This window comes from Manacus candei, unplaced genomic scaffold (genome assembly GCF_025592945.1).
Source record: "Manacus candei isolate 608988 ecotype Guabito, Panama unplaced genomic scaffold, ASM2559294v1 h1tg000162l, whole genome shotgun sequence".
In the NCBI taxonomy this organism is placed as follows: domain Eukaryota; kingdom Metazoa; phylum Chordata; class Aves; order Passeriformes; family Pipridae; genus Manacus; species Manacus candei.
In genome coordinates, this window is record NW_026138210.1 from 177,803 (window position 1) to 702,374 (window position 524,572).

The 524,572-nt window shown below is 55.2% G+C and overlaps 11 protein-coding genes, 6 long non-coding RNA genes and 1 pseudogene across 68 annotated transcripts; 6 read left to right on the plus strand and 12 right to left on the minus strand.

Moving 5' to 3' along the window:
- Positions 1-19,018: 19,018 nt before the first annotated feature.
- Positions 19,019-21,448, minus strand: LOC127463466 (class II histocompatibility antigen, B-L beta chain-like). The gene is made up of 5 exons (XM_051772939.1): positions 21,273-21,448; positions 20,487-20,756; positions 19,521-19,802; positions 19,146-19,252; positions 19,019-19,040 (listed from the first exon to the last, which is right to left on the minus strand). The coding sequence occupies exons 1-5, from the start codon at positions 21,355-21,357 to the stop codon at positions 19,032-19,034; spliced, it is 753 nt and encodes a 250-aa protein (XP_051628899.1). The 5' UTR covers positions 21,358-21,448; the 3' UTR covers positions 19,019-19,031.
- A 17,172-nt stretch (positions 21,449-38,620) lies between these two features.
- LOC127463478 (uncharacterized) lies at positions 38,621-102,100 on the plus strand. The gene is made up of 3 exons (XR_007900858.1): positions 38,621-38,854; positions 62,236-63,385; positions 99,865-102,100. It is a non-coding gene; the product is annotated as an uncharacterized LOC127463478 (long non-coding RNA).
- On the plus strand, positions 71,602-85,366 carry LOC127463473 (uncharacterized). Of its 3 annotated transcripts, none has more exons than XR_007900852.1 (3): positions 71,602-71,711; positions 71,810-71,848; positions 85,088-85,366. It is a non-coding gene; the product is annotated as an uncharacterized LOC127463473 (long non-coding RNA). The 3 variants fall into 3 exon arrangements; XR_007900853.1 differs by lacking the exon at positions 71,810-71,848 and adding an exon at positions 84,695-84,733; XR_007900851.1 differs by lacking the exons at positions 71,602-71,711; positions 71,810-71,848 and adding exons at positions 84,488-84,596; positions 84,695-84,733.
- On the minus strand, positions 91,686-92,365 carry LOC127463477 (uncharacterized). The gene is made up of 3 exons (XR_007900857.1): positions 92,298-92,365; positions 92,161-92,199; positions 91,686-91,803 (listed from the first exon to the last, which is right to left on the minus strand). It is a non-coding gene; the product is annotated as an uncharacterized LOC127463477 (long non-coding RNA).
- A 30,654-nt stretch (positions 102,101-132,754) lies between the features above and the next one.
- Positions 132,755-133,494, minus strand: LOC127463475 (uncharacterized). The gene is made up of 3 exons (XR_007900855.1): positions 133,423-133,494; positions 133,286-133,324; positions 132,755-132,884 (listed from the first exon to the last, which is right to left on the minus strand). It is a non-coding gene; the product is annotated as an uncharacterized LOC127463475 (long non-coding RNA).
- An 11,607-nt stretch (positions 133,495-145,101) lies between these two features.
- LOC127463484 (endothelial zinc finger protein induced by tumor necrosis factor alpha-like) lies at positions 145,102-153,082 on the minus strand. The gene is made up of 3 exons (XM_051772952.1): positions 153,013-153,082; positions 152,404-152,868; positions 145,102-145,124 (listed from the first exon to the last, which is right to left on the minus strand). Exons 1-3 carry the CDS (start codon positions 153,062-153,064, stop codon positions 145,102-145,104), a joined length of 540 nt encoding a protein of 179 aa, XP_051628912.1. The 5' UTR covers positions 153,065-153,082.
- An 8,737-nt stretch (positions 153,083-161,819) lies between these two features.
- Positions 161,820-162,666, minus strand: LOC127463474 (uncharacterized). The gene is made up of 3 exons (XR_007900854.1): positions 162,601-162,666; positions 162,464-162,502; positions 161,820-162,062 (listed from the first exon to the last, which is right to left on the minus strand). It is a non-coding gene; the product is annotated as an uncharacterized LOC127463474 (long non-coding RNA).
- Positions 162,667-164,067: 1,401 nt separating this feature from the next.
- LOC127463485 (endothelial zinc finger protein induced by tumor necrosis factor alpha-like) lies at positions 164,068-170,466 on the plus strand. Its single transcript, XM_051772953.1, has 3 exons — positions 164,068-164,126; positions 164,271-164,583; positions 170,463-170,466. The coding sequence occupies exons 1-3, from the start codon at positions 164,075-164,077 to the stop codon at positions 170,464-170,466; spliced, it is 369 nt and encodes a 122-aa protein (XP_051628913.1). The 5' UTR covers positions 164,068-164,074.
- Positions 170,467-170,724: 258 nt separating this feature from the next.
- Positions 170,725-181,557, minus strand: LOC127463462 (class II histocompatibility antigen, B-L beta chain-like). 4 transcript variants are annotated; one of them, XM_051772879.1, is made up of 5 exons: positions 180,981-181,557; positions 180,216-180,485; positions 179,329-179,567; positions 178,912-179,018; positions 170,725-171,329 (listed from the first exon to the last, which is right to left on the minus strand). In XM_051772879.1, exons 1-5 carry the CDS (start codon positions 181,063-181,065, stop codon positions 170,804-170,806), a joined length of 1,227 nt encoding a protein of 408 aa, XP_051628839.1. In that variant the 5' UTR covers positions 181,066-181,557; the 3' UTR covers positions 170,725-170,803. The 4 variants fall into 4 exon arrangements, with proteins under 4 accessions (XP_051628839.1, XP_051628842.1, XP_051628840.1 ...); XM_051772882.1 differs by having other exon boundaries at positions 171,269-171,329; positions 179,286-179,567; XM_051772880.1 differs by lacking the exon at positions 170,725-171,329 and adding an exon at positions 178,643-178,797.
- LOC127463469 (class II histocompatibility antigen, B-L beta chain-like) lies at positions 171,818-174,364 on the minus strand. Its single transcript, XM_051772943.1, has 3 exons — positions 173,813-174,364; positions 173,031-173,300; positions 171,818-172,332 (listed from the first exon to the last, which is right to left on the minus strand). The coding sequence occupies exons 1-3, from the start codon at positions 173,895-173,897 to the stop codon at positions 172,013-172,015; spliced, it is 675 nt and encodes a 224-aa protein (XP_051628903.1). The 5' UTR covers positions 173,898-174,364; the 3' UTR covers positions 171,818-172,012.
- On the minus strand, positions 175,144-177,764 carry LOC127463467 (class II histocompatibility antigen, B-L beta chain-like; annotated as a pseudogene). Its single transcript, XR_007900849.1, has 5 exons — positions 177,386-177,764; positions 176,619-176,888; positions 175,751-176,033; positions 175,376-175,482; positions 175,144-175,272 (listed from the first exon to the last, which is right to left on the minus strand). The product of XR_007900849.1 is annotated as a class II histocompatibility antigen, B-L beta chain-like (transcript).
- Positions 181,558-188,470: 6,913 nt separating the features above from the next.
- LOC127463463 (class I histocompatibility antigen, F10 alpha chain-like) lies at positions 188,471-347,254 on the plus strand. 33 transcript variants are annotated; one of them, XM_051772911.1, is made up of 8 exons: positions 188,471-188,839; positions 190,721-190,984; positions 191,144-191,413; positions 191,662-191,934; positions 192,050-192,107; positions 239,232-239,281; positions 239,380-239,418; positions 291,745-291,869. In XM_051772911.1, exons 1-8 carry the CDS (start codon positions 188,764-188,766, stop codon positions 291,759-291,761), a joined length of 1,047 nt encoding a protein of 348 aa, XP_051628871.1. In that variant the 5' UTR covers positions 188,471-188,763; the 3' UTR covers positions 291,762-291,869. The 33 variants fall into 33 exon arrangements, 32 of the variants coding, with proteins under 32 accessions (XP_051628871.1, XP_051628873.1, XP_051628868.1 ...); XM_051772913.1 differs by lacking the exon at positions 239,380-239,418 and adding an exon at positions 277,144-277,182; XM_051772908.1 differs by lacking the exon at positions 291,745-291,869 and adding an exon at positions 277,534-277,818.
- LOC127463464 (class I histocompatibility antigen, F10 alpha chain-like) lies at positions 200,313-437,323 on the minus strand. 14 transcript variants are annotated; one of them, XM_051772924.1, is made up of 8 exons: positions 437,023-437,322; positions 434,925-435,188; positions 434,496-434,765; positions 433,975-434,247; positions 433,786-433,859; positions 359,644-359,683; positions 247,762-247,800; positions 200,313-200,338 (listed from the first exon to the last, which is right to left on the minus strand). In XM_051772924.1, exons 1-8 carry the CDS (start codon positions 437,087-437,089, stop codon positions 200,325-200,327), a joined length of 1,041 nt encoding a protein of 346 aa, XP_051628884.1. In that variant the 5' UTR covers positions 437,090-437,322; the 3' UTR covers positions 200,313-200,324. The 14 variants fall into 14 exon arrangements, with proteins under 14 accessions (XP_051628884.1, XP_051628879.1, XP_051628889.1 ...); XM_051772919.1 differs by having other exon boundaries at positions 200,313-200,341; XM_051772929.1 differs by lacking the exon at positions 200,313-200,338 and adding an exon at positions 218,206-218,319 and having other exon boundaries at positions 359,644-359,680; positions 433,789-433,859.
- LOC127463470 (C-type lectin domain family 2 member D-like) lies at positions 296,666-298,001 on the minus strand. The gene is made up of 3 exons (XM_051772944.1): positions 297,737-298,001; positions 297,365-297,465; positions 296,666-297,064 (listed from the first exon to the last, which is right to left on the minus strand). The coding sequence occupies exons 1-3, from the start codon at positions 297,872-297,874 to the stop codon at positions 296,908-296,910; spliced, it is 396 nt and encodes a 131-aa protein (XP_051628904.1). The 5' UTR covers positions 297,875-298,001; the 3' UTR covers positions 296,666-296,907.
- On the plus strand, positions 314,421-318,857 carry LOC127463479 (class II histocompatibility antigen, B-L beta chain-like). Its single transcript, XM_051772947.1, has 5 exons — positions 314,421-314,439; positions 317,106-317,375; positions 318,002-318,283; positions 318,553-318,659; positions 318,770-318,857. The coding sequence occupies exons 1-5, from the start codon at positions 314,421-314,423 to the stop codon at positions 318,776-318,778; spliced, it is 687 nt and encodes a 228-aa protein (XP_051628907.1). The 3' UTR covers positions 318,779-318,857.
- On the plus strand, positions 385,007-392,543 carry LOC127463480 (uncharacterized). The gene is made up of 9 exons (XM_051772948.1): positions 385,007-385,322; positions 386,077-386,358; positions 386,628-386,815; positions 388,181-388,346; positions 388,858-389,127; positions 389,752-390,033; positions 390,548-390,654; positions 390,760-390,872; positions 392,528-392,543. Exons 1-9 carry the CDS (start codon positions 385,007-385,009, stop codon positions 392,541-392,543), a joined length of 1,740 nt encoding a protein of 579 aa, XP_051628908.1.
- Positions 437,324-477,454: 40,131 nt separating the features above from the next.
- LOC127463471 (class II histocompatibility antigen, B-L beta chain-like) lies at positions 477,455-479,987 on the minus strand. The gene is made up of 5 exons (XM_051772945.1): positions 479,775-479,987; positions 478,992-479,261; positions 478,015-478,296; positions 477,640-477,746; positions 477,455-477,530 (listed from the first exon to the last, which is right to left on the minus strand). Exons 1-5 carry the CDS (start codon positions 479,857-479,859, stop codon positions 477,522-477,524), a joined length of 753 nt encoding a protein of 250 aa, XP_051628905.1. The 5' UTR covers positions 479,860-479,987; the 3' UTR covers positions 477,455-477,521.
- Positions 479,988-508,688: 28,701 nt separating this feature from the next.
- LOC127463476 (uncharacterized) lies at positions 508,689-509,480 on the minus strand. The gene is made up of 3 exons (XR_007900856.1): positions 509,409-509,480; positions 509,272-509,310; positions 508,689-508,920 (listed from the first exon to the last, which is right to left on the minus strand). It is a non-coding gene; the product is annotated as an uncharacterized LOC127463476 (long non-coding RNA).
- Positions 509,481-524,572: the final 15,092 nt, after the last annotated feature.

The window sequence follows — 524,572 nt, forward strand, 5'->3', positions numbered from 1 at the left end:
GGCTCTGTTGCCACCCTGTCAGGCAGCGTGAGCTGTAGAACAGCTCCAGTGGCCAAGTGCAGGGCTGAGCTCTCCATGGGACTGTGTCTGGCTTCAGGCAGTTTTCTGACAGGGAATGGGACTATTCTAGCCCAAAGGGAGCAATCAGGATCCAACATCTGCTTTGTTTAAGGCTATCAGGAGCCTTCTTGGTCGCTTATCCTTTGATTTTTGTCCAAATCTTGAAGTGGTTTTGATGAGGTACAAAAAGGAGGTGCAGAAAGCATGCCTTCCTCCTCCATAGACACGGTTTCCCCTCAGATCAGGGGGATCAGACCAAACCTCTGGTGGGAGCTGTTTGATTAAGCTTGTCAGACCTTGAACATCAGGGGAGCTGTGTACAGCTCGTGGCAGCAGGTGCTGGGGCCTTGGTCAGTGTCACCTGGAAGGGGAAAGGAGGAAAGGGGACCAGCACGGATCCCTGCTGCCCTGCATATCCCCTGAGCCAAGGGACACTTATGGACAGTTGTTCTGCACCTCCCCCTGTCCCCTTTTGGTCAGGGCTATCACCTGACACTGCGGTGACAGACGGGTTCATCAGGATATCCTTGGCAGAATGATGACGGCACTGAGTCATAGTGTAGTGGTTTGGACTTTGTTTTCCCCCAGAGGCTAAAGAAAAGTGGTAGACCCCAAGGGGTGGAAACCCTTGGAAATTTTGAAGTTCTGCCCAATGGGCGCTCCTGCAAAAATGTAAACATATCACAACCAGACCGGAAGAGATGAGTTGTAGTTTTGGTTGTTGTAGGAGAGGTGGCCATGTTGTAGAGCCACGAGGAAGGGGCTCTAAGCCCCTTGGGGCCTCTGGGGCCTCCCAGCCCTTGGCTGGGGGGCTGCAGGGACCTGGAACAGCATAAAGCTGGGCTAGGTACCTGTAGTTATGCCGGGAGATGTTTTCTCCATGGACGCAGAGCAGCAGCCGATGCTGACCAGAGAAACGGTGGCAGAGAGCCAGAGATAAGGACCTGAACCAGAGGAGCAGCAGAAACAACATGCAGCACCGCAGAGAAGACTCCTGGAAAGGGAGGAGAAAGAGAGCCAGCAGCTGAGACACAGAGTTTGGGGTAAGACTGTACCAGATTCCCCAAAACTCCCTTGGAGACCCTCTTGGAGAAGAGGGACATGGACTCCTATTAAGGAGAAAAGTTTTAGACATGCAGCACCGGAGAGAGAGGAGCTAAGAAGCTCAAAAGAGCGTCCTGGACCTGGACTGGGACGGCCAGATGGAATGCAGGGGGAGTTGACCTTGGCTCCCCCTTGCACTGCTGCCACGGTGGCAGCCTGAGAGACAGGGCACAGAGGCCCTGCAAGAGATACCAGACCGTCACAAACACCCCCCTGTGTCTCGTGATATGACGTGGTGAAACGACCTTGTCTGGGGTTACGAAGCCCACGGAAGACCCCTTTGCCTGCGTCAAGGGGGCCAAGGGAGAGTTTGGATATCTCCCATGTGAGTGCTGGCAGAAAGCCAGCTATCAGCTGCTGCATGTGGAGAAGACAGACAGACTGCTGCCTCAGAAGGTGCTGCTGCTTAAGGACTGGAAGGGATCTGTCCTTCTTTCCCTCCTGGACTTTTATTTGGAGGGGAGAAGAGATCTGATCATTGTAAATACTATATGTCATGGTAGAGATAGTTGTGATTGTGTGTATAATGTGATGTTATATTTATTCGTACAGTCATTGTAATATATTCCCTTTCCCCCACTTTGAGTCTGGTGTGTTTTGTCTGGAAAAAAAACCATCTCACATTAAGTTGAGATGTGGAAGGGGGGATTGGAGCTAGGGAATTGGATTATGGGACTATCTCAAACCATGACAACACGTCCAGTTGCAAAAGGCAGAGCAGAAAGACTCCTTGGATGGGATGGACAGGACACGGTTCTTTCTGCGTTGTCTTTTCTCCTCGATGCTGATCCTGCTGCGTTCTCAAAGGAAGCAGCAGCGTTAGAGATGGGGTGTCTCCAGACCTCCTGACTGGAGGCCAGAGTAGACCAGTGATGAAGATCAATGTGGCCAAGGCTGAGATGTTGTTCCAGGCAGTCCTTGTATCTCCTCTTCGGGGCTCCTCTCTTGCGGCAGCCGGTGGCAAGTTCACCACAGAGCACGATCTTAGGGAGGGGGTAGTTGGTCCTTCATCCTGGAGACGTGCCCTGCCCAGCACAGCTGTGTTCTCAGCAACATGGCCTCAATACTTGTGACTGCTGCCTGTTCTAGAACAGATGGATTGGTCCCATCATCTGACCAGTGGATGTTTAGGATTGTACGGAGGCAGCATTGATGGAAGCGTTCCAGGAGTCGCAGGTGGTCGCTGTAGATGACCCATGATTCGGACCCATATGAGAGAGTAGACAGCACAATGGCTCTGTAAACAGTGATCTTTGTGCTTTCCTTCAAGTGTTTATTATGCCAAACTCTTTTATGGAGTTTTCCAAAAGCTCTCTATGCCTTTGCTAACCTGTTGTCCATCTCTCCGTCAATCTCACCATCCGAGGAGATGAGGCTCCCTAGGTAATTAGATTGCTGGACTGATTTGAGCTCTGATTGGCCAATGGTGATGTGGGGATGATGGAAGACTTCCTGAGGTGCAGGTTGATAGAGAACTTCTGTTTTCTTTAAGCTGACTTCCAGCCCAAAGAGCTCAGCAGCCTCAGCAAAGCAGGATGTTAAACGCTGCAGAGCTGCTTCTGTGTGGGCGACAAGGGCGGCGTCATCAGCATAAAGCAGCTCCTGGACAAGATGGTTTAAGGTCTTGGTGTGGGCCTTCAGTCGCCTTAGGTTGAAAGGGCTTCCATCAGTACGGTATCGGATGTAGATCCCCTCCTGATCATCGAGGTCTGCCGTGGCCCTTTGGAGCATCCTGCTGAAAAAGATTGTGAATAGGGTTGGTGCGAGAACGCAGCCTTGTTTCACACCACTGGTTATTAGAAAGGGTTCAGAAAGTGCATTGCCATATCTGACTTGGCTGTGCTGATCCTCATGGAGTGAGATGATCATTTTAAGGAACCTGGGGGGACAACCTAAACGTTCCAAAATCTGCCACAGACCTTTCCTGCTCACAGTGTCAAAAGCCTTGGTGAGGTCAACAAAGGTTCCATAGAGACCTTTGTTCTGTTCCCTACACTTCTCTTGCAGTTGTCTGAGAACAAATCCCATGTCTGTGGGGCTCCTGTTGGCTCTGAAACCACATTGGTTTTCAGGGAGAATTCTACTAAAGCAGGTGTTAGTCTGTTCAAGAGTATTCTTGCCAGGATTTTGCCACCAATGGGGAGCAGAGTAATACCCCGGTAATTTCAGCAGTCTGATTGTGCTGGTTTAAAGGTAAACCAGGAGGGGAAATGAACTCAACCCAAAAGAGAGATTATAAATCAGAATAACAATTTAATAAAATAACACAATAACTACGGTTATACAGACAAACAGTTGGTTTTAACCCACCAAACCCAAATGTATAACCCAGCACCCTGGGGCATGAACAGAGTGGTGTTTGTTGGGCCCCCTGGGCCCAAAGGAAAGGGAGAGGGGAAAAAAACCCTGTTGGTGAGAGTGGTGGTGCAGTCTGGCCAAGAGTGGTGGTTGCAGTTGGGTCGAGAGTGGTGATCTGCAGTCTGGTTGAGAGTGGTGGTCACAGTCTGACTGAAAAGTGGTGGGTGCAGTCTGGTTGAAGAGACATCGCTGACATCACAGGCAGAGCAGTGACATCACAGGGACAGCAGTGACATCACAGAGATATCGGTGACATCACAGAGACACCGGTGACATCACAGGGACAGCAGTGACATCACAGAGACATTGGTGACATCACAGAGACACCGGTGACATCACAGGGACAGCAGTGACATCACAGAGACAGCGGTGATATCACAGGGAGAGCGGTGACATCACAATATTAGCAGTGACATCACAGGGACAGTGGTGACATCACAGGGACAGCAGTGACATCACAGGGACATCGGTGACATCAAAGGGACAGCAGTGAAATCACAGAGGCAGTGGTGACATCACAGGGACATCGGTGACATCACAGAAACAGCAGTGACATCACAGAGACAGTGGTGACATCACAGGGACATCGGTGACATCACAGAGACATTGGTGACATCACAGGGACAGCAGTGACATCACAAAGACATCCATGACATCACAGAGACATCAGCGACATCACAAAGACAACGGTGATGTCACAGGGACAGCAGTGACATCACAGGGTCAGTAGTGACATCACAGCTACAGCGGTGACATCACAGAGATAGTAATGACATCACAGAGACAGCAGTGACATCACAGGGAAATTGGTGACATCACAGAGAAAGCGGTGAAATCACAAAGAGAGCAGTGACATCACAGGGACATCAATGACATCACAGAGACATCGGTGACATCACAGGGACAGCAGTGACATCACAATAAAAGCAGTGACATCACAGAGACAGCGGTGACATCACAATGACAGAGGTGATATCACAGGGAAATCAGTGACATCACAGAGACAACAGTGACGTCACAGGGACAGCGGTGACATCACAAAGTCAATGGTGACATCACAGAGACATTGGTGACATCACAGAGACTTTGGTGACATCACAGGGACATCGGTGACATCACAGCGACAGCAGTGACATCACAGAGACACTGGTGACATCACAAAGACAACAGTGACATCACAGGGACAGCAGTGATGTCACAGGGACAACAGTGACATCACAGAGACATCAATGACATCACAGAGACAGAGGTGACATCACAAAGACAGCAGTGACATCACAAAAGACAACAGTGATGTCACAGGGACAGCAGTGACATCACAGAGACAGTGGTGACATCACAGAGACAGCAATTACATCAAAGGGACATCCGTGACATCAACGGTACAGCAGTTACATCACAGGCACAGCAGTGACATCACAGGGACAGCAGTGACATCAAAGGGACAGTGGTGACGTCACAGGGACAGCAATGAAATCACAGGGACATCAGTGACATCACAGTCACAGCAGTGACATCACAGTCACAGCAGTGACATCACAGGGACAGCAGTGACCAGGAAAAAGGCAGGGGGGATAGCTCAGGTTTTATCAATAATTCCCTTGGGGTGGATTAAAGTGAAATGACACTAAATAATTGGTGTCTGAAAACATATTGACAAGGTTTATTTTAACAATTCTGTATCAACAGGTATGCCAGCATTTTGGGGGCTGTCATATAACAAGGAGAACATTTTGGGGGAGGAGAAAAATGCATAGGGGAGAGAATGACAGGGTAAGAGTAAGGGAGAGCAAGAAAAAAGAAAAGATGAGAGTGGTAAAAACGTATATAGTCACCACCCACTGGATCCAGCCATGTAAAAGGAATGGTCTGGATCCGCAGGCGGTGGGGGGAGAAGAAGGAAAAATCCCCCCCAAACCCCCAAAGTCACCAGTCAATATCCATATCCTTTGCACCTCCCCCAAGGCGGGGAGTGGTTTTCATAGGGTGGTGTCCCCGTTTTTAGTGCGGAGTTCATGTGGAGGGCGTGGTAAACTCGGCTCTTCCTGCCTTCTCGGGGCTTGACATCTTCTGCACTGGAGGAGGGGGATGGGCCCAGTTGCCCATCAGAAAGTTAAAAGCCTGCAGAAGTCTCTTAGAATGCAGAAATCATTACCTGTTCCAGTCTCTGACACCACCCCGTGATTTATGCAGTCAATGATTTTTGTTCTCTGTGAATCTTCTTTGTGGGTGGTGCTTCTCGAACAGTGGACAGGAAGACAGAAGAGTAAAGGAAAGGAAGAGGCAGCCCCAATGCACCACAATCCTCCTCTCTCAAAAACACCCAACTTTATAATAAAATAGTAAGCTAATTTGTATTAGCTACTCTCTCCACCCCTTGAGTAGTCATAGGGGACATAATAGGATTTCAATAGCTACAATCCAATTTTTTAACATTAATAACGTTACAAACATACACAAGTACTTGAAATTATATATCAAAAAACATTGAGTTACTTGGGAGCTGGTAAAAGGTTTTCTTAAATTTAGTTCTATTTGTTAAATTTAACCAAATATGAAATTCAATGCCTCTCAAGGCAGAAGGCTAATGTATATAATACATATTTGTATGATTTCAAATATGCATGAATACTTGTACTAACTCCCAGGTTATATTTGGTTGAGTTTAGATATTTAAAAAGACAAAATAAACTTGGCAATAATTAAACTAACAATACATCTCAGGAAAACTACACAAACAAGTTAACAATCCTTAATACAAGTAATTTTGGGAGTAGGGGAACACAAACACAATGTTTGTGGTAGGTTTTTACAAAATTATTAGGATCATGACATTTTTAAGATAAAACACATGCAAACAACCAATGTGGAAAAAAAAAAACAAACCAGTATAACTCTTCAGTTCTGTTGTCACTTCATGTTCTCATAGGATGGTGAGAACTAATGATAGCAGCGGTAGAAGGCTTTATCGGTCTCATGTGGTGTGATCTCTCCTGCTGGTAGGTTTCTGCAAAAGGAACAAATCTGGTCCATTGTGGACCGACTGTTAAAAGAAGGAAGAATCCATCGAGTGTTTATTCGATGGTCCTTCCCATGAGTGTCTGTGGCTCCCCATGTGTGAGGGTTAACGGGGGTTTTTAGAGTGAGTGGCACCTGTCCCACAGAGGGTAGATTTACTAATACAGGCTGGCCTGGATAATGGAGTGGTTTTACAGGATCTTTACTTTTGTTTTCCCTCAGTAGAATGGTGGGAGGTTCGGGGCAGAATGCTGTAATTCGAGGGCAACCATTTATTCCCCATCGGCTCTTGATTTTGGTTACTGCATCAGAAACTCTGGAGGCCCATTCAGGGTTATGAGGTTTCATGGCTCGCTTTAGGAGCCCATTGGTACCTTCCACAATACCATTTGATTGTGGGTAATATGGAGTGTGGAAGGTCCATTGAATTCCCTCTTCTCGGGCCCATTCTTGTACCACCCCGGCAGTGAAATGGCTCCCATTGTCTGATTGGATAGACTTTGGTTTGGGTAGATAACTGAACCACAGTTTTAGAGTTTTCACAGTATTCTCTCCCTGGCTCGTCGCACAGCTTCAGCCAGGGTTAGTCCTGATATTATCTCTACCCCAACCAGGATGTATTGCTTTCCATAAGAAATTCGGAAAGGACCGATGTAGTCTACCTGCCAGGTATCCCACAGTCCCTTGTTATCCCTCAGGTGCTGTCGCGACGGAAAGCTCTAGACACCTCAATGTGAGAATCCAGGAACTTCGTTTATTGTAGATTGACAACAGCTTAATATACACTCTATAATAGGTTCATGAATATTACAGAAATTAGGCTCATTATCGGTGCTCAGTTAGGTGGTGATATCATCTTAACTGTCTTTCATTGTTTACACAGGTGGCTCGTTAAGTGTCTCTGTTTTGGTAATGCCCAGCTCCTGTTTTTCAGCCCAATTTAGAATACCCAAGGACGTTGCTGCTTTCTCACGGCCCTGCTATCTCAGACTTTCTCATGGGCCTAGTCAGACTGCGTCTTATACTTTAGCAGCTCATCCATAGCCTTAGCCATGTTCATATGTCCTCGCATTTCCAACCAATCCTCTACAATTCCCCCGTTTTTATTATGGGCCAATAATGCTTTCGTTGTCGTAGTATTTATACGTCTAGTAATACAAGAAAAGGCAACACGAGCTACTACTAAGATTACAATAACTGTCAATATCCATCGTAGGCCTTCCTTAATATACCTTAGAGCCCATTCAGAATAAGGAATCACTGTGGTTCAACAGAATCACGTTACACATCTCTAAAATCTTGACACCGGCAGAAAGTATTTTTAAGTTTACACAGTCACACATTCATGTAGCTTTTTTCTTTCACACAACATTCAGGTGGCCACCTCAGACACGCTCCTCAATCGCACACACATTTTCAAGTGGTCATTGGCTGTGCACTTCTTGTCAGTTTCATAATTCAAAGGAAATTTATGGCATAGCCGCCATCAGCAATCTGCAAATCCTGCATAACTCTCCATGTAAAAGACAAATACAGCAAGAAAGAACAGAATATTATCTTGGAAATCTTCAACCCTTCTTATAGAGCAATGCTATTTTATCATAAAGGCAATAAAGCTACTTTTGCAGGGGGCAAGACTATATCCCCTTCTGTCTCATCGTTCCGTCTCCAAATCTTCTACCTGCACCCTGCCCCTGGGGGAAACAGCCAAATTTCATGTAAGAGAAGCAAAATGGCAAACTATAGGAAATTCTTAACAACCTTCTGCAATATGCAAAAGCTAAGCACGGATGTCGCGTTATTTCTAATCTTACTTAAAAGGATTTTTCGTCAGTCTCCCTTTCTGTTTTTGAAGAAAACGTTTGAGAATGCCATGAGCACACTGCATGCTTAACACCTATTGCTGTAAAAACAATGCGATCTTCTTTGATTCATAAGTTGGGATATTGTTAATTTTAAGTTGTTTTTTCTCTTTTCCCTTTTTTCCGTGTTTTACCGTCTTTGCCTCCCCCACGCTCCTCATTGCCGAAGGACGAAGGAGGGGAAGGAGGGGCTGGGCTCACCCATAGAGATCAGCAGAAGGAACTTAATCACAGGGTCTGCTTAAGAAAAGACAAAAACATAGGAGAGGGAGAGAAACAGCTGCAAACAGACACGTTTCTGAGAGGGGGTGATTGGTGTAACGGGGAAAAAAGACAAACAGCTTTCTTCCTCCCCCGACTGCAACCCCCAAAGCTTTTGCTACCGTCATTAACTCGCCACTCTAGGAAGAGGAGTGGCACCAGGGAAAAAACACTCGCTGCAAAGAAGGGAAGGGGAACGCACACCCCCGGGACCATGGCTGTCAGCAGTGCGGGGGACACAGAGCCCCCCCGCCGCCCGCCGCGCCCGGGGCCGCCGGCGTGCACGCACTCGGGCGCACCGCTCCGAGCCGGGGCCGCGCACCGCTCCGAGCGATTTCACCGGCCCCCGGCTCTGTGTCACCCGGGAGCTCCCCGAGCCGGGGCCACGCAGGAGCCGCGACCACCGCCACTGCCCCGCTGCCCGGCGCCGCCCCGTATTCACTCAGCACGGCGGTGCAAGCACCCAGCGCCGTGAACACAGCCACAAATGCGCAGCGCAGTCCCGCAGCACAGTTCAGATGAAAAGCTGGAAATGTCTTAAGGTGGAACTCCGTCACAGTGTTCATAAAGTTCATCCCTGGTCCATCAGCAGTACTTTCTCGCCGCAGCTGTCGTCTCCGATCGTCCTGGATATGCACTGCCGAGATGCTGGCACCGCGTTCATATTGGCGGGGCTGCTCGGTTGTCCCCGGCCCTGCTCCGTCTCCCTTCAACTCCGCTCGACTCCCTTTGCACGATTTCTCCCTACGATGGTATCTAGTAGCATCCTAATGTCCTCAGACTGTGCGTTAATGCCTTTTACTGTTCCAGATAACAATCACCAAGTTGTAAGGAGGGAAGCAGCAACTTTTTCTCCCTTAGAGGCAGCAGTAAAGAGCTTATCACTAAGTTCTTTCCAAGTAGAGATAGTAAAGGCAGTTACAGTGTTCACTTCATATCCCTGGCTCTTACATGAAAGCAGCACTTGCTGCAAAGCCAGTTCGTCTAATTTCTCTCTCTTTTTTAAGCAGGATAGACTTCCATACAGATGCAACATTAGATCCCTCTTGTTCTCGGTGGCTCACCTGTCCAGGCCTCTTGTCTGGCTGGCCTGGCAGCTTCTCCACTTCTCTCATGTTACACTGAGCTCCGCCTCCGCGGCAACCTCCCATAACTTAACCCCGTAACGTCTCCATTCTCCTTCATCAAAAACTGTATTAGGGTCCACAAAACAACTTTTAGCAACCCTTGTCGTAAGTAATCTTGGTAATTCTTTTTTCAAATCTATACCCTTAAGTCCCCGCTTTTCTAAAAAGCACTGGAGTAATAAAAGCACTGCTTGTCTTTCCATACCTATAAATCTTCAGCGCACTGTTGCAGCCTTTTACAAGACATCGGCGGTGTCCTTGGCCGGGCCCTCCTGTAAGGTCACCCAGGGCGCAGAGTCCAGCTCTTTCACATCTTGTGCTGTTGCAAGACCGACCAACTACTACGTCAGACCGTGGCTTCGGGGAGTGCAGATTTAACTTAGCTCCTGTTCAGGTTTCGGGGACCGCAGATTCAACTTAGTCCCTGGGACTGCAGATTTAACTTAGCCCCTATGGAAGTTTCGGGGACCGCAGGAACCGTGCAAAATTCAGCAGGATCCTTGTTTATCGTCCCTTGCTTCGGGCACCATAATGTCATGACGAGGGAAGAAAGAGACCCTCAATATGAGAATCAACAAGTTTCGTTTATTGATCACTGCTAACAGCTTAATATATGCTTTATAATTAGCTCATACATGTTGCAAAAGCTAAGCTCATTATTGGCTCTGGTTTAAATGTTGATTCTGCCTTTTACTCCCTCCTTTTGTTGACACAGGTGGCTCTCAGTTGCTTTTGTTTTGCTAATCACAATGTCCTGTTTACCAGCCAACTAGCAGGTACAAAGACACTGTAGCCTTGCTATCTCAGATTTTCCCACTGGCCCAGGCAAACCCTATTTCTATATTCTAACAGCTTGTCCATAGCTTTAGCTATGTCCATATGTCCTTGCCCTGCTAGCTAATTCTCCACAGGGCTGCACTGTGGGGGTGTGAGGTGTTGGTTCTTTGGTTTCCAGGGGCTATTCCAGAATGGAGAGGACAGGCCATGACATCACAAAGGGGCCCATGGCACACGGGTGGGGCTGCACTAGGGGCTGTGAGACATTGGTGTTTTGGTTTCCAGCAGCCATTCTGGAATGGAGGGGATAGGTCATGACATCACCAGAGGGCCCATGGCACAGAGGTGGGGCTTCACTTTGGGGTTGTAGGGCATTGGTTCTTTGGTTGCCAGGGCCCATTCCAGAATGGAGAGGACAGGCTGTGACACCACAAAGGAGCCCTTGGCACACGGATGGGGTTGAACTGTCACATGGTGGGGGCTTGGTTCTTTGGTTTCCAGAGGCTATTCCAGAATGGAAAGGATAGGCCAGAATGGATAGGACAACAAAAGGGCCCAAAGCACATGGGTTGGTCTGCACTATGGTGTGGGGTGTTGGTTCTTTGGTTGCCAGGGCCTATTCTGGAATGGAGAGGACAGGCTGGGACAAGAAGTGCCTGTCAGAACTGCAAAGACGGACGCACAAGAATCTTATGTGGGCATATTCTCTGCTCTACCCTGCACACCTTTGTGCTGGGGTCAAAACTCAGCCTCTCTACTTCCCTCTCCTAAGGGACTTGTTCTTAGACATCCCTTTCCCCTGCGCTCCTTTCAAAAGCCCTCCTGGCAATTCCCAAACCTATACCTGGCTCTCATCCCCTCTCTGGCTCAGAGCCCTCGACTTATCTTTCAGAGAGCTGGGCCTCTCAATCCACCGTCCCTTTGGTTGGCTCAGAGGTTCCTGCAGTCGCTGGGTTATTCTCTTTGTCAGCTGCAAGAAAGGAAACCAAAATCAATGCAGGACTTTAGCAGTACATCGGCCAAACCCCAACCATTCCACCACTCACCTTCTCTATGTGCTCTGGGGTCCTCCAGTCCCTGGCTCTGGCCAGAGTCTCAGCCTGCGGCTCTCACTGCATGGCACACCTGAAAGAGGGAAAGAAAACCTTCTGTGGCATTTCTGAATATTCCCTGGGCCCCTGCTCCTCCTCACTACCTCCCCGACTCACCTGCAATGATCATCTTTTTCCAAAGGCTACTGGGACAGCACCTCCAAAGAGAAGAGGGAAATACTCCATTGCTGAGCCCTGCAATACCCTGCCCTTGCCCACCAGGCCAGCACAAGAGCACCTGACCTTGTCGCTCGGCTCCTGGGCCTGTGGCTCTGCTCCCCTGGCAATACGCACGGCCACTGCAAAGAAATCCCTCAGGGAAGGCACACACTGACAGATCCCCTCAGAGGGCAACATTCTCACCAAAGCTCCCCTCTCAGCTTCCTTTACACTGACCTCTTACTGCAGGGACCTCCTTCGCACTCCGCTGATGCTTCTCAGGTTGTGAACCACCCGGAAAAAACCCCAAATGCCAAGGGATGTGCTTAGATTCACCAAGGATACAGCCCACCAGAATTAACATCTGATTCAGACTGGCAGGAAAATGCCCACCTGGCTCCTCTGCCCCCCAGTGCCCAAGGTCCCCCCACCGCTTGCATCCCACCTGGAAAGAACAAGAAGACGCTCACAGAACGACCTTTGAAGAGAAGTGCCTGTCAGAACTGCAAGGAGGGATGCACAACAATCTCACGTGGGGGATATTCTCTGCTCTGCCCTGCAGACCCTTGTGCTGGGGTCAAAACACAGCCTCTCTGCTTCCCTCTCCGGAGGGACTTGTTCTTAGACATCCCTTTCCCCTCCCGGCAATTCCCAAGCCTGGACCCGGCTCTCATCCCCTCTCTGCCTCAGAGCCCTCAACTTCTCTTGCAGAGAGCTGGGCCTGTCAACCCAGCTGCCAAAAGCACGGCCCTTGGGCTGCCTCGGAGGTTCCTGCAGTCGCCCCAGGCCCTGCCCAAGGCCCTCCCATCAGGGGCTGGGCCCTGGGGCCGGGGTAGAACCCACCCGCGGCTTGGCCCTTCTTGCCCAGCCCTGCTCTGGCCCAGCCTCCTCCCCCTGCACACTCCCCACTGCCACAGCCTGCGCTGGGGCAGCATTTCCTTCCTGGGCCCTTTCCAGCTGCCCCCATGGGGACACTTCCATTTTCTGGGCCAGGTCCCAGAGGCAATCCCAGCCAGTCCTGCCCCTCATCCCCAGCCCGGCTCACTGACTCCTGGGGGCCCCTGGAAGCCAAGAGCCAAAGGCCGACCCCCCCAGAGTGCAGCCCCACCCATCTGCACTGGGGCCCCAGGGCTTCCCTTTCCCAAGCAGCCCCTGCAAAGCCTTGTCAGAGAGAAAACTGGGTGACCCGAGTCCTGGATGCTTTTAGGAAAGAGGTCTGAACATTTCTTGACTAATGGAGGGGGGTGACTTTTTTATTCTTGACCTTTCCAGTTCTCCATTTGGGGGCAGGATGTCCTCTGGGCCAAGGTTTTGTTCCCTTTGCAGTGAGTGCAGCCTCAGAGGGCTGAGCCCTCTCTGGCTGGGCTTGGCCTCTCCTGCAGAGACTCAGGCCTGGCTGGGCTGCCCCAGGCAGACGCTGCAGGAAGAAGAGCTCAGGCCGCCTGGGTCTGGTGTCCCTGGGGCTCAGCCTGTGCCCCATTGCTGGGCAGGGGCTGAGCCCCACCTCTGCCTCGGGGCCTTGGCCAAAGGGCTGGCAAGGAAGAGGCCCAGCAGCCTTGGGGCCTGCCCAGCTTTCCTCCTCCCTGGGGGCTCTCAGTCCTCCCCTGACACCGTGTGGGCCCAAGGCCTTGCTGGCTTCGGGCTCACGGCCCGCCGGCACCATCCCAGCGGCCTGACCCCCCTCCTTCCCCTCTCTCCAACCTCTCCTGCCTTTTCTGGCAAGGGGCCATCCAAGGAGAACCCTGGTTCTCAGCAATGGCACCTGTGGCACGGCTGCAAGGCTCGAGTGGGCCAGGCAAGAGCAGGAGCACCGAGAGCCTGAGGAGCCAGGAGATGCCCTGGCTGGGCATGGTGCTGCTGCGGGACGAGCTGACACCTCTGCACAGTCTCTGCCCGTCCCTGCCAGCCGACTTCTGCCCAGGCTCTGGGCACGGGGACGCAGCACTGACAGTTTTCAGTCACCGCGCTGTTCCACAGAGGCTGTGATGTCACAAGGCCCTTGCCTGGCAGCCAGGAGATGGGCAAGGCAAGGCAAGGACGGAGCCTCTGAGCCACCAGCACGCTGTCCCCAAAGGCTGGGGTGGCACAGAAGCCCAGAGTCCGTGAGCTTGGCAGAGACTTGTGAGATCAACCGGCGTCCAGCCTACGCCCCATCCCCAGCACGTCAAGCAGATCACGGCACTCAGTGCCATGGCCAGTCTTTGCTTAAACACCTCCAGGGACAGTGACTCCACCACCTCCCTGGGCAGCCCAAAAAGCTCTGAGGCATCACACCTCTTCTTTTACAGTTCTATCACAGCTTTTTATAAGTCAATCATATTATATTATGGAACTCCACTTCTATGTTGGTTACGTACACCTTTTATGTACCTTTATGTACTTTTTATAAACCTTTTAATGCCTTAATAAAATCCCAGGGATCTTGCTTGGAACTCCCCGCATCCAGGGACTGAGAGGATCTCCCTGAATAACACTTTCAGTGGGCACTGGAATCCTCAGGGTCCTGGAACCCCTGGAGCATCAACAGCTTTGTTCCTCCAAGGGGGTCCCAATTTGTTTCCAGTGGTTCAAGGATACAAAATAAACCAAATACCAGTTTCCAAACCAAATCAACTTATAAGTCCAGAAATCACAAGTTAATATCCAAAATACCAGAAAGGATTTCTTCAAGATTCTTTCTTTGCAACCTGAAGTACCCATAATACAAAATTAACCAAATACCTGCTTCCAACACCAAATAAACCAAATACCAGTTCCAGAACCAAATAAACCAATGATTCCAGACTCCCAAATTAATATCCAAAATCATGGTTGGGCTTCGCGAATGAAGATTTGGGAAGGGCTCTGCTCACATTTGCTACAAGCACACTGGTGGGTAAGGAGGCCAATGTGAGATAGACACGTCCGACTGCAAAAGGCAGAGCAGAAAGACTCCTTGGATGGGATCGACAGGACACGGTTCTTTCTGCGTTGTCTTTTCTCCTCGATGGTGATCCTGCTGCGTTCTCAAAGGAAGCAGCAGCATTAGAGATGGGGTGTCTCCAGACCTCCTGATTGGAGGCCAGAGTAGACCAGTGATGAAGATCAATGTGGCCAAGGCTGAGATGTTGTTCCAGGCAGTCCTTGTATCTCCTCTTCGGGGCTCCTCTCTTGCAGCAGCCGGTGGCAAGTTCACCCCAGAGCACGATCTTAGGGAGGGGGTGGTTGGTCCTTCATCCTGGAGACGTGCCCTGCCCAGCACAGCTGTGTTCTCAGCAACATGGCCTCAATCCTTGTGACTGCTGCCTGTTCTAGAACAGATGGATTGGTCACATCATCTGACCAGTGGATGTTTAGGATTGTACGGAGGCAGCGTTGATGGAAGCGTTCCAGGAGTCGCAGGTGGTGGCTGTAGATGACCCAGGATTCAGACCCATATAAGAGAGTAGACAGCACAATGGCTCTGTAAACACTGATCTTGGTGCTTTTCTTCAGGTGTTTATTGTGCCAAACTCTTTTATGGAGTTTCCCAAAAGCTCTCTATACCTCTGCTAATCTATTGTCCTTCTCTCCGTCAATCTCACCATCCGAGGAGATGAGGTTCCCTAGGTATTTAAACTGCTGGACTGATTTGAGCTCTGATTGGCCAATGGTGATGTGGGGATGATGGGGGACTTCCTGAGGTGCAGGTTGATGGAGAACTTCTGTCTTCTTTAAGCTGACTTCCAGCCCAAAGAGTTCAGCAGCCTCAGCAAAGCAGGATGTTAAACGCTGCAGAGCTGCTTCTGTGTGAGCGACGAGGGCGGCGTCATCAGCATAAAGCAGCTCCTGGACAAGATGGTTTAAGGTCTTGGTGTGGGCCTTCAGTCGCCTTAGGTTGAAAGGGCTTCCATCAGTACAGTATCGGATGTAGATCCCATCTTCTTCATCGAGATCTGCCGTGGCCCTTTGGAGCATCCTGCTGAAAAAGATTGTGAATAGGGTTGGTGCAAGAACGCAGCCTTGTTTCACACCATTGGATATTAGAAAGGGCTCAGAAAGGGCATTGCCATATCTGACTTGGCCATGTTGATCCTCATGGAGTGAGATGATCGTTTTAAGGAACTTGGGGGGACAACCTAAACGTTCCAAAATCTGCCACAGACCTTTCCTGCTCACAGTATCAAAAGCCTTGGTGAGGTCAACAAAGGTTCCATAGAGACCTTTGTTCTGTTCCCTGCACTTCTCTTGCAGTTGTCTGAGAACAAATCCCATGTCCGTGGGGCTCCTGTTGGCTCTTAAACCACTCTGGCTTTCAGGGAGAATTCCTTCTGCTATAGTGGGTATTAGTCTGTTCAAGAGTATTCTTGCCAGGATTTTGCCACCAATGGGGAGCAGAGTAATACCCCGGTAATTTCAGCAGTCTGATTGTGTTGGTTTAAAGGTAAACCAGCAGGGGAAATGAACTCAACCCAAAAGAGAGATTATAAGTCAGAATAACAATTTAATAAAATAACACAATAAGTACAATTATACAGACAAACAGTTGGTTTTAACCCACAAAACCCAAATGTATAACCCAGCACCCTGGGGCATGAACAGAGTGGTGTTTGTTGGGTCCCCTGGGCCCAAAGTAAAGGGAGAGGGGAAAAAAACCCTGTTGGTGAGAGTGGTGGTGCAGTCTGGTCAAGAGTGGTGGTTGCAGTTCGGTCGAGAGTGGTGATCTGCAGTCTGGTTGACAGTGGTGGTCACAGTCTGATTGAAAAGTGGTGGTTGCAGTCTGGTTGAAGAGACATCGCTGACATCACAGGCAGAGCAGTGACATCACAGGGACAGCAGTGACATCAGAGAGACAGCGGTGACATCACAGGGACAGCAGTGACATCAAAAAGAAAGTGGTGACATCACAGGCAGAGCAGTGACATCCCCGGGGCAGCAGTGACATCACAGGGACAGCGGTGACATCACAGAGACAGCAGTGACATCACAGGAACAGAAGTGACATCAAAGGGACAACAGTGACATCACAGAGCAAGCGGTGACATCACAGAGAAATCGGTGACATCACAGAGACATCGGTGACATCACAGGGACATCAGTGACATCACAATGACAGCAGTGACATCACAGGGACATTGATGACATCACAGGGACAGGAATGACATCACAGAGACATCGGTGACATCACAAGGACATCAGTGACATCACAAAGACAGCAGTGACATCACAGGAACAGCAGTGACATCACAGGAACAGCAGTGACATCACAGGTACATCGGTGACATCACAGAGAAATCGGTGACATCACAGAGAGAGCAGTGATATCACAGCGACAGTGGTGACATCATAGAGACAGCAGTGACATCAAAGGGACAGCAGTGACATCACAGGGACACTGGTGACATCACAGGGATATTGGTGATGTCACAGGGAAACCGTGACATCACAATGACAGCGGTGACATCACAGGGACATTGATGACATCACAGGGACAGGAATGACATCACAGAGACATCGGTGACATCACAAGGACATCAGTGACATCACAAAGACATCGGTGACATCACAGAGACAGTGGTGACATCACAGACACATTGGTGACATCATAGTCACAGCAGTTACATCACAGGGACATTGGTGACATCACAGATACAGCAGTGACATCACAGGGACATCAATGACATCACAGAGAAAGCGGTGAAATCACAGGGACAGCGATGACATCAGAGGGACAGCACTGACATCACAGAGACATCGGTGACATCACAAAGACAGCGGTGACATCACAGAGAAAGCGGTGACATCACAGGGACCGCAGTGACATCACAGAGACAGCGGTGACATCACAGAGACATCAGTGATGTCACAAAAACAGCGGTGACATCACAGAGACAACAGTGACATCACAGGGTCAGCAGTGACATCACAATGACAGCAGTGACATCAGAGAGACAGAGGTGACATCACAGGGACATCGATGATGTCACAGAGACACCGGCAACATCACAATAACAGCAGTGACGTCACAGGGACAGCAGTGACATCCCAGGGACAAGAGTGACATCACAGAGACAGCGATGACATCACAGAGACATCGATGACATCACAGGAACATCAGTGACATCACGAGGACAGCAGTGACATCACAGGGACATTGGTGACATCACAGGGACAGGAATGACATCACAGAGACAGTGATGACATCAAAGGGAAAGCAGTGACATCACAGAGACATTGGAGACATCACAGAGACAGTGGTGACATCACAGAGACATCGATGACATCACATATACATCGGTGACATCACAGAGACAGCAGTGACATCACAGGGATATCGGTGAAATCAAAGGGACATCCGTGACTTCAAAGGTACAGCGGTGACATGACAGGCACAGTAGTGACATCACAAAGACATCCGTGACATCACAGAGACAGCAGTGACTTCACAGGCACAGCGGTGACATCACAGGGACATTGGTGACATCACAAAGACTGCAGTGACATCACAGTCACAGTAGTGACATCACAGGGACAGCAGTGAATGTTACGACCCGCCCCAGGAAAAAGGCGGGGGGGTAACTCAGGTTTTATCAATAATTCCCTTGGGGTGGATTAAAGTGAAACGACACTAAATAATCGGTGTCTGAAAACATATTGACAAGGTTTATTTTAACAATTCTGTATCAACAACTATGCCAGCATTTTGGGGGCTGTCATATAACAAGACCAACCTTTTGGGGGAGGAGAAAAATGCATAGGGGAGAGAAATATAGGGTAAGATTAAGGGAGAGCAAGAAAAAAGAAAAGATAAGAGTGGTAAAAATGTAAATAGTCACCGCCCACTGGATCCAGCCATGTAAAAGGAATGGTCTTGATCCGCAGGTGGGGAGGGGAAAAGAAGGAAAAATCCCCCCCAAACCCCCAAAGTCACCAGTCAATATCCATATCCTTTGCACCTCCCCCAAGGTGGGAGTTGTTTTCATAGGGTGGTGTCCCCCTTTCTGCCACGGAGTTCATGTGGAGGGCGTGGTAAACTCGGCTCTTCCCGCCTTTTCGGGGCTTGACATCTTCTGCACTGGAGGAGGGGGATGGGCCCAGTTGCCCACCAGAAAGTCAAAAGCCTGCAGAAGTCTCTTAGAATGCATAAATCATTAACTGTTCCAGTCTCTGACACTCCCCCAAAGTGCGGGCGGGGCTGGATTGGGGGGTCCCGGCTGGGCCCGAGGTCACAGGGAGGGGCTGCGGCCGCTGGCGGCTCAGGAGCTCTGTGGGGAGAGAAAAGGGGGTGAGAGCAAAGGGGCTGAGGGGCAGGGGGGCCCAGAGGCTGTGGGCAAGGGGGGGAAAAAAACCCCCGGGGACTCCCCCTTTACCTTCTCCCGCAGGTAGAAGCCGAGCCCCAGCGCCAGGAAGACCAAGCCCAAGACGAAGCCCCCGACCCCCACCAGGATCTTGCTGCGGACGGTGTCCGGTGGCATCTCTGGGGGGAGCCGGGGGGGTCAGCACCCCCAAAACCTCCTCCCACGCACCCGCCGGCACCCCACAGAGCCCGGCCCGCTCTCCCCCAGCCCACCCGGGGGTCCCTCCAACCTCCTGCCAGTCCCTTCCCAGCCCCGCCAGGGATCCCACCAAGCCCCTCCCAGCCCCTTTAGGACCCTCCAACCCCCTCCCAGCACCCCCAGCACCCACCAAACTCCCTCCCAGTCGCCCCCAGTTGTCCCCCCGGTGCTGGGGGGGCCGGGTCGTACCCCAGTGCCGGCTGAGGGGGTGCTCCAGGCTGACGTGCTCCACCTGGCAGCTGTAGGTGACCCCGCGCCGGGGGGGGATTTCCAGCAGCACCAACACCTGGTAGGTCCAGTCTCCGTTGGGGACCACGTCGGTGGCCACCACGTGCTCCGGCAGCTCCTGCCCATCCTGGAACCACCTCACCTGCACCGGCGCAGGGTAGAAATCCATCCCGGAGCAGAGCAGGCGGCCGGGGCCGGGCTGGGAGCTCGACGGCACCAGCGAGATGGACACGCTGGGGGGCACTGGGAGGGACGGGGGAGACACTGGGCTCAGCTGGGGGGCACTGGGAGGGAGGGCAGTGGGCTTGGAGGGCATTGGTAGGGATTGGGATGGCACTGGGAGGGACTGGGATGGCACTGGGAGGGACTGGGAATAGACTGGGGTAGAAGGGGATGGGCTGGGGGGGCACTGGGGAGAGAGTTGGGAGATGTGGAAGTGAAGTGGGAACGACTGGGAATGGAGTGAGAGGGACTGGGAGTGGAGTGAGAGGGTCTGGGAAGGACTGGGAGTGGACTGATCTGGACTGGGAAGGAAGCGCTCGGGACTGGGAGGCTGAGTGGTGGTGAGGGAACTCTTTGATTTGGGTCTGCCTGGCAACTGGAGCGTCATCAGAGAGACGCGCTGGGATTGGCTGAGGGGCGTGAGCTCGGTGGCCCCAGCGGGGTGGAGACGCGGGGGGGCACTGGGAGAGACTGGGATGGACTGGGATGGACTCTGAAAAACTGGAATGGACTAGGAGAGGCTAGGGGGCACTGGAAGACTGGGAGAGACTGGACAGAACTGGGAAGAACTGGGAGAGGCCAAAGGCCACGGGATGGAAATAGGGAGGACTGAGGGGTCTGGGGTGATTCCCAGGGAGGGTTTGAGAGGCTCCAGGGTCATGCCCAGGGCAGGGCCCGAGGGGACCCACTGTGACCCACGCTCACCTCTCCTCTCCACGGTGAACGGAGCATCAGCCTTGTAGTTGTACCGGCAGTATCTGTCCACCGCAGAGCGTTTGTACTCCAGCCATTCCCGTTTACTGTTGAAGTGCCTGGCCTGGATCTCCCCACGTGGGGTGTCCCCCACATAGACCCCCACATCGCTGTCGAAGTGCAGGAACTGTTCCCGGTTGTAGATGTGCCTCTCGACGAACCTCACCCGCTCGGTGCCGTTGATGAAGTGACACTCGTGGTTTGTCATCAGCTGGAACACCCCTGTGTGTGCAGGACACGGGGCAGGGGGTGCCCCGTACCCCTCCTGCCCCTCAGACCCTATTCCACTCCAGCAGGGTGGGAGCTCAGGGGGCCACCCCAGAACCCCCTTTCCCACCCCCCTCTGCCCCACGGACGCCCCAGCACCGGCTCTTGGGTGAGGGGGAACCCCCCCATCGGTCCCCCAGGATGGACAAGGCGGTTGGGGACCCCCTCAATGCGGATCCGACCCCCCCAGAGTCCCAGGGAACCGCTCCAGGGCTCAAGGGACCCCCAGGGATCTCCAGGGCACCCCTCTGCCTGCTCTCCCACACCCCCTTGACCCCCTCTCCAACCCCTTTCCCACCGGTCCCACAATCCCCAGACCCCCCGCACTCACTTTAGGGCTCCCACCCCCCTCCCACTCAGTCCGGGACTTCCAACCCCCCTCCCACTCACTTTTGGGGCTCCCCCCCCTCTTTTCTCCCCTTTTTTACCCACCTTTCCAACCCCACCCCCCTGCCCGCCCCCCCCGCTCACCCGACAGCTCCTCGCCCGCAGCCGGGGGGGCTCCCAGCACCACCAGCACCGCCAGCACGGCCCCAGCTCCCCGCACACGCTCCATGCCCAGCGCCGGACAGCTGCTGACAGCCCAAAACCAGCCGGGCGGCGCCGTTTTGGGACTTTTTGGGCGCGCTCGGATTGGCTGAGGGCAAAGCCCGGCGCCGGTTTGGGGCCGTGTTGGAGCCTGGTCTTCCCAGCGACTGATGAGTCATCAGCGCGGCGCGCTGGGATTGGGCGCGGGCGGCGTGGGCGCTTTGGGATTGGCTGAGGGCCGTTGGGGGCCCCCGCGGCAGCCCCGGGGCTGGGGGGTTCGGGGGGTCCGTGGGCTGCGGGGGAGGGGGGAGCTCAGGGTCCACCAAAAATGGGCATCCAGGGAGTGCAGAGAATTGGGAAGCTTTACTGGGAACACCGGGAGCAGTCAACTGGTGTCAGAACAAAAGCAGGTACAGGGGGGGACACGACCTTCAAAAAATTAGCACGGGGATTGATTTGGGGGTCCAGGTTGGGACCCTCAGCCCTCCAGTGACCCTCCTATTCCCTTCTCAGCCTTTCCATTTCCCCACAAAGCCACTCCCATCCCCAAAAGCTCCCCCAAACTCCCTCCCAGTTGCCCCCAGGACTCACCAAAGCCCCTCTCAGCCCTCCCAGCACACACCAACCTCCTTCTCAGCCTCTCCATTCCCCCCCAGACCTTTTCCCTTAACCCCCAAACTCCCTCCCAGTTCCCCCCAAGGCCCCCAGAGCCACTCGCCCCCCTCCCAGTGTGCCCCTGGTGCTGGGGGGGCCGGGCCGTACCCCAGTCCCGGCTGAGGGGGTGCTCCAGGCTGACGTGCTCCACCCGGCACCGGGGGGGATTTCCAGCATCCCCAGCACCTGGGAGGTCCAGTCCCCGTTGCCTCAAGAGAGCACAGAGGAAAAGACTCCAGGCCAGGGGAGTGGATGAGATGAGATAAAGAGAGCAGGTCCTTTAGTGGAGCCTCAGGCCAGGGGAACACACACGACGGGCACCCCCCAGGCAGCGGCTCTGGGATTTTAGAACAAGGTCCATCCAACCCCAGATCTCTCCACCCCCCACTTCTGCCCCGTTCTGCCCCCAACACATCCCTTTGGGAATTGGCTTTGGGGTCTTTGGGACCCCTTCTTCCTCAGCTTCATCTTCTTTGCAGCACCCACAGTCCTTGGAGCTCCTCCAGAGTTCTGGGCTTGAAGGTGGCTGTGTCTGTGGGATGTCTTCAGCTCCAGGCTTTTCTACAATTCTGCCTTGAAAAGAAGACTAAACACGCTAACGGGATTTAGAAGGATTGATATGGGATGGGGTAACAGGGTTGGGGATGTGCACACATTATGCTACAGGGTAAGGGATAGAATGCAGCTCCATTAAAATCTACAATCACTACACCACTACTTCTAAAATCTACAAAAGATAAAAAAACAAAAAGCTCTGAGGCATCACACCTCTTCTTTTACAGTTCTATCACAACTTTTTATAAGTCAATCATATTATATTATAGAGCTCCATTTCTATGTTAGTTAGGTACACCTTTTATATACCTTTATATACCTTTTATATACCTTTATATATCTTTTATAAACCTTTTAATGCCTTAATAAAATCCCAGGGATCTTGCTTGGAACTCCCCACATCCAGGGACCGAGAGGATCTCCCTGAATAACACTTTCAGTGGGCACTGGAATCCTCAGGGTCCTGGAACCCCTGGAGCATCAACAACTTTGTCCCTCCAAAGGGGGCCCAATTTGTTTCCAATGATTCAAGGATACAAAATAAACCAAATACCAGTTTCCAAAACCAAATCAACTTTTAAGTCCAGAAATCACAAGTTAATATCCAAAATATCAGAAAGGATTTCTTCAAGATTCTTTCTTTGCAACCTGAAGTACCCATAATACAAAAGAAACCAAATACCTGTTTCCAAAACCAAAGAAACCAAATACCAGTTCCAGAACCAAATAAACCAATGAGTCCAGACTCCCAAATTAATATCCAAAATCATGGCTGGGCTTTGTGAATGAAGATTTGGGAAGGGCTCTGCCCACATTTGCTACAAGCACACTGGTGGCTAAAGAGGCCAATACGAGATAGACACGTCCAGTTGCAAAAGGCAGAGCAGAAAGACTCCTTGGATGGGATCGACAGGACACGGTTCTTTCTGCGTTGTCTTTTCTCCTCGATGCTGATCCTGCTGCGTTCTCAAAGGAAGCAGCAGCGTTAGAGATTGGGTGTCTCCAGACCTCCCGACTGGAGGCCAGAGTAGACCAGGGATGAAGATCAATGTGGCCAAGGCTGAGATGTTGTTTCAGGCAGTCCTTGTATCTCCTCTTTGGGGCTCCTCTCTTACGGCAGCCGGTGGCAAGTTCACCACAGAGCACGATCTTAGGGAGGGGGTGGTTGATCCTTCATCCTGGAGACGTGCCCTGCCCAGCACAGCTGTGTTCTCAGCAACATGGCCTCAATACTTGTGACTGCTGCCTGTTCTAGAACAGATGGATTGGTCACATCATCTGACCAGTGGATGTTTAGGATTGTACGGAGGCAGCGTTGATGGAAGCGTTCCAGGAGTCGCAGGTGGTGGCTGTAGATGACCCATGATTGGATCCATATAACAGAGTAGACAGCACAATGGCTCTGTAAACACTGATCTTGGTACTTTTCTTCAAGTGTTTATTTCGCCAAACTCTTTTATGGAGTTTTCCAAAAGCTCTCTATGCCTTTGCTAACCTGTTGTCCATCTCTCCGTCAGTCTCACCATCCGAGGAGATGAGGCTGCCAAGGTAATTAAACTGCTGGACTGATTTGAGCTCTGATTGGCCAATGGTGATATGGGGATGATGGAAGACTTCCTGAGGTGCAGGTTGATGGAGAACTTCTGTTTTCTTTAAGCTGACTTCCAGCCCAAAGAGCTCAGCAGCCTCAGCAAAGCAGGATGTTAAACGCTGCAGAGCTGCTTCTGTGTGAGCGACGAGGGCGGCGTCATCAGCATAAAGCAGCTCCTGGACAAGATGGTTTAAGGTCTTGGTGTGGGCCTTCAGTCGCCTTAGGTTGAAAGGGCTTCCATCAGTGCGGTATCGGATGTAGATCCCGTCCTGATCATCGAGATCTGCCGTGGCCCTTTGGGGCATCCTGCTAAAAAAGACTGTGAATAGGGTTGGTGCAAGAACGCAGCCTTGTTTCACACCACTGGTTATTAGAAAGGGTTCAGAAAGTGCATTGCCATATCTGACTTGGCCGTGCTGATCCTCATGGAGTGAGATGATCATTTTAAGGAACTTGGGGGGACAACCTAAACGTTCCAAAATCTGCCACAGACCTTTTCTGCTCACAGTATCGAAAGCCTTGGTGAGGTCAACAAAGGTTCTATAGAGACCTTTGTTCTGTTCCCTGCACTTCTCTTGCAGTTGTCTGAGAACAAATCTCTGTGTTACTCCTGTTGGCTCTGAAACCGCACTGGCTTTCAGGAAGAAGTTCTTCTGCTATAGCGGGTATTAGTCTGTTCAAGAGTATTCTTGCCAGGATTTTGCCAGCAATGGAGAGCAGAGTAATACCCCGGTAGTTTGAGCAGTCTGATTTATCTCCCTTCTTCTCATACAAGGTGATGATGACTGCATCACCAAGGTCTGATGGTATAACCCCCACCTAACTCACCCTGGGGTGTCATTCCTTTTAACTCAGTCATTAACCCAGCTCAGGTTAATGTCTTTCTCCCCCTTAACCCTCTGAGTGTTGGCTTGACTCTCTCCTGGAAAACCTTTCAACAGGTCCAGGTACCAGAGAACCTTTCAACAGGTCCAGGCAACAGAGAACCTTTCAACAGGTCCAGGCTACACCAGAAAGCCTTTCAACAGGTCTGATGTGCCCAGGTCACACCGAGAGGAGAAAAATTATCACTATAATTTTACAGCGAGGGGATGGTCACCATTTGACTCACTCTTGGTATCAGTTTTGGACTACACCGATTACTCCACCACATCCAAAGGGTCCTTGTCCCTGACACCAAAAATGTTACGACCCACCCCAGAAAGGGGGGGATAACCCAGGTTCTTATTAATAAATCCCTTGGGGTGGATTAGAGTGAGACAACACTGAATAACTGGTGTTTGAAAACTTACATATGTAGGGTTTATTTTAGAACAGTTTTGTTTCAAAGGTAAACAGGTACGTTGCCATTTTGGGTGTTATCATCTGTATCTCTCATCTACAGCAATATGGCATAAAGAGAACCTTTGGGGAAAATGCATAAGGGAGAGAAAGGAAAGACAGGAGAAGGGTAAGGGAGAGGAAGGGAAAGAAAAGCTGAGAGTGGAAAGATGTCTATAGTCACCGCCCACGGGGTCCAGCGATGGAAGTTGGTAGTTGCAGCTCCTGTGTCTGTCAGTTGAAGGGGTGGCCTTGATCCGTTGGAGGTGAGGGAGGGAAGCCCCCACACTCAGGGAAGTTATGAGTTATTATATCCATGGACAGTGTCCTGGGCCATGCCACGAACCCCCAATGTCTCCCAGGCCTGCCCAGAGTGAGGGGCAGGGAAAAGGTTTTTATCCACCTTCCAAGATTGGCAGAGGGGGGGATGGGCTTTGATGGGCCATGCCATGAACCCCCAACACCTCGGACAGCCCAGAGCAGAGTTCCCATGAGGGGCCTGGTAAACTCGGCTCTTCTCTCCTTTCCAGGGCTTGACACCTTCAGCAGCACTGGAGGGGGAGATGGGCCCAGCTGCCCATCAGAGGGATAATGGCAAAGTCCTGCAAAAGCCACCAAAAGCCTCCTGGCAATCCCAGAATGCAGAAATCATTGACTGTTTCAGTCTCTGACAGTTTCACACGGGAAAAAGCAGGAAGTTGATCCATTGGGAAGAGCCATAGGGGGCCAGGGTGGGTGGGAGCAGCGGGATGAGCTCTGCCAGCAGCTCCTGCCTTTCCGTAGGAAGAGGGAAGGGGCGGATTCAGCTCCAGGATCATTCAGGCTGTGATTCCTGCTGGGATGAGAGCAGGGAAAGGAGTCACCATGTCCCTGTTCCCATCCCAGGGGATGGAGCCGGCTGAGGAGCCCAGGGAGAGCAGGAACTGCTCTGGATTCCCTCCTGATCCTGCTCCGTCCATCCCACCCCAATCCCACTCCATCCATCCCACCCCAATCCCACTCCAGAATCCAGCCCTGATCCCAGTCCACAATTCCACCTGATCCCACCCTGGAATCCTGCCCTGAGCTGGAATCCCCTTCCAATCCCGCTCCGGCCATAAGGCCCCCATTCCCCTCTGGAATCCCGGCATCCATCCTGGGATCCCTGCCCAGAGGATCTGGATCCACACACGCTGCTGGGACTCACTGGTGGGCGCGGGGTCGTATCCATTCCCCTCCCTCTTTCCTATGGAAAGAAAGCGGGATCAGCACCCGTGGCACAGGATCCCCGGAATGCTGCCGGGCGGATCCGTGCCCCTTCCCGACCCCCATCCCGGGAGTTATCGGATCGGAGCTTCCAGACACCGACTCCCACGAGGCCGATGATGATGATGATGGCAGCGATGACGGACACAGTGTCCTAGTTAGAACAGCTGGGACCGATTCCTCACTGGATGGGTGTAGCCCAAAACTGTGGATTCTATGGTCTTCCATACCATTTTCCCAGGAACTGTTGTCAGTCGAGGCCTACCAGGTGGGGGGGATGTCCTGAGCACCCGCATAGCCTTTTATGGACTGAGCATCCTCATATCCTTTTACGGAATTGCCCGCTCTGAGGGAAGAACTAAGCATCCTTTTATGGAATTGCCCGCTCTGAGGGGAGGACTGGGCATTCCTGCCTGAACTGGAGAATATATAAACCTGGAGTTTCAGAACCTTTCTACCACTCGTGTGATCCAGAGGAGGACTGCAGCTCACCGCTCTCAACCAGCCTGAGACCATCATCCTCAACTGGACTGCAATCCCCACTTTTGACCAGACTGCAACAGCTCTCCCACCAGCAGGTTTTTTTCCCCTCTCTCTTTACTTTGGACTCGGGGGGGGGGCAAGGAACAGCACTTTGTTCATGGCCCAGGGTGCTGGGTTCTACATTTGGGTTTTGTGGATTAAAACCAATTGCTTGTCTGTATAATCAGACTTATTGGGCAAGAGGGGTCCAAGGGGGGCCCAAGGGGGGCCCGAGGGTGCTGGTCCAGGGGGGGAAGGGCTGCAGGGGGCGGATCCCGGAGGAGGAAACCCGCCAAAAGCGGCGGCCCAGCCGAGGGAGGAGCCGAGCGGGAGCACAAAGAAGAGCAGCCAAAAGGTCCTGGCGGTCGCTCGGCAATGGCGGGGGGGGGGCGAGAGCGGTTTGGGGGCCCCCGTGAGAGCCGGGGGGGAACCCCGGTAGCCGCGGAGTGGGGAGAGCGGAGAGGGGCGATCTCGGAGCTGGGGGACCCCCGGAATGCTGGAGGGGGGGGGGGAGCAGAAAGGGAGTACCGTGCCACTTATCCGGGGGTCCGGAAGAGGGGGAAGGCCTTGGAGTGTGGAGAGGAGGGGGGGCCTTGAGGCGGGGTGGGAACTGAGAGCACCAAGAGGTTTGCGAGGGTGGGAGGCAATAGAGGAGGGCCGGCCGGCCCCGGGCGACAGAGTGGGGAGAAGTGAGCCCTGGGACCCCCCTGGCAACACTCAAGGGGACCCCGGAGAGTGGGAACCCCCCAGAGCCGCAGGACCCCTGGCAGCCCTGAGAAGGGGGACCCCCAATGCAGGCAGAAGTGCCATCAGGCCAGACAGGGGGGACCCTGCTAACCCCAGAGAGGAGAGATGGGGAATTCTGGGAGGGGGTTTTTGGTTGAATCTTTGTGTTCTTGGAGTTTTCATGAGCACAAGATGCCCTGTGCGTTCTAGGGATGGACTTGGGCAGGAGAAACTCCCAAGGCAATGCGCTCACCCCTTGTTTTTCTCCCCCTCCCCAGCGGTCGGGGCCGTGCTGTTGTTCCCGATCCCGGCCGGCTGACCCAAGAGCCCGGCCACGTGTGTGGGGCCCGATCCGCTCCCTGCTCTCGTTGCCCTGGGGCAGCCTCTGGTGTCCCCCCGGCTGTGGGGGTGTTTTTTTGGCTCGGGCACAGGTGACCCTTGTGTGGGGCTGTGTGCCGGGGGGCTGTTGGGGGTCCCCGGGGGGTGTTTTGGGGCGGTGTCGGGGTGGGTTGTGGGCAGAGCCCCGTGGGTGGTCGGGGGGCTGTGGGTCCCCCCCTTGTTGGGGGTTGGTGTTGGTGGGTCAGGCCCCGGCGGCTCCATTGTGAGGCCGGTGTGGGCGGGGGGGGCTGGTCCGGGGGAGCCGGAGGGAGCCGAGGCAGCGGGTTTGGGGAGCCCTCGGGAGAGCCGGGGGTGGGGGGAGGAAGGGCGGGAGCCCCGGAGTGTGGAGAGCGGAGCGGGGCGATGGCGGAGCTGGGGGACCCCCGTCAGGCTGGAGGGGGGAGCAGGGAGAGGGAGGAGCCCCGGGAGCCCCGGGAGGCTGCAAGGGGGGTCCCGGAGAAGGGGGAGCCTGGGCAGTGGGGACCCCTGGGATCCCCGGGCCAAGAAAGCAGAGAGTGAGGGGTTCCCCGGGCCCACTGAAGCAGAGAGTGAGGGGAGAAGGGACCCCTGGGACACCCAAGAGCCCCAGCAACCCTAAGGGGGACCCCCAGCAGCCCAGAGAGGGGAGAGCCCAGAAGGTAAAGGTGCAGAGAGCAGAGAGGGGAAACGTCTGGGAGGGTTTTTTTGAGCTGAATCTTCATGTTTTGGCGTATTTTTTTTCTGAATCTTGATCTTTTTCAAATTTGCGGGGAGTTTGTGCGGGTTTTTTTTCCCAAATCTTGTTGTTTTCTTTTTTTCTGGGCTGAATGTTGGTGTTTTGGAGGTTTTCAGGGGCACAGGATGCCCGGTGAGTTCCAGAGCTGGACTTGGGCAACACACTCACCCACTTTTTCCCCCCCCCCATCAGGATTTGTGCTTCCCAAAGCTTGGACAGATGGAGGAAAAGGCTGCAAGGAAGAGGAAGATGCCGCGGGCCCCCCAGGCAGGTGAGGAGGAAGTCAGCGCCCCTTTGGGTCGGTCTTTTGTGGCCGTCCTGCCGGGGCCGGAGTTGGGGGGATGTCCTTGGGCTTCCCTGTGGGCTGGAGGCAAATCCCCTGCGTGTCCTTGTTGCTTCCTGCCCCAGGCCCCGAGGTGAGGCCGGAGAGCGCGGAGGACAAATCCCGGCGGCAGAGCCTGGTGGGAGAGGCCGTTTTGAAGGGCTCCCCGGCGCAGGAAGGCAGCGGGGAGGAAAAGGGCCTGAGATGCCCCCGCAGGAGGGGCTCCAAAGCCATCCCAGGGGGCTGTGAGGAGGAAAGAGCCAGCGTGTGCCGGGAAGGCGGCCGGAGCTTGAGGCGGAGCTGCGAGCTGGTGGTCCCTGAGCAGCCTCCCAGCAGGGAAAAGCCCTTCAGGTGTTTGGATTGTGGGAAAAGCTTCAGGCACAGCTCCACCCTCCGCAACCACCATCGCATCCACGGTGGGGAACGACCCTACACATGTGGGGAATGTGGGAAAAGCTTCAGGCACAGCTCCACCCTCAGCAACCACCAGATGATCCACAGTGGGGAACGGCCCTACACATGTGGGGAGTGTGGGAAGAGCTTCAGGCAGAGCTCCACCCTCCGCACCCACCGTCGCATCCACAGTGGGGAACAGCCCTACACGTGTAGGGAGTGTGGGAAGAGCTTCACTCAGAGCTCCCACCTGCTCCGACACCAGATGATCCATAGTGGGGAAAGGCCCTACATGTGTGAGGAATGTGGGAAGAGCTTCACTCAGAGCTCCAACCTACTCCGACACCAGATGATCCACAGTGGGGAAGGCCCTACACGTGCTTGGAATGTGGGAAGAGCTTCAGGGACAGCTCCAGCCTTTGCAAACACCGTTGCATCTACTCCAGGGAATGGCCCTACAAGTGCTTGGAATGTGGGAAGAGCTTCAGCACAAGCACCAAGCTGCTCAGCCACCAGCACATCCACACTGGGGAACAGCCCTACACGTGTAGGGAATGTGGGACAGCTCCACCCTCTACACCCACCGTCACCTCCACATCAGGGAGAGGCCCTTCCACTGTGGGGAGTGTGGGAAGAGCTTCACGCAGAGCTCTTCTTTGACCTCCCACCAACGGACCCACCGGTAAGAGAAGCCCCGAGTGCCCCGACTGCGGGAAGAGCTTCGGCCGCTGCTCCAACTCCATCAGCCATGGGAGGATCCGCGTTGGATGATCCACAGGGACCCCCGTTGGGCACAGCCCTGGTGTGCTGGTTTAAAGGTAAACCAGCAGGGGAAATGACAGCGGTGACAGCACAGGGACAGTGGTGACATCAGAGGGACAGCGGTGACATCACAGGGACATCAATGACATCACAGGGACATCAATGACATCACAGGGACATTGGTGACATCACAGGGACATTGGTGACATCACAGGGACACTGGTGACATCAGAGGGATAGCGGTGACATCACAGGGACATCAATGACATCACAGGGACATTGGTGACATCACAGGGACAGCGGTGACATCACCGGGGGTTCATTTTGGTGTGAAAATCTCCTGCTTTGGGCAATAAATTCTGACTCCTCCTCCGGCATCCGTCAGTTCCTCCCTGGGAACCAGGAATGGGAATGCAGACAGGGGGAATGGGAATGGGGACCCCTGGAATGGGAATAGGAACACCTGGAATGGGAATGGGAACATTAGGAGCAGACTGGGAAGAATAGGAATGGGAATGGAGACATCAGGACCTGGGAATGGGGGCACCTGGATTGGGAATGGGGACACCGGGGAGAGGGATGGAGACACTGGGAGCAGGTTAGGGACGCAGGAATGGGAATGGGGACCCCAGGAATTGGAATGGAGACACCAGGAACTGGGATGGGAACACCTGGAATGGGAATGGGAATTTGTGGATTGGGAACGGGAACACGTGGAATGGGAATGGGAATTCATGGAATGGGAATGGGAGCACTGGGAGCAGATTGAGGACACCAGGAATTGGAATGGGGACACCAGGAATGGGAATGGGAACACCTGGAATGGGAATAGGGAAAACAGAGGTGGGATGGGAACACCTGAAATGGGAATGGGGACAATAGGAATGGGAATGGAGACACCTGGAATGGGAATGGGAACACCAAGAACTGGGAAGGGGGAAAACAGAAGTGGGATGGGAACACCAGGAATGGGAGGAGGGACAATAGGAATGGGAATGGGGACACCTAGAATGGGATGGAACACCTGGAAAGGGAATTGGAACACCTGGAATGGGAATGGGAACACCTGGAATGGGAATGGGAACTCCTGGAATGGGAATGGGGACACCTGGAATGGGATGGGAACAACTAGAATGGGATGGGAACACCTGGAACAGGAATGCAAACCCGTGGAATGGGAATGGGAACACCCGGGCCCGGGCTGTGTCCCTGGTGAAACAGGAGGCCAGGCCCAAAAGAGTTCACTAAGAAATTTGGGCCTGCTAACAAGCTCCCAACAGCCAAGACCATCTGTGCTCGTTCTGTTCTACTGACTGGAGAAAAGCTTCAGAAAATATCCCAGTCGAGCCCTCAGCATGCTCATAGTCCTTCCCAGTCACTCCCAGATGTCCCAGTAACATTCCAATTTCCACCAGTATGATCCCAGTGACTCCAAGGCATTCCCACTATATCCTATGTGGCCTCCAGTTTCTTTCAGTAGCCCTCAGTGTAGTCCCAGTTGCTCCTAGTATGATCCCTGTTGCCCCAGTTCTGGTCCTGGAGGGTCCCAGTGTGCTCAGATCCTGCTCCCGCGGGGTCCTGCTGGGTCCCAGTCCTTGTCCCAGTGTATCCTGGTGGCCCAGTCCATCCCAGTCCATTCTAGTCCACTCCAGTCCATCCCAGTCCATCCCAGTCCATCCCAGTCCATCCCAGTCTATCCCAGTCCATCCCAGTCCATCCCAGTCCATCCCAGTCCCTTCCCAGCAGCCGCCGCCGTTTCCCGGGTCCTGCCCCCCCGCCCCCCCAAGATGCTGACGGGGGTCGGGGCTCCGTCTTTGCCTTCGTCTCCCTGGGCCTGCCTGGAATGAAGGGGCCGCTGGGACACTGCAGGACCTCCTGAAACCAAAGGAACCCGGGGAGAATTTGGATACTCCTGGAATCAAGGCACAATTGGGACACTGCAGGGCCCTGTGGAAAAAAAGGAACCTTGTGACACTGCAGAATTCATGGAATCCAGGGGCCTTTGTGACAGGGGGGCCTCATGGAACCAAAGGAACCCTGAGGTGTTTCCGAAGGTCATGGAATCAAGGGGCCACTGGGACACTGCAGGGCCTCTGGGAATTAAAGGAACACTGGGACACTGGGGCAGGACATCCCCCCTGTAGTGCCCTGTCCTATCTTATCTTGTACTACTGGTAGTTTTAGTGTTTGTATTGTTCATTAAATAATTCTGTTCTGTGTCATCATTTGCAAAAATAAATAATTCATTTTCTATCAATAGATCTGATTTGCCATCATTAAAGCCTGGGGGACAAATGTGGTTCAGTCACCTCTCTAGAATTGCTCTAAATTTCAACTGTTGGCACAATGCAAGGTTGAGATTGGATCCAGCAGCACCCAGAGGAACTTGGGAGCTCAGGGGGACCATCCCCCTTTCCCAACCCCCAGTGCCCAAAGACCCCTATGGGACCATCCATCCCTTAAGACCACCCCCCCTTTTCTACCCCCTCCCTGTTCTTCCCACTTTTCCACGGTCCCCTCAATCCCCAGCCACCCCAAGATCAGTTTTGGGGTCTGAACCCCCACTTTTTCCCCCTCTCCCACCCCTTACACATCATTCCCCCAATCTTCAGCCCCCTCATGCTCAGTTTGGGGGTCCCACCCTCCCCTTTTCCCCACTCTTCTGACCTCTCCCACCCCTTTCCCATCATCCCCCAATTCTCAGCCTCCCTCCCCCTCCACTTTTGGGGGGTCCCACTCCCCTCCCACTCAGTTTGGGGTCCCACCACCCCTTTTATCCCCTCTGATTCACCGCCCCCCCCCCTTACCAACACCCCTCTCACCCAAGAGCTCCTCGCCTGCAGCCAGGGGAGGCTCCCAGTAACACCAGAGCCCATGAAATTCCCCCCAAAAAAGGGTTAGGTGGAGTCCTAGATGGACTCTGAGTGGGTTTGGAGGTTCCTTGGGGGCTGTGGGGTGGTTTAAGGGGGTCCCAGCACACTTTGGGATGCGCTGGATGCCGTGTGGGGGTGCAGATGTCACCCCAAAGCTCTCCCAGAACAGGGTGACACAAGGGGGGGCACAGAGGGGTCCCCATTCCTGATCCATCCTGGAGCAACCACACTGGGGGCAACTGGGATCAGAGTGGGAGCAGCTGGGCCCCTGCTGGGCTCATACTGGGACCATACTGGGAATGACTGAAAGAATACTGGGAGTATGGGAGAGGGACTGCAACCATACTGGGGATGACTGGGATCAAAGTGGATCCATTGAATCCACTGGAAGTGTCTGGAATTTACCGGGATCATTGAGGGTGACTGGACTCATAGTGGGATCATACTGGGAGCAACTGGGACCATGCAGGGGCAAGTGGCATCCTCCAGGCAGTGCCTCCCCTTTCTGAGAAGAGAGTTAAAAAAACCCCACACCCCCCCACAGCCTTTGGAGGCCCTTCAGCCTGGAATGTGGATCTGCTGGTTGGTTCTTTTGTGTGGGTCAATCACCCAAGGCAAAAACTCCCCTCCCCCGTTCAACATCCCCCCCTTACAGCAATGCAGGGCAAAGAAACATTCCCTGCCTGGGTTTTTTTGAACAAGTAAACCTGTGACAACCTCCCAGGCTGCTGAGCAGGGACAAGGAGGCAGTGAGGGCCCAGGGCTGCAAGGGTCACTTGTCTCCTCATGGTGGGACAGTAAATGGGCAGAAAAGAAACCCCCAAGGCTCAATTTGGGAGCAATAGTGGGCAGCCATTCTTTGTTATCAGCCCCTCACCCATGGGAGGATCTTCCCCCCAACCAGGAGTGTGCCCCGTTCTCCCCCAGGGCAGCTGAGATTTACTCACAATTTTACACATCCAGCAAATGTCTTACATATTCACTCCTTCCCTCAGAAAGATCACACCCATGGGAATTAGCTCAGAGAGGTCCTTCTGAACTCCTTCCAAAGTCCTCATTTGGTCACTGGGGCCTTTTGGTGGCCTCTTGGTGGTCTCTGGTGCTTGTTTGGAGCTTGAACTTTGCTTGACCTTGTCTGTTGAGCAGAGTATTTACAGCTGGATACAGAGGGCCCTTGTTCAGCATCTCTTCTCCAAAACCTGGACACTCATGTGACAACTACCCCAACTGAAAAGCATTCAGAAACTTCCTGATTTTGTAACTCCCCTGCCAGAAACTTCCACTGCAAAGGCCCCTGGAAAATTGCCGAGCAAGGGAGAATTCCTGCTCCCAGGAGAGACCCCGCCTGGTTTGACGGGAGGCCTGGGAAGGACCCCCCTGGCAGAAGCTTTCCCCCCAGGCTCTCCAAGCTCCCGGCTGTGGGCAAAGCCAGCCCATGGCCCAGCGGGCTGGGCTGGGGCTGCCCAGGGGCAGGAGACACGGGCCCCACGGAGCGAGGCCAGCGGAGCCCCAGTGGGCCGGGGCTGGAGCGCCCGAGGCCCGGGAGAGGCTGGAGAGCAGGCAGGGAGCCCGCAGGCCTGCCCGCTCCCAGCTGGCAAGGGCTGCAGGCAGAGAGGCAGCTCTGCAGGCCTGGAGCAGCACAGGGGCTCTCCAGCTCTGCCCTCGGCACAGGCCTCTCCCAATGCACCAGGCACAGACGGGCACCACTGCAAAGGGGAACCTTTTAGCCCCAGTTTCGGGGGGAATCACAGACTCGCCCCGAGGAGCCACAGCCAAGAGTCTGGTGGCAGCACGGGGCCCTTCCTGGACATTAGAGACCTTTCCTAATCTTTCAGTGGGCCCACTTTGCCTTTGGATTCGTTGTTTCTATTAATCACAGAGGGGGTGTTAGGCCATAAATCACCTTTAGCCAGCACACAGCAAAAATTCCTCACAAGCTACTTTGGAGAGAACACAGCTTGGGAAAAGCACTAGAACTGTCAGTTTTGTGAGAGTTACCCTTGATAAGCTTCAGTGAACAAAGCCTGGGAGAGAAAGATGTGTTCTTGAACCTGCATATCTGGAAACAAGGGCCTTCTGCAGAAAGCAGCAGGTAAGGAGGAAAATGAGCAAAGGCTCAGCATTTGTGGGGGAAAATGTCCACTGGAGGAAAAAGATGCTAAAAAGACTGAAAGTGTGAACTAATTAGCATAAGCAACAAGAGAGTACTGAGCAACAGTGGCTAAAATACTGATTAATGAAATGGAACAATGAAATGATGGCATTTGGAACCGATGAACATTATTTCTTTGTCATAAATGTGTAAATGGGTGCAAAAGTGATGTACTGCTGTCTGTGTGAAGGCAGCATTGTTGTTGGCCACATACACAGCCAGCAAAGAAAGTAATGCCTTGCTTTGTCACACTAAACCCACGGTGTTAGAGGGTTTGATTGATCCCAACAATGTCAGAGCATTTGGCAACACCCTCAGCACTCAGTCACTTGCACTGCCAGCATGGGGGCCAAATGCTGTCCTTGGAAAAAACATGGACTGCCATCATTTCCAGGAGCCCAGCTCCAAAATTTGGATAGCACTTCCCGAATTGGATATGTCTGGGGATTGCTGCCATGCCAAAAGGGCCAGGACAGAAAGCTACTGCTGGCCTTTGCCTGCCCTGGGAAACCTTTCCTCTGCCCCCCAGCACTGGGGCTGGGTGCTGTCCTTCCCAAGGGAAGGGACTGTCATCCCCCCCGGGAGCCACCTCCAAACCTTGGATGCCACCTGCCAGCCTGACTCTGTCAGGGATTGCTCCCACCCAAAAGGGGCCAGCACAGGAACCTGTTGCTGGCCTTTGCCTGCCCTGGGCACCCTGTCACCTGCCCCTGAAACACTGGGACTGGGGGCTTTCCTTCCCAAGGGCAGTTAATGGCACCAACTTTCAGGAGCCCACCTCTGAGCTTTGGGCATCATCTCTGTCCTGCAAAAGGGGCATTTCCTCAACCCTTTGTGTTCCCTTGGTCTGTCACAGTCCCAAAAAGGCTGAGACCCTTGTTCCTGACCACTTTTAAAGAGGATTTGAAGCTTAAAGTCTTTTAGGAAACTAATCCAAAAGAGCCCCCCATTTCCAACAATGGCTTTCCTGCATTACTGGAGGGAGCAGTGAGAATTTTGGGATGAAGTCTTTACTCTGCTGCTGATGAGCTCAGAGTCGGTGTCTCCTGTGCTCTGGCCACGGGGCAGGGCCTCCCTGCCCTTTGGTCCCTGCCTCGTGGCCACCCCTGTGCCAGGGGATACTGTGCAGGCCACCTGGAAACAAACCCATTCCAGCCCAGCATTCCCCTGTGTGCCCACTGGAATGTGCACCAGACACCCTGAGGGAAGAAACATTTCCAGAGGAGAAGACTTTGCTCTTCCTGCTGCAGCCACAAATGGGACAAATGAAACCCTCCAACTCTGTCCTTTTGTATTAGTGAGTCAGGCACCACTTTCTTCTGGCCAGGGGGTGTGTGGGGGATAACTCCAGACCTCCCTGCCCCCCCAGCCTTTTCACTTATTTGTATGTGTTTAGCAAAGAAAGAATTTAAAGGGCATCAGTTCTAACTTACATCATCCTCTTCAGTATTTAGTATTCTGTCCTCTATTGGTTATTGACTCTCACTTCTCACCCTAATTAGTCCCCATCTTTCAGGCTTTTTATTATCCTTTTCCCAGGCAGGGAGTTTCCAACACCTATTGTATGGCCTTTGTTAACCTCTTCTTTATCTTCTAGTTCCTGCACAATGTCCTTGTGGTCTGTAAATTCTGCATTCCTTGTGTCCAGTTTCAGCAATCCATCTCTCTCCCCAGGCTTTGTTCACTGAAGCAGATCAGGGCTAGTTTAGCAAAACTCAGAGTTGCAATAATTTTCCCAAGCCTGTTCCCACAAGAGCAGGTGATGACAAACTTTGCTAAGTGCTGGCCAATAGTGACTTAAGACTAACCCACTGTTTAGGATGAATATTCTGGTTATGATTCACTAAAGCAATTAACTAACAAGTTAATGAACACCATTCATTTAAACGAATCAGAAAATGATCTCGTTCCCAGCAGCAGCACCGAGTGCCCGGAGCCGATGTGTGCAAGTGCTGGGCTGGAGCAGAGACGTGCTGGAGGGGCAGATGGCAATGGGACAGCACAGAAAGGGGAAACGCTTCCCCCCAGGCCAGGGAAAGGCTGGGTTGGTCTCTGCAGCCCTGGCAGGAGAGGCCTTTGCTGTCGGGGGGGTCTCTGCAGCCCCTGAGGGGCTGTGCTGGAGGAGAAGCTGATCTCAAGGCAGGACAGAGATGCTGAAAATGTCTTTGGGTGGGCACATCCCGTGATTCAGGAACACTGACAGTCATCCCACAGAGCCTTGGTTGAATCATCAGGTGGGTGATGAAGGGACAGAAGGGCCTGCAAAGCCTGGGAGCAGGTCCCCCATTCCATTGCAAGTGGGAACACTGTGGGATCTTCTGGCAGGGCAGCAGGGCTGGGCACAGGCAAGCCAGGAGATGCTGGAGGCTGTGGCAGACAGCTCTGGGCCCCAGACAATCCCTGGGCTGCCCAGGGCTGCTCTCTTGCTGCCAGACAAGGGGGTCTGGCTGGGCAGGGGAAGGCTGAGGGAGCCAGGGCTGCAGGGAGCAGGGAATGGTGGAGCTGCAGGACAAGGAGCAGAAGGGCCCTGCAGGGCTGCAGCAGAGCTGATTGCAGGGAGCTGCCTTCAGGGCAGGGATTCTGCCCCTGGGCTCTCCCTGCTGATGCCACACCTCGAGTGCTGTGCCCAGTTCTGGGCCCCTCACTTTGGGGAAGGTGTTGAGGTGCTGGAGCGTGTCTGGAGAAGGGCACTGGGGCTGCTGAAGGCTCTGGAGCACAAGTGCTGTGAGGAGCAGCTGAGGGAGCTGGGCTTGCTGAGCCTGGACAGAAGGAGGCTCAGGGGGGACCTTCTCACTCTCTACAACTCCCTGACAGGAGGGGGGACCCGGGGGGGTCCGTCTCTTCTCCCAGGCAACCAGCAGTGGGACAAGAGGGCACAGCCTAAAGCTGCACCAGGGGAGGTTTAGGTCAGACAGGAGGCTCAAGTTCTTCCCAGAAGGGGTGACTGGGTGCCCAGGGAGGGGGTGGAGTCACCGTCCCTGGAGGTGTTTCAGAAAAGACTGGATGTGGCTCTCAGGGCCATGGTCTAGTTGACAGGGTGGGGTTGGGTCATGGCTTGGACTCCATGATCTCAGAGGTCTTTTCCCACCTTGTTGACTCTGTGATTCTGGAATGGCCCCTTGGTTCCATGAGGTTTTGCAGTGTCACAGTGGCCCTTTGATTCCATGAGGTTCCGCAGGGTCACAAAGGCCACTGGATTCCATGAGGGTACCAAAGGTCTCGGGGCTCCTTTGATTCCATGAGGCCCCACATGTCACACTGGCAACTTTGTTCCATGAGGCACCACAGTGGTCTCTGGGTTCCTTTAATTCCATGAGGTCCCGCAGTGTCACGATGGTCCCTTGATCCCATGGGGTCCCGCAGTGTCCCAGGGTTCCTTTGGCTCCATAAGGCTGATCTCGGGCTCTGAGACAGAACTGAACCAGCAGTGGTTGTCCAGAATGTGCCCTAGAAAATATCTGTGTAACCAACTGCAATGGAGAGAAACCAGCCAAGGAAAGGAAAGAAACAATGAAGGGAGGAACTCGTGGTTCACAGAAGCAGCAAAGCAGGCAAAGGTGGGGTGTTACAGAATCCCAGAATGAAAGAATGTGCGGGTTGGAAGGGACCCCAGAGGGATCATCAAGTCCAACCCTCAGCCCTGCCCAGGCCCATCCCCAAGAGTCACAGCCTGTGCCCCAGAGGATCATCCAAACTGTCCTGGAGCTCTGTCAGCCTTGGTGCTGTGCCCACTGCCCTGGGGAGCCTGTTCAGTGCCAACCAGCCTGGGGGGGAAGAACCTCTTTCTAACATCCAACCTGAGCCTGCCCTGACACAACTCCAGGCCATTCCCTGGGGGCTGTCCCTGGTCCCCCCAGAGCAGAGCTCAGGGCCTGCCCCTCCTCTGCCCCTCCTGAGGAAGTTGGAACTGCCATGAGGTCTCCCCTCAGTCTCCTCTTGTGCAGCTGAACACCCCAAGTGCCCTGAGCTGCTCCTCCTAAGGCTTCCCCTGCAGAGCCTTCCCCATCCTGGTGGCCTCCTTTGGACACTCTCGACTGGCTCAATCTCTTCCTTCCATTGTGTCCCCCCAGAGTGCCCCACTATTGAGGTGAGGCTGCCCCAGGGCAGAGCAGAGCGGGACAATCCCCTCCCTGGCCCGGCCATGCTGGGCCTGATGCCCCCAGGACAGGGTTGTCCCTCCTGGCTGCCAGGGCACTGCTGACTCCTGGCCAAGTGGGCACCCCCAGGACCCCCAGGCCCTTTCCCAGCACTGCTCTCCAGCCTCTCATTCCCGCTCTGTCCCCACATCTGGGGTTGCCCCATCCCAGGGGCAGAATCCAGCACTGCCTCTTCTTGAACTTCCGTGGCTCTGCCGCCAACCCATCCCTCCACCACTGCAAAACACCCACCGGGGACCCCCAAAATCCCCCTAAGGGGCATTTGCGGCTCAGCTTTGGAGTCCTGTAAGATCCAAACATTCTCCCCCTACAGCCCCCCCTTCCAAAAAAGAAACAAACACCAAAACCCCCATCAAGATATTTGGGACAAGCTCCCCCTTCCCGACCCCCCGCGAGATGGGGCGGGGGGGACGATCCTGTTCCCGTTCCCGCTCCGCCTTTCTCCCTGCCCTTCCTGCCGCCCCTCCTTCTCCTGCTGCATCGCTGCGGCCGCGGGCGGAGCTCTGGGGTGAGCGGGGGAGGGGGACGAGCCGGTGGGAAAGGGGGGAAAGGAGGGAAACGGGGGGTAGGACCCCCAAAGGGAGCGCGGGGGGCGGTGGGTGAGCCCCAAAGGGAGCTGGGGGGAGCCGGGGTTTGGGGGGCCGGTGGGCAAGGGGTGGGCGAGGGGGGCTAAGGGGAGGTGAGAGAGCGGGCAAGGGGTTCCCTTGGGGGTCCCTTGGTGTCCCCATGCGTTGATCTGTGGAGAGGGGGGCCCTGGAGAGGGGACACCCCCGGGCTCGCTGTGCCGAGCCGGCGGTCGGGGCCGTGCTGTTGGTTGCCGATCCCGGCCGGCTGAGCCAAGAGCCCGGCCACGTGTGCGGGGCCCGATCCGCTCCCTGCTCTCGTTGCCCCGGGGCAGCCTCTGGTGTCCCCCCGGCTGTGGGGGCGTTTTGTTGGCTCGGGCACAGGCGGCCCTTGTGCGGGGCTGTGTGCCGGGGGGCTGCTGGGGGTCCCCGGGGGGTGTTTTGGGGCGGTGTCGGGGTGGGTTGTGGGCAGAGCCCCGTGGGTGGTCGGGGGGCTGCGGGTCCCCCCCTTGTTGGGGGTTGGTGTTGGTGGGTGAGGCCCCGGCGGCTCCATTGTGAGGCCGGTGTGGGCGGGGGGGGCTGGTCCGGGGGAGCCGGAGGGAGCCGAGGCAGCGGGTTTGGGGAGCCCTCGGGAGAGCCGGGGGTGGGGGCAGGAAGGGCGGGAGCCCCGGAGTGTGGAGAGCGGAGCGGGGCGATGGCGGAGCTGGGGGACCCCCGGCAGGCTGGAGGGGGGAGCAGGGAGAGGGAGGAGCCCCGGGAGGCTGCAAGGGGGGTCCCGGAGAAGGGGGAGCCTGGGCAGTGGGGACCCCTGGGATCCCCGGGCCAAGAAAGTGGAGAAGGCGGAGAGGGGGAATGTCTGGGAACCCGACCCCCTGAAGCAGAGAGTGAGGGGAGAAGGGACCCCTGGGACCCCCAAAAGCCCCGGCACCCCTAAGCGGGACCCTCAGCAGCCCAGAGAGGGGAGAGCCCAGAAGGTAAAGGTGCAGAGACCAGAGAGGGGGAACTTCTGGGAGGGGTTTATTGGCCTGAATGTTCATATTTTGGAGTATTTTTTTGCTGTCCCTTGATCTTTTGCAAATTTGGGGGGACTTTGTTGTTTGTTTTTTTTTTTCCCAAATCTCCGTGTTTACTGTTTTTCTGGTCTAAATTTTGTTGTTTTGGAGATTTCTATGGGCACAAGATGCCCGGTGAGTCCTAGAGCTGGACTTGGGCAGGAGGAACCTCCAAGACAACGCGCTCACACCTTGTTTTTTCCCCCCCCATCAGGATTTCTGCTTCCCAAAGCTTGGGCGGATGGAGGAGGAGGCTGCGAGGAAGAGGAAGATGCCTTGGGCCCCCCAGGCAGGTGAGGAGGAAGTCAGTGCCCCTTTGGGTGGGTCTTTTGTCTTTTGTGGCCGTCCTGCCGGGGCCGGAGTTGGGGGGATGTCCTTGGGCTTCCCTGTGGGCCGGAGGCAAATCCCCTGCGTGTCCTTGTTGGTTCCTGCCCCAGGCCCCGAGGTGAGGCCGGAGAGCACGGAGGACAAATCCCGGCGGCAGAGCCTGGTGGGAGAGGCCGTTTTGAAGGGCTCCCCGGCACAGGAAGGCAGCGGGGAGGAAAAGGGCCGGAGATGCCCCCGCAGGAGGGACTCCAAAGCCAGCCCAGGGGGCTGTGAGGAGGAAAGAGCCAGCATGTGCCAGGAAGGCGGCCGGAGCTTGAGGCGGAGCTGCGAGCTGGTGGTCCCTGAGCAGCCTCCCAGCAGGGAGAAACCCTTCATGTGCTTGGAATGTGGGAAGAGCTTTAGGAGGAGAACCCACCTCCTGAGGCACCAGCACGTTCACACCGGGGAACGGCCATACACGTGTGGGGAATGTGGGAAAAGCTTCAGACAGAGCTCCACCCTCCGCAACCACCGTCGCATCCACACTGGGGAACGGCCCTACACGTGTGGGAAGTGTGGGAAGAGCTTCAATCAGAGCTCCGCCCTGCTCCAACACCAGAGGATCCAGAGTGGGGAAAGGCCCTACATGTGTGAGGAATGTGGGATGAACTTCACCCAGATCTCCACCCTGCTCCGACACCAGATGATCCACAGTGGGGAACGGCCCTACATGTGTGAGGAATGTGGGAAAAGCTTCAGGCAGAGCTCCACCCTCCGCACCCACCGTCGCATCCACAGTGGGGAACGGCCCTACATGTGTGAGGAGTGTGGGAAGAGCTTCAAACTGAGCTCCCACCTCCTCAGCCACCAGATTACCCACAGTGGGGAAAGGCCCTACACATGTGGGGAGTGCGGGAAGAGCTTCAGTGACCGCTCCACCCTCCGCAACCACCATCGCCTCCACACCGGGGAACGGCCCTACAAGTGTGGGGAATGTGGGAAGAGCTTCAGGGACAGCTCCAGCCTTTGCAAACACCGTTGCATCCACACCAGGGAATGGCCCTACAAGTGCTTGGAATGTGGGAAGAGCTTCTGCACAAGCACCAAGCTGCTCAGCCACCAGCACATCCACACTGGGGAACAGCCCTACACGTGTAGGGAATGTGGGACAGCTCCACCCTCTACACCCACCATCACATCCACATCAGGGAGAGGCCTCACAAGTGTGGGGAGTGTGGGAAGAGCTTCAGGGACAGCTCTGCCTTGACCTCCCACCAACGGACCCACCGGTAAGAGAAGCCCCGAGTGCCCCGACTGCGGGAAGAGCTTCGGCCGCTGCTCCAACTCCATCAGCCATGGGAGGACCCGCGTTGGATGATCCACAGGGACCCCCGTTGGGCACAGGCCTGGTGTGCTGGTTTAAAGGTAAACCAGCAGGGGAAATGACAGTGGTGACCCCTAGAATGGGATGGAACACCTGGAATGGGAATGAGAATGCCTGGAATGGGAATGGGAACACCTGGAATGGGAATGGGAACATTGGGAGCAGACTGGGAACAACAGGAACGGTTATGGATACATCAGGAACTGGGAATGGGGGCACCTGGATTGGGAATGGGGACACCGGGGAGAGGGATGGAGACACTGGGAGCAGGTTAGGGACACCAGGAACGGTAATGGGGACAGCAGGAATTGGAATGGAGACACCAGGAACTGGGATGGGAACACCTGGAATGGGAATGGGAATTCGTGGAATGGGAATTGGAACACCTGGAATGGGAAGGGGAACATAGGGAGCAGATTGAGGACACCAGGAATTGGCATGGGAACACCAGGAATGGGAATTGGGACAATAGGAAAGGGAATGGAGACACCTGGGAATGGGAATGGGAACACCAAGATCTGAGAATGGGGAAAACAGATGTGGGATGGGAACATCAGGAATGGGAGGGGGGACAATAGGAATGGGAATGGGAACACCTAGAATGGGATGGAACACCTGGAAAGGGAATTGGAACACATGTAATGGGAATGGGAACACCTGGAATGGGAATGAGAATGCCTGGACTGGGAATGGGAACTCCTGGAATGGGAATGGGGACACCTAGAATGGGATGGAACACCTGGAAAGGGAATTGGAACACCTGGAAAGGGAATGGGATCACATGGAATGGGAATGGGAACACCTGGAATGGGAATGGGGACACCTGGAATGGGAATGGGGACACCTGGAATGGGATGGGAACAACTAGAATGGGATGGGAACACCTGGAACAGGAATGCAAACCCGTGGAATGGGAATGGGAACAGCCGGGCCAGGGCTGTGTCCCTGGGGAAACAGGAGGCCAGGCCCTAAAGAGTTAACTAAGAAATTGGGGCCTGCTAACAAGCTACCAACATCCAAGACCATCTGTGCTCGTTCTGTTCTACTGACTGGAGCAAAGCTTCAGAGAATAGTACAGGAACATGTCCTAGGCCTCGAGGGGATAAATTAGAGAGACAGCAGGATCAGGGAGACATTGGAATAGGAGGAATAGGCCGGGAGCCAGGGCTTTTTCCAAGCTTCAGTGAGCGGGTCAAGAAGAATGGAAGAGAAGGAAGGTCAAGCTGAGGAAGATGAGTTGAAGCCCCCAGAGCCATGGAGGAAGAGTGGAAGTACCCTCAGGATTGAGGGCCAAGAGAAACACCGCCCCAAGCCCCGCCTGAGCTCCACCTCTACTCCGCCTGTTATTAATATGCTTCGATAGATGTTGTAATCACTTGAATATGCATTTAATCCCAGCTGAAGATTGGATAAAAATGCTGATTTTGTGTGAAGCCTTCGAGCAAGTTTGTCCAGCGCCAGCTGGCTTGCTCCCAACGTTGAATAAACAAATACCTGGCTGCTTAAAGATAAAAAAGTCTCTGAGCAGTTTCTCGGACCGATTTTTCGCATTCAGCGCCGAGTCAGTCCCAGGATGATCCCAGTCACTCCTGGTCTCTCCCAGTTGCTCCCAGTTTCCCCCATGTGGTCCCACTCATTCCCAGTTGCCCCCAGAAGCTTCCAGCATGATCCCAGTTGCTCACAGCCACTTCCAGTCATCCCCAGTGCACTCCCAGTTGCTCCCAGTATGATCCCAATCACCTCCTGCATGATCCCACTCACTCCTGCTATGATCCCAGGATGACCCCAGTCACCCTCAGTGTGGTCTCAGTTGCTCCCAGCATGGGCCAAGCTTCTCCCACCGTGATCCCAGGATGATCCCAGTTGTCCCTATCATGGTCCCACTTGCTCCCAGTTGCCCCTAGCACAGATCCAGTCACTCCAAGTACTATCCCGGTCCTCCCTCCTGACAGTCCCAGTCAATGCCAGTTGCTTCTCTTGTAGATCCAGTCACTCACAGTTCCTTCCAGTTGCCCCCAGCCTGGTCCTAATTCCCCTTCACGTAGTCCCAGTCACTCTCAGTATGGTCCCAGTCACCCCCCCATGGTTGCAGACACTCCCAGTATATCCCAGTAGAGCCCTAAGCATGCTCATAGTCCTTCCCAGTCACTCTCAGATGCCCCAGTAACATTCCAGTTTCCACCAGTATGATCCCAGTGACTCCAAGGCACTCCCACTATATCCTATGTGGCCTCCAGTTGCTCCCAGTAGCCCTCAGTGTGGTCCCAGTTGCTCCCAGTCTGATCCCTGTTGCCCCAGTTCTGGTCCTGGAGGGTCCCAGTGTTCTCAGATCCTGCTCCCAGGGGGTCCTGCTGGGTCCCAGTCCTGGTCCCAGTGTATCCTGGTGTCCCAGTCCATCCCAGTCCATTCCAATCCATCCCAGTCCATCCCAGTCCATCCCAGTCCATTCCAATCCATCCCAGTCAGTCCCAGTCCATCCCAGTCTGTCCCACTCCATCCCACTCCCTCCCAGTCAGTCCCAATCCATCCCAATCCATCCCAGTCCATCCCAGTCCATCCCAGTCCCTTCCCAGCCGTTTCCCAGGTCCTGCCCCCCCGCCCCCAAGATGCTGACGGGGTCGGGGCTCCGTCTTTGGCTTCGTCTCCCTGGGCCTGCCTGGAATGAAGGGGCCGCTGGGACACTGCGGGACCTCCTGAGACCAAAGGAACCCCGGGAGAATTTGGATACTCCTGGAATCAAGGCACAATTGGGACACTGCAGGGCCCTATGGAAAAAAAGGAACCTTGTGACACTGCGGAATTCCTGGAATCCAGGGGCCTTTGGGACATGGGGGCCTCATGGAACCAAAGGAACCCTGAGGTGTTTCCGAAGGTCATGGAATCAAGGGGCCACTGGGACACTGCAGGGCCTCTGGGAATTAAAGGAACACTGGGACACTGGGGCAGGACATCCCCCTGCAATGGCACCAAGACAATGCCCCATTTGCAAAGGGGTCAGTGCTGAGCTGAGAGGGGGCCAAGCCAAGGCAGGAGATGTTGGATCCTGTGGGACGAGGGAAGAATGAGATGCTCAATATGAGAATCAGCAAGCTTGGTTTATTGATCATTGCTAACAGCTTAATATATGCTTTATAATTAGTTCATACATATTGCAAAAGCTAAGCTCATTATTGGTTCTGCTTAAATGTTGATCTCACCTCTTACTCATTTCTTTGTTGACACAGGTGGTACTCAGTTGCTTTTTGTTTTGCTAATCACAATGTCCTGTTTGCCAGCCAGCTAACAGGGTACAAGGGCACTGTAACCTTGCTATCTAAGATGTTCCCATGGCCTAGGCAAGCCGTGTTCTATAGCCAATTCCCTACAAATTCCCCCGTTTTTTTATTCTGGGCCAACAATGTTTTCTCTGTTATAGCACTTACACATTTAACAATACAAGAAAAAGCAATATGAACTATTACTAAAATTACAACAATTGTCAACAACCATCATAGGCTTTTCTTTAACAAAACTTAAAACTTATTCAGACATAGAACCAAAAATAGATTGAAGCTACAAGTCTGTAGGACTAGTTGTTACTGTTCCTTTCTTTGTGTGTTCTACTGTTTCACTCAGGCTCTACAGTTCTTTTGTGTACAGGCTAGGCAGTTTGTGCCAGCTGGACAAGTCGTGGCTTTGATAAACACTTAATCTAGATTGAAATAATCCCAACATAAAGCAGGTTTGAGTCCCATTACCACTTGTGTTACGTACAGACAGTGATCCCATTAAATCTAACTCTTGGGGATCTTTTGCCAGAGTAAGACCTCGAGGGTTAGTACTAAAATAGACACCACAAGCACGACGACAATCTGGACAAGAGACAACAACTGAGCGAGCAATAGAATGAATTAAGCTAAATCAACATCTGAAGGCTTCTGTATGCTGTGCTCTCAGTTTCTCACCAGTGCCCTCCTCCTTGCTCTCAGCCCTGTCACGAGGCTCAGGCAACATGGCCAAGGTGGGTGCTGAGGCCAGGCTGGAGGATGAACTGACATGCCCCATCTGCCTGGACATTTACAGGAACCCCATGTCCCTGGGGTGCGGTCACAGCTTCTGCAAGGAGTGCATACAGAAGGAACAGAAATATGCCAGCAGGGCCCTTCCCAGTGCCCACTCTGCCTTTACCCCACAGGCCCCCGTCCAGCCATGAAGACTTGCCTGACCTGCAAGGTCTCCCTGTGCCTGAGTAAGCACAGCACAAAGAACACTCAGAAAAAACTACGTCCTGATGGGGCTCTGTGGTGCCCAGGTTTTGGCTGAGAGGAAATCCCCCAGCACGGTAACTGCTGGAATGCTACTGTGAGAAGGACAAGGTCCACACCTGCACGCTGCGCTCCGCCCCCAGCTCCCACAGGGACCACAAGACCATCAGCTTAAAGGAGGCTTTTGGCCAAGCACAGCGTGTTTTTCCCAAAACTGTAAAAGAGGTGAAAAACTATGAAACTGCACTGGATCGAAGCATAGGAAACTTGCTGGAACAATCCTCTGCAAAGGAATTCTTTAGAGTACAAACAACGCTTGAAAATTAAGACTTGGCATAACTGGTTGAGAAATGACTGCTTTTTGTGTACATGAACCCTAAATATTTCCAGGGTACTTTTCACTGCACCGTGTCAGGAGCAACTACTAGGCCAAAGAATTGTAGACTCTTTCTGGTTTCAGCGTCCAACACACCCAGCTAATCCTCAGTGGTTACAGCTAGCAGAAATATCATCTATATAATGACAACAAAGACAGTCAGAAAATTGCATTGGAAACATAAACCACTGACAAATTATAGAAAAGCCTTTCATTCCATGGGAGAGGGTTTTCTATGGATAACACTCATAAGGTTCTGCACGAATAATAGATGGAACTAAAAATGCACATCTTTTCTCTATCACTGGGATCTAACTGGATTGTGAGAAGATAACCTGTCAAATCAATAATAACAATGGGTTATTCAGCAGAAAGCACAGAAGGGGTCAGTAAGCCAATGCTTACTAACCATGACTGCACCAACCTGTCTGAGATCATGCAAAGGTTTTCATTTCACAGATTTTTTTTTTCCTTTATCACAAACACAGGGGTAATTAAAGGATTCTGAGATGGTTCAATGTAATCAGCATCAAGCTGCCTTTTGACAAGCTGTTGCAGGGCCAACAGCTGTTCTGTAGGTAGGAGCCATTGTTTAAGTCACACAGGATCTGTATGTTCTAAAAGAAAACTCCGAGCAGTACCTCCTAGTATCACAACCCTAACTCTTGGAATGACTACAGAAGTCCGTTTGTTTGTTTGGACAATTAACAGCAAGCTTTGAGCATCATGAAGAGTACAGGTTGCCTTCGTACAACCCTAAACATTCACTAGTCAAATTATGCAAGCAATACATCTGGTATGAAACAAGGAGTAATCCCAATTAGTGAGGCTATTTTGCTGAGAACACAGCTGCAATGGGTAGGGCATGTTTTAAGGAGGAGAGACTAGCCGTTTTACAATGAATATTGCTACCAGCTGGTGCATGGGAGGGGTTTTGAAGACAATATATAAGGACTCTTTAAAACAACACTTCAGCTCTGGTCACACTGATCAACATAACTGGTCTGCTCTGGCCTCCAGCCAGGAGGCCTGAAGACACACTATCCACAACGCTGCAGATGTCTCTGAGAAGGCACGCAGGATGGCCTTGACAGCCTAAAGGCCCCCCTGCAATGAGCTGAGCAAACAAGGCAGCAACATCGACAACTCCTGATTTAAATCCTGGAAAACACAGAAAAGCTCAAAACGACCCTCACTACTGCCATAGCAGATGCAAATGCAATTATTTGATGGTCTAAGGACCTCACCCCGGCACAAGCCTGCATTATCTCTAGCTAGTTATGTAACTAGCAACTTCTGTATCTGTCACAAAACTTGTTTCTCTACAGCGTCTTGCAGCTTTTCCACGAATTGTAAGAATGGTTCCCGGGCACCTGGATGCACAGTGGTGTACCTTGCTTCGGGCTCTGCCAACCTTGCAGTCTGCACCAATGTTTGCTGGCTTATGGTTTCTACTCGCTTTAAAACTGGTGATCTCCTGTGCAGCTTACACAGCTAAGGAACAACAGCAGTGGAAAAACTCCACCTGAGACTTAACCTTCACAAATTTCTGAAACAAGGCAGAAATAGAACACCAAACCTACGCAAGAACCCCTTATTCAACCTCAGTTCAGATCAAACAGCTAGCCGGACAGGGCTAGTCCAGAAATAACCAAAGCCTCATCACTCATGGTGGGAATTTGAAGAATTCATTTACCATTCAGAACAAGGATTCACTATGGTTCAACAGAATCATGTTACACATCTCTAAAATCTTGACACCGGCAGAAGGTATTTTTAAGTTTACACAGTCACACATTCATGTAGCTTTTCTCTTTCACACAGTCTTTTTTCACACACTCTTAGGGGGCCACCTCAGACATCCATCATTCACACACATTTTCAAGTAGTCATTGGTTGTGCACTTCTTATCAGTTTCATAATTCAAAGGAAATTTATGGCATAGCTGCCATCAGCAATCTGCAAATCCTGCATAACTCTCCATGTAAAAGACAGATACAGCAGGAAAGAACAGAATATTATCTTGGAAATCTTCAACTCTTCTCATAGAGCAATGATATTCTATCATAAAGGCAATAAAACTACTTTTGCAGGGGGCAAGACTATATCCCCTTCTGTCTCATCATTCCGTCTCCAAATCTTCTACCTGCACCCTGCCCCTGGGGGAAACAGCCAAATTTCATGTAAGAGAAGCAAAATAGCAAATTATAGGAAATTCTTAATAACCTTCTGTAATATGCAAAAAACTAAGCACGGATGTTCCGTTATTTCTAATCTTGCTTCAAGGGATTTTTCGTCAGTCTCCCTGTTTTGAAGAAAACGTTTGAGAATGCCATGAGCACGCTGCATGCGTGACACCTATTGCTGTAAAAACAATGCAATCTTATTTGATTTATAAGTTGGGATATTGTTAATTTTAAGTTGTTTTTCTCTATTCCCTTTTTTCTGTGTTTTACCGTCTTTACCTCCCCCACGCTCCTTGGTGCCGAAGGACGAAGGAGGGGAAGGAGGCGCTGGGCTCACCCAGAGAGATCAGTAGAAGGAACTTAATCACAGGGTCAGCTTAAGAAAAGACAAAAACATAGGAGAGGGAGAGAACAGCTGCAGACAGTTTCAGAGAGGGGATGATTGGTGTAACGGGGAAAAAGACAAACAGCTTTCCCCCTCCCCCAGCTGCACCCCCCAAGGCTTTTGCTACCGTCATTAACTCGCCGCTCTAGGAAGAGGAGCGGCACCAGGGAAAAAACACTCGCTGCAAAGAAGGGAAGGGGAACGCACACCCCCCGGGACCATGGCTGTCAGCAGTGCGGGGGACACAGAGCCCCCCCCGCCGCCCGCCGCGCCCGGGGCCGCCGGCGTCGAACCGGGGCCGCGCACCGCTCCGAGCGATATCACCGGCCCCGGCTCTGCGGCATCCGGGAGCGCTCCGAGCGATATCACCGGCCCCGGCTCTGCGGCATCCGGGAGCGCTCCGAGCGATATCACCGGCCCCGGCTCTGCGGCATCCGGGAGCGCTCCGAGCGATATCACCGGCCCCGGCTCTGCGGCATCCGGGAGCGCTCCGAGCCGGGGCCGCGCAGGAGCCGCGACCACCGCCACTGCCCCGCTGCCCGGCGCCGCCCCGCAGGCACCCGCCACAGGCGGACAGACCCGGCACCGGCACGGGTTCACTCAGCACGGCGGTGTAAGCACCCAGCGCCGTGAACACAGCCACAAATGCGCAGTGCAGTCCCGCAGCACAGTTCAGATGAAAAGCTGGAAATGTCTTCAGGTGGAACTCAGTCATAGTGTTCGTAAAGTTCATCTCTGGTCCATCAGCAGTACTTTCACACTGCAACCGTCGTCTCCGATCCTCCTGGATATGCACTGCCGAGATGTTGCACCGCGTTCATGTTGGCGGGGCCGCTCGGTTGTCCCCGGCCCCGATCCGTGATTTCCTGTCCCGCTCTGACTCCCTTCAACTCCGCTCGACTCCCTTTTTACACGATTTCTCCGTATGATGGTATCCAGTAGCATTCTAATGCCCTCAGACTGTGCTTTAATGTCTTTTACTGTTCCAGATAACAATCGCCAAGTTGTAAGGAGGGAAGCAGCAACTTTTTCTCCCTTAGAGGCAGCAGTAAAGAGCTTATCACTAAGTTCTTTCCAAGTAGAGATAGTAAAGGCAGTTACAGTGTTCGCTTCATATCCCTGGCCCTTACATGAAAGCAGCATCTGCCGCAAAGCCAGTTCGTCTAATTTTTCTTCTTTTTTAAGCAGGATAGACTTCCATATAAATGCAACATTAGATCCCTTTTGTTCTCGGTGGCTCACCTGTCCAGGCGTCTTGTCTGGCTGGCCTGGCAGTTTCTCCACTTCTGTCATGTTACACTGAGCTCCGTCTCCGTGGCAACCTCCCACAACTTAACCTCATAACATCTCCATTCTCTTTCATCAAAAACTGTATTAGGGTCCACAAAACAACTTTTAGCAACCCCCGTCGTAAGCAATCTTGGTAATTCTTTTTTCAAAGCTATACCCTTAAGTCCCCGCTTTTCTAAAAAGCACTGGAGTAATGAAAGCACCGCTTGTCTTTCCATACCCATAAATCTTCAGCACACTTTGCAGCCCGTTACAAGACATCGGCGGTGTTGTCGGCCAGGACCCTTCTGTGAGGTCGCCTGGGGCACAGAGTCCAGCTCTTTTACCTCTTGTGCTGCTGCAAGACCGACCGGCTACTGCGTCAGACCGTGGCTTCGGGGAGCGCAGATTTAACTTACCCCCTGTTCAGGTTTCGGGGACCGCAGATTCAACTTAGTCCCTTGGGCCGCAGATTCAACTTAGCCCTTGGGGCTTACACATTCAACTTAGCCCCTGGGGCTTGCAGATTTAACTTAGCCCCTCTTCGGGTGCCATTTGTCGGACAAGGAAGAAAGAGACCCTCAATATGAGAATCAGCAAGCTTCGTTTATTGATCATTGCAAACAGCTTAATATATGCTTTATAATTAGTTCATACATATTGCAAAGGTTAAGCTCATTATTGACTCTGGCTTAAATGTTGATCTCACCTCTTACTCATTTCTTTTGTTCACACAGGTGGCACTCAGTTACTTTTGTTTTGCTAATCACAATGTCCTGTTTACCAGCCAGCTAACAGGGTACAAGGGCACTGTAACCTCGCTATCTAAGATGTTCCCACGGCCTAGGCAAGCCGTGTTCTATAGCCAATTCCCGACAAAGACCCACCTTTGTGCCATGGGCCCTCTTGTGATGTCACAGCCTATCCCCTCCATTCCAGAAAGGCTGCTGGAAACCAAAAAACCAATGTCTCACAACCCCTAGTGCAGCCCAAACCCTGTGCCATGGGCCCCTTTGTGATGTCACAGCCTGTCCTCTCCATTCTGGAATAGCCCCTGGAAACCAAAGAACCAACACCTCACACCCCCACAGTGCAGCCCCACCTGTCTGCCACGGGACTCTTTGGGATGTCACGGCCTTTCCCCCAGGAAAGAAAACCTGGAACCTTCGGGTTTCAGATGCAGTTGGGGGGCCACCCTGGGCACTCCATGGGCAGCAAGAGCTTTCTGTCCTGGCCCTTTTTGTCTGGCAGGAATCTTCAGCTGTGTTCAGTTTGGGCAGTCAGACTGGCAATTTCAGCGCAGGGCTCCTGCAAGTGAACGACAGCCCTTCCCTCCAGGAAAGAAACCCCTTACCCTCGGTCTCTTCTCCTGTTCCTTAAAACACAACCTGCAGGGGAGCTTTCTGGGATCTCTTCTCTTCAGAACTGGGAAGACAGACCCACTCCCATGTTTAACACCTCAGGCAAAACCACCCTTTGAACACCTTTCCCAACCCTCCCCAACCTTTCCCAAAGCCCAGATTTTACAGGTGTCCTGTAATTATGGCCCAATCTCACCCAAGCCCACAAACCATGACAGAAACCTCTCAGCCTCACGCTGCGTCCTTCCCATTGCTGTGCCTTATGTGCAGGCAAAAGGCCTTAAAATCAAGTACCCAAAATTCATGGTCTGTTCTTTTTCCCACAAAAGAAGGCGTGGTGAACTCCGCAGACCAGGGAATTGGAAGATCTCCCCAAAACTCCTTTGGTACACGCTGCAGGGCCAACGATTCCTCTGCTCTGCCCTGTCGGCGCTGCTTTGTCTCATCTGGGTCCCCAGAAACCGTCAGCGAAAGCTGGGGAATAAAATCTCTGAGCAGTTGGTTGGGTTCCAGAGGTGACCCTACTTCATTCAGCGCTGAAGGGACACAGGAATTGCTCTCTAACACATGTACATCAGTTCTCAAAACTTTTAACTCTTTTTACATTTTAGCAGACAAAGGAATTCCTGTCCATTGGTTTACCAGTTCTCTGCAGGAATTCTTATTCTCTCTTTTATTGGCTCTTGATTTCTCACTTTGCATGATGCTTAGTCCACAGTTTTTGTCCTTTTCTTGTCTTTTCCCTGGACAGGGAGAGCCTCAGTAACTGTCTGTGTTAGTTTTGCCTTCATTTCTGGTTTCTCTAAGGGTCTTTTTGGTTTAGAAATTGTGCCTTCTTGGTGTCCAGGTCTCAAAAATAGATTTCTCTGCCAGGTCTCTGACCACTGAAATATGGCAGGCCTTAAACTTTTGCTTTGTTTTTCTAACAAATGGCTATGGCCCAGACCTTGTCCATCATCCATTGTCTCTTGCCCCCATTCAATCTCCTGCCAGCAGTTTCTCCCCACTGCTGGGTGGGCTCCTTTGTCAAGCACTAGAACTTGTTGGGTAACAGGCCCAGTCCTGTTGCACATTTTTCGTGGGGATCTGCAGGAGGACATTGAGTCTTCCATGAGCAAATTGGCAGAGGACCCCAAGCTGGCTTGCAGTGTGGATGTGCTGGAGGGTAGGAAGGCTGTGCAGAGGGACCTGGACAGGCTGGACCTCTGGGCCGAGCCCATGGGCATGAGGTTCAAGAGTGCCTTTGGTGCCTTTGGGGCCTGTGGCCACAAGAACCCCCTGCAACTCCAGGCCGGGGGCAGAGGAGCTGCAAAGGGTCCCCGTGGGAGAGGCCCTGGGGGTGCTGGTGGACAGAGGCTGAACCTGAGCCAGCGGGTGCCCGGGTGGGCAAGAAGGCCAAGGGCAGGCTGGCCTGGATCAGAAAGAGTGTGGCAGCAGGAGCAGGGCAGGGATTCTTCTGCTGGACTGGGCACTGGTGAGGCCACCCCTGGAGTGCTGTGTCCAGCTCTGGGCCCCTCAATTCAGGGAGAACCTTGAGGGGCTGCAGTGGGTGGAGAGCAGGGCAATGGAGCTGGGCAAGGGTCTGCAGTGCCTGGCCTGTGAGGAGCAGCTGAGGGAGCTGGGCTTCTCCAACCTGGAGAAGAGGAGGCTCGGGGCTGACCTTCTCCCTTTCCACAACTTCCTGACAGGAGGCTGGAGCCAGGTGGGGGTCAGCCCCTTCTCCGTGGCAACAGGCGACAGGACAAGAGGACACGAGGACCTGCCTGTCAGGGGCTGTTTGTCAGGGACAGGAGCAGGACTTTTTGGAGAGAAACAGGGATTAGGTATTGAAATGGGCTGCCCAGGGAGGTGGTGGAGACAGCGTCCCTGGAGGTGTTTAAGCAAAGACTGGCCATGGCACTGAGTGCCGTGCTCTGCTTGACGTGCTGGGGATGGGGCGTAGGCTGGACGCCGGTTGATCTCACAAGTCTCTGCCAAGCTCAGGGACTCTGGGCTTCTGTGCCACCCCAGCCTTTGGGGACAGCGTGCTGGTGGCTCAGAGGCTCCGTCCTTGCCTTGCCTTGCCCATCTCCTGGCTGCCAGGCAAGGGCCTTGTGACATCAGAGCCTCTGTGGAACAGCGCGGGGGCTGAAAAGTGTCAGTGCTGCGTCCCCGTGCCCAGAGCCTGGGCAGAAGTCGGCTGGCAGGGACAGGCAGAGACTGTGCAGAGGTGTCAGCTCGTCCCGCAGCAGCACCATGCCCAGCCAGGGCATCTCCTGGCTCCTCAGGCTCTCGGTGCTCCTGCTCTTGCCTGGCCCACTGGAGCCTTGCAGCCGTGCCACAGGTGCCATTGCTGAGAACCGGGGTTTGCCTTGGCTGGCCCCTTGCCAGAAAAGGCAGGAGAGGCTGGAGAGAGGGGAAGGAGGGGGGTCAGGCCGCTGGGATGGTGCCGGCGGGCCGTGAGCCCGAAGCCAGCAAGGCCTTGGGCCCACACGGTGTCAGGGGAGGACTGAGAGCCCCCAGGGAGGAGGAAAGCTGGGCAGGCCCCAAGGCTCCTGGGCCTCTTCCTTGGCAGCCCTTTGGCCAAGGCCCCGAGGCAGAGGTGGGGCTCAGCCCCTGCCCAGCAGTGGGGCACAGGCTGAGCCCCAGGGACACCAGACCCAGGCGGCCTGAGCTCTTCTTCCTGCAGCGTCTGCCTGGGGCAGCCCAGCCAGGCCTGAGTCTCTGCAGGAGAGGCCAAGCCCAGCCAGAGAGGGCTCAGCCCTCTGAGGCTGCACTCACTGCAAAGGGAGCAAAACATTGGCCCAGAGGACATCCTGCCCCCAAATGGAGAACTGGAAAGGTCAAGAATAAAAAAGTCACCCCCCTCTCTAATCTTCAAGAAATGTTCAGAGCTCTTTCCTAAAAGCATCCAGCACTCAGGTCACCCAATTTTCTCTCTGACAAGGGGTTTTCCATCGTTCCACTCAATTCCCAGCCTGCCCAGTGTTGGAGAACATAAAGCTGAGTGGGAACAATTTCAAGCATGGTGCAGAATTTACAACTCAGAATGAGACATTCTACACCTGAATGGACATTACTCCACTGGACTTTACCTTATTATACTGGATATGACATCACCCTGGATTGGACAGTTCATCCCCAGTTATCCCCAGTTGTCCCCGGTTTATTATTGTACTGTTATACTGTTGTCTGTACCCCAGTTGTTGTTTTTAAATTATCCACCCTATTGTCTCCCTCATCCCCTCACAGTTTTCTCCTGTTTTCCCGCTCCCCTGCGCCTGATTGGCCACTAAGTGCTGAGTGCAGGGAGAGCTGCCATTGGCCCGTTTCCCCGGTTACATCAAAACTCCTCCCCCCTTGCCCGGTTACCCAATCACGTTTATCCCTGAGCTGTCAGTCTTATGCTCCTCCCTAGTCCAAACTCCACCCTTGAACCTGCCCTATATAAGTTACTGTTACCCCCCAATAAAATCGGCATTGCTTCACGGGACCTCTGCTGTGTCCTGAACCCTTTTGGCAGTGCCGCGTCCCCATTCCTTTGCCCCGCGGGTCGTGGCAGCCCAGGATCACTTTTGGGGTCCCAACCCCCACTTTTTCCCCCCTCTCCCACCCCTTACACATCATTCCCCCAATCCCCAGCCCCCTCATGCTCAGTTTGGGGGTCCCACCCTCCCCTTTTCCCCACTCTTCTGACCTCTCCCTCCCCTTTCCCATCAGCCCCCAATCCTCATTCCCCCTCCCCCTCCACTTTTGGGGGGTCCCACTCCCCTCCCACTCAGTTTGGGGTCCCACCACCCCTTTTATCCCCTCTGACTCACCGACCCCCCCTTCCCAACACCCCCTCTCACCCGAGACCTCCTCACCTTCAGCGGGGGTGGCTCCCAGTAACACCAGAGCACATAAATGTCCCCTCCAAAGGGGGTTAGGTGGGGTCCTGGGTGGACTCTGAGTGGGTTTGGGGGTTCCTTGGGGGGCTGTGGGGTGGTTTAAGGGGGTCCCAGCACACTTTGGGATGCGTTGGATGCCGTGTTGGGGTGCAGATGTCCCCCCAAAGCTCCCCCAGAACAGGGTGACACAAGGGGGGGAGGGGGCACAGAGGTGCCCCTATTCCTGTTCCATCCCGGAGCAACCACACTGGGGGCAACTGGGATCGTACTGGGAGCAGCCGGGCCTCTGCTGGGTTTATACTGGGATTGTACTGTGAGTGACTGCAATAATACTGGGAGTATGTGAGAGGGACTGCAGCCATTCTGGGGAGGATTGGGATCAAAGTGGATTCACTGAATCCCCTGGAAGTGTCTGGAAGTTACTGGGATTATTGGGGGTGACTGGACTCATAGTGGGATCATATTGGGAGCAACTGGGGCCATGCAGGGGCAAGTGGCATCCTCCAGGCAGTGCCTCCCATTTCTTAGGAGAGAGTTAAGAAAACCTCACACCCCCCCACAGCCTTTGGAGGGTCTTCAGCCTGGAATGTGGATGTGCTGGTTAGTTCTTTTGTGTGGGTCAATCACCCAAGGCAAAAGCTCCCCTCCCCTGTTCAACATCCCCCCTTACAGCAATGCAGGGCAAAGAAAGATTCCCTGCCTGGGTTTTTTTGAACAAGTAAACCTGTGACAACCTCCCAGGCTGCTGAGCAGGGACAAGGAGGCAATGAGGGCCCAGGGCTGCAAGGGGCACTTGTCTCCTCATGGTGGGACCCTAAATGGGCAGAAAAGAAACCCCCAATTTTTCTAACCACATTGTTAAGAGTCATGAGTTGACTGATTATGAAGTATTTAACCACAAGTTTGTATGCTGTAAAACACAACGCAGAGTGACTCAGTGTTTTTGGAGCTGTTTGATTACAGGCATATTGATATGGACTAATATGGAGGGGCAAGCCACGAGGAGTCCTATGATTAGATGACATCTCCCGATGGAAAATTCCAGGACCACGGCCTCATAGGGACTAATGACTTTAAAATCATTGGAGGAAGCCCCTCAGCAACGGCAGATGCCCGCGAGTGGAGGAGCCAACCACAGATCTGCCCGCGAAAGAGGAACCAAGCAGGGAGCAGCCCGCGAACCTCCCACCAATGGACTATGAACATGACTTGGGGGGGTGGTGTCAACAAAGGGTATAATTGTTGCTGTTTGGGTTCCCCATTTTGCGGACTGTGGTGGAGCAAGGGTCTCCCCGGTCGCCCGGCTGGCCGCTTTTGCTTGTTGGCATTAATAAACCTTTGTTTTATCTTGCAACCGAAATTATAACCTCATTCTATCGATTACAAGGGAGAATTCCTGCTCTCAGGAGAGACCCCCCCTGGTTTGACGGGAGGCCTGGGAAGGACCCCCCTGGCAGAAGCTTTCCCCCCAGGCTCTCCAAGCTCCCGGCTGTGGGCAAAGCCAGCCCATGGCCCAGCGGGGTGGGCTGGGGCTGCCCAGGGGCAGGAGACACGGGCCCCACGGAGCGAGGCCAGCGGAGCCCCAGTGGGCCGGGGCTGGAGCGCCCGAGGCCCGGGAGAGGCTGGAGAGCAGGCAGGGAGCCCGCAGGCCTGCCCGCTCCCAGCTGGCAAGGGCTGCAGGCAGAGAGGCAGCTCTGCAGGCCTGGAGCAGCACAGGGGCTCTCCAGCTCTGCCCTCGGCACAGGCCTCTCCCAATGCACCAGGCACAGACGGGCACCATTGCAAAGGGGAACCTTTTAGCCCCAGTTTCGGGGGGAATCACAGACTCGCCCCAAGGAGCCACAGCCAAGAGTCTGGGGGCAGCACGGGGCCCTTCCTGGACATTAGAGACCTTTCCTAATCTTTCAGTGGGCCCACTTTGCCTTTGGATTCGTTGTTTCCATTAATCACAGAGGGGGTGTTAGGCCATAAATCACCTTTAGCCAGCACACAGCAAAAATTCCTCACAAGCTGCTTTGGAGAGAACACAGCTTGGGAAAAGCACTAAAACTGTCAGTTTTGTGAGAGTTACCCTTGATAAGCTTCAGTGAACAAAGCCTGGGAGAGAAAGATGTGTTCTTGAACCTGATATCTGGAAACAAGGGCCTTCTGCAGAAAGCAACAGGTAAGGAGGAAGATGAGCAAAGGCTCAGCATTTGTGGGGGAAAATGCCCACTGGAGGAAAAAGATGCTAAAAAGAGTAAAAGTGTGAACTAATTAGCATAAGCAACAAGAGAGTAAGAGTGGCTAAAATACTAATGAATGAAATGGAACAATGAAATGATACCATTTGGCACCAATGAACATTAATTTCTTTGTCATAAATGTGTAAATGGGTGCAAAAGCGATGTACTGCTGTCTGTGTGAAGGCAGCATTGTTGTTGGCCACATGCAAAGCCAGCAAAGAAAGTAATGCCTTGCTTTGTCACACTAAACCCACAGTGTTTGAGGGTTTGATTGATCCCAACAATGTCAGAGCATTTGGCAACACCCTCAGCACTCAGTCACTTGCACTGCCAGCATGGGGGCCAAATGCTGTCCTTGGAAAAAACATGGACTGCCATCATTTCCAGGAGCCCAGCTCCAAAATTTGGATAGCACTTCCCAAATTGGATATGTCTGGGGATTGCTGCCATGCCAAAAGGGCCAGGACAGAAAGCTGCTGCTGGCCTTTGCCTGCCCTGGGAAACCTTTCCTCTGCCCCCCAGCACTGGGGCTGGGTGCTGTCCTTCCCAAGGGAAGGGACTGTCACCCCCCCGGGAGCCACCTCCAAACCTTGGATGCCACCTGCCAGCCTGACTCTGTCAGGGATTGCTCCCACCCAAAAGGGGCCAGCACAGGAACCTGTTGCTGGCCTTTGCCTGCCCTGGGCACCCTGTCACCTGCCCCTGAAACACTGGGACTGGGGGCTTTCCTTCCCAAGGGCAGTTAATGGCACCAACTTTCAGGAGCCCACCTCTGAGCTTTGGGCATCATCTCTGTCCTGCAAAATGGGTGTTTCCTCAACCCTTTGTGTTCCCTTGGTCTGTCACAGCCCCAAAAAGGCTGAGACCCTTGTTCCTGACCACTTTTAAAGAGGATTTGAAGCTTAAAGTCTTTTAGGAAACTAATCCAAAAGAGCCCCCCATTTCCAGCAATGGCTTTCCTACCTTACTGGAGGGAGCAGTGAGAATTTTGGGATGAAGTCTTTACTCTGCTGCTGATGAGCTCAGAGTCGGTGTCTCCTGTGCTCTGGCCACGGGGCAGGGCCTCCCTGCCCTTTGGTCCCTGCCTCGTGGCCACCCCTGTGCCAGGGGATACTGTGCAGGCCACCTGGAAACAAACCCATTCCAGCCCAGCATTCCCCTGTGTGCCCACTGGAATGTGCACCAGACACCCTGAGGGAAGAAACATTTCCAGAGGAGAAGACTTTGCTCTTCCTGCTGCAGCCACAAATGGGACAAATGAAACCCTCCAACTCTGTCCTTTTGTATCAGTGAGTCAGACACCACTTTCTTCTGGTCAGGGGGTGTGTTGGGGATAACTCCAACCCTCCCTGCCCCCCAGCCTTTTCACTTATTTATATGTGTTTAACAAAGAAAGAATTTAAAGGGCATCAGTTCTAACTTACATCATCCTCTTCAGTATTTAGCATTCTGTCCTCTATTGGTTATTGACTTCTCACTTCTCACCCTAATTAGTCCCCATTTTTCAGGCTTTTTATTATCCTTTTCCCAGGCAGGGAGTTTCCAACACCTATTGTATGGTCTTTGTTAACCTCTTCTTTATCTTCTAGTTCCTGCACAATGTCCTTGTGGTCTGTAAATTCTGCATTCCTTGTGTCCAGTTTCAGCAATCCACCTCTCTCCCCAGGCTTTGTTCACTGAAGCAGATCAGGGCTAGTTTAGCAAAACTCAGAGTTGCAATAATTTTCCCAAGCCTGTTCCCACAAGAGCAGGTGATGACAAACTTTGCTAAGTGCTGGCCAATAGTGACTTAAGACTAACCCACTGTTTAGGATGAATATTCTGGTTATGATTCACTAAAGCAATTAACTAACAAGTTAATGAACATCATTCATTGAAACAAATCAGGAAATGATCTCGTTCCCAGCAGCAGCACCGAGTGCCCGGAGCCGATGTGTGCAAGTGCTGGGCTGGAGCAGAGACGTGCTGGAGGGGCAGATGGCAATGGGACAGCACAGAAAGGGGAAATGCTTCCCCCCAGGCCAGGGAAAAGCTGGGTTGGTCTCTGCAGCCCTGGCAGGAGAGGCCTTTGCTGTCGGGGGGTCTCTGCAGCCCCTGAGGGGCTGTGCTGGAGGAGAAGCTGATCTCAAGGCAGGACAGAGACGCTGAAAATGTCTTTGGGTGGGCACATCCCGTGATTCAGGAACACTGACAATCATCCCACAGAGCCTTGGTTGAATCATCAGGTGGGTGATGAAGGGACAGAAGGGCCTGCAAAGCCTGGGAGCAGGTCCCCCATTCCATTGCAAGTGGGAACACTGTGGGATCTTCTGGCAGGGCAGCAGGGCTGGGCACAGGCAAGCCAGGAGATGCTGGAGGCTGTGGCAGACAGCTCTGGGCCCCAGACAATCCCTGGGCTGCCCAGGGCTGCTCTCTTGCTGCCAGACAAGGGGGTCTGGCTGGGCAGGGGAAGGCTGAGGGAGCCAGGGCTGCAGGGAGCAGGGAATGGTGGAGCTGCAGGACAAGGAGCAGAAGGGCCCTGCAGGGCTGCAGCAGAGCTGATTGCAGGGAGCTGCCTTCAGGGCAGGGATTCTGCCCCTGGGCTCTCCCTGCTGAGGCCACACCTCGAGTGCTGTGCCCAGTTCTGGGCCCCTCACTTTGGGGAAGATGTTGAGGTGCTGGAGCGTGTCTGGAGAAGGGCACTGGGGCTGCTGAAGGCTCTGGAGCACAAGTGCTGTGAGGAGCAGCTGAGGGAGCTGGGCTTGCTGAGCCTGGGCAGAAGGAGGCTCAGGGGGGACCTTCTCACTCTCTACAACTCCCTGACAGGAGGGGGGACCCGGGGGGGTCGGTCTCTTCTCCCAGGCAACCAGCAGTGGGACAAGAGGGCACAGCCTAAAGCTGCACCAGGGGAGGTTTAGGTCAGACAGGAGGCTCAAGTTCTTCCCAGAAGGGGTGACTGGGTGTTGGAATGGGCTGCCCAGGGAGGGGGTGGAGTCACCATCCCTGGAGGTGTTTCAGAAAAGACTGGACGTGGCTCTCAGGGCCATGGTCTAGTTGACAGGGTGGGGTTGGGTCATGGCTTGGACTCCATGATCTCAGAGGTCTTTTCCCACCTCGTTGATTCTGTGATTCTGGAATGGCCCCTTGGTTCCATGAGGTTTTGCAGTGTCACAGTGGCCCTTTGATTCCATGAGGTTCACCAGGGTCACAAAGGCCACTGGATTCCATGAGAGTACCAAAGGTCTCGGGGCTCCTTTGATTCCATGAGGCCCCACATGTCACACTGGCAACTTTGTTCCATGAGGCACCACAGTGGCCCCTGGGTTCCTTTAATCCCATGAGGTCCCGCAGTGTCACGATGGTCCCTTGATCCCATGAGGTCCCGCAGTGTCCCAGGGTTCCTTTGGCTCCATAAGGCTGATCTCAGGCTCTGAGACAGAACTGAACCAGCAGTGGTTGTCCAGAATGTGCCCTAGAAAATATCTGTGTAACCAACTGCAATGGAGAGAAACCAGCCAAGGAAAGGAAAGAAACAATGAAGGGAGGAACTCGTGGTTCACAGAAGCAGCAAAGCAGGCAAAGGTGGGGTGTTACAGAATCCCAGAATGAAAGAATGTGCGAGTTGGAAGGGACCCCAGAGGGATCATCAAGTCCAACCCTGAGCCCTGCCCAGGCCCATCCCCAAGAGTCACAGCCTGTGCCCCAGAGGATCATCCAAACTGTCCTGGAGCTCTGTCAGCCTTGGTGCTGTGCCCACTGCCCTGGGGAGCCTGTTCAGTGCCAACCAGCCTGGGGGGGAAGAACCTCTTTCTAACATCCAACCTGAGCCTGCCCTGACACAACTCCAGGCCATTCCCTGGGGGCTGTCCCTGGTCCCCCCAGAGCAGAGCTCAGGGCCTGCCCCTCCTCTGCCCCTCCTGAGGAAGTTGGAACTGCCATGAGGTCTCCCCTCAGTCTCCTCTTGTGCAGCTGAACACCCCAAGTGCCCTGAGCTGCTCCTCCTAAGGCTTCCCCTGCAGAGCCTTCCCCATCCTGGTGGCCTCCTTTGGACACTCTCGACTGGCTCAATCTCTTCCTTCCATTGTGTCCCCCCAGAGTGCCCCACTATTGAGGTGAGGCCGCCCCAGGGCAGAGCAGAGCGGGACAATCCCCTCCCTGGCCCGGCCATGCTGGGCCTGATGCCCCCAGGACAGGGTTGTCCCTCCTGGCTGCCAGGGCACTGCTGACTCCTGGCCAAGTGGGCACCCCCAGGACCCCCAGGGCCCTTTCCCAGCACTGCTCTCCAGCCTCTCATTCCCACTCTGTCCCCACATCTGGGGTTGCCCCATCCCGGGGGCAGAATCCGGCACTGCCCCTTGTTGAACTTCCATGGGTGGTGATTCCCAGCCCTGGGATCTGTCCAGGTCTCTCTGCAGGGCCTCCCTGCCCTCCAGGGACTCAGCAGCTCCTCCCAGGTTGGGCTCATCTGCAAACTTGCTCCGTGTCCCTTCCAGTGCTGCGTCCAAGTCACGGATGGAGATGTTGGAGAGCACAGGGCCCAGGTGGAGCCCTGGGGAACCCCCTAGTGACCCCCATCTGATGTCCCCCAGTCACTGCCACCCTCTGTGCCCGACCCGGGAGCCCATTGCTCGCCCAGCACAGGGTGTGTTTATCCAACTCTGGGCTGGCCACTTTGTCCAGAGGGATCTGGGCACAGACACTATGGGAAGCTTCACTGAAACCCAAAAAGGTCCCATCAAGTGCCTTCCCTTGATCAGCCAGGGGGTGATGTTGTCATAAAGTAACTCAGGTTTGATCAGCAGGCCTTTCCTCTGGGGAAGCCGTGCTGGCTGTGATACCCCACAGCAGGGTGGGAGCTCAGGGGCCACCCCAGACCCCCCTTTTCCCACCTTTTCCCCTGTGGCCACTGCAGCACTGGCTGTTGGGTGGAGGGGAACCCCCCATCAGCCCCCCAGGGATGGACAGGGGGTTTGGGGACCCCCCAGTGCAGATCCAACCCCCCCAGAGCCCCAGGGAACTGCTCCAGGGCTCAAGTGATGGGGACACCAAGGGACCCCCATGGGACTCCTCTTCCTGCTGTCCCACCCCCGTTTTCTGCCCCTCTCCCACCCCTTTCCTATGGTCTCCCCAGCCCCCAGACCCCCTCTGCACTCAGTTGGGGTCTCCTGTCCCTCTCCCAATAACTTTGGGGTCCCAGCACTCTTCACACTCAGTTTTGGGGCTCTCAGCCCACCACTTTTCCCTTCTCTCCCACCCCTTTCCTATTGTCCCACTAAACCACAGCTTCCCTGTGCTCCCTTTGGGGGTCCCACCCCTTTGGCCCCTCAGCTGAAGGGGTCCCACGCCCCCTTTTTCCCACCTTTTCTCCCCTTTCCTGCTCCCTTTTCCCCATCCCCCTGTGGCAGGGGGAGTTCAAGGCTCAGACAAAGTTGATGGGAGAAGTCCTGCCCTGGAGTCCCAAGGTGCAGAACGGACTCCCTGGCTTTCTAAACTCCTGCTCCCAGAGGAGTCTGGGGGCAGCTGGATCCAATCTCAGCCTTGGGTTATGCCAATGCTTTGAATTTAAGGAATTATAGAGATGGGATTGAACCAGTTTTGTCCCACAGGTTTTAATGATGGAAAAGCAGTTACATTTATATCAATGAACTACTTATTACTAATAATGATCAGACAAAAGGACTAAACCAGAATTATTTATTACACAACATACACACTAAAACTACCAGTAGTACAGGATAAGATAGGACAGGGCACTACACTAAAGCAATTGTTGAAGCAATTCTACTAAAGGTGGCAAACAAGCAAGAATTCTTAATTAGAGATGGATGGAACTGCCCCAGACCAGCGCTCGTGGGGAGATCTCTGCTCTCAACCTCCAGCAGTGACCTTGGGGGGTCCCCAGCCAAGGCAGGAATCTCCACACCCCCCACAAGAAGGGTTCTGTTGGAAGAACCTGCCCCTGGGAAAGGGGACTGGCCCTTTCTGGTAGAAACCCATGGACTGACAGTCCTTGGACTCCAGGGGTTCCCTCACCATCAGGGGCTTCATTTGGGGTGAAACCAGTCTGGGGTCCAACATCTCCTGCCTTGTCCCGGCCCCCTCTCAGCTCAGCACTGACCCCTTTGCAAATGGGGCATTGTCTTGGTGCCATTGCAGGGGGATGTCCTGCCCCAGTGTTCCTTTAATTCCCAGAGGCCCTGCAGTGTCCCAGTGGCCCCTTGATTCCATGACCTTCGGAAACACCTCAGGGTTCCTTTGGTTCCATGAGGCCCCCATGTCCCAAAGGCCCCTGGATTCCAGGAATTCCGCAGTGTCACAAGGTTCCTTTTTTTCCATAGGGCCCTGCAGTGTCCCAGTTGTGCCTTGATTCCAGGAGTATCCAAATTCTCCCGGGGTTCCTTTGGTCTCAGGAGGTCCCGCAGTGTCCCAGCGGCCCCTTCATTCCAGGCAGGCCCAGGGAGACGAAGCCAAAGACGGAGCCCCGACCCCGTCAGCATCTTGGGGGGCGGGGGGGCAGGACCTGGGAAATGGTTGGGATGGACTGGGATGGACTGGGATGGACTGGGACACCAGGATACACCGGGACCAGGACTGGGACCCAGCAGGACCCCCCGGGAGCAGGATCTGAGCACACTGGGACCCTCCAGGACCAGAACTGGGGCAACAGGGATCATACTGGGAGCAACTGGGACCACACTGAGGGCTACTGGGAGCAACTGGAGGCCACATAGGATATAGTGGGAGTGCCTTGGAGTCACTGGGATCATACTGGTGGAAACTGAAATGTTACTGGGGCATCTGGGAGTGACTGGGAAGGACTATGAGCATGCTGAGGGCTCTACTGGGATATACTGGGAGTGTCTGCAACCATGGTGGGGGTGAATGGGACTGTACTGGGAGTGACTGGGACTACATGAAGGGGAATTAGGACCAGGCTGGGGGCAACTGGAAGGAATTCAGTGACTGGATCTACAATAGAAGCAACTGGCATTGACTGGGACTGTCAGGAGGGAGGACTGGGATCATACTTGGAGTGACTGGATCTGTGCTAGGGGCAACTGGGAGCAACTGGGACCATGATGGGGACAACTGGGATCATCCTGGGATCACGGGGGGAGAAGCTTGGCCCATGCTGGGAGCAACTGAGACCACACTGAGGGTGACTGGGGTCATCCTGGGATCATACCAGGAGTGAGTGGGATCATGCAGGAGGTGATTGGGATCATACTGGGAGCAACTGGGAGTGCACTGGGGATGACTGGAAGTGGCTGTGAGCAACTGGGATCATGCTGGAAGCTTCTGGGGGCAACAGGGAATGAGTGGGACCACATGGAGGAAACTGGGAGCAACTGGGAGAGACCAGGAGTGACTGGGATCATCCTGGGACTGACTGGGCGCTGAATGCGAAAAATCGGTCCGAGAAACTGCTCAGAGACTTTTTTATCTTTAAGCAGCAAGGTATTTGTTTATTCAACGTTGGGAGCAAGCCAGCTGGCGCTGGACAAACTTGCTCGAAGGCTTCACACAAAATCAGCATTTTTATCCAATCTTCAGCTGGGATTAAATGCATATTCAAGTGATTACAACATCTCTCGATGCATATTAATAACAGGCGGAGTAGAGGTGGAGCTCAGGCGGGGCTTGGGGCGGTGTTTCTCTTGGCCCTCAATCCTGAGGGTACTTCCACTCTTCCTCCATGGCTCTGGGGGCTTCAACTCATCTTCCTCAGCTTGACCTTCCTTCTCTTCCATTCTTCTTGACCCGCTCACTGAAGCTTGGAAAAAGCCCTGGCTCCTGGCCTATTCCTCCTATTCCAATGTCTCCCTGATCCTGCTGTCTCTCTAATTTATCCCCTCGAGGCCTAGGACATGTTCCTGTACTATTCTCTGAAGCTTTGCTCCAGTCAGTAGAACAGAACGAGCACAGATGGTCTTGGATGTTGGTAGCTTGTTAGCAGGCCCCAATTTCTTAGTTAACTCTTTTGGGCCTGGTCTCCTGTTTCCCCAGGGACACAGCCCGGGCCCGGCTGTTCCCATTCCCATTCCACGGGTTTGCATTCCTGTTCCAGGTGTTCCCATCCCGTTCTAGTTGTTCCCATCCCATTCCAGGTGTTCCCATTCCCATTCCATGTGTTCCAATTCCCATTCCAGGTGTTCCATCCCATTCTAGGTGTCTCCATTCCCATTCCTATTGTCCCTCCTCCCGTTCCTGGTGTTCCCATCCCACTTCTGTTTTCCCCATTCCCAGTTCTTTGTGTTCCCATTCATATTCCAGGTGTCTCCATTCCCATTCCTATTGTCCCCATTCCCATTCCAGGTGTTCCCATCCCACCTCTGTTTTCCCTATTCCCATTCCTGTTGTCTCCATTCCCTTCCAGAAGTCCCCATGCCAATTCCTGGTGTGCTCAGTCTGCTCCCAATGTTCCCATTCCCATTCCAGGTGTCCCCATTCCAATCCCAGGTGTTTCCATTCCCATTCCTGGTGTCCCCAAACTGCTCCCAATGTTCCCATTCCCATTCCAGGTGTCCCCATTCCAATTCCTGGTGTCCCCAGTCTACTCCCAATGTTCCCATTCCCATTCCAGGTGTTCCCATTCCAATTCCAGGTGTTCCCATTCCCATTCCTGGTGTCCCCAACCTGCTCCCAATGTTCCCATTCCCAATTTTCCGATTCCCAGTCCAGGTGTCCCCATTCCCATTCCTGATGTCCCCATTCCCATTCCGGGTGTCCCCATTTCCATTCCAGGTGTCTCCACTCCCATTCCAGGTGTTCCCATTCCCATTCCAGGTGTTCCCACTCCAGGTGTCTCCATTCCAATTCCAGGTGTTCCCATTCCCATTGCAGGTGTTCCCATTCCAGGTGTCCCCATTTCCATTCCAGGTGTTCCCATTCCAGGTGTCCCCATTTCCATTCCAGGTGTTCCCATTCCAGGTGTTCCCATTCCCATTCCTGGTGTTCCCATTCCATGTGTCTCCATTCCAATTCCAGGTGTTCCCATTTCCATTCCAGGTGTTTCCATTCCCATTCCTGGTGTCCCCATTTCCATTCCAGGTGTTCCCATTCCCATTCCTGGTGTTCCCATTCCAGGTGTTTCCATTTCCATTCCAGGTGTTCCCATTCCAGGTGTCTCCATTCCAATTCCAGGTGTTCCCATTCCCATTCCTGGTGTTCCCATTTCCATTCCAGGTGTTCCCATTCCTTTTGTCCCCATTCCCATTCCTGGTGGCCCCATTCCCATTCCAGGTGTTCCCATTCCCATTCCAGGTGTTCCCATTCCAGGTGTCTCCATTCCAATTCCAGTTGTCCCCATTTCCATTCCAGGTGTTCCCATTCCCATTCCTGGTGTTCCCACTCCAGGTGTCTCCATTTCCATTCCAGGTGTTCCCATTCCCATTCCTGGTGTTCCCATTCCAGGTGTCTCCATTCCAATTCCAGTTGTTCCCATCCCCATTCCAGGTGTTCCCATTTCCATTCCAGGTGTCCCCATTTCCATTCCATGTGTTCCCATTCCCATTCCAGGTGTTCCCATTCCCGTTCCAGGTGTCTCCATTCCCATTCCAGGTGTTCCCATTCCCATTCCAGGTGTTCCCATTCCCATTCCAGGTGTTCCCTCCCCATTCCACATGTCCCCATTCCCATTCCTGCTGCCCGCATTCCCATTCCTAGTGTCCCCAGTCTGCTCCCAATGTCCCCATTCCCATTCCAGGTGTTCCCATTTCCATTCCTGTTGTTCCCATCCCATTACTATTGTCCCCATCCCATTCCAGGCATTCTCATTCCCTTTCCAGGTGTTCCATCCCATTCTAGGTGTCACCGCTGTCATTTCCCCTGCTGGTTTACCTTTAAACCAGCACACCAGGTCTGTGCCCAACGGGGGTCCCTGTGGATCATCCAACGCGGGTCCTCCCATGGCTGATGGAGTTGGAGCAGCGGCCGAAGCTCTTCCCGCAGTCGGGGCACTCGGGGCTTCTCTTACCGGTGGGTCCGTTGGTGGGAGGTCAAGGCAGAGCTGTCCCTGAAGCTCTTCCCACACTCCCCACACTTGTGAGGCCTCTCCCTGATGTGGATGCGAAGGTGGGTGTAGAGGGTGGAGCTGTCCCACATTCCCTACACGTGTAGGGCCGTTCCCCAGTGTGGATGTGCTGGTGGCTGAGCAGCTTGGTGCTTGTGCTGAAGCTCTTCCCACATTCCAAGCACTTGTAGGACCATTCCCTGGTGTGGATGCAACGGTGTTTGCAAAGGCTGGAGCTGTCCCTGAAGCTCTTCCCACACTCTGCACACGTGTAGGGCCATTCCCACTGTGGATCATCTGGTGTCGGAGCAGGTGGGAGCTCCGTTTGAAGCTCTTCCCACACTCCCCACACGTGTAGCGATGTTCCCCAGTGTGGATGCGACGGTGGATGCGAAGGGTGGAGCGGACATTGAAGCTCTTCCCACATTCCCCACACGTGTAGGGCCGTTCCCCACTGTGGATCATCTGGTGTCGGCGCAGGGCGGAGATCTGATTGAAGCTCTTCCCACATTCCTCACACATGTAGGGCCTTTCCCCACTGTGGATCATCTGGTGTCTGAGGAGGTGGGAGCTCCGCTTGAAGCTCTTCCCACACTCCTCACACATGTAGGGCCGTTCCCCACTGTGGATCGTCTGGTGTCGGAGCAGGTGGGAGCTCCGTTTGAAGCTCTTCCCACACTCCCCACACGTGTAGGGCCTTTCCCCACTGTGGATCATCTGGTGTTGGAGCAGGTGGGAGCTCAGTTTGAAGCTCTTCCCACACTCCCCACACTTGTAGGGCCGTTCCCCAGTGTGGATGTGCTGGTGCCTCAGGAGGTCGGTTCTGTTCCTGAAGCTCTTCCCACATTCCAAGCAGCTGAAGGGTTTCTCCCTGCTGGGAGGCTGCTCAGGGACCACCAGCTCGCAGCTCCGCCTCAAGCTCCGGCCGCCTTCCCGGCACACGCTGGCTCTTTCCTCCTCACAGCCCCCTGGGCTGGCTTTGGAGCCCCTCCTGCGGGGGCATCTCCGGCCCTTTTCCTCCCCGCTGCCTTCCTGCGCCGGGGAGCCCTTCAAAACGGCCTCTCCCACCAGGCTCTGCCGGGGGGATTTGTCCTCCGCGCTCTCCGGCCTCACCTCGGGGCCTGGGGCAGGAACCAACAAGGACACGCAGGGGATTTGCCTCCGGCCCACAGGGAAGCCCAAGGACATCCCCCCAACTCCGGCCCCGGCAGGACGGCCACAAAAGACAAAAGACCCACCCAAAGGGGCACTGACTTCCTCCTCACCTGCCTGGGGGGCCCAAGGCATCTTCCTCTTCCTCGCAGCCTCCTCCTCCATCCGCCCAAGCTTTGGGAAGCAGAAATCCTGCTTTGAGGGGAAAAACAAGGGGTGAGTGCGTTGCCTTGGGAGTTCCTCCTGCCCAAGTCCAGCTCTAGGACTCACCGGGCATCTTGTGTCCATAAAAACCCCCAAAACAACAACATTCAGCCCAAAATCCCCTCCCAGGAGTTCCCCCTCTCTGCTCTCTGGGGTTAGGGGCGTCCCCCCTGTCTGACCTGATGGCACTTCTGCCTGCATTGGGGGTCCCCCTTCTCCAGGCTGCCGGGGGTCCTGCGGTTCTGGGGGGTTCCCACTCTCCGGGGTCCCCATTAATGTTTCCAGGGGGGTCCCAGGGCTCACTTCTCCCCACTCTGCCTCCCGGGGCCGGCCGGCCCTCCTCTCTCGGCTCCCACCCTCGCAAACCTCTTGGCGCTCTCGGCTCCCACCCCGCCTCAAGGCCCCCCCTCCTCTCCACACTCCAAGGCCTTCCCCCTCTCCGGGACCCCCGCTTAAGGGGCCCGGCGCTCCCTCTCTGCTCCCCCCCTCCAGCATTCCGGGGGTCCCCCAGCTCCGGGATCGCCCCTCTCCGCTCTCCCCTCTCCGCGGCTACCGGGGTTCCCCCCCGGCTCTCACGGGGGCCCCCAAACCGCTCTCACCCCCCCCGCCATTGCCCAGTCACCGCCAGGACCTTTTGGCTGCTCTTCTTTGTGCTCCCGCTCGGCTCCTCCCTCGGCTGGGCCGCCGCTTTTGGCGGGTTTCCTCCTCCGGGATCCGCCCCCTGCAGCCCTTCCCCCCCTGGACCAGCCCCCTTGGGCCCCCCTTGGGCCCCCTTTGGGCCCCACTTTCCCAGTAAGTCTGATTATACAGACAAGCAATTGCTTTTAACCCACAAAACCCAAAAGTTATAACCCAGCACCCTGGGGCATGAACAAAGTGGTTTTCCTTGGGCCCCCCCCTGAGTCCAAAGTAAAGGGAGAGGGAAAAAAAACCTGCTGGTGGGAGAGCTGTTGCAGTCTGGTCAAAAGTGGTGATTGCAGTCCAGTTGAGGGTGGTGGTCTCAGTCTGGTAGAGAGTGGTGAGCTGCAGCCTTCCTCTGGATCCCACGAGTGGTGGAAAGGTTCTGAAACTCCAGGTTTATATATTCTCCAGTTCAGGCAGGAATGGTCAGTCGTTCCCTCTGAGCGGGGAATTCCATAAAAGGATGCTCAGTTCGTTCCCTCAGAGCGGGGAATTCCATAAAAGGATATGAGGATTCTCAGAGCAGGGAATTCCATAAAAGGGTATGAGGACAGGGACACCCCCCCCACCTCGCAACCCCCCACCCCCACCCCCCGACAACAGTTCCTGGGAAAATGGCATGGAAGGCCATAGAATACACACTTTTGGGCTACACCCATCCAGTGAGGAATCGGTCCCAGCTGTTCTAACTAGGACACTGTGTCCGTCATCGCTGCCATCATCATCATCATCGGCCTCGTGGCAGTCGGTGTCTGGAAGCTCCGATCCGGTAACTCCCGGGATGGGGGTCGGCAAGGGGCACGGATCCGCCCGGCAGCATTCCGGGGATCCTGTGCCACGGCTGCTGATCCCACTTTCTTTCCATAGGGAGCAGGGAGGGGAATGGATACGACCCCGCGCCCACCAGTGAGTCCCAGTAGCGTGTGTGGATCCAGATCCTCTGTGCAGGGATCCCAGGATGGATGCCAGGATTCCAGAGGGGAATGGGGGCCTAATGGCTGGAGCGGGATTGGAAGGGGTTTGCAGCTCAGGGCAGGATTCCAGAGTGGGATCAGGTGGAATTGTGGACTGGGATCAGGGCTGGATTCTGGAGTGGGATTGGTGTGGGATGGATGGAGTGGGATTGGGGTGGGATGGACAGAGCAGGATCAGGTGGGATTCCGCAGCAGTTCCTACTCTCCCTGGGCTCCACAGCCAGATCCATCCCCTGGGATGGGAACAGGGACATGGTGACTCCTTTCCCCGCTCTCATTCCAGCAGGAATCACGACCTGAGCGATCCTGGAGCTGGATCCGCCCCTTCCCTCTCCCTGTGGAAAGGCAGGAGCTGCTGGCAGAGCTCATCACGCTGCTCCCACCCACCCCGGCCCCCCTGCGGCTCTTCCCGATGGATCAACTTCCTGCTTTTTCCCGTGTGAAACCCAGGACCACAATTATTCCTGAGGCTTTAATTTGGGTGTGAAAATCTCCTGCTTTGGGCAATAAATCCTGGCTCCTCCTCCGGCATCCGGCAGTTCCTCTGTGGGAACCAGGAATGGGAATGGGGACAGGGGGGCTGGGATGGGGACATTGGGGACAGGGATGGGGACACTGGGAATAGGTTGCAGACATCAGGAATGGAAATGGGAACACCAGGAGACAATGGGGAATGGGGACACCAGGAGCACGATGGGATGACGAGGAGAAGGTTGGGGACACTGGAACAGGCTGGGGTCATCAGGAATGGGATGGAGACACCAGGAATAGCAATGGAGACATGGGGAGCAGGTTGGGGACAGCAGCAACTGGGAATGGGAACACACAGAAATGGGAATGCGGAAAACAGAGCTGGGATGGGAACATCAGGAATGGGAATGGGGACACCAGGAATGGGAATGGGGAAAACAGAACTGGGTTGGGAACTCTAGGAATGGGAATGGGGACACCAGGAATGGGAATGGGGACCTGGAGGACCACGCTGGGGACACTGGGAGCAGCCTGGGGAGAGCAGGAACTGGGATGGCAACACCAGGAAAGGGAACGGGGACATCAGCAGCAGGTTGGAGACACCAGGGACTGGGAATGGGGACATCAGGAATGGGATGGGAACACTGGGAATAGGAACACCGGGAATGGGAACACCAGGAATGGAGTGGGAACATGAGGGACCAGGATGGGGACACTGGGGACTGATGGAGAGGAGCAGAGACCCCAGACTCACCTAAACCCCTCCCAGAACTGAGGGCCAAGAGAAGCTCCCCTGAGCTCCGCCCGAGCTTTGCCCATTATTAATATGTATAGAGAGATGTTGTGATCAGATGAATATGATTTATCATATTTAATCATATATGAAAATTGTATACAACCCCGATATTGTGTGAAACTCTCGACCAAGTTCTCTGTGGTGCGAACCACGCTCGCTGCCGACGTTGGCAATAAATCCCTTTGCTGCTCAAAGATCCAAAGTCTCTGAGCAGTTCTTCGGACTGGGTTTTTCAGCATCACAGAGGCAAAGGCACAAACTGCTGGATGCCCTCAGAGTGCAACATTCCCTCCAAAGAGAAGAGGGAAATGCTTCATTGCTGAGCCCTGCAATCCCCTGCCCTTGCCCACCAGGCCAGCACAAGAGCACCTGACCTTGTCGCTCGGCTCCTGGGCCTGTGGCTCTGCTCCCCTGGCAACAGGCACGGCCACTGCAAAGAAATCCCCCAGGGAAGGCACACACTGACGGATCCCCTCAGAGGGCAACATTCTCACCAAAGCTCCCCTCTCAGCTTCCTTTACACTGACCTCTGACTGCAGGGACCTCCTTCCCACTCTGCTGATGCTTCTCAGGTTGCGAACCACCCGGAAAAAAACCCAAATGCCAAGGGATGTGCTTAGATTCACCAAAGATACAGCCCACCAGAATTAACATCTGATTCAGACTGACAGGAAAATGCTCAACTTAATCGTTGTCCCTCCGGTGCCAAAGGCCCCCCCACCGCTTGCATCCCACCTGGAAAGAACAAGAAGACGCTCCCAGAACGACCTTTGAAGAGAAGTGCCTGTCAGAACTGCAAGGAGGGATGCACAACAACCTCACGTGGGGGATATTCTCCGCTCTGCCCTGCAGACCCTTGTGCTGGGGTCAAAACACAGCCTCTCTGCTTCCCTCTCCTGAGGGACTTGTTCTTAGACATCCCTTTCCCCTCCCGGCCATTCCCAAGCCTGGACCCGGCTCTCAGCCCCTCTCTGGCTCAGAGCCCTCAACTTCTCTTGCAGAGAGCTGGGCCTGTCAACCCAGCTGCCAAAAGCACGGCCCTTGGGCTGCCTCGGAGGTTCCTGCAGTCGCCCCAGGCCCTGCCCAAGGCCCTCCCATCAGGGGCTGGGCCCTGGGGGCCGGGGGAGAACCCACCCGCCGCTTGGCCCTTCTTGCCCAGCCCTACTCTGGCCCAGCCTCCTCCCCCTGCACACTCCCCACTGCCACAGCCTGCGCTGGGGCAGCATTTCCTTCCTGGGCCCTTTCCAGCTACCCCCATGGGGACACTTCCATTTTCTGGGCCAGGCCCCAGAGGCAATCCCAGCCAGTCCTGCCCCTCGTCCCCAGCCCGGCTCACTGACTCCTGGGGGCCCCTGGAAGCCAAGAGCCAAAGGCCGACCCCCCCAGAGTGCAGCCCCACCATCTGCACTGGGGCCCCAGGGCTTCCCTTTCCCAAGCAGCCCCTGCAAAGCCTTGTCAGAGACAAAACTTGGTGACCCGAGTGCTGGATGCTTTTAGGAAAGAGGTCTGAACATTTCTTGACTAATGGAGGAGGATGACTTTTTTATTCTTGACCTTTGCAGTTCTCCATTTGGGGGCAGGATGTCCTCTGGGCCAATGTTTTGTTCCCTTTGCAGTGAGTGCAGCCTCAGAGGGCTGAGCCCTCTCTGGCTGGGCTTGGCCTCTCCTGCAGAGACTCAGGCCTGGCTGGGCTGCCCCAGGCAGACGCTGCAGGAAGAAGAGCTCAGGCCGCCTGGGTCTGGTGTCCCTGGGGCTCAGCCTGTGCCCCATTGCTGGGCAGGGGCTGAGCCCCACCTCTGCCTGGGGGCCTTGGCCAAAGGGCTGCCAAGGAAGAGGCCCAGGAGCCTTGGGGCCTGCCCAGCTTTCCTCCTCCCTGGGGGCTCTCAGTCCTCCCCTGACACCGTGTGGACCCAAGGCCTTGCTGGCTTCGGGCTCACGGCCCGCCGGCACCATCCCAGCGGCCTGAGCCCCCTCCTTCCCCTCTCTCCAGCCTCTCCTGCCTTTTCTGGCAAGGGGCCATCCAAGGCAAACCCCGGTTCTCAGCAATGGCACCTGTGGCACGGCTGCAAGGCTCGAGTGGGCCAGGCAAGAGCAGGAGCACCGAGAGCCTGAGGAGCCAGGAGATGCCCTGGCTGGGCATGGTGCTGCTGCGGGACGAGCTGACACCTCTGCACAGTCTCTGCCTGTCCCTGCCAGCCGACTTCTGCCCAGGCTCTGGGCACGGGGACGCAGCACTGACACTTTTCAGCCCCCGCGCTGTTCCACAGAGGCTGTGATGTCACAAGGCCCTTGCCTGGCAGCCAGGAGATGGGCAAGGCAAGGCAAGGACGGAGCCTCTGAGCCACCAGCACGCTGTCCCCAAAGGCTGGGGTGGCACAGAAGCCCAGAGTCCCTGAGCTTGGCAGAGACTTGTGAGATCAACCGGCGTCCAGCCTACGCCCCATCCCCAGCACATCAAGCAGAGCACGGCACTCAGTGCCATGGCCAGTCTTTGCTTAAACACCTCCAGGGACGGTGACTCCACCACCTCCCTGGGCAGCCCAAAAAGCTCTGAGGCATCACACCTCTTCTTTTACAGTTCTATCACAACTTTTTATAAGTCAATCATATTATATTATAGAGCTCCATTTCTATGTTGGTTACGTACACCTTTTATGTACGTTTTTATACCTTTTATGTACCTTTATATACCTTTTATAAATCTTTTAACGCCTTAATAAAATCCCAGGGATCTTGTTTGGAACTCCCTGGATCCAGGGACTGAGAGGATCTCCCTGAATAACACTTTCAGTGGGCACTGGAATCCTCAGGGTTCTGGAACCCCTGGAGCATCAACAGCTTTGTCCCTCCAAAGGCATCCCAATCTGTTTCCAATGGTTCAAGGATACAAAATAAACCAAATACCAGTTTCCAAACCAAATCAACTTCTAAGTCCAGAAATCACAAGTTAATATCTAAAATACCAGAAAGGATTTCTTAAGATTCTTTCTTTGCAACCTGAAGTACCCATAATACAAAAGAAACCAAATACCTGTTTCCAAAACCAAAAAAACCAAATACCAGTTCCAGAACCAAATAAACCAATGAGTCCAGACTCTTAAATTAATATCCAAAATCATGGCTGGGCTTTGTGAACGAAGATGTGGGAAGGGCTCTGCCCACATTTGCTACAAGCACATTGGTGGCTAAAGAGGCCAATACGAGACAGACACGTCCAGTTGCAAAAGGCAGAGCAGAAAGACTCCTTGGATGGGATGGACAGGACACGGTTCTTTCTGCGTTGTCTTTTCTCCTCGATGCTGATCCTGCTGCGTTCTCAAAGGAAGCAGCAGCGTTAGAGATGGGGTGTCTCCAGACCTCCCGACTGGAGGCCAGAGTAGACCAGTGATGGAGATCAATATGGCCAAGGCTGAGATGTTGTTTCAGGCAGTCCTTGTATCTCCTCTTCGGGGCTCCTCTCTTGCGGCAGCCGGTGGCAAGTTCACCACAGAGCACGATCTTAGGGAGGTGGTGGTGTGTCCTTCATCCTGGAGACGTGCCCTGCCCAGCACAGCTGTGTTCTCAGCAACATGGCCTCAATCCTTGTGACTGCTGCCTGTTCTAGAACAGATGGATTGGTCACATCATCTGACCAGTGGATGTTTAGGATTGTGCGGAGGCAGCGTTGATGGAAGCGTTCCAGGAGTCGCAGGTGGTGGCTGTAGATGACCCAGGATTCGGACCCATATAAGAGAGTAGACAGCACAATGGCTCTGTAAACACTGATCTTGGTGTTTTTCTTCAAGTGTTTATTTCCCCAAACTCTTTTATGGAGTTTTCCAAAAGCTCTCTATGCCTTTGCTAACCTGTTGTCCATCTCTCTGTCAATCTCACCATCCGAGGAGATGAGGCTGCCAAGGTAATTAAACTGCTGGACTGATTTGAGCTCTGATTGGCCAATGGTGATGTGGGGATGATGGGGGACTTCCTCAGGTGGAGGTTGATGGAGAACTTCTGTTTTCTTTAAGCTGACTTCCAGCCCAAAGAGCTCAGCAGCCTCAGCAAAGCAGGATGTTAAACGCTGCAGAGCTGCTTCTGTGGGAGCGACCAGGGCGGCGTCATCAGCATAAAGCAGCTCCTGGACAAGATGGTTTAAGGTCTTGGTGTGGGCCTTCAGTCGCCTTAGGTTGAAAGGGCTTCCATCAGTACGGTATCGGATGTAGATCCCATCCTGATCATCGAGGTCTGCCGTGGCCCTTTGGAGCATCCTGCTGGAAAAGATTGTGAATAGGGTTGGTGCGAGAACGCAGCCTTGTTTCACACCATTGGTTATTAGAAAGGGCTCAGAAAGTGCATTGCCATATCTGACTTGGCCGTGCTGATCCTCATGGAGTGAGATGATCATTTTAAGGAACTTGGGGGGACAACCTAAACGTTCCAAAGTCTGCCACAGACCTTTTCTGCTCACAGTATTGAAAGCCTTGGTGAGGTCAACAAAGGTTCCATAGAGACCTTTGTTCTGTTCCCTGCACTTCTCTTGCAGTTGTCTGAGAACAAATCCCATGTCTGTGGGGCTCCTGTTGGCTCTGAAACCACATTGGCTTTCAGGGAGAATTCCTTCTGCTATAGTGGGTTTTAGTCTGTTCAAGAGTATTCTTGCCAGGATTTTGCCAGCAATGGAGAGCAGAGTAATACCCCGGTAATTTCAGCAGTCTGATTGTGCTGGTTTAAAGGTGAACCAGTAGGGGAAATGAACTCAACCCAAAAGAGAGATTATAAGTCAGAATAACAATTTAATGAAATAACACAATAAGTACGATTATACAGACAAACAGTTGGTTTTAACCCACAAAACCCAAATGTATAACCCAGCACCCTGGGGCATGAACAGAGTGGTGTTTGTTGGGCCCCCTGAGCCCAAAGTAAAGGGAGAGGGGGAAAAAACCCTGTTGGTGAGTGGTGGTGCAGTCTGGTCAAGAGTGGTGGTTGCAGTTTGGTCGAGAGTGGTGATCTGCAGTCTGGTTGACAGTGGTGGTCACAGTCTGATTGAAAAGTGGTGGTTGCAGTCTGGTTGAAGAGACATCGGTGACATCACAGGCAGAGCAGTGACATCACAGGGACAGCGGTGACATCATAGAGACATTGGTGACATCACAGAGACAACGGTGACATCACAATCACAAGGACAGCAGTGACATCACAGAGACATCGGTGACATCACAGAGACATCAGGGACATCACAGTAACAGCAGTGGAATCACAGGGACATTGGTGACATCACAGTCACAGCAGTGACATCACAGGCACAGCAGTGACTGTTACGACCCCCCCCAGGAAAAAGGCAGGGGGGTAACTCAGGTTTTATCAATAATTCCCTTGGGCTGGATTAAAGTGAAACGACACTGAATAATCGGTGTCTGAAAACAGATTGACAAGGTTTATTTGAACAATTTTGTATCAACAGGTATGCCAGCATTTTGGGGGCTGTCATATAACAAGGCCAACCTTTCGGGGGAGGAGCAAAATGCATAGGGGAGAGAAAGACAGGGTAAGAGTAAGGGAGAGCAAGAAAGAAGAAAAGATGAGAGTGGTAAAAACGTAAATAGTCACCGCCCACTGGATCCAGTCATGTAAAAAGCAATGGTCTGGATCCACAGGCGGTGGGGGGAGAAGAAGGAAAAATCCCCCCCAAACCCCCAAAGTCACCAGTCAATATCCATATCCTTTGCACCTCCCCAAGGCGGGGAGTTGTTTGCATAGGGGGGTGTCCCCCTTTTTGGCGTGGAGTTCATGTGGAGGGCGTGGTAAACTCGGCTCTTCCCGCCTTTGGGGGCTTGACATCTTCTGCACTGGAGGAGGGGGGATGGGCCCAGCTGCCCATCAGAAAGTCAAAAGCCTGCAGAAGTCTCTAAAAATGCATAAATCATTAACTGTTCCAGTCTCTGACACTCCCCCAGACCAGCGCTCGTGGGGAGATCTCTGCTCTCAACCTCCAGCAGTGACCTTGGGGGGTCCCCAGCCAAGGCAGGAATCTCCACACACCCCCAAGAAGGGTTCTGTTGGAAGAACCTGCCCCTGGGAAAGGGGACTGGCCCTTTCTGGTAGAAACCCATGGACTGACAGGCCTTGGACTCCAGGGGTTCCCTCACCATCAGGGGCTTCATTTGGGGTGAAACCAGTCTGGGGTCCAACATCTCCTGCCTTGGCCTGGCCCCCTCTCAGCTCAGCACTGACCCCTTTGCAAATGGGGCATTGTCTTGGTGCCATTGCAGGGGGATGTCCTGCCCCAGTGTCCCAGTGTTCCTTTAATTCCCAGAGGCCCTGCAGTGTCCCAGTGGCCCCTTGATTCCATGACCTTCGGAAACACCTCAGGGTTCCTTTGGTTCCATGAGGCCCCCATGTCCCAAAGGCCCCTGGATTCCAGGAATTCCGCAGTGTCACAAGGTTCCTTTTCTCCATAGGGCCCTGCAGTGTCCCAGTTGTGCCTTGATTCCAGGAGTATCCAAATTCTCCCGGGGTTCCTTTGGTCTCAGGAGGTCCCGCAGTGTCCCAGCGGCCCCTTCATTCCAGGCAGGCCCAGGGAGACGAAGCCAAAGACGGAGCCCCGACCCCGTCAGCATCTTGGGGGGCGGGGGGGCAGGACCTGGGAAACGGCTGGGAAGGGACTGGGATGGACTGGGATGGTTTGGGAGGGACTGGGATGGACTGGGACAAACTGGGAGGGACTGGGATGAATTGGGACACCAGGATACACCGGGACCAGGACTGGGACCCAGCTGGACTCCCCGGGAGCAGGATCTGAGCACACTTGGACCCTCCAGGACCAGAACTGGGGCAACAGGGATCAGACTGGGAGCAACTGGGACCACACTGAGGGCTACTGGGAGCAACTGGAGGCCACATAGGATATAGTGGGAGTGCCTTGGAGTCACTGGGATCATACTGGTGGAAACTGGAATGTTACTGGGGCATCTGGGAGTGACTGGGAAGGACTAGGAGTATGCTGAGGGCTCTACTGGGATATACTGGGAGTGTCTGCAACCATGGTGGGGGTGACTGGGACTGTACTGGGAGTGACTGGGACTACGTGAAGGGGAATTAGGACCAGGCTGGGGGTAACTGGAAGGAATTCAGTGACTGGATTTACAATAAAAGCAACTGGGATTGACTGGGACTGTCAGGAGGGAGGACTGGGATCATACTTGGAGTGACTGGATCTGTGCTAGGGGCAACTGGGAGCAACAGGGACCATGATGGGGACAACTGGGATCATCCTGGGATCACGGTGGGAGAAGCTTGGTCCATGCTGGGAGCAACTGAGACCACACTGAGGGTGACTGGGGTCATCCTGGGATCAAACCAGGAGTGAGTGGGATCATGCAGGAGGTGATTGGGATCATACTGGGAGCAACTGGGAGTGCACTGGGGATGATTGGAAGTAGCTGTGAGGAACTGGGATCATGCTGGAAGCTTCTGGGGGCAACTGGGAATGAGTGGGACCACATGGAGGAAACTGGGAGCAACTGGGAGAGACCAGGAGTGACTGGGATCATCCTGGGACTGACTGGGCGCTGAATGCGAAAAATCGGTCCGAGAAACTGCTCAGAGACTTTTTTATCTTTAAGCAGCAAGGGATTTGTTTATTCAACGTTGGGAGCAAGCCAGCTGGCGCTGGACAAACTTGCTGGAAGGCTTCACACAAAATCAGCATTTTTATCCAATCTTCAGCTGGGATTAAATGCATATTCAAGTGATTACAACATCTCTCGATGCATATTAATAACAGGCGGAGTAGAGGTGGAGCTCAGGCGGGGCTTGGGGCGGTGTTTCTCTTGGCCCTCAATCCTGAGGGTACTTCCACTCTTCCTCCATGGCTCTGGGGGCTTCAACTCATCTTCCTCAGCTTGACCTTCCTTCTCTTCCATTCTTCTTGACCCACTCACTGAAGCTTGGAAAAAGCCCTGGCTCCCGGCCTATTCCTCCTATTCCAATGTCTCCCTGATCCTGCTGTCTCTCTAATTTATCCCCTCGAGGCCTAGGACATGTTCCTGTACTATTCTCTGAAGCTTTGCTCCAGTCAGTAGAACAGAACGAGCACAGATGCTCTTGGCTGTTGGTAGCTTGTTAGCAGGCCCCAATTTCTTAGTTAACTCTTTTGGGCCTGGCCTCCTGTTTCCCCAGGGACACAGCCCGGGCCCGGCTGTTCCCATTCCCATTCCACGGGTTTGCATTCCTGTTCCAGGTGTTCCCATCCCGTTCTAGTTGTTCCCATCCCATTCCAGGTGTCCCCATTCCCATTCCAGGAGTTCCCATTCCCATTCCAGGTGTTCCCATTCCAATTCCAGGTGTCCCCATTCCAATTCCTGGTGTCCCCAGTCTGCTCCCAATGTTCCCGTTCCCATTCCAGGTGTTCCCATTCGCATTCCAGGTGTCCCCATCCCATTCCTTATGTCCCCATTCCCATTCCTGGTTCCCAGGGAGGAATTGCCGGATGCCGGAGGAGGAGTCAGAATTTATTGCCCAAAGCAGGAGATTTTCACACCAAAATTAATTCCGTTTTTGTCACCACTGTCCCTGTGATGTCACCAATAGCTCAGTGATGTTACCGCTGCCCCAGTGATGTCACCAATGTCCCTGTGATGTCACCAATGTCCCTGTGATGTCACCGCTGTCCCCGTGATGTCACCGATGTCTCAGTGATGTCATCGATGTCCCCATGGTGTCACCGCTGTCATTTCCCCTGCTGGTTTACCTTAAAACCAGTACATCAGGGTTGTGACCAATGGGGGTCCCTGTGGATCATCCAACGCGGGTCCTCCCATGGCTGATGGAGTTGGAGCAGCGGCCGAAGCTCTTCCCACAGTCGGGGCACTCGGGGCTTCTCTTACCGGTGGGTCCGTTGGTGGGAGGAAAAGGCAGAGCTGTCCCTGAAGCTCTTCCCACACTCCCCACACTTGTGAGGCCTCTCCCTGATGTGGATGCGAAGGTGGGTGTAGAGGGTGGAGCTGTCCCACATTCCCTACACATGTAGGGCCGTTCCCCAGTGGGGATGTGCTGGTGGCTGAGCAGCTTGGTGCTTGTGCTGAAGCTCTTCCCACATTCCAAGCACTTGTAGGGCCATTCCCTGGTGTGAATGCAACGGTGTTTGCAAAGGCTGGAGCTGTCCCTGAAGCTCTTCCCACACTCCGCACACGTGTAGGGCCATTCCCACTGTGGATCATCTGGTGTCGGAGCAGGTTGGAGCTCTGATTGAAGCTCTTCCCACACTCCCCACACGTGTAGGGCCTTTCCCCACTGTGGATGCGACGGTGCGTGCGGAGGGTGGAGCTCTGCCTAAAGCTTTTCCCACACTCCTCACACATGTAGGGCCTTTCCCCCGTGTGGATCATGTGGTGGCTGAGGAGGTTGGAGCTCCGTTTGAAGCTCTTCCCACACTCCCCACACGTGTAGGGCCGTTCCCTAGTGTGGAAGCGACGGTGGGTGCGGAGGGTGGAGCGGTCACTGAAGCTCTTCCCACATTCCAAGCACCTGAAGGGTTTCTCCCTGCTGGGAGGCTGCTCAGGGACCACCAGCTCGCAGCTCCGCCTCAAGCTCCGGCCGCCTTCCCGGCACACGCTGGCTCTTTCCTCCTCACAGCCCCCTGGGCTGGCTTTGGAGCCCCTCCTGCAGGGGCATCTCCGGCCCTTTTCCTCCCCGCTGCCTTCCTGCGCCGGGGAGCCCTTCAAAACGGCCTCTCCCACCAGGCTCTGCCGGGGGGATTTGTCCTCCGCGCTCTCCGGCCTCACCTCGGGGCCTGGGACAGGAACCAACAAGGACACGCAGGGGATTTGCCTCCGGCCCACAGGGAAGCCCAAGGACATCCCCCCAACTCCGGCCCCAGCAGGACGGCCACAAAAGACAAAAGACCCACCCAAAGGGGCACTGACTTCCTCCTCACCTGCCTGGGGGGCCCAAGGCATCTTCCTCTTCCTCGCAGCCTCCTCCTCCATCCGCCCAAGCTTTGGGAAGCAGAAATCCTGATGGGGGGGAAAACAAGGGGTGAGCGCGTTGCCTTGGGGGTTCCTCCTGCCCAAGTCCAGCTCTAGGACTCACCAGGCATCTTGTGTCCATAAAAACTCCCAAAACACCAACATTCAGCACAAAAATCCCTTCCAGGAGTTCCCCCTCTCTGCTCTCTGGGGTTAGGGGGGTCCCCCCTGTCTGGCCTGATGGCACTTCTGCCTGCATTGGGGGTCCCCCTTCTCCGGGCTGCCGGGGGTCCCGCGGCTCCGGGGGGTTCCCACTCTCCGGGGTCCCCTTGAGTGTTGCCAGGGGGGTCCCAGGGCTCACTTCTCCCCACTCTGCCTCCCGGGGCCGGCCGGCCCTCCTCTCTCGGCTCCCACCCTCGCAAACCTCTTGGCGCTCTCGGCTCCCACCCCGCCTCAAGGCCCCCCCTCCTCTCCACACTCCAAGGCCTTCCCCCTCTCCGGGACCCCCGCTTAAGGGGCCCGGCGCTCCCTCTCTGCTCCCCCCCTCCAGCATTCCGGGGGTCCCCCAGCTCCGGGATCGCCCCTCTCCGCTCTCCCCACTCCGCGGCTACCGGGGTTCCCCCCCGGCTCTCACGGGGGCCCCCAAACCGCTCTCACCCCCCCCCGCCATTGCCCAGCCACCGCCAGGACCTTTTGGCTGCTCTTCTTTGTGCTCCCGCTCGGCTCCTCCCTCGGCTGGGCCGCCGCTTTTGGCGGGTTTCCTCCTCCGGGATCCGCCCCCTGCAGCCCTTCCCCCCTGGACCAGCCCCCTTGGGCCCCCCTTGGGCCCCCTTTGGGCCCCACTTTCCCAGTAAGTCTGATTATACAGACAAGCAATTGCTTTTAACCCACAAAACCCAAAAGTTATAACCCAGCACCCTGGGGCATGAACAAAGTGGTTTTCCTTGGGCCCCCCCCTGAGTCCAAAGTAAAGGGAGAGGGAAAAAAAACCTGCTGGTGGGAGAGCTGTTGCAGTCTGGTCAAAAGTGGTGATTGCAGTCCAGTTGAGGGTGGTGGTCTCAGTCTGGTAGAGAGTGGTGAGCTGCAGCCTTCCTCTGGATCCCACGAGTGGTGGAAAGGTTCTGAAACTCCAGGTTTATATATTCTCCAGTTCAGGCAGGAATGGTCAGTCGTTCCCTCAGAGCGGGGAATTCCATAAAAGGATATGAGGATTCTCAGAGCAGGGAATTCCATAAAAGGGTATGAGGACAGGGACACCCCCCCCACCTCGCAACCCCCCACCCCCACCCCCCGACAACAGTTCCTGGGAAAATGGCATGGAAGGCCATAGAATACACACTTTTGGGCTACACCCATCCAGTGAGGAATCGGTCCCAGCTGTTCTAACTAGGACACTGTGTCCGTCATCGCTGCCATCATCATCATCATCGGCCTCGTGGCAGTCGGTGTCTGGAAGCTCCGATCCGGTAACTCCCGGGATGGGGGTCGGCAAGGGGCACGGATCCGCCCGGCAGCATTCCGGGGATCCTGTGCCACGGCTGCTGATCCCACTTTCTTTCCATAGGGAGCAGGGAGGGGAATGGATACGACCCCGCGCCCACCAGTGAGTCCCAGCAGCGTGTGTGGATCCAGATCCTCTGTGCAGGGATCCCAGGATGGATGCCGGGATTCCAGAGGGGAATGGGGGCCTAATGGCTGGAGCGGGATTGGAAGGGGTTTGCAGCTCAGGGCAGGATTCCAGAGTGGGATCAGGTGGAATTGTGGACTGGGATCAGGGCTGGATTCTGGAGTGGGATTGGTGTGGGATGGATGGAGTGGGATTGGGGTGGGATGGACAGAGCAGGATCAGGTGGGATTCCGCAGCAGTTCCTACTCTCCCTGGGCTCCACAGCTGGCTTCATCCCCTGGGATGGGAACAGGGACATGGTGACTCCTTTCCCCGCTCTCATCCCAGCAGGAATCACAGCCTGAGCGATCCTGGAGCTGGATCCGCCCCTTCCCTCTCCCTGTGGAAAGGCAGGAGCTGCTGGCAGAGCTCATCCCGCTGCTCCCACCCACCCCGGCCCCCCTGCGGCTCTTCCCGATGGATCAACTTCCTGCTTTTTCCCGTGTGAAACCCAGGACCGCAATTATTCCTGAGGCTTTAATTTGGGTGTGAAAATCTCCTGCTTTGGGCAATAAATCCTGGCTCCTCCTCCGGCATCCGGCAGTTCCTCTGTGGGAACCAGGAATGGGAATGGGGACAGGGGGGCTGGGATGGGGACATTGGGGACAGGGATGGGGACACTGGGAATAGGTTGCAGACATCAGGAATGGAAATGGGAACACCAGGAGACAATGGGGAATGGGGACACCAGGAGCACGATGGGATGACGAGGAGAAGGTTGGGGACACTGGAACAGGCTGGGGTCATCAGGAATGGGATGGAGACACCAGGAATAGCAATGGAGACATGGGGAGCAGGTTGGGGACAGCAGCAACTGGGAATGGGAACACACAGAAATGGGAATGCGGAAAACAGAGCTGGGATGGGAACATCAGGAATGGGAATGGGGACACCAGGAATGGGAATGGGGAAAACAGAACTGGGTTGGGAACTCTAGGAATGGGAATGGGGACACCAGGAATGGGAATGGGGACCTGGAGGACCACGCTGGGGACACTGGGAGCAGCCTGGGGAGAGCAGGAACTGGGATGGCAACACCAGGAAAGGGAACGGGGACATCAGCAGCAGGTTGGAGACACCAGGGACTGGGAATGGGGACATCAGGAATGGGATGGGAACACTGGGAATAGGAACACCGGGAATGGGAACACCAGGAATGGAGTGGGAACATGAGGGACCAGGATGGGGACACTGGGGACTGATGGAGAGGAGCAGAGACCCCAGACTCACCTAAACCCCTCCCAGAACTGAGGGCCAAGAGAAGCTCCGCCTGAGCTCCACCCGAGCTTTGCCCATTATTAATATGTATAGAGAGATGTTGTGATCAGATGAATATGATTTATCATATTTAATCATATATGAAAATTGTATACAACCCCGATATTGTGTGAAACTCTCGACCAAGTTCTCTGTGGTGCGAACCACGCTCGCTGCCGACGTTGGCAATAAATCCCTTTGCTGCTCAAAGATCCAAAGTCTCTGAGCAGTTCTTCGGACTGGGTTTTTCAGCATCACAGAGGCAAAGGCACAAACTGCTGGATGCCCTCAGAGTGCAACATTCCCTCCAAAGAGAAGAGGGAAATGCTTCATTGCTGAGCCCTGCAATCCCCTGCCCTTGCCCACCAGGCCAGCACAAGAGCACCTGACCTTGTCACTCGGCTCCTGGGCCTGTGGCTCTGCTCCCCTGGCAACAGGCACGGCCACTGCAAAGAAATCCCCCAGGGAAGGCACACACTGACGGATCCCCTCAGAGGGCAACATTCTCACCAAAGCTCCCCTCTCAGCTTCCTTTACACTGACCTCTGACTGCAGGGACCTCCTTCCCACTCTGCTGATGCTTCTCAGGTTGCGAACCACCCGGAAAAAAACCCAAATGCCAAGGGATGTGCTTAGATTCACCAAAGATACAGCCCACCAGAATTAACATCTGATTCAGACTGACAGGAAAATGCTCAACTTAATCGTTGTCCCTCCGGTGCCAAAGGCCCCCCCACCGCTTGCATCCCACCTGGAAAGAACAAGAAGACGCTCCCAGAACGACCTTTGAAGAGAAGTGCCTGTCAGAACTGCAAGGAGGAATGCACAACAACCTCACGTGGGGGATATTCTCCGCTCTGCCCTGCAGACCCTTGTGCTGGGGTCAAAACACAGCCTCTCTGCTTCCCTCTCCTGAGGGACTTGTTCTTAGACATCCCTTTCCCCTCCCGGCCATTCCCAAGCCTGGACCCGGCTCTCAGCCCCTCTCTGGCTCAGAGCCCTCAACTTCTCTTGCAGAGAGCTGGGCCTGTCAACCCAGCTGCCAAAAGCACGGCCCTTGGGCTGCCTCGGAGGTTCCTGCAGTCGCCCCAGGCCCTGCCCAAGGCCCTCCCATCAGGGGCTGGGCCCTGGGGGCCGGGGGAGAACCCACCCGCCGCTTGGCCCTTCTTGCCCAGCCCTACTCTGGCCCAGCCTCCTCCCCCTGCACACTCCCCACTGCCACAGCCTGCGCTGGGGCAGCATTTCCTTCCTGGGCCCTTTCCAGCTACCCCCATGGGGACACTTCCATTTTCTGGGCCAGGCCCCAGAGGCAATCCCAGCCAGTCCTGCCCCTCGTCCCCAGCCCGGCTCACTGACTCCTGGGGGCCCCTGGAAGCCAAGAGCCAAAGGCCGACCCCCCCAGAGTGCAGCCCCACCATCTGCACTGGGGCCCCAGGGCTTCCCTTTCCCAAGCAGCCCCTGCAAAGCCTTGTCAGAGACAAAACTTGGTGACCCGAGTGCTGGATGCTTTTAGGAAAGAGGTCTGAACATTTCTTGACTAATGGAGGAGGATGACTTTTTTATTCTTGACCTTTGCAGTTCTCCATTTGGGGGCAGGATGTCCTCTGGGCCAATGTTTTGTTCCCTTTGCAGTGAGTGCAGCCTCAGAGGGCTGAGCCCTCTCTGGCTGGGCTTGGCCTCTCCTGCAGAGACTCAGGCCTGGCTGGGCTGCCCCAGGCAGACGCTGCAGGAAGAAGAGCTCAGGCCGCCTGGGTCTGGTGTCCCTGGGGCTCAGCCTGTGCCCCATTGCTGGGCAGGGGCTGAGCCCCACCTCTGCCTGGGGGCCTTGGCCAAAGGGCTGCCAAGGAAGAGGCCCAGGAGCCTTGGGGCCTGCCCAGCTTTCCTCCTCCCTGGGGGCTCTCAGTCCTCCCCTGACACCGTGTGGACCCAAGGCCTTGCTGGCTTCGGGCTCACGGCCCGCCGGCACCATCCCAGCGGCCTGACCCCCCTCCTTCCCCTCTCTCCAGCCTCTCCTGCCTTTTCTGGCAAGGGGCCATCCAAGGCAAACCCCGGTTCTCAGCCATGGCACCTGTGGCACGGCTGCAAGGCTCCAGTGGGCCAGGCAAGAGCAGGAGCACCGAGAGCCTGAGGAGCCAGGAGATGCCCTGGCTGGGCATGGTGCTGCTGCGGGACGAGCTGACACCTCTGCACAGTCTCTGCCCGTCCCTGCCAGCCGACTTCTGCCCAGGCTCTGGGCACGGGGACGCAGCACTGACACTTTTCAGCCCCCGCGCTGTTCCACAGAGGCTGTGATGTCACAAGGCCCTTGCCTGGCAGCCAGGAGATGGGCAAGGCAAGGCAAGGACAGAGCCTTGGGCAATAGACAATGGATGATGGACAAGTTCTTGGTCATGGCCATTTGTTAGAAAAACAAAGTAAAAGTTTAAGGCCTGCCATATTTCAGGGGTCAGAGACCTGGCAGAGAAATCTTTTTTTGAGACCTGGACACCAAGAAGGCAGAATTTCTAAACCACAAAGACCCTTAGAGAAACCAGAGATGAAGGCAAAACTAACACAGACAGTTACTGAGGCTCTCTCTATCCAGGGAAAAGACAAGAAAAGGACAAAAACTGTGGGCTAAGCATCATGCAAAGTGAGAAATCAAGAGCCAATAGAAGAGAGAATAAGAATTCCTGCAGAGAACTGGTAAGCCAATGGACAGGAATTCCTTTGTCTGCTAAAATGTAAAAAGAGTTAAAAGTTTTAAGAACTGATGTACAGATGTTAGAGAGCAATTCCTGTGTCCCTTGAGTGCTGAATGAAGTAGGGTCACCTCTGGAACCCAACCAACTGCTCAGAGATTTTATTCCCTGGTTTTCGCTGACGGTTTCTGGGGACCCAGATGAGACAAAGCAGCGCCGACAGGGCAGAGCAGAGGAATCGTTGGCCCTGCAGTGTGTACCAAAGGAGTTTTGGGGAGATCTTCCAATTCCCTGGTCTGGAGAGTTCACCACGCCTTCTTTTCTGGTAAAAAGAGCAGACCATGAATTTTGGGTACTTGATTTTAAGGCCTTTTGCCTGCACATAAGGCACAGCAATGGGAAGGACGCAGCGTGAGGCTGAGAGGTTTCTGTCATGGTTTGTGGGCTTGGGTGAGATTGGGCCAGAATTACAGGACACCTGTAAAATCTGGGCTTTGGGAAAGGTTGGGGAGGGTTGGGAAAGGTGTTCAAAGGGTGGTTTTGCCTGAGGTGTTAAACATGAGAGCGGGTCTATCTTCCCAATTCCCAAGAGAAGAGATCCCAGAAAGCTCCCCTGCAGGTTGTGTTTTAAGGAACAGGAGAAGAGACCGAGGGTAAGGGGTTTCTTTCCTGGAGGGAAGGGCTGTCGTTCACTTGCAGGAGCCCTGCGCTGAAATTGCCAGTCTGACTGCCCAAACTGAACACAGCTGAAGATTCCTGCCAGACAAAAAGAGCCAGGACAGAAAGCTCTTGCTGCCCATGGAGTGCCCAGGGTGGCCCCCCAACTGCATGTGAAACCTGAAGGTTCCAGGCTTTCTTTCCTGGGGGAAAGGCCGTGACATCCCAAAGAGTCCCGTGGCAGACAGGTGGGGCTGCACTGTGGGGGTGTGAGGTGTTGGTTCTTTGGTTTCCAGGGGCTATTCCAGAATGGAGAGGACAGGCTGTGACATCACAAAGGGGCCCATGGCACAGGGGTTGGGCTGCACTAGGGGCTGTGAGACATTGGTTTTTTGGTTTCCAGCAGCCATTCTGGAATGGAGGGGATAGGCCAGAATGGATAGGACAACAAAAGGACCCAAAGCACATGGGTTGGTCTGCACTATGGTGTGGGGTGTTGGTTCTTTGGTTGCCAGGGCCTATTCTGGAATGGAGAGGACAGGCTGTGACAAGAAGTGCCTGTCAGAACTGCAAAGACGGACGCACAAGAATCTTCTGTGGGCATATTCTCTGCTCTGCCCTGCAGACCTTTGTGTTGGGGTGAAAACACAGCCTCTCTGCTTCCCTCTCCTAAGGGACTTGTTCTTAGACATCCCTTTCCCCTATGCTCCTTTCAAAAGCCCTCCTGGCAATTCCCAAGCCTGTACCCGGCTCTCATCCCCTCTCTCTTGTCTTCCCAATCCCCTGGTCAATCCCAACATCCCAGGACAGGGATCCCAGTTGCTTGGCTGCACTCCCACCTAGTTCCATATGCTGGGCCATGATATCCCAGCACTGGAGCAGCCAGGTCAGCAGGGGCTCTCCCAACTGGAGGTTGAAATCTTTTCACATCTCTCACAGCTCAGCCGGGGATGGGGATCTGGTGATTATCTCTGGTCCTGCCTCTTGCTCCTGTTCTGAGGGCTCTGCTTCCCCTTCATCCCTCACTAACTGAGCTGATTTGGTCTTGGATTTCTTCTGTAGAGGGGCAGCTGCTACTGGCACAGGTTGTTCCTCTGCAGTTTGAGTGGCCACAGCACCTCTTGGTCTCCTTTCCTCCTCCTCCCCCTGGGGGCACTGGGTCTTAGTTAAACAAGACAAAACGAAGTCCCAAATCCCCAGGTTGGGGGGAGAAACTGTCCCGGCAGTTCAAAGCTCTCTCAGCCCCGTGTGCTCGCAGCCAGCAGTGAAGGAGTCCCTTTTCCCAGGGCAGTCCCCAAAGCAGAACACCTCGCTCCCAGATGGGTCGGGCTCTCTCTCTCTCTCTCGGTCGCTCTCCACGAGGTGTCCCGTGGGGAAAAAACTTCCTCTCAGGAAAAGAGAACAAGGTGGCCAAAATCAGCTCCCGCTCTGTCCGGTCCCGGACAAACCCCAAAAGCCCCCGAACAAAGGACCCCCCGCCCTCCCCGCGGCCACCGCGGTGTCCCCGAGAGCCGCCCTCCCCCCACTGCCCCTGCCCAGCGCCTGCGGCTCCGCTCCAACCCACCCCATCCCGGGAGACACAGATGGGAATGGGGGGACACTGGGAAACAATTCCAACACCTCTTTTCAAACCTCTGACACCTGGTTCCCAGACATTCCCAAAGAAGGGGCTTCCCGTGGCCTCGAGCCAGGGACCGACCTTTGGATTGAACCAACTCCTGGAGAGACACGTTCCCATCCCTGTCCCCATTCCCATTCCTGGGGTTCCCATCCCTGTCCCCATTCCCATTCCTGGGGTTCCCATCCCTGTCCCCATTCCCATTCCTGGGGTTCCCATCCCTGTCCCCATTCCCATTCCTGGGGTTCCCATCCCTGTCCCCATTCCCACTTCCTGCTGTGCCAACCTGCTCCCAGTGTCCCCGTTCCTGTCCCCACTATCCCTATCCTGGTCTCCCATGTCCCCATTCCCATTCCCGGTGTCTCAAATCCCAATCCTGGTGACTCCAACCTGCTCCCAATGTCCCCATTCCCATTCCTGGAGTTCCCATTTCCATTCCTGATGTCTGTAACCTACTCCCAGTGTCCCCATCCCTGTCCCCAATGTCCCCATCCCAGTCCCCCTCTGTCTCCATTCCTATTCCTGGTTCACATAGAGGAACTGCCGGATGCCGGAGGAGGGAGCCAGGATTTATTGCCCAAAGCAGGAGATTTTCACACCCAAATTAAAGCCTCAGGAATAATTGTGGTCCTGGGTTTCACACGGGAAAAAGCAGGAAGTTGATCCATTGGGAAGAGCCGCAGAGGGGCCGGGGTGGGTGGGTGCAGCGGGATGAGCTCTGCCAGCAGCTCCTGCCTTTCCACAGGGAGAGGGAAGGGGTGGATCCAGCTCCGGGATCGCTCAGGTTGTGATTCCTGCTGGGATGAGAGCGGGGAAAGGAGTCACCATGTCCCTGTTCCCATCCCAAGGGATGGAGCCGGCTGTGGAGCCCAGGGAGAGTAGGAACTGCTCCGGAATCCCACCTGATCCTGCTCTGTCCATCCCACCCCAATCCCACACCAGAATCCATCCCACCCCAATCCCACTCCAGAATCCAGCCCTGATCCCAGTCCACAATTCCACCTGATCCCACTCTGGAATCCTGCCCTGAGCTGCAATCCCCTTCCAATCCCACTCCAGCCATTAGGCCCCCATTCCCCTCTGGAATCCCGGCATCCATCCTGGGATCCCTGCACAGAGGATCTGGATCCACACACGCTGCTGGGACTCACTGGTGGGCGCGGGGTCGTATCCATTCCCCTCCCTCTTCCCTCTGGAAAGAAAGTGGGATCAGCACCCGTGGCACAGGATCCCCGGAATGCTGCCGGGCGGATCCGTGCCCCTTGCCGACCCCCATCCCGGGAGTTACCGGATCGGAGCTTCCAGACACCGACTGCCACGAGGCCGATGATGATGATGATGGCAGCGATGACGGACACAGTGTCCTAGTTAGAACAGCTGGGACCGATTCCTCACTGGATGGGTGTAGCCCAAAAGTGTGTATTCTATGGCCTTCCATGCCATTTTCCCAGGAACTGTTGTCGGGGGGGGGGCTGCGAGGTGGGGGGGGTGCTCCTGTCCTCATACCCTTTTATGGAATTCCCCGTTCTGACAATCCTCATATCCTTTTATGGAATTGCCCACTCTGAGCATCCTCATATCCTTTTATGGAATTCCCCGCTCTGAGGGAACGAACTGAGCATCCTTTTATGGAATTCCCTGCTCTGAGGGAACGACTGACCATTCCTGCCTGAACTGGAGAATATATAAACCTGGAGTTTCAGAACCTTTCCACCACTCGTGGGATCCACAGGAAGGCTGCAGCTCACCACTCTCAACCAGACTGAGACCACCACCCTCAACTGGACTGCAATCACCACTTCTGACCAGACTGCAACAGTTCTCCCACCAGCAGGTTTTTTCCCCTCTCCCTTTACTCTGGACTCGGGGGGGGGCAAGGAAAACCACTTTGTTCATGCCCCAGGGTGCTGGGTTATACATTTGGGTTTTGTGGGTTAAAAGCAATTGCTTGTCTGTATAATCAGACTTATTGGGCAAGGGGGGCCCAAGGGGGGCCCAAGGGGGCTGGTCCAGGGGGGGAAGGGCTGCAGGGGGCGGATCCCGGAGGAGGAAACCCGCCAAAAGCGGCGACCCAGCCGAGGGAGGAGCCGAGCGGGAGCACAAAGAAGAGCAGCCAAAAGGTCCTGGCGGTGGCTGGGCAATGGCGGGGGGGGCGAGAGCGGTTTGGGGGCCCCCGTGAGAGCCGGGGGGGAACCCCGGTCGCCGCGGAGTGGGGAGAGCGGAGAGGGGCGATCCCGGAGCTGGGGGACCCCCGGAATGCTGGAGGGGGGGGAGCAGAGAGGGAGCACCGGGCCCCTTAAGCGGGGGTCCCGGAGAGGAGGAAGGCCTTGGAGTGTGGAGAGGAAGGGGGGCCTTGAGGCGGGGTGGGAGCCGAGAGCGCCAAGAGGTTTGCGAGGGTGGGAGCCGAGAGAGGAGGGCCGGCTGGCCCCGGGAGGCAGAGTGGGGAGAAGTGAGCCCTGGGACCCCCCTGGCAACACTCAAGGGGACCCCGGAGAGTGGGAACCCCCTGGAGCCGCGGGACCCCCGGCAGCCCGGAGAAGGGGGACCCCCAATGCAGGCAGAAGTGCCATCAGGCCAGACAGGGGGGACCCCCCTAACCCCAGAGAGCAGAGAGGGGGAACTCCTGGGAGGGGATTTTGGGCTGAATGTTGGTGTTTTGGGGGTTTTTATGGACACAAGTTTCCCAGTGAGTCCTAGAGCTGGACTTGGGCAGGAGGAACCCCCAAGGCAACGCGCTCATCCCTTGTTTTCCCCCCCCAGCAGGATTTCTGCTTTCCAAAGCTTGGGCGGATGGAGGAGGAGGCTGCGAGGAAGAGGAAGATGCCTTGGGCCCCCCAGGCAGGTGAGGAGGAAGTCAGTGCCCCTTTGGGTGGGTCTTTTGTCTTTTGTGGCCGTCCTGCTGGGGCCGGAGTTGGGGGGATGTCCTTGGGCTTCCCTGTGGGCCGGAGGCAAATCCCCTGCATGTCCTTGTTGGTTCCTGCCCCAGGCCCCGAGGTGAGGCCGGAGAGCGCGGAGGACAAATCCCCCCGGCAGAGCCTGGTGGGAGAGGCCGTTTTGAAGGGCTCCCCGGCGCAGGAAGGCAGCGGGGAGGAAAAGGGCCGGAGATGCCCCCGCAGGAGGGGCTCCAAAGCCAGCCCAGGGGGCTGTGAGGAGGAAAGAGCCAGCGTGTGCCGGGAAGGTGGCCGGAGCTGCAAGCTGGTGGTCCCTGAGCAGCCTCCCAGCAGGGAAAAGCACTTTAGGTGCTTGGAATGTGGGAAGAGCTTCAGCAGGATCACCAACCTCCTGGGGCACCAGCACATCCACACTGGGGAACGGCCCTACACATGTGGGAAATGTGGGAAGAGCTTCAGGCAGAGCTCCACCCTCCGCACCCACCGTCGCATCCACAGTGGGGAACGGCCCTACACGTGTGGGGAGTGTGGGAAGAGCTTCAAACAGAGCTCCCACCTGCTCCGACACCAGATGATCCACAGTGGGGAACAGCCCTACACGTGTGGGGAATGTGGGAAGAGCTTCAAACGGAACTCCCACCTCCTCAGCCACCAGATGATCCACAGTGGGGAAAGGCCCTACATGTGTCAGGAATGTGGGAAGAGCTACACACAGAGCTCCCACCTGCTCCAACACCAGATGATCCACAGTGGGAACGGCCCTACACGTGTGCGGAGTGTGGGAAGGGCTTCAGGGACAGCTCCAGCCTTTGCAAACACCGTTGCATCCACACCAGGGAATGGCCCTACAAGTGCTTGGAATGTGGAAAGATCTTCAGCACAAGCACCAAGCTGCTCAGCCACCAGCACATCCCCACTGGGGAACAGCCCTACACGTGTAGGGAATGTGGGACAGCTCCACCCTCTACACCCACCTTCGCATCCACATCAGGGAGAGGCCTCACAAGTGTGGGGAGTGTGGGAAGAGCTTCAGGCAGAGCTCTTCCTTGACCTCCCACCAACGGACCCACCGGTAAGAGAAGTCCCGAGTGCCCCGACTGCGGGAAGAGCTTCGGCCGCTGCTCCAACTCCATCAGCCATGGGAGGACCCGCGTTGGATGATCCAGAGGGACCCCCGTTGGGCACAGCCCTGGTGTGTTGGTTTAAAGGTAAACCAGCTGGGGAAATGAAAGCGGTAACACCACGGGAACATCGATGACATCACAGGGACGTTGGTGACATCACATGGACAGCGGTGACATCACGGGGACATCGGTGACATCACTGAGACATTGTTGACATCACAGTGACGTTGGTGACATCACAGGGACGTTGGTGACATCACCGGGGGTTAATTTTGGTGTGAAAATCTCCTGCTTTGGGTAATAAATTCTGGCTCCTTATCCGGCATCCGGCAGTTCCTCTCTGGGAACCAGGAATGGGAGTGGGTACAGGGGGAATGGGAACACCTGGAATGGGAATGGGAACACCTGGAATGGGAATGGGAACATTGGGAGCAGACTGGGAACAACAGGAATGGGAATGGAGACATCAGGAACTGGGAATGGGGGCGCTTGGATTGGGAATAGGGACACCGGGGAGAGGGATGGAGACACTGGGAGCAGGTTAGGGACACCAGGAATGGGAATGGGGACACCAGGAATTGGAATGGAGACACCAGGAACTGGGATGGCAACACCTGGAATGGGAATGGGAATTCGTGGAATGGGAATTGGAACACCTGGAATGGGAAGGGGAACATAGGGAGCAGGTTGGGGACACCAGGAATTGGAATGGGGACACCAGGAATGGGAATGGGGACACCAGGAATGGGAATGGGAGCACCTGGAATGGGAATAGGGAAAACAGAGGTGGGATGGGAACACCTGGAATGGGAATTGAAACAATAGGAATGGGAATGGAGATACCTGGGAATGGGAATGGGAACACCAAGATCTGGGAATGGGGAAAACAGAAGTGGGATGGGAACATCAGGAATGGGAGGAGGGACAATAGGAATGGGAATGGGAACACCTAGAATGGGATGGAACACCTGGAAAGGGAATTGGAACACATGGAATGGGAATGGGAACACCTGGAATGGGAATGAGAATGCCTGGAATGGGAATGGGAATTCCTGGAATGGGAATGGGACACCTAGAATGGGATGGAACACCTGGAAAGGGAATTGGAACACATGGAATGGGAATGGGAACTCCTGGAATGGGAATGGGGACACCTGGATTGGGGTGGGAACAACTAGAATGGGATGGGAACACCTGGAACAGGAATGCAAACCCGTGGAATGGGAATGGGAACAGCCGGGCCCGGGCTGTGTCCCTGGGGAAACAGGAGGCCAGGCCCAAAAGAGTTAACTAAGAAATTGGGGCCTGCTAACAAGCTACCAACATCCAAGAGCATCTGTGCTCGTTCTGTTCTACTGACTGGAGCAAAGCTTCAGAGAATAGTACAGGAACATGTCCTAGGCCTCGAGGGGATAAATTAGAGAGACAGCAGGATCAGGGAGACATTGGAATAGGAGGAATAGGCCGGGAGCCAGGGCTTTTTCCAAGCTTCAGTGAGCGGGTCAAGAAGAATGGAAGAGAAGGAAGGTCAAGCTGAGGAAGATGAGTTGAAGCCCCCAGAGCCATGGAGGAAGAGTGGAAGTACCCTCAGGACTGAGGGCCAAGAGAAACACCGCCCCAAGCCCCGCCTGAGCTCCACCTCTACTCCGCCTGTTATTAATATGCATCGATAGATGTTGTAATCACTTGAATATGCATTTAATCCCAGCTGAAGATTGGATAAAAATGCTGATTTTGTGTGAAACCTTGGAGCAAGTTTGTCCAGCGCCAGCTGGCTTGCTCCCAACGTTGAATAAACAAATCCCTTGCTGCTTAAAGATAAAAAAGTCTCTGAGCAGTTTCTCGGACCGATTTTTCGCATTCAGCGCCCAGTCAGTCCCAGGATGATCCCAGTCACTCCTGGTCTTTCCCAGTCGCTCCCAGTTTCCTCCATGTGGTCCCACTCATTCCCAGTTGCCCCCAGAAGCTTCCAGCATGATCCCAGTTGCTCACAGCCGCTTCCAGTCATCCCCAGTGCACTCCCAGTTGCTCCCAGTATGATCCCAATCACCTCCTGCATGATCCCACTCACTCCTGCTATGATCCCAGGATGACCCCAGTCACCCTCAGTGTGGTCTCAGTTGCTCCCAGCATGGGCCAAGCTTCTCCCACCGTGATCCCAGGATGATCCCAGTTGTCCCCATCATGGTCCCAGTTGCTCCCAGTTGCCCCTAGCACAGATCCAGTCACTCCAAGTATGATCCCAGTCTTCCCGCATGACAGTCCCAGTCAATCCCAGTTGCTTCTACTGTAGATCCAGTCACTCACAGTTCCTTCCAGTTGCCCCCAGCCTGGCCCTAATTCCCCTTCCCGTAGTCCCAGTCACTCCCAGTATGGTCCCAGTCACCCCCACCATGGTTGCAGACACTCCCAGTATATCCCAGTAGAGCCCTCAGCATGCTCCTAGTCCTTCCCAGTCACTCCCAGTGTGGTCCCAGTAACATTCCAGTTTCCACCAGTACGATCCCAGTGACTCCAAGGCACTCCCACTATATCCTATGTGGCCTCCAGTTGCTCCCAGTAGCTCTCAGTGTGGTCCCAGTTGCTCCCAGTATGATCCCTGTTGCCCCAATTCTGGTCCTGGAGGGTCCCAGTGTGCTCAGATCCTGCTCCCGGGGGGTCCTGCTGGGTCCCCGTCCTGGTCCCGCTGTATCCTGGTGTCCCAGTCCATCCCAGTCCCTTCCCAGCCGTTTCCCAGGTCCTGCCCCCCCGCCCCCCAAGATGCTGACGGGGTCGGGGCTCCGTCTTTGGCTTCGTCTCCCTGGGCCTGCCTGGAATGAAGGGGTCGCTGGGACACTGCGGGACCTCCTGAGACCAAAGGAACCCCGGGAGAATTTGGATACTCCTGGAATCAAGGCACAACTGGGACACTGCAGGGCCCTATGGAAAAAAAGGAACCTTGTGACACTGCGGAATTCCTGGAATCCAGGGGCCTTTGGGACATGGGGGCCTCATGGAACCAAAGGAACCCTGAGGTGTTTCCGAAGGTCATGGAATCAAGGGGCCACTGGGACACTGCAGGGCCTCTGGCAATTAAAGGAACACTGGGACACTGGGGCAGGACATCCCCCTGCAATGGCACCAAGACAATGCCCCATTTGCAAAGGGGTCAGTGCTGAGCTGAGAGGGGGCCAGGACAAGGCAGGAGATGTTGGACCCCAGACTGGTTTCACCCCAAATGAAGCCCCTGATGGTGAGGGAACCCCTGGAGTCCAAGGCCTGTCAGTCCATGGGTTTCTACCAGAAAGGGCCAGTCCCCTGTCCCAGGGGCAGGTTCTTCCAACAGAACTCTTCTTGGGGGGTGTGTGGAGATTCCTGCCTTGGCTGGGGACCCCCCAAGGTCACTGCTGGAGGTTGAGAGCAGAGATCTCCCCACGAGCGCTGCTCTGGGGGAGTTCCATCCATCTCTAATTAAAAATTATTGCTTGTTTGCCACCTTTAGTATAATTGCTTCAACAATTGCTTTAGTGTATTGCCCTGTCCTATCTTATCCTGTACTACTGGTAGTTTTAGTGTGTATGTTGTGTAGTAAATAATTCTGGTTTAGTCCTTTTGTCTGATCATTATTAGTAATAAGTAGTTCATTGATATAAATATATCTGCTTTTCCATCATTAAAACCTGTGGGACAAAACTGGTTCAATCCCATCTCTATAATTCCTTAAATTCAAAACATTGGCATAACCCAAGGCTGAGATTGGATCCAGCTGCCCTCAGGCTCCTCTGGGAGCAGAGTTTAGAAAGCCAGGGAGTCCGTTCTGCACCTCGGGACTCCAGGGCAGGACTTCTCCCATCAACTTTGTCTGAGCCTTGAACTCCCCCTGCCACAGGGGGGATGGGGAAAAGGGAGCAGGAAATGGGAGAAAAGGTGGGAAAAAGGGGGGGTGGGACCCCTTCAGCTGAGGGGCCAAAGGGGTGGGACCCCCAAAGGGAGCACAGGGAAGCTGTGGTTTAGTGGGACAATAGGAAAGGGGTGGGAGAGAAGGGAAAAGTGGTGGGCTGAGAGCCCCAAAACTGAGTGTGAGGAGTGCTGGGACCCCAAAGTTATTGGGAGAGGGACGGGAGACCCCAACTGAGTGCAGAGGGGGTCTGGGGGCTGGGGAGACCATAGGAAAGGGGTGGGAGAGGGGCAGAACAGGGGTGTGGGAGAGCAGGAAGAGGAGTCCCATGGGGGTCCCTTGGTGTCCCCATCACTTGAGCCCTGGAGCAGTTCCCTGGGGCTCTGGGGGGGTTGGATCTGCACTGGGGGGTCCCCAAACCCCCTGTCCATCCCTGGGGGGCTGATGGGGGGTTCCCCTCCACCCAACAGTCAGTGCTGCAGTGGCCACGGGGGAAAAGGTGGGAAAAGGGGGGTCTGGGGTGGCCCCTGAGCTCCCACCCTGCTGTGGGGTATCACAGCCAGCACGGCTTCCCCAGAGGAAAGGCCTGCTGATCAAACCTGAGTTACTTTATGACAACATCACCCCCTGGCTGATCAAGGGAAGGCAGTTGATGGGACCTTCTTGGGTTTCAGTGAAGCTTCCCATAGTGTCTGTGCCCAGATCCCTCTGGACAAAGTGTCCAGCCCAGAGCTGGACAAACACACCCTGTGCTGGGCGAGCAATGGGCTCCCGGGTCGGGCACAGAGGGTGGCAGTGCCTGGGGGGACATCAGATGGGGGCCACTAGGGGGGTTCCCCAGGGCTCCATCTGGGCCCTGTGCTCTCCAACATCTCCATCCGTGACTTGGACGCAGCACTGGAAGGGACACGGAGCAAGTTTGCAGATGACCCCAACCTGGGAGGAGCTGCTGAGTCCCTGGAGGGCAGGGAGGCCCTGCAGAGAGACCTGGACAGATCCCAGGGCTGGGAATCACCACCCATGGAAGTTCAACAAGGGGCAGTGCCGGATTCTGCCCCTGGGATGGGCAACCCCTGATGTGGGGACAGAGTGGGAATGAGAGGCTGGAGAGCAGGCTGGGAAAGGGCCCTGGGGGTCCTGGGGGTGCCCACTTGGCCAGGAGTCAGCAGTGCCCTGGCAGCCAGGAGGGACAACCCTGTCCTGGGGGCATCAGGCCCAGCATGGCCGGGCCAGGGAGGGGATTGTCCCGCTCTGCTCTGCCCTGGGGCGGCCTCACCTCAATAGTGGGGCACTCGGGGGGGACACAATGGAAGGAAGAGATTGAGCCAGTCGAGAGTGTCCAAAGGAGGCCACCAGGATGGGGAAGGCTCTGCAGGGGAAGCCTTAGGAGGAGCAGCTCAGGGCACTTGGGGTGTTCAGCTGCACAAGAGGAGACTGAGGGGAGACCTCATGGCAGTTCCAACTTCCTCAGGAGGGGCAGAGGAGGGGCAGGCCCTGAGCTCTGCTCTGGGGGGACCAGGGACAGCCCCCAGGGAATGGCCTGGAGTTGTGTCAGGGCAGGCTCAGGTTGGATGTTAGAAAGAGGTTCTTCCCCCCCAGGCTGGTTGGCACTGAACAGGCTCCCCAGGGCAGTGGGCACAGCACCAAGGCTGACAGAGCTCCAGGACAGTTTGGATGATCCTCTGGGGCACAGGCTGTGACTCTTGGGGATGGGCCTGGGCAGGGCTGAGGGTTGGACTTGATGATCCCTCTGGGGTCCCTTCCAACTCACACATTCTTTCATTCTGGGATTCTGTAACACCCCACCTTTGCCTGCTTTGCTGCTTCTGTGAACCACGAGTTCCTCCCTTCATTGTTTCTTTCCTTTCCTTGGCTGGTTTCTCTCCATTGCAGTTGGTTACACAGATATTTTCTAGGGCACATTCTGGACAACCACTGCTGGTTCAGTTCTGTCTCAGAGCCCGAGATCAGCCTTATGGAGCCAAAGGAACCCTGGGACACTGCGGGACCCCATGGGATCAAGGGACCATCGTGACACTGCGGGACCTCATGGAATTAAAGGAACCCAGAGGCCACTGTGGAGCCTCATGGATCAAAGTTGCCAGTGTGACATGTGGGGCCTCATGGAATCAAAGGAGCCCTGAGACCTTTGGTACCCTCATGGAATCCAGTGGCCTTTGTGACCCTGCAGAACCTCATGGAATCAAAGGGCCACTGTGACACTGCAAAACCTCATGGAACCAAGGGGCCATTCCAGAATCACAGAATCAACGAGGTGGGAAAAGACCTCTGAGATCATGGAGTCCAAGCCATGACCCAACCCCACCCTGTCAACTAGACCATGGCCCTGAGAGCCACGTCCAGTCTTTTCTGAAACACCTCCAGGGACGGTGACTCCACCCCCTCCCTGGGCAGCCCATTCCAACACCCAGTCACCCCTTCTGGGAAGAACTTGAGCCTCCTGTCTGACCTAAACCTCCCCTGGTGCAGCTTTAGGCTGTGCCCTCTTGTCCCACTGCTGGTTGCCTGGGAGAAGAGACCGACCCCCCCGGGTCCCCCCTCCTGTCAGGGAGTTGTAGAGAGTGAGAAGGTCCCCCCTGAGCCTCCTTCTGCCCAGGCTCAGCAAGCCCAGCTCCCTCAGCTGCTCCTCACAGCACTTGTGCTCCAGAGCCTTCAGCAGCCCCAGTGCCCTTCTCCAGACATGCTCCAGCACCTCAACACCTTCCCCAAAGTGAGGGGCCCAGAACTGGGCACAGCACTCGAGGTGTGGCCTCAGCAGGGAGAGCCCAGGGGCAGAATCCCTGCCCTGAAGGCAGCTCCCTGCAATCAGCTCTGCTGCAGCCCTGCAGGGCCCTTCTGCTCCTTGTCCTGCAGCTCCACCATTCCCTGCTCCCTGCAGCCCTGGCTCCCTCAGCCTTCCCCTGCCCAGCCAGACCCCCTTGTCTGGCAGCAAGAGAGCAGCCCTGGGCAGCCCAGGGATTGTCTGGGGCCCAGAGCTGTCTGCCACAGCCTCCAGCATCTCCTGGCTTGCCTGTGCCCAGCCCTGCTGCCCTGCCAGAAGATCCCACGGTGTTCCCACTTGCAATGGAATGGGGGACCTGCTCCCAGGCTTTGCAGGCCCTTCTGTCCCTTCATCACCCACCTGATGATTCAACCAAGGCTCTGTGGGATGACTGTCAGTGTTCCTGAATCACGGGATGTGCCCACCCAAAGACATTTTCAGCGTCTCTGTCCTGCCTTGAGATCAACTTCTCCTCCAGCACAGCCCCTCAGGGGCTGCAGAGACCCCCCCGACAGCAAAGGCCTCTCCTGCCAGGGCTGCAGAGACCAACCCAGCCTTTCCCTGGCCTGGGGGGAAGCGTTTCCCCTTTCTGTGCTGTCCCATTGCCATCTGCCCCTCCAGCACGTCTCTGCTCCAGCCCAGCACTTGCACACATCGGCTCCGGGCACTCGGTGCTGCTGCTGGGAACGAGATCATTTCCTGATTTGTTTAAATGAATGATGTTCATTAACTTGTTAGTTAATTGCTTTAGTGAATCATAACCAGAATATTCATCCTAAACAGTGGGTTAGTCTTAAGTCACTATTGGCCAGCACTTAGCAAAGTTTGTCATCACCTGCTCTTGTGGGAACAGGCTTGGGAAAATTATTGCAACTCTGAGTTTTGCTAAACTAGCCCTGATCTGCTTCAGTGAACAAAGCCTGGGGAGAGAGGTGGATTGCTGAAACTGGACACAGGGAATGCAGAATTTACAGACCACAAGGACATTGTGCAGGAACTAGAAGATAAAGAAGAGGTTAACAAAGGCCATACAATAGGTGTTGGAAACTCCCTGCCTGGGAAAAGGATAATAAAAAGCCTGAAAAATGGGGACTAATTAGGGTGAGAAGTGAGAAGTCAATAACCAATAGAGGACAGAATACTAAATACTGAAGAGGATGATGTAAGTTAGAACTGATGCCCTTTAAATTCTTTCTTTGTTAAACACATATAAATAAGTGAAAAGGCTGGGGGGGCAGGGAGGGCTGGAGTTATCCCCCACACACCCCCTGGCCAGAAGAAAGTGGTGTCTGACTGGCTGATACAAAAAGACAGAGTTGGAGGGTTTCATTTGTCCCATTTGTGGCTGCAGCAGGAAGAGCAAAGTCTTCTCCTCTGGAAATGTTTCTTCCCTCAGGGTGTCTGGTGCACATTCCAGTGGGCACACAGGGGAATGCTGGGCTGGAATGGGTTTGTTTCCAGGTGACCTGCACAGTATCCCCTGGCACAGGGGTGGCCACGAGGCAGGGACCAAAGGGCAGGGAGGCCCTGCCCCGTGGCCAGAGCACAGGAGACACCGACTCTGAGCTCATCAGCAGCAGAGTAAAGACTTCATCCCAAAATTCTCACTGCTCCCTCCAGTAATGCAGGAAAGCCACTGCTGGAAACGGGGGACTCTTTTGGATTAGTTTCCTAAAAGACTTTAAGCTTCAAATCCTCTTTAAAAGTGGTCAGGAACAAGGGTCTCAGCCTTTTTGGGGCTGTGACAGACCAAGGGAACACAAAGGGTTGAGGAAACGCCCCTTTTGCAGGACAGAGATGATGCCCAAAGCTCAGAGGTGGGCTCCTGAAAGTTGGTGCCATTAACTGTCCTTGGGAAGGAAAGCCCCCAGCCCCAGTGTTTCAGGGGCAGGTGACAGGGTGCCCAGGGCAGGCAAAGGCCAGCAACAGGTTCCTGTGCTGGCCCCTTTTGGGTGGGAGCAATCCCTGACAGAGTCAGGTTGGCAGGTGGCATCCAAGGTTTGGAGGTGGCTCCCTGGGGGGATGACAGTCCCTTCCCTTGGGAAGGACAGCACCCAGCCCCAGTGCTGGGGGGCAGAGGAAAGGTTTCCCAGGGCAGGCAAAGGCCAGCAGCAGCTTTCTGTCCTGGCCCTTTTGGCATGGCAGCAATCCCCAGACATATCCAATTCAGGAAGTGCTATCCAAATTTTGGAGCTGGGCTCCTGGAAATGATGGCAGTCCATGTTTTTTCCAAGGACAGTATTTGGCCCCCATGCTGGCAGTGCAAGTGACTAAGTGCTGAGGGTGTTGCCAAATGCTCTGACATTGTTGGGATCAATCAAACCCTCTAACACCGTGGGTTTAGTGTGACAAAGCAAGGCATTACTTTCTTTGCTGGCTGTGTATGTGGCCAACAACAATGCTGCCTTCATACAGACAGCAGTACATCACTTTTGCACCCATTTACACATTTATGACAAAGAAATTAATGTTCATTGGTGCCAAATGGCATCATTTCATTGTTCCATTTCAGTAATTAGCATTCTAGCCACTCTTACTCTCTTGTTGCTTATGCTAATTAGTTCACACTTTTACTCTTTTTAGCATCTTTTTCCTCCAGTGGACATTTTCCCCCACAAATGCTGAGCCTTTGTTCATCTTCCTCCTTACCTGCTGCTTTCTGCAGAAGGCCCTTGTTTCCAGATATCAGGTTCAAGAACACATCTTTCTCTCCCAGGCTTTGTTCACTGAAGCTTATCAAGGGTAACTCTCACAAAACTGACAGTTCTAGTGCTTTTCCCAAGCTGTGTTCTCTCCAAAGCAGCTTGTGAGGAATTTTTGCTGTGTGCTGGCTAAAGGTGATTTATGGCCTAACACGCCCTCTGTGATTAATGGAAACAACGAATCCAAAGGCAAAGTGGGCCCACTGAAAGATTAGGAAAGTTCTTTAATTTCCAGGAAGGGCCCCGTGCTGCCACCAGACCCTTGGCTGTGGCTCCTTGGGGCGAGTCTGTGATTCCCCCCGAAACTGGGGCTAAAAGGTTCCCCTTTGCAGTGGTGCCCGTCTGTGCCTGGTGCATTGGGAGAGGCCTGTGCCGAGGGCAGAGCTGGAGAGCCCCTGTGCTGCTCCAGGCCTGCAGAGCTGCCTCTCTGCCTGCAGCCCTTGCCAGCTGGGAGCGGGCAGGCCTGCGGGCTCCCTGCCTGCTCTCCAGCCTCTCCCGGGCCTCGGGCGCTCCAGCCCCGGCCCACTGGGGCTCCGCTGGCCTCGCTCCGTGGGGCCCGTGTCTCCTGCCCCTGGGCAGCCCCAGCCCACCCCGCTGGGCCATGGGCTGGCTTTGCCCACAGCCGGGAGCTTGGAGAGCCTGGGGGGAAAGCTTCTGCCAGGGGGGTCCTTCCCAGGCCTCCCGTCAAACCAGGCGGGGTCTCTCCTGAGAGCAGGAATTCTCCCTTGCTCGGCAATTTTCCAGGGGCCTTTGCAGTGGAAGTTTCTGGCAGGGGAGTTACAAAATCGGGAAGTTTCTGAATGCTTTTCAGTTGGGGTAGTTGTCACATAAGTGTCCAGGTTTTGGAGAAGAGAAGCTGAACAAGGGTCCTCTGTATCCAGCTGTAAATACTCTGCTCAACAGACAAGGTCAGTACAGTTCAAGCTCCAAACAAGCACCAGAGACCACCAAGAGGCCAGCAGAAGGCCCCCAGTGACCAAATAAGGACTTTGGAAGGACTTCAGAAGGACCTCTCTGAGCTAATTCCCATGGGTGTGATCTTTCTGAGGGAAGGAGTGAATATGTAAGACATTTGCTGGATGTGTAAAATTGTGAGTAAATCTCAGCTGCCCTGGGGGAGAACGGGGCACACTCCTGGTTGGGGGGAAGATCCTCCCATGGGTGAGGGGCTGATAACAAAGAATGGCTGCCCGCTATTGCTCCCAAATTGAGCCTTGGGGGTTTCTTTTCTGCCCATTTAGGGTCCCACCATGAGGAGACAAGTGACCCTTGCAGCCCTGGGGCCTCACTGCCTCCTTGTCCCTGCTCAGCAGCCTGGGAGGTTGTCACAGGTTTACTTGTTCAAAAAAACCCAGGCAGGGAATCTTTCTTTACCCTGCATTGCTGTAAGGGGTGATGTTGAACGGGGGAGGGGAGTTTTTGCCTTGGGTGATTGACCCATACAAAAGAACCAACCAGCACATCCACATTCCAGGCTGAAGGGCCTCCAAAGGCTGGGGGGGGGTGTGGGATTTTTTTAACTCTCTCCTCAGAAAGGGGAGGCACTGCCTGGAGGATGCCACTTGCCCCTGCATGGTCCCAGTTGCTCCCAGTATGATCCCACTAGGAGTCCAGTCACCCCCAATGATCCCAGTAAATTCCAGACACTTCCAGTGGATTCAGTGAATCCACTTTGATCCCAATCATCTCCAGAATGGCTGCAGTCCCTCTCCCATACTCCCAGTATTATTGCAGTCACTCCCAGGATGATCCCAGTATGAGCCCAGCTGGGGCCCAGCTGCTCCCCCTCTGATCCCAGTTGCCCCCAGTGTGGTTGCTCCAGGATGGATCAGGAATGGGGACCCCTCTGTGCCTCCCCCTTGTGTCACCCTGTTCTGGGGGAGCTTTGGGGGGATATCTGCACCCCAACACAACATCCAACGCATCCCAAAGTATGCTGGGACCCCCTTAAACCACCCCACAGCCCCCAAGGAACTCCCAAACCCACTCAGAGCCCACCCAGGACGCCACCTAACCCCTTTTTGGGGGTGACATTTATGGGCTCTGGTGTTACTGGGAGCCCCCCCTGCTGAAGGTGAGAAGCTCTTGGGTGAGAGGGGGTGTTGGGAAGAGGGGGATCGGTGAGTCAGAGGGGATAAAAGGGGTGGTGGGACCCCAAACTGAGTGGGAGGGGAGTGGGAGCCCCCAAAAGTGGAGGGGGAGGGGGAATGAGGATTGGGGGCTGATGGGAAAGGGGAGGGAGAGGTCAGAAGAGTGGGGAAAAGGGGAGGGTGGGACCCCCAAACTGAGCATGAGGGGGCTGGGGATTGGGGGAATGATGTGTAAGGGGTGGAAGAGGGGGGAAAAAGTGGGGGTTGGGACCCCAAAAGTGATCCTGGGCTGCCACGACCCGCGGGGCAAAGGAATGGGGACGCGGCACTGCCAAAAGGGTTCGGGACACAGCAGAGGTCCCGTGAAGCAATGCCGATTTTATTGGGGGTAACAGTAACTTATATAGGGCAGGTTCAAGGGTGGAGTTTGGACTAGGGAGGAGCATAAGACTGACAGCTCAGGGATGAACGTGATTGGGTAACCGGGCAAGGGGGGGAGGAGTTTTGATGTAACCGGGGAAACGGGCCAATGGCAGCTCTCCCTGCACTGCAGCACTTAGTGGCCAATCAGGCGCAGGGGAGCGGGAAAACAGGGGAAAACTGTGAGGGGATGAGGGAGACAATATGGTGGATAATTTAAAAACAGCAACTGGGGTACAGACAACAGTATAACAGTACAATAATAAACCGGGGACAACTGGGGATAACTGGGGATGAACTGTCCAATCCAGGGTGATGTCATATCCAGTATAATAAGGTAAAGTCCAGTGAAGTAATGTCCATTCAGGTGTAGAATGTCTCATTCTGGGTTGTAAATTCTGCACCATGCTTGAAATTGTTCCCACTCAGCTTTATGTTCTCCAACACTGGGCAGGCTAGGAATTGAGTGGAACCATGGAAAAACGCCTTGTCAGAGAGAAAATTGGGTGACCCGACTCCTGGATGCTTTTAGGAAAGAGCTCTGAACATTTCTTGAAGATTGGAGGGGGGTGACTTTTTTATTCTTGACCTTTCCAGTTCTCCATTTGGGGGCAGGATGTCCTCTGGGCCAATGTTTTGTTCCCTTTGCAGTGAGTGCAGCCTCAGAGGGCTGAGCCCTCTCTGGCTGGGCTTGGCCTCTCCTGGAGAGACTCAGGCCTGGCTGGGCTGCCCCAGGCAGACGCTGCAGGAAGAAGAGCTCAGGCCGCCTGGGTCTGGTGTCCCTGGGGCTCAGCCTGTGCCCCATTGCTGGGCAGGGGCTGAGCCCCACCTCTGCCTCGGGGCCTTGGCCAAAGGGCTGCCAAGGAAGAGGCCCAGGAGCCTTGGGGCCTGCCCAGCTTTCCTCCTCCCTGGGGGCTCTCAGTCCTCCCCTGACACCGGGTGGGCCCAAAGCCTTGCTGGCTTCGGGCTCACGGCCCGCCGGCACCATCCCAGCGGCCTGACCCCCCTCCTTCCCCTCTCTCCAGCCTCTCCTGCCTTTTCTGGCAAGGGGCCATCCAAGGCAAACCCCGGTTCTCAGCAATGGCACCTGTGGCACGGCTGCAAGGCTCCAGTGGGCCAGGCAAGAGCAGGAGCACCGAGAGCCTGAGGAGCCAGGAGATGCCCTGGCTGGGCATGGTGCTGCTGCGGGACGAGCTGACACCTCTGCACAGTCTCTGCCCGTCCCTGCCAGCCGACTTCTGCCCAGGCTCTGGGCACGGGGACGCAGCACTGACACTTTTCAGCCCCCGCGCTGTTCCACAGAGGCTGTGATGTCACAAGGCCCTTGCCTGGCAGCCAGCAGATGGGCAAGGCAAGGCAAGGACGGAGCCTTGGGCAATAGACAATGGATGATGGACAAGTTCTGGGCCATGGCCATTTGTTAGAAAAACAAAGGAAAAGTTTAAGGCCTGCCGTATTTCACTGGTCAGAGACTTGGTAGAGAAATCTATTTTTGAGACCTGGACACCAAGAAGGCAGAATTTCTAAACCACAAAGACCCTTAGAGAAACCAGAGACAAAGACAAAACTAACACAGACAGTTACTGAGGCTCTCCCTATCTCGGGAAAAGACAAGAAAAGGACAAAAACTGTGGACTAAGCATCATTCAAAGTGAGAAATCAAGAGTCAATAGAAGAGAGAATAAGAATTCCTGCAGAGAACTGGTAAACCAATGGACAGGAATTCTTTTGTTTGCTAAAATGTAAAAATAGATAAAAGTTTTGAGAACTGATGTACAGGTGTTAGAGAGCAATTCCTGTGTCCCTTGAGTGCTGAATGAAGTAGGGTCACCTCTGGAACCCAACCAACTGCTCAGAGATTTTATTCCCCGGCTTTCGCTGACGGTTTCTGGGGACCCAGATGAGACAAAGCAGCGCCAACAGGGCAGAGCAGAGGAATCGTTGGCCCTGCAGCGTGTACCAAAGGAGTTTTGGGGAGATCTTCCAATTCCCTGGTCTGGAGAGTTCACCACGCCTTCTTTTCTGGGAAAAAGAACAGGCCATGAATTTTGGGTACTTGATTTTAAGGTCTTTTGCCTGCACATAAGGCACAGCAATGGGAAGGAGGCAGCGTGAGGCTGAGAGGTTTCTGTCATGGTTTGTGGGCTTGGGTGAGATTGGGCCATAATTACAGGACACCTGTAAAATCTGGGCTTTGGGAAAGGTTGGGGAAGGTTAGGAAAGGTGTTCAAAGGGTGGTTTTGCCTGAAGTGTTAAACATGGGAGTGGGTCTGTCTTCCCAATTCCCCAGAGAAGAGATCCCAGAAAGCTCCCCTGCAGGTTGTGTTTTAAGGAACAGGAGAAGAGACCGAGGGTAAGGGGTTTCTTTCCTGGAGGGAAGGGCTGTCGTTCACTTGTAGGAGCCCTGCGCTGAAATTGCCAGTCCCACTCCCCAAATTGAATACAGACAAAGGTTCCTGCCAGACAAAAAGGGCCAGGACAGAAAGCTCTTGCTGCCCATGGAGTGCCCAGGGTGGCCCCCCAACTGCATGTGAAACCCGAAGGTTCTAGGTTTTCCTTCCTGGGGGAAAGGCCGTGACATCCCAAAGAGTCCTGTGGCAGACAGGTGGGGCTGCACTGTGGGGGTGTGAGGTGTTGGTTCTTTGGTTTCCAGGGGCTATTCCAGAATGGAGAGGACAGGCTGTGACATCACAAAGGGGCCCATGGCACAGGGGTTGGGCTGCACCAGGGGCTGTGAGACATTGGTTTTTTGGTTTCCAGCAGCCTTTCTGGAATGGAGAGGATAGGCCGTGACATCACAAGAGGGCCCATGGCACAAAGGTGGGGCTTCACTTTGGGGTTGTAGGGCATTGGTTCTTTGGTTGCCAGGGCCCATTCCAGAATGGAGAGGACAGGCTGTGACACCACAAAGGAGCCCTTGGCACACGGATGGGGTTGAACTGTCATGTGGTGGGGGCTTGGTTCTTTGGTTTCCAGAGGCCATTCCAGAATGGAGACGATAGGCCAGAATGGATAGGACAACAAAAGGGCCCAAAGCACATGGGTTGGTCTGCACTATGGTGTGGGGTGTTGGTTCTTTGGTTGCCAGGGCCTATTCTGGAGTGGAGAGGACAGGCTGTGACAAGAAGTGCCTGTCAGAACTGCAAAGACGGACACACAAGAATCTTCTGTGGGCATATTCTCTGCTCTGCCCTGCAGACCCTTGTGCTGGGGTCAAAACTCAGCCTCTCTGCTTCCCTCTCCTGAGGTACTTGTTCTTAGACATCCCTTTCTCCTACACTCCTTTCAAAAGCCCTCCTGGCAGTTCCCAAGCCTGTACCCAGCTCTCATCCCCTCTCTGTCCTCTTCCCAATCCCCTGGTCAATCCCAACATCCCAGGACAGGGATCCCAGGTGCTTGGCTGCACTCCCACCTAGTTCCATATGCTGGGCCATGATATCCCAGCACTGGAGCAGCCAGGTCAGCAGGGGCTCTCCCAGCTGGAGGCTGAAATCTTTTCACATCTCACAGCTCAGCCGGGGATGGGGATCTGGTGATTATCTCTGGTCCTGCCTCTTGCTCCTGTTCTGAGGGCTCTGCTTCCCCTTCATCTCTCACTAACTGAGCTGATTTGGTCTTGGATTTCTTCTGTAGAGGGGCAGCTGCTACTGGCACTGGTTGTTCCTCTGCAGTTTGAGTGGCCACAGCACCTCTTGGTCTCCTTTCCTCCTCCTCCCCCTGAGGGCACTGGGTCTTGGTTAAACAAGATTACAACTTAGAAATTAAGAGACTTCAGGTGGAAGTGTGGAAAAGGAAAAGAAACAACTTTTTATTAACAAAATCTGAATAAACAACAAATGGTGCAACCAAAAACTTTCAGAAGAAACAAAACCAAGTCCCAAATCCCCAGGTGGGGAGAGAAACTGTCCCGGCAGTTCAAAGCTCTCTCAGCCCCGTGTGCTCGCAGCCAGCAGTGAAGGAGTCCCTTTTCCCGGGGCAGTCCCCAAAGCAGAACACCTCGCTCCCAGATGGGTCGGGCTCTCTCTCTCTCTCTCAGTCGTTCTCCACGAGGTGTCCCGTGGGGAAAAAACTTCCTGTCAGGAAAAGAGAACAAGGTGGCCAAAATCAGCTCCCGCTCTGTCCTGTCCCGGACAAACCCCAAAAGCCCCCGAACAAAGGACCCCCCGCCCTCCCCACGGCCACCGCGGTGTCCCCGAGAGCCACCCTCCCCCCACTGCCCCTGCCCAGCGCCTGCGGCTCCGCTCCAACCCACCCCATCCCGGGAGACACAGATGGGAATGGGGGGACACTGGGAAACAATTCCAACACCTCTTTTCAAACCTCTGACACCTGGTTCCCAGACATTCCCAAAGAAGGGGCTTCCCGTGGCCTCGAGCCAGGGACCCACCTTTGTATTGAACCAACTCCTGGAGAGACACGTTCCCATCCCTGTCCCCATTCCCATTCTGGGGTTCCCATCCCTCTCCCCATTCCCATTCCTGAGGTTCCCATCCCTGTCCCCATTCCCATTCCTGGGGTTCCCATCCCTGTCCCCATTCCCATTCCTGGGGTTCCCATCCCTCTCCCCATTCCCATTCCTGGGGTTCCCATCCCTGTCCCCATTCCCACTTCCTGCTGTGCCAACCTGCTCCCAGTGTCTCCGTTCCTGTCCCCACTATCCCTATCCTGGTCTCCCATGTCCCCATTCCCATTCCCGGTGTCTCAAATCCCATTCCTGGTGACTCCAACCTGCTCCCAATGTCCCCATTCCCATTCCTGGAGTTCCCATTTCCATTCCTGATGTCTGTAACCTACTCCCAGTGTCCCCATCCCTGTCCCCAATGTCCCCATCCCAGTCCCCCCCTGTCCCCATTCCCATTCCTGGTTCCCACAGAGGAACTGCCGGATGCCGGAGGAGGAACCAGGATTTATTGCCCAAAGCAGGAGATTTTCACACCCAAATTAAAGCCTCAGGAATAATTGTGGTCCTGGGTTTCACACGGGAAAAAGTAGGAAGTTGATCCATCGGGAAGAGCCGCAGGGCGGCCGGGGTGGGTGGGAGCAGCGGGATGAGCTCTGCCAGCAGCTCCTGCCTTTCCACAGGGAGAGGGAAGGGGCGGATCCAGCTCTGGGATCGCTCAGGCCATGATTCCTCCTGGGATGAGAGCGGGGAAAGGAGTCACCATGTCCCTGTTCCCATCCCAGGGGATAGAGCCGGCTGTGGAGCCCAGGCAGAGCAGGAACTGCTGCGGATTCCCACCTGATCCTGCTCTGTTCATCCCACGCCAATCCCACTCCAGAATCCAGCCCTGATCCCAGTCCACAATTCCACCTGACCCCACTCTGGAATCCTTCCCTGAGCTGCAATCCCCTTCCAATCCCGCTCCAGCCATTAGGCCCCCATTCCCCTCTGGAATCCTGGCATCCATCCTGGGATCCCTGCACAGAGGATCTGGATCCACACACGCTGCTGGGACTCACTGGTGGGCGCGGGGTCGTATCCATTCCCCTCCCTGTTCCCTATGGAAAGAAAGTGGGATCAGCACCCGTGGCACAGGATCCCCGGAATGCTGCCGGGCGGATCCGTGCCCCTTGCCGACCCCCATCCCGGGAGTTACCGGATCGGAGCTTCCAGACACCGACTGCCACGAGGCCGATGATGATGATGATGGCAGCGATGACGGACACAGTGTCCTAGTTAGAACAGCTGGGACCGATTCCTCACTGGATGGGTGTAGCCCAAAAGTGTGTATTCTATGGCCTTCCATGCCATTTTCCCAGGAACTGTTGTCGGGGGGGGAGGGGGCCTGCGAGGTGGGGGGGTGTCCCTGTCCTCATACCCTTTTATGGAATTCCCTGCTCTGAGAATCCTCATATCCTTTTATGGAATTCCCCACTCTGGCAATCTCCATATCCTTTTATGGAATTCGCCTCTCTGAGGGAACGAACTGAGCATCCTTTTATGGAATTCCCCGCTCTGAGGAAACGAACTAAGCATCCTTTTATGGAATTCCCCGCTCTGAGGGAACGACTGACCATTCCTGCCTGAACTGGAGAATATATAAACCTGGAGTTTCAGAACCTTTCCACCACTCGTGGGATCCACAGGAAGGCTGCAGCTCACCACTCTCAACCAGACTGAGACCACCAGCCTCAACTGGACTGCAATCACCTCTTCTGACCAGACTGCAACAGCTCTCCCACCAGCAGGTTTTTTCCCCTCTCCCTTTACTTTGGACTCGGGGGGGGGGGCCAAGGAAAACCACTTTGTTCATGCCCCAGGGTGCTGGGTTATACATTTAGGTTTTGTGGGTTAAAATCAATTCCTTGTCTGTATAATCAGACTTATTGGGCAAGGGGGGCCCAAGGGGGGCCCAAGGGGGGCCCAAGGGGGCTGGTCCAGGGGGGGAAGGGCTGCAGGGGGCGGATCCCGGAGGAGGAAACCCACCAAAAGCGGCGGCCCAGCCGAGGGAGGAGCCGAGCGGGAGCACAAAGAAGAGCAGCCAAAAGGTCCTGGCGGTGGCTGGGCAATGGCGGGGGGGGCGAGAGCGGTTTGGGGGCCCCGTGAGAGCCGGGGGGGAACCCCGGTAGCCGCGGAGTGGGGAGAGCGGAGAGGGGCGATCCCGGAGCTGGGAGACCCCCGGAATGCTGGAGGGGGGGGAGCAGAGAGGGAGCGCCGGGCCCCTTAAGCGGGGGTCCCGGAGAGGGGGACGGCCTTGGAGTGTGGAGAGGAGGGGGGGGCCTTGAGGCGGGGTGGGAGCCGAGAGCGCCAAGAGGTTTGTGAGGGTGGGAGCCGAGAGAGGAGGGCCGGCCGGCCCCGGGAGGCAGAGTGGGGAGAAGTGAGCCCTGGGACCCCCCTGGCAACACTGAAGGGGACCCCGGAGAGTGGGAACCCCCTGGAGCCGCGGGACCCCTGGCAGCCCAGAGAAGGGGGACCCCCAATGCAGGCAGAAGTGCCATCAGGCCAGACAGGGGGGACCCCCCTAACCCCAGAGAGCAGAGAGGGGGAACTCCTGGGAGGGGATTTTGGGCTGAATGTTGGTGTTTTGGGGGTTTTTACGGACACAAGATGCCCGGTGAGTCCTTGAGCTGGACTTGGGCAGGAGGAACCCCAAGGGCAATGTGCTCACCCCATGTTTTCCCCCCCAGCATTATTTCTGCTTCCCAAAGCTTGGGCGGATGGAGGAGGAGGCTGCGAGGAAGAGGAAGATGCCTTGGGCCCCCCAGGCAGGTGAGGAGGAAGTCAGTGCCCCTTTGGGTGGGTCTTTTGTCTTTTGTGGCCGTCCTGGTGGGGCCGGAGTTGGGGGGATGTCCTTGGGCTTCCCTGTGGGCCGGAGGCAAATCCCCTGCGTGTCCTTGTTGGTTCCTGCCCCAGGCCCCGAGGTGAGGCCGGAGAGCGCGGAGGACAAATCCCCCCGGCAGAGCCTGGTGGGAGAGGCCGTTTTGAAGGGCTCCCCGGCGCAGGAAGGCAGCCGGGAGGAAAAGGGCCGGAGATGCCCCCGCAGGAGGGGCTCCAAAGCCAGCCCAGGGGGCTGTGAGGAGGAAAGAGCCAGCGTGTGCCGGGAAGGCGGCCGGAGCTTGAGGCGGAGCTGCGAGCTGGTGGTCCCTGAGCAGCCTCCCAGCAGGGAAAAGCACTTCAGGTGTTTGGAATGTGGGAAGAGCTTTAGGAAGAGAACCTACCTCCTGAGGCACCAGCACGTCCACACTGGGGAACGGCCATACACGTGTGGGGAGTGTGGGAAGAGCTTCAATCAGAGCTCCAACCTGCTCCGACACCAGATGATCCACAGTGGGGAAAGGCGCTACATGTGTGAGGAGTGTGGGAAGAGCTTCAATCAGAGCTCCAACCTGCTCCGACACCAGATGATCCACAGTGGGGAAAGGCCCTACATGTGTGAGGAGTGTGGGAAGAGCTTCAATCAGAGCTCCAGCCTGCTCCGACACCAGACGATCCACAGTGGGGAAGGGCCCTACATGTGTGAGGAGTGTGGGAAGAGCTTCAATCAGAGCTCCCACCTCCTCAGACACCAGATGATCCACAGTGGGGAACGGCCCTACACGTGTGGGGAATGTGGGAAGAGCTTCAATGACCGCTCCACCCTTCGCAACCACCGTCGCATCCACACTGGGGAACAGCGCTACACGTGTGGGGAGTGTGGGAAGAGATTCAAACGGAGCTCCCACCTGCTCCAACACCAGATGATCCACAGTGGGAACGGCCCTACACGTGTGGGGAGTGTGGGAAGAGCTTCAGGGACAGCTCCAGCCTTTGCAAACACCGTTGCATCCACACCAGGGAGTGGCCCTACAAGTGCTTGGAATGTGGGAAGAGCTTCAGCACAAGCACCAAGCTGCTCAGCCACCAGCACATCCCCACTGGGGAACAGCCCTACACGTGTAGGGAATGTGGGACAGCTCCACCCTCTACACCCACCTTCGCATCCACATCAGGGAGAGGCCTCACAAGTGTGGGGAGTGTGGGAAGAGCTTCAGGGACAGCTCTGCCTTGACCTCCCACCAACGGACCCACCGGTAAGAGAAGGCCCGAGTGCCCCGACTGCGGGAAGAGCTTCGGCCGCTGCTCCAACTCCATCAGCCATGGGAGGACCCGCGTTGGATGATCCACAGGGACCCCCGTTGGGCACAGCCCTGGTGTGCTGGTTTTAAGGTAAACCAGCAGGGGAAATGACAGCGGTGACACCTAGAATGGGATGGAACACCTGGAAAGGGAATGAGAATGCCTGGAATGGGAATGGGGACATCAGGAATGGGATGGGGACAATAGCAATGGGATGGGAACACCAGGAATGGAAATGGGAACACCTGGAATGGGAATGGGGACATTGGGAGCAGACTGGGGACACTAGGAATGGGAATGCGGGCAGCAGGAATGGGAATGGGGACATGTGGAATGGGGAGGGAACACCTGGAATGGGAATGGGAACACCTGGAATGGGAATGGAGACACCTGGAACGGGAATGGGGACACCAGGAATGGGAATGGGAACACATGGAATGGAAATGGGGACACCTGGAATGGGAACACCTGGAATGGAAATGGGGACACCTGGAATGGAAATGGGAACACCTGGAATGGGAATGGGAACAACTGGAATTGGAATGGAGACACATGGAATGGGAACACCAGGAATGGGAATGGGAACACCTGGAATGGAAATGGAGACACCTCGAGTGGGAACACCAGGAATGGGAATGGGAACACCTGGAATGGAAATGGGGACACCAGGAATGGGAATGGGAACAACTGGAATTGGAATGGAGACACCTGGAATGGGAACACCTGGAATGGAAATGGGAACACCTGGAATGGGAATGGGGACACCAGGAATGGGAATGGGGACAAAAGGAATGGGAACACCTGGAATGGAAATGGAAACACCTGGAATTGGAGTGGAGACACCTGGAATAGGAACACCAGGAATGGAAATGGGAACACCTGGAATGGAAATGGGGACACCAGGAATGAGAATGGAAACACCTGGAATGGAAATGGGAACACCTGGAATTGGAATGGAGACACATGGAATGGGAACACCAGGAATGGGAATGGGAACACCTGGAATGGGAACACCTGGAATGGAAATGGGAACACCTGGAATGGGAATGGGAACACCTGGAATGGGAATGGGAACACCTGGAATTGGAATGGAGACACATGGAATGGGAACACCTGGAATGGAAATGGGAACACATGGAATTGGAGTGGAGACACCTGGAATGGGAACACCAATAATGGGAATGGGAACACCTGGAATGGAAATGGGGACACCTGGAGTGGGAACACCTGGAATGGGAATGGGAACACCTGGAATGGAAATGGGGACACCAGGAATGGCAATGGGAACACCTGGAATGGGAGTGGAGACACCTGGAATGGAAATGGGGACACCCGGAATGGGAATGGGGACATCAGGAATGGGAATGGGGACACCTGGACTGGGAATCGGAAAATTGGGAATGGGAACATTGGGAGCAGGTTGGGGACACCAGGAATGGGAATGGGAACACCTGGAATTGGAATGGGAACACCTGGAATGGGAATGGGAACATTGGGAGTAGACTGGGGACACCAGGAATTGGAATGGGGACACCTGGAATGGGAATGGGAACATTGGGAGCAGTTTGGGGACACCAGGAATGGGAATGGGAACACCTGGGATTGGAATGGGGACACCTGGAATGGGAATGGGAACATTGGGAGCAGACTGAGCACACCAGGAATTGGCATGGGGACTTCTGGAAGGGAATGGAGACAACAGGAATGGGAATAGGGAAAACAGAGGTGGGATGGGAACACCTGGAATGGGAATGGGGACATCAGGAATGGGAATGGAGACACCTGGAATATGAATGGGAACACAAAGAACTGGGAATGGGGAAAACAGAAGTGGGATGTGAACACCAGGAACGGGAGGAGGGACAATAGGAATGGGAATGGGGACACCTAGAATGGGATGGAACACCTGGAATGGGAATTGGAACACATGGAATGGGAATGGGAACACCTGGAATGGGATGGGAACAACTAGAACGGGATGGGAACAGCTGGAACAGGAATGCAAACCCGTGGAATGGGAATGGGAACAGCCGGGCCCGGGCTGTGTCCCTGGGGAAACAGGAGGCCAGGCCCAAAAGAGTTAACTAAGAAATTTGGGCCTGCTAACAAGCTACCAACATCCAAGAGCATCTGTGCTCGTTCTGTTCTACTGACTGGAGCAAAGCTTCAGAGAATAGTACAGGAACATGTCCTAGGCCTCGAGGGGATAAATTAGAGAGACAGCAGGATCAGGGAGACATTGGAATAGAAGGAATAGGCCGGGAGCCAGGGCTTTTTCCAAGCTTCAGTGAGCGGGTCAAGAAGAATGGAAGAGAAGGAAGGTCAAGCTGAGGAAGATGAGTTGAAGCCCCCAGAGCCATGGAGGAAGAGTGGAAGTACCCTCAGGATTGAGGGCCAAGAGAAACACCGCCCCAAGCCCCGCCTGAGCTCCACCTCTACTCCGCCTGTTATTAATATGCATCGATAGATGTTGTAATCACTTGAATATGCATTTAATCCCAGCTGAAGATTGGATAAAAATGCTGATTTTGTGTGAAGCCTTGGAGTAAGTTTGTCCAGCGCCAGCTGGCTTGCTCCCAACGTTGAATAAACAAATACCTTGCTGCTTAAAGATAAAAAAGTCTCTGAGCAGTTTCTGGGACCGATTTTTCGCATTCAGCGCCCAGTCAGTCCCAGGATGATCCCAGTCACTCCTGGTCTCTCCCAGTTGCTCCCAGTTTCCTCCATGTGGTCCCACTCATTCCCAGTTGCCCCCAGAAGCTTCCAGCATGATCCCAGTTGCTCACAACCACTTCCAGTCATCCCCAGTGCACTCCCAGTTGCTCCCAGTATGATCCCAATCACCTCCTGCATGAACCCACTCACTCCTGCTATGATCCCAGGATGACCCCAGTCACCCTCAGTGTGGTCTCAGTTGCTCCCAGCATGGGCCAAGCTTCTCCCACCGTGATCCCAGGATGATCCCAGTTGTCCCCATCATGGTCCCAGTTGCTCCCAGTTGCCCCTAGCACAGATCCAGTCACTCCAAGTATGATCCTAGTCCTCCCTCCTGACAGTCCCAGTCAATGCCAGTTGCTTCTCTTGTAGATCCAGTCACTCACAGTTCCTTCCAGTTGCCCCCAGCCTGGTCCTAATTCCCCTTCATGTAGTCCCAGTCACTCCCAGTATGGTCCCATTCACCCCCACCATGGTTGCAGACACTCCCAGTATATCCCAGTAGAGCCCTCAGCATGCTCATAGTCCTTCCCAGTCACTCCCAGATGCCCCAGTAACATTTCAGTTTCCACCAGTAGGATCCCAGTGACGCCAAAGCACTCCCACTATATCCTATGTGGCCTCCAGTTGCTCCCAGTAGCCCTCAGTGTGGTCCCAGTTGCTCCCAGTCTGATCCCTGTTGCCCCAGTTCTGGTCCTGGAGGGTCCCAGTGTGCTCAGATCCTGCTCCCGGGGGGTCCTGCTGGGTCCCAGTCCTGGTCCCGGTGTATCCTGGTGTCCCAGTCCATCCCAGTCCATCCCAGTCCATCCCAACCATTTCCCAGGTCCTGCCCCCCCGCCCCCAAGATGCTGACGGGGTCGGGGCTCCGTCTTTGGCTTCGTCTCCCTGGGCCTGCCTGGAATGAAGGGGCCGCTGGGACACTGCGGGACCTCCTGAGACCAAAGGAACCCCGGGAGAATTTGGATACTCCTGGAATCAAGGCACAACTGGGACACTGCAGGGCCCTATGGAAAAAAAGGAACCTTGTGACACTGCGGAATTCCTGGAATCCAGGGGCCTTTGGGACATGGGGGCCTCATGGAACCAAAGGAACCCTGAGGTGTTTCCGAAGGTCATGGAATCAAGGGGCCACTGGGACACTGCAGGGCCTCTGGGAATTAAAGGAACACTGGGACACTGGGGCAGGACATCCCCCTGCAATGGCACCAAGACAATGCCCCATTTGCAAAGGGGTCAGTGCTGAGCTGAGAGGGGGCCAGGACAAGGCAGGAGATGTTGGACCCTGTCGGACGAGGGAAGAAAGAGACCCTCAATATGAGAATCAGCAAGCTTCGTTTATTGATCATTGCTAACAGCTTAATATATGCTTTATAATTAGTTCATACATATTGCAAAAGCTAAGCTCATTATTGGTTCTGCTTAAATGTTGATCTCACCTCTTACTCATTTCTTTGTTGACACAGGTGGTACTCAGTTGCTTTTTGTTTTGCTAATCACAATGTCCTGTTTGCCAGGCAGCTAACAGGGTACAAGGGCACTGTAACCTCCTATCTAAGATGTTCCCACGGCCTAGGCAAGCCGTGTTCTATAGCCAATTCCCTACAAATACCCCCGTTTTTTTATTCTGGGCCAACAATGTTTTCTCTGTTATAGCACTTACACATTTAACAATACAAGAAAAAACAATATGAACTATTACTAAAATTACAACAATTGTCAACAACCATCGTAGGCTTTTCTTTAAAAAAACTTAAAACTTATTCAGACATGGAACCAAAAATAGATTGAAGCTACAAGTCTATAGGACTAGTTGTTACTGTTCCTTTCTTTGTGTGTCCTACTGTTTCACTCAGGCTCTACAGTTCTTTTGTGTACAGGCTAGGCAGTTTGTGCCAGCTGGACAAGTTGTGGCTTTGATAAACACTTAATCTAGATTGAAATAATCCCAACATAAAACAGGTTTGAGTCTCATTACCACTTGTGTTATGTACAGACAGTGATCCCATTAAATCTAACTCTTGGGGATCATTTGCCAGAGTAAGACCTCGAGGGTTAGTACTAAAATAGACACCACAAGCACGACGACAATCTGGACAAGAGACAACAACTGAGCGAGCAATAGAATGAATTAAGCTAAATCAACATCTGAAGGCTTCTGTATGCTGTGCTCTCAGTTTCTCACCAGTGCCCTCCTCCTTGCTCTCAGCCCTGTCACGAGGCTCAGGCAACATGGCCGAGGTGGGTGCTGAGGCCAGGCTGGAGGATGAACTGACATGCCCCATCTGCCTGGACATTTACAGGAACCCTCTGTCCCTGGGGTGCGGTCACAGCTTCTGCAAGGAGTGCATACAGAAGGAACAGAAATATGCCAGCAGGGCCCTTCCCAGTGCCCACTCTGCCTTTACCCCACAGGCCCCCGTTCAGCCATGAAGACTTGCCTGACCTGCAAGGCCTCCCTGTGCCAAGCCCACCTGAGTAAGCACAGCACAAAGAACACTCAGAAAAAACTACGTCCTGGTGGGGCTCTGTGGTGCCCAGGTTTTGGCTGAGAGGAAATCCCCCAGCACGGTAACTGCTGGAATGCTACTGTGAGAAGGACAAGGTCCACACCTGCACGCTGCGCTCCGCCCCCAGCTCCCACAGGGACCACAAGACCATCAGCTTAAAGGAGGCTTTTGGCCAAGCACAGCGTGTTTTTCCCAAAACTGTAAAAGAGGTGAAAAACTATGAAACTGCACTGGATCGAAGCATAGGAAACTTGCTGGAACAATCCTCTGCAAAGGAGTTCTTTAGAGTACAAACAACGCTTGAAAATTAAGATTTGGCATAACTGGTTGAGAAATGACTGCTTTTTGTGTACATGAACCCTAAATATTTCCAGGGTACTTTTCACTGCACCGTGTCAGGAGCAACTACTAGGCCAAAGAATTGTAGACTCTTTCTGGTTTCAGCGTCCAACACACCCAGCTGATCCTCAGTGGCTACAGCTAGCAGAAATATCATCTATATAATGACAACAAAGACAGTCAGAAAATTGCATTGGAAACATAAACCACTGACAAATTATAGAAAAGCCTTTCATTCCATGGGAGAGGGTTTTCTATGGGTAACACTCATAAGGTTCTGCACGAATAATAGATGGAACTAAAAATGCACATCTTTTCTCTATCACTGGGATTTAACTGGATTGTGAGAAGATAACCTGTCAAAACAATAATAACAATGGGTTATTCAGCAGAAAGCACAGAAGGGGTCAGTAAGCCAATGCTTACTAACCATGACTGCACCAACCTGTCTGAGATCATGCAAAGGTTTTCATTTCACAGATTTTTTTTTCCTTTATCACAAACACAGGGGTAATTAAAGGATTCTGAGATGGTTCAATGTAATCAGCACAAGCTGCCTTTTGACAAGCTGTTGCAGGGCCAACAGCTGTTCTGTAGGTAGGAGCCATTGTTTAAGTCACACAGGATCTGTATGTTCTAAAAGAAAACTCCGAGCAGTACCTCCTAGTATCACAACCCTAACTTTTGGAATGACTACAGAAGTCTGTTTGTTTGTTTGGACAATTAACAGCAAGCTTTGAGCATCACAAAAAATACACGTTGCCTTCGTACAACCCTAAACATTCACTAGTCAAATTATGCAAGCAATACATCTGGTATGAAACAAGGATTAATCACAATTAGTGAGGCTATTTTGCTGAGAACACAGCTGCAATGGGTAGGGCATGTTTTAAGGAGGAGAGACTAGCCGTTTTACAATGAATATTGCTACCAGCTGGTGCACGGGAGGGGTTTTGAAGACAATATATAAGGACTCTTTAAAACAACACTTCAGCTCTGGTCACACTGATCAACATAACTGGTCTGCTCTGGCCTCCAGCCAGGAGGCCTGAAGACACACTATCCACAACACTGCAGATGTCTCTGAGAAGGCACGCAGGATGGCCTTGACAGCCTAAAGGCCCCCCTGCAACGAGCTGAGCAAACAAGGCAGCAACATTGACAACTCCTGATTTAAATCCTGGAAAACACAGAAAAGCTCAAAACGACCCTCACTACTGCCATAGCAGATGCAAATGCAATTATTTGATGGTCTAAGGACCTCACCCCGGCACAAGCCTGCATTATCTCTAGCTAGTTATGTAACTAGCAACTTCTGTATCTGTCACAAAACTTGTTTCTCTACAGTGCCTTGCAGCTTTTCCACGAATTGTAAGAATGGTTCCCGGGCACCTGGATGCACAGTGGTGTACCTTGCTTCGGGCTCTGCCAACCTTGCAGTCTGCACCAATGTTTGCTGGCTTATGGTTTCTACTCGCTTTAAAACTGGTGATCTCCTGCGCAGATTACACAGCTAAGGAACAACAGCAGTGGAAAAACTCCACCTGAGACTTAACCTTCACAAATTTCTGAAACAAGGCAGAAATAGAACACCAAACCTACGCAAGAACCCCTTATTCAACCTCAGTTCAGATCAAACAGCTAGCCGGACAGGGCTAGTCCAGAAATAACCAAAGCCTCGTCACTCATGGTGGGAATTTGAAGAATTCATTTACCATTCAGAATAAGGAGTCACTATGGTTCAACAGAATCATGTTACACATCTCTAAAATCTTGACACCGGCAGAAGGTATTTTTAAGTTTACACAGTCACACATTCATGTAGCTTTCCTCTTTCACACAATCTTTTTTCACACACTCTTAGGGGGCCACCTCAGACATCCATCATTCACACACATTTTCAAGTAGTCATTGGTTGTGCACTTCTTATCAGTTTCATAATTCAAAGGAAATTTATGGCATAGCTGCCATCAGCAATCTGCAAATCCTGCATAACTCTCTATGTAAAAGACAGATACAGCAGGAAAGAACAGAATATTATCTTGGAAATCTTCAACTCTTCTCATAGAGCAATGATATTCTATCATAAAGGCAATAAAACTACTTTTGCAGGGGGCAAGACTATATCCCCTTCTGTCTCATCATTCCATCTCCAGATCTTCTACCTGCACCCTGCCCCTGGGGGAAACAGCCAAATTTCATGTAAGAGAAGCAAAATAGCTGTCATGGTTCGAATCTTGTTTTCCCCCAGAGGCTAGAAAAGTGGTAGACCCCAAGGGGTGGAAACCCCTGGAAGTTTTGGAGTTCTGTCCAATGGGTGCTCCTGCAAAAATGTCAACATCCCACAAGCTCACCGGAAAAGAAGAGTTGTAGTTTTGGTCATTGTAGGAGAGGTGGCCATGTTGTGAGCCACGAGGAAGGGGCTCTGAGCCCCTTGGGCCCCCTGGGGCCTCCCAGCCCCTGGCTGGGGGGGGCTGCAGGGACCTGGAACAGCATAAGCTGGGCTAGGTGCCTGTAGTTATGCCGGGAGATGTTTTCTCCATGGGCGCAGAGCAGCAGCCGGCACTGACCAGAGAAACGGTGGCAGAGAGCCAGGAGAGATAACACCTGAACTGAAGGAGCAACAGAAGCAACATGCAGCACCAGAGAAAGGACTCCTGGAAGGAGAGCCGGGAAAAAGAGAGCCAGCAGCCTGAGAGACAGAGTTCTGGGGGTAAGACTGTACCAGCCCCCAAAACTCCTTTGAGATCCCTCTGAGAAAAGAGGGAGATGGACTCCTATTAAGGAGAAGAGTTTTAGACATGCAGCACCGGAGTGAGAGAGGAGCTGAGAAGCTCAGAGTGTCCCATAGCTGGACCGGGACGGCCAGATGGAATGCGGGGGGAGTTGACCTTGGCTCTCCCCCCCTTGCACTGCTGCCACGGTGGCAGCCTGAGAGACAGGGCACAGAGGCCCTGCAAGGAGCTGAGTCTCCTGGAGATACCAGACCGTCACGAAGACCCCCCTGTGTCTTCGTGATATGATGTGGTGATACGACCTTGTCTGGGGTTACGAAGCCCACGGAAGACCCCTCGGTTGGAGGCGATGGGGCCGAGAGAGGCTTGGATACCTCCCTCGTGGATGCTGGCAGAAATCCAGCTATCAGCTGCTGCATGTGGAGAAGAAGATAGACTGCTGCCTCAGAAGATGCTGCTGTTCATAGACTGGAAGGGATCTGTCCTTCTTTCCCTCCTGGACTTTTACTTGGAGGGGAGAAGAGATCTGGTCCACTGTAAATACTATATGTCATGGTAGAGATAGTTGTGATCGTGTGTATAATGTGATGTGGTATTTATTTGTACAGTCATTGTAATATATTCCCTTTCCCCCACTTTGAGTCTGGTGTGTTTTGTCTGGAAAAACCCTTTCTCATATTAAGTTGAGATGTGGGAGGGGGAATGGAGCTAGGGAATTGGATTTGGGGACCATCTCAAACCATGACAATAGCAAACTATAGGAAATTCTTAATAACCTTCTGTAATATGCAAAAAGCTAAGCACGGATGTTCCGTTATTTCTAATCTTGCTTCAAAGGATTTTTCGTCAGTCTCCCTGTTTTGGAGAAAACGTTTGAGAATGCCATGAGCACGCTGTATGCGTACCACCTATTGCTGTAAAAACAATGCAATCTTATTTGATTTATAAGTTGGGATATTGTTAATTTTAAGTTGTTTTTTCTCTTTTCCCTTTTTTTCGTGTTTTACCGTCTTTGCCTCCCCCCACGCTCCTCATTGCCGAAGGACTAAGGAGGGGAAGGAGGGACCGGGCTCACCCAGAGAGATCAGCAGAAGGAACTTAATCACAAGGTCTGCTTAAGAAAAGACAAAACATAGGAGAGGCACGTTTTAGAGAGGGGGTGATTGGAGTAACGAGGAAAAAAGAGAAACAGCTTTCCCCCTCCCCCAGCTGCACCCCCCAAGGCTTTTGCTACCGTCATTAACTCCTCGCTCTAGGAAGAGGAGCGGCACCAGGGAGAAAACACTCGCTGTAAAGAAGGGAAGGGGAACGCACACCCCCCGGGACCATGGCTGTCAGCAGTGCGGGGGACACAGAGCCCCCCCCGCCGCCCACCGCGCCCGGGGCCGCCGGCGTGCACGCGCGCGGGCGCACCGCTCCGAGCCGGGGCCGCGCACCGCTCCGAGCGATATCACTGGCCCCGGCCCTGCGGCATCCGGGAGCGCTCCGAGCGATATCACCGGCCCCGGCTCTGCGGCATCCGGGAGCGCTCCGAGCGATATCACCGGCCCCGGCCCTGCGGCATCCGGGAGCGCTCCGAGCGATATCACCGGCCCCGGCTCTGCGGCATCCGGGAGCGCTCCGAGCGATATCACCGGCCCCGGCTCTGCGGCATCCGGGAGCGCTCCGAGCGATATCACCGGCCCCGGCTCTGCGGCATCCGGGAGCGCTCCGAGCGATATCACCGGCCCCGGCTCTGCGGCATCCGGGAGCGCTCCGAGCGATATCACCGGCCCCGGCTCTGCGGCATCCGGGAGCGCTCCGAGCCGGGGCCGCGCAGGAACCGCGACCACCGCCACTGCCCCGCTGCCCGGCGCCGCCCCGCAGGCACTCAGCACGGCGGTGTAAGCACCCAGCGCCGTGAACACAGCCACAAACGCGCAGCGCAGTCCCGCTGCACAGTTCAGATGACAAGCTGGAAATGTCTTCAGGTGGAATTCAGTCATAGTGTTCGTAAAGTTCATCTCTGGTCCATCAGCAGTACTTTCACACTGCAACCGTCGTCTCCGATCGTCCTGGATATGCACTGCCGAGATGTTGCACCGCGTTCATGCTGGCGGGGCCGCTCGGTTGTCTCCGGCCCGGATCCGTGATTTGTCGTCCTGCTCCGGCTCCCTTCAACTCCGCTCGACTCCCTTTTTACACGATTTCTCCGTATGATGGTATCCAGTAGCATTCTAATGGCCTCAGACTGTACTTTAATGTCTTTTACTGTTCCAGATAACAATCGCCAAGTTGTAAGGAGGGAAGCAGCAACTTTTTCTCCCTTATAGACAGCAGTAAAAAGCTTATCACTAAGTTATCACTAAGTTCTTTCCAAGTAGAGATAGTAAAGGCAGTTACAGTGTTCGCTTCATATCCCTGGCCCTTACATGAAAGCAGCATCTGCCGCGAAGCCAGTTCGTCTAATTTTTCTTCCTTTTTAAGCAGGATAGACTTCCATATAGATGCAACATTAGATCCCTTTTGTTCTCGGTGGCTCACCTGTCCAGGCGTCTTGTCTGGCTGGCCTGGCAGCCTCTCCACTTCTGTCATGTTACACTGAGCTCCGTCTCTGCGTCAACCTCCCACAACTTAACCTCCTAACATCTCCATTCTCTTTCATCAAAAACTGTATTAGGGTCCACAAAACAACTTTTAGCAACCCCCGTTGTAAGCAATCTTGGTAATTCTTTTTTCAAAGCTATACCCTTAAGTCCCTGCTTTTCTAAAAAGCACTGGAGTAATGAAAGCACCGCTTGTCTTTCCATACCTATAAATCTTCAGCACACTTTGCAGCCCTTTACAAGACATCGGCGGTGTTGTCGGCCAGGACCCTTCTGTGAGGTCGCCTGGGGCACAGAGTCCAGCTCTTTTGCCTCTTGTGCTGCTGCAAGACCGACCGGCTACTGCATCAGACCGTGGCTTCGGGGAGCGCAGATTTAACTTTCTCCCTGTTCAGGTTTCGGGGACCGCAGAGTCAACTTAGTCCCTTGGGCCGCAGATTCAACTTAGCCCTTGGGGCTTACACATTCAACATAGCCCCTGGGGCTTGCAGATTTAACTTAGCCCCTCTTTGGGTGCCATTTGTCGGACAAGGAAGAAAGAGACCCTCAATATGAGAATCAGCAAGCTTCGTTTATTGATCATTGCAAACAGCTTAATATATGCTTTATAATTAGTTCATACATATTGCAAAGGTTAAGCTCATTATTGACTCTGGCTTAAATGTTGATCTCACCTCTTACTCATTTCTTTTGTTGACACAGGTGGCACTCAGTTACTTTTGTTTTGCTAATCACAATGTCCTGTTTACCAGCCAGCTAACAGGGTACAAGGGCACTGTAACCTCGCTATCTAAGATGTTCCCACGGCCTAGGAAGGCCGTGTTCTATAGCCAATTCGCTACAAAGCCCCACCTTTGTGCCATGGACCCTCTTGTGATGTCACGGCCTATCCCCTCCATTCCAGAAAGGCTGCTGGAAACCAAAAAACCAATGTCTCACAGCCCCTAGTGCAGCCCAACCCCTGTGCCATGGGCCCCTTTGTGATGTCACAGCCTGTCCTCTCCATTCTGGAATAGCCCCTGGAAACCAAAGAACCAACACCTCACACCCCCACAGTGCAGCCCCACCTGTCTGCCTCGGGACTCTTTGGGATGTCACGGCCTTTCCCCCAGGAAAGAAAGCCTGGAACCTTCGGGTTTCAGATGCAGTTGGGGGGCCACCCTGGGCACTCCACGGGCAGCAAGAGCTTTCTGTCCTGCCACTTTTCGTCTGGCAGGAATCTTCAGCTGTGTTCAGTTTGGGCAGTCAGACTGGCAATATCAGTGCAGGGCTCCTGCAAGTGAACGACAGCCCTTCCCTCCAGGAAAGAAACCCCTTACCCTCGGTCTCTTCTCCTGTTCCTTAAAACACAACCTGCTGGGGAGCTTTCTGGGATCTCTTCTCTTGGGAATTGGGAAGACAGACCCACTCCCATGTTTAACACCTCAGGCAAAACCACCCTTTGAACACCTTTCCCAACCCTCCCCAACCTTTCCCAAAGCCCAGATTTTACAGGTGTCCTGTAATTCTGGCCCAATCTCACCCAAGCCCACAAACCAGGACAGAAACCTCTCAGCCTCACGCTGCGTCCTTCCCATTGCTGTGCCTTATGTGCAGGCAAAAGGCCTTAAAATCAAGTACCCAAAATTCATGGCCTGTTCTTTTTCCCACAAAAGAAGGCGTGGTGAACTCCCCAGACCAGGGAATTGGAAGATCTCCCCAAAACTCCTTTGGTACACGCTGCAGGGCCAACGATTCCTCTGCTCTACCCTGTCGGCGCTGCTTTGTCTCATCTGGGTCCCCAGAAACCGTCAGCGAAAGCCGGGGAATAAAATCTCTGAGCAGTTGGTTGGGTTCCAGAGGTGACCCTACTTCATTCAGCGCTGAAGGGACACAGGAATTGCTCTCTAACACCTGTACACCAGTTCTCAAAACTTTTAACTATTTCTACATTTTAGCAGACAAAAGAATTCCTGAACATTGGCTCAACAGTTCTCTGCAAGAATTCTTATTCTCTCTTTTATTGACTCTTGGTTTCTCACTTTGCATAATGCTTAGTCCACAGTTTTTGTCCTTTTCTTGTATTTTCCCTAGATAGGGAGAACCTCAGTAACTGTCTGTGTTAGTTTTGTCTTCATCTCTGGTTTCTCTAAGGGTCTTTGTGGTTTAGAAATTCTGCCTTCTTGGTGTCCAGGTCTCAAAAATAGATTTCTCTGCCAGGTCTCTGACCACTGAAATATGGCAGACCTTAAACTTTTCCTTTGTTTTTCTACCAAATGGCCATGGCCCAGAACTTGTCCATCATCCATTGTCTCTTGCCCCCATTCAATCTCCTGCCAGCAGTTTCTCCCCACTGCTGGGTGGGCTCCTTTGTCAAGCACTAGAACTTGTTGGGTAACAGGCCCAGTCCTGTTGCCTATTTTTCGTGGGGATCTGCAGGAGGGCATTGAGTCTTCCATGAGGAAATTGGCAGAGGACCCCAAGCTGGCTTGCAGTGTGGATGTGCTGGAGGGTAGGAAGGCTGTGCAGAGGGACCTGGACAGGCTGGACCTCTGGGCCGAGCCCGTGGGCATGAGGTTCAAGAGTGCCTTTGGTGCCTTTGGGGCCTGTGGCCACAAGAACCCCCTGCAGCTCCAGGCCGGGGGCAGAGGAGCTGCAAAGGGTCCCCGTGGGAGAGGCCCTGGGGGTGCTGGTGGACAGAGGCTGAACCTGAGCCAGCGGGTGCCCGGGTGGGCAAGAAGGCCAAGGGCAGGCTGGCCTGGATCAGAAAGAGTGTGGCAGCAGGAGCAGGGCAGGGATTCTTCTGCTGGACTGGGCACTGGTGAGGCCACCCCTGGAGTGCTGTGTCCAGCTCTGGGCCCCTCAATTCAGGGAGAACCTTGAGGGGCTGCAGTGGGTGGAGAGCAGGGCAATGGAGCTGGGCAAGGGTCTGCAGTGCATGGCCTGTGAGGTGCAGCTGAGGGAGCTGGGCTTCTCCAACCTGGAGAAGAGGAGGCTCGGGGCTGACCTTCTCCCTGTCCCCAACTTCCTGATAGGAGGCTGGAGCCAGGTGGGGGTCAGCCCCTTCTCCGAGGCAACAGGCGATAGGACAAGAGGACACAAGGACCTGCCTGTCAGGGGCTGTTTGTCAGGGACAGGAGCAGGACTTTTTGGAGAGAAAGAGGGATTAGGTATTGAAATGGGCTGCCCAGGGAGGTGGTGGAGTCAGCGTCCCTGGAGGTGTTTAAGCAAAGACTGGCCATGGCACTGAGTGCCGTGCTCTGCTTGACGTGCTGGGGATGGGGCGTAGGCTGGACGCCGGTTGATCTCACAAGTCTCTGCCAAGCTCAGGGACTCGGGGCTTCTGTGCCACCCCAGCCTTTGGGGACAGCGTGCTGGTAGCTCAGAGGCTCCGTCCTTGCCTTGCCTTGCCCATCTCCTGGCTACCAGGCAAGGGCCTTGTGACATCACAGCCTCTGTGGAACAGCGCGGGGGCTGAAAAGTGTCAGTGCTGCGTCCCCGTGCCCAGAGCCTGGGCAGAAGTCGGCTGGCAGGGACGGGCAGAGACTGTGCAGAGGTGTCAGCTCGTCCCGCAGCAGCACCATGCCCAGCCAGGGCATCTCCTGGCTCCTCAGGCTCTCGGTGCTCCTGCTCTTGCCTGGCCCACTGGAGCCTTGCAGCCGTGCCACAGGTGCCATTGCTGAGAACCGGGGTTTTCCTTGGATGGCCCCTTGCCAGAAAAGGCAGGAGAGGCTGGAGAGAGGGGAAGGAGGGGGGTCAGGCCGCTGGGATGGTGCCGGCGGGCCGTGAGCCCGAAGCCAGCAAGGCCTTGGGCCCACACGGTGTCAGGGGAGGACTGAGAGCCCCCAGGGAGGAGGAAAGCTGGGCAGGCCCCAAGGCTCCTGGGCCTCTTCCTTGGCAGCCCTTTGGCCAAGGCCCCGAGGCAGAGGTGGGGCTCAGCCCCTGCCCAGCAATGGGGCACAGGCTGAGCCCCAGGGACACCAGACCCAGGCGGCCTGAGCTCTTCTTCCTGCAGCGTCTGCCTGGGGCAGCCCAGCCAGGCCTGAGTCTCTGCAGGAGAGGCCAAGCCCAGCCAGAGAGGGCTCAGCCCTCTGAGGCTGCACTCACTGCAAAGGGAACAAAACATTGGCCCAGAGGACATCCTGCCCCCAAATGGAGAACTGGAAAGGCCAAGAATAAAAAAGTCACCCCCCTCCATTAGTGAAGAAATGTTCAGACCTCTTTCCTAAAAGCATCCAGCACTCAGGTCACCCAGTTTTGTCTCTGACAAGGCTTTGCAGTGGCTGCTTGGGAAAGGGAAGCCCTGGGGCCCCAGTGCAGATGGTGGGGCTGCACTCTGGGGGGGTCGGCCTTTGGCTCTTGGCTTCCAGGGGCCCCCAGGAGTCAGTGAGCCGGGCTGGGGACGAGGGGCAGGACTGGCTGGGATTGCCTCTGGGGCCTGGCCCAGAAAATGGAAGTGTCCCCATGGGGGCAGCTGGAAAGGGCCCAGGAAGGAAATGCTGCCCCAGCGCAGGCTGTGGCAGTGGGGAGTGTGCAGGGGGAGGAGGCTGGGCCAGAGCAGGGCTGGGTAAGAAGGGCCAAGCCGCGGGTGGGTTCTCCCCCGGCCCCCAGGGCCCAGCCCCTGATGGGAGGGCCTTGGGCAGGGCCTGGGGCGACTGCAGGAACCTCCGAGGCAGCCCAAGGGCCGTGCTTTTGGCAGCTGGGTTGACAGGCCCAGCTCTCTGCAAGAGAAGTTGAGGGCTCTGAGCCAGAGAGGGGCTGAGAGCCGGGTCCAGGCTTGGGAATGGCCGGGAGGGGAAAGGGATGTCTAAGAACAAGTCCCTCAGGAGAGGAAAGCAGAGAGGCTGTGTTTTGACCCCAGCACAAGGGTCTGCAGGGCAGAGCAGAGAATATCCCCCACGTGAGATTGTTGTGCATCCCTCCTTGCAGTTGTGACAGGCACTTCTCTTCAAAGGTCGTTCTGTGAGCGTCTTCTTGTTCTTTCCAGGTGGGATGCAAGCGGTGGGGAGACCTTTGGCACCGGAGGGACAACGAGCAAGGTGAGCATTTTCCTACCAGTGTGAATCAGATGTTAATTCTGGTGGGCTGTATCCTTGGTGAATCTAAGCACATCCCTTGGCATTTGGGTTTTTTTCCGGGTGGTTCAGAACCTGAGAAGCATCAGCAGAGTGGGAAGGAGGTCCCTGCAGTCAGAGGTCAGTGTAAAGGAAGCTGAGAGGGGAGCTTTGGTGAGAATGTTGCCCTCTGAGGGGATCCATCAGTTTGTGCCTTTGCCTCTGTGATGACAAAAAACCCAGTCCGAAGAACTGCTCAGAGACTTTGGATCTTTGAGCAGCAAAGAGATTTATTGCCGATGTTGGCAGCGAGCGTGGTTCGCACCACAGAGAACTTGGTCGAGAGTTTCACACAATATCGGGGTTGTATACAATTTTCATATGTGATTAAATATGATAGATCATATTCATCTGATCACAACCTCTATCTATGCATATTAATAATGGGCAAAGCTCGGGCGGAGCTCAGGCGGAGCTTCTCTTGGCCCTCAGTTCTGGGAGGGGTTTAGGTGAGTCTGGGGTCTCTGCTCCTCTCCATCAGTCCCCAGTGTCCCCATCCTGGTCCCTCATGTTCCCACTCCATTCCTGGTGTTCCCATTCCCGGTGTTCCTATTCCCAGTGTGACCATCCCATTCCTGATGTCCCCATTCCCAGTCCCTGGTGTCTCCAACCTGCTGCCAATGTCCCCGTTCCCTTTCCTGGTGTTGCCATCCCAGTTCCTGCTGTCCCCAGGCTGCTCCCAGTGTCCCCAGCGTGGTCCTCCAGGTCCCTATTCCCATTCCTGGTGTCCCCATTCCCATTCCTGGTGTCCCCATTCCCATTCCTAGAGTTCCCAACCCAGTTCTGTTTTCCCCATTCCCATTCCTGGTGTCCCCATTCCCATTCCTGATGTTCCCATCCCAGCTCTGTTTTCCGCATTCCCAATTCTGTGTGTCCCCATTCCCAGTTCCTGCTGTCCCCAACCTGCTCCCAATGTCTCCATTGCTATTCCTGGTGTCTCCATCCCATTCCTTATGACCCCAGCCTGTTCCAGTGTCCCCAACCTTCTCTTGGTCATCCCATCCTGCTCCTGGTGTCCCCATCCCTTTCCCCATTGTCTCCTGGTGTTCCCATTCCCATTCCTGCTGTCCCCATCCCTGTCCCCAATGTCCCCATCCCAGTCCCAATGTCCCTAATCCAAATCCTGGTGGCCCCAACCTGTTCCCAGAGTCCCCATCCCAGTCCCCCTGTCCCCATTCCCATTCCTGGTTCCCACAGAGGAACTACCGGATGCCAGAGGAGGAGCCAGGATTTCTTGCCCAAAGCAGGAGATTTTCACACCCAAATTAAAGCCTCAGGAATAATTGTGGTCCTGGGTCTTACACAGGAAAAAGCAGGAAGTTGATCCATGGGGAAGAGCCGCAGGGGGGCCGGGGTGGGTGGGAGCAGCGGGATGAGCTCTGCCAGCAGCTCCTGCCTCTCCACAGAGAGAGGGAAGGGGCGGATCCAGCTCCGGGATCGCTCAGGCCATGATTCCTGCTGGGATGAGAGCGGGGAAAGGAGTCACCATGTCCCTGTTCCCATCCCAGGGGATGGAGCCGGCTGTGGAGCCCAGGGAGAGTAGGAACTGCTCCGGAATCCCACCTGATCCTGCTCTGTCCATCCCACCCCAATCCCACTCCATCCATCCCACCCCAATCCCACTCAATCCATCCCACCCCAATCCCACTCCATCCATCCCACGCCAATCCCACTCCAGAATCCAGCCCTGATCCCAGTCCACAATTCCACCTGATCCCACTCTGGAATCCTGCCCTGAGCTGCAATCCCCTTCCAATCCAACTGCAGCCATTAGGCCCCCATTCCCCTCTGGAATCCCGGCATCCATCCTGGGATCCCTGCACAGAGGATCTGGATCCACACACGCTGCTGGGACTCACTGGTGGGCGCGGGGTCGTATCCATTCCCCTCCCTCTTCCCTATGGAAAGAAAGTGGGATCAGCACCCGTGGCACAGGATCCCCGGAATGCTGCCGGGCGGATCCGTGCCCCTTGCCGACCCCCATCCCGGGAGTTACCGGATCGGAGCTTCCAGACACCGACTGCCACGAGGCCGATGATGATGATGATGGCAGCAATGACGGACACAGTGTCCTAGTTAGAACAGCTGGGACCGATTCCTCACTGGATGGGTGTAGCCCAAAAGTGTGTATTCTATGGCCTTCCATGCCATTTTCCCAGGAACTGTTCTCGGGGGGGGGGGGCCTGCCAGGTGGGGGGGATGTTCCTGTCCTCATACCCTTTTATGGAATTCCCCGCTCTGAGAATCCTCATATCCTTTTATGGAATTCCTCGCTCTGAGGGAAGAACTGAGCATCCTTTTATGGAATTCCCTGCTCTGAGGGGACGACTGACCATTCCTGCCTGAACTGAAGAATATATAAACCTGGAGTTTCAGAACCTTTCCACCACTCGTGGGATCCAGAAGAAGGCTGCAGCTCAGCACTCTCAACCAGACTGAGACCACCACCCTCAACTGGACTGCAATCACCACTTCTGACCAGACTGCAACAGTTCTCCCACCAGCAGGTTTTTTCTCCTCTCCCTTTACTTTGGACTCGGGGGGGGCCCAAGGAAAACCACTTTGTTCATGCCCCAGGGTGCTGGGTTATACATCTGGGTTTTGTGGATAAAAACCAATTCCTTGTCTGTATAATCAGACTTATTGGGCAAGGGGGGCCCAAGGGGGCTGGTCCAGGGGGGAAGGGCTGCAGGGGGCGGATCCCGGAGGAGGAAACCCGCCAAAAGCGGCGGCCCAGCAGAGGGAGGAGCCGAGCGGGAGCACAAAGAAGAGCAGCCAAAAGGTCCTGGCGGTCGCTGGGCAATGGCGGGGGGGGCGAGAGCGGTTTGGGGGCCCCCGTGAGAGCCGGGGGGGAACCCCAGTAGCCGCGGAGTGGGGAGAGCGGAGAGGGGCGATCCCGGAGCTGGGGGACCCCCGGAATGCTGGAGGGGGGGGGAGCAGAGAGGGAGCGCCGGGCCCCTTAAGCGGGGGTCCCGGAGAGGGGGAAGGCCTTGGAGTGTGGAGAGGAGGGGGGGCCTTGAGGCGGGGTGGGAGCCGAGAGCGCCAAGAGGTTTGCGAGGGTGGGAGCCGAGAGAGGAGGGCCGGCCGGCCCCGGGAGGCAGAGTGGGGAGAAGTGAGCCCTGGGACCCCCCTGGCAACACTCAAGGGGACCCCGGAGAGTGGGAACCCCCCGGAGCTGCGGGATCCCTGGCAGAAGGTTGACCCCCAATGCAGGCAGAAGTGCCATCAGGGCAGACAGGGTGGACCCCCCTAACCCCAGAGAGCAGAGAGGGGGAACTCCTGGGAGGGGAATTTGGGCTGAATGTTGGTGTTTTGGGGGTTTTTATGGACACAAGATGCCTGGTGAGTCTTAGAACTGGACTTGGGCAGGAGGAACCCCCAAGGCAACGCGCTCACCCCTTGTTTTTACCCCCCCATCAGGATTTCTGCTTCCCAAAGCTTGGGCGGATGGAGGAGGAGGCTGCGAGGAAGAGGAAGATGCCTTGGGCCCCCCAGGCAGGTGAGGAGGAAGTCAGTGTCCCTTTGGGTGGGTCTTCTGTCTTTTGTGGCCGTCCTGCCGGGGCCAGAGTTGGGGGGATGTCCTTGGGCTTCCCTGTGGGCCGGAGGCAAATCCCCTGCGTGTCCTTGTTGGTTCCTGCCCCAGGCCCCGAGGTGAGGCCGGAGAGCGCGGAGGACAAATCCCCCCGGCAGAGCCTGGTGGGAGAGGCCGTTTTGAAGGGCTCCCCGGCGCAGGAAGGCAGCGGGGAGGAAAAGGGCCGGAGATGCCCCCACAGGAGGAGCTCCAAAGCCATCCCAGGGGGCTGTGAGGAGGAAAGAGCCAGCGTGTGCCGGGAAGGCGGCCGGAGCTTGAGACGGAGCTGCGAGCTGGTGGTCCCTGAGCTGCCTCCCAGCAGGGAGAAACCCTTCAGGTGTTTGGAATGTGGGAAGAGCTTCAGTGACCGCTCCACCCTCCGCACCCACCGTCGCATCCACACTAGGGAACGGCCCTACACGTGTGGGGAGTGTGGGAAGAGCTTCAAACGGAGCTCCAACCTCCTCAGCCACCACATGATCCACACGGGTGAAAGGCCCTACATGTGTGAGGAGTGTGGGAAAAGCTTTAGGCAGAGCTCCACCCTCCGCACGCACCGTCGCATCCACAGTGGGGAAAGGCCCTACACGTGTGGGGAGTGTGGGAAGAGCTTCAGGGACAGCTCCAGCCTTTGCAAACACCGCTGCATCCACACCAGGGAATGGCCCTACAAGTGCTTGGAATGTGGGAAGAGCTTCAGCACAAGCACCAAGCTGCTCAGCCACCAGCACATCCACACTGGGGAACGGCCCTACACGTGTAGGGAATGTGGGACAGCTCCACCCTCTACACCCACCTTCGCATCCACATCAGGGAGAGGCCTCACAAGTGTGGGGAGTGTGGGAAGAGCTTCAGGGACAGCTCTGCCTTTTCCTCCCACCAACGGACCCACCGGTGAGAGAAACCCCGAGTGCCCCGACTGCGGGAAGAGCTTCGGCCGCTGCTCCAACTCCATCAGCCACGGGAGGACCCGCGTTGGATGATCCACAGGGACCCCCATTGGTCACAACCCTGATGTACTGGTTTTAAGGTAAACCAGCAGGGGAAATGACAGCGGTGACACCATGGGGACATCGATGACATCACTGAGACATCGGTGACATCACGGGGACATTGGTGACATCACTGGGGCAGCGGTGACATCACAGGGACAGTGGTGACAAAAACGGAGTTAATTTTGGTGTGAAAATCTCCTACTTTGGGCAATAAATTCTGACTCCTCCTCCGGCATCCGGCAGTTCCTCCCTGGGAACCAGGAATGGGAATGGGGACATAAGGAATGGGAATGGGAACACCTGGAATGGGAACAGGAACATTGGGAGCAGACTGGGGACAGCAGGAATTGGAATGGGGACACCTGGAATTGGAATGGGAACACGTGGAATGGGAAAAGGGAAAACAGAGGTGGGATGGGAACACCTGGAATGGGAATGGGAACTCCTGGAATGGGAATGGGGACAGCTGGAATGGGAATGGGAACAACTAGAATGGGATGGGAACACCTGGAACAGGAATGCAAACCCGTGGAATGGGAATGGAAACAGCCGGGCCCGGGCTGTGTCCCTGGGGAAACAGGAGGCCAGGCCCAAAAGAGTTAACTAAGAAATTTGGGCCTGCTAACAAGCTACCAACATCCAAGACCATCTGTGCTCGTTCTGTTCTACTGACTGGAGCAAAGCTTCAGAGAATAGTACAGGAACATGTCCTAGGCCTAGAGGGGATAAATTAGAGAGACAGCAGGATCAGGGAGACGTTTGAATAGGAGGAATAGGCCGGGAGCCAGGGCTTTTTCCAAGCTTCAGGGAGCGGGTCAAGAAGAATGGAAGAGAAGGAAGGTCAAGCTGAGGAAGATGAGTTGAAGCCCCCAGAGCCATGGAGGAAGAGTGGAAGTACCCTCAGGATTGAGGGCCAAGAGAAACACCGCCCCAAGCCCCGCCTGAGCTCCACCTCTACTCCACCTGTTATTAATATGCAGAGATAGATGTTGTAATCACTTGAATATGCATTTAATCCCAGCTGAAGATTGTAGAAAAATGCTGATTTTGTGTGAAGCCTTTGAGCAAGTTTGTCCAGCGCCAGCTGGCTTGCTCCCAACGTTGAATAAACAAATCCCTTGCTGCTTAAAGATAAAAAAGTCTCTGAGCAGTTTCTCGGACCGATTTTTCGCATTCAGCGCCGAGTCAGTCCCAGGATGATCCCAGTCACTCCTGGTCTCTCCCAGTTGCTCCCAGTTTCCCCCATGTGGTCCCACTCATTCCCAGTTGCCCCCAGAAGCTTCCAGCATGATCCCAGTTGCTCACAGCCACTTCCAGTCATCCCCAGTGCACTCCCAGTTGCTCCCAGTATGATCCCAATCACCTCCTGCATGATCCCACTCACTCCTGCTATGATCCCAGGATGACCCCAGTCACCCTCAGTGTGGTCTCAGTTGCTCCCAGCATGGGCCAAGCTTCTCCCACCGTGATCCCAGGATGATCCCAGTTGTCCCCATCATGGTCCCAGTTGCTCCCAGTTGCCCCTAGCACAGATCCAGTCACTCCAAGTATGATCCTAGTCCTCCCTCCTGACAGTCCCAGTCAATGCCAGTTGCTTCTATTGTAGATCCAGTCACTCACAGTTCCTTCCAGTTGCCCCCAGCATGCTCCTAGTCCTTCCCAGTCACTCCCAGATGCCCCAGTAACATTTCAGTTTCCACCAGTATGATCCCAGTGACTCCAAGGCACTCCCACTATATCCTATGTGGCCTCCAGTTGCTCCCAGTAGCCCTCAGTGTGGTCCCAGTGGCTCCCAGTATGATCCCTGTTGCCCCAGTACTGGTCCTGGAGGGTCCCAGTGTGCTCAGATCCTGCTCCCGGGGGGTCCTGCTGGGTCCCAGTCCTGGTCCCGGTGTATCCTGCTGTCCCAGTCCATCCCAGTCTGTCCCAGTCTGTCCCAGTCCATCCCAGTCCGTCCCAGTCCATCCCAGTCCCTCCCAAACCATCCCAGTCCATCCCAGTCCATCCCAGTCCATCCCAGTCCCTTCCCAGCCGTTTCCCAGGTCCTGCCCCCCCGCCCCCCAAGATGCTGACGGGGTCGGGGCTCCGTCTTTGGCTTCGTCTCCCTGGGCCTGCCTGGAATGAAGGGGCCGCTGGGACACTGCGGGACCTCCTGAGACCAAAGGAACCCCGGGAGAATTTGGATACTCCTGGAATCCAGGCACAATTGGGACACTGCAGGGCCCTATGGAAAAAAAGGAACCTTGTGACACTGCGGAATTCCTGGAATCCAGGGGCCTTTGGGACATGGGGGCCTCATGGAACCAAAGGAACCCTGAGGTGTTTCCGAAGGTCATGGAATCAAGGGGCCACTGGGACACTGCAGGGCCTCTGGGAATTAAAGGAACACTGGGACACTGGGGCAGGACATCCCCCTGCAATGGCACCAAGACAATGCCCCATTTGCAAAGGGGTCAGTGCTGAGCTGAGAGGGGGCCAGGCCAAGGCAGGAGATGTTGGACCCCAGACTGGTTTCACCCCAAATGAAGCCCCTGATGGTGAGGGAACCCCTGGAGTCCAAGGCCTGTCAGTCCTTGGGTTTCTACCAGAAAGGGCCAGTCCCCTGTCCCAGGGGCAGGTTCTTCCAACAGAACCCTTCTTGGGGGGGTGTGGAGATTCCTGCCTTGGCTGGGGACCCCCCAAGGTCACTGCTGGAGGTTGAGAGCAGAGATCTCCCCACGAGCGCTGGTCTGGGGGAGTTCCATCCATCTCTAATTAAGAATTCTTGCTTGTTTGCCACCTTTAGTAGAATTGCTTCAACAATTGCTTTAGTGTAGTGCCCTGTCCTATCTTATCCTGTACTACTGGTAGTTTTAGTGTTTCTATTGTTCACTAAATAATTCTGACTAAAACATTTTGTGTCATCATTTGCAAAAAAAAAAAGAATTAATTTTCTATCAATAGATCTGATTTGCCATCATTAAACCCTGGGGGACAAACGTGGTTCAGTCCCCCCTCTAGAATTGCTCTAAATTTCAACTGTTGGCACAATGCAAGGTTGAGATTGGATCCAGCAGCCCCCAGCACCCAGAGCAAGTTGGGAGCTCAGGGGGACCACCCCCCTTTCCCAACCCTCCAGTGCCCAAAGACCCCCATGGGACCATCCATCCCTCCAGACCACCCCCCCTTTTCCACCCCTCTCCCTGTTCCTCCGACTTTTCCATGGTCCCCTCAATCCACAGCCACCCCAAGATCAGTTTTGTGGTCTCAACCCCCACTTTTTCCCCCTCTCCCACCCCTCACACATCATCCCCCAATCCCCACCTCCCTCATGCTCAGTTTGGGGGTCCCACCCTCCCCTTTTCCCCACTCTTCTGACCTCTCCCACCCCTTTCCCATCAGCCTCCAATTCTAAGTCTCCATCCCCCTCCACTTTTGTGGGGTCCCAACCCCCTCCCACTCAGTTTGGGGTCCCACCACCCCTTTTACCCCCTCTGACTCACGGACCACCCCTTCCCAACACCCCCTCTCACCTGAGAGCTCCTCGCCTGCAGTGGGAAGGGCTCCCAGTAACACCAGAGCCCACAAAAGTCCCCCCAAAAAAAGGGTTAGGTGGAGTCCTGGGTGGGCTCTGAGTGGGTTTGGGGGTTCCTTGGGGGCTGTGGGGTGGTTTAAGGGGGTCCCAGCACACTTTGGGATGCGTTGGATGCCGTGTTGGGGTGCAGATGTCCCCCCAAAGCTCCCCCAGAACAGGGTGACACAAGGGGGGGGCACAGAGGGGTCCCCATTCCTGATCCATCCTGGAGCAACCACACTGGGGGCAACTGGGATCAGAGGGGGAGCAGCTGGGCCCCTGCTGGGTTCATACTGGGGTCATCCTGGGAGTGACTGCAATAATACTGGGAGTATGTGAGAGGGACTGCAACCATACTGGGGATGACTGGGATCAAACTGGATTCCTTGAATCCACTGCAAGTGTCTGGAATTTACTGGGATCATTGGGGGTGACTGGACTCATAGTGGGATCATACTGGGAGCAACTGGGACCATGCAGGGGCAAGTGGCATCCTCCTTTCTGAGGAGAGAGTTAAAAAAACCCCACACCTCTCCACAGCCTTTGGAGGCCCTTCAGCCTGGAATGTGGATCTGCTGGTTGGTTCTTTTGTGTGGGTCAATCACCCAAGGCAAAAACTCCCCTCCCCCGTTCAACATCCCCCCTTACAGCAATGCAGGGCAAAGAAAGATTCCCTGCCTGGGTTTTTTTGAACAAGTAAACCTGTGACAACCTCCCAGGCTGCTGAGCAGGGACAAGGAGGCAATGAGGGCCCAGGGCTGCAAGGGGCACTTGTCTCCTCATGGTGGGACCGTAAATGGGCAGAAAAGAAACCCCCAAGGCTCAATTTGGGAGCAATAGTGGGCAGTCATTCTCTGTTATCAGCCCCTCACCCATGGGAGGATCTTCCCCCCAACCAGGAGTGTGCCCCGTTCTCCCCCAGGGCAGCTGAGATTTACTCACAATTTTACACATCCAGCAAATGTCTTACATATTCACTCCTTCCCTCAGAAAGATCACACCCATGGGAATTAGCTCAGAGAGGTCCTTCTGAAGTCCTTCCAAAGTCCTTATTTGGTCACTGGGGGCCTTCTGGTGGCCTCTTGGTGGTCTCTGGTGCTTGTTTGGAGCTTGAACTGTACTGACCTTGTCTGTTGAGCAGAGTATTTACAGCTGGATACAGAGGGCCCTTGTTCAGCATCTCTTCTCCAAAACCTGGACACTCATGTGACAACCACCCCAACGGAAAAGCATTCAGAAACTTCCCGATTTTGTAACTCCCCTGCCAGAAACTTCCACTGCAAAGGCCCCTGGAAAATTGCCGAGCAAGGGAGAATTCCTGCTCTCAGGAGAGACCCCGCCTGGTCTGACGGGAGGCCTGGGAAGGACCCCCCTGGCAGAAGCTTTCCCCCCAGGCTCTCCAAGCTCCCGGCTGTGGGCAAAGCCAGCCCATGGCCCAGCGGGGTGGGCTGGGGCTGCCCAGGGGCAGGAGACACGGGCCCCACGGAGCGAGGCCAGCGGAGCCCCAGTGGGCCGGGGCTGGAGCGCCCGAGGCCCGGGAGAGGCTGGAGAGCAGGCAGGGAGCCCGCAGGCCTGCCCGCTCCCAGCTGGCAAGGGCTGCAGGCAGAGAGGCAGCTCTGCAGGCCTGGAGCAGCACAGGGGCTCTCCAGCTCTGCCCTCGGCACAGGCCTCTCCCAATGCACCAGGCACAGACGGGCACCATTGCAAAGGGGAACCTTTTAGCCCCAGTTTTGGGGGGAATCACAGACTCGCCCCAAGGAACCACAGCCAAGAGTCTGGGGGCAGCACGGGGCCCTTCCTGGAAATTAGAGACCTTTCCTAATCTTTCAGTGGGCCCACTTTGCCTTTGGATTCGTTGTTTCCATTAATCACAGAGGGGGTGTTAGGCCATAAATCACCTTTAGCCAGCACACAGCAAAAATTCCTCACAAGCTGCTTTGGAGAGAACACAGCTTGGGAAAAGCACTAGAACTGTCAGTTTTGTGAGAGTTACCCTTGATAAGCTTCAGTGAACAAAGCCTGGGAGAGAAAGATGTGTTCTTGAACCTGATATCTGGAAACAAGGGCCTTCTGCAGAAAGCAGCAGGTAAGGAGGAAGATGAACAAAGGCTCAGCATTTGTGGGGGAAAATGTCCACTGGAGGAAAAAGATGCTAAAAAGAGTAAAAGTGTGAACTAATTAGCATAAGCAACAAGAGAGTAAGAGTGGCTAGAATGCTAATTACTGAAATGGAACAATGAAATGATGCCATTTGGCACCAATGAACATTAATTTCTTTGTCATAAATGTGTAAATGGGTGCAAAAGTGATGTACTGCTGTCTGTGTGAAGGCAGCATTGTTGTTGACCACATACACAGCCAGCAAAGAAAGTAATGCCTTGCTTTGTCACACTAAACCCACGGTGTTAGAGGGTTTGATTGATCCCAACAATGTCAGAGCATTTGGCAACACCCTCAGCACTCAGTCACTTGCACTGCCAGCATGGGGGCCAAATGCTGTCCTTGGAAAAAACATGGACTGCCATCATTTCCAGGAGCCCAGCTCCAAAATTTGGATAGCACTTCCCAAATTGGATATGTCTGGGGATTGCTGCCATGCCAAAAGGGCCAGGACAGAAAGCTGCTGCTGGCCTTTGCCTGCCCTGGGAAACCTTTCCTCTGCCCCCCAGCACTGGGGCTGGGTGCTGTCCTTCCCAAGGGAAGGGACTGTCATCCCCCCCGGGAGCCACCTCCAAACCTTGGATGCCACCTGCCAGCCTGACTCTGTCAGGGATTGCTCCCACCCAAAAGGGGCCAGCACAGGAACCTGTTGCTGGCCTTTGCCTGCCCTGGGCACCCTGTCACCTGCCCCTGAAACACTGGGGCTGGGGGCTTTCCTTCCCAAGGACAGTTAATGGCACCAACTTTCAGGAGCCCACCTCTGAGCTTTGGGCATCATCTCTGTCCTGCAAAATGGGTGTTTCCTCAACCCTTTGTGTTCTCTTGGTCTGTCACAGTCCCAAAAAGGCTGAGACCCTTGTTCCTGACCACTTTTAAAGAGGATTTGAAGCTTAAAGTCTTTTAGGAAACTAATCCAAAAGAGCCCCCCATTTCCAACAATGGCTTTCCTGCATTACTGGAGGGAGCAGTGAGAATTTTGGGATGAAGTCTTTACTCTGCTGCTGATGAGCTCAGAGTCGGTGTCTCCTGTGCTCTGGCCACGGGGCAGGGCCTCCCTGCCCTTTGGTCCCTGCCTCGTGGCCACCCCTGTGCCAGGGGATACTGTGCAGGCCACCTGGAAACAAACCCATTCCAGCCCAGCATTCCCCTGTGTGCCCACTGGAATGTGCACCAGACACCCTGAGGGAAGAAACATTTCCAGAGGAGAAGACTTTGCTCTTCCTGCTGCAGCCACAAATGGGAAAAATGAAACCCTCCAACTCTGTCCTTTTGTATCAGTGAGTCAGGCACCACTTTCTTCTGGTCGGGGGTGTGTTGGGGATATGTGTTTAACAAAGAAAGAATTTAAAGGGCATCAGTTCTAACTTACATCATCCTCTTCAGTATTTAGTATTCTGTCCTCTATTGGTTATTGACTCTCATTTCTCACCCTAATTAGTCCCCATTTTTCAGGCTTTTTATTATCCTTTTCCCAGGCAGGGAGTTTCCAACACCTATTGTATGGTCTTTGTTAACCTCTTCTTTATCTTCTAGTTCCTGCACAATGTCCTTGTGGTCTGTAAATTCTGCATTCCTTGTGTCCAGTTTCAGCAATCCACCTCTCTCCCCAGGCTTTGTTCACTGAAGCAGATCAGGGCTAGTTTAGCAAAACTCAGAGTTGCAATAATTTTCCCAAGCCTGTTCCCACAAGAGCAGGTGATGACAAACTTTGCTAAGTACTGGCCAATAGTGACTTAAGACTAACCCACTGTTTAGGATGAATATTCTGGTAATGATTCACTAAAGCAATTAACTAACAAGTTAATGAACACCATTCATTTAAACAAATCAGGAAATGATCTCGTTCCCAGCAGCAGCACCGAGTGCCCGGAGCCGATGTGTGCAAGTGCTGGGCTGGAGCAGAGACGTGCTGGAGGGGCAGATGGCAATGGGACAGCACAGAAAGGGGAAACGCTTCCCCCCAGGCCAGGGAAAGGCTGGGTTGGTCTCTACAGCCCTGGCAGGAGAGGCCTTTGCTGTCGGGGGGGTCTCTGCAGCCCCTGAGGGGCTGTGCTGGAGGAGAAGCTGATCTCAAGGCAGGACAGAGACACTGAAAATGTCTTTGGGTGGGCACATCCCGTGATTCAGGAACACTGACAGTCATCCCACAGAGCCTTGGTTAAATCATCAGGTGGGTGATGAAGGGACAGAAGGGCCTGCAAAGCCTGGGAGCAGGTCCCCCATTCCATTGCAAGTGGGAACACCGTGGGATCTTCTGGCAGGGCAGCAGGGCTGGGCACAGGCAAGCCAGGAGATGCTGGAGGCTGTGGCAGACAGCTCTGGGCCCCAGACAATCCCTGGGCTGCCCAGGGCTGCTCTCTTGCTGCCAGACAAGGGGGTCTGGCTGGGCAGGGGAAGGCTGAGGGAGCCAGGGCTGCAGGGAGCAGGGAATGGTGGAGCTGCAGGACAAGGAGCAGAAGGGCCCTGCAGGGCTGCAGCAGAGCTGATTGCAGGGAGCTGCCTTCAGGGCAGGGATTCTGCCCCTGGGCTCTCCCTGCTGAGGCCACACCTCGAGTGCTGTGCCCAGTTCTGGGCCCCTCACTTTGGGGAAGATGTTGAGGTGCTGGAGCGAGTCTGGAGAAGGGCACTGGGGCTGCTGAAGGCTCTGGAGCACAAGTGCTGTGAGGAGCAGCTGAGGGAGCTGGGCTTGCTGAGCCTGGGCAGAAGGAGGCTCAGGGGGGACCTTCTCACTCTCTACAACTCCCTGACAGGAGGGGGGACCCGGGGGGGTCGGTCTCTTCTCCCAGGCAACCAGCAGTGGGACAAGAGGGCACAGCCTAAAGCTGCACCAGGGGAGGTTTAGGTCAGACAGGAGGCTCAAGTTCTTCCCAGAAGGGGTGACTGGGTGTTGGAATGGGCTGCCCAGGGAGGGGGTGGAGTCACCGTCCCTGGAGGTGTTTCAGAAAAGACTGGACGTGGCTCTCAGGGCCATGGTCTAGTTGACAGGGTGGGGTTGGGTCATGGCTTGGACTCCATGATCTCAGAGGTCTTTTCCCACCTCGTTGATTCTGTGATTCTGGAATGGCCCCTTGGTTCCATGAGGTTTTGCAGTGTCACAGTGGCCCTTTGATTCCATGAGGTTCTGCAGGGTCACAAAGGCCACTGGATTCCATGAGGGTACCAAAGGTCTCAGGGCTCCTTTGATTCCATGAGGCCCCACATGTCACACTGGCAACTTTGTTCCATGAGGTTCCACAGTGGCCTCTGGGTTCCTTTAATTCCATGAGGTCCCGCAGTGTCACGATGGTCCCTTGATCCCATGGGGTCCCGCAGTGTCCCAGGGTTCCTTTGGCTCCATAAGGCTGATCTCGGGCTCTGAGACAGAACTGAACCAGCAGTGGTTGTCCAGAATGTGCCCTAGAAAATATCTGTGTAACCAACTGCAATGGAGAGAAACCAGCCAAGGAAAGGAAAGAAACAATGAAGGGAGGAACTCGTGGTTCACAGAAGCAGCAAAGCAGGCAAAGGTGGGGTGTTACAGAATCCCAGAATGAAAGAATGTGCGAGTTGGAAGGGACCCCAGAGGGATCATCAAGTCCAACCCTCAGCCCTGCCCAGGCCCATCCCCAAGAGTCACAGCCTGTGCCCCAGAGGATCATCCAAACTCTCCTGGAGCTCTGTCAGCCTTGGTGCTGTGCCCACTGCCCTGGGGAGCCTGTTCAGTGCCAACCACCCTGGGGGGGAAGAACCTCTTTCTAACATCCAACCTGAGCCTGCCCTGACACAACTCCAGGCCATTCCCTGGGGGCTGTCCCTGGTCCCCCCAGAGCAGAGCTCAGGGCCTGCCCCTCCTCTGCCCCTCCTGAGGAAGTTGGAACTGCCATGAGGTCTCCCCTCAGTCTCCTCTTGTGCAGCTGAACACCCCAAGTGCCCTGAGCTGCCCCTCCTAAGGCTTCCCCTGCAGAGCCTTCCCCATCCTGGTGGCCTCCTTTGGACACTCTCGACTGGCTCAATCTCTTCCTTCCATTGTGTCCCCCCAGAGTGCCCCACTATTGAGGTGAGGCCGCCCCAGGGCAGAGCAGAGCGGGACAATCCCCTCCCTGGCCCGGCCATGCTGGGCCTGATGCCCCCAGGACAGGGTTGTCCCTCCTGGCTGCCAGGGCACTGCTGACTCCTGGCCAAGTGGGCACCCCCAGGACCCCCAGGGCCCTTTCCCAGCACTGCTCTCCAGCCTCTCATTCCCACTCTGTCCCCACATCAGGGGTTGCCCCATCCCAGGGGCAGAATCCGGCACTGCCCCTTGTTGAACTTCCATGGGTGGTGATTCCCAGCCCTGGGATCTGTCCAGGTCTCTCTGCAGGGCCTCCCTGCCCTCCAGGGACTCAGCAGCTCCTCCCAGGTTGGGGTCATCTGCAAACTTGCTCCGTGTCCCTTCCAGTGCTGCGCCCAAGTCACGGATGGAGATGTTGGAGAGCACAGGGCCCAGATGGAGCCCTGGGGAACCCCCCTAGTGACCCCCATCTGATGTCCCCCAGTCACTGCCACCCTCTGTGCCCGACCCGGGAGCCCATTGCTCGCCCAGCACAGGGTGTGTTTATCCAGCTCTGGGCTGGACACTTTGTCCAGAGGGATCTGGGCACAGACACTATGGGAAGCTTCACTGGAACCCAAAAAGATCCCATCAAGTGCCTTCCCTTGATCAGCCAGGGGGTGATGTTGTCATAAAGTAACTCAGGTTTGATCAGCAGGCCTTTCCTCTGGGGAAGCCGTGCTGGCTGTGATACCCCACAGCAGGGTGGGAGCTCAGGGGCCACCCCAGACCCCCCTTTTCCAACCTTTTCCCCCGTGGCCACTGCAGCACTGGCTGTTGGGTGGAGGGGAACCCCCCATCAGCCCCCCAGGGATGGACAGGGGGTTTTGGGACCCCCCAGTGCAGATCCAACCCCCCCAGAGCCCCAGGGAACTGCTCCAGGGCTCAAGTGATGGGGACACCAAGGGACCCCCATGGGACTTCTCTTCCTGCTGTCCCACCCTCCCTTTTCTGCCCATCTCCCACCCCTTTCCTATGGTCTCCCCAGACCCCAGACCCCCTCTGCACTCAGTTGGGGTCTCCCGTCCCTCTCCCAATAACTTTTGGGTCCCAACACTCCTCACACTCAGTTTTGGGGCTCTCAGCCTACCACTTTTCCCTTCTCTCCCTCCCCTTTCCTATTGTCCCACTAAACCACAGCTTCCCTGTGCTCCCTTTGGGGGTCCCACCCCTTTGGCCCCTCAGCTGAAGGGGTCCCAACCCCCTTTTTCCCACCTTTTCTCCCCTTTCCTGCTCCCTTTTCCCCATCCCCCCTGTGGCAGGGGGAGTTCAAGGCTCAGACAAAGTTGATGGGAGAAGTCCTGCCCTGGAGTCCCGAGGTGCAGAACGGACTCCCTGGCTTTCTAAACTCTGCTCCCAGAGGAGCCTGGGGGCAGCTGGATCCAATCTCAGCCTTGGGTTATGCCAGTGCTTTGAATTTAAGGAATTATAGAGATGGGATTGAACCAGTTTTGTCCCACAGGTTTTAATGATGGAAAAGCAGTTACATTTATATCAATGAACTACTTATTACTAATAATGATCAGACAAAAGGACTAAACCAGAATTATTTATTACACAACATACACACTAAAACTACCAGTAGTACAGGATAAGATAGGACAGGGCAATACACTAAAGCAATTGTTGAAGCAATTCTACTAAAGGTGGCAAACAAGCAAGAATTCTTAATTAGAGATGGATGGAACTCCCCCAGAGCAGCGCTCGTGGGGAGATCTCTGCTCTCAACCTCCAGCAGTGACCTTGGGGGGTCCCCAGCCAAGGCAGGAATCTCCACACACCCCCCAAGAAGGGTTCTGTTGGAAGACCCTGCCCCTGGGAAAGGGGACTGGCCCTTTCTGGTAGAAACCCAAGGACTGACAGGCCTTGGACTCCAGGGGTTCCCTCACCATCAGGGGCTTCATTTGGGGTGAAACCAGTCTGGGGTCCAACATCTCCTGCCTTGTCCCGGCCCCCTCTCAGCTCAGCACTGACCCCTTTGCAAATGGGGCATTGTCTTGGTGCCATTGCAGGGGGATGTCCTGCCCCAGTGTCCCAGTGTTCCTTTAATTCCCAGAGGCCCTGCAGTGTCCCAGTGGCCCCTTGATTCCATGACCTTCGGAAACACCTCAGGGTTCCTTTGGTTCCATGAGGCCCCCATGTCCCAAAGGCCCCTGGATTCCATGAATTCCGCAGTGTCACAAGGTTCCTTTTTTTCCATAGGGCCCTGCAGTGTCCCAGTTGTGCCTTGATTCCAAGAGTATCCAAATTCTCCCGGGGTTCCTTTGGTCTCAGGAGGTCCCGCAGTGTCCCAGCGGCCCCTTCATTCCAGGCAGGCCCAGGGAGACGAAGCCAAAGACGGAGCCCCGACCCCGTCAGCATCTTGGGGGGCGGGGGGGCAGGACCTGGGAAACGGCTGGGAAGGGACTGGGATGGACTGGGATGGACTGGGATGGACTGGGAGGGACTGGGATGGATTGGGATGGACTGGGATGGATTGGGACTGACTGGGATGGACTGGGACAGACTGGGATGGACTGGGACACCGGGATACACCAGGACCAGGACTGGGACCCAGCAGGACCCCCCGGGAGCAGGATCTGAGCACACTGGGACCCTCCAGGACCAGAACTGGGGCAACAGGGATCATACTGGGAGCAACTGGGACCACACTGAGGGCTACTGGGAGCAACTGGAGGCCACATAGGATATAGTGGGAGTGCTTTGGCGTCACTGGGATCCTACTGGTGGAAACTGAAATGTTACTGGGGCATCTGGGAGTGACTGGGAAGGACTATGAGCATGCTGAGGGCTCTAGTGGGATATACTGGGAGTGTCTGCAACCATGGTGGGGGTGAATGGGACCATACTGGGAGTGACTGGGACTACATGAAGGGGAATTAGGACCAGGCTGGGGGCAACTGGAAGGAACTGTGAGTGACTGGATCTACAATAGAAGCAACTGGCATTGACTGGGACTGTCAGGAGGGAGGACTAGGATCATACTTGGAGTGACTGGATCTGTGCTAGGGGCAACTGGGAGCAACTGGGACCATGATGGGGACAACTGGGATCATCCTGGGATCACGGTGGGAGAAGCTTGGCCCATGCTGGGAGCAACTGAGACCACACTGAGGGTGACTGGGGTCATCCTGGGATCATAGCAGGAGTGAGTGGGATCATGCAGGAGGTGATTGGGATCATACTGGGAGCAACTGGGAGTGCACTGGGGATGACTGGAAGTGGCTGTGAGCAACTGGGATCATGCTGGAAGCTTCTGGGGGCAACAGGGAATGAGTGGGACCACATGGAGGAAACTGGGAGCAACTGGGAGAGACCAGGAGTGACTGGGATCATCCTGGGACTGACTGGGCGCTGAATGCGAAAAATCGGTCCGAGAAACTGCTCAGAGACTTTTTTATCTTTAAGCAGCAAGGTATTTGTTTATTCAACGTTGGGAGCAAGCCAGCTGGCGCTGGACAAACTTGCTCCAAGGCTTCACACAAAATCAGCATTTTTATACAATCTTCAACTGGGATTAAATGCATATTCAAGTGATTACAACATCTATCGATGCATATTAATAACAGGCGGAGTAGAGGTGGAGCTCAGGCGGGGCTTGGGGTGGTGTTTCTCTTGGCCCTCAATCCTGAGGGTACTTCCACTCTTCCTCCATGGCTCTGGGGGCTTCAACTCATCTTCCTCAGCTTGACCTTCCTTCTCTTCCATTCTTCTTGACCCGCTCACTGAAGCTTGGAAAAAGCCCTGGCTCCCAGCCTATTCCTCCTATTCCAATGTCTCCCTGATCCTGCTGTCTCTCTAATTTATCCCCTCGAGGCCTAGGACATGTTCCTGTACTATTCTCTGAAGCTTTGCTCCAGTCAGTAGAACAGAACGAGCACAGATGGTCTTGGATGTTGGTAGCTTGTTAGCAGGCCCAAATTTCTTAGTTAACTCTTTAGGGCCTGGCCTCCTGTTTCCCCAGGGACACAGCCCGGGCCCGGCTGTTCCCATTCCCATTCCACGGGTTTGCATTCCTGTTCCAGGTGTTCCCATCCCGTTTTAGTTGTTCCCATCCCATTCCAGGTGTTCCCATTCCCATTCCATGTGTTCCAATTCCCATTCCAGGTGTTCCATCCCATTTTAGGTGCCTCCATTCCCATTCCTATTGTCCCTCCTCCCGTTCCTGGTGTTCCCATCCCACTTCTGTTTTCCCCATTCCCAGTTCTTGGTGTTCCCATTCATATTCCAGGTGTCTCCCTTTCCATTCCTATTGTCCCCATTCCCATTCCAGGTGTTCCCATCCCACCTCTGTTTTCCCTATTCCCATTCCTGTTGTCTCCATTCCCTTCCAGAAGTCCCCATGCCAATTCCTGGTGTGCTCAGTCTGCTCCCAATGTTCCCATTCCCATTCCAGGTGTCCCCATTCCAATCCCAGGTGTTCCAATTCCCATTCCTGGTGTCCCCAAACTGCTCCCAATGTTCCCATTCCCATTCCAGGTGTTCCCATTCCAATTCCAGGTGTTCCCATTCCCATTCCTGGTGTCCCCAACCTGCTCCCAATGTTCCCATTCCCATTCCCAATTTTCCGATTCCCAGTCCAGGTGTCCCCATTCCCATTCCTGATGTCCCCATTCCCATTCCAAGTGTCCCCATTTCCATTCCAGGTGTCTCCACTCCCATTCCAGGTGTTCCCATTGCCATTCCTGGTGTCCCCATTTCCATTCCAGGTGTTCCCATTCCCATTCCAGGTGTTCCCACTCCAGGTGTCCCCATTTCCATTCCAGGTGTTCCCATTCCCATTATTGGTGTTCCCATTCCAGGTGTCTCCACTCCAACTCCATGTGTTCCCATTTCCATTCCAGGTGTTCCCATTCCATGTGTCTCCATTCCCATTCCAGGTGTTCCCATTTCCATTCCAAGTGTTTCCATTCCCATTCCAGGTGTTCCCATTCCAGGTGTCCCCATTTCCATTCCAGGTGTTCCCATTCCAGGTGTCCCCATTTCCATTCCAGGTGTTCCCATTCCCATTCCTGGTGTTCCCATTCCATGTGTCTCCATTCCAATTCCAGGTGTTCCCATTTCCATTCCAGGTGTTTCCATTCCCATTCCTGGTGTTCCCATTTCCATTCCAGGTGTTCCCATTCCCATTCCTGGTGTTCCCATTCCAGGTGTCTCCACTCCAATTCCAGGTGTTTCCATTTCCATTCCAGGTGTTCCCATTCCAATTCCAGTTGTTCCCATTCCCATTCCAGGTGTTCCCATTCCCATTCCTGGTGTCCCCATTTCCATTCCAGGTGTTCCCATTCCCATTCCTGGTGTTCCCATTCCAGGTGTTTCCATTCCAATTCCAGTTGTTCCCATTCCCATTCCAGGTGTCCCCATTTCCATTCCAGGTGTTCCCATTTCCATTCCAGGTGTCCCCATTTCCATTCCATGTGTTCCCATTCCCATTCCTGGTGTTCCCATTCCCGTTCCAGGTGTCTCCATTCCCATTCCAGGTGTTCCCATTCCCATTCCAGGTGTCCCCATTCCCATTCCAGGTGTTCCCATTCCCATTCCAGGTGTTCCCTCCCCATTCCACATGTCCCCATTCCCATTCCTGCTGCCCGCATTCCCATTCCTAGTGTCCCCAGTCTGCTCCCAATGTCCCAATTCCCATTCCAGGTGTTCCCATTTCCATTCCTGTTGTTCCCATCCCATTACTATTGTCCCCATCCCATTCCTGATGTCCCCATTCCCATTCCAGGCATTCTCATTCCCATTCCAGGTGTTCCATCCCATTTTAGGGGTCACCGCTGTCATTTCCCCTGCTGGTTTACCTTAAAACCAGCACACCAGGGCTGTGCCCAACGGGGGTCCCTGTGGATCATCCAACGCGGGTCCTCCCATGGCTGATGGAGTTGGAGCAGCGGCCGAAGCTCTTCCCGCAGTCGGGGCACTCGGGGCTTCTCTTACCGGTGGGTCCGTTGGTGGGAGGTCAAGGCAGAGCTGTCCCTGAAGCTCTTCCCACACTCCCCACACTTGTGAGGCCTCTCCCTGATGTGGATGGGAAGGTGGGTGTAGAGGGTGGAGCTGTCCCACATTCCCTACACGTGTAGGGCTGTTCCCCAGTGTGGATGTGCTGGTGGCTGAGCAGCTTGGTGCTTGTGCTGAAGCTCTTCCCACATTCCAAGCACTTGTAGGGCCATTCCCTGGTGTGGATGCAACGGTGTTTGCAAAGGCTGGAGCTGTCCCTGAAGCTCTTCCCACACTCCCCACACGTGTAGGGCCGTTCCCACTGTGGATCATCTGGTGTCGGAGCAGGTTGGAGCTCCGTTTGAAGCTCTTCCCACACTCCCCACACGTGTAGGGCCGTTCCCCAGTGTGGATGCGACGGTGGTTGCGAAGGGTGGAGCGGTCATTGAAGCTCTTCCCACATTCCCCACACGTGTAGGGCCGTTCCCCACTGTGGATCATCTGGTGTCGGCGCAGGGCGGAGATCTGATTGAAGTTCTTCCCACATTCCTCACACATGTAGGGCCGTTCCCCACTGTGGATCGTCTGGTGGCTGAGGAGGTGGGAGCTCCGCTTGAAGCTCTTCCCACACTCCTCACACATGTAGGGCCCTTCCCCACTGTGGATCGTCTGGTGTCGGAGCAGGTGGGAGCTCAGTTTGAAGCTCTTCCCACACTCCGCACACATGTAGGGCCGTTCCCCACTGTGGATGCGACGGTGCTTGCAGAGGGTAGAGCTCTGCCTGAAGCTCTTCCCACATTCCCCACACCTGTAAGGCCGTTCCCCAGTATGAATGTGCTGGTGCCTCAGGAGGTTGGATCTCTTGCTGAAGCTCTTCCCACATTCCAAGCACCTGAAGTGCTTTTCCCTGCTGGGAGGCTGCTCAGGGACCACCAGCTCGCAGCTCCGCCTCAAGCTCCGGCCGCCTTCCCGGCACACGCTGGCTCTTTCCTCCTCACAGCCCCCTGGGCTGGCTTTGCAGCCCCTCCTGCGGGGGCATCTCCGGCCCTTTTCCTCCCCGCTGCCTTCCTGCGCCGGGGAGCCCTTCAAAACGGCCTCTCCCACCAGGCTCTGCCGGGGGGATTTGTCCTCCGCGCTCTCCGGCCTCACCTCGGGGCCTGGGGCAGGAACCAACAAGGACACGCAGGGGATTTGCCTCCGGCCCACAGGGAAGCCCAAGGACATCCCCCCAACTCCGGCCCCGGCAGGACGGCCACAAAAGACAAAAGACCCACCCAAAGAGGCACTGACTTCCTCCTCACCTGCCTGGGGGGCCCAAGGCATCTTCCTCTTCCTCGCAGCCTCCTCCTCCATCCGCCCAAGCTTTGGGAAGCAGAAATAGTGCTGGGGGGGAAAACATGGGGTGAGCACATTGCCCTTGGGGTTCCTCCTGCCCAAGTCCAGCTCTAGGACTCACCGGGCAACTTGTGTCCATAAAAACCCCCAAAACACCAACATTCAACCCAAAAACCCCTACCAAAATTCCCCCCTCTGCTCTCTGGGGTTAGGGGGATCCCCCCTGTCTGGCCTGATGGCACTTCTGCCTGCATTGGGGGTCCCCCTTCTCCAGGCTGCTGGGGGTCCCGCGGCTCCGGGGGGTTCCCACTCTCCAGGGTCCCCTTGAGTGTTGCCAGGGGGGTCCCAGGGCTCACTTCTCCCCACTCTGCCTCCCGGGGCCGGCCGGCCCTCCTCTCTCGGCTCCCACCCTCGCAAACCTCTTGGCGCTCTCGGCTCCCACCCCGCCTCAAGGCCCCCCCTCCTCTCCACACTCCAAGGCCTTCCCCCTCTCCGGGACCCCCGCTTAAGGGGCCCGGCGCTCCCTCTCTGCTCCCCCCCCTCCAGCATTCCGGGGGTCCCCCAGCTCCGGGATCGCCCCTCTCCGCTCTCCCCACTCCGCGGCTACCGGGGTTCCCCCCCGGCTCTCACGGGGGCCCCCAAACCGCTCTCGCCCCCCCCCGCCATTGCCCAGCCACCGCCAGGACCTTTTGGCTGCTCTTCTTTGTGCTCCCGCTCGGCTCCTCCCTCGGCTGGGCCGCCGCTTTTGGCGGGTTTCCTCCTCCGGGATCCGCCCCCTGCAGCCCTTCCCCCCCTGGACAAACCCCTTTAGGCCCCCCTTGGGCCCCCCTTGGGCCCCCCCCTTGGGCCCCCTTGCCCAATAAGTCTGATTATACAGACAAGCAATTGGTTTAAATCCACAAAACCCAATTGTATAACCCAACACCCTGGGGCATGAACAAAGTGGTTTTCCTTGGGGCCCCCCCCGAGTCCAAAGTAAAGGGAGAGGGGAAAAAACCTGCTGGTGGGAGAACTGTTGCAGTCTGGTCAGAAGAGGTGATTGCAGTCCAGTTGAGGGTGGTGGTCTCAGTCTGGTTGAGAGTGGTGAGCTGCAGCCTTCCTCTGGATCCCACGAGTGGTGGAAAGGTTCTGAAACTCCAGGTTTATATATTCTCCAGTTCAGGCAGGAATGGTCAGTGATTCCCTCAGAGCAGGGAATTCCATAAAAGGATGCTTAGTTCTTCCCTCAGAGCGGGGAATTCCATAAAAGGATATGAGAATTCTCAGAGCGGGGAATTCCATAAAAGGGTATGAGGACAGGGACACCCCCCCCACCTCGCAGGCCCCCCCCCCCCCCCGACAACAGTTCCTGGGAAAATGGCATGGAAGGCCATAGAATACACCCTTTTGGGCTACACCCATCCAGTGAGGAATTGGTCCCAGCTGTTCTAACTAGGACACTGTGTCCGTCATCGCTGCCATCATCATCATCATCGGCCTCGTGGCAGTCGGTGTCTGGAAGCTCCAATCCGGTAACTCCCGGGATGGGGGTCGGCAAGGGGCACGGATCCGCCCGGCAGCATTCCGGGGATCCTGTGCCACGGGTGCTGATCCCACTTTCTTTCCATAGGGAAATAGGAATAGAGACATTGGGGACAGGGATGGGGACGTTAGGGACATTAGGGATGGGGACACTGGGAGCAGGTTGGGGACAGCAGGAATGGGCATGGGAACTCCAGGAATGGGAATGGGGACATTGGAAGCAGGTTGGAGTCACCAGGAATGGGATTTGAGACACCGGGAATGGGAATGGGGACATGGGAGACCAGGATAGGGATAGTGGGGACAGGAACGGGGACACTGGGAGCAGGTTGGCACAGCAGGAAGTGGGAATGGGGAGAGGGATGGGAACCCCAGGAATGGGAATGGGGACAGGGATGGGAACCCCAGGAATGGGAATGGGGACAGGGATGGGAACCCCAGGAATGGGAATGGGGACAGGGATGGGAACGTGTCTCTCCAGGAGTTGGTTCAATACAAAGGTCGGTCCCTGGCTCGAGGCCACGGGAAGCCCCTTCTTTGGGAATGTCTGGGAACCAGGTGTCAGAGGTTTGAAAAGAGGTGTTGGAATTGTTTCCCAGTGTCCCCCCATTCCCATCTGTGTCTCCCGGGATGGGGTGGGTTGGAGCGGAGCCGCAGGCGCTGGGCAGGGGCAGTGGGGGGAGGGCGGCTCTCGGGGACACCGCGGTGGCCGCGGGGAGGGCGGGGGGTCCTTTGTTCGGGGGCTTTTGGGGTTTGTCCGGGACCGGACAGAGCGGGAGCTGATTTTGGCCACCTTGTTCTCTTTTCCTGACAGGAAGTTTTTTCCCCACGGGACACCTCGTGGAGAACGACCGAGAGAGAGAGAGAGAGCCCGACCCATCTGGGAGCGAGGTGTTCTGCTTTGGGGACTGCCCTGGGAAAAGGGACTCCTTCACTGCTGGCTGCGAGCACACGGGGCTGAGAGAGCTTTGAACTGCCGGGACAGTTTCTCCCCCCCACCTGGGGATTTGGGTCTTGGTTTTGTTTCTTCTGAAAGTTTTTGGTTGCACCATTTGTTGTTTATTCAGATTTTGTTAATAAAAAGCAGTTTCTTTTCCTTTTCCGCACTTCCACTTGAAGTCTCTTAATTTCTAAGTTGTAATCTTGTTTAACTAAGACCCAGTGCCCTCAGGGGAAGGAGAAGGAGGAAAGGAGACCAAGAGGTGCTGTGGCCACTCAAACTGCAGAGGAACAACCAGTGCCAGTAGCAGCTGCCCCTCTACAGAAGAAATCCAAGACCAAATCAGCTCAGTTAGTGAGGGATGAAGGGGAAGCAGAGCCCTCAGAACAGGAGCAAGAGGCAGGGCCAGAGATAATCACCAGATCCCCATCCCCAGATGAGCTGTGAGAGATGTGAAAAGATTTCAACCTCCAGCTGGGAGAGCCCCTGCTGACCTGGCTGCTCCAGTGCTGGGATATCATGGCCCAGCATATGGAACTAGGTGGGAGTGCAGCCAAGCAACTGGGATCCCTGTCCTGGGATGTTGGGATTGACCAGGGGATTGGGAAGAGGACAGAGAGGGGATGAGAGCTGGGTACAGGCTTGGGAATTGCCAGGAGGGCTTTTGAAAGGAGCATAGGGGAAAGGGATGTCTAAGAAAAGTCCCTTAGGAGAGGGAAGCAGAGAGGCTTTGTTTTCACCCCAACACAAGGGTCTGCAGGGCAGAGCAGAGAATATGCCCACAGAAGATTCTTGTGCGCCCGTCTTTGCAGTTCTGACAGGCACTTCTTGTCACAGCCTGTCCTCTCCATTCCAGAATAGGCCCTGGCAACCAAAGAACCAACACCCCACACCAGAGTGCAGAACAACCCATGTGCTTTGGGCCCTTTTGTTGTCCTATCCATTCTGACCCATCCTCTCCATTCCGGAATAGCCTCTGGAAACCAAAGAACCAAGGCCCCACCACATGACAGTTCAACCCCATCCGTGTGCCAAGGGCTCCTTTGTGATGTCACAGCCTGTCCTCTCCGTTCTGGAATAGCCCCTGGAAACCAAAGAACCAACACCCCACACCCCCACAGTGCAGCCCCACCTGTCTGCCACGGGACTCTTTGGGATGTCACGGCCTTTCCCCCAGGAAAGAAAGCCTGGAACCTTCGGGTTTCACATGCAGTTGGGGGGCCACCCTGGGCACTCCATGGGCAGCAAGAGCTTTCTGTCCTGGCCCTTTTTGTCTGGCAGGAATCTTCAGCTGTGTTCAGTTTGGGCAGTCAGACTGGCAATTTCAGCGCAGGGCTCCTGCAAGTGAACGACAGCCCTTCCCTCCAGGAAAGAAACCCCTTACCCTCGGTCTCTTCTCCTGTTCCTTAAAACACAACCTGCAGGGGAGCTTTCTGGGATCTCTTCTCTTGGGAATCGGGAAGACAGACCCGCTCCCATGTTTAACACCTCAGGCAAAACCACCCTTTGAACACCTTTCCCAACCCTCCCCAACCTTTCCCAAAGCCCAGATTTTACAGGTGTCCTGTAATTATGGCCCAATCTCACCCAAGCCCACAAACCAGGACAGAAACCTCTCAGCCTCACGCTGCGTCCTTCCCATTGCTGTGCCTTATGTGCAGGCAAAAGGCCTTAAAATCAAGTACCCAAAATTCATGGCCTGTTCTTTTTCCCACAAAAGAAGGCGTGGTGAACTCCCCAGACCAGGGAACTGGAAGATCTCCCCAAAACTCCTTTGGTACACGCTGCAGGGCCAACGATTCCTCTGCTCTGCCCTGTCGGCGCTGCTTTGTCTCATCTGGGTCCCCAGAAACCGTCAGCGAAAGCCGGGGAATAAAATCTCTGAGCAGTTGGTTGGGTTCCAGAGGTGACCCTACTTCATTCAGCACTGAAGGGACACAGGAATTGCTCTCTTAAACCTGTACATCAGTTCTCAAAACTTTTAACTATTCCTACATTTTAGCAAACAAAGGAATTCCTGTCCATTGGTTTACCAGTTCTCTCCAGGAATTCTTCTTCTCTCTTCTATTGGCTCTGGATTTCTCACTTTGCATGATGCTTAGCCCACAGTTTTTGTCCTTTTCTTGTCTTTTCCCTAGATAGGGAGAGCCTCAGTAACTGTCTGTGTTAGTTTTGCCTTCATTTCTGGTTTCTCTAAGGGCCTTTGTGGTTTAGAAATTCTGCCTTCTTGGTGTCCAGGTCTCAAAAATAGATTTCTCTGCCAGGTCTCTGACCAGTAAAGTATTCCAGGCCTTAAACTTTTACTTTGTTTTCCTAACAAATGACCATGGCCCAGAACTTGTCCATCATCCATTGTCTCTTGCCCCCATTCAATCTCCTGCCAGCAGTTTCTCCCCACTGCTGGGTGGGCTCCTTTGTCAAGCACTAGAACTTGTTGGGTAACAGGCCCAGTCCTGTTGCCTATTTTTCGTGGGGATCTGCAGGAGGGCATTGAGTCTTCCAGGAGCAAATTGGCAGAGGACCCCAAGCTGGTTTGCAGTGTGGATGTGCTGGAGGGCAGGAAGGCTGTGCAGAGGGACCTGGACAGGCTGGACCTCTGGGCCGAACCCATGGGCATGAGGTTCAAGAGTGCCTTTGGTGCCTTTGGGGCCTGTGGCCACAAGAACCCCCTGCAGCTCCAGACCGGGGGCAGAGGAGCTGCAAAGGGTCCCCGTGGGAGAGGCCCTGGGGGTGCTGGTGGACAGAGGCTGAACCTGAGCCAGCGGGTGCCCGGGTGGGCAAGAAGGCCAAGGGCAGGCTGGCCTGGATCAGAAAGAGTGTGGCAGCAGGAGCAGGGCAGGGATTCTTCTGCTGGACTGGGCACTGGTGAGGCCACCCCTGGAGTGCTGTGTCCAGCTCTGGGCCCCTCAATTCAGGGAGAACCTTGAGGGGCTGCAGTGGGTGGAGAGCAGGGCAATGGAGCTGGGCAAGGGTCTGAAGGGCATGGCCTGTGAGGAGCAGCTGAGGGAGCTGGGCTTCTCCAACCTGGAGAAGAGGAGGCTCGGGGCTGACCTTCTCCCTGTCCACAACTTCCTGACAGGAGGCTGGAGCCAGGTGGGGGTCAACCCCTTCTCCGAGGCAAGAGGCGACAGGACAAGAGGACACGAGGACCTGCCTGTCAGGGGCTGTTTGTCAGGGACAGGAGCAGGACTTTTTGGAGAGAAAGAGGGATTAGGTATTGAAATGGGTTGCCCAGGGAGGTGGTGGAGTCAGCGTCCCTGGAGGTGTTTAAGCAAAGACTGGCCATGGCACTGAGTGCCGTGCTCTGCTTGACGTGCTGGGGATGGGGCGTAGGCTGGACGCCGGTTGATCTCACAAGTCTCTGCCAAGCTCAGGGACTCGGGGCTTCTGTGCCACCCCAGCCTTTGGGGACAGCGTGCTGGTGGCTCAGAGGCTCCGTCCTTGCCTTGCCTTGCCCATCTCCTGGCTACCAGGCAAGGGCCTTGTGACATCACAGCCTCTGTGGAACAGCGCGGGGGCTGAAAAGTGTCAGTGCTGCGTCCCCGTGCCCAGAGCCTGGGCAGAAGTCGGCTGGCAGGGACGGGCAGAGACTGTGCAGAGGTGTCAGCTCGTCCCGCAGCAGCACCATGCCCAGCCAGGGCATCTCCTGGCTCCTCAGGCTCTCGGTGCTCCTGCTCTTGCCTGGCCCACTGGAGCCTTGCAGCCGTGCCACAGGTGCCATTGCTGAGAACCGGGGTTTGCCTTGGATGGCCCCTTGCCAGAAAAGGCAGGAGAGGCTGGAGAGAGGGGAAGGAGGGGGGTCAGGCCGCTGGGATGGTGCCGGCGGGCCGTGAGCCCGAAGGCAGCAAGGCCTTGGGCCCACACGGTGTCAGGGGAGGACTGAGAGCCCCCAGGGAGGAGGAAAGCTGGGCAGGCCCCAAGGCTCCTGGGCCTCTTCCTTGGCAGCCCTTTGGCCAAGGCCCCCAGGCAGAGGTGGGGCTCAGCCCCTGCCCAGCAATGGGGCACAGGCTGAGCCCCAGGGACACCAGACCCAGGCGGCCTGAGCTCTTCTTCCTGCAGCGTCTGCCTGGGGCAGCCCAGCCAGGCCTGAGTCTCTGCAGGAGAGGCCAAGCCCAGCCAGAGAGGGCTCAGCCCTCTGAGCCTGCACTCACTGCAAAGGGAACAAAACATTGGCCCAGAGGACATCCTGCCCCCAAATGGAGAACTGCAAAGGTCAAGAATAAAAAAGTCACACCCCTCCATTAGTCAAGAAATTTTCAGAGCTCTTTCCTAAAAGCATCCAGGACTCAGATCACCCAGTTTTGTCTCTGACAAGGCTTTGCAGGGGCTGCTTGGGAAAGGGAAGCCCTGGGGCCCCAGTGCAGATGGTGGGGCTGCACTCTGGGGGGGTCGGCCTTTGGCTCTTGGCTTCCAGGGGCCCCCAGGAGTCAGTGAGCCGGGCTGGGGCCGAGGGGCAGGACTGGCTGGGATTGCCTCTGGGGCCTGGTCCAGAAAATGGAAGTGTCCCCATGGGGGCAGCTGGAAAGGGCCCAGGAAGGAAATGCTGCCCCAGCGCAGGCTGTGGCAGTGGGGAGTGTGCAGGGGGAGGAGGCTGGGCCAGAGCAGGGCTGGGCAAGAAGGGCCAAGCCGCGGGTGGGTTCTCCCCCGGCCCCCAGGGCCCAGCCCCTGATGGGAGGGCCTTGGGCAGGGTCTGGGGCGACTGCAGGAACCTCCGAGGCAGCCAAAGGGCCGTACTTTTGGCAGCTGGGTTGACAGGCCCAGCTCTCTGCAAGAGAAGTTGAGGGCTCTGAGCCAGAGAGGGGCTGAGAGCCGGGTCCAGGCTTGGGAATGGCCGGGAGGGGAAATGGATGTCCAAGAACAAGTCCCTCAGGAGAGGGAAGCAGAGAGGCTGAGTTTTGACCCCAGCACAAGGGTCTGCAGGGCAGAGCAGAGAATATCCCCCACGTGAGATTGTTCTGCATCCCTCCTTGCAGTTGTGACAGGCACTTCTCTTCAAAGGTCGTTCTGTGAGCGTCTTCTTGTTCTTTCCAGGTGGGATGCAAGCGGTGGGGGGTCCTTTGGCACTGGAGGGAGGACAAGCAAGTTGAGCATTTTCCTACCAGTGTGAATCAGATGTTAATTCTGGTGGGCTGTATCCTTGGTGAATCTAAGCACATCCCTTGGCATTTGGGTTTTTTTCCGGGTGGTTCACAACCTGAGAAGCATCAGCAGAGTGGGAAGGAGGTCCCTGCAGTCAGAGGTCAGTGTAAAGGAAGCTGAGAGGGGAGCTTTGGTCAGAATGTTGCCCTCTGAGGGGATCCGTCAGTGTGTGCCTTTGCCTCTGTGATGCTGAAAAACCCAGTCCGAAGAACTGCTCAGAGACTTTGGATCTTTGAGCAGCAAAGGGATTTATTGCCGACGTCGGCAGCGAGCGTGGTTCGCACCACAGAGAACTTGGTCGAGAGTTTCACACAATATCGGGGTTGTATACAATTTTCATATATGATTAAATATGATAAATCATATTCATCTGATCACAACATCTATCTATGCATATTAATAATGGGCAAAGCTCAGGCGGAGCTCAGGCGGAGCTTCTCTTGGTCCTCAGTTCTGGGAGGGGTTTAGGTGAGTCTGGGGTCTCTGCTCCTCTCCATCAGTCCCCAGTGTCCCCATCCTGGTCCCTCATGTTCCCACTCCATTCCTGGTGTTCCCATTCCCGGTGTTCCTATTCCCAGTGTGACCATCCCATTCCTGATGTCCCCATTCCCAGTCCCTGGTGTCTCCAACCTGCTGCCAATGTCCCCGTTCCCTTTCCTGGTGTTGCCATCCCAGTTCCTGCTGTCCCCAGGCTGCTCCCAGTGTCCCCAGTGTGGTCCTCCAGGTCCCCATTCCGATTCCTGGTGTCCCCATTCCCATTCCTGGTGTCCCCATTCCCATTCCTGATGTTCCTATCCCAGCTCTATTTTCCGCATTCCCATTTCTGTGTGTCCCCATTCCCAGTTCCTGCTGTCCCCAACCTGCTCCCAATGTCTCCATTACTATTCCTGGTGTCTCCATCCCATTCCTGATGACCCCAGCCTGTTCCAGCGTCCCAAACCTTCTCTTGGTCATCCGATCCTGCTCCTGGTGTCCCCATCCCTTTCCCCATTGTCTCCTGGTGTTCCCATTCCCATTCCTGCTGTCCCCATCCCTGTCCCCAATGTCCCCATCCCAGTCCCAATGTCCCCAATCCAAATCCTGGTGGCCCCAGCCTGTTCCCAGAGTCCCCATCCCAGTCCCCCTGTCCCCATTCCCATTCCTGGTTCCCACAGAGGAACTGCCGGATGCCAGAGGAGGGAGCCAGGATTTATTGCCCAAAGCAGGAGATTTTCACACCCAAATTAAAGCCTCAGGAATAATTGTGGTCCTGGGTTTCACACAGGAAAAAGCAGGAAGTTGATCCATGGGGAAGAGCCGCAGGGGGGCCGGGGTGGGTGGGAGCAGCGGGATGAGCTCTGCCAGCAGCTCCTGCCTTTCCGCAGGGAGAGGGAAGGGGCGGATCCAGCTCCGGGATCGCTCAGGCTGTGATTCCTGCTGGGATGAGAGTGGGGAAAGGAGTCACCATGTCCCTGTTCCCATCCCAGGGGATGGAGCCGGCTGTGGAGCCCAGGGAGAGTAGGAACTGCTCCGGAATCCCACCTGATCCTGCTCTGTCCATCCCACCCCAATCCCACTCCATCCATCTCACCCCAATCCCACTCCATCCATCCCACCCCAATCCCACTCCATCCATCCCACCCCAATCCCACTCCAGAATCCAGCCCTGATCCCCGTCCACAATTCCACCTGATCCCACTCTGGAATCCTGCCCTGAGCTGCAATCCCCTTCCAATCCAACTGCAGCCATTAGGCCCCCATTCCCCTCTGGAATCCCGGCATCCATCCTGGGATCCCTGCACAGAGGATCTGGATCCACACACGCTGCTGGGACTCACTGGTGGGCACGGGGTCGTATCCATTCCCCTCCCTCTTCCCTATAGAAAGAAAGTGGGATCAGCACCCATGGCACAGGATCCCCGGAATGCTGCCGGGCGGATCCGTGCCCCTTGCCGACCCCCATCCCGGGAGTTACCGGATCGGAGCTTCCAGACAGCGACTGCCACGAGGCCGATGATGATGATGATGGCAGCGATGACGGACACAGTGTCCTAGTTAGAACAGCTGGGACCGATTCCTCACTGGATGGGTGTAGCCCAAAAGTGTGTATTCTATGGCCTTCCATGCCATTTTCCCAGGAACTGTTCTCGGGGGGCGGGGGGGGGGGGGGGGCGAGGTGGGGGGGGTGTCCCTGTCCTCATACCCTTTTATGGAATTCCCCGCTCTGAGAATCCTCATATCCTTTTATGGAATTCCCCGCTCTGAGGGAAGAACTAAGCATCCTTTTATGGAATTCCCCACTCTCAGGGAACGACTGACCATTCCTGCCTGAACTGGAGAATATATAAACCTGGAGTTTCAGAACCTTTCCACCACTCGTGGGATCCAGAGGAAGGCTGCAGCTCACCACTCTCAACCAGACTGAGACCACCACCCTCAACTGGACTGCAATCACCACTTCTGACCAGACTGCAACAGCTCTCCCACCAGCAGGTTTTTTCCCCTCTCTCTTTACTTTGGACTCGGGGGGGGGGCCCAAGGAAAACCACTTTGTTCATGCCCCAGGGTGCTGGGTTATACATTTGGGTTTTGTGGATGAAAACCAATTGCTTGTCTGTATAATCAGACTTATTGGGCAAGGGGGGCCCAAGGGGGGCCCAACGGGGCTGGTCCAGGGGGGGAAGGGCTGCAGGGGGCGGATCCCGGAGGAGGAAACCCGCCAAAAGCGGCGGCCCAGCCGAGGGAGGAGCCGAGCGGGAGCACAAAGAAGAGCAGCCAAAAGGTCCTGGCGGTCGCTGGGCAATGGCGGGGGGGGCGAGAGCGGTTTGGGGGCCCCCGTGAGAGCCGGGGGGGAACCCCGGTAGCCGCGGAGTGGGGAGAGCGGAGAGGGGCGATCCCGGAGCTGGGGGACCCCCGGAATGCTGGAGGGGGGGGAGCAGAGAGGGAGCGCCGGGCCCCTTAAGCGGGGGTCCCGGAGAGGGGGAAGGCCTTGGAGTGTGGAGAGGAGGGGGGGCCTTGAGGCGGGGTGGGAGCCGAGAGCGCCAAGAGGTTTGCGAGGGTGGGAGCCGAGAGAGGAGGGCCGGCCGGCCCCGGGAGGCAGAGTGGGGAGAAGTGAGCCCTGGGACCCCCCTGGCAACACTAAAGGGGACCCCGGAGAGTGGGAACCCCCCGGAGCCACGGGACCCCCGGCAGCCCGGAGAAGGGGGACCCCCAATGCAGGCAGAAGTGCCATCAGACCAGACAGGGTGGACCCCCCTAACCCAGAGAGCAGAGAGGGGGAATTTTGGTAGGGGTTTTTGGGCTGAATGTTGTTGTTTTGGGGGTTTTTATGGACACAAGATGCCCGGTGAGTCCTTGAGCTGGACTTGGGCAGGAGGAACCCCAAGGGCAATGTGCTCACCCCATGTTTTCCCCCCCAGCATTATTTCTGCTTCCCAAAGCTTGGGCGGATGGAGGAGGAGGCTGCGAGGAAGAGGAAGATGCCTTGGGCCCCCCAGGCAGGTGAGGAGGAAGTCAGTGCCCCTTTGGGTGGGTCTTTTGCCTTTTGTGGCCGTCCTGCCGGGGCCGGAGTTGGGGGGATGTCCTTGGGCTTCCCTGTGGGCCGGAGGCAAATCCCCTGCGTGTCCTTGTTGGTTCCTGCCCCAGGCCCCGAGGTGAGGCCGGAGAGCGCGGAGGACAAATCCCCCCGGCAGAGCCTGGTGGGAGAGGCCGTTTTGAAGGGCTCCCCGGCGCAGGAAGGCAGCGGGGAGGAAAAGGGCCGGAGATGCCCCCGCAGGAGGGGCTGCAAAGCCAGCCCAGGGGGCTGTGAGGAGGAAAGAGCCAGCGTGTGCCGGGAAGGCGGCCGGAGCTTGAGGCGGAGCTGCGAGCTGGTGGTCCCTGAGCAGCCTCCCAGCAGGGAGAAACCCTTCAGGTGCTTGGAATGTGGGAAGATCTTCAGCAAGAGATCCAGCCTCTTGAGGCACCAGCACATCCACACTGGGGAACGGCCCTACACGTGTGGGGAGTGTAGGAAGAGCTTCAAACAGAGCTCCCACCTCCTCAGCCACCAGATGATCCACAGTGGGGAAAGGCCCTACATGTGTGAGGAATGTGGGATGAACTTCAATCAGAGCTCCACCCTGCTCCGACACCAGAGGATCCACAGTGGGGAAAGGCCCTACACGTGTCGGGAATGTGGGAAGAGCTTCACTCAGAGCTCCAACCTGCTCCGACACCAGATGATCCACAGTGGGAACGGCCCTACACGTGTGGGGAGTGTGGGAAGAGCTTCAGGGACAGCTCCAGCCTTTGCAAACACCGTTGCATCCACACCAGGGAATGGTCCTACAAGTGCTTGGAATGTGGGAAGAGCTTCTGCACAAGCACCAAGCTGCTCAGCCACCAGCACATCCCCACTGGGGAACAGCCCTACACGTGTAGGGAATGTGGGACAGCTCCACCCTCTACACCCACCTTCGCATCCACATCAGGGAGAGGCCTCACAAGTGTGGGGAGTGTGGGAAGAGCTTCAGGGACAGCTCTGCCTTGACCTCCCACCAACGGACCCACCGGTAAGAGAAGCCCCGAGTGCCCCGACTGCGGGAAGAGCTTCGGCCGCTGCTCCAACTCCATCAGCCATGGGAGGACCCGCGTTGGATGATCCACAGGGACCCCCGTTGGGCACAGACCTGGTGTGCTGGTTTAAAGGTAAACCAGCAGGGGAAATGACAGCGGTGACCCCTAAAATGGGATGGAACACCTGGAATGGGAATGAGAATGCCTGGAATGGGAATGGGGACATCAGGAATGGGATGGGGACAATAGTAATGGGATGGGAACAACAGGAATGGAAATGGGAACACCTGGAATGGGAATTGGGACATTGGGAGCAGACTGGGGACACTAGGAATGGGAATGCGGGCAGCAGGAATGGGAATGGGGACATGTGGAATGGGGAGGGAACACCTGGAATGGGAATGGGAACACCTGGAATGGGAATGGGGACACCTGGAATGGGAATGGGAACACCTGGAATGGGAATGGAGACACCTGGAACGGGAATGGGAACACCAGGAATGGGAATGGGAACACATGGAATGGAAATGGGGACACCTGGAATGGAAATGGGAACACCTGGAATGGAAATGGGGACACTTGGAATGGGAACACCTGGAATTGGAATGGAGACATCTGGAATGGGAACACCTGGAATGGCAATGGGGACACCTGCAATGGGAATGGGGACACCAGGAATGGGAATGGGAACACCTCGAATGGGAATGGGGGCAGCAGGAATGGGAATGGGAATACCTGGAACTGGATTAGAAACACCTGGAATGGGAACACCTGGAATGGGAATAGGAACATCTGGAATGGGAATGGGAACACCTGGAATTGAAATGGGGACACCTGAAATTGGAATGGGGACACCTGGAACGGGAATGGGAACACCTGGATTGGAAATGGGGACACCAGGAATGGGAACAACTGGAATTGGAATGGAGACACCTGGAATGGAAACACCTGGAATGGGAATGGAAACACCTGGAATGGGAATGGGGGCAGCAGGAATGGGAATGGGAACACCTGGAACTGGAATAGAAACACCTGGAATGGGAACACCTGGAATGGGAATGGAAACACCTGGAATGGGAATGGGAACACCTGGAATTGGAATGGGGACACCTGAAATTGGAATGGGGACACCTGGAATGGGAACACCTGGAATGGGAATGGGAACACCTGGAATGGAAATGGTGACACCAGGAATGGGAATGGGAACACCTGGAACTGGAATAGAAACACCTGGAATGGGAACACCTGGAATTGGAATAGGAACACATGGAATGGGAATGGGGACAGCAGGATTGGGAATGGGGACACCAGGAATGGGAATGGAAACACCTGGAATGGGAATGGGGGCAGCAGGATTGGGAATGGGGACACCAGGAATGGGAATGGGGACACCTGGAATGGGAATGGGAACATTGGGAATGGGAATGGCAACATCGGGAGCAGGTTGGGAACACCAGGAATGGGAATGGGATCACCTGGGATTGGAATGGGGACACCTGGAATGGGAATGGGAACATTGGGAGCAGACTGGGGACACCAGGAATTGGAATGGGGACACCTCGAATGGGAATGGAGACACCTGGAATGGGAATAGGGAAAACAGAGGTGGGATGGGAACACCTGGAATGGGAATGGGGACAATAGGAATGGGAATGGAGACACCTGGAATATAAATGGGAACACCAAGAACTGGGAATGGGGAAAACAGAAGTGGGATGGGAACACCAGGAATGGGAGGACGGACAATAGGAATGGGAATGGGGACACCTAAAATGGGATGGAACACCTGGAAAGGGCATTGGAACACATGGAATGGGAATTTGAACACATGGAATGGGAACACTTTGAATGGGAATGGGAACACCTGGAACTGGAATGGGGACAATAGGAATGGGATGGGAACAACTAGAACGGGATGGGAACACCTGGAACAGGAATGCAAACCCCTGGAATGGGAATGGGAACAGCCGGGCCCGGGCTGTGTCCCTGGGGAAACAGGAGGCCAGGCCCAAAAGAGTTAACTAAGAAATTGGGGCCTGCTAACAAGCTACCAACATCCAAGACCATCTGTGCTCGTTCTGTTCTACTGACTGGAGCAAAGCTTCAGAGAATAGTACAGGAACATGTCCTAGGCCTCGAGGGGATAAATTAGAGAGACAGCAGGATCAGGGAGACATTGGAATAGGAGGAATAGGCCGGGAGCCAGGGCTTTTTCCAAGCTTCAGTGAGCGGGTCAAGGCCAATGGAAGAGAAGGAAGGTCAAGCTGAGGGAGATGAGTTGAAGCCCCCAGAGCCACGGAGGAAGAGTGGAAGTACCCTCAGGATTGAGGGCCAAGAGAAACACCGCCCCAAACCCCGCCTGAGCTCCACCTCTACTCCGCCTGTTATTAATATGCATCGATAGATGTTGTAATCACTTGAATATGCATTTAATCCCAGCTGAAGATTGTAGAAAAATGCTGATTTTGTGTGAAGCCTTCGAGCGGGACCTCCTGAGACCAAAGGAACCCCGGGAGAATTTGGATACTCCTGGAATCAAGGCACAACTGGGACACTGCAGGGCCCTATGGAAAAAAAGGAACCTTGTGACACTGCGGAATTCCTGGAATCCAGGGGCCTTTGGGACAGGGGGGCACCCACCATCGCATCCACACTAGGGAACGGCCCTACACGTGTGGGGAGTGTGGGAAGAGCTTCAAACGGAGCTCCAACCTCCTCAGCCACCACATGATCCACACGGGAGAAAGGCCCTACATGTGTGAGGAGTGTGGGAAAAGCTTTAGGCAGAGCTCCACCCTCCGCACGCACCGTTGCATCCACAGTGGGGAAAGGCCCTACACGTGTGGGGAGTGTGGGAAGAGCTTCAATCAGAGCTCCCACCTGCTCCGACACCAGATGATCCACAGCGGGAAAGGCCCTACACGTGTGCAGAGTGTGGGAAGAGCTTCAGGGACAGCTCCAGCCTTTGCAAACACCGTTGCATCCACACCAGGGAATGGCCCTACAAGTGCTTGCAATGTGGGAAGAGCTTCAGCACAAGCACCAAGCTGCTCAGCCACCAGCACATCCCCACTGGGGAACAGCCCTACACGTGTAGGGAATGTGGGACAGCTCCACCCTCTACACCCACCATCGCATCCACATCAGGGAGAGGCCTCACAAGTGTGGGGAGTGTGGGAAGAGCTTCAGGGACAGCTGTGCCTTGACCTCCCACCAACAGACCCACCGGTAAGAGAAGCCCCGAGTGCCCCGACTGCGGGAAGAGCTTCGGCCGCTGCTCCAACTCCATCAGCCATGGGAGGACCCGCGTTGGATGATCCACAGGGACCCCCGTTGGTCACAACCCTGATGTACTGGTTTTAAGGTAAACCAGCAGGGGAAATGACAGCGGTGACACCATGGGGACATCGATGACATCACTGAGACATCGGTGACATCACTGGGGCAGCGGTAACATCACTGAGCTATTGGTGACATCACAGGGACAGCGGTGACATAACAGGGACAGTGGTGACAAAAACGGAGTTAATCTTGGTGTGAAAATCTCCTGCTTTGGGCAATAAATTCTGACTCCTACTCCGGCATCCGGCAGTTCCTCCCTGGGAACCAGGAATGGGAATGGGGACATAAGGAATGGGATGGGGACACCTGGAATGCGAATGGGAACACCGGGAATGGGAACGGGAACATTGGGAGCAGACTGGGGACAGCAGGAATTGGAATGGGGACACCTGGAATTGGAATGGGAACACCTGGAATGGGAATGGGAACTCCTGGAATGGGAATGGGGACACCTGGAATGGGATGGGAATAACTAGAATGGGATGGGAACACCTGGAACAGGAATGCAAACCCCTGGAATGGGAATGGGAACAACCAGGCCCGGGCTGTGTCCCTGGTGAAACAGGAGGCCAGGCCCAAAAGAGTTAACTAAGAAATTGGGGCCTGCTAACAAGCTACCAACATCCAAGAGCATCTGTGCTCGTTCTGTTCTACTGACTGGAGCAAAGCTTCAGAGAATAGTACAGGAACATGTCCTAGGTCTCGAGGGGATAAATTAGAGAGACAGCAGGATCAGGGAGACATTGGAATAGGAGGAATAGGCCGGGAGCCAGGGCTTTTTCCAAGCTTCAGTGAGCGGGTGAAGAAGAATGGAAGAGAAGGAAGGTCAAGCTGAGGAAGATGAGTTGAAGCCCCCAGAGCCATGGAGGAAGAGTGGAAGTACCCTCAGGATTGAGGGCCAAGAGAAACACCGCCCCAAACCCCGCCTGAGCTCCACCTCTACTCCGCCTGTTATTAATATGCATCGATAGATGTTGTAATCACTTGAATATGCATTTAATCCCAGCTGAAGATTGCATAAAAATGCTGATTTTGTGTGAAGCATTTGAGAAAGTTTGTCCAGCGCCAGCTGGCTTGCTCCCAACGTTGAATAAACAAATACCTTGCTGCTTAAAGATAAAAAAGTCTCTGAGCAGTTTCTCGGACCGATTTTTCGGATTCACCAAGAAGGCCAAAAATGTCCTCTCCTGAACCCAAATGACTCAGATGAATTCCTTTGCCCACATGCAGGGGCTGTTGCACTTGCCCCTTGTCTGTAACAAAGGAGTCTTAGTCAGCCCCTGCACCATCTGTGTGGAAATGTTGTCCCCAGGGCTCTCCAGGCCCCCCCTGGGTTGCTCTGTGCCCAGCCCTGCTGCCCTCCCAGCAGAGTGTGGGGTGGCAATCCCTGTGTTCTTGGAGCCCTGGGAGCACGAGGCTTCCTCCAAGGCCAGGCCCTGTGCAGCCCAGCCTGCCCTTTGCCCAGAGCTCCTGGCCAGCTCCTGCCCTTCCTTCCTGCCTTCCTGAGGAGCTGTTGCCATCCAGGGCTGCCCTCCCAGCACTCAGCTGTCCCCCCCAGGGCTGGGCAGTGTCTGGAGGGAGCCTGTTCCTGCCTGCCCAGCAGAGAGGAGAGAGCTGGGGAGGGGACAGGAGAGGCAGCACAGTCAGGGCAGGGCTGCCTTGAGTCAATCCTCTGCTGCTTTACAATCTCCTCCAAGTTCTTTGGATTTCTTGGGGGAACTTTGTTCAACTGAGCCAGGAGCCCGGCCCAGCTCAGCAGCACAGACACAGCCCCAGGCACTGAATGACCCTCAGGGGTTGGGGATGAGTCCCTGAACATCAGACAAAGACAAGTTAAAGAAACCCCTGAAGAATTCCAAGTCAGATCCAAGTCCACAGTTTCTCCTGGCGTTAATGGGTCCCACTGAGGGCCAGCACTGAGAAATTGTCCCCTGCTTCCAGTTAGAGTTGAAAACTGGAGGCAGTGATGACAGGTGGGGACAAGCAAAGTCCCGGGGTCTGTGATGCTGAATAAATCTGGATTTGTTTTGTTCTTGCAAAGGGCCAAGGCCTGATCCCCAGCCCTGGGAAGGGAGATCCTGTGCCTGCCTCATCCCTCAAAGCTCTTGTTGGGGCTCTGGGATGTGGGGATGTGCAATGGCAAGGGCAGGAGCATGGGGCAGCACCTCTGTCTCAGTTGGATGATGGGGAAGACCAAACTCCTCCCTCTAAGGAATTGTAAATCTGAAATTAAGAGACTCCAATCAAGGAAGTATGGAAAAAGGAAAAATAACAGTTCTTTATTAAAGGATATCTGTGTATTGGCAGAACAACAAAAAGGGGAAAAAGTGGAAAAGGAGAAAAAGGGGCTCTTCCCATGAATCTCCCGCTGTCTGTGGCTGGCTGTGGCCGGGAATTCCCCCTTTTGGCCGATGAACACACGCCACTGCCAACACGGGAGCGGAGGAGGGAAAGGGCGACCTCCTCCCCAAAAGGTTCCTCTGGAGGGGGGTCAAACCTGTCCCGTGAAGTCCGAGCAGGTCCGGGCTGGGGGCAGAACAGGGCGCAGGAAACGAAGGCAAACGGGAACCAGCAAACAGCCAGATGAGCAGGCCGAGAACAAAAGGACCTCGGAGCCTCTCCAACACACCCCTTGCCTGAGTTAAGGCCAAAGTGAAGGGCCTTGCCCTTTGCCCAGGAGAAAGCAAAAAACTCCACCCCCCCCCGCCTTCTGAGGGCTCCCAACCTGCAATGTGGGGATGGACTGGGGGGTCCCGGCTGGGCCCGAGGCCACGGGGAGGGGCTGCGGCCGCCGGCGGCTCAGGAGCTCTGTGGGGAGAGAAAAGGGGGTGAGAGCGGGGTGGGGGGAGCAGAGAGGCTGTGGGCAAGGGGGGGGACACGACCCCCATTTGGGGACCCCCCTTTACCTTCTCCCGCAGGTAGAAGCCGAGCCCCAGCGCCAGGAAGACCAAGCCCAAGACGAAGCCCTCGACCCCCACCAGGATCTTGCTGTGGACGATGTCTGGTGGCATCTCTGGGAACAGGTGGGGGGTCAGCACCCCCAAAACCGCCCATGGACCACCCGGGACCCCACAAACACCATCTTAGTCTCTCCCAGCCCACCCAGGACTCCCTGAAATCTCCTGCCAGTCCCTTCCTAGTTCCTCTGGGATCCCAAAAAGCCCCCCCATCCCCTTTAGGACCCTCCCAATCCCTCCCATCACCCCCAGGGCCCCCCTGAAACCCCTCCCAGTCCCTTCCCAGCCCCCTTAAGACTTCTCTGAACCCCTTCCAGTCAACCCAAGACCTCACAAGCTTCCTTCCAGCCTTTCCAGACCACTCCTGAAAACTCCCTCCCAGTTGCCCCCAAGACTCCCCAAAGCCCCTCTCAGCCCTCCCAGCACCAACCAACCTCCTTCTCAGCCTCTCCATTGCCCCCCAAATCCTTCCCATTCCCCCCCAGACTTCCTCCCAGTCGCCCCCAGTTGCCCCCTTTCCCCCCCGGCCCCCCGTCAGCTGTCCCCCCGGTGCTGGGGGGGCCGGGCCGTACCCCAGTGCCGGCTGAGGGGGTGCTCCAGGCTGACGTGCTCCACCTGGCAGCTGTAGGTGACCCCGCGCCGGGGGGGGATTTCCAGCAGCACCAGCACCTGGTAGCTCCAGTCCCCGGTGGGGACCACGTCGGTGGCCACCACGTGCTCCGGCAGCTCCTGCCCATCCTGGAACCACCTCACCTGCACCGGCGCAGGGTAGAAATCCATCCCGGAGCAGAGCAGGCGGCCGGGGCCGGGCTGGGAGCTCGACGGCACCAGCGAGATGGACACGCTGGGGGGCACTGGGAGGGACGGGGGAGACACTGGGCTGAGCTGGGGGGCACTGGCAGGGACGGGGGAGACACTGGACTCAGCTGGGGGGCACTGGGAGGGAGGGCAGAGGGCTTGGAGGACATTGGTAGGGATTGAGATGGCACTGGGAGGGACTGGGATGGCAGTGGGAGGGACTGGGAATAGAGTGGGGGAGAAGGGGCTGGGCTGGGGGGGCACTGGGGAGAGCATTGGGAGGTCTGGGAGTGAAGTGAGAACGACTGGGAATGGAGTGAGAGGGTCTGGGAGTGGAGTGAGAGGGACTGGGAATGACTGGTGTGGACTGGGAAGGAAGCGCTCGGGACTGGGAGGCTGAGTCGTGGTGAGGGAAGTCTTTGCTTTGGGTCTGCCTGGCAACTGGAGCGTCATCAGAGAGACGCGCTGGGATTGGCTGAGGGGCGGGAGCTCGGTGGCCCCAGCGGGGTGGAGACGGGGGGGGGCACTGGGAGAGACTGGGATGGACTGGGATGGACTTTGAAAAAGTGGAATGGACTAGGAGAGACTAGGGGGCTTTGGAAGGACTGGGAGAGACAGGAAAGAACTGGGAAGGGGTAAAAGGCCAAGGGAAGGGCACAGGGAGGGCTGAGGGGTCTGGGGTGATTTCCAGGGAGGGCATGAGGGGCTCCAGGGTCATTCCCGGGGCAGGGGCTGAGGGGACCCGCTCTCTCACCTCTCCTCTCCACACTGAACAGAGCACCAAGTTTGTAGTTGTGCTGGCAGAGCCTGTCCACTTCACCCCGTTCGTACTCCAGAATTTCGGGGTTGTTGTTCCATTGCCTGGCCCAGAATTCTCCATACGGGGTGTCCCCCACAAAGACCCCCACATCGCTGTCGAAGTGGGCGTACTGCTCCCGGTTGTAGATGTACCTGTCCATGTACCTCACCCACTCGGTGCCGTTGATGAAGTGACACTCGGCCTTTCCCATCCACTGGAACACCCCTGTGTGTGCAGGACATGGGTCAGGGGATGCCTCGTCCCCCCCATCATCCCCCAGCCCCCCACAACAGGCTGGGAGCTCAGGGGGCCACCCCGGACCCCCCTTTCTCACCCCCTCTACCCCATGGACGCCCCAACACCGGCTCTTGGCTGGGGGAGAACCCCCCCATCAGCCCCCCGGGGACGGACAGGGGGATTGGGGACCCCCCCACTGTGGATCCGACCCCCCCAGAACCCCAGAGAACCGCTCCAGGGCTCGATGGACACCCAGGAACCCCCAGGGCACCCCTCTGCCTGCTCTCCCACACCCCCTTGCCCCCCTCTCCCACCCCTTTCCCACCGGCCCCACAATCCCCAGACCCCCCCCGCCCTCACTTTGGGGCTCCCACCCCCCTCCCACTCACTCCGGGCCTTCCAACCCCCCTCCCACTCACTTTTGGGGCTCCCATCCCCTCTTTTCTCCCCTCTTTTCCCCCCTTTCCCACCCGACCCCCCTGCCCGCCCCCCCCGCTCACCCGACAGCTCCTCGCCCGCAGCCGGGGGGGCTCCCAGCACCACCAGCACCGCCAGCACGGCCCCAGCTCCCCGCACACGCTCCATGCCCAGCGCCGGACAGCTGCTGACAGCCCCAAACCAGCCGGGCGGCGCCGTTTTGGGGGGTTTGGGGCGCGCTGGGCTTGGCTGAGGGCGCAGTTGGGGCCCTTTTTTCGAGGCGTCTTCCCGGCGACTGATGAGTCATCAGCGCGGCGCGCTGGGATTGGGCGCGGGCGGCGTGGGCGCTTCGGGATTAGCTGAGGGCCGTTGGGGGCCCCCGCGGCAGCCCCGGGGCTGGGGGGTTCGGGGGGTCCGTGGGCTGCGGGGGAGGGGGGAGCTCAGGGCCCACCAAAAATGCCCAGCCAGGGCTCCCAAAGCTCAGGGAACCCCCAAAACCGCCCATCCCTGGCTCCCGGAGCTCCCACGGGTCCCCAAAATGAGTTGAGGGCGTTCTCTGACTGGCTGAGCTCGGGGAGGGCTCCGTTCCGGACGGGTCTGCCCGGCAGCTGATGACGCGCCAACAGCGCTCGCTCCCATTGGCTGCTGCTGCTGATCCTGCCCGGGCCTTGGGGGGTCCAAGGTGGGTTTTGGGGGTTCCAGGATTGCTGGGGTTGGGGTTTGGAGTGTCGTGGATAGGTGGCAATGAGGGTCTGGGATGCCGGGTGTGCCCAATAACCCTGTGTTCATGAGATTTTGGAAGTGTGGGAGTGTTTGAACCCCCTGTTCTCAGGAGTTTTAGGGTCTGGGAGTGTCCTAACCCCTCTATTCTAAAATTTTGGCATCTGGGTGTGCCCAAACCCTTCTGTTTTCACAATTTTGGGACCCTGGGAGTACCTAAACTTCTCTTTTCCAGGATTTTTTTTGGATCTGGGAGAGCTCAAACCCCTCTGTTCATAGGGGTTCAGGAGGCTGACATTTGTCCAAACCCCCTTTTCCTAGTATTTTGAGGGTCTGAGAATGCCCAAAACCCACTGTTCCCAGGATTTTGATGGAGTCTGGGAGTGTCCAAACCTTCTTTTCCAATATTTTGTGCTCTGGGAGTACCCAAAACCCCTGCCCCTCGGATTTTTAGGGTCTAGGAGAGCCCATACCCCCATGTTACCAAGATTTTTGAGGTCCTAATGTTTCCAACCCCCCAGTTCCCTTGTTTTTCAGACACTGATGGTGCCCAAACTCCTCTTTTCCAAGATTTGAGGAGCTTGGAGTGCCCAAATCCCCTGTTCCTGGGATTTTCAGAGCCCCCTCAATGCCTCAAATAACCAGGACTGCAGAGCACTGGGAATGTTTACTGGGAACACTGGGAGCAGCCGGCTGGGGTGAGAACAAAAGCAGGGAAGGGGGGACAGACGACCCCCCAAACTCAGCGTGGGGATGCACTGGGGGGTCCCGGCTGGGCCCGAGGCCACGGGGAGGGGCTGCGGCCGCCGGCGGCTCAGGAGCTCTGTGGGGAGAGAAAAGGGGGTGACAGTGGGGTGGGGGGACAGGGGGGGCACACAAGCTCTGGGAAACAGGGGGGAAAACAACCCCCAGTGACCCCCCTTTACCTTCTCCCGCAGATAGAAGCCGAGCCCCAGCGCCAGGAAGACCAAGCCCAAGACGAAGCCCCCGACCCCCACCAGGATCTTGCTGCGGACGGTGTTCGGTGGCATCTCTGGGGGGAGCCGGGGGGGTCAGCACCCCCAAAACCTCCTCCCACGCACCCCCCGGCACCCCACAGAGCCCGGCCCGCTCTCCCCCAGCCCACCCGGGGGTCCCTCCAATCTCCTGCCAGTCCCTTCCCAGCCCCTACAGGGATCCCACCCAGCCCCTCCCAGCCCCTTTAGGACCCTCCAACCCCCCTCCCATCCCCCCCAGCACCCCCCAAACTCCCTCCCAGTCGCCCCCAGTCGCCCCCCCGGTGCTGGGGGGCCGGGCCGTACCCCAGTGCCGGCTGAGGGGGTGCTCCAGGCTGACGTGCTCCACCTGGCAGCTGTAGGTGACCCCGCGCCGGGGGGGGGATTTCCAGCAGCACCAGCACCTGGTAGGTCCAGTCCCCGTTGGGGACCACGTCGGTGGCCACCACGTGCTCCGGCAGCTCCTGCCCATCCTGGAACCACCTCACCTGCACCGGCGCAGGGTAGAAATCCATCCCGGAGCAGAGCAGGCGGCCGGGGCCGGGCTGGGAGCTCGACGGCACCAGCGAGATGGACACGCTGGGGGGCACTGGGAGGGACGGGGGAGACACTGGGCTGAGCTGGGGGGCACTGGGAGGGAGGGCAGAGGGCTTGGAGGACATTGGGAGGGACTGGGATGGCAGTGGGAGAGAGTGGGAATCGAGTGGGGGAGAAGGGGCTGGGCTGGGGGGGCACTGGGGAGAGAGTTGGGAGATGTGGGAGTGAAGTGAGAACGACTGGGAATGGACTGAGAGGGTCTGGGAGTGGAGGGAGAGGGTCTGGGAGTGACTGGTATGGACTGGGAAGGAAGCGCTCGGGACTGGGAGGCTGAGTGGTGGTGAGGGAACTCTTTGGTTTGGGTCTGCCTGGCAACTGGAGCGTCATCAGAGAGACGCGCTGGGATTGGCTGAGGGGCGGGAGCTCGGTGGCCCCAGAGGGGTGGAGACGCGGGGGGGCACTGGGAGAGACTGGGATGGACTGGGATCGACTGGGATGGAGTGGGAGGGGGCAAAAGGCCAAGGGACGGGCACAGGGAGGGCTGAGGGGTCTGGAGTGATTCCTAGAGAGGGTTTGAGGGGCTCCAGGGTCATTCTCGGGGCAGGGTCCGAGGGGACCCGCTCTGCCCCACCCTCACCTCTCCTCTCCACGGCAGTCAGAGTGGACGCCTCGTAGTTGTGCCGGCAGTACCAGTCCACCGCAGACCGATCGTACTCCAGCCGTTCCTGGTCGCTGTTCCAGTACCTGGCCTGGATCTCCCCATCTGGGGTGTCCCCCACATAGACCCCCACATCGCTGTCGAAGTGGGCGTACTGCTCCCGGTTGTAGATGTACCTGTCCACGTTCCTGACCCGGTCGGTGCCGTTGATGAAGTAACACTCGGACTTTCTCATCTCCTGGAACACCCCTGTGTGTGCAGGACACGGGTCAGGGGGTGCCCCGTCCCCCCCATCATCCCCCAGCCCCCCCCAGCAGGCTGGCAGCTCAGGGGACCACCCCGGATCCCCTTTTCCCACCCCCCTCTGCCCCACGGACGCCCCAGCACCGGCTCCTGGCTGGGAGGGAAACCCCCCATCAGCCCCCCGGGGATGGACAGAGGGGTTGGGGACACCCCCCACTGCCGATCCCACCCCCCCCAGAGCCCCAGGGAACCGCTCCAGGGCTCAAGGGACACCCAGGGACCCCCAGGGCACCCCTCTGCCTGCTCTCCCACACCCCTTTGCCCCCCTCTCCCACCCCTTTCCCACCGGCCCACTATCCCCACACCCCCCCAAACTCACTCTGGGGCTCCCACCCCCCTCCCATTCACTCCGGGCCTTCCCACCCCCCTCGCACTCACTTTTTTGGGGCTCCCACCCCCTCTTTTCTCCCCTTTTGCCCCCCTTCCCGCCCCCCCCCGCTCACCCGACAGCTCCTCGCCCGCAGCCGGGGGGGCTCCCAGCACCACCAGCACCGCCAGCACGGCCCCAGCTCCCCGCACACGCTCCATGCCCAGCGCCGGACAGCTGCTGACAGCCCAAAACCAGCCGGGCGGGTCTTTTTTGGGGCTTTTTGGGCGCGCTCGGATTGGCTGAGGGCAAAGCCCGGCGCCGGTTTGGGGCCGTGTTGGAGCCTGGTCTTCCCGGCGACTGATGAGTCATCAGCGCGGCGCGCTGGGATTGGGCGCGGGCGGCGTGGGCGCTTTGGGATTGGCTGAGGGCCGTTGGGGGGCCCCGCGGCAGCCCCGGGGCTGGGGGGGTCCAACCCCGGGGTTTTCGGGGTTCCCGGATTGCTGGGGATGGGGTTTGGGGTGTCCTGGATACATTGGAAGCAGGTTTTGGGTGTTCGCGCGTGCCCAATAACCCCCCTGTTCCCGGGATTTTGTGGTTCTGAGAGTGCCCAAACCCCCCTGTTCTTACAATTTTGGGGACCTGGGAGTGCCCAGACCCGCCTGTTCTCACAGTGTTGGGGTTCGGGGAGTACCTAAACCTGTCTTTTCCAGGAGTTTTTGGGGCTGGGACAGGTCAAACCCCTGTGTTCCTGAGTTACTGGGAGGCTGCCATTGCCCAAAGCCACCTATTCTCAGGATTGTAGAGCTCTGAATGTGCCAAAACCACCTTTATCCAGAATTTTGGGGGGCTCAGAATGCCCAACCCCCCCTGTTCTTTGGAGTTTTAAGATCTGGAAGTGTCCTAAGCCCTCTATTCCAATATTTTGAGGTCTAGAAATGCCCCAAGAACTTTATTCCTGTGACTTTTCAGTTCTAGGAGAGGCTATACCCCTGTGTTCACAAGATTTTTGTGGTCTCAATGTTCCTGACCCCCCTGTTCCCATAATTTTGGGGGCCTGGCAGTGCCCAACCCTCCTGTTCTGACAATTTTAGGGGTCTAGGAGTAAATAACACCCTCTTTTCCTGGATTGTGTGGTTCTGGGACAGCCCAATCCCTCCTCTTCCTGGATTACTGGGAGGCTGACACTGCCCAAACCTCCCTGTTCCCAGGATTTCTGGAGTCTCGGAGTGTCCACATCCCTCTTTTGTGATATTTCTTGGTCAGAGAGTGCCCAAACGCTCCAGTTCCCAGGATTTTCAGGGTCTGGGAATACAAAACCCCCCTGTTCCCAAAATTTTCAGAGCCCCCCCATCAGTACCCCCAACAACCAGGAGTGCAGAGCACTGAGAAGCTTTACTGGGAACACTGGGAACAGCTGGTTAGTGTGGGAAGAAATGGAGGGAAGGGGGGGACAGGCGACCCCCCCAAATGAGCGCAGGGTTTGGGGGGTCCCGGCTGGGCCCGAGGCCACGGGGAGGGGCTGCGGCCGCCGGCGGCTCAGGAGCTCTGTGGGGAGAGAAAAGGGGGTGAGAGCAAAGGGGCTGGGGGGGGAGGGGGGGCACAGAGGCTGTGGGAGAGCAAGCGGGGGGCCACGACCCCCATTTGGGGACCCCCCTTTACCTTCTCCCGCAGGTAGAAGCCGAGCCCCAGCGCCAGGAAGACCAAGCCCAAGACGAAGCCCCCGACCCCCACCAGGATCTTGCTGCGGACGGTGTCCGGTGGCATCTCTGGGGGGAGCCGGGGGGGTCAGCACCCCCAAAACCTCCTCCCACACACCCCCAGGCACCCCACAGAGCCCGGCCCACTCTCCCCCAGCCCACCCAGGGGTCCCTGAAACCTCCTGCCAGTCCCTTCCCAGCCCCTGCAGGGATCCCACCCAGCCCCTCCTGGCCCCTTTAGGACCCTCCAACCTCCCTCCCATCACCCCCAGCACCCCCCAAACTCCCTCCCAGTCGCCCCCAGTTGCCCCCGGGGCTGGGGGGGCCGGGCCGTACCCCAGTGCCGGCTGAGGGGGTGCTCCAGGCTGACGTGCTCCACCTGGCAGCTGTAGGTGACCCCGCGCCGGGGGGGGATTTCCAGCAGCACCAGCACCTGGTAGGTCCAGTCCCCGGTGGGGACCACGTCGGTGGAAAACACGTCCTCTGGCAGCTCCTGCCCATCCTGGAACCACCTCACCTGCACCGGCGCAGGGTAGAAATCCATCCCGGAGCAGAGCAGGCGGCCGGGGCCGGGCTGGGAGCTCGACGGCACCAGCGAGATGGACACACTGGGGGGCACTGGGAGGGACAGGGGAGACACTGGGCTGAGCTGGGGGGCACTGGCAGGGACGGGGGAGACACTGGGCTGAGCTGGGGGGCACTGGGAGGGAGGGCAAAGGGCTTGGAGGACATTGGTAGGGACTGGGATGGCACTGGGAGGGACTGGGATGGCAGTGGGAGGGACTGGAAATAGAGTGGGGGAGAAGGGGCTGGGCTGGGGGGGGCACTGGGGAGAGAGTTGGGAGATGTGGGAGTGAAGTGAGAACGACTGGGAATGGACTGAGAGGGTCTGGGAGTGAAGTGAGATTGACTGGGAGTGACTGGTATGGACTGGGAAGGAAGCGCTCGGGACTGGGAGGCTGAGTGGTGGGGAGGGAAGTCTTTGGTTTGGGTCTGCCTGGCAACTGGAGCGTCATCAGAGAGACGCGCTGGGATTGGCTGAGGGGCGGGAGCTCGGTGGCCCCAGAGGGGTGGAGACGCGGGGGGGCACTGGGAGAGACTGGGATGGACTGGGATCGACTGGGATGGAGTGGGAGGGGGCAAAAGGCCAAGGGACGGGCACAGGGAGGGCTGAGGGGTCTCAGGTGATTCCCAGGGAGGGTTTGAGGGGCTCCAGGGTCATTTCCGGGGCAGGGCCCGAGGGGACCCTCTCTGCCCCAGGCTCGCCTCTGCGGTTCACCAGGAGTTTGGTGGATAATTCGTAGTTGTGCCGGCAGAACCTTTCCATCTCAGACCATCTGAGCTCCCGCCATTCCGGGAGGTAGTTCCATTCCCTGGCAACCTTCTCCCCAAACAGGGTGTCCTCCACATAGGTCCCCAAATCGATCTTGAGCTGGGCATACTGCTCCCGGTTGTAGATGTACCTCTTCACGAGCCTCACCCACTCGGTGCCGTTGATGAAGTGACACTCGGACTTTGTCATTAGCTGGAACACCCCTGTGTGTGCAGGACACGGGTCAGGGGGTGCCCCGTCCCCCCATCATCCCCCAGCCCCCCACAGCAGGCTGGGAGCTCAGGGGGCCACCCCGGACCCCCCTTTCCCAACCCCCCTCTGCCCCACGGACGCCCCAGCACCGGCTCTTGGCAGGGGGGGGGAACCCCCCCATCAGCCCCCCGGAGATGGACAGGGGGGTTGGGGACCCTCCCACTGCAGATTCGACCCCCCAGAGCCCCAGGGAACCGCTCCAGGGCTCAAGGGACACCCAGGGACCCCCAGGGCACCCCTCTGCCTGCTCTCCCACACCCTTTTGCCCCCCTCTCCCACCCCTGTCCCACCTGCCCCACAATCCCCAGACCCCCTGACCTTACTTTAGGGCTCCCACCCCCCTCCCATTCACTCCGGGCCTTCCCACCCCCCTCGTCCTCACATTTTTGGGGCTCCCACCCCCTCTTTTCTTCTTTTCTTCCCCTCTTTCCCACCCCCCCGCTCACCCGACAGCTCCTCGCCCGCAGCCGGGGGGGCTCCCAGCACCACCAGCACCGCCAGCACGGCCCCAGCTCCCCGCACACGCTCCATGCCCAGCGCCGGACAGCTGCTGACAGCCCCAAACCAGCCGGGCGGCGCCGTTTTGGGGGGTTTGGGGCGCGCTGGGCTTGGCTGAGGGCGCAGTCGGGGCCCTTTTTTCGAGGCGTCTTCCCGGCGACTGATGAGTCATCAGCGCGGCGCGCTGGGATTGGGCGCGGGCGGCGTGGGCGCTTTGGGATTGGCTGAGGGCCGTTGGGGGCCCCCGCGGCAGCCCCGGGGCTGGGGGGTTCGGGGGGTCCGTGGGCTGCGGGGGAGGGGGGAGCTCAGGGCCCACCAAAAATGCCCAGCCAGGGCTCCCAAAGCTCAGGGAACCCCCAAAACCGCCCATCCCTGGCTCCCGGAGCTCCCACGGGTCCCCAAAATGAGTTGAGGGCGTTCTCTGACTGGCTGAGCTCGGGGAGGGCTCCGTTCCGGACGGGTCTGCCCGGCAGCTGATGACGCGCCAACAGCGCTCGCTCCCATTGGCTGCTGCTGCTGACCCTGCCCGGGTTTTGGGGGGTCCAAGGTGGGTTTTGGGAGTTCCCGGATTCCTGAGTTTGGCGTTTGGGTTGGCCTGGATACGTGGGAATGAAGTTCTGGGCGGCCCCGAGTGCCCAATAATTTCCAGTTCCTGGGATTCTGGGGGTGTGACGCTTTCCAAATCCCACTCTGCCTGGGATTTTTAGGGTCTGGGAGTGTCCAGTCCCCTCTTTTCCAATATTTTGGGCTCTGGATGTGCCCAAGCCAACTTTCTCGGGGATTTTTAGGGTCTGGGAGTGCCCCAACCCCCTATTCCCATGCGTTTCATGGTCTAGGAGTGTCCAAGCCCCTCTTTTCCAATATTTTGGGGTCAGGGAGTGCCCCAACCACGATGTTCCTGTAACTTCTGGATTCTAGGGGAGCCCCCATGTTCCCAAGATTTTTGGGGTCTGAATGTCCCCAAAAGCCCTGTTCAAAGGATTTTGTGGGTCTGGAAGTGCCCAAACCCCCCATTCCTGGGATTTTCAGAGCCCCCTCACTGCCCCCCCAAAAACCGGGACTGCAGAGAACTGGGAAGCTTTACTGGGAACACTGGGAGCAGCCAGCTGGGGTGTGAACAAAAGCAGGGCCGGGGGGGACACACGACCCCCCAAAGTGCAGGTGGGGCTGGACTGGGGGGTCCCGGCTGGGCCCGAGGCCACGGGGAGGGGCTGCGGCCGCCGGCAGCTCAGGAGCTCTGTGGGGAGAGAAAAGGGGGTGAGAGCGGGGTGGGGGGACAGGGGGGACACCGGGATACACCGAGACCTGGACTGGAGCCAGCGGGACCAGAACTGGGGCAACTGGGATCATCCTGGGAGCAACTGGGAGTATGTTGGGGAAAACTGGGATATACTGGGAGTGAGTGGAACCATAGGAGGGGTGAATGGGAGTGACTGGAACCACTCTGGGGGCAACTGGGATCATAGTGGGAGCAACTGGGCCCCTGCTGGGCTCATGCTGGGATCTTACAGGGAGCAACTGGGTCAATCCTAGGGGCAACTGGTACCATGCTGGGGAATACTGGAATCATACTGGGATCACAGTGGGAGCAGCTTGGCCCATGCTGGGAGCCACCACAGTGAGGGTGACTGGGGTCATACTGGGAGTGACTGGGAGCATTCTGAGGGCAGTTGGGACCATGTTGGCAGAACTGGGATATACTGGGAGCAAGTAGGATCATGTTGGAGGTGACTGGGATCATAGTGGGAGCATACTAGGAGTGACTGGGAGCATGCTGAGGTCAACAGAGATCATACTGGGAGTGACTGGAACCATAGTAGGGGTGAATGGGAGTAACTGGAACAATGCTGGGGGCAACTGGGATCAGAGTGGGAGCAGCTGGGCCCCTGCTGGGCTTATATTGGGATCATACTGGGACTGACAGGGATCATCCTGGGAGTGACTGCAATGATACTGGGGATGACTGGGATCAAACTGGATTCATACTGGAAGTGTCTGCAGGTTACTGGGATCATACTGGTAGCAACTGTGATTGTACTGGGATCATACTGGGATCAGACTAGGATCATACTGGGAGCAACTGGTTCTATGCTAAGGGAACTGGGAACTACTTGGATCCCACTGGAGGAACTGAGAGCAACTGGGACCATGCTGGGCACAACTGGGATATACTGGGAGCAAGTGGGATCACTCTGGAGGTTACTGGGATCATAGTGGGAGCGACTGGGACCACACTGGGGGTGACTGGGAGTGGCTGTGAGCAACTGGGATCATGCTGGAAGCTACTGGGAGCAATTGGGAGTGAGTGGGACCACACTGGGGGCAACTGGGATATACTGAGAGAGACCAGGAGTGACTGGGATCACACTGGGACTGACTGGGAGTGTACTGGGAGTGACTGGGAGCATGCTGAGGTCGACTGGGATATACTGGGAGAGACTGGCAGTGCCAGGGATCATACTGGGAACTACTGGAATCATAGTGGGGTGACTGGGAGCAATTGGGACTATGCAGGGGGTAACTTGGATCGTAGTAGGAGAGACTGGGATCATACTGGTAATGACTGGGAGCATGCTGGAGACAACTGGCATATACTGGGAGTGGCTGGGAGTGACAGGAATCATTCTGGGAGCAACTGGAACCACACTGGAGGCAACTGGGATCATACTGGGAGTGACTGCAATAATAGTGGGAGTATGTGAGAGGGACTGCAGCCATACTGGGGATGACTGGGATCAAACTGGATTTGTACTGGGAGTGTCTGGAAGTTCCTGGGATCACACCAGAGGTGACTGGACTCATACTGGGATCATACTGGGAGCAACTGGAACCATGCTGGGGGCAACTGGGATCCTATTGGGAGTGACTGGGAGTGACTGGGATCACTGTGGGAGTGACCAGGACCATACTGGAACCATCCTGAGAGTGACTGTCAGTGAGGGGCACCATGCTGAGACTAACTGGAACTACATAGAGGGGAACTGGGAGCAACTGGGATCATGCTGGAAGCAAGTGGGAGTAACTGGGAGTGCCAGGGTGCATGCTGGAGGCAACTGTCATAGACTGGGAGTGACTGGGAGTGACTGGGATCATCCTGATGGGAACTGGAAGCATCCTGGGGCAAGTGGAAGTAACTGGGTATGACTGTGAGCATGCTGAGGGCAACTGGGATATACTGGGAGAGTCTGCAACCATCGTGGGGGGGACTGGGAGCACACTGGGAGTGACTTGGACCATGTGGGGGGCAACTGGGAGTGACTGGGACCATGATGAGGGAAGACTGGGATCACACTTGGATTGACTGAATCTGTGCTGGAGGCAACTGGGACCATGCTGGGGACAACTGGGCCCACAGTGAGGGTGACTGGGGTCATACTGGGAGTGACTGGGAGCATTCTGAGGGCAGTTGGGACCATGTTGGTGCAACTGGGATATACTGGGAGCAAGTGGGATCACTCTGGAGGTGACTGGGATCATAGTGGGAGCGACTGGGAGCACACTGGGAGTGACTGGGAGTGGCTGTGAACAACTGGGATCATGCTGGAAGCATGGAAAAGAGATTTCTTCCTTAAAAGACTCCTTTTGGCCCAAGAACCCTCGGTGCCATGGCAGATGTTTCCTGCGGGGTTTGAGCATTCCCAGGAGCACAAATCCACAGGGATCTGCTGCAAAGTCGCCTCTAGAAAGGCCAAACCAGCCAAGGGGGAGTTTTGTAGCCAAACCCAACCAGGTCTGTGTTTCCTGGTTCACCAGCTCTGCTCTTCTCCCCCCTCTGAGGAGGGATGGGAGCAGCGCTGAGACCCAAAGAGCTGCCAGAAACACCCCAGAAAAGTTGCCAGAACCCCCCCAAAATTAACGAGCCCCCTACAAATTCCAAGCAGATCCCGTCCTTCCATTCCTTGTTCTTTGCTGCTGGTTAAAAGCAGGTAGGAAATACAATCCTATCTATTATTATTGTTACACCAAATATTGATCTAATATGATAATGTTAATTAAACTTTACCATATGTGTGCAGGTGACTCCTGGCAGGGGGTTTGTGCAGGAGGAGGCTCTGGGGTGGCTCCTCCAGCCTCAGCCACTCCCCCCAGGGCAGTGATGGTGAGGAGCAGCCCCGTGAGGAGCCCAGTGACCCCCAGGGGCACCTTTTTGTCCTTGATGGGCCTGAGGCTGAAATGTGGGGACAAAGCCCATGGAAGGGGCCCAAAGAGCACCCCACAGCCCCAGCTCTTGTACCCCCCGGGTCCCTTCCCCACCTCCCAGCACAGCCCCAGGCCCGTGGGGGCTCCAGGCTCAGTTTGGGGGATCCCAGTGCTGTCAGCGGCACCCAAGGATTTTTGGGGCTGCATCCCCCCCGAGCCCCCTTCCAGCACGGGATGGGCACCCCCCCAGCCCCACAGCTTGCCAAGCCCTTTGCCCTTCCTTCCCTGCTCCTCCCCGGCAGGAACTGGCCTGTTGGAGGGGACTTGCAGCCTTTGGGCTGGGCCAGGCTGTGCAAAGGAGCTGCTGCCAGGCCAGGGAGGGTCGGGCTGAGGGGAGGAGGCCGGAGCCCCCAGGCTGTGGCACTGGGGAGGCCCTGGGGCGCCTCTCTGGGCTCTGGGGCCTGGACATTTCTCTGCCCTGGGCCCGGCCATGGCAGAGGCCCCTGGGGGGGTGCCCACACCCAGCACTGCCCCGACAAGGCCTCTGAGCAGGGCTGCCCTCCAAGCACCCCCTGCCCAGGCCTCTCTGCAAACACTGATCATCCAGGACTGTTTCACTTTAATTCACTCCAAGGGATACAAGAATCAAACAAAAGTTCCTCTGGCCTGGCAGGGTGGGCTGTAACACTCCCCTGTGGCTTTTGGAACTGATTTTAGTGCCCACACACACTAAACTCAAGCACAGCTTTGAAACAACCTCCCCAAAAGAGGAGCTGGTTTTCTTGGTGCCTCCCTCTGCTCTCTGCTGCAGCAGCTCCATCGCAGCAGCCCAGTCTGTGCAAACCAAGCCAGTTCCTGCTCAGGCCGGGAACTGGGCAGTGCCAAATGCCTGATTTGGGGCACTTTCCTGCCAGGAAAGTCAAGCCCCCTTTTCCCTTCAGCGGCTTGAGGTGATTTGAGCCTTCAAAGCACCAGGACTGGCTTTGTTTTCCCAGCTCAGCCTTGGCTCCTGCCGGCTCTGTGTGCCCTGGGAAGGTGTTGTCTCAAGGACTTGCACAGCTGAGAATCCCCCAAACTCCCCCCCAGGCAGTCACAGCCTTTTTCTAACCCTCTTCCTTTCCCCAGGGCTGGTTTTTGTTCACTCTTTCCTGTACCAGCCTTTGCTCCCTCCTCTTGTTGCTGCTCCAACCTCCCACATCAGGAACATTTTCCCACCTGGTCCAGGGTTTTTCCTGAATTCTTTCCCTGCTCAGCCTTTCCCTGTCCATGCACCATTCCCCAAGGCCAAGTTCAAAATTCACAGGTTCACCAAAGCAAAACTGACCCCACCAGAGCCATTTGTGGAATATTTGGAAGGAAAGAACCCAAAGAAACAGGACAAGCATCCACTGGCACAGAATGTGGATGCTGCTGGGGGGGCACTGTCCCCAACCCCCAAATTCCTCCTGCCCCAGGCTGCAGTTTAGGGCATTCTGGAGCAAAAACCAGGTGGGGGAGGAAGAGGAGGAGAAAAGAGACCTAGGGGGGAAAAACAGAGGAACTCACCATGGAAAATACTCCCAAAGACACTGGGTTTGGGGAAATAAAGGACTTTGGTGTCCCAAAGAGCACTTCAAAACTATTGCAGGCCAATATAGTTGTGGCCATTTTTTTTGGCTGCCCAGGGAAGGGCAATGAGTCCCCAAGTGGCCGTGGGAGTGATTCAAAGGGGCTTTTCTGTAGTGACCAAAGGAGAGGGAATCCAACCAGTCACCAGGAACTTCCACTTTTTGTCTGCAAATCCAAGAGTAATTCAGCCCTGACCTGAGGGGTCCCTGCAAGGAGACACCTGGGGGTGACGGGGACCCCAAAGTGGGACCCCCAGGCTGGGCTGGGCTGGAGGGGGAGGCCCAGGGGAGATGGAGCAGGACGGGCAGGAGAAAGCTGCTTCTTCTTGCTCCTCTCAGTCTCACCTCCTCCTTCCCCCTCCCAAATTCCCTCTGGATCTGGCACAGCAATCTTGGGAAGAGAGAACTAAGCTCAAATCCAAACTTGCTTCATCCTGGGCCAGCCCAGCCCCCACAGCCCCGATCTGGCTCAACACCCCCATCCCGGTCCATCCCACACCCCCATCCCAGTCCATCCCACACCCCCATCCCAGTACATTCCCAACCCGGTCCATCCCACAGCCCCATCCCAGTACATTCCCAGCCCGGTCCATCCCAGCCCGGGTGTGTCTTTCAGTCCCAGCCCGGCTCGGCTTGGCAGGGACTCCAAGCCCCTGCCGTGCCAGCCCTGCCCCAGCAGGGCCATGTGGCAGCAGCCGATGCGGCTGCAAGGCCGGTCCCCCCCGGGCGGGACCAGTGGCGGGCCCGGGGCAGCCAAAGGGGTCGGGGCGAGAGGAGCCGGGACGAGGCAGCGCTGCTGCGGCAGCGGCTCCTTCCGAGCCCGCCGGGGCTGGGCGGGAAGGAGGAGCCCGCGGGCAGCCGCTCCCTGCGCGGGCCCTGGGGAGGGGACAGGGCGGGACGAACCCGCCGGACCCCCCTCCCGCCCCCTCCAGCCGCGCCGGGGCCGCGCCCGAGCTCCGCCACCGCCTCCCCGAGTGCCCGCCCGGCTTGGCCCAGAATCCCAGCTCCCTGTGCTGAACCGGCCGCGGTTTACGGGAAACAGCCCTGGCGATGTGCCCGGAGCCGCCGCTTTAGGAGTCCCAGCACTGGCGATGTGCCCGGGCTGGCGGCAGTCTGTCCCAGTCCATCCCAGTCCATCCCAGTCTGTCCCAGTCTGTCCCAGTCTGTCCCAGGTTATCCCAGTCCTTCCCAGTCTGTCTCAGATTATACCAGTCTGTCCCAGTCCACCCCAGTCTGTCCCAGTCCACCCCAATCCATCCCAGTCTGTCCCAGTCTGTCCTAGTCAGTCCCAGTCCATCCCAGTCTATCCCAGTCCCTTCCCAGTCCCTTCCCAGCAGCCGCCGCCGTTTCCCGGGTCCTGCCCCCCCCGCCCCCCCAAGATGCTGTCGGGGGTCGGGGCTCCGTCTTTGGCTTCGTCTCCCTGGGCTGGGGCTCGGCCTCCGCCCGCGGGAGGAGCTGAGGGGGGTCCCCGGGGGTCGTGTGTCCCCCCCGGAGCGTGTGTGCCCCCCCGGGACCCCCATCCCGCTGTCCCCCCCTTTTCTCTCCCCACGGAGCTCCTGCCCCAGCTCCCACTCCCCCCTGGCAGGGGCTTTGGGAGCCCCCCTTTGCCTTGACCCCGGGACCCCTGCGGGGGGCAGTGGGGGCTGCCCAGGGCGGGCACTGCCCAGGGAGATCGCCCCCCGCCCCCGCGGCATCCGCTGATCGCGGCGCTTCCCCCGCTTTGGCCCCAAAGCGGCGCCTTTAAGGCCGAGTTTAAGCGCAGGGCCCGCGAGTTCAGCTCGGCCCGGCCCGGGGGTCCCGCCGCTCGGGCCCGTCCAGGGGGCCCGGGGGTGGCGGGGGGACCCGGGGCGGTGCCGGGAGGGGTCCCGAAGGGGATCCCGGGGCATTCCCGGCAATTCCCCCGTGCCCGCCCCCCGCGCTCCCTCGGCCACTTTCGCTTCCGCGTCTCCCGAACTGCGCCCAGCGGGGCCAGCGGAGCAGCGCGATGGCTCCAGCGCTGGGGCTGGGGGCGCTCCTGGCGCTCCTGGGGGTCTTGGCGGTCTTGGGGGGGCAGCCCGAGGGTAAGTGGGACCCCCGGAACGGGCAACTCCTCAGCCTTTATTGCCGGGCACCGGCACTTCCCTGAACCTCCATTTCCGGGCACCGGGACCCCCCTGCACCCTCTCCCTCCGCACCGGGACCCCCTTAAACCTCCCTATGCGGCACCGGGACCGCCTCATTTCCATTCCTGGGCACCGAGACCCCCTTGAACACCCATTCCTGGGCACGGGAACTCCACTGAACCTCCATTTCCAGGCACTGGGACCTCCCTGCACCCTCTGTCTCTGCACTGGGACCCCCTGAATCCCGATTGCTGGGCACGGGAACCCCCTGAGCCCCCATTCCCGGAAGGAGACCCTCCTGAACACCCACTCCTGGGTACCGGGACCCCCCTGAACACCCACTCCTGGGTACCGGGACCTCCCTGAACTTCCATTCCCGGGCAGCGGGATCCCTCTGCACCCTCTCCGTCAGCACCGGGAACCCCCTAAACCTCCCTATGCGGCACCGGGACCGCCTCATTTCCATTCCTGGGCACAGAGACCCCCTTGAACACCCGTTCCCGGGCACGGGAACCTCCCTCAACCTCCATTCCCGGCCACAGGGACGCCTCTGGAGCCCCATTCCTGAGTACTGGGACCCCCCGGAACACCCATTCTTCGGCTCGGGAACCCTCCGGGACCCCCATCCCTTGATCCAGGACCCCTCTGAACCCCCTTATCCTCAACAAATACCCCCCTGTGCCCCTTTTCCTGCCAATCCCGCCTCTCCCAGCCCCCTGATCCTCCCTTTTCCTTGACCCTGAGACCCCCTGGACCCCCATTCCTGCCTTTCTCAGCCCCCACTTCCCTCAACACAAGGGACCAATGGACTCCCCTTTCCTGGGCACAGGGACCCCCTGGATCCCCCATCCTGCCTCTCCCACTCCCAGCCCTGCCTTTCCTTGAACCTTGGCCCCTTCCCAGCTTTCCCAGTTCCACTCCCCTGACCCTTGGACCCTCCAAACCCTCCAATCTCTGTGACCTCCACAGTTCTCCACTCCCTGTGCTTCCTGCAGGGGGGTCCCAGGCGCCGGGAACGCCCTCGACCACAATTCCTGGGCACCGGGCCCCCCCCTCAACCCCCTTATCCTGCGCCAACACCCCCCTGCACCCCCTTTCCTGGACATCCTGCCTCTCCCAGACCTCCCTTTTCCTTGTCCATGAGACCCCCTGGACCCCCATTCCCGCCTTTCCCAGCCCCCAGCCCCCACTTTCCTCAACACCAGGGACCGCTGGACCCCCCTTTCCTGGGCACAGAGACCCCCTGAACCTCCATCCCACTTCTCCCAGTGCCCTCACCCCCCTTCCCCTGACCCTGGGACCCCCCTGAACCTCCATTCCTGGGCACAAGGACCCCCCTGAACCCCCTTATCCACCACCCAGTCCCCCCTGAACCCCCTTCTCTGCGACTGGGACCCCCTGCACGCCCCTATTGGGCACTGGGACCCCCCTGCAGCCCATTTCCCGGCCATCTCACCTCTCCCAATTCCCAGATGTCCCCTTTTCCTTGATCCTGGCACACCCTGGACCCCCATTCCCGTCCATCTCACATCTCCCCACCCTGTTTCCTCAACCCTGGGGACCTCTGGACCCCCTTTGCTGGACAGAGGGACCCTCTGGACCCCCCAATTCCACCTCTCCCAATCCCTGTATCTCCCTTTTCCCTGACGCCGGGACCTCCTTGAACCCTCAATCCCGTGCAGTGGGACCCCTGGCACCCCCTACCCCAGCACTGACACCCCCTGCACCAACTTCCCTGGGAACCCCAAACCCTCTTCCCGGCTCTCCCAGCTCTCCCAGTTCCCCCTTTTCTCGACCCATGGACACCCCCAGACCTCTCAAATCTCCGTGTCCCCCCAGTTCTCCACTCCCTGCGTTACCTGGATGTGGCGGTGACGGAGCCCAGCCTGGGGATCCCTCAATTCCTGTCCATGGGATATGTGGACGGGATCCCCTTCGTGCGCTACAACAGCGAGCGGGGCCGGACGGAGCCGCTGACGCCGTGGATGGCGGCCGGAGCCGAGCCGGGATATTGGGATGGACAGACCCAGATCAATGAGAGGAACCAGTTCATTGATGCCGACAACCTGGAGATAGCACAGGGCTGGTACAACTGGAGTGGGGGTGAGTGGGGGGAGCCGGGGAATGGGGGATGTGTGGGGCTGGGATGGGGATCCAAGGCGCTCCAAAGGCTGGGATGAGGCTCTGTGTGTCTCCATCAGACTCTGGGGCTCCACAGGGCTGGAATTCCAGGGTCTCCATGGATCCGATCCCGCCCCCCAGGTCTCCACACAGTGCAGCAACTTTCTGGCTGTGACCTCCTGTCCGACGGGAGTGTCCACAGAACCCTTCGGTACGGCATTGATGGGCAGGATTTCATCTCCTTCTTCCCGGAGACCGGGACCTTCATGGCGGCCGATGGAGCTGCCCGGATCATCCAGAGGAAATGGAAATCTGAAGGGTACGAGGCTCTTCAGAACGAGCTGGCACAGAGCTGTGTGGAATGGCTCCAGAAATACGTTGGATATGGGCGGGAGGCGCTGGAGCGCAAAGGTGAGTGAGACAGAATTCCCATGGGAATGTGGGATTTGGGAATGTGGGATTTGGGAGGGTGGAACTGAGGAACAAGGGAATTCCCATGGGAATTCCGTGGATGAATCTGATTCATCCAACTCCCGTGGGAATTCCATGCATGGATTCCACTGTTGTCCCATTCCAATGGGAATTCCGTGGATGGATCTAACTCCAGTCCCATTCCCATGGGAATTCCATGGATGGATCTCACCCTTATCCCATTCCAGAACCCCCCGATGTCCATCTGTCCGGGAAAGAGGAACACGGGATCCTGACGTTGTCCTGCCGTGCGTACGGATTCTACCCCGGGATGATCGGGATCAACTGGCTGAAGGGGGATGAACTGCGGGATCAGGAGACGGAGTGGGGCGGGATCGTTCCCAACAGCGACGGCACCTTCCACAGCTGGGCCAGGATCGAGGCGCTGCCGGGGGAGCGGGAGCAGTACCGGTGCCGGGTGGAGCACGCCGGAATGCCGGAGCCCGGGATCTTCGCCTGGGGTGAGGCTGGGAACGGGCAATGTGGGAACTGGGGGTTTGGGAAGGAGGAATTTGGGAGTGTGGAGCAGCGGGATGGGGGTAACCCTCCCCCTCCTGCCCCTCCTGCCCTTCCCAGAGCCGGAATCCATCTGGAATTCCAGCCCGGTGTTGGTGGCTGTGTCCGTCATCGCTGCCATCATCATCATCATCGGCCTCGTGGCAGTCGCTGTCTGGAAGCTCCGATCCGGTAACTCCCGGGATGGGGGTCGGCAAGGGGCACGGATCCGCCCGGCAGCATTCCGGGGATCCTGTGCCATGGGTGCTGATCCCGCTTTCTTTCCATAGGGAAGAGGGAGGGGAATGGATACGACCCCGCGCCCACCAGTGAGTCCCAGCAGCGTGTGTGGATCCAGATCCTCTGTGCAAGGATCCCAGGATGGATGCCGGGATTCCAGAGGGGAATGGGGGCCTAATGGCTGGAGCGGGATTGGAAGGGGATTGCAGCTCAGGGCAGGATTCCAGAGTGGGGTCAGGTGGAATTGTGGACTGGGATCAGGGCTGGATTCTGGAGTGGGATTGGCGTGGGATGGATGGAGTGGGATTGGGGTGGGAGGGACGGAGCAGGATCAGGAGGGAATCCAGAGCAGTTCCTACTCTCCCTGGGCTCCACAGCCAGATCCATCCCCTGGGATGGGAACAGGGACATGGTGACTCCTTTCCCCGCTCTCATCCCAGCAGGAATCACGGCCTGAGTGATCCTGGAGCTGGATCCGCCCCTTCCCTCTCCCTGTGGAAAGGCAGGAGCTGCTGGCAGAGCTCATCCCGCTGCTCCCACCCACCCCGGCCGCCCTGCGGCTCTTCTGGATGGATCAACTTCCTGCTTTTTCCCGTGTGAAACCCAGGACCACAATTATTCCTGAGGCTTTAATTTGGGTGTGAAAATCTCCTGCTTTGGGCAAGAAATCCTGGCTCCTCCTCCGGCATCTGGCAGTTCCTCTGTGGGAACCAGGAATGGGAATGGGGACAGGGGGGACTGGGATGGGGACATTGGGGACAGGGATGGGGACACTGGGAGTAGGTTACAGACATCAGGAATGGAAATGGGAACTCCAGGAATGGGAATGGGGACATTGGGAGCAGGTTGGAGTCACCAGGAATGGGATTTGAGACACCGGGAATGGTAATGGGGACATGGGAGACCAGGATAGGGATAGTGGGGACAGGAACGGAGACACTGGGAGCAGGTTGGCACAACAGGAAGTGGGAATGGGGACAGGGATGGGAACCCCAGGAATGGGAATGGGGAGAGGGATGGGAACCCCAGGAATGGGAATGGGGACAGGGATGGGGACCTCAGGAATGGGAATGGGGAGAGGGATGGGAACCCCAGGAATGGGAATGGGGACAGGGATGGGAACGTGTCTCTCCAGGAGTTGGTTCAATCCAAAGGTCGGTCCCTGGCTCGAGGCCACGGGAAGCCCCTTCTTTGGGAATGTCTGGGAACCAGGTGTCAAAGGTTTGAAAAGAGGTGTTGGAATTGTTTCCCAGTGTCCCCCCATTCCCATCTGTGTCTCCCGGGATGGGGTGGGTTGGAGCGGAGCCGCAGGCGCTGGGCAGGGGCAGTGGGGGGAGGGCGGCTCTCGGGGACACGGCGGTGGCCGCGGGGAGGGCGGGGGGTCCTTTGTTCGGGGGCTTTTGGGGTTTGTCCGGGACCGGACAGAGCGGGAGCTGATTTTGGCCACCTTGTTCTCTTTTCCTGACAGGAAGTTTTTTCCCCACGGGACACCTCGTGGAGAACGACCGAGAGAGAGAGAGAGAGCCCGACCCATCTGGGAGCGAGGTGTTCTGCTTTGGGGACTGCCCTGGGAAAAGGGACTCCTTCACTGCTGGCTGCGAGCACACGGGGCTGAGAGAGCTTTGAACTGCCGGGACAGTTTCTCCCCCCACCTGGGGATTTGGGACTTGGTTTTGTTTCTTCTGAAAGTTTTTGGTTGCACCATTTGTTGTTTATTCAGATTTTGTTAATAAAAAGCTGTTTCTTTTCTGCACTTCCACCTGAAGTCTCTTAATTTCTAAGTTGTAATCTTGTTTAACCAAGACCCAGTGCCCTCAGGGGGAGGAGGAGGAAAGGAGACCAAGAGGTGCTGTGGCCACTCAAACTGCAGAGGAACAACCTGTGCCAGTAGCAGCTGCCCCTCTACAGAAGAAATCCAAGACCAAATCAGCTCAGTTAGTGAGGGATGAAGGGGAAGCAGAGCCCTCAGAACAGGAGCAAGAGGCAGGGCCAGAGATAACCAGATCCCCATCCCAGGCTGAGCTGTGAGAGATGTTAAAAGATTTCAGCCTCCAGCTGGGAGAGCCCCTGCTGACCTGGCTGCTCCAGTGCTGGGATATCATGGCCCAGCATATGGAACTAGGTGGGAGTGCAGCCAAGCAACTGGGATCCCTGTCCTGGGATGTTGGGATTGACCAGGGGATTGGGAAGAGGACAGACAGGGGATAAGAGCTGGGTACAGGCTTGGGAATTGCCAGGAGGGCTTTTGAAAGGAACGTAGGGGAAAGGGATGTCTAAGAACAAGTCCCTCAGGAGAGGGAAGCAGAGAGGCTGAGTTTTGACCCCAGCACAAGGGTCTGCAGGGCAGAGCAGAGAATATGCCCACACAAGATTCTTGTGCATCCGTCTTTGCAGTTCTGACAGGCACTTCTTGTCACAACCTGTCCTCTCCACTCCAGAATAGGCCCTGGCAACCAAAGAACCAACACCCCACACCAGAGTGCAGAACAACCCATGTGCTTTGGGCCCTTTTGTTGTCCTGTCCATTCTGGCCTATCCTCTCCATTCTGGAATGGCCTCTGGAAGCCAAAGAACCAAGCCCCCCCCATGTGACAGTTCAACTCCACCCGTGTGCCAAGGACTCCTTTGTGATGTCACAGCCTGTCCTCTCCATTCTGGAATAGCCCCTGGAAACCAAAGAACCAACACCTCACACCCCCACAGTGCAGCCCCACCTGTCTGCCACGGGACTCTTTGGGATGTCACGGCCTTTCCCCCAGGAAAGAAAGCCTGGAACCTTCGGGTTTCACATGCACTTGGGGGGCCACCCTGGGCACTCCATGGGCAGCAAGAGCTTTCTGTCCTGCCACCTTTTGTCTGGCAGGAATCTTCAGCTGTGTTCAGTTTGGGCAGTCAGACTGGCAATTTCAGAGCAGGGCTCCTGCAAGTGAACGACAGCCCTTCCCTCCAGGAAAGAAACCCCTTACCCTCGGTCTCTTCTCCTGTTCCTTAAAACACAACCTGCAGGGAAGCTTTCTGGGATCTCTTCTCTTGAGAATTGGGAAGATAGACCCACTCCCATGTTTAACACCTCAGGCAAAACCACCCTTTGAACACCTTTCCCAACCCTCCCCAACCTTTCCCAAAGCCCAGATTTTACAGGTGTCCTGTAATTCTGGCCCAATCTCACCCAAGCCCACAAACCATGACAGAAACCTCTCAGCCTCATGCTGCCTCCTTCCCATTGCTGTGCCTTATGTGCAGGCAAAAGGCCTTAAAATCAAGTACCCAAAATTCATGGCCTGTTCTTTTTCCCAGAAAAGAAGGCGTGGTGAACTCCCCAGACCAGGGAATTGGAAGATCTCCCCAAAACTCCTTTGGTACACGCTGCAGGGCCAACGATTCCTCTGCTCTGCCCTGTCGGCGCTGCTTTGTCTCATCTGGGTCCCCAGAAACCGTCAGTGAAAGCCGGGGAATAAAATCTCTGAGCAGTTGGTTGGGTTCCAGAGGTGACCCTACTTCATTCAGCGCTGAAGGGACACAGGAATTGCTCTCTAACACCTGTACATCAGTTCTCAAAACTTTTAAGTATTTCTACATTATAGCAAACAAAGGAATTCCTCTCCATTGGCTTACCAGTTCTCTGCAGGAATTCTTATTCTCTCTTCCATTGACTCTTGATTTCTCACTTTGCATGATGCTTAGTCCACAGTTTTTGTCCTTTTCTTGTCTTTTCCCTAGATAGGGAGAGCCTCAGTAACTGTCTGTGTTAGTTTTGTCTTTGTCTCTAGTTTCTCTAAGGGTCTTTGTGGTTTAGAAATTCTGCCTTCTTGGTGTCCAGGTCTCAAAAATAGATTTCTCTGCCAGGTCTCTGACCACTGAAATATGGCAGGCCTTAAACTTTTCCTTTGTTTTTCTACCAAATGGCCATGGCCCAGAACTTGTCCATCATCCATTGTCTCTTGCCCCCATTCAATCTCCTGCCAGCAGTTTCTCCCCACTGCTGGGTGGGCTCCTTTGTCAAGCACTAGAACTTGTTGGGTAACAGGTCCAGTCCTGTTGCCTATTTTTCGTGGGGATCTGCAGGAGGGCATTGAGTCTTCCCTGAGCAAATTGGCAGAGGACCCCAAGCTGGCTTGCAGTGTGGAAGTGCTGAAGGGCAGGAAGGTTGTGCAGAGGGACCTGGGCAGGCTGGACCTCTGGGCCGAGCCCGTGGGCATGAGGTTCAAGAGTGCCTTTGGTGCCTTTGGGGCCTCTGGCCTCAAGAACCCCCTGCAGCTCCAGGCCAGGGGCAGAGGAGCTGCAAAGGGTCCCCGTGGGAGAGGCCCTGGGGGTGCTGGTGGACAGAGGCTGAACCTGAGCCAGCGGGTGCCCGGGTGGGCAAGAAGGCCAAGGGCAGGCTGGCCTGGATCAGAAAGAGTGTGGCAGCAGGAGCAGGGCAGGGATTCTTCTGCTGGACTGGGCACTGGTGAGGCCACCCCTGGAGTGCTGTGTCCAGCTCTGGGCCCCTCAATTCAGGGAGAACCTTGAGGGGCTGCAGTGGGTGGAGAGCAGGGCAATGGAGCTGGGCAAGGGTCTGCAGTGCATGGTCTGTGAGGAGCAGCTGAGGGAGCTGGGCTTCTCCAGCCTGGAGAAGAGGAGGCTCGGGGCTGACCTTCTCCCTGTCCACAACTTCCTGACAGGAGGCTGGAGCCAGGTGGGGGTCAGCCCCTTCTCCGAGGCAACAGGCGACAGGACAAGAGGACACGAGGACCTGCCTGTCAGGGGCTGTTTGTCAGGGACAGGAGCAGGACTTTTTGGAGAGAAACAGGGATTAGGTCTTGAAATGGGTTGCCCAGGGAGGTGGTGGAGTCACCGTCCCTGGAGGTGTTTAAGCAAAGACTGGCCATGGCACTGAGTGCCGTGCTCTGCTTGACGTGCTGGGGATGGGGCGTAGGCTGGACGCCGGTTGATCTCACAAGTCTCTGCCAAGCTCAGGGACTCTGGGCTTCTGTGCCACCCCAGCCTTTGGGGACAGCGTGCTGGTGGCTCAGAGGCTCCGTCCTTGCCTTGCCTTGCCCATCTCCTGGCTGCCAGGCAAGGGCCTTGTGACATCACAGCCTCTGTGGAACAGCGCGGGGCCTGAAAAGTGTCAGTACTGCGTCCCCGTGCCCAGAGCCTGGGCAGAAGTCGGCTGGCAGGGACGGGCAGAGACTGTGCAGAGGTGTCAGCTCGTCCCGCAGCAGCACCATGCCCAGCCAGGGCATCTCCTGGCTCCTCAGGCTCTCGGTGCTCCTGCTCTTGCCTGGCCCACTGGAGCCTTGCAGCCGTGCCACAGGTGCCATTGCTGAGAACCGGGGTTTGCCTTGGATGGCCCCTTGCCAGAAAAGGCAGGAGAGGCTGGAGAGAGGGGAAGGAGGGGGGTCAGGCCACTGGGATGGTGCCGGCGGGCCGTGAGCCCGAAGCCAGCAAGGCCTTGGGCCCACCCGGTGTCAGGGGAGGACTGAGAGCCCCCAGGGAGGAGGAAAGCTGGGCAGGCCCCAAGGCTCCTGGGCCTCTTCCTTGGCAGCCCTTTGGCCAAGGCCCCCAGGCAGAGGTGGGGCTCAGCCCCTGCCCAGCAATGGGGCACAGGCTGAGCCCCAGGGACACCAGACCCAGGCGGCCTGAGCTCTTCTTCCTGCAGCGTCTGCCTGGGGCAGCCCAGCCAGGCCTGAGTCTCTGCAGGAGAGGCCAAGCCCAGCCAGAGAGGGCTCAGCCCTCTGAGGCTGCACTCACTGCAAAGGGAACAAAACATTGGCCCAGAGGACATCCTGCCCCCAAATGGAGAACTGCAAAGGTCAAGAATAAAAAAGTCACCCCCCTCCATTAGTCAAGAAATGTTCAGACCTCTTTCCTAAAAGCATCCAGGACTCAGGTCACCCAGTTTTCTCTCTGACAAGGCTTTGCAGGGGCTGCTTGGGAAAGGGAAGCCCTGGGGCCCCAGTGCAGATGGTGGGGCTGCACTCTGGGGGGGTCGGCCTTTGGCTCTTGGCTTCCAGGGGCCCCCAGGAGTCAGTGAGCCGGGCTGGGGACGAGGGGCAGGACTGGCTGGGATTGCCTCTGGGGCCTGGCCCAGAAAATGGAAGTGTCCCCATGGGGGCAGCTGGAAAGGGCCCAGGAAGGAAATGCTGCCCCAGCGCAGGCTGTGGCAGTGGGGAGTGTGCAGGGGGAGGAGGCTGGGCCAGAACAGGGCTGGGCAAGAAGGGCCAAGCGGCGGGTGGGTTCTCCCCCGGCCCCCAGGGCCCAGCCCCTGATGGGAGGACCTTGGGCAGGGCCTGGGGCGACTGCAGGAACCTCCGAGGCAGCCCAAGGGCCGTGCTTTTGGCAGCTGGGTTGACAGGCCCAGCTCTCTGCAAGAGAAGTTGAGGGCTCTGAGCCAGAGAGGGGCTGAGAGCCGGGGCCAGGCTTGGGAATTGCCGGGAGGGGAAAGGGATGTCTAAGAACAAGTCCCTCAGGAGTTTTGACCCCAGCACAAGGGTCTGCAGGGCAGAGCAGAGAATATCCCCCACGTGAGATTGTTGTGCATCCCTCCTTGCAGTTGTGACAGGCACTTCTCTTCAAAGGTCGTTCTGTGAGCGTCTTCTTGTTCTTTCCAGGTGGGATGCAAGCGGTGGGGGGCCCTTTGGCACCGGAGGAACGATGAGCAAGTTGAGCATTTTCCTGGCAGTCTGAATCAGATGTTAATTCTGGTGGGCTGTATCTTTGGTGAATCTAAGCACATCCCTTGACATTTGGGTTTTTTTCGGGGTGGTTCGCAACCTGAGAAGCATCAGCAGAGTGGGAAGGAGGTCCCTGCAGTCAGAGGTCAGTGTAAAGGAAGCTGAGAGGGGAGCTTTGGTGAGAATGTTGCCCTCTGAGGGCATCGGTCAGTTGTGCCTTTGCCTCTGTGATGCTGAAAAACCCAGTCCGAAGAACTGCTCAGAGACTTTGGATCTTTGAGCAGCAAAGGGATTTATTGCCGACGTCGGCAGCGAGCGTGGTTCGCACCACAGAGAACTTGGTCGAGAGTTTCACACAATATCGGGGTTGTATACAATTTTCATAAATGATTAAATATGATAAATCATATTCATCTGATCACAACATCTATCTGTGCATATTAATAATGGGCAAAGCTCAGGCAGAACTCAGGCGGAGCTTCTCTTGGTCCTCAGTTCTGGGAGGGGTTTAGGTGAGTCTGGGGTCTCTGCTCCTCTCCATCAGTTCCCAGTGTCCCCATCCTGGTCCCTCATGTTCCGACTCCATTCCTGGTGTTTCCATTCCCAGTGTTCCCATTCCCATTGTTCCCATCCCATTCCTGATGTCCCCATTCCCAGTCCCTGGTGTCTCCAACCTGCTGCCAATGTCCCCGTTCCCTTTCCTGGTTTTACCATCCCAGTTCCTGCTCTCCCCAGGCTGCTCCCAGTGTCCCCAACGTGGTCCTCCAGGTCCCCCTTCCCATTCCTGGTGTCCCCATTCCCATTCCTGGTGTCTCTATTCCGATTCTAGGGTTTCCAACCCAGTTCTGTTTTCCCCATTCCCATTCCTGGTGTCCCCATTCCCATTCCTGATGTTCCCATCCCAGCTCTGTTTTCCATATTCCCATTTCCGTGTGTCCCCATTCCCAGTTCCTCCAGGGAGACCTGCTCCCAATGTCTCCATTGCTATTCCTGGTGTCTCCATCCCATTCCTGATGACCCCAACATGTTCCAGTGTCCCCAACCTTCTCTTGGTCATCCCATCCTGCTCCTGGTGTCCCCATCCCTTTCCCCATTGTCTCCTGAAGTTCCCATTTCCATTCCTGATGTCTGCAACCTGCTCCCAGTGTGCCCATCCCTGTCCCCAATGTCCCCATCCCAGCCCCCCTGTCCCCATTCCCAGTTCTGGTTCCCACAGAGGAACTGCCGGATACGGGAGGAGGAGCCAGGATTTCTTGCCCAAAGCAGGAGATTTTCACACCCAAATTAAAGCCTCAGGAATAATTGTGGTCCTGGGTTTCACACGGGAAAAAGCAGGAAGTTGATCCATGGGGAAGAGCCGCAGGGGGGCCGGGGTGGGTGGGAGCAACGGGATGAGCTCTGCCAGCAGCTCCTGCCTTTCCACAGGGAGAGGGGAGGGGCAGATCCAGCTCCGGGATCGCTCAGGCTGTGATTCCTGCTGGGATGAGAGTGGGGAAAGGAGTCACCATGTCCCTGTTCCCATCCCAGGGGATGGAGCCGGCTGTGGAGCCCAGGGAGAGTAGGGACTGCTCTGGATTCCCTCCTGATCCTGCTCCGTCCATCCCACCCCAATCCCACTCCATCCATCCCACCCCAATCCCACTCCAGAATCCAGCCGTGATCTCAGTCCACAATTCCACCTGATCCCACTCTGGAATCCTGCCCTGAGCTGCAATCCCCTTCCAATCCCGCTCCAGCCATTAGGCCCCCATTCCCCTCTGGAATCCCGGTATCCATCCTGGGATCCCTGCACAGAGGGTCTGGATCCACACACGCTGCTGGGACTCACTGGTGGGCACGGGGTCGTATCCATTCCCCTCCCTCTTCCCTATGGAAAGAAAGTGGGATCAGCACCCGTGGCACAGGATCCCCGGAATGCTCCCGGGAGTTACCGGGTCGGAGCTTCCAGACACCGACTGCCACGAGGCCGATGATGATGATGATGGCAGCGATGAGGGACACAGTGTCCTAGTTAGAACAGCTGGGACCGATTCCTCACTGGATGGGTGTAGCCCAAAACTCTGTATTCTATGGCCTTCCATGCCATTTTCCCAGGAACTGTTGTCGGGGGGTGGGGGGGGGGGCTGCGAGGTGGGGGTGGGGTCCCTGTCCTCATACCCTTTTATGGAATTCCCTGCTCTGAGAATCCTCATATCCTTTTATGGAATTCCCCACTCTGAGGGAACGAACTGAGCATCCTTTTATGGAATTCCCCGCTCAGAGAACCCTCATATCCTTTTATGGAATTCCCCGCTCTGAGGGAACGACTGACCATTCCTACCTGAACTGGAGAATATATAAACCTGGAGTTTCAGAACCTTTCCACCACTCGTGGGATCGAGAGGAAGGCTGCAGCTCACCACTCTCAACTAGACTGAGACCATCACCCTCAACTGGACTGCAATCACCCCTTCTGACCAGACTGCAACAGCTCTCCCACCAGCAGGTTTTTTTCCCTCTCCCTTTACTTTGGACTCGGGGGGGGGCCAAGGAAAACCACTTTGTTCATGCCCCAGGGTGCTGGGTTATACATTTGGGTTTTGTGGGTTAAAACCAATTGCTTGTCTGTATAATCAGACTTATTGGGCAAGGGGGGCCCAAGGAGGGCCCAAGGGGGGCCCAAGGGGGCTGGTCCAGGGGGGGAAGGGCTGCAGGGGGCGGATCCCGGAGGAGGAAACCCGCCAAAAGCGGCGGCCCAGCCGAGGGAGGAGCCGAGCGGGAGCACAAAGAAGAGCAGCCAAAAGGTCCTGGCGGTCGCTGGGCAATGGCGGGGGGGGCAAGAGTGGTTTGGGGGCCCCCGTGAGAGCCGGGGGGGAACCCCGGTAGCCGCGGAGTGGGGAGAGCGGAGAGGGGCGATCCCGGAGCTGGGGGACCCCCGGAATGCTGGAGGGGGGGGAGCAGAGAGGGAGCGCCGGGCCCCTTAAGCGGGGGTCCCGGAGAGGGGGAAGGCCTTGGAGTGTGGAGAGGAGGGGGGGCCTTGAGGCGGGGTGGGAGCCGAGAGCGCCAAGAGGTTTGCGAGGGTGGGAGCCGAGAGAGGAGGGTCGGCCGGCCCCGGGAGGCAGAGTGGGGAGAAGTGAACCCTGGGACCCCCCTGGCAACACTAAAGGGGACTCCGGAGAGTGGGAACCCCCCGGAGCCACGGGACCCCCGGCAGCCCGGAGAAGGGGGACCCCCAGTGCAGGCAGAAGTGCCATCAGGCCAGACAGGGGGGACCCCCCTAACCCCAGAGAGCAGAGAGGGGGAACTCCTGGGAGGGGTTTTTGGGCTGAATGTTTGTGTTTTGGGGGTTTTTATGGACACAAGATGCCCAGTGAGTCCTAGAGCTGCACTTGGGCAGGAGGAACCCCCAAGGCAACGCGCTCACCCCTTGTTTCCCCCCCCATCAGGATTTCTGCTTCCCAAAGCTTGGGCAGATGGAGGAGGAGGCTGCGAGGAAGAGGAAGATGCCTTGGGCCCCCCAGGCAGGTGAGGAGGAAGTCAGTGCCCCTTTGGGTGGGTCTTTTGTCTTTTGTGGCCGTCCTGCCGGGGCCGGAGTTGGGGGGATGTCCTTGGGCTTCCCTGTGGGCCGGAGGCAAATCCCCTGCGTGTCCTTGTTGGTTCCTGCCCCAGGCCCCGAGGTGAGGCCGGAGAGCGCGGAGGACAAATCCCCCCGGCAGAGCCTGGTGGGAGAGGCCGTTTTGAAGGGCTCCCCGGCGCAGGAAGGCAGCGGGGAGGAAAAGGGCCAGAGATGCCCCCGCAGGAGGGGCTCCAAAGCCAGCCCAGGGGGCTGTGAGGAGGAAAGAACCAGCGTGTGCCGGGAAGGCGGCCGGAGCTTGAGGCAGAGCTGCGAGCTGGTGGTCCCTGAGCAGCCTCCCAGCAGGGAAAAGCACTTCAGGTGCTTGGAATGTGGGAAGAACTTCAGCAAGAGATGCAACCTCCTGACGCACCAGCACATCCACACTGGGGAACGGCCTTACACGTGTGAGGAGTGTGGGAAGAGCTTCAGGAGGAGCACCCACCTCCTCAGCCACAAGCACATCCACACCGGAGAACGGCCCTTCACGTGTGGGGAGTGTGGGAAGAGCTTCAGGCAGAGCTCCCACCTCCTCAGCCACCAGATGATCCACAGTGGGGAACGGCCCTACACGTGTGGGGAATGTGGGAAGAGCTTCAATCGGAGCTCCAACCTCCGCACGCACCGTCGCATCCACAGTGGGGAAAGGCCCTACATCTGTGGGCAATGTGGGAAGAGCTTCAAACAGAGCTCAGCCCTGCTCCGACACCGGATGATCCACAGTGGAGAAAGGCCCTACATGTGTGAGGAATGTGGGAAGAGCTTCAAACGGAGCTCCCACCTGCTCCAACACCAGATGATCCACAGTGGGGAAGGCCCTACATGTGTGGGGAGTGTGGGAAGAGCTTCAGGGACAGCTCCAGCTTTTGCAAACACCGTTGCATCCATACCAGGGAATGGCCCTACAAGTGCTTGGAATGTGGGAAGAGCTTCAGCACAAGCACCAAGCTGCTCAACCACCAGCACATCCCCACTGGGGAACAGCCCTACACGAGTAGGGAATGTGGGACAGCTCCACCCTCTACACCCACCGTGGCATCCACATCAGGGAGAGGCCTCACAAGTGTGGGGAGTGTGGGAAGAGCTTCAGGGACAGCTCTGCCTTGACCTCCCACCAACGGACCCACCGGTAAGAGAAGCCCCGAGTGCCCCGACTGCGGGAAGAGCTTCGGCCGCTGCTCCAACTCCATCAGCCATGGGAGGACCCGCGTTGGATGATCCACAGGGACCCCCGTTGGGCACAGCCCTGGTGTGCTGGTTTAAAGGTAAACCAGCAGGGGAAATGACAGCGGTGACCCCTAGAATGGGATGGAACAGCTGGAATGGGAATGAAAATGCCTGGAATGGGAATGGGGACATCAGGAATGGGATGGGGACAATAGCAATGGGATGGGAACACCAGGAATGGAAATGGGAACACCTGGAATGGGAATGGGGACATTGGGAGCAGAGTGGGGACACTAGGAATGGGAATGGGAACACGTGGAATGGGAATGGGAACACCTGGAATGGGATGGGAAACTCTGGAATGGGAATAGGAACACCTGGAATGGGAATGGAGACACCTGGAATGGGAACACTTGGAATGGGAATGGGAACACCTGGAATGGAAATGGGGACACCAGGAATGGAAATGGGAACACCTGGAATTGGAATAGAGACACCTGGAATGGGAACACCTGGAATGGGAATGGGAACACCTGGAATGGAAATGGGGACACCAGGAATGGAAATGGGAACACCTGGAATTGGAATGGGAACACCTGGAATGGGAACACATGGAATGGGAACACCTGGAATGGAAATGGGGACACCAGGAATTGGAATGGGAACACCTGGAATTGGAATGGAGACATCTGGAATGGGAACACCTGGAATGGGAACACCTGGAATGGGAACACCAGGAATGGAAATGGGGACACCAGGAATCGGAATGGGAACACCTGGAATTGGAATGGAGACATCTGGAATGGGAACACCTGGAATGGGAACACCTGGAATGGGAATAGGAACACCTGGAATGGGAATAGGGACACCTGGGCTGGAAATGGGGACATCAGGAATAGGAATGGGAACATTGGGAGCAGGTTTGGGACACCAGGAATGGGAATGGGAACACCTGGAATGGGAATGGGAACACTGTGAGCAGACTGGGGACACCAGGAATGGGAATGGGGACACCTGGAATGGGAATGGAGACACCTGGAATGGGAATAGGGAAAACAGAGGTGGGATGGGAACACCTGGAATGGGAATGGGGACAATAGGAATGGGAATGGAGACACCTGGAATATGAATGGGAACACCAAGAACTGGGAATGGGGAAAACAGAAGTGGGATGGGAACACCAGGAATGGGAGGAGGGACAATAGGAATGGGAATGGAGACACCTAGAATGGGATGGAACACCTGGAAAGGGAATTGGAACACATGGAATGGGAATGGGAACTCCTGGAATGGGAATGGGGACACCTGGAATGGGATGGGAACAACTAGAATGGGATGGGAACACCTGGAACAGGAATGCAAACCCGTGGAATGGGAATGGGAACAGCTGGGCCCGGGCTGTGTCCCTGGGGAAACAGGAGGCCAGGCCCAAAAGAGTTAACTAAGAAATTGGGGCCTGCTAACAAGCTACCAACATCCAAGAGCATCTGTGCTCGTTCTGTTCTACTGACTGGAGCAAAGCTTCAGAGAATAGTACAGGAACATGTCCTAGGCCTCGAGGGGATAAATTAGAGAGACAGCAGGATCAGGGAGACATTGGAATAGGAGGAATAGGCTGGGAGCCAGGGCTTTTTCCAAGCTTCAGTGAGCGGGTCAAGGCCAATGGAAGAGAAGGAAGGTCAAGCTGAGGAAGATGAGTTGAAGCCCCCAGAGCCATGGAGGAAGAGTGGAAGTACCCTCAGGACTGAGGGCCAAGAGAAACACCGCCCCAAGCCCCGCCTGAGCTCCACCTCTACTCCGCCTGTTATTAATATGCATCGATAGATGTTGTAATCACTTGAATATGCATTTAATCCCAGTTGAAGATTGGATAAAAATGCTGATTTTGTGTGAAGCCTTCGAGCGGGACCTCCTGAGACCAAAGGAACCCCGGGAGAATTTGGATACTCCTGGAATCAAGGCACAACTGGGACACTGCAGGGCCCTATGGAAAAAAAGGAACCTTGTGACACTGCGGAATTCCTGGAATCCAGGGGCCTTTGGGACATGGGGGCCTCATGGAACCAAAGGAACAATGAGGTGTTTCCGAAGGTCATGGAATCAAGGGGCCACTGGGACACTGCAGGGCCTCTGGGAATTAAAGGAACACTGGGACACTGGGGCAGGACATCCCCCTGCAATGGCACCAAGACAATGCCCCATTTGCAAAGGGGTCAGTGCTGAGCTGAGAGGGGGCCAGGCCAAGGCAGGAGATGTTGGACCCCAGACTGGTTTGACCCCAAATGAAACCCCTGATGGTGAGGGAACCCCTGGAGTCCAAGGCCTGTCAGTCCTTGGGTTTCTACCAGAAAGGGCCAGTCCCCTGTCCCAGGGGCAGGTTCTTCCAACAGAACTCTTCTTGGGGGGTGTGTGGAGATTCCTGCCTTGGCTGGGGACCCCCCAAGGTCACTGCTGGAGGTTGAGAGCAGAGATCTCCCCACGAGCGCTGCTCTGGGGGAGTTCCATCCATCTCTAATTAAAAATTCTTGCTTGTTTGCCACCTTTAGTAGAATTGCTTCAACAATTGCTTTTGTGTAGTGCCCTGTCCTATCTTATCCTGTACTACTGGTAGTTTTAGTGTGTATGTTGTGTAATAAATAATTCTGGTTTAGTCCTTTTGTCTGATCATTATTAGTAATAAGTAGTTCATTGATATAAATGTAACTGCTTTTCCATCATTAAAACCTGTGGGACAAAACTGGTTCAATCCCATCTCTATAATTCCTTAAATTCAAAGCATTGGCATAACCCAAGGCTGAGATTGGATCCAGCTGCCCCCAGGCTCCTCTGGGAGCAGGAGTTTAGAAAGCCAGGGAGTCCGTTCTGCCCCTCGGGACTCCAGGGCAGGACTTCTCCCATCAACTTTGTCTGAGCCTTGAACTCCCCCTGCCACAGGGGGGATGGGGAAAAGGGAGCAGGAAAGGGGAGAAAAGGTGGGAAAAAGGGGGCGTGGGACCCCTTCAGCTGAGGGGCCAAAGGGGTGGGACCCCCAAAGGGAGCACAGGGAAGCTGTGGTTTAGTGGGACAATAGGAAAGGGGTGGGAGAGAAGGGAAAAGTGGTGGGTTGAGAGCCCCAAAACTGAGTGTGAGGAGTGTTGGGACCCCAAAGTTATTGGGAGAGGGACGGGTGACCCCAACTGAGTGCAGAGGGGGTCTGGGGGCTGGGGAGACCATAGGAAAGGGGTGGGAGAGGGGCAGAAAACGGGGGTGGGACAGCAGGAAGAGGAGTCCCATGGGGGTCCCCTGGTGTCCCCATCACTTGAGCCCTGGAGCAGTTCCCTGGGGCTCTGGGGGCGTTGGATCTGCACTGGGGGGTCCCCAAACCCCCCGTCAAACCCTGGGGGGCTGATGGGGGGTTCCCCTCCACCCAACAGCCAGTGCTGCAGTGGCCACGGGGGAAAAGGTGGGAAAAGGGGGGTCTGGAGTGGCCCCTGAGCTCCCACCCTGCTGTGGGGTATCACAGCCAGCACGGCTTCCCCAGAGGAAAGGCCTGCTGATCAAACCTGAGTTACTTTATGACAACATCACCCCCTGGCTGATCAAGGGAAGGCACTTGATGGGACCTTTTTGGGTTTCAGTGAAGCTTCCCATAGTGTCTGTGCCCAGATCCCTCTGGACAAAGTGTCCAGCCCAGAGCTGGATAAACACACCCTGTGCTGGGCGAGCAATGGGCTCCCGGGTCGGGCACAGAGGGTGGCAGTGACTGGGGGACATCAGATGGGGGTCACTAGGGGGGTTCCCCAGGGCTCCATCTGGGCCCTATGCTCTCCAACATCTCCATCCATGACTTGGGCACAGCACTGGAAGGGACACGGAGCAAGTTTGCAGATGACCCCAACCTGGGAGGAGCTGCTGAGTCCCTGGAGGGCAGGGAGGCCCTGCAGAGAGACCTGGACAGATCCCAGGGCTGGGAATCACCACCCATGGAAGTTCAACAAGGGGCAGTGCCGGATTCTGCCCCTGGGATGGGGCAATCCCAGATGTGGGGACAGAGTGGGAATGAGAGGCTGGAGAGCAGTGCTGGGAAAGGGCCCTGGGGGTCCTGGGGGTGCCCACTTGGCCAGGAGTCAGCAGTGCCCTGGGGGCCAGGAGGGACAACCCTGTCCTGGGGGCATCAGGCCCAGCATGGCCGGGCCAGGGAGGGGATTGTCCCGCTCTGCTCTGCCCTGGGGCGGCCTCACCTCAATAGTGGGGCACTCTGGGGGGACACAATGGAAGGAAGAGATTGAGCCAGTCGAGAGTGTCCAAAGGAGGCCACCAGGATGGGGAAGGCTCTGCAGGGGAAGCCTTAGGAGGAGCAGCTCAGGGCACTTGGGGTGTTCAGCTGCACAAGAGGAGACTGAGGGGAGACCTCATGGCAGTTCCAACTTCCTCAGGAGGGGCAGAGGAGGGGCAGGCCCTGAGCTCTGCTCTGGGGGGACCAGGGACAGCCCCCAGGGAATGGCCTGGAGTTGTGTCAGGGCAGGCTCAGGTTGGATGTTAGAAAGAGGTTCTTCCCCCCCAGGGTGGTTGGCACTGAACAGGCTCCCCAGGGCAGTGGGCACAGCACCAAGGCTGACAGAGCTCCAGGAGAGTTTGGATGATCCTCTGGGGCACAGGCTGTGACTCTTGGGGATGGGCCTGGGCAGGGCTGAGGGTTGGACTTGATGATCCCTCTGGGGTCCCTTCCAACTCACACATTCTTTCATTCTGGGATTCTGTAACACCCCACCTTTGCCTGCTTTGCTGCTTCTGTGAACCACGAGTTCTTTATAGAATCATAGAATCAACTGGGTTGGAAGGGACCTCCGAGATCATCAAGTCCAGCCCTTGATCCAACACCGCTGCAGTTACTAGGCCATGGCACTGGTGCCACATCCAGTCTCTTTTTAAAAATCTCCAGGGACTGGGAATCCACCACTTCCCTGGGCAGCCCATACCAATGTCTGACCACCCTCTCTGGAAAGAAATTCTTTCTAATATCTAACCTAAACCTCCCCTGGCACAACTTGAGACCATGCCCTCTTGTCTTGCTGATGGTTGCCTGGGAAAAGAGACCAACAGCCCCCTGGCTCCCCCCTCCTGTCAGGGAGTTGTAGAGAGTGAGGTCTCCCCTGAGCCTCCTCTTCTCCAGGCTGAACAGCCCCAGCTCCCTCAGCCTCTCCTCACAGGACTTGTGCTCCAGCCCCTTCCCCATCCTCGTTGCCCTCCTCTGGACCTGCTCCAGGACCTCAATATCCTTCCTGAACTGAGGGCCCAGAACTGGACACAGCACTCCAGGTGAGGCCTCACCAGTGCTGAGTCCAGGGGAAGAATCACTTCCTTGGACCTGCTGGCCACGCTGTTCCTGATTGTATTAGGGAGGGTTCAAAACCATACTGAAACTCAAAACCAAGACACCATTAAAAGCTTAACAAAAACCAATATTTATTACCAAGAGGTGGCCAACAAAACGAACAAATCCAAAAGGGAGGAAGGAGGAGAGAAATAAGCCCCCAGTTCCCCAGCTGTTGCCCATAAAGTTCTCTTACTGACCTAGCAGGCCTATAATTACCCAGAGCAGAAGCTGCATCCTTGGAGAGTCAGTAAGTTCACAAACTGGCAGGTGTCCCCGCCAAAGGCAACGTTGTCCTTGGTGTGAAGTTAGCTCTCCCCAAGAAAGCACTATCTGCTTTTTATACAATTAACTGAGTGGCCACAGCCTCCCAGGAGTGGCCAGCACTGCCCAGCCCGAGGCCCTCAGTCCCACCCCGGTTATGTCAGTGCATCCCTTCTGTGCACGTGAGAACTTGGGAAATCCCCTCACACACACACAGTGTGTTTTGGGGGTCTTTCTTAATTGAGTCTGGGGACGAGCCTTCCTCATCCTCCTCCTCAATCTCTCCTTCAAGCGACCTTGGAGGACAACTGGCCAATCACAGAACACCAATTAAACAGTTTATACACAAGTTCTTCCTCCATGGATGAATTCACTGTTGTATCATTGAACTTGGCAGGGAGAATATAAACTCCTGCAGGTGGCTGGGGCCAAACACAGACCAAAAGGATCAGCATCAATTCCCCCTAGTACAGATAAACAAGCGCAGGGAAAGCCCCGCGTGCGCAGAAGAGATGCACTGACATCACCAAGGGGTGGGACTGAGGGCTCTGGCTGGGCGGTGCTGGCCACACCTGCCGAGGTTGAGGGGACTCAATTAATTGTATAAAAGGAGATAACTCTTTTTTTGGAGGGGAGCAAGCTTCACATCAAGGACAACGTTGCCTTTGGCAGGGACACCTGCCAGTTTGTGAACTTACTGACTCTCCAAGGATGCAGCTTCTGCCATTGGTAATTACAGGCATTCTAGGTCAGTGAGAGAACTTTATGGGCAACAGCTGGGTGACTGGGGGAGGTCATGCTGGGGGCTTATTTCTCTCTTCCTTCCTCTCCTTTGAGTGTGTTCGTTTTGTTGGCCACCTCTTGCTAATAAATATCAGTTTTGTTGAGCTTTCAATGGTGTCGTATGGTCAGTATGATCCGAACCCCTCCCCAATACAGCCAGCCAAAGGGACGGTGGGTTGACAGGCCCAGCTCTCTGAAAGATGAGTTGAGGGCTCTGAGCCAGAGAGGGGATGAGAGCTGGGTCCAGGCTTGGGAATTGCCAGGAGGGCTTTGGAAAGGAGCGTAGGGGAAAGGGATGTCTAAGAACGAGTCCCTCAGGAGAGGGAAGCAGAGAGGCTGAGTTTTGACCCCAACACAAAGATGTGCAGGGCAGAGCAGAGAATATGCCCAAAGAAGGTTCTTTTGCGCCCATCTTTGCAGTTCTGACAGGCACTTCTTGTCACAGCCTGTCCTCTCCATTCCAGAATAGGTCCTGGCAACCAAAGAACCAACACCCCACACCATAGTGCAGACCAACGCATGTGATTTGAGTCCTTTTGTTGTCCTATCCATTCTGGCCTATCCTCTCCATCCCGGAATAGCCTCTGGAAACCAAAGAACCAAGCCCCCCCCATGTGACAGTTAAACCCCACCCGTGTGCCAAGGGCCCCTTTGTGGTGTCACAGCCTGTCCTCTCCATTCTGAAATGGGTCCTGGCAACCAAAGAACCAACGCCCTACAACCCCAAAGTGAAGCCCCACCTTTGTGCCATGGGCCCTCTTGTGATGTCACGGCCTATCCCCTCCATTCCAGAATGGCTGGAGGAAACCAAAAAACCAATGTCTCACAACCCCTAGTGCAGCCCAACCCCTGTGCCATGGGCCCCTTTGTGATGTCACAGCCTGTCCTCTCCATTCTGGAATAGCCCCTGGAAACCAAAGAACCAACACCTCACACCCCCACAGTGCAGCCCCACCTGTCTGCCACGGGACTCTTTGGGATGTCACGGCCTTTCCCCCAGGAAAGAAAGCCTGGAACCTTCGGGTTTCACATGCAGTTGGGGGGACACCCTGGGCACTCCATGGGCAGCAAGAGCTTTCTGTCCTGGCCCTTTCTGTCTGGCAGGAATCTTTGTCCCTATTCAATTTGGGGAGTGGGACTGGCAATTTCAGCGCAGGGCTCCTGCAAGTGAACGACAGCCCTTCCCTCCAGGAAAGAAACCCCTTACCCTCGGTCTCTTCTCCTGTTCCTTAGAACACAACCTGCAGGGAAGCTTTCTGGGATCTCTTCTCTTGAGAATTGGGAAGACAGACCCACTCCCATGTTTAACACCTCAGGCAAAACCACCCTTTGAACACCTTTCCCAACCCTCCCCAACCTTTCCCAAAGTCCAGATATTACAGGTGTCCTGTAATTCTGGCCCAATCTCACCCAAGCCCACAAACCATGACAGAAACCTCTCAGCCTCACGCTGCGTCCTTCCCACTGCTGTGCCTCATGTGCTGGCAAAAGGCCTTAAAATCAAGTACCCAAAATTCATGGTCTGTTCTTTTTCCCAGAAAAGAAGGCGTGGTGAACTCCCCAGACCAGGGAATTGGAAGATCTCCCCAAAACTCCTTTGGTACACGCTGCAGGGCCAACGATTCCTCTGCTCTGCCCTGTCGGCGCTGCTTTGTCTCATCTGGGTCCCCAGAAACCATCAGCGAAAGCCGGGGAATAAAATCTCTGAGCAGTTGGTTGGGTTCCAGAGGTGACCCTACTTCATTCAGCGCTGAAGGGACACAGGAATTGCTCTCTAACACATGTACATCAGTTCTCAAAACTTTTAACTATTTCTACATTTTAGCAAAGGAATTCCTGTCCATTGGCTTACCAGTTCTCTGCAGGTATTCTTATTCTCTCTTCTATTGGCTCTTGATTTCTCACTTTGCATGATGTTTAGTCCACAGTTTTTGTCCTTTTCTTGTCTTTTCCCTAGATAGGGAGAGCCTCAGTAACTGTCTGTGTTAGTTTTGTCTTTGTCTCTGGTTTCTCTAAGGGTCTTGGTGGTTTAGAAATTCTGCCTTCTTGGTGTCCAGGTCTCAAAAATAGATTTCTCTGCCAGGTCTCTGACCACTGAAATATGGCAGGCCTTAAACTTTTACTTTGTTTTTCTAACAAATGGCCATGGCCCAGAACTTGTCCATCATCCATTGTCTCTTGCCCCCATTCAATCTCCTGCCAGCAGTTTCTCCCCACTGCTGGGTGGGCTCCTTTGTCAAGCACTAGAACTTGTTGGGTAACAGGCCCAGTCCTGTTGCACATTTTTCGTGGGGATCTGCAGGAGGGCATTGAGTCTTCCAGGAGCAAAAAAAAAAATGGCTTGGGAATTGCCAGGAGGGCTTTTGAAAGGAACGTAGGGGAAAGGGATGTCTAAGAACAAGTCCCTCAGGAGAGGGAAGCAGAGAGGCTGAGTTTTGACCCCAGCACAAGGGTCTGCAGGGCAGAGCAGAGAATATGCCCACACAAGATTCTTGTGCATCCGTCTTTGCAGTTCTGACAGGCACTTCTTGTCACAGCCTGTCCTCTCCACTCCAGAATAGGCCCTGGCAACCAAAGAACCAACACCCCACACCAGAGTGCAGAACAACCCATGTGCTTTGGGCCCTTTTGTTGTCCTGTCCATTCTGGCCTATCCTCTCCATTCTGGAATGGCCTCTGGAAGCCAAAGAACCAAGCCCCCCCCATGTGACAGTTCAACTCCACCCGTGTGCCAAGGACTCCTTTGTGATGTCACAGCCTGTCCTCTCCATTCTGGAATAGCCCCTGGAAACCAAAGAACCAACACCTCACACCCCCACAGTGCAGCCCCACCTGTCTGCCACGGGACTCTTTGGGATGTCACGGCCTTTCCCCCAGGAAAGAAAGCCTGGAACCTTCGGGTTTCACATGCACTTGGGGGGCCACCCTGGGCACTCCATGGGCAGCAAGAGCTTTCTGTCCTGCCACCTTTTGTCTGGCAGGAATCTTCAGCTGTGTTCAGTTTGGGCAGTCAGACTGGCAATTTCAGAGCAGGGCTCCTGCAAGTGAACGACAGCCCTTCCCTCCAGGAAAGAAACCCCTTACCCTCGGTCTCTTCTCCTGTTCCTTAAAACACAACCTGCAGGGAAGCTTTCTGGGATCTCTTCTCTTGAGAATTGGGAAGATAGACCCACTCCCATGTTTAACACCTCAGGCAAAACCACCCTTTGAACACCTTTCCCAACCCTCCCCAACCTTTCCCAAAGCCCAGATTTTACAGGTGTCCTGTAATTCTGGCCCAATCTCACCCAAGCCCACAAACCATGACAGAAACCTCTCAGCCTCATGCTGCCTCCTTCCCATTGCTGTGCCTTATGTGCAGGCAAAAGGCCTTAAAATCAAGTACCCAAAATTCATGGTCTGTTCTTTTTCCCAGAAAAGAAGGCGTGGTGAACTCCCCAGACCAGGGAATTGGAAGATCTCCCCAAAACTCCTTTGGTACACGCTGCAGGGCCAACGATTCCTCTGCTCTGCCCTGTCGGCGCTGCTTTGTCTCATCTGGGTCCCCAGAAACCGTCAGTGAAAGCCGGGGAATAAAATCTCTGAGCAGTTGGTTGGGTTCCAGAGGTGACCCTACTTCATTCAGCGCTGAAGGGACACAGGAATTGCTCTCTAACACCTGTACATCAGTTCTCAAAACTTTTAAGTATTTCTACATTATAGCAAACAAAGGAATTCCTCTCCATTGGCTTACCAGTTCTCTGCAGGAATTCTTATTCTCTCTTCCATTGACTCTTGATTTCTCACTTTGCATGATGCTTAGTCCACAGTTTTTGTCCTTTTCTTGTCTTTTCCCTAGATAGGGAGAGCCTCAGTAACTGTCTGTGTTAGTTTTGTCTTTGTCTCTAGTTTCTCTAAGGGTCTTTGTGGTTTAGAAATTCTGCCTTCTTGGTGTCCAGGTCTCAAAAATAGATTTCTCTGCCAGGTCTCTGACCACTGAAATATGGCAGGCCTTAAACTTTTCCTTTGTTTTTCTACCAAATGGCCATGGCCCAGAACTTGTCCATCATCCATTGTCTCTTGCCCCCATTCAATCTCCTGCCAGCAGTTTCTCCCCACTGCTGGGTGGGCTCCTTTGTCAAGCACTAGAACTTGTTGGGTAACAGGTCCAGTCCTGTTGCCTATTTTTCGTGGGGATCTGCAGGAGGGCATTGAGTCTTCCCTGAGCAAATTGGCAGAGGACCCCAAGCTGGCTTGCAGTGTGGATGTGCTGGAGGGCAGGAAGGCTGTGCAGAGGGACCTGGACAGGTTGGACCTCTGGGCCGAGCCCGTGGGCATGAGGTTCAAGAGTGCCTTTGGTGCCTTTGGGGCCTGTGGCCACAATAACCCCCTGCAGCTCCAGGCCAGGGGCAGAGGAGCTGCAAAGGGTCCCCGTGGGAGAGGCCCTGGGGGTGCTGGTGGACAGAGGTTGAACCTGAGCCAGCGGGTGCCCGGGTGGGCAAGAAGGCCAAGGGCAGGCTGGCCTGGATCAGAAAGAGTGTGGCAGCAGGAGCAGGGCAGGGATTCTTCTGCTGGACTGGGCACTGGTGAGGCCACCCCTGGAGTGCTGTGTCCAGCTCTGGGCCCCTCAATTCAGGGAGAACCTTGAGGGGCTGCAGTGGGTGGAGAGCAGGGCAATGGAGCTGGGCAAGGGTCTGCAGTGCATGGCCTGTGAGGAGCAGCTGAGGGAGCTGGGCTTCTCCAGCCTGGAGAAGAGGAGGCTCGGGGCTGACCTTCTCCCTGTCCACAACTTCCTGACAGGAGGCTGGAGCCAGGTGGGGGTCAGCCCCTTCTCCGAGGCAACAGGCGATAGGACAAGAGGACACGAGGACCTGCCTGTCAGGGGCTGTTTGTCAGGGACAGGAGCAGGACTTTTTGGAGAGAAACAGGGATTAGGTCTTGAAATGGGTTGCCCAGGGAGGTGGTGGAGTCACCGTCCCTGGAGGTGTTTAAGCAAAGACTGGCCATGGCACTGAGTGCCGTGCTCTGCTTGACGTGCTGGGGATGGGGCGTAGGCTGGACGCCGGTTGATCTCACAAGTCTCTGCCAAGCTCAGGGACTCTGGGCTTCTGTGCCACCCCAGCCTTTGGGGACAGCGTGCTGGTGGCTCAGAGGCTCCGTCCTTACCTTGCCTTGCCCATCTCCTGGCTGCCAGGCAAGGGCCTTGTGACATCACAGCCTCTGTGGAACAGCGCGGGGGCTGAAAAGTGTCAGTGCTGCGTCCCCGTGCCCAGAGCCTGGGCAGAAGTCGGCTGGCAGGGACGGGCAGAGACTGTGCAGAGGTGTCAGCTCGTCCCGCAGCAGCACCATGCCCAGCCAGGGCATCTCCTGGCTCCTCAGGCTCTCGGTGCTCCTGCTCTTGCCTGGCCCACTGGAGCCTTGCAGCCGTGCCACAGGTGCCATTGCTGAGAACCGGGGTTTGCCTTGGATGGCCCCTTGCCAGAAAAGGCAGGAGAGGCTGGAGAGAGGGGAAGGAGGGGGGTCAGGCCACTGGGATGGTGCCGGCGGGCCGTGAGCCCGAAGCCAGCAAGGCCTTGGGCCCACCCGGTGTCAGGGGAGGACTGAGAGCCCCCAGGGAGGAGGAAAGCTGGGCAGGCCCCAAGGCTCCTGGGCCTCTTCCTTGGCAGCCCTTTGGCCAAGGCCCCGAGGCAGAGGTGGGGCTCAGCCCCTGCCCAGCAATGGGGCACAGGCTGAGCCCCAGGGACACCAGACCCAGGCGGCCTGAGCTCTTCTTCCTGCAGCGTCTACCTGGGGCAGCCCAGCCAGGCCTGAGTCTCTGCAGGAGAGGCCAAGCCCAGCCAGAGAGGGCTCAGCCCTCTGAGGCTGCACTCACTGCAAAGGGAACAAAACATTGGCCCAGAGGACATCCTGCCCCCAAATGGAGAACTGGAAAGGTCAAGAATAAAAAAGTCACCCCCCTCCATTGTTCAAGAAATGTTCAGAGCTCTTTCCTAAAAGCATCCAGGACTCGCGTCCCCCAATTTTCTCTCTGACAAGGCTTTGCAGGGGCTGCTTGGGAAAGGGAAGCCCTGGGGCCCCAGTGCAGATGGTGGGGCTGCACTCTGGGGGGGTCGGCCTTTGGCTCTTGGCTTCCAGGGGCCCCCAGGAGTCAGTGAGCCGGGCTGGGGACGAGGGGCAGGACTGGCTGGGATTGCCTCTGGGGCCTGGCCCAGAAAATGGAAGTGTCCCCATGGGGGCAGCTGGAAAGGGCCCAGGAAGGAAATGCTGCCCCAGCGCAGGCTGTGGCAGTGGGGAGTGTGCAGGGGGAGGAGGCTGGGCCAGAGCAGGGCTGGGCAAGAAGGGCCAAGCCGCGGGTGGGTTCTCCCCGAGCCCCCAGGGCCCAGCCCCTGATGGGAGGGCCTTGGGCAGGGCCTGGGGCGACTGCAGGAACCTCCGAGGCAGCCCAAGGGCCGTGCTTTTGGCAGCTGGGTTGACAGGCCCAGCTCTCTGCAAGAGAAGTTGAGGGCTCTGAGCCAGAGAGGGGCTGAGAGCCGGGTCCAGGCTTGGGAATGGCCGGGAGGGGAAAGGGATGTCTAAGAACAAGTCCCTCAGGAGAGGGAAGCAGAGAGGCTGTGTTTTGACCCCAGCACAAGGGTCTGCAGGGCAGAGCAGAGAATATCCCCCACGTGAGATTGTTCTGCATCCCTCCTTGCAGTTGTGACAGGCACTTCTCTTCAAAGGTCGTTCTGTGAGCGTCTTCTTGTTCTTTCCAGGTGGGATGCAAGCGGTGGGGGGTCCTTTGGCACCGGAGGGACGACGAGTAAGTTGAGCATTTTCCTGCCAGTGTGAATCAGATGTTAATTCTGGTGGGCTGTATCCTTGGTGAATCTAAGCACATCCCTTGGCATTTGGGTTTTTTTTCCGGGTGGTTCAGAACCTGAGAAGCATCAGCAGAGTGGGAAGGAGGTCCCTGCAGTCAGAGTTCAGTGTAAAGGAAGCTGAGAGGATAGCTTTGGTGAGAATGTTGCCCTCTGAGGGGGTCCCTCAGTTTGTGCCTTTGCCTCTGTGATGCTGAAAAACCCAGTCCGAAGAACTGCTCAGAGACTTTGGATCTTTGAGCAGCAAAGGGATTTATTGCCGACGTCGAGAGTTTCACACAATATCGGGGTTTTTATACAATTTTCATATATGATTAAATATGATAAATTATATTCATCTGATCACAACATCTATCTATGCATATTAATAATGGGCAAAGCTCGGGTGGAGCTCAGGTGGAGCTTCTCTTGGTCCTCAGTTCTGGGAGGGGTTTAGGTGAGTCTGGGGTCTCTGCTCCTCTCCATCAGTCCCCAGTGTCCCCATCCTGGTCCCTCATGTTCCCACTCCATTCCTGGTGTTCCCATTCCTGGTGTTCCTATTCCCAGTGTTCCCATCCCATTCCTGATGTCCCCATTCCCAGTCCCTGGTGTCTCCAACCTGCTGCCGATGTCCCCGTTCCCTTTCCTGGTGTTGCCATCCCAGTTCCTGCTCTCCCCAGGCTGTTCCCAGTGTCCCCAGCGTGGTCCTCCAGGTCCCCATTCCCATTCCTGGTGTCCCCATTCCCATTCCTGGTGTCCCCATTCCCATTCTTTGAGTTCCCAACCCAATTCTGTTTTCCCCATTCCCATTCCTGGTGTCACCATTCCTGATGTTCCCATCCCAACTCTGTTTTCCGCATTCCCATTTCCGTGTGTCCCCACTCCCATTTCCTGCTGTCCCCAACCTGCTCCCAATGTCTCCATTGCTATTTCTGGCATCTCCATCCCATTCCTGATGACCCCAGCCTGTTCCAGCGTCCCCAACCTTCTCTTGGTCATCCCATCCTGCTACTGGTGTCCCCATCCCTTTCCCCATTGTCTCCTGGTGTTCACATTTCCATTCCTGATGTCTACAACCTACTCCCAGTGTCCCCATCCCTGTCCCCAATGTCCCCATCCCAGTCCCAATGTCCCCATTCCAAATCCTGGTGGCCCCAGCCTGTCCCCAGTGTCCCCATCCCTGTCCTCAATGTCTCCATTCCCATTCCTGGTTCCCATAGAGGAACTGCCGGATGCCGGAGGAGGGAGCCAGGATTTCTTGCCCAAAGCAGGAGATTTTCACACCCAAATTAAAGCCTCAGGAATAATTGTGGTCCTGGGTTTCACACATGAAAAAGTAGGAAGTTGATCCATGGGGAGAGCCACAGGGGGGCCGGGGTGGGTGGGAGCAGCGGGATGAGCTCTGCCAGCAGCTCCTGCCTTTCCACAGGGAGAGGGAAGGGGTGGATCCAGCTCTGGGATCGCTCAGGCCATGATTCCTGCTGGGATGAGAGCGGGGAAAGGAGTCACCATGTCCCTGTTCCCATCCCAGGGGATGGATCTGGCTGTGGAGCCCAGGGAGAGTAGGAACTGCCGCGGATTCCCTCCTGATCCTACTCTGTCCATCCCACCCCAATCCCACTCCATCCATCCCAGGCCAATCCCACTCCAGAATCCAGCCGTGATCCCAGTCAACAATTCCACCTGATCCCACTCTGGAATCCTGTCCTAGTTAGAACAGCTGGGACCGATTCCTCACTGGATGGGTGTAGCCCAAAAGTGTGTATTCTATGGCCTTCCATGCCATTTTCCCAGGAACTGTTGTCGGGGGGGGGGGGGGGCCTGCAAGGTGGGGGAGGTGTTCCTGTCCTCATATCCTTTTATGGAATTCCCCGCTTTGAGAATCCTCATATCCTTTTATGGAATTCCCCGCACTGAGGAAGCAAACTGAGCATCCTTTTATGGAATTCCCCACTCTGAGGGAATCACTGACCATTCCTGCCTGAACTGGAGAATATATAAACCTGGAGTTTCAGAACCTTTCCACCACTCGTGGGATCCAGAGGAAGGCTGCAGCTCACCACTCTCAACCAGACTGAGACCACCACCCTCAACTGGACTGCAATCACCACTTTTGACCAGACTGCAACAGTTCTCCCACCAGCAGGTTTTTTTCCCCTCTCCCTTTACTTTGGACTCGGGGGGGGGGCAAGGAAAACCACTTTGTTCATGCCCCAGGGTGCTGGGTTATACATTTGGGTTTTGTGGGTGAAAACCAAATGGTTTGTCTGTATAATCAGACTTATTGGGCAAGGAGAGCCCAAGGGGGGCCCAAGGGGGGCCCAAGGGGGCTGGTCCAGGGGGGGAAGGGCTGCAGGAGGCGGATCCCGGAGGAGGAAACCCGCCAAAAGCGGCGGCCCAGCCGAGGGAGGAGCCGAGCGGGAGCACAAAGAAGAGCAGCCAAAAGGTCCTGGCGGTCGCTGGGCAATGGCGGGGGGGGCGAGAGCGGTTTGGGGGCCCCCGTGAGAGCCGGGGGGGAACCCCGGTAGCCGCGGAGTGGGGAGAGCGGAGAGGGGCGATCCCGGAGCTGGGGGACCCCCGGAATGCTGGAGGGGGGGGAGCAGAGAGGGAGCGCCGGGCCCCTTAAGCGGGGGTCCCGGAGAGGGGGAAGGCCTTGGAGTGTGGAGAGGAGGGGGGGCCTTGAGGCGGGGTGGGAGCCGAGAGCGCCAAGAGGTTTGTGAGGATGGGAGCCGAGAGAGGAGGGCCGGCCGGCCCCGGGATGCAGAGTGGGGAGAAGTGAGCCCTGGGACCCCCCTGGCAACACTAAAGAGGACCCCGGAGAGTGGGAACACCCCTGAGTCACGGGACCCCCGGCAGCCTGGAGAAGGGGGACCCCCAATGCAGGCAGAAGTGCCATCAGACCAGACAGGGGGGACCCCCCTAACCCCAGAGAGCAGAGGGGGGGAACTCCTGCGAGGGGTTTTTGGGCTGATTGTTGGTGTTTTGGGGGGTTTTTATGGGCACAAGATGCCCGGTGAGTCCTAGAGTTGGACTTGGGCAGGAGGAACCCCCAAGGCAACGCGCTCACCCCTTGTTTCCCCCCTTCCCATCAGGATTTCTGCTTCCCAAAGCTTGGGCGGATGGAGGAGGAGGCTGCGAGGAAGAGGAAGATGCCTTGGGCCCCCCAGGCAGGTGAGGAGGAAGTCAGTGCCCCTTTGGGTGGGTCTTTTGTCTTTTGTGGCCGTCCTGCCGGGGCCGGAGTTGGGGGGATGTCCTTGGGCTTCCCTGTGGGCCGGAGGCAAATCCCCTGTGTGTCCTTGTTGGTTCCTGCCCCAGGCCCCGAGGTGAGGCCGGAGAGCGCGGAGGACAAATCCCCCCGGCAGAGTCTGGTGGGAGAGGCCGTTTTGAAGGGCTCCCCGGCGCAGGAAGGCAGCGGGGAGGAAAAGGGCCGGAGATGCCCCCGCAGGAGGGGCTCCAAAGCCATCCCAGGGGGCTGTGAGGAGGAAAGAGCCAGCGTGTGCCGGGAAGGCGGCCGGAGCTTGAGGCGGAGCTGCGAGCTGGTGGTCCCTGAGCAGCCTCCCAGCAGGGAGAAACCCTTCAGGTGCTTGGAATGTGGGAAGAGCTTCAGCAAGAGATCCAACCTCCACACCCACCGTCGCATCCACAGTGGGGAACGGCCCTACACGTGTGGTGAGTGTGGGAAGAGCTTCAGGCACAGCTCTGCCCTCCACAACCACCGTCGCATCCACAGTGGAGAAAGGCCCTACATGTGTGAGGAATGTGGGAAGAGCTTCAATCAGATCTCCGCCCTGCGCCGACACCAGCACATCCACACTGGGGAACGGCCCTACACGTGTGGGGAATGTGGGAAGAGCTTCAATGACCGCTCCACCCTTCGCAACCACCGTCGCATCCACAGTGGGGAACGGCCCTACACGTGTGGGGAGTGTGGGAAGAGCTTCAATCAGAGCTCCAGCCTGCTCCAACACCAGATGATCCACAGTGGGAACGGCCCTACACGTGTGCGGAGTGTGGGAAGAGCTTCAGGGACAGCTCCAGTTTTTGCAAACACTGTTGCATCCACACCAGGGAATGGCCCTACAAGTGCTTGGAATGTGGGAAGAGCTTCAGCACAAGCACCAAGCTGCTCAGCCACCAGCACATCCCCACTGGGGAACAGCCCTACACGTGTAGGGAATGTGGGACAGCTCCACCCTCTACACCCACCTTCCCATCCACATCAGGGAGAGGCCTCACAAGTGTGGGGAGTGTGGGAAGAGCTTCAGGGACAGCTCTGCCTTGACCTCCCACCAACGGACCCACCGGTAAGAGAAGCCCCGAGTGCCCCGACTGCGGGAAGAGCTTCGGCCGCTGCTCCAACTCCATCAGCCATGGGAGGACCCGCGTTGGATGATCCACAGGGACCCCCGTTGGGCACAGACCTGGTGTGCTGGTTTAAAGGTAAACCAGCAGGGGAAATGACAGTGGTGACACCTAGAATGGGATGGAACACCTGGAATGGGAATGAAAATGCCTGGAATGGGAATGGGGACATCAGGAATGGGATGGGGACAATAGCAATGGGATGGGAACACCAGGAATGGAAATGGGAACACCTGGAATGGGAACACCTGGAATGGGAACACCTGGAATGGAAATGGGGACACCTGGAATGGGAATGGGGACACCTGGAATGGGAATGGAAACACCTGGAATGGGAACACCAGGAATGGAAATGGGGACACCAGGAATTGGAATGGGAACACCTGGAATTGGAATGGAGACATCTGGAATGGGAACACCTGGAATGGGAACACCTGGAATGGGAATAGGAACACCTGGAATGGGAATAGGGACACCTGGGTTGGAAATGGGGACATCAGGAATGGGAATGGGAACATTGGGAGCAGGTTTGGGACACCAGGAATGGGAATGGGAACACCTGGAATGGGAATGGGAACACTGTGAGCAGACTGGGGACACCAGGAATGGGAATGGGGACACCTGGAATGGGAATGGAGACACCTGGAATGGGAATAGGGAAAACAGAGGTGGGATGGGAACACCTGGAATGGGAATGGGGACAATAGGAATGGGAATGGAGATACCTGGAATATGAATGGGAACACCAAGAACTGGGAATGGGGAAAACAGAAGTGGGATGGGAACACCAGGAATGGGAGGAGGGACAATAGGAATGGGAATGGAGACACCTAGAATGGGATGGAACACCTGGAAAGAAATTGGAACACATGGAATGGGAATGGGAACACATGGAATGGGAATGGGAACACCTGGAAAGAGAATGGGGACACCTGGAATGGGATGGGAACAACTAGAATGGGATGGGAACACCTGGAACAGGAATGCAAACCCGTGGAATGGGAATGGGAACAGCTGGGCCCGGGCTGTGTCCCTGGGGAAACAGGAGGCCAGGCCCAAAAGAGTTAACTAAGAAATTGGGGCCTGCTAACAAGCTACCAACATCCAAGACCATCTGTGCTCGTTCTGTTCTACTGACTGGAGCAAAGCTTCAGAGAATAGTACAGGAACATGTCCTAGGCCTCGAGGGGATAAATTAGAGAGACAGCAGGATCAGGGAGACATTGGAATAGGAGGAATAGGCTGGGAGCCAGGGCTTTTTCCAAGCTTCAGTGAGCGGGTCAAGAAGAATGGAAGAGAAGGAAGGTCAAGCTGAGGAAGATGAGTTGAAGCCCCCAGAGCCATGGAGGAAGAGTGGAAGAACCCTCAGGATTGAGGGCCAAGAGAAACACCGCCCCAAGCCCCGCCTGAGCTCCACCTCTACTCCGCCTGTTATTAATATGCATTGATAGATGTTGTAATCACTTGAATATGCATTTAATCCCAGCTGAAGATTGGATAAAAATGCTGATTTTGTGTGAAGCTGTCCAGCAAGTTTGTCCAGTGCCAGCTGGCTTGCTCCCAACGTTGAATAAACAAATACCTCGCTGCTTAAAGATAAAAAAGTCTCTGAGCATTTTCTGGGACCGATTTTTCGGATTCACCAAGAAGGCCAAAAATGTCCTCTCCTGAACCCAAATGACTCAGATGAATTCCTTTGGTATATAAAGGTATATAAAGGTATATAAAAGGTACATAGAGATATATAAATGTGTCCGTAACCAACATAAAAATGGAACTCTGTAAGTATTATGATTGACTTATAAAAAGTTGTGATAGAACTGTAAAAGAAGAGGTGTGATGCCTCAGAGCATTTTGGGCTGCCCAGGGAGGTGGTGGAGTCACGGTCCCTGGAGGTGTTTAAGCAAAGACTGGCCATGGCACTGAGTACCGTGCTCTGCTTGACGTGCTGGGGATGGGGCGTAGGCTGGACGCCGGTTGATCTCACAAGTCTCTGCCAAGCTCAGGGACTCTGGGCTTCTGTGCCACCCCAGCCTTTGGGGACAGCGTGCTGGTGGCTCAGAGGCTCCGTCCTTGCCTTGCCTTGCCCATCTCCTGGCTGCCAGGCAAGGGCCTTGTGACATCACAGCCTCTGTGGAACAGCGTGGGGGCTGAAAAGTGTCAGTGCTGCGTCCCCGTGCCCAGAGCCTGGGCAGAAGTCGGCTGGCAGGGACGGGCAGAGACTGTGCAGAGGTGTCAGCTTGTCCCGCAGCAGCACCATGCCCAGCCAGGGCATCTCCTGGCTCCTCAGGCTCTCGGTGCTCCTGCTCTTGCCTGGCCCACTGGAGCCTTGCAGCCGTGCCACAGGTGCCATTGCTGAGAACCGGGGTTTGCCTTGGATGGCCCCTTGCCAGAAAAGGCAGGAGAGGCTGGAGAGAGGGGAAGGAGGGGGGTCAGGCCACTGGGATGGTGCCGGCGGGCCGTGAGCCCGAAGCCAGCAAGGCCTTGGGCCCACCCGGTGTCAGGGGAGGACTGAGAGCCCCCAGGGAGGAGGAAAGCTGGGCAGGCCCCAAGGCTCCTGGGCCTCTTCCTTGGCAGCCCTTTGGCCAAGGCCCCCAGGCAGAGGTGGGGCTCAGCCCCTGCCCAGCAATGGGGCACAGGCTGAGCCCCAGGGACACCAGACCCAGGCGGCCTGAGCTCTTCTTCCTGCAGCGTCTGCCTGGGGCAGCCCAGCCAGGCCTGAGTCTCTGCAGGAGAGGCCAAGCCCAGCCAGAGAGGGCTCAGCCCTCTGAGGCTGCACTCACTGTAAAGGGAACAAACCATTGGCCCAGAGGACATCCTGCCCCCAAATGGAGAACTGGAAAGGTCAAGAATAAAAAAGTCACCCCCCTCCATTAGTCAAGAAATGTTCAGACCTCTTTCCTAAAAGCATCCAGGACTCGGGTCACCCAGTTTTCTCTCTGACAAGGCTTTGCAGGGGCTGCTTGGGAAAGGGAAACCCTGGGGCCCCAGTGCAGATGGTGGGGCTGCACTCTGGGGGGGTCGGCCTTTGGCTCTTGGCTTCCAGGGGCCCCCAGGAGTCAGTGAGCCGGGCTGGGGCCGAGGGGCAGGACTGGCTGGGATTGCCTCTGGGGCCTGGCCCAGAAAATGGAAGTTGATATCGATAAAGAGGGTATAATTTTGGTTGCAAGGTAAAACAAAGGTTTATTAATGCTAACAAGCAAAAGCGGCCAGCCGGGCGACCGGGGAGACCCTTGCTCCAGCACAGTCCGCAAAATGGGGAACCGAAACAGCAACAATTATACCCTTTGTTGACGCCACCCCCCAAAGTCATGTTCATAGTCCATTGGTGGGAGGTTCGCGGGCTGCTCCCTGCTTGGTTCCTCTTTCGCGGGCAGATCTGTGGTTGGCTCCTCCACTCGCGGGCATCTGCCGTTGCTGAGGGGCTTCCACCAATGATTTTAAAGTCATTAGTCTCTATGAGGCCGTGGTCCTGGAATTTTCCATCAGGAGATATCATCTAATCATAGGACTCCTCGTGGCTTGCCCCTCCATATTAGTCCATATCGATATGCCTGTAATCAAACAGCTCCAAAATACTGAGTCACTCTGCGTTGTGTTCTACAGCATACAAACTTGTGGTTAGATATTTCATAATCAGTCAACTCATGACTCTTAACAATGTGGTTAGTAAAATACAGCAACTTTATTAACCCCTTTGAGCAGCAAATTTCCTGGGTTTACTTATAACAATCCCCCCTCCTGATTTGCTCATAAATTTGCTGATCAAATCCAATCATTGCTTCTCTAGTTGCCTCTGAAAGAGAGGCTTGATCTTCATCAGAAGACCTTCTACTCATATCCTCATATTGTTGTTTTACTGTTAATAATTGTACTGTCTCAATCCTACTCTTAGCAAATGCGATAACTTTGTTGAGGATACATGGTCCAAAAATGAGAGAAGCAAACAACATTACCAGGGGACCTGCCAGAGTTGAGATCAAGGTCGTTAGCCAAGGAAACTGGTTATGCCAAGTGTCCAGCCAACTTTGTGTGGCTTCTTTTTCTCATTTTCTTTGCAAAATCCCTTCACGTAATTTGGACATGGACTCTTTGATAACACCCGAATGATTGGCATAAAAGCAACATTCTTCACCCAATGCCACACATAATCCTCCCTGTTGCAGAAACAGCAAATCTAGTCCCCTTCTATTTTGCAAGACTACTTCCGATAGGGAATTTAGGGAGGTCTCTAAGTATGATATAGATTTTTCTATTCGGTCCAAATCCTCATCGACTGCTGTCCTTAGAGCAGTCAACCCATGACTTTGTTGTACCAGAGAGGCAACTCCAGCTCCTGTAGCTCCCAACCCCAAAATCATTGCGATTGTTACACTTACTGGTTCCCGTTTTTGTATCCGATGCTTGCTCATTTCCCAGAATTCATAAACAGATTCTTCAGAACGATATAACTTGCAAGGTAATACAGTTATTTGAATACAAAATTCATTATTCTTTCTGAATGCAGAAACGGACACACATGGAACTAGACCTGTTTTAGAGCAAATCCACCATCCACCCTGATGTGGAATGACCCATTTATTCCTTCCCCCTTCCAATTTATTTACCCCGGTACCACATAAGTTTTCACTACTGGGGGAAACATTTCCAATACATGTTCCTTGTCCATTAATTTGAGACATAGTGAGACCTATTTCTTTTTCTCCCCATCTGCACTGACTTGGGTTATCTTCAGTGCTGAAATTGAAAGTGAGATTTAACTCTACTCCCTCATAAAAGGGAGGTCTCACATTATAACATAACCAACAAGATTCGGTCATGTCCGGATCAGTGTAATTAATGGCTTTATATGAGGCCTCTACCATGTTTAGCATTGATCCTACTCCCCCATATGATACCTCGTCCTTTTTGACTGATTCGGTGGGAAAGATTTGGGTAGCCTTTGACTCCTGTGACGCTGGTCTGGTGAGGACTTTACTCTCCTTCTCCCTTTCTCTTTCCTGATTGTTATCTCTGGATTCTTTTATTTCCAGATTGGATCCTAGAAACTGAGAATATGTCGTTAATGGCTGTTTTCTTATGGTCACATATTCACCTGGATCTGCGGACAGTCGGTCTAACCTTACTCCCCATGTTCGGCCAGTTAACCATCCCCGGTCCTCACGGTTGAGAACTTGAACCTGCAAATATTCACAATTAGAAGGTTCATTAGGGAGTACAAGTCCTCCCAAGGCGGGTGGAGTACAGTGTGGGGGTCCCCACTGCACTCGTAAGTACTTGTCTGGTCTCTCAGGTCTCCAGGCAGTAGCTATTGTTTCACAACCCCAATATCCACAGTGATAGTGCCCTGGATAATTACAGAAAGACTTCCCTGGATTAGAAGTTGGGCACCAATATGTGGCTCCTTTGTTAACTGTCACAGAAGGTTTCTTTCCTCCTTGTCCACATTCCTGGGGTATACTGGCCATCAGCAAATCACACACTGTCACATTGAATCTAGGACTTATAGCAATTATAACCTTCCTCACAACCTTAGAATCCTTTGACCTAATTATAGTCCATTCGAATGGTTGGTGGGCACATCCCAGAGGACTCATTATACTTATTAAACCAGCAATTAGTAACCAATTTTGCCCCATTTTGTCTGAGTCCCTCCTCACCGTTTTCAGTGACTCTTGTTCTTTATTCTCCACACACATATCTCTCTGCCTCCCCTCGTCTATTCCTGTGCAGGGAACAACGAGGTTTTTGAGTTCTTCTCGGCAGCAGAGATATTCTTCAGGGGATAATTTAGCTCACTGAATGTTCGGACTGAGACTCGTCTACTTCAAGATTTTGGACTTGGTCAATCAACCCCAATAGATCAATATGTCTCCTTCTATTAGGTTTCTCCAATTTCCAAGAAAATCTAGTTCGGCATAACTCTATTAATGCTTTATTCCAATTGCTTTCATAAATTTCCCAAGTCTCTGGGACTAACCACTCCCAACCACAAAAGGCTTTTATTATTTCCGCTTTGGCTAATTGCTCCCTTACTGATTCGTCAGACCTTGTTCTGCACCTCATACAATAAGGTTGTCCCCTTATCGACACACAGCGCCATTTCTTACATTCACACAGTACCCAACTGTAATATGTGGACTCTGGATGTTTTATACAGGGTATTCCATGCGGGCCACGTCCCTCAGGTATGTCCGTTTCCACTTCACAGCAAAAGGGTAAAACTGTTTGAGTTCCTATGACCTTATACAGTCCTGAACCTCCAGTCTGTTCAGGTATCCTTTCTAAGTTCCAGAAGTCAAAATGCACTCTCCTTAGAGTCTGTCCTTGGGGTATCTGCAAAAAAGAATACAGGCTGGGCCTTACTGCTTCTTCATCAAAGTCCATCTGCGGGCCGTACTCTTTCAAATTTCATCTGTAAATCTCCTGGATTCGAGGTCACTTTCCACTCTGGTCCTGTTACTGGTCCCTTCACTCGTGATGCATGGGTCCACCCTCGCTCAGCTGTCCTTATTGCGGTATCTGTAGTAAGAAGAACAACAAAGAGCCCCTCCCACTGTGGAGTTAGAGATGTTTCCTTCCAAGTTTTAATTAGCACTTGATCACCCGGTTGAATCTTATGGATAGCTAAATCTAAAGGTGGTCTTTGAGTCACTAGTCCCTTCTTTCTTAACTCCTGTCTCCTCTTCATTAACTCAATGACATACTCTCTTAGATGTGTGTCTTCAACCTCAGGATGATCTACCGGGGTCCCGAACTCAAAAGGCATACCATACAACATTTCAAAAGGTGAAATACCAGTATCTGCCCGAGGTTGAGTTCTGATGTACAGTAATGTCAAAGGGAGACACATTACCCAATTCATCTTTGTTTCCAACATTAATGTGGTCAGGTGTTTCTTAATTTCTCCATTCATCCTTTCTACTCTCCCCGAACTCTGAGGGTGCCAAGGGGTATGATATTCCCATTTGGTACCTAGCAATTCTGTTATTCCTTTGATTACCTTTGAAGTGAAGTGAGTTCCCCTGTCTGAATCTATCACAGTGACCACACCATACCTTGGTACAATTTCTTCTAATAAGATTTTAGATACCACTTTAACTGTGCACCGAGCAGTGGGAAAGGCTTCCACAAAGTGTGTCAGATGATCCACTAACACCAATAAATACTGATACCTCCCCACCTTTGGCAACTCAGTGAAGTCAACTTGAATTTTCTCAAATGGTCTTTTTGCTAATTCTCTTCCTCCTTTGATTTTATTCCTCAAATACCCTCTATTCACCTTCTTACAAGTCAGGCATCCCTCCAGGACCTTTTTAGCTATATCATACACTCCAACGCATACATATCTGTTCCCAAAATGGTCTACCAAGGCCTGGGTACTCCAATGCGTCTGCTCGTGCAGCCTTCCCATAATCCTACGGGCAAGGCCCTTAGGGATTACTTCTCTCCCATCTGACAACAACCACTTTCCCTGTTCTTCCCTTGCACCGACTTGCAACAACTTCTCCTTCTCTTGATTGCTAAAAGACTTAGGAACTTGTTCACTTCCTGGCTCTTGTTCACTCACCACTAACAGAGCTGCTTTCTTTGCCTCAGCATCAGCTAGATTATTTCCTCTGGCTGTCATTTTCAATCCCCTCTGGTGACCTTTTACATGCACTACTGCAATCTCTTTTGGACCTCTCAAAGCTCGCAACACCTCTCGAATCAAACTCTCATGAACCAACCCTTTTCCTTTCGCATTTGTCAGCCCTCTTTCTTCCCATATCTTCCCAAACGTGTGTACTACCCCAAAAGCATATTTTGAGTCCGTGAATACAGTCCCTATTTTCCCTTCCAACAATTGAAGAGATCTTAACAAGGCATAGAGTTCACATACTTGAGCCGACCAGGTGCCACACAAAGATCCAGATTCCCTGACTTGCAAAGTAGCTCCATCCACTATAGCATAGCCTGACCTTCTTTTTCCATCTACTACTCTAGACGAACCATCAATATAAAGTTTTTCACCTGTATCTAATTCCTCTTCCTCCAGATCCTCCCTAATTTTCGTCTGGAGGTTTATAACCTGGGTGCAATCATGTACCACACCTCCTTGAGGTTCACCATATAGAAACTGAGCTGGATTCTGCAAATGAGTTACTTCCAACTCCAGCTTAGAGGTATTTAGCAGAATGCTCTCATATTTCAACAACCGGCTATCTGTCAACCACTTTTCTGCCCTCTGTTTTAATACTCCTCTGATATCATGAGGAGTGTACACCTTTAAATCTCCACCAAAAGTAACCTTCACAGCTTCTTCCACTAAGAGTGCAGTAGCCACTACAGCCTGCAGACAGGTAGGCCAACCTCTGCTGACTGGATCTAGGATTTTTGAATAATACCCTACTGGTTTCTTATGTTCAGCCCACTTCTGAGTCAATACCCCATAAGCTGTTCCATTCTCCACATTCACAAATAGATAAAAGGGTTTTCTGATGTCTGGAAGGCTAAGTACGGGAGAGTTCATCAAGTCTTCCTTTAATATCTCTAACTTACCCTCATCTTCATCAGTCCACTTTACCAACTTTTCCTTAGCCAATTTTTCATATAAAAATTTTACTTTATTACTATAGTTCTCTATCCATTGCCTACAATATCCCAAAAGTCTTAACATCTGTCTGATTTGCCTTTTGCTTTTAGGTGCAGGCATGGATAATATTCCCTTTACTCTTTCAGGATCTAACCCCTTACATCCTTTACTTAGCCAATGTCCTAAGTACTTTACTTTCTCCTCTGTAAACTGTAACTTAGACTTAGACACTTTAAGGCCTTTGCCCCCCAGAAAATTCAGAAGCCTAATACTTTCTTCCCTTACAGACTCCGCATCTTTCCCTGCTATCAGCAGGTCATCAACATATTGTACTAATACTGTTCCTTCCCTAGGTTTGAAGGACTCTAACAGTTTCTCCAAAGCCTGCCCAAACAGATTCGGTGACTCTGTAAACCCTTGGGGTAGGACTGTCCACCTTAACTGCTGCTTCCTGTGGGTGTCAGGGTCTTCCCATTCAAAGGCAAAATAGTTTCTACTTTCCTCTTTAAGAGGACAAGTCCAGAAAGCGTCTTTCAAATCTATTACACTGTACCATTGATGTTCTGAGGACACTTGGCTTAATAGAGTGTATGGGTTAGCAACCACTGGGAATCTCGTCACTGTTCTTTTATTCACTTCTCTTAAATCTTGCACCAACCTATAAGTCCCGTCTGGCTTTTTAACTGGTAAAATGGGTGTATTATGAGGGGACATACAAAGTTCTAATAACCCTTTTGCCAATAATCTTTCTATAATAGGCTTAAGGCCCACTCTCCCTTCATTCGGGATCGGGTATTGTTTTACCCTGATAGGTCTATCTGGATCTTTTATAGATATTTCAAATGGCTCAACATCTAGCCTCCCCACAGTATCAGGAGTAAACCACACCTCTGGGTTTATTTTTGTCTCATCTTCTGCCGTAAGGGCATAAATTTTTACTTTCAGCTGTTGTTCTGAGACTTCTAAATTAATCCCCAATTCCACCATTAAATCTCTCCCCGACAGATTATACTCTGCCTCTGGAACTAACAAAAATGTTCCCAAGGCAAATTTATTGGAAGCCTCTAATTCGGCGTTCTTAATTATAGGTACTTTAAAAGGCTCCCCTTTTGCTCCAATCACTTGAACTTTGTCGGATGAGATTACACATCCTTGAGGTAGTTGTTGTACAGTTGATCTCTCTGCTCCTGAGTCCACAAGGAACTCAATAACTTGTTGCTGAGGACCCACTTTTAATTTTATCAAGGGCTCTGTATTCTTTGGGATCCCCAGCAAATAGAGTCCCTGACCCCCCTAGTCCTCTAAAAAGATCTGCTCGTCCCTCTGCTTCTTTTTGCAATTCCTCTGAATATGTCCCTTTTGACCACAATAATGACACTCAATTTCTCTGAAATTCACCTTCCTACTCCATCTTGGCTGTGCCTGATCATGGAGCCTAAAGGATCCCTTTCTCTCTTGTTCCCTGTTACTATTTTGTTCTCCTTTGATAGCTGCTACTAAAACCCTTGTCTGTCTTCTCTGCATGTCTTCCTTTTTTGCTTCTCTTCTTCTCTTACTTTGTCTCTCCGAACATACACCTCCTGCGCTTCTCTTAACAACAAATCCAAACCTTTTGTTTGCCAGTCTCTATTCTTCTCTAACTTTTTCCTGATATCCTCCCACGATCCCTGGACAAATCTAAGTTTGAGTACCGCCTGTCCCATTGCATCATCCTCAGGATCCATTCCTGAATACAGCTGAAAACTCTTTCTCAATCTCTCCAACCAATCTGTGGGTGACTCGTCCTTCTTTTGATATTCCTTAAATGCTCTATCTATGTTCTGCCCTCTAGGGACAGATTCCCTTATTCCTTGCACTATCATGCCTCTTAGGTCGTCCATTTTGGCCCTGTCGTCCGGCCTCTGATTATCCCAATTTGGTTTCTCAACGGGCCACTTTGTCTCAGCAGCCGGTCCCTGCTGGTGCCTCCTATCCCAATTTCTCATCCCAGCAACTCTAATCATCCCCCTTTCTTCTACCGTAAACAAGATGCCCAGTATAGCTTGCAACTCGTCCCAGGTATAGGTATTTGGTCCTAAGAACTGATCGAATCTTTCAGAAACCCCTATGGGGTCCTCTAGCAAATTTCCCATTTCCTTTTTAAAAGCTCATACGTCTCCAGAGCTAAGGGGTACTGACACAAATCCTATCCCTCCTTGTCTTCCCGTCAAAGCGGTCTCACGAAGGGGGTATAACTGTGACTGTAGAGGGGGGTGTTCAGTTTTTCCATGAGTCGATGTCATGTCATGATTTAAGAACGACTCACTGGCCCTTTCGGCTGATAGAGGTGTAGACGTAGATGTTAAAATGGTAGGTTCTTGTCCTTGCTTAGACAAAATGGCGGACTCCAGCCCTTGTGCAGGCAAAATGGCGGATTCCCGCCCTTGCTCAGACAAAATGGTGGACTCCCGCCCCGTTGGACACAAAATGGTGGGTTCCCGCCTTTGCGCAGGTAAAATGGCGGATTCCCGCCCTTCTAATGGTAGAATAAAAATTTCCCGCCCTTGTGTGAGTGAAATGGCGGATTCCCGCCCTTGCTCAGGTAAAATGGCGGGCTCTGACACTGTTGGAGCACTGGGTATCACTTTACTAGCTCCACTATATGGGGGAATATAAGGTGGAGGGGAACTTCTAAATTCAAGATCCCTACTAGAGTCCACTTGCTTCCCTTTTTCTTTTAGAGGAAATAGCCGGGTAGGTGTACTAGCTCCCAGCCAAATAATGGCATATTGACTTTCCTCTAGACAATAGGGTCTCTTATCGCTAACATAATAATTCAGGATCTCACAAATCCAGCCTTCTAAGGTACCATAAATTGGCCAATACACACCATCTCCGATCTGTCTACCTCCCCACACTTCAACACAATAATAAATCAGCTTATCCCTCGACTTCCCGAGAGTATGTGGGTTACTATTCCAACTTCTCAACAATATTCCTAATGGGCTGTTTGCTGGAATGCCCTGCGACCTAGCCTCAAAGCCGCTTTCTTCACATCCTCTCTCCTCCAGAGGATCTATTTTCGTCTTGCTCACAACTCCACTTCCCTTTTCGGTAGATAAATCCCTAACACGGTTCCTTTCACTCTGGGAGCCGCAGCTGCCTAGTACAGACTGTCTTTTCTCCCGAGGACACTTCTTCGCCATATAGATTTTACTCCCTAGTCCTTTTCCCCTCCGGGAACCACCAGACCTCAGGAGCTGTTCCTCATCAGAGGACCTGCCTGGTTGCTCTACTGTACAGCCACCCATGGGTGGGGAAACCTTGCTCTTCCCCGAACCCATCTTCTGGGGTGCCTTCTCTCACACACACACTCACTCAAAACACAAACACTTCCCCCTGGTCGTGGTCTGCTCCTCGCGGGCTACAGAAACCGCACTACTGAGGGGTCCACAATCACTTCGTTCTCAGAGAACGTCTCAAGCAAGCACACCCCAGGACCCCCTCCCAACCGCCAAGGGGGTTTGCAATACTCACCTCTCCTCGGATGAGTCTTCACTCTTTCTGGCAGCGTCACTCTGGACACTGGAGCGGACCCTCCCCAACCGGACAAACCACAGCCTTTGATCGGCTGTCGCCCTCAATCAGAGCTCACCACAAATCCTAGCTACCCTTGAGCTAGACGTTGTCCGAACCTGCATGCAGAGATTATGGAGACCTGCAGAAACCCAATTCCTTTTGCTTGTTTGCCTTAATAAACTGGTCGGTATGGAGAAGCTGAATAATAGAATCGCCCTCCCCAGAGAGTGTTTCTATCACTCAGGGGGTCTCCATCCGAGTCACGGCACCAATTGTAATCAATAGAATGAGGTTATAATTTCGGTTGCAAGGTAAAACAAAGGTTTATTAATGCTAACAAGCAAAAGCGGCCAGCCGGGCGACCGGGGAGACCCTTGCTCCACCACAGTCCGCAAAATGGGGAAGCGAAACAGCAACAATTATACCCTTTGTTGATGCCACCCCCCAAAGTCATGTTCATAGTCCATTGGTGGGAGGTTCGCGGGCTGCTCCCTGCTTGGTTCCTCTTTCGCGGGCAGATCTGTGGTTGGCTCCTCCACTCGCGGGCATCTGCCGTTGCTGAGGGGCTTCCTCCAATGATTTTAAAGTCACTAGTCCCAATGAGACCGTGGTCCTGGAATTTTCCATCGGGAGATGTCATCTAATCATAGGACTCCTCGTGGTTTGCCCCTCCATCTTAGTCCATATCAATATGCCTGTAATCAAACAGCTCCAAAATACTGAGTCACTCTGCGTTGTGTTCTACAGCATACAAACTTGTGGTTAGATATTTCATAATCAGTCAACTCATGACTCTTAACAATGTGGTTAGTAAAATACAACAACTTTATTAACCCCTTTGAGCAGCAAATTTCCTGGGTTTACTTATAACACCAACAGCTAGAATTTTTTACCGAATGGAGTGCCAGTTGTACTACAGGAGTTGTAAAACCTAGGCAGAAAGGACACCCTCTCTTTGGTGTTTCTGTTGACATGCTCATGGGTTTTGGTCAGTACAACAGTGCATATTTGCAAAATCAGTTTCCAAATGAGGTATTAAAAACTAGTCAGGAATTGGCTTATAAGTCATTGCTTATGATAAGGGATGCAAAGTCAAGACTCCCATGTATTTCAATTGAGCAAGGACCCTCGGAACCGTACGATCAATTTGTAGATCGTTTAAATGAGTCAATAGATTCAGATCCAGACATAGATGATAACATGAAAGCAAAATTCTTAAACATGCTGGCCTATTATAATGCTAATGAAAATGCAAAACAGGTTTTGGGTGCACTACCTAGGAGTCCCACTACAGCCCAGTTTTTAGAAGCTGCTGAAAACATGGTCCAACAAGAGAAAGCAGCCTATTCAGCTGATGCTACAACTGCAGCTATAAAACCCCTTTTGTCTGTGGAGACTGACACTTCTTCAGATTCAGACATAAGTTCTGATGATGATGAAGAAAATAACGCTGGAGTTTAGAACAAATCAGCAACATTCCCAGAATTTTTCCAGAATTATTAAATAATAGAATTAGTATAGTGGAGTTTGTTATAGAATAAAGCTGTTATAAGTTTAGAATTATTAACATAAGAGTATTTAGTAAAGAAATCAGTGCTTTAAGAATTTTTAACACACTTTCGCACAAAGAAAAGGGGGAAAAGAGAGATATCAGTTTTCCTCTATTGACTTGCAAAAGTGTTTCATATGTTTTAAGTTTTTTTGTGCACAGGTGTTCTCTGAGTATCTGCACATAAATGAAACCCTGGAAAGAAGCTGGTTCTTCAAAACAAGGCTGATGTTGTTGCTGTTGTAGGTAACAGTGAATTACCAAAAGGGCACAGTATTCAGTCTTATTGAGAGCACAATTTATGAGCACAATTTTTTGATATTTCTAAAGCACATAAGTAAGTTAGGAAGCACATAATTATAGAGGTTTAGAATTCAAGAAAGTGTGTTGTGTGAACTTTAGATTATTCACTATATATTAGTAAAAGAAAGTTTATCTATTTGGTTAAGAAGCTTTAACATCATAAGGTACTAAAGAATTATAACTTTTTAGCTCATAAAACACAGTGATATGGAATTCAAAAGTATGATTGTGTGAATGATTGACAGTGGCCACTGTGAGAGTTTGTATGTTTGTATGTGTGTGAATGCATGATGATTAATGTGTTTTGATCCAACAAATACACAAACATCTTCAAATACAGAAGACACATAACAAAAATAAATGGAGTTCCATTTCCAGAAGTGTTTTATACTGAATAAAGATTTTTCAAGAATAAATCCTATATTTAGAAAAGCACTTTTAAGAAAATTTAAGAGCACAAACCTTGAAGTTATTAAGTTGTTAAGTTTGTTAATGTACTATTATTGTTATATGTAATCATGTTTGTTGATATGTTATTGGTACAATAAGGAGTATTACAGAAATGCAAATCAAATTGTTCAAGAACAAAAAAGGGGATTTGTCGTAAGGCAAAAATTGTGTGAACAATTTTCTTTTCATTTCTGTGTGTTTCACCTTAGCATGGCTGGGTGCAGATAGTAAAAAATGCTGCGCCACTAATATGGCTGCAGGCCTTGTGCCAAGATGCAAAGGAGGAGTTTTTGGCAGGTGAATAAAGTTTTCTCATCTCCTATGACCACCTGTTGTGGTCCAATTAGCAGTGAACAGCAGAGTATGTTTTCCTTATGTAACCAACGTAGTGTGAACAAGAAGCTGAGCGTCATGAGCACTATATAATCTGTCTTTCTCCTAATAAATCCGACATTTGCCTGATCATATTGATCCTGGAGCAATCTGTCCATACCCTTCCATCGATACCCATTCCCATTCCACGTATTCCCATTCCCATTCCAGGTGTTCCCTTCCCAGTTCCTGGTGGCTCCATTCAATTTCCTGGTGTCCCCATTCCCATTCCTGGTGTCCCTAACCTGCTCCCAGTGTCTCCATCCCTCTCCCCGGTGTCCCCATTCCCAATCCAGGTGCCCCCATTCCGAGTTCCTGATGTCTCCATTCCCATTCCTGTTGTTCCCAGTCTGCTCCCAATGTTCCCATCCCCATTCCAGGTGTTCCCATTCCCATTCCAGGTGCCCCCATTCCCATTCCCCCTGTCCCCATTCCCATTCCTGGTTCCCAGGGAGGAACTGCTGGATGCCGGAGGAGGAGCCAGAATTTATTGCCCAAAGCAGGAGATTTTCACACAAAAATTAACCCCCGGTGATGTCACCACTGTCCCTGTGATGTCACTGCTGTCCCCGTGATGTCACCGCTGTCCCTGTGATGTCATCGATGTCCCCGTGGTGTCACCGCTGTCATTTCCCCTGCTGGTTTACCTTAAAACCAGCACACCAGGTCTGTGCCCAACGGGGGTCCCTGTGGATCATCCAACGCGGGTCCTCCCATGGCTGATGGAGTTGGAGCAGCGGCCGAAGCTGTTCCCGCAGTCGGGGCACTCGGGGCTTCTCTTACCGGTGGGTCCGTTGGTGGGAGGTCAAGGCAGAGCTGTCCCTGAAGCTCTTCCCACACTCCCCACACTTGTGAGGCCTCTCCCTGATGTGGATGCGAAGGTGGGTGTAGAGGGTGGAGCTGTCCCACATTCCCTACACGTGTAGGGCCGTTCCCCAGTGGGGATGTGCTGGTGGCTGAGCAGCTTGGTGCTTGTGCTGAAGCTCTTCCCACATTCCAAGCACTTGTAGGGTCATTCCCTGGTGTGGATGCAACGGTGTTTGCAAAGGCTGGAGCTGTCCCTGAAGCTCTTCCCACACTCCGCACACGTGTAGGGCCGTTCCCACTGTGGATCATCTGGTGTCGGAGCAGGGCAGAGATCTGATTGAAGTTCATCCCACATTCCCCACACATGTAGGGCCTTTCCCCACTGTGGATCATCTGGTGTTGGAGCAGGTTGGAACTCCGTTTGAAGCTCTTCCCACACTCCTCACACGTGTAAGGCCGTTCCCCAGTGTGGATGTGCTGGTGCCTCAATAGGTTGCACCTCTTGCTGAAGTTCTTCCCACATTCCAAGCACCTGAAGTGCTTTTCCCTGCTGGGAGGCTGCTCAGGGACCACCAGCTCGCAGCTCCACCTCAAGCTCCGGCCGCCTTCCCGGCACACGCTGGCTCTTTCCTCCTCACAGCCCCCTGGGCTGGCTTTGGAACCCCTCCTGCGGGGGCATCTCCGGCCCTTTTCCTCCCCGCTGCCTTCCTGTGCCGGGGAGCCCTTCAAAACGGCCTCTCCCACCAGGCTCTGCCGGGGGGATTTGTCCTCCGCGCTCTCCGGCCTCACCTCGGGGCCTGGGGCAGGAACCAACAAGGACACGCAGGGGATTTGCCTCCGGCCCACAGGGAAGCCCAAGGACATCCCCCCAACTCCAGCCACGGCAGGACGGCCACAAAAGACAAAAGACCCACCCAAAGGGGCACTGACTTCCTCCTCACCTGCCTGGGGGGCCCAAGGCATCTTCCTCTTCCTCGCAGCCTCCTCCTCCATCCGCCCAAGCTTTGGGAAACAGAAATCCTACTGGAGGGGGAAAACAAGGGGTGAGTGCGTTGCCTTGGGGGTTCCTCCTGCCCAAGTCCAGCTCTAGGACTCACCGGGCATCCTGTGTCCGTAAAAACCCCCAAAACAACAACATTCAGCCTAAAATCTCCTCCCAGGAGTTCCCCCTCTCTGCTCTCTGGGGTTAGGGGGGTCCACCCTGTCTGGCCTGATGGCACTTCTGCCTGCATTGGGGATCCCCCTTCTCCAGGCTGCCGGGGGTCCCGCGGCTCCGGGGGGTTCCCACTCTCCAGGGTCCCCTTTAGTGTTGCCAGGGGGGTCCCAGGGCTCACTTCTCCCCACTCTGCCTCCCGGGGCCGGCCGGCCCTCCTCTCTCGGCTCCCACCCCGCCTCAAGGCCCCCCCTCCTCTCCACACTCCAAGGCCTTCCCCCTCTCCGGGACCCCCGCTTAAGGGGCCCAGCGCTCCCTCTCTGCTCCCCCCCCTCCAGCATTCCGGGGGTCCCCCAGCTCCGGGATCGCCCCTCTCCGCTCTCCCCACTCCGCGGCTACCGGGGTTCCCCCCCGGCTCTCACGGGGGCCCCCAAACCGCTCTCGCCCCCCCCGCCATTGCCCAGCCACCGCCAGGACCTTTTGGCTGCTCTTCTTTGTGCTCCCGCTCGGCTCCTCCCTCGGCGGGGCCGCCGCTTTTGGCGGGTTTCCTCCTCTGGGATCCACCCCCTGCAGCCCTTCCCCCCCTGGACCAGCCCCCTTGGGCTCCTTTTGGGCCCCCCTTGGGCCCCTCTTGCCCAATAAGTCTGATTATACAGACAAGCAATTGGTTTTAACCCACAAAACCCAAATGTATAACCCAGCACCCTGGGGCATGAACAAAGTGGTTTTCCTTGGCCCCTCCCTGAGTCCAAAGTAAAGGGAGAGGAGAAAAAACCTGCTGGTGGGAGAGCTGTTGCAGTCTGGTCAGAAGTGGTGATTGCAGTCCAGTTGAGGGTGGTGGTCTCAGTCTGGTTGAGAGTGGTGAGCTGCAGCCTTCCTGTGGATCCCACGAGTGGTGGAAAGGTTCTGAAACTCCAGGTTTATATATTCTCCAGTTCAGGCAGGAATGGTCAGTCATATCCTCAGAGCAGGGAATTCCATAAAAGGATGCTCAATTCTTCCCTAAGAGCGGGGAATTCCATAAAAGGATATGAGGATTGTCAGAGCGGGAAATTCCATAAAAGGATATGAGGATGCTCAGTCCATAAAAGGGTAGGAGGGTGCTCAGGACATCCCCCCCCACCTCGCAGGCCCCCCCCCGACAACAGTTCCTGGGAAAATGGCATGGAAGGCCATAGAATACACACTTTTGGGCTACACCCATCCAGTGAGGAATCGGTCCCAGCTGTTCTAACTAGGACACTGTGTCCGTCATCGCTGCCATCATCATCATCATCGGCCTCTTGGCAGTCGGTGTCTGGAAGCTCCGATCCGGTAACTCCCGGGATGGGGGTCGGCAAGGGGCACGGATCCGCCCGGCAGCATTCCGGGGATCCTGTGCCACGGGTGCTGATCCCACTTTCTTTCCATAGGGAAGAGGGAGGGGAATGGATACGACCCCGCGCCCACCAGTGAGTCCCAGCAGCGTGTGTGGATCCAGATCCTCTGTGCAAGGATCCCAGGATGGATGCCGGGATTCCAGAGGGGAATGGGGCCCTAATGGCTGGAGCGGGATTGGAAGGGGATTCCAGCTCAGGGCAGGATTCCAGAGTGGGATCAGGTGGAATTGTGGACTGGGATCAGGGCTGGATTCTGGAGTGGGATTGGGGTGGGATGGATGGAGTGGGATTGGGGTGGGATGGACAGAGCAGGATCAGGTGGGATTCTGGAGCAGTTCCTACTCTCCCTGGGCTCCACAGCCGGCTCCATCCCCTGGGATGGGAACAGGGACATGGTGACTCCTTTCCCTGCTCTCATCCCAGCAGGAATCACGGTCTGAGCGATCCCGGAGCTGGATCCGCCCCTTCCCTCTCCCTGTGGAAAGGCAGGAGCTGCTGGCAGAGCTCATCCCGCTGCTCCCACCCACCCCGGCCCCCCTGCGGCTCTTCCCGATGGATCAACTTCCTGCTTTTTCCCGTGTGAAACCCAGGACCACAATTATTCCTGAGGCTTTAATTTGGGTGTGAAAATCTCCTGCTTTGGGCAAGAAATCCTGGCTCCTTCCTCTGGCATCCGGCAGTTCCTCTGTGGGAACCAGGAATGGGAATGGGGACAGGGGGGCTGGAATGGGGACATTGGGGACAGGGATGGGGACACTGGGAGTAGGCTGCAGAGATCAGGAATGGAAATGGGAACACAAGGAGACAATGGGGAAAGGGATGGGGACACCAGGAGCAGGATGGGATGACCAGGAGAAGGTTGGGGACACTGGAACAGGCTGGGGTCATCAGGAATGGGGTGGGGACACCAGGAATAGCAATGGAGACATGGGGAGCAGGTTGGGGACAGCAGGAACTGGGAATGGGGACACACGGAAATGGAAATGCGGAAACAGAGCTGGGATGGGAACATCAGGAATGGGAATGGGGACACCAGGAATGGGAATGGGGAAAACAGAACTGGGTTGGGAAGTCTAGGAATGGGAATGGGGACACCAGGAATGGGAATGGGGACACCAGGAATGGGAATGGGGACCTGGAGGACCACGCTGGGGACACTGGGAACAGCCTGGGGATAGCAGGAACTGGGATGGCAACACCAGGAAAGGGAACGGGGACATTGGCAGCAGGTTGGAGACACCAGGGACTGGGAATGGGGACATCAGGAATGGGATGGGAACACTGGGAATGGGAACACCAGGAATGGAGTGGAAACATGAGGGACCAGGATGGGGACACTGGGAACTGATGGAGAGGAGCAGAGACCCCAGACTCACCTAAACCCCTCCCAGAACTGAGGGCCAAGAGAAGCTCCGCCTGAGCTCCGCCCGAGCTTTGCCCATTATTAATATGCACAGATAGATGTTGTGATCAGATGAATATGATTTATCATATTTAATCATATATGAAAATTGTATACAACCCCGATATTGTGTGAAACTCTCGACCAAGTTCTCTGTGGTGCAAACCACGCTCGCTGCCGACGTCGGCAATAAATCCCTTTGCTGCTCAAAGATCCAAAGTCTCTGAGCAGTTCTTCGGACTGGGTTTTTCAGCATCACAGAGGCAAAGGCACAAACTGCTGGATGCCCTCAGAGTGCAACATTCCCTCCAAAGAGAAGAGGGAAATGCTTCATTGCTGAGCCCTGCAATCCCCTGCCCTTGCCCACCAGGCCAGCACAAGAGCACCTGACCTTGTCGCTCGGCTCCTGGGTCTGTGGCTCTGCTCCCCTGGCAACAGGCACGGCCACTGCAAAGAAATCCCCCAGGGAAGGCACACACTGACGGATCCCCTCAGAGGGCAACATTCTCACCAAAGCTCCCCTCTCAGCTTCCTTTACACCGACCTCTGACTGCAGGGACCTCCTTCCCACTCTGCTGATGCTTCTCAGGCTGCAAACCACCCCGAAAAACCCAAATGCCAAGGGATGTGCTTAGATTCACCAAAGATACAGCCCACCAGAACTAACATCTGATTCAGACTGGCAGGAAAATGCTCACCTTGCTCATCTCCCCTTTGGTGTCAAAGGACCCCCCACCGCTTGCATCCCACCTGGAAAGAACAAGAAGACACTCCCAGAACGACCTTTGAAGAGAAGTGCCTGTCAGAACTGCAAGGAGGGATGCAGAACAATCTCACGTGGGGGATATTCTCTGCTCTGCCCTGCAGACCCTTGTGCTGGGGTCAAAACACAGCCTCTCTGCTTCCCTCTCCTGAGGGACTTGTTCTTAGACATCCCTTTCCCCTCCCGGCCATTCCCAAGCCTGGACCCGGCTCTCAGCCCCTCTCTGGCTCAGAGCCCTCAACTTCTCTTGCAGAGAGCTGGGCCTGTCAACCCAGCTGCCAAAAGCACGGCCCTTGGGCTGCCTCGGAGGTTCCTGCAGTCGCCCCAGGCCCTGCCCAAGGCCCTCCCATCAGGGGCTGGGCCCTGGGGCCGGGGGAGAACCCACCCGCGGCTTGGCCCTTCTTGCCCAGCCCTGCTCTGGCCCAGCCTCCTCCCCCTGCACACTCCCCACTGCCACAGCCTGCGCTGGGGCAGCATTTCCTTCCTGGGCCCTTTCCAGCTGCCCCCATGGGGACACTTCCATTTTCTGGGCCAGGCCCCAGAGGCAATCCCAGCCAGTCCTGCCCCTCGGCCCCAGCCCGGCTCACTGACTCCTGGGGGCCCCTGAAAGCCAAGAGCCAAAGGCCGACCCCCCCAGAGTGCAGCCCCACCATCTGCACTGGGGCCCCAGGGCTTCCCTTTCCCAAGCAGCCCCTGCAAAGCCTTGTCAGAGACAAAACTGGGTGACCCGAGTCCTGGATGCTTTTAGGAAAGAGCTCTAAACATTTCTTGAAGATTGGAGGGGGGTGACTTTTTTCTTCTTGACCTTTCCAGTTCTCCATTTGGGGGCAGGATGTCCTCTGGGCCAATGTTTTGTTCCCTTTGCAGTGAGTGCAGCCTCAGAGGGCTGAGCCCTCTCTGGCTGGGCTTGGCCTCTCCTGCAGAGACTCAGGCCTGGCTGGGCTGCCCCAGGCAGACGCTGCAGGAAGAAGAGCTCAGGCCGCCTGGGTCTGGTGTCCCTGGGGCTCAGCCTGTGCCCCATTGCTGGGCAGGGGCTGAGCCCCACCTCTGCCTGGGGGCCTTGGCCAAAGGGCTGCCAAGGAAGAGGCCCAGGAGCCTTGGGGCCTGCCCAGCTTTCCTCCTCCCTGGGGGCTCTCAGTCCTCCCCTGACACCGGGTGGGCCCAAGGCCTTGCTGGCTTCGGGCTCACGGCCCGCCGGCACCATCCCAGCGGCCTGACCCCCCTCCTTCCCCTCTCTCCAGCCTCTCCTGCCTTTTCTGGCAAGGGGCCATCCAAGGCAAACCCCGGTTCTCAGCAATGGCACCTGTGGCACGGCTGCAAGGCTCCAGTGGGCCAGGCAAGAGCAGGAGCACCGAGAGCCTGAGGAGCCAGGAGATGCCCTGGCTGGGCATGGTGCTGCTGCGGGACGAGCTGACACCTCTGCACAGTCTCTGCCCGTCCCTGCCAGCCGACTTCTGCCCAGGCTCTGGGCACGGGGACGCAGCACTGACACTTTTCAGCCCCCGCGCTGTTCCACAGAGGCTCTGATGTCACAAGGCCCTTGCCTGGCAGCCAGCAGATGGGCAAGGCAAGGCAAGGACGGAGCCTCTGAGCCACCAGCACGCTGTCCCTAAAGGCTGGGGTGGCACAGAAGCCCAGAGTCCCTGAGCTTGGCAGAGACTTGTGAGATCAACCGGCGTCCAGCCTACGCCCCATCCCCAGCACGTCAAGCAGAGCACGGCACTCAGTGCCATGGCCAGTCTTTGCTTAAACACCTCCAGGGACGCTGACTCCACCACCTCCCTGGGTAACCCATTTCAATACCTAATCCCTGTTTCTCTCCAAAAAGTCCTGCTCCTGTCCCTGACAAACAGCCCCTGACAGGCAGGTCCTCGTGTCCTCTTGTCCTGTCGCCTGTTGTCTCGGAGAAGGGGCTGACCCCCACCTGGCTCCAGCCTCCTGTCAGGAAGTTGTGGACAGGGAGAAGGTCAGCCCCGAGCCTCCTGTTCTCCAGGTTGGAGAAGCCCAGCTCCCTCAGCTGCTCCTCACAGGCCAGGCACTGCAGACCCTTGCCCAACTCCATTGCCCTGCTCTCCACCCACTGCAGCCCCTCAAGGTTCTCCCTGAATTGAGGGGCCCAGAGCTGGGCACAGCACTCCAGGGGTGGCCTCACCAGTGCCCAGTCCAGCAGAAGAATCCCTGCCCTGCTCCTGCTGCCACACTCTTTCTGATCCAGGCCAGCCTGCCCTTGGCCTTCTTGCCCACCCGGGCACCCGCTGGCTCAGGTTCAGCCTCTGTCCACCAGCACCCCCAGGGCCTCTCCCACGGGGACCCTTTGCAGCTCCTCTGCCCCCAGCCTGGAGCTGCAGGGGGTTCTTGTGGCCACAGGCCCCAAAGGCGCCAAAGGCACTCTTGAACCTCATGCCCATGGGCTCGGCCCAGAGGTCCAGCCTGTCCAGGTCCCTCTGCACAGCCTTCCTACCCTCCAGCACATCCACACTGCATGCCAGCTTGGGGTCCTCTGCCAATTTGCTCATGGAAGACTCAATGCCCTCCTGCACATCCCCACGAAAAATAGGCAACAGGACTGGGCCTGTTACCCAACAAGTTCTAGTGCTTGACAAAGGAGCCAACCCAGCAGTGGGGAGAAACTGCTGGCAGGAGATTGAATGGGGGCAAGAGACAATGGATGATGGACAAGTTCTGGCCCATGGCCATTTGGTAGAAAAACAAAGTAAAAGTTTAAGGCCTGCCATATTTCAGTGGTCAGAGACCTGGCAGAGAAATCTATTTTTGAGACCTGGACACCAAGAAGGCAGAATTTCTAAACCACAAAGACCCTTAGAGAAACCAGAGACAAAGACAAAACTAACACAGACAGTTACTGAGGCTCTCCCTCTCTCGGGAAAAGACAAGAAAAGGACAAAAATTGTGGACTAAGCATCATGCAAAGTGAGAAATCAAGAGTCAATAAAAGAGAGAATAAGAATTCCTGCAGAGAACTGGTAAACCAATGGACAGGAATTCCTTTGTCTGCTAAAATGTAAAAAGAGTTAAAAGTTTTGAGAACTGATGTACATGTGTTAGAGAGCAATTCCTGTGTCCCTTCAGCACTGAATGAAGTAGGGTCACCTCTGGAACCCAACCAACTGCTCAGAGATTTTATTCCCCGGCTTTCGCTGACGGTTTCTGGGGACCCAGATGAGACAAAGCAGCGCCGACAGGGCAGAGCAGAGGAATCGTTGGCCCTGCAGCGTGTACCAAAGGAGTTTTGGGGAGATCTTCCAATTCCCTGGTCTGGGGAGTTCACCACACCTTCTTTTGTGGGAAAAAGAACAGGCCATGAATTTTGGGTACTTGATTTTAAGGCCTTTTGCCTGCACATCAGGCACAGCAATGGGAAGGAGGCAGCGTGAGGCTGAGAGGTTTCTGTCATGGTTTGTGGGCTTGGGTGAGATTGGGTCATAATTACAGGACACCTGTAAAATCTGGGCTTTGGGAAAGGTTGGGGAGGGTTGGGAAAGGTGTTCAAAGGGTGGTTTTGCCTGAGGTGTTAAACATGGGAGCGGGTCTGTCTTCCCAATTCTCAAGAGAAGAGATCCCAGAAAGCTCCCCTGCAGGTTGTGTTTTAAGGAACGGGAGAAGAGACCGAGGGTAAGGGGTTTCTTTCCTGGAGGGAAGGGCTGTCGTTCATTTGCAGGAGCCCTGCGCTGAAATTGCCAGTCTGACTGCCCAAAATGAACACAGCTGAAGATTCCTGCCAGACAAAAAGTGTCAGGACAGAAAGCTCTTGCTGCCCATGGAGTGCCCAGGGTGTCCCCCCAACTGCATGTGAAACCCGAAGGCTCCAGGCTTTCTTTCCTGGGGGAAAGGCCGGGACATCCCAAAGAGTCCCGTGGCAGACAGGTGGGGCTGCACTGTGGGGGTGTGAGGTGTTGGTTCTTTGGTTTCCAGGGGCTATTCCAGAATGGAGAGGACAGACTGTGACACCACAAAGGAGCCCTTGGCACACGGGTGGGGTTGAACTGTCACATGGTGGGGGCTTGGTTCTTTGGTTTCCAGAGTCTATTCCGGGATGGAGAGGGTGGGCCAGAATGGATAGGACAACAAAAGGGCCCAAAGCACATGGGTTGGTCTGCACTATGGTGTGGGGTGTTGGTTCTTTGGTTGCCAGGGCCTATTCTGGAATGGAGAGGACAGGCTGTGACAAGAAGTGCCTGTCAGAACTGCAAAGACGGACGCACAAGAATCTTATGTGGGCATATTCTCTGCTCTGCCCTGCAGACCCTTGTGCTGGGGTCAAAACACAGCCTCTCTGCTTCCCTCTCCTGAGGGACTTGTTCTTAGACATCCCTTTCCCCTACGCTCCTTTCAAAAGCCCTCCTGGCAATTCCCAAGCCTGTACCCAGCTCTCATCCCCTCTCTGTCCTCTTCCCAATCCCCTGGTCAATCCCAACATCTCAGGACAGGGATCCCAGTTGCTTGGCTGCACTCCCACCTAGTTCCATATGCTGGGCCATGATATCCCAGCACTGGAGCAGCCAGGTCAGCAGGGGCTCTCCCAGCTGGAGGCTGAAATCTTTTCACATCTCTCACAGCTCAGCCTGGGATGGGGATCTGGTGATTACCTCTGGCCCTGCCTCTTGCTCCTGTTCTGAGGGCTCTGCTTCCCCTTCATCCCTCACTAACTGAGCTGATTTGGTCTTGGATTTCTTCTGTAGAGGGGCAGCTGCTACTGGCACAGGTTGTTCCTCTGCAGTTTGAGTGGCCACAGCACCTCTTGGTCTCCTTTCCTCCTCCTCCCCCTGGGGGCACTGGGTGTTAGTTAAACAAGACAAAACAAAGTCCCAAACCCCCAGATGGGGGGGAGAAACTGTCCCGGCAGTTCAAAGCTCTCTCAGCCCCGTGTGCTCGCAGCCAGCAGTGAAGGAGTCCCTTTTCCCAGGGGCAGTCCCCAAAGCAGAACACCTCGCTCCCAGATGGGTCGGGCTCTCTCTCTCTCTCTCTCTCTCGGTCACTCTCCACGAGGTGTCCCATGGGGAAAAAACTTCCTCTCAGGAAAAGAGAACAAGGTGGCCAAAATCAGCTCTGTCCGGTCCCGGACAAACCCCAAAAGCCCCCGAACAAAGGACCCCCCGCCCTCCCCACGGCCACCGCGGTGTCCCCGAGAGCCGCCCTCCCCCCACTGCCCCTGCCCAGCGCCTGCGGCTCCGCTCCAACCCACCCCATCCCGGGAGACACAGATGGGAATGGGGGGACACTGGGAAACAATTCCAACACCTCTTTTCAAACCTCTGACACCTGGTTCCCAGACATTCCCAAAGAAGGGGCTTCCCGTGGCCTCGAGCCAGGGACCCACCTTTGTATTGAACCAACTCCTGGAGAGACACGTTCCCATCCCTGTCCCCATTCCCATTCCTGGGGTTCCCATCCCTGTCCCCATTCCCATTCCTGGGGTTCCCATCCCTGTCCCCATTCCCATTCCTGAGGTTCCCATCCCTGTCCCCATTCCAATGCCTGGGGTTCCCATCCCTCTCCCCATTCCCATTCCTGGGGTTCCCATCCCTGTCCCCATTCCCACTCCCTGCTGTACCAACCTGCTCCCAGTGTCCCCATCCCTGTCCCCAGTGTCCCCATCCCAGTCCCCCCTGTCCCTATTCCCATTCCTGGTTCCAAGAGAGAAACTGCCGGATGCCGGAGGAGGGAGCCAGGATTTTCACACCCAAATTAAAGCCTCAGGAATAATTGTGGTCCTGGGTTTCACACGGGAAAAAGCAGGAAGTTGATCCATCGGGAAGAGCCGCAGGGGGGCCGGGGTGGGTGGGAGCAGCAGGATTAGCTCTGCCAGCAGCTCCTGCCTTTCCACAGGGAGAGGGAAGGGGTGGATCCAGCTCCAGGATCACTCAGGCCGTGATTCCTGCTGGGATGAGAGCGGGGAAAGGAGTCGCCATGTCCCTGTTCCCATCCCAGGGGATGGATCTGGCTGTGGAGCCCAGGGAGAGTAGGAACTGCTCCGGATTCCCTCCTGATCCTGCTCTGTCCATCCCACCCCAATCCCACTCCATCCATCCCACCCCAATCCCACTCCAGAATCCAGCCCTGATCTCAGTCCACAATTCCACCTGATCCCACTCTGGAATCCTGCCCTGAGCTGCAATCCCCTTCCAATCCCACTCCAACCATTAGGCCCCCATTCCCCTCTGGAATCCCGGCATCCATCCTGGGATCCCTGCACAGAGGATCTGGATCCACACACGCTGCTGGGATTCACTGGTGGGCGCGGGGTCGTATCCATTCCCCTCCCTCTTCCCTATGGAAAGAAAGTGGGATCAGCACCCGTGGCACAGGATCCCCGGAATGCTGCCGGGCGGATCCGTGCCCCTTGCCGACCCCCATCCCGGGAGTTACCGGATCGGAGCTTCCAGACACCGACTGCCACGAGGCCGATGATGATGATGATGGCAGCGATGACGGACACAGTGTCCTAGTTAGAACAGCTGGGACCGATTCCTCACTGGATGGGTGTAGCCCAAAAGTGTGTATTCTATGGCCTTCCATGCCATTTTCCCAGGAACTGTTCTCGGGGGGTGGGGGGGGCCTGCGAGGTGGGGGGGTGTCCCTGTCCTCATACCCTTTTATGGAATTCCCCACTCTGGCAATCTTCATATCCTTTTATGGAATTCCCCGCTCTGAGGGAAGAACTAAGTATCCTTTCATGGAATTCCCTGCTCTGAGGGAACGACTGACCATTCCTGCCTGAACTGGAGAATATATAAACCTGGAGTTTCAGAACCTTTCCACCACTCGTGGGATCCACAGGAAGGCTGCAGCTCACCACTCTCAACCAGACTGAGACCACCACCCTCAACTGGACTGCAATCACCACTTCTGACCAGACTGCAAGAGCTCTCCCACCAGCAGGTTTTTTTCCCCTCTCCCTTTACTTTGGTCTCGGGGGGGGGCCCAAGGAAAACCACTTTGTTCATGCCCCAGGGTGCTGGGTTATACATTTGGGTTTTGTGGGTTAAAACCAAATTGCTTGTCTGTATAACCAGACTTATTGCGCAAGGGGGGCCTAAGGGGGGCCCAAGGGGGGCCCAGGGGGGCTGGTCCAGGGGGGGAAGGGCTGCAGGGGGCGGATCCCGGAGGAGGAAACCCGCCAAAAGCGGCGGCCCAGCCGAGGGAGGAGCCGAGCGGGAGCACAAAGAAGAGCAGCCAAAAGGTCCTGGCGGTCGCTGGGCAATGCTGGGGGGGGCGAGAGCGGTTTGGGGGCCCCCGTGAGAGCCGGGGGGGAACCCCGGTAGCCGCGGAGTGGGGAGAGCGGAGAGGGGCGATCCCGGAGCTGGGGGACCCCCGGAATGCTGGAGGGGGGGGAGCAGAGAGGGAGCGCCGGGCCCCTTAAGCGGGGGTCCCGGAGAGGGGGAAGGCCTTGGAGTGTGGAGAGGAGGGGGGGCCTTGAGGCGGGGTGGGAGCCGAGAGCGCCAAGAGGTTTGTGAGGGTGGGAGCTGAGAGAGGAGGGCCGGGCGGCCCCGGGAGGCAGAGTGGGGAGAAGTGAGCCCTGGGACCCCCCTGGCAACACTAAAGGGGACCCCGGAGAGTGGGAACCCCCTGCTGCCGCTGGACCCCCGGCAGCCCGGAGAAGGGGAACCCCCAATGCAGGCAGAAGTGCCATCAGGGCAGACAGGGGGGACACCCCTAACCCCAGAGAGCAGAGAGAGGGAATTTTGGGAGGGGATCTTGGACTGAATGTTGGTGTTTTGGGGGTTTTTATGGACACAAGATGCCCACTGAGTCCTAGAGCTGGACTTGGGCAGGAGGAACCCCCAAGGCAACGCGCTCACCCCTTGTTTTCCCTCCCCCCATCAGGATTTCTGCTTCCCAAAGCTTGGGCGGATGGAGGAGGAGGCTGCGAGGAAGAGGAAGATGCCTTGGGCCCCCCAGGCAGGTGAGGAGGAAGTCAGTGCCCCTTTGGGTGGGTCTTTTGTCTTTTGTGGCCGTCCTGCCGGGGCCGGAGTTGGGGGGATGTCCTTGGGCTTCCCTGTGGGCCGGAGGCAAATCCCCTGCGTGTCCTTGTTGGTTCCTGCCCCAGGCCCCGAGGTGAGGCCGGAGAGCGCGGAGGACAAATCCCCCCGGCAGAGCCTGGTGGGAGAGGCCGTTTTGAAGGGCTCCCCGGCGCAGGAAGGCAGCGGGGAGGAAAAGGGCCGGAGATGCCCCCGCAGGAGGGGCTCCAAAGCCAGCCCAGGGGGCTGTGAGGAGGAAAGAGCCAGCGTGTGCCGGGAAGGCGGCCGGAGCTTGAGGCGGAGCTGCGAGCTGGTGGTCCCTGAGCAGCCTCCCAGCAGGGAGAAACCCTTCAGGTGCTTGGAATGTGGGAAGAGCTTCAGGAAGAGCACCAACCTCCTCAGTCACAAACACATCCACAGTGGGGAACGGCCCTACATGTGTGGGGAATGTGGGAAGAGTTTCCAGTACAGCTCCACCCTCCGCAACCACTGTCGCATCCACACTGGGGAACGGCCCTACATGTGTGGGGAGTGTGGGAAGAGTTTCAAACAGCGCTCCCACCTGCTCAGACACCAGATGATCCACAGTGGGGAACGGCCCTACACGTGTGGGGAGTGTGGGAAAAGCTTCAGGCACAGCTCCACGTTCCGCAACCACCGTCGCATCCACAGTGGGGAACGGCCCTACACGTGTGGGGAGTGTGGGAAGAGCTTCAATCAGATCTCCAGCCTGCTCCGACACCAGATGATCCACAGTGGAGAAAGGCCCTACATGTGTGAGGAATGTGGGAAGAACTTCAATCAGATCTCCACCCTGCTCCGACACCAGATGATCCACAGTGGGAACGGCCCTACACGTGTGTGGAATGTGGGAAGAGCTTCAGGGACAGCTCCATCCTTTGCAAACACCGTTGCATCCACACCAGGGAATGGCCCTACAAGTGCTTGGAATGTGGGAAGAGCTTCAGCACAAGCACCGAGCTGCTCAGCCACCAGCACATCCCCACTGGGGAACGGCCCTACACGTGTAGGGAATGTGGGACAGCTCCACCCTCTACACCCACCATCACATCCACATCAGGGAGAGGCCTCACAAGTGTGGGGAGTGTGGGAAGAGCTTCAGGGACAGCTCTGCCTTGACCTCCCACCAACGGACCCACCGGTAAGAGAAGCCCCGAGTGCCCCGACTGCGGGAAGAGCTTCGGCCGCTGCTCCAACTCCATCAGCCATGGGAGGACCCGCGTTGGATGATCCACAGGGACCCCCGTTGGGCACAGCCCTGGTGTGCTGGTTTAAAGGTAAACCAGCAGGGGAAATGACAGCGGTGACACCTAGAATGGGATGGAACAGCTGGAATGGGAATGAGAATGCCTGGAATGGGAATGGGGACATCAGGAATGGGATGGGGACAATAGCAATGGGATGGGAACACCAGGAATGGAAATGGGAACACCTGGATAGGGAATGGGGACATTGGAAGCAAACTGGGGACACTAGGAATGGGAATGGGGGCAGCAGGAATGGGAATGGGGACATGTGGAATGGGGAAGGAACACCTGGAATGGGAATGGGAACACCTGGAATGGAAATGGGGACACCAGGAATGGGAACACCTGGAATGGAAATGGGGACACCAGGAATGGGAACACCTGGAATTGGAATGGAGACACCTGGAATGGGAACACCTGGAATGGGAATGGGAACACCTGGAATGGAAATGGGGACACCAGGAATGGGAATGGGAACACCTGGAACTGGAATGGAAACACCTGGAATGGGAACACCTGGAATGGGAATAGGAACATCTGGAATGGGAATGGGGACACCAGGAATGGGAATGGAAACACTTGGAATGGGAATGGGAACACCTGGAATGGAAATGGGAACACCTGGAATGGAAATGGGGACACCAGGAATGGGAATGGGAACACCTGGAATGGGAATGGGAACACCTGGAATGGAAACGGGAACACCTGGAATGGAAATGGGGACACCAGGAATGGGAATGGGAACACCTGGAATGGGAATGGGAACACCTGGAATGGAAATGGGGACACCAGGAATGGAAATGGGAACACCTGGAATGGAAATGGGGACACCAGGAATGGGAATGGGAACACCTGGAATGGAAATGGGAACACCTGGAATGGAAATGGGGACACGAGGAATGGGAATGGGAACACCTGGAATGGGAATGGGAACACCTGGAATGGAAATGGGGACACCAGGAATGGGAATGGGAACACCAGGAATGGGAATGGGAACACCTGGAATGGAAATGGGGACACCAGGAATGGAAATGGGAACACCTGGAATGGAAATGGGGACACCAGGAATGGGAATGGGAACACCTGGAATGGGAATGGGAACACCTGGAATGGAAATGGGGACACCAGGAATGGGAATGGGAACACCTGGAATGGAAATGGGGACAATAGGAATGGGGGCACCTGGAATGGGAATGGGAACACCTGGAATTGGAATAGAGACACCTGGAATGGGAATAGGAACACCTGGAACGGGAATGGGGACACCTGAAATGGGAATGGGGACATTGGGAATGGGAATGGGAACACTGGGAGCAGGTTGGGGACACCAGGAATGGGAATGGGGGCACCTGGGATTGGAATGGGGACACCTGGAATGGGAATGGAGACACCAGGAATGGGAATAGGGAAAACAGAGGTGGGATGGGAACACCTGGAATGGGAATGGGGACAATAGGAATGGGAATGGAGACACCTGGAATATGAATGGGAACCCAGAGAACTGGGAATGGGGAAAACAGAAGTTGGATGGGAACACCAGGAAAGGGAATGGGGACATCGGCAGCAGGTTGGAGACACCAGGGACTGGGAATGGGGACATCAGGAATGGGATGGGAACACTGGGAATGGGAACACCGGGAATGGAGTGGGAACATGAGGGACCAGGATGGGGACACTGGGGACTGATGGAGAGGAGCAGAGACCCCAGACTCACCTAAACCCCTCCCAGAACTGAGGGCCAAGAGAAGCTCCGCCTGAGCTCCGCCCGAGCTTTGCCCATTATTAATATGCACAGATAGATGTTGTGATCAGGTGAATATGATTTATCATATTTAATCACATATGAAAATTGTATACAACCCCGATATTGTGTGAAACTCTCGACCAAGTTCTCTGTGGTGCGAACCACGCTCGCTGCCGACGTCGGCAATAAATCCCTTTGCTGCTCAAAGATCCAAAGTCTCTGAGCAGTTCTTCGGACTGGGTTTTTCAGCATCACAGAGGCAAAGGCACAAACTGCTGGATGCCCTCAGAGTGCAACATTCCCTCCAAAGAGAAGAGGGAAATGCTTCATTGCTGAGCCCTGCAATCCCCTGCCCTTGCCCACCAGGCCAGCACAAGAGCACCTGACCTTGTCGCTCGGCTCCTGGGCCTGTGGCTCTGCTCCCCTGGCAATAGGCACGGCCACTGCAAAGAAATCCCCCAGGGAAGGCACACACTGACGGATCCCCTCAGAGGGCAACATTCTCACCAAAGCTCCCCTCTCAGCTTCCTTTACACTGACCTCTGACTGCAGGGACCTCCTTCCCACTCTGCTGATGCTTCTCAGGTTGAGAACCACCCGGAAAAAAACCCCAAATGCCAAGGGATGTGCTTAGATTCACCAAGGATACAGCCCACCAGAATTAACATCTGATTCAGACTGGCAGGAAAATGCCCACCTTGCTCGTCTCCCCTTTGGTGTCAAAGGGCCCCCCACCGCTTGCATCCCACCTGGAAAGAACAAGAAGACGCTCCCAGAACGACCTTTGAAGAGAAGTGCCTGTCACAACTGCAAGGAGGGATGCACAACAATCTCACGTGGGGGATATTCTCTGCTCTGCCCTGCAGACCCTTGTGCTGGGGTCAAAACACAGCCTCTCTGCTTCCCTCTCCTGAGGGACTTGTTCTTAGACATCCCTTTCCCCTCCCGGCCATTCCCAAGCCTGGACCCGGCTCTCAGCCCCTCTCTGGCTCAGAGCCCTCAACTTCTCTTGCAGAGAGCTGGGCCTGTCAACCCAGCTGCCAAAAGCACGGCCCTTGGGCTGCCTCGGAGGTTCCTGCAGTTGCCCCAGGCCCTGCCCAAGGCCCTCCCATCAGGGGCTGGGCCCTGGGGGCCGGGGGAGAACCCACCCGCGGCTTGGCCCTTCTTGCCCAGCCCTGCTCTGGCCCAGCCTCCTCCCCCTGCACACTCCCCACTGCCACAGCCTGCGCTGGGGCAGCATTTCCTTCCTGGGCCCTTTCCAGCTGCCCCCATGGGGACACTTCCATTTTCTGGGCCAGGCCCCAGAGGCAATCCCAGCCAGTCCTGCCCCTCGTCCCCAGCCCGGCTCACTGACTCCTGGGGGCCCCTGGAAGCCAAGAGCCAAAGGCCGACCCCCCCAGAGTGCAGCCCCACCATCTGCACTGGGGCCCCAGGGCTTCCCTTTCCCAAGCAGCCCCTGCAAAGCCTTGTCAGAGACAAAACTGGGTGACCCGAGTCCTGGATGCTTTTAGGAAAGAGGTCTGAACATTTCTTGAAGATTGGAGGGGGGTGACTTTTTTATTCTTGACCTTTCCAGTTCTCCATTTGGGGGCAGGATGTCCTCTGGGCCAATGTTTTGTTCCCTTTGCAGTGAGTGCAGCCTCAGAGGGCTGAGCCCTCTCTGGCTGGGCTTGGCCTCTCCTGCAGAGACTCAGGCCTGGCTGGGCTGCCCCAGGCAGACGCTGCAGGAAGAAGAGCTCAGGCCGCCTGGGTCTGGTGTCCCTGGGGCTCAGCCTGTGCCCATTACTGGGCAGGGGCTGAGCCCCACCTCTGCCTGGGGGCCTTGGCCAAAGGGCTGCCAAGGAAGGGGCCCAGGAGCCTTGGGGCCTGCCCAGCTTTCCTCCTCCCTGGGGGCTCTCAGTCCTCCCCTGACACCGTGTGGGCCCAAGGCCTTGCTGGCTTCGGGCTCACGGCCCGCCGGCACCATCCCAGCGGCCTGACCCCCCTCCTTCCCCTCTCTCCAGCCTCTCCTGCCTTTTCTGGCAAGGGGCCATCCAAGGCAAACCCCGGTTCTCAGCAATGGCACCTGTGGCACGGCTGCAAGGCTCCAGTGGGCCAGGCAAGAGCAGGAGCACCGAGAGCCTGAGGAGCCAGGAGATGCCCTGGCTGGGCATGGTGCTGCTGCGGGACGAGCTGACACCTCTGCACAGTCTCTGCCCGTCCCTGCCAGCCGACTTCTGCCCAGGCTCTGGGCACGGGGACGCAGCACTGACACTTTTCAGCCCCCGCGCTGTTCCACAGAGGCTCTGATGTCACAAGGCCCTTGCCATGGCCAGTCTTTGCTTAAACACCTCCAGGGACGGTGACTCCACCACCTCCCTGGGCAACCCAAAAAGCTCTGAGGCATCACACCTCTTCTTTTACAGTTCTATCACAACTTTTTATAAGTCAATCATATTACAGTACAGAGCTCCATTTCTATGTTGGTTACGTCCACCTTTTATATATCTTTTTATACCTTTATATACGTTTTATAAACCTTTTATAAACCTTTTAATGTATTAATAAAATCCCAGGGATCTTGCTTGGAACTCCCTGCATCCTGGGACCAAGAGGATCTCCCTGAATAACACTTTCAGTGAGCACTGGAATCCTCAGGGTCCTGGAACCTCTGGAGTATCAACAGCTTTGTCCCTCCAAAGGGGTCCCAATTCATTTTCCAATGGTTCAAGAATAGAAAATAAACCAAATACCAGTTTCCAAAACCAAATCAACCTTTAAGTCCAGAAATCACAAGTTAATATCCAAAATACCAGAAAGGATTTCTTCAAGATTCTTTCTTTGCAACCTGATTTACCCATAATACAAAATAAACCAAATACCTGTTGCCAAAACCAAATAAACCAAATACCAGTTCCAGAACCAAATAAACCAGTGAGTCCAGACTCCCAAATTAATATCCAAAATCATGGTAGGACTGCATGAACGAAGATTTGGGAAGGGCTCTGCCCACATTTGCTGCAAGCACACTGGTGGCTAAAGAGGTCAATACGAGATAGACACGTCCAGTTGCAAAAGGCAGAGCAGAAAGACTCCTTGGATGGGATGGACAGGACACGGTTCTTTCTGCGTTGTCTTTTCTCCTCGATGCTGATCCTGCTGCGTTCTCAAAGGAAGCAGCAGCGTTAGAGATGGGGTGTCTCCAGACCTCCCGACTGGAGGCCAGAGTAGACCAGTGATGGAGATCAATGTGGCCAAGGCTGAGATGTTGTTTCAGGCAGTCCTTGTATCTCCTCTTCGGGGCTCCTCTCTTGCGGCAGCCGGTGGCAAGTTCACCACAGAGCACGATCTTAGGGAGGGGGTGGTTGGTCCTTCATCCTGGAGACGTGCCCTGCCCAGCACAGCTGTGTTCTCAGCAACATGGCCTCAATCCTTGTGACTGCTGCCTGTTCTAGAACAGATGGATTGGTCACATCATCTGACCAGTGGATGTTTAGGATTGTACGGAGGCAGCGTTGATGGAAGCGTTCCAGGAGTCGCAGGTGGTGGCTGTAGATGACCCAGGATTCGGACCCATATGAGAGAGTAGACAGCACAATGGCTCTGTAAACACTGATCTTTGTGCTTTTCTTCAGGTGTTTATTACACCAAACTCTTTTATGGAGTTTTTGGAAAGCTCTCTATGCCTTTGCTAACCTGTTGTCCATCTCCCTGTCAATCTCACCATCCGTGGAGATGAGGTTCCCTAGGTAATTAAACTGCTGGACTGATTTGAGCTCTGATTGGCCAATGGTGATGTGGGGATGATGGGGGACTTCCTGAGGTGCAGGTTGATGGAGAACTTCTGTTTTCTTTAAGCTGACTTCCAGCCCAAAGAGCTCAGCAGCCTCAGCACAGCAGGATGTTAAACGCTGCAGAGCTGCTTCTGTGGGAGCGACGAGGGCGGCGTCATCAGCATAAAGCAGCTCCTGGACAAGATGGTTTAAGGTCTTGGTGTGGGCCTTCAGCTGCCTTAGGTTGAAAGGGCTTCCATCAGTACGGTATCGGATGTGGATCCCGTCCTGATCATCGAGGTCTGCCGTGGCCCTTTGGAGCATCCTGCTGGAAAAGATTGTGAATAGGGTTGGAGCTAGAACGCAGCCTTGTTTCACACCATTGGTTATTAGAAAGGGCTCAGAAAGTGCATTGCCATATCTGACTTGGCCGTGCTGATCCTCATGGAGTGAGATGATCATTTTAAGGAACTTGGGGGGACAACCTAAACGTTCCAAAATCTGCCACAGACCTTTCCTGCTCACAGTATGGAAAGCCTTGGTGAGGTCAACAAAGGTCACATAGAGACCTTTGTTCTGTTCCCTGCACTTCTCTTGCAGTTGTCTGAGAACAAATCCCATGTCTGTGGGGCTCCTGTTGGCTCTTAAACCACACTGGCTTTCAGGGAGAATTCCTTCTGCTACAGCAGGTGTTAGTCTGTTCAAGAGTATTCTTGCCAGGATTTTGCCAGCAATGGGGAGCAGAGTAATACCCCGGTAGTTTGAGCAGTCTGATTGTGCTGGTTTAAAAGTAAACCAGCAGGGGAAATGAACTCAACTCAAAGGAGAGATTATAAATCAGAATAACAATTTAATAAAATAACACAATAAGTACGATTATACAGACAAACAATTGCTTTTAACCCACAAAACCCAAATGTCTAACCCAGCACCCTGGGGCATGAATAGAGTGGTGTTTGTTGGGCCCCCTGAGCCCAAAGTAAAGGGAGAGGGGAAAAAAACCCTGTTGGTGAGAGTGGTGGTGCAATCAGGTCAAGAGTGGTGATCTGCAGTCTGGTTGACAGTGGTGGTCAGAGTCTGATTGAAAAGTGGTGGTTGCAGTCTGGTTGAAGAGACATCAGTGACATCACAAGGACAGCAGTGACATCACAGGGACAGTTGTAACATCACAGAGACAGTGATTACATCACAGGGACAGCAGTGACATCACAGAGAGAGCGATGACATCACATAGACAGCAGTGACATAAAAGGGATAGCAATGACATCACAGACACAACAGTGACATCACAGACACAGCAGTGACATCACAAGGACATTGGTGACATCACAGGGACATCGGTGACATCCAAGGGACAGCAGTGACATCACAGACACACCAGTGACATCACAAAGACAGCAGTGACATCACAGTCACAGCAGTGACATCATAGAGACAGCAGTGACTGTTACAACCCCCCCCAGGAAAAAGGCGTGGGGGTAACTCAGGTTTTATCAATAATTCCCTTGGGGTGGATTAAAGTGAAACGACACTGAATAATCGGTGTCTGAAAACATATTGACAAGGTTTATTTGAACAATTTTGTATCAACAGGTATTGCAGCATTTTGGGGGCTGTCATATAACAAGGCCAACCTTTCGGGGGAGGAGCAAAATGCATAGGGGAGAGAAAGACAGGGTAAGAGTAAGGGAGAGCAAGAAAAAGGAAAAGAAAAGAGTGGTAAAAACGTAAATAGTCACCGCCCACTGGATCCAGCCATGTAAAAAGCAATGGTCTGGATCCGCAGGCGGTGGGGGGAGAAGAAGGAAAAATCCCCCCCAAACCCCCAAAGTCACCAGTCAATATCCATATCCTTTGCACCTCCCCCAGGGCGGGGAGTTGTTTCCATAGGGGGGTGTCCCCCTTTTTGGCACGGAGTTCATGTGGAGGGCGTGGTAAACTCGGCTCTTCCCGCCTTTTGGGGGCTTGACATCTTCTGCACTGGAGGAGGGGGGATGGGCCCAGCTGCCCATCAGAAAGTCAAAAGCCTGCAGAAGTCTCTTAGAATGCAGAAATCATTAACTGTTCCAGTCTCTGACACTCCCCCAGACCAGCGCTCGTGGGGAGATCTCTGCTCTCAACCTCCAGCAGTGACCTTTGGGGGGTCCCCAGCCAAGGCAGGAATCTCCACACACACCCCCAAGAAGGGTTCTGTTGGAAGAACCTGCCCCTGGGAAAGGGGACTGGCCCTTTCTGGTAGAAACCCATGGACTGACAGGCCTTGGACTCCAGGGCTTCCCTCACCATCAGGGGCTTCATTTGGGGTGAAACCAGTCTGGGGTCCAACATCTCCTGCCTTGTCCTGGCCCCCTCTCAGCTCAGCACTGACCCCTTTGCAAATGGGGCATTGTCTTGGTGCCATTGCAGGGGGATGTCCTGCCCCAGTGTCCCAGTGTTCCTTTAATTCCCAGAGGCCCTGCAGTGTCCCAGTGGCCCCTTGATTCCATGACCTTCGGAAACACCTCAGGGTTCCTTTGGTTCCATGAGGCCCCCATGTCCCAAAGGCCCCTGGATTCCAGGAATTCCGCAGTGTCACAAGGTTCCTTTTTTTCCATAGGGCCCTGCAGTGTCCCAGTTGTGCCTTGATTCCAGGAGTATCCAAATTCTCCCAGGGTTCCTTTGGTCTCAGGAGGTCCCGCAGTGTCCCAGCGGCCCCTTCATTCCAGGCAGGCCCAGGGAGACGAAGCCAAAGACGGAGCCCCGACCCCGTCAGCATCTTGGGGGGCGGGGGGGCAGGACCTGGGAAACGGCTGGGAAGGGACTGGGATGGACTGGGATGGACTGGGATGGACTGGGACAGACTGGGACAGATTGGGATGGACTGGGACACCAGGATACACCGGGACCAGGACTGGGACCCAGCAGGACCCCCCGGGAGCAGGATCTGAGAACACTGGGACCCGCCAGGACCAGAACTGGGGCAACAGGGATCATACTGGGAGCAACTGGGACCACACTGAGGGCTACTGGGAGCAACTGGAGGCCACATAGGATATAGTGGGAGTGCCTTGGAGTCACTGGGATCATACTGGTGGAAACTGGAATGTTACTGGGGCATCTGGGAGTGACTGGGAAGGACTAGGAGCATGCTTAGGGCTCTACTGGGATATCCTGGGAGTGTCTGCAACCATGGTGGGGGTTACTGGGACTGTACTGGGAGTGACTGGGACTATGTGAAGGGGAATTAGGACCGGGCTGGGGGCAACTGGAAGGAATTCAGTGACTGGATTTACAATAAAAGCAACTGGGATTGACTGGGACTGTCAGGAGGGAGGACTGGGATCATACTTGGAGTGACTGGATCTGTGCTAGGGGCAACTGGGAGCAACTGGGACTATACTGGGATCACGGTGGGAGAAGCTTGGCCCATGCTGGGAGCAACTGAGACCACACTGAGGGTGACTGGGGTCAACCTGGGATCATACCAGGAGTGAGTGGGATCATGCAGGAGGTGATTGGGATCATACTGGGAGCAACTGGGAGTGCACTGGGGATGACTGTAAGTGGCTGTGAGCAACTGGGATCATGCTGGAAGCTTCTGGGGGCAACAGGGAATGAGTGGGACCACATGGAGGAAACTGGGAGCAACTGGGAGAGACCAGGAGTGACTGGGATCATCCTGGGACTGACTGGGCGCTGAATGCGAAAAATCGGTCCGAGAAACTGCTCAGAGACTTTTTTATCTTTAAGCAGCAAGGTATTTGTTTATTCAACGTTGGGAGCAAGCAAGCTGGCGCTGGACAAACTTGCTGGAAGGCTTCACACAAAATCAGCATTTTTATCCAATCTTCAGCTGGGATTAAATGCATATTCAAGTGATTACAACATCTATCTCTGCATATTAATAACAGGCGGAGTAGAGGTGGAGCTCAGGCAGGGCTTGGGGCGGTGTTTCTCTTGGCCCTCAATCCTGAGGGTACTTCCACTCTTCCTCCATGGCTCTGGGGGCTTCAACTCATCTTCCTCAGCTTGACCTTCCTTCTCTTCCATTCTTCTTGACCCGCTCTCTGAAGCTTGGAAAAAGCCCTGGCTCCCGGCCTATTCCTCCTATTCAAATGTCTCCCTGATCCTGCTGTCTCTCTAATTTATCACCTCGAGGCCTAGGACATGTTCCTGCACTATTCTCTGAAGCTTTGCTCCAGTCAGTAGAACAGAACGAGCACAGATGGTCTTGGATGTTGGTAGCTTGTTAGCAGGCCCCAATTTCTTAGTTAACTCTTTTGGGCCTGGCCTCCTGTTTCCCCAGGGACACAGCCCGGGCCCGGCTGTTCCCATTCCCATTCCACGGGTTTGCATTCCTGTTCCAGGTGTTCCCATCCCATTCTAGTTGATCCCATCCCATTCCAGGTGTCCCCATTCCCATTCCAGGAGTTCCCATTCCCATTCCACATGTCTCCATTCCCATTCCTATTGTCCCCATTCCCATTCCAGGTGTTCCCATCCCACCTCTTTTTTCCCTATTCCCATTCCAGGTGTTCCCATTCCCATTCCTGGTGTCCCCATTCCAATTCCTGGTGTCCCCATTCTGCTCCCTATGTTCCCGTTCCCATTCCAGGTGTTCCCATTCCCATTCCACGAATTCCCATTCCCATTCCAGGTGTTCCCATCCCAGGTCCTGGTGGCTCCATTCCAATCCCAGGTGTCCCCATTCCCATTCCTGGTGTCCCTAACCTGCTCCCAGTGTCTCCATCCCTCTCCCCGGTGTCCCCATTCCCAATCCAGGTGCCCCCATTCCGAGTTCCTGATGTCTCCATTCCCATTCCTGTTGTTCCCAGTCTGCTCCCAATGTTCCCATCCCCATTCCAGGTGTTCCCATTCCCATTCCAGGTGTCCCCATTCCCATTCCCCCTGTCCCCATTCCCATTCCTGGTTCCCAGGAAGGAACTGCCGGATGCCAGAGGAGGAGCCAGAATTTATTGCCCAAAGTAGGAGATTTTCACAAAAAAATTAACCCGTTGGTGATGTCACCACTGTCCCTGTGATGTCACTGCTGTCCCCGTCATGTCACCAATGTCCTTGTGATGTCACCGATGTCCCTGTGATGTCACCAATGTCTCAGTGATGTCACCGCTGTCCCCCTGATTTCACCAATGTCCCCGTGATGTCACCGATGTCTCAGTGATGTCATCGATGTCCCTGTGATGTCACCACTGTCATTTCCCCTGCTGGTTTACCTTTAAACCAGCACACCAGGGCTGTGCCCGACGGGCGTCCCTGTGGATCATCCAACGCGGGTCCTCCCATGGCTGATGGAGTTGGAGCAGCGGCCGAAGCTCTTCCCGCAGTCGGGGCACTCGGGGCTTCTCTTACCGGTGGGACCGTTGGTGGGAAGTCAAGGAAGAGCTGTCCCTGAAGCTCTTCCCACACTCCCCACACTTGTGAGGCCTCTCCCTGATGTGGATGCGAAGGTGGGTGTAGAGGGTGGAGCTGTCCCACATTCCCTACACGTGTAGGGCTGTTCCCCAGTGGGGATGTGCTGGTGGCTGAGCAGCTTGGTGCTTGTGCTGAAGCTCTTCCCACATTCCAAGCACTTGTAGGGCCATTCCCTGGTGGGGATGCAACGGTGTTTGCAAAGGCTGGAGCTGTCCCTGAAGCTCTTCCCACACTCCGCACACGTGTAGGGCCGTTCCCACTGTGGATCATCTGATGGTGGAACAGGTTGGAGCTCTGACTGAAGCTCTTCCCACATTCCTCACACATGTAGGGCCTTTCCCCAGTGTGGATCATCTGGTGTCGCAGCAGGGCGGAGATCTGTTTGAAACTCTTCCCACATTCCCCACACGTGTAGGGCCGTTCCCCAATGTGGATCATCTGGTGGCTGAGAAGGTGGGAACTCAGTTTAAAGCTCTTCCCACATTCCCCACACGTGAAGGGCCGTTCCCGACTGTGGATGCGACGGTGGTTGCGGAGGGTGGAGCGGTCATTGAAACTCTTCCCACACTCCCCACACGTGTAGGGTCGCTCCCCAGTGTGGACAAGCTGGTGCCTCAGGAGGTTGAATCTCTTGCTGAAGCTCTTCCCACATTCCAAACACCTGAAGCGCTTTTCCCTGCTGGGAGGCTGCTCAGGGACCACCAGCTCGCAGCTCCGCCTCAAGCTCCAGCCGCCTTCCCGGCACACGCTGGCTCTTTCCTCCTCACAGCCCCCTGGGCTGGCTTTGGAGTCCCTCCTGCGGGGGCATCTCCGGCCCTTTTCCTCCCCGCTGCCTTCCTGCGCCGGGGAGCCCTTCAAAACGGCCTCTCCCACCAGGCTCTGCCGGGGGGATTTGTCCTCCGCGCTCTCCGGCCTCACCTCGGGGCCTGGGGCAGGAACCAACAAGGACACGCAGGGGATTTGCCTCCGGCCCACAGGGAAGCCCAAGGACATCCCCCCAACTCCGGCCCCGGCAGGACGGCCACAAAAGACAAAAGACCCACCCAAAGGGGCACTGACTTCCTCCTCACCTGCCTGGGGGGCCCAAGGCATCTTCCTCTTCCTCGCAGCCTCCTCCTCCATCCGCCCAAGCTTTGGGAAGCAGAAATCCTGATGGGGGTAAAAACAAGGGGTGAGCGCATTGCCTTGGGGGTTCCTCCTGCCCAAGTCCAGCTCTAGGACTCACCGGGCATCTTGTGTCCATAAAAACCCCCAAAACACCAACATTAAGCCCAAATTCCCCTCCCAGGAGTTCCCCCTCTCTGCTCTCTGGGGTTAGGGGGGATCCCCCCTGTCTGGCCTGATGGCACTTCTGCCTGCATTGGGGGTCCCCCTTCTCCAGGCTGCCGGGGGTCCCGCGGCTCCGGGGGGTTCCCACTCTCCGGGGTCCCCTTGAGTATTGCCAGGGGGGTCCCAGGGCTCACTTCTCCCCACTCTGCCTCCCGGGGCCGGCCGGCCCTCCTCTCTCGGCTCCCACCCTCGCAAACCTCTTGGCGCTCTCGGCTCCCACCCCGCCTCAAGGCCCCCCCTCCTCTCCACACTCCAAGGCCTTCCCCCTCTCCGGGACCCCCGCTTAAGGGGCCCGGCGCTCCCTCTCTGCTCCCCCCCTCCAGCATTCCGGGGGTCCCCCAGCTCCGGGATCGCCCCTCTCCGCTCTCCCCACTCCGCGGCTACCGGGGTTCCCCCCCGGCTCTCACGGGGGCCCCCAAACCGCTCTCGCCCCCCCCGCCATTGCCCAGCCACCGCCAGGACCTTTTGGCTGCTCTTCTTTGTGCTCCCGCTCGGCTCCTCCCTCGGCTGGGCCGCCGCTTTTGGCGGGTTTCCTCCTCCGGGATCCGCCCCCTGCAGCCCTTCCCCCCCTGGACCAGCCCCCTTGGGCCCCCTTTGCCCCCCCTTGGGCCCCCCTTGGGTCCCCCTTGCCCAATAAGTCTGATTATACAGACAAGCAATTGGTTTTAACCCACAAAACCCAAATGTATAACCCAGCACCCTGGGGCATGAACAAAGTGGTTTTCCTTGGGCCCCCCCCTGAGTCCAAAGTAAAGGGAGAGGGAAAAAAAACCTGCTGGTGGGAGAGCTGTTGCAGTCTGGTCAGAAGTGGTGATTGCAGTCCAGTTGAGGGTGGTGGTCTCAGTCTAGTTGAGAGTGGTGAGCTGCAGCCTTCCTGTGGATCCCACGAGTGGTGGAAAGGTTCTGAAACTCCAGGTTTATATATTCTCCAGTTCAGGCAGGAATGGTCAGTGATTCCCTCAGAGCGGGGAATTCCATAAAAGGATGCTTAGTTCCCTCCCTCAGAGCGGGGAATTCCATAAAAGGATATGAGGGTTCTCTGAGCGGGGAATTCCAAAAAAGGATGCTCAGTTCGTTCCCTCAGAGTGGGGAATTCCATAAAAGGATATGCAGATTGCCAGGTGGGGAATTCCATAAAAGGGTATGAGGACAGGGACACCCCCCCCACCTCGCCCCCCCCCCACACCCCCCGACAACAGTTCCTGGGAAAATGGCATGGAAGGCCATAGAATACACACTTTTGGGCTACACCCATCCAGTGAGGAATCGGTCCCAGCTGTTCTAACTAGGACACTGTGTCCCTCATCGCTGCCATCATCATCATCATCGGTCTCGTGGCAGTCGGTGTCTGGAAGCTCCGATCCGGTAACTCCCGGGATGGGGGTCGGCAAGGGGCACGGATCCGCCCGGCAGCATTCCGGGGATCCTGTGCCACGGGTGCTGATCCCACTTTCTTTCCATAGGGAGCAGGGAGGGGAATGGATATGACCCCGTGCCCACCAGTGAGTCCCAGCAGCGTGTGTGGATCCAGATCCTCTGTGCAGGGATCCCAGGATGCATGCCAGGATTCCAGAGGGGAATGGGGGCCTAATGGCTGGAGCGGGATTGGAAGGGGATTGCAGCTCAGGGCAGGATTCCAGAGTGGGATCAGGTGGAATTGTGGACTGGGATCAGGGCTGGATTCTGGAGTGGGATTGGGGTGGGATGGACAGAGCAGGATCAGGTGGGATTCCGGAGCAGTTCCTACTCTCCCTGGGCTCCACAGCCGGCTCCATCCCCTGGGATGGGAACAGGGACATGGCGACTCCTTTCCCCGCTCTCATCCCAGCAGGAATCACGGCCTGAGCGATCCTGGAGCTGGATCCTCCCCTTCCCTCTCCCTGCGGAAAGGCAGGAGCTGCTGGCAGAGCTCATCCCGCTGCTCCCACCCACCCCGGCCCCCCTGCAGCTCTTCCCCATGGATCAACTTCCTGCTTTTTCCCGTGTGAAACCCAGGACCACAATTATTCCTGAGGCTTTAATTTGGGTGTGAAAATCTCCTGCTTTGGGTAATAAATCCTGGTTCCTCCTCCGGCATCCGGCAGTTCCTCTGTGGGAACCAGGAATAGGAATGGGGACAGGGGGGACTGGGATGGGATCATTGGGGACAGGGATGGGGACACTGGGAGCAGGTTGGGAACAGCAGAAATGGGCATGGGAACTCCAGGAATGGGAATGGGGACATTGGGAGCAGGTTGGAGTCACCAGGAATGAAAATTGGGGCACTGGGAATGGTAATGGGGACATGGGAGACCAGGATAGGGATAGTGGGGACAGGAATGGGGACAATGTGAGCAGGTTGGCTCAGCAGGAAGTGGGAATGGGGACAGGGATGGGAACCCCAGGAATGGGAATGGGGACAGGGATGGGAACCTCAGGAATTGGAATGGGGACAGGGATGGGAACCCCAGGAATGGGAATGGGGAGAGGGATGGGAACCCCAGGAATGGGAATGGGGACAGGGATGGGAACGTGTCTCTCCAGGAGTTGGTTCAATACAAAGGTGGGTCCCTGGCTCGAGGCCACGGGAAGCCCCTTCTTTGGGAATGTCTGGGAACCAGGTGTCAGAGGTTTGAAAAGAGGTGTTGGAATTGTTTCCCAGTGTCCCCCCATTCCCATCTGTGTCTCCCGGGATGGGGTGGGTTGGAGCGGAGCCGCAGGCGCTGGGCAGGGGCAGTGGGGGGAGGGCGGCTCTCGGGGACACCGCGGTGGCCGCGGGGAGGGCGGGGGGTCCTTTGTTCGGGGGCTTTTGGGGTTTGTCCGGGACCGGACAGAGCGGGAGCTGATTTTGGCCACCTCGTTCTCTTTTCCTGAGAGGAAGTTTTTTCCCCACGGGACACCTCGTGGAGAACGACCGAGAGAGAGAGAGCCCGACCCATCTGGGAGCGAGGTGTTCTGCTTTGGGGACTGCCCTGGGAAAAGGGACTCCTTCACTGCTGGCTGCGAGCACACGGGGCTGAGAGAGCTTTGAACTGCCGGGACAGCTTCTCCCCCCCACCTGGAGATTTGGGACTTTGTTTTGTTTCTTCTGAAAGTTTTTGGTTGCACCATTTGTTGTTTATTCAGATTTTGTTAATAAAAAGCTGCTTCTTTTCCTTTTCCGCACTTCCACCTGAAGTCTCCTAATTTCTAAGTTGTAATCTTGTTTAACTAAGACCCAGTGCCCTCAGGGGGAGGAGGAGGAAAGGAGACCAAGAGGTGCTGTGGCCACTCAAACTGCAGAGGAACAACCTGTGCCAGTAGCAGCTGCCCCTCTACAGAAGAAATCCAAGACCAAATCAGCTCAGTTAGTGAGGGATGAAGGGGAAGCAGAGCCCTCAGAACAGGAGCAAGAGGCAGGGCCAGAGATAATCACCAGATCCCCATCCCAGGCTGAGCTGTGAGAGATGTGAAAAGATTTCAGCCTCCAGCTGGGAGAGCCCCTGCTGACCTGGCTGCTCCAGTGCTGGGATATCATGGCCCAGCATATGGAACTAGGTGGGAGTGCAGCCAAGCAACTGGGATCCCTGTCCTGGGATGTTGGGATTGACCAGGGGAGTGGGAAGAGGACAGACAGGGGATGAGAGCTGGGTACAGGCTTGGGAATTGCCAGGAGGGCTTTTGAAAGGAGCGTAGGGGAAAGGGATGTCTAAGAACAAGTCCCTCAGGAGAAGGAAGCAGAGAGGCTGAGTTTTGACCCCAGCACAAAGATGTGCAGGGCAGAGCAGAGAATATGCCCACAGAAGATTCTTGTGCGTCCGTCTTTGCAGTTCTGACAGGCACTTCTTGTCACAGCCTGTCCTCTCCATTCCAGAATAGGCCCTGGCAACCAAAGAACCAGCACCCCACACCATAGGGCAGACCAAGCCATGTGCTTTGGGCCCTTTTGTTGTCCTGTCCATTCTGGACTATCCTCTCCATTCCGGAATAGCCTCTGGAAACCAAAGAACCAAGCCCCCCCCAGGTGACAGTTCAACCCCATCCGTGTGCCAAGGGCCCCTTTGTGGTGTCACAGCCTGTCCTCTCCATTCTGGAACAGGCCCTGGAAACCAAAGAACCAACACCTCACACCCCCACAGTGCAGCCCCACCTGTCTGCCACGGGACTCTTTGGGATGTCACGGCCTTTAACGCCTTTCCCAACCCTCCCCAACCTTTCCCAAAGCCCAGATTTTACAGGTGTCCTGTAATTCTGGCCCAATCTCACCCAAGCCCACAAACCATGACAGAAACCTCTCAGCCTCACGCTGCGTCCTTCCCATTGCTGTGCCTTATGTGCAGGCAAAAGGCCTTAAAATCAAGTACCCAAAATTCATGGTCTGTTCTTTTTCCCACAAAAGAAGGTGTGGTGAACTCTCCAGACCAGGGAACTGGAAGATCTCCCCAAAACTCCTTTGGTACACGCTGCAGGGCCAACGATTCCTCTGCTCTGCCCTGTCGGCGCTGCTTTGTCTCATCTGGGTCCCCAGAAACCGTCAGCGAAAGCCGGGGAATAAAATCTCTGAGCAGTTGGTTGGGTTCCAGAGGTGACCCTACTTCATTCAGTGCTGAAGGGACACAGGAATTGCTCTCTAACACCTGTACATCAGTTCTCAAAACTTTAACTCTTTTTACATTTTAGCAGACAAAGGAATTCGTGTCCATTTGCTTACCAGTTCTCTGCAGGAATTCTTATTCTCTCTTTTATTGACTCTTGATTTCTCACTTTGCATGATGCTTAGTCCACAGTTTTTGTCCTTTTCTTGTCTTTTTCCTAGATAGGGAGAGCCTCAGTAACTGTCTCAAAAATAGATTTCTCTGCCAGGTCTCTGACCACTGAAATATGGCAGGCCTTAAACTTTTACTTTGTTTTTCTAACAAATGTCCATGACCCAGAACTTGTCCATCATCCATTGTCTCTTGCCCCCATTCAATCTCCTACCAGCAGTTTCTCCCCACTGCTGGGTGGGCTCCTTTGTCAAGCACTAGAACTTGTTGGGTAACAGGCCCAGTCCTGTTGCACATTTTTCGTGGGGATCTGCAGGAGGGCATTGAGTCTTCCCTGAGCAAATTGGCAGAGGACCCCAAGCTGGCTTGCAGTGTGGATGTGCTGGAGGGCAGGAAGGCTGTGCAGAGGGACCTGGACAGGCTGGACCTCTGGGCCGAGCCTGTGGGCATGAGGTTCAAGAGTGCCTTTGGTGCCTTTGGGGCCTCTGACCACAAGAACCCCCTGCAGCTCCAGGCTGGGGACAGAGGAGCTGCAAAGGGTCCCCGTGGGAGAGGCCCTGGGGGTGCTGGTGGACAGAGGCTGAACCTGAGCCAGCGGGTGCCCGGGTGGGCAAGAAGGCCAAGGGCAGGCTGGCCTGGATCAGAAAGAGTGCGGCAGCAGGAGCAGGGCAGGGATTCTTCTGCTGGACTGGGCACTGGTGAGGCCACCCCTGGAGTGCTGTGTCCAGCTCTGGGCCACTCAATTCAGGGAGAACCTTGAGGGGCTGCAGTGGGTGGAGAGCAGGGCAATGGAACTGGGCAAGGGTCTGCAGTGCATGGCCTGTGAGGAGCAGCTGAGGGAGCTGGGCTTCTCCAACCTGGAGAAGAGGAGGCTCGGGGCTGACCTTCTCCCTGTCCACAACTTCCTGACAGGAGGCTGGAGCCAGGTGGGGGTCAGCCCCTTCTCCGAGGCAACAGGCGATAGGACAAGAGGACACGAGGACCTGCCTGTCAGGGGCTGTTTGTCAGGGACAGGAGCAGGACTTTTTGGAGAGAAACAGGGATTAGGTATTGAAATGGGTTGCCCAGGGAGGTGGTGGAGTCACCGTCCCTGGAGGTGTTTAAGCAAAGACTGGCCATGGTGTTGCAAAGCAGTTTAAATTTAGTAGTAGAATGGCTAAGGCTTAAGTAAAAGGGTAGGCCTAGAAAGCAACACATTACAGTAGTGAGTTAAGCAGCAGCCTTGTTCGTGGGAATAGAATGTACTGAAGAAGTAGAAACAATAATCAAAAGATGTAGTCAAGCATGTACGTAACGATTTGTACCTTAGATGTGGTAAGGGTCTGTTAAACAGTTCTAGGGGGGTAAGGCAACTTAAGCAGATTTATGATTAGAGTAGATGATTTTTAATTGTTATAAACTACTGCACCTGGGTTGCTATAGAAACTGTAATTGTTTTAGCCGTGAGAATACATGTAAACTTGTTTGTGTATAAAAGCTGAACTGAGAACGAGGGTCGTCGGAATCCTGACTTGGGGCGTTAGCCCGCAGGTTCCCGGGGCCCCGAATAAAGCACCCATAAACCGGCACTCTGTTGGTTTGTGTCTTTGTTTACGGGCAACAGTTTTGGCGACACCAGATGGAACTCCGGGGGTAGCTGGGCGGCTCACGAGCTGATCTACTCCATGCCGGCAACCAGGTGATTTCTGGGGAGACATCGACCCGTGCCCGACCCGCGCCCGCCGGACAACCCTCTAGGTAAGCCCGAAGGTGCTTTATTCTTTTAGGTTTGTTGGTTGGGAGCCTGCCTATAAGACGGGATAGTGAGTGTCCCGCTGGGTTGGGCTAAAGGTACCTTGGTTGGGAAGCCTAGGCGCTGGTCGTAAGACGCGGCGAAAGCTGCGCAGTACCAGCACTTGCCTCTCAGAGGGAGAATCGGCGAGTTGGTTTTGGTTTTGGTTTTGTTCTGGTTTATATTGTTGTGTTATCGTGCTGGTCGTTAAAAGTATTGTTTTGTGTTGTTGTGTTATTGTGAATTTGATGAATTTAGATTGTGGTGTGTGTGTGAGCCAGTAGCAAGCATGATGTCATTTAAAACCTTTAGAGCACTATCCTGCACAGAAAAAGATATCCCTAGCGATTCTCCGCTTGGTTGGTTGCTTGTTAAAACATTGGAAGGAAGGAAATTTTGGACAAGAGTTAAGCAAGAAACAGTTGATTGATTATTATAATAATGTATGGCCTCAATATGAAACAGGAGGAATGCAGTGGCCCAGAAATGGTTCACTGACTTTGGAAATTATAACCCCTTTGATGCGATATTTACGAGAGAATGAGAAGTGGGATGGAATACCGTATCTGGATTTGTTTTATTATTTAGAACAAAACACTGAATGGCAAAAGGAATGTGGTATCTTAGTGTTGAAAGAACTGGAACTGGAGGATGATAAATGTAAGAAATGTCAAGAGCAGAGTATAAAGATATTGAAAGGATTGGATGATAAACATGAGCGGAAAATACGGTTTTCAGAACCAGAGGAGGATGTGTCTTTGTTAGTCTCCCCCGGAGTAACTCCAAGTGCGCCCCCGAGAAATAGTCTCCCTTCACGTGCAAGGGCACAATCACACACCATGCCCCCGTTAGAATCATCCTCGGATGAGGAAGAAACAGGGGGGCGGGAATGTGACAGAACTCCTCTAGCAGAACGGACTCGGAGAGGGCGAAGGGAGAGGGAAAGAAGACGGGGAGGGGGGAGGGAGACAGACGTTTCGCTCTCACCCCCTAGATTGATGGCTCCCTTGCGAGAAGCGGTTGGAGCAGGCAGGGGAAAAATCATGATAAAAGTTCCTTTTTCGCCTAATGATTTACTAATTTGGAAACAGTCAGCTGGGACATATAGAGAAAATCCTGAGCGGGTGGCTCGTGTTATAAAAATGGTTATAAAAACACAAGACCCGGACTGGAATGATTTACAGGTATTAATAGATACAATTTTAGATTCAACAGAAAAAGAAATGGTATTAAAGGTGATGGTGGAGAGAGCAAAGGAAAGGATTCGTACCCTGCCCCGGGCAGCGCGGGGGACGGTAAACGATTTTGTACCGCGGGAGGACCCCGACTGGGACGCTAATAACCCCGCAGATTATAAAAAGTTAAAAATTTACCAGGAATTATTGGTAGAGGGAGTGCGATGTAGCATTCCAAAAACGTTGAATTGGTCTAAGTTATATTCAGTAATGCAAGATAAGACTGAGTCCCCTTCTGCCTTTTTAGAAAGGCTAAAGGAAACAGCTCGGAAGTATACAGATTTAGATGTTGAAGACGAGTCTGGAAAATTACAATTAGCATTGATCTTTATGGGACAATCACAAGAATATATTAGAAAGAAATTTCAAAAACTGGAAGGGAGAGAAACAAGAGATTTAGAGAAATTGTTAGAAGTGGCTTGGAAAGCATATAACAATCGGGAAAAGGAAAGTACTAAGAAACAACAAGCGAGCTTGTTGGCGCTTTTACAAGCTTCAGGAGAGAACAATGGGGTCGGTAGTAGGGGAAGAGGACGTGGCAGAAGGGGAAGGGGAGGAATGGGTAGAGGATTTAACAATCAGTCGGGATTTGGAAATCAATATGGGGGAGGACGTGGTAGAATAGGACCAAATCAGTGTGCTCTTTGTAAAGGACAAGGACATTGGAAAAACGAATGCCCATTAAATGCTGGAAATGGAATGAATCCTTGGAATCCTCAAAGCTTTGTGAATCCACAAAACCCTGTTGGTATGGGCACGCCACAGGGTGTCGCCCAAGCATTTATGTTAGGGAGTTGTGGAAGACAGAGCCGGCTAGATTCAGACTTAAAGGTTGTTTTGGAAGTAGAGGGGGAGCCGACGGAATTTAGAATAGATACTGGAGCTAGTTTTTCGGCAATGAATAAATTGATGGGGCCATTAAGTGATTCAACCGTACAAGTAGTGGGAGTTTCAGGACAGATAGAGGAAAGAACATTTCTGCGACCTCTAGATATCAAATTTAAGGGAAGAGAATTAGATCATCAATTTCTGTACATGCCCAACAGTCCTGAATGTTTATTAGGAAGGGATTTGCTTTCAGCCTTGCAAGCTAAAATTATATTTGAAAAAGGGAGAGTCAAGATAGAAATTCCAGAAGAAAATTTAGCAAAAATTTTTGTTGTGAAAGAAGTGGAAAAGGAAGAAATACCCCAAGAGATTGAACAGGCTGTTGTACCCTGGGTGTGGGAGACCGGGGTTCCTGGGAAATCTAAAGCAGCCACCCCAGTTAAAATAGAGTTGAAGGAAGGAGCACAACATGTCAGAGTTAGGCAATACCCAATTAGTTTAGAAGCAAGAAAGGGAATAGCCCCTATGATTTCACAGTTCCTAACTCTAGGAATATTACAAGAATGTGAATCAGAATTTAATACCCCTATTTTTCCAATTAAAAGCCAAACGGTAAATATAGATTAGTACAAGATTTGAGAGCAGTAAATCTTATTACAAAAGATATTCACCCGGTTGTAGCAAATCTTTATACTTTGCTAACATCTGTTTCTGAGAAGTTTCAGTGGTTTACTGTGGTTGATTTGAAAGATGCTTTCTTCTGCATACCACTGGCACGAGAAAGTTGGAAAATCTTTGCCTTTGAATGGGAAAGTCCGGAGACAGGACGAAAGAGACAGCTCGCTTGGACCAGATTACCACAAGGATTCAAGTGTTCTCCTACAATATTTGGTAACCAGTTGGCAAAGGAACTTGAGGAGTGGAAGATGACGCAGGAATGGTCGGATGGTGCAGGCTGTGGATTCCTAACTTCGGACTGACTGCTCGACCACTGTATGAAGCAGCAAAGGAGTCCAAGCTAACCTGGGGGACAGAGCAAGAAAAAGCATTCCAGGAACTGAAGAAAGCCCTCCAGGAAGCACCTGCCCTGGGACTACCGGACCCAACCAAGGAATTTCAGCTCTATGTTTGTGAGAGACAGCGAATGGCCTTAGGAGTACTCACTCAGCGATTAGGATCCTGGAAGAGACCGGTTGGGTACTTCTCCAAACGGCTAGACGCAGTAAGTGGGGGATGGCCGGGGTGTCTCAGAGCTGTGGCAGCGACGGTCATTTTAATACAGGAAGCGCGCAAATTGACTCTGGGAAAACACATGGTAGTGTACGTGCCCCACATGGTCATAGCAGTTCTAGAGCAAAAAGGGGGGCATTGGCTCTCCTCCAGCCGCATGTTGCAATACCAGGCTTTGTTGAGAGAACAAGATGATGTTGAACTGAAAATTACTAACCATCTCAACCCAGCAGAATTCCTTAGGTCTACACAGGAAGAAGGCACCCTGGAGCATGACTGTGTAGAGACCATTGAACAAGTCTACGCGAGCAGAAGAGACTTGAAGGACGAACCACTGACAGATCCTGACTGGGAGCTGTACACCGACGGATCTAGTTTTGTGGAAAACGGCAATACATAAGCCCTCAGCAGTGGCAATAATGCATGTCAGAGGACACCAGGCTGATCCAGGACGAGAGTTTCAGGGAAATCGATACGCTGACCAAGCAGCCAGGAGGGCTGCGAGAGAGGTATGGACTCAAATGGTTCTTTTACCAACCCGGAATAATCCAGCAATAGCATTCATGGAAGAGAAACCGCATTATTCACCTGAAGATGAGAAATTAGCTGTGATGATGGAAGCGAAGAAAAATATCAGGAGGTGGTATATCACTCCTACGAGACAGGTAATTTTACCAGTCAGAATAATGAAAGCAGTGCTTGAAATGGAACACAACAAGTGCCACTGGGGTGCAGAAGCACTAGTGAAATTCTTGAAAAACGAAATTTTCTCAAACCAGATGTTAACACTAGCTAAAAGGGTGAATGCAATGTGTCCTATGTGTATAAAGAATAATCCAGTAGTCAGGAAGCAAGTACAAATGGGAAAACTACAAGTAGGACAGTTACCAGGAGACTATTGGCAAGTAGATTTTTCTGAGTTACCTAAGGCCCAAACTTTTAAATATCTGCTAGTGTATGTTTGTACCTTCTCAGGGTGGCCAGAAGCTTTTCCATGCAGGACCAATCAGGCAAAAGAAGTAGTGAAAACCCTTCTGAAGGAAATCATCCCAAGATTTGGAGTTCCCCTAGGGCTGTCCTCTGATCGAGGACCGCACTTTACAGCAGGGATAGTCCAAGATGTGTCAGCTGTATTAGGGATAACATGGAATCTCCATACACCATGGAGACCGCAGTCTAGTGGACAAGTAGAAAGAATGAATCAGACATTAAAAGGTCAGTTGAAGAAGATCTGTCAGGAAGCCAAAATCCAGTGGCCCCAAGCAGTACCCCTCGCTCTGCTGAGAGTTAGGATTAAACCAAGGGAAAGAATAGGAGTAAGTCCATACGAAATATTGTATGGCAAACCCTATCATGCGGCTACTTACCAAGGGGATCCTCATGTAGTGGGTGATCAGGCAGTATTTAACTATGTGTTATCTTTGAATAAGACCCTCACAGCCCTCAGAGGAGCGCTGCAGTGGAATCGGCCTCTGCCCCTGGAGAATCCGGTTCATGACATTTCTCCAGGAGACCAAGTCTATGTGAAAAACTGGTCAGTGGAACCATTAAAGGAAACATGGGACGGTCCTCGCCAGGTGATAATGACCACTTATACGGCGGTGAAAGTCGAGGGAATCGACAATTGGATCCATTACACCCGAGTCAAGAAGGTTCCAGTCTCATGGTTGGTAGAACCTCTCTCACCTACAAAGATGGTATTTCGAGCCAACAATTGAAGATTGTGGTATTCCTGGGGTTGATAAGTTTAGCAGAGACCACCGTGAGAATTGAGACCCCAGATCCTTATTTGTTTGCACCAGAACACACTGATGTAAACTTAACTTGTCTGTTTTCAGATGACCAGGGAGCTGAATTAAGAGATGTCCACGTCAAGTGGAGACGGAGGCATCAAGATCGAATCATAACAGAAGGAGTGACAACAGTTTGGGATGCGACACAACAAAAGGGTTATACCGTCCTGCAGGTACCTGAGGTGTCTAAAACCGTAGAAGGGACATACATGTGTGTAGTTTGGATTCAAAGGAGTTTTGATTATGGGTATGTAGAAATACACATGATAAACACAACTCGGGAAATAATGGTTAAGGTACAAGTTATACCCCCTAGGAAAACTCGACATGTGAGAGATCTGCAGATTCCGAATAGAGAAATAGAACAGGAAAATTTAATTGTGGGCCTAATTCGAGATTTTGGGAAAGTACAAAACGTTACTAAAATTACTGCATGTCTCCCTATGCCTCATGCAGCAGGAGACCCAATTCCATGGGGAATAATTCCAGTGCCGGAAATACCCAAAATGTTTAAGAATATTACAAGGAATTGCAAATTTGTAACCATCACATGGAGCGAAACGATAGATGTATGTTTATTAAGTGACAAAACGATGAAGAAGCAATGTGAACAGATGCCGGGATATTTCCGATGGGTAGTAATTGGGACATGGGTAACAAGTGAAACAATTAATGAATTAAAAGGATACTGTTTAGTTACAAATTCAACACACCCATGCTCTAAAGTTCCAGCTTCAGTAAAACGAGAAAAACAAGAAGAGGTCTGTCAAAATATTACCAGTTCTACAACCATGGAAGAATGGCAAACAATTTGGGGACCCAGCCTGCTAGAGACATATAGTTATATTGGAAAGGTACAGTGGTGCATTCACTGGAAGGGGAAAAAGAATCAAACTTATTCTACAGGAAATAGAGGGAATCATAATTGGAGGACAGAAACACATACAAAAGAGGATTGGAATTGTACCCGATTATATACATGTGACACTCCAGACGATGAAATAGGATTAATGCCAGTCAGGGCCCTCCTGCAGTTAGGATGTGAGTGTCAAGGATATAACCATACTATTAAAGGACATGTGAAAAACATTGATTGTCACACTACCACAGTTAGAAGTCCCAGAAACCTAGTATGGGTCATGGGACATGGTCAATGGACCACCCACATGCCACTAGACGGTCCGGTTGTACCTGTCACACTAGGGATACCTACTCTTTGTCCACTCTGGAGAAAAGAGAAGTTAGTAATGACATTAATGACCTGGAACTAACAGACTGGCATGAGCCATCAGCAGGAGTTAAATTCGGATGGGCACTAGAATCTTTGTTTGCCCCAATTTCAACATATCGAAATAGAGAAATGTTGTTCAAATTGATGAGCCAGACCGAAAGGTTAGCAGCAGTCACTAAGAAAGGATTTAAAGATCTAAATTTACAATTACAAGCCACCTCTAGAATGACCATACAAAACCGCATGGCATTAGACCTGATATTACTCAAAGAACATGGAGTTTGCGGTTACCTGCATGCAAAGGATGAGCATTGTTGTGTACACATCCCAAATGTCACTCAAGAAGTAGAGAAAGATATTAATCAATTAGAACAAATTGACGAGAATATTCATAAACTGCAGAAAGAAGCGGAACACAATTGGATAGGACAATTATTCAGCTCCCTAGGTCTTCATGTGTCAGGATGGATATCTTCTGTTATCCAGTACGGAATATTGATTGTAATAATTGTTGTCATAGCCATAACTGTTTACAAGTGTCTTTTAGGAATGATTGTAAAAGAAGGTCAACATACGAGACGCATCATGAAAGCCATAACAAGAAAAGAAGTAATCTCACCGCAAAATGGATCACCTCCTATCCATCAAGAAACTGCAACCTGAAGATTGCTGTATTTGAGCATCCTTGCAAGCAAAGCCTGAAGAATGCTCAAAAGGGGGGACTGTTGCAAAGCAGTTTAAATTTAGTAGTAGAATGGCTAAGGCTTAAGTAAGAGGGTAGGCCTAGAAAGCAACACTTTACAGTAGTGAGTTAAGCAGCAGCCTTGTTCGTGGGAATAGAATGTACTGAAGAAGTAGAAACAATAATCAAAAGATTTAGTCAAGCATGTACGTAACGATTTGTACCTTAGATGTGGTAAGGGTCTGTTAAACAGTTTCTAGGGGGGTAAGACAACTTAAGCAGATTTATGATTAGAGTAGATGATTGTTAATTGTTATAAACTACTGCACCTGGTTTGCTATAGAAACTGTAATTGTTTTAGCCGTGAGAATACATGTAAACTTGGTTATGTATAAAAGCTGAACTGAGAACGAGGGTCGTTGGAATCCTGACTTGGGGCGTTAGCCCGCAGGTTCCCGGGGCCCCGAATAAAGCACCCATAAACCGGCACTCTGTTGGTTTGTGTCTTTGTTTACGGGCAACATCGTGGCAGTCGGTGTCTGGAAGCTCCGATCCGGTAACTCCCGGGATGGGGGTCGGGAAGGGGCACGGATCCGCCCGGCAGCATTCCGGGGATCCTGTGCCACGGGTGCTGATCCCACTTTCTTTCCATAGGGAAGAGGGAGGGGAATGGATACGACCCCGCGCCCACCAGTGAGGCCCAGCAGCGTGTGTGGATCCAGATCCTCTGTGCAGGGATCCCAGGATGGATGCCGGGATTCCAGAGGGGAATGGGGGCCTAATGGCTGGAGCGGGATTGGAAGGGGATTGCAGCTCAGGGCAGGATTCCAGAGTGGGATCAGGTGGAGTTGTGGATTGGGATCAGGGCTGGATTCTGGAGTGGGATTGGGGTGGGATGGACGGAGTGGGATTGGGGTGGGATGGACAGAGCAGGATCAGGAGGGAATCCGCAGCAGTTCCTACTCTCCGTGGGCTCCACAGCCGGCTCCATCCCCTGGGATGGGAACAGGGACATGGTGACTCCTTTCCCCGCTCTCATCCCAGCAGGAATCACGGCCTGAGCGATCCCGGAGTTGGATCTGCCCCTTCCCTCTCCCTGTGGAAAGGCAGGAGCTGCTGGCAGAGCTCATCCCGCTGCTCCCACCCACCCCGGCCCCCCTGCGGCTCTTCCCGATGGATCAACTTCCTGCTTTTTCCAGTGTGAAACCCAGGACCACAATTATTCCTGAGGCTTTAATTTGGGTGTGAAAATCTCCTGCTTTGGGCAATAAATCCTGGCTCCTCCTCCGGCATCCGGCAGTTCCTCTGTGGGAACCAGGAATGGGAATGGGGACAGGGGGGCTGGGATGGGGACATTGGGGACAGGGATGGGGACACTGGGAGCATGTTGGGGACACCAGGATTTGGAATGGGGACGTCGGGACTGGGATGGGGACATTGGGGACAGGGATGGGGACACTGGGAGTAGGTTGTAGACATCAGGAATGGAAATGTGAACACCAGGAGACTATGGGGAAAGGGATGGGGACACCAGGAGCAGGATGGGATGACCAGGAGAAGGTTGAGGACACTGGAACAGGCTGGGGTCATCAGGAATGGGATGGAGACACCAGGAATAGTAATGGAGACATTGGGAGCAGGTTGGGGACAGCAGGAACTGGGAATGGGGACACACGGAAATGGGAATGCGGAAAACAGAGCTGGGATGGGAACATCAGGAATGGGAATGGGGACACCAGGAATGGGAATGGGGAAAACAGAACTGGGTTGGGAACTCTAGGAATGGGAATGGGGACCTGGAGGACCAAGCTGGGAACACTGGGAGTAGCCTGGGGAGAGCAGGAACTGGGATGGCAACACCAGGAAAGGGAACGGGGACATCGGCAGCAGGTTGGAGATACCAGGGACTGGGAATGGGGACATCAGGAATGGGATGGGAACACTGGGAATAGGAACACCGGGAATGGGAACACCAGGAATGGAGTGGGAACATGAGGGACCAGGATGGGGACACTGGGGACTGATGGAGAGGAGCAGAGACCCCAGACTCACCTAAACCCCTCCCAGAACTGAGGGCCAAGAGAAGCTCCCCTGAGCTCTGCCCGAGCTTTGCCCATTATTAATATGCATAGATAGAGGTTGTGATCAGATGAATATGATTTATCATATTTAATCATATATGAAAATTGTATACAACCCCAATATTGTGTGAAACTCTCGACCAAGTTCTCTGTGGTGTGAACCACACTCGCTGCCGATGTCGGCAATAAATCCCTTTGCTGCTCAAAGATCCAAAGTCTCTGATCAGTTCTTCGGACTGGGTTTTTCAGCATCACAGAGGCAAAGGCACAACTGACGGATCCCCTCAGAGGGCAACATTCTCACCAAAGCTCCCCTCTCAGCTTCCTTTACACTGACCTCTGACTGCAGGGACCTCCTTCCCACTCTGCTGATGCTTCTCAGGTTGCGAACCACCCGGAAAAAAACCCAAATGCCAAGGGATGTGCTTAGATTGACCAAAGATACAGCCCACCAGAATTAACATCTGATTCACACTGGTAGGAAAATGCTCAACTTGCTCGTCTCCCCTTTTATGTCAAAGGCCCACCGCACTGCTTGCATCCCACCTGGAAAGAACAAGAAGACGCTCACAGAACGACCTTTGAGAGAAGTGCCTGTCAGAACTGCAAGGAGGGATGCAGAACAATCTCATGTGGGGGATATTCTCTGCTCTGCCCTGCAGACCCTTGTGCTGGGGTCAAAACACAGCCTCTCTGCTTCCCTCTCCTGAGGGACTTGTTCTTAGACATCCCTTTCCCCTCCCGGCAATTCCCAAGCCTGGACCCGGCTCTCAGCCCCTCTCTGGCTCAGAGCCCTCAACTTCTCTTGCAGAGAGCTGGGCCTGTCAACCCAGCTGCCAAAAGCACGGCCCTTGGGCTGCCTCGGAGGTTCCTGCAGTCGCCCCAGGCCCTGCCCAAGGCCCTCCCATCAGGGGCTGGGCCCTGGGGGCCGGGGGAGAACCCACCCGCGGCTTGGCCCTTCTTGCCCAGCCCTGCTCTGGCCCAGCCTCCTCCCCCTGCACACTCCCCACTGCCACAGCCTGTGCTGGGGCAGCATTTCCTTCCTGGGCCCTTTCCAGCTGCCCCCATGGGGACACTTCCATTTTCTGGGCCAGGCCCCAGAGGCAATCCCAGCCAGTCCTGCCCCTCGTCCCCAGCCCGGCTCACTGACTCCTGGGGGCCCCTGGAAGCCAAGAGCCAAAGACCGACCCCCCCAGAGTGCAGCCCCACCATCTGCACTGGGGCCCCAGGGCTTCCCTCTCCCAAGCAGCCCCTGCAAAGCCTTGTCAGAGAGAAAACTGGGGGACCCGAGTCCTGGATGCTTTTAGGAAAGAGGTCTGAACATTTCTTCACTAATGGAGGGGGATGACTTTTTTCTTCTTGACCTTTCCAGTTCTCCATTTGGGGGCAGGATGTCCTCTGGGCCAATGTTTTGTTCCCTTTGCAGTGAGTGCAGCCTCAGAGGGCTGAGCCCTCTCTGGCTGGGCTTGGCCTCTCCTGGAGAGACTCAGGCCTGGCTGGGCTGCCCCAGGCAGACGCTGCAGGAAGAAGAGCTCAGGCCGCCTGGGTCTGGTGTCCCTGGGGCTCAGCCTGTGCCCCATTGCTGGGCAGGGGCTGAGCCCCACCTCTGCCTGGGGGCCTTGGCCAAAGGGCTGCCAAGGAAGAGGCCCAGGAGCCTTGGGGCCTGCCCAGCTTTCCTCCTCCCTGGGGGCTCTCAGTCCTCCCCTGACACCGGGTGGGCCCAAGGCCTTGCTGGCTTCGGGCTCACGGCCCGCCGGCACCATCCCAGCGGCCTGACCCCCCTCCTTCCCCTCTCTCCAGCCTCTCCTGCCTTTTCTGGCAAGGGGCCATCCAAGGCAAACCCCGGTTCTCAGCAATGGCACCTGTGGCACGGCTGCAAGGCTCCAGTGGGCCAGGCAAGAGCAGGAGCACCGAGAGCCTGAGGAGCCAGGAGATGCCCTGGCTGGGCATGGTGCTGCTGCGGGACGAGCTGACACCTCTGCACAGTCTCTGCCCGTCCCTGCCAGCCGACTTCTGCCCAGGCTCTGGGCACGGGGACGCAGCACTGACACTTTTCAGCCCCCGCGCTGTTCCACAGAGGCTCTGATGTCACAAGGCCCTTGCCTGGCAGCCAGGAGATGGGCAAGGCAAGGCAAGGACGGAGCCTCTGAGCCCCCAGCACGCTGTCCCCAAAGGCTGGGGTGGCACAGAAGCCCAGAGTCCATGAGCTTGGCAGAGACTTGTGAGATCAACCGGCGTCCAGCCTACGCCCCATGCCCAGTACGTCAAGCAGAGCACGGCACTCAGTGCCATGGCCAGTCTTTGCTTAAACACCTCCAGGGATGGTGACTCCACCTCCTTGCTGGGCAGCCCAAAAATCTCTGAGGCGTCACACCTCTTCTTTTACAGTTCTATCACAACTTTTTATAAGTCAATCATATTATATTATAGAACTCCATTTTTATGTTGGTTATGTGCACCCTTTATATACCTTTATATACTTTTTATAAACCTTTTAATGTATTGATAAAATCCCAAGGATCTTTCTTGGAACTCCCCGCATCCAGGGACTGAGAGGATCTCTCTGAATAACACTTTCAATGTGCACTGGAATCCTCAGGATCCTGGAACCCCTGGGGCATCAACAGCTTTGTCCCTCCAAGTGGGTCCCAATTTGTTTCCAATGGTTCAAGAATACAAAATAAACCAAATACCAGTTTCCAAAACCAAATCAACTTATAAGTCCAGAAATCACAAGTTAATATCCAAAATACCAGAAAGGATTTCTTCAAGACTCTTTCTTTGCAACCTGAAGTACCCATAATACAAAAGAAACCAAATACCTGTTTCCAAAACCAAATAAACCAAATACTAGTTCCAGAACCAAATAAACCAATGAGTCCAGACTCCCAAATTAATATCCAAAATCATGGCTGGGCTTTGTGAACGAAGATTTGGGAAGGGCTCTGCCCACATTTGCTACAAGCACACTGGTGGCTAAAGAGGCCAATACGAGATAGACACGTCCAGTTGCAAAAGGCAGAGCAGAAAGACTCCTTGGATGGGATGGACAGGACACGGTTCTTTCTGCGTTGTCTTTTCTCCTCAATGCTGATCCTGCTGCGTTCTCAAAGGAAGCAGCAGCGTTAGAGATGGGGTGTCTCCAGACCTCCCGACTGGAGGCCAGAGTAGACCAGTGATGGAGATCAATATGGCCAAGGCTGAGATGTTGTTTCAGGCAGTCCTTGTATCTCCTCTTCGGGGCTCCTTTCTTGCAGCAGCCGGTGGCAAGTTCACCCCAGAGCACGATCTTAGGGAGGGGGTGGTTGGTCCTTCATCCTAGAGACGTACCCTGCCCAGCACAGCTGTGTTCTCAGCAACATGGCCTCAATCCTTGTGACTGCTGCCTGTTCTAGAACAGATGGATTGGTCCCATCATCTGACCAGTGGATGTTTAGGATTGTACGGAGGTAGCGTTGATGGAAGCGTTCCAGGAGTCGCAGGTGGTGGCTGTAGATGACCCAGGATTCGGACCCATATGAGAGAGTAGACAGCACAATGGCTCTGTAAACACTGATCTTTGTGCTTTTCTTCAAGTGTTTATTTCGCCAAACTCTTTTATGGAGTTTTCCAAGAGCTCTCTCTGCCTTTGCTAACCTGTTGTCCATCTCCCCGTCAATCTCACCATCCGAGGAGATGAGGCTCCCTAGGTAATTAAACTGCTGGACTGATTTGAGCTCTGATTGGCCAATGGTGATGTGGGGATCATGGGGGACTTCCTGAGGTGCAGGTTGATGGAGAACTTCTGTTTTCTTTAAGCTGACTTCCAGCCCAAAGAGCTCAGCAGCATCTGCAAAGCAGGATGTTAAACGCTGCAGAGCTGCTTCTGTGGGAGCGACGAGGGCGGCGTCATCAGCATAAAGCAGCTCCTGGACAAGATGGTTTAAGGTCTTGGTGTGGGCCTTCAGTTGCCTTAGGGTGAAAAGGCTTCCATCAGTACGATATCAAATGTAGATCCCATCTGATCATCGAGGTCTGCCGTGGCCCTTTGGAGTATCCTGCTGGAAAAGATTGTGAATAGGGTTGGAGCGAGAACGCAGCCTTGTTTCACACCATTGGTTATTAGAAAGGGCTCAGAAAGTGCACTGCCATATCTGACTTGGCCGTGCTGATCCTCATGGAGTGAGATGATCATTTTAAGGAACCTGGGGGGACAACCTAAACGTTCCAAAATCTGCCACAGACCTTTCCTGCTCACAGTATTGAAAGCCTTGGTGAGGTCAACAAAGGTTCCATAGAGACCTTTGTTCTGTTCCCTGCACTTCTCTTGCAGTTGTCTGAGAACAAATCCCATGTCTGTGGGGCTCCTGTTGGCTCTGAAACCACATTGGCTTTCAGGGAGAATTCCTTCTGCTATAGCAGGTATTAGTCTGTTCAAGAGTATTCTTGCCAGGATTTTGCCAGCAATGGGGAGCAGAGTAATACCCCGGTAGTTTGAGCAGTCTGATTGTGCTGGTTTAAAAGTAAACCAGCAGGGGAAATGAACTCAACCCAAAAGAGAGATTATAAGTCAGAATAACAATTTAATAAAATAACACAATAAGTACAATTATACAGACAAACAGTTGGTTTTAACCCACAAAACCCAAATGTCTAACCCAGCACCCTGGGGCATGAACAGAGTGGTGTTTGTTGGGCCCCCTGAGCCCAAACTAAAGGCAGAGGGGAAAAAAACCCTGTTGGTGAGAGTGGTGGTGCAGTCTGGTCAAGAGTGGTGGTTGCAGTTGGGTCGAGAGTGGTGATCTGCAGTCTGGTTGAGAGTAGTGGTTGCAATCTGGTTGAAGAGACATTGGTGACATCACAGGGACAGCAGTGACATCACAGAGACACTGGTGACATCACAGAGACATCAGTGACATCACAGAGACATCAGTGACATCACAGGCACAGCGGTGACATCACAGAGACAGTCATGACCTCACATAGACACCGGTGACATCACAAAGACAGCAGTGATGTCACAGGGACCGCAATGACATCACAGGGACAGCAATGACATCACAGAGAGAGCGATGACATCACAGACACATCGGTGATATCACAGTCACAGCAGTGACATCACAGGGACATTGGTCACATCACAGGCACAGTCATGACATCACAGAGAGAGCAGTGACATCACAGAGACAGCAGTGACATCACAGGGACACTGGTGACATCACAAAGACAACGGTGACATCACAGAGACATCAGTGACATAACAGGCACAGTGGTGACATCACAGAGACATCAGTGACATCACAGAGACATCGGTGACATCACAGGCACAGTGGTGACATCACAGAGACATCAGCGACATCACGGGAAAGCGGTGACATCACAGGGAAATCAGTGACATCACAGAGACAGTAGTGACACCACAGACACAGCGGTGACATCACAGACACAACAGTGACATCACAAAGACATTGGTGACATCACAGAGACAGTAGTGACATCACAGGGACAGCAGTGACATCACAGACACAACAATGACATCACAATCACAAGGACAGCGGTGACATCGCAGACACAGTGGGGACATCACAGGCACAGCGGTGACATCACAGAGACAGTCATGACATCACATAGACACCGGTGACATCACAAAGACAGCAGTGATGTCACAGGGACAGCAATGACGTCACAGGGACAGCAATGACATCACAGAGAGAGCGATGACATCACAGACACATCGGTGACATCACAGGGACATTTGTCACAGAACAGAGACAGACATGACATCACAGAGAGAGCAGTGACATCACAGAGACAGCAGTGACATCACAGGGACACTGGTGACATCACAAAGACAATGGTGACATCACAGAGACAGCGATGACATCACAGAGACAACAGTGACATCACAGGCACAGCAGGGACATCACAGGGACAGCGGTGACTGTTACGACCCCAGGCGGTGGGGGGAGAAGAAGGAAAAATCCCACCCAAACCCTCAAAGTCACCAGTCAATATCCATATCCTTTGCACCTCCCCAAGGTAGGCAGTTGTTTCCATAGGGGGGTGTCCCCCTTTTTGGCGCGGAGTTCATGTGGAGGGCGTGGTAAACTCGGCTCTTCCCGCCTTTTGGGGGCTTGACATCTTCTGCACTGGAGGAGGGGGGATGGACCCAGCTGCCCATCAGAAAGTCAAAAGCCTGCAGAAGTCTCTTAGAATGCAGAAATCATTAACTGTTCCAGTCTCTGACACTCCCCCAGACCAGCGCTCGTGGGGAGATCTCTGCTCTCAACCTCCAGCAGTGACCTTGGGGGGTCCCCAGCCAAGGCAGGAATCTCCACACCCCCCCAAGAAGGGTTCTGTTGGAAGAACCTGCCCCTGGGAAAGGGGACTGGCCCTTTCTGGTAGAAACCCATGGACTGACAGTCCTTGGACTCCAGGGGTTCCCTCACCATCAGGGGCTTCATTTGGGGTGAAACCAGTCTGGGGTCCAACATCTCCTGCCTTGGCCTGGCCCCCTCTCAGCTCAGCACTGACCCCTTTGCAAATGGGGCATTGTCTTGGTGCCATTGCAGGGGGATGTCCTGCCCCAGTGTCCCAGTGTTCCTTTAATTCCCAGAGGCCCTGCAGTGTCCCAGTGGCCCCTTGATTCCATGACCTTCGGAAACACCTCAGGGTTCCTTTGGTTCCATGAGGCCCCCATGTCCCAAAGGCCCCTGGATTCCAGGAATTCCGCAGTGTCACAAGGTTCCTTTTTTTCCATAGGGCCCTGCAGTGTCCCAGTTGTGCCTTGATTCCAGGAGTATCCAAATTCTCCCGGGGTTCCTTTGGTCTCAGGAGGTCCCGCAGTGTCCCAGCGGCCCCTTCATTCCAGGCAGGCCCAGGGAGACGAAGCCAAAGACGGAGCCCCGACCCCGTCAGCATCTTGGGGGGTGGGGGGGCAGGACCTGGGAAACGGCTGGGAAGGGACTGGGATGGACTGGGATGGACTGGGACAGACTGGGATGGACTGGGATGGACTGGGATGGACTGGGAGGGACTGGGATGGACTGGGATGGTCTGGGACAGACTGGGATGGACTGGGATGGACTGGGAGGGACTGGGAGGGACTGGGATGGTCTGGGATGGATTGGGACTGACTGGGATGGATTGGAATGGACTGGGATGGACTGGGACACCAGGATACACCGGGACCAGGACGGGGACCCAGCAGGACCCCCCGGGAGCAGCATCTGAGCACACTGGGACTCTCCAGGACCAGAACTGGGGCAACAGGGATCAGACTGGGAGCAACTGGGACCACACTGAGGGCTACTGGGAGCAACTGGAGGCCACATAGGATATAGTGGGAGTGCCTTGGAGTCACTGGGATCATACTGGTGGAAACTGAAATGATACTGGGGCAACTGGGAGTGACTGGGAAGGACTAGGAGCATGCTGAGGGCTCTACTGGGATATACTGGGAGTGTCTGCAACCATGGTGGGGGTGACTGGGACTGTACTGGGAGTGACTGGGACTACGTGAAGGGGAATTAGGACCAGGCTGGGGGCAACTGGAAGGAACTGTGAGTGACTGGATCTACAAGAGAAGCAACTGGGATTGACTGGGACTGTGAGGAGGGAGGACCGAGATCATACTTGGAGTGACTGGATCTGTGCTAGGGGCAACTGGGAGCAACTGGGACCATGATGGGGACAACTGGGATCATCCTGGGATCACGGTGGGAGAAGCTTGACCCATGCTGGGAGCAACTGAGACCACACTGAGGGTGACTGGGGTCATCCTGGGATCATAGCAGGAGTGAGTGGGATCATGCAGGAGGTGATTGGGATCATACTGGGAGCAACTGGGAGTGCACTGGGGATGACTGGAAGTGGTTGTGAGCAGCTGGGATCATGCTGGAAGCTTCTGGGGGCAACTGGGAATGAGTGGGACCACATGGAGGAAACTGGGAGCAACTGGGAGAGACCAGGAGTGACTGGGATCATCCTGGGACTGACTGGGCGCTGAATGCGAAAAATCGGTCCGAGAAACTGCTCAGAGACTTTTTTATCTTTAAGCAGCAAGGTATTTGTTTATTCAACGTTGGGAGCAAGCCAGCTGGCGCTGGACAAACTTGCTCCAAGGCTTCACACAAAGTCAGCATTTTTCTACAATCTTCAGCTGGGATTAAATGCATATTCAAGTGATTACAACATCTATCAATGCATATTAATAACAGGCGGAGTAGAGGTGGAGCTCAGGCGGGGCTTGGGGCGGTGTTTCTCTTGACCCTCAATCCTGAGGGTACTTCCACTCTTCCTCCATGGCTCTGGGGGCTTCAACTCATCTTCCTCAGCTTGACCTTCCTTCTCTTCCATTCTTCTTGACCCGCTCATTGAAGCTTGGAAAAAGCCCTGGCTCCCGGCCTATTCCTCCTATTCAAATGTCTCCCTGATCCTGCTGTCTCTCTAATTTAGCCCCTCGAGGCCTAGGACATGTTCCTGTACTATTCTCTGAAGCTTTGCTCCAGTCAGTAGAACAGAACGAGCACAGATGGTCTTGGATGTTGGTAGTTTGTTAGCAGGCCCCAATTTCTTAGTTAACTCTTTTGGGCCTGGCCTCCTGTTTCCCCAGGGACACAGCCCGGGCCCGGCTGTTTCCATTCCCATTCCACGGGTTTGCATTCCTGTTCCAGGGGTTTCCCATCCCGTTCTAGTTGTTCCCATCCCATTCCAGGTGTCCCCATTCCCATTCCAGGTGTTCCCATTCCCATTCCATGTGTTCCAATTCCCTTTCCAGGTGTTCCATCCCATTCTAGGTGTCTCCATTCCCATTCCTATTGTCCGTCCTCCCATTCCTGGTGTTCCCATCCCACTTCTGTTTTCCCCATTCCCAGTTCTTGGTGTTCCCATTTATATTCCAGGTGTCTCCATTCCCATTCCTATTGTCCCCATTCCCATTCCAGGTGTTCCCATCCCACCTCTGTTTTCCCTATTCCCATTCCAGGTGTCTCCATTCCCATTCGAGGTGTCCCCATTCCAATTCCTGGTGTCCCCAGTCTGCTCCCAATGTTCCCATTCCCATTCCAGGTGTCCCCATTCCAATCCCAGGTGATCCCATTCCCATTCCTGGTGTTCCCAACCTGCTCCCGATGTTCCCATTCCCAATGTTCCCATTACCAGCCCAGGTGTCCCCATTCCCATTCCTGATGTCCCCATTCCGATTCCAGGTGTCCCCATTCCCATTCCTGCTGCCTCCATTCCCATTCCAGGTGTTTCCATTCCCATTCCAGGTGTTTCCATTCCCATTCCTGGTGTCCCCATTCCCATTCCTGGTGTCCCCCTTCCCATTCCAGGTGTTCCCATTCCCATTACTGGTGTTCCAATTCCAGGCGTCCCCATTTCCATTCCCGGTGTCCCCATTTCCATTCCAGGTGTTCCCATTCCCGTTCCAGGTGTCCCCATTCCAATTCCAGGTGTTCCCATTCCCATTCCTGCTGCCCCCATTCCCATTCCTGTTGTCCCCATTCCCATTCCTAGTGTCCCCATTTCCATTCCAGGTGTCCCCATTCCCATTCCAGGTGTTCCTATTCCAATTCCCGGTGTTCCCATTCCAGGTGTTTCCATTCCAGTTCCAGGTGTTCCCATTCCCATTCCTGGTGTCCCCATTTCCATTCCAGGTGTTCCCATTCCCATTCCAGGTGTTCCCATTCCTGGTGTCCCCATTTCCAATCCAGGTGTTCCCATTCCCATTCCAGGTGTCCCCATTCCAATTTCAGGTGTCCCCATTCCAATTCCAGGTGTTCCCTTTCCCATTCCAGGTGTTTCCATTCCCATTCCTGGTGCTTCCATTCCCATTCCAGGTGTTCCTATTTCCATTCCAGGTGTTCCCATTCCAGGTGTTTCATTCCAGTACCAGGTGTTCCCATTCCCATTCCTGCTGTCCCCATTCCCATTCCAGGTGTTTCCATTCCCATTACAGGTGTTTCCATTCCCATTCCTGGTGTCCCCATTCCCATTCCAGGTGTTCCCATTCCAGGTGTCTCCATTCCAATTCCAGGTGTTCCCATTCCTGGTGTCCCCATTTCCATTCCAGGTGTTCCCATTCCCATTCCAGGTGTTCCTTCCCCGTTCCACGTGTCCCCATCCCCATTCCTGCTGCCCCCATTCCCATTCCTAGTGTGCCCAATCTGCTCCCAATGTCCCAATTCCCATTCCAGGTGTTCCCATTTCCATTCCTGGTGTTCCCATCCCATTCCTGATGACCCCATTCCCATTCCAGGCATTCTCATTCCCATTCCAGGTGTTCCATCCCATTCTAGGGGTCACCGCTGTCATTTCCCCTGCTGGTTTACCTTTAAACCAGCACACCAGGGCTGTGCCCAACGGGGGTCCCTGTGGATCATCCAACGCGGGTCCTCCCATGGCTGATGGAGTTGGAGCAGCGGCCGAAGCTCTTCCCGCAGTCGGGGCACTCGGGGCTTCTCTTACCGGTGGGTCCGTTGGTGGGAGGTCAAGGCAGAGCTGTCCCTGAAGCTCTTCCCACACTCCCCACACTTGTGAGGCCTCTCCCTGATGTGGATGTGATGGTGGGTGTAGAGGGTGGAGCTGTCCCACATTCCCTACACGTGTAGGGCTGTTCCCCAGTGTGGATCCTCTGGTGTTGGAGCAGGTAGGAGCTCCACTTGAAGCTCTTCCCACACTCCTCACACGTGTAGGGCTGTTCCCTACTGTTGATGCGATGGTGCGTCAGGAGGTTGGATCTCTTGCTGAAGTTCTTCCCACATTCCAAACACCTGAAGGGTTTCTCCCTGCTGGGAGGCTGCTCAGGGACCACCAGCTCGCAGTTCCGCCTCAAGCTCCGGCCGCCTTCCCGGCACACGCTGGCTCTTTCCTCCTCACAGCCCCCTGGGCTGGCTTTGGAGCCCCTCCTGCGGGGGCATCTCCGGCCCTTTTCCTCCCCGCTGCCTTCCTGCGCCGGGGAGCCCTTCAAAACGGCCTCTCCCACCAGGCTCTGCCGGGGGGATTTGTCCTCCGCGCTCTCCGGCCTCACCTCGGGGCCTGGGGCAGGAACCAACAAGGACACGCAGGGGATTTGCCTCCGGACCACAGGGAAGCCCAAGGACATCCCCCCAACTCCGGCCCCGGCAGGACGGCCACAAAAGACAAAAGACCCACCCAAAGGGGCACTGACTTCCTCCTCACCTGCCTGGGGGTCCCAAGGCATCTTCCTCTTCCTCGCAGCCTCCTCCTCCATCCGCCCAAGCTTTGGGAAGCAGAAATCCTGATGGGGGGGAAACAAGGGGTGAGTGCGTTGCCTTGGGAGTTCCTCCTGCCCAAGTCCAGCTCTAGGACTCACCGGGCATCTTGTGTCCATAAAAACCCCCAAAACACCAACATTAAGCCCAAATTCCCCTCCCTGGAGTTCCCCCTCTCTACTCTCTGGGGTTAGGGGGGTCCCCTGTCTGGCCTGATGGCACTTCTGCCTGCATTGGGGGTCCCCCTTCTCCGGGTTGTCGGGGGTCCCGCGGTTCTGGGGGGTTCCCACTCTCCGGGGTCCCCTTTAGTGTTGCCAGGGGGGTCCCAGGGCTCACTTCTCCCCACTCTGCCTCCCGGGGCCGGCCGGCCCTCCTCTCTCGGCTCCCACCCTCGCAAACCTCTTGGCGCTCTCGGCTCCCACCCCGCCTCAAGGCCCCCCCTCCTCTCCACACTCCAAGGCCTTCCCCCTCTCCGGGACCCCCGCTTAAGGGGCCCGGCGCTCCCTCTCTGCTCCCCCCCCTCCAGCATTCCGGGGGTCCCCCAGCTCCGGGATCGCCCCTCTCCGCTCTCCCCACTCCGCGGCTACCGGGGTTCCCCCCCGACTCTCACGGGGGCCCCCAAACCGCTCTCGCCCCCCCGCCATTGCCCAGCCACCGCCAGGACCTTTTGGCTGCTCTTCTTTGTGCTCCCGCTCGGCTCCTCCCTCGGCTGGGCCGCCGCTTTTGGCGGGTTTCCTCCTACGGGATCCGCCCCCTGCAGCCCTTCCCCCCCTGGACCAGTCCCCTTGGGCCCCCCTTGGGCCCCCCTTGGGCCCCCCTTGCCCAATAAGTCTGATTATACAGACAAGCAATTGGTTTAAATCCACAAAACCCAAATGTATAACCCAGCACCCTGGGGCATGAACAAAGTGGTTTTCCTTGGGCCCCCCCCGAGTCCAAAGTAAAGGGAGAGGGAAAAAAAACCTGCTGGTGGGAGAGCTGTTGCAGTCTGGTCAGAAGTGGTGATTGCAGTCCAGTTGAGGGTGGTGGTCTCAGTCTGGTTGAGAGCGATGAGCTGCAGCCTTCCTCTGGATCCCAGGAGTGGTGGAAAGGTTCCGAAACTCCAGGTTTATATATTCTCCAGTTCAGGCAGGAATGGTCAGTGATTCCCTCAGAGCAGGGAATTCCATAAAAGGATGCTCAGTTCGTTCCCTCAGAGCGGGGAATTCCATAAAAGGATATGAAGATTGCCAGAGTGGGGAATTCCATAAAAGGGTATGAGGACAGGAACATCCCCCCCACCTCGCAACCCCCCCCCCCAACAGTTCCTGGGAAATTGGCATGGAAGGCCAGAGAATACACACTTTTGGGCTACACCCATCCAGTGAGGAATCGGTCCCAGCTGTTCTAACTAGGACACTGTGTCCCTCATTGCTGCCATCATCATCATCATCGGCCTCGTGGCAGTCGGTGTCTGGAAGCTCCGATCCGGTAACTCCCGGGATGGGGGTCGGGAAGGGGCATGGATCCGCCCGGCAGCATTCCGGGGATCCTGTGCCACGGGTGCTGATCCCACTTTCTTTCCATAGGGAAGAGGGAGGGGAATGGATACGACCCCGCTCCCACCAGTGAGTCCCAGCAGTGTGTGTGGATCCAGATCCTCTGTGCAGGGATCCCAGGATGGATGCCGGGATTCCAGAGGGGAATGGGGGCCTAATGGCTGGAGCGGGATTGGAAGGGGATTGCAGCTCAGGGCAGGATTCCAGAGTGGGATCAGGTGGAATTGTGGACTGGGATCAGGGCTGGATTCTGGAGTGGGATTGGGGTGGGATGGACGGAGTGGGATTGGGATAGGATGGACAGAGCAGGATCAGGTGGGATTCCAGAGCACTTCCTACTCTCCCTGGGCTCCACAGCCGGCTCCATCCCCTGGGATGGGAACAGGGACATGGTGACTCCTTTCCCCGCTCTCATCCCAGCAGGAATCATGGCCTGAGCGATCCTGGAGCTGGATCCACCCCTTCCCTCTCCCTGCGGAAAGGCAGGAGCTGCTGGCAGAGCTCATCCCGCTGCTCCCACCCACCCTGGCCCCCCTGCGGCTCTTCCCCATGGATCAACTTCCTGCTTTTTCCCGTGTGAAACCCAGGACCACAATTATTCCCGAGGCTTTAATTTGGGTGTGAAAATCTCCTGCTTTGGGCAAGAAATCCTGGCTCCTCCTCCCGTATCCGGCAGTTCCTCTGTGGGAACCAGGAATGGGAATGGGGACAGGGGGGCTGGGATGGGGACATTGGGGACAGGGATGGGGACACTGGGAGTAGGTTGCAGACATCAGGAATTGAAATGGGAACACCAGGAGACAATGGGGAAAGGGATGGGGACACCAGGAGCAGGATGGGATGACCAGGAGAAGGTTTGGGACCCTGGAGCAGGCTGGGGTCATCAGGAATGGGGTGGAGATTGCAGGAATAGCAATGGAGACATTGGGAGCAGGTTGGGGACAGCAGGAACTGGGAATGGGGACACCAGGAATGGGGACCTGCAGAAATGGGAATGGGGAAAACAGAACTGGGGTGGGAACCCCGGGAATGGGTACAGGGACACTGGGAATGGGAATGGAGACACCAGGAATGGGAATGGGGACCTGGAGGACCACGCTGGGGACACTGGGAGCAGCCTGGGGAGAGCAGGAACAGGGATGGGAACACCAGGAATGGGAGCGGGGACATCGGCAGCAGGTTGGAGACACCAGGGACTGGGAATGGGGACATCAGGAATGGGATGGGAACAGTGGGAATGGGAACACCAGGAATGGAATGGGAACATGAGGGACCAGGATGGGGACACTGGGAACTGATGAAGAGGAGCAGAGACCCCAGACTCACCTAAACCCCTCCCAGAACTGAGGGCCAAGAGAAGTCCTGCCCAAACTCTGCCTGAGCTCCACCCATTATTAATATGCATAGATAGATGTTGTGATCAGATGAATATGATTTATCATATTTAATCATATATGAAAATTGTATAAAACACCGATATTGTGTGAAACTCCCGAGCAAGTTCTTTATGGTGCGAACCACGCTCGCTGCCGACGTCGGCAATAAATCCCTTTGCTGCTCAAAGATCCAAAGTCTCTGAGCAGTTCCTCAGACTGGGTTTTTTGTCATCACAAAGGCACAAACTGATGGATGTCCTCAGAGTGCAACATTCCCTCCAAAGAGAAGAGGGAAATGCTTCATTGCTGAGCCCTGCAATCCCCTGCCCTTGCCCACCAGGCCAGCACAAGAGCACCTGACCTTGTCGCTCGGCTCCTGGGCCTGTGGCTCTGCTCCCCTGGCAATAGGCATGGCCACTGCAAAGAAATGACATTTTTTGAAGAATGGAGGGGGGTGACTTTTTTATTCTTGACCTTTCCAGTTCTCCATTTGGGGGCAGGATGTCCTCTGGACCAGTGTTTTGTTCCCTTTGCAGTGAGTGCAGCCTCAGAGGGCTGAGCCCTCTCTGGCTGGCCTTGGCCTCTCCTGCAGAGACTCAGGCCTGGCTGGGCTGCCCCAGGCAGACGCTGCAGGAAGAAGAGCTCAGGCCGCCTGGGTCTGGTGTCCCTGGGGCTCAGCCTGTGCCCCATTGCTGGGCCGGGGCTGAGCCCCACCTCTGCCTCGGGGCCTTGGCCAAAGGGCTGCCAAGGAAGAGGCCCAGGAGCCTTGGGGCCTGCCCAGCTTTCCTCCTCCCTGGGGGCTCTCAGTCCTCCCCTGACACCGGGTGGGCCCAAGGCCTTGCTGGCTTCGGGCTCACGGCCCGCCGGCACCATCCCAGCGGCCTGACCCCCCTCCTTCCCCTCTCTCCAGCCTCTCCTGCCTTTTCTGGCAAGGGGCCATCCAAGGCAAACCCCGGTTCTCAGCAATGGCACCTGTGGCACGGCTGCAAGGCTCCAGTGGGCCAGGCAAGAGCAGGAGCACCGAGAGCCTGAGGAGCCAGGAGATGCCCTGGCTGGGCATGGTGCTGCTGCGGGACGAGCTGACACCTCTGCACAGTCTCTGCCCGTCCCTGCCAGCCGACTTCTGCCCAGGCTCTGGGCACGGGGACGCAGCACTGACACTTTTCAGCCCCCGCGCTGTTCCACAGAGGCTGTGATGTCACAAGGCCCTTGCCTGGCAGCCAGGAGATGGGCAAGGCAAGGCAAGAACGGAGCCTCTGAGCCACCAGCACGCTGTCCCCAAAGGCTGGGGTGGCACAGAAGCCCAGAGTCCCTGAGCTTGGCAGAGACTTGTGAGATCAACCGGCGTCCAGCCTACGCCCCATGCCCAGCACGTCAAGCAGAGCACAGCACTCAGTGCCATGACCAGTCTTTGCTTAAACACCTCCAGGGACGGTGACTCCACCACCTCCCTGGGCAACCCATTTCAAGACCTAATCCCTCTTTCTCTCCAAAAAGTCCTGCTCCTGTCCCTGACAAACAGCCCCTGACAGGCAGGTCCTCGTGTCCTCTTGTCCTATCGCCTGTTGCCTCGGAGAAGGGGCTGACCCCCACCTGGCTCCAGCCTCCTGTCAGGAAGTTGTGGACAGGGAGAAGGTCAGCCCCGAGCCTCCTCTTCTCCAGGTTGGAGAAGCCCAGCTCCCTCAGCTGCTCCTCACAGGCCATGCACTGCAGACCCTTGCCCAGCTCCATTGCCCTGCTCTCCACCCACTGCAGCCCCTCAAGGTTCTCCCTGAATTGAGGGGCCCAGAGTTGGACACAGCACTCCAGGGGTGGCCTCACCAGTGCCCAGTCCAGCAGAAGAATCCCTGCCCTGCTCCTGCTGCCACACTCTTTCTGATCCAGGCCAGCCTGCCCTTGGCCTTCTTGCCCACCTGGGCACCCTCTGGCTCAGGTTCAGCCTCTGTCCACCAGCACCCCCAGGGCCTCTCCCACAGGGACCCTTTGCAGCTCCTCTGCCCCCGACCTGGAGCTGCAGGGGGTTCTTGTGGCCAGAGGCCCCAAAGGCACCAAAGGCACTCTTGAACCTCATGCCCACGGGCTCGGCCCAGAGGTCCAGCCTGTCCAGGTCCCTCTGCACAGCCTTCCTATCCTCCAGCACATCCACACTGCAAGCCAGCTTGGGGTCCTCTGCCAATTTGCTCCTGGAAGACTCAATGCCCTCCTGCAGATCCCCATGAAAAATAGGCAACAGGACTGGGCCTGTTACCCAACAAGTTCTAGTGCTTGACAAAGGAGCCCACCCAGCAGTGGGGAGAAACTGCTGGCAGGAGATTGAATGGGGGCAAGAGACAATGGATGATGGACAAGTTCTGGGCCATGGCCATTTGTTAGAAAAACAAAGGAAAAGTTTAAGGCCTGCCATATTTCACTGGTCAGAGACCTGGCAGAGAAATCTATTTTTGAGACCTGGACACCAAGAAGGCAGAATTTCTAAACCACCAAGACCCTTAGAGAAACCAGAGATGAAGACAAAACTAACACAGACAGTTACTGAGGCTCTCCCTATCTAGGGAAAAGACAGTTCCTTTGGATACATGTCTGGAATAAAGACAAGTGCCAGAAATATTCAAACAAAAAAATATCGTTTATTACAGTCATAATAATAATAATAATAATTATCTTAGCAAAGATAATCAAGAACTAAAAAAGGATACAAAATATCTTATTGTGTGGCCTTAAAAACAAATACTACAAACAGCATTTAATACAGTATCAACTAGTGAAAAAAGGAGGTTAAAGGGATACCAAAATAGGGATCTTAACACAATATTATGGATAACTATTAACACAATATTGGTTAGTAAAAAGGGAAATTAAAGGGAAATACTGTGAACAACTTATTTATGTAACAATATTCAATAATAAAAGGGGAATTAAAGTTACACTAAAGGGATATTAAAAAGTTTGTTCTCTCAGTTGCTTCCTGTCAATAAACTGTGCTTACCCACACAGACAGGCCAGGGCTGTCAGGATCTGCAGCAGCTGGTCGGTGCCCGTGCTTAGCGGGCGTCCCCACGGAGCAACACAGTCTGGGTGGTAGGATGAGTATCGCTCAACTCAGCAGCTCTGACACCCCATTTTTATCAGTTCCACATTACACTACGTAGGGCCAGTACGCAGTATAAGGTGATGCCTGAATGGCAGCCAAACACCGCCTGATCATTACCTCATGGCAGCAGTCTGCGCATGCCCTACTTGTAGGGCAAGGGGCGAGTGACCCCTGCCCACATAATCTTCCTCCCATCATCATCTTTCTCACCCCTATGGATGACCTCTACCACTGTGTTTCAAGGGTAGATGTCTCTATCTTGCAGTATGTAGCAAAACCAAGGAAGAACTCAGCTCTGATAATAGGGGATATCAGGCTGACTTGCTAAAAGCACAATGGACCTTACAATTAGCTTGTGCCATGAAGTTACATTGTACCCCACTCTGGCTGGTTTCACATCCTAATATGATTCCGTTCTCACGCCTCTGTGCTCCATTGATCATCTAATTCAAAAGTACCCCCCTTACGGGAGGAGCGGCCAATGGGAGTGAGGGGGCGTGGTTTAATCGGCCAATCAGCACGCGCCGATGGTGAGAAGAGCGGGAGTGATGCGGAAGTTCCAGGAGAGTGAGAACGGACACTAAAAGGCTCCTTTCTCACCCCAAAACCGCCCCCAAACCACGGCCACCGCAGAAAAAACTTGAAATAAGGCTGAAAACAGTGTGAAAAAAGGCTGATTTACCCCCCACCGAAATGGAGGGCCAAGAGAAGCACCGGCCTGAGCTATGGCTACATAAATGTCGTCCTCATATAAATATGGTTACATAAATGTCGTACTCATATAAATATGGCTACATAAATGTCGTCCTTATATAAATATGGCTACATAAATGTTGTCCTCATATAAATATGGTTACATAAATGCCGTCCTCATATAAATATGGTTACATAAATGCCGTACTCATATAAATATGCGTTTAAGGCAAATTGTATAAATACCAGTTGCATTTGTGCGAACCTTTTGAGCAAGTTTTCTGTGGTGCAAACCACACTTGTGCTGCTCAAAAGGTCCAAAGGATGGGGGATAGTACCAGTTCCTTGTACCTGATTTTTTGGATTCACCCCGACAATTTCAGTTGCAGTGCTGGGGTGAAGCTCCCCCATCTGGTCAGAGATTTAGGTTGAAAGTCCTGGTTTGGGGTCTCTTAATTTCCCCTCCCACAGGACGAAGTTGTCAGGGCGGCTGCAGATCCAGTTCTCCTTGTGGCACAGGGATGAGCTGATCCACCAATAGTACAGGTACCCACAGGGTCCTCCACCCCTCACCTCAAACCTGCAAATGCCAATGGGACCAGAGTGAGAAAGGGAAAATAAAAAGAAGGAAACTCCCCCCAAAAATTAGGAAGAGCTGGGATTTCCCCTCCGGCAGAGAAGGGCTTTGGCTGGGGAGGGTCTCCAATTCTCTGATCAGGGTGGGGGGCAGCGACCTCGGCCCATCCCAACCCCCCATGGAAAGCCAGGAGCTGCCTGGACACGGGGCAGGAGAAGGTGCCCATCCCAGGATGGGGCATCCCAGACTCCAGGAAATCCCTGGGGCCCACCCCGGGGCTCCAGCACGGACACAGGGACCCACCTGCCGTTCAAGGCTGTGCCATTGATCCACTCCCAGCCCTTATCCCTCATTCCCAGCCCGATCCAGTGGTTTGCTTCGCCTTTATAGCGCAGAAGGAAGGCCTGGAAGGCAAAGAAACGTTGGCTTTGGCCAGTCTTGCCTTCCCCACCTTCTCTTTCCCTCCTGTGTCCACCCCCAGCCAGACCTGGGGCTTTTCCCAAGGGGTTGGCTCCCGGCTCCAGCACTGGCAGCACTTTGGGGCCAGCCTGGGGGGTTTGGGGCTGATTTATCCTCTTGTTTTCCCTGTGTTTCCCACCCCGGTGCTGCTGCAGAGGTTCAAGCCCAGTCCTCACCAGTTCATCCCAGTCCTCACCAGTTCATCCCAGTCCTCACCAGTTCCTCCCTGGTGCTTATGGTGGCCAGTGAAGCTCCCAGGGCCTCACATCTTTCCCGACCCGTGGTCCAGTTGCCCTCAGCCTCAGAAAAATAATAACATTTTCCTTGGAAACCAGGCCAGGTGTCTGGGCACATGTGGGAGAATTCTGGTTCAGGGAAAGGGAGTCTCACACCGAGAACTGAAACACAGAAAGCTGAGTCAGACACGTGGGCAGCCCTGAAAAGCAGCAAAATGGGGTTGATTCCTTGGTTTATTCCAGCAGCTGGAAGTGGAAATTGGGGGATGATGCTCTTGGGAAAGGTGTGACCGAGTGAGGAGCAGGTGCCTGGAGCAAAGTGCAGGGAAAAAGGGGAGTCACTCACTTTGGGAGCCTCCCTTGATGCCAAGAAGGTCCTGGTGTTGCCTGTAACAAATAAAACCACAAACCAACAGAGTGCCGGTTTATGCGGTGCTTTATTCGGGGCCCCGGGAACCTGAGGACTAGCGTCCCAAGTCAGGATTCCAAAGACCTCCATTCTCAGTTCAGCTTTTATACACAAACAAGTTTACATGCTGTTTCCACGGCAAAACAGTTACATTCAGTTACAAACAAGCTCATAGCAGTTTCTACAACAAAACAGTTACAAGCAAGCTCATACTTCATACTGGTAACAATTAATAATCATCTATTCTAATCATAAATCTTACTTAAGCTGTCTTACCCCTAGAAACTGATTAACAGACCCTTACCATATCCCAGGTAACAAATCATTATATACATGCTTGACTTAATCCTTTGATTATTGTTGCCATCTCTTCAGTACATTCCACACTCACAAACAAGGTTGCTAGCTTACTACTTTGAAGCATTGCTTTCTGGGCCTACTCTCTTACTAAGCCTTAGCCATTCTACTACTAAATTCGAATTATTCTGCAACATGTCCCCCCTTTTGAGCATTCTTCAGGGTTTGCCTGCAAGGATGCTCAAACGTAGAAATCTTCAAGCTGTAGTTTCTTGATAGGCAGGAGGTGATCCATCTTGCGGTGAGATTACTTCTTTTCTTGTTATGGCTTTCATGATGCGTCTCGTATGTTGACCTTCTTTTACAATCATTCCTAAAAGACACTTATAAACAGTTATGGCTATGACAATAATTATTACAATCAGAATTCCGTACTGGATAACAGAAGATATCCATCCTGACACATGAAGACCTAGGGAGCTGAATAATTTTCCTATCCAATTGTGTTCTGCTTCCTTTTGTAGTTCATGAACATTCTCGTCAATTTGTTCGAGTTGATCAATGTCTTTTTCAACTTCTTGAGTGACATTTGGGATGTGTACACAACAATACTCGTTCTTTGCATGCAGGTAGCCACAAACGCCATGTTCTTTGAGTAATATCAGGTCTAATGCCATGCGATTTTGTATGGTCATTCTAGAGGTGGCTTGTAATTGTAAATTTAGATCTTTAAATCCTTTCTTAGTGACTGCTGCTAACCTTTCAGTTTGTCCCATTAATTTAAACAACATCTCTCTGTTACGGTATGTTGAGATTGGTGCAAACAGAGACTCTAAGGCCCATCCAAATTTAACTCCTGCTGATGGTTCATGCCAATCTCCCAACCCCAAATCATCAATATCTTTACTAATTTCTCTTTTTCCCTGTGGTCGTATTTCTACTGATGTTAACTTATCTTGCTTCCAGAATGGACAGAGAGTAGGTATCCCCAGTGTGACAGGTACAACCGGACCATCTATTGGCATGTGGGTGGTCCACTGGCCATGCCCCATTACCCACACCAAATTTCCTGGACTCCTAACTGTAATGGTACGGCAATCAATGTTTTTCACAGATCCCTTAATAGTATGATTATATCCCCGACATTCACATCCTAACTGTAGAAGTGTTTTGACTGGTATTAAACCTATTTCATCGTCTGGGGTATCACATGTGTATATTCGAGTACAATTCCAATTTTCCTTTGTGCGTGTTTCTGTCCTCCAATTATGATTTCCTCTATTTCCTGTAGAATAAGTTTGATTCCTTTTCCCTTTCCAGTAAATACACCACTGTACTTTTCCAATATAACTATAAGTCTCTAATAGGCTGGGTCCCCAAATTGTTTGCCACTCTTCCATGGTTGTAGAGCTAGTAATATTTTGACATACTTCTTCTTGTTTTTCTCGTTTTATTTGAACTTGTACTTTAGAACATGGGTAGATTACTGAACCTGTGACTAAACAATTCCCTTCTAGCTTTCCGATTTTCCCACTTTCTATCCAACGGAAATATCCAGGTATTTGCTCACATTGTCTTTTAGTTATTTTGTTCCTTAATAAACATGCATCTGTCATTTCATTCCATGTTTTGGTTACAAGCCTGCAATTCCATGTAGTATTCTTAAACATTTTAGGAATTTCTGGCACTGGAATTATTCCCCATGGGATTGGGTCTCCTGCAGCATGAGGCATAGGGAGACACGCAGTGATTTTTGTGACATTCTGTACTTTCCCAAAATCACGAATTAGGCCTACGACTAGGTTTTCTTGTCCCACTTCTCTATCTGGAATCTGCAGGTTACTTACTTGTCGGATTATTCTTTCAGTCCTTTTGTAGACGGCAGTAATTCCAGTATCCCACCAGTCATCTCTATTTATCCAGCAGGTATATTGGCCCTCATCTTCTCCTCTTCGTATTTCTTTGATTTTCAAAACTATTGCATCTACTGTCTTTTCAATCTGATGTCTCTTCCCGACTTTCAAGTTCTGTCCTTTAAACCACCACCCATATTCAGAATACTGTCCTTCTGGAATTTTACAACTTAGAGTCAGATTTCTTCCTTCCTGGGCCGGATAAACACTGTATTCTGGTCTGACTCTTACTCCTTGATGTGGTACAGCCACTGCTGTCCTTATCCCATAATCTTTTTCTTCTCCACATGTGACCACACAAAGAAATGTACCTTCTGTCTTTCCTATTCTGGGATTAGAAATATTCAGCCACCCTTTACCTCCCTTACTATTTGACCACCAGCTAACTCCTTGACTTTGTGATTCCCAAGATTGATTTGCTATATTCAATTTCCACCATTTTACTTTAACTGATTTTTGACAATTATCAAATTGGAAAGTACAATTGATTTTTAAGGGAGGACCATCCCACATGTCCGATTGTTTCCTAGTGGGTATAACTCGCACTTTGGTCGCCGTTTTCTGAGTCATGTTTATCGTCCGTATTTCTATATTTCCATAATCAAAACTTTCCCAAATCCAAACTACACACATATATGTACCTTCCATAGCCTTAGACACCTTGGGTACCTGCAGAACGGTGTAACCCTTGTGTTGTGTAGCATCCCAAACTGTTGTCACTCCTTCTGTCATGATTTGATCTTGATCTCTCCATCTCCACTTGACTTTGGCATCTCTTAATTCAGCTCCCTGGTCATCAGAAAATAAACAGGTTAAGTTTACATCAGTAACCTCAGGTACCATCAAGTAAGGGTCAGGGGTTTCAATTTTCACAAGGGTCTCTGCCAAACCTATCAGTCCCAGAAATGTTAAGACTTTTAAGTGGTAGCTCGAAACACCATCTTTGTCGGAGAGAGGGGCTCTACTGACCACGAGACGGGAACCTTCTTGACCCGAGTGTAATGGATCCAGCTGTCGATTCCCTCGACTTTCACCGCTGTGTAAGTGGTCATTATCACCTGGCGAGGACCGTCCCATGTTTCTTTCAGCGGCTCCACCGACCAGTTTCTCACGTAGACATGATCTCCCGGAGAAATGTCATGCACTGGATTCTCCAGGGGCAAAGGTCGATTCCACTGCAATGCTCCTCTGAGGGCTGTGAGAGTCTTATTTAAAGATAACACATAATTAAATGCTGCCTGATCACCCACTATATGAGGATCCCCTTGGTAGGTAGTTGGATGATAGGGTTTGCCATACAATATCTCATATGGACTTACTCCTATTCTCTCCCTCGGTTTGATCCTAATTCTCAACAAGGCAAGAGGTAGTGCTTGGGGCCACTGAATTTTTGCTTCTTGACAGATTTTCTTTAATTGGCCTTTCAATGTCTGATTCATCCTCTCTACTTGCCCACTGGATTGCGGTCTCCATGGTGTATGGAGATTCCATGTTATTCCTAATGCGATGGATATATCTTGCACTATCCCTGCGGTAAAGTGTGGCCCTCGATCGGATGATAACCCTAGAGGTATCCCAAATCTCGGAATAATTTCTCTCAGAAGTGTTTTAACTACTTCCTTTGCTTGATTAGTCCTGCATGGAAAAGCTTCTGGCCATCCTGAAAAGGTACAAACATATACTAACAAATACTTATAGGATTGCATCTTAGGCAACTCAGAAAAGTCTATTTGCCAATAATCTCCTGGTAACTGTCCTATCTGTAACGTTCCCATTTGTACCTGTTTTCTGACTACTGGGTTATTCTTTATACATGTGGGACACATTGCATTTACCCTCTTTGCTAGTGTTAACATCTGGTTTGAGAGAACCTCATTTTTCAAAAATTTTACCATTGCTTCTGCACCCCAGTGGCACTTACTGTGTTCCATTTCGAGTACTGCTTTCATTATTCTGACAGGTAAAATCACTTGTCCTGTGGGAGAAATGTACCACCCTTTAACATTTTTCCTTGCTTCTGTTATTTGAGCTAATTTCTCATCTTCCTGTGTATAATATGGTTTTTCTTCCATAAATGCTGTTGCTGGATTACTTCGAACGGGCAAAAGAACCATCTGAGTCCATACTTCTCTCGCGGCTTGTTTAGCCGCTTGGTCAGCCTGTCGATTACCTTGAAATTCTCGTCCGGGGTTAGTCTGATGTCCTTTGACATGCATTATTGCCACTGCTGAGGGCTTGTGTATCGCCTCTAGCAATTGCAAAACTTCTTCTCGATGTTTAATCGTTGTCCCCTGAGAAGTAAGAAGTCCTCTCTCTTTCCAGAGTGCTCCGTGAACATGAACTACTCCAAAAGCATATTTGGAATCAGTCCATATATTAACTCTCCTTCCTTGGCTTAATATTAAAGCTCTCACTAATGCCCATATCTCAGCCTTTTGTGCAGACGTACCTGGGGGTAGTGCATTTGCTTCTATCACCTGTTGTAGAGTGACCACTGCATACCCAGCATACCTGGTGCCATTTTCCACAAAGCTAGATCCGTCAGTGAACAACTCCCAGTCAGGATCTGTCAATGGCTCGTCCTTCAAGTCTCTTTTGCTCGCGTAGACTTGTTCAATGGTCTCTACACAGTCATGCTCCAGGATACCTTCTTCCTGTGTAGACCTAAGGAATTCTGCTGGGTTGAGATGGTTAGTGATTTTCAGTTCAACATCATCTTGTTCTCTTAACAAAGTTTGATACTGTAACATTCGGCTAGATGAGAGCCAATACCCCCCTTTTTGTTCTAAAACTGCTATGACCATGTGGGGCACGTACACTACCATGTGTTTTCCCAGAGTCAATTTTCGTGCTTCTTGTATTAAAATGACCGTCGCTGCCACAGCTCTGAGACACCCTGGCCATCCCCCACTTACTGCGTCTAGTCGTTTGGAGAAATACCCAACCAGTCTCTTCCAGGATCCTAGACGCTGAGTGAGGACTCCTAGAGCCATTCGTTGTCTCTCGCAGACATAGAGCTGAAACTCCTTGGTTGGGTCCGGCAGTCCCAGGGCAGGTGCTTCCTGGAGGGCTCTTCAATTCCTGGAACGCTTTTTCTTGCTTCGTCCCCCAGGTCAGCTTGGGCTCCTTTACTGCTTCATATAAGGGTCTGGCAGTTAGTCCAAAGTTGGGAATCCACAGTCTGCACCATCCGACCATTCCTAAAAAAGATCTCAGTTCCTGATTATTTCGGGGCACAGGGATAGCACATATTGCTTGAACCCTATTTGTTCCTAAGCGCCGGGTTCCTTGGGAGATTTCACATCCCAGATAAATAACTTTCTGTTTTACTAGTTGTGCTTTTTCTTTTGAGACTCGATAGCCTGCTTGTCCCAGCATGTTTAACAGTTCAATGGTTAACTGACGACAGAGTCCCTGTTCTGTAGCTCCTAAGAAAATGTCATCTACATATTGCAGTATTATATATGAAAAAGGAGATTCTTTTACCTGAGTAGTCTTCCATTCCTCCAGTTCCTTTGCTAACTGATTACCAAATATCGTGGGTGAGCATTTGAATCCTTGTGGTAATCGAGTCCAAGTAAGCTGTCGCTTTTGTCCAGTCTCTGGGTTCTCCCATTCAAAGGCAAAGATTTTCCAACTTTCCCGTGCCAGTGGTATGCAGAAGAAGGCATCCTTTAGATCAATAACTGTAAACCACTGAAATTTCTCAGAAACAGATGTTAACAAGGTATAAGGGTTAGCTACAACTGGGTGGATATCTTTTGTGATACGGTTTACTGCTCTCAAGTCTTGCACTAACCTATACTTACCATTTGGTTTTTTTATCGGAAATATGGGGGTATTAAATTCTGACTCACATTCTTTTAATATCCCTAAAATTAAAAACTGTGTGATCATTGGAGCTATCCCTTTCCTAGCTTCTAAACTAATTGGGTATTGCTTCACTCTAACGGGTTGTGCTCCTTCTTTTAATTCTATTCTAACTGGGGTAGCAGCTTTAGATTTTCCAGGGACCCCTGTTTCCCAAACCCAAGGCACCACAGCCTGTTCTATTTCCTGAGGTATCTCTTCCTTTTCTACTTCATTCACAACAAAAATTTTTGCTAAGTTCTCCTCCGGAATTTCCAGTTTGACTCTCCCTTTTTCAAATATAATTTTAGCTTGCAAGACTGAAAGCAAATCTCTTCCTAGTAAACATTCAGGACTGTTAGGCATATACAAAAACTGATGGTCTAGTTCTTTTCCTCTAAATTTAATATCTAAGGGTCGCAAAAACGCCTTTTCCTCTACCTGTCCTGAAACTCCTACCACCCATGCAGTTGAATCGCTTAGTGGCCCCATCAATTTATTCATTGCCGAAAAACTAGCTCCAGTATCTATCCTAAATTCCGTCGGCTCCCCCTCTACTTCCAAAACAACCTTTAAGTCTGAATCTAGCCGGCTCTGTCTTCCGTAACTCCCTAACATAAATGCTTGGGCGACACCTTGTGGCGTGCCCATACCAACAGGGTTTTGTGGATTCACAAAGCTTTGAGGATTCCACGGATTCATTCCATTTCCAGCATTCAATGGGCATTCGTTTTTCCAATGTCCTTGTCCTTTACAAAGAGCACACTGATTTGGTCCTATCCTACCACGTCCTCCCCCAAATTGATTTCCAAATCCCGACTGATTGTTAAATCCTCTACCCATTCCTCCCCTTCCCCTATTACCACGACCTCTTCCTCTATGGCCACCGGCCCCATTGTTCCCTCCTGGAGCTTGCAGGAGTGCTAACAAGCTCGCCTGTTGTTTCTTAGTAGCTTCCTTTTCCCTATTATTGTACACCTTCCATACCACCTCTAATAATTTTTCCAAGTCTCTTGTCTCTGCTCCTTCTAGCTTCTGAAGTTTCTTCCTAATGTCTTCCTGTGCTTGTCCCATAAAAATCAATGCTAATTGCAATTTCCCTGATTCAGCTTCAACATCTAAATCTGTATATTTCTGAGCTGTCTCTTTTAACCTCTCCAAAAAGGCTGAAGGGGATTCCCCCTTATCTTGCTTTACTGAGTATAATTTTGACCAGTTCAGCGTTTTTGGTATCCCACTTCGTACTCCCTCTACCAATAATTCTTGATAAACTCTTAGCCTTTTATAATCTTTGTCTACCTCCGGATCCCACTCGGGATCCTCTCGCGGTACAAAATCATTCACGTTTCCCCGTACCCCCCGGGGCAAAGTTTTTATTCTTTCTTTCACTTTTTCCACCATCACCCTTAATACCATTTCCTTTTCTGTTGAATCCAGAAGTGTATCTAACAATACCTGTAAATCATTCCAGTCTGGATTTTGAGTTTTTATAACCATTTTTATAATACGAGCCACCCGCTCCGGGTTTTCTCTATAAGTTCCAGCAGACTGTTTCCAAATTAATAAATCACTAGGTAAAAAAGGAACTTTTACCATGACTTTCTTTCCGTCCGCTCCAATTGCCTCCCGCAAAGGGGCCATCAATCTAGGGGGTGAGAGCGACCCGTCTGCCTCCCTTCCCCCTCCCCGTCTCCTTTCTCTAGTCCTTCCCCTTTCTTTTCGCCCCTTCCGAGTCCGTTCTGCTAGCGGAGTTCTATCAAAATAACATCCTCGTCCTTTCATTTCTTCCTCATCCGAGGACGATTCTAACGGGGGCATGGTGGGTGACCGTGCCCTCACACTTGAAGGGAGACTATCTCTCAGGGGCGCACTTGGAGTTCTACCGGGGGAGACTAACAAAGACACATCCTCCTCTGGTTCTGAAAACCGTATTTTCCGCTCATGTTTATCATCCAATCCTTTCAATATCTTTATACTCCGCTCTTGACATTTCTTACATTTATCATCCTCCAGTTCCAGCTCTTTCAATACTAAGATACCACATTCTTTTTGCCATTCAGTATTATGTTCTAAATAATAAAACAAATCCAGATATGGTATTTCATGCCATTTCTCATTCTCCCATAAATATCGCATCAAGGGGGTTATAATTTCCAAAGTCAGTGAACCATTTCTAGGCCATTGCATTCCTTCTGTCTCATATTGAGGCCATACATTATTACAATAATCAATCAATTGTTTCCTGCTTAACTCTTGGCCAAAATTTCCTTCCTTCCAATGTTTTAACAAGCAACCAAGCGGAGAATCGCTAGGGATATCTTTTTCTGCACAAGACAGTGTTCTAAAGGTTTTAAACGGCATCATACTGACTCACACACACACACCACAAGCTAAATTCATCAAATTCACAATAACACAACAATACAAAACAATACTTTGAACGACCAGCACGATAACACAACAATATAAACCAGTAACATATTCCAAAACCAAAACCAAAACCAACTCACCAATTCTCCCTCTGAGTGGCGAGTGCTGGTACAGCGCGGCTTTCGCTACGTCTTACGACCAGCGCCTAGGCTTCCCAACCGAGGTACCTTTAGCCCAACCCAGCGGGTAACTCACTATCCCGTCTTATAGGCAGGCTCCCAACCAACAGACCTAAAAGAATAAAGCACCTCCGGGCTTACCTGAGTGGTCGTCCGGCGGGCGCAGGGTCGGGCACGGGTCGATGTCTCCCCAGAAATCACCTGGTTGACGGCATGGAGTGGATCAGCTCGTGAGCCGCCCCAGCGACCCCCGGAGTCCCATACCTGGGTCGCCAGAAAACTGTTGCCCGTAATCCAAAAGAAACACAAACCCACAGAGTGCCGGTTTATGCGGTGCTTTATTCGGGGCCCTGGGAACCTGCGGGCTAACGCCCCAAGTCAGGATTCCAAAGACCCTCATTTTCAGTTCAGCTTTTATACACAAACAAGTTTACATGCAGTTTCCACAGCAAACCAGTTACAGTTTCCACAGCAAACCAGGTGCAGTTACAAACAAGCTCATACTTCATACTGATAACAATTAATAATCATCTACTCTAATCATAAATCTGCTTAAGTTGTCTTATCCCTAGAAACTGTTTAACAGACCTTAACCACATCCTAGGTAACAAATCGTTATATACATGCCTGACTAGATTCTTTGATTATGGTTTCCACTTCACACACAAACAAGGTTGCTACTTTGGAGTGTTGCTTTCTAGGCCTAGTCTTCTACTAAGCCTTAGCCATTCTACTACTAATTTAAATTGCTTTGCAACACTGGCAACCAAAGAACCAACACCCCACACCATAGTGCAGACCAACCCATGTGCTTTGGGCCCTTTTGTTGTCCTGTCCATTCTGGCCTATCCTCTCCATTCTGGAATGGCCTCTGGAAACCAAAGAACCAAGTCCCCCCCATGTGACAGTTCAACCCCACCCGTGTGCCAAGGGCTCCTTTGTGGTGTCACAGCCTGTCCTCTCCATTCTGGAATAGCCCCTGGAAACCAAAGAACCAACACCTCACACCCCCACAGTGCAGCCCCACCTGTCTGCCACGGGACTCTTTGGGATGTCACGGCCTTTCCCCCAGGAAAGAAAGCCTGGAACTTTCGGGTTTCACATGCAGTTGGGGGGACACCCTGGGCACTCCATGGGCAGCAAGAGCTTTCTGTCCTGGCACTTTTTGTCTGGCAGGAATCTTCAGCTGTGTTCAGTTTGGGCAGTCAGACTGGTAATTTCAGCGCAGGGCTCCTGCAAGTGAACGACAGCCCTTCCCTCCAGGAAAGAAACCCCTTACTCTCAGTCTCTTCTCCTGTTCCTTAAAACACAACCTGCAGGGGAGCTTTCTGGCATCTCTTCTCTTGGGAATTGGGAAGACAGACCTGCTCCCATGTTTAACACCTCAGGCAAAACCACCCTTTGAACACCTTTCCCAACCCTCCCCAACCTTTCGCAAAGCCCAGATTTTACAGGTGTCCTGTAATTATGGCCCAATCTCACCCAAGCCCACAAACCATGACAGAAACCTCTCAGCCTCACGCTGCGTCCTTCCCATTGCTGTGCCTTATGTGCAGGCAAAAGGCCTTAAAATCAAGTACCCAAAATTCATGGCCTGTTCTTTCTCCCAGAAAAGAAGGTGTGGTGAACTCTCCAGACCAGGGAATTGGAAGATCTCCCCAAAACTCCTTTGGTACACGCTGCAGGGCCAACGATTCCTCTGCTCTGCCCTGTCGGCGCTGCTTTGTCTCATCTGGGTCCCCAGAAACCGTCAGCGAAAGCCGGGGAATAAAATCTCTGAGCAGTTGGTTGGGTTCCAGAGGTGACCCTACTTCATTCAGCGCTGAAGGGACACAGGAATTGCTCTCTAACACATGTACATCAGTTCTCAAAACTTTTAACTCTTTCTACATTTTAGCAGACAAAGGAATTCCTGTCCATTGGTTTACCAGTTCTCTGCAGGAATTCTTATTCTCGCTTTTTTTGGTTCTTGATTTCTCACTTTGCATGATGCTTAGTCCACAGTTTTTGTCTATTTCTTGTCTTTTCCCTGGACAGGGAAAGCCTCAGTAACTGTCTGTGTTAGTTTTGCCTTCATCTCTGGTTTCTCTAAGGGTCTTGGTGGTTTAGAAATTCTGCCTTCTTGGTGTCCAGGTCTCAAAAATAGATTTCTCTGCCAGGTCTCTGACCACTGAAATATGGCAGGCCTTAAACTTTTCCTTTGTTTTTCTAACAAATGGCCATGGCCCAGAACTTGTCCATCATCCATTGTCTCTTGCCCCCATTCAATCTCCTGCCAGCAGTTTCTCCCCACTGCTGGGTGGGCTCCTTTGTCAAGCACTAGAACTTGTTGGGTAACAGGCCCAGTCCTGTTGCCTATTTTTCGTGGGGATCTGCAGGAGGGCATTGAGTCTTCCAGGAGCAAATTGGCAGAGGACCCCAGGCTGGCTTGCAGTGTGGATGTGCTGGAGAGTAGGAAGGCTGTGCAGAGGGACCTGGACAGGCTGGACCTCTGGGCCGAGCCCGTGGGCATGAGGTTCAAGAGTGCCTTTGGTGCCTTTGGGGCCTGTGGCCACAAGAACCCCCTGCAGCTCCAGGCCGGGGGCAGAGGAGCTTCAAAGGGTCCCCGTGGGAGAGGCCCTGGGGGTGCTGGTGGACAGAGGCTGAACCTGAGCCAGCGGGTGCCCGGGTGGGCAAGAAGGCCAAGGACAGGCTGGCCTGGATCAGAAAGAGTGTGGCAGCAGGAGCAGGGCAGTGATGCTTCTGCTGGACTGGGCACTGGTGAGGCCACCCCTGGAGTGCTGTGTCCAGCTCTGGGCCCCTCAATTCAGGGAGAACCTTGAGGGGCTGCAGTGGGTGGAGAGCAGGGCAATGGAGCTGGGCAAGGGTCTGCAGTGCATGGCCTGTGAGGAGCAGCTGAGGGAGCTGGGCTTCTCCAGCCTGGAGAAGAGGAGGCTCGGGGCTGACCTTCTCCCTGTCCACAACTTCCTGACAGGAGGCTGGAGCCAGGTGGGGGTCAGCCCCTTCTCCGAGGCAACAGGCGACAGGACAAGAGGACAGGAGGACCTGCCTGTCAGGGGCTGTTTGTCAGGGACAGGAGCAGGACTTTTTGGAGAGAAACAGGGATTAGGTATTGAAATGGGCTGCCCAGGGAGGTGGTGGAGTCACCGTCCCTGGAGGTGTTTAAGCAAAGACTGGCCATGGCACTGAGTGCCGTGCTCTGCTTGACGTGCTGGGGATGGGGCGTAGGCTGGACGCCGGTTGATCTCACAAGTCTCTGCCAAGCTCAGGGACTCTGGGCTTCTGTGCCACCCCAGCCTTTGGGGACAGTGTGCTGGTGGCTCAGAGGCTCCTTCCTTGCCTTGCCTTGCCCATCTCCTGGCTGCCAGGCAAGGGCCTTGTGACATCACAGCCTCTGTGGAACAGCGCGGGGGCTGAAAAGTGTCAGTGCTGCGTCCCCGTGCCCAGAGCCTGGGCAGAAGTCGGCTGGCAGGGACGGGCAGAGACTGTGCAGAGGTGTCAGCTCGTCCCGCAGCAGCACCATGCCCAGCCAGGGCATCTCCTGGCTCCTCAGGCTCTCGGTGCTCCTGCTCTTGCCTGGCCCACTGGAGCCTTGCAGCCGTGCCACAGGTGCCATTGCTGAGAACCGGGGTTTTCCTTGGATGGCCCCTTGCCAGAAAAGGCAGGAGAGGCTGGAGAGAGGGGAAGGAGGGGGGTCAGGCCGCTGGGATGGTGCCGGCGGGCCGTGAGCCCGAAGCCAGCAAGGCCTTGGGCCCACACGGTGTCAGGGGAGGACTGAGAGCCCCCAGGGAGGAGGAAAGCTGGGCAGGCCCCAAGGCTCCTGGGCCTCTTCCTTGGCAGCCCTTTGGCCAAGGCCCCCAGGCAGAGGTGGGGCTCAGCCCCGGCCCAGCAATGGGGCACAGGCTGAGCCCCAGGGACACCAGACCCAGGCGGCCTGAGCTCTTCTTCCTGCAGCGTCTGCCTGGGGCAGCCCAGCCAGGCCTGAGTCTCTGCAGGAGAGGCCAAGCCCAGCCAGAGAGGGCTCAGCCCTCTGAGGCTGCACTCACTGCAAAGGGAACAAAACATTGGCCCAGAGGACATCCTGCCCCCAAATGGAGAACTGGAAAGGTCAAGAATATAAAAGTCACCCCCCTCCATTGTTCAAGAAATGTTCAGACCTCTTTCCTAAAAGCATCCAGGACTCGGGTCACCGAGTTTTCTCTCTGACAAGGGTTTTCCATGGTTCCCTTCAATTCCCAGCCCGCCCAGGATCAGTTTTAGGGTCCCAACACCTACTTTTTCCTCCCTCTCCCACCCCTTACACGTCATTCCCCCAGTCCCCAGCCCCCTCATGCTCAGTTTAGGGGTACCTTTTCCCCACTCTTCCAACCTCTCCCTCCCCTTTTCGATCATCCCCCAATCCTCAGTCTCCCTCCCCCTCCACCTTTGGGGGGTCCCACTCTCCTCCCACTCAGTTTGGGGTCCCACCACCTTTTTTATCCCCTCTGACTCACCGATCCCCCTCTTCCCAACACCCCCTCTCACCCGACAGCTCCTCACCTTCAGCGGGGGGGGCTCCCCATAAAACCAGAGCCCATAAATGTCCCCCCCCAAAAAAGGGGTTAGGTGGGGTCCTGGATGGACTCTGAGTGAGTTTGAGGGTTCCTTGGGGGGCTGTGGGGTGGTTTAAGGGGGTCCCAGCACACTTTGGGATGTGTTGGATGCCATGTTGGGGTGCAGATGTGCCCCCAAAGCTCCCCCAGAACAGGGGGACACAAGGGGGGGGCACAGAGGGGTCCCCATTCCTGATCCATCCTGGAGCAATCACATGGGGGGCAACTGGGATCAGAGGGGGAGCAGCTGGGCCCCTGCTGGGCTCATACTGGGATCATCCTGGGAGTGACTGCAAGAATACTTGGAGTATGTGAGAGGGACTGCTACCATACTGGGGATGACTGGGATCAAACTGGATTTGTACTGGAACTGTCTGCAATTACCTGGGGTCATACCGGGGGTGACTGGACACATACTGAGATCATACTGGGAGCAACTGGGACCATGCAGGGGCAAATGGCATCGTTCAGGCAGTGACTGAAAGTGCCTGGGGCCAGACTGGACTCAGACTGGGAGTCCCTGAGAGGGAAAGGAACCATCTTAGGGGGGACTGGGAGCAACTGGGACCACCTTGGGGGCAACTGGGATCCTATTGGGAGTGACTGGGATCCTAGTGGGAGTGACTGGGATCCTAGTGGGAGTGACCAGGACCATATTGGGACCATCCTGAGAGTGACTGTCAGTGCCCAGGATCATACTGGGAGCAACTGGGATCATGCTGGCAGCACAAAGGACTGAGGGAGGGGATGGGAACAGAGAGGGGAGGGAGAGAGAGGGGAGGGGGAAGTTTAGAAAGGATAAAGAGGAAAGAAAGACAAAAGAAAAGAAGAAAAATAAGAGAAAAAGCCGAGTTTAAACATTCAGTAAATGTGTGAGTCCCTGAGAGCTCCCAGGTCAAAGGCAGGGGAAGTGTTTGCAGGGGACAGGAGCCTGTTCAGGGCTCAGGAGCTGCTGCTGCCCAAAGGGAGGAAACGCACCGAGGGCTCGGAGCAGAGTTTGTGCTTTGGGGCCTTTGCCAAGAACCCGCAGGAGGGAAAGCAGTTCCAGCCAGGGGGGCCCAGGGGCTCCCAGTCACCCCCAGGATGGGCCCAGTCACCCCCAGGATGATCTCAGTCACTTTTAGTCACACCCAGTCTGATCCCAGCATGATCCCAGTCACTCCCTGTCTGATTCCATTCTCTCCTAGTAGGATCCAAGTTACCCCCTGTAAGTTCCCAGTTGCTCCCAGTTAGTCCCAGTATAATTCTGGTGTTTCCCATTATATCTCAGTTGCCCCCAGTGTAGTCCCACTCACTCCCAGTCATTTCCAGTAGCTTCCAGCATGATTCCAGTTGCTCACAGCCACTCCCAGTCACCCCCAGTGTGGTCCCAGTCACTCCCAGGATGGCTGCAGACACTCCCAGTATATCCCAGTTGCCCTCAGGATGCTCGTAGTCATAACCAGTTACTTCCACTTGCCCCAGGATGCTTCCAGTTCCCATCAGTACAATCCCAGTCACTCCCAGTCTATGCCAGTTGCCTCCAGTATACACCTTGTCACTCCCAGTTACTCCCAGTTCCACCATACTTCCAGCATGGCCCCACTGGCTCCCAGTTCCACCCTGTGTAGTTTTACTCACTCCCAGTATGATCCTGGGTACTGACAGTCACTCCCAGGATGGTTCCAGTATGGCCCTGGATCCCAATCACTCCCAGTCACTCCAAATAGGATCCAAGTCACTCCCAATTGGATCCCAGTTACCCCCAAGGTGGTCTCAGTTGCTTCCAGTATGATCCCAGTTGCCCCCAGTGTGGTTCCAGTTGCTCCCATCCACCCCTTCTGTGCTTCCAGTCACTCCCAGTATCATCCCTGTCACTCCCAGTCACTCCCAGTAGATCCCACTTGCCTCCAACATGCTCCCAGTCACCCCCAGTATCACCTCACTCACTTTTAGTCATGCCCAGTATCATCCCACTATGATCCCAGTCACTCCCAGTACGATACCAGTCTCTCCGAGTAGGATCCAAGTTACCCCCTGCATGGTCCCAGTTGCTTCCAGTCACCCCACTCGAGTTCCACTCCCTCCCAGTCCCTCCCAGGACCATCCCAGTAGGATCTCAGTGACACCCCAGATGGTGGCACTCACACCCAGGATGAACCCAGACATGCCCTGGCACTCCCAGGATAAAGCCATTTGCCCCCAGCAGGCTCCCAGTTCCTCCCAGTCACTGACTATGGTTCCAGTTGCTCCCAGGATGATCCCTGGCACTCCCAGTCACTCCCACTATGATCCCAGTCAGTCTCAGTATGATCCCAGTCCCTCCTGGTCTCTCCCAGTATACCTCAGTTGAAGTCAATGTGGTCCCACTCACTCCCAGTTGCTCCCAGTATCTTCCAGCATAATCCCAGTTGCTCACAGCCACTCCCAGTCACTCCCAGTGTGGTCCTAGTTGCTCCCAGTTTTTCTACTGTGATCCCAGTTGCTCCCAGTTGCCCTGAGCAGAGAACCAGTTGCTTCCAGTATGATCCCTGTCTGATCCCAGTCTGATCCCAGTATTATCCCAGTACAATCACAGTTGTCCCCAGCATGGGCCAAGTTGCTCCCAGTTGCCTCCAGCACAGATCCAGTCAATCCAAGTGTGATGCCAGTCTTCCCCCAGCATGGTCCCAGTCAATCCCAGTTGCCCCATTGTAGATCCAGTCACTCCCAGTCACTCCTAGTGTGGTCCCAGTCGCTCCCAGTATGATCCCAGGAACCTCCAGCGTGATCCCACTTGCTCCCAGTATATCCCAGTTGCACCAACATGGTCCCAACTGCCCTCAGAATGCTCCCAGTCATTCCCAGTATGACCCCAGTCACCCTCACTGTGGGCCCAGTTGTCCCCAGCATGGCCAAGCTGCTCCCAGTTGCCTCCAGCACAGATCCAGTCAATCCAAGTATGATCCCAGTCTTCCCCCAGCATGGTCCCAGCCAATCCCAGTTGCACCACTGTAGATCCAGTCACTCCCAGTTGCTCCCAGTTGCCCCCCACATGGTCCAGCTCACTCCCAGTGTGCTCCCAGTCCCCCCCACGATGGTTGCAGACTCTCCCAGTAAATCCCAGTAACCCTCAGCATGCTCACAGTCATACCCAGTTACTTCCACTTGCCCCAGGATGCTTCCAGTTCCCATCAGGACAATCCCAGTCACTCCCAGTCACTCCCAGTCTATGCCAGTTTCCTCCAGCATGCACCCTGTCATTCCCAGTCACTCTCAGTTCCACCATACTTCCAGCATGGCCCCACTGGTTCCCAGTTCCCCCCTGAATACTTGCAGTCACTCCCAGTATGATCCCAGTCACTTACAGTCACCCCCAGGATGGTTCCAGTATGGTCCTGGTCACTCCCACTAGGATCCCAGTCACTCCCAGTAGGATCCCAGTTGCCCCCAAGGTGGTCCCAGTTGCTCCCAGTATGATCCCACTGTGAGTCCAGTCACCCTCAGTACAATCCCAGTAACTTGCAGACACTTCCAGTACGAATCCAGTTTGTTCCCAGTCACTCCCAGTATGACCCCAGTCACACTCACTGTGTCCCCAATTTCTCCTAGCATGGGCCAAGCTCTCCAACTGTGATCCCAGTATGATCCCAGTACTCCCCAGCATGGTCCCAGTTGCTCCCAGTTTCTCCCAGTGTGATCCCAGTTGCTCTAAGTTGTCTCTAGGATTGACCCAGTCTCTCCCTTTAAGATCCCAGTCTGATCCCAGTATGAGCCCAGCAGGGGCCCAGCTGCTCCCAGGATGATCCCAGTTGCCCCCAGCGTGGTTCCAGTTGCTCCCATTCACCCCTCCTATGGTTCCACTCACTCCCAAACATTCCCAGTATATCCCAGTTGCCCCCAACCTGCTCCCAGTTGCTCCCAGTATGATCCCAGTTGCCCCAGTTCTGGTCCCGCTGGCTCCAGTCCAGGTCTCGGTGTATCCCGGTGTCCCCCCTGTCCCCCCACCCCGCTCTCACCCCCTTTTCTCTCCCCACAGAGCTCCTGAGCCGCCGGCGGCCGCAGCCCCTCCCCGTGGCCTCGGGCCCAGCCGGGACCCCCCAGTCCATCCCCACCTGCACTTTGGGGGGGTCGTGTGTTCCCCCCGGCCCTGCTTTTGTTCACACCCCAGTTGGCTGCTCCCAGTGCTCCCAGTAAAGCTTCCCAGTTCTCTGCAGTCCCGGTTTTTGGGGGGGCAGTGAGGGGGCTCTGAAAATCCCAGGAATGGGGGGGTTTGGGCACTTCCAGACCCACAAAATCCTTTGAACAGGGCTTTTGGGGACATTCAGACCCCAAAAATCTTGGGAACATGGGGGCTCTCCTAGATCCCAGAAGTTACAGGAACATCGTGGTTGGGGCACTCCCTGACCCCAAAATATTGGAAGAGAGGGGCTTGGACACTCCTAGACCATGAAACGCATGGGAATAGGGGGTTGGGGCACTCCCAGACCCTAAAAATCCCCGAGAAAGTTGGTTTGGGCACATCCAGAGCCCAAAATATTGGAAAAGAGGGGACTGGACACTCCCAGACCCTAAAAATCCCAGGCAGAGTGGGATTTGGGAAGCGTCACACCCCCAGAATCCCAGGAACTGGAGGTTTTTGGGCACTCGGGGCCACCCAGAACCTCATCCCCACGTATCCAGGCCAACCCAAACGCCAACCCCAGGAATCCGGGAACTCCCAGAACCCACCTTGGACCCCCCAAAACCCGGGCAGGGTCAGCAGCAGCAGCCAATGGGAGCGAGCGCTGTTGGTGCGTCATCAGCTGCCGGGCAGACCCGTCCGGAACGGAGCCCTCCCCGAGCTCAGCCAGTCAGAGAACGCCCTCAACTCATTTTGGGGACCCGTGGGAGCTCCGGGAGCCCTGGCTGGGCATTTTTGGTGGGCCCTGAGCTCCCCCCTCCCCCGCAGCCCACGGACCCCCCGAACCCCCCAGCCCCGGGGCTGCCGCGGGGGCCCCCAACGGCCCTCAGCCAATCCCAAAGCGCCCACGCCGCCCGCGCCCAATCCCAGCGCGCCGCGCTGATGACTCATCAGTCGCCGGGAAGACGCCTCGAAAAAAGGGCCCCAACTGCGCCCTCAGCCAAGCCCAGCGCGCCCCAAACCCCCCAAAACGGCGCCGCCCGGCTGGTTTTGGGCTGTCAGCAGCTGTCCGGCGCTGGGCATGGAGCGTGTGCGGGGAGCTGGGGCCGTGCTGGCGGTGCTGGTGGTGCTGGGACCCCCCTGGCTGCGGGCGAGGAGCTGTCGGGTGAGCGGGGGGGTGAGAAAGGGGGGCAAGAGGGGAGAAAAGCGGGGGTGGGAGCCCCAAAAGTGAGTGTGAGGGGGGTCAGAAGGCCCGGAGTGAGTGGGAGGGGTGTGGGAGCCCCAAAGTGAAGGCGGGGGGATCTGGGGATTGTGGGGCCGGTGGGAAAGGGGTGGAAGAGGGGGGCAAAGGGGTGTGGGAGAGCAGGCAGAGGGGTGCCCTGGGGGTCCCTGGGTGTCCATCGAGCCCTGGAGCGGTTCTCTGGGGTTCTGGGGGGGTCGGATCCACAGTGGGGGGGTCCCCAATCCCCCTGTCCGTCCCCAGGGGGCTGATGGGGGGGTTCTCCCCCAGCCAAGAGCCGGTGCTGGGGCGTCCATGGGGTAGAGGGGGTGAGAAAGGGGGGTCCGGGGTGGCCCCCTGAGCTCCCACCCTGCTGTGGGGGGCTGGAGGAAGATGGTGGGAGGACGGGGCACGCCCTGACCCGTGTCCTGCACACACAGGGGTGTTCCTGCACATGGGAAAGGAGGAGTGCCACTTCATCAACGGCACCGAGCGGGTGAGGTTTTTCGAGAAGCTCATCTACAACCGGGAGCAGCAAGCGCACTTCGACAGCGATGTGGGGGTCTTTGTGGGGGACACCCCGTTTGGGGAGATCCAGGCCAGGTACTGGAACAGCCAACTGGAATGGCTGGAGTACAAACGGTCTATGGTGGACAGGTACTGCCGGCACAACTACGAGGGGATCACCCCGTTCAGCGAGGAGAGGAGAGGTGACTGTGCGGCAGAGTGGGTCCCCTCGGCCCCTGCCCCGGGAATGACCCTGGAGCCCCTCAGACCCTCTCTGGGAATCACCCTAGACCCCTCAGCCCTCCCTCGTGGCCTTTTGCCCCCTCCCAGTTCCTTCCAGTCCATCCCAGTCTCTCCCAGTGCCCCCCCGCGTCTCCACCCCGCTGGGGCCACCGAGCTCACGCCCCTCAGCCAATCCCAGCGCGACTCTGATGACGCTCCAGTTGCCAGGCAGACACAAAGCAAAGAGTTCCCTCACCAGGACTCAGCCTCCCAGTCCCGCTCGCTTCCTTCCCAGTCCAGACCAGTCACTCCCAGTCCATCCCAGTCAATCCGAGTCCCTCTCACTCCACTCCCAGACCCTCTCGATCCATTCCCAGACCCTCTCACTCCATTCCCAGTCGTTCTCACTTCACTCCCACATCTCCCAACACTCTCCCCAGTGCCCCCACAAGCCCAGCCCCTTCTCCCCCAGTCTATTCCCAGTCCCTCCCACTGCCATCCCAGTCCCTCCCACTGCCATCCCAGTCCCTCCCAGTGCCCTCCAAGGCCTCTGCCTTCCCTCCCAGTGCCCCCCAGCTGAGCCCAGTGTCTCCCCCATCCCTCCCAGTGCCCCCCAGCGTGTCCATCTCGCTGGTGCCGTCGAGCTCCCAGCCCGGCCCCGGCCGCCTGCTCTGCTCCGTGATGGATTTCTACCCTGCGCCGGTGCAGGTGAGGTGGTTCCAGGATGGGCAGGAGCTGCCGGAGCACGTGGTGGCCACCGACGTGGTCCCCAACGGGGACTGGACCTACCAGGTGCTGGTGCTGCTGGAAATCCCCCCCCGGCGCGGGGTCACCTACAGCTGCCAGGTGGAGCACGTCAGCCTGGAGCACCCCCTCAGCCGGCACTGGGGTACGGCCCGGCCCCCCCAGCACCGGGGGGGCAACTGGGGGCGACTGGGAGGGAGTTTGGGGGGTGCTGGGGGTGATGGGAGGGGGGTTGGAGGGTCCTAAAGGGTCTGAGAGGGGCTGGGTGGGATCCCTGCAGGGGCTGGGAAGGGACTGGCAGGAGGTTGGAGGGACCCCCAGGTGGGCTGGGGGAGAGCGGGCCGGGCTCTGTGGGGTGCCGGGGGGTGCGTGGGAGGAGGTTTTGGGGGTGCTGACCCCCCTGGCTCCCCCCAGAGATGCCACCGGACACCGTCCGCAGCAAGATCCTGGTGGGGGTCGGGGGCTTCGTCTTGGGCTTGGTCTTCCTGGCGCTGGGGCTCGGCTTCTACCTGCGGGAGAAGGTAAAGGGGGGTCCCTAAATAGGGGTCGTGTCCCCCCCCTTGCTCTCCCACAGCCTCTGGGCCCCCCCTGTCCCCCCAGCCCGCTCTCACCCCCTTTTCTCTCCCCACAGAGCTCCTGAGCCGCCGGCGGCCGCAGCCCCTCCCCGTGGCCTCGGGCCCAGCCGGGACCTCCCAATTTTGCCCCGCCCGCACTTTTGGGGGTCGTGTGTCCCCCCCAGCCCTCTCAGAGAGAATTAAATAAAGGAGCGTTTGCACTGCCTCTTTCTGCAGACCCCGATTCTCCTTTCTTCAGCCGACTCACCTGATCAGGGTAAGATTTCTTTTTCCCCACGCCCATGACTTTGTTCCGTAGCGCCGGGGTCACGCTACCTGTAAACGGCTGCTTCTCCCACGTCCTTCTGTTCGCCTTACGTCCCTCAGAACTCGACAAAGAGGAAGTCCCATCCTGTTTCGGGCACCAGTTATTGATGGGGAGGCACGAACATAAGCTCACAGACCCCTAGGATCGGCAATATGTCAATTTATTATTTAAATCAGTTAACTTTTATACAGTTTAGTTTGTTTAGGGCACATGCTCACAATAAGATGATTGGATAGCTCAGTCTGTGCACGTGTCTCATGTCCCCAGTTCACTGGACCTGATGTTCTGTCCACGCGATCTGAAATCATCCTTGGCATAGAAACCTCTTTCTAATTAATCTGCTTTTAGGGTTTTACTAAATTTGCAGGTGTTTCATTATCTTCAGTTTCTCAAGGTTTTCTTTCTATAAACATATCATATTCTCAAACCTTATAATTAGACACACAGCTAACAAGTATAAGCATCACATATTTTCACACAGTCTATAAGTAGAAACAATACACACTTGACACTTCCATGGCAAGCAAGGCCTACAGAGTGCAGGAAAAACTGTTCACAGAAATCTCTGTGTCCGGCAACACTAAACTCCTGCTCCCAGAGGAGCCTGGGGGCAGCTGGATCCAATCTGAGCCTTGCATTGTGCCAATGGTTTGAATTTAAGGAATTATAGAGATGGGATTGAACCAGTTTTGTCCCATAGGTTTTAATGATGGAAAAGCAGTTATATTTATATCAATTAACTACTTATTCTTAAAAATGATCAGACAAAAGGACTAAACCAGAATTATTTACTACACAACATACACACTAAAACTACCAGTAGTAGAGGATAAGATAGGACAGGGCACTACACTAAAGCAATTGTTGAAGCAATTCTACTAAAGGTGGCAAACAAGCAAGAATTTTTAATTAGAGATGGATGGAACTGCCCCAGACCAGCGCTCGTGGGGAGATCTCTGCTCTCAACCTCCAGCAGTGACCTTGGGGGGTCCCCAGCCAAGGCAGGAATCTCCACACACCCCTCCAAAAAGGGTTCTGTTGGAAGAACCTGCCCCTGGGAAAGGGGACTGGCCCTTTCTGGTAGAAACCCATGGACTGACAGTCCTTGGACTCCCGGGGTTCCCTCACCATCAGGGGCTTCATTTGGGGTGAAACCAGTCTGGGGTCCAACATCTCCTGCCTTGGCCTGGCCCCCTCTCAGCTCAGCACTGACCCCTTTGCAAATGGGGCATTGTCTTGGTGCCATTGCAGGGGGATGTCCTGCCCCAGTGTCCCAGTGTTCCTTTAATTCCCAGAGGCCCTGCAGTGTCCCAGTGGCCCCTTGATTCCATGACCTTCAGAAACACCTCAGGGTTCCTTTGGTTCCATGAGGCCCCCATGTCCCAAAGGCCCCTGGATTCCAGGAATTCCGCAGTGTCACAAGGTTCCTTTTTTTCCATAGGGCCCTGCAGTGTCCCAGTTGTGCCTTGATTCCAGGAGTATCCAAATTCTCCCGGGGTTCCTTTGGTCTCAGGAGGTCCCGCAGTGTCCCAGCGGCCCCTTCATTCCAGGCAGGCCCAGGGAGACGAAGCCAAAGACGGAGCCCCGACCCCGTCAGCATCTTGGGGGGCGGGGGGGCAGGACCTGGGAAACGGCTGGGAAGGGACTGGGATGGACTGGGATGGACTGGGATGGATTGGGATGGATTGGGACTGACTGGGATGGACTGGGACGGACTGGGATGGATTGGGACTGACTTTGATGGCCTGGGATGGACTGGGATGGACTGGGATGGATTGGGACTGACTGGGATGGACTGGGATGGACTGGGACAGACTGGGATGGACCGGGACACCAGGATACACTGGGACCAGGACTGGGACCCAGCAGGACCCCCCGGGAGCAGGATCTGAGCACACGGGGACCCTCCAGGACCAGAACTGGGGCAACAGGGATCAGACTGGGAGCAACTGGGACCACACTGAGGGCTACTGGGAGCAACTGGAGGCCACATAGGATATAGTGGGAGTGCCTTGGAGTCACTGGGATCATACTGCTGGAAACTGAAATGATACTGGGGCAACTGGGAGTGACTGGGAAGGACTAGGAGCATGCTGAGGGCTCTACTGGGATATACGGGGAGTGTCTGCAACCATGGTGGGGGTGACTGGGACCATACTGGGAGTGACTGGGACTACGTGAAGGGGAATTAGGACCAGGTTGGGGGCAACTGGAAGGAACTGTGAGTGACTGGATCTACAATAGAAGCAACTGGCATTGACTGGGACTGTCAGGAGGGAGGACTGGGATCATACTTGGAGTGACTGGAACTGTGCTAGGGGCAACTGGGAGCAACTGGGACCATGATGGGGACAACTGGGATCATCCTGGGATCACGGTGGGAGAAGCTTGGCCCATGCTGGGAGCAACTGAGACCACACTGAGGGTGACTGGGGTCATCCTGGGATCATACCAGGAGTGAGTGGGATCATGCAGGAGGTGATTGGGATCATACTGGGAGCAAGTGGGAGTGCACTGGGGATGACTGGAAGTGGCTGTGAGCAGCTGGGATCATGCTGGAAGCTTCTGGGGGCAACTGGGAATGAGTGGGACCACATGGAGGAAACTGGGAGCAACTGGGAGAGACCAGGAGTGACTGGGATCATCCTGGGACTGACTGGGCGCTGAATGCGAAAAATCGGTCCGAGAAACTGCTCAGAGACTTTTTTATCTTTAAGCAGCAAGGTATTTGTTTATTCAACGTTGGGAGCAAGCCAGCTGGCGCTGGACAAACTTGCTCCAAGGCTTCACACAAAATCAGCATTTTTATCCAATCTTCAGCTGGGATTAAATGCATATTCAAGTGATTACAACATCTATCGATGCATATTAATAACAGGCGGAGTAGAGGTGGAGCTCAGGCGGGGCTTGGGGCGGTGTTTCTCTTGGCCCTCAATCCTGAGGGTACTTCCACTCTTCCTCCATGGCTCTGGGGGCTTCAACTCATCTTCCTCAGCTTGACCTTCCTTCTCTTCCATTCTTCTTGACCCGCTCACTGAAGCTTGGAAAAAGCCCTGGCTCCCGGCCTATTCCTCCTATTCCAATGTCTCCCTGATCCTGCTGTCTCTCTAATTTATCCCCTCGAGGCCTAGGACATGTTCCTGCACTATTCTCTGAAGCTTTGCTCCAGTCAGTAGAACAGAACGAGCACAGATGGTCTTGGATGTTGGTAGCTTGTTAGCAGGCCCCAATTTCTGAGTTAACTCTTTTGGGCCTGGCCTCCTGTTTCCCCAGGGACACAGCCCGGGCCTGGCTGTTCCCATTCCCATTCCACGGGTTTGCATTCCTGTTCCAGGTGTTCCCATCCCGTTCTAGTTGTTCCCATCCCATTCCTATTGTCCCCATTCCCGGTGTCCCCATTCCCATTCCAGGAGTTCCCATTCCCATTCCATGTGTTCCAATTCCCTTTCCAGGTGTTCCATCCCATTCTAGGTGTCTCCATTCCCATTCCTATTGTCCCTCCTCCCATTCCTGATGTTCCCATCCCACTTCTGTTTTCCCCATTCCCAGTTCTTGGTGTTCCCATTCATATTCCAGGTGTCTCCATTCCCATTCCTATTGTCCCCATTCCCATTCCAGGTGTTCCCATCCCACCTCTGTTTTCCCTATTCCCATTCCAGGTGTCTCCATTCCCATTCCAGGTGTCCCCATTCCAATTCCTGGTGTCCCCAGTCTGCTCCCAATGTTCCCATTCCCATTCCAGGCGTTCCCATTCCAATCCCAGGTGATCCCATTCCCATTCCTGGTGTCCCCAACCTGCTCCCGATGTTCCCATTCCCATTCCCAATGTTCCCATTTCCATTCCAGGTGTTCCCATTCCCATTCCAGGTGTTTCCATTCCCATTCCAGGTGTTCCTATTCCCATTCCAGGTGTTCCCACTCCAGGTGTTTCCATTCCAGTTCCAGGTGTCCCCATTCCCATTCCTGGTGCCCCCATTCCCATTCCAGGTGTCTCCATTCCAATTCCTGGTGTTCCCATTCCCATTCCTCGTGTCCCCATTTCCATTCCAGTTGTTCCCATTCCCATTACTGGTGTTCCCATTCCAGGTGTCTCCATTCCAATTCCAGGTGTCCCCATTTCCATTCCAGGTGTTCCTATTCCCATTCCAGGTGTTCCCACTCCAGGTGTTTCCATTCCAGTTCCAGGTGTCCCCATTACCATTCCTGGTGTTCCCATTTCCATTCCAGGTGTTCCCATTCCAGGTGTCTCCATTCCAATTCCAGGTGTCCCCATTTCCATTCCTGGTGTTCCCATTTCCAATCCAGGTGTTCCCATTCCCATTCCAGGTGTTTCCATTCCCATTCCTGGTGTCCCCATTCCCATTCCAGATGTTCCTAATCCCATTCCAGGTGTTCCCATTCCAGGTGTCTCCATTCCAATTCCAGGTGTTCCGATTCCTGGTGTCCCCATTTCCATTCCAGGTGTTCCCATTCCCATTCCAGGTGTTCCTTCCCCATTCCACGTGTCCCCATTCCCATTCCTGCTGCCGCCATTCCCATTCCTAGTGTCCCCAGTTTGCTCCCCATGTCCCCATTCCCATTCCAGGTGTTCCCATTTCCATTCCTGGTGGTCCCATCCCATTGCTGTTGTCCCCATCCCATTCCTGATGTCTCCATTCCCATTCCAGGCATTCTCATTCCCATTCCAGCTGTTCCATCCCATTCTATGTGTCACCGCTGTCATTTCCCCTGCTGGTTTACCTTTAAACCAGCACACCAGGGCTGTGCCCAACGGGGGTCCCTGTGGATCATCCAACGCGGGTCCTCCCATGGCTGATGGAGTTGGAGCAGCGGCCGAAGCTCTTCCCGCAGTCGGGGCACTCGGGGCTTCTCTTACCGGTGGGTCCGTTGGTGGGAGGTCAAGGCAGAGCTGTCCCTGAAGCTCTTCCCACACTCCCCACACTTGTGAGGCCTCTCCCTGATGTGGATGTGATGGTGGGTGTAGAGGGTGGAGCTGTCCCACATTCCCTACACGTGTAGGGCTGTTCCCCAGTGTGGATGTGCTGGTGGTTGAGCAGCTCAGTGCTTGTGCAGAAGCTCTTCCCACATTCCAAGCACTTGTAGGGCCATTCCCTGGTGTGGATGCAACGGTGTTTGCAAAAGCTGGAGCTGTCCCTGAAGCTCTTCCCACACTCCGCACACGTGTAGGGCCGTTCCCACTGTGGATCATCTGGTGTTGGAGCAGGTGGGAGCTCCGTTTGAAGCTCTTCCCACATTCCCGACACGTGTAGGGCCGTTCCCCACTGTGGATCCTCTGGTGTCGGAGCAGGGCTGAGCTCTGATTGAAGTTCATCCCACATTCCTCACACATGTAGGGCCTTTCCCCACTGTGGATCCTCTGGTGTCGGAGCAGGTGGAAGAGGAGAGTGAAGCTCTTCCCACATTCCTCACACATGTAGGGCCTTTCCCCACTGTGGATAATCTGGTGTCCGAGCAGGTGGGAGCTCTGTTTGAAGCTCTTCCCACACTCCCCACACGTGTAGGGCCGTTCCCCACTGTGGATCATCTGGTGGCTGAGGAGGTGGGAGCTCAGTTTAAAGCTCTTCCCACACTCCCCACACGTGTAGGGCCGTTCCCCACTGTGGATGCGACGGTGGTTGTGGAGGGTAGAGCTGTGCCTGAACCTCTTCCCACACTCCCCACACGTGTAGGGCCGTTCTCCACTGTGGATGTGCTGGTGGCTGAGGAGGTGGGTGCTCCTCCTGAAGCTCTTCCCACATTCCAAGCACCTGAAGGGTTTCTCCCTGCTGGGAGGCTGCTCAGGGACCACCAGCTCGCAGCTCCGCCTCAAGCTCCGGCCGCCTTCCCGGCACACGCTGGCTCTTTCCTCCTCACAGCCCCCTGGGCTGGCTTTGGAGCCCCTCCTGCGGGGGCATCTCCGGCCTTTTTCCTCCCCGCTGCCTTCCTGCGCCGGGGAGCCCTTCAAAACGGCCTCTCCCACCAGGCTCTGCCGGGGGGATTTGTCCTCCGCGCTCTCCGGCCTCACCTCGGGGCCTGGGGCAGGAACCAACAAGGACACGCAGGGGATTTGCCTCCGGCCCACAGGGAAGCCCAAGGACATCCCCCCAACTCCGGCCCCGGCAGGACGGCCACAAAAGACAAAAGACCCACCCAAAGGGGCACTGACTTCCTCCTCACCTGCCTGGGGGGCCCAAGGCATCTTCCTCTTCCTCGCAGCCTCCTCCTCCATCCGCCCAAGTTTTGGGAAGCAGAAATCCTGATGGGGGGGGAAAACAAGGGGTGAGTGCGTTGCCTTGGAGGTTCCTCCTGCCCAAGTCCAGCTCTAGGACTCACTGGGCATCTTGTGTCCATAGAAATCTCCAAAACAACAAGATTTAGACCAGAAAAACAGTAAACACAGAGATTTGGGAAAAAAAAACAAACAACAAAGTCCCCCCAAATTTGCAAAAGATCAAGGGACAGCAAAAAAATACTCCAAAATATGAACATTCAGCCCAAAAAACCCCTCCCAGAAGTTCCCCCGCTCTGGTCTCTGCACATTTACCTTCTGGGTTCTCCCCTCTCTGGGCTGCTGGGGGTCCCGCTTAGGGGTGCCGGGGCTTTTGGGGGTCTCAGGGGTCCCTTCTCCCCTCACTCTCTGCTTCAGGGGGCCAGGTTCCCAGACATTCCCCCTCTCTGCCTTCTCCACTTTCTTGGCCCGGGGATCCAAGGGGTCCCCACTGCCCAGGCTCCCCCTTCTCCGGGACCCCCCTTGCAGCCTCCCGGGGCTCCTCCCTCTCCCTGCTCCCCCCTCCAGCCTGCCGGGGGTCCCCCAGCTCCGCCATCGCCCCGCTCCGCTCTCCACACTCCGGGGCTCCCGCCCTTCCTGCCCCCACCCCCGGCTCTCCCGAGGGCTCCCCAAACCCGCTGCCTCGGCTCCCTCCGGCTCCCCCGGACCAGCCCCCCCCGCCCACACCGGCCTCACAATGGAGCCGCCGGGGCCTCACCCACCAACACCAACCCCCAACAAGGGGGGGACCCGCAGCCCCCCGACCACCCACGGGGCTCTGCCCACAACCCACCCCGACACCGCCCCAAAACACCCCCCGGGGACCCCCAGCAGCCCCCCGGCACACAGCCCCGCACAAGGGCCGCCTGTGCCCGAGCCAACAAAACGCCCCCACAGCCGGGGGGACACCAGAGGCTGCCCCGGGGCAACGAGAGCAGGGAGCGGATCGGGCCCCGCACACGTGGCCGGGCTCTTGGCTCAGCCGGCCGGGATCGGCAACCAACAGCACGGCCCCGACCGCCGGCTCGGCACAGCGAGCCCGGGGGTGTCCCCTCTCCAGGGCCCCCCTCTCCACAGATCAACGCATGGGGACACCAAGGGACCCCCAAGGGAACCCCTTGCCCGCTCTCCCACCTCCCCTTAGCCCCCCTCGCCCACCCCTTGCCCACCGGCCCCCCAAACCCCGGCTCCCCCCAGCTCCCTTTGGGGCTCACCCACCGCCCCCCGCGCTCCCTTTGGGGGTCCTACCCCCCGTTTCCCTCCTTTCCCCCCTTTCCCATCGGCTCGTCCCCCTCCCCCGCTCACCCCAGAGCTCCGCCCGCGGCCCCAGCGATGCAGCAGGAGAAGGAGGGGCGGCAGGAAGGGCAGGGAGAAAGGCGGAGCGGGAACGGGAACAGGATCGTCCCCCCCGCCCCATCTCGCGGGGAATCGGGAAGGGGGAGCTTGTCCCAAATATCTTGGTGGGGGTTTTGGTGTTTGTTTCTTTTTTGGAAGGGGGGGGTGTAGGGGGAGAATGTTTGGATCTTACAGGACTCCAAAGCTGAGCCGCAAATGCCCCTTAGGGGGATTTTGGGGGTCCCCGGTGGGTGTTTTGCAGTGGTGGAGGGATGGGTTGGCGGCAGAGCAACGGAAGTTCAACAAGGGGCAGTGCTGGATTCTGCCCCTGGGATGGGCAACCCCAGATGTGGGGACAGAGTGGGAATGAGAGGCTGGAGAGCAGTGCTGGGAAAGGGCCTGGGGGTCCTGGGGGTGCCCACTTGGCCAGGAGTCAGCAGTGCCCTGGCAGCCAGGAGGGACAACCCTGTCCTGGGGGCATCAGGCCCAGCATGGCCGGGCCAGGGAGGGGATTGTCCCGCTCTGCTCTGCCCTGGGGCGGCCTCACCTCAATAGTGGGGCACTCTGGGGGGACACAATGGAAGGAAGAGATTGAGCCAGTCGAGAGTGTCCAAAGGAGGCCCCCAGGATGGGGAAGGCTCTGCAGGGGAAGCCTTAGGAGGAGCAGCTCAGGGCACTTGGGGTGTTCAGCTGCACAAGAGGAGACTGAGGGGAGACCTCATGGCAGTTCCAACTTCCTCAGGAGGGGCAGAGGAGGGGCAGGCCCTGAGCTCTGCTCTGGGGGGACCAGGGACAGCCCCCAGGGAATGGCCTGGAGTTGTGTCAGGGCAGGCTCAGGTTGGATGTTAGAAAGAGGTTCTTCCCCCCCAGGCTGGTTGGCACTGAACAGGCTCCCCAGGGCAGTGGGCACAGCACCAAGGCTGACAGAGCTCCAGCAGAGTTTGGATGATCCTCTGGGGCACAGGCTGTGACTCTTGGGGATGGGCCTGGGCAGGGCTCAGGGTTGGACTTGATGATCCCTGTGGGGTCCCTTCCAACTCGCACATTCTTTCATTCTGGGATTCTGTAACACCCCACCTTTGCCTGCTTTGCTGCTTCTGTGAACCACGAGTTCCTCCCTTCATTGTTTCTTTCCTTTCCTTGGCTGGTTTCTCTCCATTGCAGTTGGTTACACAGATATTTTCTAGGGCACATTCTGGACAACCACTGCTGGTTCAGTTCTGTCTCAGAGCCCGAGATCAGCCTTATGGAGCCAAAGGAACCCTGGGACACTGCGGAACCCCATGGGATCAAGGGACCATCGTGACACTGCGGGACCTCATGGAATTAAAGGAACCCAGAGGCCACTGTGGAGCCTCATGGAACAAAGTTGCCAGTGTGACATGTGGGGCCTCATGGAATCAAAGGAGCCCTGAGACCTTTGGTACCCTCATGGAATCCAGTGGCCTTTGTGACCCTGTGGAACCTCATGGAATCAAAGGGCCACTGTGACACTGCAAAACCTCATGGAACCAAGGGGCCATTCCAGAATCACAGAATCAACGAGGTGGGAAAAGACCTCTGAGATCATGGAGTCCAAGCCATGACCCAACCCCACCCTGTCAACTAGACCATGGCCCTGAGAGCCACATCCAGTCTTTTCTGAAACACCTCCAGGGACGGTGACTCCACCCCCTCCCTGGGCAGCCCATTCCAACACCCAGTCACCCCTTCTGGGAAGAACTTGAGCCTCCTGTCTGACCTAAAGCTCCCCTGGTGCAGCTTTAGGCTGTGCCCTCTTGTCCCACTGCTGGTTGCCTGGGAGAAGAGACCGACCCCCCCGGGTCCCCCCTCCTGTCAGGGAGTTGTAGAGAGTGAGAAGGTCCCCCCTGAGCCTCCTTCTGTCCAGTTTCAGCAAGCCCAGCTCCCTCAGCTGCTCCTCACAGCACTTGTGCTCCAGAGCCTTCAGCAGCCCCAGTGCCCTTCTCCAGACACGCTCCAGCACCTCAACACCTTCCCCAAAGTGAGGGGCCCAGAACTGGGCACAGCACTCGAGGTGTGGCCTCAGCAGGGAGAGCCCAGGGGCAGAATCCCTGCCCTGAAGGCAGCTCCCTGCAATCAGCTCTGCTGCAGCCCTGCAGGGCCCTTCTGCTCCTTGTCCTGCAGCTCCACCATTCCCTGCTCCCTGCAGCCCTGGCTCCCTCAGCCTTCCCCTGCCCAGCCAGACCCCCTTGTCTGGCAGCAAGAGAGCAGCCCTGGGCAGCCCAGGGATTGTCTGGGGCCCAGAGCTGTCTGCCACAGCCTCCAGCATCTCCTGGCTTGCCTGTGCCCAGCCCTGCTGCCCTGCCAGAAGATCCCACCGTGTTCCCACTTGCAATGGAATGGGGGACCTGCTCCCAGGCTTTACAGGCCCTTCTGTCCCTTCATCACCCACCTGATGATTCAACCAAGGCTCTGTGGGATGACTGTCAGTGTTCCTGAATCACGGGATCTGCCCACCCAAAGACATTTTCAGCATCTCTGTCCTGCCTTGAGATCAGCTTCTCCTCCAGCACAGCCCCTCAGGGGCTGCAGAGACCCCCCCGACAGCAAAGGCCTCTCCTACCAGGGCTGCAGAGACCAACCCAGCCTTTCCCTGGCCTGGGGGGAAGCGTTTCCCCTTTCTGGGCTGTCCCATTGCCATCTGCCCCTCCAGCACGTCTCTGCTCCAGCCCAGCACTTGCACACATCGGCTCCGGGCACTCGGTGCTGCTGCTGGGAACGAGATCATTTCCTGATTTGTTTAAATGAATGGTGTTCATTAACTTGTTAGTTAATTGCTTTAGTGAATCATAACCAGAATATTCATCCTAAACACTGGGTTAGTCTTAAGTCACTATTGGCCAGCACTTAGCAAAGTTTGTCATCACCTGCTCTTGTGGGAACAGGCTTGGGAAAATTATTGCAACTCTGAGTTTTGCTAAACTAGCCCTGATCTGCTTCAGTGAACAAAGCCTGGGGAGAGAGGTGGATTGCTGAAACTGGACACAAGGAATGCAGAATTTACAGACCACAAGGACATTGTGCAGGAACTAGAAGATAAAGAAGAGGTTAACAAAGACCATACAATAGGTGTTGGAAACTCCCTGCCTGGGAAAAGGATAATAAAAAGCCTGAAAAATGGGGACTAATTAGGGTGAGAAGTGAGAGTCAATAACCAATAGAGGAGAGAATACTAAATACTGAAGAGGATGATGTAATTTAGAACTGATGCCCTTTAAATTCTTTCTTTGTTAAACACATATAAATAAGTGAAAAGGCTGGGGGGGCAGGGAGGGCTGGAGTTATCCCCAATACACCCCCGGGCCAGAAGAAAGTGGTGCCTGACTCACTGATACAAAAGGACAGAGTTGGAGGGTTTCATTTGTCCCACTTGTGGCTGCAGCAGGAAGAGCAAAGTCTTCTCCTCTGGAAATGTTTCTTCCCTCAGGGTGTCTGGTGCACATTCCAGTGGGCACACAAGGGAATGCTGGGCTGGAATGGGTTTGTTTCCAGGTGACCTGCACAGTATCCCCTGGCACAGGGGTGGCCACGAGGCAGGGACCAAAGGGCAGGGAGGCCCTGCCCCGTGGCCAGAGCACAGGAGACACCGACTCTGAGCTCATCAGCAGCAGAGTAAAGACTTCATCCCAAAATTCTCACTGCTCCCTCCAGTAATGCAGGAAAGCCATTGTTGGAAATGGGGGGCTCTTTTGGATTAGTTTCCTAAAAGACTTTAAGCTTCAAATCCTCTTTAAAAGTGGTCAGGAACAAGGGTCTCAGCCTTTTTGGGGCTGTGACAGACCAAGAGAACACAAAGGATTGAGGAAACACCCATTTTGCAGGACAGAGATGATGCCCAAAGCTCAGAGGTGGGCTCCTGAAAGTTGGTGCCATTAACTGTCCTTGGGAAGGAAAGCCCCCAGCCCCAGTGTTTCAGGGGCAGGTGACAGGGTGCCCAGGGCAGGCAAAGGCCAGCAACAGGTTCCTGTGCTGGCCCCTTTTGGGTGGGAGCAATCCCTGACAGAGTCAGGTTGGCAGGTGGCATCCAAGGTTTGGAGGTGGCTCCCGGGGGGGATGACAGTCCCTTCCCTTGGGAAGGACAGCACCCAGCCCCAGTGCTGGGGGGCAGAGGAAAGGTTTCCCAGGGCAGGCAAAGGCCAGCAGCAGCTTTCTGTCCTGGCCCTTTTGGCATGGCAGCAATCCCCAGACATATCCAATTTGGGAAGTGCTATCCAAATTTTGGAGCTGGGCTCCTGGAAATGATGGCAGTCCATGTTTTTTCCAAGGACAGCATTTGGCCCCCATGCTGGCAGTGCAAGTGACTGAGTGCTGAGGGTGTTGCCAAATGCTCTGACATTGTTGGGATCAATCAAACCCTCTAACACCGTGGGTTTAGTGTGACAAAGCAAGGCATTACTTTCTTTGCTGGCTGTGTATGTGGTCAACAACAATGCTGCCTTCACACAGACAGCAGTACATCACTTTTGCACCCATTTACGCTTTTTTGACAAAGAAATAATGTTCATCGGTTCCAAATGCCATCATTTCATTGTTCCATTTCATTAATCAGTATTTTAGCCACTCTTGCTCAGTACTCTCTTGTTGCTTATGCTAATTCGTTCACACTTTCAGTCTTTTTAGCATCTTTTTCCTCCAGTGGGCATTTTCCCCCACAAATGCTGAACCTTTGTTCATCTTCCTCCTTACCTGCTGCTTTCTGCAGAAGGCCCTTGTTTCCAGATATCAGGTTCAAGAACACATCTTTCTCTCCCAGGCTTTGTTCACTGAAGCTTATCAAGGGTAACTCTCACAAAGCTGACAGTTCTAGTGCTTTTCCCAAGCTGTGTTCTCTCCAAAGCAGCTTGTGAGAAATTTTTGCTGTGTGCTGGCTAAAGGTGATTTATGGCCTAACACCCCCTCTGTGATTAATGGAAACAACGAATCCAAAGGCAAAGTGGGCCCACTGAAAGATTAGGAAAGGTCTCTAATGTCCAGGAAGGGCCCCGTGCTGCCACCAGACTCTTGGCTGTGGCTCCTCGGGGCGAGTCTGTGATTCCCCCCGAAACTGGGGCTAAAAGGTTCCCCTTTGCAATGGTGCCCGTCTGTGCCTGGTGCATTGGGAGAGGCCTGTGCCGAGGGCAGAGCTGGAGAGCCCCTGTGCTGCTCCAGGCCTGCAGAGCTGCCTCTCTGCCTGCAGCCCTTGCCAGCTGGGAGCGGGCAGGCCTGCGGGCTCCCTGCCTGCTCTCCAGCCTCTCCCGGGCCTCGGGCGCTCCAGCCCCGGCCCACTGGGGCTCCGCTGGCCTCGCTCCGTGGGGCCCGTGTCTCCTGCCCCTGGGCAGCCCCAGCCCACCCCGCTGGGCCATGGGCTGGCTTTGCCCACAGCCGGGAGCTTGGAGAGCCTGGGGGGAAAGCTTCTGCCAGGGGGGTCCTTCCCAGGCCTCCCGTCAAACCAGGCGGGGTCTCTCCTGAGAGCAGGAATTCTCCCTTGCTCGGCAATTTTCCACGGGCCTTTGCAGTGGAAGTTTCTGGCAGGGGAGTTACAAAATCGGGAAGTTTCTGAATGCTTTTCAGTTGGGGTAGTTGTCACATGAGTGTCCAGGTTTTGGAGAAGAGATGCTGAACAAGGGTCCTCTGTATCCAACTGTAAATACTCTGCTCAACAGACAAGGTCAGTACAGTTCAAACTCCAAACAAGCACCAGAGACCACCAAGAGGCCACCAGAAGACCCCCAGTGACCAAATGAGGACTTTGGAAGGACTTCAGAAGGACCTCTCTGAGCTAATTCCCATGGGTGTGATCTTTCTGAGGGAAGGAGTGAATATGTAAGACATTTGCTGGATGTGTAAAATTGTGAGTAAATCTCAGCTGCCCTGGGGGAGAACGGGGCACACTCGTGGTTGGGGGGAAGATCCTCCCATGGGTGAGGGGCTGATAACAAAGAATGGCTGCCCACTATTGCTCCCAAATTGAGCCTTGGGGGTTTCTTTTCTGCCCATTTACTGTCCCACCATGAGGAGACAAGTGACCCTTGCAGCCCTGGGGCCCCATTGCCTCCTTGTCCCAGCTCAGCAGCCTGGGAGGTTGTCACAGGTTTACTTGTTCAAAAAAACCCAGGCAGGGAATCTTTCTTTGCCCTGCATTGCTGTAAGGGGGGGATGTTGAACGGGGGAGGGGAGTTTTTACCTTGGGTGATTGACCCACACAAAAGAACCAACCAGCACATCCACATTCCAGGCTGAAGGCCCTCCAATAGCTGTGGGGGGGGTGAGGAGCTTTTTATTTTACTCTCTCCTCAGAAATGGGAGGCACTACCTGGAGGATGCCACTTGCCCCTGCATGGCCCCAGTTGCTCCCAGTATGATCCCACTAGGAGTCCAGTCACCCCCAATGATCCCAGTAAATTCCAGACACTTCCAGTGGATTCAATGAATCCAGTTTGTTCCCAGTCATCCCCAGTATGGTTGCAGTCCCTCTCCCATACTCCCAGTATTATTGCAGTCACTCCCAGGATGATCCCAGTATGAGCCCAGCAGGGGCCCAGCTGCTCCCAGGATGATCCCAGTTGCCCCCAGTGTGGTTGCTCCAGGATGGATCAGGAATGGGGACCCCTCTGTGCCCCCCCCTTGTGTCCCCCTGTTCTGGGGGAGCTTTGGGGGGACATCTGCACCCCAACATGGCATCCAACACATCCCAAAGTGTGCTGGGACCCCCTTAAACCACCCCACAGCCCCCAAGGAACCCCCAAACCCACTCAGAGCCCACCAAGGACGCCACCTAACCCCTTTTTGGGGGTGACATTTATGAGCTCTGGTGTTACTGGGAGCCCCCCCTGCTGAAGGTGAGAAGCTCTCAGTTGAGAGGGGGTGTTGGGAAGGGGGGGATCGGTGAGTCAGAGGGGATAAAAGGGGTGGTGGGACCCCAAACTGAGTGGGAGGGGAGTGGGAGCCCCCAAAAGTGTAGGGGGAATGAGGATTGGGGGCTGATGGGAAAGGGGAGGGAGAGGTCAGAAGAGTGGGGAAAAGGGGAGGGTGGGACCCCCAAACTGAGCATGAGGGGGCTGGGGATTGGGGGAATGATGTGTAAGGGGTGGAAGAGGGGGGAAAAAGTGGGGGTTGGGACCCCAAAAGTGATCCTGGGCTGCCACGACCCGCGTGGCAAAGGAATGGGGACGCGGCACTGCCAAAAGGGTTCGGGACACAGCAGAGGTCCCGTGAAGCAATGCCGATTTTATTGGGGGTAACAGTAACTTATATAGGGCAGGTTCAAGGGTGGAGTTTGGACTAGGGAGGAGCATAAGACTGACAGCTCAGGGATGAACGTGATTGGGTAACCGGGCAAGGGGGGGAGGAGTTTTGATGTAACCGGGGAAACGGGCCAATGGCAGCTCTCCCTGCACTCAGCACTTAGTGGCCAATCAGGCGCAGGGGAGCGGGAAAACAGGGGAAAACTGTGAGGGGATGAGGGAGACAATAGGGTGGATAATTTAAAAACAACAACTGGGGTACAGACAACAGTATAACAGTACAATAATAAACCGGGGACAACTGGGGATAACTGGGGATGAACTGTCCAATCCAGGGTGATGTCATATCCAGTATAATAAGGTAAAGTCCAGTGGAGTAATGTCCATTCAGGTGTAGAATCTGGGTTGTAAATTCTGTGCCATGCTTGAAATTGTTCCCACTCAGCTTTATGTTCTCCAGCACAGGGCAGTCTGGGAATTGAGTGGAACCATGGAAAAACCCTTGTCAGAGAGAAAACTGGGTGACCCGAGTGCTGCATGCTTTTAGGAAAGAGATCTGAACATTTCTTGAAGATTGGAGGGGGGTGACTTTTTTATTCTTGACCTTTCCAGTTCTCCATTTGGGGGCAGGATGTCCTCTGGGCCAATGTTTTGTTCCCTTTGCAGTGAGTGCAGCCTCAGAGGGCTGAGCCCTCTCTGGCTGGGCTTGGCCTCTCCTGCAGAGACTCAGGCCTGGCTGGGCTGCCCCAGGCAGACGCTGCAGGAAGAAGAGCTCAGGCCGCCTGGGTCTGGTGTCCCTGGGGCTCAGCCTGTGCCCCATTGCTGGGCAGGGGCTGAGCCCCACCTCTGCCTCGGGGCCTTGGCCAAAGGGCTGCCAAGGAAGAGGCCCAGGAGCCTTGGGGCCTGCCCAGCTTTCCTCCTCCCTGGGGGCTCTCAGTCCTCCCCTGACACCGGGTGGGCCCAAGGCCTTGCTGGCTTCGGGCTCACGGCCCGCCGGCACCATCCCAGCGGCCTGACCCCCCTCCTTCCCCTCTCTCCAGCCTCTCCTGCCTTTTCTGGCAAGGGGCCATCCAAGGCAAACCCCGGTTCTCAGCAATGGCACCTGTGGCACGGCTGCAAGGCTCCAGTGGGCCAGGCAAGAGCAGGAGCACCGAGAGCCTGAGGAGCCAGGAGATGCCCTGGCTGGGCATGGTGCTGCTGCGGGACGAGCTGACACCTCTGCACAGTCTCTGCCCGTCCCTGCCAGCCGACTTCTGCCCAGGCTCTGGGCACGGGGACGCAGCACTGACAGTTTTCAGCCCCCGCGCTGTTCCACAGAGGCTGTGATGTCACAAGGCCCTTGCCTGGCAGCCAGGAGATGGGCAAGGCAAGGCAAGGACGGAGCCTCTGAGCCACCAGCACGCTGTCCCCAAAGGCTGGGGTGGCACAGAAGCCCAGAGTCCCTGAGCTTGGCAGAGACTTGTGAGATCAACCGGCGTCCAGCCTACGCCCCATCCCCAGCACGTCAAGCAGAGCACGGCACTCAGTGCCATGGCCAGTCTTTGCTTAAACACCTCCAGGGACGGTGACTCCACCACCTCTCTGGGCAGCCCAAAAAGCTCTGAGGCATCACACCTCTTCTTTTACAGTTCTATCACAACTTTTTATAAGTCAATCATATTATATTATAGAACTCCATTTCTATGTTGGTTATGTACACGTTTTATATATCTTTATATACCTTTTATATACCTTTATATACTTTTTATATACCTTTATATACCTTTTATAAACCTTTTAATGCCTTAATAAAATCCTAGGGATCCCGGGGAACTCCCCGCATCCAGGGACTGAGAGGATCTCCCTGAATAACACTTTCAATGTGCACTGGAATCCTCAGAGTCCTGGAACCCCTGGGGCATCAACAGCTTTGTCCCTCCAAGTGGGTCCCAATTTGTTTCCAATGGTTCAAGAATACAAAATAAACCAAATACGAGTTTCCAAATCCAAATCAACTTATAAGTCCAGAAATCACAAGTAATATCCAAAATACCAGAAAGGATTTCTTCAAGATTCTTTCTTTGCAACCTGATTTACCCATAATACAAAATAAATCAAATACCTGTTTCCAAAACCAAATAAAACAAATACCAGTTCCAGAACCAAATAAACCAATGAGTCCAGACTCCCAAATTAATATCCAAAATCATGGCTGGGCTTTGCAAAGGTAGATGTGGGAAGGGCTCTCCCCACATTTACTGCAAGCACATCGGTGGCTAAAGAGGCCAATACGAGATAGACACGTCCAGTTGCAAAAGGCAGAGCAGAAAGACTCCTTGGATGGGATGGACAGGACACGGTTCTTTCTGCGTTGTCTTTTCTCCTCGATGGTGATCCTGCTGCGTTCTCAAAGGAAGCAGCAGCGTTAGAGATGGGGTGTCTCCAGACCTCCCGACTGGAGGCCAGAGTAGACCAGTGATGGAGATCAATATGGCCAAGGCTGAGATGTTGTTTCAGGCAGTCCTTGTATCTCCTCTTCGGGGCTCCTCTCTTGCGGCAGCCGGTGGCAAGTTCACCACAGAGCACGATCTTAGGGAGGGGGTGGTTGGTCCTTCATCCTGGAGACGTGCCCTGCCCAGCACAGCTGTGTTCTCAGCAACATGGCCTCAATCCTTGTGACTGCTGCCTGTTCTAGAACAGATGGATTCGTCACATCATCTGACCAGTGGATGTTTAGAATTGTACGGAGGTAGCGTTGATGGAAGCGTTCCAGGAGTCGCAGGTGGTGGCTGTAGATGACCCAGGATTCGGACCCATATAAGAGAGTAGACAGCACAATGGCTCTGTAAACACTGATCTTTGTGCTTTTCTTCAGGTGTTTATTTCGCCAAACCCTTTTATGAAGCTTTCCAAAAGCTCTCTATGCCTTTGCTAACCTGTTGTCCATCTCTCTGTCAATCTCACCATCCGAGGAGATGAGGCTCCCTAGGTAATTAAACTGCTGGACTGATTTGAGCTCTGATTGGCCAATGGTGGTGTGGGGATGATGGGGGACTTCCTGAGGTGCAGGTTGATGGAGAACTTCTGTTTTCTTTAAGCTGACTTCCAGCCCAAAGAGCTCAGCAGCATCTGCAAAGCAGGATGTTAAACGCTGCAGAGCTGCTTCTGTGTGAGCGACGAGGGCGGCGTCATCAGCATAAAGCAGCTCCTGGACAAGATGGTTTAAGGTCTTGGTGTGGGCCTTCAGTCGCCTTAGGTTGAAAGGGTTTCCATCAGTACGGTATCGGATGTAGATCCCATCCTGATCATCGAGGTCTGCCGTGGCCCTTTGGAGCATCCTGCTGGAAAAGATTGTGAATAGGGTTGGTGCGAGAACGCAGCCTTGTTTCACACCATTGGTTATTAGAAAGGGCTCAGAAAGTGCATTGCCATATCTGACTTGGCCGTGCTGATCCTCATGGAGTGAGATGATCTCTTTGAGGAACTTGGGGGGCCAACCTAAACGTTCCAAAATCTGCCACAGACCTTTCCTGCTCACAGTATCGAAAGCCTTGGTGAGGTCAACAAAGGTTCCATAGAGACCTTTGTTCTGTTCCCTGTACTTCTCTTGCAGTTGTCTGAGAACAAATCCCATGTCTGTGGGGCTCCTGTTGGCTCTTAAACCACATTGGCTTTCAGGGAGAATTCTTCTGCTATAGCGGGTTTTAGTCTGTTCAAGAGTATTCTTGCCAGGATTTTGCCAGCAATGGGGAGCAGAGTAATACCCCGGTAGTTTGAGCAGTCTGATTGTGCTGGTTTAAAGGTGAACCAGTAGGGGAAATGAACTCAACCCAAAAGAGAGATTTTAAGTCAGAATAACAATTTAATAAAATAATACTATAAGTCTGATTATACAGACAAACAATTGGTTTTAACCCACAAAACCCAAATGTATAATCCAGCACCCTGGGGCATGAACAGAGTGGTGTTTGTTGGGCCCCCTGAGCCCAAAGTAAAGGGAGAGGGGAAAAAAACCCTGTTGGTGAGAGTGGTGGTGCAGTCTGGTCAAGAGTGGTGGTTGCAGTTGAGTCGAGAGTGGTGATCTGCAGTCTGGTTGACAGTGGTGGTCACAGTCTGATTGAAAAGTGGTGGTTGTAGTCTGGTTGGAGGGACATCGCTGACATCACAGGCAGAGCAGTGACATCACAGGGACAGCGGTGACATCATAGAGACATTGGTGACATCACAGAGAGATCGGTGACATCACAGGCACAGTGGTGACATCACAGACACAGCGGTGACATCACAGAGACAGCAGTGACGTCACAGAGAAAGCAGTGACATCACCGACACAACAGTGACATCACAAGGACATTGGTGACATCACAGAGACAGCAGTGACATCACAGGGACAGCAGTGACATCACAGGGACAGCAGTGACATCACAATCACAAGGACAGCGGTGACATCACAGACACAGTGGGGACATCACAGGGACATTGATGACATCACATAGACACCGGTGACATCACAAAGACAGCAGTGACGTCACAGGGACAGCAATGACATCACAGAGAGAGCTATGACATCACAGACACATCGGTGACATCACAGTCACAGCAGTGACATCACAGGGACATTAGTCACATCACAGAGACAGTCATGACATCACAGAGACAGCAGTGACATCACAGAGACAGTAGTGACATCACAGAGAGAACAGTGACATCACAGGGACATCGGTGACATCACAGAGACAGTGGTGACATCACAGAGACAGCGATGACATCACAGGGACAGTGGTGACGTCACAGGGACAACCATGACATCACGGGGACAGCGGTGACATCACAGGCACAGCAGTGACATCACAGGGACAGCAGTGACTGTTACAACCCCCCCCAGGAAAAAGGCGGGGGGTGTAACTCAGGTTTTATCAATAATTCCCTTGGGCTGGATTAAAGTGAAACAACACTGAATAATCGGTGTCTGAAAACATATTGACAGGGTTTATTTTAACAATTTTGTATCAACAGGTATGCCAACATTTTGGGGGCTGTCATATAACAGGACCAACCTTTCGGGGGAGGAGAAAAATGCATGGGGGAGAGAAAGACAGGGTAAGAGTAAGGGAGAGCAAGAAAAAGGAAAAGATGAGAGTGGTAAAAACGTAAATAGTCACCGCCCACTGGATCCAGCCATGTAAAAACCAATGGTCTGGATCCATTAGCTGTCATGGTTTGAGATAGCCCCAAAATCCAATTCCCTAGCTCCATTCCCCCTCCCACATCTCAACCTAATGTGAGATGGGTTTTTCCAGACAAAACACACCAGACTCAAAGTGGGGGAAAGGGAATATATTACAATGACTGTACAAATAAATATAACATCACATTACACACACGATCACAACTATCTCTACCATGACATATGTATTTACAATGATCAGATCTCTTCTCCCCTCCAAATAAAAGTCCAGGAGGGAAAGAAGGACAGATCCCTTTCAGTCTTTGAACAGCAGCATCTTCTGAGGCAGCAGTCTGTCTGTCTTCTCCACATGCAGCAGCTGATAGCTGGTATTCTGCCAGCACTCACGAGGGAGGTATTCAAGCCTCTCTCGGCCCCATCGCCTCCAACCGAGGGGTCTTCCGTGGGCTTCGTAACCCCAGACAAGGTCGTTTCACCACGTCATATCACGAAGACACAGGGGGGTCTTCGTGACGGTCTGGTATCTCCAGGAGACTCAGCTCCTTGCAGGGCCTCTGTGCCCTGTCTCTCAGGCTGCCACCGTGGCAGCAGTGCAAGGGGGGGAGAGCCAAGGTCAACTCCCCCCGCATTCCTCTGGCCGTCCCAGTCCAGCTCCGGGACGTCTTTTGAGCTTCTCAGCTCCTCTCACTCTCCGGTGCTGCATGTCTAAAACTCTTCTCCAAAATAGGAGTCCATCTCCCTCTTTCCTCAGAGGGATCTCAAAGGAGTTTTGGGGGGCTGGTACAGTCTTACCCCCAGAACTCTGTCTCTCAGGCTGCTGGCTCTCTTTCTCCTGACTCTCCTTCCAGGAGTCCTTTCTCTGGTGCTGCATGTTGCTTCTGCTGCTCCTCCAGTTCAGGTCCTTATCTCCTGTCTAGCTCTCTGCCACCGTTTCTCTGGTGCTTGCCGGCTGCTGCTCTGTGCCCATGGAGAAAACATCTCCCGGCATAACTACAGGCACCTAGCCCAGCTTTATGCTGTTCCAGGTCCCTGCAGCCCCCCAGTCAGGGGCTGGGAGGGCCCCAGAGGGCCCAAGGGGCTCAGAACCCCTTCCTCGTGGCTCACAACATGGCCACCTCTCCTACAACAACAACCAAACTACAACTCATCTCTTCCGGTGAGATTGTGGGATGTTGACATTTTTGCAGGAGTGCCCATTGGACAGAACTCCAAAACTTCCAGGGGTTTCCACCCCTTGGGGTCTACCACTTTTCTTAGCCTCTGGGGAAAACAAAATCCAAACCACGACACAGGTGGTGGGGGGAGGAGAAGGAAAAATCCCCCCCAAACCCCCAAAGTCACCAGTCAATATCCATATCCTTTGCACCTCCCCAAGGCGGGGAGTTGTTTCCATAGGGGGGTGTCCCCCTTTTTGGCGCGGAGTTCATGTGGAGGGCGTGGTAAACTCGGCTCTTCCCGCCTTTTGGGGGCTTGACATCTTCTGCACTGGAGGAGGGGGGATGGGCCCAGCTGCCCATCAGAAAGTCAAAAGCCTGCAGAGGTCTCTTAGAATGCAGAAATCATTAACTGTTCCAGTCTCAGACACTCCCCCAGCGCTCGTGGGGAGATCTCTGCTCTCAACCTCCAGCAGTGACCTTGGGGGGTCCCCAGCCAAGGCAGGAATCTCCACACACCCCCAAGAAGGGTTCTGTTGGAAGAACCTGCCCCTGGGAAAGGGGACTGGCCCTTTCTGGTAGAAACCCATGGACTGACAGTCCTTGGACTCCAGGGCTTCCCTCACCATCAGGGGCTTCATTTGGGGTGAAACCAGTCTGGGGTCCAACATCTCCTGCCTTGGCCTGGCCCCCTCTCAGCTCAGCACTGACCCCTTTGCAAATGGGGCATTGTCTTGGTGCCATTGCAGGGGGATGTCCTGCCCCAGTGTCCCAGTGTTCCTTTAATTCCCAGAGGCCCTGCAGTGTCCCAGTGGCCCCTTGATTCCATGACCTTCAGAAACACCTCAGGGTTCCTTTGGTTCCATGAGGCCCCCATGTCCCAAAGGCCCCTGGATTCCAGGAATTCCGCAGTGTCACAAGGTTCCTTTTTTTCCATAGGGCCCTGCAGTGTCCCAATTGTGCCTTGATTCCAGGAGTATCCAAATTCTCCCGGGGTTCCTTTGGTCTCAGGAGGTCCCGAAGTGTCCCAGCGGCCCCTTCATTCCAGGCAGGCCCAGGGAGACGAAGCCAAAGACGGAGCCCCGACCCCGTCAGCATCTTGGGGGGCGGGGGGGCAGGACCTGGGAAACGGCTGGGAAGGGACTGGGATGGACTGGGATGGACTGGGATGCATTGGGACTGACTGGGAGGGACTGGGACAAACTGGGATGGAGTGGGATGGAGTGGGATGGACTGGGACAGACTGGGATGGACTGGAACACCAGGATACACCGGGACCAGGACTGGGACCCAGCAGGACCCCCCGGGAGCAGGATCTGAGAACACTGGGACCCTCCAGGACCAGAACTGGGGCAACAGGGATCAGACTGGGAGCGACTGGGACCACACTGAGGGCTACTGGGAGCAACTGGAGGCCACATAGGATATAGTGGGAGTGCCTTGGAGTCACTGGGATCATACTGGTGGAAACTGGAATGTTACTGGGGCATCTGAGAGTGACTGGGAAGGACTAGGAGCATGCTGAGGGCTCTACTGGGATATACTGGGAGTGTCTGCAACCATGGTGGGGGTGACTGGGACCATACTGGGAGTGACTGGGACTACGGGAAGGGGAATTAGGACCAGGCTGGGGGCAACTGGAAGGAACTGTGAGTGACTGGATCTACAAGAGAAGCAACTGGGATTGACTGGGACTGTCAGGAGGGAGGACTGGCATCATACTTGGAGTGACTGGATCTGTGCTAGGGGCAACTGGGAGTAACTGGGACCATGATGGGGACAACTGGGATCATCCTGGGATCACGGTGGGAGAAGCTTGGCCCATGCTGGGAGCAACTGAGACCACACTGAGGGTGACTGGGGTCATCCTGGGATCATAGCAGGAGTGAGTGGGATCATGCAGGAGGTGATTGGGATCATACTGGGAGCAACTGGGAGTGCACTGGGGATGACTGGAAGTGGCTGTGAGCAACTGGGATCATGCTGGAAGCTTCTGGGGGCAACTGGGAATGAGTGGGACCACATGGAGGAAACTGGGAGCAACTGGGAGAGACCAGGAGTGACTGGGATCATCCTGGGACTGACTGGGCGCTGAATGCGAAAAATCGGTCCGAGAAACTGCTCAGAGACTTTTTTATCTTTAAGCAGCAAGGGATTTGTTTATTCAACGTTGGGAGCAAGCCAGCTGGCGCTGGACAAACTTGCTCCAAGGCTTCACACAAAATCAGCATTTTTCTACAATCTTCAGCTGGGATTAAATGCATATTCAAGTGATTACAACATCTATCGATGCATATTAATAACAGGCGGAGTAGAGGTGGAGCTCAGGCGGGGCTTGGGGCGGTGTTTCCCTTGGCCCTCAATCCTGAGGGTACTTCCACTCTTCCTCCATGGCTCTGGGGGCTTCAACTCATCTTCCTCAGCTTGACCTTCCTTCTCTTCCATTCTTCTTCACCCGCTCACTGAAGCTTGGAAAAAGCCCTGGCTCCCGGCCTATTCCTCCTATTCCAATGTCTCCCTGATCCTGCTGTCTCTCTAATTTATCCCCTCGAGGCCTAGGACATGTTCCTGTACTATTCTCTGAAGCTTTGCTCCAGTCAGTAGAACAGAACGAGCACAGATGGTCTTGGATGTTGGTAGCTTGTTAGCAGGCCCCAATTTCTTAGTTAACTCTTTTGGGCCTGGCCTCCTGTTTCCCCAGGGACACAGCCCGGGCCCGGCTGTTCCCATTCCCATTCCACGGGTTTGCATTCCTGTTCCAGGTGTTCCCATCCCATTCTAGTTGTTCCCATCCCATTCCAGGTGTCCCCATTCCCATTCCAGGTGTTCCCATTCCCATTCCATGTGTTCCAATTCCCTTTCCAGGTGTTCCATCCCATTGTAGGTGTCTCCATTCCCATTCCTATTGTCCCTCCTCCCATTCCTGGTGTTCCCATCCCACTTCTGTTTTCCCCATTCCCAGTTCTTGGTGTTCCCATTCATATTCCAGGTGTCTCCATTCCCATTCCTATTGTCCCCATTCCCATTCCAGGTGTTCCCATCCCACCTCTGTTTTCCCTATTCCCATTCCAGGTGTCTCCATTCCCATTCCAGATGTTCCCATTCCTGGTGGCCCCAGTCTGCTCCCAATGTTCCCATTCCCATTCCAGGTGTTCCCATTCCAATCCCAGGTGTTCCCATTCCCATTCCAGGTGTCCCAAACCTGCTCCCGATGTTCCCATTCCCATTCCCTGTGTTCCCATTCCCAGCCCAGGTGTCCCCATTCCCATTCCAGGTGTTCCTATTCCCATTCCAGGTGTTCCCATTCCTGGTGTTCCCATTCCAGGTGTCTCCATTCCAATTCCAGGTGTCTCCATTCCAATTCCAGGTGTCTCCATTCCAATTCCAGGTGTTAGCATTCTGATTCCTGGTGTCCCCATTTCCATTCCTGGTGTTCTCATTCCAGGTGTCCCCATTTCCATTCCAGGTGTTCCCATTCCTGGTGTTCCCATTCCAGGTGTTCCCATTCCCATTCCAGGTGTTCCCATTCCTGGTGTCCCCATTTCCATTCCAGGTGTTCCCATTCCCATTCCAGGTGTTCCCAATCCCATTCCAGGTGTCTCCATTCCAATTCCAGATGTTCCCATTTCCATTCCTGGTGTTCCCATTTCCATTCCAGGTGTTCCCATTCCCATTCCAAGTGTTCCTATTCCAGGTGTCTCCATTCCCATTCCAGGTGTTCCTATTCCCATTCCAGAGTTTCCCATCCCATTCCAGGTGTCTCCATTCCCATTCCAGGTGTTTCCATTCCCATTCCTGGTGTCCTCATTTCCATTCCAGGTGTTCCTATTCCCATTCCAGGTGTTCCTATTCCCATTCCAGGTATTCCCATTCCCACTCCTGGTGTCCCCATTCCCATTCCTGCTGCCCCCATTCCCATTCCTAGTGTCCCCAATCTGCTCCCAATGTCCCCATTCCCATTCCACGTGTTCCCATTTCCATTCCTGGTGTTCCCATCCCATTGCTATTGTCCCCATCCTATTCCTGATGTCCCCATTCCCATCCCAGGCATTCTCATTCCCATTCCAGGTGTTCCATCCCATTCTAGGGGTCACCGCTGTCATTTCCCCTGCTGGTTTACCTTTAAACCAGCACACCAGGGCTGTGCCCAACGGGGGTCCCTGTGGATCATCCAACGCGGGTCCTCCCATGGCTGATGGAGTTGGAGCAGCGGCCGAAGCTCTTTCCGCAGTCGGGGCACTCGGGGCTTCTCTTACCGGTGGGTCCGTTGGTGGGAGGTCAAGGCAGAGCTGTCCCTGAAGCTCTTCCCACACTTCCCACACTTGTGAGGCCTCTCCCTGATGTGGATGCCAAGGTGGGTGTAGAGGGTGGAGCTGTCCCACATTCCCTACACGTGTAGGGCTGTTCCCCAGCGTGGATGTGTTGGTGGCTGAGCAGCTTGGTGCTTGTGCTGAAGCTCTTTCCACATTCCAAGCACTCGTAGGGCCATTCCCTGGTGTGGATGCAACGGTGTTTGCAAAGGCTGGAGCTGTCCCTGAAGCTCTTCCCACATTCCGCACACGTGTAGGGCCTTCCCCACTGTGGATCCTCTGGTGTCGGAGCAGGGCGGAGATCTGATTGAAGTTCATCCCACATTCCTCACACATGTAGGGCCTTTCCCCACTGTGGATGTGCTGGTGCTTCAGGAGGTTGGATCTCTTGCTGAAGCTCTTCCCACATTCCAAGCAGCTGAAGTGCTTTTCCCTGCTGGGAGGCTGCTCAGGGACCACCAGCTTGCAGCTCCGCCTCAAGCTCCGTCCGCCTTCCCGGCACACGCTGGCTCTTTCCTCCTCACAGCCCCCTGGGCTGGCTTTGGAGCCCCTCCTGCGGGGGCATCTCCGGCCCTTTTCCTCCTCGCTGCCTTCCTGCGCCGGGGAGCCCTTCAAAACGGTCTCTCCCACCAGGCTCTGCCGGGGGGATTTGTCCTCCGCGCTCTCCGGCCTCACCTCGGGGCCTGGGGCAGGAACCAAAAGGACATGCAGGGGATTTGCCTCCGGCCCACAGGGAAGCCCAAGGACATCCCCCCAACTCTGGCCCCGGCAGGACGGCCACAAAAGACAAAAGACCCACCCAAAGGGGCACTGACTTCCTCCTCACCTGCCTGGGGGGCCCAAGGCATCTTCCTCTTCCTCGCAGCCTCCTTCTCCATCTGCCCAAGCTTTGGGAAGCAGAAATCCTGATGGGGGGGACAACATGGGGTGAGCACATTGCTCTTGGGGTTCCTCCTGCCCAAGTCCAGCTCAAGGACTCACTGGGCATCTTGTGTCCATAAAAACCCCCAAAACAACAACATTCAGCCCAAAAACCCCTACCAAAATTCCCCCTCTCTGCTCTCTGGGGTTAGGGGGGTCCCCCCTTTCTGCCCTGATGGCACTTCTGCCTGCATTGGGGGTCCCCCTTCTCCGGGCTGCCGGGGGTCCCGCGGCTCCGGGGGGTTTCCACTCTCCGGGGTCCTCTTTAGTGTTGCCAGGGGGGTCCCAGGGCTCACTTCTCCCCACTCTGCCTCCCGGGGCCGGCCGGCCCTCCTCTCTCGGCTCCCACCCTCGCAAACCTCTTGGCGCTCTCGGCTCCCACCCCGCCTCAAGGCCCCCCCTCCTCTCCACACTCCAAGGCCTTCCCCCTCTCCGGGACCCCCGCTTAAGGGGCCCGGCGCTCCCTCTCTGCTCCCCCCCTCCAGCATTCCGGGGGTCCCCCAGCTCCGGGATCGCCCCTCTCCGCTCTCCCCACTCCGCAGCTACCGGGGTTCCCCCCCGGCTCTCACGGGGGCCCCCAAACCGCTCTCGCCCCCCCCGCCATTGCCCAGCCACCGCCAGGACCTTTTGGCTGCTCTTCTTTGTGCTCCCGCTCGGCTCCTCCCTTGGCTGGGCCGCCGCTTTTGGCGGGTTTCCTCCTCCGGGATCCACCCCCTGCAGCCCTTCCCCCCCTGGACCAGCCCCTTTGGGCCCTCCTTGGGCCCCCCTTGGGCCCCACTTGCCCAATAAGTCTGATTATACAGACAAGGAATTGGTTTTTATCCACAAAACCCAGATGTATAACCCAGCACCCTGGGGCATGAACAAAGTGGTTTTCCTTGGGCGCCCCCGGAGTCCAAAGTAAACGGAGAGAGGAAAAAACCTGCTGGTGGGAGAGCTGTTGCAGTCTGGTCAGAAGAGGTGATTGCAGTCCAGTTGAGGGTGGTGGTCTCAGTCTGGTTGAGAGTGCTGAGCTGCAGCCTTCCTCTGGATCCCACGAGTGGTGGAAAGGTTCTGAAACTCCAGGTTTATATATTCTCCAGTTCAGGCAGGAATGGTCAGTGATTCCCTCAGAGCGGGGAATTCCATAAAAGGATGCTCAGTTTGCTCCCTCACTGCGGGGAATTCCATAAAAGGATATGAGGATTCTCAAAGCGGGGAATTCCATAAAAGGATATGAGGACAGGAACACCTCCCCCACCTCGCAGGCCCCCCCGCCCCACCCCCCCCGCCAACAGTTCCTGGGAAAATGGCATGGAAGGCCATAGAATACACACTTTTGGGCTACACCCATCCAGTGAGGAATCGGTCCCAGCTGTTCTAACTAGGACAGGATTCCAGAGTGGGATCAGGTGGAATTGTGGACTGGGATCAGGGCTGGATTCTGGAGTGGGATTGGGGTGGGATGGATGGAATGGGATTGGGGTGGGATGGACAGAGCAGGATCAGGAGGGATTCCGGAGCAGTTCCTACTCTCCCTGGGCTCCACAGCCGGCTCCATCCCCTGGGATGGGAACAGGGACATGGTGACTCCTTTCCCCACTCTCATCCCAGCAGGAATCATGGCCTGAGCCATCCCGGAGCTGGATCCGCCCCTTCCCTCTCCCTGCGGAAAGGCAGGAGCTGCTGGCAGAGCTCATCCCGCTGCTCCCACCCACCCCGGCCCCCCTGCGGCTCTTCCCGATGGATCAACTTCCTGCTTTTTCCCGTGTGAAACCCAGGACCACAATTATTCCTGAGGCTTTAATTTGGGTGTGAAAATCTCCTGCTTTGGGCAAGAAATCCTGGCTCCTCCTCCGGCATCCGGCAGTTCCTCTGTGGGAACCAGGAATGGGAATGGGGATGGGGGGTTGGGATGGGGACACTGGGGATAGGGTGGGGACACCAGGAATGGGAATGGGCACGTCAGGACTGGGATGGGAAGACTGGGAATGGGAATGGGGATGTGGAAGACCAGGATGGGAACAAGCGGGACAGGAATGGGGGACACTGGGAACAGGCTGGGGACAGTAGGAATGGGAGTGAGGACTTGGGGGACCAGGATGGGGACACTGGGAACAAGTTGGAGTCACCAGAAGTTGGGAATGGGGATACCAAGAGCAGGTTGGGGACACCAGGAACAGGGAATGGGAACACCAGGAGACAATGGGGAAAGGATGAGGACACCAGGAACAGGATGGGAAGACCAGCTGAAGGTTGCGGACAACAGGAACTGGGAATGGGGATATCAGGAGTTGGGAATGGCAACACCAGGAATGGGAACCAGGGGGGACCAGGATGGGGTCAGGGGGAACAGGTTAGGCATTACCAGGAACTGGGAATGGGAACACCAAGAGTGGGAATGGGAACGTGGGGAACCAGGATGGGGACACTGGGGACAGGAACGGGGACACTGGGAGCAGGCTGGGCATTACCAGCAATGGGAATGGGCACGGCAGGAACGGGAATGGGCACGGCAGGAACTCTGTGTCTCTGGTGGCCCCCCGGGCTGTGCCTTGGAGCCCTGACAGCTCCTGCAGGTCGCAGCTTTCCCAAGGCCTGGCAGCCCTCGCTGCCGTAGCCGGTCCTGCAGCGCCGGGCGGGACGCGCTGCGGATCCCGCCGGGCTCCGGCGCTGCCACGGAACCCGCCGGCACCGTCAGCCCGCACGGCACCCACGGCAAGGGGCACCACGGCCGGGCAGCTGCTCCCCACGGCATCGCCAGCCCACAGCACCCGGCAGCTGGCAGTGACTCACTGCAGCAGGAGAGCAGCAAAGCCTGGCAGCAAACTCCCAGGGCAATTCTAGGGGCCAAAGGGACGCTTCCAGCAGCATTCCGGACTTGAGTATTCCCGCAGAATTCCTTCTCCAGCTCTGCAGCCTCTCGTGCTGTTCCAGGACTGTCGGGTTTACACTGCCCTCCTGCTGCCCCTGGCTCAGTGCTCGCCAGGTTCAGTGCCCCCTTGGCAGTCCCGGACAAAAGGAGGGCACTGCTCTGCTCTGCTTTCTGCTGCTGAACATCCTCATTCTCCTCCTCGCAAGGACCCACAACTCTCCCGCTTTACAAAGAGCAGCAGCACTTGGCAGGCCCGGCAGGATCTTCCCCACAAAGGCCGTGGCACTGCCCTGTGCTCGTCCTGCCACAGGAGCTCAAGGCTTCTGGACAGCACAACTTCCCAGCAGTGACCTCCCTGCTCCAGAGGGATGAGGAGCCTCTGCTGAACTGCAGAGATTCACACACTGCAACCATTGCACTGCCTGCATTTCCTGCCATTCTGCAGCACTTGGGCATCTACTCTGGCTCTTCCTGCTGTTTAAGAAGGAAGTTTGCAAGCTCGGGGAACTGGATGGAGTTTTGTTCCAGCTGCCAGCTAAGGAAGTTTTCAACCTGTTACACAATACATGCAATGAAAGCTACAGTGATTTAAGAACTTGGACTCCAGCAGAACTGTTGGATAATTTACTTCATCAGGAAAAAAAAACCCAGGAAATAAAGCCAGCCCTTAATATATGTAAGTCATATATAACTCATTTAGGTAAATAAATAGGCTGTAAAAAGGAAGTTACTGAGTTTATACATGGGTAAATTAGAGAAGGGAGCAGGATACAATGCTTGGGATGCTCCTTGGAATACTAGTCCAGAAATGTCTTAGTACAGAGCATTAGACTCCACAACAGAGTCTTGCCAAGTAATTGTATCCACATAGGAAAGTGAATTGTTGGGGATCCTGACCTGGCTTCTGGAGGTATCAGGAGCTCCTAATCAAACAAAGATCTTAAACTGAAAGCTTTATTCAAGTAGTTGAATCTACCCAGCACAGGGCCTTCTACAACTCATGATGAGCTTGCTTTCAAGGCAGAAAACCCCAAACAGGCACAATCTTCCATTCCAAAGTCTCACCCACCTGCCTTCATCTCATCCCTGCCCTCCCCCAAGAAGATTCCACCAGCCAAGCCCAGGGCACTCCAAGGGAAACCCTTGTGTGACCTTGTCTGGTGTTCCCTGGGCACTGAGGGAAGAAGAGAAGTTTATCAAGGTGCCAAATGCCCACGGAGATCTTGGAAATCAGCTCTCCAGGATGCTTTGCAGGCCTTCTCAGTCAGTTTGAGCTCTTCAAACACACTTGTCCTCAGCATTTTCTCTGAAAGGGTCACTATGGTCTGAAGGGTCAAACTCAGAAGTGTCTGAACCTGCAGACAGTCCTTCCTTCCGGGCAGAGATGCAGCTGCTTGGGAATGTTATTCCCTGCTGGCAGCTTCCCACAGAGCTGTGGGCACACATTCTCCAGGCAGCTCACTGAATGCAGAGTTTCCTTCCAACCTGAAGGGAGTCTTTGCTCTACAACATCTCTGCCCGGTGGCACTGTGTGATTGCAGGCTGGTTCTCCTGGCTCTGCCTGTGTCCTGCTCTCCTTGAAAAGCACCATGTCCCTAAGGATCCAGATGTTGATCCTGATCTCGAAGAGAATCAATGAAACATCATTAAACAGGCATAAAATGTCGAGAATCAATCAATGAAATCCCAGATCTATCTGAAAATAGACACAGTGTTGTGGAGCTCCTGGCTGGGCTTTCCCAGCCATGTGGGGGGCAGGAAGTCCTGGGGCCTCACTTCTCCTGCCCCCTAATTAGGAGTAATTTATTAGGCCAATTAACCACGGAGTCATTTGTCCCTGAGCTGCTTTGTTCCTCTGCCAGGCACAGGCCAGCCCGGGCTCCGCAGGCTGCAGGGCTGCTGCGTCCTGTCAGTGCTCAACAGCTCGGATTTCTTTGCCCCCAAAAGGGAAAACGGCCCCGAATCCCGTGGGCCGAGCGGAGGAGGGGACAGAGTTGTGGCCCAAACCTCCCCCCGCCGGGTTTGCCCAGCCCGGGAAGAACCAAGGGCCCCGCAGTGAGGTGGGACCCCCAGCAGCCCCGGTGTGCCGTGCCCAGCTGAAGCCCTCCCTGGGGCGCTCGGGGCTGGCTGGGCACACTGGGAGCGCTGGGAAGGGCCCCGGCTCGGGGCGGGGGCGGCGGGTGCCCAGCAGTGACTGAGGGCAAGGGCCTTCACAGGGACCCCCCGCGCCCCTGGCTGCCCACGGGAAGGGTTTTTTGGTCCCCCTGAGCGATTTGGCGGCGTTTCTGGGCTCGGCGGGGCCGGGCAGGCGGCAGCGGGACACGCGGGGCCCGGGCCGTGCGGCGGAGCCGGGTGGGAACTGCGGGGCGGCCCCAGCGGGGCCCGAGGGCGGAGCGGAGCCGGTTGGGAACGACCCCCGATCCCCCCGGGCCCGGGTCTGATGCCGGGAAAAGCACCACTGAGAAGAAGGAGTATCTTGGCCAGCCCCCGGAGCTGGGAAGCATTCCAGAAGAAGAAACTGGTTTTTCAGGCCCGTGACCAAAGAAGGATAATTTGGAGAAGAGATGTTCCCCAAAGGGCCACCAGAGACCCTCGAGAGACCCCTACTCTGATGTAAATGAGTTCTGGAAACTGATTCAAATGTGTAAGAGAATCTGTGGGAGTGTTTAATATATATTCATGAGTTTGGGGAAGTGTAATGCACATGTATTAGTTACATCCACAGAAACCAGGGTGTGAGACAGCCCAGTGTGGGGGTGATGGGAGGAGACCCCCCCAGCCCCCACCCCCGCACCTGGTGCTTAAAAAAATAAAACCACTTTCTAATCCTGACATTGCAGTGACAGAGAGTTTTATTGCCATTTGGTGACTGTCCCAGTTGCTCCCAGTATGATCCCTGTTGCCCCAGTTCTGGTCCCGAGGGGTCCCAGTCCTGGTCCCAGTGTATCCCAGTGTCCCAGTCTGTCCCAGTCCATCCCGGTCCCTTCCCAGCAGCCGCCGCCGTTTCCCGGGTCCTGCCCCCCCCGCCCCCCCAAGATGCTGACGGGGGTCGGGGCTCCGTCTTTGGCTTCGTCTCCCTGGGCTGGGGCTCGGCCTCCGCCCGCGGGAGGAGCTGAGGGGGGTCCCCGGGGGTCGTGCGTACCCCACCGGAGCGTGTGTGCCCCCCCGGGACCCCCATCCCGCTGTCACCCCCTTTTCTCTCCCCACGGAGCTCCTGCCCCAGCTCCCGCTCCCCCCTGGCAGGGGCTTTGGGAGCCCCCCTTTGCCTTGACCCCGGGCCTCCTTTGAATCCCCTTTCCTGGGCACTGAGACCCCCCTGCATCTCCTTCCCCAGCTCCAGGACCCCCCTGCACCCCCCTATCCAGCTCCACAACCCCTGCAATCCCTTTCCCAGCCCCTGCATCCCCCTGTGCAGGGGGGGCTGCAGGGGCTTGGGGGGTCTCACCAGGGCTTTGCCCCAGGACCCCCTGCCTCGGGCTCTGGGGCTGGGGGGTGACGGGTGCTCTCGAGCCCCCCCTTTTTTCCGCACCCCTTCCCCACCCCCATTCTGGATCTGCCATTCCAGAGCCGGGGGGGGGCCTCGCCGCAGCCCCCCCGCTGTCCCCGCTGTCCCCTCGGGGCCCTGACGGCCGCCCTGGCGCTGTCCCTCGGGCTGCCCGGGGAGTTGCCCCCACGGGCTCCTGGGGCGGGGCTGGAGGGGTCCCGCTGCCCCTCTGCTGTGGTCAAGCACCTGAGGAACAGGGAGCAAAGCCCCAGATCGGGTTTCCCGGCTGCAAAGCTCGGCGGGGCTGCCCCACCAGGAGGAATTTGGGGCTTGGGGACAGGAACAAAACACGGCATCAATTAAACCCTATAAAAATTCAAGCACTGGGAAAGGAAAAAAATCATCCTTTGGAGTCTTCCCTTTGCAAACACAGAGAGAGGGTTCTCACCTGGGGAAGTACCAGACTGGTAATAATTTTATTTACACTAGTGATGCCAACAACACCTGCTGGGCATTGATTGGGGGGGTTATATAGTTTTAGTAAGTATAGAAACACTTTGCAGTTGCCAGTGACTCAACAGCAGCATCCACAGGTATTTTAGTCTCTGTCAGTTGATCCTTGCTCTGGTTTTTTAATTTTTTTCCTTATAAATATTCCACAAATCACTCCTATGGAACCAGTTTTGCTTTGCTGAGGAGAGCTGTGACTGCTGGGCCCTTGGGGGATTATGAGTTTTTTGTGGTTTTATTTGAGGAGCACAGGAGCATCCAGGCAAAGCCCCAGGAGGGAGCAGGACCTGCCCAGGCCCCGGGAGCTCGGGCTGTTGTCTCAGCTCAGCTCGTGGCAGGAGGAGCTGAGGGTGCCCCTGTCCCCTCTGTGCCCCCCAGGGGTGGCAGAAGCCCCTTGGGAGGCAGGTCCAGAGGCACCATCCCCTGTCCCAGGGGCTCCCCGAGCTGCCCTGCACAGGGTGGGCACATGGGGGGTGGGCTCAGGTGGGTCTGAAGGGCCGTCCAGCACCTTGGGGGGTGACCTGGGGGGCTGGGACTGAAAACCCCTGGGAGCTGTGCAAGTCCTTGAGACAACGAGCTCCTGCTTTTTAAATGAACAATCTGAAGAACAACCCAAGTGGAATCCTATTTTTGTTCTCCAAATTTCAGAGAAAGTCACAGACCTGCATTAGGGCCAGGAAGGACAATTCCTGTGCCTAAAGCCCCTCTGTGTGGCCCCACAACCAGCAGTGCTGATGAGACCCTTGGAGCTCTCTGGGGCCGCAGCAGCTGCAGGGACTCTGCTCCAGCACGGGCTTCCCACGGGCTCACATCCTTCTTTGTGGGCATCCCCTGCTCCACCGTGGGCTCCTCCTTGGGCTGCAGGGGAATCTCAGCTCCAGGCCTGGAGCACCTCCTGCCCCTCCTCCTGCACTGCCCTGGGGGTCTGCAGAGCTGTTCCTCTCCCCTATTCCCACTCTGCTCCTCTCTGCACCCAATTCCATCTGCACAAGGACTTTTTCCTCCTTAAATGCATTATCCCCGAGGCCCCAGTACACTGCCCACCATGGATCACCTGGAAGGTGGGTCACAAAGTCTGTGCCCAACATGGATCACCTGGAATGTGGGTCACCAGGTCTGTGCCCAACATGGATAACCTAGAATGTTGGTCACCAGGTCTGTGCCCAACGGGGGTCCCTGTGGATCATCCAACGCGGGTCCTCCCATGGCTGATGGAGTTGGAGCAGCGGCCGAAGCTCTTCCCGCAGTCGGGGCACTCGGGGCTTCTCTTACCGGTGGGTCCGTTGGTGGGAGGTCAAGGCAGAGCTGTCCCTGAAGCTCTTCCCACACTCCCCACACTTGTGAGGCCTCTCCCTGATGTGGATGCGATGATGGGTGTAGAGGGTGGAGCTGTCCCACATTATTATTATTATTATTATTCTCAGTGTAATAAAATATATATTTTGTGTTTGAATATTTCTGGCACTTGTCTTTATTCCAGACATGTATCCAAAGGAACTGTCTTTTCCCTGGATAGGGAGAGCCTCAGTAACTGTCTGTGTTAATTTTGTCTTCGTCTCTGGTTTCTCTAAGGGTCTTTGTGGTTTACAAATTCTGCCTTCTTGGTGTCCAGGTCTCAAAAATAGATTTCTCTGCCAGGTCTCTGACCACTGAAATATGGCAGGCCTTAAACTTTTCCTTTGTTTTTCTAACAAATGGCCATGGCCCAGAACTTGTCCATCATCCATTGTCTCTTGCCCCCATTCAATCTCCTGCCAGCAGTTTCTCCCCACTGCTGGGTGGGCTCCTTTGTCAAGCACTAGAACTTGTTGGGTAACAGGCCCAGTCCTGTTGCCTATTTTTCATGGGGATCTGCAGGAGGGCATTGAGTCTTCCATGAGCAAATTGGCAGAGGACCCCAAGCTGGCTTGCAGTGTGGATGTGCTGGAGGGTAGGAAGGCTGTGCAGAGGGACCTGGCCAGGCTGGACCTCTGGGCCGAGCCCGTGGGCATGAGGTTCAAGAGTGCCTTTGGTGCCTTTGGGGCCTGTGGCCACAAGAACCCCCTGCAGCTCCAGGCCGGGGGCAGAGGAGCTGCAAAGGGTCCCCGTGGGAGAGGCCCTGGGGGTGCTGGTGGACAGAGGCTGAACCTGAGCCAGCGGGTGCCCGGGTGGGCAAGAAGGCCAAGGGCAGGCTGGCCTGGATCAGAAAGAGTGTGGCAGCAGGAGCAGGGCAGGGATTCTTCTGCTGGACTGGGCACTGGTGAGGCCACCCCTGCAGTGCTGTGTCCAGCTCTGGGCCCCTCAATTCAGGGAGAACCTTGAGGGGCTGCAGTGGGTGGAGAGCAGGGCAATGGAGCTGGGCAAGGGTCTGCAGTGCATGGCCTGTGAGGAGCGGCTGAGGGAGCTGGGCTTCTCCAGCCTGGAGAAGAGGAGGCTCGGGGCTGACCTTCTCCCTGTCCACAACTTCCTGCTCCTTCTGCGAGGCAACAGGCAATAGGACAAGAGGACACGAGGACCTGCCTGTCAGGGGCTGTTTGTCAGGGACAGGAGCAGGACTTTTTGGAGAGAAACAGGGATTAGGTATTGAAATGGGCTGCCCAGGGAGGTGGTGGAGTCACCGTCCCTGGAGGTGTTTAAGCAAAGACTGGCCATGGCACTGAGTGCCGTGCTCTGCTTGACGTGCTGGGGATGGGGCGTAGGCTGGACGCCGGTTGATCTCACAAGTCTCTGCCAAGCTCAGGGACTCTGGGCTTCTGTGCCACCCCAGCCTTTGGGGACAGCGTGCTGGTGGCTCAGAGGCTCCGTCCTTGCCTTGCCTTGCCCATCTCCTGGCTGCCAGGCAAGGGCCTTGTGACATCACAGCCTCTGTGGAACAGCGCGGGGGCTGAAAAGTGTCAGTGCTGCGTCCCCGTGCCCAGAGCCTGGGCAGAAGTCGGCTGGCAGGGACGGGCAGAGACTGTGCAGAGGTGTCAGCTCGTCCCGCAGCAGCACCATGCCCAGCCAGGGCATCTCCTGGCTCCTCAGGCTCTCGGTGCTCCTGCTCTTGCCTGGCCCACTGGAGCCTTGCAGCCGTGCCACAGGTGCCATTGCTGAGAACCGGGGTTTGCCTTGGATGGCCCCTTGCCAGAAAAGGCAGGAGAGGCTGGAGAGAGGGGAAGGAGGGGGGTCAGGCCGCTGGGATGGTGCCGGCGGGCCGTGAGCCCGAAGCCAGCAAGGCCTTGGGCCCACACGGTGTCAGGGGAGGACTGAGAGCCCCCAGGGAGGAGGAAAGCTGGGCAGGCCCCAAGGCTCCTGGGCCTCTTCCTTGGCAGCCCTTTGGCCAAGGCCCCGAGGCAGAGGTGGGGCTCAGCCCCTGCCCAGCAATGGGGCACAGGCTGAGCCCCAGGGACACCAGACCCAGGCGGCCTGAGCTCTTCTTCCTGCAGCGTCTGCCTGGGGCAGCCCAGCCAGGCCTGAGTCTCTGCAGGAGAGGCCAAGCCCAGCCAGAGAGGGCTCAGCCCTCTGAGGCTGCACTCACTGCAAAGGGAACAAAACATTGGCTGTTGTAGACGACGGGATAAAGACACTTTTAGACCACAGAATTGATCAATAACTTATCCCACTTTATTGCTGCATGCTTTGTGCTTATAAAGGTTACTAATTAGCCTCATACATATTATAAAAGCTAAGTTCATCATTGGTTTCTAATTACCTAAGTTATATTTGCACAAATGCTGATTCTTTCACCTTCTTACGGTTACTTGTTTGCTATTTGCTCTGCTTTCCCATCCGCTTTATTCTATTCTTCTGTCACGTACACAGTTTCTCATATGCAGTGACCTTCTAATAGTTTTCTCTTACCGTGGGACCAGAGCTATAGCATCTCTCTCATGTCCTCTTTCTATCCACCATGTTTCTGTAATACTTTCCACACTTCCCCCGTTTTCTTTAGATATTGTTAAAAATACATCATTCATTGCCTTCGTTAACATGTTCTGTATACATTTAAAAACACAAGGAACGATGCATAAAGCAGCTAACAATATCAGCAAAAGTGAAATAGCTTGTTTAGTGATCTCAGCAAGCCATGGTCCTGAGCCTAACTTTGCCAACCATTTCCTAATAGGATCTTTTTGGATCTGAAAGTCATTCAAACGACCTTGCATTTCTTTTAGTTTTTGGTAGATGGACTGAGAGTGATCAGAAAGATTCATACAACACATGCCTTCAAATTCCTCACATCCATGCCCCTGAGCCAGCAATAGAAAATCTATAGCTACTCTGTTCTGTAAAACAGCATGTCTTATTTCATCAAAGTCATGAGACAATTCTCTTAGAATTTTTGAGGTTTTATACATTTGATTCCTTGCTCAACAAGCTGTTCTTTGGACAAGAACTAGACTCTTTTTTGCTCCAACAGGGGCAAACAGGGATGCAAAGAAGTTTGCCGTAGGTGACCAAAATTTTATGGGTTGGTTTTCTATTGATTTACAATATTTATCAAATTCAGTGTCTCGTTTGTTCCAAATATTTTTCCTTTTCAACTGCGTTATTTGTCTCATAGTGGGTGTAAACATAGTCAATTTTCCCAAGTAACATGGTCCACCAATGGGGTATTTAGGAATGCCAACCATGCTCTATTACCACAAATTAAGAAATAACCAGGTGGTAAGTATTTTGGCTTTGTCACATTGACTGACACATTTTTGACATAGCCTTGGCACCAGGTTATATTATCGTATGGAGGGTTCTGTGCTGTTATGTTCGTAGTGGATACATTCCCAATCGTTTGTTGCCATTGTAGAAAAGTCTTTTCCTTATTCATATTGAGTCTAAAGCAAGAGTCATTTCCATCATGTCGGAGTCACCATTTGTTGTAGACAAAGGGATAAAGACACTTTTAGACCACAGAATTGATCAATAACTTATCCCACTTTATTACTGCATGCTTTGTGCTTATAAAGGTTACTAATTAGCCTCATACATATTACAAAAGTTAAGCTCATGATTGGCTTCTAATTACCTAAGTTATATTTGCGCAAATGCTGATTCTTTCACCTTCTTATGGTTACTTGTTTGCTATTTGCTCTGCTTTCCCATCCGCTTTATTCTATTCTTCTGTCACGTACACAGTTTCTCATATGCAGTGACCTTCTAATAGTTTACTCTTACCGTGGGACCAGAGCTATAGCATCTCTCTCATGTCCTCTTTCTATCAACCATGTTTCTGTAATACTTTCCACACTCAGTTGCTTGGCTGCACTCCCACCTAGTTCCATATGCTGGGCCATGATATCCCAGCACTGGAGCAGCCAGGTCAGCAGGGGCTCTCCCAACTGGAGGCTGAAATCTTTTCACATCTCTCACAGCTCAGCCTGGGATGGGGATCTGGTGATTATCTCTGGCCCTGCCTCTTGCTCCTGTTCTGAGGGCTCTGCTTCCCCTTCATCCCTCACTAACTGAGCTGATTTGGTCTTGGATTTCTTCTGTAGAGGGGCAGCTGCTACTGGCACAGGTTGTTCCTCTGCAGTTTGAGTGGCCACAGCACCTCTTGGTCTCCTTTCCTCCTCCTCCCCCTGAGGGCACTGGGTCTTACTTAAACAAGATTACAACTTAGAAATTAAGAGACTTCAGGTGGAAGTGTGGAAAAGGAAAAGAAACAGCTTATTATTAACAAAATGTGAATAAACAACAAATGGTGCAACCAAAAACTTTCAGAAGAAAAAAAACCAAGTCCCAAATCCCCGGGTGGGGGGGAGAAACTGTCCCGGCAGTTCAAAGCTCTCTCAGCCCCGTGTGCTCGCAGCCAGCAGTGAAGGAGTCCCTTTTCCCAGGGCAGTCCCCAAAGCAGAACACCTCGCTCCCAGATGGGTCGGGCTCTCTCTCTCTCTCTCAGTCGTTCTCCACGAGGTGTCCCGTGGGGAAAAAACTTCCTGTCAGGAAAAGAGAACAAGGTGGCCAAAATCAGCTCCCGCTCTGTCCGGTCCCGGACAAACCCCAAAAGCCCCCAAACAAAGGACCCCCCGCCCTCCCCGCGGCCACCGCGGTGTCCCCGAGAGCCGCCCCCCCCCCCCACTGCCCCTGCCCAGCGCCTGCGGCTCCGCTCCAACCCACCCCATCCCGGGAGACACAGATGGGAATGGGGGGACATTGGGAAACAATTCCAACACCTCTTTTCAAACCTCTGACACCTGGTTCCCAGACATTCCCAAAGAAGGGGCTTCCCGTGGCCTCGAGCCAGGGACCCACCTTTGGATTGAACCAACTCCTGGAGAGACACGTTCCCATCCCTGTCCCCATTCCCATTCCTGGGGTTCCCATCCCTGTCCCCATTCCCATTCCTGGGGTTCCCATCCCTGTCCCCATTCCAATTCCTGGGGTTCCCATCCCTGTCCCCATTCCCACTTCCTGCTGAGCCAACCTGCTCACATTGTCCCCGTTCCTGTCCCCACTATCCCTATCCTGGTCTCCCATGTCCCCATTCCCATTCCCAGTGCCCCAATTCCCATTCCTGGTGACTCCAACCTGCTCCCAATGTCCCCATTCCCATTCCTGGAGTTCCCATGCCCATTTCTGCTGTCCCCAACCTGCTCCCAGTGTCCCCATCCCTGTCCCCAATGATCCCATCCCAGTCCCCCCTGTCCCCATTCCTATTCCTGGTTCCCACAGAGGAACTGCCGGATGCCGGAGGAGAAGTCAGGATTTATTACCCAAAGGAGGAGATTTTCACACCCAAATTAAAGCCTCAGGAATAATTGTGGTCCTGGGTTTCACACGGGAAAAAGCAGGAAGTTGATCCATGGGGAAGAGTCGCAAAGAGGCCGGGGTGGGTGGGAGCAGCGGGATGAGCTCTGCCAGCAGCTCCTGCCTTTCCACAGGGAGAGGGAAGGGGTGGATCCAGCTCCAGGATCGCTCAGGTCGTGATTCCTGCTGGGATGAGAGCGGGGAAAGGAGTCACCATGTCCCTGTTCCCATCCCAGGGGATGGAGCCGGCTGTGGAGCCCAGGGAGAGTAGGAACTGCTCCGGAATCCCTCCTGATCCTGCTCTGTCCATCCCACCCCAATCCCACTCCATCCATCCCACCCCAATCCCACTCCAGAATCCAGCCCTGATCCCAGTCCACAATTCCACCTGATCCCACTCTGGAATCCTGCCCTGAGCTGCAATCCCCTTCCAATCCCGCTCCAACCATTAGGCCCCCATTCCCCTCTGGAATCCTGGCATGCATCCTGGGATCCCTGCACAGAGGATCTGGATCCACACACGCTGCTGGGACTCACTGGTGGGCACGGGGTCATATCCATTCCCCTCCCTGCTCCCTATGGAAAGAAAGTGGGATCAGCACCCGTGGCACAGGATCCCCGGAATGCTGCCGGGCGGATCCGTGCCCCTTGCCGACCCCCATCCCGGGAGTTACCGGATCGGAGCTTCCAGACACCGACTGCCACGAGGCCGATGATGATGATGATGGCAGCGATGACGGACACAGTGTCCTAGTTAGAACAGCTGGGACCGATTCCTCACTGGATGGGTGTAGCCCAAAACTCTGTATTCTATGGCCTTCCATGCCATTTTCCCAGGAACTGTTGTCGGGGGGTGGGGGGGGGGGGCTGTGAGGTGGGGGGGGGTGTCCCTGTCCTCATACCCTTTTATGGAATTCCCCACTCTGAGAATCCTCATATCCTTTTATGGAATTCCCCACTCTGAGGGAACGAACTGAGCATCCTTTTTTGGAATTCCCCGCTCAGAGAACCCTCATATCCTTTTATGGAATTCCCCGCTCTGAGGGAGGGAACTAAGCATCCTTTTATGGAATTCCCCGCTCTGAGGGAACGACTGACCATTCCTGCCTGAACTGGAGAATATATAAACCTGGAGTTTCAGAACCTTTCCACCACTCGTGGGATCCACAGGAAGGCTGCAGCTCACCACTCTCAACCAGACTGAGACCACCACCCTCAACTGGACTGCAATCACCACTTTTGACCAGACTGCAACAGCTCTCCCACCAGCAGGTTTTTTTTCCCCTCTCCCTTTACTTTGGACTCGGGGGGGGGCCAAGGAAAACCACTTTGTTCATGCCCCAGGGTGCTGGGTTATACTTTTGGGTTTTGTGGGTTAAAAGCAATTGCTTGTCTGTATAATCAGACTTATTGGGCAAGGGGGGCCCAAGGGGGGCCCAAGGGTGGCCCAAGGGGGCTGGTCCAGGGGGGGAAGGGCTGCAGGGGGCGGATCCCGGAGGAGGAAACCCGCCAAAAGCGGCGGCCCAGCCGAGGGAGGAGCCGAGCGGGAGCACAAAGAAGAGCAGCCAAAAGGTCCTGGCGGTGGCTGGGCAATGGCGGGGGGGGCGAGAGCGGTTTGGGGGCCCCCGTGAGAGCCGGGGGGCAACCCCGGTAGCCGCGGAGTGGGGAGAGCGGAGAGGGGCGATCCCGGAGCTGGGGGACCCCCGGAATGCTGGAGGGGGGGGAGCAGAGAGGGAGCGCCGGGCCCCTTAAGCGGGGGTCCCGGAGAGGGGGAAGGCCTTGGAGTGTGGAGAGGAGGGGGGGCCTTGAGGCGGGGTGGGAGCCGAGAGCGCCAAGAGGTTTGCGAGAGTGGGAGCCGAGAGAGGAGGGCCGGCCGGTCCCGGGAGGCAGAGTGGGGAGAAGTGAGCCCTGGGACCCCCCTGGCAACACTCAAGGGGACCCCGGAGAGTGGGAAACCCCAGAGCCGCGGGACCCCCGGCAGCCCGGAGAAGGGGGACCCCCAATGCAGGCAGAAGTGCCATCAGGGCAGACAGGGGGGACCCCCCTAACCCCAGAGAGCAGAGAGGGGGAACTCCTGGGAGGGGATTTTGGGCTGAATGTTGTTGTTTTGGGGGTTTTTACGGACACAAGATGCCCGGTGAGTCCTTGAGCTGGACTTGGGCAGGAGGAACCCCAAGGCAACGCACTCACCCCTTGTTTCCCCCCCCATCAGGATTTCTGTTTCCCAAAGCTTGGGCGGATGGAGGAGGAGGCTGCGAGGAAGAGGAAGATGCCTTGGGCCCCCCAGGCAGGTGAGGAGGAAGTCAGTGCCCCTTTGGGTGGGTCTTTTGTCTTTTGTGGCCGTCCTGCCGGAGCCGGAGTTGGGGGGATGTCCTTGGGCTTCCCTGTGGGCCGGAGGCAAATCCCCTGCATGTCCTTGTTGGTTCCTGCCCCAGGCCCCGAGGTGAGGCCGGAGAGCGCGGAGGACAAATCCCCCCGGCAGAGCCTGGTGGGAGAGGCCGTTTTGAAGGGCTCCCCGGCGCAGGAAGGCAGCGGGGAGGAAAAGGGCCGGAGATGCCCCCGCAGGAGGGGCTCCAAAGCCAGCCCAGGGGGTTGTGAGGAGGAAAGAGCCAGCATGTGCTGGGAAGGCGGCCGGAGCTTGAGGCGGAGCTGCGAGCTGGTGGTCCCTGAGCAGCCTCCCATCAGGGAGAAACCCTTCAGGTGCTTGGAATGTGGGAAGAGCTTCAGCAAGAGATCCAACCTCCTCAGCCACCAGCACATCCACACTGGGGAACAACCCTACAAGTGTGGGGAGTGTGGGAAAAGCTTCAGGCAGAGCTCCCACCTCCACACCCACCGTCGCATCCACAGTGGGGAAAGGCCCTACACGTGTGGGGAGTGTGGGAAGAGCTTCAATCAGAGCTCCGCCCTCCGCACCCACCGTCGCATCCACAGTGGGGAAAGGCCCTACATCTGTGGGCAATGTGGGAAGAGCTTCAAACGGAGCTCCCACCTGCTCCAACACCAGATGATCCACAGTGGGGAAGGCCCTACACGTGTGCGGAATGTGGGAAGAGCTTCAGGGACAGCTCCAGCCTTTGCACACACCGTTGCATCCACACCAGGGAATGGCCCTACAAGTGCTTGGAATGTGGGAAGAGCTTCAGCAAAGGCACCAAGCTGCTCAGCCATCAGCACATCCCCACTGGGGAACGGCCCTACACGTGTAGGGAATGTGGGACAGCTCCACCCTCTACACCCACCATCACATCCACATCAGGGAGACGCCTCACAAGTGTGGGGAGTGTGGGAAGAGCTTCAGGGACAGCTCTGCCTTGACCTCCCACCAACGGACCCACCGGTAAGAGAAGCCCCGAGTGCCCCGACTGCGGGAAGAGCTTCGGCCGCTGCTCCAACTCCATCAGCCATGGGAGGACCCGCGTTGGATGATCCACAGGGACCCCCGTTGGGCACAGACCTGGTGTGCTGGTTTAAAGGTAAACCAGCAGGGGAAATGACAGCGGTGACACCTAGAATGGGATGGAACACCAGGAATGGAAATGAGAATGCCTGGAATGGGAATGGGGACATCAGGAATGGGATGGGGACAATAGCAATGGGATGGGAACACCAGGAATGGAAATGGGGACACCAGGAATGGGAACACCCGGAATTGGAATGGAGACACCTGGAATGGGAACACCAGGAATGGGAATGGGAACACCTGGAATGGGGACACCAAGAATGGGAATGGGAACACCTGGAACTGGAATGGAAACACCTGGAATGGGAATAGGAACACCTGGAATGGAAATGGGGACACCTGGAATTGGAATGGAGACACCTGGAATGGGAACACTAGTAATGGGAATGGGAACACCTGGAACTGGAATTGAAACACCTGGAGTGGGAACACCTGGAATGGGAATAGGAACACCTGGAAATGGAATGGAGACACCTGGAATGGGAATAGGAACACCTGGAATGGAAATGGGGACACCTGGAATTGGAATGGAGACACCTGGAATGGGAACACTAGTAATGGGAATGGGAACACCTGGAATGGAAATGGGGACACCAGGAATGGGAATGGGAACACCAGGAATTGGAATGGAGACACCTGGAATTGGAATGGGAACACCTGGAATGGGAATGGGGACAGCAGGAATGGGAATGGGAACACCTGGAACTGGAATGGAAACACCTGGAATGGGAATAGGAACACCTGGAATGGAAATGGGAACACCAGGAATGGAAATGGGGACACCTGGAATGGAAATGGGGACAGCTGGAATTGGAATGGAGACACCTGGAATGGGAACACCTGGAATGGGAATGGGAACACCTGGAGTGGGAACACCTGGAATGGAAATGGGGACACCTGGAATGGGAACACTAATAATGGGAATGGGAACACCTGGAATGGAAATGGGGACACAAGGAATGGGAATGGGAACACCAGGAATTGGAATGGAGACACCTGGAATTGGAATGGGAACACCTCGAATGGAAATGGGGACACCAGGAATGGGAATGGGAACACCTGGAACTGGAATGGAAACACCTGGAGTGGGAACACCTGGAATGGGAATAGGAACACCTGGAATGGGAATGGGGACACCAGGAATGGGAATGGAAACACCTGGAATTGGAATGGGAACACCTGGAATGGAAATGGGGACACCAGGAATGGGAATGGGAACACCTGGAATGGAAATGGGGACACCTGGAATTGAAATGGGGACACCAGGAATGGGAACACCCGGAATGGGAATGGGAACACCTGGAATGGGGACACCAGGAATGGGAATGGGAACACCTGGAACTGGAATGGAAACACCTGGAATGGGAATAGGAACACCTGGAATAGGAATGGGGACAGCAGGAATGGGAATGGAAACACCTGGAATGGGAATGGGAACACCTGGAATGGAAAGGGGAACACCAGGAATGGAAATGGGGACACCTGAAATTGGAATGGAGACACCTGGAATGGGAACCCCTGGAATGGGAATGGGAACACCTGGAACTGGAATGGAAACACCTGGAGTGGGAACACATGGAATGGGAATAGGAACACCTGGAATGGAAATGGGGACACCTGGAATTGGAATGGAGACACCTGGCATGGGAACACTAGTAATGGGAATGGGAACACCTGGAATGGAAATGGGGACACCAGGAATGGGAATGGGAACACCAGGAATTGGAATGGAGACACCTGGAATTGGAATGGGAACACCTGGAATGGAAATGGGGACACCAGGAATGGGAATGGGAACACCTGGAACTGGAATTGAAACACCTGGAGTGGGAACACCTGGAATGGGAATAGGAACACCTGGAATAGGAATGGGGGCAGCAGGAATGGGAATGGAAACACCTGGAATGGGAATGGGAACACCTGGAATGGAAATGGGAACACCAGGAATGGAAATGGGGACACCTGGAATGGAAATGGGGACACCTGGAATTGGAATGGAGACACCTGGAATGGGAACACCTGGAATGGGAACACTAATAATGGGAATGGGAACACCTGGAATGGAAATGGGGACACCTGGAACTGGAATGGAAACACCTGGAGTGGGAACACCTGGAATGGGAATGGGGGCACCAGGAATGGAAATGGGGACACCAGGAATGGGAATGGGGACACCTGGAATGGGAATGGGAACATTGGGAATGGGAATGGGAACATCGGGAGCAGGTTGGGGACACCAGGAATGGGAATGGGATCACCTGGGATTGGAATGGGAACACCTGGAATGGGAATGGGAACATTGGGAGTAGACTGGGGACACCAGGAATGGGAATGGGAACACCTGGAATGGGAATGGAGACACCTGGAATGGGAATAGGGAAAACAGAGGTGGGATGGGAACACCTGGAATGGGAATGGGGACAATAGGAATGGGAATGGAGACACCTGGAATATGAATGGGAACACCAAGAACTGGGAATGGGGAAAACAGGAGTGGGATGGTGTGCAAGTTTCGAGCTGGCTTCCCGCCAAGTCCCCGAAACTCGACAACAAGGACCCGCCTCCCAGAGAGGGAAAAGAAAACCAAGCAGCCAAAGCTATAGCAAATATATATATATATATATATATATATTACATATGAGACAGATACACAAAAGGAGAATACCACACACAGAAGGGGGGGGGGGGGGGGGGAAGGGGAAGGGAGAAGGACAAAAAGGGGCAAGGACCGAACAAGCCAACCAGCCGACCGAAGGCAAACTAGCAAAAAATCTCACCACTTCCCTTCGAACAGGCAGGATGGCTAGACACGGCCCAAGGCTCTCCCCTCACGCGTGGCAGATAACGGTAGTCACTGTAGGCCTCGGCTCCAGATAAACCAGACCAAAACAGGGACCCGCCGTTCTCGAACCTCGCCGGAAAGGAAGAGAGCGAGATGCCTCCCGCTGGCCTTATTTATACCTCAAGTTACGTAAAGGAATAGCATGGAATACTTCCGTGGTCACTTTTCTAGTTTCCTTCCTGGTTACAAGTTGGTCTCCAGGAAGGCCTAGAGTGAAACCACCACATTCTCCACCCCTTATTCCATACTATTTCTTTACGCAACACCTATGTCTCACGTTCGTCTACATCCCGCGCATATATATACACATTTGCATATATATATATATATAGTTCTTGTTGGTCTCTCGGCACAGTTGTCTCGTCGTTGGAAAATCAATACAGATGTCAGTTCAGTCCAGATCTTTGGTCTCCTCAGTCACCATTACAATTCTGATTTTATGGCTGTTTCATCACTGGACTGTCTCATCACTGGATACCAGCAACAGCTTAGTTCAGGTCTCTCTCTCATCTGGTGACTGGCTTCCTGTAAAAACACAACTTAGGACATACAATTAGTTTTTCCCCAAGGCTAAGTTTCCTTGAGGCACACACTGGATGACTCCATCCTTCCTCATTACCCACCACGTATGTCCTGGCCCTTGAGCAAAGACAATCCCACGAATGGGTTTGTCTTGGCCTGAGGCAGGGGTAACCCAAACAGCTTTCCCTAGCATTCCCCTCAAATGGATTGCTGGAACTTTATCTCCATCAACAATGTGAAGGGATTCTGCCTGTGCAGGGCCAGCTCGATTGACAGAACCCCTGGTGTTAACTAGCCAGGTAGCCTTGGCTAAGTTCTTGTCCCAGTTTTTATAAGTCCCCTCACCTAATAACTTTAGAGTGGTCTTCAATAATCCGTTATATCTCTCAACCTTCCCAGTAGCTGGTGCATGGTATGGAATGTGGTATACCCATTCGATACCATGTTCCCTCGCCCAAGTGGTGACTAATTCATTTTTGAAATGAGTCCCGTTGTCTGACTCGATACGTTCTGGGGTCCCATGTCTCCACAAAACTTGCTTTTCAAGGCCTAGAATGGTATTTCGGGCCGTTGCGTGGGGCACTGAAAAAGTCTCTAGCCATCCGGTTGTTGCTTCCACCATGGTAAGTACATAGCACTTACCTTGGCGGGTCTGTGGCAGTTTGATATAATCAACCTGCCATGCCTCTCCATACTTATACTTATCCCATCGTCCACCATACCACAGGGGCTTCAGTCTTTTTGCCTGCTTAATAGCGGCACAAGTTTCACAATCATGGATAACTTCAGAAATTACATCCATGCTTAAATCCACCCCTCGGTCTCGTGCCCATCTGTGGGTGGCATCTCGGCCCTGATGACCGGAAGCATCATGGGCCCATCGAGCTAGAAACAATTCTCCTTTCTGCTGCCAGTCTAGGTCTACTTGTGACACTCCTATCTGTGCAGCTCGGTCTGCTTCTCTGTTGTTATTGTGTTCTTCATTAGCTCGCTTCTTGGGCATGTGGGCATCTACATGGTGGACTCTCACATTCAGATTCTTCGCTCTGGTAGCGATGTCCTGCCACAAGTCAGCAGCCCAGATGGGTTTTCCTCCACGCCTCCAGTTCATCTTCTTCCATCGATCCAACCATCCCCATAAGGCATTGGCTATCATCCACGAGTCAGTGTAGAGGTAGAGCCTTGGCCATCCTTCTCGTTCAGCAATGTCCAGGGCCAATTGGACAGCTTTGAGCTCTGCAAATTGACTTGACTCGCCTTGACCTTCAGCAGCTTCTGCCACTCGTCGGGTGGGACTCCAAACGGCCGCTTTCCACTTCCGGTTCCTTCCTACAATTCGGCAAGAACCATCAGTGAAAAGGGCATAACGCCTTTCTTCATCTGGCAGCTGATCAAATGGCGGAGCTTCTTCAGCTCGGCTCACTGGTTCTTCCTCTTCTTCTGCCAGGCTGAAGTTCCCACCTTCAGGCCAATTTGTGATAACCTCCAGAATTCCAGGGCGATTTGAGCTTCCCAATCGTACACGCTGCGTAATCAAGGCTATCCACTTGCTCCATGTAGCATCCGTGGCATGATGCGTAGGGGGCACCTTCCCTTTGAACATCCAGCTCAAGACGGGTAATCGGGGTGCCAGGAAGAGCTGTGCTTCGGTACCAATTACCTCTGAAGCTGCTCGTATACCTTCATACGCCGCTAAGATTTCCTTTTCCACAGGGGTGTAATTGGCCTCAGAACCTCTGTAGCTTCGGCTCCAGAAACCCAGTGGTCGCCCTCGCGTCTCGCCAGGCACCTTTTGCCAGAGGCTCCAGGAGGGACCTTTATCTCCAGCTGCAGAGTAGAGCACATTCTTTACATCTGGTCCCATTCTAACTGGTCCAAGAGCCACGGCATGTGCAATTTCTTGCTTGATCTGCCTGAAAGCTTGTTGTTGCTCAGGACCCCACTGGAAATTGTTCTTTTTACGGGTCACAAAGTAAAGAGGGCTCACAATCTGACTGTATTCTGGGATATGCATCCTCCAGAAGCCTATGGCTCCCAGAAAAGCTTGGGTTTCTTTCTTGTTTGTGGGGGGAGCCATTGCTACAATCTTGTTGATTATGTCTGTTGGTATCTGGCGTCGTCCATCTTGCCATTTCACCCCTAGGAATTGGATCTCTCGGGCAGGTCCCTTGACTTTGCTCTTCTTGATAGCGAAACCGGCCTCGAGGAGAATCTGGATGATCGTCTGTCCTTTTTTGAAAACTTCTTCTGCTGTATCCCCCCATACAATGATGTCATCGATGTACTGGATGTGTTCGGGAGCCTTACCCTTCTCTAGTGTGACCTGGATCAGTCCATGACAGATGGTTGGACTGTGTTTCCACCCCTGGGGCAGTCGATTCCAGGTGTATTGAACGCCCCTCCAGGTGAAAGCAAACTGTGGCCTGCACTCTGCCGCTAAAGGAATGGAGAAAAACGCGTTGGCTATGTCGATGGTGGCGTACCACTTTGCTGTCTTGGACTCCAACTCATATTGGAGCTCCAGCATATCTGGCACGGCAGCACTCAACGGTGGCGTAACTTCATTTAAGCCACGATAGTCCACAGTCAGTCTCCACTCTCCATCGGATTTACGCACAGGCCAGATGGGGCTGTTGAAGGGTGAATGGGTTCTGCTGACCACCCCTTGGCTCTCCAACTTTCGGATCATTTTGTGGATAGGGATCACAGCATCTCGGTTTGTCCGATACTGTCGTCTGTGTACAGTTGTTGTGGCCATTGGCACTTCTTGATCTTTAACTCGTAGTAATCCTACAATGGAAGGGTCTTCTGAAAGGCCAGGAAGGGCAGACAATTGCTTGGACCCCTCTTCAATCACCGTGGCTACACCAAAAGCCCACCGGTACCCTTTCGGGTCCTTGAAGTATCCTCTTCTTAGGTAGTCCATACCAAGGATGCAAGGGGCTTCTGGCCCCGTCACAATGGGACGCTTTTCCCATTGGTCTCCCGTCAAGCTCATGTCCGCCTCTACTACTGACAATTCTTGAGACCCTCCTGTCACTCCAGAAATAGTAACAGTCTCGGTACTCTTATACTCCGAAGGCATTACAGTACACTGGGCTCCAGTATCTATCAAGGCCTGGTATCTCTGAGGATCCGATGTGCCAGGCCATCGGACCCACACAGCCCAGTAAACCCGGTTATCTTCTTGGTCCCTCTCCTTCTCCTGGCAGAAGGCAGGGCCCCTCTACTGGTCTTGATCAGAGCATTCGTCGTCAGAGTTTGACTTTGACTTCTTAGACTTTTTGCCATTGTCGAAGTGGACCTCCATCTTCTCGTGTTTCGGCGATCGCAGTTTCTCTTCTAAGAAATCTCCATCTACTACATAGACAACTTTCTTGTCAGTCTTCTTTCGCTTCAGCTCCCTCACTCTAGCTTCAAGCTTAGAAGTGGGTTCACCATCCCACTTCTTCATGTTTTCTCCTTTACTACGAAGGTATGCCCATAGTTGGTTACGTGACCCACGCTTAGAGTTCTCTTTCCTTCGACGTGTGAATGACAGGGATCGTGAGCAAGATCGAGACCAGGATCGAGGTCTAGGCCGAGGTCGTCTTTGTCGGTCCCGCCGTGATCTTCCCATTGGCCTTTCTTGGTAATCTCTATACCTTCTGTCCTCTCTGTCTCTAAGGTCGTCCTCATATCTGGAATATTCATAATCTCTCTCCGTTCTTTCCCTATCGTAGGTGCGTCGGTACAGGGGATTGAAGGAGTCTTCCATATTTTCCTCGATGGTTCTTATCCAAGCACACATAGTGTCCACGCTTGGTTCATCCATCTTTGGATTATATACGGGTATCAAGCAGGAAATATATGGTTTAGGGGCACCTTGAATTACCTTTTTCCACATTGGTTGCGTGCAGGGAACATTCTCAGGAACTTGGATATCATAATAATCTGGATCAGAATAGATGATCTCCAGCATGGCCAATTCCCGTAGGTATTGGATGCCTTCTTCCGCAGTCCTCCACCTTCTTGAAGAACTCTTCAGGGACTCCTTAAATGGGTATTTCACCGCGTGGAGTATTCGGAGCCAAAGACTGGATGCCATTTTCTCCCTCCCCATTTCTTGCTCTATCACAGGGTCTCGAGCAATGGATCCCAACTGTCGTGCTTCATCACCTTCAATTACATGACTATCAGCTCCCTTGTCCCAGCATCGCACCAGCCAGGTGAGGACTTCTTCACCAGGCAAGCGCATATAATCTCTCCGTAAATCTCGAAGCTCTCTTGTGGTCAGTGATTGTGTAATTTCGCTTTCTCGCATAATTTCTTGTCCATCTCTCCCACGTAGAATCTTTTCCACCTCTCTCTTTACTCTTCCACTCCTACGTGGGACTGCTCCCACTTCCTCCCTATATCTCTCATGTGGAGGTGGAGACTGAGCATGCCGTGGGGATAAGCTTCTATATTGTTCACGCCGCGGAGATGGTTTCCTATGCCGTTCATACCGTGGGGATGGACTCCTACGCCGTTCACGCCGCGGAGATGGACTTCTACGTCGTTCATACCGTGGGGATGGACTCCTACGCCGTTCACGCCGCGGAGATGGACTTCTGCGTCGTTCACGCCGTGGAGATGGACTTCTATGCCATTCATGCCGTGGGGATGGACTCCTGCGTCGTTCGCGATACCCAGCTGGTGGAGGTAGTGAGTAATCTTTCACGTGGTGAGATAAGGGCCTCTTCCTCCAATCATTCACACCTCCAAGAGAAGGTTGGGTCTGGAGGGGTAGGGATAATTCCCCCTCCAATTGAGGGGAATGCTTTGGCTCCTTCTTTGCGTCTTTTGTAACACTGAATGTGTAGTCAGGATATAAATCATCAAGCGACAATATACCACCGGCCGTTTGTACTGTTGCTTTCTTTTCTCTTGATGCTGTTCTGTATTCCTTTGGGCGTGCCCCTAGTTCTCTTGGACGTGCTCCTTCCCGTGTAACCGTTTCTTCCTCTCTGGTACCTGCTTCTTCTCTTCCAATCGCTCCTTCCTCAGTCACAACCACTACTTCCTCTCTCGCAGTCGCGCCTTCATCACTTGCTGTTGCTCCTTCTCCCATTGCTGCCGCTCCTTCGTCCACTACATCTTGAGTGAATTGGATAGGTTCTTCTGTTCCTTCTTCTTCTTCTTCTTCTTCTCTTTCTTCTGTGCGTTCTGGTTGGGGAGATGAGTCTGTAAGTTCCTTGATCTCTCTTACCCACGTCTTCTTCTTCTTCATAGGGGCAATGATGACCTTCCGGTTCTTAGCTTGAGTCCCGGTTCTAGTGGGCTTAGTAGAAATGGCATTGACTTCAAGTTGTGTTTGGACCCCAACTTCTGTGGACCTAATAGGGACATCACTGGTTTCAAGTGGCGTGGTTTGGGTTTCTGTGTCGACCTTACCCCTTTGAAGGTGGTCTATGGCAGCTCGATAAGCATTAGCCAGGCCCCAGCACAAAGCGGAGAATTGCATATTCGGATCTTTGTAGGAAAAACACCCTTCTGCCAAACAGTGGGCCATCTCACCAGAATCAAACATTTGTTCTGGTGTGAACTCCCAATTAATGGGGGGTGACACATGTCCTACTAATCTACCGAAATCTTCCCAAGCTCCATGCCACCCGGGGACTGGCCTGTCTGCAGCCCTTTCCAAAGTTCCAGCGAGTCCCTTTGAGGTGTGATCTTTCCTACAAGAGGGAAGGCAACGGAACCCCATTCTTCCAAGTTTAAGTAGCACTTCCAGTACCTTTATCAATGACAGTACTGTTGCAATAAGATTTATATAGTAATTAGAGCCAATTTTAACCATGGGGATTTCCTTTACCAAACCTTCGATGTCAAAATTAAAGGATGGAAGCAATTCGTTCCATCCATCCTCAAGGTCTGGACGTCTCCCTATACGGTAGCCTAACACAGGTGTAAAGGTGGCTAGAATTATAAGACAAATTAATGAAATAGCCATTGTTTTTTGTTATTATTTCTTCTTGATCCCAAAACAAACCTTTGTTTATATAAACAAAGTTTCCTTGGCTGCTTTCCCAGACTCTGGCAGTGTTCCCAGACCTGTTCCCAAAACAATAGATTGGTTTTGCAAAACAACACCGAGCTTGGCTGTCTTCCTGGAAAAACGTTTATCAAAACAAGCCAAACTTAACCAAAATATCCCACTTCTGACACCAAAAATGTTGTGCAAGTTTCGAGCTGGCTTCCCGCCAAGTCCCCGAAACTCGACAACAAGGACCCGCCTCCCAGAGAGGGAAAAGAAAACCAAGCAGCCAAAGCTATAGCAAATATATATATATATATATATATATATTACATATGAGACAGATACACAAAAGGAGAATACCACACACAGAAGGGGGGGGGGGGGGGGGAAGGGGAAGGGAGAAGGACAAAAAGGGGCAAGGACCGAACAAGCCAACCAGCCGACCGAAGGCAAACTAGCAAAAAATCTCACCACTTCCCTTCGAACAGGCAGGATGGCTAGACACGGCCCAAGGCTCTCCCCTCACGCGTGGCAGATAACGGTAGTCACTGTAGGCCTCGGCTCCAGATAAACCAGACCAAAACAGGGACCCGCCGTTCTCGAACCTCGCCGGAAAGGAAGAGAGCGAGATGCCTCCCGCTGGCCTTATTTATACCTCAAGTTACGTAAAGGAATAGCATGGAATACTTCCGTGGTCACTTTTCTAGTTTCCTTCCTGGTTACAAGTTGGTCTCCAGGAAGGCCTAGAGTGAAACCACCACAGATGGGAACACCAGGAATGGGAGGAGCGACAATAGGAATGGGAATGGGGACACCTACAATGGGATGGAACACCTGGAAAGGGAATTGGAACACATGGAATGGGAATGGGAACACATGGAATGGGAATGGGAACTCCTGGAATGGGATGGGAACAACTAGAATGGGATGGGAACACCTGGAACAGGAATGCAAACCCGTGGAATGGGAATGGGAACAGCCGGGCCCGGGCTGTGTCCCTGGGGAAACAGGAGGCCAGGCCCAAAAGAGTTAACTAAGAAATTGGGGCCTGCTAACAAGCTACCAACATCCAAGACCATCTGTGCTCGTTCTGTTCTACTGACTGGAGCAAAGCTTCAGAGAATAGTACAGGAACATGTCCTAGGCCTCGAGGGGATAAATTAGAGAGACAGCAGGATCAGGGAGACATTGGAATAGGAGGAATAGGCCGGGAGCCAGGGCTTTTTCCAAGCTTCAGTGAGCGGGTCAAGAAGAATGGAAGAGAAGGAAGGTCAAGCTGAGGAAGATGAGTTGAAGCCCCCAGAGCCATGGAGGAAGAGTGGAAGTACCCTCAGGACTGAGGGCCAAGAGAAACACCGCCCCAAGCCCCGCCTGAGCTCCACCTCTACTCCGCCTGTTATTAATATGCATCGATAGATGTTGTAATCACTTGAATATGCATTTAATCCCAGCTGAAGATTGTAGAAAAATGCTGATTTTGTGTGAAACCTTCGAGCAAGTTTGTCCAGTGCCAGCTGGCTTGCTCCCAACGTTGAATAAACAAATACCTTGCTGCTTAAAGATAAAAAAGTCTCTGAGCAGTTTCTCGGACCGATTTTTCGCATTCAGCGCCCAGTCAGTCCCAGGATGATCCCAGTCACTCCTGGTCTCTCCCAGTTGCTCCCAGTTTCCTCCATGTGGTCCCACTCATTCCCAGTTGCCCCCAAAAGCTTCCAGCATGATCCCAGTTGCTCACAGCCACTTCCAGTCATCCCCAGTGCACTCCCAGTTGCTCCCAGTATGATCCCAATCACCTCCTGCATGATCCCACTCACTCCTGCTATGATCCCAGGATGACCCCAGTCACCCTCAGTGTGGTCTCAGTTGCTCCCAGCATGGACCAAGCTTCTCCCACCGTGATCCCAGGATGATCCCAGTTGTCCCCCTCATGGTCCCAGTTGCTCCCAGTTGCCCCTAGCACAGATCCAGTCACTCCAAGTATGATCTTGGTCCTCCCTCCTGACAGTCCCAGTCAATCCCAGTTGCTTCTCTTGTAGATCCAGTCACTCACAGTTCCTTCCAGTTGCCCCCAGCCTGGTCCTAATTCCCCTTCCCGTAGTCCCAGTCACTCCCAGTATGGTCCCAGTCACCCCCACCATGGTTGCAGACACTCCCAGTATATCCCAGTAGAGCCCTCAGCATGCTCCTAGTCCTTCCCAGTCACTCCCAGATGCCCCAGTAACATTCCACTTTCCACCAGTATGATCCCAGTGACTCCAAGGCACTCCCACTATATCCTATGTGGCCTCCAGTTGCTCCCAGTAGCCCTTAGTGTGGTCCCAGTTGCTCCCAGTCTGATCCCTGTTGCCCCAATTCTGGTCCTGGAGGGTCCCAGTGTGCTCAGATCCTGCTCCCGGGGGGTCCTGCTGGGTCCCAGTACTGGTCCCATTGTATCCTTGTGTATCCTGGTGTCCCGGTCCATTCCAATCCATCCCAGTCAGTCCCAGTCCATCCCAGTCCGTCCCAATCCATCCCATTCCGTCCCAGTCCATCCCAGTCCATCCCAGTCCATCCCACTCCATCCCAGTCCCTCCCAGTCCATCCCAGTCCCTTCCCAGCCGTTTCCCAGGTCCTGCCCCCCCGCCCCCCAAGATGCTGACGGGGTCGGGGCTCCGTCTTTGGCTTCGTCTCCCTGGGCCTGCCTGGAATGAAGGGGCCGCTGGGACACTGTGGGACCTCCTGAGACCAAAGGAACCCCGGGAGAATTTGGATACTCCTGGAATCAAGGCACATTTGGGACACTGCAGGGCCCTATGGAAAAAAAGGAACCTTGTGACACTGCGGAATTCATGGCAGGGAGAATATAAACTCCTGCAGGTGGCTGGGGCCAAACACAGACCAAAAGTTTCAGCATAAATTCCCCCTAGTACAGATAAACAAACGCAGGGAAAGCCCCGCGTGCGCAGAAGAGATGCACTGACATCACCAAGGGGTGGGACTGAGGGCTCTGGCTGGGCGGTGCTGGCCACACGTGCCGAGGTTGAGGGGACTCAACTAATTGTATAAAAGCAGATAGCTCTTTTTTTGGAGGGGAGCAAGCTTCACATCAAGGACAACGTTGCCTTTGGCAGGGACACCTGCCAGTTTGTGAACTTACTGACTCTCCAAGGATGCAGCTCCTGCCATTGGTAATTACAGGCATTCTAGGTCAGTGAGATAACTTTATGGGCAACAGCTGGGTGACTGGGGGAGGTCATGCTGGGGGCTTATTTCTCTCTTCCTTCCTCTCCTTTGGGTTTGTTCGTTTTGTTGGCCACCTCTTGCTAATAAAGATCAGTTTTGTTGAGCTTTCAATGGTGTCGTGGTTTCAGCTTCAGTATGATCCGAACCCCTCCCCAATACAGCCAGCCAAAGGGACGGTGGGTTGACAGTCCCAGCTCTCTGAAAGAAGAGTTGAGGGCTCTGAGCCAGAGAGGGGATGAGAGCCTGGTACAGGCTTGGGAATGGCCGGGAGGGGAAAGGGATGTCTAAGAACGAGTCCCTCAGGAGAGGGAAGCAGAGAGGCTGAGTTTTGACCCCAGCACAAAGATGTGCAGGGCAGAGCAGAGAATATGCCCACAGAAGGTTCTTTTGCGCCCATCTTTGCAGTTCTGACAGGCACTTCTTGTCACAGCCTGTCCTCTCCATTCCAGAATAGGCCCTGGCAACCAAAGAACCAACACCCCACACCATAGTGCAGACCAGCCCATGTGCTTTGGGCCCTTTTGTTGTCCTATCCATTCTGGCCTATCCTCTCCATTCCGGAATAGCCTCTGGAAACCAAAGAACCAAGCCCCCACCATGTGACAGTTCAACCCCATCCGTGTGCCAAGGGCTCCTTTGTGGTGTCACAGCCTGTCCTCTCCATTCCAGAATGGGCCCTGGCAACCAAAGAACCAACGCCCTACAACCCCAAAGTGAAGCCCCACCTTTGTGCCATGGGCCCTCTTGTGATGTCACGGCCTATCCCCTCCATTCCAGAATGGCTGCTGGAAACCAAAAAACCAATGTCTCACAGCCCCTGGTGCAGCCCAACCCCTGTGCCATGGGCCCCTTTGTGATGTCACAGCCTGTCCTCTCCATTCTGGAATAGCCCCTGGAAACCAAAGAACCAACACCTCACACCCCCACAGTGCAGCCCCACCTGTCTGCCACGGGACTCTTTGGGATGTCACGGCCTTTCCCCCAGGAAAGAAAGCCTGGAACCTTCGGGTTTCACATGCAGTTGGGGGGCCACCCTGGGCACTCCATGGGCAGCAAGAGCTTTCTGTCCTGGTCCTTTCTGTCTGGCAGGAATCTTTGTCCCTATTCAATTTGGGGAGTGGGACTGGCAATTTCAGCACAGGGCTCCTGCAAGTGAATGACAGCCCTTCCCTCCAGGAAAGAAACCCCTTACCCTCGGTCTCTTCTCCTGTTCCTTAAAACACAACCTGCAGGGGAGCTTTCTGGGATCTCTTCTCTTGGGAATTGGGAAGACTGACCCACTCCCATGTTTAACACCTCAGGCAAAACCACCCTTTTAACACCTTTCCCAACCCTCCCCAACCTTCCCCAAAGCCCAGATTTTACAGGTGTCCTGTAATTATGGCCCAATCTCACCCAAGCCCACAAACCATGACAGAAACCTCTCAGCCTCACGCTGTGTCCTTCCCATTGCTGTGCCTTATGTGCAGGCAAAAGGCCTTAAAATCAAGTACCCAAAATTCATGGCCTGTTCTTTTTCCCACAAAAGAAGGGGTGGTGAACTCCCCAGACCAGGGAATTGGAAGATCTCCCCAAAACTCCTTTGGTACACACTGCAGGGCCAACGATTCCTCTGCTCTGCCCTGTCGGCGCTGCTTTGTCTCATCTGGGTCCCCAGAAACCGTCAGCAAAAGCCGGGGAATAAAATCTCTGAGCAGTTGGTTGGGTTCCAGAGGTGACCCTACTTCATTCAGCACTGAAGGGACACAGGAATTGCTCTCTAACACATGTACATCAGTTCTCAAAACTTTTAACTAATTCTACATTTCAGCAGACAAAAGAATTCCTGTCCATTGGCTTACCAGTTCTCTGCAGGAATTCTTATCCTCTCCTTTATTGGCTCTTGATTTCTCACTTTGCATGAGGCTTAGTCCACAGTTTTTATCCTTTTCTTTTCCCTAGATAGTGAGAGCCTCAGTAACTGTCTGTGTTAGTTTTGTCTTCATCTCTAGTTTCTCTAAGGGTCTTTGTGGTTTAGAAATTCTGCCTTCTTGGTGTCCAGGTCTCAAAAATAGATTTCTCTGCCAGGTCTCTGACCACTAAAGTATGGCAGACCTTAAACTTGTACTTTGTTTTTCTAACAAATGGCCATGGCCCAGAACTTGTCCATCATCCATTGTCTCTTGCCCCCATTCAATCTCCTGCCAGCAGTTTCTCCCCACTGTTGGGTGGGCTCCTTTGTCAAGCACTAGAACTTGTTGGGTAACAGGCCCAGTCCTGTTGCCTATTTTTCGTGGGGATCTGCAGGAGGGAATTGAGTCTTCCATGAGCAAATTGGCAGAGGACCCCAAGCTGGCTTGCAGTGTGGATGTGCTGGAGGGTAGGAAGGCTGTGCAGAGGGACCTGGACAGGCTGGACCTCTGGGCCGAGCCCGTGGGCATGAGGTTCAAGAGTGCCTTTGGTGCCTTTGGGGCCTGTGGCCACAAGAACCCCCTGCAGCTCCAGGCCGGGGGCAGAGGAGCTGCAAAGGGTCCCTGTGGGAGAGGCCCTGGGGGTGCTGGTGGACAGAGGCTGAACCTGAGCCAGCGGGTGCCCGGGTGGGCAAGAAGGCCAAGGGCAGGCTGGCCTGGATCAGAAAGAGTGTGGCAGCAGGAGCAGGGCAGTGATGCTTCTGCTGGACTGGGCACTGGTGAGGCCACCCCTGGAGTGCTGTGTCCAGCTCTGGGCCCCTCAATTCAGGGAGAACCTTGAGGGGCTGCAGTGGGTGGAGAGCAGGGCAATGGAGCTGGGCAAGGGTCTGCAGTGCATGGCCTGTGAGGAGCAGCTGAGGGAGCTGGGCTTCTCCAACCTGGAGAAGAGGAGGCTCGGGGCTGACCTTCTCCCTGTCCACAACTTCCTGACAGGAGGCTGGAGCCAGGTGGGGGTCAGCCCCTTCTCCGAGGCAACAGGCGACAGGACAAGAGGACACGAGGACCTGCCTGTCAGGGGCTGTTTGTCAGGGACAGGAGCAGGACTTTTTGGAGAGAAAGAGGGATTAGGTATTGAAATGGGCTGCCCAGGGAGGTGGTGGAGTCACTGTCCCTGGAGGTGTTTAAGCAAAGACTGGCCATGGCACTGAGTGCCGTGCTCTGCTTGACGTGCTGGGGATGGGGCGTAGGCTGGACGCCGGTTGATCTCACAAGTCTCTGCCAAGCTCAGGGACTCTGGGCTTCTGTGCCACCCCAGCCTTTGGGGACAGCGTGCTGGTGGCTCAGAGGTTCCGTCCTTGCCTTGCCTTGCCCATCTCCTGGCTGCCAGGCAAGGGCCTTGTGACATCAGAGCCTCTGTGGAACAGCGCGGGGGCTGAAAAGTGTCAGTGCTGCGTCCCCGTGCCCAGAGCCTGGGCAGAAGTCGGCTGGCAGGGACGGGCAGAGACTGTGCAGAGGTGTCAGCTCGTCCCGCAGCAGCACCATGCCCAGCCAGGGCATCTCCTGGCTCCTCAGGCTCTCGGTGCTCCTGCTCTTGCCTGGCCCACTGGAGCCTTGCAGCCGTGCCACAGGTGCCATTGCTGAGAACCGGGGTTTGCCTTGGATGGCCCCTTGCCAGAAAAGGCAGGAGAGGCTGGAGAGAGGGGAAGGAGGGGGGTCAGGCCGCTGGGATGGTGCCGGCGGGCCGTGAGCCCGAAGCCAGCAAGGCCTTGGGCCCACACGGTGTCAGGGGAGGACTGAGAGCCCCCAGGGAGGAGGAAAGCTGGGCAGGCCCCAAGGCTCCTGGGCCTCTTCCTTGGCAGCCCTTTGGCCAAGGCCCCGAGGCAGAGGTGGGGCTCAGCCCCTGCCCAGCAATGGGGCACAGGCTGAGCCCCAGGGACACCAGACCCAGGCGGCCTGAGCTCTTCTTCCTGCAGCGTCTGCCTGGGGCAGCCCAGCCAGGCCTGAGTCTCTGCAGGAGAGGCCAAGCCCAGCCAGAGAGGGCTCAGCCCTCTGAGGCTGCACTCACTGCAGAGGGAACAAAACATTGGCCCAGAGGACATCCTGCCCCCAAATGGAGAACTGGAAAGGTCAAGAATAAAAAAGTCACCCCCCTCCATTGTTCAAGAAATGTTCAGACCTCTTTCCTAAAAGCATCCAGGACTCGGGTCACCCAATTTTCTCTCTGACAAGGGTTTTCCATGGTTCCCCTCAATTCCCAGCCCGCCCAGGATCACTTTTGGGGTCCCAACCCCCACTTTTCCCCCTCTCTCCCACCCCTTACACATCATTCCCCCAGTCCCCAGCCCCCTCATGCTCAGTTTGGGGGTCCCACCCTCCCATTTTCCCCACTCTTCCGACCTCTCCATCCCCTTTCCCATCAGCCCCCAATCCTCATTCCCCCTCTACTTTTGGGGTGTCCCACTCTCCACCCACTCAGTCTGGGGTCCCACCACCCCTTTTATCCCCTCTGACTCACTGATCCCTGTCTTCCAAACACCCCCTCTCACTAGAAAGCTCCTCACCTTCAGCGGGGGGCTCCCCATAAAACCAGAGCCCATAAATGTCCGCCCCAAAAAGGGGTTAGGTGGGGTCCTGGGTGGACTCTGAGTGAGTTTGGGGGTTCCCTGGGGGTCTGTGGGGTGGTTTAAGGGGGTCCAACACTTTGGGATGTGTTGGATGCCGTGTTGGGGTGCAGATGTCCCCCCAAACCTCCCCAGAACAGGGTGACACAAGGGGGGAGCACAGAGGGGTCCCCATTCCTGATCCATCCTGGAGCAACCACACTGGGGGCAACTGGGATCAGAGTGGGAGCAGCTGGGCCCCTGCTGGGTTCATACTGGGGTCATCCTGGGAGTGACTGCAAGAATACTGGGAGTATGTGAGAGGGACTGCAACCATACTGGGGATGACAGGGAACAAACTGGATTCATACTGGAAGTGTTTGCAAGTTACTGGGATCATACTGGGGGTGACTGGACACATACTGAGATCATACTGGGAGCAACTGGGACCATGCAGGGGCAAATGGCATCGTCCAGGCAGTGACTGAAAGTGCCTGGGGCCAGACTGGACTCAGACTGGGAGTCCCTGAGAGGGAAAGGAACCATCCTGGGGGGGACTGGGAGCAACTGGGACCACCTTGGGGGCAACTGGGATCCTATTGGGAGTGACTGGGATTGACTGGGATCCTAGTGGGAGTGACCAGGACCATACTGGAACCATCCTGGGAGTGACTGTCAGTGCCCAGGATCATACTGGGAGCAACTGGGATCATGTGGGCGGCACAAAGGACAGAGGGAGGGGAGGGGAACAGAGAGGGGAGGGAAAGAGAGGGGAGGGGGAATTTTAGAAAGGATAAAGAGGAAAGAGACAAAAAAAATCAGAAAAATAAGAGAAAAAAGCCGCGTTTAAACATTCAGTAAATGTGTGAGTCACTGAGAGCTCCCAGGTCAAAGGCAGGGGAAGTGTTTGCAGGGGACAGGAGCCTGTTCAGGGCTCAGGAGCTGCTGCTGCCCAAAGGGAGGAAACGCACCGAGGGCTCGGAGCAGAGTTTGTGCTTTGGGGCCTTTGCCAAGAACCCGCAGGAGGGAAAGCAGTTCCAGCCAGGGGGGCCCAGGGGCTCCCAGCACGGGCCCAGGGGCTCCCAGTCACCCCCAGGATGGGCCCAGTCACCCCCAGGATGGGCCCAGTCACCCCCAGGGTGATCTCAGTCACTTTTAGTCACGTCCAGTCTGATCCCAGCATGATCCCAGTCACTCCCAGTCTGATTCCATTCTCTCCTAGTAGGATCCAAGTTACCCCCTGCAAGTTCCCAGTTGCTCCCAGTCATTCCCAGTATAATTCTGGTGTTTCCCATTATATCTCAGTTGCCCCCATTGTAGTCCCACTCACTCCCAGTCATTTCCAGTAGCTTCCAGCATGATTCCAGTTGCTCACAGCCACTCCCAGTCACCCCCAGTGTGGTCCCAGGCACTCCCAGGATGGCTGTAGGCACTCCCAGTATATCCCAGTTGCCCTCAGCATGCTCACAGTCATACCCAGTTGACTTCCACTTGCCTCAGGATGCTTCCAGTTCCCATCAGTATAATCCCAGTCACTCCCAGTCTATGCCAGTTGCCTCCCGTATGCACCCTGTCACTCCCAGTTACTCCCAGTTCCACCATACTTCCAGCATGGCCCCACTGGCTCCCAGTTCCACCCTGTGTAGTTTTACTCATTCCCAGTATGATCCTGGGCACTGACAGTCACTCCCAGGATGGTTCCAGTATGGCCCTGGTCACTCCCACTAGGATCCCAGTCACTCCCAGTCACTCCAAATAGGATCCAAGTCACTCCCAATTGGATCCCAGTTACCGCCAAGGTGGTCCCAGTTGCTTCCAGTATGATCCCAGTTGCCCCCAGTGTGGTTCCAGTTGCTCCCATTTACCCTTCTGTGCTTCCAGTCACTCCCAGTATCATCCCTGTCACTCCCAGCCACTCCCAGTAGATCCCACTTGCCTCCAACAGGCTCCCAGTCACCCCCAGTATCATCTCAGTCACTTTTAGTCATGCCCAGTATCATCCCACTATGATCCCAGTCACTCCCAGTCTGATACCAGTCTCTCCTAGTAGGATCCAAGTTACCCCCTGCATGGTCCCAGTTGCTCCCAGTCACCCCACTCGAGTTCCACTCCCTCCCAGTCCCTCCCAGGACCATCCCAGTAGGATCCCAGTGACACCCCAGATGGTGGCACTCACACCCAGGATGAACCCAGACACGCCCTGGCACTCCCAGGATAAAGCCATTTGCCCCCAGCAGGGTCCCAGTTCCTCCCAGTCACTGACTATGGTTCCAGTTGCTCCCAGGATGATCCCTGGCACTCCCAGTCACTCCCACTATGATCCCAGTCAGTCTCAGTATGATCCCAGTCACTCCTAGTCTCTCCCAGTATACCTCAGTTGAAGTCAATGTGGTCCCACTCACTCCCAGTTGCTCCCAGTAGCTTCCAGCATAATCCCAGTTGCTCACAGCCACTCCCAGTCACTCCCAGTGTGGTCCTAGTTGCTCCCAGTTTTTCTACTGTGATCCCAGTTGCTCCCAGTTGCCCTGAGCAGAGACCCAGTTGCTTCCAGTATGATCCCTGTCTGATCCCAGTCTGATCCCAGTCTGATCCCAGTCTGATCCCAGTCTGATCCCAGTATTATCCCAGTACAATCACAGTTGTCCCCAACATGGGCCAAGTTGCTCCCAGTTGCCTCCAGCACAGATCCAGTCAATCCAAGTGTGATGCCAGTCTTCCCCCAGCATGGTCCCAGTCAATCCCAGTTGCACCACTGTAGATCCAGTCACTCCCAGTTGCTCCCAGTTGCCCCCCACATGGTCCAAGTCACTCCCAGTGTGCTCCCAGTCCACCCCACGATGGCTGCAGACTCTCCCAGTATATCCCAGTTGCCCTCAGCATGCTCACAGTCATGCCCAGTTACTTCCACGTGCCCCAGGATGCTTCCAGTTCCCATCAGTACAATCCCAGTCACTCCCAGTCTATGCCAGTTTCCTCCAGAATGCACCCTGTCACTCCCAGTCACTCCCACTTTCTTCCAGGATGATCCCAGTTGCTCCAAGTATGTCCCCAGTTGGCTTCCAGCATGGCCCCACTGATTCCCAGTTCCTCCCTGAATACTTGCAGTCACTCCCAGTATGATCCCAGTCACTGACAGTCACTCCCAGGATGGTTCCAGTATGGTCCTGGTCACTCCCACTAGGATACCAGTCACTCCCAGTTGGATCCCAGTTGCCCCCAAGGTGGTTCCAGTTGCTCCCAGTATGATCCCACTACTAGTCCAGTCACCCTCAGTACAATCCCAGTAACTTGCAGACACTTCCAGTACGAATCCAGTTTGATCCCAGTCACTCCCAGTATGACCCCAGTCACCCTCACTGTGTTCCCAGTTTCTCCTAGCATGGGCCAAGCTCTCCAACTGTGATCCCAGTATGATCCCAGTACTCCCCAGCATGGTCCCAGTTGCTCCCAGTGTGATCCCAGTTGCTCTAAGTTGTCTCTAGGATTGACCCAGTCTCTCCCTTTAAGATCCCAGTCTGATCCCAGTATGAGCCCAGCAGGGGCCCAGCTGCTCCCAGGATGATCCCAGTTGCCCCCAGCGTGGTTCCAGTTGCTCCCATTCACCCCTATTATGGTTCCACTCACTCTCAGCCACTCCCAGTATATCCCAGTTGCCCCCAACATGCTCCCAGTTGCTCCCAGTATGATCCCAGTTGCCCCAGTTCTGGTCCCGCTGGCTCCAGTCCAGGTCTCGGTGTATCCCGGTGTCCCCCCTGTCCCCCCACCCCGCTCTCACCCCCTTTTCTCTCCCCACAGAGCTCCTGAGCCGCCGGCGGCCGCAGCCCCTCCCCGTGGCCTCGGGCCCAGCCGGGACCCCCCAGTCCAGCCCCACCTGCACTTTGGGGGGTCGTGTGTCCCCCCCGGCCCTGCTTTTGTTCACACCCCAGCCAGCTCCTCCCAGTGCTCCCAGTAAAGCTTCCCAGTTCTCTGCAGTCCCGGTTTTTGGGGGGGCAGTGAGGGGGCTCTGAAAATCCCAGGAATGGGGGGGTTTGGGCACTTCCAGACCCACAAAATCCTTTGAACAGGGCTTTTGGGGACATTCAGACCCCAGAAATCTTGGGAACATGGGGGCTCTCCTAGATCTCAGAAGTTACAGGAACATCGTGGTTGGGGCACTCCCTGACCCCAAAATATTGGAAAAGAGGGGCTTGGACACTCCTAGACCATGAAACGCATGGGAATAGAGGGTTGGGGCACTCCCAGACCCTAAAAATCCCCGAGAAAGTTGGCTTGGGCACATCCAGAGCCCAAAATATTGGAAAAGAGGGGACTGGACACTCCCAGACCCTAAAAATCCCAGGCAGAGTGGGATTTGGAAAGCGTCACACCCCCAGAATCCCAGGAACTGGAAATTATTGGGCACTCGGGGCCGCCCAGAACTTCATTCCCACGTATCCAGGTCAACCCAAACGCCAACCCCAGGAATCCGGGAACTCCCAGAACCCACCTTGGACCCCCCAAAACCCGGGCAGGGTCAGCAGCAGCAGCCAATGGGAGCGAGCGCTGTTGGTGCGTCATCAGCTGCCGGGCAGACCCGTCCGGAACGGAGCCCTCCCCGAGCTCAGCCAATCAGAGAACGCCCTCAACTCATTTTGGGGACCCGTGGGAGCTCCGGGAGCCCTGGCTGGGCATTTTTGGTGGGCCCTGAGCTCCCCCTCCCCCGCAGCCCACGGACCCCCCGAACCCCCCAGCCCCGGGGCTGCCGCGGGGGCCCCCAACGGCCCTCAGCCAATCCCAAAGCGCCCACGCCGCCCGCGCCCAATCCCAGCGCGCCGCGCTGATGACTCATCAGTCGCCGGGAAGACGCCTCGAAAAAAGGGCCCCAACTGCGCCCTCAGCCAAGCCCAGCGCGCCCCAAACCCCCCAAAACGGCGCCGCCCGGCTGGTTTTGGGCTGTCAGCAGCTGTCCGGCGCTGGGCATGGAGCGTGTGCGGGGAGCTGGGGCCGTGCTGGCGGTGCTGGTGGTGCTGGGAGCCCCCCCGGCTGCGGGCGAGGAGCTGTCGGGTGAGCGGGGGGGGGGGGGAAAGAGGGGCAAGAGGGGAGAAAAGAGGGGGTGGGAGCCCCAAAAAAGGGAGGGCGAGGGAGGTGGGAAGGCCCGGAGTGATTGGGAGGGGGGTGGGAGCCCCAGAGTGAGGTTGGGGGGGGTGTGGGGATTGTGGGGCCAGTGGGAAAGGGGTGGGAGAGGGGGGCAAGGGGGGTGTGGGAGAGCAGGCAGAGGGGTGCCCTGGGGGTCCCTGGGTGTCCCTTGAGCCCTGGAGCTGTTCCCTGGGGCTCTGGGGGGGTGGGATCGGCAGTGGGGGGGTCCCCAATCCCCCTGTCCATCCCCGGGGGGCTGATGGGGGGGTTCCCCCCCAGCCAAGAGCCGGTGCTGGGGCGTCCGTGGGGCAGAGGGGGGTTGGGAAAGGGGGGTCCGGGGTGGCCCCCTGAGCTCCCAGCCTGCTGTGGGGGGCTGGGGGATGATGGGGGGGGACGGGCCACCCCCTGACCCGTGTCCTGCACACACGTGGGTGTTCCAGTGGATGGGAACATTTGAGTGTTACTTCATTAATGGCACCGAGCCGGTGAGGCTTGTGGACAGGCACATCTACAACCGGGAGCAGCTCCTGCACTTCGACAGCGATGTGGGGGTGTTTGTGGGGGACACCCCATATGGGGAGATCCAGGCCAGGTACGCAAACAGTGACCCAGAAAGGATGGAGTTTGAACGGTCTGTGGTGGACACGGCCTGCCGGCACAACTACGAGATCGCCGCCCCGTTCACTGTGAACCGCAGAGGTGAGCATGGGGCACAGCGGGTCCTCTCGGCCCCTGCCCCGGGAATGACCCTGGAGCCCCTCAAACCCTCCCTGGGAATCACCCCAGACCCCTCAGCCCTCCCTGTGCCCATCCTATTCCCTTTTGCCCTCTCCCAGTTCTTCCCAGTCCATCCCAGTCTCTCCCAGTCCTTCTAATGCCCCCTACTCTCTCCTAGTCCATTCCAGTTTCTCCCAGTCCATCCCAGTCCATCCCAGTCTCTCCCAGTTCCCCCCCGCGTCTCCACCCCGCTGGGGCCACCGAGCTCCCGCCCCTCAGCCAATCCCAGCGCGTCTCTCTGATGACGCTCCAGTTGCCAGGCAGACCCAAAGCAAAGACTTCCCTCCCCACGACTCAGCCTCCCAGTCCCGCTCGCTTCCTTCCCAGTCCACACCAGTCACTCCCAGTCCTTCCCAGTCCTTCCCACACCCTCTCACTCCACTCCCAGACCCTCTCAGTCCATTCACAGTCGTTCTCACTTCACTCCCACATCTCCCAACTCTCTCCCCAGTGCCCCCCCACCCCAACCCCTCTCCCCCACTCTATTCCCAGTCCCTGCCACTGCCATCCCAGTCCCTCCCAATGCCCTCCAAGGCCTCTGCCCTCCCTCCCAGTGGCCCCCAGCTCAGCCCAGTGTCCCCCCGTCCGTCCCAGTTTCCCCCAGCTGAGCCCAGTGTCTCCCCTGTCCCTCCCAGTTTCCCCCAGCTCAGCCCAGTGTCTCCCCCATCCCTCCCAGTACCCCCCAGCGTGTCCATCTCGCTGGTGCCATCGAGCTCCCAGCCCGGCCCCGGCCGCCTGCTCTGCTCCGTGATGGATTTCTACCCTGCGCCGGTGCAGGTGAGGTGGTTCCAGGATGGGCAGGAGCTGCCGGAGCACGTGGTGGCCACCGACGTGGTCCCCAACGGGGACTGGAGCTACCAGGTGCTGGTGCTGCTGGAAATCCCCCCCCGGCGCGGGGTCACCTACAGCTGCCAGGTGGAGCACGTCAGCCTGGAGCACCCCCTCAGCCGGCACTGGGGTACGGCCCGGCCCCCCCAGCACCGGGGGGGCAACTGGGGGTGACTGGGAGGGAGTTTGGTGGGTGCTGGGGGTGATGGGAGGGGGGTTGGAGAGTCCTAAAGGGTGTGGGAGGGGCTTGCTGGGATCCCTGCAGGGGCTGGGAAGGGACTGGCAGGAGGTTGGAGGGACCCCCGGGTGGGCTGGGGGAGAGCGGGCCGGGCTCTGTGGGGTGCCGGGGGGTGCGTGGGAGGAGGTTTTGGGGGTGCTGACCCCCCCGGCTCCCCCCAGAGATGCCACCGGACACCATCCGCAGCAAGATCCTGGTGGGGGTCGGGGGCTTCGTCTTGGGCTTGGTCTTCCTGGCGCTGGGGCTCGGCTTCTACCTGCGGGAGAAGGTAAAGGGGGGTCCCCAAATGGGGGTCGTGGCCCCCCCCTTGCTCTCCCACAGCCTCTGGGCCCCCCCTGTCCCCCCAGCCCCTTTGCTCTCACCCCCTTTTCTCTCCCCACAGAGCTCCTGAGCCGCCGGCGGCCGCAGCCCCTCCCCGTGGCCTCGGGCCCAGCCGGGACCCCCCAAACCCTGCGCTCATTTGGGGGGGCCGCCTGTCCCCCCCTTTCCTTATTTTGTTCTCACCCCACCCAGCTGTTCCCAGTGTTCCCAGTAAAGCTTCTCAGTGCTCTGCAGTCCTGCTTGTTGGGGAGAAGTGGGGGGGGCTCTGAAAATCCTGGGAACGGGGGGGTTTGGAAACATTCAGACCTTAAAAATCGTGGGAATACAGCGATATGGGCTCTTCTAGACCATAAAAGTCCTAGGGATAGGCGGGTTGGGGCACTTCCAGACCCAAAAGTCTTGGAAAAGAGGGACTTAGACACACCTATATTCCATCAAAATCCCAGGAACTTGGGGGTTTGGGCACTCTCAGGCCTAGAAAATTCTGGGAGCAGGGGGGTTTGGGACAGGTTAGACCCCCCAAAACCCAGGAAAAGAGGGCTTGGAAACATTCAGAGCCCGAAAAATCTGGGATCGTGAGGTTTGGGCAATGTCAGACTCCCAATAACCCCGAGAACAGGGGGGGTTTAGTCGCTCTCAGACCCCAAAAATTGTGAGAACGGGGATTTGGACATTGACAGGCCCCCAAAATTGTGGGAACAGGAGGGTTGGGAACACTGAGACCACAAAAGTCTTCGCAACACAGGTGTATGGGAATAAGGGTTTTAAGCACTTCCAGACACCAAAATATTGGAATAGACAGTTCAGAAACTGTCGGCCCCAAAAAACTCCTGGGAACAGGAGGGTTTAGGCACTCCCAGACCCATGAAATCCTGGAGAAAGGTGGTTTGGATACACCCAGACTCTGAAAATCCTTGGAACAGGGGGGTTTGGGCAATGTCAGCCTCCCAATAAACCAGGAACGGGGGGGGGTGGGATTTCCCAGAACCACAAAATCCTAGAAAAGAGGGGGTTATTTACTCCCAGACCCCTAAATTTGTGCGAACGGGGGAGTTGGGCACTCCCAGTTCCTCAAATCTTATAAAAGAGCAGTTTGGGCACCATCAGCATCTAAAAAACACGGGAACAGGGGGTTGGGGAAATTCAGACCCCAGAAATCTTGAGAACACGGGACTATTGGCTCTTCTAGACCATAAAAATGCGAAGGACAGGGGGGTTAGATCAACCCCAGACCCCAAAATATGGGAAAAGAGGGGCTTGGACACGCCCCCAACGGCCCTCAGCCAATCCCAAAGCGCCCACGCCGCCTGCGCCCAATCCCAGCGCGCCGCGCTGATGACTCATCAGTCGCCGGGAAGACGCCTCGAAAAAAGGGCCCCAACTGCGCCCTCAGCCAAGCCCAGCGCGCCCCAAACCCCCCAAAAAGGACCCGCCCGGCTGGTTTGGGGCTGTCAGCAGCTGTCCGGCCCTGGGCATGGAGCGTGTGCGGGGAGCTGGGGCCGTGCTGGCGGTGCTGGTGGTGCTGGGAGCCCCCCCGGCTGCGGGCGAGGAGCTGTCGGGTGAGTGGGGGGTGGGAAAGGGGGTCGGGTGGGAAATGGGGGGAAAGAAGGGAGAAAAGAGGGGTTGGGAGCCCCAAAGTGAGTGCGAGGGGGGTCGGAAGGCCCGGAGTGAGTGGGGGGGGGGGTGGGAGCCCCAAAGTGAGGGTGGGGGGGTCTGGGGATTGTGGGGCCGGTGGGAAAGGGTGGGAGAGGAAGGAAAGGGGGTGTGGGAGAGCCGGTAGAGGGGTGCCCTGGGGGTCCCTGGGTGTCCCTTGAGCCCTGGAGCGGTTCCCTGGGGCTCTGGGGTGGTGGGATCCACATTGGGGGGGGCCCCAAACCCCCCTGTCCATCCCCGGGGGGCTGATGGGGGGGTTCCCCCCCAGCCAAGAGCCGGTGCTGGGGCGTCCGTGGGGCAGAGGGGGGTGGGAAAGGCGGGTCCGGGGTGGCCCCCTGAGCTCCCAGCCTGCTGTGGGGGGCTGGGGGATGATGGGGGGGGTCGGGGCACCCCCTGACCCGTGTCCTGCACACACAGGGGTGTTCCAGAGGATCACAAAACGCGAGTGTCACTTTATCAACGGCACCGAGCGGGTGAGGCTCCTGGAGAGATACATCTACAACCGGGAGCAGCTCCTGCACTTCGACAGCGATGTGGGGGTCCATGTGGAGGACACCCCGCATGGGGAGAAGTTTGCCAGGAGCTTGAACAGCCAAAAGGAATATATGGAGTTCACACGGTCAGCTGTGGACTGGTACTGCCGGCACAACTACAGGGTCGTCACCCTGTTCACCGTGGAGAGGAGAGGTGAGCTGGGGCAGAGCGGGTCCCCTCGGCCCCTGCCCCGGGAATGACACTGGAGCCCCTCAAACCCTCCCTCGGAATCACCCCAGACCCCTCAGCCCTCCCTGTGTCCGTCCCCGTGGCCTTTTGTCCTCTCCCAGTCCATCCCAGTCCACCCCAGTCCATCCCAGTCTCTCCCAGTGCCCCCCTGCGTCTCCGCCCCGCTGGGGCCACCGAGCTCCCGCCCCTCAGCCAATCCCAGCGCGTCTCTCTGATGACGCTCCAGTTGCCAGGCAGACCCAAACCAAAGACTTCCCTCAGCAGGACTCAGCCTCCCAGTCCCGCTCGCTCCTTCCCAGTCCACACCAGTCACTCCCAGTCCAGCTCAGTCCTTCCCAGTCCCTCTCACTCCACTCTCAGACCCTCTCGAACCATTCCCAGTCGTTTTCACTTCGCTCCCACATCTCCCAACTCTCTCCCCAGTGCCCCCCAGCCCATCCCCTTCTCCCCCACTCTCTTCCCAGTCCCTCCCACTGCCATCCCAGTCCCTCCCACTGCCATCCCAATCCCTCCCAATGTCCTCCAAGCCCTCTCCCCTCCCTCCCAGTGCCCCCCAGCTCAGCCCAGTGTCTCCCCCGTCCCTCCCAGTGCCCCCCAGTGTGTCCATCTCGCTGGTGACGTCGAGCTCCCAGCCCGGCCCCGGCCGCCTGCTCTGCTCCGTGATGGATTTCTACCCTGCGCCGGTGCAGGTGAGGTGGTTCCAGGATGGGCAGGAGCTGCCAGAGGACGTGTTTTCCACCGACGTGGTCCCCAACGGGGACTGGACCTACCAGGTGCTGGTGCTGCTGGAAATCCCCCCCCGGCGCGGGGTCACCTACAGCTGCCAGGTGGAGCACGTCAGCCTGGAGCACCCCCTCAGCCGGCACTGGGGTACGGCCCGGCCCCCCCAGCACTGGGGGCACACTGGCAGGGGGGCTGGGGGCTCAGGGGGACAATGGGGGCAATTGGGAGGGAGACTGGGGGGGAATAGGAAGGGCTCGAGGGTGGTGGAGAGGCTGAGAAGGAGGTTGGTGGGTGTTGGGAGGGCTTGAGAGGGGCTTTGGGGAATCCTGGGAGCAGCTGGGAGGGAGTTTGGGGGAGCCTGGGCGGGACAGGAGGGAGGCTGGGGGGGCTTGTCATGACTGGAAGGGGATCTGAGAAGTGGGGGGGGGTCTGGGAAGGGACTAGGAGGGGTTCTGGGGTGTCCTCGGCATGATGGGAGGGGGTTTGGAGGGTCCTAAAGGGGCTGGGAGGGGCTTTGTGGAATCCCCAAAGGGGCTGGGAAGGGACTGGCAGGAGGTCTCAGGGGGTGCTGGGTGGGCCGGGAGAGACTAGGATGGGGTTTGTGGAGTCCTGGGTGGTGTCTGGGAGGTTTTAGGGGTGCTGACCCCCCCGGTTCCCCCAGAGATGCCACCAGACACCGTCCGCAGCAAGATCCTGGTGGGGGTCGGGGGCTTCGTCTTGGGCTTGGTCTTCCTGGCGCTGGGGCTCGGCTTCTACCTGCGGGAGAAGGTAAAGGGGGGTCCCCAAATGGGGGTCGTGTCCCCCTTTCCCAGAGCTTGTGTGCCCCCCCTGCCCCCCCACCCCGCTCTCACCCCCTTTTCTCTCCCCACAGAGCTCCTGAGCCGCCGGCGGCCGCAGCCCCTCCCCGTGGCCTCGGGCCCAGCCGGGACCCCCCAGTCCAGCCCCACGCTGAGTTTGGGGGGTCGTGTGTCCCACCTGTTGCTGCTGTATTTTGTGCTGAGAAATTCTCCAGAGCAGTTAATTAGGGGTGAGATAAGAAAGGGTTTATTTGCCAAGGCTAAGATGTTACAAGACCCGCGCAGGTCGTGCCTGAGAGGTTACGTTTTATAACACCATCCATCCAATCCCAGATGTGTCCACCCTGTGGCCTTTACTCTGGTCCCCCCCGGGTCGACCCCCTTCAAATGAGTCTGGGGTGTATTTCGGGACCCCCCATTCATCCCATCTTCACCATCTTCAGAGCACAAAGGGTACATAGTTACCTAATTCTTGACCATATTCTGTGGTTTAGGCCTTGATATGCTGTTCTGCCAACAATCTAGGCCTTGCCTTGACAAAAGACTAAACATTTCTATTGGATTTGGGGCTATGAGTGATATAGGGAGGATAGAATGGGGGAAGAGGGTTAAGGAATGTATGAACAAGGGTGGTAGAGAGAGGGAAAGGAACAAGGGACAAAAAGGGGGAGGGGAGGTTGCTGCTTTTAAAATCTACTTCCACTACTTATAAAACTTACAAGTCTTACAAATATTAGAAAAATAAAAAAACATTAGGGGCTTAAGGCATCAGTCCCCCCTTAGAGACTGGACAAAACCCAAAGGTCTTGTCCAATCTCTACTACCTACACCTACAACAACTATAAAACGGTGCATGCAGTGAGCTATTACACTAACACTAAGTATATACAATACTAAAATAAACAGTTGTTTCATCCATGTCCAGTTCGGTAACCATGAGGTGAGTTTGTTGAGGACATCTCCTAAACCTAGGGAGACATCATCCAGAGATATTTGGTGTAAGATTTTAGTTTGATTTTGAATTGCGGCCAAATCATTATTAATTCTACCAGTCTGGTCTATGTAAGAGCAGCAGCTGGTATTGATGACTTTACACACACCTCCCTGTGAGGCTAGCAAAAAATTGAGGGCCATTCTGTTTTGTATTACTACATGAGACAAGCTCTGGAATTGTTCTTTCAGGGTTTCAATTGCATCCAGAGTGTGATCTTGAATGTTTTCCATAACAGCCGAAATATTTACAATTGCCTTTTCCAATTCACTCACTCCTAGAGGTGGGATTAAAGCTCTGACTATGCTGTGGAAAATCGTAGGGCGTTCAATGAGGGGATTGCTAGTTCTTTTCACTCTTTTTGGATAGGGTCTTTCCCATTCTGGTTCATCAATTGGGTTGAGAATTGTTATATTTGGAATCACTGGCCCCAGGGCACAGGTCCAATCTTTATCAAGGGGCAAAACTTTCCAGGCCTCCTTTTCACAAATCCAATACCATCCTGAACCCCGGGGAGGAATTAATCTCAAAGGGAACTGTGCCATCCCTACAACAATTTCTGGGTTTATTTCTTCTTTTGAATTGTTTTTATCACAGTGGGGGGGGAGAATGATTTTTCCTGTAGCGTTTATGATCATACAGGGAACAACATCCTGATTAGAAATTACATTACTTAGGGCCACCGGGTAATAGGCCTCTGTAACTGGCTTCCAGGTCCCTGGGAAATTCATCATGGACTTACCGAAGTTTGTCTCATTTAGTAAAATGCCAATTAGGGGCCACTCACTATTCTCATCATCAATTGCTGGTACTTGAGTACAAATCCAGCATTCCGTTTTCCGGAGAATTTTAGATACGTTTTGGACTAGGGCCACATGCAATTTTTGGTCCCAAACGCGGTTCATGGTTACCGGTTGCACGAACAGAATGCACAGAACAAGCAGTCTATTCCACATCCTCGTCGTCGGTGCCTGGTTCTGTCTGGTTGGTTGTTCCAGGAGCTGATGCTCTCTTGACTCTGGAATAGTGGAACCAGGGTTCTCTGCCAGCAACTTTGACGGAGGTGAGGGAAGTCAGCAGGACTTGGTATGGTCCTCTCCACTTGGCTCTCAAGGGGCCACTGTTCCACCACTTGACGTAGACCCAGTCTCCTGGCTGGAATGGGTGAGCAGGGGTGTCCAGTCCTATGGGTCTGGATAGCTCGATGACCTTCTGCAGCTTCTGCAAAGTAGAGCCTAAAGCAATCAAATATTTTTGTAAATCGGCTCTCCCCCTTAAGTGTACATCCCCTGGTACGTGTGGTGCCTGACATGGTCTTCCATATAATATTTCATAGGGGTTATGTTATCCCTCTGCCTCGGCTGGATACGAATTCTCAGCAGAGCTAGTGGCAAAGCCTGAACCCAGGACATAGATGTTTCCTGACAAATTTTACTAATTTGCATTTTCAAGGTGCCATTCATTCGTTCAACTTTGCCACTGGCCTGAGGTCTGTAGGGGGTATGTAGGTCCCAGACAATTCCCAGGATGCGGCATACTTCTTTTACTACTGTCGCAATAAAATGTGTTCCTCTATCTGATGCCATTCCTAGAGGAACCCCAAACCTTGGAATTATGTGGTTTAGTAAAGCTTTTACCACTTCCCTTGCTGTGTTAGTGCGACAGGGGTATGCTTCAGGCCATCCACTGAAAGTGTCAACCAGTACAAGGATGTATTTGTACCCCCCCATGGTGGTAACTCAGCAAAATATTTGCCAGTAATCTCCGGGTTGGTCTCCAGCTTTTGTTACCCCTAGTACCACTCTCTTTGATGTATCTGGATTGTTTTGTTTGCAGATTTCACACTTACCAACCACAGACTGCACAGCTTCAGTCATACTTGTTCCTATTACTGTTTTCTTTAGATGTTTCAGGAGGTTTTCCGTTCCCCAATGGGTAGCCTCATGTTCCTGTTGAGCTATTTCCCTAAGGAGCGGTGGTGGGACTACAACCTGTCCAGTAGGGGTAACACCCACCCCCCTTCTTTGATTTCAGCTTTCCGTGATCTAATTAGCTGATTGTCTCTCTCATCATACTTAGGGGTGTATTTTGTCAAATCAATTTCTTTTTGTGGCACTACTGCCAAGATGCCTTTTTCTGCAGCCCTTTTTGCTGCTTGATCAGCAAACTGATTTCCCAACTCGGGAATTGTTTTCCCCTTCTGGTGGGCCCTACAATGCATAATAGCTACCTCCTCTGGTTTCCAAATACTCTGCAGGAGTGCATGGATTTGGTCTGCATGCTTGACTTCACTGCCTTGGGCTGTCAGTAGTCCTCTCTCCTTCCAGATGGCTCCGTGGGCATGTACAACACTAAATGCATATTTTGAGTCAGTCCAGATATTTACCTTCTTTCCTTCACTCAGTTCCAAGGCTCTTGTCAGTGCGATTAATTCTGCTTTTTGGGATGACACATCTGCTGACAAGGCTTTTGCCTCGATCACTTCGTCTCTGGTTGTCACTGCATACCCTGTGAAGCGCTTACCATCCCGCATGAAGCTGCTTCCGTCCGTATACAGTTCCCAGTCTGCGTTTTCCAGGGGCACATCCTTCAGGTCTGGTCTGCTGGAGTGAGTCTCCTCTATAGTCTGCAAACAGTCATGCTCGGGGACACTGTCAGTTAGTGTTGAAGACAGAAACATAGCTGGATTTACAATAGATGTTGTTTTTAAGGTAACATCGTCCTGTTCCAGCAACACAACCTGGTACTTAAGCATTCTGCTGGGGGACAGCCAGTGGCCTCCCTTTTGTTCAAGCACGGCTTGAACTGCATGGGGCACATACACAGTGATGTGCTGCCCAAGGGTGAGCTTCCGGGCCTCTTCAATCAGGATAACAGTTGCTGCGACAGCTCGCAGGCACCCCGGCCACCCTTGGCTAACACTGTCCAGCTGTTTGGAGAAATAAGCCACAGCTCTTCCTTGGCTTCCCAGAGTTTGTGATAATACCCCCAGAGCAACATTTAACTGCTCGTGTGTGAACAGTTCAAAAGGTTTAGTCAAATCTGGTAGTCCTAGTGCTGGAGCTGACATCAAGGACTGTTTCAGTTGTTTGAACACATCTCTGGTCTCATCTGTCCATGTTACAACTCCCTCTTTGGCCGTTTTCAGGGCTTCATACAGAGGTTTGACTAGCAACCCATAGTTAGCTATCCACAGCCGACACCATCCTACCATTCCCAGGAAAGCCTGCCTCTCTCGTACAGTGTGGGGCTCTGGGGGACGGCAAATGGCCTCTTGTCGGTCTGTACTGAGTCGCCGATGCCCACGATAGATCTCAAGTCCCAGGTAGATGACTATCTCCTTGGCTATCTGTGCCTTCTCTCTCGAGACCCGATACCCACTTAGCCCCAAAAAGTTCAAGAGACTTACAGTGAGCTTGATGCACTGGTCCCGGCTTTTGGCTGCAATTAAGATGTTGTCAACATACTGCAGGTCAACTCCTTCTTGCTGCTGTCTTCTCCAGTCCTCCAGTTCCTTTGCCAACTGATTTCCGACAAGTGTTGGACTGTTCTTAAAGCCTTGTGGAAGAACTCTCCAGGTTAGTTGCGTTTTTCTCCCCGTCTCAGGATTTTCCCACTCAAAGGCAAAAATCTCCTGGCTGTCTTTGTGTACAGGAATGCAGAAAAAGGCATCTTTAAGGTCGAGTACAGTGAACCATCCTAAATCCTCTGTCAATGTGGTTAACAGTGTATAGGGGTTGGCTACTGCTGGGTAAATGTCCTCAGTTATTCTATTGAAGGCCCTAAGATCTTGGACTAGCCGATAGCTTTTGCCATCAGCCTTTTTCACGGGCAGTATGGGGGTATTAAATCTGGATTCACATTCTACTAGTAAACCAAATTTAAGGAACTTTTCAATTATAGGTGCTAGGCCTTTTCAGCTTTCTAATTTCAAAGGATATTGTTTCTGCCTTACTGGGGCTGCTCCTGGCCTGAGTGCGATGCTTACTGGTTCAGCTTGCTTTGATTTCCCAGGGTACTTGCTGGCCCAGACTAAAGGTATGACAGCATTTTAAAATTCTGCAGGGATCTCTCCATGATTTTCCTGTATAAAGAAAGCAGCTACCAAGGTGTCTCAGTCTGAAGAGACTAGACTGTAAAGAGGAGGAGTTATGAGGTAGACCAAACTCCTCTCTCTCTGCAATTGTAATGTCAAATTAAGGGGCTTTACTCGAGGAAAATGTGGAAAAACCAGAAGAAATAACAACCCTTTATTAAAAGATATATGTATGTTGGCAAAAAACCAGTAACACAAACCAAAACAACACCAGCAACAACCACCACAACAACAAGTCCAAAAGAACACTGCTCTGTCCTTCGGCACAGCCCGAATCGTGGCCAGCAGGGGGCGCTGTGGGGCCGCTGGAGCTGCAGGACCTGCAGTGCCCGGCCGTGGCCAGCAGGGGGCGCTGTGGGATCGCTGGAGCTGCAGGACCTGCAGTGCCCGGCCGTGGCCAGCAGGGGGCGCTGTGGGCCCGTCAGTCCCCGCGGGCAGAGGGGCCGCAGAGAGCGGTCCCGGGACCGCGGGGGAAGCCGAGAAGGAGATGAGGGGGGTCCTCGCCTCCGTGGGGGCGACAAGGAAGGCAGGCAGCACACTCCCACGGGAACTCACCGCTGTCTCAAGTGGCGGGGACTCACTGCAGTCTCAGGTGGTGGTGTCTCAAAAAAACTCCTCCACCTCTCCCGCGGGCAAGCAAAACTCTCCGATGAAACACAACAGCTCCGGCGGGAGGGACAGTCAGGCAGGTCGAAGCCAGCAGGACGAGAGGTCGAACTCCCCAGGATTAACAGCCAAAAAACAAGCTAGACCTCCGGCCCCCCTCCCCAACAAAATGCCTGTCTGCACCCCGGGAGCCAGTCACAGCACTCTGCCTCTCACCTTTCCCACCAGCGCCCAACCCCCCCCCCCCCCCACCTCTCCCCTTTCTCCAATGGGTCCATTACCCTAGGTTGGCTACATCTTTTGTAATGCTAATGACCTCCCTTCCCCCTGCTCACTCCCTTTCTTTCCCTTGGAGTGAGGGCAGGGGAAGAAAAATTCCCCCTGATTTCCTAATCTATAACAGTCAGAATAACAATTTCATGAAATAATAAATAAGTACAATTATACAGACAAACAGTTGGTTTTAACCCACAAAACCCAAATGTCTAACCCAGCACCCTGGGGCATGAACAGAGTGGTGTTTGTTTGGCCCCCTGAGCCCAAAGTAAAGGGAGAGGGGGAAAAAACCTGTTGGTGAGAGTGGTGGTGCTGTCTGGTCAAGAGTGGTGGTTGAGGTTCGGTCGAGAGTGGTGATCTGCAGTCTGGTTGAGAGCGGTGGTCACAGTCTGATTGAAAAGTGGTGGTTGCAGTCTGGTTGAAGGGACATCGGTGACATCACAGGGACAGCAGTGACATCATAGAGACATTGGTGACATCACAGAGACAGCGGTAACATCACAGGAACAGCAGTGACATCAAAGGGACAACAGTGACATCACAATCACAAGGACAGCAGTGACATCACAGAGACATCGGTGACATCACAGGGACATCAGGGACATCACAGTCACAGCAGTGACATCACAAAGACAGCAGTGACATCACAGGGACAGCGGTGACATCACAGGGACAGCAGTGACTGTTACAACCCCCCCAGGAAAGAGGCGGGGGGGTAACTCAGGTTTTATCCATAATTCCCTTGGGGTGGATTAAAGTGAAACGACACTGAATAATCGGTGTCTGAAAACATATTGACAAGGTTTATTTGAACAATTTTGTATCAACAGGTTTGCCAGCATTTTGGGGGCTGTCATATAACAAGGCCAACCTTTCGGGGGAGGAGCAAAATGCATAGGGGAGAGAAAGACAGGGTAAGAGTAAGGGAGAGCAAGAAAGAAGAAAAGATGAGAGTGGTAAAAACGTAAATAGTCACCGCCCACTGGATCCAGCCATGTAAAAAGCAATGGTCTGGATCCACAGGCGGTGGGGGGAGAAGAAGGAAAAATCCCCCCCAAACCCCCAAAGTCACCAGTCAATATCCATATCCTTTGCACCTCCCCAAGGTGGGGAGTTGTTTCCATAGGGGGGTGTCCCCCTTTCTGGCGTGGAGTTCATGTGGAGGGCGTGGTAAACTCGGCTCTTCCCGCCTTTTGGGGGCTTGACATCTTCTGCACTGGAGGAGGGGGGATGGGCCCAGCTGCCCATCAGAAAGTCAAAAGCCTGCAGAAGTCTCTTAGAATGCAGAAATCATTAACTGTTCCAGTCTCTGACACTCCCCCAGAGCAGCGCTCGTGGGGAGATCTCTGCTCTCAACCTCCAGCAGTGACCTTGGGGGGTCCCCAGCCAAGGCAGGAATCTCCACACACCCCCCAAGAAGGGTTCTGTTGGAAGAACCTGCCCCTGGGAAAGGGGACTGACCCTTTCTGGTAGAAACCCATGGACTGACAGTCCTTGGACTCCAGGGGTTCCCTCACCATCAGGGGCTTCATTTGGGGTGAAACCAGTCTGGGGTCCAACATCTCCTGCCTTGTCCTGGCCCCCTCTCAGCTCAGCACTGACCCCTTTGCAAATGGGGCATTGTCTTGGTGCCATTGCAGGGGGATGTCCTGCCCCAGTGTCCCAGTGTTCCTTTAATTCCCAGAGGCCCTGCAGTGTCCCAGTGGCCCCTTGATTCCATGACCTTCGGAAACACCTCAGGGTTCCTTTGGTTCCATGAGGCCCCCATGTCCCAAAGGCCCCTGGATTCCAGGAATTCCGCAGTGTCACAAGGTTCCTTTTTTTCCATAGGGCCCTGCAGTGTCCCAGTTGTGCCTTGATTCCAGGAGTATCCAAATTCTCCCGGGGTTCCTTTGGTCTCAGGAGGTCCCGCAGTGTCCCAGCGGCCCCTTCATTCCAGGCAGGCCCAGGGAGACGAAGCCAAAGACGGAGCCCCGACCCCGTCAGCATCTTGGGGGGCGGGGGGGCAGGACCTGGGAAACGGCTGGGAAGGGACTGGGATGGACTGGGATGGAGTGGAATGGACTAGGATGGACTGGGACAGACTGGGACAGATTGGGATGGACTGGAACACTAGGATACACCGGGACCAGGACTGGGACCCAGCAGGACCCCCCGGGAGCAGGATCTGAGCACACTGGGACCCTCCAGGACCAGAACTGGGGCAACAGGGATCATACTGGGAGCTACTGGGACCACACCGAGGGCTACTGGGAGCAACTGGAGGCCACATAGGATAGAGTGGGAGTGCCTTGGAGTCACTGGGATCATACTGGTGGAAACTGGAATGTTACTGGGGCATCTGGGAGTGACTGGGAAGGACTAGGAGCATGCTGAGGGCTCTACTGGGATATCCTGGGAGTGTCTGCAACCATGGTGGGGGTGACTGGGACTGTACTGGGAGTGACTGGGACTATGTGAAGGGGAATTAGGACCGGGCTGGGGGCAACTGGAAGGAACTGTGAGTGACTGGATCTACAGTAGAAGCAACTGGGATTGACTGGGACTGTCAGGAGGGAGGACTGGCATCATACTTGGAGTGACTGGATCTGTGCTAGGGGCAACTGGGAGCAACTGGGACCATACTCGGATCACGGTGGGAGAAGCTTGGCCCATGCTGGGAGCAACTGAGACCACACTGAGGGTGACTGGGGTCATCCTGGGATCATACCAGGAGTGAGTGGGATCATGCAGGAGGTGATTGGGATCATACTGGGAGCAACTGGGAGTGCACTGGGGATGACTGGAAGTGGCTGTGAGCAACTGGGATCATGCTGGATGCTTCTGGGGGCAACAGGGAATGAGTGGGACCACATGGAGGAAACTGGGAGCAACTGGGAGAGACCAGGAGTGACTGGGATCATCCTGGGACTGACTCGGCGCTGAATGCGAAAAATCGGTCCGAGAAACTGCTCAGAGATTTTTTATCTTTAAGCAACAAGGTATTTGTTTATTCAACGTTGGGAGCAAGCCAGCTGGCGCTGGACAAACTTGCTTGAAGGCTTCACACAAAATCAGCATTTTTCTACAATCTTCAGCTGGGATTAAATGCATATTCAAGTGATTACAACATCTATCGATGCATATTAATAACAGGCGGAGTAGAGGTGGAGCTCAGGCGGGGCTTGGGGCGGTGTTTCTCTTGGCCCTCAATCCTGAGGGTACTTCCACTCTTCCTCCATGGCTCTGGGGGCTTCAACTCATCTTCCTCAGCTTGACCTTCCTTCTCTTCCATTCTTCTTGACCCGCTCACTGAAGCTTGGAAAAAGCCCTGGCTCCCGGCCTATTCCTTCTATTCCAATGTCTCCCTGATCCTGCTGTCTCTCTAATTTATCCCCTCGAGGCCTAGGACATGTTCCTGTACTATTCTCTGAAGCTTTGCTCCAGTCAGTAGAACAGTACGAGCACAGATGGTCTTGGATGTTGGTAGCTTGTTAGCAGACCCCAATTTCTTAGTTAACTCTTTTGGGCCTGGCCTCCTGTTTCCCCAGGGACACAGCCCGGGCCCGGCTGTTCCCATTCCCATTCCACGGGTTTGCATTCCTGTTCCAGGTGTTCCCATCCCATTCTAGTTGTTCCCATCCCATTCCAGGTGTTCCCATTCCCATTCCATGTGTTCCAATTCCCATTCCAGGTGTTCCATCCCATTCTAGGTGTCTCCATTCCCATTCCTATTGTCCCTCCTCCCGTTCCTGGTGTTCACATCCCACTTCTGTTTTCCCCATTCCCAGTTCTTTGTGTTCCCATTCATATTCCAGGTGTCTCCATTCCCATTCCTATTGTCCCCATTCCCATTCCAGGTGTTCCCATCCCACCTCTGTTTTCCCTATTCCCATTCCAGGTGTTCCCATTCTCATTCCAGGTGTCCCCATTCCAATTCCTGGTGTCCCCAGTCTGCTCCCAATGTTCCCATTCCCATTCCAGGTGTCCCCATTCCAATCCCAGGTGTTCCCATTCCCATTCCTGGTGTCCCCAAACTGCTCCCAATGTTCCCATTCCCATTCCAGGTGTCCCCATTCCAATTCCTGGTGTCCCCAGTCTACTCCCAATGTTCCCATTCCCATTCCAGGTGTTCCCATTCCAATTCCAGGTGTTCCCATTCCCATTCCTGGTGTCCCCAACCTGCTCCCAATGTTCCCATTCCCAATTTTCCGATTCCCAGTCCAGGTGTCCCCATTCCCATTCCTGATGTCCCCATTCCCATTCCGGGTGTCCCCATTTCCATTCCAGGTGTCTCCACTCCCATTCCAGGTGTTCCCATTGCCATTCCTGGTGTCCCCATTTCCATTCCAGGTGTTCCCATTCCCATTCCAGGTGTTCCCACTCCAGGTGTCCCCATTTCCATTCCAGGTGTTCCCATTCCCATTATTGGTGTTCCCATTCCAGGTGTCTCCACTCCAATTCCATGTGTTCCCATTTCCATTCCAGGTGTTCCCATTCCATGTGTCTCCATTCCAATTCCAGGTGTTCCCATTCCCATTCCAGGTGTTCCCACTCCAGGTGTCCCCATTTCCATTCCAGGTGTTCCCATTCCCATTATTGGTGTTCCCATTCCAGGTGTCTCCACTCCAATTCCATGTGTTCCCATTTCCATTCCAGGTGTTCCCATTCCATGTGTCTCCATTCCAATTCCAGGTGTTCCCATTCCCATTCCAGGTGTTCCCATTCCAGGTGTCCCCATTTCCATTCCAGGTGTTCCCATTCCAGGTGTTCCCATTCCCATTCCTGGTGTTCCCATTCCATGTGTCTCCATTCCAATTCCAGGTGCTCCCATTTCCATTCCAGGTGTTTCCATTCCCATTCCTGGTGTCCCCATTTCCATTCCAGGTGTTCCCATTCCCATTCCTGGTGTTCCCATTCCAGGTGTCTCCACTCCAATTCCAGGTGTTTCCATTTCCATTCCAGGTGTTCCCATTCCAGGTGTCTCCATTCCAATTCCAGGTGTTCCCATTCCCATTCCTGGTGTTCCCATTTCCATTCCAGGTGTTCCCATTCCTTTTGTCCCCATTCCCATTCCTGGTGTCCCCATTCCCATTCCAGGTGTTCCCATTCCCATTCCAGGTGTTCCCATTCCAGGTGTCTCCATTCCAATTCCAGTTGTTCCCATTCCCATTCCAGGTGTTCCCATTCCCATTCCTGGTGTCCCCATTTCCATTCCAGGTGTTCCCATTCCCATTCCTGGTGTTCCCACTCCAGGTGTCTCCATTTCCATTCCAGGTGTTCCCATTCCCATTCCTGATGTTCCCATTCCAGGTGTCTCCATTCCAATTCCAGTTGTTCCCATTCCCATTCCAGGTGTTCCCATTTCCATTCCAGGTGTCCCCATTTCCGTTCCAGGTGTTCCCATTCCAGGTGTCCCCATTTCCATTCCATGTGTTCCCATTCCCATTCCTGGTGTTCCCATTCCCGTTCCAGGTGTCTCCATTCCCATTCCAGGTGTTCCCATTCCCATTCCAGGTGTTCCCATTCCCATTCCAGGTGTTCCCTCCCCATTCCACATGTCCCCATTCCCATTCCTGCTGCCCGCATTCCCATTCCTAGTGTCCCCAGTCTGCTCCCAATGTCCCCATTCCCATTCCAGGTGTTCCCATTTCCATTCCTGTTGTTCCCATCCCATTACTATTGTCCCCATCCCATTCCTGATGTCCCCATTCCCATTCCAGGCATTCTCATTCCCTTTCCAGGTGTTCCATCCCATTCTAGGTGTCACCGCTGTCATTTCCCCTGCTGGTTTACCTTTAAACCAGCACACCAGGGCTGTGCCCAACGGGGGTCCCTGTGGATCATCCAACGCGGGTCCTCCCATGGCTGATGGAGTTGGAGCAGCGGCCGAAGCTCTTCCCGCAGTCGGGGCACTCGGGGCTTCTCTTACCGGTGGGTCCGTTGGTGGGAGGTCAAGGCAGAGCTGTCCCTGAAGCTCTTCCCACACTCCCCACACTTGTGAGGCCTCTCCCTGATGTGGATGCGAAGGTGGGTGTAGAGGGTGGAGCTGTCCCACATTCCCTACACGTGTAGGGCTGTTCCCCAGTGGGGATGTGCTGGTGGCTGAGCAGCTTGGTGCTTGTGCTGAAGCTCTTCCCACATTCCAAGCACTTGTAGGGCCATTCCCTGGTGTGGATACAACGGTGTTTGCAAAGGCTGGAGCTGTCCCTGAAGCTCTTCCCACACTCCGCACACGTGTAGGGCCTTTCCCACTGTGGATCATCTGGTGTCGGAGCAGGTGGGAGCTCCGTTTGAAGCTCTTCCCACACTCCCCACACGTGTAGCGCTGTTGCCCAGTGTGGATGCGACGGTGGTTGCGAAGGGTGGAGCGGTCATTGAAGCTCTTCCCACATTCCCCACACGTGTAGGGCCCTTCCCCACTGTGGATCGTCTGGTGTCGGAGCAGGTTGGAGCTCTGATTGAAGCTCTTCCCACACTCCTCACACATGTAGCGCCTTTCCCCACTGTGGATCATCTGGTGTCGGAGCAGGTTGGAGCTCTGATTGAAGCTCTTCCCACACTCCCCACACGTGTAGGGCCGTTCCCCAGTGTGGATGCGACGGTGCTTGTGGAGGTTGGAGCTCTCCCTGAAGCTTTTCCCACATTCCCCACACGTGTAGGGCTGTTCCCCACTGTGGATGCGACAGTGGTTGCGGAGTGTGGAGTGGTCACTGAAGCTCTTCCCACACTCCTCACACGTGTATGGCCGTTCCCCAGTGTGGACGTGCTGGTGCCTCAGGAGGTAGGTTCTCTTCCTAAAGCTCTTCCCACATTCCAAACACCTGAAGTGCTTTTTCCTGCTGGGAGGCTGCTCAGAGACCACCAGCTCGCAGTTCCGCCTCAAGGTCCGGCCGCCTTCCCGGCACACGCTGGCTCTTTCCTCCTCACAGCCCCCTGGGATGGCTTTGGAGCCCCTCCTGCGGGGGCATCTCCGGCCCTTTTCCTCCCCGCTGCCTTCCTGCGCCGGGGAGCCCTTCAAAACGGCCTCTCCCACCAGGCTCTGCCGGGGGGATTTGTCCTCCGCGCTCTCCGGCCTCACCTCGGGGCCTGGGGCAGGAACCAACAAGGACACGCAGGGGATTTGCCTCCGGCCCACAGGGAAACCCAAGGACATCCCCCCAACTCCGGCCCCGGCAGGACGGCCACAAAAGACAAAAGACCCACCCAAAGGGGCACTGACTTCCTCCTCACCTGCCTGGGGGGCCCAAGGCATCTTCCTCTTCCTCGCAGCCTCCTCCTCCATCCGCCCAAGCTTTGGGAAGCAGAAATAATGCTGGGGGGGAAAACATGGGGTGAGCACATTGCCCTTGGGGTTCCTCCTGCCCAAGTCCAGCTCAAGGACTCACCGGGCATCTTGTGTCCGTAAAAAGCCCCAAAACACCAACATTCAGCCCAAAATCCCCTCCCAGGAGTTCCCCCTCTCTGCTCTCTGGGGTTAGGGGGGTCCCCCCTGTCTGGCCTGATGGCACTTCTGCCTGCATTGGGGGTCCCCCTTCTCTGGGCTGCCAGGGGTCCCGCGGCTCCAGGGGGTTCCCACTCTCTGGGGTCCCCTTTAGTGTTGCCAGGGCGGTCCCAGGGCTCACTTCTCCCCACTCTGCCTCCCGGGGCCGGCCGGCCCTCCTCTCTCGGCTCCCACCCTCGCAAACCTCTTGGCGCTCTCAGCTCCCACCCCGCCTCAAGGCCCCCCCTCCTCTCCACACTCCAAGGCCTTCCCCCTCTCCGGGACCCCCGCTTAAGGGGCCCGGCGCTCCCTCTCTGCTCCCCCCCCCTCCAGCATTCCGGGGGTCTCCCAGCTCCGGGATCGCCCCTCTCCGCTCTCCCCACTCCGCGGCTACCGGGGTTCCCCCCCGGCTCTCACGGGGGCCCCCAAACCGCTCTCGCCCCCCCCCGCCATTGCCCAGCGACCGCCAGGACCTTTTGGCTGCTCTTCTTTGTGCTCCCGCTCGGCTCCTCCCTCGGCTGGGCCGCCGCTTTTGGCGGGTTTCCTCCTCCGGGATCCGCCCCCTGCAGCCCTTCCCCCCCTGGACCAGCCCCCTTGGGCCCCCCTTGGGCCCTCCTTGGGCCCCCCTTGCCCAATAAGTCTGATTATACAGACAAGGAATTGATTTTAACCCACAAAACCTAAATGTATAACCCAGCACCCTGGGGCATGAACAAAGTGGTTTTCCTTGGGCCCCCCCCCCGAGTCCAAAGTAAAGGGAGAGGGGAAAAAACCTGCTGGTGGGAGAGCTGTTGCAGTCTGGTCAGAAGAGGTGATTGCAGTCCAGTTGAGGGTGGTGGTCTCAGTCTGGTTGAGAGTGGTGAGCTGCAGCCTTCCTGTGGATCCCACGAGTGGTGGAAAGGTTCTGAAACTCCAGGTTTATATATTCTCCAGTTCAGGCAGGAATGGTCAGTCGTTCCCTCAGAGCGGGGAATTCCATAAAAGGATGCTTAGTTCGTTTCCTCAGAGCGGGGAATTCCATAAAAGGATGCTCAGTTCGTTCCCTCAGAGAGGCGAATTCCATAAAAGGATATGAGGATTGTCAGAGCAGGGAATTCCATAAAAGGGTATGAGGACAGGGACACCCCCCCACCTCGCAGGCCCCCTCCCCCCCCGACAACAGTTCCTGGGAAAATGGCATGGAAGGCCATAGAATACACACTTTTGGGCTACACCCATCCAGTGAGGAATCGGTCCCAGCTGTTCTAACTAGGACACTGTGTCCGTCATCGCTGACATCATCATCATCATCGGCCTCGTGGCAGTCGGTGTCTGGAAGCTCCGATCCGGTAACTCCCGGGATGGGGGTCGGCAAGGGGCACGGATCCGCCCGGCAGCATTCCGGGGATCCTCTGCCACGGGTGCTGATCCCGCTTTCTTTCCATAGGGAAGAGGGAGGGGAATGGATACGACCCCGCGCCCACCAGTGAGTCCCAGCAGCGTGTGTGGATCCAGATCCTCTGTGCAGGGATCCCAGGATGGATGCCGGGATTCCAGAGGGGAATGGGGGCCTAATGGCTGGAGCGGGCTTTGAAGGGGATTGCAGCTCAGGGCAGGATTCCAGAGTGGGGTCAGGTGGAATTGTGGACTGGGATCAGGGCTGGATTCTGGAGTGGGATTGGCGTGGGATGAACAGAGCAGGATCAGGTGGGAATCCGCAGCAGTTCCTGCTCTGCCTGGGCTCCACAGCCGGCTCTATCCCCTGGGATGGGAACAGGGACATGGTGACTCCTTTCCCCGCTCTCATCCCAGCAGGAATCATGGCCTGAGCGATCCCAGAGCTGGATCCGCCCCTTCCCTCTCCCTGTGGAAAGGCAGGAGCTGCTGGCAGAGCTCATCCCGCTGTTCCCACCCACCCCGGCCGCCCTGCGGCTCTTCCCGATGGATCAACTTCCTGCTTTTTCCCGTGTGAAACCCAGGACCACAATTATTCCTGAGGCTTTAATTTGGGTGTGAAAATCTCCTGCTTTGGGCAATAAATCCTGGCTCCTCCTCCGGCATCCGGCAGTTCCTCTGTGGGAACCAGGAATGGGAATGGGGACAGGGGGGGACTGGGATGGGGACATTGGGGATAGAGATGGGGACACTGGGAGCAGGTTGGGGACAGCAGAAATGGGCATGGGAACTCCAGGAATGGGAATGGGGACATTGGGAGCAGGTTGGAGTCACCAGGAATGGGAATTGGGGCACTGGGAATGGGAATGGGGACATGGGAGACCAGGATAGGGATAGTGGGGACAGGAACGGGGACACTGGGAGCAGGTTGGCTCAGCAGGAAGTGGGAATGGGGACAGGGATGGGAACCCCAGGAATTGGAATGGGGACAGGGATGGGAACCCCAGGAATGGGAATGGGGACAGGGATGGGAACCCCAGGAATGGGAATGCGGACAGGGATGGGAACGTGTCTCTCCAGGAGTTGGTTCAATACAAAGGTCGGTCCCTGGCTCGAGGCCACGGGAAGCCCCTTCTTTGGGAATGTCTGGGAACCAGGTGTCAGAGGTTTGAAAAGAGGTGTTGGAATTGTTTCCCAGTGTCCCCCCATTCCCATCTGTGTCTCCCGGGATGGGGTGGGTTGGAGCGGAGCCGCAGGCGCTGGGCAGGGGCAGTGGGGGGAGGGCGGCTCTCGGGGACACCGCGGTGGCCGCGGGGAGGGCGGGGGGTCCTTTGTTCGGGGGCTTTTGGGGTTTGTCCGGGACCGGACAGAGCGGGAGCTGATTTTGGCCACCTTGTTCTCTTTTCCTCAGAGGAAGTTTTTTCCCCACGGGACACCTCGTGGAGAACGACCGAGAGAGAGAGAGAGAGCCCGACCCATCTGGGAGCGAGGTGTTCTGCTTTGGGGACTGCCCCGGGAAAAGGGACTCCTTCACTGCTGGCTGCGAGCACACGGGGCTGAGAGAGCTTTGAACTGCTGGGACAGTTTCTCCCCCCACCTGGGGATTTGGGACTTGGTTTTGTTTCTTCTGAAAGTTTTTGGTTGCACCATTTGTTGTTTATTCAGATTTTGTTAATAAAAAGTTGTTTCTTTTCCTTTTCCACACTTCCACCTGAAGTCTCTTAATTTCTAAGTTGTAATCTTGTTTAACCAAGACCCAGTGCCCTCAGGGGGAGGAGGAGGAAAGGAGACCAAGAGGTGCTGTGGCCACTCAAACTGCAGAGGAACAACCTGTGCCAGTAGCAGCTGCCCCTCTACAGAAGAAATCCAAGACCAAATCAGCTCAGTTAGTGAGGGATGAAGGGGAAGCAGAGCCCTCAGAACAGGAGCAAGAGGCAGGACCAGAGATAATCACCAGATCCCCATCTCCGGCTGAGCTGTGAGAGATGTGAAAAGATTTCAGCCTCCAGCTGGGAGAGCCCCTGCTGACCTGGCTGCTCCAGTGCTGGGATATCATGGCCCAGCATATGGAACTAGGTGGGAGTGCAGCCAAGCACCTGGGATCCCTGTCCTGGGATGTTGGGATTGACCAGGGGATTGGGAAGAGGACAGAGAGGGGATGAGAGCTGGGTACATATGGCATGGACCCCTTGCACAGCAAGGAATAAATGACGCTCTTCGTGCGGTGGTGATACAAAGAGAAAGTTTATTCAAAATTCCCACTCTTAAATCCCTGTGTACCATGTGACTTCTTCAGCCAATAGAGTTATATGTGACTGCGCATGTCCCCTCGGGCCCATCGCCCTGGCACATCCCCTGTGCATCCAGACACGCCTCCTACATATCCCCTCTCTCTAATATCTTAAAGAAGTCACAAAAGACAGTGTAAAAAACAGTGCAAACAACCAGAACATTGTAAACTACCAAGCTTCGCAGTGACCCAGCACATTGCTTCGCTTAGCTTCTTAACTCTAACATAAACCTTTTAAAACCTTATATTCCTATAGGGTAGTGCAACTTGGATAATTATTTTATTAACTTGGGGCCTTCAGCCCAACTGTGTGTAAACTATAACCTTTATTAATCTGAGGGTTTTTTAATAACTGGGGATTTCAAACTTTATTCAAGAAACAGGGTAAGCATATCAAAACTCAATTCTTCCAAGGTGACCTTGTGGTGTAGGTAATGTGGTCTTGTGAGGTATTCTGTGTTTTTATGTTTTCCAGTCACACAACTCTCTTATTCATTCACTCATCTCACACACGACGGCCGTCATCATTCACGCATACGCATACACACACCAATATTTGCAGTTTGCTTGTCACCACATTGGTCATTAATATAAACTGAAACATAACAACTGTTTTTAAACTCCTGAGTTATCTGGTTCCTGCAGTTGTGATTGTGTATCCAAATAGGGTTTTACACACCTGGAGGGAATCCACTTTAGTTCTTTTCCTGTTGCCACACAAGCGTAACCTCTCCCCCAAGTCAGAAGATCTAAAGGTCCTGTCCATTGTCCCGAGATCAAATCTTTTACCATGACTAATGGCCTGGGAGAGGCAAACGCCTGAGATTTGTGCTGCTTCTCATATCTGCTTCTTTCAGCACTGTCACAATTTAAAAAATTGATAACATATGTGGCTTTCCACAAACGTTCTTGCGGACTGTATAGCTTCTCCCCCCCTCTTTGTTTTATTAGCATCTCTTTCAGTGTGCGGTGTGCCCTTTCTACAATTGCTTGTCCCGTAGGTGAGTGTGGGATCCCTGTGATATGTGAAATTCTCCATTCTGATAGGAAATTCCTTACCTTTTCAGAGACGTATGCTGGTCCGTTATCGGTCTTAATCTGTTGTGGAGTGCCAAGGGTAGCAAAACAGCTTAGCCAGTGTCTTATTACATCCTTGGCTTTCTCACCTGTGTGTGCTGTAGCAGTGATGTACTGTGAATGTGTGTCTACAGTTACATGTACATATTTCAAGGAGCCAAATTCTGGGATGTGTGTAACATCTGTTTGCCATATCTGATTGGATAATAACCCTCTGGGGTTAACACCTTCCTGAGATGGCATGGGGGTAATTTTTTGACAGTCTGGACAAGTCAATATGATATCTCGGGCCTGATTGATAGTAATTTTGAATTGTCTCTTTAGAGAGCGTGCATTCTGGTGGAAAAACGAATGGGACAATTTTGCTTGCTCAAGGGTCCTAGGTACTGTGTTGAACATTGCTGCTTTGTCAGCTTCTCGGTTCCCTTCAGCTATTGGCCCTGGCATGTCAGTGTGAGACCTGATGTGCATTATATAAAAATCAAACCTTCTGTGATTGACAAGGAACCAAATACAACGCATTTCAAACAACAAATGAGGGTTAGAAACATCCCGAAGAAATGAACATTCTAGACGTGAAACTAGCCCTGCAGCATAACAAGAATCAGTGACAATATTAACAGGTTGTTCAGAAAACTTTTCCAAGGCAATACGAATGACAGCCAGTTCCAGAACCTGCACAGAGCATTGGTTCATGGTCTGTACCTTTTGTTCCCATTGTCCGGTATCAGGATTTATCCAAGTCACTGCAGCTTTCTGTGATCGCCCAGATGCATCTGTAAAAACTGTGAGGCCTTTTACTGGCTCACTTCTGCATCTAGTCGTGGTTCTTAAAGGTAAATTACCGATTTCTGCCCAAAGTTTGTGCTTAGGGAGATTAACTGAAATGTTACCATCAAAACCTGCTAAGGCAGCTTGGAACTCGGTGTCCTCAGCCAGCATCCAAGCTAAATTGTCCTTCGTGGCTGGAATGTAGATGACCGCTGGATCTCTTCCATCTAGTTCCTGTAATCGAACTCTGCCTTTAATAACAAGCTTAGCAAACATTTCATTAATTGTCCATACAGTTTTAGGTGGGGTGTGGGGCAGAAATAGCCATTCTAGAACCAGCAGTGGGTCCTTTTCAGTCTGGTCCCACTGGAATAAGACTGCAAATGGCTGATACCTGCTGGGAATTAAGGCCAGGCAGATTTGCAGTTCAGGATCTCTCCTTCTGCTCTGCCTAGATTCTATCGCCTTGGCACAAATGTCTAACGCCTGTTTGGCCTCTGCTGTCAGAGCCCTATTAGACGTCAGATCAGAGTCCCCCTTTAGTAACACAAAGAGAGGGTGTAGCTCCTCTGTGGTTAAGCCTAGAACAGGCCTTAACCAATTAATAGCTCCCAGAAGTTTTTGCAACTCATGTAAGGTTAAAGTGTCTTTTACCTCGAGCTGCAGCGGCTGTGGGGAAATCTGTTGTTGCGTGATTCTCCATCCAAGATAGTTCCAGGGCTGCGATCGCTGGATTTTCTCTGCTGCAACCTGTAAGCCTGCTTCTTGGACAGCATCAGTTAAAGCAGTAACAACAATTTGCAGTTCATTTTCTGTGGCCATGCTTATTAAAATATCATCTATGTATTGGTAGATTATTGCAGAAGGAAAACGTTTTCTGACGGGTTGAATAGCATTTGCAACTACTGTTTGGCATATGGTTGGACTGTTCTTCATCCCCTGAGGGAGAACAACCCAATGATACCTTTGCATAGGCTGTGAGTTGTTTAATGCTGGAATGGAAAATGCAAACCTTGGGGCATCCTCGGGGTGCAGGAATATGGTGAAAAAGCAATCCTTTAAATCAATTATTGTCAGAGGCCAGTTTGCTGGGAGCATAGCAGGTGAGGGTAATCCTGGTTGCAATGCCCCCATAGACTCAATGACTGCGTTTACTGCTCTGAGATCCTGAATCATCCTCCATTTGCCAGTTTTTTTTTTGGAATGCAAAATACAGGAGTGTTCCAGGGACTATTTGTTGGCACAATGTGTCCTGCTTCCAATTGTTCCTCTACAAGCATCTTTAAATGTTCAAGCCTTTCTTTTTTCATGGGCCATTGGTCTACCCAGACCGGCTGGTCACTTTTCCAGACCAGCTTAATCGGTGCTTGGGACAGCTGACCAATGGCCCCTATTGAAAAACCTGGTTGCTTGCAGGAGGAATTTGCATTACTGTGCCAAACTGGGAAAGTATATCACGTCCCCACAGAGAACAAGGGATTGGGGCTATGAATGGAGCTACTTTTGCTACTTGCCCCTCTGGTCCCAAGACGGTGAGTACTTGAGCACTCTGTCTGGGTCTTTGTGTGCCTCCCACCCCTTGAATGGTTGCAGCTGGGCAAACAGTAGGCCAGTCAAGTGGCCATTCGGAGTCCTTTATTATGGAAACATCGGCTCCCGAATCCAAAAGGCCTGTAAATCGGTGCCCATTAACCTGGCACGTCATGAGCGGCTGTGCTGCTGTGATGGCTGCTGCCCAGTAAACCTGTGGTTGTCCCGTGCTGCCAAAGGCCCCTGAACCCCGCTCCCTCCCCCCCTCCCCTGCAGGCGACGCACTGTAGAAGGGGATTAACTGAGCAAGCTTCTGTCCTTTCGGGATGAAGCAGGGGGGTGAAGGGGTCCATGCCATTATCAGAATCTCGCTATGAGAATCCGAGTCTATTACACCTGGCAGCACAAACAAACCCATTCTGGTGGTAGAGGACCTTCCAATCAGCAGTGCATGTACCCCTGGATTAAGGGGACCCCGATGTCCAGTCGGGATTAGCACCACCTCAGTGGAAGTTATGAGAACTGTGTCCCTGTTGGATAAGTCCAGCCCAGCGCTGGCTGATGTGGCGGGGCACAGATCACTGGCTGGGGTGCAGGGGCACAGAGCACTGGCTGAGCTGGGGGGGCACAAATCGCCAGCCTGTTCCCCTGTGTCGCATGTGATTGCTGTACCGGGGCGTGCGACAGCGCCCCTCGCCTCCAGTTTTTTTGGCATCCTCCTTGCTTTGGGTTGTTTTCGAGGTGCCAATGCTAGAGGTTTCTGAGGGCAGTCCCTTCGGAAATGGTCAGGGGCCCCACAAATGAAACAACCATCTTTGGGTCTGGCTCCCTGTTGTGTCCTTAACTGAGTACTCAGTGCTACTGCTAGCAAATCTGATTGATGTGTTAAAGAACCCACCTCTTGGCAGGCACGAACTAATTCTGAGATACTGCAAGTTTCCCTCTTAGGAAGGGTTTGCAGAACTCTTTTACAATCCACATTAGCATTTTCGAAAGCCAGTCTTCTGCTAAGGATCTCTCTGGCTTCCTCATTTTCAATCTGCCTATCCAGAGCAGATTGCAGCCGATCTAGGAATTTTGTGTAGGGTTCTGTTGGGCCCTGTATTATTTTGGTGAATGACAAGTTTGCATCTCTGTCTGATGTAGGTAATTTTCTTATTGCCCGCATGGCATGTTTTGCTATTACCTCGTATACCTCTCTAGTGTAACCGGTTTGAGCATCTATGGAACGATAGTTCCCATCCCCTGTGAGTTGGTGTGCTGATACCCCTGCTTGCGGGTCATTAGCGTAAGCAGAACAGATTTCTCTAAAATCGTTCAGCCATACATTGTATTGTGTGTTAGAAAGGCTTATTTGTAACAAGGTTCTCCAGTCATGAGGCATGAAGATGTATGTGGAACTTAGTGACTCTAAAAATGCAAGCGTGTTAGGGGATGATATGCCAGTTTCTCTCATTAACTGTCTTAGTTCTTTGGTTAGTTCATGTGGTAATGGTTGGAACCTGCGGCTTTGACGTGGACCAATAATTACTGGACATGCTTGTATAACTTGTAAGTCCCCAGTACGCAATGCCTCTTCTCTGCATAAAGCCCACCTATCAATTGTACCTTCTCGGTATGTTGCTTCATCCCTTGCCGGCGGAGCTATCCCGAAATCCCCCTCCTCCTCCCCCCATTCCTCCCATTCCCTCCCCCCCGCAGCTCCTGCGAAAGCGGCTGTCTGTGGGTGGGTGGTGGTGGTGGTTGGGGAGTACGGCGCGGGGGCGGGGAAGGACGGGTCGGTGTCCGAACCGCGTGGCAGGCGAGATGGTGGTGCCCGCTCCTGGGCGCGTACTCGGCGTTCATGCGCGGGATGGGTTGGCGAGTAAGCTGAGCTAGCCCCCCCACTCCCGTCACGGGACCCCCTGCTGCTGTCCCACTGACTGGAACCTCGCATCTGGGGCCCCGCTCCCTCCCGCCGGTCCGTGTCCCTTGGGCTCTTGGTTCTCTTCCCCGTATTAGAATTGTGAACGGCTCCACCCCCTCCTCCCGCCGAGCTTTGTGAGTTCAAACTGCGGCGCGTAAAAGTGGGGCTGCTGCTTGCAGCCTGAGTGGGGGTGTATGTGTTTGTCGTTCTTTGGTGGGATCTGCTTAATGCAGTCATTATAGCTTGCCAGGCTGGGTAAGCATTGTTTGCCTGGGAATCCCCTCCCTGAGCCTTGAGTTTGATAAGATTGCCTATTTTGTCCCATATGTGAATGTTGAGGGCTTCAACTAGAGGTAGTTCTGGTACGGCTGCTTTAATGAGCCGCACCAACTCTGATAGTTCAGCCCTTGTAACCTGAACATAGTAAGGATTCAGCAGAGCAGCCAGTGCTTCTGTGTCCCGTGATACTTCGGTAGGGAAAAAGTTCCCCATGTTACCTTTGTGTCTCGGCGCTGCTGGGGTGCGCTGCTGAAGAGGGTCTGTCGGTTTGTTGATTTGTGTTGGCTCACTGTCGGTTGGGCTGTGGCGTCCCGTCGGCGGCGGCTGATGTCCCGGTGCAGGCAGCAAGCGGCAAGCGGCGGCGGCAGGCACGGGCAGCTGTAGCGACGGACGCGGGGGTTGACTGTAGAGGCGGAGGCTTGGGGCTGCGGCGATCGGCGTGTGCGGGCTGCGAAGCGGCGAACGAAGCGGCGGCGCTGGCGGCGGCGTCTCAGTCACGTGGCGGCGGCTCGGCGTGGTCCCGGCTCCGTCTCCGGTGAGCGCGGCGTTCGCAGCGGCGGCAGCGGCGGCTCCGGGGCTCCCGCGGTTCGCTGGGCGGCGCGGGGGTCGGGGGTGCGCTGTGTCGGAAGGCGCGGCGCGGCGCCTCGGTGAAGCCCGCGCGGTCTGAATACGGCGCAGGGGCTTTTTGCTGGCAGTGCTTTTTAAGCACGCCGCAGGGTCAGTCTGCAGCGGTGAGCAGGCGGGGAGCCGCGGCCAGTTTCTGCTGGACAGAAAACTGGATCGGGGGCTCCGCGGGGGTCAGCGGTGGCTGGGGTTGCTAGGACGCGGCAGCGGCAAGCCGCTTTTTGCACGTGGTCCACACAGTCGGTAGCGAAGAGTCGCTTTACCAGATGACCGACACTCAGGGGACTAACAGGCCTTTCCCTGACGATCTTAAGGTGCTCCGCGGCTCGTTCTCCGAGCTGCAGGCACGCTTTCACCCAGGGAGCAGTCTTAGACGTGCGGGGTGCGTCCCAGTCACTCACCGCTTTCGATGTTGCGTTGACCCCCTCCGCTCTCTCCGGTGGCTGCTTTGACCTCTCGGTTTCTTCCTTAACTCTTTCTTCTCTTCTTCCGTGCACTATCTTACTATTATTGAGCTCACTAAACTAACTGTCCGTCTCTTAGATCTCACTAAGACCACGGGTTATTGACGTCAAAGTTTTTTGTGGTGAAGTCTCCCTTCTTCGAAAATGAAGAAGATCCCGGAGACACCAGCTGATCTCCTGATCCAGGATAGATATCTCACTTAATATAAGCTAAAGATGTCCCGTTCGGGTGCCACTTATGGCATGGACCCCTTGCACAGCAAGGAATAAATGACGCTCTTCGTGCGGTGGTGATACAAAGAGAAAGTTTATTCAAAATTCCCACTCTTAAATCCCTGTGTACCATGTGACTTCTTCAGCCAATAGAGTTATATGTGACTGCGCATGTCCCCTCGGGCCCATCGCCCTGGCACATCCCCTGTGCATCCAGACACGCCTCCTACAGGTACAGGCTTGGGAACTGCCAGGAGGGCTTTTGAAAGGAGTGTAGGGGAAAGGGATGTCTAAGAACAAGTCCCTCAGGAGAGGGAAGCAGAGAGGCTGAGTTTTGACCCCAGCACAAGGGTCTGCAGGGCAGAGCAGAGAATATGCCCACAGAAGATTCTTGTGTGTCCGTCTTTGCAGTTCTGACAGGCACTTCTTGTCACAGCCTGTCCTCTCCACTCCAGAATAGGCCCTGGCAACCAAAGAACCAACACCCCACACCATAGTGCAGACCAACCCATGTGCTTTGGGCCCTTTTGTTGTCCTATCCATTCTGGCCTATCGTCTCCATTCTGGAATGGCCTCTGGAAACCAAAGAACCAAGCCCCCACCACATGACAGTTCAACCCCATCCGTGTGCCAAGGGCTCCTTTGTGGTGTCACAGCCTGTCCTCTCCATTCTGGAATGGGCCCTGGCAACCAAAGAACCAACGCCCTACAACCCCAAAGTGAAGCCCCACCTTTCTGCCATGGGCCCTCTTGTGATGTCACGGCCTATCCCCTCCATTCCAGAATGGCTGCTGGAAACCAAAAAACCAATGTCTCACAGCCCCTAGTGCAGCCCAACCCCTGTGCCATGGGCCCCTTTGTGATGTCACAGCCTGTCCTCTCCATTCTGGAATAGCCCCTGGAAACCAAAGAACCAACACCTCACACCCCCACAGTGCAGCCCCACCTGTCTGCCACGGGACTCTTTGGGATGTCACGGCCTTTCCCCCAGGAAAGAAAGCCTGGAACCTTCGGGTTTCACATGCAATTGGGGGACGACCCTGGGCACTCCATGGGCAGCAAGAGCTTTCTGTCCTGGCTCTTTTTGTCTGGCAGGAATCTTCAGCTGTGTTCAGTTTGGGCAGTCAGACTGGCAATTTCAGTGCAGGGCTCCTGCAAGTGAACGACAGCCCTTCCCTCCAGGAAAGAAACCCCTTACCCTCGGTCTCTTCACCTGTTCCTTAGAACACAACCTGCAGGGAAGCTTTCTGGGATCTCTTCTCTTGAGAATTGGGAAGATAGACCCACTCCCATGTTTAACACCTCAGGCAAAACCACCCTTTGAACACCTTTCCCAACCCTCCCCAACCTTTCCCAAAGCCCAGATTTTACAGGTGTCTTGTAATTCTGGCCCAATCTCACCCAAGCCCACAAACCATGACAGAAACCTCTCAGCCTCACGCTGCCTCCTTCCCATTGCTGTGCCTTATGTGCAGGCAAAAGGCCTTAAAATCAAGTACCCAAAATTCATGGTCTGTTCTTTTTCCCACAAAAGAAGGCGTGGTGAACTCCCCAGACCAGGGATTGGAAGATCTCCCCAAAACTCCTTTGGTACACGCTGCAGGGCCAACGATTCCTCTGCTCTGCCCTGTCGGCACTGCTTTGTCTCATCTGGGTCCCCAGAAACCGTCAGTGAAAGCTGGGGAATAAAATCTCTGAGCAGTTGGTTGGGTTCCAGAGGTGACCCTACTTCATTCAGTGCTGAAGGGACACAGGAATTGCTCTCTAACACATGTACATCAGTTCTCAAAACTTTTAACTCTTTCTACATTTTAACAGACAAAGGAATTCCTGTCCATTGGCTTACCAGTTCTCTGCAGGAATTCTTCTTTTCTCTTCTCTTGGCTCTGGATTTCTCACTTTGCATGATGCTTAGTCCACAGTTTTTGTCCTTTTCTTGTCTTTTCCCTGGATAGGGAGAGCCTCAGTAACTGTCTGTGTTAGTTTTGTCTTCCTCTCTGGTTTCTCTAAGGGTCTTTGCGGTTTAGAAATTCTGCCTTCTTGGTGTCCAGGTCTCAAAAAGATTTCTCTACCAGGTCTCTGACCACTGAAATATGGAAGGCCTTAAACTTTTGCTTTGTTTTTCTAACAAATGGCCATGGCCCAGAACTTGTCCATCATCCATTGTCTCTTGCCCCCATTCAATCTCCTGCCAGCAGTTTCTCCCCACTGCTGGGTGGGCTCCTTTGTCAAGCACTAGAACTTGTTGGGTAACAGGCCCAGTCCTGTTGCCTATTTTTCATGGGGATCTGCAGGAGGGCATTGAGTCTTCCAGGAGCAAATTGGCAGAGGACCCCAGGCTGGCTTGCAGTGTGGATGTACTGGAGAGTAGGAAGGCTGTGCAGAGGGTCCTGGACAGGCTGGACCTCTGGGCCGAGCCCGTGGGCATGAGGTTCAAGAGTGCCTTTGGTGCCTTTGGGGCCTCTGGCCACAAGAGACCCCCTGCAGCTCCAGGCCGGGGGCAGAGGAGCTGCAAAGGGTCCCCGTGGGAGAGGCCCTGGGGGTGCTGGTGGACAGAGGCTGAACCTGAGCCAGCGGGTGCCCGGGTGGGCAAGAAGGCCAAGGGCAGGCTGGCCTGGATCAGAAAGAGTGTGGCAGCAGGAGCAGGGCAGGGATTCTTCTGCTGGACTGGGCACTGGTGAGGCCACCCCTGGAGTGCTGTGTCCAGCTCTGGGCCCCTCAATTCAGGGAGAACCTTGAGGGGCTGCAGTGGGTGGAGAGCAGGGCAATGGAGCTGGGCAAGGGTCTGCAGTGCATGGCCTGTGAGGAGCAGCTGAGGGAGCTGGGCTTCTCCAGCCTGGAGAAGAGGAGGCTCGGGGCTGACCTTCTCCCTGTCCACAACTTCCTGACAGGAGGCTGGAGCCAGGTGGGGGTCAGCCCCTTCTCCGAGGCGACAGGCGACAGGACAAGAGGACACGAGGACCTGCCTGTCAGGGGCTGTTTGTCAGGGACAGGAGCAGGACTTTTTGGAGAGAAAGAGGGATTAGGTATTGAAATGGGCTGCCCAGGGAGGTGGTGGAGTCACCGTCCCTGGAGGTGTTTAAGCAAAGACTGGCCATGGCACTGAGTGCCGTGCTCTGCTTGACGTGCTGGGGATGGGGCGTAGGCTGGACGCCGGTTGATCTCACAAGTCTCTGCCAAGCTCAGGGACTCTGGGCTTCTGTGCCACCCCAGCCTTTGGGGACAGCGTGCTGGTGGCTCAGAGACTCCGTCCTTGCCTTGCCTTGCCCATCTCCTGGCTGCCAGGCAAGGGCCTTGTGACATCAGAGCCTCTGTGGAACAGCGCGGGGGCTGAAAAGTGTCAGTGCTGCGTCCCCGTGCCCAGAGCCTGGGCAGAAGTCGGCTGGCAGGGACGGGCAGAGACTGTGCAGAGGTGTCAGCTCGTCCCGCAGCAGCACCATGCCCAGCCAGGGCATCTCCTGGCTCCTCAGGCTCTCGGTGCTCCTGCTCTTGCCTGGCCCACTGGAGCCTTGCAGCCGTGCCACAGGTGCCATTGCTGAGAACCGGGGTTTGCCTTGGATGGCCCCTTGCCAGAAAAGGCAGGAGAGGCTGGAGAGAGGGGAAGGAGGGGGGTCAGGCCGCTGGGATGGTGCCGGCGGGCCGTGAGCCCGAAGCCAGCAAGGCCTTGGGCCCACACGGTGTCAGGGGAGGACTGAGAGCCCCCAGGGAGGAGGAAAGCTGGGTAGGCCCCAAGGCTCCTGGGCCTCTTCCTTGGCAGCCCTTTGGCCAAGGCCCCCAGGCAGAGGTGGGGCTCAGCCCCTGCCCAGCAATGGGGCACAGGCTGAGCCCCAGGGACACCAGACCCAGGCGGCCTGAGCTCTTCTTCCTGCAGCGTCTGCCTGGGGCAGCCCAGCCAGGCCTGAGTCTCTGCAGGAGAGGCCAAGCCCAGCCAGAGAGGGCTCAGCCCTCTGAGCCTGCACTCACTGCAAAGGGAACAAAACATTGGCCCAGAGGACATCCTGCCCCCAAATGGAGAACTGGAAAGGTCAAGAATAAAAAAGTCACCCCCCTCCATTCTTCAAGAAATGTTCAGACCTCTTTCCTAAAAGCATCCAGGATTCGGGTCACCCAGTTTTCTCTCTGACAAGGCTTTGCAGGGGCTGCTTGGGAAAGGGAAGCCCTGGGGCCCCAGTGCAGATGGTGGGGCTGCACTCTGGGGGGGTCGGCCTTTGGCTCTTGGCTTCCAGGGGCCCCCAGGAGTCAGTGAGCCGGGCTGGGGACGAGGGGCAGGACTGGCTGGGATTGCCTCTGGGGCCTGGCCCAGAAAATGGAAGTGTCCCCATGGGGGCAGCTGGAAAGGGCCCAGGAAGGAAATGCTGCCCCAGCGCAGGCTGTGGCAGTGGGGAGTGTGCAGGGGGAGGAGGCTGGGCCAGAGCAGGGCTGGGCAAGAAGGGCCAAGCCGCGGGTGGGTTCTCCCCCGGCCCCCAGGGCCCAGCCCCTGATGGGAGGGCCTTGGGCAGGGCCTGGGGCGACTGCAGGAACCTCCGAGGCAGCCCAAGGGCCGTGCTTTTGGCAGCTGGGTTGACAGGCCCAGCTCTCTGCAAGAGAAGTTGAGGGCTCTGAGCCAGAGAGGGGCTGAGAGCCGGGTCCAGGCTTGGGAATTGCCGGGAGGGGAAAGAGGTGTCTAAGAACAAGTCCCTCAGGAGAGGGAAGCAGAGCGGCTGTGTTTTGACCCCAGCACAAGGGTCTGCAGGGCAGAGCAGAGAATATCCCCAACGTGAGATTGTTGTGCATCAATCCTGGCAGTACAGACAGGCACTTCTCTTCAAAGGTCGTTCTGGGAGCGTCTTCTTGTTCTTTCCAGGTGGGATGCAAGCGGTGGGGGGGCCTTTGACAGCAAAGGGGAGACGAGCAAGTTGAACATTTTCCTGCCAGTCTGAATCAGATGTTAATTCTGGTGGGCTGTATCCTTGGTGAATCTAAGCACATCCCTTGGCATTTGGGTTTTTTTCCGGGTGGTTCGCAATCTGAGAAACATCAGCAGAGTGGGAAGGAGGTCCCTGCAGTCAGAGGTCAGTGTAAAGGAAGCTGAGAGGGGAGCTTTGGTGAGAATGTTGCCCTCTGAGGGGATCCGTCAGTGTGTGCCTTCCCTGGGGGATTTCTTTGCAGTGGCCGTGCCTATTGCCAGGGGAGCAGAGCCACAGGCCCAGGAGCCGAGCGACAAGGTCAGGTGCTCTTGTGCTGGCCTGGTGGGCAAGGGCAGGGGATTGCAGGGCTCAGCAATGAAGCATTTCCCTCTTCTCTTTGGAGGGAATGTTGCACTCTGAGGTCATCCATCAGTTTGTGCCTTTGCCTCTGTGATGCTGAAAAACCCAGTCCGAAGAACTGCTCAGAGACTTTGGATCTTTGAGCAGCAAAGGGATTTATTGCCGACGTCGGCACAAGCGTGGTTCGCACCATGGAGAACTTGGTCGAGAGTTTCACACAATATCGGGGTTGTATACAATTTTCATATATGATTAAATATGATAAATCATATTCATCTGATCACAACATCTATCTATGCATATTAATAATGGGCAAAGCTCGGGCGGAGCTCAGGCGGAGCTTCTCTTGGCCCTCAGTTCTGGGAGGGGTTTAGGTGAGTCTGGGGTCTCTGCTCCTCTCCATCAGTCCCCAGTGTCCCCATCCTGGTCCCTCATGTTCCCACTCTATTCCTGGTGTTCCCGTTCCCGGTGTTCCTATTCCCAGTGTTCCCATCCCATTCCTGATGTCCCCATTCCCAGTCCCTGGTGTCTCCAACCTGCTGCCGATGTCCCCGTTCCCTTTCCTGGTGTTGCCATCCCAGTTCCTGCTCTCCCCAGGCTGCTTCCTGTGTCCCCAGTGTGGTCCTCCAGGTCCCCATTCCCATTCCTGGTGTCCCCATTCCCATTCCTAGAGTTCCCAACCCAGTTCTGTTTTCCCCATTCCCATTCCTGGTGTCCCCATTCCCATTCCTGATGTTCCCATCCCAGCTCTGTTTTCCGCATTCCCATTTCTGTGTGTTCCCATTCCCAGTTGCTGCTGTCCCCAACCTGCTCCCCATGTCTCCATTGCTATTCCTGGTGTCTCCATCCCATTCCTGATGACCCCAGCCTGTTCCAGTGTCCCCAACCTTCTCCTCGTCATCCCATCCTGCTCCTGGTGTCCCCATTCCCCATTGTCTCCTGGTGTTCCCATTTCCATTCCTGATGTCTGCAACCTATTCCCAGTGTCCCCATCCCTGTCCCCAAGGTCCCCATCCCAGCCCCCCTGTCCCCATTCCCATTCCTGGTTCCCACAGAGGAACTGCCGGATGCCGGAGGAGGAGCCAGGATTTATTGCCCAAAGCAGGAGATTTTCACACCCAAATTAAAGCCTCAGGAATAATTGTGGTCCTGGGTTTCACACAGGAAAAAGCAGGAAGTTGATCCATGGGGAAGAGCCGCAGGGGGGCCGGGGTGGGTGGGAGCAGCGGGATGAGCTCTGCCAGCAGCTCCTGCCTTTCCACAGGGAGAGGGAAGGGGCGGATCCAGCTCCAGGATCGCTCAGGTCGTGATTCCTGCTGGAATGAGAGCGGGGAAAGGAGTCACCATGTCCCTGTTCCCATCCCAGGGGATGGAGCCGGCTGTGCAGCCCAGGGAGAGTAGGAACTGCTCCGGAATCCCACCTGATCCTACTCCGTCCATCCCACCCCAATCCCACTCCATCCATCCCACACCAATCCCACTCCAGAATCCAGCCCTGGTCCCAGTCCACAATTCCACCTGATCCCACTCTGGAATCCTGCCCTGAGCTGCAATCCCCTTCCAATCCCGCTCCAACCATTAGGCCCCCATTCCCCTCTGGAATCCCGGCATCCATCCTGGGATCCCTGCACAGAGGATCTGGATCCACACACGCTGCTGGGACTCACTGGTGGGCGCGGGGTCGTATCCATTCCCCTTCCTCTTCGCTATGGAAAGAAAGTGGGATCAGCACCTGTGGCACAGGATCCCCGGAATGCTGCCGGGCGGATCCGTGCCCCTTGCCGACCCCCATCCCGGGAGTTACCGGATCGGAGCTTCCAGACACCGACTGCCACGAGGCCGATGATGATGATGATGGCAGCGATGAGGGACACAGTGTCCTAGTTAGAACAGCTGGGACCGATTCCTCACTGGATGGGTGTAGCCCAAAAGTGTGTATTCTATGGCCTTCCATGCCATTTTCCCAGGAACTGTTCTCGGGGGGTGGCCTGCGAGGTGTGTTGGGTGCTCCTGTCCTCATACCCTTTTATGGAATTCCCTTCTCTGAGAATCCTCATACCCTTTTATGGAATTCCCCGCTCTGAGAGAGGGAACTAAGCATCCTTTTATGGAATTCCCCGCTCTGAGGGAATCACTGACCATTCCTGCCTTAACTGGAGAATATATAAACCTGGAGTTTCGGAACCGTTCCACCACTCGTGGGATCGGGAGAAAGGCTGCAGCTCAGCACTCTCAACCAGACAGAGACCACCACCCTCAACAGGACTGCAATCACCACTTCTGACCAGATTGTACCACCACTCTCACCAACAGGTTTTTTCCCCTCTCCCTTTACTTTGGACTCAGGGGGGGGCCCAAGGAAAACCACTTTGTTCATGCCCCAGGGTGCTGGGTTATACATTTGGGTTTTGTGGGTTAAAACCAATTGCTTGTCTGTATAATCAGACTTATTGGGCAAGGGGGCCCAAGGGGGGCCCAAGGGGGCTGGTCCAGGGGGGGAAGGGCTGCAGGGGGCGGATCCCGGAGGAGGAAACCCGCCAAAAGCGGCAGCCCAGCCGAGGGAGGAGCCGAGCGGGAGCACAAAGAAGAGCAGCCAAAAGGTCCTGGCGGTGGCTGGGCAATGGCGGGGGGGGCGAGAGCGGTTTGGGGGCCCCCGTGAGAGCCGGGGGGGAACCCCGGTAGCCGCGGAGTGGGGAGAGCGGAGAGGGGCGATCCCGGAGCTGGGGGACCCCCGGAATGCTGGAGGGGGGGAGCAGAGAGGGAGCGCCGGGCCCCTTAAGCGGGGGTCCCGGAGAGGGGGAAGGCCTTGGAGTGTGGAGAGGAGGGGGGGCCTTGAGGCGGGGTGGGAGCCGAGAGCGCCAAGAGGTTTGCGAGGGTGGGAGCCGAGAGAGGAGGGCCGGCCGGCCCCGGGAGGCAGAGTGGGGAGAAGTGAGCCCTGGGACCCCCCTGGCAACACTCAAGGGGACCCCAATGAGTGGGAACCCCCCGGAGCCGCGGGACCCCCGGCAGCCCAGAGAAGGGGGATCCCCAATGCAGGCAGAAGTGCCATCAGACCAGACAGGGGGGACCCCCCTAACCCCAGAGAGCAGAGAGGGGGAACTCCTGGGAGGGGTTTTTGGGCTGAATGTTGGTGTTTTGTGGGTTTTTATGGACACAAGATGCTTGGTGAGTCCTAGAACTGGACTTGGGCAGGAGGAACCCCCAAGGCAACGCATTCACCCCTTGTTTTTACCCCCCCATCAGGATTTCTGCTTCCAAAAGCTTGGGGGGATGGAGGAGGAGGCTGCGAGGAAGAGGAAGATGCTGTGGGCCCCCCAGGCAGGTGAGGAGGAAGTCAGTGCCCCTTTGGGTGGGTCTTTTGTCTTTTGTGACCGTCCTGCCGGGGCCGGAGTTGGGGGGATGTCCTTGGGCTTCCCTGTGGGCCGGAGGCAGATCCCCTGCGTGTCCTTGTTGGTTCCTGCCCCAGGCCCCGAGGTGAGGCCGGAGAGCGGGGAGGACAAATCCCCCCGGCAGAGCCTGGTGGGAGAGGCCGTTTTGAAGGGCTCCCCGGCGCAGGAAGGCAGCGGGGAGGAAAAGGGCCGGAGATGCCCCCGCAGGAGGGGCTCCAAAGCCAGCCCAGGGGACTGTGAGGAGGAAAGAGCCAGCGTGTGCCGGGAAGGCGGCCGGAGCTTGAGGCAGAGCTGCGAGCTGGTGGTCCCTGAGCAGCCTCCCAGCAGGGAGAAACCCTTCAGGTGTTTGGAATGTGGGAAGAGCTTCAGCAAGAGATCCAACCTCCTGAGGCACCAGCACGTCCACAGTGGGGAACGGCCCTACACGTGTGGGGAGTGTGGGAAAAGCTTCAGGCACAGCTCCACCCTCCGCAACCACTGTCGCATCCACAGTGGGGAACGGCCCTACACGTGTGCGGAGTGTGGGAAGAGCTTCAGGGACAGCTCCAGCCTTTGCAAACACCGTTGCATCCACACCAGGGAATGGCCCTACAAGTGCTTGGAATGTGGGAAGAGCTTCAGCACAAGCACCAAGCTGCTCAGCCACCAGCACATCCCCACTGGGGAACAGCCCTACACGTGTAGGGAATGTGGGACAGCTCCACCCTCTACACCCACCTTCCCATCCACATCAGGGAGAGGCCCCACAAGTGTGGGGAGTGTGGGAAGAGCTTCAGGGACAGCTCTGCCTTGACCTCCCACCAACGGACCCACCGGTAAGAGAAGCCCCGAGTGCCCCGACTGCGGGAAGAGCTTCGGCCGCTGCTCCAACTCCATCAGCCATGGGAGGACCCGCTTTGGATGATCCACAGGGACCCCCGTTGGGCACAGACCTGGTGTGCTGGTTTAAAGGTAAACCAGCAGGGGAAATGACAGCGGTGACACCTAGAATGGGATGGAACAGCTGGAATGGGAATGAGAATGCCTGGGATGGGAATGGGGACATCAGGAATGGGATGGGGACACCAGGAATGGAAATGGGAACACCTGGAATGGGAATGGGGACATTGGGAGCAGACTGGGGACACTAGGAATGGGAATGGGGGCAGCAGGAATGGGAATGGGGACACATGAAATGGGAATGGGAACACCTGGAATGGGATGGGAAACTCTGGAATGGGAATGGGAACACCTGGAATTGGAATGGAGACACCTGGAATGGGAACACCTGGAATGGGAATGGGAACACCTGGATTGGAAATGGGGACACCAGGAATGGAAATGGGAACACCTGGAATTGGAATGGAGACACCTGGAATGGGAACACCTGGAATGGGAACACCAGGAATGGGAACACCTGGAATGGAAATGGGGACACCTGGAATGGGAATGGGGACACCTGGAATGGGAATGGAGACACCTGGAATGGGAACACCAGGAATGGAAATGGGGACACCAGGAATCGGAATGGGAACACCTGGAATTGGAATGGAGACATCTGGAATGGGAACACCTGGAATGGGAACACCTGGAATGGGAATAGGAACACCTGGAATGGGAATGGGGACACCTGGGCTGGGAATGGGGACATCAGGAATGGGAATGGGGACACCTGGGTTGGGAATGGAGACACCTGGAATGGGAATAGGGAAAACAGAGGTGGGATGGGAATACCTGGAATGGGAATGGGAACACCAGGAATGGGAATGGAGACACCTGGAATATGAATGGGAACCCCAAGAACTGGGAATTGGGAAAACAGAAGTGGGATGGGAACACCAGGAATGGGAGAAGGGACAATAGGAATGGGAATGGGGACACCTAGAATGGGATGGAACACCTGGAAAGGGAATTGGAACATGTGGAATGTGAATGGGAACACCTGGAATGGGAATGGGGACACCTGGAATGGGATGGGAACAACTAGAACGGGATGGGAACACCTGGAACAGGAATGCAAACCCGTGGAATGGGAATGGGAACAGCCGGGCCCGGGCTGTGTCCCTGGGGAAACAGGAGGCCAGGCCCAAAAGAGTTAACTCAGAAATTGGGGCCTGCTAACAAGCTACCAACATCCAAGACCATCTGTGCTCATTCTGTTCTACTGACTGGAGCAAAGCTTCAGAGAATAGTACAGGAACATGTCCTAGGCCTCGAGGGGATAAATTAGAGAGACAGCAGGATCAGGGAGACATTGGAATAGGAGGAATAGGCCGGGAGCCAGGGCTTTTTCCAAGCTTCAGTGAGCGGGTCAAGAAGAATGGAAGAGAAGGAAGGTCAAGCTGAGGAAGATGAGTTGAAGCCCCCAGAGCCATGGAGGAAGAGTGGAAGTACCCTCAGGATTGAGGGCCAAGAGAAACACCGCCCCAAGCCCCGCCTGAGCTCCACCTCTACTCCGCCTGTTATTAATATGCATCGATAGATGTTGTAATCACTTGAATATGCATGTAATCCCAGCTGAAGATTGTAGAAAAATGCTGATTTTGTGTGAAGCCTTGGAGCAAGTTTGTCCAGCGCCAGCTGGCTTGCTCCCAACGTTGAATAAACAAATACCTTGCTGCTTAAAGATAAAAAAGTCTCTGAGCAGTTTCTCGGACCGATTTTTCGCATTCAGCGCCCAGTCAGTCCCAGGATGATCCCAGTCACTCCTGGTCTCTCCCAGTTGCTCCCAGTTTCCTCCATGTGGTCCCACTCATTCCCAGTTGCCCCCAGAAGCTTCCAGCATGATCCCAGTTGCTCACAGCCACTTCCAGTCATCCCCAGTGCACTCCCAGTTGCTCCCAGTATGATCCCAATCACCTCCTGCATGATCCCACTCACTCCTGGTATGATCCCAGGATGACCCCAGTCACCCTCAGTGTGGTCTCAGTTGCTCCCAGTATGGGTCAAGCTTCTCCCACCATAATCCCAGGATGATCCCAGTTGTCCCCATCGTGGTCCCAGTTGCCCCTAGCACAGATCCAGTCACTCCAAGTATGATCCCAGTCCTCTCTCCTGACAGTCCCAGTCAATCCCAGTTGCTTCTACTGTAGATCCAGTCACTCACAGTTCCTTCCAGTTGCCCCCAGCCTGGTCCTAATTCCCCTTCCCGTAGTCCCAGTCACTCCCAGTATGGTCCCAGTCACCCCCACCATGGTTGCAGACACTCCCAGTATATCCCAGTAGAGCCCTCAGCATGCTCCTAGTCCTTCCCAGTCACTCCCAGTGTGGTCCCAGTAACATTCCAGTTTCCACCAGTATGATCCCAGTGACTCCAAGGCACTCCCACTATATCCTATGTGGCCTCCAGTTGCTCCCAGTAGCCCTCGTTGTGGTCCCTGTTGCTCCCAGTCTGATCCCCGTTGCCCCAGTTCTGGTCCTGGAGGGTCCCAGTGGGCTCAGATCCTGCTCCCGGGGGGTCCTGCTGGGTCCCAGTCCTGGTCCCGGTGTATCCTGGTGTCCCAGTCCCTCCCAGTCCATCCCAGTCCATTCCAGTCCATCCCAGTCCATCCCAGTCCCTTCCCAGCCGTTTCCCAGGTCCTACCCCCGCCCCCAAGATGCTGACGGGGTCGGGGCTCCGTCTTTGGCTTCGTCTCCCTGGGCCTGCCTGGAATGAAGGGGCCGCTGGGACACTGCGGGACCTCCTGAGAGCAAAGGAACCCCGGGAGAATTTGGATACTCCTGGAATCAAGGCACAACTGGGACACTGCAGGGCCCTATGGAAAAAAAGGAACCTTGTGACACTGCGGAATTCCTGGAATCCAGGGGCCTTTGGGACATGGGGGCCTCATGGAACCAAAGGAACCCTGAGGTGTTTCCGAAGGTCATGGAATCAAGGGGCCACTGGGACACTGCAGGGCCTCTGGGAATTAAAGGAACACTGGGACACTGGGGCAGGACATCCCCCTGCAATGGCACCAAGACAATGCCCCATTTGCAAAGGGGTCAGTGCTGAGCTGAGAGGGGGCCAGGCCAAGGCAGGAGATGTTGGACCCCAGACTGGTTTCACCCCAAATGAAGCCCCTGATGGTGAGGGAACCCCTGGAGTCCAAGGCCTGTCAGTCCATGGGTTTCTACCAGAAAGGGCCAGTCCCCTTTCCCAGGGGCAGGTTCTTCCAACAGAACCCTTCTTGGAGGGGTGTGGAGATTCCTGCCTTGGCTGGGGACCCCCCAAGGTCACTGCTGGAGGTTGAGAGCAGAGATCTCCCCACGAACGCTGGTCTGGGGGAGTGTCAGAGACTGGAACAGTTAATGATTTCTGCATTCTTAGAGACTTCTGCAGGCTTTTGACTTTCTGATGGGCAGCTGGACCCATCCCCCCTCCTCCAGTGCAGAAGATGTCAAGCCCCCAAAAGGCGGGAGGAGCCGAGTTTACCACGCCCTCCACATGAACTCCACGCCAAAAAGGGGGACACCCCCCTATGGAAACAACTCCCCGCCTTGGGGAGGTGCAAAGGATATGGATATTGACTGGTGACTTTGGGGGTTTGGGGGGGATTTTTCCCTCTTCTCCCCCCACTGCCTGCGGATCCAGACCATTGCTTTTTACATGGCTGGATCCAGTGGGCGGTGACTATTTACGTTTTTACCACTCTCATCTTTTCTTCTTTCTTGCTCTCCCTTACTCTTACCCTGTCTTTCTCTCCCCTATGCATTTTTCTTCCTCCCCCGAAAGGTTGGCCTTGTTATATGACAGCCCCCAAAATGCTGCAATACCTGTTGATACAAAATTGTTCAAATAAACCTTGTCAATATGTTTTCAGACACCGATTATTCAGTGTCGTTTCACTTTAATCCAGCCCAAGGGAATTATTGATAAAACCTGAGTTACCCCCCCGCATTTTTCCTAGGGGGGGGTCGTAACAGTCACTGCTGTCCCTGTGATGTCACTGCTGTGACTGTGATGTCACTGCTGTGTCTGTGATGTCACCGCTGTGTCTGTGATGTCACTATTGTCTCTGTGATGTCACTGATTTCCCTGTGATGTCACCGCTGTCTCTGGGATGTCACTGATGTCTCTGTGATTTCACCGATGTCTCTGTGATGTCACTGCTGTCCCTGTGATGTCACCAATGTCTCTTCAACCAGATTGCAACCACCACTGTCAACCAGACTGCAGATCACCACTCTCGACCCAACTGCAACAACCACTCTTGACCAGACTGCACCACCACTGTCACCAACAGGGTTTTTTTTCCCCCTCTCCCTTTACTTTGGGCTCAGGGGGCCCAACAAACACCACTCTGTTCATGCCCCAGGGTGCTGGGTTATACATTTGGGTTTTGTGGGTTAAAACCAACTGTTTGTCTGTATAATTGAACTTATTGTATTATTTCATGAAATTGTTATTCTGACTGTTATAGATTAGGAAATCAGGGGGAATTTTTCTTCCCCTGCCCTCACTCCAAGGGAAAGAAAGGGAGTGAGCAGGGGAAAGGGAGGTCATTAGCATTACAAGAGATGTAGCCAACCTAGGGTAATGGACCCATTGGAGAAAGAGGGGGCAGGGGGGGGCTGCTTCCCTGGGTGCAGACAGGCATTTTGTTGGGGAGGGGGGCCGGAGGTCTAGCTTGTTTTTTGGCTGTTAATTCTGGGGAGTTCGGCCTCTCGACCTGCTGGCTTCGACCTGCCTGACTGTCCCTCCCGCCGGAGCTGCTGTTTCATCGGAGAGTTTTGCTTGCCCGCGGGAGAGGAGGAGGAGTTGTTTTTGGAGACACCACCGCCTGAGACTGCAGTGAGTCCCCGCCACTTGGGACAGCGGTGAGTTCCCGTGGGAGTGTGCTGCCTGCCTTCCTTGTGGCCCCCACGGAGGCGAGGACCCCCCTCATCTCCTTCTCGGCTTCCCCCGCGGTCCCGGGACCGCTCTCTGCGGCCCCTCTGCCCGCGGGGACTGACGGGCCCACAGCGCCCCCTGCTGGCCACGGCCGGGCACTGCAGGTCCTGCAGCTCCAGCGATCCCACAGCGCCCCCTGCTGGCCACGGCCGGGCACTGCAGGTCCTGCAGCTCCAGCGGCCCCACAGCGCCCCCTGCTGGCCACGATTCGGGCTGTGCCGAAGGACAGAGCAGTGTTCTTTTGGACTTGTTGTTGTGGTGGTTGTTGCTGGCGTTGTTTTGGTTCGTGTTACTGTTTTTTTGCCAACATACATATATCTTTTAATAAAGGGTTGTTATTTCTTCTGTTTTTCCACATTTTCCTCGTGTAAAGCCCCTTAATTTGACATTACAATTGCAGAGAGAGAGGAGTTTGGTCTACCTCATAACTCATCCTCTTTAGCAAGCAGTCCAGTCTCTCTAGACAGCGACAGAGGGATTGATATGGGATGGGGTAACACGGTTGGGGATGTGCAAACATTATGCTACAGGGTAAGGGATAGAATGCAGCTCCATTAAAATCTACAATCACTACACCACTACTTCTAAAATCTACCAAAGTTAAAAATTCCAAAAAGCTCTGAGGTATCACACCTCTTCTTTTACAGTTCTATCACAACTTTTTATAAGTCAATTGTATTATATTATAGAGCTCCATTTCTATGTTGGGTAGGTACACCTTTTATATATATTTATATAACTTTTATAAACCTTTTAATGCCTTAATAAAATCCCAGGGATCCTGCTTGGAACTCCCCACATCCAGAGACTGAGAGGATCTCCCTGAATAACACTTTCAGTGAGCACTGGAATCCTCAGGGTCCTGGAACCCCTGGGGGCATCAACAGCTTTGTCCCTCCAAGTGGGTCCCAATTTGTTTCCAATGGTTCAAGAATACAAAATAAACCAAATACCAGTTTCCAAAACCAAATCAACTTCTTAGTCCAGAAATCACAAGTTAATATCCAAAATACCAGAAAGGATTTCTTCAAGATTCTTTCTTTGCAACCTGAAGTACCCATAATACAAAATAAATCAAATACCTGTTTCCAAAACGAAATAAAACAAATACCAGTTCCAGAACCAAATAAACCAGTGAGTCCAGACTCCCAAATTAATATCCAAAATCATGGCTGGGCTTCGCAAAGGTAGATGTGGGAAGGGCTCTGCCCACATTTGGTACAAGCACACTGGTGGCTAAAGAGGCCAATACGAGATAGACACGTCCAGTTGCAAAAGGCAGAGCAGAAAGACTCCTTGGATGGGATGGACAGGACACGGTTCTTTCTGCGTTGTCTTTTCTCCTCGATGCTGATCCTGCTGCGTTCTCAAAGGAAGCAGCAGCGTTAGAGATGGGGTGTCTCCAGACCTCCCGACTGGAGGCCAGAGTAGACCAGTGATGAAGATCAATATGGCCAAGGCTGAGATGTTGTTTCAGGCAGTCCTTGTGTCTCCTCTTCGGGGCTCCTCTCTTGCGGCAGCCGGTGGCAAGTTCACCCCAGAGCACGATCTTAGGGAGGGGGTGGTTGGTCCTTCATCCTGGAGACGTGCCCTGCCCAGCACAGCTGTGTTCTCAGCAACATGGCCTCAATGCTTGTGACTGCTGCCTGTTCTAGAACAGATGGATTGGTCACATCATCTGAGCAGTGGATGTTTAGGATTGTACGGAGGCAGCGTTGATGGAAGCGTTCCAGGAGTCGCAGGTGGTGGCTGTAGATGACCCAGGATTCGGACCCATATAAGAGAGTAGACAGCACAGTGTCTCTGTAAACACTGATCTTGGTGCTTTTCTTCAAGTGTTTATTTCACCAAACTCTTTTATGGAGTTTTCCAAAAGTTCTCTATGCCTTTGCTAACCTGTTGTCCATCTCCCCGTCAATCTCACCATCCGAGGAGATGAGGCTCCCTAGGTAATTAAACTGCTGGACTGCTTTGAGCTCTGATTGGCCAATGGTGATGTGGGGATGATGGGGGACTTCCTGAGGTGCAGGTTGATGGAGAACTTCTGTTTTCTTTAAGCTGACTTCCAGCCCAAAGAGCTCAGCAGCCTCAGCACAGCAGGATGTTAAACGCTGCAGAGCTGCTTCTGTGGGAGCGACGAGGGCGGCGTCATCAGCATAAAGCAGCTCCTGGACAAGATGGTTTAAGGTCTTGGTGTGGGCCTTCAGCTGCCTTAGGTTGAAAGGGCTTCCATCAGTACGGTATCAAATGTAGATCCCATCCTGATCATCGAGGTCTGCCGTGGCCCTTTGGAGCATCCTGCTGGAAAAGATTGTGAATAGGGTTGGAGCGAGAACGCAGCCTTGTTTCACACCATTGGTTATTAGAAAGGGCTCAGAGAGTGCATTGCCATATCTGACTTGGCCGTGCTGATCCTCATGGAGTGAGATGATCTCTTTGAGGAACTTGGGGGGACAACCTAAACGTTCCAAAATCTGCCACACACCTTTCCTGCTCACAGTATCGAAAGCCTTGGTGAGATCAGCAAAGGTTCCATAGAGACCTTTGTTCTGTTCCCTGCACTGCTCTTGCAGTTGTCTGAGAACAAATCCCATGTCTGTGGGGCTCCTGTTGGTTCTGAAACCACATTGGCTTTCAGGGAGAATTCCTTCTGCTATAGCGGATTTTAGTCTGTTCAAAAGTATTCTTGCCAGGATTTTGCCAGCAATGGGGAGCAGAGTAATACCCCGGTAGTTTGAGCAGTCTGATTTATCTCCCTTCTTCGCATACAAGGTGATGATGACTGCATCACCAAGGTCTGATGGTATAACCCCCACCTAACTCACCCTGGGGTGTCATTCCTTTTGACTCAGTCGTTAACCCAGCTCAGGTTAATGTCTTTCTCCCCCTTAACCCTCTGAGGGTCGGCTTGACTCTCTCCTGGAAAAGCCTTTCAACAGGTCCAGGTACCAGAGAACCTTTCAACAGGTCCAGGCTACACCAGAGAGCCTTTCAACAGGTCTGATGTGCCCGGGTCACACTGAGAGGAGAAAAATTCTCACTATAATTTCACAACGTGGGGATGGTCACCATTTGACTCACCCTCAGTGTCAGTTTTGGACTACACCGATTACTCCACCACATCCAAAGGGTCCTTGTCCCTGACGCCAAAAACGTTACAACCCACCCCAGAAAAGGGGGGGGGTAACCCAGGTTCTTATTAATGAATCCCTTGGGGTGGATTAGAGTGAAACGACACTGAATAATTGGTGTTTGAAAACTTACATATGTAGGGTTTATTTTAGAACAATTTTGTTTCAAAGGTAAACAGGTACGAGGCCATTTTGGGTGTTATCATCTGCATCTCTCATCTACAACAATATGGCATAAAGAGAACCTTTGGGGAAAATGCATAAGGGAGAGAAAGGAAAGACAGGAGAAGGGTAAGGGAGAGGAAGGGAAAGAAAAGCTGAGAGTGGACAGATGTCTATAGTCACTGCCCATGGGGTCCAGCGATGGAACTTGGGAGTTGCAGCTCCCATGTCTGTCAGATGAAGTGGTGGCCTTGATCCACTGGGGGTGAGGGAGGGAAGCCCCCACACTCAGGGAAGTTATGAGTTATTATATCCATGGACAGTGTCCCGGGCCATGCCACGAACCCCCAACATCTCCCAGGCCTGCACAGAGTTCCCGTGAGGGGCAGGGAAAAGGTTTTTTCCCACCTTCCAAGGTTGGCAGAGGGGGATGGGCTTCGATGGGCCATGCCATGAACCCCCAACACCTCGGACAGCCCAGAGCAGAGTTCCCGTGAGGGGCCTGGTAAACTCGGCTCTTCTCTCCTTTCCAGGGCTTGACACCTTCAGCAGCACTGGAGGGGGAGATGGGCCCAGCTGCCCATCAGAGGGATAATGCCAAAGTCCTGCAAAAGCCGGCCAAAGCCTCCTGGCAATCCCAGAATGCAGAAATTATTGACTGTTTCAGTCTCTGACAGGTTCACACAGGAAAAAGCAGGAAGTTGATCCATCGGGAAGAGCCGCAGGGGGGCCGGGGTGGGTGGGAGCAGCGGGATGAGCTCTGCCAGCAGCTCCTGCCTTTCCGCAGGGAGAGGGAAGGGGTGGATCCAGCTCCAGGATTGCTCAGGATGTGATTCCTGCTGGGATGAGAGCGGGGAAAGGAGTCACCATGTCCCTGTTCCCATCCCAGGGGATGGAGCCGGTTGTGGAGCCCAGGGAGAGTAGGAACTGCTTTGGATTCTCTCCTGATCCTGCTCTGTCCATCCCACCCCAATCCCACTCCATCCATCCCACACCAATCCCACTCCAGAATCCAGCCCTGATCCCAGTCCACAATTCCACCTGATCCCACTCTGGAATCCTGCCCTGAGCTGCAATCCCCTTCCAATCCCACTCCAGCCATTAGGCCCCCATTCCCCTCTGGAATCCCGGCATCCATCCTGGGATCCCTGCACAGAGGATCTGGATCCACACACGCTGCTGGGACTCACTGGTGGGCGCGGGGTCGTATCCATTCCCCTCCCTCTTCCCTATGGAAAGAAAGTGGGATCAGCACCCATGGCACAGGATCCCCGGAATGCTGCCGGGCGGATCCGTGCCCCTTCCCGACCCCCATCCCGGGAGTTACCGGATCGGAGCTTCCAGACACCGACTGCCACGAGGTCGATGATGATGATGATGGCAGCGATGACGGACACAGCCACCAACACCGGGCTGGAATTCCAGACGGATTCCGGCTCTGGGAAGGGCAGGAGGGGCAGGAGGGGGAGGGTTACCCCCATCCCCCTCTCCCACACTCCCAAATTCCTCCTTCCCAAACCCCCAGTTCCCACATTGCCCGTTCCCAGCCTCACCCCAGGCGAAGATCCCGGGCTCCGGCATTCCGGCGTGCTCCACCCGGCACCGGTACTGCTCCCGCTCCCCCGGCAGCGCCTCGATCCTGGCCCAGCTGTGGAAGGTGCCGTCGCTGTTGGGAACGATCTCGCCCCACTCCGTCTCCTGATCCCGCAGTTCATCCCCCTTCAGCCAGTTGATCCCGATCATCCCGGGGTAGAATCCGTACACGCGGCAGGACAACGTCAGGATCCCGTGTTCCTCTTTCCCGGACAGATGGACATCGGGGGGCTCTGGAATGGGATAAGAGTGAGATCCATCCATGGAATTCCCATGGGAATGGGACTGGAGTTAGATCCATCCACGGAATTCCCATTGGAATGGGACAAAAGTGGAATCCATGCATGGAATTCCCACGGGAGTTGGATGACTCAGATTCATCCATGGAATTCCCATGGGAATTCCCTTGTTCCTCAGTTCCACCCTCCCAAATCCCACATTCCCAAATCCCACATTCCCATGGGAATTCTGTCTCACTCACCTTTGCGCTCCAGCGCCTCCCACCCATATCCAACGTATTTCTGGAGCCATTCCACACAGCTCTGTGCCAGCTCGTGCTGAAGAGCCTCGTACCCTTCAGATTTCCATTTCCTCTGGATGATCCGGGCAGCTCCATCGGCCGCCATGAAGGTCCCAGTCTCCGGGGAGAAGGAGATGAAATCCTGCCCATCAATGCCGTACCGAAGGGTTCTGTGGACACTCCTGTCGGACAGGAGGTCACAGCCAGAAAGTTGCTGCACTGTGTGGAGACCTGGGGGGCGGGATCGGATCCATGGAGACCCTGGAATTCCAGCCCTGTGGAGCCCCAGAGTCTGATGGAGACACACAGAGCCTCATCCCAGCCTTTGGAGCGCCTTGGATCCCCATCCCAGCCCCACACATCCCCCATTCCCCGGCTCCCCCCACTCACCCCCACTCCAGTTGTACCAGCCCTGTGCTATCTCCAGGTTGTCGGCATCAATGAACCGGTTCCTCTCATTGATCTGGGTCTGTCCATCCCAATATCCTGGCTCGGCTCCGGCCGCCATCCACGGCGTCAGCGGCTCCGTCCGGCCCCGCTCGCTGTTGTAGCGCACGAAGGGGATCCCGTCCACGTATCCCATGGACAGGAATTGAGGGATCCCCAGGCTGGGCTCCGTCACCGCCACATCCAGGTAACGCAGGGAGTGGAGAACTGGGGGGACACGGAGATTTGAGAGGTCTGGGGGTGTCCATGGGTCGAGAAATGGGAACTGGGAGAGCTGGGAGAGCCGGGAAGAGGGTTTGGGGTTCCCAGGGAAGTTGGTGCAGGGGGTGTCAGTGCTGGGGTAGGGGGTGCCAGGGGTCCCACTGCACGGGATTGAGGGTTCAAGGAGGTCCCGGCATCAGGGAAAAGGGAGATACAGGGATTGGGAGAGGTGGAACTGGGGGGTCCAGAGGGTCCCTCTGCCCAGCAAAGGGGGTCCAGAGGTCCCCAGGGTTGAGGAAACAGGGTGGGGAGATGTGAGATGGCCGGGAATGGGGGTCCAGGGTGTGCCAGGATCAAGGAAAAGGGGACATCTGGGAATTGGGAGAGGTGAGATGGCCGGGAAATGGGCTGCAGGGGGATCCCAGTGCCCAATAGGGGCGTGCAGGGGGTCCCAGTCGCAGAGAAGGGGGTTCAGGGGGGACTGGGTGGTGGATAAGGGGGTTCAGGGGGGTCCTTGTGCCCAGGAATGGAGGTTCAGGGGGGTCCCAGGGTCAGGGGAAGGGGGGTGAGGGCACTGTGAGAAGTGGGATGGAGGTTCAGGGGGTCTCTGTGCCCAGGAAAGGGGGGTCCAGCGGTCCCTGGTGTTGAGGAAAGTGGGGGCTGGGGGCTGGGAAAGGCGGGAATGGGGGTCCAGGGGGTCTCAGGGTCAAGGAAAAGGGGGCTGTGGGGACTGGGAGAGGGAGGATGGCCAGGAAAGCAGGTGCAGGGGGGTGTTGGTGCAGGATAAGGGGGTTCAATTGGGTCCTGGAGCTGGGGATGGGGGTTCAGGGGGATCCCAGTGCCCAGGAATGAGGGTTCAGAGGGGTTCCTTCCCAGGAATGGGGTTCAGGGGGGCTCCCAGTCCCGGGAATGAGGGTTCAGGAGGCCCCAATGCTGGATAAGAGCATTTAGGGAAGTCCAGGTGCTGGGGCAGAGGGTCCACGGGAAGGTCCCAGTGCCAGGAAATGGAAGTTCAGGGAGGTCCCGGTGCCCAGGAATTGCGGTCGAGGGCGTTCCCGGTGCCTGGGACCCCCCTGCAGGAAGCACAGGGAGGGGAGAACTGGGGGGCGTCACAGAGATTGGCGGGTTTGGGAGGTTCAAGGGTCAGGGAGCTGGGAGAGGTGGGATTGGCAGGAAAAAGGTCACAGGGGGGTATTTGTTGAGAATAAGTGGGTTCGGAGGGGTCCTGGAGCCAGGGATGGAGGTTCAAGGGGTCCGGGTGCAGGATAAGGGGGTTCAGGGGGGTTTCCGTGCCCAGGAATGGAAATGAGGCGGTCCCGGTGCCGCATAGGGAGGTTTAAGGGGATCCCGGTGCTGAGGGAGAGGGTGCAGGGGGGTCCCGGTGCCCGGAAATGGAAGTTCAGGGGGGGTCCCGGTGCCCAGGAGTGGGTGTTCAGGGGGGTCCCGGTGCCCAGGAGTGGGTGTTCAGGGGGGTCCCGGTGCCCAGGAATGGGTGTTCAGGGGGGTCTCCTTCCGGGAATGGGGGCTCAGGGGGTTCCCGTGCCCAGCAATCGGGATTCAGGGGGTCCCAGTGCAGAGACAGAGGGTGCAGGGAGGTCCCAGTGCCTGGAAATGGAGGTTCAGTGGAGTTCCCGTGCCCAGGAATGGGTGTTCAAGGGGGTCTCGGTGCCCAGGAATGGAAATGAGGCGGTCCCGGTGCCGCATAGGGAGGTTTAAGGGGGTCCCGGTGCGGAGGGAGAGGGTGCAGGGGGGTCCCGGTGCCCGGAAATGGAGGTTCAGGGAAGTGCCGGTGCCCGGCAATAAAGGCTGAGGAGTTGCCCGTTCCGGGGGTCCCACTTACCCTCGGGCTGCCCCATCGAGACCCCCAGGAGCGCCAGGAGCGCCCCCAGCCCCAGCGCTGGAGCCATCGCGCTGCTCCGCTGGCCCCGCTGGGCGCAGTTCGGGAGACGCGGAAGCGAAAGTGGCCGAGGGAGCGCGGGGGGCGAGCACGGGGGAATTGCCGGGAATGCCCCGGGATCCCCTTCGGGACCCCTCCCGGCACCGCCCCGGGTCCCCCCGCCACCCCCGGGCCCCCTGGACGGGCCCGAGCGGCGGGACCCCCGGGCCGGACCGAGCTGAACTGGCGGGCCCTGCGCTTAAACTCGGCCTTAAAGGCGCCGCTTTGGGGCCAAAGCGGGGGAAGCGCCGCGATCAGCGGATGCCGCGGGGGCGGGGGGCGATCTCCCTGGGCAGTGCCCGCCCTGGGTAGCCCCCACTGCCCCCCGCAGGGGTCCCGGGGTCAAGGCAAAGGGGGGCTCCCAAAGCCCCTGCCAGGGGGGAGCGGGAGCTGGGGCAGGAGCTCCGTGGGGAGAGAAAAGGGGGTGACAGCGGGATGGGGGTCCCGGGGGGGCACACACGCTCCGGGGGGACACACGACCCCCGGGGACCCCTCTCAGCTCCTCCCACGGGCGGAGGCCGAGCCCCAGCCCAGGGAGACGAAGCCAAAGACGGAGCCCCGACCCCCGTCAGCATCTTGGGGGGGCGGGGGGGGCAGGACCCGGGGAACGGCGGCGGCTGCTGGGAAGGGACCGGGATGGACTGGGATGGACTGGGATAGGCGGGGACAGTCTGGGATAACCTGAGACAGACTGGGACAGACTGCCGCCAGCCTGAGCACATCGCCAGGGCTGTTTCCCGTAAACCGCGGCCGGCTCAGCACAGGGAGCTGGGATTCTGGGCCAAGCCGGGCGGGCACTCGGGGAGGCGGTGGCGGAGCTCGGGCGCGGCCCCGGCGCGGCTGGAGGGGGCGGGAGGGGGGTCCGGCGGGTTCGTCCCGCCCTGTCCCCTCCCCAGGGCCCGCGCAGGGAGCGGCTGCCCGCGGGCTCCTCCTTCCCGCCCAGCCCCGGCGGGCTCGGAAGGAGCCGCTGCCGCAGCAGCGCTGCCTCGTCCCGGCTCCTCTCGCCCCGACCCCTTTGGCTGCCCCGGGCCCGCCACTGGTCCCGCCCGGGGGGGACCGGCCTTGCAGCCGCATCGGCTGCTGCCACATGGCCCTGCTGGGGCAGGGCTGGCACGGGAGGGGCTTGGAGTCCCTGCCAAGCCGAGCCGGGCTGGGACTGAAAGACGCGGACCGGGATGGACCGGGCTGGGAATGTACTGGGATGGGGATGTGGGATGGACCGGGATGGGGGTGTTGAGCCAGATCGGGGGGGTGGGGGCTGGGCTGGCCCAGGATGAAGCAAGTTTGCATTTGAGCTTACTTCTCTCTTCCCAAGATTGCTGTGCCAGATCCAGAGGGAATTTGGGAGGGGGAAGGAGGATGTGAGACTAAGAGGAGCAAGAAGAAGCAGCTTTCTCCTGCACGTCCTGCTCCGTCTCCCCTGAGCCTCCACCTCTAGCCCAGCCCAGCCTGGGGGTCCCACTTTGGGGTCCCCGTGACCCCCAGGTGTCTCCTTGCAGGGACCCCTCAGGTCAGGGCTGAATTACTCTTGGATTTGCAGACAAAAAGTGGAAGTTCCTGGTGACTGGTTGGATTCCCTCTCCTTTGGTCACTACAGAAAAGCCCCTTTAAATCACTCCCACGGCCACTTGGGGACTCATTGCCCTTCCCTGAGCAGCAGCAAAAAAAAAAAAGGCCACAAGTATATTGGACTGCAATAGTTTTGAACTGCTCTTTGGGACACAAAAGTCCTTTATTTCCACAAACCCGATGTCTTTAGGAGTATTTTCCATGGTAAGTTCCTCTGTTGTTCCTCCTAGGTCTGTTTTCTCCTCCTCTTCCTCCCCCACCTGTTTTTGCTCCAAAATGCCCTAAACTGCAGCCTGGGGCAGGAGGAGTTTGGGGGTTAGGAACAGTAAAAAACCACTTCATCAATGAAAGCTTATTGAAAAATGAAGTGTTTGGGTGGCAAAAATGATCCTTTCAGTTCTTCCTTTGCAGACACAGGCAGAGGGTTCTTACCTGGAGAATATTTACCTATGGAGGAAAGGCTGGGTGCAGGGGCTGGTAATAATTGGAATTTGTTGATATCAGGGTCTATGGGGAGTTTCAATAAATGTGGAAACTCTTTGCAGCTGCCAGTGCCCCCCCAGCAGCATCCACATTCTGTGCCAGTGGATGCTTGTCCTGTTTCTTTGGGTTCTTTCCTTCCAAATATTCCACAAATGGCTCTGGTGGGGTCAGTTTTGCTTTGGTGACCCTGTGAATTTTGAACTTTGCCTTGGGGAATAGTGCATGGCCAGGGAAAGGCTGCGGAGGGAAAGAATTCAGGAAAAACCATGAACCAGATGAGAAAATGTTCCCGACATGGGAGGTTGGAGCAGTGACAAGAGGAGCAAGCAAAGGCTGGGACAGGAAACAGTGAACAAAAACCAGCCCTGGGGAAATGAACAGGGTTAGAAAAAGGCTGTGACTGCCTGGGTGGGAGTTTGGGGAATTATCAGCTCTTTGTGGGTTTATATTTGACCCATGAGGCATCCTGGCAAAGCCCCAGGATGGAGCAGGACCTGCCCAGGCCTCGGAGCTCAGGCTGTTGTCTCAGCTCAGCTCGTGGCAGGAGGAGCTGAGGGTGCCCCTGTCCCCTCTGTGCCCCCTGGGGGTGGCAGAAGCCCCTCGGGAGGCAGGTCCAGAGGCACCATCCCCTGTCCCGGGGGCTCCCTGAGCTGCCCTGCCAAGGGTGGGCACACGGGGGGTGGGCTCAGGTGGGTCTGAAGGGCCGTCCAGCACCTTGGGGGGTGACCTGGGAGGCTGGGACTGAAAACCCCTGGGAGCTGTGCAAGTCCTTGAGACAACACCTTCCCAGGGCACACAGAGCCAGCAGGAGCCAAGGCTGAGTTGGGAAAACCAAGCCAGCCCTGGCTCTTTGAAGGCTCAAATCACCTAAAGCCGCTGAAGGGAAAAGGGGGCTTAATGTTCCTGGCAGGAAAGTGCCCCAAATCAGGCATTTGCCACTGCCCAGTTCCCGGCCTGAGCAGGAACTCCCTTGGTTTGCACAGACTGGGCTGCTGCGATGGAGCTGCTGCAGCAGAGAGCAGAGGGAGGGCCAGGAAAACCAGCTCCTCTTTTGGGGAGGTTGTTTCAAAGCTGTGCTTGAGTTTAGTGTGTGTGGGCACTAAAATCAGTTCAAACAGCCACAGGGGAGTGCTACAGCCCACCCTGCCAGGCCGGAGGAACTTTTGTTTGATTCTTGTATCCCTTGGAGTGAATTAAAGTGAACCAGTCCTGGATGATCAGTGTTTGCAGAGAGAGAGAGAGAGAGAGAGAGAGAGAGAGAACATTTATTTTAGAGCAGTTGGGTTGCAAAGGAAAACAGGTGTGGAGCCCTTTGGGTTGTGATCCAGCCCCCCAAGGCAATGTGGAGGGATTCCGTCCCCTCCAAAAGCCTCCTGGGGCCTCCCCTGGGTGTGTTTGGGGCCACTTTGGCAGGGGCCGGAGGGGCTGGTTTGCGCCAAGTCTTTGCGGCCTGGGCAGGGGGTGCTTGGAGGGCAGCCCTGCTCAGAGGCCTTGTCGGGGCAGTGCTGGGTGTGGGCACCCCCCCAGGGGCCTCTACCATGGCCTGGCCCAGGGCAGAGAAATGTCCAGGCCCCAGAGCCCAGAGAGGCGCCCCAGGGCCTCCCCAGTGCCACAGCCTGGGGGCTCCGGCCTCCTCCCCTCAGCCCGACCCTCCCTGGCCTGGCAGCAGCTCCTTTGCACAGCCTGGCCCAGCCCAAAGGCTGCAAGTCCCCTCCAACAGGCCAGTTCCTGCCGGGGAGGAGCAGGGAAGGAAGGGCAAAGGGCTTGGCAAGCTGTGGGGCTGGGGGGGTGCCCATCCCGTGCTGGAAGGGGGCTCGGGGGGGATGCAGCCCCAAAAATCCTTGGGTGCCGCTGACAGCACTGGGATCCCCCCAAACTGAGCCTGGAGCCCCCACCGGCCTGGGGCTGGGCTGGGAGGTGGGGAAGGGACCCAGGGGGTACAAGAGCTGGGGCTGTGGGGTGCTCTTTGTGCCCCTTCCATGGGCTTTGTCCCCACATTTCAGCCTCAGGCCCATCAAGGACATAAAGGTGCCCGTGGGGGTCACCGGGCTCGTCACGGGGCTGCTCCTCACCATCACTGCCCTGGGGGGAGTGGCTGAGGCTGGAGGAGCCACCCCAGAGCCTCCTCCTGCACAAACCCCATGCCAGGAGTCACCTGCACACATATGGTAAAGTTTAATTAACATTATCATATTAGATCAATATTTGGTGTAACAATGCCAATAGATAGGATTGTATTTCCTACCTGCTTTTAACCAGCAGCAAAGAACAAGGAATGGAAGGATGGGATCTGCTTGGAATTTGTAGGGGGCTCGTTAATTTTGGGGGGTTCTGGCAACTTTTTTGGGGTGTTTCTGGCAGCTTTTTGGGTCCCAGCACTGCTCCCATCCCAGCTCAGAGGGGGGAGAAGAGCAGAGCTGGTGAACCAGGAAACACAGACCTGGTTGGGTTTGGCCACAAAACTCACCCTTGGCTGGTTTGGCCTTTCTAGAGGTGACTTTGCAGCAGATCCCTGTGGATTTGTGCTCCTGGGAATGCTCAAACACCGCAGGAAACATCTGCCATGGTACAGAGGGGTCTTGGCCAAAAAGGAGTATTTTAAGGAAGAAATCTCTTTTCCATGCTTCCAGCATGATCCCAGTTGCTCACAGCCACTCCCAGTCACTCCCAGTGTGCTCCCAGTCGCTCCCACTATGATCCCAGTCACCTCCAGCATGATCCCACTTGCTCCCAGTATATCCCAGTTGCATCAGCATGGTCCCAACTGCCCTCAGAATGCTCCCAGTCACTCCCAGTATGACCCCAGTCACCCTCACTGTGGGCCCAGTTGTCCCCAGCATGGGCCAAGCTGCTCCTACTGTGATCCCAGTATGACCCCAGTTATTCCCAGTGTGGTCGCAGTTGCTCCCAGTTCCTCCCATTGTGATCCCAGTTGCTCCCAGTTGCCTCCAGCACAGATCCAGTCAATCCAAGTACAATCCCAGTCTTCCCCCAGCATGGTCCCAGCCAATCCCTGTTGCCCTCACAGGGTTCCAGTCACCCCCAGGATGGTTGCAGACTCTCCCAGTATATCCCAGTTGCCCTCAGCATGCTCACAGTCATAGCCAGTTACTTCCACTTGCCCCAGGATGCTTCCAGTTCCCATCAGTACAATCCCAGTCACTCCCAGTCTATGCCAGTTGCCTCCAGCATGCACCCTGTCACTCCCAGTTACTCCCAGTTCCACCATACTCCCAGCATGGCCCCACTGGCTCCCAGTTTTCCCCTGAATAGTTCCAGTCACTCCCAGTATGACCCTGGGCACTGACAGTCACTCCCAGGATGGTTCCAGTATGGTCCTGGTCACTCCCACAGTGATCCCAGTCACTCCCAATAGGATTCCAGTTGCCCCCACGGTGGCCCCAGTTGCTCCCAGTCCCGCCCAGGATGGTTCCTTTCCCTCTCAGGGACTCCCAGTCTGAGTCCAGTCTGGCCCCAGGCACTTTCAGTCACTGCCTGGACGATGCCATTTGCCCCCTGCATGGTCCCAGTTGCTCCCAGGATGATCCCACTACGAGTCCAGTCACCCCCAGTATGATCCCAGGAACTTCCAGCCACTTCCAGTGGATTCAGTGAATCCAGTTTGATCCCAGTCATCCCCAGTATGGTTGCAGTGCCTCTCACATACTCCCAGGGGTATTGCAGTCATTCCCAGGATGATCCCAGTGTGAGCCCAGCAGGGGCCCAGCTGCTCCCCCTCTGATCCCAGTTGCCCCCAGTGTGGTTCCAGTTGCTCCCATTCACCCCTATTATGGTTCCACTCACTCCCAGACATTCCCAGTATATCCCAGTTGCCCCCAACATGCTCCCAGTTGCTCCCAGTATGATCCCAGTTGCCCCAGTTCTGGTCCCACTGGCTCCAGTCCAGGTCTCGGTGTATCCCGGTGTCCCCCCTGTCCCCCCACCCCGCTCTCACCCCCTTTTCTCTCCCCACAGAGCTCCTGAGCCGCCGGCGGCCGCAGCCCCTCCCCGTGGCCTCGGGCCCAGCCGGGACCCCCAAACCCTGCCCTGATTTTGGGGACTTTGGGAGGGCACCTGCCCTTCAATACAGCACCCAGCACACCCCAAAAGGTGCTGGGACTCCCCTAAAACGCCAACTGCTCCCCAAGGACCCCCCAAACCAACCAAATCCCACCCAGGACCCCACCTAACCCCATTGTTGGGGGGACTTTTATGGGCTCTGGTGTTACTGGGAGCCCCCCCGGCTTCGGGAGAGGAGCTCTGGGGTGAGTGGGGGGTGGGAAGAGGGGGGTCAGTGGGAAAAGGGGTGTGGAAAGGAGAGAAAAGGGGTGGTGGGACCCCACACTGAATGGGACAGGAGTGTGATCCCCCAAAAAGGGAGGGGGAGGAAGACTGAGGATTGGGGGCTGATGGGAAAGGGGTGGGAGAGGTCGGAAGAGTGGGGAAAAGGGGAGGGCGGGACCCCCAAACTGAGCATGAGGAGGCTGGGGATTGGGGGATGATGTGTAAGGGGTGGGAGAGGGGAAAAAAGTGGGGGTTGGGACCCCAAAACTGGGAGAGGCTGGGGATTGAGGGGACCATGGAAAAGTGGGAGGAACAGGGAGAGGGGTGGAAAAAAGAGGCTGGACTGGAGGGATGGATGGCCCTATGGGGGTCTTTGGGCACTGGGGGGTTGGGAAAGGGGGGTGGTCCCCCTGAGCTCCCAAATTACTCTGGGTGCTGGGGGCTGCTGGATCCAATCTCAGCCTTGCATTGTGCCAACAGTTGAAATTTAGAGCAATTCTAGAGGGGGGACTGAACCACGTTTGTCCCATAGGTTTTAATGATGGCAAATCAGATCTATTGATAGAAAATGAGTTATTTATTTTTTGCAAATTATGACACAAAAGGTTTTAGTCAGAATAATTTAGCGAACAGTAGAAACACTAAAACTACCAGTAGTACAGGATAAGATAGGACAGGGCACTACACTAAAGCAATTGTTGAAGCAATTCTACTAAAGGTGGCAAACAAGCAAGAATTCTTAATTAGAGATGGATGGAACTCCCCCAGACCAGCGCTCGTGGGGAGATCTCTGCTCTCAACCTCCAGCAGTGACCTTGGGGGGTCCCCAGCCAAGGCAGGAATCTCCACACACCCCCAAGAAGGGTTCTGTTGGAAGAACCTGCCCCTGGGAAAGGGGACTGGCCCTTTCTGGTAGAAACCCATGGACTGACAGGCCTTGGACTCCAGGGGTTCCCTCACCATCAGGGGCTTCATTTGGGGTGAAACCAGTCTGGGGTCCAACATCTCCTGCCTTGGCCTGGCCCCCTCTCAGCTCAGCACTGACCCCTTTGCAAATGGGGCATTGTCTTGGTGCCATTGCAGGGGGATGTCCTGCCCCAGTGTCCCAGTGTTCCTTTAATTCCCAGAGGCCCTGCAGTGTCCCAGTGGCCCCTTGATTCCATGACCTTCGGAAACACCTCAGGGTTCCTTTGGTTCCATGAGGCCCCCATGTCCCAAAGGCCCCTGGATTCCAGGAATTCCGCAGTGTCACAAGGTTCCTTTTTTTCCATAGGGCCCTGCAGTGTCCCAGTTGTGCCTTGATTCCAGGAGTATCCAAATTCTCCCGGGGTTCCTTTGGTCTCAGGAGGTCCCGCAGTGTCCCAGCGGCCCCTTCATTCCAGGCAGGCCCAGGGAGACGAAGCCAAAGACGGAGCCCCGACCCCGTCAGCATCTTGGGGGGCGGGGGGCAGGACCTGGGAAACGGCTGGGAAGGGACTGGGATGGACTGGGATGGACTGGGATGGACTGGGATGGACTGGGACACCAGGATACACCGGGACCAGGACTGGGACCCAGCAGGACTCCCCGGGAGCAGGATCTGAGCACACGGGGACCCTCCAGGACCAGAACTGGAGCAACAGGGATCATACTGGGAGCAACTGGGACCACACTGAGGGTTACTGGGAGCAACTGGAGGCCACATAGGATATAGTGGGAGTGTCTTGGAGTCACTGGGATCATACTGGTGGAAACTGGAATGTTACTGGGGCATCTGGGAGTGACTGGGAAGGACTAGGAGCATGCTGAGGGCTCTACTGGGATATACTGGGAGTGTCTGCAACCATGGTGGGGGTGACTGGGACCATACTGGGAGTGACTGGGACTACGTGAAGGGGAATTAGGACCAGGCTGGGGGCAACTGGAAGGAATTGTGAGTGACTGGATCTACAAGAGAAGCAACTGGGATTGACTGGGACTGTCAGGAGGGAGGACCGAGATCATACTTGGAGTGACTGGATCTGTGCTAGGGGCAACTGGGAGCAAGTGGGACCATAATGGGGACAACTGGGATCATCCTGGGATCACGGTGGGAGAAGCTTGGCCCATGCTGGGAGCAACTGAGACCACACTGAAGGTGACTGGGGTCATCCTGGGATCATAGCAGGAGTGAGTGGGATCATGCAGGAGGTGATTGGGATCATACTGGGAGCAACTGGGAGTGCACTGGGGATGACTGGAAGTGGCTTTGAGCAACTGGGATCATGCTGGAAGCTTCTGGGGGCAACTGGGAATGAGTGGGACCACATGGAGGAAACTGGGAGCAACTGGGAGAGACCAGGAGTGACTGGGATCATCCTGGGACTGACTGGGCGCTGAATGCGAAAAATCGGTCCGAGAAACTGCTCAGAGACTTTTTTATCTTTAAGCAGCAAGGTATTTGTTTATTCAACGTTGGGAGCAAGCCAGCTGGCGCTGGACAAACTTGCTCCAAGGCTTCACACAAAATCAGCATTTTTATCCAATCTTCAGCTGGGATTAAATGCATATTCAAGTGATTACAACATCTATCGATGCATATTAATAACAGGCGGAGTAGAGGTGGAGCTCAGGCGGGGCTTGGGGCGGTGTTTCTCTTGGCCCTCAGTCCTGAGGGTACTTCCACTCTTCCTCCATGGCTCTGGGGGCTTCAACTCATCTTCCTCAGCTTGACCTTCCTTCTCTTCCATTCTTCTTGACCCGCTCACTGAAGCTTGGAAAAAGCCCTGGCTCCCGGCCTATTCCTCCTATTCCAATGTCTCCCTGATCCTGCTGTCTCTCTAATTTATCCCCTCGAGGCCTAGGACATGTTCCTGTACTATTCTCTGAAGCTTTGCTCCAGTCAGTAGAACAGAACGAGCACAGATGGTCTTGGATGTTGGTAGCTTGTTAGCAGGCCCCAATTTCTTAGTTAACTCTTTTGGGCCTGGCCTCCTGTTTCCCCAGGGACACAGCCCGGGCCTGGCTGTTCCCATTCCCATTCCACGGGTTTGCATTCCTGTTCCAGGTGTTCCCATCCCATTCTAGTTGTTCCCATCCCATTCCAGGTGTCCCCATTCCCATTCCAGGTGTTCCCATTCACATTCCACATGTTCCAATTCCCTTTCCAGGTGTTCCATCCCATTCTAGGTGTCCCCATTCCCATTCCTATTGTCCCTTCTCCCATTCCTGGTGTTCCCATCCCACTTCTGTTTTCCCAATTCCCAGTTCTTGGGGTTCCCATTCATATTCCAGGTGTCTCCATTCCCATTCCTGGTGTTCCCATTCCCATTCCAGGTATTCCCATCCCACCTCTGTTTTCCCTATTCCCATTCCAGGTGTCTCCATTCCCATTCCAGGTGTTCCCATTCCCATTCCTGGTGTCCCCAGTCTGCTCCCAATGTTCCCATTCCCATTCCAGGTGTTCCCATTCCAATCCCAGGTGTTCCCATTCCCATTCCTGGTGTCCCCATTTCCATTCCTGGTGTTCCCATTCCAGGTGTCTCCATTCCCATTCCAGGTGTCCCCATTCCCATTCCTGGTGTCCCCATTTCCATTCCAGGTGTTCCCATTCCTGGTGTTCCCATTCCAGGTGTTCCCATTCTAGGTGTCTCCATTCCCATTCCAGGTGTCTCCATTCCCATTCCAGGTGTCCCCATTTCCATTCCAGGTGTTCCCATTCCCATTCCAGGTGTTCCCATTCCAGGTGTCTCCATTCCAATTCCAGGTGTTCCCATTTCCATTCCAGGTGTTCCCATTCCCATTCCAAGTGTTCCCATTCCAGGTGTCTTCATTCCCATTTTAGGTATTCCTATTCCCATTCCAGAGTTTCTCATTCCCATTCCAGGTGGTTCCATTCCCATTCCTGGTGTTCCCATTTCCATTCCTGGTGTTCCCATCCCATTCCTTATGTCCCCATTCCCATTCCAGGCATTCTCATTCCCATTCCAGGTGTTCCATCCCATTCTAGGTGTCACCACTGTCATTTCCCCTGCTGGTTTACCTTTAAACCAGCACACCAGGGCTGTGCCCAACGGGGGTCCCTGTGGATCATCCAACGCGGGTCCTCCCATGGCTGATGGAGTTGGAGCAGCGGCCGAAGCTCTTCCCGCAGTCGGGGCACTCGGGGCTTCTCTTACCGGTGGGTCCGTTGGTGGGAGGTCAAGGCAGAGCTGTCCCTGAAGCTCTTCCCACACTCCCCACACTTGTGAGGCCTCTCCCTGATGTGGATGGGAAGGTGGGTGTAGAGGGTGGAGCTGTCCCACATTCCCTACACGTGTAGGGCTGTTCCCCAGTGTGGATGTGCTGGTGGCTGAGCAGCTTGGTGCTTGTGCTGAAGCTCTTCCCACATTCCAAGCACTTGTAGGGCCATTCCCTGGTGGGGATGCAACGGTGTTTGCAAAGGCTGGAGCTGTCCCTGAAGCTCTTCCCACATTCCGCACACGTGTAGGGCCGTTCCCACTGTGGATCATCTGGTGTCGGAGCAGGTGGGAGCTCCGTTTGAAGCTCTTCCCACATTCCCGACACGTGTAGGGCCGTTCCCCACTGTGGATCATCTGGTGGTTGAGGAGGTGGGAGCTCCGTTTGAAGCTCTTCCCACACTCCTCACACATGTAGGGCCGTTCCCCACTGTGGATCATCTGGTGTCGGAGCAGGTGGGAGCTCCGTTTGAAGCTCTTCCCACACTCCCCACACTTGTAGGGCTGTTCCCCACTGTGGATGCGACAGTGGTTGCGGAGGGTGGAGCTGTCACTGAACCTCTTCCCACACTCCCCACACGTGTAGGGCCGTTCCCCAGTGTGGATGTGCTGGTGCCTCAGGAGGTGGGTGCTAATCCTGAAGCTCTTCCCACAATCCAAACATCTGAAGGGTTTCTCCCTGCTGGGAGGCTGCTCAGGGACCACCAGCTCGCAGCTCTGCCTCAAGCTCCGGCCGCCTTCCCGGCACACGCTGGCTCTTTCCTCCTCACAGCCCCCTGGGCTGGCTTTGGAGCCCCTCCTGCGGGGGCATCTCCGGCCCTTTTCCTCCCCGCTGCCTTCCTGCGCCGGGGAGCCCTTCAAAACGGCCTCTCCCACCAGGCTCTGCCGGGGGGATTTGTCCTCCGCGCTCTCCGGCCTCACCTCGGGGCCTGGGGCAGGAACCAACAAGGACACGCAGGGGATTTGCCTCCGGCCCACAGGGAAGCCCAAGGACATCCCCCCAACTCCGGCCCTGGCAGGACGGCCACAAAAGACAAAAGACCCACCCAAAGGGGCACTGACTTCCTCCTCACCTGCCTGGGGGGCCCAAGGCATCTTCCTCTTCCTCGCAGCCTCCTCCTCCATCCGCCCAAGCTTTGGGAAGCAGAAATCTTACTGGAGGGGGAAAACAAGGGGTGAGTGCGTTGTCTTGGAGGTTCCTCCTGCCCAAGTCCAGCTCTAGGACTCACTGGGCATCTTGTGTCCATAGAAATCTCCAAAACAACAAGATTTAGACCAGAAAAACAGTAAACACAGAGATTTGGGAAAAAAACACAAACAACAAAGTCCCCCCAAATTTGCAAAAGATCAAGGGACAGCAAAAAAATACTCCAAAATATGAACATTCAGCCCAAAAAACTCTCCCAGAAGTTCCCCCTCTCTGGTCTCTGCACCTTTACCTTCTGGGCTCTCCCCTCTCTGGGCTGCTGGGGGTCCCGCTTAGGGGTGCCGGGGCTTTTGGAGGTCCCAGGGGTCCCTTCTCCCCTCACTCTCTGCTTCAGGGGACCGGGTTCCCAGACATTCCCCCTCTCCGCCTTCTCCACTTTCTTGGCCCGGGGATCCCAGGGGTCCCCACTGCCCAGGCTGCCCCTTCTCCGGGACCCCCCTTGCAGCCTCCCGGGGCTCCTCCCTCTCCCTGCTCCCCCCTCCAGCCTGCCGGGGGTCCCCCAGCTCCGCCATCGCCCCGCTCCGCTCTCCACACTCCGGGGCTCCCGCCCTTCCTCCCCCCACCCCCGGCTCTCCCGAGGGCTCCCCAAACCCGCTGCCTCGGCTCCCTCCGGCTCCCCCGGACCAGCCCCCCCCGCCCACACCGGCCTCACAATGGAGCCGCCGGGGCCTCACCCACCAACACCAACCCCCAACAAGGGGGGGACCCGCAGCCCCCCGACCACCCACGGGGCTCTGCCCACAACCCACCCCGACACCGCCCCAAAACACCCCCCGGGGACCCCCAGCAGCCCCCCGGCACACAGCCCCGCACAAGGGCCGCCTGTGCCCGAGCCAACAAAACGCCCCCCCAGCCGGGGGGACACCAGAGGCTGCCCCGGGGCAACGAGAGCAGGGAGCGGATCGGGCCCCGCACACGTGGCCGGGCTCTTGGCTCAGCCGGCCGGGATCGGCAACCAACAGCACGGCCCCGACCGCCGGCTCGGCACAGCGAGCCCGGGGGTGTCCCCTCTCCAGGGCCCCCCTCTCCACAGATCAACGCATGGGGACACCAAGGGACCCCCAAGGGAACCCCTTGCCCGCTCTCCCACCTCCCCTTAGCCCCCCTCGCCCACCCCTTGCCCACCGGCCCCCCAAACCCCGGCTCCCCCCAGCTCCCTTTGGGGCTCACCCACCGCCCCCCGCGCTCCCTTTGGGGATCCTACCCCCCGTTTCCCTCCTTTCCCCCCTTTCCCATCGGCTCGTCCCCCTCCCCCGCTCACCCCAGAGCTCCGCCCGCGGCCGCAGCGATGCAGCAGGAGAAGGAGGGGCGGCAGGAAGGGCAGGGAGAAAGGCGGAGCGGGAACGGGAACAGGATCGTCCCCCCCGCCCCATCTCGCGGGGGATCGGGAAGGGGGAGCTTGTCCCAAATATCTTGATGGGGGTTTTGGTGTTTGTTTCTTTTTTGGAAGGGGGGGCTGTAGGGGGAGAATGTTTGGATCTTACAGGACTCCAAAGCTGAGCCGCAAATGCCCCTTAGGGGGATTTTGGGGGTCCCCGGTGGGTGTTTTGCAGTGGTGGAGGGATGGGTTGGCGGCAGAGCCACGGAAGTTCAAGAAGAGGCAGTGCTGGATTCTGCCCCTGGGATGGGGCAACCCCAGATGTGGGGACAGAGTGGGAATGAGAGGCTGGAGAGCAGTGCTGGGAAAGGGCCCTGGGGGTCCTGGGGGTGCCCACTTGGCCAGGAGTCAGCAGTGCCCTGGCAGCCAGGAGGGACAACCCTGTCCTGGGGGCATCAGGCCCAGCATGGCCGGGCCAGGGAGGGGATTGTCCCGCTCTGCTCTGCCCTGGGGCGGCCTCACCTCAATAGTGGGGCACTCGGGGGGGACACAATGGAAGGAAGAGATTGAGCCAGTCGAGAGTGTCCAAAGGAGGCCCCCAGGATGGGGAAGGCTCTGCAGGGGAAGCCTTAGGAGGAGCAGCTCAGGGCACTTGGGGTGTTCAGCTGCACAAGAGGAGACTGAGGGGAGACCTCATGGCAGTTCCAACTTCCTCAGGAGGGGCAGAGGAGGGGCAGGCCCTGAGCTCTGCTCTGGGGGGACCAGGGACAGCCCCCAGGGAATGGCCTGGAGTTGTGTCAGGGCAGGCTCAGGTTGGATGTTAGAAAGAGGTTCTTCCCCCCCAGGGTGGTTGGCACTGAACAGGCTCCCCAGGGCAGTGGGCACAGCACCAAGGCTGACAGAGCTCCAGGACAGTTTGGATGATCCTCTGGGGCACAGGCTGTGACTCTTGGGGATGGGCCTGGGCAGGGCTGAGGGTTGGACTTGATGATCCCTTTGGGGTCCCTTCCAACTCGCACATTCTTTCATTCTGGGATTCTGTAACACCCCACCTTTGCCTGCTTTGCTGCTTCTGTGAACCACGAGTTCCTCCCTTCATTGTTTCTTTCCTTTCCTTGGCTGGTTTCTCTCCATTGCAGTTGGTTACACAGATATTTTCTAGGGCACATTCTGGACAAACACTGCTGGTTCAGTTCTGTCTCAGAGCCCGAGATCAGCCTTATGGAGCCAAAGGAACCCTGGGACACTGCGGGACCCCATGGGATCAAGGGACCATCGTGACACTGCGGGACCTCATGGAATTAAAGGAACCCAGAGGCCACTGTGGTGCCTCATGGAACAAAGTTGCCAGTGTGACATGTGGGGCCTCATGGAATCAAAGGAGCCCTGAGACCTTTGGTACCCTCATGGAATCCAGTGGCCTTTGTGACCCTGCAGAACCTCATGGAATCAAAGGGCCACTGTGACACTGCAAAACCTCATGGAACCAAGGGGCCATTCCAGAATCACAGAATCAACGAGGTGGGAAAAGACCTCTGAGATCATGGAGTCCAAGCCATGACCCAACCCCACCCTGTCAACTAGACCATGGCCCTGAGAGCCACATCCAGTCTTTTCTGAAACACCTCCAGGGACGGTGACTCCACCCCCTCCCTGGGCAGCCCATTCCAACACCCAGTCACCCCTTCTGGGAAGAACTTGAGCCTCCTGTCTGACCTAAACCTCCCCTGGTGCAGCTTTAGGCTGTGCCCTCTTGTCCCACTGTTGGTTGCCTGGGAGAAGAGACCGACCCCCCCGGGTCCCCCCTCCTGTCAGGGAGTTGTAGAGAGTGAGAAGGTCCCCCCTGAGCCTCCTTCTGTCCAGGCTCAGCAAGCCCAGCTCCCTCAGCTGCTCCTCACAGCACTTGTGCTCCAGAGCCTTCAGCAGCCCCAGTGCCCTTCTCCAGACACGCTCCAGCACCTCAACATCTTCCCCAAAGTGAGGGGCCCAGAACTGGGCACAGCACTCGAGGTGTGGCCTCAGCAGGGAGAGCCCAGGGGCAGAATCCCTGCCCTGAAGGCAGCTCCCTGCAATCAGCTCTGCTGCAGCCCTGCAGGGCCCTTCTGCTCCTTGTCCTGCAGCTCCACCATTCCCTGCTCCCTGCAGCCCTGGCTCCCTCAGCCTTCCCCTGCCCAGCCAGACCCCCTTGTCTGGCAGCAAGAGAGCAGCCCTGGGCAGCCCAGGGATTGTCTGGGGCCCAGAGCTGTCTGCCACAGCCTCCAGCATCTCCTGGCTTGCCTGTGCCCAGCCCTGCTGCCCTGCCAGAAGATCCCAGGGTGTTCCCACTTGCAATGGAATGGGGGACCTGCTCCCAGGCTTTGCAGGCCCTTCTGTCCCTTCATCACCCACCTGATGATTCAACCAAGGCTCTGTGGGATGACTGTCAGTGTTCCTGAATCACGGGATGTGCCCACCCAAAGACATTTTCAGCATCTCTGTCCTGCCTTGAGATCAGCTTCTCCTCCAGCACAGCCCCTCAGGGGCTGCAGAGACCCCCCCGACAGCAAAGGCCTCTCCTGCCAGGGCTGCAGAGACCAACCCAGCCTTTCCCTGGCCTGGGGGGAAGCGTTTCCCCTTTCTTTGCTGTCCCATTGCCATCTGCCCCTCCAGCACGTCTCTGCTCCAGCCCAGCACTTGCACACATCGGCTCCGGGCACTCGGTGCTGCTGCTGGGAACGAGATCACTTTCTGATTCTTTTAAATGAATGATGTTCATTAACTTGTTAGTTAATTGCTTTAGTGAATCATAACCAGAATATTCATCCTAAACAGTGGGTTAGTCTTAAGTCACTATTGGCCAGCACTTGGCAAAGTTTGTCATCACCTGCTCTTGTGGGAACAGGCTTGGGAAAATTATTGCAACTCTGAGTTTTGCTAAACTAGCCCTGATCTGCTTCAGTGAACAAAGCCTGGGGAGAGAGGTGGATTGCTGAAACTGGACACAAGGAATGCAGAATTTACAGACCACAAGGACATTGTGCAGGAACTAGAAGATAAAGAAGAGGTTAACAAAGGCCATACAATAGGTGTTGGAAACTCCCTGCCTGGGAAAAGGATAATAAAAAGCCTGAAAAATGGGGACTAATTAGGGTGAGAAGTGAGAAGTCAATAACCAATAGAGGACAGAATGCTAAATACTGAAGAGGATGATGTAAGTTAGAACTGATGCCCTTTAAATTCTTTCTTTGTTAAACACATATCCCCAACACACCCCCTGGCCAGAAGAAAGTGGTGTCTGACTGACTGATACAAAAAGACAGAGTTGGAGGGTTTCATTTGTCCCATTTGTGGCTGCAGCAGGAAGAGCAAAGTCTTCTCCTCTGGAAATGTTTCTTCCCTCAGGGTGTCTGGTGCACATTCCAGTGGGCACACAGGGGAATGCTGGGCTGGAATGGGTTTGTTTCCAGGTGGCCTGCACAGTATCCCCTGGCACAGGGGTGGCCACGAGGCAGGGACCAAAGGGCAGGGAGGCCCTGCCCCGTGGCCAGAGCACAGGAGACACCGACTCTGAGCTCATCAGCAGCAGAGTAAAGACTTCATCCCAAAATTCTCACTGCTCCCTCCAGTAATGCAGGAAAGCCATTGTTGGAAATGGGGGGCTCTTTTGGATTAGTTTCCTAAAAGACTTTAAGCTTCAAATCCTCTTTAAAAGTGGTCAGGAACAAGGGTCTCAGCCTTTTTGGGGCTGTGACAGACCAAGGGAACACAAAGGGTTGAGGAAACGCCCCTTTTGCAGGACAGAGATGATGCCCAAAGCTCAGAGGTGGGCTCCTGAAAGTTGGTGCCATTAACTGTCCTTGGGAAGGAAAGCCCCCAGCCCCAGTGTTTCTGGGGCAGGTGACAGGGTGCCCAGGGCAGGCAAAGGCCAGCAACAGGTTCCCGTGCTGGCCCCTTTTGGGTGGGAGCAATCCCTGACAGAGTCAGGTTGGCAGGTGGCATCCAAGGTTTGGAGGTGGCTCCCGGGGGGGATGACAGTCCCTTCCCTTGGGAAGGACAGCACCCAGCCCCAGTGCTGGGGGGCAGAGGAAAGGTTTCCCAGGGCAGGCAAAGGCCAGCAGCAGCTTTCTGTCCTGGCCCTTTTGGCATGGCAGCAATCCCCAGACATATCCAATTTGGGAAGTGCTATCCAAATTTTGGAGCTGGGCTCCTGGAAATGATGGCAGTCCATGTTTTTTCCAAGGACAGCATTTGGCCCCCATGCTGGCAGTGCAAGTGACTGAGTGCTGAGGGTGTTGCCAAATGCTCTGACATTGTTGGGATCAATCAAACCCTCTAACACCGTGGGTTTAGTGTGACAAAGCAAGGCATTACTTTCTTTGCTGGCTGTGCATGTGGCCAACAACAATGCTGCCTTCACACAGACAGCAGTACATCACTTTTGCACCCATTTACGCTTTTTTGACAAAGAAATTAATGTTCATTGGTGCCAAATGGCACTATTTCATTGTTCCATTTCATTAATCAGTATTTTAGCCACTCTTGCTCAGTACTCTCTTGTTGCTTATGCTAATTAGTTCACACTTTCAGTCTTTTTAGCACCTTTTTCTCAGGTGGGGATTTTCCCCCACAAATGCTGAGCCTTTGTTCATCTTCCTCCTTACCTGCTGCTTTCTGCAGAAGGCCCTTGTTTCCAGATATGCAGGTTCAAGAACACATCTTTCTCTCCCAGGCTTTGTTCACTGAAGCTTATCAAGGGTAACTCTCACAAAACTGACAGTTCTAGTGCTTTTCCCAAGCTGTGTTCTCTCCAAAGCAGCTTGTGAGGAATTTTTGCTGTGTGCTGGCTAAAGGTGATTTATGGCCTAACACCCCCTCTGTGATTAATGGAAACAACGAATCCAAAGGCAAAGTGGGCCCACTGAAAGATTAGGAAAGGTCTCTAATGTCCAGGAAGGGCCCCGTGCTGCCACCAGACTCTTGGCTGTGGCTCCTTGGGGCGAGTCTGTGATTCCCCCCGAAACTGGGGCTAAAAGGTTCCCCTTTGCAATGGTGCCCGTCTGTGCCTGGTGCATTGGGAGAGGCCTGTGCCGAGGGCAGAGCTGGAGAGCCCCTGTGCTGCTCCAGGCCTGCAGAGCTGCCTCTCTGCCTGCAGCCCTTGCCAGCTGGGAGCGGGCAGGCCTGCGGGCTCCCTGCCTGCTCTCCAGCCTCTCCCGGGCCTCGGGCGCTCCAGCCCCGGCCCACTGGGGCTCCGCTGGCCTCGCTCCGTGGGGCCCGTGTCTCCTGCCCCTGGGCAGCCCCAGCCCACCCCGCTGGGCCATGGGCTGGCTTTGCCCACAGCCGGGAGCTTGGAGAGCCTGGGGGGAAAGCTTCTGCCAGGGGGGTCCTTCCCAGGCCTCCCGTCAAACCAGGCGGGGTCTCTCCTGAGAGCAGGAATTCTCCCTTGCTCGGCAATTTTCCAGGGGCCTTTGCAGTGGAAGTTTCTGGCAGGGGAGTTACAAAATCAGGAAGTTTCTGAATGCTTTTCAGTTGGGGTAGTTGTCACATAAGTGTCCAGGTTTTGGAGAAGAGATGCTGAACAAGGACCCTCTGTATCCAGCTGTAAATACTCTGCTCAACAGACAAGGTCAGTACAGTTCAAGCTCCAAACAAGCACCAGAGACCACCAAGAGGCCACCAGAAGACCCCCAGTGACCAAATAAGGACTTTGGAAGGACTTCAGAAGGACCTCTCTGAGCTAATTCCCATGGGTGTGATCTTTCTGAGGGAAGGAGTGAATATGTAAGACATTTGCTGGATGTGTAAAATTGTGAGTAAATCTCAGCTGCCCTGGGGGAGAACGGGGCACACTCCTGGTTGGGGGGAAGATCCTCCCATGGGTGAGGGGCTGATAACAAAGAATGGCTGCCCACTATTGCTCCCAAATTGAGCCTTGGGGGTTTCTTTTCTGCCCATTTAGGGTCCCACCATGAGGAGACAAGTGCCCCTTGCAGCCCTGGGGCCCCATTGCCTCCTTGTCCCTGCTCAGCAGCCTGGGAGGTTGTCACAGGTTTACTTGTTCAAAAAAACCCAGGCAGGGAATCTTTCTTTGCCCTGCATTGCTGTAAGGGGGGATGTTGAACGGGGGAGGGGAGTTTTTGCCTTGGGGGATTGACCCACACAAAAGAACCAACCAGCACATCCACATTCCAGGCTGAAGGGCCTCCAAAGGCTGTGGGGGCTGTAAGGAGGTTTTTATTTTACTCTCTTCTTGGAAACGGGAGGCACTGCCTGGAGGATGCCACTTGCCCCTGCATGGTCCCAGTTGCTCCCAGTATGATCCCACTATGAGTCCAGGCACTCCCACTATGATCCCCGGAACTTCCAGACACTTCCAGGGGATTCAGTGAATCCAGTTTGTTCCCAGTCATCCCCAATATGGTTGCAGTCCCTCTCCCATACTCCCAGTATTATTGCAGTCACTCCCAGTATGATCCCAGTATGAGCCCAGCAGGGGCCCAGCTGCTCCCACTCTGATCCCAGTTGCCCCCAGTGTGGTTGCTCCAGGATGGATCAGGAATGGGGACCCCTCTGTGACCCCCCCTTGTGTCCCCCTGTTCTGGGGGAGCTTTGGGGGGACATCTGCACCCCAACACGGCATCCAACGCATCCCAAAGTGTGCTGGGACCCCCTTAAACCACCCCACAGCCCCGCAAGGAATTTGCAAACCCACTCAGAGCCCACCTAGGACGCCACCTAACCCCTTTTTGGGGGTGACATTTATGGGCTCTGGTGCTACTGGGAGCCCCCCCTGCTGAAGGTGAGGAGGTCTCGGATTTCTTCTGTAGAGGGGCAGCTGCTACTGGCACAGGTTGTTCCTCTGCAGTTTGAGTGGCCACAGCACCTCTTGGTCTCCTTTCCTCCTCCTCCCCCTGAGGGCACTGGGTCTTAGTTAAACAAGATTACAACTTAGAAATTAAGAGACTTCAGGTGGAAGTGTGGAAAAGGAAAAGAAACAGCTTTTTATTAACAAAATCTGAATAAACAACAAATGGTGCAACCAAAAACTTTCAGAAGAAACAAAACAAAGTCCCAAATCCCCAGGTGGGGGGGAGAAACTGTCCCGGCAGTTCAAAGCTCTCTCAGCCCCGTGTGCTCGCAGCCAGCAGTGAAGGAGTCCCTTTTCCCGGGGCAGTCCCCAAAGCAGAACACCTCGCTCCCAGATGGGTCGGGCTCTCTCTCTCTCTCTCGGTCGTTCTCCACGAGGTGTCCCGTGGGGAAAAAACTTCCTCTGAGGAAAAGAGAACAAGGTGGCCAAAATCAGCTCCCGCTCTGTCCGGTCCCGGACAAACCCCAAAAGCCCCCGAACAAAGGACCCCCCGCCCTCCCCGCGGCCACCACTCCATCCATCCCACCCCAATCCCACTCCAGAATCCAGCCCTGATCCCAGTCCACAATTCCACCTGACCCCACTCTGGAATCCTGCCCTGAGCTGCAATCCCCTTCCAATCCCGCTCCAGCCATTAGGCCCCCATTCCCCTCTGGAATCCCGGCATCCATCCTGGGATCCCTGCACAGAGGATCTGGATCCACACACGCTGCTGGGACTCACTGGTGGGCGCGGGGTCGTATCCATTCCCCTCCCTCTTCCCTATGGAAAGAAAGCGGGATCAGCACCCGTGGCAGAGGATCCCCGGAATGCTGCCGGGCGGATCCGTGCCCCTTGCCGACCCCCATCCCGGGAGTTACCGGATCGGAGCTTCCAGACACCGACTGCCACGAGGCCGATGATGATGATGATGGCAGCGATGACGGACACAGTGTCCTAGTTAGAACAGCTGGGACCGATTCCTCACTGGATGGGTGTAGCCCAAAAGTGTGTATTCTATGGCCTTCCATGCCATTTTCCCAGGAACTGTTGTCGGGGGGGGGGGGGGGCCTGCGAGGTGGGGGGGTGTCCCTGTCCTCATATCCTTTTATGGAATTCCCCACTCTGGCAATCTTCATATCCTTTTATGGAATTCCCCACTCTGAGGGAACGAACTGAGCATCCTTTTTTGGAATTCCCCGCTCAGAGAACCCTCATATCCTTTTATGGAATTCCCCGCTCTGAGGGAGGGAACTAAGCATCCTTTTATGGAATTCCCCACTCTGAGGGAATCACTGACCATTCCTGCCTGAACTGGAGAATATATAAACCTGGAGTTTCAGAACCTTTCCACCACTCGTGGTATCCACAGGAAGGCTGCAGCTCACCACTCTCACCTAGACTGAGACCACCACCCTCAACTGGACTGCAATCACCACTTCTGACCAGATTGCAACAGCTCTCCCACCAGCAGGTTTTTTTTCCCTCTCCCTTTACTTTGGACTCAGGGGGGGGCCCAAGGAAAACCACTTTGTTCATGCCCCAGGGTGCTGGGTTATAACTTTTGGGTTTTGTGGGTTAAAACCAATTGCTTGTTTGCATAATCAGACTTATTGGGCAAGGGGGGCCCAAGAGGGGCCCAAGGGTGGCCCAAGGGGGCTGGTCCAGGGGGGGAAGGGCTGCAGGGGGCGGATCCCGGAGGAGGAAACCCGCCAAAAGCGGCGGCCCAGCCGAGGGAGGAGCCGAGCGGGAGCACAAAGAAGAGCAGCCAAAAGGTCCTGGCGGTGGCTGGGCAATGGCGGGGGGGGCGAGAGCGGTTTGGGGGCCCCCGTGAGAGCCGGGGGGGAACCCCGGTAGCTGCGGAGTGGGGAGAGCGGAGAGGGGCGATCCCGGAGCTGGGGGACCCCCAGAATGCTGGAGGGGGGGAGCAGAGAGGGAGCGCCAGGCCCCTTAAGCGGGGGTCCCGGAGAGGGGGAAGGCCTTGGAATGTGGAGAGGAGGGGGGGCCTTGAGGCGGGGTGGGAGCCGAGAGCGCCAAGAGGTTTGCGAGGGTGGGAGCCGAGAGAGGAGGGCCGGCCGGCCCCGGGAGGCAGAGTGGGGAGAAGTGAGCCCTGGGACCCCCCGGCAACACTCAAGGGGACCCCGGAGAGTGGGAACCCCCTGGAGCCGCGGGACCCCCGGCAACCCGGAGAAGAGGGACCCCCAATGCAGGCAGAAGTGCCATCAGGGCAGACAGGGGGGACCCCCCTAACCCCAGAGAGCAGAGAGGGGGAACTCCTGGGAGGGGATTTTGGGCTGAATGTTGTTGTTTTGGGGGTTTTTATGGACACAAGATGCCCAGTGAGTCCTAGAGCTGGACTTGGGCAGGAGGAACTCCCAAGGCAACGCACTCACCCCTTGTTTTTCCCCTCCCATCAGGATTTCTGTTTCCCAAAGCTTGGGCGGATGGAGGAGGAGGCTGCGAGGAAGAGGAAGATGCCGCGGGCCCCCCAGGCAGGTGAGGAGGAAGTCAGTGCCCCTTTGGGGGGGTCTTTTGTCTTTTGTGGCCGTCCTGCCGGGGCCGGAGTTGGGGGGATGTCCTTGGGCTTCCCTGTGGGCCGGAGGCAAATCCCCTGCGTGTCCTTGTTGGTTCCTGCCCCAGGCCCCGAGGTGAGGCCGGAGAGCGCGGAGGACAAATCCCCCCGGCAGAGCCTGGTGGGAGAGGCCGTTTTGAAGGGCTCGCCGGAGCAGGAAGGCAGCGGGGAGGAAAAGGGCCGGAGATGCCCCCGCAGGAGGGGCTCCAAAGCCAGCCCAGGGGGCTGTGAGGAGGAAAGAGCCAGCGTGTGCCGGGAAGGCGGCCGGAGCTTGAGGTGGAGCTGCGAGCTGGTGGTCCCTGAGCAGCCTCCCAGCAGGGAGAAACCCTTCAGTTGCTTGGAATGTGGGAAGATCTTCAGCAAGAGATCCAGCCTCTTGAGGCACCAGCACATCCACACTGGGGAACGGCCCTACACGTGTGGGGAGTGTGGGAAGAGCTTCAGGCAGAGCTGCAACCTCCGCACCCACCGTCGCATCCACACTGGGGAACGGGCCTACACGTGTGAGGAGTGTGGGAAAAGCTTCAGGCACAGCTCCACCCTCCGCAACCACCGTCGCATCCACAGTGGGGAACGGCCCTACACGTGTGGGGAGTGTGGGAAGAGCTTCAAACGGAGTTCCAACCTGCTCCAACACCAGATGATCCACAGTGGGGAAAGGCCCTACATGTGTGACGAATGTGGGATGAACTTCAATCAGAGCTCCACCCTGCTCCGACACCAGATGATCCACAGTGGGAACGGCCCTACACATGTGCGGAGTGTGGGAAGAGCTTCAGGGACAGCTCCAGCCTTTGCAAACACCGTTGCATCCACACCAGGGAATGGCCCTACAAGTGCTTGGAATGTGGGAAGAACTTCAGCACAAGCACCAAGCTGCTCAGCCACCAGCACGTCCCCACTGGGGAACAGCCCTACACGTGTAGGGAATGTGGGACAGCTCCACCCTCTACACCCACCTTCGCATCCACATCAGGGAGAGGCCTCACAAGTGTGGGGAGTGTGGGAAGAGCTTCAGGGACAGCTCTGCCTTGACCTCCCACCAACAGACCCACCGGCAAGAGAAGCCCCGAGTGCCCCGACTGCGGGAAGAGCTTCGGCCGCTGCTCCAACTCCATCAGCCATGGGAGGACCCGCGTTGGATGATCCACAGGGACCCCCGTTGGGCACAGCCCTGGTGTGCTGGTTTAAAGGTAAACCAGCAGGGGAAATGACAGCGGTGACACCTAGAATGGGATGGAACAGCTGGAATGGGAATGAGAATGCCTGGAATGGGAATGGGGACATCAGGAATGGCATGGGGACAATAGCAATGGGATGGGAACACCAGGAATGGGAATGGGAACACCTGGAATGGGAATTGGGACATTGGGAGCAAACTGGGGACACTAGGAATGGGAATGGGGGCAGCAGGAATGGGAATGGGGAGACGTGGAATGGGGAAGGAACACCTGGAATGGGAATGGGAACACCTGGAATGGAAATGGGGACACCAGGAATGGGAATGGGAACACCTGGAATGGGAATGGAAACACCTGGAGTGGGAACACCTGGAATGGGAATAGGAACACCTGGAATGGGAATGGGGACACCAGGAGTGGAAATGGGAACACCTGGAACTGGAATGGAAACACCTGGAGTGGGAACACCTGGAATGGGAATAGGAACACCTGGAATGGAAATGGGGACACCTGGAATGGGAATGGGGACACCTGGAATGGGAATGGGGACACCAGGAATGGGAATGGAACCACCTGGAATGGGAATGGGAACACCTGGATTGGGAACACCTGGAATGGGAATGGGAACACCTGTAATGGAAATGGGGACACCAGGAATGGGAATGGGAACACCTGGAACTGGAATTGAAACACCTGGAGTGGGAACAACTGGAATGGGAATAGGAACACGTGGAATGGGAATGGGGACACCAGGAATGGGAATGGAAACACCAGGAATGGGAATGGGAACACCTGGAATGAGAATGGAAACACCTGGAATGGGAATGGGGACACCTGGAATGGGAATGGGAACATTGGGAATGGGAATGGGAACATCGGGAGCAGGTTGGGGACACCAGGAATGGGATCACCAGGGATTGGAATGGGAACACCTGGAATGGGAATGGGAACATTGGGAGCAGACTGGGGACACCAGGAATTGGAATGGGGACACCTGGAATGAGAATGGGAACACCTGGAATGGGAATAGGGAAAACAGAGGTGGGATGGGAACACCTGGAATGGGAATGGGGACAATAGGAATGGGAATGGAGACACCTGCAATATGAATGGGAACACCAAGAACTGGGAATGGGGAAAACAGAAGTGGGATAGGAACATCAGGAATTGGAGGAGGGACAATAACAATGGGAATGGAGACACCTAGAATGTGATGGAACACCTGGAAAGGGAATTGGAACACATGGAATGGGAACACATGGAATGGGAATGGGAACTCCTGGAATGGGAATGGGGACACCTGGAATGGGATGGGAACAACTAGAACGGGATGGGAACACCTGGGACAGGAATGCAAACCCGTGGAATGGGAATGGGAACAGCCGGGCCCGGGGTGTGTCCCTGGGGAAACAGGAGGCCAGGCCCAAAAGAGTTAACTAAGAAATTGGGGCCTGCTAACAAGCTACCAACATCCAAGAGCATCTGTGCTCGTTCTGTTCTACTGACTGGAGCAAAGCTTCAGAGAATAGTACAGGAACATGTCCTAGGCCTCGAGGGGATAAATTAGAGAGACAGCAGGATCAGGGAGACATTGGAATAGGAGGAATAGGCCGGGAGCCAGGGCTTTTTCCAAGCTTCAGTGAGCGGGTCAAGAAGAATGGAAGAGAAGGAAGGTCAAGCTGAGGAAGATGAGTTGAAGCCCCCAGAGCCATGGAGGAAGAGTGGAAGTACCCTCAGGACTGAGGGCCAAGAGAAACACCGCCCCAAGCCCTGCCTGAGCTCCACCTCTACTCCGCCTGTTATTAATATGCATCGATAGATGTTGTAATCACTTGAATATGCATTTAATCCCAGCTGAAGATTGTAGAAAAATGCTGATTTTGTGTGAAGCCTTGGAGCAAGTTTGTCCAGCGCCAGCTGGCTTGCTCCCAACATTGAATAAACAAATACCTTGCTGCTTAAAGATAAAAAAGTCTCTGAGCAGTTTCTCGGACCGATTTTTCGCATTCAGCGCCCAGTCAGACCCAGGATGATCCCAGTCACTCCTGGTCTCTCCCAGTTGCTCCCAGTTTCCTCCATGTGGTCCCACTCATTCCCAGTTGCCCCCAAAAGCTTCCAGCATGATCCCAGTTGCTCACAGCCACTTCCAGTCATCCCCAGTGCACTCCCAGTTGCTCCCAGTATGATCCCACTCACTCCTGGTATGATCCCAGGATGACCCCAGTCACCCTCAGTGTGGTCTCAGTTGCTCCCAGCATGGGCCAAGCTTCTCCCACCGTGATCCCAGGATGATCCCAGTTGTCCCCATCATGGTCCCAGTTACTCCCAGTTGCCCCTAGCACAGATCCAGTCACTCCAAGTATGACCCTGGTCTTCCCTCCTGACAGTCCCAGTCAATGCCAGTTGCTTCTACTGTAGATCCAGTCACTCACAGTTCCTTCCAGTTGCCCCCAGCCTGGTCCTAATTCCCCTTCCCGTAGTCCCAGTCACTCCCAGTATGGTCCCAGTCACCCCCACCATGGTTGCAGACACTCCCAGTATATCCCAGTAGAGCCCTCAGCATGCTCCTGGTCCTTCCCAGTCACTCCCAGATGCCCCAGTAACATTCCACTTTCCACCAGTATGATACCAGTGACTCCAAGGCACTCCCACTATATCCTATGTGGCCTCCAGTTTCTCCCAGTAGCACTCAGTATGGTCCCAGTTGCTCCCAGTATGATCCCTGTTGTCCCAATTCTGGTCCTGACGGGTCCCAGTGTGCTCAGATCCTGCTCCTGGGGGGTCGTGCTGGGTCCCAGTCCTGGTCCCGGTGTATTCTGGTGTCCTAGTCCATCCCAGTCTGTCCCAGTCTGTCCCAGTCCATCCCAGTCCATCCCAGTCCATCCCAGTCCGTCCCAGTCCATTCCGATGCATCCCAATCCATCCCAGTCCGTCCCAGTCCCTCCCAAACCATCCCAGTCCATCCCAGTCCATCCCAGTCCATCCCAGTCCATCCCAGTCCCTTCCCAGCCGTTTCCCAGGTCCTGCCCCCCGCCCCCCAAGATGCTGACGGGGTCGGGGCTCCGTCTTTGGCTTCGTCTCCCTGGGCCTGCCTGGAATGAAGGGGCCGCTGGGACACTGCGGGACCTCCTGAGACCAAAGGAACCCCGGGAGAATTTGGATACTCCTGGAATCAAGGCACAACTGGGACACTGCAGGGCCCTATGGAAAAAAAGGAACCTTGTGACACTGCGGAATTCCTGGAATCCAGGGGCCTTTGGGACATGGGGGCCTCATGGAACCAAAGGAACCCTGAGGTGTTTCCGAAGGTCATGGAATCAAGGGGCCACTGGGACACTGCAGGGCCTCTGGGAATTAAAGGAACACTGGGACACTGGGGCAGGACATCCCCCTGCAATGGCACCAAGACAATGCCCCATTTGCAAAGGGGTCAGTGCTGAGCTGAGAGGGGGCCAGGCCAAGGCAGGAGATGTTGGACCCCAGACTGGTTTCACCCCAAATGAAGCCCCTGATGGTGAGGGAACCCCTGGAGTCCAAGGACTGTCAGTCCATGGGTTTCTACCAGAAAGGGCCAGTCCCCTTTCCCAGGGGCAGGTTCTTCCAACAGAACCCTTCTTGGGGGTGTGTGGAGATTCCTGCCTTGGCTGGGGACCCCCCAAGGTCACTGCTGGAGGTTGAGAGCAGAGATCTCCCCACGAGCGCTGGTCTGGGGCAGTTCCATCCATCTCTAATTAAGAATTCTTACTTGTTTGCCACCTTTAGTAGAATTGCTTCAACAATTGCTTTAGTGTAGTGCCCTGTCCTACCTTATCCTGCACTACTGGTAGTTTTAGTGTTTCTATTGTTCACTAAATAATTCTGATTAAAACCTTTTGTGTCATCATTTGCAAAAAATAAATATTTCATTTTCTTCCAATAGATCTGATGTGCCATCATTAAACCCTGGGGGCCAAACGTGGTTCAGTCACCCCTCTAGAATTGCTCTAAATTTCAACTGTTGGCACAATGCAAGGCTGAGATTGGATCCAGCAGCCCCCAGCACCCAGAGTAAGTTGGGAGCTCAGGGGGACCACCCCCCTTTCCCAACCCCCCAGTGCCCAAAGACCCCCATGGGACCGTCCATCCCTCCAGACCACCCCCCTTTTCCACCCCTCTCCCTGTTCCTCCAACTTTTCCATGGTCCCCTCAATCCCCAGCCACCCCAAATCAGTTCTGGGGTCTCAACCCCCACTTTTCCCCCTCGCTCCCACCCCTTGCACATCATTCCCCCAATCCCCAGACCCCTCATGCTCAGTTTGGGGGTCCCACCCTCCCCTTTTCCCCACTCTTCTGACCTCTCCCACCCCTTTCCCATCTTCCCCTAATTCTCAGCCTCTCTCCTCCTCCACTTTTGGGGGGTCCTAGTCTCCTCCCACTCAGTTTGGGGTCCCACCACCCCTTTTATCCCCTCTGACTCACCTACCCCCCTTCCCAACACCCCCTCTCACCCAAGAACTCATCGCCTGCAGTGGGAAGGGTTCCCAGTAACACCAGAGCCCATGAAAGTCCCCCCAAAAATGGGTTAGGTTGAGTCCTCAGTGGGCTCTGAGTGGGTTTGGAGGTTCCTTGGGGGCTGTGGGGTGGTTTAAGGGGGTCCCAGCACACTTTGGGATGAGTTGGATGCCGTGTTGGGGTGCAGATGTCCCCCCAAAGCTCCCCCAGAACAGGGTGACACAAGGGGGGGAGGGGGCACAGAGGTGCCCTTATTCCTGATCCATCCCGGAGCAACCACACTGGGGGCAACTGGGATCGTACTGGGAGCAGCCGGGCCCCTGCTGGGTTTATACTGGGATAGTACTGTGAGTGACTGCAATAATACTGGCAGTATGTGAGAGGGACTGCAGCCATTCTGGGGATGATTGGGATCAAAGTGGATTCACTGAATCCCCTGGAAGTGTCTAGAAGTTACTGGGATTATTGGGGGTGATTGGACTCATAGTGGGATCATCTTGGGAGCAACTGGGGCCATGTAGGGGCAAGTGGTATCCTCCAGGCAGTACCTCCCATTTCTTAGGAGAGAGTTAAAAAAACCCCACACCCTCCCACAGCCTTTGGAGGCCCTTCAACCTGGAATGTGGATGTGCTGGTTGGTTCTTTTGTGTGGGTCAATCACCCAAGGCAAAAACTCCCCTCCCCCGTTCAACATCCCCCCTTACAGCAATGCAGGGCAAAGAAAGATTCCCTGCCTGGGTTTTTTTGAACAAGTAAACCTGTGACAACCTCCCAGGCTGCTGAGCAGGGACAAGGAGGCAGTGAGGGCCCAGGGCTGCAAGGGGCACTTGTCTCCTCATGGTGGGACCCTAAATGGGCAGAAAAGAAACCCCCAAGGCTCAATTTGGGAGCAATAGTGGGCAGCCATTCTTTGTTATCAGCCCCTCACCCATGGGAGGATCTTCCCCCCAACCACGAGTGTGCCCCGTTCTCCCCCAGGGCAGCTGAGATTTACTCACAATTTTACACATCCAGCAAATGTCTTACATATTCACTCCTTCCCTCAGAAAGATCACACCCATGGGAATTAGCTCAGAGAGGTCCTTCTGAAGTCCTTCCAAAGTCCTTATTTGGTCACTGGGGGCCTTCTGGTGGCCTGTTGGTGGTCTCTGGTGCTTGTTTGGAGCTTGAACTGTACTGACCTTGTCTGTTGAGCAGAGTATTTACAGCTGGATACAGAGGGTCCTTGTTCAGCATCTCTTCTCCAAAACCTGGACACTCATGTGACAACTACCCCAACTGAAAAGCATTCAGAAACTTCCTGATTTTGTAACTCCCCTGCCAGAAACTTCCACTGCAAAGGCCCCTGGAAAATTGCCGAGCAAGGGAGAATTCCTGCTCTCAGGAGAGACCCCGCCTGGTTTGACGGGAGGCCTGGGAAGGACCCCCCTGGCAGAAGCTTTCCCCCCAGGCTCTCCAAGCTCCCGGCTGTGGGCAAAGCCAGCCCATGGCCCAGCGGGGTGGGCTGGGGCTGCCCAGGGGCAGGAGACACGGGCCCCACGGAGCGAGGCCAGCGGAGCCCCAGTGGGCCGGGGCTGGAGCGCCCGAGGCCCGGGAGAGGCTGGAGAGCAGGCAGGGAGCCCGCAGGCCTGCCCGCTCCCAGCTGGCAAGGGCTGCAGGCAGAGAGGCAGCTCTGCAGGCCTGGAGCAGCACAGGGGCTCTCCAGCTCTGCCCTCGGCACAGGCCTCTCCCAATGCACCAGGCACAGACGGGCACCACTGCAAAGGGGAACCTTTTAGCCCCAGTTTCGGGGGGAATCACAGACTCGCCCCAAGGAGCCACAGCCAAGGGTCTGGTGGCAGCACGGGGCCCTTCCTGGACATTAGAGACCTTTCTTAATCTTTCAGTGGGCCCACTTTGCCTTTGGATTCGTTGTTTCCATTAATCACAGAGGGGGTGTTAGGCCATAAATCACCTTTAGCCAGCACACAGCAAAAATTCCTCACAAGCTGCTTTGGAGAGAACACAGTTTGGGAAAAGCACTAGAACTGTCAGTTTTGTGAGAGTTACCCTCGATAAGCTTCAGTGAACAAAGCCTGGGAGAGAAAGATGTGTTCTTGAACCTGCATATCTGGAAACAAGGGCCTTCTGCAGAAAGCAGCAGGTAAGGAGGAAGATGAACAAAGGCTCAGCATTTGTGGGGGAAAATCCCCACTGGAGAAAAAGGTGCTCAAAAGACCGAAAGCATGAACTAATTAGCATAAGCAACAAGAGAGTACTGAGCAAGAGTGGCTAAAATACTGATTAAAGAAATGGAACAATGAAATGATGCCATTTGGTACCAATGAACATTAATTTCTTTGTCAAAAAAGCGTAAATGGGTGCAAAAGTGATGTACTGCTGTCTGTGTGAAGGCAGCATTGTTGTTGGCCACATACACAGCCAGCAAAGAAAGTAATGCCTTGCTTTGTCACACTAAACCCACGGTGTTAGAGGGTTTGATTGATCCCAACAATGTCAGAGCATTTGGCAACACCCTCAGCACTCAGTCACTTGCACTGCCAGCATGGGGGCCAAATGCTGTCCTTGGAAAAAACATGGACTGATATCATTTCCAGGAGCCCAGCTCCAAAATTTGGATAGCACTTCCCAAATTGGATATGTCTGGGGATTGCTGCCATGCCAAAAGGGTCAGGACAGAAAGCTGCTGCTGGCCTTTGCCTGCCCTGGGAAACCTTTCCTCTGCCCCCCAGCACTGGGGCTGGGTGCTGTCCTTCCCAAGGGAAGGGACTGTCATCCCCCCCGGGAGCCACCTCCAAACCTTGGATGCCACCTGCCAGCCTGACTCTGTCAGGGATTGCTCCCACCCAAAAGGGGCCAGCACAGGAACCTGTTGCTGGCCTTTGCCTGCCCTGGGCACCCTGTCACCTGCCCCTGAAACACTGGGGCTGGGGGCTTTCCTTCCCAAGGACAGTTAATGGCACCAACTTTCAGGAGCCCACCTCTGAGCTTTGGGCATCATCTCTGTCCTGCAAAATGGGTGTTTCCTCAACCCTTTGTGTTCCCTTGGTCTGTCACAGCCCTAAAAAGGCTGAGACCCTTGTTCCTGACCACTTTTAAAGAGGATTTGAAGCTTAAAGTCTTTTAGGAAACTAATCCAAAAGAGCCCCCCATTTCCAACAATGGCTTTCCTGCATTACTGGAGGGAGCAGTGAGAATTTTGGGATGAAGTCTTTACTCTCCTGCTGATGAGCTCAGAGTCGGTGTCTCCTGTGCTCTGGCCATGGGGCAGGGCCTCCCTGCCCTTTGGTCCCTGCCTCGTGGCCACCCCTGTGCCAGGGGATACTGTGCAGGCCACCTGGAAACAAACCCATTCCAGCCCAGCATTCCCCTGTGTGCCCACTGGAATGTGCACCAGACACCCTGAGGGAAGAAACATTTCCAGAGGAGAAGACTTTGCTCTTCCTGCTGCAGCCACAAATGGGAAAAATGAAACCCTCCAACTCTGTCCTTTTGTATCAGTGAGTCAGACACCACTTTCTTCTGGCCAGGGGGTGTGTGGGGGATAACTCCAGCCCTCCCTGCCCCCCCAGCCTTTTCACTTATTTATATGTGTTTAGCAAAGAAAGAATTTAAAGGGCATCAGTTTTAAATTACATCATCCTCTTCAGTATTTAGCATTCTGTCCTCTACTGGTTATTGACTTTTTAATTCTCATGCTAATTAGTCCCCATTTTTCAGGCTTTTTATTATCCTTTTCCCAGGCAGGGAGTTTCCAACACCTATTGTATGGTCTTTGTTAACCTCTTCTTTATCTTCTAGTTCCTGCACAATGTCCTTGTGGTCTGTAAATTCTGCATTCCCTGTGTCCAGTTTCAGCAATCCATCTCTCTCCCCAGGCTTTGTTCACTGAAGCAGATCAGGGCTAGTTTAGCAAAACTCAGAGTTGCAATAATTTTCCCAAGCCTGTTCCCACAAGAGCAGGTGATGACAAACTTTGCTAAGTGCTGGCCAATAGTGACTTAAGACTAACCCACTGTTTAGGATGAATATTCTGGTTATGATTCACTAAAGCAATTAACTAACAAGTTAATGAACATCATTCATTTAAAAGAATCAGGAAATGATCTGGTTCCCAGCAGCAGCACCGAGTGCCCGGAGCCGATGTGTGCAAGTGCTGGGCTGGAGCAGAGACGTGCTGGAGGGGCAGATGGCAATGGGACAGCCCAGAAAGGGGAAACGCTTCCCCCCAGGCCAGGGAAAGGCTGGGTTGGTCTCTGCAGCCCTGGCAGGAGAGGCCTTTGCTGTCGGGGGGTCTCTGCAGCCCCTGAGGGGCTGTGCTGGAGGAGAAGCTGATCTCAAGGCAGGACAGAGATGCTGAAAATGTCTTTGGGTGGGCACATCCCGTGATTCAGGAACACTGACAATCATCCCACAGAGCCTTGGTTAAATCATCAGGTGGGTGATGAAGGGACAGAAGGGCCTGCAAAGCCTGGGAGCAGGTCCCCCATTCCATTGCAAGTGGAAACACCGTGGGATCTTCTGGCAGGGCAGTAGGGCTGGGCACAGGCAAGCCAGGAGATGCTGGAGGCTGTGGCAGACAGCTCTGGGCCCCAGACAATCCCTGGGCTGCCCAGGGCTGCTCTCTTGCTGCCAGACAAGGGGGTCTGGCTGGGCAGGGGAAGGCTGAGGGAGCCAGGGCTGCAGGGAGCAGGGAATGGTGGAGCTGCAGGACAAGGAGCAGAAGGGCCCTGCAGGGCTGCAGCAGAGCTGATTGCAGGGAGCTGCCTTCAGGGCAGGGATTCTGCCCCTGGGCTCTCCCTGCTGAGGCCACACCTCGAGTGCTGTGCCCAGTTCTGGGCCCCTCACTTTGGGGAAGATGTTGAGGTGCTGGAGCGTGTCTGGAGAAGGGCACTGGGGCTGCTGAAGGCTCTGGAGCACAAGTGCTGTGAGGAGCAGCTGAGGGAGCGTGGACAGAAGGAAGCCCAGGGGGGACCTTCTCACTCTCTACAACTCCCTGAGGTCTCCCCTCAGTCTCCTCTTGTGCAGCTGAACACCCCAAGTGCCCTGAGCTGCTCCTCCTAAGGCTTCCCCTGCAGAGCCTTCCCCATCCTGGTGGCCTCCTTTGGACACTCTCGACTGGCTCAATCTCTTCCTTCCATTGTGTCCCCCCAGAGTGCCCCACTATTGAGGTGAGGCCGCCCCAGGGCAGAGCAGAGCGGGACAATCCCCTCCCTGGCCCGGCCATGCTGGGCCTGATGCCCCCAGGACAGGGTTGTCCCTCCTGGCTGCCAGGGCACTGCTGACTCCTGGCCAAGTGGGCACCCCCAGGACCCCCAGGGCCCTTTCCCAGCACTGCTCTCCAGCCTCTCATTCCCACTCTGTCCCCACATCTGGGGTTGCCCATCCCAGGGGCAGAATCCAGCACTGCCCCTTGTTGAACTTCCGTGGCTCTGCCGCCAACCCATCCCTCCACCACTGCAAAACACCCACCGGGGACCCCCAAAATCCCCCTAAGGGGCATTTGCGGCTCAGCTTTGGAGTCCTGTAAGATCCAAACATTCTCCCCCTACACCCCCCCCTTCCAAAAAAGAAACAAACACCAAAACCCCCACCAAGATATTTGGGACAAGCTCCCCCTTCCCGATCCCCCGCGAGATGGGGCGGGGGGGACGATCCTGTTCCCGTTCCCGCTCCGCCTTTCTCCCTGCCCTTCCTGCCGCCCCTCCTTCTCCTGCTGCATCGCTGCGGCCGCGGGCGGAGCTCTGGGGTGAGCGGGGGAGGGGGACGAGCCGATGGGAAAGGGGGGAAAGGAGGGAAACGGGGGGTAGGACCCCCAAAGGGAGCGCGGGGGGCGGTGGGTGAGCCCCAAAGGGAGCTGGGGGGAGCCGGGGTTTGGGGGGCCGGTGGGCAAGGGGTGGGCGAGGGGGGCTAAGGGGAGGTGGGAGAGCGGGCAAGGGGTTCCCTTGGGGGTCCCTTGGTGTCCCCATGCGTTGATCTGTGGAGAGGGGGGCCCTGGAGAGGGGACACCCCCGGGCTCGCTGTGCCGAGCCGGCGGTCGGGGCCGTGCTGTTGGTTGCCGATCCCGGCCGGCTGAGCCAAGAGCCCGGCCACGTGTGCGGGGCCCGATCCGCTCCCTGCTCTCGTTGCCCCGGGGCAGCCTCTGGTGTCCCCCCGGCTGGGGGGGCGTTTTGTTGGCTCGGGCACAGGCGGCCCTTGTGCGGGGCTGTGTGCCGGGGGGCTGCTGGGGGTCCCCGGGGGGTGTTTTGGGGCGGTGTCGGGGTGGGTTGTGGGCAGAGCCCCGTGGGTGGTCGGGGGGCTGCGGGTCCCCCCCTTGTTGGGGGTTGGTGTTGGTGGGTGAGGCCCCGGCGGCTCCATTGTGAGGCCGGTGTGGGCGGGGGGGGCTGGTCCGGGGGAGCCGGAGGGAGCCGAGGCAGCGGGTTTGGGGAGCCCTCGGGAGAGCCGGGGGTGGGGGGAGGAAGGGCGGGAGCCCCGGAGTGTGGAGAGCGGAGCGGGGCGATGGCGGAGCTGGGGGACCCCCGGCAGGCTGGAGGGGGGAGCAGGGAGAGGGAGGAGCCCCGGGAGGCTGCAAGGGGGGTCCCGGAGAAGGGGCAGCCTGGGCAGTGGGGACCCCTGGGATCCCCGGGCCAAGAAAGTGGAGAAGGCAGAGAGGGGGAATGTCTGCGAACCCGGCCCCCTGAAGCAGAGTGAGGGGAGAAGGGACCCCTGAGACCCCCAAAAGCCCCGGCACCCCTAAGCGGGACCCTCAGCAGCCCAGAGAGGGGAGAGCCCAGAAGGTAAATGTGCAGAGACCAGAGCGGGGGAACTTCTGGGAGGGGTTTTTTGGGCTGAATGTTCATATTTTGGAGTATTTTTTTGCTGTCCCTTGATCTTTTGCAAATTTGGGGGGACTTTGTTGTTTGTGTTTTTTTCCCAAATCTCTGTGTTTACTGTTTTTCTGGTCTAAATCTTGTTGTTTTGGAGATTTCTATGGACACAAGATGCCCAGTGAGTCCTAGAGCTGGACTTGGGCAGGAGGAACCTCCAAGACAACGCACTCACCCCTTGTTTTCCCCCTCCAGTAAGATTTCTGCTTCCCAAAGCTTGGGCGGATGGAGGAGGAGGCTGCGAGGAAGAGGAAGATGCCTTGGGCCCCCCAGGCAGGTGAGGAGGAAGTCAGTGCCCCTTTGGGTGGGTCTTTTGTCTTTTGTGGCCGTCCTGCCGGGGCCGGAGTTGGGGGGATGTCCTTGGGCTTCCCTGTGGGCCGGAGGCAAATCCCCTGCGTGTCCTTGTTGGTTCCTGCCCCAGGCCCCGAGGTGAGGCCGGAGAGCGCGGAGGACAAATCCCCCCGGCAGAGCCTGGTGGGAGAGGCCGTTTTGAAGGGCTCCCCGGCGCAGGAAGGCAGCGGGGAGGAAAAGGGCCGGAGATGCCCCCGCAGGAGGGGCTCCAAAGCCAGCCCAGGGGGCTGTGAGGAGGAAAGAGCCAGCGTGTGCCTGGAAGGCGGCCGGAGCTTGAGGCGGAGCTGCGAGCTGGTGGTCCCTGAGCAGCCTCCCAGCAGGGAAAAGCGCTTCAGGTGCTTGGAATGTGGGAAGAGCTTCAGGATTAGCACCCACCTCCTGAGGCACCAGCACATCCACACTGGGGAACGGCCCTACACGTGTGGGGAGTGTGGGAAGAGGTTCAGGCAGAGCTCTACCCTCCACAACCACCGTCGCATCCACAGTGGGGAACGGCCCTACACGTGTGGAGAGTGTGGGAAGAGCTTCAAACGGAGCTCCTACTTGCTCGGACACCAGATGATCCACAGTGGGGAACGGCCCTACATGTGTGGGGAATGTAAGAAGACCTTCAAATGGAGCTCCCACCTGCTCCGACACCAGATGATCCACAGAGGGAACGGCCCTACACGTGTTGGGAGTGTGGGAAGAGCTTCAGGGACAGCTCCAGCCTTTGCAAACACCGTTGCATCCAGACCAGGGAATGGCCCTACAAGTGCTTGGAATGTGGGAAGAGCTTCAGCACAAGCACCAAGCTGCTCAGCCACCAGCACATCCCCACTGGGGAACAGCCCTACACGTGTAGGGAATGTGGGACAGCTCCACCCTCTACACCCACCATCACATCCACATCAGGGAGAGGCCTCACAAGTGTGGGGAGTGTGGGAAGAGCTTCAGGGACAGCTCTGCCTTGACCTCCCACCAACGGACCCACCGGTAAGAGAAGCCCCGAGTGCCCCGACTGCGGGAAGAGCTTCGGCCGCTGCTCCAACTCCATCAGCCATGGGAGGACCCGCGTTGGATGATCCACAGGGACCCCCGTTGGGCACAGCCCTGGTGTGCTGGTTTAAAGGTAAACCAGCAGGGGAAATGACAGCGGTGACACATAGAATGGGATGGAACAGCTGGAATGGGAATGAGAATGCCTGGAATGGGAATGGGGACATCAGGAATGGGATGGGGACAATAGCAATGGGATGGGAACACCAGGAATGGAAATGGGAACACCTGGAATGGGAATGGGGACATTGGGAGCAGATTGGGGACACTAGGAATGGGAATGGGGCCAGCAGGAATGGGAATGGGGACACGTGGAATGGGGAAGGAACACCTGGAATGGGAATGGGAACACCTGGAACGGAAATGGGGACACCAGGAATGGGAACACCCGGAATTGGAATGGAGACACCTGGAATGGGAACACCAGGAATGGGAATGGGAACACCTGGAATGGGGACACCAGGAATGGGAATGGGAACACCTGGAACTGGAATGGAAACACCTGGAATGGGAATAGGAACACCTGGAATAGGAATGGGGGCAGCAGGAATGGGAATGGAAACACCTGGAATGGAAATGGGAACACCTGGAATGGAAAGGGGAACACCAGGAATGGAAATGGGGACACCTGGAATTGGAATGGAGACACCTGGAATGGGAACACCTGGAATGGGAATGGGAACACCTGGAACTGGAATGGAAACACCTGGAGTGGGAACACCTGGAATGGGAATAAGAACACCTGGAATGGAAATGGGGACACCTGGAATTGGAATGGAGACACCTGGAATGGGAACACTAGTAATGGGAATGGGAACACCTGGAATGGAAATGGGGACACCAGGAATGGGAATGGGAACACCAGGAATTGGAATGGAGACACCTGGAATTGGAATGGGAACACCTGGAATGGAAATGGGGACACCAGGAATGGGAATGGGGACACCTGGAACTGGAATGGAAACACCTGGAGTGGGAACACCTGGAATGGGAATAGGAACACCTGGAATGGGAATGGGGACACCAGGAATGGGAATGGAAACACCTGGAATGGGAATGGGAACACCTGGAATGGAAATGGGGACACCAGGAATGGGAATGGGAACACCTGGAATGGAAATGGGGACACCTGGAACTGGAATGGAAACACCTGGAGTGGGAACACCTGGAATGGGGATAGGAACACCTGGAATGGGAATGGGAACATTGGGAATGGGAATGGGAACATCGGGAGCAGGTTGGGGACATCAGGAATGGGAATGGGATCACCTGGGATTGGAATGGGGACACCTGGAATGGGAATGGGAACATTGGGAGCAGACTGGGGACACCAGGAATTGGCAGGGGGACACCTGGAATGAGAATGGGAACACCTGGAATGGGAATAGGGAAAACAGAGGTGGGATGGGAACACCTGGAATGGGAATAGGGACAATAGGAATGGGAATGGAGACACCTGGAATATGAATGGGAACACCAAGAACTGGGAATGGGGAAAACAGGAGTGGGATGGGAACACCAGGAATGGGAGGAGCGACAATAGGAATGGGAATGGGGACACCTAGAATGGGATGGAACAGCTGGGAAGGGAATTGGAACACATGGAATGGGAATGGAAAAACCTGGAATTGGAATGGGGACACCTGGAATGGGAATGGAGACACCTGGAATGGGATGGGAACAACTAGAACGGGATGGGAACACCTGGAACAGGAATGCAAACCCCTGGAATGGGAATGGGAACAGCCGGGCCCGGGCTGTGTCCCTGGGGAAACAGGAGGCCAGGCCCAAAAGAGTTAACTCAGAAATTTGGGCCTGCTAACAAGCTACCAACATCCAAGACCATCTGTGCTCATTCTGTTCTACTGACTGGAGCAAAGCTTCAGAGAATAGTACAGGAACATGTCCTAGGCCTCGAGGGGATAAATTAGAGAGACAGCAGGATCAGGGAGACATTGGAATAGGAGGAATAGGTCGGGAGCCAGGGCTTTTTCCAAGCTTCAGTGAGCGGGTGAAGAAGAATGGAAGAGAAGGAAGGTCAAGCTGAGGAAGATGAGTTGAAGCCCCCAGAGCCATGGAGGAAGAGTGGAAGTACCCTCAGGATTGAGGGCCAAGAGAAACACCGCCCCAAGCCCCGCCTGAGCTCCACCTCTACTCCGCCTGTTATTAATATTCATCGATAGATGTTGTAATCACTTGAATATGCATTTAATCCCAGCTGAAGATTGTAGAAAAATGCTGATTTTGTGTGAAGCCTTCGAGCGGGACCTCCTGAGACCAAAGGAACCCCGGGAGAATTTGGATACTCCTGGAATCAAGGCACAATTGGGACACTGCAGGGCCCTATGGAAAAAAAGGAACCTTGTGACACTGTGGAATTCCTGGAATCCAGGGGCCTTTGGGACATGGGGGCCTCATGGAACCAAAGGAACCCTGAGGTGTTTCCGAAGGTCATGGAATCAAGGGGCCACTGGGACACTGCAGGGCCTCTGGGAATTAAAGGAACACTGGGACACTGGGGCAGGACATCCCCCTGCAATGGCACCGAGACAATGCCCCATTTGCAAAGGGGTCAGTGCTGAGCTGAGAGGGGGCCAGGCCAAGGCAGGAGATGTTGGACCCCAGACTGGTTTCACCCCAAATGAAGCCCCTGATGGTGAGGGAAGCCCTGGAGTCCAAGGCCTGTCAGTCCATGGGTTTCTACCAGAAAGGGCCAGTCCCCTTTCCCAGGGGCAGGTTCTTCCAACAGAACCCTTCTTGGGGGGTGTGTGGAGATTCCTGCCTTGGCTGGGGACCCCCCAAGGTCACTGCTGGAGGTTGAGAGCAGAGATCTCCCCACGAGCGCTGGTCTGGGGGAGTTCCATCCATCTCTAATTAAGAATTCTTGCTTTGTTGCCACCTTTAGTAGAATTGCTTCAACAATTGCTTTAGTGTAGTGCCCTGTCATATCTTATCCTGTACTACTGGTAGTTTTAGTGTGTATGTTGTGTAGTAAATAATTCTGGTTTAGTCCTTTTGTCTGATCATTTTTAAGAATAAGTAGTTAATTGATATAAATATAACTGCTTTTCCATCATTAAAACCTATGGGACAAAACTGGTTCAATCCCATCTCTATAATTCCTTAAATTCAAACCATTGGCACAATGCAAGGCTGAGATTGGATCCAGCTGCCCCCAGGCTCCTCTGGGAGCAGGAGTTTAGTGTCACCGGACACAGAGATTTCTGTGAACAGTTTTTCCTGCACTCTGTAGGCCTTGCTTGCCATGGAAGTGTCAAGTGTGTATTGTTTCTACTTATAGACTGTGTGAAAATATGTGATGCTTATACTTGTTAGCTGTGTGTCTAATTATAAGGTTTGAGAACATGATATGTTTATAGAAAGAAAACCTTGAGAAACTGAAGATAATGAAACACCTGCAAATTTAGTAAAACCCTAAAAGCAGATTAATTAGAAAGAGGTTTCTATGCCAAGGATGATTTCAGATTGCGTGGACAGAACATCAGGTCCAATGAACTGGGGACATGAGACACGTGCACAGACTGATCTATCCAATCACCTTATTGTGAGCATGTGCCCTAAACAAATAAACTGTATAAAAGTTAACTGATTTAAATAATAAATTGACATATTGCCGATCCTAAGGGTCTGTGAGCTTATGTTCGTGCCTCCCCATCAATAACTGGTGCCCGAAACAGGACGGGACTTCCTCTTCGTCGAGTTCTGAGGGACGTAAGGCGAACAGAAGGACGTGGGAGAAGCAGCCGTTTACAGGTCGCGTGACCCCGGCGCTACGGAACAAAGTCATGCGTGTGGGGAAAAAGAAATCTTACCCTGATCAGGTGAGTCTGCTGAAGAAAGGAGAATCGGGGTCTGCAGAAAGAGGCAGTGCAAACGCTCCTTTATTTAATTCTCTCTGAGAGGGCTGGGGGGGACACACGACCCCCAAAAGTGCGGGCGGGGCAAAATTGGGAGGTCCCGGCTGGGCCCAAGGCCACGGGGAGGGGCTGCGGCCGCCGGCGGCTCAGGAGCTCTGTGGGGAGAGAAAAGGGGGTGAGAGGGGGCCGGGGGGGCAGGGGGGTCCAGAGGCTGTGGGAGAGCAAGGGGGGGGACACGACCCCTATTTAGGGACCCCCCTTTACCTTCTCCCGCAGGTAGAAGCCGAGCCCCAGCGCCAGGAAGACCAAGCCCAAGACGAAACCCCCGACCCCCACCAGGATCTTGCTGCGGACGGTGTCCGGTGGCATCTCTGGGGGGAGTCGGGGGGTCAGCACCCCCAAAACCTCCTCCCACGCACCCCCCGGCACCCCACAGAGCCCGGCCCGCTCTCCCCCAGCCCACCCGGGGGTCCCTCCGACCTCCTGCCAGTCCCTTCCCAGCCCCTGCAGGGATCCCACCCAGCCCCTCTCAGACCCTTTAGGACCCTCCAACGCCCCTCCCATCACCCCCAGCACCCACCAAACTCCCTCCCAGTCACCCCCAGTTGCCCCCCCGGTGCTGGGGGGGCCGGGCCGTACCCCAGTGCCGGCTGAGGGGGTGCTCCAGGCTGACGTGCTCCACCTGGCAGCTGTAGGTGACCCCGTGCCGGGGGGGGATTTCCAGCAGCACCAGCACCTGGTAGCTCCAGTCCCCGTTGGGGACCACGTCGGTGGCCACCACGTGCTCCAGCAGCTCCTGCCCATCCTGGAACCACCTCACCTGCACCGGCGCAGGGTAGAAATCCATCACGGAGCAGAGCAGGCGGCCGGGGCCGGGCTGGGAGCTCGACGGCACCAGCGAGATGGACACGCTGGGGGGCACTGGCAGGGACGGGGGAGACACTGGGCTCAGCTGGGGGGTACTGGGAGGGAAGGCAGAGGCCTTGGAGGGCACTGGGAGGGACTGGGATGGCAGTGGGAGGGACTGGGATGGCAGTGGGAGGGACTGGGAATAGAGTGGGGGAGAAGGGGCTGGGCTGGGGGGGCACTGAGGAGAGAGTTGGGAGATGTGGGAGTGAAGTGAGAACGACTGGGAATGGACTGAGAGGGTCTGGGAGTTGGGTGAGAGGGACTGGGAGTGACTGGTGTGGACTGGGAGTGACTGGTGTGGACTGGGAAGGAAGCGATGGGGACTGGGAGGCTGAGTCGTGGTGAGGGAAGTCTTTGGTTTGGGTCTGCCTGGCAACTGGAGCGTCATCAGAGGGACGCGCTGGGATTGGCTGAGGGGCGGGAGCTCGGTGGCCCCAGCGGGGTGGAGACGCGGGGGGGGCACTGGGAGAGACTGGGATGGACTGGGATGGACTCTGAATAACTGGAATGGACTGGGAGTGACTAGGGAGCATTGGAAGGACTGGGAGACACTGGGACGGACTGGGAGGAACTGGGAGTGGGGAAAAGGCAAGGGGATGGGCACAGGGAGGGCTGTGGGGTCTGGGGTGATTCCCAGTGAGGGTTTGAGGGGCTCAAGAGTCATTCCCGGGGGAGGGCCCAGGGGACCCGCTGTGCCCCACGCTCACCTCTCCTCTCCATAGCAGGTGGAGTGTACACCTCGTAGTTGTGCCGGCAGAACGTGTCCACCTCAGCCCGTTTACGCTCAATGATTTCTGGGTTGCTGTTGAAGTACCTGGCTTGGATCTCCCCAAACGGGGTGTCCCCCACATAGACCCCCACATCACTGTCGAAGTGCAGGAGCTGCTCCCGGTTGCAGATGTACCTGTCCACGAGCCTCACCCGCTCGGTGCCGTTGATGAAGTGACACTCGCTCGGAGACAACAACTGGAACACCCCTGTGTGTGCAGGACATGGGTCAGGGGGTACCCCGTCCCCCCCCATCATCCCCCAGCCCCCCACAGCAGGGTGGGAGCTCAGGGAGCCACCCCGGACCCCCCTTTCCCACCCCCCTCTGCCCCACGGACGCCCCAGCACCGGCTCTTGGCTGGGGGGGAACCCCCCCATCAGCCCCCCGGGGATGGACAGCTGGGTTGGGGACCCCCCCAATGCCGATCCGACCACCCCAGAGCCCCAAGGAACCGCTCCGGGGCTCAAGGGACACCCAGGGACCCCCAGGGCACCCCTCTGCCTGCTCTCCCACACCCCCTTGTCCCCCTCTCCCACCCCTTTCCCACCGGCCCCTCAATCCCCACACCCCCCCAACCTCACTTTGGGGCTCCCACCCCCCTCCCACTCACTCCGGGCCTTCCCACCCCCCTCCCACTCACTTTTGGGGCTCCCACCCCCTCTTTTCTCCCTCTTTCCCCCCCTTTCCCACCCGACCCCCCTGCCCGCCCCCCCCCGCTCACCCGACAGCTCCTCGCCCGCAGCCGGGGGGGCTCCCAGCACCACCAGCACCGCCAGCACGGCCCCAGCTCCCCGCACACGCTCCATGCCCAGCGCCGGACAGCTGCTGACAGCCCCAAACCAGCCGGGCGGCGCCGTTTTGGGGGGTTTGGGGCGCGCTGGGCTTGGCTGAGGGCGCAGTTGGGGCCCTTTTTTCGAGGCGTCTTCCCGGCGACTGATGAGTCATCAGCGCGGCGCGCTGCGATTGGGCGCGGGCGGCGTGGGCGCTTTGGGATTGGCTGAGGGCCGTTGGGGGCCCCCGCGGCAGCCCCGGGCCTGGGGGGTGCGGGGGGTCCGTGGGCTGCGGGGGAGGGGGGAGCTCAGGGCCCACCAAAAATGCCCAGCCAGGGCTCCCGCAGCTCAGGGCCGCCCAAAAACGCCCATCTGGGACTCCCGCAGCTCCCACGGGCCCCCAAAATCACCTGAGGGCTTTCTCTGACTGGCTGAACTCGGGGAGGGCTCCGTTCCGGACGGGTCTGCCCGGCAGCTGATGACGCACCAACAGCGCTCGCTCCCATTGGCTGCTGCTGCTGACCCTGCCCGGGCCTTGGGGGGTCCAAGGTGGGTTCTGGGAGTTCCCGGATTCCTGGGGTTGGCGTTTGGGTTGTCCTGGATACGTGGGGATGAGGTTCTGGGTGGCCCCGAGTGCCCAATAATTTCCAGTTCCTGGGATTCTGGGGGTGTGACGTTTTCCAAATCCCACTCTGCCTGGGACTTTTAGGGTCTGGGAGTGTCCAGTCCCCTCTTTTCCAATATTTTGGGCTCTGGATGTGCCCAAGCCAACTTTCTCGGGGATTTTTAGGGTCTGGGAGTGCCCCAACCCCCTATTCCCATGAGTTTTATGGTCTAGGAGTGTCCAAGCCCCTCTTTTCCAATATTTTGGGGTCAGGGAGTGCCCCAACCACGATGTTCCTGTAACTTCTGGGTTCTAGGAAAGCCCCCATGTTCCCAAGATTTTTGGGACTGAATGTCCCCAAAAGCCCTGTTCAAAGGATTTTGTGGGTCTGTGAGTGCCCAAACCCCCCATTCCTGGGATTTTCAGAGCCCCCTCACTGCCCCCCCAAAAACCGGGACTGCAGAGAACTGGGAAGCTTTACTGGGAACACTGGGAGCAGCCGGCCGGGGTGTGAACAAAAGCAGGGCCGGGGGGGACACACGACCCCCCAAAGTGCAGGTGGGGCTGGACTGGGGGGTCCCGGCTGGGCCCGAGGCCACGGGGAGGGGCTGCGGCCGCCGGCGGCTCAGGAGCTCTGTGGGGAGAGAAAAGGGGGTGAGAGCGGGGTGGGGGGACAGGGGGGACACCGGGATACACCCAGACCTGGACTGGAGCCAGTGGGACCAGAACTGGGGCAACTGGGATCATACTGGGAGCACCTGGGAGCATGTTGGGGGCAACTGGGATATACTGGGAATGTTTGGGAGTGAGTGGAACCATAGGAGGGGTGAATGGGAGCAACTGGAACCACGCTGGGGGCAACTGGGATCATCCTGGGAGCAGCTGGGCCCCTGCTGGGCTCATACTGGGATCAGACTGGGATCTTAAAGGGAGAGACTGGGTCAATCCTAGAGACAACTTAGAGCAACTGGGATCACACTGGGAGAAACTGGGAGCAACTGGGACCATGCTGGGGAGTACTGGGATCATATTGGGATCACAGTTGGAGAACTTGGCCAATGCTAGGAGAAATTGGGGACATAGTGAGGGTGACTGGGGTCATACTGGGAGTGACTGGGAACAAACTGGATTCGTACTGGAAGTGTCTGCAAGTTACTGGGATTGTACTGAGGGTGACTGGACTCATAGTGGGATCATACTGGGAGCAACTGGGACCACCTTGGGGGCAACTGGGATCCTACTGGGAGTGACTGGGATCCTAGTGGGAGTGACCAGGACCATACTGGAACCATCCTGGGAGTGACTGTCAGTGCCTGGGATCATACTGGGAGTGACTGCAAGTATTCCAGGGGGAACTGGGAACCAGTGGGGCCATGCTGGAAGTATGGTGGAACTGGGAGTGACTGGGAATGACAGGGTGCATGCTGGAGGAAACTGGCATAGACTGGGAGTGACTGGGAGTTACTGGGATTGTCCTGATGGGAACTGGAAGCATCGTGGGGCAAGTGGAAGTAACTGGCTATGACTGTGAGCATGCTGAGGGCAACTGGGATTTACTGGGAGAGTCTGCAACCATCGTGGGGGGGACTGGGAGCACACTGGGAGTGACTTGGACCATGTGGGGGGCAACTGGGAGCAACTGGGAGTGACTGGATCTACAGTGGTGCAACTGGGATTGGCTGGGACCATGCTGGGGGAAGACTGGGATCACACTTGGATTGACTGGATCTGTGCTGGAGGCAACTGGGAGCAGCTTGGCCATGCTGGGGACAACTGGACCCACAGTGAGGGTGACTGGGGTCATACTGGGAATGACTGGGAGCATTCTGAGGGCAGTTGGGACCATGTTGGTGCAACTGGGATAGACTGGGAGCAAGTGGGATCACGCTGGAGGTTCCTGGGATCATACTGGGAGCGACTGGGACCACACTAGGAGTGACTGGGAGTGACTGGATCTACAATGGGGCAACTGGGATTGACTGGGACCATGCTGGGGGAAGACTGGCATCACACTTGGATTGACTGGATCTGTGCTGGAGGCAACTGGGAGCAACTTGGCCCATGCTGGGGACAACTGTGATTGTACTGGGATAATACTGGGATATTACTGGGATCAGACTGGGATCAGACAGGGATCATACTGGAAGCAACTGGGTCTCTGCTCAGGGCAACTGGGAGCAACTGGGATCACAGTAGAAAAACTGGGAGCAACTAGGACCACACTGGGAGTGACTGGGAGTGGCTGTGAGCAACTGGGATTATGCTGGAAGATACTGGGAGCAACTGGGAGTGAGTGGGACCACATTGACTTCAACTGAGGTATACTGGGAGAGACCAGGAGGGACTGGGATCATACTGAGACTGACTGGGATCATAGTGGGAGTGACTGGGAGTGCCAGGGATCATCCTGGGAACAACTGGAACCATAGTCAGTGACTGGGAGGAACTGGGACCCTGCTGGGGGCAAATGGCTTTATCCTGGGAGTGCCAGGGCATGTCTGGGTTCATCCTGGGTGTGAATGCCACCATCTGGGGTGTCACTGGGATCCTACTGGGATGGTCCTGGGAGGGACTGGGAGGGAGTGGAACTCGAGTGGGGTGACTGGGAGCAACTGGGACCACGCAGGGGGTAACTTGGATCCTACTCGGAGAGACTGGTATTGTACTGGGAGTGACTGGGATCATAGTGGGATGATACTGGGCATGACTAAAAGTGAGTGAGGTGATACTGGGGGTGACTGGGAGCATGTTGGAGGCAAGTGGGATCTACTGGGAGTGGCTGGGAGTGACAGGGATGATACTGGGAGTGACTGGAAGCACAGAAGGGGTAAATGGGAGCAACTGGAACCACACGGAGGGCAACTGGGATCATACTGGAAGCAACTGGGGCCACCTTGACCGTAAATGGGATCCAATTGGGAGTGACTTGGATCCTATTTGGAGTGACTGGGAGTGACTGGGATCACTGTGGGAATGACCAGGGCCATACTGGAACCATCCTGGGAGTGACTGTCAGTGCCCAGGATCATACTGGGAGTGAGTAAAACTACACAGGGTGGAACTGGGAGCCAGTGGGGCCATGCTGGAAGTATGGTGGAACTGGGAGTAACTGGGAGTGACAGGGTGCATACTGGAGGCAACTGGCATAGATTGGGAGTGACTGGGATTGTCTTGATGGGAACTGGAAGCATCCTGGGGCAAGTGGAAGTAACTGGTTATGACTACGAGCATCCTGATGGCAACTGGGATATACTGGGAGTGTCTGCAGCCATCCTGGGAGTGACTGGGACCACACTGGGGGTGACTGGGAGTGGCTGTGAGCAACTGGAATCATGCTGGAAGCTACTGGAAATGACTGGGAGCGAGTGGGACTACACTGGGGGCAACTGAGATATAATGGGAAACACCAGAATTATACTGGGACTAACTGGGAGCAACTGGAAACTTACAGGGGGTAACTTGGATCCTACTAGGAGAGAATGGAATCAGACTGGGAGTGACTGGGATCATGCTGGGATCAGACTGGGCATGACTAAAAGTGACTGAGATCATCCTGGGGGTGACTGGGCCCATCCTGGGGGTGACTGGACCCATCCTGGGGGTGACTGGGAGCCCCTGGGCCCGTGCTGGGACCCCCTTAAACCACCCCACAGCCCCCCAAGGAACCCCCAAGCTCACTCAGAGTCCATCCAGGACCCCACCTAACCCCTTTTTTGGGGGGGACATTTATGGGCTCTGGTTTTATGGGGAGCCCCCCCTGCTGAAGGTGAGGAGCTCTCGGGTGAGAGGGGGTGTTGGAAAGAGGGGGATCGGTGAGTCAGAGGGGATAAAAAAGGTGGTGGGACCCCAAACTGAGTGGGAGGAGAGTGGGACCCCCCAAAGGTGGAGGGGGAGGGAGACTGAGGATTGGGGGATGATCGAAAAGGGGAGGGAGAGGTCGGAAGAGTGGGGAAAAGGTACCCCTAAACTGAGCATGAGGGGGCTGGGGACTCGGGGAATGACGTGTAAGGGGTGGGAGAGGGAGGAAAAAGTAGGTGTTGGGACCCTAAAACTGATCCTGGGCGGGCTGGGAATTGAGGGGAACCATGGAAAACCCTTGTCAGAGAGAAAACTCGGTGACCCGAGTCCTGGATGCTTTTAGGAAAGAGGTCTAAACATTTTTCGAACAATGGAGGGGGGTGACTTTTTTATTCTTGACCTTTCCAGTTCTCCATTTGGGGGCAGGATGTCCTCTGGGCCAATGTTTTGTTCCCTTTGCAGTGAGTGCAGGCTCAGAGGGCTGAGCCCTCTCTGGCTGGGCTTGGCCTCTCCTGCAGAGACTCAGGCCTGGCTGGGCTGCCCCAGGCAGACGCTGCAGGAAGAAGAGCTCAGGCCGCCTGGGTCTGGTGTCCCTGGGGCTCAGCCTGTGCCCCATTGCTGGGCAGGGGCTGAGCCCCACCTCTGCCTGGGGGCCTTGGCCAAAGGGCTGCCAAGGAAGAGGCCCAGGAGCCTTGGGGCCTGCCCAGCTTTCCTCCTCCCTGGGGGCTCTCAGTCCTCCCCTGACACCGTGTGGGCCCAAGGCCTTGCTGGCTTCGGGCTCACGGCCCGCCGGCACCATCCCAGCGGCCTGACCCCCCTCCTTCCCCTCTCTCCAGCCTCTCCTGCCTTTTCTGGCAAGGGGCCATCCAAGGCAAACCCCGGTTCTCAGCAATGGCACCTGTGGCACGGCTGCAAGGCTCCAGTGGGCCAGGCAAGAGCAGGAGCACCGAGAGCCTGAGGAGCCAGGAGATGCCCTGGCTGGGCATCGTGCTGCTGTGGGACGAGCTGACACCTCTGCACAGTCTCTGCCCATCCCTGCCAGCCGACTTCTGCCCAGGCTCTGGGCACGGGGACGCAGCACTGACACTTTTCAGCCCCCGCGCTGTTCCACAGAGGCTGTGATGTCACAAGGCCCTTGCCTGGCAGCCAGGAGATGGGCAAGGATGGAGACTCTGAGCCACCAGCACGCTGTCCCCAAAGGCTGGGGTGGTACAGAAGCCCAGAGTCCCTGAGCTTGGCAGAGACTTGTGAGATCAACCGGCGTCCAGCCTACGCCCCATCCCCAGCACGTCAAGCAGAGCACGGCACTCAGTGCCATGGCCAGTCTTTGCTTAAACACCTCCAGGGACGCTGACTCCACCACCTCCCTGGGCAGCCCATTTCAAGACCTAATCCCTCTTTCTCTCCAAAAAGTCCTGCTCCTGTCCCTGACAAACAGCCCCTGACAGGCAGGTCCTCGTGTCCTTTTGTCCTGTCGCCTGTTGCCTCGGAGAAGGGGCTGACCCCCACCTGGCTCCAACCTCTTGTCAGGAAGTTGTGGACAGGGAGAAGGTCAGCCCCGAGCCTCCTCTTCTCCAGGCTGGAGAAGCCCAGCTCCCTCAGCTGCTCCTCACAGGCCATGCACTGCAGACTCTTGCCCAGCTCCATTGCCCTGCTCTCCACCCACTGCAGCCCCTCAAGGTTCTCCCTGAATTGAGGGGCCCAGAGCTGGACACAGCACTCCGGGGGTGGCCTCACCAGTGCCCAGTCCAGCAGAAGAATCCCTGCCCTGCTCCTGCTGCCACACTCTTTCTGATCCAGGCCAGCCTGTCCTTGGCCTTCTTGCCCACCCGGGCACCCGCTGGCTCAGGTTCAGCCTCTGTCCACCAGCACCCCCAGGGCCTCTCCCACGGGGACCCTTTGCAGCTCCTCTGCCCCCGGCCTGGAGCTGCAGGGGGTTCTTGTGGCCACAGGCCCCAAAGGCACCAAAGGCACTCTTGAACCTCATGCCCACGGGCTCGGCCCAGAGGTCCAGCCTGTCCAGGTCCCTTTGCACAGCCTTCCTGCCCTCCAGCACATCCACACTGCAAGCCAGCTTGGGGTCCTCTGCCAATTTGCTCCTGGAAGACTCAATGCCCTCCTGCAGATCCCCACGAAAAATAGGCAACAGGACTGGGCCTGTTACCCAACAAGTTCTAGTGCTTGACAAAGGAGCCCACCCAGCAGTGGGGAGAAACTGCTGGCAGGAGATTGAATGGGGGCAAGAGACAATGGATGATGGACAAGTTCTGGGCCATGGCCATTTGTTAGAAAAACAAAGGAAAATTTTAAGGCCTGCCATATTTCAGTGGTCAGAGACCTGGCAGAGAAATCTATTTTTGACACCAGGACATCAAGAAGGCAGAATGTCTAAACTACAAAGACCCTTAGAGAAACCAGAGACGAAGACAAAACTAACACAGACAGTTACTGAGGCTCTCCCTATCCAGGGAAAAGACAGTTCCTTTGGATACATGTCTGGAATAAAGACAAGTGCCAGAAATATTCAAACACAAAAAATATGTTTTATTACACTGAGAATAATAATAATAATAATGTGGGACAGCTCCACCCTCTACACCCATCATCGCATCCACATCAGGAAGAGGCCTCACAAGTGTGGGGAGTGTGGGAAGAGCTTCAGGGACAGCTCTGCCTTGACCTCCCACCAACGGACCCACCGGTAAGAGAAGCCCCGAGTGCCCCGACTGCGGGAAGAGCTTCGGCCGCTGCTCCAACCCCATCAGCCATGGGAGGACCCGCGTTGGATGATCCACAGGGACCCCCGTTGGGCACAGACCTGGTGACCAACATTCTAGGTTATCCATGTTGGGCACACACCTGGTGACCCACCTTCCAGGTGATCCATGGTGGGCAGTGTACTGGGGCCTCGGGGATAATGTATTTAAGGAGGAAAAAGTCCTTGTGCAGATGGAATTGGGTGCAGAGAGGAGCAGAGTGGGAATAGGGGAGAGGAACAGCTCTGCAGACCCCCAGGGCAGTGCAGGAGGAGGGGCAGGAGGTGCTCGAGGCCTGGAGCTGAGATTCCCCTGCAGCCCAAGGAGGAGCCCATGGCAGAGCAGGGGATACCCACAAAGAAGGATGTGAGCCCGTGGGAAGCCCGTGCTGGAACAGAGTCCCTGCAGCTGCTGCGGCCCCAGAGAGCTCCAAGGGTCTCATCAGCACTGCTGGTTGTGGGGCCACACAGAGGGGCTTTAGGCACAGGAATTGTCCTTCCTGGCCCTAATGCAGGTCTGTGACTTTCTCTGAAATTTGGAGAACAAAAATAGGATTCCACTTGGGTTGTTCTTCAGATTGTTCATTTAAAAAGCAGGAGCTCGTTGTCTCAAGGACTTGCACAGCTCCAAGGGGTTTTCAGTCCCAGCCCCCCACGTCACCCCCCAAGGTGCTGGACGGCCCTTCAGACCCACCTGAGCCCACCCCCCGTGTGCCCACCCTTGGCAGGGCAGCTCGGGGAGCCCCTGGGACAGGGGATGGTGCCTCTGGACCTGCCTCCCGAGGGGCTTCTGCCACCCCTGGGGGGCACAGAGGGGACAGGGGCACCCTCAGCTCCTCCTGCCATGAGCTGAGCTGGGACAACAGCCCGAGCTCCCGGGGCCTGGGCAGGTCCTGCTCCCTCCTGGGGCTTTGCCTGGATGCTCCTGTGCTCCTCAAATAAAACCACAAAAAGCTCATAATCCCCCAAGGGCCCAGCAGTCACAGCTCTCCTCAGCAAAGCAAAACTGGTTTCATAGGAGTGATTTGTGGAATATTTATAAGGAAAAAAAATTAAAAAAACAAACCAAGGATCAACTGACAGAGACTAAAATACCTGTGGATGCTGCTGTTGAGTCACTGGCAACTGCAAAGTGTTTCTATACTTACTAAAACTATATAACCCCCCCCATCAATGCCCAGCAGGTGTTGTTGGCATCACTAGTGTAAATAAAATTATTACCAGTCTGGTACTTCCCCAAGTAAATATTTTCCACGTGAGAACCCTCTGTCTGTGTTTGCAAAGGGAAGACTCCAAAGGATGATTTTTTTCCTTTCCCAGTTCTTGAATTTTTATAAGGTTTAATTGATGTCGTGTTTTGTTCCTGTCCCCAAGCCCCAAATTCCTCCTGGTGGGGCAGCCCCGTCGAGCTTTGCAGCCGGGAAACCCGATCTGGGGCTTTGCTCCCTGTTCCTCAGGTGCTTGACCACAGCAGAGGGGCAGCGGGACCCCTCCAGCCCCGCCCCAGGAGCCCGTGGGGGCAACTCCCCGGGCAGCCCGAGGGACAGCGCCAGGGCGGCCGTCAGGGCCCCGAGGGGACAGCGGGGACAGCGGGGGGGCTGCGGCGAGGCCCCCCCCCGGCTCTGGAATGGCAGATCCAGAATGGGGGTGGGGAAGGGGTGCGGAAAAAAGGGGGGGCTCGAGAGCACCCGTCACCCCCCAGCCCCAGAGCCCGAGGCAGGGTGTCCTGGGGCAAAGCCCTGGTGAGGCCCCCCAAATCCCTGCAGCCCCCCCTGCACAGGGGGATGCAGGGGCTGGGAAAGGGATTGCAGGGGTCGTGGAGCTGGATACGGGGGTGCAGGGGGGTCCTGGAGCTGGGGAAGGAGATGCAGGGGGGGCTCAGTGCCCAGGAAAGGGGATTCAAAGGAGGCCCGGGGTCAAGGCAAAGGGGGGCTCCCAAAGCCCCTGCCAGGGGGGAGCGGGAGCTGGGGCAGGAGCTCCGTGGGGAGAGAAAAGGGGGTGACAGCGGGATGGGGGTCCCGGGGGGGCACACACGCTCCGAGGGAGACACACGACCCCCGGGGACCCCCCTCAGCTCCTCCCGCGGGCGGAGGCCGAGCCCCAGCCCAGGGAGACGAAGCCAAAGACGGAGCCCCGACCCCCGACAGCATCTTGGGGGGGCGGGGGGGGCAGGACCCGGGAAACGGCGGCGGCTGCTGGGAAGGGACTGGGACGGACTGGGATGGACTGGGACAGACTGGGACACCGGGATACAGCAAGAGCAGGACTGGGACCCCTCGGGACCAGAGCTGGGGCAACAGGGATCATACTGGGAGCAACTGGGACTGTCACCGAACGGGAATAAAACTCTGTCACTGGAATGTCAGGATTAGAAAGTGGTTTTATTTTTTTAAGCACAAGGTGCGTGGGTGGGGGCTGGGGGTGTCTCCTCCCATCACCCCCACACTGGGTTGTCTCACACCCTGGTTTCTGTGGATGTAACTAATACATGTGCATTACACTTCCCCAAACTCATGAATATATATTAAACACTCCCACAGATTCTCTTACACATTTGAATCAGTTTCCAGAACTCATTTACATCAGAGTAGGGGTCTCTTGAGGGTCTCTGGTGGCCCTTTGGGGAACATCCCTTCTCCAAATTATCCTTTTTTGGTCACGGGCCTGAAAAACCAGTTTCTTCTTCTGGAATGCTTCCCAGCTCCGGGGGCTGGCCAAGATACTCCTTCTTCTCAGTGGTGCTTTTCCCGGCATCAGACCCGGGCCCGGGGGGATCGGGGGTCGTTCCCAACCGGCTCCGCTCCGCCCTCGGGCCCCGCTGGGGCCGCCCCGCAGTTCCCACCCGGCTCCGCCGCACGGCCCGGGCCCCGCGTGTCCCGCTGCCGCCTGCCCGGCCCCGCCGAGCCCAGAAACGCCGCCAAATCGCTCAGGGGGACCAAAAAACCCTTCCCGTGGGCAGCCAGGGGCGCGGGGGGTCCCTGTGAAGGCCCTTGCCCTCAGTCACTGCTGGGCACCCGCCGCCCCCGCCCCGAGCCGGGGCCCTTCCCAGCGCTCCCAGTGTGCCCAGCCAGCCCCGAGCGCCCCAGGGAGGGCTTCAGCTGGGCACGGCACACCGGGGCTGCTGGGGGTCCCACCTCACTGCGGGGCCCTTGGTTCTTCCCGGGCTGGGCAAACCCGGCGGGGGGAGGTTTGGGCCACAACTCTGTCCCCTCCTGCGCTCGGCCCACGGGATTCGGGGCCGTTTTCCCTTTTGGGGGCAAAGAAATCCGAGCTGTTGAGCACTGACAGGACGCAGCAGCCCTGCAGCCTGCGGAGCCCGGGCTGGCCTGTGCCTGGCAGAGGAACAAAGCAGCTCAGGGACAAATGACTCCGTGGTTAATTGGCCTAATAAATTACTCCTAATTAGGGGGCAGGAGAAGTGAGGCCCCAGGACTTCCTGCCCCCCACATGGCTGGGAAAGCCCAGCCAGGAGCTCCACAACACTGTGTCTATTTTCAGATAGATCTGGGATTTCATTGATTGATTCTCGACATTTTATGCCTGTTTAATGATGTTTCATTGATTCTCTTCGAGATCAGGATCAACATCTGGATCCTTAGGGACATGGTGCTTTTCAAGGAGAGCAGGACACAGGCAGAGCCAGGAGAACCAGCCTGCAATCACACAGTGCCACCGGGCAGAGATGTTGTAGAGCAAAGACTCCCTTCAGGTTGGAAGGAAACTCTGCATTCAGTGAGCTGCCTGGAGAATGTGTGCCCATAGCTCTGTGGGAAGCTGCCAGCAGGGAATAACATTCCCAAGCAGCTGCATCTCTGCCCGGGAGGAAGGACTGTCTGCAGGTTCAGACACTTCTGAGTTTGACCCTTCAGACCATAGTGACCCTTTCAGAGAAAATGCTGAGGACAAGTGTGTTTGAAGAGCTCAAACTGACTGAGAAGGCCTGCAAAGCATCCTGGAGAGCTGATTTCCAAGATCTCCGTGGGCATTTGGCACCTTGATAAACTTCTCTTCTTCCCTCAGTGCCCAGGGAACACCAGACAAGGTCACACAAGGGTTTCCCTTGGAGTGCCCTGGGCTTGGCTGGTGGAATCTTCTTGGGGGAGGGCAGGGATGAGATGAAGGCAGGTGGGTGAGACTTTGGAATGGAAGATTGTGCCTGTTTGGGGTTTTCTGCCTTGAAAGCAAGCTCATCATGAGTTGTAGAAGGCCCTGTGCTGGGTAGATTCAACTACTTGAATAAAGCTTTCAGTTTAAGATCTTTGTTTGATTAGGAGCTCCTGATACCTCCAGAAGCCAGGTCAGGATCCCCAACAATTCACTTTCCTATGTGGATACAATTACTTGGCAAGACTCTGTTGTGGAGTCTAATGCTCTGTACTAAGACATTTCTGGACTAGTATTCCAAGGAGCATCCCAAGCATTGTATCCTGCTCCCTTCTCTAATTTACCCATGTATAAACTCAGTAACTTCCTTTTTACAGCCTATTTATTTACCTAAATGAGTTATATATGACTTACATATATTAAGGGCTGGCTTTATTTCCTGGGTTTTTTTTTCCTGATGAAGTAAATTATCCAACAGTTCTGTTGGAGTCCAAGTTCTTAAATCACTGTAGCTTTCATTGCATGTATTGTGTAACAGGTTGAAAACTTCCTTAGCTGGTAGCTGGAACAAAACTCCATCCAGTTCCCCGAGCTTGCAAACTTCCTTCTTAAACAGCAGGAAGAGCCAGAGTAGATGCCCAAGTGCTGCAGAATGGCAGGAAATGCAGGCAGTGCAATGGTTGCAGTGTGTGAATCTCTGCAGTTCAGCAGAGGCTCCTCATCCCTCTGGAGCAGGGAGGTCACTGCTGGGAAGTTGTGCTGTGCAGAAGCCTTGAGCTCCTGTGGCAGGACGAGCACAGGGCAGTGCCACGGCCTTTGTGGGGAAGATCCTGCCGGGCCTGCCAAGTGCTGCTGCTCTTTGTAAAGCGGGAGAGTTGTGGGTCCTTGCGAGGAGGAGAATGAGGATGTTCAGCAGCAGAAAGCAGAGCAGAGCAGTGCCCTCCTTTTGTCCGGGACTGCCAAGGGGGCACTGAACCTGGCGAGCACTGAGCCAGGGGCAGCAGGAGGGCAGTGTAAACCCGACAGTCCTGGAACAGCACGAGAGGCTGCAGAGCTGGAGAAGGAATTCTGCGGGAATACCCAACTCCGGAATGCTGCTGGAAGCGTCCCTTTGGCCCCTAGAATTGCCCTGGGAGTTTGCTGCCAGGCTTTGCTGCTCTCCTGCTGCAGTGAGTCACTCCCAGCTGCTGGGTGCTGTGGGCTGGCGATGCCGTGGGGAGCAGCTGCCCGGCCGTGGTGCCCCTTGCCGTGGGTGCCGCGCGGGCTGACGGTGCCGGCGGGTTCCGTGGCAGCGCCGGAGCCCGGCGGGATCCGCAGCGCATCCCGCCCGGCGCTGCAGGACCGGCAACGGCAGCGAGGGCTGCCAGGCCTTGGGAAAGCTGCGACCTGCAGGAGCTGTCAGGGCTCCAAGGCACAGCCCGGGGGGCCACCAGAGACACAGAGTTCCTGCCGTGCCCATTCCCGTTCCTGCCGTGCCCATTCCCATTGCTGGTAATGCCCAGCCTGCTCCCAGTGTCCCCGTTCCTGTCCCCAGTGTCCCCATCCTGGTTCCCCACGTTCCCATTCCCACTCTTGGTGTTCCCATTCCCAGTTCCTGGTAATGCCTAACCTGTTCCCCCTGACCCCATCCTGGTCCCCCCTGGTTCCCATTCCTGGTGTTGCCATTCCCAACTCCTGATATCCCCATTCCCAGTTCCTGTTGTCCGCAACCTTCAGCTGGTCTTCCCATCCTGTTCCTGGTGTCCTCATCCTTTCCCCATTGTCTCCTGGTGTTCCCATTCCCTGTTCCTGGTGTCCCCAACCTGCTCTTGGTATCCCCATTCCCAACTTCTGGTGACTCCAACTTGTTCCCAGTGTCCCCATCCTGGTCCCCCAAGTCCTCACTCCCATTCCTACTGTCCCCAGCCTGTTCCCAGTGTCCCCCATTCCTGTCCCGCTTGTTCCCATCCTGGTCTTCCACATCCCCATTCCCATTCCCAGTCTTCCCATCCCAGTCCTGACGTGCCCATTCCCATTCCTGGTGTCACCACCCTATCCCCAGTGTCCCCATCCCAACCCCCCATCCCCATTCCCATTCCTGGTTCCCACAGAGGAACTGCCGGATGCCGGAGGAGGAGCCAGGATTTATTGCCCAAAGCAGGAGATTTTCACACCCAAATTAAAGCCTCAGGAATAATTGTGGTCCTGGGTTTCACACAAGAAAAAGCAGGAAGTTGATCCATCGGGAAGAGCCGCAGGGGGGCCGGGGTGGGTGGGAGCAGCGGGATGAGCTCTGCCAGCAGCTCCTGCCTTTCCGCAGGGAGAGGGAAGGGGCGGATCCAGCTCCGGGATGGCTCAGGCCATGATTCCTGCTGGGATGAGAGTGGGGAAAGGAGTCACCATGTCCCTGTTCCCATCCCAGGGGATGGATTTGGCTGTGGAGCCCAGGGAGAGTAGGAACTGCTTTGGATTCCCTCCTGATCCTGCTCTGTCCATCCCACCCCAATCCCATTCCATCCATCCCACCCCAATCCCACTCCAGAATCCAGCCCTGATCCCAGTCCACAATTCCACCTGATCCCACTCTGGAATCCTGTCCTAGTTAGAACAGCTGGGACCGATTCCTCACTGGATGGGTGTAGCCCAAAAGTGTGTATTCTATGGCCTTCCATGCCATTTTCCCAGGAACTGTTGGCGGGGGGGGGGGGGCCTGCGAGGTGGGGGAGGTGTTCCTGTCCTCATACCCTTTTATGGAATTCCCCGCTTTGAGAATCCTCATATCCTTTTATGGAATTCCCCGCTTTGAGAATCCTCATATCCTTTTATGGAATTCCCCGCAGTGAGGGAGCAAACTGAGCATCCTTTTATGGAATTCCCCGCTCTGAGGGAATCACTGACCATTCCTGCCTGAACTGGAGAATATATAAACCTGGAGTTTCAGAACCTTTCCACCACTCGTGGGATCCAGAGGAAGGCTGCAGCTCAGCACTCTCAACCAGACTGAGACCACCACCCTCAACTGGACTGCAATCACCACTTTTGACCAGACTGCAACAGCTCTCCCACCAGCAGGTTTTTTCCCCTCTCCCTTTACTTTGGACTCGGGGGGGGGGCAAGGAAAACCACTTTGTTCATGCCCCAGGGTGCTGGGTTATACATTTGGGTTTTGTGGATTAAAACCAATTGCTTGTCTGTATAATCAGACTTATTGGGCAAGGGGGGCCCAAGGGGGGCCCAAGGGGGCTGGTCCAGGGGGGGAAGGGCTGCAGGGGGCGGATCCCGGAGGAGGAAACCCGCCAAAAGCGGCGGCCCAGCCGAGGGAGGAGCCGAGCGGGAGCACAAAGAAGAGCAGCCAAAAGGTCCTGGCGGTGGCTGGGCAATGGCGGGGGGGGCGAGAGCGGTTTGGGGGCCCCCGTGAGAGCCGGGGGGGAACCCCGGTAGCCGCGGAGTGGGGAGAGCGGAGAGGGGCGATCCCGGAGCTGGGGGACCCCCGGAATGCTGGAGGGGGGGGGAGCAGAGAGGGAGCGCCGGGCCCCTTAAGCGGGGGTCCCGGAGAGGGGGAAGGCCTTGGAGTGTGGAGAGGAGGGGGGGCCTTGAGGCGGGGTGGGAGCTGAGAGCGCCAAGAGGTTTGCGAGGGTGGGAGCCGAGAGAGGAGGGCTGGCCGGCCCTGGGAGGCAGAGTGGGGAGAAGTGAGCCCTGGGACCCCCCTGGCAACACTCAAGGGGACCCCGGAGAGTGGGAACCCCCTGGAGCCGCGGGACCCCCGGTAGCCTGGAGAAGGGGGACCCCCAATGCAGGCAGAAGTGGCATCAGACCAGACAGAGGGGACGCCCCTAACCCCAGAGCAGAGAGGGGAAACTCCTGGGAGGGGATTTTGGGCTGAATGTTGGTGTTTTGGGGGTTTTTATGGACACAAGATGCCCGGTGAGTCCTAGAGCTGGACTTGGGCAGGAGGAACCCCCAAGGCAACGCGCTCACCCCTTGTTTTCCCCCCCCATCAGGATTTCTGCTTCCCAAAGCTTGGACGGATGGAGGAGGAGGCTGCGAGGAAGAGGAAGATGCCTTGGGCCCCCCAGGCAGGTGAGGAGGAAGTCAGTGCCCCTTTGGGTGGGTCTTTTGTCTTTTGTGGCCGTCCTGCCGGGGCCGGAGTTGGGGGGATGTCCTTGGGCTTCCCTGTGGGCCGGAGGCAAATCCCCTGCGTGTCCTTGTTGGTTCCTGCCCCAGGCCCCGAGGTGAGGCCGGAGAGCGCGGAGGACAAATCCCCCCGGCAGAGCCTGGTGGGAGAGGCCGTTTTGAAGGGCTCCCCGGCGCAGGAAGGCAGCGGGGAGGAAAAGGGCCGGAGATGCCCCCGCAGGAGGGGCTCCAAAGCCAGCCCAGGGGACTGTGAGGAGGAAAGAGCCAGCGTGTGCCGGGAAGGCGGCCGGAGCTTGAGGCGGAGCTGCGAGCTGGTGGTCCCTGAGCAGCCTCCCAGCAGGGAGAAACCCTTCAGGTGCTTGGAATGTGGGAAGAGCTTCAGCAAGAGATCCAGCCTCCTGGGGCACCAGCACATCCACAGTGGGGAACGACCCTACACGTGTGGGGAGTGTGGGAAAAGCTTTAGGCATAAATCCAACCTCCGCACGCACCGTCGCATCCACACTGGGGAACGGCCCTACACGTGTGAGGAGTGTGGGAAAAGCTTCAGGCAGAGCACCAACCTCCTCAGCCACCAGATGATCCACAGTGGGGAACGGTCCTACACATGTGGGGAGTGTGGGAAAAGCTTCAAGCGGAGCTCCAACCTGCTCCAACACCAGATGATCCACAGTGGGGAACGGCCCTTCATGTGTGAGGAGTGTGGGAAGAGCTTCAAGCGGAGCTCCAACCTGCTCCAACACCAGAGGATCCACAGTGGGGAAAGGCCCTACATGTGTGAGGAATGTGGGATGAACTTCAATCAGATCTCCACCCTGCTCCGACACCAGATGATCCACAGTGGGAAAGGCCCTACACGTGTGCGGAGTGTGGGAAGAGCTTCAGGGACAGCTCCAGCCTTTGCAAGCACCGTTGCATCCACACCAGGGAATGGCCCTACAAGTGCTTGGAATGTGGGAAGAACTTCAGCACAAGCACCAAGCTGCTCAGCCACCAGCACATCCCCACTGGGGAACAACCCTACACGTGCAGGGAATGTGGGACAGCTCCACCCTCTACACCCACCTTCACATCCACATCAGGGAGAGGCCTCACAAGTGTGGGGAGTGTGGGAAGAACTTCAGGCAGAGCTATGCCTTGACCTCCCACCAACGGACCCACCGGTAAGAGAAGCCCCGAGTGCCCCGACTGCGGGAAGAGCTTCGGCCGCTGCTCCAACTCCATCAGCCATGGGAGGACCCGCGTTGGATGATCCACAGGGACCCCCGTTGGGCACAGCCCTGGTGTGCTGGTTTAAAGGTAAACCAGCAGGGGAAATGACAGCGGTGACCCCTAGAATGGGATGGAACACCTGGAATGGGAATGAGAATGCCTGGAATGGGAATGGGGACATCAGGAATGGGATGGGAACACCAGGAATGGAAATGGGGACACCAGGAATGGGAATGGAAACACCTCGAATGGGAATGGGGACACCAGGAATGGGAACACCTGGAATGGAAATGGGAACACCTGGAACTGGAATGGAAACACCTGGAGTGGGAACACCTGGAATGGGAATAGGAACACCTGGAATGGAAATGGGGACATTTGGAATTGGAATGGAGACACCTGGAATGGGAACACCAGTAATGGGAATGGGAACACCTGGAATGGAAATGGGGACACCAGGAATGGGAATGGGAACACCAGGAATTGGAATGGAGACACCTGGAATGGGAATGGGAACACCTGGAATGGGAATGGGGACACCAGGAATGGGAATGGGAACACCTGGAATGGGAATGGGGACACCTGGAGTGGGAACACCAGGAATGGGAATAGGAACACCTGGAATGGGAATGGGAACACCTGGAACTGGAATGGAAACACCTGGAGTGGGAACACCTGGAATGGGAATAGGAACACCTGGAATGGGAATGGGGACACCAGGAATGGGAATGGAAAGACCTGGAATGGGAATGGGAACACCTGGAATGGAAATGGGAACACCAGGAATGGAAATGGGGACACCTGGAACTGGAATGGAGACACCTGGAATGGGAACACCTGGAGTGGAAATGGGAACACCTGGAACTGGAATGGAAACACCTGGATTGGGAACACCTGGAATGGGAATAGGAACACCTGGAATGGGAATGGGGACATCAGGTATGGGAATGGAAACACCAGGAATGGGAATGGGAACACCTGGAATGGGAATGGAAAGACCTGGAATGGGAATGGGGACACCAGGAATGGAAATGGGGACACCAGGAATGGGAATGGGGACACCTGGAATGGGAATGGGAACACTGGAAATGGGAATGGGAACATCGGGAGCAGGTTGGGGACACCAGGAATGGGAATGGGATCACCTGGGATTGGAATGGGAACACCTGGAATGGGAATGGGAACATTGGGAGCAGACTGGGGACACCAGGAATTGGAATGGGGACACCTGGAATGAGAATGGGAACACCTGGAATGGGAATAGGGAAAACAGAGGTGGGATGGGAACACCTGGAATGGGAATGGGGACAATAGGAATGGGAATGGAGACACCTGGAATATGAATGGGAACACCAAGAACTGGGAATGGGGAAAACAGAAGTGGGATGGGAACATCAGGAATGGGAGGAGGGACAATAGGAATGGGAATGGAGACACCTAGAATCGGATGGAACACCTGGAAAGGGAATTGGAACATATGGAATGGGAACACATGGAATGGGAATGGGAACTCCTGGAATGGGAATGGGGACACCTGGAATGGGATGGGAACAACTAGAACGGGATGGGAACACCTGGAACAGGAATGCAAACCCGTGGAATGGGAATGGGAACAGCCGGGCCCGGGCTGTGTCCCTGGGGAAACAGGAGGCCAGGCCCAAAAGAGTTAACTAAGAAATTGGGGCCTGCTAACAAGCTACCAACATCCAAGACCATCTGTGCTCGTTCTGTTCTACTGACTGGAGCAAAGCTTCAGAGAATAGTACAGGAACATGTCCTAGGCCTCGAGGGGATAAATTAGAGAGACAGCAGGATCAGGGAGACATTGGAATAGGAGGAATAGGCCGGGAGCCAGGGCTTTTTCCAAGCTTCAGTGAGCGGGTCAAGAAGAATGGAAGAGAAGGAAGGTCAAGCTGAGGAAGATGAGTTGAAGCCCCCAGAGCCATGGAGGAAGAGAGGAAGTACCCTCAGGATTGAGGGCCAAGGGAAACACCGCCCCAAGCCCCGCCTGAGCTCCACCTCTACTCCGCCTGTTATTAATATGCATCGAGAGATGTTGTAATCACTTGAATATGCATTTAATCCCAGCTGAAGATTGGATAAAAATGCTGATTTTGTGTGAAGCCTTTGAGCGGGACCTCCTGAGACCAAAGGAACCCCGGGAGAATTTGGATACTCCTGGAATCAAGGCACAACTGGGACACTGCAGGGCCCTATGGAAAAAAAGGAACCTTGTGACACTGCGGAATTCCTGGAATCCAGGGGCCTTTGGGACATGGGGGCCTCATGGAACCAAAGGAACCCTGAGGTGTTTCCGAAGGTCATGGAATCAAGGGGCCACTGGGACACTGCAGGGCCTCTGGGAATTAAAGGAACACTGGGACACTGGGGCAGGACATCCCCCTGCAATGGCACCAAGACAATGCCCCATTTGCAAAGGGGTCAGTGCTGAGCTGAGAGGGGGCCAGGCCAAGGCAGGAGATGTTGGACCCCAGACTGGTTTCACCCCAAATGAAGCCCCTGATGGTGAGGGAACCCCTGGAGTCCAAGGCCTGTCAGTCCTTGGGTTTCTACCAGAAAGGGCCAGTCCCCTGTCCCAGGGGCAGGTTCTTCCAACAGAACTCTTCTTGGGGGGTGTGTGGAGATTCCTGCCTTGGCTGGGGACCCCCCCAAGGTCACTGCTGGAGGTTGAGAGCAGAGATCTCCCCATGAGCGCTGCTCTGGGGGAGTTCCATCCATCTCTAATTAAAAATTCTTGCTTGTTTGCCACCTTTAGTAGAATTGCTTCAACAATTGCTTTAGTGTAGTGCCCTGTCATATCTTATCCTGTACTACTGGTAGTTTTAGTGTGTATGTTGTGTAATAAATAATTCTGGTTTAGTCCTTTTGTCTGATCATTATTAGTAATAAGTAGTTCATTGATATAAATGTAACTGCTTTTCCATCATTAAAACCTGTGGGACAAAACTGGTTCAATCCCATCTCTATAATTCCTTAAATTCAAAACATTGGCATAACCCAAGGCTGAGATTGGATCCAGCTGCCCTCAGGCTCCTCTGGGAGCAGAGTTTAGAAAGCCAGGGAGTCCGTTCTGCCCCTCGGGACTCCAGGGCAGGACTTCTCCAATCAACTTTGTCTGAGCCTTGAACTCCCCCTGCCACAGGGGGGATGGGGAAAAGGGAGCAGGAAAGGGGAGAAAAGGTGGGAAAAAGGGGGCGTGGGACCCCTTCAGCTGAGGGGCCAAAGGGGTGGGACCCCCAAAGGGAGCAGAGGGAAGCTGTGGTTTAGTGGGACAATAGGAAAGGGGTGGGAGAGAAGGGAAAAGTGGTGGGCTGAGAGCCCCAAAACTGAGTGTGAGGAGTGCTGGGACCCCAAAGTTATTGGGAGAGGGACGGGAGACCCCAACTGAGTGCAGAGGGGGTCTGGGGGCTGGGGAGACCATAGGAAAGGGGTGGGAGAGGGGCAGAAAACGGGGGTGGGACAGCAGGAAGAGGAGTCCCATGGGGGTCCCTTGGTGTCCCCATCACTTGAGCCCTGGAGCAGTTCCCTGGGGCTCTGGGGGGGTTGGATCTGCACTGGGGGGTCCCCAAACCCCCCGTCCAACCCTGGGGGGCTGATGGGGGGTTCCCCTCCACCCAACAGCCAGTACTGCAGTGGCCACGGGGGAAAAGGTGGGAAAAGGGGGGTCTGGAGTGGCCCCTGAGCTCCCACCCTGCTGTGGGGTATCACAGCCAGCACGGCTTCCCCAGAGGAAAGGCCTGCTGATCAAACCTGAGTTACTTTATGACAACATCACCCCCTGGCTGATCAAGGGAAGGCACTTGATGGGACCTTCTTGGGTTTCAGTGAAGCTTCCCATAGTGTCTGTGCCCAGATCCCTCTGGACAAAGTGTCCAGCCCAGAGCTGGATAAACACACCCTGTGCTGGGCGAGCAATGGGCTCCCGGGTCGGGCACAGAGGGTGGCAGTGACTGGGGGACATCAGATGGGGGTCACTAGGGGGGTTCCCCAGGGCTCCATCTGGGCCCTGTGCTCTCCAACATCTCCATCCGTGACTTGGACGCAGCACTGGAAGGGACACGGAGCAAGTTTGCAGATGACCCCAACCTGGGAGGAGCTGCTGAGTCCCTGGAGGGCAGGGAGGCCCTGCAGAGAGACCTGGACAGATCCCAGGGCTGGGAATCACCCCCCATGGAAGTTCAACAAGGGGCAGTGCCGGATTCTGCCCCTGGGATGGGCAACCCCAGATGTGGGGACAGAGTGGGAATGAGAGGCTGGAGAGCAGTGCTGGGAAAGGGCCCTGGGGGTCCTGGGGGTGTCCACTTGGCCAGGAGTCAGCAGTGCCCTGGCAGCCAGGAGGGACAACCCTGTCCTGGGGGCATCAGGCCCAGCATGGCCGGGCCAGGGAGGGGATTGTCCCGCTCTGCTCTGCCCTGGGGCGGCCTCACCTCAATAGTGGGGCACTCTGGGGGGACACAATGGAAGGAAGAGATTGAGCCAGTCGAGAGTGTCCAAAGGAGGCCACCAGGATGGGGAAGACTCTGCAGGGGAAACCTTAGGAGGAGCAGCTCAGGGCACTTGGGGTGTTCAGCTGGACAAGAGGAGACTGAGGGGAGACCTCATGGCAGTTCCAACTTCCTCAGGAGGGGCAGAGGAGGGGCAGGCCCTGAGCTCTGCTCTGGGGGGACCAGGGACAGCCCCCAGGGAATGGCCTGGAGTTGTGTCAGGGCAGGCTCAGGTTGGATGTTAGAAAGAGGTTCTTCCCCCCCAGGGTGGTTGGCACTGAACAGGCTCCCCAGGGCAGTGGGCACAGCACCAAGGCTGACAGAGCTCCAGGACAGTTTGGATGATCCTCTGGGGCACAGGCTGTGACTCTTGGGGATGGGCCTGGGCAGGGCTGAGGGTTGGACTTGATGATCCCTCTGGGGTCCCTTCCAACTCGCACATTCTTTCATTCTGGGATTCTGTAACACCCCACCTTTGCCTGCTTTGCTGCTTCTGTGAACCACGAGTTCTTTATAGAATCATAGAATCAGCTGGGTTGGAAGGGACCTCCGAGATCATCAAGTCCAACCCTTGATCCAACACCGCTGCAGTTACTAGGCCATGGCACTGGTGCCACATCCAGTCTCTTTTTAAAAATCTCCAGGGACTGGGAATCCACCACTTCCCTGGGCAACCCATTCCAACGTCTGACCACCCTCTCTGGAAAGAAATTCTTTCTAATATCTAACCTAAACCTCCCCTGGCACAACTTGAGGCCATGCCCTCTTGTCTTGCTGATGGTTGCCTGGGAGAAGAGACCAACCCCCACCTGGCTACAACCTCCTGTCAGGGAGTTGTAGAGGGTGAGGAGGTCTCCCCTGAGCCTCCTCTTCTCCAGGCTGAACAGCCCCAGCTCCTTCAGCCTCTCCTCATAGGACTTGTGCTCCAGCCCCTTCCCCATCCTCGTTGCCCTCCTCTGGACCTGCTCCAGGACCTCAATATCCTTCCTGAACTGAGGGCCCAGAACTGGACACAGCACTCCAGGTGAGGCCTCACCAGCGCTGAGTCCAGGGGAAGAATCACTTCCCTGGTCCTGCTGGCCACCCTGTTCCTGATCCAGGCCAGGATCCATTGGCCTTCTTGCCCACCTGGGCACACTCTGGCTCATGTTCAGCCTCCTGTCAATCAGCACTCCCAGGTCCCTTCCTGCCTGGCTGCTCTCCAGCCCCTCTGGTCCAGCCTGTAGCGCTGCAGGGGGTTGTTGTGGCCAAAGTGCAGGACCTGGCACTTGGCCTTGTTGAACCTCATCGAGTTGGAATCAGCCCAACTCTCCAACCTATCCAGGTCCCTCTGCAGAGCCCTCCTGCCTTCCAGCTGATTGACACTCCCCCCCAGCTTAGCATCATCTGCAAATTTGCTAATGATGGACTCAATCCCCTCATCTAAATCATCAATAAAGATATTAAACAGAACTGGGCCCGACACTGATCCCTGGGGACACCACTAGTGACCGGATCCCAGCTGGACGCAGCCCCGTTCACCACCACTCTCTGGGCCCGGCCCTCCAGCCAGTTCCTGACCCAGCACAGAGTGCCCCTGTCCAAGCCATGGGCTGCAGCTTTTCCAGGAGAATGCTGTGGGAGACGGTGTCAACGGCCTTGCTGAAGTCCAGATAGACACATCCACAGCCTTCCCCTCACCCACCAGGTGGGTCACCTGATCATAAAAGGAGATCAGGTTGGTCAGACAGGACCTGCCCTTCCTAAACCCGTGCTGGCTGGGTCTGATCCCTTGTCCATCCTGTAGGTGCTGTGTGATTGCACTGAGGATGATCTGCTCCATAAATCTTTTCACTCTCATCTTTCCACTCTCAGCTTTTCTTTCCCTCACTCTCCCTTACCCTTCTCCTGTCTTTCCTTTCTCTCCCTTATGCATTTTCTCCAAAGGTTCTCTTTATGCCATATTGCTGTAGATGAGAGATGCAGATGATAACACCCAAAATGGCAACGTACCTGTTTACCTTTGAAACAAAATTGTTCTAATATAAACCCTACATATGTAAGTTTTCAAACACCAATTATTCAGTGTCGTTTCACTCTAATCCACCCCAAGGGATTTATTAATAAGAACCTGGGTTACCCTCCCCCTTTTCTGAGGTGGGTTGTAACATTTTTGGTGTCAGGGACAAGGACCCTTTGGATGTGGTGGAGTAATCGGTGTAGTCCAAAACTGACACTGAGGGTGAGTCAAATGGTGACCATCCCCACGTTGTGAAATTATAGTGAGAATTTTTCTCCTCCTGGTGTGATCCAGGCACATCAGACCTGTTGAAAGGCTTTCTGGTGTAGCCTGGACCTGTTCAAAGGTTCTCTGGTACCTGGACCTGTTGAAAGGTTTTCCAGGAGAGAGTCAAGCCGACCCTCAGAGGGTTAAGGGGGAGAAAGACATTAACCTGAGCTGGGTTAATGACTGAGTCAAAAGGAATGACACCCCAGGGTGAATTAGGTGGGGGTTATACCATCAGACCTTGGTGATGCAGTCATCATCACCTTGTATGAGAAGAAGGGAGATAAATCAGACTGCTCAAACTACCGGGGTATTACTCTGCCTCCACTGCTGGCAAGATCCTGGCAAGAATACTTTTGAACAGACCAAAACCCGCTATAGCAGAAGGAATTCTCCCTGAAAGCCAATGTGGTTTCAGAGCCAACAGGAGCCCCACAGACATGGGATTTGTTCTCAGACAACTGCAAGAGAAGTGCAGGGAACAGAACAAAGGTCTCTATGGAACCTTTGCTGATCTCACCAAGGCTTTCAATACTGTGAGCAGGAAAGGTGTGTGGCAGACTTTGGAACGTTTAGGTTGTCCCCCCAAGTTCCTGAAAATGATCATCTCACTCCATGAGGATCAGCACGGCCAAGTCAGATATGGCAATGCACTTTCTGAGCCCTTTCTAATAACCAATGGTGTGAAACAAGGCTGCGTTCTTGAACCAACCCTATTCACAATCTTTTCCAGCAGGATGCTCCAAAGGGCCACGGCAGACCTCGATGATCAGGACAGGATCTACATCCGATACCGTACTGATGGAAGCCCTTTCAACCTAAGGCGACTGAAGGCCCACACCAAGACCTTAAACCATCTTGTCCAGGAGCTGCTTTATGCTGATGACGCCGCCCTCGTCGCTCACACAGAAGCAGCTCTGCAGCGTTTAACATCCTGCTTTGCTGAGGCTGCTGAGCTCTTTGGGCTGGAAGTCAGCTTAAAGAAAACAGAAGTTCTCCATCAACCTGCACCTCAGGAAGTCCCCCATCATCCCCACACCACCATTGGCCAATCAGAGCTCAAATCAGTCCAGCAGTTTAATTACCTAGGGAGCCTCATCTCCTCGGATGGTGAGATTGACGGGGAGATGGACAACAGGTTAGCAAAGGAATAGAGAGCTTTTGGAAAACTCCATAAAAGAGTTTGGCGAAATAAACACCTGAAGAAAAGCACAAAGATCAGTGTTTACAGAGCCATTGTGCTGTCTACTCTCTTATATGGGTCCGAATCCTGGGTCATCTACAGCCCCCACCTGCGACTCCTGGAACGCTTCCATCAACGCTGCCTCCGCACAATCCTAAACATCCACTGGTCAGATGATGTGACCAATCCATCTGTTCTAGAACAGGCAGCAGTCACAAGAATTGAGGCCATGTTGCTGAGAACACAGCTGTGCTGGGCCGGGCACGTCTCCAGGATGAAGGACCAACCACCCCCTCCCTAAGATCGTGCTCTGTGGTGAACTTGCCACCGGTTGCCGCAAGAGAGGAGCCCCGAAGAGGAGATACAAGGACTGCCTGAAACAACATCTCAGCCTTGGCCATATTGATCTCCATCACTGGTCTACTCTGGCCTCCAGTCGGGAGGTCTGGAGACACCCCATCTCTAACGCTGCTGCTTCCTTTGAGAACGCAGCAGGATCAGCATCGAGGAGAAAAGACAACGCAGAAAGAACCGTGTCCTGTCCATCCCATCCAAGGAGTCTTTCTGCTCTGCCTTTTGCAACTGGACGTGTCTATCTCGTATTGGCCTCTTTAGCCACCAGTGTGCTTGTAGCAAATGTGGGCAGAGCCCTTCCCAAATCTTCATTCACAAAGCCCAACCATGATTTTGGATATTAATTTGGGAGTCTGGACTCATTGGTTTATTTGGTTCTGGAACTGGTATTTGGTTTATTTGGTTTTGGAAACAGGTATTTGATTTATTTTGTATTATGGGTACTTCAGGTTGCAAAGAAAGAATCTTGAAGAAATCCTTTCTGGTATTTTGGATATTAACTTGTGATTTCTGGACTTATAAGTTGATTTGGTTTTGGAAACTGGTATTTGGTTTATTTTCTATTCTTGAACCATTGGAAAATGAATTGGGACCCCTTTGGAGGGACAAGGTTGTTGATGCTCCAGAGGTTCCAGGACCCTGAGGATACCGGTGCACATTGAAAGTGTTATTCAGGGAGATCCTCTCGGTCCCAGGATGCGGGGAGTTCCAAGAAAGATCCTTGGGATTTTATTAAAACATTAAAAAGTTTAAAAAAGGTTTATAAAAGGTATATAAAGGTATATAAAAGGTATATAAAGATATATAAAAGGTGTACGTGACTAACATAGAAATGGAGCTCCATAATATCTTATGGTTGACTTATAAAAAGTTGTGATAGAACTGTAAAAGAAGAGATGTGATGCCTCAGAGTTTTTTGGGCTGCCCAGGGAGGTGGTGGAGTCACCGTCCCTGGAGGTGTTTAAGCAAAGACTGGCCATGGCACTGAGTGCCGTGCTCTGCTTGACGTGCTGGGGATGGGGCGTAGGCTGGACGCCGGTTGATCTCACAAGTCTCTGCCAAGCTCAGGGACTCTGGGCTTCTGTGCCACCCCAGCCTTTGGGGACAGCGTGCTGGTGGCTCAGAGGCTCCGTCCTTGCCTTGCCTTGCCCATCTCCTGGCTGCCAGGCAAGGGCCTTGTGACATCACAGCCTCTGTGGAACAGCGCGGGGGCTGAAAAGTGTCAGTGCTGCGTCCCCGTGCCCAGAGCCTGGGCAGAAGTCGGCTGGCAGGGACGGGCAGAGACTGTGCAGAGGTGTCAGCTCGTCCCGCAGCAGCACCATGCCCAGCCAGGGCATCTCCTGGCTCCTCAGGCTCTCGGTGCTCCTGCTCTTGCCTGGCCCACTGGAGCCTTGCAGCCGTGCCACAGGTGCCATTGCTGAGAACCGGGGTTTGCCTTGGATGGCCCCTTGCCAGAAAAGGCAGGAGAGGCTGGAGAGAGGGGAAGGAGGGGGGTCAGGCCGCTGGGATGGTGCCGGCGGGCCGTGAGCCCGAAGCCAGCAAGGCCTTGGGCCCACCCGGTGTCAGGGGAGGACTGAGAGCCCCCAGGGAGGAGGAAAGCTGGGCAGGCCCCAAGGCTCCTGGGCCTCTTCCTTGCCAGCCCTTTGGCCAAGGCCCCGAGGCAGAGGTGGGGCTCAGCCCCTGCCCAGCAATGGGGCACAGGCTGAGCCCCAGGGACACCAGACCCAGGCGGCCTGAGCTCTTCTTCCTGCAGCGTCTGCCTGGGGCAGCCCAGCCAGGTCTGAGTCTCTGCAGGAGAGGCCAAGCCCAGCCAGAGAGGGCTCAGCCCTCTGAGGCTGCACTCGCTGCAAAGGGAACAAAACATTGGCCCAGAGGACATCCTGCCCCCAAATGGAGAACTGGAAAGGTCAAGAATAAAAAAGTCATCACCCTCCATTAGTCAAGAAATGTTCAGACCTCTTTCCTAAAAGCATCCAGGACTCGGGTTACCCAGTTTCGTCTCTGACAAGGCTTTGCAGGGGCTGCTTGGGAAAGGGAAGCCCTGGGGCCCCAGTGCAGATGGTTTGGCTGCACTCTGGGGGGGTCGGCCTTTGGCTCTTGGCTTCCAGGGGCCCCCAGGAGTCAGTGAGCCGGGCTGGGGACGAGGGGCAGGACTGGCTGGGATTGCCTCTGGGGCCTGGCCCAGAAAATGGAAGTGTCCCCATGGGGGCAGCTGGAAAGGGCCCAGGAAGGAAATGCTGCCCCAGCGCAGGCTGTGGCAGTGGGGAGTGTGCAGGGGGAGGAGGCTGGGCCAGAGCAGGGCTGGGCAAGAAGGGCCAAGCCGCGGGTGGGTTCTCCCCCGGCCCCCAGGGCCCAGCCCCTGATGGGAGGGCCTTGGGCAGGGCCTGGGGCGACTGCAGGAACCTCCGAGGCAGCCCAAGGGCCGTGCTTTTGGCAGCTGGGTTGACAGGCCCAGCTCTCTGCAAGAGAAGTTGAGGGCTCTGAGCCAGAGAGGGGCTGAGAGCCGGGTCCAGGCTTGGGAATGGCCGGGAGGGGAAAGGGATGTCTAAGAACAAGTCCCTCAGGAGAGGGAAGCAGAGAGGCTGAGTTTTGACCCCAGCACAAGGGTCTGCAGGGCAGAGCAGAGAATATCCCCCACGTGAGATTGTTGTGCATCCCTCCTTGCAGTTGTGACAGGCACTTCTCTTCAAAGGTCGTTCTGGGAGCGTCTTCTTGTTCTTTCCAGGTGGGATGCAAGTGGTGGGGGGGCCTTTGACACCAAAGGGGAGACGAGCAAGGTGAGCATTTTCCTGCCAGTCTGAATCAGATGTTAATTCTGGTGGGCTGTATCTTTGGTGAATCTAAGCACATCCCTTGACATTTGGGATTTTTCCGGGTGGTTCGCAACCTGAGAAGCATCAGCAGAGTGGGAAGGAGGTCCCTGCAGTCAGAGGTCAGTGTAAAGGAAGCTGAGAGGGGAGCTTTGGTGAGAATGTTGCCCTCTGAGGGGATCCGTCAGTTGTGCCTTTGCCTCTGTGATGCTGATTAACCCAGTCCGAAGAACTGCTCAGAGACTTTGGATTTTTGAGCAGCAAAGGGATTTATTGCCGACGTCGGCAGCGAGCGTGGTTCGCACCACAGAGAACTTGGTTGAGAGTTTCACACAATATCGGGGTTGTATACAATTTTCATAAATGATTAAATATGATAAATCATATTCATCTGATCACAACATCTATCTATGCATATTAATAATGGGCAAAGCTCGGGCGGAACTCAGGGGAGCTTCTCTTGGTCCTCAGTTCTGGGAGGGGTTTGGGTGAGTCTGGGGTCTCTGCTCCTCTCCATCAGTCCCCAGTGTCCCCATCCTGGTCCCTCATGTTCCCACTCCATTCCTGGTGTTCCCATTCCCGGTGTTCCTATTCCCAGTGTTCCCATCCCATTCCTGATGTCCCCATTCCCAGTCCCTGGCATCTCCAACCTGCTGCCAATGTCCCCGTTCCCTTTCCTGGTGTTGCCATCCCAGTTCCTGCTGTCCCCAGGCTGCTCCCAGTGTCCCCAGCGTGGTCCTCCAGGTCCCCATTCCCATTCCTAGAGTTCCCAACCCAGTTCTGTTTTCCCCATTCCCATTTCTGGTGTCCCCATTCCCAGTTCCTGCTGTCCCCAACCTGCTCCCAATGTCTCCATTACTATTCCTGGTGTCTCCATCCCATTCCTGATGACCCCAGCCTGTTCCAGTGTTCCCATCCTGCTCCTGGTGTCCCCATCCCTTTCCCCATTGTCTCCTGGTGTTCCCATTTCAATTCCTGATGTCTGCAACCTACTCCCAGTGTCCCCATCCCTGTCCGCAATGTCCCCATCCCAGTCCCGACGTCCCCATTCCAAATCCTAGTGTCCCCATCCCTGTCCCCAGTGTCCCCATCTCAGCCCCCCTGTCCCCATTCCCAGTTCTGGTTCCCACAGAGGAACTGCCGGATACGGGAGGAGGAGCCAGGATTTATTGCCCAAAGCAGGAGATTTTCACACCAAAATTAAAGCCTCAGGAATAATTGTGGTCCTGGGTTTCACACAGGAAAAAGCAGGAAGTTGATCCATCGGGAAGAGCCGCAGGGGGGCCGGGGTGGGTGGGAGCAGCGGGATGAGCTCTGCCAGCAGCTCCTGCCTTTCCGCAGGGAGAGGGAAGGGGCGGATCCAGCTCCAGGATCACTCAGGCCGTGATTCCTGCTGGGATGGGAGCGGGGAAAGGAGTCACCATGTCCCTGTTCCCATCCCAGGGGATGGAGCCGGCTGTGGAGCCCAGGGAGAGTAGGAACTGCTCCGGAATCCCTCCTGATCCTGCTCCGTCCCTCCCACCCCAATCCCACTCCATCCATCCCACCCCAATCCCACTCCAGAATCCAGCCCTGATCCCAGTCCACAATTCCACCTGATCCCACTCTGGAATCCTACCCTGAGCTGCAATCCCCTTCCCATCCTGCTCCAACCATTAGGCCCCCATTCCCCTCTGGAATCCCGGCATCCATCCTGGGATCCCTGCACAGAGGATCTGGATCCACACACGCTGCTGGGACTCACTGGTGGGCACGGGGTCATATCCATTCCCCTCCCTCTTCCCTATGGCAAGAAAGTGGGATCAGCACCCGTGGCACAGGATCCCCGGAATGCTGCCGGGCGGATCCGTGCCCCTTGCCGACCCCCATCCCGGGAGTTACCGGATCGGAGCTTCCAGACACCGACTGCCACGAGGCCGATGATGATGATGATGGCAGCGATGACGGACACAGTGTCCTAGTTAGAACAGCTGGGACCGATTCCTCACTGGATGGGTGTAGCCCAAAAGTGTGTATTCTATGGCCTTCCATGCCATTTTCCCAGGAACTGTTGTCGAGGGGTGGGGGGGGGAGTCTGCAAGGTCGGGGGGGTGTCCCTGTCCTCATACCCTTTTATGGAATTCCCTGCTCTGAGAATCCTCATATCCTTTTATGGAATTCCCCCCTCTGAGGGAACGAACTGAGCATCCTTTTTTGGAATTCCCTGCTCAGAGAACCCTCATATCCTTTTATGGAATTCCCCGCTCTGAGGGAACGACTGACCATTCCTGCCTGAACTGGAGAATATATAAACCTGGAGTTTCAGAACCTTTCCACCACTCGTGGGATCCAGAGGAAGGCTGCAGCTCAGCACTCTCAACCAGACTGAGACCACCACCCTCAACTGGACTGCAATCACCACTTCTGACCAGACTGCAACAACTCTCCCACCAGCAGGTTTTTTTCCCCTCTCCCTTTACTTTGGACTCGGGGGGGGGGGCAAGGAAAACCACTTTGTTCATGCCCCAGGGTGCTGGGTTATACCTTTGGGTTTTGTGGGATAAAATGAAATTGCTTGTCTGTATAATCAGTCTTATTGGGCAAGGGAGGCCCAAGGGGGGCCCAAAGGGGCTGGTCCAGGGGGGGAAGGGCTGCAGGGGGCGGATCCCGGAGGAGGAAACCCGCCAAAAGCGGCGGCCCAGCCGAGGGAGGAGCCGAGCGGGAGCACAAAGAAGAGCAGCCAAAAGGTCCTGGCGGTCGCTGGGCAATGGCGGGGGGGCGAGAGCAGTTTGGGGGCCCCCGTGAGAGCCGGGGGGGAACCCCGGTAGCCGCGGAGTGGGGAGAGCGGAGAGGGGCGATCCCGGAGCTGGGGGACCCCCGGAATGCTGGAGGGGGGGGAGCAGAGAGGGAGCGCCGGGCCCCTTAAGTGGGGGTCCCGGAGAGGGGGAAGGCCTTGGAGTGTGGAGAGGAGGGGGGGCCTTGAGGCGGGGTGGGAGCCGAGAGCGCCAAGAGGTTTGCGAGGGTGGGAGTCGAGAGAGGAGGGCCGGCCGGCCCCGGGAGGCAGAGTGGGGAGAAGTGAGCCCTGGGACCCCCCTGGCAACACTCAAGGGGACCCCGGAGAGTGGGAACCCCCTGGAACCGCGGGACCCCCGGCAGCCTGGAGAAGGGGGACCCCCAATGCAGGCAGAAGTGCCATCAGGCCAGACAGGGGGGACCCCCCTAACCCCAGAGAGCAGAGAGGGGGAACTCCTGGGAGGAGAATTTGGGCTGAATGTTGGTGTTTTGGGGGTTTTTATGGACACAAGATGCCCGGTGAGTCCTAGAGCTGGACTTGGGCAGGAGGAACCCCCAAGGCAATGCACTCACCCCTTGTTTTCCCCCCTATCAGGATTTCTGCTTCCCAAAGCTTGGTCGGATGGAGGAGGAGGCTGCGAGGAAGAGGAAGATGCCTTGGGCCCCCCAGGCAGGTGAGGAGGAAGTCAGTGCCCCTTTGGGTGGGTCTCTTGGCTTTTGTGGCCGTCCTGCCGGGGCCGGAGTTGGGGGGATGTCCTTGGGCTTCCCTGTGGGCCGGAGGCAAATCCCCTGCGTGTCCTTGTTGGTTCCTGCCCCAGGCCCCGAGGTGAGGCCGGAGAGCGCGGAGGACAAATCCCCCCGGCAGAGCCTGGTGGGAGAGGCCGTTTTGAAGGGCTCCCCGGCGCAGGAAGGCAGCGGGGAGGAAAAGGGCCGGAGATGCCCCCGCAGGAGGGGCTCCAAAGCCAGCCCAGGGGGCTGTGAGGAGGAAAGAGCCAGCGTGTGCCGGGAAGGCGGCCGGAGCTTGAGGCGGAGCTGCGAGCTGGTGGTCCCTGAGCAGCCTCCCAGCAGGGAAAAGCACTTCAGGTGCTTGGAGTGTGGGAAGAGCTTCAGCAGGATCACCAACCTCCTGGGGCACCAGCACATCCACACTGGGGAACGGCCCTACACATGTGGGGAGTGTGGGAAGAGCTTCAGGCAGAGCTCCACCCTCCGCACCCACCGTCGCATCCACAGTGGGGAACGGCCCTACACGTGTGGGGAGTGTGGGAAGAGCTTCAAACAGAGCTCCCACCTGCTCCGACACCAGATGATCCACAGGGGGGAAAGGCCCTACATGTGTGAGGAATGTGGGAATAACTTCAATCAGATCTCCGACCTGCTCCGACACCAGATGATCCACACCGGTGAACAGCCCTACACGTGTGGGGAATGTGGGAAGAGCTTCAAACGGAACTCCCACCTCCTCAGCCACCAGATGATCCACAGTGGGGAAAGGCCCTACATGTGTCAGGAATGTGGGAAGAGCTACACACAGAGCTCCCACCTGCTCCGACACCAGATGATCCACAGTGGGAACGGCCCTACACATGTGGGGAGTGTGGGAAGGGCTTCAGGGACAGCTCCAGCCTTTGCAAACACCGTTGCATCCACACCAGGGAATGGCCCTACAAGTGCTTGGAATGTGGGAAGAGCTTCAGCACAAGCACCAAGCTGCTTAGCCACCAGCACATCCACACTGGGGAACAGCCCTACACGTGTAGGGAATGTGGGACAGCTCCATCCTCTACACCCACCATCACATCCACATCAGGGAGAGGCCTCACAAGTGTGGGGAGTGTGGGAAGAACTTCAGGCAGAGCTCTTCATTGACCTCCCACCAACGGACCCACCGGTAAGAGAAGCCCCGAGTGCCCCGACTGCAGGAAGAGCTTCGGCCGCTGCTCCAACTCCATCAACCATGGGAGGACCCGCGTTGGATGATCCACAGGGACCCCCGTTGGGCACAGACCTGGTGTGCTGGTTTTAAGGTAAACCAGCAGGGGAAATGACAGCGGTGACACCACAGGGACAGCGGTGACATCACAGGGACAGTGGTGACATCACCGAGGGTTAATTTTGGTGTGAAAATCTCCTGCTTTGGGCAATAAATTCTGGCTCCTCCTCCGGCATTGGGCAGTTCCTCCCTGGGAACCAGGAATGAGAATGGGGACAGGAGGAATGGGAATGTGGACACCTGGAATGGGAATGGGAACACCTGGAATGGGAATGGGAACACCTGGAATGGGAATGGGAACACCTGGAATGGGAATGGGGACATTGGGAGCAGACTGGGAACAACAGGAATGGGAATGGAGTCATCAGGAACTGGGAATTGGGACACCTGGAGTGGGAATGGGGACACCGAGGAGAGGGATGGAGACACTGGGAGCAGGTTAGGGACACCAGGAATGGGAATGGAGACACCAGGAATTGGAATAGAGACAGCAGGAACTGGGATGGGAACACCTGGAATGGGAATTTGTGGTATGGGAACACCAGGAATGGGCACGGGAACATTGGGAGCAGATTGAGGACACCAGGAATTGGAATGGGGACACCTGGAATGGGAATGGGAACACGTGGAATGGGAATGGGAAAACAGAGGTGGGATGGGAACACCTGGAATGGGAATGGGGATAACAGGAATGGGAATGGAGACACCTGGAATATGAATGGGAACCCCAAGAACTGGGAATGGGGAAAACAGAAGTGGGATGGGAACATCAGGAATGGGAGGCGGGACAATAGGAATGGGGACATCTAGAATGGGATGGAACACCTGGAAAGGGAATTGGAACACATGGAATGGGAATAGGAACCCCTGGAATGGGAATGGGAACACCTGGAAAGGGAATGGGGACAATAGGAATGGGATGGGAACAACTAGAATGGGATGGGAACACCTGGAACAGGAATGCAAACCCGTGGAATGGGAATGGGAACAGCCGGGCCCGGGCTGTGTCCCTGGGGAAACAGGAGGCCAGGCCCAAAAGAGTTAACTCAGAAATTGGGGCCTGCTAACAAGCTACCAACATCCAAGACCATCTGTGCTCGTTCTATTCTACTGACTGGAGCAAAGCTTCAGAGAATAGTACAGGAACATGTCCTAGGCCTCGAGGGGCTAAATTAGAGAGACAGCAGGATCAGGGAGACTTTTGAATAGGAGGAATAGGCCGGGAGCCAGGGCTTTTTCCAAGCTTCAGTGAGCGGGTCAAGACCAATGGAAGAGAAGGAAGGTCAAGCTGAGGAAGATGAGTTGAAGCCCCCAGAGCCATGGAGGAAGAGTGGAAGTACCCTCAGGATTGAGGGCCAAGGGAAACACCGCCCCAAGCCCCGCCTGAGCTCCACCTCTACTCCGCCTGTTATTAATATGCATCGAGAGATGTTGTAATCACTTGAATATGCATTTAATCCCAGCTGAAGATTGTATAAAAATGCTGATTTTGTGTGAAGCCTTCGAGCGGGACCTCCTGAGACCAAAGGAACCCCGGGAGAATTTGGATACTCCTGGAATCAAGGCACAACTGGGACACTACAGGGCCCTATGGAAAAAAAGGAACCTTGTGACACTGCGGAATTCCTGGAATCCAGGGGCCTTTGGGACATGGGGGCCTCATGGAACCAAAGGAACCCTGAGGTGTTTCCGAAGGTCATGGAATCAAGGGGCCACTGGGACACTGCAGGGCCTCTGGGAATTAAAGGAACACTGGGACACTGGGGCAGGACATCCCCCTGCAATGGCACCAAGACAATGCCCCATTTGCAAAGGGGTCAGTGCTGAGCTGAGAGGGGGCCAGGACAAGGCAGGAGATGTTGGACCCCAGACTGGTTTCACCCCAAATAAAGCCTCTGATGGTGAGGGAACCCCTGGAGTCCAAGGCCTGTCAGTCCTTGGGTTTCTGCCAGAAAGGGCCAGTCCCCTGTCCCAGGGGCAGGTTCTTCCAACAGAACCCTTCTTGGGGGTGTGTGGAGATTCCTGCCTTGGCTGGGGACCCCCCAAGGTCATAGCTGGAGGTTGAGAGCAGAGATCTCCCCACGAGCGCTGCTCTGGGGGAGTTCCATCCATCTCTAATTAAAAATTCTTGCTTGTTTGCCACCTTTAGTAGAATTGCTTCAACAATTGCTTTAGTGTAGTGCCCTGTCATATCTTATCCTGTACTACTGGTAGTTTTAGTGTGTATGTTGTGTAATAAATAATTCTGGTTTAGTCCTTTTGTCTGATCATTATTAGTAATAAGTAGTTCATTGATTTAAATGTAACTGCTTTTCCATCATTAAAACCTGTGGGACAAAACTGGTTCAATCCCATCTCTATAATTCCTTAAATTCAAAGCATTGGCACAATGCAAGGCTGAGATTGGATCCAGCTGCCCCCAGGCTCCTCTGGGAGCAGAGTTTAGAAAGCCAGGGAGTCCGTTCTGCCCCTCGGGACTCCAGGGCAGGACTTCTCCCATCAACTTTGTCTGAGCCTTGAACTCCCCCTGCCACAGGGGGGATGGGGAAAAGGGAGCAGGAAAGGGGAGAAAAGGTGGGAAAAAGGGGGGTGGGACCCCTTCAGCTGAGGGGCCAAAGGGGTGGGACCCCCAAAGGGAGCAGAGGGAAGCTGTGGTTTAGTGGGACAATAGGAAAGGGGTGGGAGAGAAAGGAAAAGTGGTGGGCTGAGACCCCCAAAACTGAGTGTTGGGACCCCAAAGTTATTGGGAGGGGCGTGGGAGCCCCAAACTGAGTGCAGGGGGGATGTGAGGGTTGTGGGGACCATAGGAAAGGGGTGGGAGAGGGGCAGAAAAGGGAGGGTGGGACAGCAGGAAGAGGAGTCCCATGGGGGTCCCTTGGTGTCCCCATCACTTGAGCCCTGGAGCAGTTCCCTGGGGCTCTGGGGGGTTTTGATCTGCACTGGGGGGTCCCCAACCCACCTGTCCATCCCTGGGGGGCTGATGGGGGTTCCCCTCCACCCAACAGCCAGTGCTGCAGTTGCCACGGGGGAAAAGGTCGGAAAAGGGGGGTCTGGGGTGGCCCCTGAGCTCCCACCCTGCTGTGGGGTATCACAGCCAGCACGGCTTCCCCAGAGGAAAAGCCTGCTGATCAAACCTGAGTTACTTTATGACAACATCACCCCCTGGCTGTTCAAGGGAAGGCAGTTGATGGGACCTTTTTGGGTTTCAGTGAAGCTTCCCATAGTGTCTGTGCCCAGATCCCTCTGGACAAAGTGTCCATCCCAGAGCTGGACAAACACACCCTGTGCTGGGCGAGCAATGGGCTCCCGGGTCGGGCACAGAGGGTGGCAGTGACTGGGGGACATCAGATGGGGGTCACTAGGGGGGTTCCCCAGGGCTCCATCTGGGCCCTGTGCTCTCCAACATCTCCATCCATGGCTTGGGCACAGCACTGGAAGGGACACAGAGCAAGTTTGCAGATGAGCCCAACCTGGGAGGAGCTGCTGAGTCCCTGGAGGGCAGGGAGGCCCTGCAGAGAGACCTGGACAGATCCCAGGGCTGGGAATCACCCCCCATGGAAGTTCAACAAGGGGCAGTGCCGGATTCTGCCCCTGGGATGGGCAACCCCAGATGTGGGGACAGAGTGGGAATGAGAGGCTGGAGAGCAGTGCTGGGAAAGGTCCCTGGGGGTCCTGGGGGTGCCCACTTGGCCAGGAGTCAGCAGTGCCCTGGCAGCCAGGAGGGACAACCCTGTCCTGGGGGCATCAGGCCCAGCATGGCCGGGCCAGGGAGGGGATTGTCCCGCTCTGCTCTGCCCTGGGGCGGCCTCACCTCTATAGTGGGGCACTCTGGGGGGACACAATGGAAGGAAGAGATGGAGCCAGTCGAGAGTGTCCAAAGGAGGCCCCCAGGATGGGGAAGGCTCTGCAGGGGAAGCCTTAGGAGGGGCAGCTCAGGGCACTTGGGGTGTTCAGCTGCACAAGAGGAGACTGAGGGGAGACCTCATGGCAGTTCCAACTTCCTCAGGAGGGGCAGAGGAGGGGCAGGCCCTGAGCTCTGCTCTGGGGGGACCAGGGACAGCCCCCAGGGAATGGCCTGGAGTTGTGTCAGGGCAGGCTCAGGTTGGATGTTAGAAAGAGGTTCTTCCCCCCCAGGGTGGTTGGCACTGAACAGGCTCCCCAGGGCAGTGGGCACAGCACCAAGGCTGACAGAGCTCCAGGACAGTTTGGATGATCCTCTGGGGCACAGGCTGTGACTCTTGGGGATGGGCCTGGGCAGGGCTCAGGGTTGGACTTGATGATCCCTCTGGGGTCCCTTCCAACTCGCACATTTTTTCATTCTGGGATTCTCTAACACCCCACCTTTGCCTGCTTTGCTGCTTCTGTGAACCACGAGTTCCTCCCTTGATTGTTTCTTTCCTTTCCTTGGCTGGTTTCTCTCCATTGCAGTTGGTTACACAGATATTTTCTAGGGCACATTCTGGACAACCACTGCTGGTTCAGTTCTGTCTCAGAGCCCGAGATCAGCCTTATGGAGCCAAAGGAACCCTGGGACACTGCGGAACCCCATGGGATCAAGGGACCATCGTGACACTGCGGGACCTCATGGAATTAAAGGAACCCAGGGGCCACTGTGGTGCCTCATGGAACAAAGTTGCCAGTGTGACATGTGGGGCCTCATGGAATCAAACGAGCCCTGAGACCTTTGGTACTCTCATGGAATCCAGTGGCCTTTGTGACCCTGTGGAACCTCATGGAATCAAAGGGCCACTGTGACACTGCAAAACCTCATGGAACCAAGGGGCCATTCCAGAATCACAGAATCAACGAGGTGGGAAAAGACCTCTGAGATCATGGAGTCCAAGCCATGACCCAACCCCACCCTGTCAACTAGACCATGGCCCTGAGAGCCACATCCAGTCTTTTCTGAAACACCTCCAGGGACGGTGACTCCACCCCCTCCCTGGGCAGCCCATTCCAACACCCAGTCACCCCTTCTGGGAAGAACTTGAGCCTCCTGTCTGACCTAAACCTCCCCTGGTGCAGCTTTAGGCTGTGCCCTCTTGTCCCACTGTTGGTTGCCTGGGAGAAGAGACCGACCCCCCCGGGTCCCCCCTCCTGTCAGGGAGTTGTAGAGAGTGAGAAGGTCCCCCCTGAGCCTCCTTCTGTCCAGGCTCAGCAAGCCCAGCTCCCTCAGCTGCTCCTCACAGCACTTGTGCTCCAGAGCCTTCAGCAGCCCCAGTGCCCTTCTCCAGACACGCTCCAGCACCTCGACATCTTCTCCAAAGTGAGGGGCCCAGAACTGGGCACAGCACTCGAGGTGTGGCCTCAGCAGGGAGAGCCCAGGGGCAGAATCCCTGCCCTGAAGGCAGCTCCCTGCAATCAGCTCTGCTGCAGCCCTGCAGGGCCCTTCTGCTCCTTGTCCTGCAGCTCCACCATTCCCTGCTCCCTGCAGCCCTGGCTCCCTCAGCCTTCCCCTGCCCAGCCAGACCCCCTTGTCTGGCAGCAAGAGAGCAGCCCTGGGCAGCCCAGGGATTGTCTGGGGCCCAGAGCTGTCTGCCACAGCCTCCAGCATCTCCTGGCTTGCCTGTGCCCAGCCCTGCTGCCCTGCCAGAAGATCCCACGGTGTTCCCACTTGCACTGGAATGGGGGACCTGCTCCCAGGCTTTGCAGGCCCTTCTGTCCCTTCATCACCCACCTGATGATTCAACCAAGGCTCTGTGGGATGACTGTCAGTGTTCCTGAATCACGGGATGTGCCCACCCAAAGACATTTTCAGCGTCTCTGTCCTGCCTTGAGATCAGCTTCTCCTCCAGCACAGCCCCTCAGGGGCTGCAGAGACCCCCCCGACAGCAAAGGCCTCTCCTGCCAGGGCTGCAGAGACCAACCCACCCTTTCCCTGGCCTGGGGGGAAGTGTTTCCCCTTTCTGTGCTGTCCCATTGCCATCTGCCCCTCCAGCACGTCTCTGCTCCAGCCCAGCACTTGCACACATCGGCTCCGGGCACTCGGTGCTGCTGCTGGGAACGAGATCATTTCCTGATTCTTTTAAATGAATGATGTTCATTAACTTGTTAGTTAATTGCTTTAGTGAATCATAACCAGAATATTCATCCTAAACAGTGGGTTAGTCTTAAGTCACTATTGGCCAGCACTTGGCAAAGTTTGTCATCACCTGCTCTTGTGGGAACAGGCTTGGGAAAATTATTGCAACTCTGAGTTTTGCTAAACTAGCCCTGATCTGCTTCAGTGAACAAAGCCTGGGGAGAGAGGTGGATTGCTGAAACTGGACACAAGGAATGCAGAATTTACAGACCACAAGGACATTGTGCAGGAACTAGAAGATAAAGAAGAGGTTAACAAAGACCATACAATAGGTGTTGGAAACTCCCTGTCTGGAAAAAGGATAATAAAAAGCCTGAAAAATGGGGACTAATTAGGGTGAGAAGTGAGAGTCAATAACCAATAGAGGACAGAATGCTAAATACTGAAGAGGATGATGTAATTTAAAACTGATGCCCTTTAAATTCTTTCTTTGCTAAACACATATAAATAAGTGAAAAGGCTGGGGGGGCAGGGAGGGCTGGAGTTATCCCCCACACACCCCCGGGCCAGAAGAAAGTGGTGCCTGACTCACTGATACAAAAGGACAGAGTTGGAGGGTTTCATTTTTCCCATTTGTGGCTGCAGCAGGAAGAGCAAAGTCTTCTCCTCTGGAAATGTTTCTTCCCTCAGGGTGTCTGGTGCACATTCCAGTGGGCACACAGGGGAATGCTGGGCTGGAATGGGTTTGTTTCCAGGTGGCCTGCACAGTATCCCCTGGCACAGGGGTGGCCACGAGGCAGGGACCAAAGGGCAGGGAGGCCCTGCCCCGTGGCCAGAGCACAGGAGACACCGACTCTGAGCTCATCAGCAGCAGAGTAAAGACTTCATCCCAAAATTCTCACTGCTCCCTCCAGTAAGGTAGGAAAACCACTGCTGGAAATGGGGGGCTCTTTTGGATTAGTTTCCTAAAAGACTTTAAGCTTCAAATCCTCTTTAAAAGTGGTCAGGAACAAGGGTCTCAGCCTTTTTAGGGCTGTGACAGACCAAGGGAACACAAAGGGTTGAGGAAACACCCATTTTGCAGGACAGAGATGATGCCCAAAGCTCAGAGGTGGGCTCCTGAAAGTTGGTGCCATTAACTGTCCTTGGGAAGGAAAGCCCCCAGCCCCAGTGTTTCAGGGGCAGGTGACAGGGTGCCCAGGGCAGGCAAAGGCCAGCAACAGGTTCCTGTGCTGGCCCCTTTTGGGTGGGAGCAATCCCTGACAGAGTCAGGTTGGCAGGTGGCATCCAAGCTTTGGAGGTGGCTCCTGGGGGGGATGACAGTCCCTTCCCTTGGGAAGGACAGCACCCAGCCCCAGTGCTGGGGGGCAGAGGAAAGGTTTCCCAGGGCAGGCAAAGGCCAGCAGCAGCTTTCTGTCCTGGCCCTTTTGGCATGGCAGCAATCCCCAGACATATCCAATTTGGGAAGTGCTATCCAAATTTTGGAGCTGGGCTCCTGGAAATGATGGCAGTCCATGTTTTTTCCAAGGACAGTATTTGGCCCCCATGCTGGCAGTGCAAGTGACTGAGTGCTGAGGGTGTTACCAAATGCTCTGACATTGTTGGGATCAATCAAACCCTCTAACACCTTGGGTTTAGTGTGACAAAGCAAGGCATTACTTTCTTTGCTGGCTGTGCATGTGACCAACAACAATGCTGCCTTCACACAGACAGCAGTACATCACTTTTGCACCCATTTACACTTTTTTGACAAAGAAATTAATGTTCATTGGTACCAAATGGCATCATTTCATTGTTCCATTTCATTCATTAGTATTCTAGCTACTCTTGCTCAGTACTCTCTTGTTGCTTATGCTAATTAGTTCATGCTTTCGGTCTTTTGAGCACCTTTTTCTCAGGTGGGCATTTTCCCCCACAAATGCTGAGCCTTTGCTCATCTTCCTCCTTACCTGCTGCTTTCTGCAGAAGGCCCTTGTTTCCAGATATCAGGTTCAAGAACACATCTTTCTCTCCCAGGCTTTGTTCACTGAAGCTTATCAAGGGTAACTCTCACAAAATTGACAGTTCTAGTGCTTTTCCCAAGCTGTGTTCTCTCCAAAGCAGCTTGTGAGGAATTTTTGCTGTGTGCTGGCTAAAGGTGATTTATGGCCTAACACCCCCTCTGTGATTAATGGAAACAACGAATCCAAAGGCAAAGTGGACCCACTGAAAGATTAGGGAAGTTCTCTAATGTCCAGGAAGGGCCCCGTGCTGCCACCAGACCCTTGGCTGTGGCTCCTTGGGGCGAGTTTGTGATTCCCCCCGAAACTGGGGCTAAAAGGTTCCCCTTTGCAGTGGTGCCCGTCTGTGCCTGGTGCATTGGGAGAGGCCTGTGCCGAGGGCAGAGCTGGAGAGCCCCTGTGCTGCTCCAGGCCTGCAGAGCTGCCTCTCTGCCTGCAGCCCTTGCCAACTGGGAGCGGGCAGGCCTGCGGGCTCCCTGCCTGCTCTCCAGCCTCTCCCGGGCCTCGGGCGCTCCAGCCCCGGCCCACTGGGGCTCCGCTGGCCTCGCTCCGTGGGGCCCGTGTCTCCTGCCCCTGGGCAGCCCCAGCCCACCCCGCTGGGCCATGGGCTGGCTTTGCCCACAGCCGGGAGCTTGGAGAGCCTGGGGGGAAAGCTTCTGCCAGGGGGGTCCTTCCCAGGCCTCCCGTCAAACCAGGCGGGGTCTCTCCTGAGAGCAGGAATTCTCCCTTGCTCGGCAATTTTCCAGGGGCCTTTACAGTGGAAGTTTCTGGCAGGGGAGTTACAAAATCGGGAAGTTTCTGAATGCTTTTCAGTTGGGGTAGTTGTCACATAAGTATCCAGGTTTTGGAGAAGAGAAGCTGAACAAGGGCCCTCTATATCCAGTTGTAAATACTCTGCTCAACAGACAAGGTCAGTACAGTTCAAGCTCCAAACAAGCACCAGAGACCACCAAGTGGCCACCAGAAGACCCCCAGTGACCAAATAAGGACTTTGGAAGGACTTCAGAAGGACCTCTCTGAGCTAATTCCCATGGGTGTGATCTTTCTGAAGGAAGGAGTGAATACGTAAGACATTTACTGGATGTGTAAAATTGTGAGTAAATCTCAGCTGCCCTGGGGGAGAACGGGGCACACTCCTGGTTGGGGGGAAGATCCTCCCATGGGTGAGGGGCTGATAACAAAGAATGGCTGCCCACTATTGCTCCCAAATTGAGCCTTGGGGGTTTCTTTTCTGCCCATTTACTGTCCCACCATGAGGAGACAAGTGCCCCTTGCAGCCCTGGGCCCTCACTGCCTCCTTGTCCCTGCTCAGCAGCCTGGGAGGTTGTCACAGGTTTACTTGTTCAAAAAAACCCAGGCAGGGAATCTTTCTTTGCCCTGCATTGCTGTAAGGGGGGATGTTGAACGGGGGAGGGGAGTTTTTGCCTTGGGTGATTGACCCACACAAAAGAACCAAACAGCACATCCACATTCCAGGCTGAAGACTCTCCAAAGGCTGTGGGGGGGTGTGGGGTTTTTTTAACTCTCTCCTCAGAAGCAGGAGGAACTACCTGGAGGATGCCACTTGCCCCTGCATGGTCCCAGTTGCTCCCAATATGATCCCACTATGAGTCCAGTCACCCCCAATAATCCCAGTAACTTCCAGATACTTCCAGGGGATTCAGTGAATCCACTTTGATCCCAATCATCCCCAGAATGGTTGCAGTCCCTCTCCCATACTCCCAGTATTATTGCAGTCACTCACAGTACAATCCCAGTATAAACTCAGCAGGGGCCAGGCTGCTCCCAGTACGATCCCAGTTGCCCCCAGTGTGGTTGCTCCGGGATGGATCAGGAATAGGGGCACCTCTGTGCCCCCTCCCCCCCTTGTGTCACCCTGTTCTGGGGGAGCTCTGGGGGGACATCTGCACCCCAACACGGCATCCAGTGCATCCCAAAGTGTGCTGGGACCCCCTTAAACCACCCCACAGCCCCCAAGGAACCTCCAAACCCACTCAGAGCCCACTGAGGACTCAACCTAACCCATTTTTGGGGGGACTTTCATGGGCTCTGGTGTTACTGGGAACCCTTCCCACTGCAGGCGAGGAGTTCTTGGGTGAGAGGGGGTGTTGCGAAGGGGGGTCGGTGAGTCAGAGGGGATAAAAGGGGTGGTGGGACCCCAGACTGAGTGGGAGGAGACCAGGACCCCCCAAAAGTGGAGGAGGAGAGAGGCTGAGAATTGGGGGCTGATGGGAAAGGGGTGGGAGAGGTCAGAAGAGTGGGGAAAAGGGGAGGGTGGGACCTCCAAACTGAGCATGAGGGGTCTGGGGATTGGGGGAATGATGTGCAAGGGGTGGGAGCGAGGGGGAAAAGTGGGGGTTGAGACCCCAGAACTGATTTGGGGTGGCTGGGGATTGAGGGGACCATGGAAAAGTGGGAGGAACAGGGAGAGGGGTGGAAAAGGGGGGGTGGTCTGGAGGGATGGACGGTCCCATGGGGGTCTTTGGGCACTGGGGGGCTGCTGGGAAAGGGGGGTGGTCCCCCTGAGCTCCCAACTTACTCTGGGTGCTGGGGGCTGCTGGATCTAATCTCAGCCTTGCATTGTGCCAACAGTTGAAATTTAGAGCAATTCTAGAGGGGTGACTGAACCACGTTTGTCCCCCAGGGTTTAATGATGGCAAATCAGATCTATTGATAGAAAATGAATTATTTATTTTTGCAAATGATGACACAAAAGGTTTTAATCAGAATTATTTAGTGAACAATAGAAACACTAAAACTACCAGTAGTGCAGGATAATGTAGGACAGGGCACTACACTAAAGCAATTGTTGAAGCAATTCTACTAAAGGTGGCAAACAAGCAAGAATTCTTAATTAGAGATGGATGGAACTCCCCCAGAGCAGCGCTCGTGGGGAGATCTCTGCTCTCAACCTCCAGCTATGACCTTGGGGGGTCCCCAGCCAAGGCAGGAATCTCCACACACCCCCCAAGAAGGGTTCTGTTGGAAGAACCTGCCCCTGGGACAGGGGACTGGCCCTTTCTGGTAGAAACCCATGGACTGACAGTCCTTGGACTCCAGGGGTTCCCTCACCATCAGGGGCTTCATTTGGGGTGAAACCAGTCTGGGGTCCAACATCTCCTGCCTTGGCCTGGCCCCCTCTCAGCTCAGCACTGACCCCTTTGCAAATGGGGCATTGTCTTGGTGCCATTGCAGGGGGATGTCCTGCCCCAGTGTCCCAGTGTTCCTTTAATTCCCAGAGGCCCTGCAGTGTCCCAGTGGCCCCTTGATTCCATGACCTTCGGAAACACCTCAGGGTTCCTTTGGTTCCATGAGGCCCCCATGTCCCAAAGGCCCCTGGATTCCAGGAATTCCGCAGTGTCACAAGGTTCCTTTTTTTCCATAGGGCCCTGCAGTGTCCCAGTTGTGCCTTGATTCCAGGAGTATCCAAATTCTCCCGGGGTTCCTTTGGTCTCAGGAGGCCCCGCAGTGTCCCAGCGGCCCCTTCATTCCAGGCAGGCCCAGGGAGACGAAGCCAAAGACGGAGCTCCGACCCCGTCAGCATCTTGGGGGGTGGGGGGGCAGGACCCGGGAAACGGCTGGGAAGGGACTGGGATGGACTGGGATGGCCTGGGACAGACTGGGACAGACTGGGATGGACCAGGACACCAGGATACACTGGGACCAGGACCCAGCAGGACCCCCCGGGAACAGGATCTGAGCACACTGGGACCCTCCAGGACCAGAACTGGGGCAACAGGGATCATACTGGGAGCAACTGGGACCACACTGAGGGCTACTGGGAGCAACTGGAGGCCACATAGGATATAGTGGGAGTGCCTTGGAGTCACTGGGATCATACCGGTGGAAACTGGAATGTTACTGGGGCAACTGGGAGTGACTGGGAAGGACTAGGAGCATACTGAGGGCTCTACTGGGATATACTGGGAGTGTCTGCAACCATGGTGGGGGTGACTGGGACCATACTGGGAGTGACTGGGACTACGTGAAGGGGAATTAGGACCAGGCTGGGGGCAACTGGAAGGAACTGTGAGTGACTGGATCTACAAGAGAAGCAACTGGCATTGACTGGGACTGTCAGGAGGGAGGACTGGGATCATACTTGGAGTGACTGGATCTGTGCTAGGGGCAACTGGGAGCAAGTGGGACCATGATGGGGACAACTGGGATCATCCTGGGTTCACAGTGGGAGAAGCTTGGCCCATGCTGGGAGCAACTGAGACCACACTGAGGGTGACTGGGGTCATCCTGGGATGAT

Excerpts from the sequence above, each read along its gene's own strand:
- LOC127463462 (XM_051772879.1), bottom strand. The coding sequence starts at position 181,065 with ATGGAGCGTGTGCGGGGAGCTGGGGCCGTGCTGGCGGTGCTGGTGGTG. Across the intron at positions 180,486-180,980 it reads TGCGGGCGAGGAGCTGTCGG|GGGTGTTCCAGCTAATGACA; the intron begins GTGAGCGGGGGG and ends CTGCACACACAG. Across the intron at positions 179,019-179,328 it reads GGGTCACCTACAGCTGCCAG|AGATGCCACCGGACACCGTC; the intron begins GTGGAGCACGTC and ends GGCTCCCCCCAG.
- LOC127463464 (XM_051772919.1), bottom strand. The coding sequence starts at position 437,089 with ATGGCTCCAGCGCTGGGGCTGGGGGCGCTCCTGGCGCTCCTGGGGGTC. Across the intron at positions 433,860-433,974 it reads GCCCGGGATCTTCGCCTGGG|AGCCGGAATCCGTCTGGAAT; the intron begins GTGAGGCTGGGA and ends TGCCCTTCCCAG. Across the intron at positions 359,684-433,785 it reads CTGCCATCATCATCATCATC|ATCGGCCTCGTGGCAGTCGG; the intron begins GACCTCGTGGCA and ends ATCATCATCATC.
- LOC127463480 (XM_051772948.1), top strand. The coding sequence starts at position 385,007 with ATGGGGGGGGACGGGCCACCCCCTGACCCGTGTCCTGCACACACGTGG. Across the intron at positions 385,323-386,076 it reads GTTCACTGTGAACCGCAGAG|TACCCCCCAGCGTGTCCATC; the intron begins GTGAGCATGGGG and ends CATCCCTCCCAG. Across the intron at positions 386,359-386,627 it reads CCCCCTCAGCCGGCACTGGG|AGATGCCACCGGACACCATC; the intron begins GTACGGCCCGGC and ends GGCTCCCCCCAG.
- LOC127463479 (XM_051772947.1), top strand. Across the intron at positions 317,376-318,001 it reads GTTCAGCGAGGAGAGGAGAG|TGCCCCCCAGCGTGTCCATC; the intron begins GTGACTGTGCGG and ends CATCCCTCCCAG. Across the intron at positions 318,284-318,552 it reads CCCCCTCAGCCGGCACTGGG|AGATGCCACCGGACACCGTC; the intron begins GTACGGCCCGGC and ends GGCTCCCCCCAG.
- LOC127463470 (XM_051772944.1), bottom strand. The coding sequence starts at position 297,874 with ATGTGCCCAGACACCTGGCCTGGTTTCCAAGGAAAATGTTATTATTTT. Across the intron at positions 297,466-297,736 it reads TAAGCACCAGGGAGGAACTG|GCCTTCCTTCTGCGCTATAA; the intron begins GTGAGGACTGGG and ends TTTGCCTTCCAG. Across the intron at positions 297,065-297,364 it reads GGCACAGCCTTGAACGGCAG|GTTTGAGGTGAGGGGTGGAG; the intron begins GTGGGTCCCTGT and ends TGGCATTTGCAG.
- LOC127463484 (XM_051772952.1), bottom strand. The coding sequence starts at position 153,064 with ATGGAGGAGGAGGCTGCGAGGAAGAGGAAGATGCCTTGGGCCCCCCAG. Across the intron at positions 152,869-153,012 it reads GCCTTGGGCCCCCCAGGCAG|GCCCCGAGGTGAGGCCGGAG; the intron begins GTGAGGAGGAAG and ends TTCCTGCCCCAG. Across the intron at positions 145,125-152,403 it reads TGGGAAGAGCTTCAAACTGA|TTGGTTACACAGATATTTTC; the intron begins GCTCCCACCTGC and ends TCTCCATTGCAG.
- LOC127463485 (XM_051772953.1), top strand. The coding sequence starts at position 164,075 with ATGGAGGAGGAGGCTGCGAGGAAGAGGAAGATGCCTTGGGCCCCCCAG. Across the intron at positions 164,127-164,270 it reads GCCTTGGGCCCCCCAGGCAG|GCCCCGAGGTGAGGCCGGAG; the intron begins GTGAGGAGGAAG and ends TTCCTGCCCCAG.
- LOC127463469 (XM_051772943.1), bottom strand. The coding sequence starts at position 173,897 with ATGGAGCGTGTGCGGGGAGCTGGGGCCGTGCTGGCGGTGCTGGTGGTG. Across the intron at positions 173,301-173,812 it reads TGCGGGCGAGGAGCTGTCGG|GGGTGTTCCAGTGGATGGGA; the intron begins GTGAGCGGGGGG and ends CTGCACACACAG. Across the intron at positions 172,333-173,030 it reads GTTCAGTGTGGAGAGGAGAG|TGCCCCCCAGCGTGTCCATC; the intron begins GTGAGAGAGCGG and ends CGTCCCTCCCAG.
- LOC127463466 (XM_051772939.1), bottom strand. The coding sequence starts at position 21,357 with ATGGAGCGTGTGCGGGGAGCTGGGGCCGTGCTGGCGGTGCTGGTGGTG. Across the intron at positions 20,757-21,272 it reads TGCGGGCGAGGAGCTGTCGG|GGGTGTTCCAGCTGATGACA; the intron begins GTGAGCGGGGGG and ends CTGCACACACAG. Across the intron at positions 19,803-20,486 it reads GTTCACCGTGGAGAGGAGAG|TGCCCCCCAGCGTGTCCATC; the intron begins GTGAGCGTGGGT and ends CGTCCCTCCCAG.
- LOC127463471 (XM_051772945.1), bottom strand. The coding sequence starts at position 479,859 with ATGGAGCGTGTGCGGGGAGCTGGGGCCGTGCTGGCGGTGCTGGTGGTG. Across the intron at positions 479,262-479,774 it reads TGCGGGCGAGGAGCTGTCGG|GGGTGTTCCAGTTGTTGTCT; the intron begins GTGAGCGGGGGG and ends CTGCACACACAG. Across the intron at positions 478,297-478,991 it reads ACCTGCTATGGAGAGGAGAG|TGCCCCCCAGCGTGTCCATC; the intron begins GTGAGCGTGGGG and ends CGTCCCTGCCAG.
- LOC127463463 (XM_051772893.1), top strand. The coding sequence starts at position 188,764 with ATGGCTCCAGCGCTGGGGCTGGGGGCGCTCCTGGCGCTCCTGGGGGTC. Across the intron at positions 188,840-190,720 it reads CTTGGGGGGGCAGCCCGAGG|TTCTCCACTCCCTGCGTTAC; the intron begins GTAAGTGGGACC and ends GTGTCCCCCCAG. Across the intron at positions 192,161-277,143 it reads TGTCTGGAAGCTCCGATCCG|GGAAGAGGGAGGGGAATGGA; the intron begins GTAACTCCCGGG and ends TTCTTTCCATAG.